The sequence below is a fragment of the Diadema antillarum genome, unplaced genomic scaffold, assembly GCF_040938485.1.
Source record: "Diadema antillarum isolate AM-2024a unplaced genomic scaffold, OU_Dant_1.0 scf00000129, whole genome shotgun sequence".
NCBI classification, from domain to species: domain Eukaryota; kingdom Metazoa; phylum Echinodermata; class Echinoidea; order Diadematoida; family Diadematidae; genus Diadema; species Diadema antillarum.
The window spans coordinates 754611-1311904 of NW_027271018.1; the positions used below are offsets into that span (position 1 = coordinate 754611).

The 557294-nt window shown below is 39.2% G+C and overlaps 10 protein-coding genes across 10 annotated transcripts; 3 read left to right on the top strand and 7 right to left on the bottom strand.

Annotated features, from left to right (window-relative positions):
- Positions 1-643: 643 nt before the first annotated feature.
- On the bottom strand, positions 644-9719 carry LOC139720574 (glutathione S-transferase 3-like). Its single transcript, XM_071631921.1, has 5 exons — positions 9526-9719; positions 5991-6083; positions 3985-4103; positions 2682-2786; positions 644-1697 (listed from the first exon to the last, which is right to left on the bottom strand). Exons 1-5 carry the CDS (start codon positions 9656-9658, stop codon positions 1533-1535), a joined length of 615 nt encoding a protein of 204 aa, XP_071488022.1. The 5' UTR covers positions 9659-9719; the 3' UTR covers positions 644-1532.
- Positions 9720-18230: 8511 nt separating this feature from the next.
- On the bottom strand, positions 18231-25945 carry LOC139720556 (uncharacterized). Its single transcript, XM_071631908.1, has 2 exons — positions 21826-25945; positions 18231-18274 (listed from the first exon to the last, which is right to left on the bottom strand). Exons 1-2 carry the CDS (start codon positions 25943-25945, stop codon positions 18231-18233), a joined length of 4164 nt encoding a protein of 1387 aa, XP_071488009.1.
- A 2130-nt stretch (positions 25946-28075) lies between these two features.
- LOC139720575 (uncharacterized) lies at positions 28076-32565 on the bottom strand. The gene is made up of 4 exons (XM_071631923.1): positions 31862-32565; positions 30918-30965; positions 29275-29385; positions 28076-28333 (listed from the first exon to the last, which is right to left on the bottom strand). The coding sequence occupies exons 1-4, from the start codon at positions 31970-31972 to the stop codon at positions 28220-28222; spliced, it is 384 nt and encodes a 127-aa protein (XP_071488024.1). The 5' UTR covers positions 31973-32565; the 3' UTR covers positions 28076-28219.
- A 2213-nt stretch (positions 32566-34778) lies between these two features.
- Positions 34779-43701, top strand: LOC139720576 (uncharacterized). The gene is made up of 5 exons (XM_071631924.1): positions 34779-34884; positions 37658-37809; positions 38379-38501; positions 40399-40557; positions 43307-43701. The coding sequence occupies exons 2-5, from the start codon at positions 37663-37665 to the stop codon at positions 43502-43504; spliced, it is 627 nt and encodes a 208-aa protein (XP_071488025.1). The 5' UTR covers positions 34779-34884; positions 37658-37662; the 3' UTR covers positions 43505-43701.
- Positions 43702-45806: 2105 nt separating this feature from the next.
- On the bottom strand, positions 45807-144686 carry LOC139720557 (WD repeat and FYVE domain-containing protein 3-like). The gene is made up of 45 exons (XM_071631909.1): positions 144582-144686; positions 112745-112995; positions 106708-106831; positions 100068-100408; positions 99024-99216; positions 97210-97396; positions 87776-87942; positions 86393-86448; positions 83271-83515; positions 82384-82559; positions 81742-81843; positions 80663-80856; positions 78311-78449; positions 77614-77714; positions 76840-76988; positions 75230-75316; positions 74374-74671; positions 73697-73911; positions 72535-72947; positions 71611-71832; positions 69677-69858; positions 68821-69049; positions 68072-68223; positions 67502-67613; positions 66620-66810; positions 66004-66156; positions 65288-65523; positions 64334-64449; positions 63519-63645; positions 62132-62349; positions 61353-61540; positions 59821-59955; positions 58617-58793; positions 57448-57495; positions 56431-56530; positions 55597-55718; positions 53233-53434; positions 52693-52764; positions 52012-52098; positions 51193-51325; positions 50325-50520; positions 49510-49547; positions 48897-48944; positions 48326-48422; positions 45807-45863 (listed from the first exon to the last, which is right to left on the bottom strand). Exons 2-45 carry the CDS (start codon positions 112925-112927, stop codon positions 45807-45809), a joined length of 7008 nt encoding a protein of 2335 aa, XP_071488010.1. The 5' UTR covers positions 112928-112995; positions 144582-144686.
- A 13847-nt stretch (positions 144687-158533) lies between these two features.
- LOC139720558 (protein FAM241B-like) lies at positions 158534-159763 on the top strand. The gene is made up of 2 exons (XM_071631910.1): positions 158534-158800; positions 159365-159763. Exons 1-2 carry the CDS (start codon positions 158696-158698, stop codon positions 159761-159763), a joined length of 504 nt encoding a protein of 167 aa, XP_071488011.1. The 5' UTR covers positions 158534-158695.
- A 14517-nt stretch (positions 159764-174280) lies between these two features.
- LOC139720559 (calcium-activated potassium channel subunit alpha-1-like) lies at positions 174281-409572 on the bottom strand. The gene is made up of 27 exons (XM_071631911.1): positions 409077-409572; positions 389033-389094; positions 337802-337895; positions 333394-333505; positions 324033-324184; positions 318773-318943; positions 316355-316446; positions 260723-260833; positions 244898-245003; positions 243579-243731; positions 241623-241778; positions 221170-221282; positions 218798-218866; positions 217807-217893; positions 217163-217239; positions 212481-212617; positions 205708-205780; positions 204198-204230; positions 199838-199901; positions 197017-197118; positions 186310-186439; positions 185330-185554; positions 182808-183165; positions 178660-178764; positions 177834-177964; positions 176678-176872; positions 174281-175374 (listed from the first exon to the last, which is right to left on the bottom strand). The coding sequence occupies exons 1-27, from the start codon at positions 409410-409412 to the stop codon at positions 174853-174855; spliced, it is 3966 nt and encodes a 1321-aa protein (XP_071488012.1). The 5' UTR covers positions 409413-409572; the 3' UTR covers positions 174281-174852.
- Positions 409573-429048: 19476 nt separating this feature from the next.
- LOC139720560 (sphingomyelin synthase-related protein 1-like) lies at positions 429049-433984 on the top strand. The gene is made up of 5 exons (XM_071631912.1): positions 429049-429075; positions 429589-430221; positions 431290-431407; positions 432094-432244; positions 433608-433984. Exons 2-5 carry the CDS (start codon positions 429617-429619, stop codon positions 433982-433984), a joined length of 1251 nt encoding a protein of 416 aa, XP_071488013.1. The 5' UTR covers positions 429049-429075; positions 429589-429616.
- Positions 433985-464333: 30349 nt separating this feature from the next.
- LOC139720561 (inhibitor of nuclear factor kappa-B kinase subunit alpha-like) lies at positions 464334-508171 on the bottom strand. The gene is made up of 19 exons (XM_071631913.1): positions 508116-508171; positions 498970-499072; positions 494365-494574; positions 491200-491358; positions 489294-489380; positions 485446-485573; positions 485082-485140; positions 484508-484556; positions 482493-482622; positions 480590-480784; positions 477761-477854; positions 476406-476529; positions 475000-475101; positions 473886-473935; positions 471838-471899; positions 469681-469796; positions 467567-467616; positions 465033-465135; positions 464334-464403 (listed from the first exon to the last, which is right to left on the bottom strand). Exons 2-19 carry the CDS (start codon positions 499045-499047, stop codon positions 464334-464336), a joined length of 1866 nt encoding a protein of 621 aa, XP_071488014.1. The 5' UTR covers positions 499048-499072; positions 508116-508171.
- Positions 508172-528569: 20398 nt separating this feature from the next.
- LOC139720562 (carboxypeptidase D-like) lies at positions 528570-550573 on the bottom strand. The gene is made up of 7 exons (XM_071631914.1): positions 550155-550573; positions 540222-540418; positions 538467-538613; positions 536413-536707; positions 531844-531986; positions 530992-531118; positions 528570-528829 (listed from the first exon to the last, which is right to left on the bottom strand). Exons 1-7 carry the CDS (start codon positions 550408-550410, stop codon positions 528570-528572), a joined length of 1425 nt encoding a protein of 474 aa, XP_071488015.1. The 5' UTR covers positions 550411-550573.
- Between the last annotated feature and the right edge of the window lie 6721 nt (positions 550574-557294).

Below are 557294 nucleotides of genomic sequence, written 5' to 3' on the forward strand. Positions count from 1 at the left end.
ACTATCTCGGCTAGAAATTCATGTTTGAGTTAAATTAATGGGTACAATCGGGTGGTGCTCAAATCTCAAAATCAAACATCAATCTAACTTTTCAGTGAATTGAATGCCTATGCCGAGGAACTGATTCTTTGACACGAGGATGAAATAAAAAAACAACATTCAGTTACATTCACTAATCATTATCACTTATTACAATACTGTACATGCAAATACCTCAGTTTCGGTACAGATATGTCAAATTACGAGTCAAGTTTAAACTAGGCATAGCAATAAGCATTATAAGTTACTATCGCTCCCTTCACCATTGATCTCCTTTTTACTGCCGACATAAGTCGATACACACATGTATGTTTTGTTGGAAAATATTGGACGGTTATCTTGAAAATACATGTATCACATATACGGTGTACATGTACTCATCTATTACAGTTCTGTCCTTTGTCAAAAGCGAGCTTTAGATCTGCGACATGAACGCTAAAAAGACGACGCTATTAGGCAAAAAAATGGTGTTCTGTACATGCTTGAGACGGCTGTTCCCATTGTCCGACCTGGGAGGAGGTGTCGTCTTACCGTTCGCGTCGCAAATCTGAAGCTCGCTAGTGTGTTCCAGCAATACACAAAACAGACAACTTCACAGCATAAGTGTAGACTCACAAGTGTTTTTATTGAGCTTCTTTCACAACGGGCTATATACATTGTGGATGTATATGGGCAGTCTGTCAAATGTGAGTGACGGGCTCCGATAAAATAAAGCTGTAAGTCTGTGGGATCTGTTTGTGGTTTGTATACAGTGTCAGATAGATTATTGCTTTGAGATGGAGTGTCAGAACAGTGATGATAGTGACCAGATCCCATACATCGCAATGATTCCTTGCGAATTAAAGAATGATAGATGAGAAGTAAATCACAGTCTAATTAAAGCTTTCACAATCATAATACCCATTTTGGGGCTAACGCTCTGTTATTTCAAATATCACATGCTAAAGACACAATAAAAACGGTCTAAATCAAACTCTCACAATCAAAACAGCCATTTTGCGGTTAATCACTCAGTATTTTAAGACATTACTATGGTAAAAACACAAAAACACAGCCTAAACCAAATTTTCACAACGAAAACAGCCATTTTGCAGCTGACCACTGAAGAGTTATTTGAAATTGCGCATGGTTGGAACATAGTAATACAGTCCGAATCAAACTTTCACGATTATAATAGCCATAGTGTGTAGCTAGTCAAGCACAGTTGCTTTAACAGATAAAATTCTTCACGTAATGCAATCTTTGGCACATAGCCCTCGTATCATCAATTAAACTACCTAAAACTCCATGGATTAAAATAAATCTACGCCCCGATCAGCTTCTCTAAATACCAGAAATACACTTCTGTAGCAAAATAATTATCAACTAAGATCGAACGTGAGGGGACATTGTTCTAAATCAAGTGTGTCAAGGGAAGCAGAAAGGGAAAATGGGAGACACGTGACGGTTTATTTATCCGACGATGGAGGTAGACGGGTTGAGTTTGTGTGATTCTACATCTGTGTCTTTGGTCGAGTGGCGAGGTATTTTGCGATGCGCTCGTTGCCCTCAATTTTGGCCTTGTGCTCGAGCAGCTTGGGGAACGGCTTGAAGAGGTCGGGCATGTGGCCGCCCACGATGTCGACGCCGTTGAAGACTGCGAAGTCGGCGAGAGTTAGCTGCAACGCCCAGTTTGGAATTGGAGAAAGAAAAGACAAGTTCGAAAGGTTATGAGGACAGAGAGACGGACATGGTTATCACTGAAATGTTGTTATTTGTGAAGCATCCGGGTTATATGAAATTATGAGAAGGCGCTATTTGTTACCCTAATAGTTGTATAGTTGTGCTGCACTGGTCTTTGTTGGAGTCACCGAGTGTGAAACTCGTACAGCTTGTTCCGTTTTATATCTTTCTCCCAGGGCCGGTAAATGAAAGGAATGGCACACGGAAAATGGTAATGCTTGGGTACATACAACATGCACGGCTTCTTTCATAAGAAACTAGCTGTCCACATTATTCTGAAACCCTAAAAATTGTTCCAGTTTCGACCAACTTCAGCTTTCACAAAGTGAAATGCGTTGGAATGTCAAATTATAAAGAAATAAAATATTAAAACGTATATAGGTTATCATCTGTAATTACAGCAGGGATCGTGTCTTCATTAAAAACTTCTGCCAGTTCACAATACCTGAATGCTATGGAGGAAAATCAATAATGAAATACGAACTGAATTTCACTGCATATCATGATGAAATCATTTTATTCCGTTAGAGTAGAATTTCATCAGCTTTCACTGACACCGTTTTACATCTCCCTCCCCCCCCCCAAAAAAAAAAAAATGAAAAAGAAAACTTAATGAGACAAAGATTATGGAACTTCCACATGTACGGCTTAAAACGAGGATTTGGCCCTTATGAGGAGAACACAGGAAAGGTTCTTTAATCAAGATTGCTTATGGCAGCAAGCTACGACATGTATCAACTCCAAAGCGGTATACTACGTATTTACTTTATCTCATGGGCATTGTGTTGATACATCATGCAATCATGTACATGCAAAACTGCTGACCGCAAAGGATCATCTCAGTTTTCTCCGCCGGCGAGAGAGTGACGATTATACGGCAACACATACGTCACTTCAAAGGAGGTAATCAGAAAACTTACGCTGTCGCCCACAAAGTACCCTGAGGAGCTCGCTTCCAGCTTCTTCTCCAGAAATCCAAACAACATTGGTCCCTTCACTTCTTCGAACTCCTTCTTGATTTCAGCCTGCGATAGAATAAAAAAAAAAAGACGAAGGTAATGAAAATAGTGAACTTGTATTCGTGAAAATCGACTGAGGCTACAGAAGTTATTGCTCGACAATATCTACATATTCCACTACACTACTGAATAAAATGTACAGGACAAACGGGATGAATATGACTTGTGATGATCACTTGTGAATGTGGCACACCTTCTCAGGGAAACTATACAATGTTTGATCTTTAAAAACAAGAGACCCGCGGGTCTAGCGCTCACCTGAGTATCGCAAGTTCACCTTTCACGCAGTCACTTATCTAAATTATTCACAGCTCTACCAAAATTTGACCAGGCATTCTCAAGTAGAAGATGAAAATGTACAATAAGGGCCCAAATTTTTACAGATTCCTTAATTTGGGGGGATTGGGGGCCCCCTGGGGCCCTCTGGGTGGGGCATGGTGCCCATTTTGATAAATTGACATCCTGACCCCTCAGGGATGCTACCTGCCAAGTTTGGTGAAAATGGGTCATGGGGTTCTAAAGAAGAAGATAAAAATGTACAATTTAGGCCCCATTAGGACCCTCCTCACCCCCCTCCCCTGGGTCCCAAGGGGGGGCACCCCTGATTCTGCCATGAACAAACTTGAAACTACAGTCATCAATGTACTAACTCATAGTATTAACTTAGCTCTATCACTTCTGGTTCTAGAGAAGAAGATTTTTACAGATTCCTTAATTTTGGGGGGTTTGGGCCCCCCTGGGGGCCCCCTGGGTGGGGCATGGTGCCCATTTTAACACATTGAGTCCCTAACCCCCTAGGGATGCTACCTGCCAAGTTTGATGAAAATCGGTCTTGGGGTTTTCAAGAAGATGAAAATGTAAAAAGTTTACGCACGACGCACGACGGACGCCGGACGAAGGGCGATCGCAATAGCTCACTTGAGCCTTTGGCTCAGGCGAGCTAAAAGTGGGAAAAAATCAGATAAAAAAAAAACACACACCATCATTAATATATTATCTTCCTTCAAAAAAAAAGTTAAGCAAAACATATTTAGCATATTTTACATAAAAAACACATATGTAGAATATAATACACACACACATATATATATACACAACGTGTATATATTTATAATGTATATATTTATATATTTATATATATAATTAATACATATGTATACATTAACATTGTATATAAATATGAATACAGATGCATATTATATACCCTCTTCGTCAAGTCCTTCTCTCTGTACAGCCATGGCGCCGAGGAGTCGAGAATGTCGCCAAACGTCTCGGTCACCTGGTCGATCTCCGTCTGCTCATCGTTCGTCGTTCCGTAGAAACCTTGAAGGAGAACATTTTGTAGCGCCAAGAATATGAATAACATCTTACTTTGGGGTCGACTAGAATCTTAATTAGGTGGATCTCCCTTTATAGATATTTTAAGCGTTGTCTCTATTGCTGCTCTTCATTTCCACGCTTCACATAAATACACGTTTGTATTACGTATTAATCTATATAGTATCAGTTGTATGTATGTATAAAAAAGAGGAAATGATTGTTTGTCGTATGTGTAAAAAAGAGGAAATGATTGTTTGTTGTATGTATCACCTCCACAACATTGTAATAATATTTATTTAATAAAAAAAAAATGTACAAATGTAACAAACCACCATGGAAAACAATACCAAATCATTCTCACACACATGCACAAACACGCAATGACTGGACATGCCTAGCAGAAGACACAACTGGAAATGACATTTCAAGTGATCTTTGATCTTGGGGGACAAATAAGCTTATCAAACACTTCGTCTCACACAAACTAAGCCATACCTAGGAAATCGTTAGCGCGTTGTTTCATTCCTTGAATCGTTCTATCGAGATTTTTAGGATGTAGAGATATGCACAGTCTGCCGGACACGGCATGGCCTCCTGTGCCATTCGGAGAGGATACATAAAATTCTATCCATATAAACCTGTAAAACGCTATATCATACCAGCGTGGTTTAAAAAAAATGTGACAAAGTGGAAAAGTTCAATTTTTACGACCAGTCATAAAAAACGGCAGCCGATACTGATCTGATCGTATCAATGAGCAGCACTTTTATGCCGATCATTTTTTACCTTGGTGGCAGCTTCAAAGCCATACATGCTCGTAGAACACAAAAGTTGGGAGCTACAATAAATACAAAAGATTTCCTTTTTTCTCTCTCAAATGCACCTACAGGAATGTTCAGGAATGCTTAAGAACGCTTCTATTCAACCACTGCATAACAATATGCATAAGGATGGGTATATCTGCTTCTCTCTAGGCGTTTTCACATCAGCCCGATGTTTCGAAATAGCGCGCTATTTTCTGACTTGGGAAATTAAAAAATATCCCGAGCTTGGATTTTTATCGGGCTGATGTGAAAACGCCTATTCTTTCTTACACACGAACACAAACATTCTTTTTCTTTCTTTTATCTCATTTTGTGGTTGCTTATGAATCAGAATGAATGGAAATACTTTGGAAAGACGTCAGTGACAAAGGGGAAGAGGAGATGTGTTTGTGACAGTGTGGCGTGTTTGTAGATCCACATTGAACTCCCGGCCGCCGAGCGCAATTCCACAAGATATTTATGTGGACCACTCTTACAGACATAAATCACGAGGGAAAAAAGGACTGCCTCCGGATATTTCAAAGAAATCAAATGATATGCGATTGTGAGCACATTTTAGCATCTACATGAGCGGGACGAAATATGCCGCCATCATACAAAAATCACTGATTGAGAGCGAGGTAATTTCTGTACACTATGCTTGCTCAAACATGCCCTTTGACGCGTTTGTTTGCGCTACCAAATCCGTCATTTAATGATACTAATGGTATCTTTCAACACTTGAGCAACTCTTGAACTCAGCATTTTATATAATTGTAACTGTTTTATGTAACTGTTTTTCTTTTTTTCTTACGTTATTTTAATACCAGAAGTATCAAATAATGTATCGAAAACATACCATGAAAATCAGACAGCAAATGATGTATATCTGATTCGAAAATATTTTCATGACACAAAGAGACGGCACTAAAACGTTTGTCGATGGGGATGGGGAGGGGGACGAATCAGGAAAAAAACAACTTATCAGCAAGCCTTATCAACACGGTAGACCCTGGGCTTTACAACGGCCTATATCAATAAAATAATGATCCAGCATGTTAACACTTAATCCGTTTTGTCAACTTACCCAGTTCTCTGGCAACATATCGCTGGATAGCTCGACTCTGTACGATCAAACGGCCGTCGACTTCAAAGATTGGCACCTGCCCGAGAGGGAGCTCTGGTTCCCGTAAAACAAAACATATTTAGGATCATTGCAAACACGATTTTGTCAATGAAGTATGCCTAATATACGTATACGCAACGTAATAAAGTTTGATGCCGATAATACACTACTACTACTACTACTACTACTACTACTACTACTACTACTATTCTACCAATGATAATAATAATATTATATGATCAAAAACAAAATATGAACAAAATAATAATAACACACAATGAGCAGCGAAACACGAGCCCCCTCCTGTTCCCTGCTCCCATCCCCGTATTTAATGGCAGGGCCTTTTGTCACAGCAGTGACAACACTGAATTAGAGGCTACCCTGGATAAAGAAGAAATTATTTGTAATAATGACAAAAAAAAAAAAAATTGCTGGGAAAATACTCTCGGAAACATTTTGTCATCCAACACTTAATAGAATCCTTAGTAGGATTTTCCATCCTATGTGTGTGTGTGTGTGTGTGTTTTCGTGAACACTGTAGTGGTGCATCTTATAGGATCGAAGTGAGAGTAATTAGAAGAATATAGTAGTGGGTCGTAACAGGTCTCGTAAGTACTACAACTTTATCATCATATCGTTAAAGCACTCTAGTATTCATCCATGCCCGGTAATATAGGTTTTCCCGCCCAATTTCATCAGATTTGCATTCGATTTAACGATGCGGTCATTCAAGTTCGAGTGAATTTGAATGATCACCGAGATCGACATTCAAAAACGTACTTATAGTTCAATTTAATTTCATCAGCATGCGATTTCATGAGTTTCTCACACAAGGGTGTAAAAAGGGCATGCATTCAAATTAAAAATGCAAGTGCAACGCATTCAATTTCGCATTAGCACCGAAGTGGAGAGCGTTAAGGAATTCAAATTCACGATAAGGCAAACAATTACATAACTTAGTGTGGGCAGTCTTTTCTCGTTGTTGCTTTTATTCTTTGTAGTTACTCAGGTGTTTGGATATACAAACTTAATATACCTTGAAATGTGATTTTTTTTATACTCATACTAGCTAATAAGTCGTCATAACCCCACTTTCAGACACATGCATTTACATTTTATTCATACATGATTTTAGCCGCTGCTACATTGCAGAGTATGCGTGAACATCTCGAATAGGGACAGAATTACTAATAGTGGAGGAAGCATGACTTTGACGACCATTTGGTGAAATAGGTATATCTGCAGCTGATCCGATTGCGGCAACTTGTGATATGGACACGAAGAACTAAGAAATGGAATCAGAATGGATCAATATGGATTTGGACGTATAGGACCCTAAGATATTCTGGGATATGGTTATTTCCTAAATGTTACATCCATACTGTTAGGGATGAATTGAAAGTGAAAGAAGGGTCGATAGGAAAGAAATACAAACGATACAATTAAGATGATTAAATGAGACTCTGAAATGAAAATGAAATTGTATCATCCAATATGACAGTGAAAAAAGGCCCGTAGAAGTTGTGTATGTTGATTGAATTCGAACGTTAAAAGTGCGAAGTTGTGTTCCTATATGAAATTGAAACTGGTATTTGGTGCGAATTGAACGTCTATCCAGCTGGCGCGAAAATGAATGCCAACTTTGAGCCGTTAAACTGAATGAATTTCTCTCTAAATTAAATGAAATAAAATCTAAAATGAATGACATGAAATGAAATTGAAGACTCAAAGAATTAAAATGAATCGTGAGAGTAGAGCAGTGACCAAAATCGCTTGAATTTGAACGCCTTGTCATTAATTCGAATGCAAATCTGATGAAATTGGGCGGGAAAACCTATGTAATATCCTACACTGCCTGCGCAGTGCTTTACCACATCACAGGCCTATGTCCCATGCGCCTGCAAACCTAACGTGGAGTTTATAAGTTCATTTGGTCAGATGGATACCTTCGATGCATATGCATGTTTAGTATATGTAAAGAAAGAAAAAGAGGCTATATGACCTCTATATCCGTCCGCAGTGCTAATGGCGAATTTAGTTTCAATATAGGGACGGGAATAAGTCTACCGGTGGTCATTTTCTTTTTGTGCGGCCTAGCATACGTGGGCATACCTAATACGGCATGTACTAAAACAAAAACAAAAAACAACAAACAAAACATACAAAATACCCCAAAACTAATAATAATAATAATAATAATATGATAATAATAATAATAATAATAATAATAATAATAATAATAATAATAATAATAATAAAGATAAATCAAAATTGAACGAGTGTACAGAAGTTCTATAGAGATGACGTCCCCTTGTGAGTATACGCATTTTGCGGGAGGGGGGAGGAGTGCATGCCCGGCCCCCTCATCGGGCTGTGGTGGTGCTGTACCGCATTTTTTTTTCCGGGAAACGGGTATATTTTAGGCGCTCAATTTGAGATGAAAAAATCCCGAAAAATCGTTGAAATATGGGGTTTTACAGGACTTCCCCCGAAATATTTTGAATTCGATGTGGTTTTCAAATCTTTCCCCAACAGCCCTGAAATAGGGTCTTGAACAGGATTTTTTTTTAAAATCCAAAATAGGCCTAGAGGTAGTCCCGATTCTCCCGAATTCATTTCCCATACTGTGGCCATTTTTGCAGCAAAGCACGCCGAGCTGGCCTTCTTTTCCCAGGAAGTCCCTCTTCTCTGGTAGTTATTATTCAGAATGAGAAAGTCTATCTTCCTGTCCATATTACGGGACCGAAACTGTGGACAATCTTCACCTCGGAACTCTTCCTTCATTCCGGGGATAATTTTACTATCTTCCCTTCCAAAAACCTGTGATAGAGGTAACTTTGATGGCTTCCCTCCAAAAGCCCGTGATACGGGGTCACAATATCTTGACCCATTTCCATCGCTATGGGGGTACATAAAGGCCCTATAAAATCTCTAAAAATCTGGAACAAGCGGCATAAGTTTATGTGCGCTACTATGGCTATGGCATCTGACAGGGGGGGGGGGGGAGTACATGGTGGGTCAAGTGAGGTCTTGACAATGCTCCATTCAAACAAGATTTTTGGCCACCAGTCACTCACTTATAGGCAAGTTACATATTCATTTAAGATACACCCATGCACACGTATACATCTCGGACGTGCGTTATTGTTTTAAACTCTCGAAGCGCTTTTTTTTATTAGTATACATTTGCCTGTTCTAAATTTTATTAGATATAAAGTCATAGAAAGTCAACGCCATGAAACACTAACCAAAACATCATGGTCATACCGAGTGCTGCTGAGGTAAATCTATATTTCACCATTCATCCCTTCCTCCGCCCTCCCTTCCCTAACCAGTAACCCGAAGCACTCCTTATAGGCCTACACACAGTTATACTGTGGGAGCCCCTTAATGCCCACACGGCCAAAGTCCCCTCCAACGATGCCGGGCCGGATCCCCAGCTTCCCCTCTCGGATCCGTACCACCTCCCTCGTGCCCGTCATGAAGTAATACTCACTGCCACCGGCTTTCAACTCAGTCAAGTCATTCACACGACAGTCTTCGAAATCCGTCCCTGACGCGACAAGCATCAAACGTGTGATCTCGGGCCGATATTTGACGTTGAAGTAGGTTAACTTATAGTTAGGCATGGTTGTATTTGGAGGGAGTACGCGCTGCTTACTTAGCCTAGAATTACTCGTGGGCACAGTGCACTTCGCCAACACTTACCACACGATCGAGCGCTCGATATTATACAAGTACAACCATGTACTAGAAGTCACCTCATTCCTCAGCTCAGACGCCCCCCCCTCCCCCCCTGGATTTACTACCGCTACAGGATAGACACACGTCATACTACGCACGTTCCACATTAACATTCTATACACACCTGACTCGTGTGTGTCGTCCACATGCACGCAGTACGCATGCAGACAGTGATGATTGCAATCTACACCCATCGAACGTGGAGGCATGCAACCTGCGCTATCCTCGTTTAGGTATCGTTTTTTCCAGTAGGGTTTATAGGGTTGTGATGGGGTTAAGGATTGGTTTGATGTGAGGATTAGGGAAAGGGTTAATGTTAAGTTTGTGGGTATCATTTATGTTCGGCTTGGCGTGCAGATATGACATGGATGGGAGCAATTGTCACAGGAGCAAGTGTCACGGAACCCTTTGTGCAAGATGCACCGTATACGGTAGTACAAATAGTTATAGTGTCGCCGCCCCCTCCCCTTTTCGTAGAAATCACGTGTTTAACTGTGTGAACAGATGAATAAATCTAGCTTTTTGTTTGTTTGTTTGTTTGTTTGTTTGTTTTAATGCTTGGAATTCCACTGGCTTTAATGCTCCATGCTCCAAACCCCTCTGCCTTTGCATGATACAGTGTAGTTGGATAAGGAGGCCAGGAGATCAAGAAGTGGTTCATATTTATAATATGATTTATAATATATATCATATTCATATTTATAAGTCGTGTTTCAGAGGAAATGTTGATATCCTGAATGGAACTTGATGATTAAGATTGTACAAAAAACAAACAAACAAACAAACAAACAAACCAAGTTTTAGTTGTTAATTTTTTTTTAGTTAGTGAACAAGGACTGCATTAATAAAATTATCAGGTTACATGTCGCACCTATCTTATAAAAAGTTAATACATGTATTGATTGTATACAGTGTAATAGGCCTATAACAATTTTGCACACAATTTCGGCATAATTTCGTTCACCGGGTGTACAGCATTCCGAATATCTTGCTCGTGGTGTCACACTGTCCCGAAATTGACGAGATTGCAAAGTGGAATCATTTTTTATTTGTGGAAAGATGGTCCCGAGATTGGAAAAAAGTAACAATCAGCAGCAGAAGCAAGAATATAGGTCCTACGATGCCTGCAGGTCACGCGCACTAGTGGCACACGACCCACACACTCATCAGACACGAATATGAAATTTTCACGATTAAAAGAATTCCACACGCGAAGGACACAAGACGAAAAAAACAATGGCCACACGAAGATATATTTTGCAACCGCTCAATATGCCGCATACATAAAGGGAGGTTCAAGAGATGGAGTTCCAATGCGTGTTTCCAACTGGCTGTATTATTCAAACATATCACTGGCAACTTTCTGTTATCATGACTGCTTGCACTTGTAAAAGAATTCGCAGGTGCATTGTGCCTGTCATGATCGGGGGTCAGTGCCGCCGTCTTCCTGAGCAATCTGCTAGGGATTCATTTTAAGAGCTTATTAATGTCCGGTTTGTTTTTTTTTAACTTGTTTATCTATCAAATGAAATGGAAATCAATGAATGATAACATCGTATGAAACAAACTAGGAGCAAAAGCGCAAATCTGTATTGTGTTGTGAAAATATTAAACTGTATCCTCACTGAATAACCCATTTTATCATATTTTCCGATCACTTCCCTTTAATGACACTAATAAGGTACAACTGTGATAATCCTCAAGTGTAATTTCACTGTAAAGTTTTATGTCAGATTAGTGCAAACTAGTAAAGTCGAGCAAGTCATTTCATCAATCTTTGAACAATTTTTATTCGCACAGCCCGTGTTTCTATAGCAGGATGTGCCAATGATCTTTTGGTTATAAGAAGGGATGGCGAAAAGTATAATTACCATCATAAAGGCATATCTTCCTTTACTGAGTGGATGTTCATTATGCAACGAAGCATGAATTCATAGGCCAGTTTGCAATTAGCTAACGAGCACATGCGTAACTTACCCGACGTATACCGGTAAGAATTTATGGAATTCATATTCAAAAAAAGAATGAACTTGCGTAAACCAGGTGACCAGAATGGTCTATCAACTTGGGGATACATCCATTTCTTAGTTTTGAATTGCATGCTTTAGCAAACTTTCTATGTTAATCTTGCTAAAATACCAGGCATGTTGTCAGGTGCATTCACGTGCTGGCAAGCACCACTGTATCAGGAAAACGAATTTATTGCATCACGGATGCTTATTTCAGTGAATTTAAAGAACATATATGCCTGTTGGCACTACCAAAGAGGTTCAAGAGAATGGAGTCACAACTGTCTTATTTCCGTTGCTATAGATGTTCGATGCCGCCGCTCAAAAATATTTGAAGCATGTGCCAAACAGGATCTGCCACGCAGATATAGGAAGACAATAATTTATGACTCGTGTCTCATTGCATAATCACCAGTCACTTTCTAAAGACCCCGTCACACTACAGCGAATGCCCAACGAATTCGAAAATGTGAAGACAGTTTGCATCCGTTGCTAATACTAGAATATTTCGTAAATTTAATGTTTAACGTTCTTTGTATTCATTAGCTATTCGTATAGGGATTCGCAGAGATACGCTGGAGATTTTGGACATGTTTTATAAAAAAAAAAAAATCGGCTCTTAAGATAGCGTCTCTCTGCGAACCCCACGAATAGCTAATGATTACAAAGAACGTCACGCATGTTACGAACTATTCTAGTATTACCAACGGATGTGAACATATCTTCAAATTTTCAAATTTGTTGGACATTCGTTGGGCATTCGCTGTAGTGTGTTATACAGTGTGATATATAATATCTTTGTGATGGTATACTTTCCGCTATCCCTTCTTATAAAAGGTAAGTGGTACGGACACGAGGACGTGCGAATAGAAATTGCGCAAAAAATGCTGAAATAAAGATGAAAATTACTCGACTGGGCATACCCGGGCACTAATTTGATATATCTATCAATAAAGAATTATATTTCAAGACTATTCCATGTTAGTTTTATTTGTCGGAATTAAGCGGAAAAATGATAAAACCGGCTTTCCAGGATGGTACAGTTTTAAACATTTTCACGTGATACAGCTCTGATTTACACTTTTGCACAAATTTCTGCACAATGTTGACTTTTGTTTTACATGTTTTATCATTTAGTGAAATTTCATTTCATTTCATAAATAAATAAGCAAAATATGGCCAATATTATGTTAACGTTCAAAATGAATCTTCAGATCAGCTCAGCAAGACGGCGGCTTCGAACATCGATCATCAAAGGCACAAATGCACCTGTGAAATTCTTTTGTACATCAATAGAAATCTGACAACTGTTTATGTAATTACAGCCAGTTGGAACTCCCAACTCTTAAACCTCTTTGGTACTATATACTGGCCTTCTCCTGCTCACGCGCAAAGTGGAACCAACCTCCTTGGTGGAACTATACGAACTGGCTTATCGTCTTCGTATCCGTAGGGCAGCTCCAATTGAATTAACCACATACATTGTACTTCAAATATTTTTGAAGGCGGCATCAAGCATGGATTCAAAGGAAACAAGGAAAAGTAGAAATTACGCGGTGCGTAAAATATGTCCCCGCTGGAAGTAGCATTTAGTAGCAAAATGTACAATATCAGTAAAAAATCAAGGTCAAAGGTCAAAGAAGTCAAAGGTCAAAATTCTGTGTAGAAGTTTTGAAGCCCTCACCTAGTGCCATCACAAAAAGCAAACGGAATCGAAATCGGGTTAGAAATGGCAAAGGAGTAGCATTTTGTAGCCAATGTACAATATAGGTCAAAAATCAAGGTCAAAGGTCAAAGAAGTCAAAGGTCAAAATTCTGTGTAGAAGTTCTGAAGCCCTCACCTAGTGCCATCACAAAAAGCAAACGGAATCGAAATCGGGTTAGAAATGGCGAAGGAGTAGCATTTTGTAGCCAATGTACAATATAGGTCAAAAATCAAGGTCAAAGGTCAAAGAAGTCAAAGGTCAAAATTCTGTGTAGAAGTTTTGAAGCCCTCACCTAGTGCCATCACATAAAGAAAACGGAATCGAAATCGGGTTAGAAATGGCAAAGGAGGAGCATTTTGTAGCCAATGTACAATATAGGTCAAAAATCAAGGTCAAAGGTCAAAGAAGTCAAGGGTCAAAATTCTGTGTAGAAGTTTTGAAGCCCTCACCTACAGACTGTAGTGCCATCACATAAAGCAAACGGAAATGAAATTGGGTTAGAAATGGCAAAGGAGTAGCATTTTGTAGCAAAATGTACAATGCAGGTCAAAAATCAAGGTCAAAGGTCAAAGAAGTCAAAGGTCAAAATTCTGTGTAGAAGTTTTGAAGCCCTCACCTAGTGCCATCACATAAAGCAAACGGAATCGAAATCGGGTTAGAAATGGCGAAGGAGTAGCATTTTGTAGCCAATGTACAATATAGGTCAAAAATCAAGGTCAAAGGTCAAAGAAGTCAAAGGTCAAAATTCTGTGTAGAAGTTTTGAAGCCCTCACCTAGTGCCATCACATAAAGCAAACGGAATCGAAATCGGGTTAGAAATGGCGAAGGAGTAGCATTTTGAAGCAAAATGTACAATATAGGTCAAAGGTCAAGGTCAAAGGTCACAACTGAAATTCTGTGTAGAAGTTTCAAAGCTCCCATGTAGCGCTATCATATAAAGCAAACAGAATCAAAATTGGCTCATAAATGACAGAGAAGTAGCAAATTGAACATTTTGATCACACACGGACGCACAGACAGACGGACGGACGGACAGACAGACGGACGGACGGAAACACGGACACACACATGTACGGAGCCCGTTTCATAGTCCCCTGCTCGAACTCGTTCGGCGGGGACAATAATTTGTGACTCCATTCTCTCGAATCTCCTTGCTCATACCAAGGAGGTTCAAGAGATTGCGTTCCAATTTACAGACCGTTTCTGTAATTCATTACAATCTGTTTCTCTTCCTATAGTAACGAGGTACAATCGTATTTCATTCACCTACCCCCTCCCATTATGTTCCATAAGGCGTTTTCACATCAGCCGGATAAATATCCAAGCTCGAGATATTTTTCGCGATCGCAAATTAGCGCGCTATTTCATTTCCTATCGCAATTCACATCAGCCCGAACGTTATCAAATAGCGCGCTAGTTCGCAATAATTATCCTGCTATTTCGGAAATTTCCCCGAGTTGGACTCGAGAAATTAGGCGTTTTCACATCAGCCCAATAAAAATCCAAGCTCGAGATATTTTTCGCAGAAAATAGTCAGCAAAATAGCGCGCTATTTCGAAACATCGGGCTGATGTGAAAACGCCTATGACTATTTTCTGCGAAAAATATCTCGAGCTTAGGATTTTTATCGGGCTGATGTGAAAACGCCTAATGTCTCGATCAATTAGCGCGCTAATTTGTATTCACATTATCAAATAGCGCGGTATTTCGTGATCGGGTTAATTTCCAAGTCAGAAAATAGCGCGCTATTTCGAAACATCGGGCTGATGTGAAAACGCCTGTTGACATAAATTCATCTAGCTGTTGCTAGGTCGGGCAAGCCTCCGGCAAGCTTTGTGGTTGTTAAGGGCAACTTTTGTGAACAAAGCATGCATAAAATCTGAACTCATTACAAACAGATACAAACAGCCGAATGCTCAACAGTGACAGATCCATTTTGCACCTTTATATACATGGAGTTTGATGCCGCCATCTTCCTGAGCAATCAATCTGAAATTCATTTTGAATGCTAACATAATGTTGAGGACATTTTGCTTACGGTTAGTGCTTATGAAGTGAAACTTACCTGATAAAGCATGTAATTATAATATTATTGATACATGTTATATAGCAAAGGTCAATCCCGTTCAGAATATGTGCTCAAGTGCAAATCTGGATGAGGTGTATGTTGTGAAAGTGTTTGAAAATTGTATCCTAGACAGCCGATTATATCACTTTTCCGATTAATGGTGACAAATGAAACTATATAATAATTATGGTATAATCCATAAGTATATAGGTCTAGTCCTTAATTAATTAATCGTTAAAGGACCATTAACAATCGCCCCGTCACTGTACAGGCATGCTAACCTGGAAATATTAAAATGCACATTACTTGAATATAAGACCATTCTGAAGCAAACAATTTTCACACAATAATACATAATTGTAGATACATGATGTATTCTTAAATGAATCCCACAAGGATTGGAACAATCATCCCCAGCATTCCCACTGATTCCCACTGATCAGTTACTAGCCATCCCCTTTAACCCTTGATGTACCAGTGACTCAGTCAAATGGACACAAATTTCACACACTATAACCTATGGACAGGATATAAACGTGGCATTCAAAGAGTTAAACAGTCATCGAACAGGTTAACTTGTTGGTTCTGGGGCTCTTCTGGCGTTGGTACGTATTGCAATCGGTGAACCTTGGTGCGAGTCATGGAGCTTGCAATTGTCGGATCAGATTTCATCGTAACGCCGATTTTTTTTTCTGCATTTAGTGGATCAGATGAGCCACCCCAGGTCAATGGGATGGGTACAGTTTCATTTGAGATGGTGCCTCAGGTTTCCAACGTTTACTGTTGTTGGGTTTTGTTGTTGTTGAGATAATGAGAAATCTTTTATGAAATATGAAAGAGCATATATTTCTAATAGGAATTCAAAGTTTATTTGATGAAAGTTGCTTTGAGATATATGGCTATAAAGATATTCAAAACAAAGCGATGCTAATAAAAGGTAGGACCCACCTTTTATTAGGATCACTTTGTTTTACTTTATTTTTGGATATCTCAGCCATTTCAAAGCCGATTTTCATCAACTAAACTTTGAATTCCTGTTGGAATTGTATGCTCTTTAACATTACATAGAGCGGTTTCTCTGTACAGTGTTTATCTTACAAACAGTTAAAAGCTGAATCCTCGCCTAAACCAACACTATAGTACATGTAGCGTTCAACGCAATCATAATTACAATGTACACGTATACATTGTATTTACAAGGCAACATACAACTTGTAGGCTTACGTTCGCCAAATCAACGTATGTACAACTTGTGTATTCAAAGTGGAGTGAATACAATGTACTTACGACACAGGAAAAAAAAAATGTTGATCTAACTATAATTTTCAAAGTTTCAGTACATTGAATGCACTCCCAAAGATGTCTGCACAATTTTAGTCAGAATACATTGTTACATATTATTGTTCTTATGTATTTTTTTTGTATTGTGGAAACTTTGAATAAACTTGAACTTGAACTTGAACTAAGTATCACTTTGTACTTACAAGAGTACACGTAATGTGCACGTACACCACAAAATCATGTCCTACGTGAATAATGGATTCGTACAAAAATTTATTCATTCTGTATTCGGAATGACGCAAGACGGCTGTATCTCAGAATTGTGAAATTCAGAAATGTAATTAAGCATTTTGTACATGTTCATGTAAAAATAAAAAGATAAAACGGCATTTGTCATATCACGATACAAAGTGTACTTTACTACATTGTAATTTTAGGCTTCATCCTCCATATATTTTTGAAGACTGAGCAACAATACATAGAAACGCATCTTTGCACACCTTCAGGGTGTAATATCATTGAACATAATTATACATATGAGCTTTTAACCCTTTATCTTGTCGCATGTTTTAAATTGCCCTTCAAATTTTGCACTTTAAACATTGCCAAACAGTATGCAATTTGTGTACAGGCGACTCCCGTTATAACGAAGTCCTGATCGGACCGGCAGTTTTCTTTGGTTTGTACACATTCTATACAAATTTCGTTATAGAAATTAAGTATGAAAAGATGAACAGATAATTATTTGGGGACCTGAAAATTGATTTTGTTTTACAAGAGTTTCGTTATAACCGTGTTCATTTTAAAGAGAGTTCATTGTACTGTATTGATTCAGTTATAGTTGTACATTACAATGTTTATAGATGTATACACACATATCATGTATGTAGATGTGTGTGTGTGTGCCTGCATGTTTGTACGCAAGTGTAGTTTAGAGACTGGACTTTTATCAGATACGTGGAATAAAACATCTGTTCACACTAAATAAGATAAAGTGTCACTAACTCATTGCTAAACAATTGAGCACTTTTATGACGCGCAAAACCTTATACTGTATCAACACCATGGCGACATTATTGCCATGATATCTTACTACATAGAGTGTATGTGTAAGTGGATTCACATGTAGTCTCATTTCCTTCACAGGATATACACCGTATCACTGCCACATGTAATCCAGACGTAGGAAATACCAAAGCAAAAACAAGGATTAGCACATGTTAAAAACATTTACTTCTCTTCTTTCAGGTATGGCAAGTGTGATAAAAAAAAACAAACCCCAAAACAAACTTTCAGAATCTGAGTTACATCTTTTGCCAGTACATTGTATCACATGATTCACATCCATGGATTCCATGACGAGAAATGGCGAGAAGAAGGTCTTTGACGCAAGCTATGGCTCCCCTAGGTCAATGACCCAAAAGAGCTGAACGGGTCCTGGGGGAATGGGTGCACACAAAGATGTATCATCATTCACTGAAATTCACTGAATTCACGGAAATCTCCCCTGCTGAGGAACAATCTGTACTGCATACTGTTCTATTCATGGCATTATATATAGCATACATGTATATAATATACTTAATGCCTCTCTTCATTTTCCTGACATTTCCCACCAAAATCATACTTTGAGATCTCTGTTGTTCACTGCTAGAAACTGTTAAAACTTTCTTCACATAAATTCTAACTTTTCCTCAAGGTACTATACTCTAGTTACAAAGAACACTGATATAACAAACTTTCATGTCAATCAAAGCTTTTCCTTTTTTGTTTCATCGTTCAATGTACATTTGCCATTTTATTTTTTTATAAAATCCTGATGCATGTATCAAATAGACTCTAGTTACAAAGAACATCAATACATGTATCACAAACTTTCATGTCAAAGCATTTTTTTTTTCTTGCGTCATAGTTCATAGTACATTTACATTTTATTGTTTATAAAACCCTGATATTGTACAATAGTTTATACTGTAACAGGGTTGCTAGTTAAAGGACAAGTTCACCTTCATGGACATGAGGGTTGAGTGAATGCAGCAATATTAGTAGAACACATCAGTGATAGTTTGAGGAAAATTGGACAATCTGTTCAAAAGTTATGAATTTTTCAAGTTTCTGCTCAGTCAAGACTGGATGAGAAGACTACTATAGCTTGTGATGTCACATGTGTACAACGATATAAAGAAAGAATAAAGAAAATTCAACATATTTTCACTTTTCTCACATAACAAATGAACACTTGACTTCTCTCTTTCAGAAGGCAGGGGGAATGATATTGCCTTAACATATGTCAGTAACAAGTCGAAGAAATGTACACTTTATTCGAAAAGTGAATTTTTGTGAAATTCTCTTTTTATTTTCTTTATATCGTTGTACGCATACGACATCATACAAGGTAGTAGTCTTCTCATCCAGCAGTGACTGACCAGATACTTTAAAAATTCATAACTTTTGAACGGTTTGTCTAATTTTCCTCCAACTGTCACTGCTATGTTCTACTAATATTGCTGCATTCACTCAATCCACATGTATATGAAGGTGGACTTGTCCTTTAAATGGCGTGAACACTCTTCAGTAAGCCATTCCTTGAACACTTCAGTCAGTCATTTGTTGTAATACGTACAATCAACTTTCAATCCTTGTCTTAGATAAAGAGCAGAGATACATATCAGGCATCAGCGATTCTCTACATGTGCTATTTAAGTATACTATGACATAGTTACAAAATATATCTATTTTTTCTGTATTGCAACTGTTCATAAATACATGCATGCTGCTAGGTCTCCCAAGAATGACAAAATGGCAAAATTAGCATTAGCCGAATTGCGTGTTTTAGCAAAACCACAAATGCTTGATTGCATTGAATACAGTGCACTCCCGTTATAACGAAATGCTCGGGACCGGCAGTTTTCTTTCGTTATAACGAAATTTCGTTATAACCTGTAACGAGGTTTTCAACATTCATGGATGTTGGCGTACCTTTCACGCATCATTCACCTGCACACACACACCGGCAGTCGTTGAAAATCAAAGTCCCATTCCACACAAGTCGTATGTGAACCTTGGTGTCCGCTGGACTTTTATTCAGCCGAAAATGATGTGTACAGTTGGAGTGAAATGATTCTTCACTCAATGAGCTACTTGAAGATGTCGAGTTGTAACTAACTATTTTGGGGTCTTGCACCCTGGTTTTGTTCAGGCTCTCAAGCTTCATGCATATGATTATTTTACTGAGTCCGCCCCTCTTGGAAACCAAATTAAGATGTAACATTAAATATGGCACATAGATGTCCCTCCCCTTGCCGACACAATTAACCAATCATATAGATGACCATTGGTCATCTGATGAATAATTATGAAGTGGACACTCCACAAGGCACTGTCAGCAAAATAAGGACTAGTGTCAGCACAATAAAGACTAGTGTCAGCACAATAAAGACTAGTGTCAGCACCTAGGGACTAATGTCAGCACATTACCCCCTTGTCAACTTAAAGCTAGTACTCATGGGGCAGATAAAACTGTCACTCCTCATCTTGTTTTGACCAGTGTCAGACTTCCACCAGTTATACCTTTTTCTTTACAACTGGTATTCCCTTGTCTCGATTCCAGGTGCCTGCAGCTGACCATTAAAACAAGTGTGATCCCTCTCATCGAATTCAGGATACCTTATGTAACGTACAAAGAAGGGTCATATCAGCACTTTGAGACACTTTCTTATTCTGTACATTGTCTACCAGGAACAATTTGTTATTATATACATTGTCTCCCAAAATGAAGCTTCTCAGCAATTTCAGCATTTCTCATTTTCGAGAAAGACACTCATCAGCAGTTTGGCTTCTCTTCTACTTTGGATGGTCTGCCTGGGCCGATCTACAGCTCTATGTCCAAGCACAATAATGTGCAATGAATATGTTATTAGTCATATTCATTATAGACCCTATATTCCTTTAATATGCTTCGTCACAGACATCCCCCTACCCAAGACAATGAAAAGGGGATGGAATGCTGTTGAAAGTTTTCACTTCATTAAGACCCTTTTCATATTCCAATTACAATAGCTGGATGGATACCTGAGAGTCACTGTTCTGTATGAAATGAAACAATCATCATTAAATCATAAATCAAGAAATCACATAAACATTATTACTCATGCATTTGTACATGACACCAGAAGCATAATCGATCATATTTCTTGAGTCAGTGCATATTTAGTCACATTTAATGACGACACACCTCCAGTTTTCAAAGTGTCCATGCTAGTTAATTATGCATGTGTGTTCGGGTTCATCGCTGATTGTTCGAATCTCTTAACTTCTAGTTACTCAGTCTCTTGATGCACGGTTTCCTTTGGATAGCAATGTTCAACATGTCACGTCTAGGGTACAATTGTGAGCTCTCTTTCACTATTGGCAAGGCAGAGTTGACACACATAATTATTTCATTCAAAAGGTAAGTATTGCATGCTTACTGGGCCTAGTCCGGCTTTATAACATGTATAATATTTCCCGTGATTGGTTGCTTTAGGAGTTGAAATTAGCCAGTTACACGGATACTTAACTTGGCCTTTATTTCTTTTTAACTAACATACAATTAGCATATAGACATACTTACAGTTATATCTTAACTGGACATATGACTTACAAGTACTTCCTCATCCATCTTAGTCATATCATGCCATCTCAGATATATTACATTCTAGACAAACCGTCTGCATTCCCATTTTTGCTACCGCTCCTGTGCTCAAGTTTCATTGAGTGTGTCTGTAGTGCCAGACTCCATCTCATCAGTCTTGGGTTTTGATTTTTCATCGTGTGAAGCCATTTCAAAGGATTGTGATCGGTTTGTACGAGGAACTGTCGTCCAAACAAGTATGGCTGGAATTTTTGGATGCTCCACACGATTGCCATACACTCTTTCTCGATAGTGGCATACTTTTGCTCTCTTGGCAGTAACTTTCTGCTTATGTATGCCACTGGGTGATCATCACCTTCATCATCCCTTTGACTCAAAACTGCTCCAATTCCCCTTTCTGAGGCATCTACCTGTACAATGAATTCTTTGGAGAAGTCAGGGTTTTTGAGCACAGGTGAGCAAGCAAGGGACTTCTTCAGGGACTCAAATGCCTGGCCACATTCGTTGTTCCACCTAACTAGTCTCGGTTCATTTTTACGAGTGAGGTCCGAGAGTGGGGCTGCCACTTTGCTATAGTTTGGAATGAACTTCCTGTAATAGCCTGTTAGGCCCAAGAAGGCTCTGACATCCGTCTTTGTTGCAGGCTGCGGGTAATTCATTACTGCCTCCACTTTAGCTGGTTCGGGTTTCACACAACCCCCTCCCAAAACAAACCCCAGATAGAGTACCTCCCTCCTGGCGACTTTACACTTACTGGGTTTTGCTGTTAGGCCTGCTGCTCTCAACCTTTCTAGCACTTCCCGGACATGGACCAGATGCTGCTCCCAAGATTCACTGTAGATGATAATGTCATCTATGTACGCAGTCGCAAACTTGCTTAATCCACGCAGCACCTGATCTACAAGCCGCTGAAAGGTGGCTGGCGCGCCCTGCATCCCAAAAGGCATCACATTGAATTGAAAGAGGCCAAAGGGTGTAATAAAGGCTGACTTTCTCTTTGCATCGTCGGTTAGGGGAACTTGCCAGTACCCTTTTGTCAGGTCGATCGTGGTCATAAATTTGGCCTTTCCTAGCTCATCTATGATGGCTTCAATATTGGGCATTGGGTATGCGTCAAATTCAGTCACTTGGTTAAGTTTGCGATAATCGACGCAAAGTCGAAGGGTGTCATCTTTCTTTCTAACAATCACAAGGGGGCTAGCATATGGGGAATCGGAAGGGGAGATGATTCCCGCATCCAACATCTCATCTAGTTCTTTCTTTACTGTATCTTTTAACGCATGTGGGAGTCGGTATGCCCTCTGTCTGATTGGGCGGTCATTTGTAGTGATTAAGTCATGTCTCACTACATCCGTCCGTCCAGGTTTGTCACTAAGGATGTCGCTATACTCCCCCACTATGTCAGTCACTTGTTTCGTCTGTGCATCTGAGAGGTAGTCTGGTATCTTGATCTCAGATGGGGACACTTCACAGGTCATTGACTCGATGACCTCGTCTAATTCCTCACACTCGGCACTTTCAACGTCTATGTACAATGTACTCTCCCGCTCTCGCCACTCACGCAGCATGTTTGTATGAAACACGCGGTGTTTCTTTCTTTTGTCCCCCATCTCAATCACATAGTTAACGTCACTCAGCTTTTGTACCACTGGATAGGGGCCCTGCCATTTAGCCATTAGCTTATTAGTGCTGCATGGGAGTAGCACCAGCACTTTTTGGCCTACATTCAGGTCTTTTGCTCTGGCTTTCCTATCATACCACACTTGTTGTTTCTTCTGGGCCATGGCTAGGTTTGTCTGGGCTGCTTTCGTGATTGCGGCCAGATTTTCTCTGCTCCTTAGCACATACGTTACTATGCTCTCTTGTGAGGGAATTTCACCTGTCCAGGTCTCCCGAATGATATCTAGGGGTCCCCTTACTCTGTGCCCATACAAAAGTTCAAATGGGGAGAATCCCGTTGATTCTTGGGGAACCTCCCGGTATGCAAACAACACATAGGGGATGAGTTCATCCCAGGTCACATCCCCTTCTGTAGTGTAGGGTTTCAGCATCCCCTTCAAAGTCCCATTAAATCTCTCTACCAGTCCGTTGGCTTGGGGGTGATAAGGGCTGGTCCTTAGCTGCTTGATACCCAGACTACTGCACAGCTGTTTCATTAGGAGGGACATAAAATTTGACCCCTGATCTGTTAAGAGCTCGTCTGGAATCCCTACTCGGCTGAAGATCTTTATCAGTTCGTCTGCCACCTTTTCAGCCTCTACTGAGGGGAGGGGTACTGCCTCGGGATAACGTGTTGCGTAATCACAGAGGACAAGGATGTATTTATTGCCCTTTTTGCTTCTTGGTAAGGGGCCCACAATATCCATAGCAACCTTTCTGAATGGCCTGCCGATCACTGGGACTGATACTAGTTTTGCCTTCCCTCCCCGGTACTGACTTGCACACTTTTGGCATGGACCACATGTTTTGCAAAATTCTGCTACATCCCGGAATATCCCTGGCCAGTAGAAATTTTGCATCAGCCTCTGTTGTGTTTTACCAACACCCAAATGACCTGCCGTCAGATTGTCATGTGCAATATGTAGCAGCTTTCCTCTGTACTGCTTAGGGACCACTATTTGTCTGTATCCCTCCCCTTGGGCTTGATTTGCACCAGACCATTTACGCATGAGCACCCCCTTGTCCACATAAAAGAAGCATTTCCTGTTTCCATCCTCCTCCTCTACTTTCTCCCAAATTGACTTTAGGCCTGTGTCCTCTTGCTGGGCTTGAATTAATTCTGTTACCCCTATGTCTAATTGGCTGTGCCCTCTACTTCTCGAGTCTATGGATTCTTTCTTCCCCATCTGTTCTCCTGCTTTGTGGCTACTTCCTTCCTCCTCGTGAGATTCCCCCTCCATGCGAGCTTTGTCAGCATCAACCACTTCATCATTTCTCTCATTCATGCTGAACAAGTCTCTCACACGAACTTGGGAGTTCTCCCTCTCTGTTCTTTCGTTTTCTCCCTTTTCTTTCTCCACGCGAGCCTGGCTCCGTGTCACTACCAAGCCCTCTTTCTTTCCACTCACTACGGGCATTTTCAACTCAGGGTCTTCTTCATGGACAAGTTCATTGCCCAGTATCATGTCTACTTCAATATCATCGACCACTCCCACACGAATCCACTTCTGAATACCATAGGCATCACTCCTCAGATGCACTCTGGCCACTGGTAGCTCTTTCTTAATGAATAAACCCCTAACATGGATTGTCTCTCCTGGGATAATGAGGTCAGGGTCTACTACGTCTACTCTAGCAAGGGAATGGGTGCAGCCTGAATCACGCAATAGGCTCACCTTTCTTCCTCCTAGCATAGCCTGGCTAGTGTATACCTCTAAGAATTTGTGGGGTCTAGATCTACAGAAGTATGCAGGGTCTTGTTTTGCATCCCTTTCCTCCTTTGGGGTAGATTTTTGAGCGCTCTGACAATTTACTGCTATGTGCCCTAGTTTGCCACACTTATAGCACTGTATCTTCCCCCGACTGCCTTTCTGTTCTTGGTTGTGTACCGGTTTCTGGGGTATGTTTTCCCCTTTCCCGCTCCCAAAACTAGGCTTTCCTCCAGATTTAGGGAATGATCTGAGGTCCTGTCTGCCTCCTGTGTATCCCTGGGGCTTTCCCATTCCTTTTCTACTCTGCACATATTGGTCTGCGAGCCTCGCCATGGCCTGAAGTGTTGGCGGCTCATGATCCCGGAGCCATACTCTTAAGTCATAGGGGACTTGCTTCAACATTTGCTCCATAAGGATTTGCTCCTTCAATTTGTCAACATCTCTGTCTGCTCCCGCCCCCTCTAGCCAACGCCCTAACAGGTCGGAGAGCTTCACAGAGAATTCTGTGTACGTCTCTTCTTTGTCGACTCTTAATTCTCTAAACTTGACCCGGTACGCATCTGGGGTCAGGTCATATCTACGCAGTATGGCTGCTTTCACCGCGTCGTAGTCCCTACTACTCTCTAATGACAGTCTGGCATATGCCTCTCTGGCCTTTCCTGACAACAGTGGGGCCAGTTGTAGTGCCCATACATCCCTAGGCCAGTTATTCAAATGGGCCATTTTTTCAAAAGTACGCAGGAATACATCTACATCCTCCCCTTCTTTGTAAAAGGGAAGTTGCCGCCTAATACCTCCCTCCACTACGCTTGCATTTCCAGGTGCTGCGCCAGGCATGTTTTCACGCTTTTCTTTTTCTAGCTCTGCTAGCCGCACTTGCATTCTCAACTTTTCTAATTCAAAGCGCATGCGCGTTTCTTCTAGAGACTCTTTGCGTGCAGCAGCATTTTGGGCCTCATCCCCATCTGTGCTAACAACAGTCGCCCCTGGCTGAGATGAAACTTGCCCTTTATTTGCCTCTTCTATGCTCTGAACCAACTGGTTCCTATTCAGTCCTTCATGTGGCAGCCCCAACTCTTCACACTTTTGCCTCAACTCTTGCATTCTTAACTGACTTAAGTTGCTTTCCCCCTCCATGCTTAATACAGTCTTAACAACAACCTGTCACAACACTTAGGATATAACAGTGATTATTTGTAGTACTGTTTACCCCCTCTGCCTTGCCGTGAAATTGACCAAGAGAAGCTCACTTACCCCCTACGATAAGACTTTTGCTCTCCCTGTCAATCGTCCCTGGCGATGTGTTGTGGTCACCCTGCTCAGCTGTCTGCTGCTCCGTGTAGTCTCGTCCCTCCTGGGTCCCAGACTCCGTCCTGACGGCACCGTCCACGTCCTCGTCTCAGCCCGTCCCTGGACCGGCGTCTGTCTGCAACCTGGTCAGCCCAATGTCGGAAGCGTTGAAGACATCACAACTGCGTTGCAGACGACTGACTTCATGCAGCTCAGCTTAGCTTTTCAAATTGTTCTCTCAATGTTGGGACTCGCCAAACTTCTGAGTCTCAAGAAACTGTTCTATAAGTAACAGCAACATCACAACCAGCATGGTTGCTACTCGGCTACTCAGGTGATATTTCTGGATCACACAGAAATAGTCACAACTGATGGTTGCTTGCTTGCAATTTCATGGGAGTTCATCCCACCGCTGCCACCAAGTGTAACGAGGTTTTCAACATTCATGGATGTTGGCGTACCTTTCACGCATCATTCACCTGCACACACACACCGGCAGTCGTTGAAAATCAAAGTCCCATTCCACACAAGTCGTATGTGAACCTTGGTGTCCGCTGGACTTTTATTCAGCCGAAAATGATGTGTACAGTTGGAGTGAAATGATTCTTCACTCAATGAGCTACTTGAAGATGTCGAGTTGTAACTAACTATTTTGGGGTCTTGCACCCTGGTTTTGTTCAGGCTCTCAAGCTTCATGCATATGATTATTTTACTGAGTCCGCCCCTCTTGGAAACCAAATTAAGATGTAACATTAAATATGGCACATAGATGTCCCTCCCCTTGCCGACACAATTAACCAATCATATAGATGACCATTGGTCATCTGATGAATAATTATGAAGTGGACACTCCACAAGGCACTGTCAGCAAAATAAGGACTAGTGTCAGCACAATAAAGACTAGTGTCAGCACAATAAAGACTAGTGTCAGCACCTAGGGACTAATGTCAGCACATTACCCCCTTGTCAACTTAAAGCTAGTACTCATGGGGCAGATAAAACTGTCACTCCTCATCTTGTTTTGACCAGTGTCAGACTTCCACCAGTTATACCTTTTTCTTTACAACTGGTATTCCCTTGTCTCGATTCCAGGTGCCTGCAGCTGACCATTAAAACAAGTGTGATCCCTCTCATCGAATTCAGGATACCTTATGTAACGTACAAAGAAGGGTCATATCAGCACTTTGAGACACTTTCTTATTCTGTACATTGTCTACCAGGAACAATTTGTTATTATATACATTGTCTCCCAAAATGAAGCTTCTCAGCAATTTCAGCATTTCTCATTTTCGAGAAAGACACTCATCAGCAGTTTGGCTTCTCTTCTACTTTGGATGGTCTGCCTGGGCCGATCTACAGCTCTATGTCCAAGCACAATAATGTGCAATGAATATGTTATTAGTCATATTCATTATAGACCCTATATTCCTTTAATATGCTTCGTCACATAACCGAACAAATACAATATATAACGAAAACAAGAAAACCACGTATATATATCATATTCTGTTTGCTGAATACTCATCATACACTGGAAAGCTATGTGAAATGTGATGGAATAACTGTATCACAATAATAAACGCAAGTTCCCCTCCAAACTGTGCGTGACACAAAGAGCGAACACACAGTGGTGTGAAGCGTTCACCCATGCAGAGACGCTATAAATGCTTGTTCCGCTACGAAATTTCGAAAGCAATTCGCATTTCGTTATAACGGAGCACATTTCTTTTGTTTTTCTTTGTCTGTGGCGCTCGGAAAAGACTTCGTTATAACGGAAATTTCGCTATAACCGTGTTCGTTATAAGCGAATTTTTTTACCATAGACTTTAATGGTGATAATTTTGGGACCAGAAGATTTACTTCGTTATAACGAAATTTCGTTATAACCGTGTTCGTTATAACGGGAGTGCACTGTATAAACTGTATTCTAATTGCAATGCAAAGATTCAGTGACTTCCTGTCACAGGCAAGCCAGACCACTCAATATGCCTGAAGCCTGAAAAATAGCCGTCAGGTAAAGAGAACATCTTTGTGAACACGCAAGGCTTCGTGTCAGTATTCATATGAGTCCATGGTAGATTTCTTTTACTAATTCATGACTAAAATGTCAGTAAATATTGCCTCCAGCAAGATACAGAAGCCCATGAAGTAAAGGAACCAGTGCTTCTCTTTGGCAAAATCTCCTCTTTTAAACATTGGAATCTGCAGAGGTAGGGAGAAGCACAAAAAATATCACAACAGAGGGATGAGTGATTTCACAACTTACAGGTATTTGAAGTTTACCTAAACTTCCTTTTGAGTACTAATCTTTATATTAATATCTTCATTCAAACTTGGAGGAAGACATTCAGGAATACTTTCTATTTCTTTGAATATAGTTTTGTTCTTGTAGCAGGAAAGTTTGCACTATAAATGATACAAAAATCAAGGTCCCTGCTTTATCACCAAACTATGAATTCAAGGTATTAAAGACTTTGAGTACAAAGTTTAGTGCACCAATGTTGTTCAGCCACTCTCGAGCACAATTTGACGCTTTCTAAAACAGAGTGAAGTTATCTTTTCTTTTCATACCTCAAGTCTCGAAAGATAAAACAAAACAAAAAAGTAACTTAGTACTAAGTATGCATAAAAAAAAGTGTTAGTACAACAATTGGGTGTGTAATGATACTCGACACTAATTTTGGCATGGAAATTACACATTTAAAAGCACATGAGAAACCTCCTTTTATGAGCAATCGAGTCATCTCTTTTGCTATTCACAAACCCTGCCGCCATTGTCAACAATGCAAAATAGCACAGAAATGAATTAGAAACTCTCTTTAAATACACATATACATTGTAGATTCATTTTACAATTGTCTTTTCTTCTGAAAAAAAAAAAAAACCTGCAAAACAAAACAAAACAACTTGCTAATTCCATCTGTCACTATTTCTGGCTCTGTAGATGATCTTCAAAATATGACTGTTCCCTAGATTTTTACTCAAAGATTTTGGACATAGGCAAAAGCTGTAACACAAGACTGAAGGCAGGAAGTTACACAATATTGTAATGTCATGAATAATTCCAGTGCCCAATGTGGCACTAGAGCCATTATTGTATTGGTCATCCCCAGAATTGAGAGATAATGATTATTGTAACATACCATGAGAATTTCTGCTACTACAAGGAGGATGAGGACACAAGCCATGAGGAAGTAGAGGAATCCATCCCGCTTTGTGTTTGCACCCTGGTAGAAGCACAGGATCAGTGCAATCTAGAGGGTAGTGTGGAGAAAAACCAGTGTGAGCAACTCCAAAGCACACGTACAGGCAAACCTCAATGATAGCAAGACTGTCGAGTCGAAAGAATTTTCTCTTTTTAAAACGGACAGAGTAAATGAGGGAAATATAATCACAGATTTATAGGTACTAATAATATCCTCTTGCATTAATAAATTCTTCTTGTATCCGTGTTCGTTCTAGCAGGATTCAGCTGTACTTCAATTACTAGTACACAAGGCTACACCTCTAAAAAATATACAGTGTTATAATGTATAATATGTATGCTTGCATATCCCCACAGAGGGGGTACAGAATAAATCTTGCTCAATGCAGGACGCAACGTTTACATGCTACTGTTGCAAATGTGTTATAGACCAGCATAGTTCTGATATGGGCTTGCGACAGCTGTCAGACATGCTTTTAAAAAAAAAAATACAAACTAAGCACAACCTATTCAATAAAATATTTTCTCATTCATACCTAATATACAGGAAAGGGTACTGTTCTTTTGTCCGATCTTATTTTGGTAACAATAATTTGGATTATGGTAAATACTAAAATCTCATCTTCATCAGTTCTAGCCTAGACAAGGTTTAGGGTTCACTTGATTGTATCAGAGTGCAGTAGAGGCAATGTGATCCTCCCCATTTGCAGGATGTTCATCCTTGTACTTGCAGAAGGTCATATTCTACAAATGTGACTGTTGGCAATAGTAACTGCACATTGCCAGTAGTGTTGTTGGTGTTGTTCTTACTTAAAGGACAAGTCCACCTTCATATACATAAGGATTGAGAGAATGCAGCAATATTAGTAGAATACATCAGTGAAAGATTGAGGAAAATTGGACAATCCGTTCAAAAGTTACGAATATTTCAAGTATCTGCGCAGTCACTGCTGGAAGAGAAGACTACTACAGTGTATGATGTCACATGCGTACAACTATATAATGAAACTAATAAGAGAATTTCACAAAACTTTACTTTTTGAATAAAGTGCACATTTCTTCGACTTGCTACTGACGTATGTTAAGGGTAATATTATTCCCCTTGCCTTCTGAAAGTGAGAAGTCGGGTGTTCTTTTGTTATGTGAGAAAAATGGAAATATGTTGAATTTTCTTTATTCTTTCTTTATATCGTTGTACTCATGTGACATTACAAGCTATAGTAGTCTTTTCATCCAGCCGTGACTGAGTAGAAACTTCAAAAATTCATAACTCCTTAACGGATTGTCCGATTTTGCTCAAACTCTTACTGATGTGTTCTACTAATATTGCTGCATTCACTCAACCCACATGTCTATGAAGGTGAACTTGTCCTTTAATCATCATTAGTCATAGTAGATGAAACACAATCTCCTTTCAAGTAGTACTGTAGACAATTCATTTCGCTGGTATATTTTTACATGTAAGTGCACAGAATAAATTTCAACTCAATTACTGCATACAGCTGACTTAGAAAATGTTGATACACATGTAGGTTACTTGTTCATCCTGGAACATCAACAGTAAAATATAAATATACTCACAAGTACATTGATGACAATAACACCAATGAAGGAATATAACAGGCATCTCTGCAATCAAAAGAAAATAGAAAGATGCACAGAAGAGATTTACAAGTGAAATACATAAATTTCTAATAATAGTATTCACACATTTTTTTGCTTCACACATCAATCTTTCAATTTTCATATACATGTACACTATACTAAAAGAACTCACTACATGTATTACTAAATTGGACTGTAAATTTTGCAACTTGAATCTATTTTGTGACCTGACTATGATCACTAAAAGCACAGACAATGCATTGTTCTTAACCCATTGAGGACAAGCTGATCTTTCTTTAACATGTTTCCTTCAGACACCTTCCTCAGTATACTCATGACAAGTCTTCAATGGGCTAAAGTACAATTACAGCTAAACTTGTAGGCATATTCAGCAGATATAACTTGAATGAAGATGACAAAATTGTTAATCTTGAAAGTTGTACGCCAATGGACATACACTGCAATGTTGTACATATAATTGCAACTAACAGGCATACAATGTATGATTACATGCTGATGCATTCTTTGACAGAACCATCTTCTAACAGTAAGCATTACCCATGATGCTCAACTCACTTTACGACACATGATTACCAAAAAGTGCTGGCTTCAACTGAGTAGCTTCGCAATAAAAAAAGAATGGAAAAAAAACAAGAAACCAGATAGATCTGCATTATACTGTACATAAGCTTCATTACAGTTTGTTCTATCATTAATTATTGTCTTTTTTTTCCCCCTTGTCATTTTTCCCAAGGCTCTTTGAGAGCAATAATATTCTAATATGTACAATTACTATGATCTTTTACTCTGATGTTGATAGATGAACTCAGAATTGGCATGGTGCAATGCGGTGTGCTGTGAACATACAAATGTATGCCTGTATGACATAGGCAATTACAAATGTTCAAAGCTCTCCTTACTGCTCTGGGAGACTGGGTTGAGTCATGGTACATGGGACCTTGTGATGTATCCCCCGCTGCTGAATTACCATCTCCAGGTTTTTCTCCAAATATAGGCTCAGACTCACTCATGATGACCTGTTACTTGTAGTTCTCCAACGTATGAAAGACTTGTTACGCAACAATACCTGTATAAAGCACCTTGATGAAGACACAAATGATAGACCATCCTTTGGAGAAGAACACATGAATAGGGGTAGAATTAGAAAGTGAAGGATACTAGGTTTTAGTAAGCTACATGTAGATCTATGATACACACACATATATCCTTTTTCTTCAATAATAAACATGACAGTAGAAACACTTGATAGATGCCGGAATTAAAAGCTCAAGCAATACAGTCAAAAGCAGTGCAGTTTACAATGTATAAACGTACAGAACTGTACTTTATGTCCAACAAAATTAGAAGAAACATATCATATGTATTGTAATTACAAATTTAACACTTCAGCTTCGTACATTGGTTAGAGGGGTATGTCATTGTGATTCATTTCAGTCTAATCAGACATTCTGTTGGTGTCTCTCCATCCACTAAAGTACACTCAATGAACACAGTTGTAAGAAAATTTGATAACAAATTAAAAGTAAATCCAGGTCCTACAATTATCATCGAGACATCTTTGAAGTATATACGTTTAGTTTAGCATTTATTCATTCAGCTGTTTATAACAAAATTTTGATTTTAAAAAATTGATGATACAACAAAAGAAAACTTCTGGTCGTTGCCTGTACTAGTACATGTAGGTCTAAGGTTTCTTTTCAAATATAATGCATGTATACATACATTAAAGTCTACCTACAGGTACAACTCCAAAGTACAACTACAGAGCAGACTAGCCTCCAGATCCAGAGAGACAATACTGATTACAGTACATTCAGTGAGTACATGTACAAGTACATAAGCTGCACGCACTCAACAAAATGAAATGAACAATTGAAGTATGAAGCGAACAGCTGGTGAATGACATAGGCACAAGGTAAGTGGCAGATGGATTTCAATGCTCAGAAAAGTAATGTCTTGCACATCACACATGCAAAAAACCCTGTCAAATACAAGTATTCACTAAACAACAGCACATTGCCAGAGACAAAGTGTGATAGATACTTGAGGATGGATATATCATCAGATTTGTCTTGAAATGCGCACGTCGACAGAACATGTGCTTAAGCCAACAGAACTATAGGATTAATAAAGGCGAAACCTTCATGATTGCACTACCAACAGAATAAAAAACATGACGTATAAGACCCTTGTAAGACCATTATTAGATTACTGTTCAACAGTCTGGGACCCCCACACTCAGACTTTGATAGACAGGCTTGAAGCTGTGCAGAACAGAGCAGCGCGATTTGTAATAAAGGTGACTACTCTAGGGACAGTAGTGTAACAAATATGAAGCGTGAGTTGGGCTGGGAACTGCTGAAACATTGACGCAGAGTACAGTGTGGGACGCATTACTAGTACCACATTCCATGAAGCACTTGCAGGTCGCCTATCCATCCACCAGTTGAGTTCGAAAAGCCCTGCGTCCAGTCCAAAGGGTTCTCCGGAAATAATCATCTACAAGTTTCATCCCAATCGTCACAAACAAAAACTCCTATATATACTCGTTCATCCCAAGAATGATCACAGACTGGAACAGTCGTACACGCTCCCATCGACAGTCACCGACATCCCAAACAAAGACTCCTTCAAAGCAGCAATCCTTCAGTACATCCAGGAGCAAAGCAACCTTAGATCCCACACTTCTCTCTCCACGCAATAAACACCAGCGGACCCCCTGTGGCCTGTCCGGTTAGCCCCTACTAAGGGGTGTTGGACAGTATCCAAGAAGAAGAAGAATGAAGTGGTATCAAATGAAAATCACAATGAACATGATGAAATGCCAGTTTAACTTTTCAAATAGCTGAGCTTGTGAGCTGACCTTTATTTAAATTAATAAAGAGGGGGCAGGTGGGGGCTCCGCGTACTCCCTCCCTGAACCCCCCCCCCCCCCCCCCCCCCCCCCCCCGGGCCCCCGCCCTAGTTACGGGCCTGCTTTCCTAGTGCTATACAATAAAATTTTGACCCAAGTCCAAACAGGATTTACTATCTTTACTGTCGTACTGATGATACAGGGCCCAGGCAGGCAGGGGTCTCGGCCTAGGGCGGGGGCGATGGCTGTAGCTGTATTTGACCGAAAGATCGGTCTGTTATCTGTCCGTCGGGGAATGTTCCGCGGAGACTGCGTCTGGCTTCACGGATCCCCTCCGTATACACAGCGTTAATGGCAAAATACAATTTAAGAGTCCTCCGGACAGACGGATCTTTCTGTCTATAGCTGTATTACCCTGTAAAGTAGGATTAGGAGTGTAGTGACGTGTAACTCATTAGATTGCATTGATTAATGATAACACTACAGGATTATGAATACGTGGGATTGTTCTCCTTAACTTATCAGTAATGATGGCACGCCAACAAACTTGTATATCCCACCTTCAACAAAAAACAAAACAAAACTTGAGACATCACATATATGAAAGATTATCATCAAAACCTCATACATGACGCGGTAACTCTGGCAGTGCTGGAGAGTAATACACTTACTGTTATTTTCGATGGCCAAATGTCAACACTCACCGCGGTACCGAACGAAGTCACAAGATTAATGAATATTCATGAATACATCGATGGTTTCTCTTTAGAAATCTTGATACATTTTACAAATAGTAGAAGGCTATTACGGTTATAATAATTCTTAAAGTAATTATAAACATGACAATATTAAATTTAATATTGTTTGTGATCAATTTTTTCAATATAAGGGCAGCATAAAATTATTACCCGGGATATGGAATGACATATATATGAACGAGGGTGTTTTGTAAAGTACAATCTCGGAAAATCCACCTTAGCAACCGGAGCAAACGGAGGAAATAAAGCAACTAATTTCTTCTTCTGAACCGATTCCCGTCAGTCAAACTAGTTTGATTTCAGTCCATCGGTAAGTTCTCATACACATATTCATCACTGTGAATAAAGAAAGCACATGCTTTCGTTACATAAACAGTTAAAATCAAACATAAGAACGTATAAAGATGTAGTCTAATTGACAAACTGTCCTCCAATGTCTTTTCAATAAGTCCCATTCCTTCATTCTCGTGTCCTGCATGCTAATCGATACGATACGCTGTTGTGGGCGCATGCATCATCGCGGTCATGTGGAGTTTGGACTGGAGAAGGCTAAGGCGAGGGAGGGTAAATTTAACACTGACACTGAGAGCATCAGTCAGTTGCTGGTAATGTGGAGGGTTGAAGCAAACAGAACTCCCATTTTCTACAAGGTAGAAATAATATGCTCTCTAGAATCTGTTAGAGTAACAACATGTAACTGTAAGTAACAAGTAGAAGTAACCACTGCATGGATACATACGCTATTGCAACGGTTTGAACCGTTCTGGTTCAACGCAACTTCGACCCAGTTCTCCCCGCTTAAAAATGGTTATTATTGTTTTTTCCAGCTTGGTTTTCAAACCAATCTGGAAAAAAAATATATACAGGATTAATCAGTCAACATTTTGACTCACCTCTTCCACTGTTTCCTCCTGTTTTCTGGTTGTTTCCTCCACTTCTTTGCAAGCGCTCTTAATCGCCGCCTTCATTTGAAAAATGACCGCACGAACGTCTATGGCATGCCAAATGCTCCATACAATCACTATATCGGTACACTTACGTTCATTGACTAAAGTACATCCGAGTAACTCAGTTGTTCGAGCGCTAAATTTAACTTCGTAATATCAGTCCGGGAAACCCGCTCATGAGGACCGCTCCCGCGTACGAGGACTGCCCCGCCTCATGAGGACCGCCCCCCCCCCCCCCTCCTCATGAGGACCGCCCCCATGCCTCATGAGGCCCGGGAGGAACGCCTCATGAGGCCCCCCTATTCACTTCTATTCATCTCACATCTGACGTATAAATTGTCGCAACTTTGCACGGTGATTTTTTGTTACACACACATGTCCACTATCCATGATGAAAAGAAGAAAAAATCCTATCTGTTTTTTTTTTCAAAAATCGAGTTTTAATCAACAGATGCAGAGCGCCCATTAAAACACGTGTGTTTTAATGGGCGCTCTGCATCGGTTGATTTAAACTCGATTTTTGAAAAAAAAAACAGATAGGATTTTTTCTTCTTTTCATCATGGATAGTGGACATGTGTGTGTAACAAAAAATCACTGTGCAAAGTTGCGACAATTTATACGTCAGATGTGAGATGAATAGAAGTGAATAGGGGGGCCTCATGAGGCGTTCCCGCAGGCCTCATGAGGCATGGGGGCGGTCCTCATGAGGCGGGGCAGTCCTCGTACGCGGGAGCGGTCCTCATGAGCGAGTTTCCCGGACTGATATTGTGAATGAGCACCCAAAATCCTAAGGCATATTGATACAGTTTTAATAAAGAAACACTTATTGTTTGAAATAGTTCCATAATAATTGGTCAAATGATTGTTTGACCAATGAATAAGCCTACCACTTGTGACGTAGTACCATATTCTGGTATAGTGGTAGGTGACCGAAGTGGTTACTGGTATGATACTTTATATCACTAAATCACAAGCCAGCAAATGCTGTTGTCACAACACACGCAAATATACAGTGTACATCATTTCACATACTGGCACTGTCTTTTACAACAGAGAGTCCCTTGTTCACCTCCAAAAGTCCGTCAATAACCCCAAATTTTGCTGGCAAAAATGCAGAATCAGTGCAGCTTTTCCGAAGCATGCAGGCATTACTGGTAAGTCCAGTTTTAACCCGTTTAGGACAAGTCCCGAGTGTACTCGGGCAAGCGTCTATGGGAAATGTGGGTTAAGAATCATTGTCACTGGAAAAGCGCTAAAAATCAAGAAATACGCTTTTCTCTTGCGAGATTTTTTGCTTATCACAAGATCAGAGTGTGATTGGTACCCACAAAAATGCACAAAAAAAAATGATTTCCATACGTGCTGATGCAGAGACTAAATGTAGGCCTACAGGGTTTGAATGCAAGTGCCGACTTTCAAGAATTCGGTCACCAACGGGTGCTGCAACGTCCCTGCTTCAACCTTGCACCAACAAGGTATGGCACGGCACGTTTTTCAGCAGCCTTGAACGCACATTGACATTGAACGCGCATATCGCCTGACCTAATTCTGATCGCGTTGACCATATTCTGGTTTGTTATCATAGCGATATATTTATGGATTTTTTGAAATTCTATGATGTATAACAAAATCAAAATTGAGGTAAAAGAAGTTTGATATATGTCACATCAACATGCATTGTTGTAGATATGATTTTGTGTACAAGTTTTATTTTAGTTTAAAGAATATTGCAAAAAAAAAAGCTTAAATGACTGTATTCAGGTAGGTTTACCCTATATCCTTCCTTTTAATACTGTATAGTATGAGCTGTTATTATCTTAAGGATTTAATTTTCTTGAATTTCGCGAATCACTGTTAGACTGCAAATTTAACAACATGCGAAAATGTCGACATGCGCTGAAATAATAGTGCACTTGCGATAGAGTTGTGTCAATTTGCAAAAACATGTTGCAAAAATTTTCATAACCTCCTCGTTTGCAAAAATAACAGCTTGTACAGTATAAAGCATTATAATCATTTTATCATGGTGTAGATTCATTTTGTACAAGTTTACTCAGTAACACAAACTAGTTGTCACTTTTTATATACAAGTACATGTACATTGTATATCATTATCATGTTTGTGTTAATTTCAGGCATCATGGACACAGAGTACCTGAGAAAACACCTTGGAGATTGTTTAACAAGAGCTCTGGCTGAAGTGGCAGAAAAGAGACCTTTAGATCCTATCGAATACATGGCACAATGGCTCTACAAATACAAGGAAAATGAACTGTATGCCAAAGAGGTGAGTTTGCCACTGCTATTATACCAGAAGAGTGAGCTGATCTTGATGGAGAAAGGTACTTCTGGTAGCTGAAGCATGGTAGTCAAAGCATTTTTGGGCGGCAAATCTTGCGTAACTCATGAGTCATACAGTATGTCTTCTGTCCACATGGCATTGAAAACTAATAGTTGTTGTTTGTATCTTCTCAAAATCATAATTTATCTTGTCCAAACTCAGTAAAATTGTCATAGAATATATATGAAACTCCTACCCTTGTAGGTCAAATTCTTTATCTATATCTTTTGGCTTTTTGTTGGTGTTGTTGTTGTTGTGTGTGGGTGTATTTAGGAGAGTCATAGTGTGCAGTGATATGTGAAAATTTTCAATATAGTAAAAGAAAAAAATCATGATAGAAAATGAGACCGATGATCTGTCTTTAGGCTATCTAGAAGAAACAGCTGAATATTCATCTACAGTATAAAGTAGCTAGTATGTGTGGATTAGACAGTGCCAGCGATCCCATATAGGCCATGATTTTCCTGTTTTTTAAAATATTTTCTATGTTTTCTTTTATCATCTGTATCCTGCAGCAAGTTGCACTTGGCATCCAACTGGAGGAGGAACGGATTGAGGCAGAGAAGGAGAAGGAACGTCAAGAAAGGATGAGACAAGAGGCAGAGAGACTAGCTGAGGAGGAGAGGTTAGCAAGAGAGGTGAGATCCCGTATCAATTGTCTAATAATCGTATCAGGGCAAATACCAGCCGAGGACAATTAACCCCCTGGCTAAATACTGGTTAGTGATAAGGTTAGAGTAAAGATTGGGGTTAGAGTTACAATGTAGGTTTAGGTGCTGCACACTGACACTGGTCCGATGGTCCCTGACCAGTAAAAATCACTGTCAGACCAGTAACTTTTTGAGGAATGGAACAGTAAAGAATTGTATTAAAATCTGGATACCACTGGTCCCTACAGACAGGACCAGTAGAAAAAACAAAATGACTAATGTGCAGCCCTGGTTTAGGGTTAGAGTCTGGGTTGGGGTTAGGATTAGGGTTAGGGTCTGGGGAAGGGTCTGGGGTAATGTCCAGGGGGTAATTGCCCAAGAACTTCTAATAATAGACAGTATATTTCTGTTATTGGATGGTGTGAAATATTACATACATACACTGTCATGTAATATTGAAGTATCTTTTAGTACACATTAGGGTTGTATATTTTGTTTTTATTCTCCTTGTATGGTCAAAGGTATTTGTTTGGCAGTACCTTTGAAAGAGTGGCATAAATGGGCTTGAAGTGGGGGTAGAAATTGAATTTATGACTAGTTTACCATGGCTTATTGGAGGCCATTTGTCTTAGATGTATGAATATACGGTAGCACACTCACAAACACGTAATATTGCTATAGATTGTATGTGTATTTGCGTGGATGTTTCTACTGTAAATCATTCCTTAAAGGTAATTGTTACACAGGAAGTGAATTAAACATTGGCAATTGGGAAATGCATGTTTCTACTGTAGATAATTCTTTAAGGTAAATGTAACACTACAAGAGATGAATCAAACATTGGCAATAAGGGAATACATGTTCACATGTATCACATGTATTAATAAACTTTGTCGGGGGGGGGGGGATGGGACTAACAGCTTAATCATTCATGCTGAGAAGATTTTCCCTTTGCCATTCTGTGTAAACGAAAGCACTGGCAAGCGTGATAAATCACACTATGAAAATACCAGTTGATAGTGTACCTCCCGCAAATCAAGCAAACAATTAACCAAAGTCCTCTTTTTAGGTACAACGTGCAGTTTACTCATGTGTGTTTTAGCATGTTTGCACATCCGATGGCACTTGTTTGAGTTCGTTTTCACAGTCGGTGCATGCACCAGGGTTCTGAAGACTTTGGATATGATATTTATGAGCTGTCTCACGGCAATGCATTATAATATGACATTGGAGAGATTTTTATACCTGGCAGATATGAATTTGATGTCATAAAATGAAATTTAAAAATCCACACATTTTAGCTTGGACCTGATTATGAGTCTGATTTTTTTTTCAACGTACACATGTAAAGTTGACATTGCCACTTTTGATGGTGGAGCAACTCTGCACCCCGTTAGTTAAAAACCTGCCTGAGCACTTCGCAACCTGCTTAGACTTACATTTGTAGTCTTATGGGGGGGGGGGGGGGGGGGGGGGGGGGGGGCGGAGGGGAGGTAAGTTCATACACATTGTATGCAGTCAGCAGATTCAGCTAATACATGTATGATCTCAGTATATTTTCAATGTAATGACGTTGGTTACATACCCATATTACAGAAGAGTATACATTATTGTATTGTAACTTTAGCAATGTACAAAAGGCAAACCAAAACAGTGGTTTATACATGCACATTATGTAGAAATTGCTGTTGTCATCAATGGTAGAGTTAGTAGTAGTTGTTCTAGTAGACCAGGAATTATTTTGATCATTATCACTTTCATCATTAGTACTATTTATCATGACCATCATGAATGTTGCTGTGACTTACTATCAATTTTCAATGATACTGATATCTTATTCATCAATAATAACATTATCATGACTTGGCTTCATTTGCATGGTAAGGCCGAGGAGAAAGCAAGAGCCGAGGCGGAGGCGGCAGAGAAGGCACAGGCCCCCAAGGATAGGAGCAACCTTCCTGGAGCACCAAACCTGGAGACAGTCATAGAAGGAGAGGAGCAGACTGAGGAGGATTCCAAGGCAGCCAAACAGGAGACACAAGAGGTCCGTTTCACACATGTGCAGACAACTCCCGATATAACGAAGTCCTCGGGACTGGCAGTTTTCTTTTGTTATATCAAAAATTTCATTAAAGCTGAACGGTAAAGTGTGGAAAGAGATATTATCGATGATAATTCTAGGACCTGAATTTCAGAATGTTGGTATGACTGTGTTTTGTTTAACAGGAGTGCACTGTACCGCCAAGGAGGTTCGAGAGATGGAGTTACAACTGACTATAATTATTCAGCTGTCAGTTTTCTATGGATGGATAAAAGAATTCCACAGGTGCATTTGTGCCTTTGATGTTCGATGCTTGAAGCCGCCATCTTTCTGAGCAATCTGAAGATTCTTTTTTAACGCTAATATAATATTGGGTATATGCTGCTCGTTTATATATCAAATGCAATGAAATTTCACCTAATGATAAAGCATATAAAACAAAAGTCAATTCCGTTCAAAAATATGTGCAAAAGTGTAAATCTGAGCTGTATTTTGTGAAAGTGTTTGAAATTTTACCCTCATGGAAAGCCGGTTTTATCACTTTTCTCCTTATTTCCCCCAAATGAAACTAATATGGTATCATCTTCAAGTATAGTTCTTTATAAATTAATATGTCAGATTAGCGTACAGACACGTACAGTCGAGTAATTGTGATATCTATTTCAGCAATATTTGAGCAATTTCTATTCGCGCACCCCCGTGCCTTTACCATTGTCTACCGCCCATAGTTTGTAAATAGGGATAGTGAAAAGTAATTACCATCACAAAGACTTATCTTCCTTGGAAAGTGGCTGGTAATTATGCAATGAGACACGAGTCAATTGTCTTCGCATCTGAGCGGCAGATCCAGTTTGACACATACTTCAAATATTTTTGAGTGGCGGCTTCGAATAAGACTGTTGTGACTCCATTTCTCGAACCTCCTTGGTACCTGCAATCATTTGACTGTGATAGTACCTTTACTTACATCCTGTGTGGTGGAGTGAAAGTGGAGTTTTGGAAAGTCCAAATGCTGTCATATTTCATCTAGAAAAACTATAAAAACCTGAAAGTAAGGTCCACCCAATCCATGAGTAAAGAGTAAGATCGTCACATCGAAGCGAGGTAATTTTTATAGTTAGATTTCACCATGCACAAGGATACACACGGGTACACAAGGATAATGCATCGAAAGATATTCTCCAAGGCAAGGAACAAAATTTGTGTCAAAATGATCACTCCAATAACAAAATGCTATTGTGCAGGTCAGGTTTTATCCTCTTCAGTTCTTCAGTGGCATGGTTAAAGGAGAAGTCCGGACGATTTTGAAAAAAATTAACCAAAATCTACATAAATAAAGGACCATAATGACTAAGTTTCATTGAAAAAGACCCTCCCAACTCGCCACAATCGATTTTTTAGCATCACTAATTTTGAATCGTAACCGTTCGATTTCTGTACGCCGGCGAGAAAGATCACGTGACAGCGTGACGTTTCCTCCTCACATTGCTTTTTGCTTGGAGCGTCAGCTGGCTCGGGGGAGCCCTGCTTGAGCAACGGTGATACGGGCCAAGCAAGCGGTAGTAGCGTACCGCTCAACAGTCTCTGACCACACAGCGGATGCACGCGGCATGATCTATTGCTTCATTAAAAAAATGCCGATGCGTCAAGTGTTAGGGTGTTGTCAATACTTCAACTTTACTAGTAAGTCTTCAAATTGAAGAAATATTTCGATTTTAAATTGATATCTATCTACGATACTACCTTTACATGATCCTGAATGCTACAACACGCAGCCCGATTACGCTGTGTGTATTGGGCTGCTGGTCGTAGTTACCGGCGCGGCGCGGCGGCGGTACCAAGCTGGCGCTGGCGTTTCTTCCTCGGTTCAAGTTACATGTATACTGTCGTATTTTATCACCGTCAGACACACTTTTCAACAGTCTCGGACAACAAAAGAGGCAATAATTCTGACATTGACAGACTGATTTCAGATTGTTCACACTCAGAAGTCGAAAAAACGATCGCGGATTGTGATAGCACTTGGCAGCAGCAGACGTAAATGTATGCCTGCACAGCCCGACAACAGCTAATGCATTGTAAGTGATGGGGTGGACACTAATAAGTACGGCAGTATTATAATACATACATATTTCAATTTAAACGAAAATGTTATAGCATTGCAACTATTTTACATTAATCTTTGAAGATTTTATATAGATATATAACGAAGATTATTTGAATAAAGGAATACAGCGTTTGGCAACAGCACTCCTAAATCGGTGTACGGTCTCCTGCAGTAGCGCCGACAAGGCACACCTATGCAGGCATGCAGATACCGCCCGCAGTCAGCAGTGCAATGGGAGATCGATGCGTAGCTGGGCTTCGCTCGCGGTGCTCTCAGCTGAGGAAACTGCGCCCGATACGTCACGCGCAATGCATCCTGGGACAGATAGTACGAAGGGCAGCTCGCGACGGATTCGAACATGAAGAATTACCTTATTTAAAAAAAAAATCATAGTAAATGTATCTGATGGTCTTTTCTCGTCGGGAAAAGGGTAATAGGCTCATGAAATATTGTTCTTTACACACGAAACGGCTGATAATCGTCCGGACTTCCCCTTTAATGTTTTAGATTAGGGTATAAAACCCACTGTTAAGTTCTCAGTTCTGAGCAGCTTCATATCATCATCTGTGTGAGCAATATTTCCCCCCCCCCCCAAAAAAAAAAAAGATGACTGTGGGATACAATTTTCTTCCCCCTCTCAAACAGGGAGCAGCAGCAGCAGCAGCAGCCGAGCCAACAGAAGGCCAGCAGCCAGCGGAGGGAGAGACCCCAATGGAAGAGGGCACAGCAGCCACAGAGGAGGCAGCTCCAGCCGCTGCCGCCGCCGCACCTGAGGCTCCCCCAGAGGGCGAACCCGCTGAACAACAAGCTGAAGGAGGCGGGGAGGAGCAGATGGCAGAATAGTGGCTGGATTCTCTTGATGGGCCACATTGCATTGATTCTTGGCTACTTGATAGCGTCCCCTGTGTCAGATGCACATCAGAGCAATCATAGACTGTTATATTCATTGTGGACACATCGTCAGAATTTTTTATTGTGAAACTTTGAACCACAAGTAGGCCGTGCTCTTGTTGTGTGTCGGCATCGAAGAGCAGAACTGTGATTAAGCAGTCATGATCATTTTGTATTCCTTTGTCATTCCAAATATTTGTATTCATTGCACTTTTATGGTGTTCTAATGAAATACCAGTACCATGAATTAGTCCTGTTATCAAAGAAATTGTATTGGTTCTATGTTGGATTCAATTCGATATGTAGCTATTATGTATGCAGGAAGTGTGACCAGAGGGGTACAAAAGATGCCTGTTGCTCAGGAGCAGATATCTTGGAACACAAATGATTTTTGAGAAGGAAAGTCAAGTAGTTATGAGCTCAATCTTTGATAAAAATAGGGGACGGAAAGTACCACTCAAAGATTCTCTTACCTAGACCCTCAACATCTGCCTCGCCAGTGAAAATTTTTCATATGAAGCAACAAAAAAAACTCTGCAGGGGATTCATTTTCCTGTGAATTGTGTTTCATTGTTTTTCTGTGTTTTAAATAAAGTATTTCAGAGGCTATCAACAAGAATTTAAATTTTGTTGTGGATCGTGTAAATTTTGTGGGTGTTAAAATTCTGAGCTATACAGAAGTATTATGCTGCACACCAACAAACAAAAAAATAGTGAATAAACATTCAACCGTAGTCACTGTGTTATCGTTTGCAAGTCAGTAGTAACAAATTCTATGCATTATTTGTCCAGTGGTATGAACTTTATGCTTTTGCATTGCTTTTGTGGATTGTTTGAGCTACTTTGAATGTATTTGCACAAGTTTATTTGACAAACATCATCAGGAGGTATATCCACATTGTATGTCTCTATCAATTATGCTTTCATGTGTACAGAGTACATGTTTGTTAAGGGGGGATTCTGGACCAGTTGAAAGTTAGTCTGAATACAAAGAGTAAAATTTTGCAAACATGCCAGTAAAAATTTGATCAAAAGCGAAATAAAGTAAGGAAGTTATACAATCCTCAAAAAGCAGATATGAACATGCAAATGAGTGAGCTGATGACATCATTGCCTGGCAATTTTCCATTTGTGTAAAAAAAGAAGAAGAAGAAAAAAAAAGGAAATTCCCTTGCTATAAAAGTGTAAAACATAATTTTATTCCTACATGAATAAATTTAGAATGATGATAAATCAGATATATTAGGATTTGACACTAGAGCATATTTGCATTTGAAGAAAAAACTTGGAAATTTCAAGATTTATGTACAAAATACCAGTGGTATACGGCAAGTTGTAAGGCAGTGATACAGTATTAACTCACTATTTCGATATTCATGTTGACTGTGCTGGAACTGCTATCATGCAAATTATTGAGTTTCGCAAATGCAAAACTTCCCTAATCTTTATCCAGACTTGATAAAATTTTCCATGTTGGGCTTGTAAAATTTGAGTCTTTCTTTTCGGACAAACTTTAAGCTCATCAGGAATTTCCCTTTAAAATGTGAGAGAAATCAGCTCATGTTCAGCTTCTCTGGTGCTTGGGATAAAATTAATGTTGTTCATTGTGCTGGATGTACAATTAGTGCAAGTCTTGGCATTATCAGAGCTGCACTGTGACCCTACCCTACGTATATTATTAGCTCTCATTTCTCCTTTGAATCAATTTGTGGCTTTCTTCAGGACATTTTATGCAATGCAAAAGTAAGAATAATTTGATGACTGGTCTCATGAAAACTAGCATAAGGACTCCCCAAATTGCAGTTCTCCACAAAGATAAGCTGCAGAGAAGTGCTGCTCTGAACTTTTAAATGCTGGTTCGTGTATTACAGTTCTAAAGATGACAGTTGTTCTTAAAGAGTAAGACTACTTTGTACTTGAGAAAATCAAGAATTGTTAAAAATCTCAGAGAAATGTAAAATTCTGGCATGTCTACATTTGTGTTCCAAGTATTGATACCCTATGTACATTTTCCATTCATGTGACTGTTAGAGATATTGTAAATAAATTTTATTGTCAAGGTGTAAAGTCAAACCGAATTCTCTCTGCTTCGTGGGACATCACTTTTAAAGTCATAAATCTGTATTCACAGCAACTCACACAAAGGCACAGTACTTGTGAAATAATGCGGTTTCTTCACCAGAAACATATCCAAACTATATTTTGGCACTGAAGTGGTCCAAGGCAAATACTTATAACACATTGCTGATATCTGTCATTTCACTTTTCCACTTAGCATTTCCGCTTTGGGAAAGAAATTTGATGACAGGAGCTGCATGAATTAGGGGAAAGAAAATCTAGTCCATGAAACATAACACCCAGAAGGTATGAAACCCGACCACAGCTGTACACAATTGTAATTGCATCCAAGAATACATGTAGGCGAGATGCAAGGTTTCAGCATTCTAATTTGTATTCTGGAAAGGGAAAAGTGTCTTCTGTATGCCTCACCATGCCGGGGCATGATTGGATACGTTTCTAACTACACAGCTACAGGTCTTGAAAGGAACTGCAGAATGGAAATAAATGTGTGTTGAATTGTGTTGATTTGTGATACCCCCCCAACACCACTTAGGAAGCCAAATGAATATCTAAATACATTCCATATAGCATATTGTATTAATTTTACTATTTTTTTTCCTTCAGATTACTTGGATACACTCAACAAAACCTTCCAACCAATATTCTGTCAATGACATCATACCTATATGTTAATCTCTGCTATTAAAAGTACTAGGTTAACATGATTAACAAGACATTAGAATGCACTTTCCCCTAGACTTAGCATAATTTTCATGTCTTGACATTACTAATGATTATCAAAAAAAGATTGTGCAGAATCATGCAAGTTATGCTTGGTCCAGGGGAAGGGGCATTCCAGTGACTTTTGTTTATCATATTAGATTCATACTCTAGCAAAGATAATGTCACTGACAGAATCTTGCTGGGAAGGGTTTTTTTTGTTGGCATATCCATCTAATCATGTCAACATGCATTTGCATTGCTTGGTCCCTTTAAAACGTCTCGCATGTGAAGAATGAAATCTCAGTCACAGCTTATTTTTTTTTAATAATGGAAAAGAACCTTTATTCATTAAAAAAAAAACACACACACATATAACCTTCTTAACAATACAAAGTACAATGTACTTTCCACATACGATGCCTGATCAAATTGATATGGAAGACAAAAATTGACTGAATCTTTTGACTATTGTCTGAGGCACACTTTTTTCCCGCATAGTTCTCTTTTTGACAGATGTGAAATGAATGTTCAAAAATCTCGCTGAATACAAGTGACTATAATGTACTGTGATGCATGCATTGAAAGAAGAAAATGATTGTACAAGCCGAAACAAAAATATCTTGTGTCAGTACAGTTTTCAGCCTACTTAAAATGTCCAACAAAAAACAAACAAAAAGCTCATGCTGTACACATTTTGGAATGGCGAAAGAGATGGATGAATCTATTTGTTACAAAATAACATTAAACCTAAAAGCACATTGCTTCCCCACTAAACAAAAGACAAACAATCTAGGACCCTTCCAAACTGAGTAGTTGTTTGTGTTTTCATACAAATCTGGGTCACTAATACTCATTACCATGATGCAAATAAGTTCTGTGCCACGATTCAAAGAGTGCATTTGAAATGAGAGTATCAAAAAAGACACGAGTTCAAGCTGAATACATCGTACAAGTCAGTGTACTGAAAGAGCTATTAAACACCCACTTGTCCTGTTCAATACCTAAAGCTATTGCATTCTGACTTGGTGTAGGAGATCTTACAAAAAAAAAAAAAAATCTTCATTTCAATTTGCCACAGTACATACCGAAAAGAAACAGATACATATAAGCACAGATAAACAATGTGCACTGTACCATAAAGAAAACATGTACAAATGTGAAACTTAGACCAACATACTTTGTGTAAAAGCCTGACACAATCTGGCAACCAAAGGAGATGGCAAACTATTGCATAATCGAGGTCATAACTGCTCTATGGTGATAGAAATTTTTATACAATTGTACTGGATTTGTTACTTTGGAATGCGGATATACTGTACTTTCTGATGCTGATCAAACATGAACTGTAAAATAAGCACAGGATGGCAGTAAAACTCGTGGACCAAGACACTGCAAAAAGTCCGGTGTTAAATAGCGAACACCGAGCTGGTGTTAAATTTTCGGTGCTCATCTATGGTGTTAAATTAACACCTCCGGGTGTCATTTCCAAATTTTGAACTGTTTTTTGAAGAGTTTCTTAGTAACTGCACTTCTTGTAGATTTTTAATTTAAACAAGACGATCAAGAAGTTTACATTAAAATACTAGATTTTTGAAAAAATGTGAAAATAAATTTACACCAAAGTAACACCAGCTGGTGTGGTCTCTTATTGAAGCTGGACGGGTGTTAAACCATTGATATCAACACCAGCAAATATCAAATCAACACCATGTGGTGTCATTTTTGAATTAACACCAGTACAGTGTCAAAATAACTCCTACAAGATTCGACAAAGGAAACTTTTCAACAAATGAGATGGACATGAACAGTCAAGACTAAGAGGAAATGATCAGTCTTCAACTTTTTTTTTTCTCCAGCTTATAGTCAAATGAAAGCCAAATTTTTCTGAAACACAAAAATCTGCTTTAAAAAACAAATCATTACTCTCTTTTCATAGCACTCTTTCACAAATGCTAAACTGACTTTGACATGAAAGGAATGAAAACTCACAGACTGATTGGTCCGCGCCTGCTCCTTGGATGACAGCCGCTTCTCACCGCTCAGGTAGTTGTTCCACATCTTGCTGGCTGCATCGCCCATTGCCGCCCTGTACACAGAAAATCAGAAGAAAAAAATGTAGTAAACCAATAGGCCTTTCACGCATATTGCAGCAGCACATAAAGCATTGATTACTTCTTGTCAAACAGCAACATATTCTGGTCAAATGCTCCTGATATTATTGTGGTCAAATGTCATTGCGTTTCATTCTCAAAAGCACACAAAAAGCGACATACTTTCAACACATTCTTTCACACACTTTCCACAAATTGCTGTCATAAAAACCACAACAGAGACAGAATTAATACTACATACAGATATCAAGAACTAAACATGAAGTAAACAAAGAGAGATGAGTACATAAGGCATACTTGTATACATTGTACATCAGATTGTTGCAATGTTAACACATTTTTCCATGGGCCTCTCAGCCCAAAGTTTGCATTTCTCAATACTGATTATGTGCAGCCATTTTTGTCAGAGACACAGAAAAAGAGGCTACAGAGGAAGTGGTGTCTGTTACCTGGCAACCTTGAGATCAACTGTGACTGTGTTTCTGGTGCCCGCTGACCTGTAGAGCAAAATATAAACAAAAACAAAAAACATGGTTGAACACCTCTGCTAACACTCCAGTCACTTTATAAGGAAGTCAAATATCAAAACAGCTACTATGATACATGTAAATAATGAGGAAACACTACAGATGTTTAAGCAGACAGACTTAACCATTAACATGAATAAAACTATTTTCATCTTTCCGAAAGGGATATATCCTAAATATTTACATCTAATACAAATGAAAAAATAAGAACTTGAACATCAATTGTTCCAAAACACAACTACACTAGATTATGCTTGTCAATCTTTTTACTAATTCATCTCAAGGGGCAGAGTAACAACAACAAAATTTGCAACAGATTAACAAATTGCCCTTCATTGATGTAAATATTTGTCAATAAGTCGTAATAAAGACAACTTAATGCAAGAATCATTAAGTTGAATAAACAAAAACTTGATTCATGTGATCGTCCCTTGGAGAAGTCACTAAAGAGAGGTGCATTCTAATTTTTAGTGCAATAGTTCTTAATCTTACTCTGGCATATTGCATGTAAGAAATCATATGATAAGCTACTCACGAGTTGGGTAGTGTCACTTTGAAGATCTCCTCAATGAGCTGTGGAGCAAAGCAAAATAAAACATCAAACAGCACTCCTTTTGATAGGAAAGCATTGGTAAAACAACTACACAAGGGTAACAAATAATGTCAGCTTTTATTGAGAGGCAAATGCACCTCAAACTAGATGTGAATGAGTGATGTAAACATGTCTACTACATAGCAAAACAAATGTTCATAGTCCAACGTACACTACCATTACTATCTCATTCAAATGCATTATTCTCCTCTATGCCTCAGTATCAAAAGGCTGACAGGAGCTTGAAAGGCTACTGTATTTACCTCGCTATTGACTCCTGACTGAAACTGTCAGTTTCTGTTTGAGGATGATTAAAAGCAGGGCTTTCGAAACTTTGGTTGACTTCTGTACTGAACGGTGACGTCTGTGCCTGCTCAACTTGTTCTTGATAATGTGTTATAAATGTGATGAAGTAAGGTTTGCCTTCAATGCAGATTTGTCTTCGACAGAAGCTGGGGGGAAAGGAGGGAGGCACGATGGGGTATATTTCGCTTGTAAATACATTCAGTGACAAGTTTCTCTTGTACAGAGGATGGAGATGAGGATGCATGCTGGGCTAGGCTACACTTGATTTGGTGGTGACATCTATGGGATAAATCGGATTTCATCCACAACAGCTGACTTGTCCGAGCATGCTCATCTCACATCTGTAAATGCATCTCTTCCGATGGAGGGATGCGGGAACCAAAGAAGAGAGCAGTGGGGGGGGGGGGGGGGGGGGGGAGTGCGCAGGAGGCGAGTGAGGATGCGGTACTTACCGACTTCTTGAAGGTGATGAGGTCTGCCCACACCCTCCTGGCCGCACTTCTGACCAGCATCTGGCCCTCCTGCACGGAGCTGCCCTGCTCATCACCAGCCGCATGGCTCTGCAGCCCTTCCCCCATGGGGTTCACGTGCCACTTGGTGTTGTGCCGCATTTCCGACAGGTTGCTAGGCAACCCTGACCCGTCACCACTGGGAGGTCACCGCGACAAAGCCAGAAAGAAGAAGATTGATGTAAATGGAGATGATGCCATTTGATGATGGTTTTATAATGATACTCAGGACACTACTGCCATGCTCAAAAACGTGATGCAAACAAGACTACATTAAGTAACATGCACTAATTGACATATATGCAAATGGGTCATATATTAAAGTACTATGAATCTCCATTCAGTTCAATTCAATTCAATTCAATTTAATTCAAGTTCAATGAATATTTGATTGAACCTTCTTCATCTTTCACCATGCAGAGTCTCCATGTCTTTAAATTGAGGCTCATTGAGAAAGCAGTTTCTTCTGCCACATCTCCTATTCAGAATTCTCTCCCTTTCACACTCAAATAATTCAAGTTCACTGATTATTTGAACAAACATACAATTGACTTGACATCTGCAACGTTTCTCTGAATGAAGGACAATACAAACGTGCAGTGTTTTTAATATCCATCCCCCATAATACTTCTGAAATTCCCTTCAGACTTTGAATGTTGGCTATATGAATGAACTGAGAGTTGGCTCTGCACATTTTTTTAAAAAGATGTTTGTCTCATAAACAGCAGCGAGCATTAGAAGAACTACACATCAACACCATAAGTGGTGGTTCCCCCCCCCCAAAAAAAAGAATAAAAATTCAGTCACACACCTGCTGCCACCTGTGAGGAAAAAGAGACAGTGGCACAGACAGCCAAAGAACTCGTGTTCATAGTTCAGGGGCTTGAAGAGAAGCGTCCTGTTCTCTGTGATGTGCCTCAGCGATTTCAGCAGCGACAGGTGATCTGGCGGGAGGGAATGACAGAATTGAAGATCTGTTGATTGCGAATTCCTTCATTCTTCTCAACCTCGCACAGAAGAAAACACAGTGCTCATGCCGGTGAAATACATAAAGCAAAGGCTATATCCTTTCAAGTTGTTCTAAAATCAGAAATCAACTTCTTTTTTCTTTTTCTTTTTAACTCTCCTTAGGATAATTAAAGTTACATGTCAGCACATGAAAGAAATAAATTCTGTGTTTGCCCTAACTTTCCTTCCACTTCATATCTTTCAGAAGTATGCTTAGGACAGATGGAGGGTGAATTCCACACAGACTTTTCCGGCAAGCCACTTTCAACTGATGTGGAGTTTATTATATCCCTAAACACTACGTAAAATACTGTGTTGTTGACGACCTCCTACAGATATCTGAATCAGCATGCAGCGCATACCTCATACAATTGTGTAATTGTTTGAGCGGCATTCTTGTTCTCGTATCTGCTTTCCTCCATCACACATGATCTCACAATTTGTCTTGTCTACGCACTTTTCTTTTTAATGACAGGTACGGAAGTTGAAAAAGGTGAAACAGACATCTATGCATTTAGCAATGATTTTGTTTTACTGCAAAATCGACGATATTCATTCACAAACGCTCTAAGGGACACTTTGTACGAGGAATTCACATCAAGAAACTAGACTCTGTCCTCACCAGGAAGTGCCTCTAGAGGGCGGGAGAGCTGGTAGAGCACAGTCCTGTTCAGGCAATGGTAGATGTTGTCTAATGCAATGCCTTGTGCTAAACACATAGCAGGAAAAGGAAATGACGAGAAATGGGTATCATGAAAATCAATGCCCCTCTCGCAGATGAAAAAGACAACAACATTGAGATAGTCATGATGGTTTAACTATTAAAACAAGAATCATAATCACAAGCAAATACATTGTGCATCAGTAGGACTTCACATCATAGAGAACACAAAAGTCTTTGATGCCTGACTCAGTTCCAAATAATGTCAACTGAGAACACTCTTCCATTAGATTAGCTTGTATATATTGCAGTACTTAATTTGACCAAACACCTCGTTGCTAGAATCTGCCTGGTATGATCATATGGATAGTCTACCAAATTCTGTGAGCATTCAGTAATCAGATGATACACTGTACTTTAATATTTCAAGAGACAATAAACTATTTGACGCACACTGCATAGAGAGGCAGGACCAGTACGAGTTGTTGATTTGTAAATATTGGTTGACTCAAAAAACTTGCAAAAATAAAAACCAAAATACATATCCCATACTACATCACTTCAATCAATCCCTCTTTAAAACAATGTATTCATGTAGATAATGGAAAAGATTTTTCAAAAGACTACGCAGCATCAACTCACCTCTCTTGCTGGCTTGTCCAAGGAGTTGAGCAATGAATTCAAACACCTCCTTGGATTCCCGGTTGAAGACACCTATAGATAAAACAAACGTAACACAAACAATTCTCATCAAGGCACATTTCCTGGAAAGGCTGGCCACACATTGTTGTCTGTATCAACTTCATCTGATAAAAATCACGCCATTTGAGATGAAATGAAAATGATGATTTGACCACAAAATATACAGAGAAGTCAGTGTTTCTTAATCAAGGCAATTGTCTGAAAAGTGGCTGCTTTCTCTGTCTCAGCAGCACATGCTGTAGTGTGATGTTTCCAACTCCATCCGCACAAATATATATATTCTTTTTTATATATATTCTTTTTTTATATATTCTTTTTATATATATTCTTTTTTTTATATATATCTATTTTTTCCCCCCAGTTTTCACTGATCTACTTTTTGATTTATCTGCTATCATACAAAGCAATATAAGATCAGGATGGAATTTTCTTTGAAAAGGAATCTGACATCTTGCGGAGGCATCAGCAGTGAGCACCCACCCAGCCAGAGCTTGTCCACCAGGCGCGAGCAGAAGTAGAAGATGTTGGAGACGAGGTTGTTGTAGCTGCCGCCCGGGGCGATTGGGAGGGCGCTCTCCTTGCCGAGCAGGGCGTCGCCGGCCAGGAGCCGCTCCATCAGGTTGTTGAGGATGGCCGTCTGGAACTCGTTCACCTGACATGGACTGGCTCTCTCTGGGGATGACTGGAAACACAAAACACACACACGCACAAAAAAAAAATAATAAAAATACACTCATTAACTCTTTATGTGCCATGGTGGAAACCCCCTGTGTGCCACATTATTCTGAGACAGGAAGGTAGTCACGCCCTGAGAAAGAATTCTGTTTTTCCAATGTATAACTCCTACAAATTTATGCTAAGACGGGCATACTAGTAGGCAAAGTTAAAGAGGAATGCCAAGCTTTGTTTCAATATAAATTGTATGACGAATCTATTTTCAATTTTTCTTTGGAATGACCAGTTGCTACATTACTGTAAAGACATGACTTTTGCTCGTAAAATCGTGACAAAAACTTAGAATGTACGAGCAAATCTAGTTGGGAACGCCGCTTGATAGTCAATCACCACATAGAATGCAAGCCGTATAGGAGGAACAAAAGCACGAGAGACGCTATCATTGTGCCGCGGGATTAGCGGTGATTAGTGATTTATCGATCGGTTTTGGCGGCTTTGTTTGTTGAGCAGAATATGCGAAGTTGGCACGCCGTCGACTGAGTCGGACGTGCGAACGTGGCACATAAAGAGTTAATACAAGATCAGAATTATCTCCTCACATCTTCTAACACTAGCTAACATACACTTGCTGACTATCAATTAGCTTCAAAATATTAAGCTTGGCATAGAATAATATTTACTTTGGCAGTAGCAAAGAGAGTCTAAGAACAATGTTAACTCTTTATGTGCCACGTTCACATGCCGGACTCCGTCGACAGCGTGCCAAGTTCACATATTCTGCTCAAACGCACAAACCCGCTCAAACTGATCGCTAAATCGGCAAATGTCACAATACAATGAAAGCGTTTCTCGCGATTCCATTCCTGTCACATGTCGCTTGCATTTTATGTAGTGATTGACTATCAAGTGGTGTTCCCTACTACACGTGTAAATTTGCAAGTAAATTTAAGTTTTGTTTACTGTTCTGTGTCATGCCTCTACAATAATGTAGCTACTGGTCATTTGACAGAAAAACAATCATAGATTTGTCATACAATTTACATCAAAGCAAAACTTGACATTTTCTCTGCAATGTTCCTTATTAAAAGTCCAGGGTAAAAAAAAAAAAAAAAAATCTATAAACGTACATTGTAACAGTAGCCGGGTTCACACGTACATCAATTAGCGAGATACAAATCTCGAGATTTGTATCGCGATCGTCATCCCGAGTTTTTTGCACGTGTGGACAGAAAAAAAACAAAAATTAGCGGGATAAGCATCGCGATGCTAATCCCAAGAAATCTTGCGCTGGTTCATCAATTAGCGGGATAATTGGCCCCGCGCTGGTACATGTGAACGGTCGGGATTAGAATCTCGAGTTTTTATATCCCATCATGCAATGCGCACATCACTACAGCGAGGCCTCTGCGAAGAGGTCCTTCACCTCTTTGGAGCACAACAACAACAGCACGCGAACCACACCACTTACGAGTAAAAGACAATGGACAAAGGTAAGTGCGCGCAGGCAGTGATAGAGAAGGGCGCTGCGTGACCCAGTTTGCAGGCTTTGCTGTTATCTCTTTCGGCAATTAGTGGGATAATTCGGTACGTGTGGACGCTCGCCACATTAGCGGGATACTGATCGCGATCGCCATCCCGCTAATTTGGTACGTGTGGACGCTCGCAAAAAGACTCGGGATGTGCATCACGATCGTCATCCCGCTATTTTGTACGTGTGAACCCGGCTATTGATCTGACAAACAGACAAACCTTGCAGTTTCACAACAATGTGGCGCACAAGGGATTTTTACCATGGCAAATAAAGAGTTAAGGATTGTGCATGACTATAAATGATATTGCAACTGATTGACAAATTGCCCTACATCGACATAAATAGGCACTGAATTGATCAATGTTTTAGTGAAACCCTAGCCATTACGAAAGAAATCATGGGCACACATGCTCGAGCAGGATTCGAACCTACAACCTCCTGATCACTGGACAGGCATCTAATCAACTAGACCACTGAGCTTCAACCCGACAGCCAGTGCTGGTTCTAATCCTTATAGCATTGAGTCAGCATCGCAAGTTCTAATCTGTTGGATAGAGAACCTGGAGGAGACAACAGTGACCTCCCCCCCCCCCCCCAAAAAAAAAAAAAAAAAAAAAAGATGGGCTGGTCTCATTTACCTCCAGGATGATGTCCAGGACGGCTGGGCTTCTGTTGGGCATTGGCTGTGACAGGCTGTCCACCACTATCACCCTGATGAAGTCCATCACGTACCGCTTGGCTGGGTGGGTCGTCAGGGTGGCTGATGTGAAGGAAAGGCAAACAGCAATAAAAGTACCACAACAAACATTCTACGCCCCCATTGGGTCTCACAGGACAGAGACCCTATCCCAACCCGATGAAATACCCCCTTTTCACAGCATGACCGCTAGAACTTTGCAAGGTTGCTGCTCTAGGACTCCAGGTTTCTTCCTCCCAGATTGAGGCTTGAAACCATGACCTGCCTGTGTGTCCAGCATCCTCACCACTACAGTAAGTCATCCACTTCCAAAAACATCACAGTGCATACTGTACTATCATGGAGAATGTAAGAGGGGAATTGAACATGCAAATACCATAAAGGGAGAACTTCAGACATTAAATGTGCATTCCTTACTTGTCCAATATCTCAAATAAAATCCAATCCTTGTGATTTAAGAACTGTTATCTTCATTTATGTAATCATCAAATCAGTTCAGCTCACATATATACATGTATCTATCCATCAGTATTATTTTCAGGCATTTGTACATCACAGACATTATTGAAAAGATACACGTTGTACATGGAGCAGAAATCAAATCTTGATTAGTCTCATATCATTTTCATACTTTTGTTTTGTGATACTTGCAACACTTATTATGATCACTTTATTGTGTAAGTCATGACACTGCATCACAAATAGACAGGGACATCAAGAAAAACAAGAAGCAACAAGCGAGGAAAGATCATGAACCGGTCGCATAAGAACTAACCTTGGGATGTTCCATTATCCATTTTCACTCCAAGAACAGAGATGCCTAGGTCTGGCAGGAAGTCATCAAGAGGAGAACTCAGGTCACCTGAATCCTCAATCTAGGATGGGAGGGGGATAAAATTGTGGTGGTTATAAAAATGATGGCTCGAAATGTAATGCAGAATGGTGAACTTCTACTTTCCTGTGATTACAGAAAGCTGGTGACATCTTAAATCTAGTCACACTCTTGTTAGCTGCTCAATCTGTGAATGCACTTTACGCAACATGGATCACAGTCTGGTCCATGACTACTGTAAACGTGGATATTTTTGCGTGAGTAATTTTTCGTGCTCAGCCACGCAAGACGAGATTCATGGGTTTTCAATACTGTGGAATCAAGACAGCAACTATTGAAAAATATGGCATGCAAAAATAATTGCATGTTTTTGTTTTCGTGCCAGCTTCTGGTTGCGCAAAATGCACGAATATTTCAACACCGCAAAAATTTCCACTTTTACAGTATTCACAAGAGAGCACTGACAGGAACTTCTTATGATAAAATCTTTGTAAAATGTAGGAATGCAAAATGTATGTGACAATGTCATGTTGTTTGTTTCCCTTCGCTATGCTCAGCTTTGATTAAGGCCCAAGCCACCATAATCATGACTATCATCATTTATTCATTTATTTATTTATTTTTGGTTGGGGTGGGGTGGGGGAGTAGGGTAACATGACAAAAGTAAGTGACCAGGTTGACCAAGCCTCTTTTAATAGAAGAAAAGCATGCCAGTGACACACTGTTAAGCTTTCACAATATCCTACACCTTGAATTGCACCACTTTGTTTGTTTGGTTTTTCTTTTTCACCATGATGGCACTGCAATGCCACAACTGTACATGCACAAGCCATGACCATTCTTTTGCACTGATGACGGGGTTCTTGTGCGGCACATTTACAACTGACACAAGGGACGTACGATGTGTTCATTGGCATGCAAAGGAAAGAGTCAATGCATCACCGACGCAGCTCCACCTACCAGCACGATGGAATCTTCCTGAATCGTCGACAGCGTCCTGTTCGCCATCTTCGCAAGCGGTTACGGTTATGTGCGCCACAGACGAAACATGTACACGTTACATGGTAGGAGGAGGCCCAGAGCATTTGGAATTTTTACATATACATGCAGAAGGGCGGGAAAAAGAGAGAGAAAGAACTCACACATATGACAGAGGCGATAAAAAGCAGACGGAAAGCACAACATGGAGAACACAACATATAGCTACATGTCAACAAAGAAGCATAAAAAGAAATTGCACGTAAGTAAGCTGGTTTTTGACATAATGAGCAGAATAACATATACAGCAAAAGAGATATTTTGAGACATCTCATAGCTAAGACATGCGCACAACAGCCGAGATTTCAGTCATGCAAGGTACAAAATTTAATCAAAAATACACAAAGTAACATATCGTCGCTGGGGTGACAAGACCTTGTGTCTGAAATTTTGGTGAAAATGACTTTTTTGGATTAATGGTCAAATAATGGGTTAGGTAATGTCCTGGCCAAATCCCACCTGTCTTACTCCAAAAATGAAGCCACCATGACATGTCAAAGGAAAGGCTATCCCATTCACTATAGTGCTTTGGCCGCCATGTTTTTTTTCTTTCCTGAACATTTGACATTTTGTAGATACAAGGTCTTGTCGCCCCAGTGACGATATATATGTAGTTGAAGGGGTTGAAGCAGGTAAAGCATTCATTAGTTTCCATTGGTTTGTTATTTTATCAACACAAGGGTTACACTGTACAGTTTAACCGTCTTATAGTTCAGAGTCCACACGCTAGCTAAACTACACTGCACACAACACAATCTCCAAACTTTAACGCCAAAACAATATTCATTTGCTGTGATAATCAAGATTTAAGGGGGTGGGAGGCATAAAGATGAAGGTAGCATACTCTTCCTTTTTAAACCACACACAAAAAAGCAGTTGTATAACAATGTTATTCCCCAAGTGATTTCTGCAAACTTTGTGTCCGATTGAAACAGCACAAATTAGACTACAGAGTGGGTTACACATGTAGCTCACAGGAACAACACGGCTAAAAAAAAAATAAAAAGAAAGAAAAGAAGGGACCATTAGGCAATCCCATCACAACACACTAGTATGGTGTTATTTGGCAAAACGTAGAAGCCCGGACATACCTGGTCGCTCTGCGACGCGGGGTAAGGGAAAAGCGTCGAGGCCAGCCCGCTGAGGAACGGGGCGCTCATGCAGACCGGCTTGAACTCGGCGACATTGTGGTAGAGGAAGAGCAGGAACTGCACGAGAGTGACGGGGTACTCCTGCAGCCAGCCGCGTTCATCATCATCCAGGATGGGCTGAGGGTATTCCGGTGTGAGGGTAGGCATATGGAAAAGACAGAAAGAAAGACACTAATTCATACAGATTAGCTCAAAACACATCAAGGGAACGAGAGGGATTTCTTGGGAGTGTCACCATGGCCATTGCTGGACTGAGGCACATTGCTGCATCCAAGTGAGCTTGCTAATCTTTAACTATGTCAAGTTACAGTGTAGGATGGATTACTATTAAAGGTGTTGCTTACCATTGAGAGCAGTGATTTAAAAATTGTTCAAGTTATCACATTTGATACATATGTTTACGTCAGTTGTATCACAAAACATCCTACCATATCAAAATTTTGTAATGAAGCCTAAAACATAAGGAGATATCACTACTTTTTTCAATAAACCATACATGTAACTGTAGACATTTTTTTCTAGAAACAATTTTATCATAACTATTGTTCACATTTTGTACATGTATATCTAACAATACCTAACATTGACTATACTGATTAACATTTTTACATTGGTTGTTTCTATCCCTAACTCACATCTTAGAACTATTTTGAAGCACAAAAGCTGGGTTTTTGTTTCTTCTGCAAATGGTAAATAATGCCTGTAAATGCTGATGTGAAAAAGTTGCATGTATGTCAAAGTGCAAAAGCAATTTCCAAATCAAGGATGCTTTTATATCCTCTTGTCCGGATTAAAACGAAAAAATGTGTATCCAAGTTTTTGGGAGTCTTTTGCAGAATCAAGGAAGACTTGGCAGCTCTGTATCCACAGAGTATCATAAGTGTGAAATCACAGCCATCCATCGCCATGGAAACTGGTTCTATACAACCTCGAGTAGCCCAAACACCTGCAAACACAATGGTTGCTGAAAATGTTTGTACCCAGTTTCAACTCACTGCCTGAAGCCTTGTGCAAGGATATCTTCTTTGGAATCACCACTAAGCTATAACATCACTTTGGTACTCTATCAGAGTTTATATCCCCTGCATACATTTGTAACTTAGGGGACAGGTTAAGATTGGGTGGGAGGATCCCCGCTTCTCACCTGGTTGAGCATGACCCTGATCTGGGATAGGAGGATCATGACAGCGTCTGGGCAGACGTTGGTGCTGATGGCCGGACTGGACGAGTGACTGGCCGGCACGCCAAAGATGTACTGCCACATTGAGTTCAGGTCCAGCTGGTGGGGGGAGGGGTGAGGGTGGAGAGAACAAGAAAACAAACAAAACAAAAAAAACATCAGCACAATGAAGACAAAGAAGGACAAAAGTTTGTTGACTTGTGTACTTCATGTGGAAAGTCAATCAACAACTGACAGGAACTTGGTGGGCCATCAGCAGAGTCTGTGAGGATTTCCAAATCTTGTAAGAACAGAATAAAACCTTGATGATGTGTGGGTTTGTGTGTGTGTGTGTGTGTGTGTGTTATAAATACAATTATGATATTACTGCATCAACTGTTCAAACAGAGGTCAACTTTCACTAAGGCGGACAAATGTCTGCATTTACTAAACAAGCAGTAATCTCTCTGGTGTTATAGGTCAAAGTCCATATGTGACCTTGCACCTCAAAACGAACATAAAGTCGCACACACTGATTTTGCGTGAGGACTGAAAATAAGTGAAATGGGTCAACCTAGCCAAACTTGACTTTTTCATATTTTCTGAAAGAGCGGGTCTTCTTTTACATTATGTTAAAATTTGGTATCATAAAATGGGCAGAAAAGTGTGTTTTTTAGCAGTTTGTCTCGAACACTTTTGGTAGAATAGTGTGATTAGGTGTGTCTTTAGAATCCCTTTTTCATTTCGGAAAAACCTTGTCCACACTCTTCACTTTCAACTCTAATAACTTTTGAAAGGATAGTGCTACTGCTTTGAAAGTTGGCATTAATTATGGACAGAATGTGTTTATGAGGCATGCTTAATTTCAGATTAATCTAATAATCCCTTCATTGTTGTTACTCTGGTGGTTTACTTCCTGTTTTTTGTCCCATTCATCGCACAGCCAGCACGGTTTGGTAAAGATTAAGCGCTTGAATAGACACTGTACTTTAGAGCCTCTTTTCTCAGTTCACACATTTCCTGAGTTTGTGCTTTCTTTCCAATATTTAGATAGGTTAGGAGAGTCCATTTGATTTGAGTTATATATCATTTTAAAGCTTAAAGTCTGCTCTTTCAGAATATGGTCTTAACTAAAAATTCATGTCTGGCGACTTTTTGTTTGTTTTGAGGTGCAGGGTCACATATGCCCTTGCTTTGGGGGACTCCTACTGATATTGGTTATGTTTCCAATTTTTCAAAGATTCAAAGGGTTTCTCATGGCTAAACAAATAGCTGTATGAAAAACAAACAATGAAAAGAAACATTATATCTTCTGCCTCAGAAGTCATGTAATGAAATTTCCTGCATTTTCTTTTCCAACCTGAGCTGATCAGCACACCAAGAACAATGTCATCATAATTTGATGCTCTGTGACAAGAGGAATGAAATTGTGGGAAACATTTTCCAGCGAATATTTTACATGAAAAAACAGCGAGAGTGGTCATGTGATTTTGTTGTTGTTGTCAAAGTCCAATCACCTGACAGTTGTCCGGCAGGACCTTGGCGGGATGTCCCAGGGACAAGGTGATGAGGAGGAAGTAGATCTCGGGCACGTTGGCGTGGCGGGGCAGCAGGGCCTGCAGCATGAGGAATCCCGGCTGCATGCACGCCTCCAGGTTGATCTCCCGCGTCTGGGGCTTTCTGCTGCTCTTGCCCACGTTGAAGCCTGGACACAGAGGTGGGAAGGGGGGAGAAACAAGGGAAGATGGATTGTGATTACTCATGAGCAGCATTGGGGCTCGGGATGTGGGCGGGACCAAAATTGTCAGGGGAGGGGGACCAATATTGTGGGTAAAAAAAAAACACATGAGTATGGAGATCACCATGGATGCTGGTGGCATCAATAATGTGGGTAGGACTAAAGGTAAGAGACTGGGCCGGACCCAGAATGTGGGGAGAACAAGGAGTATGGGTGGGGCTCAGAATATATCATGAAGGACATAAGAGTGTTCATAGGACCTATAGAATATATGGAACTCAGAATATGACAGAGGTCCAAAATGTGGGTGTGACCACCAATAAGCGTGTGACCACCAATAATGGAGGGATCCAGAAACTGGCTACAGCTAATCAGGGGCGTAATATAAAATTTTCAATAGAATATCTCAATAATTGCAGTTTTATGCAATGAGGAGCTGAGCAACTTCCAATCAACTTGAAGTCTTACGGTCATTGTGGAAAAAGCAATAATTGTTGCTTGAAATACATGTAACCACAGCGCGAGCTGTTTTAGAAGATGCAAATGTTAGGCACTGACCTAGCACAACTTTCATCCCGTTGTGCAGCACAGGCTCCGTCTGGTCCAGCCAGCTGCCCCCAGACGCCCCCTCGCGGAAGCGGCTGATCGTGGTCTGGTTGTTGAGCATGGCGACCAGGATGCGGAGGGCGGTGATGGCCGTCGTCGGGTGGAGGTGGCCCTGCATGAAGAGCAGGAGCCAGTCGAAGCCCAGCACGCGCTGCACCTCATCACAGGTTCTGTTTGTGCGAGATATCAGAGCAAAGTTTGTGTGTTAGCATACATATGATTTGAAAACCATGTTGTCACTATCACAATGACTCAGTGTCTAGGAACATGTATCAACACGATAGAAAACTCTTTCAACCCGTTGAGGACGGGCTGATTTGGCTACAACACGCATTTCCCATAGACACCTGCCCAAGTATACTCGGGACTCATACTCAACGGGTTGAAGAAATGGTTTTGTTCTATTCAAAACTGTCCATTCACAGAGTTTCACCTTCACAAGGATTTAGCAAATATTTTATAACTGTATTTTCTTTTTCGCAGCTAATCTTTTTTACATAATATTAGTGACAATGTTTGCTGGTTAAAACAGGCAGCTCAGGTTATTTTTTAAACTGAAAACACTCTTGAAAAATGGTTTTAAAATTCAAATTAGAAACACAAAAGAATCAGCTGTCTTGATAAACAAACAAAAACAAAACAAAACATGTTGCTGCAACAGACTTTGCTTCATCTGCTCAAAGCACAACAGCTATGACACTGTTTGTATACAAATGATGCACAGGATAGAGTGCATTAGTGTAGGCGTATAGTGCACTCGAGGGTATTTACAATTGTGAAACATGCACGAGGCGAAGCCGAGTGCATGTTGCACTACATTGTAAATACCCGAGAGTGAGCTACGCCTCCACTAACGCCACGAAATAATCCTGTGCATCATTTGTTTTATAGAATGGGTCGAAAATTCGAAAACTAACAGCATTTGTCAGCGTTTTTCACGTACCTTTGTGGGTCAAGACGTCCGAGGATGTTCGTCCCAAGCATTTACGCACGTCGCACTCGGAAATCCCGCACATGTAAGTACTGTACGTATAAGCGTATACGTACGCCACATGATTGTTGTGCACAAGAAAGGCCGGCTGGCAGCCCGAACGAGAAGTTGTTTACAGGATTGACAGCGCGTATGGTAGCACGCGACGCACTTGTAACAACTGATTAAGTGCGCATTGCTAGTGTAAACATTGTGACGTCAGTGACTTTACGCTTTTTTGCAAGGCCATGCATGATAGTAAAAATTAATGCACGCACACGTGACTCATTTCAGCGCTTCCAATTGGCTACATTCTTGAACCCATTTTATAATACACTACAGTCTCACACCAAACTGGGGACTACTCACGGAGTACTGATGCTGCCAGAGTTGGCGTAGAAGAGAAGCCTGAAGAGCGTCTCCAGCAAGGTGTTTCTCAGACACACGGTGTGCGCCGACACCAGGGAGGTCGTGTCGTCCGACATGCTGTCGGAGTCTGGAGGGAGGGCAGTGGACAGGAGCAGTGATGAATTAAAGAGAAAAAAAAATAGCAGCAAAACTTTAGGCATGAGTTTAAACACCAAGGAGCAAACATAGATACAATTTTTGAGAACACATTTCTGTCTTTCAAGTGTTATCAACAGACTCTTACAATCTTAAAGCAGATTGTTCCAAGAGTAAGATGGTGCTGCTTAAAAGGAGTGGCAACCATAGAAATGAGTCTCCAGCAGCAGAATGGCTGAGTGGGACTTTATTTAAAGTTTGTGAAGAGTTCCTTGCTGCAGTGATGAAGTCTGAATGACTTCTTGAAGATGGGATAGAGCAGTACCTGACTAAAATACTTTTAAAAAAAATCAAGTGTATTTGCTGGAATTCTAATATGTACTCATTTATGACTGATGGTTAATCCCAGAGCAAACATAAGGCAATCTTTAATAAGATTGTCATAACAAAGGTTGAGAACATTAAAGTGCATAGCACCAATAGCATAGAGTATAAGTTCAATCACTAGTCATGTTCCAGTCGAGAATTTATGACAAGTCATGTTCAAGTCAAGAATATAAGCCAAATCATCAAAGACCATAAAGTTTATCATTTTGTTACAAAACATATTCCCAATATCGGTCCAAGATCACTCGGAGGTTGGTCCTGAACACATTTACTGTAGACACAGCTTGCTCTACCTTTCCAGCTCTTAAGAGACGGCTCAGATTCGCAGGTTGACCACTCTTGGAGCTCCACCGGGGTGATGGTCTTCTCATCCACTGTGGGCAAGGTGGAGGCCAGAAACTGGCCAAAGCTGGAGGCAAGATGATGGAAGAAACACACATGAACATACGGTGTACGTCAACACTGACCTCTTTTTAAAACACACTCATCAGCGAATATTAAGCCAGTTCAGAGTTTGCTTTTGTACACATTGGTACAAATGACCCTTTTTTTTTTCAATTACTTCAGTCATTTTTCAAAGCAACACAATGCATAAGCTTGCCTGATGTAACAATTCATGGAACTTATCAATCAGGCTTACACAAAAATTGAACTTTGCGTAAACCAGGTGACCAGAATAGTCTGTCAATTAACAGTTGGGGAAGCATCCATTTCATCATTTTGCATCAAAAGTATTACATATTAATACATACAATTGTATTTCCTTATTAATCTATCTATGTACAGTGTATCTATCTATCTATCTATTTATCAATCGATCAATTTATCTGTCTATTGATCTCCCTATCTATTTATCTATCAATCTATATATCTATCTATCTATCTATCTATCTACCTACCTATCTTCCTATCTATCTATCTATCTATCTCAGGGAGATGGGGTCTTACAGGAGGAGGTCTGTCGGGATGAGCACTACCTGGAGCAGGACGCCCAGACAATCAATCAATCTATGTATCTATGTATCTATCTATCTATCTATCTATCTACTTACGTATATATCAGTCAATCTATCTATCCATCTATCTATTTATCTATCTATCAATCTATCAATCTATCTATCTCCATATCAATCTACATATCCAGCCATCTATCTATCAATCTATCTATCTATCCATCAATCTACATCTATTTATCTATCTATACATCTATATATCTATCTATCTATCTCAGGGAGGCAGGGTCTTACAGGAGGAGGTCCGTCGGGATGGGAACCCCCTGGAGCAGGACGCCCAGCACGTTGGCGATGGCCTTGACGGTGCCGCAGCTCAGGGAGCTGTCCTGGAGCATGAGGAGGAGGCGGGAGACCATCTGCAGCTGGCGCAGGAGCCGCCGGTTCTTCTCTGCCTCGCTGGAGTCCGTCAGCAGCTCCAGGAAGTGCTCGTAGAGGGAGCGCTGGAGCTCACTGGGAGCGTTGTGCCAGATCTGGAGGGGGGAGGGGGACAGCAAAACAGTGTGAGGAAAACAGTGGTGCAGGGTGACTTATGTACAAAATCAGTAGATTTTTGTTTTTTTGTTTTGTTTTGTAATAATACGGAACCATCATCCCACGGAGGACACATATTATGATGCATACAATGTAGTAAAGGGATAGTAATCACTAGCACCTTTTCTAATATAAATTCTCACAATATTTGCTTTCTTCTCATGTACTCTTGTATCAAAACGTTAGTGTACTTCAGCAGGAAGATGCACACAATTCACCAAAAAATGATACTCTCTTTGAGGTGGAAGGATTTTGCAAAACAGTTGAGCAAAGTAGAAAGATTCTTTTTCGCAATGCTCTGACAAAAGAATTTACAAGTACATAAAATTGTTGTGACTAGAACTACTGTCTTAGAAACAAGCGCAAAACTACATCCACTTCCCAGAGGATCGGTTAAAAAAGAAAATGTCATTGGTTACCTCAAGGTCACAGAGGAGGTCTTCAAATGCCGTGTGGTGCGGAATGACGGTTGATTCCCTCCCACTGTCTATCGTCCCGACGAGCGAGAAGGTAAGGTGGAGGATGTGGCTGTTCAGCAGGTGCTTCTTCTTCTTCAGAAGGTAGGCAAGTATCTGCGGAAGTATGAGGGAGGTTGGAACATCCTGAAAAGTTTGATGGGAGTACCTACAGAAACACTAGACTCCCAAACTAATTTTTTGGACACCTCACATATGCGGTTAGCAGTAGCACAACTAATTTGGAAAAGCTGAGACTTGCTTGTGTGTGTTTGTGTGTGTGAGGGGGGGTGCCTCATAAAACTGTTCAGAGCGAAGGCGTAATGCATAATTTTTGCATTCTTTTGATGTGCAGTACATGAGATTTAAGAACATCAAAAAAGTAATGGGTTTAAAGAATAAATGAATATGAATACAAATACCTAGGTTTGCCAGAGGACATCGGTTCATGAAACAATACTTATTCCAGCCTTGGTGAGACAGGTATTCGCCTATTGTGCAGCATATCAACACTATGGGTAATTACAACATATTCTGATACTGGGATTTACGAAGCTGGGCCCTGGGACAACATTCTCACCTGGTATCCCTGGGAGCGCTGCATCTCCTCGATGGCCGGACTGTTGTTCTTGATGACGCACACGAGAGCCTTCACTGCAGCGTACAGACCCTCCACGTCCGTTGCCATGGCAATCAGCCCAAGCAGCGGGGCGGAGCCCCCGATATTGGCAAGAGTTCTGGCGACTGGCTTTGGGCAGAAGGTCCTAACCCCTGCAGAGAGATCAAACATATTGTTTTATTGGAAGTGGCAAGAATTACCTACTTTTAATATCACATACAGATAATCAAAGCTTTGATAATAACATACCTCATAATATCAAACTTGAATATTCCAGTTTTTGCTGAAATTTGGATTTATCTTACAAGACCGCTATCTGGAAAGGAAATTGACTTTAACCTGTTTACGACGAGTCCCAAGTTAAGTCAGGCAGGTGTCTATGGGAAATGCATGTTGTTGCAAAATCAGTACGTCCTCAATGGGTTAAACAGAAATGCGTAAATTCATACATGTATTGCTGTGAATATCAAAAATAAATCAAAACATAAAATCTTCACAACAGTAGCTTTTTGATTCTTGTAAGATATTGAAAAAAAAAGGAGGGTAACTAGCATGCATTATAATCAATCATTTGCTTGACGAGTATGCCTAGTCGGTGTCAATCATCACTTCCCAATTCACTTTTTTCCCCATCAGAGCCGATAATTTCTCCCCAACTCTTTCCCCACCCTACAATTTCAAGCCAGTGCATGCTTTGAGAAACTTTGCATTCTACTGATTGACACAGAGCATGTCTACAACCAATGCCCTTACAAAGCTCCTAACGACTGAAGAAATAAAAAAAATTCTCAGTCTGTTTCCGCCATAAGGGTTTGATACCATACAAGCTACGAGTCGACTTACCAATTTCCCCCATGAGTACTGCTCCGAATGACCGGCCCGGCCCAGTCAAGTGACCCGCTGAGTTGTGTAATATCCTGATGGGTGTGGCATTATCATGTCCAGATAAGCAAAGCTGAGAAAGACAAAGAGTAAAGAAATATTACAAACTGTGCTGAAAAAGAATACATAAATGTCAGTATACCTATACAGACATTTTTGTCTGCTTAGCTGTTACAATCTGTGACAATTCACAAATCCTTTCAAAATTGGTGTTGTATGGTCAAAATCAATATTCTCTATTAAACTACTGAAGAACTGCTCCTTCAAATTGAAATCCTTGGGTTATCAACAAACAGTAAATGACAGCAATGTCAATCCTTGAATTGGCAACACCAAAGACTTCCTTTATCTTCTAGGCATCTTTCGTGTTCATGATCAATGGCAAAGGTCAAAATCAATACTTCACACAAACTCCCTTCCAGTTTCCTAATAGAGACGTCCTCTTCTGCCAACAATAACAACAACAGCAACAAAGCAAGAGTGTATTAGAAGATGGTCCTCAAATTGGCAGGACTGAGAAACTCGACTCACCTGCTTGGCAACGGCCTTGCTGTCCACTTTGTTGAACGCCTTGCGTATCTTGGAGACGGTGAGCACGGAGAGGGCGTGGGCGTGCAGACCAAAGACGATCTTCTCCTCCGGAATGACTATTGCATTGAGGTCCACTTTGGCTTGGCTGAGCTCTGCTTGTCACAAAGGATGAAGAGAATAACAGAAAAACAAAAAGACATGATAGAAGGTGGTATTGAGGCATGCAAGGCAATCTCTCAATCTGGCTGCAAGGAAATTGTTTGAGCTCTTGCCATGTTACCTCAGCAAATCAAAGAGGAGGAAACAACAGTGAGCATCAAAAAGAAAAAAAAATGTGAATGCCAGCAAAAAAAAAAAGATTTCATTAACTGTTGTAAATTCAATTCAGTTTGCTACCTGCCATGTGCTTTGGAAGAATCACTATCAATAAATGCACACACACAAAAGAAAATGGGCATCAATTACATTTGACTCAAGACTCAGATTTCACCCAGGGCCCTTAAAGGTGATGAATATTATACACAAAACAGTGTTACCAGACTTTTATACTACAATGGCAGTTACGTCTCCTGTGAAATCCAGAGAACTTGTTAGTCTTACCCTGTGGCTACACGTGTATATCAATCCATGCAAAGAAGCACATAAAACATCTGCGTATTAAAAAAAAAAAATGCCTTAAAAAATCAAACAAAGCTGACTGATGATGAGCTGTATATTCTGGATGAAGGGCTCCCTCTATGCACACGTACCTTCTTGTCTAGGTGCCTGGAAGCTGCCCACATACGTCGGGCCAAGCTGGAAGAGCGCCATCACTGTGCTCGGCTGCAGGGTCTCCTCAAAGAGGTGGGCGGGGCCCAATCTCCATAGCAACCTGGAGGGGGCCTTGAGGGACGGGGGCGTGCCGATGTAGGCGTATATCGTGGTGAGGCCGGCAGGGTTGGGGGTCGAGCCTCCCGGGTTGGCTTGAATGTACGGCATCTGAATTGGCCAGGGATGCCAAACACAAAATATGAATTAATCTGGACAGACATTAACCATGACATTGTTTTGTGTGTAAATATTTGTCCGTCTATCTCTCAGTGACTTGCCAAACTTTTTGTGCTGCTTTGTTGCTGTTTTCAATCAATTTTAGCATCAATCATCTTATCCAAGAGGGGCCCACACTCTACAAGCATTGTCTTTTCAGTGGGTCCCACCGTTTTTTTCTCACAGTGCATATTGAAAATTATTTCACTTTCGTTACCTCAGCAACCACTGCAATGTATCCCTACTGTAAGTTTTCAGTTATTGTTGTTTTCTCTGTACAAATAAACATGCATTATTTCTGTCACTGAAGAAAGTGAGATTAACATTTACACATTATTTCATTGTGGAAAAACGAAACAAATTTGAACTTGAACTCTGAACTTGAACTTGACAAGATTTGTACGATACATAAATTATTTTTCCAGTTAAGTCAAGGGTCTCTACAATGACATCAAATATCAGCATTCCAACTGTTGAGATATTACCATGATATTCATGCTGTACCCCATCCCATCCTTTACATTGTGTGGAGGGGGAGGGGGGGACAGAACATCATCGAAAGGAACATGTGCACCGTACCTTCCGTGGGGAGAGCTGTACCCCGTCAACGAAGACCGTCGCCGAGCAGTTCCTCATGACGGCCTTGTTGAAGGTGATGGCCAGGTGGTGCCACATGCCCTCCTGGGCCAGCTCAGGAATCCACAGCTTGATGCCCGCCGACGCGTGATTGGTGGTGGGGAGGTCCGAGGCATCCGCCGACCCTGTGAGGCGAAAACGACAGGGCGAGCAAATCTTGGTTGTTGACGATCATTCAGCAAAAAAGGGACATTGCTCAGGAGATAAAGTAAGCTACAGAAAAAGGGTTTGAAAGTAGATTTATCAAAGGAATCGGAACATACTGCTGAATATTGGTTGGAGTTAAACATTTAATATACACTATCTGACTGCTCTGCACTGCCATATTGCACTCCTACATGCATGTGACCTCCCAGCTCAAAACCCACAAAAAGTAGCAATTAGGATTCTCTATAATGGACTAAAATATGTCATTTGGGTTGACTGACTCGAATGTTTAAAGTTTGCCTTACCTGAAAGAGTAATCTTTTCTCTACCACCTTTCAAAATTTGGCGGCTCAAAACAAAACAAAAAATGGAGATATAAGCAGATTTTCTGGATCATATTTTTTCAAACAGGTGCTGCATCCACTGGGAGATAGAACATGTTTTCATTGATGCTTCTGCACAGCACGCCTGAATGACCCTAATCTTTAATTCCTCTTTTCTCCTTTTTCTATGAAACTGTACCCCCGATGCTCTCTTATTTCAATCACTTTTTTAATTAGTTAGGATGGTGCAATCTTAACAAATCACATATCATCTTAACCCTAAAAAGACTGGGGGGGGGGGCCTAAAAGGCCCCCCCCCTCGACATTTTGCGCGATTACTGTAAAACATGAAATATTCGCGGTATGAAATTTTTGCGAATTGGAGCCGACAGCCTTTTTCGTGGCATGAAATTTTCGCGAAGTGCCACTGGCGTTCAATGCATACAATGTAAATATGGACTTTCCCGTGCACTTTAATTTCGCGAATCTTGGCGCTCCCGAAATTCGCGAAATTAAAGTGCACGCGAAAATTCCTTGTTTTACAGTACTATGCAACACGCAATGCTCTCGCCGCGATGCTCTATGACTTTTTTCTTTTGAGTTTCCCGCACATTTTGACACCAAATTTGTGACGCCCGGGGGTACGATTCTGAAGTTACATAACTCTTTGTACATGCACGTGAGGCCGAAAATGGCTCAAAAATGTGATTTTGTGTACAAAGTCAATGCAAATTGAGTTTTTTCACATGGTTCATACAAATATACTTATTTTTACTCTCAATGGCTAAAATTAATTTGTTTTAGGAGTATCATACTTCAAAAAGTGTCTGCCACAAATTTTGTTTACAAAAACAACAAAAACAAAAGGTCAGAAAAACAAAGAAATACAAAGAAATTCATGAAACAATAAAATAAATAAGAAATTAATTTTGATACTGAATTTTTTTCAAGTACATTTGCTAAGAATGCCACAAAGAAAAATTACACCAAAAATGAGCACTTTTGGAGCTTTATTTACTGATTTAGATCAAAGAGTCTGATTTCTCAGATAATTTAGCAGAATTAATCAAAATAAAATAAAAAAAGGCTATTTTGGAAAATTTGAATTTAATGATCTTGTAGATTACATCGCACAATACCATTGTGCAAATTTCTGCGGCAATCGCGCGATCCATGGCCGAGATCTTAAGGGGGTGCCCTTTAGGCCCCCCCCCAGTCTTTCGAGCTACCAAAATAGCCCAGTCTTTTTAGGGTTAAGGCTTACAGCTTCCTCTTTTAAACTATGTAGAAAAGTGGAAATTCATTTTGTTGGTTTTGAGCTGAGTAGTCACATATGGCTCTGAACATTTAATGAGGGGAAGAAGACAGAGGTAAGGGGGTGAGAGCCTGGAGACAGAGGAGTCGAACCTGGCTTTGGGAAGGGATCCTCTGCAGTGCTGATGACGAGGTTTCTGTCGTGGGCCGTGATGCCGATGCTGAAGCAGGCCAGGTGGGCGTCGCTGATCCCCGCGCTCCGCACGATGGTCAGCAGTCGGATGGGGTGCATGTCCGTCTCGGAGGTCCCGTAGCGGTCCACGCAGAACCAGACACAGAACGACAACCCCGACTGCGGCGGGAACAGACGCTCTCCTGCAGAGGGGGTGGTGGATATGAGGGGAAAGATGTACCCAAATCAATTGTGCCCATTATCAAAAATCAAAACATGTATTGCTAAGTATCAATTTGGTGTCATTGTTCCCACAACTATTCACTCTCAGTGTTTTTGGAAGAATTCTAGTCAAGCAAAGAAGTATGTCACTCATTTTAAACATCAGGAAAAAAAACAAACCTTCAATTCAAACTGAATATTGTGAAAACTACCATACATGTATCTCATGAGTACAAATAAGTTTTAATATATCAACTAATTTGTGGAGTAGTATCCTTTGCATGAACATCAACCAAATTTATGCAAACTTTTGCCTGTAAATGGTCCACTCTTGGTCACCAATCAGCTCACACTGCACCCAAGATGCGTCAGGGGTGTGCATAAGTATCTCATCTGCTTTCACTCCACACAAAATCTGCCTCATTACACGCATACAAACAAGTAGTGGCAAAAATCGCATTTGGGGACAATAGTTTGATTGTCAGAGATCATTTTCAGTTACAGTTCTCTTCACAAATGACCTTAATCTCTAGATTCCAAATGAACATGAGCTACTAATACAATACAGTAATCATATCTGCAAATATTGGAGACAACTCAAGATACATTTGGTATAGATACATCTACATGCAGTTTACATCTACTTCTTGAAAAGGTGGCATATAATGAGCCGAAGACCTTACCTGATCCTATTCCGCTTGAAATGGTACCGTCACCCCCACTGGCCATCCCTACCGACACCACGCTCTGGGTGGGGGACACCTGAGGGGCGATGCTGGGCAGATACAGGCAACCGCACCCCTCCCCGCTCATGTCGAACTCAACGAAGGCCGGCGTGAGGGAGCTGGTGGCCAGCCGCACATCTCTCGGGGTCGTCATGGAGACGAGGCACTTCACCCGCGTGAGGGGGACCTCCTGACCCTGTGCCGGAGCTTGCGCGCCGTTGCCCGCAGCCACGTTCGGCGTCTGCGGACTGACCGTGGTGGACATCTGCGACTCCACCGACTTGGTGGGGCTTCCGTCCTCGGATGCGTCTTGGTCCTCGTTCCCCTCTAGAGGGCGGCAATTCAGTGGGGATCCCAGCCGTAGAAAGTCTCTGTTGGGTTATATCAAAAAGGTGCAGTAGGAAAGACAGCATTACACATACTGCCTCAGAAGAATACTTACTGAATGTGATTTGTTTCAGGACTGCATCAAGATACCGTAGAGTATGTTGCCACCACTGAGAAGTCATCAGTTCCAAAGGCAAGACAGCTCAATCCATTCATTGATTCAGAACTTCTCATTTGGCACATCAGAATTTTTACATAAATGTCATTAAATGGTTGTGGCCATAGATATCAATGAGGATTAAATCTCACACTTAAAACACATCTCTAAAAAAAGCCTTCCCAAAACAAAGGATACACAAATGACTAAGAAAAAAAAAAATCATTTTCAAATATGGCACATGTCAATATGCTTTGGATCCCTCTCTGTTTCTCACAGGAAGGCCAGTGAGCATGTATGAAGGGGCATGACAACCACCTGCAAAGATCATATTCTGTACACACATGGGGCAGGAGAATTGACATTGACAGGGGGAGACAAAATTTATGTTGTAACTGGTATCTCCACTTTTTTTTTTTTTGGGGGGGGGGGGGGTTAAGGTGAGGGAAGAGGGGAAGTGAAGGGGGAGTGGCGTGGGAGGTTTTTCTTTTCCTTCTTTTAACTCTAAACATTACAGACAAATTGCTGCTCAATGGAATTTGTGTGTATTATATGGTGCAAAATTGCAAATTTGGCAACCTAAGAGTTAATAGTTAAGGTGACAGAGGAGGGGGATTGGGAGGGAGTCAATCATACCTCAGATCTTTGGGCTCCAGGGCCTGGGAGGCCAGCCGCTCCAGCATGTGCTGCAGCGGCATGTGCAGCGTGTGGTCCTCCTTGGAGAGGGCGGCCGAGCCGATCTGCAGCAGGCGTTGCGGCAGCCCCGCCTCGCACATGATCTGCTGGTTGCGCTCGCTCTTGACCAGGTCCTGGATGACGTCCACCAGGTGTGTCTGGAGGGCCAAGATGACCTGGGCAGTGACCGCAGGGGGCAGTTTGTGAAATGAAGCAGAGAAGTTCTGGTCATATCTGTCATCAATTGCTCCATACATAGCAGACTTACCAAATCCAACTACAAAGGACACTCACGATTACAACCCTCAGTTGCATGGCAAGTTGAGGTAGATCATGAAATGAAGCAAAGAAGTTCAGGTCATGTCCATCATCGTTTGCTTTATACATGATAACAGATTTACCAAATCCAGCTGCACAAGACACTGACAAATATAACCCTTAGTTGTATGCAACAAATCACAGCTATCTTCCTCCTTCCACCATTCAAACAAATCTCATCCATTCACTTTCTCCTCTTCTCCTTGGGTACCGGCATCAACATTGTTTTTAGGCTATCCCTTCCTCTCTAATATCATTCCTACTCATTCTCTTCCACTTCGCTCATCCTTCTGTCACTCTTCCAATCAAACTATCCTCACCTTCTCATTGCAGTCGGGCCTGATGATGGACGGTAGCAGATCCATGAGGGACAGCACGGCGCCAGGATGGACTATCGTCGGGTGGGTGGGCATGGGGGCACCTTGGCCCCACCCCACCCCGGAGAGCCTCCCCACCGAGCCGCGGGGCGACTTGCCCGGCACAGGAGACGCGGAGCAGGGCGTGGTCGGGGCGGAGAGGGGATGCCTGGGGGACGGGGGAGAGGTAGGCAGAGGGGTGATGGCGTCGTGGACGTGTCGACTCATGGCAGGGGAGTTGATGGGCGTCTCGGCAGATTTGCTATTTGGCGAAGTGAGAGAGAAGAGTAGAGACAACTTGTGGGCCAACAATATTAAATAACTTGTGTCAATAACACAGTGTCTCAAATTCAAAATACTGACTTGTACATTGAACATTGTTTTTAAAACCAATCATAGCCTCATAGTGAGTAATGTCCACACCCTACACATGAATACAGTAGTTATGATGACCAAGAAATTTGATTTCAAACAATGATTTTTTTTTAAATGTGGGTGAAAGAATTGTGCTCCTTGGCAATTTGAGAAGTATTCCAATGGACAGATAAGAAAAGTCTACAACAGAGTTCTGAAATCTGACTGACCCTTGGTATCATTCATAGATCAAAATGTGTTTCTGGTGGTACATAATCAGTTACTGATCTTAATTTTTGCAGGATATTTCTCTATATGGACAAATATTAGTCAAATTGACAAAGTATACAAAGAGATTTTGCCCAAGTTTAAACGGACACAAGAATAAATACTGGAGCCAAATTGATGGGCAAACAGCAAAAAGGAATATCTGCTTGGTGTGGGGCTAACATCTACTGATTCTTACCTCCCGTATGCGTCAATGGTTACATCATAGACGCATCTCAGCAGTAAACATGCCGAATGAAGCGACGTGGGTATTGCATCTTTATTTCTGCAGAGAACAAGTGCCAACACAAAACGCATCTTTACATGCACACTCTGCTATACATTAAAGGGATTGTGTAGTGTTGGTTGAGACCTAACTTAAGGTTTCTAACATTTTTTGGCGAGATAATTAGACAGCTCTTATGAAATATGAAAGAACATGTGATTCCAAAAAGAATTCAACATTTATTTGATGAAAATTTTTTTTGAAATGGCTGAGATATCCAAAACAGAGTGATCCCGATAAAAGGTGAGACACATCTTTTATTATGATTGCTTTGTTTTACTTGGTTTTTGGCTGTCTCAGCCATTCCAAAACCGATTTTCATCAAATGAATTTTCAGTTCCTCTTAGGATGGCATGCTCTGTACTATTACATAAGTGGTTGCTTGGTATCTCGCAAAAAGGTAAAAGCCCAATCCACATCTCCACTAATACTATACTATCCCTTTAAAACAATAACATTTCACCACACATCAACAATTTTTGATCCAAAATCACATGAGCTGCTGTCATACCATAACTATAAATTAGTCAATTACAAGTTATCAGCAATTATTCTCTTGACTATAGACAACTGATTTTCACACTCTTTGCACAGGTTTTGCTGCAACCAAGAGAAATCTCGCACATTTACACCACTAGTAGAGATGGAAGCCTAATTTAAAGACTGGATGGCATTGATGCTTTAGAATATTACCAACTGTAATCCTCAACAGGCATACATGTATAAAACAAATAATGCACAGCTCTGAAATTATGTCACAGCAACAACAATATTTACAAACTTGAGATTGTACTTTATAGTTACACAGTCAACAGTCTGCATTTTCCACATGTTATCACACAAAGTAAGGGCACAACTGTATCAACTTCAATGTAGCAATAAGAGGGAAAATCTGCTGTATATATTCCTAAAATGTGGGCACACTTGACAATGTTAGCATAAAGTCACCTTCGATACACATGATATACTCTATTACACATACATGGTAGTAAGATGCATGTACAAGATATTCATACAGCGCTAGGTTTTGAGTTTCTAAACCATTGTTTGAATGCTGGAAGCTTTTGAGTACCAGCGATAGGCAAGTATACAAGTGTATCTATTGAACTTCCCACTTGATAGAGGACACTTATCATCACATTTCAGTTAGCTTCTTTCAAAAGTTTCCATCTAAACTCTCTTCAGATCACGCCATGCATCAAGCGAGGTCACAACTGAACATGTGACAACTCTCTCACATAAACACAAATACACACACACACACACACATACAAAAATGCAAATCTCAACAGCGTCCCAAAGTGTCGAGGCAGGGACGTTCCTGAGGAAGAGGGGATGTATATTCCAGGCACAAACCCTTGTTGCTCATAAAGGAGTCTGCATCAAGACTACTACATGCACCACTGGCAATACAGGGCTTATGGGACAGTGCCAGTGGTGCATGTAGTAGTCTTGGTGCAGACTCCTTTATGACCAACAAGGGTTCATGCCTGCAAACTAGAGGGAATGTCCAAGAGACTCACCCCTTGACATTGAAGAGATCTGAGAACGTGGCATTCGATGACTGCTCCTCTGTGGGGGGTGGTCCAGCGTCCGCGTGGTGAGGTAGCTCACACACCCGGCTGAAGCACCCCAGTGACCTCACAGCGTTGGTCAGCCGCTCGTACTGTATCTATTTAAATCAAGACAGACAGAGATACAGTATGACATGTTTATGTCACTCTAATACATTACTCTCCCAAACAAGATCTTGCAGAGTCATATGTCTGAAATACTTTACACAAGATTTGTTATTGTCACAGGCACTGGTGTATCATCATCATCATCAACAAATCCAAATTGATTGGAAGTTTCAAACAATTTTATGTATAGCACTGAGATTCTTCTCTTTAACAATCTTGTTTACTTTGATTCCTCCACTTTCTAATTCTCACCTTTCATTTATTAATTCATTAATTCATATTAATTCATTCATTATTGCATCCATCCATCCACTCATTCATTCATTCATTCATTCATTCATTCATTCATTCATTCATTTATTCATTCATTCATCCATCCATCCATCCATGGTTTTACATGTATATCCATTCTTTCATTTCTGTCCAATGGAAAGAAAGTTCAGGGTGACTATCACAACTGCATGCTGTCAAATGAACAGGAAGGCAACATCCTCATCAGACAAACCCCCACCAACACCCTTCCAAGATCTCAAAGCCCCCATCCCTGCCCCTCCATTAACACCATCCCCAACACATCTCCCTTCCCCACCCCACCTCCATGATGCCCCTTAATACCTCAGTGGCAAAGAATTTGGCATTGGCTGGTTCCTGTCTCATTGCAGCAGTCAGCGCCTGGAACACCACGTGGATGAGACCAAAGATTTGATCCCTTGGCACTGAATGTGAGACGCACGGGGAGCAAAACAAAAAGACCATACAGTCTAATGACAAAATCAATGTCACCTTAATACAAGAGCATTGATAAAAGTACATTGTACATGACTTTTTACAATGATCGAAGTTAGACTACAAAGTATTGATTCATCTTTAATCACCACATAATCATGGTGGATTATCTTGACATAACTAAACTGTATCAATGGCTGCAGATACTGATGCAAAAAGGAAAGCAGATGTACAGTGTAGACTACATTTCTTTCTTTCATTGAGTACTATCTGGAAGAGCTGTCAAGTAACCATACCAGATGATGAGTGGGCAACCTCCACTAAAAACGTAATTGTTAACATCATTCTTGCTTACCACTTATATCACTACAGTGTATTTTTCAGTGATAAATGACAGACTGATACTCCTAAACCTTTATCAAAATATGACACGAGAGCAATCAAAGATTAAAGACATGATTCATAGTAATTATCAGAAAAAAAAAAAAGCATGACTTATCAGTAAACCTGGATGCACTGGATGCACCCCCAAACAAACTATAAATATCTAATTATTATGGAGCACTACTGGGCCGTCAAACCTCACCTGCATTCCACGGTTCCTTGACGGGGTCTTCCAGGCACTCCTCTACCGACACTAGTACTGAGATGAGGTTCAGGAACCCGCCCACTTTTCTGAACATGGTCCTGGACCGGCTACTCTCCCGCAGAACATAGACCAGGGACTGTGGACACAGGACATTTGCAGCATCACAGTTATCAATGACTCCTCATAATGATGGTACACTATTTTATCACTTTCAACTTAAGATTATTCGAGGTAGTTGGTAAGTGAGATAACTTGTTCAATCAGGTCAACCAGACTGAGTGCAGAAAAGTATGACGAGGACAGTGTCTAAGACTCGTCAAAGTTGCTCCTTCAGCTCTGACTGACAGTATGGCAATCATTTAAAATCTAGGTCAGCAGGCAAAAACTTGCCTGTATTCACACACAGAAACAACACATGACATCACTTGGAGGATGAGGAAGTTGCGATCCTTCATTGGGAACTGAGGTAGTTTGAACAAAGAGTCTGGGTAGCTGTCTTTGTGAACACACACACACACACAAAACAAAAACAAACAAGGAAAAGTAGAAATTACGCGGTGCGTAATATATGTCCCCGCCGGAAGTAGCATTTAGTAGCAAAATGTACAATATAGGTCAAAAATCAAGGTCAAAGGTCAAAGAAGTCAAAGGTCAAAATTCTGTGTAGAAGTTTTGAAGCCCTCACCTAGTGCTATCACATAAAGGAAACAGAATCGAAATCGGGTTAGAAATGGCGAAGGAGTAGCATTTTGTAGCCAATATACAATATAGGTCAAAAATCAAGGTCAGAGGTCAAAGAAGTCAAAGGTCAAAATTCTGTGTAGAAGTTTTGAAGCCCTCACCTAGTGCCATCACATAAAGCAAACAGAAGTGAAATCGGGTTAGAAATGGCGAAGGAGTAGCATTTTGTAGCAAAATGAACAATACAGGTCAAAAATCAAGGTCAAAGGTCAAAGAAGTCAAAGGTCAAAATTCTGTGTAGAAGTTTTGAAGCCCTCACCTAGTGCCATCACAAAGCAAACGGAATCGAAATCGGGTTAGAAATGGCGAAGGAGTAGCATTTTGTAGCAAAATGTACAATATAGGTCAAAAAATCAAGGTCAAAGGTCAAAGAAGTCAAAGGTCAAAATTCTGTGTAGAAGTTTTGAAGCCCTCACCTAGTGCCATCACATAAAGCAAACGGAATCGAAATCGGGTTAGAAATGGCGAAGGAGTAGCATTTTGTAGCAAAATGTACAATACAGGTCAAAAATCAAGGTCAAAGGTCAAAGAAGTCAAAGGTCAAAATTCTGTGTAGAAGTTTTGAAGCCCTCACCTAGTGCCATCACATAAAGCAAACGGAATCGAAATCGGGTTAGAAATGGCGAAGGAGTAGCATTTTGTAGCAAAATGTACAATATAGGTCAAAGGTCAAGGTCAAAGGTCACAACTGAAATTCTGTGTAAAAGTTTAAAAGCTCCCATGTAGTGCTCTCATATAAAGCAAACAGAATCAAAATCGGCTCATAAATGACAGAGAAGTAGCAAATTGAAGATTTTGATCACACACGGACGCACACACGGACGCACACACGGACACACGGACGGACGGACGGACGGACACACGGACACACACACGTACGGAGCCCGTTTCATAGTCCCCTGCTCGAACTCGTTCGGCGGGGACAAAAAATCCTCCTCTGTGCAAAGGATGTGGATTGAAATACAACCTCTCATTAGCTCACAAATTAGTCATCAGAAATTCCCCTGAAATTTTGACAACAGAAACAGCTAACATCGTTTTTTTTTTTTACTTTGTGCTCACGGCTTGGATTAATTGTTCCAATTTGGCCCGCACCATATCAGCCTTTTCTGCATCTGCTATTACTAAGTACTTATAAGTACCATTAACATTTTGTACACTTGGGATTTTGATGTACAATTGTACAACAGAAACATTCTACTGTAAACAATAGCCATTTTTAGATTGCTGTTAGGTAGCAATTTCAACAACAAGTGTACCTATATGTTAATATATGACAGCATGGGTGGCATGTAATGATAAAATCTTTTTACTGTGTTGTTTACTTTTTTGATAGGCTTTGATGTTACATGAAAAATATTATATGTTCTAGGAAAAAGTCCTTAATGCCTGTATCATTTGAAGTTTTTACACATCAAAGAGTTTGGTTCTTACATCTTATGACCACATAATCTATGGTTCCTACCTGCAACATGGAAGAGAGATGGAAAATAATGTTCTGACTTTGAAACTACAACGAAACATCCAGCATCCCGCATGGATGTTTAGCATGAAAGCCTAGCATGGGATCAATATGTCACATGATCAACCACATGACCCCAACTGTACCTGCAGGATGTCGATCTTGAGGGTGATGGCCCGAATGTCCGAGGACTGCATGACCCCGAGCAGGGTGCCCATGTCGTCGTCCCCCTCCTTGGACAGGACGAGCTGCTGGACGATGGCCAGCGCCTGCTGGCGGCACTGGACGTAGGGCACCAGGTTGTGCACGCAGCGCGCCCCGCCACTCTCTCGGAACACGACTGTATGCACACATAAAAATACATGATCCATTAATAACAAAATCATTGCTTCTGCATACAGCATATTACTGTATACGCTGTTATTGTCATGTACAGGTATTTTCGCGAATGAGGAGGTCACGGACATTTTCGCAAGATGTTGTTTCCGCGAACTGACACAAAGGCCTTCATTGGCGCAATTTAACCTTAGCGCATGGTGACATTTTCAAGCCTTGTTAAATTCGTGGTCCAAGTGTGATTCGCGAAATTCATGAAAATTAAACCCTCGTGAAAATAACAGCTAATACAGTATACAGTGGGCCTGGCTGGACACAAATTCACACAAGATATACAGTACAGCTGTATCTCAACTGTTGTATACACTACTTCTGCCATCATGGTAGCAAGGGGTAGTTGATGCAATTTGGGGCAAGTCAATGACTGGTCTGGAAATGCTTCTGCCACAAAACCTTGCAAGGAATCAAAAGATATCCAAAACACCCAACAGCAAAGTACAGTGAAAATTGCACTGAAATTTTTAAAATTCAGTCCATGTGTAACTTTCCTAAAACAAAATTTCTCCCTTTTTTTTCTTACCACCAAATCTTGTCAAAATACACTTCGTGACCTTATTCCTGCATCTTTGCAGAGAGCACACCAGAGTTTAAAACATAGATGTTCAATATCCACTCAAAACTTCAATATCAAAGTGATATTTGTTACACTTTGGCGATGGTTCTACAAACTTGAAGCCTAAAGATTCAGCATGGTACGAGGGACTCAACAGTGAAATCACAGAGACACCATTCACTCAAATTCATGCTCCATTCTCTCTGTATCTTCACCACGAGCGCTGAAATTTCCTGGATTGACAATGTTCACACCGAAGATTGATTTTGCACTTACTCGCATTGGAATTGTTGTCGTGGAGGAGTAGTGTGAACGCCTCCATCACCAGAAAAGCCAGGTTCTGTTGATCATCTGGAATGTGAACCTCTGCCTTTGGGCCTGGGAACGATCAAAATGCAAAGCGTGTTTGTGTTATAGCGCCCTCTGCCTCGTAAGACAGCAGACTGAGAGCGTGTCGACACTATGATCTCATATGTCTAGTGTTCCGCTCTGTTTTCTTGAATTAAACATAATGCAACAGGGTGAGCGGTGGTGTAGTGGTAGAGACTCTTGACACTTTGACATGAGACTCAGGGTTCAAATCCTAGATGAGGGTCTGGACTTTACACAGGAAGGAGATCCTGCACTTGACAGCGCCTACATCCTTGAACAAGACATTCAACCCATTATGCCCCTTCTTGACTCCAGTGTATGAATGCAATCACATATCTGGTAAAGCTGGAGGCACACAATGACACTTTCCCTCTTGGAAAAAAGTGCTTCACTATACAAGCTGCCACAGGTAAAAAAAACACAAAAAACAAAAAACAGACCATATTGTTTTTATTACTTTGATTAAAATGTAATTATGGACCAGTGTGAGAGAGAAATAAACAACAAAGGGGTGGGGGGAAAGAGAGGGAGAGGGACTACACTCACTGTAGGTATATCCCTGGCTCTCTGATTGGTTGTCCTTGAGCAGCGTGGCGTAGCGGTGCAGGCATGTTACCATGACCTCGAGCAGGCCCACCTCCCGAAAGACGTCCTTGTAGATGGCGCTGTGGCGCACCAACCTCAGAAGGCAGTTCACAGACTTGATGCAGCATTCCACCGAGCTGTGGGATCGTGCAACAGTGGAATTATGTCATTAAAACTGTGTGCAGCATACAAATTGCGAGTGTACCTTCCATTTGTCTAAGGCCTATGAGACCTCTATGAGACAATATCGAAAATAATTAAATTTGCAATCGAAAATAATTAAATTTGCAGTCGAAAATGTGACAGTACAAGTTACGAGAAATAAGTATCATCCCTCTTCATGCACCAGAGAATAGTGATTGCCAACTTTGGGGCAATATAAGTACATTTGTGTTATGGGAGGCAATATTTTGGTGTGTTTTTGATCTCATGATCACATCAGCATTCAAAACTAAGCTCGCATCAAAATATATGGCATATACAGTATTCGTTTTCCATCATTAACACCATTTTACGGACAAGGCATAATTTGCATTTCTGATTTGTGTGAAAATATGAATTTTTCTGTTTAAGAAAAAGCATTTCTTTGACAAGACATAAATTGTAGCAGAAAGGAAACATCATGGCATTTGTTTTTGTTACTTAATGAAATATATAATACAGAGCTCACTCAGCAACTTAAAATACTAGTAGTTGTCTACCTGATATGTCTAACAGTCTTATCATCTTCATCTCTCTCTCTCTCTCTCTTTCTCTCTTCTTCTTTCTCCCTTCATCCTTCTCTCCCTCTCTCCCTCTCTTTCTCCTCCTCCTCCTCCTCCTCCTCCGCCTCCTCCTCTTCCTCTGACCTGCCAGCCTTGATGAGCAGGCTGATGCTGATGAGCTCCTTGTAGGGCACAAAGTTGAGGTTGAAGACCACAAACTCCACCAGCTCCAGGGTCTTGGTCTGGATGGTGGGCGTCTTCGTCGTCATCCGGTCGATGAACTGCGACAGCGTGTTCTGCGGCTCCAGGATGAAGTAGTTGGCGATGTCCGAGTTGTAGACCGACGTCAGGACGTCCAGCACGATGCGGCAGAGCTGTTCCGTGTTGGCCTGCTCACAGACAAAACAAGAGCAAAACAGAGATATGAAAAAATGAGCAGACATCCACTATTGCTTTCAAGAGCTTTCTTGGCAGTAATGACCAGGTTTCAGTTCTAATTAGCAGACATATCCTTATGTCAATGGGATTCAAGTGTCCTATATAGACTTAATATCCACTTTAAGCAGCACAAAACCACATCTTATTTCTAATCATCAACTTCCTTAACGACAATATTTAAAGGGACCCTGTGCTGCAATACCTACATGTATTACTAAAACTACAAACACTTGGGTTTCATGTTTTCTGATAAACATATGGGTGCCTCATTTCAGCCAGGATCAGAGCTTTACTGAAGCCAATCACTTGTCACACAAAGATGACAGTTTGTGTAACTTTTTCTTGGCAGTGGTAATATCAAAATACCTATCATAACAGGTACAATACATGGCATCCTTTTCTAAACATATAGGTCACAGCTTACTCCTAGCTATACAAGTACTCTCCTGCTATATAACATCAAATGATCTTGTCAATGTTCTTGTATACTTCAAATATAGATATACTGCATATATTGCACAAGCAGTGATACTAAACTGCCTCTCATAACAGGAATTCAATTCATTTTCTCATCATTAAAGTCATGACAAGTAAGTATAAAAACACAATGTCATACAGAACAATTAGAATGCAAATTAAAATATTGTCAACATGGATATGCATAAAACATTGCTAAGAAAGGGGAAGTAGCCAAAAAGGAATGACAATCATCTCCATTTAACTAGTCCAACCCGTAAAATGTGTGAGAGTGAATATTTCTTAAACATATTAAATTCGTTGCTTTATGCTCTTGGCTTACGTGTACTTGTACTCTTCCTCTTTAATCATACATCAGCCGATCCTGTGAATGTTCTTAAATATATGATATACATGCATTGGCTGCATGAGCGTAGTACTCACAAATTGGGACTTTAAAGGCAATTTTGCCTGCGGTTAAACCTGCTAAAGAGAACCATAGTAATGGCATGAGAGGAAAGTATCATCCCTTTTGAAATGAGGGAGTTGGCAATTCCTGCCCTTGAGACATTCTACATTGCAGTTGTATGGCAGAAGGCAATATTTTTGTACGTTGTTTAATTAGCAAATATCCTGCCCACTTGCAAAATCTGCAAATATAAAACTGTATATATATATATATATATATATATATATATATATATATATATATATATATATATAAAAGCACAAGGAAAACATGCATAAATGCACACTACCACCAAAAGGTACGAGAAAGTGCTGACATTCAGTTCTCTAAGACTGTAATAGGGCCGAAGTCATTTTTATCAAGCCACTTTTCCGCTTGTTACTGTTTTCTGCTTGATATAAACCTAACAACATTATTGACTGAAAAAGAGGATGATTTGGTTCCACAGAAGGAAAGAAAGAGCAGTTCCCATAGGAGTGTGTAGCAAAATTATCAAGAAAATCAGAAAACACCTATTGAAACAAGAGCTGGGAATGGTCAAAATTCAGATTCTTTCCTCCAAATTCAGAAAGGTTGGGAGGTCTGTCGATAGCGCAGGTTAGTCTGATCAGCAGCACAGAGTTAAGATCCCGACTTTATTGATAAAGTGTCTGATGCACTAGACTAGAAACCTGTGATTGTTTCACTGGGATCCTGTTGGCAGAGACAATATCTCTTATGAAATCGACACAGACTCACTTCAAAATAATCGCTTATAGTCTTGACCAACATACCCCTTTCTTTAATCATGTCCTGGGATGGGAGAGGAGTCTCTTTAAATCTTTGTGTGTCATGTTAGCACACCTACTTGCATGGCTCGCGAACTTCGCATATTTTGCTCAGACACACAACCGCTCACAAACTGATCAATAAATTGCAATATGTGACAGTGCATTGAAAGCGACATTGCCACAGCTTTGTCATATAAAATTTCACATCACGGCAAAGCTTGCAAATTTTCGCTTACAACTTTGCTGTACTGCATTTTTAGCATATTATATGCTTCTAGACATAGTTACATAGCTTTAACAGAAAAGTGCTCATGTGCTATAGTCTCAGAATACATGACACATACAGTAAAGAAGTCAATGTTTTTCCTGAATGAAGACTCACAATGAATACCATGTGAATGCAATGTTCTTCCCACAGCTTGCAAAAATTTACAACCTTTCATAAGTCAGAATAACTCTCTCTCTATCTCTCTCTCTCTCTGACAAATCTGGCTGATATAGAAATATGTACTTTCAATTTTGTCGAAACGCCGTTGCAAGTTGGATGTTGTTGAAATTAGAGCACAGCACTCAAGTGTCCAGGTACCGTGCTTATGGGAATTTCACAACAAAACACATTTAGAGATTTATGCTTCGGGCCAGGCCTGCCTATAGTTGTGCTATCAAACATTTCCTAGCAATTTTCTTCCTTTTGTTGTTGTTGTATTTATCAGTAAACAATTGAGACTATTTGCTAGACACACATACAAGAGTAAATCCTTCTAACAGTTTTAATAACAATGCAAAAGGAACATCATATACACTAGGTTAACACAAATCAAAACGCTCCTTTGCACATAACACCATGCACATAGCTCTCTCAGAAGAGTAAAAGACAAAAGAAAAAAATCTAGGTTGATATGATGACATATCCATGCAATCATGAAAATCATCTTACAAACCAAACAATCATCAATACTGAATTGCTGTTTCACACAAAAACAGTGCCTCCAGCACTAAGTGAGAGTGGTCTGCTGTTCTGCCAAAAATCTCGATCAAATAGTGGACTTACACCTAGATCCCACTGGACCACGCCAAGGATCATTAATCTGTGAACTACAAAATAACGGAAAAAAGATCATGCTCCAGCTCACCTTAAGGAAGACAGTCTGCAGAACCTGGAAAGCCTGAAGATTTCGCACGCTATTTCCTGTCAAGGAATATAGAGAAAAACAGAAATGGCTAGTACTCCATTCACGGATTGCATCCACAACATCATATCTCACCTACAAAGAGGACTATTGAGCATCTACGTCCGTCTTTAAGTTCTCCCAGGTACAAAATGGCAAATCTAGGCAATTCGCAAGCTGGCGAGTGAAACTTCAAATATCGCCCACACACTACAATTATGAAGTGCTTAATATGTAAACAGTGCTCAGATTTCGTATCCAAAAATACTCTAAAATCCTTCAACCTGATAGGCTATATTTACCAAACAATGGAGAGAAAGACAGACAGACAGACAGAAAGAGAGACGGCAATACAAAAGGAGCGAGAGTGAAAGTGTAACAGACAAGGACAGGTGGGGGGGGGGGTATCAGGGAAAGGCAGGGAAAGAATGGGGCAAGAAAAAAAAGAAATTAATATATGTATACAACGTAATTATGGATGTGTGCATGTGAGTGTGTATTCTCATAAGACCAATTTCAAGTATATGTATGATATAGAGTCCACAGATAATAGAGTATGAAAAGTGATCAAGTTCAACTCTGTAGAGGCACTGCAGTAAAGTGCATCATCACTGACATATAGCCAGATTTATTTAGCATGGAGATTTTACTTGAGAAACAACAAGGAAAATGTCAAGCAAATGTCAGTTTTGAGGGAGGCTCACTGTTACTGCAGACTTCAATACCTAGATAGAATGATACCACAAATGAATGCATTTCTAATACAACACTTACATTTGAAAACAAAACATTTCCTCACTGAGGTGACTGGGAAAAACAAAGAAGTTATTCATTTACATGTATGCTATTGAAAAGCCCGTAAATATGAATTCAAATTGGTCACATGTTGCAGTTATTACCTCTACCAAAGATATTATGTTTTTACTGGCACTGGTTTGTTTGTTTGTCTGTTTGCAAAATAACTCAAAAAGTTACGAACAAATTTAGATTAATTTCTTTCATCTTTTTTTTTTGAAAATTTGATAAAGACACAAGGAACAGAAGATTAAGCCGATTTCATAAAAGAAATTTTGAATTCTCCTTAGAATTGTGTACTCTTTCATATTTCATAAGTGGTTTCTATTTATCTTGCAAAAAGTTAAAATTTGAATCTCCCATCTCAACCAAAACTATACCATCCCTTCACCTGATTTTGCTGAAAAGAAACCAACACACTATCAAAGAAAATGATAATAATGAAAATCTGTACTTGCATCCATAAAAAAATATTCTTTTGGCCTGTAGAAAAACAACAACACACAAACTACACATTATTACTGAAAAGACAGACAACAATGGGTAGGGTACCTTTCCCTGTCGGCTGTGGGAGTGTGAAGCCAGGCTGCTGGAAAGGCGCCTCGTAGACGATGGAGCTTGGACGCAGCTCCTGGAACCCGCAGGACGTCAACGAGGAGATCAGTAGGACCAGGTTCCTCAGTGAGTGAAGGGACTCTTCTGTGTCCATGGCCTCCAGTCTGGAGTACAGAATGAATTGATATCATGTACAAACATATGGAGAGTGTAAAAGCAAAAACCAATATATCTATCTTTATCACTTTGAGATATTCAAGACTGAAGCTGCTGAAAATCAAGGAAAATATTAGAAACATGTGATGATTTTAAAACTATCTTCAAAAATATGTATTAATTTTTCTCTATTTGATGATGAACTTGCTTAAAAAAAATATGAATATGGTGTTCTTTGTGTTTTTACATTAAAATTCTTCATATTGACCGTACTATACTGTATTTTGTTTTGTCAGTGCCTGAGCCTTCGTTCTTCATCGCTGGAATGCAAATATTCATATCATAGTATTACGTTCAGATCCACAACACCTTCAAGAAGTGCAATATGTTCATTTTTTTGAGGTTTTTTTTTTCCCCCAGATATTCCATGAATGTTCAAACAGACAGAATAACAACTTTCCGTTCATAGTCTGACAGTACATTGTGTATACATTATGCCCATAATGACAAGATAAAGAATCAAACAGATATATGGGATATAACTTTAGAACGACTAAAAAAAAAACCATTTTAATGTGAATCCACAAAAAAATCATGATACTCCTTCTACTGCTGCTACTGCTGGTACTTCTAATAATGCAGATGATTTTGATGAACATGATGATGATGATAATAATAATGAAAATAATACTAATGATTATCACAATCATCATTACTATAATAAAGATAATGTTACTATCATTATTACAATAATGATAATAAAAACTATGTTATTATCAGTATCACTATCACCATTTCTTTTACTTTTTGCTGTTATATCATTCCTGCTACAATTTCACAACATCAATAAAAGGACACTGATAGCAAAATATCCCACAATAATGAAGTACTTTGGTGCAACATTAAGTAATTATCAGCAGGCATCAATCAGCCATTAGCATCATAGATGTAGCCATGATGGCCGCAATCTTTCCCAATCTACAACATCGAAACTGTCTCTATGAGGAAGGGCCAGACATATTTGTGTCTTTGGAAGTTTCTTTGGGGGAAGTCTTCACCAGATGACACGTACAACATTCAGGATAATAATAAAACTCTGAAACAGAACGAACAGTTGCAAGACAACGGTGTCCCGGAATTTGGACAAATCGGGAGAAAATGCCATTTTATCTCTATCAATATCAAGTACTGTCAGCAATATTATGCCCATGCAAGATCAATTTTCAAACATGAGTACAATGAGATGGTATGAGTGAGAACAGAGAGAGCAGACAGGGTAAGGCGGATGAGAGAGATAGAAGAGAGATGGAGAAACGGCAAAAAGACACAAGGATGATTAAGAGGGGAGGAGAAGAGCAGCTTGCTGGAGAGACGAGGAGGGGAGGAAAAACTAAAGAACTGGAGGGAGACAGGAAAGAGAGACAGAAGGAGGGAGAGATAGGTAAAAGAGCAACGGAGGGAGAAAGAAGAGAGAGATGGAAGAAGAGAAATTGGGAGAAAGAGAGAGAGGGGAAGAAGAAAAGGATGATAGAGAAAGAGATAGTTTGAAGATAGAGAGGGATAGATAAAGAGCGAGAGTGAAAAAGAGCGAGAGAAAAAAGATAGAGAAAAAGAAAGACAGGAAAAGACAGAGAGGAGGGGAAGAGAAGGTAGAGATGGAAAAAAAGAAAGCAACAAAAGAGCGAGAGGGAGAGGGAAAGAGAGAGAAGGGGATGGAGGGAGAAAGAGAATTGAGGACAGGAAGTGTCACTACCATTGCCTCCTCTCAAACACTTCCTTCCTTATGGGGACGGGGTGGGGGGGGGGGGGGGGGGGGGACTCTCCCCATTTTGCCAACCCTGACTAGACGATGCAGGTGTCATAGGCATGTATCAGGTGACCTCAGGCAATGAGAGCAGTGTTGGGAGAAAGATCCGGGATGATATATTTAGCAGGCTTCAGAAGGCAGCTCGGCTACGAGCCACATAGAATAGGTGGATCTCTGACAGCCAGAGAGCGCATCGTTATCGTTCTGCAGTTTATAGTTTTGCTGTTGATAGTCTGCCTCATCGCTCTGTCAGAAAGCTATCACAAGTTACCATATTTTCCATTGAATTCAGCAAGCAATTCATCAAAAATTCACACGATCAAATAAGTAGCTCATTAGGGCTGATAAAGAAGTGTGGGACTTTCTGTGGAGGAAGGTTCACCCACATGCATTAAAAAACAAACAAATAAAAAACTAGAAATGTCGCTATGGCGACTGGTATGCCTCCGCCATAATGCCTGATTCTCCTAATGGGTCTATAGTACCAGGTACATGTGGACAATGTGTGATTACATTTTCACAAAATTGGCAAAATATCAAAATGACATGTTTGTCACAAATGTATTGAATATTTACCTTCCTTGACCTACACGTGTATGTTTAATTGGATGAATTGGAGGAGAGCATGTTTTTGGGGATTTAAGAACTTTAACTTGACTTTGACCCTTTCGTAAGTTTATGCACCGAGTAATTTTCAAGGTATGGAGAAAAAGTGCAATTTCTGTATTGAACAGTAAATTGTTATCATTTTCATCTGGCCTTTGATTTATAAGAGAATCACGGTCAGGCAGAACATACATAAATATGTACTAAGTTTCAAGATAACTTGAGCCACTTTCGAGATATGGAGAAAGAAGTTCAGCACTTTCACTTTGACCTTTTGACCTTTGACCTTCTTGGCAAAAAAAAAAAATCCCAGATAATTTCTATTGGGTTATACATGCATACATCAAGTTAAACAAAATAATCCTGCTGGCATTGCATAAATATAAGGAAAATAGTAAAATTTTGAAGTATTGCCTTGACCTTTGACCCCTGACCTTTGACCCAATGAACCCTGAATTCCCTAGATAACCACTGCCAGTCAGTACATGCATATATACTATGTTTCATGAAGATACCTTGAACAATTTCCAAGATACAGAGAAAAAAGTAAAATTTTAACACTTTACTTGACCTTTTGACCTTTGACCTTTTGACCTCATGACCCCAAACTTTCACCAGAGAATCCTAATTGGTTAATACATGTATACACTAAGTTTCAAGAAAATATCTTTAGGCATTGCATAGATATGGGGGAAATAGTGAAATTCTAATCATTTGACCTTGACCTTTTGACCTTTGACCTTGAGCATGTGCACCCAAAAGTTGATAGGCACAACTTCACCCCCTAATACACATACATGCCAAGTTTCATTAGGATACCTCAAAAGGTTTTGGTAGTTACCCTGTCCACAAAATTCATTACGGACGGACGGAAGGACGGACGGACGGAAGGACGGACGGACGGACGGACGGAAGGACGGACGGACGGACGGACGGACGGACGGACGGACGGACAACCCGAAAACATAATGCCTCCGGCACCACTTCGTGGCGGAGGCATAAAAAAGACAAGAATTTCTCAATGCTCATTCCTGAGAGGATATAAAAAAAAAAAAAACCTGGGAACTGTGCTTGTTTGCATAAGAAGAATGTAATGCAATCTTCTTACAGGAGAATGAAATCCAAATGACATGTGGAATGAGTGACTGCAGCAATTATATTAGAACACATAGCACAGTTTGTTGAAAATTAGGCAATCCATTCAAAAGTTATTAATTTTTTCAGTGAAGCCATTGCTGGATGAAATGATTAGAACAGTTTGTGATGTCACCACAGAACAATGATGTAAAGAAAATGTAAAAGAAATTTCAACAAAATGTAATTTTTCATGAAAATACACATTCCCATGTTATAGGGTAATATTATTCCTCCACTTTCTTGAAGAGGTATGAAAGTCAACTTGCTCTTCGATCATGCTAGTAAAACAAAATTTTGCAGAATTCACAAATCGAGCACTTTCACTGGTCAAAGTGATTAAACTGAATTATTCAGTAGGAGAAGTGCGCAGGTTAGGCTTTTTCCTCCAGTCATGAATAATGATGCCATTTACACATCTCAAAAAAAAAACCTTGTGCCAATGCACTATGCTCCAGATCTCTATTCACTCTTTACTCACGACAGCGTGAGAGCCTTTGAAAAAAACGTTAATCTCAACCAAGCTCAGAATCATCTATCTTGAATTTAAGAATTGGATGGCATAAAGAGCACACCATTTAGGATTTTATGCTGAATAAATGCATCTCTTGCTATTACAGCTATATCCAGTAATTCACATGGATTGAAAATGTTACCAGAACGTACAGGGCATAGAGACACTTAAACTTAAAGTACAGAGCATGTGTACAGTAGATCGTATACATGTACCTTTAATTGCTATTAATTTGATGATGTGCTGATCCCAAAGCCACCACTGCTCACTCAACAGCCAATGAACCTATAGAGGGAGCAGCATCTTGCTTCTTGGTGTATTACAATTGTACCTACTTTCAAGATCCTCACACTGTGTGTCAGTCATGTATTCTGAACCCCAATACCTTTTTAAAAAGGTTGTGTGCCGAGTTTTATTGCACCGCAACTTTTATCTTTTTCCTGAGGATGTGAATGAGCTTGTAGACGGGGCCATACACAGAACTCCTATTGTTCCAGGTACTTTGGCTGTACATATCATATGATTGCCATTCACACGGTTAAAGTGTACCAATAACCTGAGTATTATGTTTGCTATATATATCAAACTTTGTAGAACGTACTTGAGACATGCCCTCTGCAAAATTTTAGAACTTTTGGTCACTCCGATTTTTATTCATTGGGGTTTAAATGTAAATTTTAAAGAGTATTCTTAAATGAAATAGACTAGGTGATATCCAACTTTAAGCAAATGGCGACCTAAGTGGTCAATCATTTCAGGATCCAAGATCTTCTTCTTGTCATAATCCAACTTCCCTATGCTACACTCTAATGAAAGATAGGTGAAGAAAGCTGCAGAGGGACAGACACCTTTTAAACTCTGAATCCCACATCCATTATCAACCCATTGAGGATGAGTCCCGAATATACTCAGGCAAGTGTTTATGGGAAATGCGTGTTGTAGCAAAATCAATTAAATGATCAATATTCAATATATATTCAATATTCAATATTCAATAGTTTATTTATTTCCATCATCACAAAGAAAAGAAAAGAAAAAGTTGACATAATCCAAAGTGATACAATTTTTTTCATTTCTCTTACACTCGTCTGATAAAGGATTTTTTCAATACAATATAAAGTATATTATACACAAATGATGTCGTAAAAAGGAAACAATGCACTTTGCCGTGGCAACAAAAATAGTAAATAATCACAATGATGGAAAACAGTGTTCCACTAAAAAAGCCAAGCTTGTAAGACGTGGAACACTGGAACAAAACAACAACGGCACCAATTTGTTATACCAATAAGACATATTCATTTTAAATTCTTCCATATATACTATTGTACATTTTACTCATTGATATATGATGCTGATACTACGAACAATACTTACTAGGATTTTAGAATGCAAACATATAAACTATGTAACATATCACATTTGTGGCACACACACTATGGGGCCAGGTGTGCCAGGAAAATTAAACGGAAAGGAAGATATGCAATCGGCCACAAAAAACATAACGACAACAACAACAACAATAACACAATACACAGAAATAACAGAATTGAGGAAATGCACTCAGACAGATACTGGACAACGAAGAACAAGGAAAGAGAAGCAGGGAAGAATAGAGAAGGAAAAAGAGAGAGAAAAGGAGAGGGATGGAAAAGGTCTGTGGACACACTACAAAATCTCAAGGAAAAGTGAAACATGACAGGTTTTTTCACTGAACAGAATTAACTGGTATATTTAGAAAACAAATATTTTTTGAGTTTATACTTAAAATGTAATTAACTTCACAGATTCTTTTAGATCATTATCTAAGCTATTCCAAAATCTGGGTCCGGTATTATCAAATGATCGGTTAAATATGGGTGATCAAGAGAGAAATTAATTAGAATTCACAGTCGAGACCAGTTTCACTTTGAATCATCATGAGAGTATAACATACATGTATGTATAGGCCTATGTACGCAAAGTTATAAATTGTGAATTAACCCATTGAAGACAGGCTGATTTTGCTATAACACACATTTCCCACAGACACCTGCCCTGGTATACTTGGGTCTAGTCTTCAATGAGTTAAGGACTGTATGTACAATCAATGGTTTGGAGCAAGTGTTCGAAAACTGCTGTAAACCGCATGCCACTGTCCTGGCTGCCTGGAGAAATGACGAAATCTGAAGACTTACGTATAAAGGATTATGGCATCCAAAAAAAAAAAAAAAAATGCAGACACAAACCACGGTGACTCTAGTTTTTCTTTTTCTGTTCTTTTTTGCAAACCGCAGTGCACTTCCTATTGCTCATAATGTTTGGAATCAAATCTTTCAGAAGCAACCACAAGAGTTTCGCCTATAATAGTTACAGGATATTAATAATGTTATCATATAAAGTGGCAGATGAAAAAACAACAACACAAGCTTCCTCTAAATTGCTGAGGGGGGGGGGGATATGTACAATAATCAGATTTTTATTTCTTGACAATTGTACATGAAGTAATTTTAAAGATTACAATGATAGATGTAATGTTTTGATTGCATCATATCATTTTAAATCCTTAGTGAATAGAAACACAATCCATATCTCAGTATAGGTATGTCTTGTATCTTTGCTCTATTGAAAAGACCAAAGACAAATCAAACAGATGAAGAGATTCCTTTTCATCTATGCTGTGTATTGAACTACAAATGAATGGAAGATACATTCACCAAATACGAATGGGTCTCCTAACACCCCAATAACTTACGCGTATCATACAATATAAATCAAGCACATTTAAATTCTAATTAGATATGAAAAGAAGTACTATATGTATCATTTGCATAATCAATGTGTGGAGGAAAAATTTACAGAACTTTCGAAGGCAAGTCTGTGTGATTTACATACCTACACCAGATACACAGACTCCAAATCTTGAGAATTGTAGGAAAAATGGGACTTTTGTTTTTAATATACCTAAGCTATAGGCTTCTCAACCAGTGAGCTGTGGCCCACTGATGGTCCACAAACCTCTTGAAGATGGGCCACAATGTCTTACCAAAATGAAAAGATTCGTATCTGATCTAACTGGGCCTAAAAAACTTAATAAGAGCCAAAGTGGCTAATGGTGAGAAGTGCAGCTATAGAGTATCTATCCGCCAAGTACATAATCTTTGTACTTGCAGCACCTCTTGCAGCTGAACCAAAAGAATGAAATGTTTCCAGAAATTAAGAAACTTTTTGGTCAGTTTCTTACAAATTTTTGCAGATTACATGGATTACTTTTTTTGTCAGTTCCTTAGAAGTCTTTGTAGATTACATGGACAAGGCAAACTGTCACCTTAACTGTGACCAGTAACATAAGTACAAATACAAAACCTTAAATTCCAATCAAATGTCTTCCATGAATCCAGAAAGGAAAAACGTATGTGAAGGAAAAATCTGTAGAACTATGCAATCCAGACATGCACACACCCCTTCAATTTCCCAGAATTTTGGAGATGACACTATAGAGTACATCCGAATAGCAAATTAAACCTTAAACTTTCCCTGTATCTGTACCTGCTTCCTGGTTTGTTGTTCAGTTTACTCAAAACACTTCACTAATCTATTAAATGGGGTCAGGTCGAATACTACAGGGACGCTTTAAAGGGCGGAAAAAAAGAGTCTACAATGAAAACCTGGGAGAGGAAATGTAACCAAGTTTCCAAGACAAAACAAAAATGCAGGTAATTACTTTCACAAATATACTGCAAGTCACATACTTTCACAAGCATAATATCTCCTCTTGTGCATTGTGACTTTTTGATGACAGTTTCCTTAGCGGTTGAATTTGCAATCGAGAACCGCACTGACAGAATGAGATAGAGGTATCATTCTTTTCCGAGAGAAAAATTAGCGATTTCCTACTTGAAAAAATATATGATACATTGTGCTGAGGGAGGCAATATCTTCACAAGTTGATGATACTGCAAACATTAGTTGACTCATGAAACGTGCAAAAATAAAAACACAGCGAAATGTATTGTGTGTATTATACAGTACACAATTGAAAAGTACATTGATGCTATTCCCTCTTATTTATCATTTGACCACAAATAATCACACGCTAATATCTTACTTGATCCATGGATAAATTCTCAGAATAATTCAATCTGGATTTCTGCTAGCCTGTTTAAGTAATTTGTATTTTCTTTTTCACAAGAATCACTGACATTTTGATTGTCACACAGCTTTTGGCACTTCATAAAATCTTTTCAGCAAGTATTCAGAAATGTTCCTTATCAACCATAAATGCTATTTATAGAGTTTATTACATAAATATCGACATCTATTGACGCATTAATTCACCAGTAGGCAGAAATATCTTGAAAATAAGTATCAATGAACAGAAGTGTAATCTTTCATATCCTTACTAAATCACAGTAACCTTCAGTATGACCTTTCACAGTGTCATACTAAACTCAGTGCATTTCTCTTTCTTACATCACAGCATTTTTAAAAAATTTTTTATTGTCTAAATGCTAACACAGCCAACCAATGTTACTTTACATGAGCAGAAGCACATGAAGAGTTTAGGCAGGGCTCGACACTAACAGTGGCCCGGTGGTCCAGGGCCACCAAAAATGCACGTCGGGCCACCAAAATTTCAGAAATGATGCATTTGGGGGCCTGATCGGGCCACCAAAAAAGATCGGATGTTTGCCTTTCGGCCACCAAAAATAAAAGTTAGTGTGGAGCCCTGGTTTAGGTATTGTCATTTGTGCACGAATGAACAAATAAATGATTGAAAAATGAACGAATGAATGAATGAATGAATAGATGGATGGATGGACAGATAAAGTTTACAGGGTGCTCATGGAGCATTTCATAGGTAGTATCATTAGTGAATGAATGAATTTATGATTGCACAAGTGAATTTATGAATGAATAGTTGGACTGAGAGGATAGAAAGATGACTAGATGCATGAATGAATGAAAACTGAACGAATAAAGGTTTATAAATTAAAGAATAAATACTCTAATAAAGAAAGTATGAACAGATGAATGAATAAATAAATGAACGAATGGATGAATGAATGTAAACACAAATGAGTGAACGAACGAATGAATGAATGAATGAATGAAAGTATGAATGAATGAATGAATGAATATATGTATGAACGAACGAATGAATGAATGAATACATAAAAGAATAAATACATGAATACATGAATGCATGGAAAAACAAACGAATGGCCCACTCACCGCAGCACAAAGTCCGTGAGGAACATGTAGCCCTGGCAGGTCCTGAAGTCATCGAGCAGGACGTGGGACTTGTCGCTGGAGTCCTTGAGGAAGCAGAAGACCGTAAAGCACATCTCGACGATCTCCAGTGGGGACAGGTCCTGGTTGCATTGCATGTTGTCCACACATAGTCCCAGACAGTTTTTGTCTATAGCAAGGGAAATGAAGATACCACTGTGTAGTCTAACAATCACTTTTAAAGGGAAATTCCAGAACACTTAAAAGTTAGTATGATAAGAAAGAGTAAAATTTTATGTGAATGGTATGCTTTAGTTCAGTACACTTTGGTTCCCTTTAGAGTGCTCGAACACACCCTAAGTCTAGTAGGTTTGAGATGTATGTCATCATTATTTTCTCAGTAAAAAGACAAATATATATTTCAATGAGTACCCATTTCAACCAGAGTCACACAACATAATTTTTGAGTCAATAGTTGCTTTCATTGTACACATCATTTTCAAGATTGAAGCACTGTGCCCTACCATTCAAGATGAACTATTCAGATATGGATTTACAAATGAAACTTCTGACGATATTGCAATGATTAAAAGCAGAAATCTACTTGGGGTTTGGCTCGAAGAATCAGTGCACATTTCTATTTGATAATGAGCATGTTTTTAGATAAGAAAATGCGTAGCTAATGTGCATATTTCTTTATTGGGTGAGGGGGGGGGGGGGGGAGGGGAGGTTGGATATGTCCATCAGAGGGCTAAACCTGAAACTCATTTGATTTTTTGCAAACAGTCTTGTGAAAAAAGTTTGTGCTTGTGCACAACCATCCATGAACACACAAAAAGGCTGAGGGTTTGTTTGTCTTTATTATCTCAACTGAAACAGGATAATCTTGTGCTTGCTCAGCAAATACAAAAATATCCTGTAGGGCACAATGAAGGGAAGCTAATCTTTTGTACATCACTGTTTTATGGCAACAAAGAGTTGATCCTGCTTCTGAAGCAGCGCCATGATCTGCTATGTTTGGAGACATTCAATATGGTAGACTAGCAAAACAGTTCATTTCAGGTCATGCTAGGCACAAGATGGCATTCAAATGTCAAACTTTCTCCAACTTTCTGAAACAGTACGTGACCTTTTTTTCACCGAAGTTGGACGCCTTTTCGTGGCGACAAGAGCGGGGGATTTTATCTTGATGCCTATAACAACACCTATCACAAATACTTTCCATGTTGCTTCAAACCAGAACTGTAACATCTACTGTATAAGCTGTTATTTTCGCGAATTTCGCAAATGACTGTTGGACCGTGAATTTGACAACACGCAAAAATGTCGCCATGTGCTAGGCTAATAGTGCACTTACAATAGCCTTTGTGTCAATTTGTGAAAACAACATCTCCAGAAAATGTCCGCGACCTGCTCATCCGTGAAAAATATCTGTACGCGAAAATAACAGCTTATACAGTATGTGCAAGTTTGAATGATATTAAGTAACTGCTGCGAGCGTCATGTCATGAATTATGAACTACAGGACACAAGCATAATACCATCTGACATTTTTAAAATTGTGGATTACTTGCTCACATGGTCATCAGTTTGGACAAAGCACCATCAAATATTAAAGAAAGGCCTCATGTTGCCTCAATCTAGTCCAACTAATAACAACCTTAAGATATCAAATGGGAGGAGGGGGGGGGGGGCTTCACAAGTAACCCAAAATATTGATCTAGGGACATGGGAACAGACTGGGCTACATTTTCAGGAGCAAAATGTTTTGCCACTGTATGTAGCACACCAGGCCAATGACTCGCGGTCACACTTACTGTGGATGTATTCGACCACTTCCTGGGTGAGGCCGTGTCGTGAGATGGTGGTGAGCACCTCGGCTGCCCCCTTCCTCCACGGCCCGTTGTGGGGCGGACAGTAGCTGGTGATGGCACTGAACAGCAGGGTCAGGTCATCTTTCTTGGCCAGCTCCTCCGCTGGTTGAGGGTAGTTACATAATCGTGACAGCAGCTGCACAATGATTGAAAGGTTCAAAACAAAACAAAACAAAACAAAACAAAAACATGAACAAGTCTCTGTACATGACAGGGTCACAGTGTGCACAAATACAAAACTAAAAACAAAAAGTTTTGCATCATATCAAATTGTCACAGATTGTAAAACAGATATCTAAGTACCATGATGAGGCTGTGGAATGTAGCTTTCAAGACCATTATCGAACACACACACACACACACACACACACACACACATGTGCAGTTTCACTGAGGCATGATTCACAGAGGAATGATAACCTCTGTCAGGGAGATTGTGTTTTGGCCTACGTACAAAGTACATACAGTCTGCCTTTCATTCTGCTCCCAACATTGCTCAAATATTTGTACAGTCACTGAAGAAATACATTTTTGTAATACACAATCAAGATTCCATTCTTGCAAACCAGCTCAACAAACAATAATGGGACAGATCAATTTCGCTGCTACTAAATATGGCTTACCATCACAATTATGTGATTTGAAAGATTTCCTTATTTAAGGATAGTCTTTACTCTGCATAGATGACACTGTGAACTTCGTGTAAGATTTTCTTGGCCCCAGTCGAATTCTGCATTCTCTGAGCACTAAACACCGATTACATTTGTCCTTATGGTACTAAACAGGAAAACTTAAAACACAGAGGTAAAATGAATGAAGGCAGATTACCATGTGCACAAATAAATTTACACAATAACAAATCAAATGAATTGACAGAAAAATTACTGAACAGGTGAATAGAGCACTAGAAATTGGATGAATGAATAAATGAATGAACAATTCACTAAATAAATTAATAATTTAATGAATAAATTATGAATACTTTACCTGAATGGCAGTTCTGTGGAGCAACTCTCTTCTCCTCACTGGAGTCAAATGGTTGAGATCATCTTTTCCCCCACAGCTGCTTCCTCCTCCTCCTCCTCCCCCACTGTCCCCTCCGACTCCGTCGGCGCCTCCCCCGCTGCCGGCCAGGATCTCGGGCAGGTCGAAGAACAGGTAGAGGCATTTGACCAGGGTGGAGGGCAGCGCCGCCATCGTCATGGTGTTGACGATGCTGGCTCCTCCCGTTGCTAGGAGACTGAGGGTGGTCAGCAGCATCCAGCCGTTGCTGGTCTCCTCCGAGTTCTGCACCTCCAGGTAGCTGGCGATGGCGCAGCTGGCGGCCTCTGGGCAAGGGGCGACAAGGAGGAGGAATCGGTGTTATAATAAATAAACTGCATCCCCTGGGTATCGAGACAAGAACCTCTAAAGCATCTTAGCATGTAAAAGGAAAAGCTACGGGTACGCTTAATTTCACAACGCATATCAGCATTATATTCTGTGGATGACGACGGTGGACCATCATGATAAAATCTTGTGTTTCACAAAATCCAAATTGAGCACACACTTGTATAAATGAGCTGTGACAGTATGTATCACTATACTTCATCTCATTTCATGTCATTCATTGTTTCTGCATGGTACAATTTATCAACAAATCGCATTAGAAAACATATACATTGATTCATCATTTTTTGATCATGGCTAACTTTGCACATGAGAGATAAAGAAAACATTGTGAGATAAAACAGAGGTATAAACGGGGGAATAAAATTAAAGTACCATGTATACAAAATGTAGGAGGATCCCCAGGATAAAAGCTGAGCAGGAGTATATAAAAAAATATATATATAAATGGAATAACTTTTCATTACTTATGTGTACTTGTAAATGGTCACACTAGTACCAGTTGTAATGCAAGATCATCATATCTGAGAACTATTCTATTTGAATGTAATATATCAAACAAAACTGGGAACTAAAAAGGAAAATTAAGTGCCTTCAAAAAATTGTAGCAAACTATTTAAACACCCTTAAATGCTTGTGAACATAAAATCATTAAACTACATTTTCACACATGGACATAAAAAGTGATGCTAAATGCACTGTAAAATTTATTGTGTTTGCTTTCACAGGAACACTCTCAAATCAAACAAATATCATTTTGTTATAAAAGAAAATCATCTCAGCCAAAATATGTTTGCTTATTTAGGCAAGTCATAATTTCAATAGAACACTTATACAATATCTGATCCTAGTAAGTTTACATGTACACCAGTGTACGCAGTTTTGTTCCTCTGAATGCTTGATCCACTGATAGCTACAGTATGTACATTGTGAAACAAATAATATCACATTAAGCATATCACGAAGATAAGACTTGGACACTTTCTCACAAACCACATCATCGCTGTTACCAAAAACACATCAAGGTTCGGCCATTAAGGACAGGAAGGGCATATGTGCGACCTAGGAAGTGGCTTTTTTTAGCCCATTTTCCTACTAAATCCTTTGATTACTTGATGGAGTTATTGGAAAGTTGCAAAGTCAGAACTTGACAATTTGGCTTTCTCGGCATTAAAACCCTTTTCCAACTTCTCACTGATTGACAGCAAATGTGCACAGTTTAGGCGGTGGTTTTCGTGGTTTGACTCACGGCAGCAAACGCACTGCCTGTAGGCGCCACTTGCGCCCGATTCTGACGAATATCTGAGTGAAATGTAGAGCTACTAGTGAAAGCATTGCACGACCATTCACCACAGTTCACCATTCTTGCATAATGTAGGTGAACATAATACCGGAAGCTCCTCCATAATGTGCTCAGATGGCTTTACCTTCAAGTGCCTAACAATGCAGCATATATGGTAGAAAAAAAAACCCAACACAACAACAACAAGGGAACACACACTGGAGGTTCTATTACATAGATGCTACTCTTGTCTGGTCAATGAAGGAGAAAAACGAAAAGGATAGGATTTGTATGTGAAATGTGTTTCTAGAGATGAGCAAGAAAGCCAGAGAAAAGAAAAAAAAAAGTGCCTCTGGCAATGCTATCTACAGATGTACAGTGTATACACTGTATGCTATGCACTGAATACAAAGATAGTGATTCATAGTCATGCAAAGTGTACACCATATCTTGTATACACATGCTTTGTTTCCGTAATTCCCTGATGTACCCCTTTTGTGTTGCATTGAATTGAAACAAAACAAAACAAAACCCCAAGTCTCATAATATATGCACATGCTGATATGGCTTTGTCCAAACGCTGACTTTGCAAATGTCCATCCAACAGTTGGTAATCTGCGACCTCCAGACGTATCTATTATAATATCCGCCCATACAGATGACAACAAGAACATTCTTCACCTATAGATATTGTATGGCCAAGCTTTTATAGACACAGTAGAAAAGCATGGCATTTTGATGCTTGTCACAGTAACTCTTTGATGAAAATCAAAATGATTCTATTCATGCATGAATGACAGTAATCCCTACAAGTGTATCTTGTAGGTTTTAACTATCATGCTGGCTACACCACTCTTATGACATTTGCATTGTCTCGTCATTTGTGATTGATGCAGGTTCAGAAGTGGAGTTTACGAAAGATGCATCTTTGTCTTTTTCCCATGACAGAATATACCTGTCTGCATTATTTTCTATTTTTCACACCGCTGCACCAACAAACATGGTATCAGTACCCAGTATACATACAAACTGCACATCACCATGCATTCGGACCTGCTGTCCAGCGTGTACCACCCATGTACAGCGTATTATGCATTGTGCAGACTGCTGTCAAGTTTCAGTCAGCAAGAGATGTACAAATATGTACACATGTAGACTCTACGGCTAACAATGCACCCATTTGCAGTGAAAATTGCACACCCTGTCTTTTCCATTTTAGGAGAGCCGAGTAGAGCACAACATACAGCATGTTAAACTGAGAGAGGGGGGGGGGGGGGGGGGAGAGAACACTGACTACATCTCTACACGCATCAGCCTACGCACGATGGATGCAGCACTGTCTGCCAGTGAAGCCGGAATGGAGGAAGACTGCACAGTAATTCTATAACCACCGACGGAGGTATTGATCTCCCACGACCCCCGACCTTTTGCGACGCTTTTGGCCGGACCCACGCCACGAGATGCGTGCATTACCGACTACGTCTGACAATGCGCACTACTGTATGCGCAGCAATGAAGTGATAGATTGAGACTTCAGCAGAGACAAGTCACAGTGCTAATTAGACAATGTTGCAAAGTGCACTCGGCCAAAATTGGACCCCTAAATGTGGTTTGGGCCAGGTGATTATCGCCTGCATTAGACGGAGCAGGTGTCGTCAGCCGGCACAAGGTGATAGGAATCAGCGGAGAGGGGGGAGTGATTTCGCCGGGACAGGGAAAATTAATGAAGATGAACATGAGTGAAGTCGTAGGAATGTCTCTCTTGGAAAGCAGAGAGGATGAAGAGAAAGCTTTCGTTATTTGACTCAATGACGAAACTTGGGGGCGCAATCACGCTTTTTCAAACCAGTCTTGCAGGGGATTGGCTTATAAACTTTCAGTGTAACATGTACTGCAGTAGCATGCATACAATTTACTTTTACATAGAGTCCCACAATCTGACGCATTCCTCACATTCTATGGGAGACATGCCCCATTGTAGATGCACAGCATACTTGGCAATGATGACACTGTGTTTGACTCTGACTGACAAGGGAAATGCTATCTAGAAATCTAATATTGAAGCTGATATTTAATGAGCATAATCCCTCTCGAAACAGTCAAGGACTCTGCTATCAAAACAACATCACAGCATACACGTAAAAGGACCTTTGAATTTTTCACATCTATACAACACAGTGATAATGCCACAAAGAAGTCAATACCTAGTAGCATTTGCTATGCAAAGTACAGTGAACACTATACAATGTACTCTATAGCTGTTGCTACTTTGCACTGTGTACCATGATTGCCAACAGAGGGCTTCCAATATGATTAAAGGTAGAATTGGCAATATATTCCCCCCCCCCTCCCCCGAAGATGCCTTGTATAAACAAAGAAACATATCAATCATGATTTTGAGAAACAACTATTTGTTTCCCAAAATTCCCACTGTTTATTGTGAAATGCCAGATTTAGAGATTAGCAAAAGCAAAAGCAAACAAAATAACAACAGCATGCATGTTGTAAGGGACTGTCCCCCCCCCCCTTTTTTTTCACATTATTGCATCACAAGGCGAACAGCCAGGCACAGGCAAAGTACATTGTACAGCAAAATATACCATACTATCAGCCCTTTAAAGTTGATATCCTGCAATGCATTGTGCATGAGGACAGAATTTGCATAAATCCCTCTTAAAACTGTCATAGCAACATGATATCAAAACAACAACAGCATGTGCATGTTGTAAGGGACTATTTTCCTTCTTTTTTCCCCCACACTATTGCATCACAAGGCAACAGCTACATTGTACACTGTAGGCACAGGCAAAAGTACAGTAAATACAACGTACTATCAGCTGTGAGTTGATTTATTGCATTGCATTGTGTATGAGGACAGGATACATTCTGATATGAAAAAAAGAAACTTCATGACTCCCCCCCCCCCCCATGACAGATAAAAGAAAATAGATAAAAGAAAATAGATAAAATACCTCTAACATGATTTCCAAAACATAAATCTATCGCGATACTGAGAAGGACAAATCTCTTAACGACAAACCCAGCAAAACTAATGTCTCGCTCTTTCTTCCTCCCATTTTTTCCTTTCCTTCCCATAAAAACAGTAACGGAGGATTGGCGAGTTTCTCTAGGTTCATGAGACAAGGCTCTCTAGAGGTAGGGCACGCTAATTAATTGGCCTTTATTGCCTCTGATTCTTCTGGGGGACCGTAAATTTGGCAATGTATCATTGAACCCCGCCTGGCGCGTTGCGTCTGATCTATGGATGCAGTGCTCCATACTCCCCATTCCCTCTCCACGCAACATCCGCCCTCAACTCTCATCATCTTTCTGCACATTTTCAACTTCCAAGGAGCATTTTTTTTTAAAGTCCCCTTTCAGGATCCAAGTTTAATACACAACAGCACCACGAATCACTGTTAGTACCATCTTACACCATTTCGAGATTTTCATTGTATGATATACATTTAAATGTGCCACATGAAAGCTCGTCCTTAATCTGTCGACTCTTGGAGACGGAAATATGACAATTAATTATGTGATATGAAAAGAATTATGCAACATATTCTACATCAATCTAAAAGGAATTCTCTATTTCAATGCAATGTTTTCCCAATGGTGGACTGTACTGATACTTAATCATTACGGTACATTTCATACAGATGCAGTATACTACACAACCAATTACACATGCAACGCATGATTTCATTCTTTGGAACATAAATCAAGTCAAAAATTTCACTCAAATATAAAATATAGACTTCAATCAGCATTTCTATCAACATCTACATATCAATAGTAGCAGAAGCACTAGCAGTGGGAAGAGTACTGTAAACACAGAAATTTTCGCGGTACATTAACTTCCGCGTATTTCGTGCTACTTCTGGCTAGCGTGAAATCCCCAACCCACGAAAATATCTTGCCAATTTTCTCTATATATCTTGAATGGGTTGACAACTGCACAACGCGAATTCAAGAACCGGCGAATATGTTTTTGAGCCACTCAGCGCGAAAAATTAATCACACAAAAATATTGACGTTTACAGCATAAAGTAGAGTGACAAATGTTACACTTGTAAAAAATTATCACTGCCATCATCATTATTATGATTCATGCTTTTGATACAGCTGGCAGCAACATCATCACTACAATAAATGACAATAGCAGGGTCATGCATGCGTAGATTATCATAAACATACATTATCAAATACATTTGTAATAGCATCCAGACATAAAAGGCCATCAAATATTAATGTAAGGGGCAAGAGAGCAAATGTAGTGGTCAGGGTCTACAAAAGTCAAATGTTAAAATTGACCATTGCCAGCAGGAATGCAGACTCAGGCATCCCGTCACAAACAAACATAAGAACATTGTATGTTCAACAGGGACAAGAGGAATAGAGGAAAAGGAGTGAGTTGAATTGTTGTTTTTTATTCCATTTGCAATCCATACTATCCTATGCTAAAGTGGTGGCTAATCAATGAAATCTGGATTGATTACAGACTACGACAAGCAGTAAAATGAGCAAAACAAATGTATAAAATATCCTGGCAAGCTCTTCCGTTGCAGGATTTCTCCACAATGGGCCTACATAATTCTTTGATAAAGGTTAAAAGTCAAAGGCATTGCCTCCAAATTAAACATATGAACAAATAAAACAAAACATCACAACCTTGTGTTTAATGTGCCACAATAACAAGTACCTTTGATATGCCATATTATAGCAAGTCTAATTTTTTTTAAAATCAAGACCTCCCAACAATTTAACAAGTGATTAAATTTACGATCGTGGAGTACAATAATGAATGGAGAAATCTACATGTGCTTGTCACTATTTTGTCAGGTTTAGATTCAATATAAATTCGAGTGTTACTAAATTCACAAATACAGACAAGACTCTTGAAATTTGCACAATCAAAAACTCTGCGAATTACGCATATCCATGGCTTATTACCTGTGGATTGGTCAGAGGCACGCCGTCTCACTTCAGTAACGAAGAGCCGGGCGATGTGATTCGAAAATTGCAGCACATCCCCAAATTTGTCCATCATCTCTGTTGCAGGACTATTCTCGAACACCTGAGTAGAAGACGAGATTAACAGAAACCTTTCAGCGTTAAAAAGAGTGCTCCGGAGGAGAGGAGGGACAGAGGAGGCAAAAGCTGGAGGGAAATAAACACTTTGGAGAGAGAATGCAAAATTTCATAAAATTTGAATTTTATTATGTTTTCATCAGTTTTTTTTTTCATTTTTTCATTCACATTTTCATTATCAAAACATAATCACAACCCTTTTATGTACATGTACATGTGATTACAAAAAAAGAGAAAATAATTATGAGTGATTATAGATACAGAGTATGAAGAAAATAATAGTAACGAAAAGGAAAAATGAATAAAGAATAAATACAGTGTAAGCAGCAATTATGCCAAAAGATGATACAACTGGAACACAAAAGCAAACGGCTTGAATAACCATCAAGGGGGGTTCTAAGAAAAGGCCCGATATCCCCCCACAAATTTCAGCGTGAGCAACCCGATCACAAAGAAGAGAATCCCATTCAGCTCATGACCCGTGGAGGGAGGGAGATTCTGTTGCATATTGAGTAGCATACAGTGTGTACAACTAAATGGAGGGCACTATAAAAGTCATCTTAATACATGATTTTATGAGCTGGATATCCTGTCAATTGATGATGAAGTTTTCTAGACAACAACACAATGGTCAGTGTTTCTCTTCTTCCCATCATGGTCGGTCACTCGGCTGTTTCACTTTCTGTTTTTTTACCTCACAGCATTGCATTAGATACCATGGGGAATCCACAGGAAATGAGTCCACTTCAAAACAAGTTTCACATGGCTACAGTTTATCATTAGTTGCGTTTATCATCTTTCCCGTGTTTGAAACATGTTTCGATACCCACTATCAAAATGCGTTTACTATTAAGGCCATTCAGATTGCCTTTCTCGAGTTGTTGCTTTTATCATCTCTGCCGTGAGTCGAGATGAAGGCCTTGTCACTGCGCAGCTTCATTGTGCAGTTTGACCCAAAGGGTGGAGTTGGCAATGGTTGGCATGGGTAGGTCCATGCTATGAATGCGTTTCAAAACGATTTTGTGTTTATCATCTCCACAGAAACGCGTTTCTGGCTCAAACGCATTTGTAATCACACTTTTTCTCAACGTTTCAGAAGCATATATTTCTTACCTCATAATCAAAACAGTCTTGCGTTTTGAATTTATCAACTGCCAAAATCTCCCTGAAACTTGTTTGGAAACCTTAATTCTATGCCAGAAGTGAGCTGATAAATGCACCCATAAATTCCTTCCCTGATATACGTGTAAACACTGTTTACACTGTATATTTCATGCGTATCATGTATCATGAATTGAGACTTGTAATACAATTTCACCTGTGGTTGAATTCATGATCGAAAGCCACATTTGACAAAATGGAAAATAAAACATCACAACATATATCCCCTTTCAAGAGAAATGCTGGTGACTTCCCCCCTTTGAGTCAACATACAGCACATTTATGTTATGGGAAGCAATATTTTTGCAAGTGGTTATTTCAACAGCCATCTCACACAATGTGCAATAAAAAGCACTGCAAAATTAAACCCTGCATATCAAATTAACATAAACTTGGCAAAAGATCTAATTTTAGAGTGACATGTACATGATGTTGGTACAGAGAATTCCACAAAGTACTAGAAGTATTCCAGAGATTAGCTTTTTATAGATCTCAGAGATGAGTTTTTTAGATCTCCCAGCCTCAGAAGTAAATGTCCAGCATACTTTTATCAACAACTCTCAAAAGGTTTGAGAGTACAGTACATGACATCCTTACCAACTTCTCCTTCCTCTTCCCACCCCCCCCCCTTTCATTGATTTTATGGCTGATCAACACAATAATGTTAACTCATTACATGATCAATGACACTGAAAACAACAGCTGACTATTAAATCACTCAAAGTTAATTTGTGTTGCACAAAGGCCAGGGCTACATTGCTGAAACTTTGTTTTGCAGTTTCTTTCTCAGCTGCTACTGTCCCCATATATTAATTTCTTGCTTTCCACAAACACATACACACACACACACACAAATGCATTGACCAACATACAGTCACAACTTTAGTACATATCCTGTATGTCATTAAATGCAAAAGAATGTGAGGGATTCAGAGACACAAAAGGAATATGCTGGCAATGTTCCATGGCCAAAACAACAACAACAAAAACCCTCCTCACAAAGATAACGAAGATACGAGCAAGGCCTTTCCACATTATCTCATTTCCAGACACAGGGGAGGAAGATTCATTCCTTTTTTTTTCAAGTCTTCAACCAAAATGTCATCGCGGTGTATTAAAATGGATATTGTGTGGGTGTGTGGGAGGTGATGCAGCCGTTGACCCATGGAGTCCGGGGGGGGGGGGGGGGGGGGGGGGAATGCTGTAGGAGCATTAATATCATCTTGTCAACGTCATATAAAATCAGCCTCTGTAAATTCTACTGCATCTTTATGTATTGTAAATAGATTTAGATGTCAAAGAACTGGTTAAATTCATCAGTATGTACACATCCCTTAGAAAGACATATTGTAAACATTTGCCAATTTCAGAGTTCTAGAGAAAATGGAACTCTGAACTTCTATGAAAGATATGTGTGGGATTAAGAACCAGATGTGAATTTAGCGACTGAGAGGGTTTTGAAAATTCTGCAAATCAAATAAACAATGTACCCTAATCACTTCTTTTGAAAAATAAAACTAACTATAATAAATAAATAAATAAATGAATAAATAAATAAACACATGAATAAATAAACAAATCAATCAATTAATCAATCAATCAATCAATCAATCAATCAATCAATCTAATGCAATCAACACAGGGCCTCAAATGAAATGAAATGTTTGGGGGGTGGAGATGCTCTGCTGTGCTCTACATGTAGATCCACCCTGTACTGAAAAACCATCATGTGCGTCCCATGAAGGCGCAAATGGTCTTTCCAGGGCACAGCATGACATTTGCAAGGAAATATACCTTCATCAACATGGTTTTATAAAGGCAAGACACCTAATTTGCTAAATGTGACAAACGGAGAAGATGGTTTGTGAACAGAAGTCTAATAAACAAATATAATATAATGCACTGAGAGCTTCTGCAGGTAGTTGAAATTGTGGATTAAACTGCCGAGGTGACTCGTGCAGCACTATTTTCTGTCACTGAAGAATCAACACTTTTACTAGTAGAAGTTCAAAATAGCACACGCTATAATAAGTTTCATATCCTAAAACATATCTTTTACATAAAATTGCTAATATTTTATCATTTACAACAAGGAAAAGTAGAAATTACGCGGTGCGTAATATATGTCCCCGCCGGAAGTAGCATTTAGTAGCAAAATGTACAATATAGGTAAAAAGATCAAGGTCAAAGGTCAAAGAAGTCAAAGGTCAAAATTCTATGTAGAAGTTTTGAAGCCCTCACCTAGTGCCATCACATAAAGCAAACGGAATCGAAATCGGGTTAGAAATAGCGAAGGAGTAGCATTTTGTAGCCAATGTACAATATAGGTAAAAAATCAAGGTCAAAGGTCAAAGAAGTCAAAGGTCAAAATTCTGTGTAGAAGTTTTGAAGCCCTCACCTAGTGCCATCACATAAAGCAAATGGAATTGAAATCGGGTTAGAAATGGCGAAGGAGTAGCATTTGATAGCAAAATGTACAATACAGGTCAAAAATCAAGGTCAGAGGTCAAAGAAGTCAAAGGTCAAAATTCTGTGTAGAAGTTTTGAAGCCCTCACCTAGTGCCATCACTTAAAGCAAACGGAATTGAAATCGGGTTACAAATGGCGAAGGAGTAGCATTTTGTAGCAAAATGTACAATATACATGTAGGTCAAAAATCAAGGTCAAAGGTCAAAGAAGTCAAAGGTCAAAATTCTGTGTAGAAGTTTTGAAGCCCTAACCTAGTGTCATCACATCAAGCAAACGGAATCGAAATTGGGTTAGAAATGGCGAAGGAGTAGCAGTTTGTAGGCAATGTACAATATAGGTCAAAAATCAAGGTCAAAGGTCAAAGAAGTCAAAGGTCAAAATTCTGTGTAAAAGTTTTGAAGCCCTCACCTAGTGCCATCATATAAAGCAAACGGAATCAAAATCGGGTTAGAAATGGCAAAGGAGTAGCATTTTGAAGCAAAATGTACAATATAGGTCAAAGGTCAAGGTCAAAGGTCACAACTGAAATTCTGTGTAAAAGTTTCAAAGCTCCCATGTAGTGCTATCATATAAAGCAAACAGAATCAAAATTGGGTTAGAAATGGCGAAGGAGTAGCATTTTGAACATTTTGATCACACACGGACGCGCAGACGGACGGACGGACGGACGCTACGACGGACAGACGGACGGACACACAGACACACACACGTACGGAGCCCGTTTCATAGTCCCCTGCTCGAACTCGTTCGGCGGGGACAAAAATGTTCCTCTACCTCTATTGTTTGTTTACCTTGCAGCACAGACGATCATACGGTGTACAGTGTGCATGCAGTGGATGAGATCATACACATTGGTCTATGAGGCCGATACTGATAGCACATTTTATTACACATGCTATTGATGACCACACCATGAATATGACACCATAGTTATCTTGTCTTCAACAGAGCAGTATTACGTTTGGTCACATGATGCTATTTAGACCAATCAGCAAACAGGATTTCATTAAGAAGGATTATATTTCATAGCTAACTTTCATTTCTTGCATTTCTTGTCATTACAGTGTACAACACGAGAATCCAAATATTGTGGTAATTATGTACAAACACAAAGTTGGCACGTGATACATGCTCTTTGTCTGAAATCAACCAAAAAAGAATATTTCTGATAAATGAAATCCTTATGATGGGAAATTCATAGAAACTTATTTCTTCCTCTTTCTTTTCTTTTTTTTTTTTTGCTTGTACATTTGTATTACATGTAGCAAAACTTTGATGCAATATTCAATATACAATCTCATCTGTAATCTAAGTAGAAATTTTGAGAGATTCCAACACACAGCCATACAGCCTTTGAAAGCACACATGGCAATAAAAGGAATGACAAGGTTTAGGGTTACAATTCATGATTTATGGTCAGAGACATAATGAATGCTCATAAAAAGTAATAAAATTATATGATTGTGATACAATACAGGTCTCCAACACAGAAAGGATTAAATAACATGAATGGCCCAGTACGAGGGGGTTTTAATGGGTATCATCAAAAGTGAATGGCGGGAAATATATTTGCCTAAAGACGCTGTACAGGTACATTATGCAGGTATACATGTAGTTCTTTGGTTGATCTGGGTTCTTCAGCCTTGCAATGTACTGTATCTTTAGAAATTCATATTCAGGAATGACCTTCAATGCATGGGAGAGATTCACTGATTTCCTTTAAAATTTTTAATCTATTTTTTTTTAAAGATTTTCATCTGCGCAAGTGTTCACATTTTATTGGGAGTGGCTAAAATCATCATCTTCACAAAAGTTCAAATTAATTTCTATTTCTTTTACACGTGGGGTTTTCTATTGTGTGGGATACCTTGGTATCATATGTTTTGTTTGTTTGTTTGTTTTTTTAATACTGCAGGTTTAAATTTCTTTACAAGTTCAACTCATCTTTACTTCCAAATGAAAAGCCTTACCTGATGAAGAATCATATTACTTCAAATTTTTCCTTGGAAGACACTGAAAATCTCCACTTCCAGGCATACAATTGTAACTGCCTCACTGCTGGTTTATGGTCGGTTTTGCAGTTACAGTGTAACCTATTCTACTCAACATGGTTTTAAGTTCCTTCATATCTTCAAACCAATTCAGGGGGAAAAAATATGTCAGACTAGCTACGCAATACAAATATTCTGAAGAAGAATAAAACTTTGCTGGAACAAATTTCTATAACCAGACATTCAGGTGAGGAATGTGTGTTAGGGTTTTATCGTACCTTGCAAAATAGCGGAAGCATCATGTACAACTTGTCCTCCTGCTCTTTCTGCGAGAGGGGCTGGGCGGTGCAGCACAACTCCACGTAGAGTTTGCGGAGGTGCATCAGTCCCAGGGCGCTGTCCTGGGTGTTCGGGGAGGGCGGAGATCGCAGGCTCCGCCCCCCTGTCATAAACCTCCACATGGCGGCTGCGTCGTCGTCGTGCGGTGTGACCTTCCGTTAACGTCCCACGCACCTGCACACTACTCCATCTGAGAGGCATACACAGAGATGTAAAGTGTGAGGAGAGGATAGACTATCAAGTTTACTGTGTTCATGTGCAATCACAGCACAGCTCTCCAATAATATTCTTTCTGCATTATACGTGGATTATATATCAAACTTGAGTTTTGCTGCAATCAGTTGAAAAAGATCTAATACTGTCCTTTCTCCCTGAAAGACACTCTCATCAATAATTTCCTTTAATAGCCCATCTCACTCTCTTCTCTCTAACTTTCTTTCAATCTCTCTTTCTCCGTCCCTTTCACTTATAAAATGCTTTGATTAATAATAAGAGACAGTTCTGGATGTGCATCACTGTATTAAAGCAATCTATGCAGTAATGCAGTCTTTACCATTTGAGAGCATGCAGTAGACTACTAATAGATTAACACCATGGATACCTGTCATTGACAAATGCTCCTCTGGTTTTACAAGCACATAAAATGTACATCACTTCCAGCTTCTATCGGACACACACTTTGATTTAATCATTAGTGACGACACGTCTTTCGCTGATTAATGCATCTGAAGTGCTCATGTCAGAGTTGTGTACTTAACCGTTCAGAGTCTACTGAAAAAAAACACACACACACACACACACACACACACATACACACACACACACAATATTCAGTAAGTACTACCCTCTCAACAGTGTGCATTAAAACAAAACAAAATGTTCCAATGACTATGAAACATTCTACACATCAAAGTACTGGCACATAGTTTTAGAATATCAAACAAGTCCATCAATTGCAAACATTGCATTGATAAATCAAATCCAAATCAAGAACAGTTGTGCAATTTTAATTCACTATTTATCAGATGTTCCATTCCTACAGCAGTGTTTCTTACTTTAAACTGGGTAGTCCCTTCTACTGTTCCTCCATTCAGATGTACACTTTATAACAAATGTCCATTGTCCTTACCCCTTGCCCTACAGGGCTCTCACATCTATACAGCCCTGTTGAAGACTTCCCAATCCCTATAATTACAACACTACGCATGTCCTGCGTCAAACATGCCAGATTCTGAATGCGAGCTCGCCCTCATTCACCGACAATCTAAAACCAGAATCAAAGCGAACATCAGACAGCAACAATAACAACTGACAGCTACAATGTCTGAGAAATCCAAATGTAACAGACAGACAAATATTTTAATCAGATCTATAACAATGGCAAATGTAAAATCTCTTATAGTTTGTACAGTAGGGCATGTAAGATTTTGAGCACATTATCATGAAACAGTACAATGCACAATGTACTCGCCCACAATGCAGGAAGACGAACAGTAATCAAAAGCATGTGATCCCACTGTCTGCACATGAACATGACGATGATGTGACCGTATGCTGCACATTCACGGTGAATGGCAAGACACAGACACACAAAATACACTTGAATGGACTACAGGAGCACCTTCCATTCTCTCCCCCAAGTTTTCATCTCAAAGTACTTCGGACGCCGCATTCACTCATGTACAATTGATATCGCGTGCCAGATACAGTGCCACATTATGTGCGGGTCAGGCATGCCGGATTTCGCTCGGTCTCGACCGTACTGCACAGCCTGCTATCCATCTCAGGCACCGGCCTGGACGGACGCATCAATTGATTGAAAGAATCCAGTTTCACGCCGTCAAGGGCCACCACATGCTATGAGCTCGACTACACATGTGTGGGACTCCAGCTATAGCCCATCCTTGCCAGCAGATGTACCACAAAATACAGAGCTGTATTACTCCATGCTGGGCATGCAACAGCCGGGTCATTGGCACCACGCAACTCACGGCGCGAGGAGAATTTAGGCTGGAATAATGCAATACTGTTGAGTGGCTTCACATGCAAGAGCAGTGTCAACTCATAGCAGCAGGGACTCTCGGCAACGGTCGAAATAATCCTACATTGTACATAAGAGCATTTGAGTGTTCAGATACACAGGGATTATATGATGCAATATTTGGTACCTTGGGGTACCAAATGAAACTTCACCATTTCGTTGATTTTTTTTTTTCAGTGCTGTACCCTGGGTTACCAAAAAATTTTGTAAAAATAATTTTCAGTATTATTATGCATAAAAATGTTTTTTGTTTGTGATTATGCAACAATTAATGCATGCAATTAATAACTTTTTTTTCTCATTTACAACTGTACATGATCAGTTGTAATCTTCACCGTAATATTATTGTTCATGATTGTATAATAAACATACAGCTGTAATGGTAAAAAAATAATAAGAACAATAAATTCTTGAATAGCCACTCAGTGAAGCTAAGTGTTATCACTGTGATTAGATTACACAAGTTGACATGGAAGGAAAATCGGCATTGAAATCACGCGCCGATTTATTCTGGCGCTGATGATGAGAAAAAGTCGCCATGACAACAATAGTCACCAGATGGTGCTACACAATGCCATATCCCCGGGTTACGACGGTACCCCTGGGTACGGCGTGCCGAATCATATCACACGCAACCGAGTTCTTCCCTTTGTTTGATCAATTCTTTCGTCTTGAAATTTCCTAGCAACCAATTACTTTCATCAATCTATGCATCATGAACAATGGAACATTTTTATGTCAGAGGGGGTTTGAAATCCTGTGATGTGTAGCTCAGCACCAAGAGGTTTCAACTTTGGTTACCTGGTAATACACTTCCTCTATCCCATCTTGTACACTACTTCCGTACATCTTGTATGATTGCTAGACATTCATACAAGACATGGACAGCCTTTTTCACAGTATTTCAATCATGAAGATACACAAAACTATGTACAGTTATCGTATAGTAGGCCTATACTGTACTATTCTGTAGGGCATACAATTGTACTGCATGTGTAGCTCATTCAAAATGCAATAACTATAATCTCTTCCTTTAAACTAAAACATTGTAAATGAAACATGTATCATACAGTTCTCTACTGGTGAAAATACTTACAGATCGGACTCACTATACGTACAACATTGTACTTTTTACACAGGAGTGCAAGCCCTAAAGAAATTGTTGCTGTAGTGATTGCAGTGAAGCAATTACAATTGAATAGTCCCTCGCATCAACGAACATTAGCATACAGGTGTGCTTTAATTTGTTAATAATTGGCAAGAAGTTTTGTTGAAATAATTATGATACAAACTGCACTGCTGTATTAAACATGCCTACTGTGCCATATTTCTGTTGTGTGCTGACCATTGATAACCTTTACACAATGGCAGTGTGGGTACTGTTCACCACATTGAGGTTGTATGCATGACTCAAATGAAACTACGGTATCCACAATAATGACCTGAATACAAATGTTACAGTGCATCTGCTATCATGAATAGAAACAGAAACTTGTCTACAAATTGTATCATTTGATTCTTCCCATATAAATTAGCACCATAACAATACCTGAAAAAAAAAAGTTTTGTTCATTATCATAATAAGAATGCACACTTAAGGAGATCTGATATATTTCAGTATTTCTCGTACATATTTTCTGTAATCTTGTGGTTGTTTTCCTTTAAATTATCATTCAGTCCTGAATACACATGTTATTCAACAAATTCATGTTGTAACCTCCTACACTGTTAACAGTCTTCTACTGCAAGTTTTAGTCAATTTTGTTCTGATTATGCATCCAAGTTATTAAAGGGGCATTCCGGACGATTTTCATAATTTCACATCATGAAGTACATAAATCAACAGCTCCATGTATAGATTCGTGGAATTTATTGTGGTCCTTGAGCAGAGAAACCAATAAATTGAAAATCTAAAACAAATTACACTGAACTGTGTTGATGACATCAGAGCTTCATATATTTCATAAATGTAGCAGTGTAATTCCATTACAATACCACTTGCTCAACAAGTTCACCTGTGAAAAATCTATGCATGCCTTCTTCTTTTGTTCTGCTTCCTTGAGCCCCAACTCATGCATTCTTATCATGCTTAGGCCCCCCCCCCCAAAAAAAAAGGTTGTATTGGCTTAACATGAGATTTTCAAATAGGGTCGGTCGGGCGGATTTTTTTTATTTTTTTTATTTTTTGCTACCTGCATTTTACGTGTAAAACTCGTGCTCAGCTCAGTAAACAGTTACAACTGCTGCACCGAATGTGCTGTGTTTATCTATTCTACAAATCATTTATGAGGCCGATATTACTGGAATTATACCCCTTGACAGAATTTAAAGATGTTGAAATCCCTATCTTGAATGTTTTCACTTCATATTTTACTATTTTGACTTAGATAAGATAGATGCAAATTGACCCATATGTACGATCTTTTCATCGCACACGGCGATCTCTATTACAGTCCCACATATACAGATTCGTGTAAGTTTTCCACACAAGAAACCTATGGCAAAACTGTGCACAATACATCGCAGTCTGAATGCTAAGTATACACTGAATAAATCTTGTTAGAGTATGCGTCCGTGTTGGAAACAGATGACGTACTGATCAAGCAAGGCTTATGCAAGGCGCTAGATCTCTCGATCCCTCGTATCCGATATCCCCAGAGCCGTTTCCACTTCCGGGTTTGTGCGATCGCGATCGCAATCAACAAGATATTTGATATCGATAGCAAAAAAAATAATAAAAAAACATGGGGTCGGCGGAATTTTTAGGGTCGGGCGGGTTACGCCAATACAACAATTTTTTTTTTTGGCCTTATGGTGAGGCTGGCATGTCATCATCCTTGTTCATTGCAATTTGTTATAAATTTTGAAAACATTCTCATTCCTTATCCTAATCACTATAAATTCTGAAACTCTGTACTCAGTTTAACTGATTTATAGCTGTTCAAATGTAAAAGTCTAAAAATCATCCGGAAGTCCCCTTTAACCTGCATAACCAAATGAGTATGAATTCATGTAATGAGTATAAAACTGTAAATTCATGTAATCAACTAAGCAAAGTAAAAAAAAAGAAATGCAGGTTGTCTTTGATACTCAAATTCTCGTTCCCATATTAACATAATTTTAGGCCTCTAGTCAATGCAAAGCACTTTATACGTTTCTGTTTTGTCAAATTGAATTTCATCTTTTCCTTTCGTTCATCCAAGACACTGCAATGAAGTACACATTGTTATGATAGCCTCTGATCAGGGAGGTGCTAGAGAAGGAGAGACAACTACTGCTCTCCTTTGAAGTCATGCGCGGCACCGCCGAGAAGTTATGCATTCAACTACAGGTGTTACGCATGTGCTTTGACAAAAGAGAGCATCAATAATCGGGACTAGTGCTCTCACATCTAGAAACACTTGCTCCTACTGCAATTCGCTCTCTCTTTCAATGTGATGACAACAATGAATTTGTGTACCTTGAATTGGAGCAGCGAATCAAAATGTAGTGTAAAACTGACAATTTTATCAGCAAATAGTTTAAAAACACGCTGGAACACGATTTAGCGGAGTACTTCATTTGACAGATCAAAATATCCCAGATTAAAAGATAGAAAACTATTAAACATGCGGAAATGTGCGCATTATAGAAAAATATTAGGTTTTTAAAGAGGGCCTAATTTTCATTTCATTTCGATTTGCGCATTACGAAGAAACTAGAAATACATGTTTATAATATTGAATTCTTTCTTAAACTATTCTAAATCAATTCAAGTATTTCATTTAAAATTTTACGGTGAAATAAAGCTTGTAATTCAACGAAAGGTGAAATGCGTTCTTCGTCTCCGAACTTCGTCTTCAACTAGAGCGGTGCCGAGCATGACTTCAAAGCGTAGTGGAATGCTAGACATCCCATTGTAACGCCTTGAACCTAAACATGTGTTTGCATGAATTACGAAGAGTTGCCACTCCATCTACAATGTATGTAACACCTCCCTGCTCTGATCATAAAAAGGACTTTTAGTTTCTACAAGTTGTAATATCATAGAAACTGCTTGCTAAATTTGGACACCCTTTTGGTACAGGGCTTACAAGTTTGCCATAATGACTGTATGTATCAAACAGCAAACAGTCAGTTAAAGACTGCACACTTGGGGTTACTGCAAGTGTTGCTGACATTCTTCATACTGACACCCTACACAGATTTGTTTCTTTTGTTTTTTGTGATCACATCAAGTCATGTTAAATTTGCGTTTCAGTCAAAGGTGATCTTCATTGCCTTGTCTCATCCATTCTTTGGCAATATTGCTCCATTACAATATTTCAGTCTGTATTTGACTTTTGAAAGACACCATACTTTACGAACGTCAATGCCTAAATGCATTACAGGTCGGAGTTCTCACACTCAGTTCTTTCACGGAGATGCATGCAATGTGGTTCCCAGATCAATTTACAACAAGGGAGCTTTTGTGTGTTGGCCCATTCAGTCGAGCTTGAATGACATACCTGCACACGCTTGCAATATTGCAATGATATACACACAGAATGTCAAATATTCATGGGCTGCCACCACTCCATATCGTAGCACACACTGCGTATGGTGTAGGCCCTACGACTGTATTCCACAGCATCAATACCAGTGCTCACATTAAAGCTCACTCCATTTCTATGGAAGTCAACTACATGCAAGACACATGCATTTCATTGAACAGCAGAGTACATCTGTGACATAAAAGTCTAATGTTTTCATGAAATGGTAATTTCCATCACAATCATCCACGTACCATTCAGATTTCAGTGATAAACAGGGACTATGCAATGCAAAATGCATGTATATACATGATTTATAATACCCTGACCACTGTGGCCAAAAGAATGTACCTAAATATGTATCATATCTTTCATAATTTTTCTACTAATCTTCTTCAGTATGTTTACACTTAGATATGCCCACAAAAAAAAAAAGCTTCCAAACCAAAATTATGTCAATGACATCATCTGTCAATCACTGCTATATTAACAAAGGAATTTGGAATGTACATCAAGCATAACTTGCATGTTTTCCTTCAATGTCTTTTGTTAATCATGGTGTGGAAACATGCAAGTTACATTGTACCTGTACGCTCAATCTACGGGGACGGTGCATTCCAATGTCTTTTGTTCATCATATTAGTACTTTAAAAAGCGATAACTGACAGACAACACCTGTACATGAAAATATTAACACAGTATGCAGCTGCAATACCGAGTTTAAAGCATGTAGGGCCTACATTGTACACTGTACATGTACACCACTATGTACGTCAAACTTGATACCACAAATGTAAATTCAATGTTATTGAAACTTGTACTATTCTCTCCTAGATTACACTTTTACTACTTTTTTATTATACTTACGTTTACAATTGTACTACAGACAACTTGACAGTTTCATCTCAAAACTTTGTAATAAGGGCTCGCTCTGTGCAAGAGTTGCTCTTGACAATAAACTTTAATACAATAATATTTCATACAGTATTATTTTTACGATAATATTCATACAGTTTACCAATGTAAAGAGATATAAAATCAATGTAACATCATCATGTGACTTCTTTTATCAATGCAAAAACTTGAATTTGAGAAGATTACTTTTTTATTTCACTGAAATGAATTTAAGTAACATACTTCAGCACATCTCCATGTCTAGAATTGTTGGAGAGTTTTACGACATGCTTCCTCTTGTATATTTCTCCCACAAGTGAGGCTTTCACTGAATCCCAATGTAACTCAAGTGCCCAATGTTGGGGCATTGACCGCCCTGGCAATGAATACAGCCCGAGGCCTAGTCTCCTTATACAGACCCCTTTGATACTACATTTCAACCACTGCACACCCTATAGGGCCTAGATCGGCTGCATGCTGAAAACTGCAGTTTTACATTTCCGATGCATTTCCTCATTATTCCGCTGCGTGTGCACAATTCGAGAGCGTATGCACCATCACTGTGTAATGGGCTGTCATGGCCGAGTTACATATTTCACAGATTAAAGTAAAATACAAAACTCTCCTTCATAAGCATGAAACCATGGAAACCTGTCAATAAACAGCACAACCTTTAAGAAATGATGGGAAATGTAATATCAATAAAGTCTACAGTATGTAGTCTAGCACAGATCTCGGCATCTGAATACATCTGTATGCATGAATCAGGACACAGGCAAGGTGCGATGCTGAGGAGTGAACCTGAGGGAGCTAGGGCATAACAACCTGGAGAGCTGAGTGGTATTCCTTGGAGAACGCTGGCAGCAGGAAATGGGAGGCTGTTTACATCTCATACAACTGGCAGCGTGATTTAATTGTACCCACTTTCTCCCCCGATATTGACGAGAAAGATGGGAAGGAAGAGAGGGGGTCTACAGGGGAAGGAATGCATGCTGGGCTACGCACCTGGCTTTGAGCATTGGAAAGAGACATTATTAAGAAAAAAACAAGATCATTGCAAATGTATGTGTATGTGTGCGTATGTGTGTGTGTATGTGTGCGTATGTGCGTGTGTGTGTACTATGTATGTGTGTGTGTGTGCTAATTTTGTACTAATCCATATTCTGTTTCCATAATCACATACATTGAACAATGGTGTCTTGTACTTCCATCGGAACAGTCAATACACTATGTAGGTATTTTTCAACCCTATAAATGAGTTTGAATGTTAATAACATATTGGCCTATCAGAATGGAACATAGTTTCAGGTCGAACAAGAGCTATGAATCTTGATACAACAACCGTATAAATGTGCTACTGCACTTCAAACGGCCACGTTGCAATCACTCTCACGTATAAGTGTAGTAAATAAAATATTTCAAAGCTACATGGTAAAAAACAAGCAGTGAGAACTTCATCAGTGTAACATTTCAGCACAGGTCTCTGAGTTTTAGAATATTTGGCTAGGAAAATTTCGCAACATAAAGGCCCTACGTGGTTTTCTCGTCCAATATCCACACATGTGTGAACACTCCTTTATAGAAAACTTCCCCAATCCGCAATGGACTTGTTGAGTAGAGGGACAAACATCAGAAGAAGAGTAACTTTAACACTTACATTCCTTGTTGAGTTGAGAGACAAACACGAGAAGAGAGTAACTTTAACACTTACAAGTAGGCCTACATATCACGCAATCAACATCACACATGCACATGACTGTACACTTGTACGCACACAATACGGAAGGCAATGTTGAACTACTTTCACGGCCTATTTGCTCAAGTGCAGGCTGACAGCCCTACTTTCCAAAATACTAGTAGGCCCTATGCACATGACGACACTTCATCTGTGCAGGAAGCCAAAAAAGTGAAGGTCACTATGCATGTGTAGTAGGTTCTTTAAACTTCTTTGACAAAACATCTTCTCCTTTGCTTTGATGGCAATCTTTATTTACAATCTTGTACTTTGTCAACAAATGCTTAGACGTATCAATATTGAAGACTCTCATATCGAAACATTTTGGTGTTGATTTGATAGACGCACCCATTGGCATAATTTCAAATGTTTCAGTGTCATGTATTTTCTGTAATTAGATCCTGACAAAACACTACAAGTGCTGAAGTAATCTTCCTTGTATGCGCCTCACGTTACTTAGAATAACTCAAAAGAGAAAGTGAGGAACCGAGTCCTGAAAGAATGTAATGCTACTTCAGATAAAATAATGTCATGAATTCAGCCATGTAGCCTTATCAGCATGCATGTAAAACACAAATGTTAAATGAATATTGAAAGCATAAAATGCCACAGATTGCTTGGTACAGTACCATTTCTGTACATCACATGAAGTTTGAGAAATAAAAAAAAAGGACACCATATATGTTTATATTGACTCTGCTCATGACATATCAGGGATACAATATGTGCTCACACATTTCTTGAGGCAAGAGAGTTTATTTGATAACAATTATTTGCATAAAATTTATATAGTGCATAATAATCTAAAATATTTGCTATATATGTACTTTTACATAACTTCCATCTTGATAATAAACATTATAAAAGAGGTACGGTACATAAAGTTTTCCAACAATTTTACAAATTCCTTCATTAGTTTAGTGTCTGTTTGGCAACCTACATGTACTCCACAGAATAGGCTCTGCAATGGCAAATAAACAATCTTCACATGAACAGGTGGATCAAACTGGTATAATAAAGTAAATTATGCTTATATCAGAAGGATGGAGGTTTCTTTGGATGGGTACGTACCTATATGAAGTAATTATAGTAGTCTATAAAATTTAATATCTACATGTATACAACTCCAAGGAAATCATGTTTTGTTATCTTTTTTTTTAATGGACAAAGTGAGTGGGGTGTATGCACTGCACAGGAGATGCCATAGTGATAAGATAAACCAGTTCAGTAACAGCTATTTATAACGCTACCGTAGATGATACATCTGCAACTGTACATGTACCGGTATGCACTCAGTCACTCATTCACTCTCTCACAAATCACCTGCCCCATTATGCCACCATCTTGACTGATCTGCTACTTGGTGTAACACTAAACTGCACTTCATTCAAAACTCTTCACGAGGCAAAGTCTCTAATAAATGATTGTAAACTTTTAAATACAGAACTCGTAAAATCCAATCAAAAGCAAAAGAGGCATATATGGTTGCATGAAACAAATTGAGCACTGGAGACGAGACAGCCTGACACACAGACACACACACACACACACACACTCAACCAATGTCGAGGTACAGACGAGGCAAATGAATCACCAACTGCAATTTTGGCGATGCGCAGTTCTAACCCCAACTAGTTGACTCTGAAAGCAAATAGAGGGTGCTACATACATGCACATGTACGTGGCGGCCGCATGAGACACATGTACAGTAGAAGATGTGCATCTTGGATGGGTGTACAAACGCACAGTGTGGCGTGTGCAGAATGTATTCCATTCTATGTAGCTGGAGTGGCAGACACTCCATAAATGTACGCAAACGGAAGGGGGGGGGGGGGAGGGGGGGAACAGGCAGGACTTTTGGGAGGGGGAAATGCATCCCCATTCATTTCCTTTGTCTGCGATGATTGTTTATAAAATCCTGCGTAATGATCATGCACATCATGCACGGTCTGCCACGTGAACACTTGTTCCATACAAAGAGATGTTGTCTCGCGCATCTCATAATAGAGGACTGAATGCATCGTTCTGCAAATAAAAATTCTGCACATATCACCCGCAAATATACAGTGTACATACAGGTACTCTGGACTATAGTAAGAACGATGACACGACGCCCTCAAGCCCTACATGCTAATACACAATCAATGTTTCAAAATCGACAACCGCAATGATGTCTATTCCCTTTCTGTTACAAAAATCATATAATGTACACAAGAAGGATCTCACATTGAGATAAATATAGAACACTTTGTGACTGTCCACGAAGTGCTCAACACACAGGCACTTTACTTCTTGACATTATGATCAACACGACAGTCCTTACTGCATAGTACACTGTAGTGTCAGCTCAAGGCAAAACAATCATTATTCCCTGCAATAGCTTTACACTGCGCATTTAATACATGCCACCAGCATAGAATTTGTGTAATCCATCAACAAAATGAAGCACTTGCATGTCATAGTCCACAATGTAACAGAAATTTTACATTTATAAGTACAAAGTTGATATACACATACATTGTACTACATAGTGTAGATATCATACTGACAGCTGACAGACATTCTCACGGAATGACTCATACCTTGTCAAAAGTGTGTATGCATCGTGTCCACTCTGCTTGTTAATTAACGATAATATAGTGTACATGTAATACTCAAGCTTAGTCAGTGCTATATATAGTAATGTGTGCACTTGCGCACTCGTATTCCATATCATATCTTCTACTGATGGATTATGCAGATCCAGTCCAAAAATATGATATTGCAAGGAGTAATGAATCGTACATCCAAATAAATTGCAGCAGTTGAATTATGATTTATGTCTTGAGGATTTTCATGCAGCTTATCTAGTACATTATTATTGTACCTCAGCCACACTGGGCTCAGCCTTGCAATGAAGATCAATGCAGGGAATATATTTGGCTGTTAAAGCTCCAACGCAGTGCATTGCAGGTTGTTGATCAAGAGCCATGTAGGCCTACATTCTTATTTAAATATGCAATGGTTGTTTGTGCATGTCTGAGGGGAGATTCCTTGCTGAGAAATGCTGAAATGCAACAAAATCTTGAGACTTTATTCTAACAGATTAAGTGTTAACTGGCTCCTTTTTTGTTGAACACTGTATTCGACAAATAAAGAGGTATGTATTGCTCCAATGAGTATATAAATCATGCAAATGTGTAAAAATAGCAAAAGATAGCCTCCTTAAAAAATACATACTGTCTGTGAAGGAATTATTCACAACCCCCCAATACACATTTGTACACACACAGTAATCTTGCCATATATACCATTGTAGGAATAACTGTATGACAAAGAAAAGGATAAACAGATACATTTCATGCTATCAATTAATAGAACTAGTTAACACTAAAAAGCAGAATTTTAACCTGAGTCTCATTCACCATGAACATAGGATATTTGGCAGATTACCAGCTCCTACATTACATGTAAAAGAAGTTACACGACATTCGTTCCTGCAACACTTGTCTCCATGAAATATCTGCACACTAAAAGCCAAACATAAATTCTACCCACAAACGTAACCCCAACCCTAATCCTAATCCTCACAGCAAACTAAACCTAAAACCCTATCACAAAAACCTAAACCCTAACTCTTCAGTTCTTAGACAAAATAAGACCAGAGCAATTGTCGCAGGAGCAAATGTTGTGTCACCGTAAAGGAAATTCCTACCACATCCACAGTATCATGCTAAAATTCTCAACATTTCGGAATATTAAAAAATCCACAGAATATTCATATCATGCCTGTCGGCCGGTAATATGTCTGTGCATGGGTCAGAGCTAGGGAAGTGCACGTGCACATCTCTGTGCAGTGCCACACATACTAATGTGCTCATTACTTGAACATGAAATCACATCCACTTTGTAGTGGACATGGGACATGCCACTAACAGGAAAAACTGGCTCAAAGTGTCTGTCTGCATTACCAGCTGGACGAGGACATTTTGAGCATGAGCTGAAATACTAGGGATACTGTCAATATCGATAAGTTGCCGTGGAATAGTTGCTGTAATTCGGCTTCGGCACTTTGGATTTCTACAATTTTTTTTCTATTATAAGATGATACGTCAAAGGAAAATTATGTGTGGTGTGGGACATAACTCTACAGAGTAAAATTCGCAAGGAGAGAACAGCTCAAACTTGTTTTCCACTGGAAATTTCCCAGGCAGTTAAAGGACAAGTTCACCTTCATAAACATAAGGATTGAGAGAATGTAGCAATATTAGAAGAACACATCATTGAAATTTTGAGGAAAATCGGACAATCCGTTCAAAAGTTATGAATTTTTGAAGTTTTTGTGCAGTAACCGCTGGATGAGAAGACTACTGCAGTGTATGAATAACTTAAATGTCACATGCGTACAACAATACTGTAAAAGCGGATATTTTCGCGTGACTAATTTTTCGCGCTTGGCCGGGTCGGAAGAGTTTCGTGTGTTTTTAATTCCGCGGAATCAAGACAGCACGCACAGGCACATATGGCAAGCAAAAATATTCGCGTGCTTTTATTTTCACGCTAGTTTCTGGTTGCGCGAAATGCGCGAAAATTTGAACACCGCGAAAATTTCCACTTTTACAGTATAAGGAAAATATAAAGAGAATTTCACAAAATTTCATCTTTTGAAAAAAGTACACATTCCCCTGACTCGTTACCGACATATGTTATGGGTAATATTATTCCCCGTGCCTTTAGAAAGAGGCAAGTCAAGTGCTCTTTTATTATGCGAAAAAAGTGAAAATATGTTGACTTTTCTTTACATTTTCTTTATACTGTTGTACGCATATGACTCGCAAGCTGTAGTAGTCTCCTCATTCCAGCGGTTCCAACACAAAAATTTTAAAAATTCATAACTTTTGCATCGATTGTCCAATTTTCCTCAAACTTTCACTGATGTGTTCTTCTAATATTGTTGCATTCTCTTGATCCTTATGTTTATGAAGGTGAACTTGTCCTTTAATGTACCCTTTAATAGGCATCATACTGTATAAATAGTTATTTTTGCGAGGGTTCAATTTTTGCGAATTTTCGCGAATCACAGTTGGATCGCAAAGTTAACAACACGCAAAAATGTCGCCATACACTAGAGTAACAATGCATGCAATATAGCGTCGGTGTCAATTCGCGAAAACAACATCTCGCATAAATGTCTGTGACCTTCTAATTCGCGAAAATATCTGTACGCGAAAATAACAGCTTAAAATACAGTATTACAGAGGAATTCCAGTCCAGTTATAAGTTAGTCTGATAAGAAGAATAAAACCTTATGAACACAACAGTGAAAATTTGATCAAAATCAGACAGAAATGAGGAGAGCTAGACAAAATCTTTAAAGTTTTGCTCATTTCTGCAGAACAGTTCTCGTACAGTTAATATGAATATACCCGGTATGTACATAAATGAGTGAGCTGATGATGACACCTACAGTACACTATTGTACACTCTCCTCATACAATATGCTGAGACCTACACTTGTACACTACAAAATGTTCTGCTACAATGTAAAATGTCTCTGACCCAAATCCACTCCTCCACCTCACCCCTCCTTTTTACGCCCACAATGGTCATATCAAAACAAATCAAATTATACTACATGTAGTACTTAGCTGAAAAGCCACTAGATTCAATTGGCCCAATAAAATTTGGCTATCATTTCATGGATTTTCTGCTTAATACCATCATAAAACAAATATTTGCACAGACTGCACCATACACCAGCACTGCAGTTCAACGTATATCAGGCAAGGTGCAAATCGAAGTCCTTGTTGTATTCTTATCTTGCTAAATTCTAGCTCCATGTCAAATTCCTGTATTTTCCCATCAGGCTCCTCTTGTCCTCCTCCTCCTCGTCTTTATTTGGCAATAAACAGCCCACTTCGAGGAAAAGTATCGCTGAAAATATCTGACTGCCAAGCAGGCAGTTTCCACTATTGGCTGACGTCGGGCAACATCCAACTGGCCGGACAGCTTTCATTTCATTACAGCACATTTGTACTACCTCCCTTGCCCCCCCCCCCCCTTCTCTTCCTCCTGCAAATCGAACCATCTGATTGCATTTTGATATGCATGCTGAACAGGCATTATTAGGAGAGGCAACACAGACAGACGCCATGTGCGTGTTTGTGTGTGTGCACACGCCTTTGCCCTGTTCTGTCAGACTGCCAATGAACTCGGCCAGCTAGGAAGCGACAGTCAGTTATCAAACAGGAACGAAATGGAAAAAAAAAAAAAAACTCCTACCCATAGGGGCTGTTGACCCCATAACACTGGCAAAAACACACACTGAATAAACTGTTCAATGGGACACTTGCATCTGGTTTACTTACCAACTTTATCTGCAGAAGAAGGCCACTACAATGATACAGCAGCATCAATACTTTTTCTAGAGTCATCATCATCATCATAAAAAATTACAAAATATTAGAAAAAAAACACTGAATATAATACTGGTGCCTTTAAACTGTAGGAATTATCCTGTACATGTAGGCAAATAATGTCATCTTCATATGTATTAGTTCATATCGTCAGCAGCACAAACCATGATAATCAGTACAAAAAAAAAAAAAAAAAAAAAACAGGGATGGGGCAAACCATCACTAGTACAGTAGTACACACTCACTGTTGGGTCCCTGCAGCCTTAGAAAATATGCAGAACTTTCAAAGGAATGAACAACTACACTTGTATGAAAATTAATTGCAACATAAAACAAAATATAGGCAGGGCTGCACACTAAACCATTTTTTCTACTGGCCCGACCTGTCTGTTGGACCAGTACAGCTGTAGGTACCCGGGTTTTTCCACTTTTGATTACTGGTCCGTACCTGAAAAAGTCACTGGTCCGACAGCAATTTTTACTAGTCAGGGACCGTCGGACCAGTGCCAGTGTGCAGTATTGATGTAGGTGCTACACATTCACTGATATTTATTGGTCAACTGAACTAGCAGAGAAACAAAAGCTAGTGAAAATTTAGAGGAGTTATCAAATTTTGTGCGGAACTACTCTCATTGCAAAATTATAAATTTATGGATGAAGTTCACTTAAATCAGCACATCACAATAAATTGATCGAGCAAAAGTTTCTGTGACAGTCATTGAGAGCTGATGGAGGCAATTTTTGACATGGATTTGTCTGTGTTACTCTGGTACTGGATTAGGGAGAAGGCATATTTTATCATAAATAGCTTAGGAGCAATGTTGTCATAGTTATTACAAGGAAAGAAGACAACAATTTTCTAGAATACAATGTATGTGCCAACAGGGTTCGAAATTGGCGATGGTCCGCTGGCCATTGGCCACCCGAAATCACATCGGACTAGCTAAAAATCGAAAAATTCTGAAGTTACTAGTCCGTCTGGCTAGCCAAAATATTGCTTCAGTGTCAAAATTGATTCTAAGTAGTCCGCCTGGCTAGTTTAAAAAAAAGTTAAGTGCGACCCCTGGCCAGTTACTATTGTAATCAAGCCCATTATTTCAACTGATTTTAAAAACTACAAGTATGCTGACCATTCAAACTTACTTCCTCCTTTAATAATGCACCCAGCATTTTCACGGCAAGATTGTAAAACAGACACATACATACACGTACATTACGTATATAGGAAAGATGATATTTTCACACTAAATCCAGATCAATGAATTGCACATTATTTTGTTCAAATTGCAATGTACAGTACCAAATGTCAGCACATTTCTCGTAAAGCACAGTCACATGAACAAAATATATGGCGACCATACTATAGTATTTGAACAAGTTTTATTTTTGCTTGTCTGTTTGTTTATTTTCTGTTTTGCTGGGATCACATTGCCAAAACTGCATTAAAGACAAAAAAATACTCCAATGCAAAACATTTAATACTTACAATTAGTATTACTCGCAATATACCTGATACATGATCTCAGAACACTTACCATATTAGTTATGCCTGTGAAGCTATACACTATGCACCAGCTTCCTCTCAAAGGGCAAGGTGGGTTGTTGTTACCATATCAGAAAAATCCTTCTGCTCAGGCATTTAGTAATCCCTTTAAATGTCAGACTGACAAAGGCAAAAAATTGCACAAATATACATCTACAGGTACAACCAAAAAGAAGTCTACAGTGGCTTTGCGACATCAATACAGCACACACAGTTGAACAGATACAGAAAGACTAGTATTCTCTGTAGCGGTCTCCTCATGTACACATGTACTGTAAACAAAATTTGTAATCACAATGACCTATTCCGATACACACTCATTCCTCCGAAGGAAGGATGAAACATACTATGGGACATCTTCGGCGTCACATTAAACATGACATCGAATGAGTTCACAGATGAGTAAACAAGTTTACACCCAGCAAGAGAGGACATGTTCAGTCAGAAAGCCAAGGTTTGCCCAATACCATCCCAGCTCGAATCCAAACACATCCCTGACAGCAATGTTGACTGTGTGTTCTGTGGTAGGCCTATTTCTGATAATACTAGACCTTCGGTGCAAACTGTAATCAAACTGTTATCCTCTGAAGGTGCTTGAAATCTGGACATGCTAGCTAAAATGTTATTAATACTCTAGCACATGAGCTCTGTTGTCACAAACTGCGCATAGAAATGCTTGATATTGATATAGGTATAAAACCACAAATGTATCAAATGGGACATATACAGTCCAATTTTGACTACGTTTATTTGTACACTTGCCTCAATCTTTATAGGAGACTTTACAGCTGACATTGTACTTTTATGACAGTTGTGATTAGCTTTGCTAGACGAGAACTAGGGAAGTTGTTTTTTAATCCTAACTTGGGAGGGGGGGTCTGGTCATCCAGCATGAGGTCAGCGTACGTTTTTATGGAAACCAGTGGGCGTGCATTTCTCCTCGAGAGAGGTGGGCAGTTTCTCGTGTGCACACATATGCACTCTGCCACGAAAAGCGCAGGTCACCAACAGTGAGTGTCTTGTTTTAAACGCCACGACCATTTAAAGTCCCCTTGTCTGCGGTAAACATGGCACAACCTCTACAGGTTACCTCAGATTCGTGTTTTTACCCTGTCTAGCATGATCTTTACTTCAGACTCATACCAGACTCACTCCAGACTCATGCTTTGTGTTTTGTGCCATGTCTGTTTAGAGTCCCCATCGAGGTTTAGAATTAACACAGCCTCAAAAGGTTGTGCTGTGTTATAGGGGACTCTAGATAGGGTGTAAGATACAATGTAGAGTACAGATATGAAGAAAATATGATTTCATCACCAACACATGTTTGCATTTAAGAAGCCCTATAACAAAAGTCCGTGACTGACAATTATGTAAGTTCTTCAACTTTCCCCATCACATTTACTATGGTAAATCTACTCACACAAACACACACACAAACAAACAAACAAACATTTCTATTCATGAGATGCAGGGTTTTACTGCTCTTGTCCACATGGTTGCAACACATATCCTATATCACGACAATAAATCACAAAATAACTTGGGATTCCAGAATGTTTGTTATCACCACCAACAATTAAAGAGATGTTTGAAATCACAAAATTTGCCTAATCCATTGAAGGTACGTTTCACAGTGTAGTCTTCATGCGATGTTTGATGTTCATATATGACTGCTTTGAATGGATACTTTGGGTTTTTCTGGAATTTTTTCAAATTACATAATAACAAATATTATGCAAGTTTGGGCTATCTGTGTGAGTGGGCACACTACTGTATGGGTTATTCACATATGCATGTTTCACATGCAGTGTAGGAGGAAGAACTGCTTGCTCCTTTAAGCCATGGTTGAGGTTTAGTGGTCTGACTTGTAGAGCCCGCAGGTCGAGAGTTGATTCAACATGACCTCCAAACCTGCCCCTGAAAAGTTGCACACAATTTGAACGTGTCATATCCTTGGACAGGTGATGACTCAATACACTCACCGAGGCTCTGGGGTCACTGGTAAATAGCTGCATCATTTCTCTACACAGTGAGGCCATTTTCATGCCATCCAAAATATTGTCCTACTACAGAGCTTCAATGCCACTGTACTCAAATTCTTGGTACAGATATCTCAGCATCAGAAAAATGCACAACCAACTTCAGGGATGCCAACCTTGTAGGCCTAAATAGCACTGCAGTATTCTGTGGACTGCAGTATTCTGTGGACTGCAAAGGCATATCATTGGAGGGTATTCAGTACTACACTGTATGCTGTACTTTAACCTTTTATGCACTAGAAATCCATAATTGGGGGAAAACAATATTTCCCATGAAACATAAAGTATGGGGGCGAGAAATAGGCCAAAATACTGAAGAGAAAAAAAGTTGTCACTCTGCAAGTTTTGTCCACTGACATTACTTCATTTCAATAATCAACTTTTCTCTTAATTTAGTACAACAGTACAAATGTGTGCACCATCTCCACAGAGGTGACTATATTACAGACTGTGCCCACTGAAAGTGAAGCAGTACTACCGGTAAAAGGGAAATAAGATGTTGTTCCAGTGATTCACAAGTCTGTGAATCATGCTAAATTTTGAATACCACAATGTTGCAAGACTAGAACAAAATGTGGTGTGCACTTAAAGTCACAGAGATCAATGAAAAACAGTATGTACAAAAGTATGAGGATTTTTGTGAAAATCAATTGATACCAACCGAAAGCAGAGTCAGTGCATACCCCCCCCCCCAAAAAAAAAGAGAGAAATATTCCCAAGAGGTCACAGATAAGATTTTGTTTTTGCTGATGCATGACACAATGATGTCTACACGCCTGACATATGTGTACTGTCATCACCATCAAAATCTGACCCTAGCCAGCTGGCATGAGAAAGTGCTCAATGACCACTCACACTGATACTGACCTTTTGGTCAAAGCACCTGTTATTGTAGTCTGACCAAAACAGAGATCAACAGCTGACCATCACCCATCTCCACTACCCTGTAGTACAAATGTACCATCACACAATGGCCCTACTGTAGTTGTCCCCTCCCATCCTTTTTATTTTGTTTCCAGGAGCACTGCAGATACTTACCACTGTGTCAGTGGCTTGCAAGGATCCACGACATTTGTTCCTGCAACAACTGCTCCCATGAAAGATCTGCACACTAAAAAGCCAAACATGAATTCTACCCACAAATCTACTATAACCGTAGCCCTAATCCTAACCCTCACATCAAACTAAACCCAAAACCCTATCACAACCCTAACCCTAACCATAACCCTAAAGGCCGTGTCACACCATTCCGGGCAAGCTACGCGGGCTTGTGGCGAGGAGGTAGTTTCCAGCACGTAGAAGATTTTCAGCGGGCGAACAAGAATGTTTGCAATTTTCATTCATGCCTTGTCATACCGTATGGGGGAACTTCTGCGGCTTGACTTGCGGGGAAACAAATTTACTCCCCGGAGCTCTCCGCAGTTGGTCCGCACCTGACAGTATCTAGCGCGTAGTTGCCCGGAGGTGCTCACGCAAGTCCGATTTAACCGCAGCCAAGTTTTGAGCATGACCAAAACTTTTTCCGGGTGAGTCGCGGGAATGCCCGTAGAGGTCCACGCAGAACGCCAGCAGGAGACCCTTAGCGGCAGTACTTCCCAGGCAATTCCCACGCAGGTACTTCGCAGTCCCGTATGCAGCCAAGATACTGAAATTCTGTGAGATTTCAACCATTCCATTTGAGGAATTCCTTCACTGAGTTGTCAGCCCCCAAGCGACTGGTACAAAGGTCACACAGTATACTCGCAAGTATAACGCGTCCAGCAAGTAAGACACATGCGCTGACTCGCACAAATCCTTTTCCGCCCTCAGGAATGTCCGGTATGCTAGAAAATCCCTACACGTAACAAGCCCGAGTAGCTTGCCCGGAAAGGTGTGACAGGGCCTAAACACGGTTGCGGGTAAAAAAATATGCGTGCGCACCTCCGGGCGACTACTTTTGAGATAGCAGTTGAACCTCTCGTATCCGGACAAGTCGGGACCGGGGCTCATCCGGATAAGGGATTTGGCCGGATAAGGGAGACTCAATGCTTTATACATACATACATACACATGTACTGATGTAGCCCATTGTAGTACCACATGTAGTAATGTGTATACTGCAACCTTTTCATTGTTACATTTGGGGATGTTTCGGGATGTTGAAATGTCTGAAGGTAAGCAATTTGGAAGGAAATTTGATGCAATGTATGTTAATCATATTGGAAGTAATATGTATGCATGTGTGTTTGGGTAGGAGTTCTCAAGGAGTTGGGAATTCCCCTTTCTTCCCGTAATTATTTTTAAAAAATCACGGCGATATTGCGTCCGGATAATAGAGAGATCCGGATAAAGGGAGGCCGGATAATAGAGGTTCAACTGTACATGCTAGGTACTGTCATGTACGGATCATCTACGGGGACCTCTGGGTAGTCAAAATTGTTCTTTGCAAGTCGCACGCAAGTCTGGTGTGACACGGCCTTAAGTCCTTGGAGAAGAGCAAATGTCGGGTCACCCAACAGCACATACTGCATCTTTGTGTAATGATAGCACACTAGGCTAGACAAAATTTTGAAGTTGAAAGATATTGGTAGAGAAATACAGTTCCCAGAGTGTACACGAACATGAACACATGCATACATATACATTGTACATTGTACACATACCCACACACTTGGCTTGCCATAATCATTTGCTGCACTCTTTATGTTGAACTTGAGATCCAATACGCTGTTATATTTACATACCATTTTCGAGAATGAGGAGGTCACGGACATTTTCGCGAGATGTTGTTTTCGCGTATTGACACAGAGGCCTTTATAAGCGCACTATCACCGTGGCACATGGTGACATTTTTGTGTGTTGTTAAATTCGTGGTCCAACTGAGATTCGCATAATTCGCGAAAATTAAACCCTCACAAAAATAACAGCTTCATACAGTCGTCGGTGTTTTCACGAAGTGGCACGACCGGCCAAAATCGAGTAAATTTTCGATTTTAAGATTTTTGCATGTTATGACAGTAAATACCGAGATCTACAACCTGACAAATTTTTGGACCTCAATCTCAAATAATTACGTAATAATAACGACCGTGTCACTTCGTGAAAACTTCGACTGGTCGGTCTACGATTTTCACGAAGTGGCACGATCGCGGGTTGATGGTGCGTATACGCCGGACGTCATCATAAATCATTTATCCGCCAAACGTCCTCGTACGCGCGCGTCTAAAATGGCTGCGCCCAGAGCAACGGAAACTAGACGGATGAAATCGGTAAAGTTACATTTCGCTCTGTATTGACACTTTAATTGTTCGAATTTTTCACATTCTTGAATGTAGATTTATGAATGAGGAATTAGAATATCAAAACAGCGTAAATATGTATTCTTGCAGATCACATTGACTTCGTTTGGCGCTGTCCTAGGTTCGTTATCTACGTGTACAGTCCCACATCTATTATTCGGTGTAAGTGGAGAGTAGGCAGGGAAAGTGATTCGAACTAAAGTCAAATGAACACGTCTCACATTTGCATCGAATCTTAAACGCACTAACTGGTGATATATTGTGAAGTTTTATTGTTTCCTGTATTACGAGCTCAAATATGTAATGCAACGACCTACTTTCCAGGTGGCAGGTAGACTGATTCAACTCTCTTATCTTGCTTATGTCTGAATCTTCCAGGAATTTAGATCCATTTAAGGGAGTCTATATCTAACGGTTAGGCCTACAACTTCAAGATCTAATTAAGATAGTTAACAGTGTTACAGTGTTAATAGTGTTCTTGACCTGTCCAGGTTACCTGTCCAGGTTACTCTAAAAGTGATGTTATTTCACTGACTACCTTTGAATTCTCAATGAAAAAAAAAAATGATTTTAGAGTTACTTCTGCTAAAAGTCTTAACATTAAATCAGGGAGGTCCTCTTCCCACCTCCCTGTCTAAATTCAGGCTTTACCAACAACAATGAAGACTTTGATAATGTTGTCGAGAATACCGTAACAGCAAATTTGATTTGGATAGACAACAAGCAAAATGCAACGTTTTTGCTCAGCACCTGAATTCATAAATTGTTCTATCATGCTATATTATGAGCCTAAAAGCCTCAATGTGGTCGTAATTGGCCTATACGTGGCAAGTACTTTTGCCTTAGTTTGCAATTTTTCGTTTTGTTTGTTTTGATTTTCTACAATCTATGGTTCTTTGAAACACTAGGGTTTTTTTTTCGGGGGGGGGGGGGGAGGGTGGAGGCTGGGGATTGGGAGCTGGGCAAATTGTAAAATTAAACCAAAGAGATGTTCATTGTTCATAAACTTCAGATTCTGGTAAGCCGTAGAATATAGACCTGAAAGGGATTGGGGGGGGGGGGGGGGGGGGGGGGGCAGTGTGATGTTTTGCTAATCTGTGCATCAATTTTATGATCTTACAGAACTGGTAGTGATGGAGTTTCATGTGACTGACATCTTTCATTCATCTTCCATTACAAACAGATATTGAGGCCTTTGTGTGGACAACCCAACAACTTGCAGACTGGAATGAAATGAGTGCTGTCCTTCGATGATGGGCTACTTTACAGTATTGTACTCCATACCGCATTCCTGCAGATTTCTCCTATCATCTCAAGCTTGAACAAGACCCGTAAGTTACATTGCTATCTGTCAAGGATTTAGAGTAAATTAGACAGACCAGTGTGTAATAGACAGTGCAGGCACACTACTAGTAGTAATAATATTACTAATATGATTTGCCACATACTAAAATAATTGTTTTGATTACCTTTGAATTCTCAATGAAAAAAAAAATGATTTTAGAATTACTTCTGCTAAAAGTCTAATGTTAAATCAGGGAGGTCCTCTTCCCACCTCCCTGTCTAAATTGAGGCGTTACCAACAACAATGAAGAGTTTGATAATGTTGTCAAGAATACCGTACCAGCAAATTTGATTTGGAATAATGGATAGACAACAAGCAAAAAAAAAAAAACAAAAAAAAAAAACTCCTGTGCAACGTTTATGCTCAGCACATGAATTCATAAATTGTTCTATCATGCTATATTATGAGCCTAAAAGCCTCAATGTAGACGTAATTGGCCTATATGTGGCAAGTACTTTTGCCTTAGTTTGCGATTTTTCATTTTGTTTGTTTTGATTTTCTACAATCTATGGTTCTTTGAAACACAGAGGGTTTTTTTTTTTTTTTGGGGGGGGGGGATGGAGGCTAGGGATTCGGAGCTGGGCAAATTGTAAAATTAAACCAGAGAGACGTTCATAAACTTCAGATTCTGGTAAGCTGTAGAATATAGACCTGAAAGGAATGGGGGGGGGGGGAGGGGCAGTGTGATATTTTACAAATCTGTGCATCAATTTTATGATCTTACAGAACTGGTAGTGATGGAGTTTCATGTGACTGACATCTTTCATTCATCTTCCATTACAAACAGATATTGAGGCATTTGTGTGGAAAACCCAACAACTTGCAGACTGGAATGAAATGAGTGTTGTCCTTCGATGATGGGCTACTTTACAGTATTGTACTCCATACCACATTCCTGCAGATTTCTCCTATCATCTCAAGCTGGAACAAGAACCGTAAGTTACATTGCTATCTGTCAAGGATTTAGAGTAAATTAGACAGACCAGTGTGTAATAGACAGTGCAGGCACACTACTAGTAATAATAATATTCCTAATATGATTTGCCACATACTGAAATAATTGTTTTGTCTTACTCTTTCTTTAATTACAACTGTATTTGTAGTTTTATGAATGTGAAGCACTGACATAACATGGAATCCAACATTTTGACATCTAATTATCTGTAGTCATGTTGCATTTTGGTATAAAGGCAATGCTGTCCCTCAGTCTCATTTTGATGTGGTAGCAGTATGCATTTCTTCAGTGTCATGTATCTTTCAGGACTGTTGTAACTGTAGTTTTTTATTGTTAGTTTGATTATTGTTGTGTTTTTATTTTTTTATTGGGGGGGGGGGGGCAAGGGAGATGAGGAAGAACAGTTATACACTCTGTACTGATATGAGATACCATCAACTTTGCAAAAGTCAATAGCACATACTGTATGACAAATTCTTGGCAGAGACGATGAAAATGAACTGTCTCAATATACATTTATAGTTTTACTCATGTCAATGTGTTTTTTTCTTTGTTCACTCAGAAGTCAAATGTCTGAGATATTACTTACATGGAATTGACTGTGTCACTGATTTTTACTTGTGATGTCCTGCTTTCTTTATTCTTTACTTTAGTTCTGCTCCTGATTCTAGTCAACAATATGTTCATTCACCATTTCGTCTGGCGTAACATCCTCTTCTTACTGCACTCAAAGGTTACATTGTGCACCAAGCTAAAGGTGAGCAAGATCAATAAACAGCAATCCATGCAACACCTTTTCATGTAGTATTTGGTTTTATTTTGTCATAGACAATTACTAAGAAAATCCAGTGTCAATGGACAATTAGGTGTAATCCTACTACAGTCTTGTTATGCACATTGTTACATTGATTTAAACTTTATGATTAAAAAAAATGCATTATCACTTTTGAGTAAAACATTACCAAAATGTTGATATGAAAGGAACATTATCATATAATTATTTTCTTAGGGAAATCGGTGTAGTTTTAGAAATGTGTAAAATTAATTAAGAAGTATGTTATGACTGTTGTATCAAATGTCATCATTCTCCTCCGCAATGGAGAAGTAACATTGTCTGTGAAAAACAATTGTTCCTCTTTGCATAGGGAGAGAAGCAGATAACAACTGTCTACTGGAGAAAGCCAAGAGAAACCCGAAACAGCTACAAGTGACTAGGGTGGCTGAGCTGAACATCTGCACTAAAATCCAAGCCATGGGATCATTGTGGAAGGAGATCATAGCAATATTTCACCACAATCACAGAGTTGCTCCACACAGCAGCATCAAACTTTTCACAAGAGTGTGTGCTTTATGAACGGACAGGCAGGTTCTAGCAGAACATTATTTCGATGTTCTTTTTGATTTTCTATTTAATGACTTTGGGTTTGTATGTGTGCAGAAATGGGGGGGGGGTAGTGGTGTCATAAAGTAGGACATCATTTTTAATAATGATAATAATAATAATAATAATAATGATAATAATCATCATAATCATAATCATAACAATAAAAATAGTAATAATTATAATAATCAACAGTGCTTATATAGCATATGGAAACATTCTGTATTATGCCTTTTGTGCTCAAGGATAGAAATGATTGAACAAAAACATACAATTGCAATTACAATGATACCTTTTTTCACGTGTAGACTGTAATGGTAGAGACATTACAAGCAAATGTATGCCATTGCTTTTTTATTCAGAATAACAAATAAGTCACTACCTTTTGAACGAAGGTTTCTCTCTGGTGTGTTTCCTATCTAAAGTAGTTCTTTCAAATAGTGTGGATTCAAAAGTTAATATCAACAGTTTGATCTGTATATGAATTTTGACTGGAAGCTAGTGCAAGCTTCTTAGCACTGGTGAAATTTTTGTTCATTTCTTTTTTTTTTAATTTGGACACTACTCTTGCAGCAGAGTTTGGAATAGCTTGTAATCTCTGTATCTGTTTGACTGACAATCCACAAAGTAATTAATGACAAGATCAACATGTCACATTAAGAAACCATGAACTGAATGTACTGCTGTGCGTTTATCAGTAAAGTCTCAAATTTTCAAAATATTGTATGTGAAAGAATCAAGGAGACATTAAGGGACATTAATCCTACATACTGTATCTCTCACTGTCACCTTATTCACTGACATTACTCTTGATAACCATCAATCCACGGGTCTCTCTATACTGCTTTGTCACAATGATGCCATCCTCAATTTCCACTGTATTATGCTTCCCCTCTCTGACTTTAAACAGTGCTTTTCACAACAAAACCATAGCTATGTCAAATACCATATAGATGTCTCTTCTTTTACTTTGTTTATGAACCAGCTCTCCCATCAAACTATTCATTTTGTCTCCCTTAGCCCAGCCACCATTAGGCCAAACCCATAAACAATTTTCAGTATTTTTGAATTATGCCTACCCCAGCACCTGTGACACCCACAGCAGACATAAACTAAAGTCAGGACCAAGTCAAGTCAAGTTGTGCAAGTTAGAAAGGTATTAGTAGACTGCAAGAGGGATATAAACAATTGGATGCTTACATTTCCTCTGCTTGCTCTCTCTCTCTGCAACTAAAAAATTCCTAATAAACTTTGACAGAAAATGTTTTCTTGGATGATAGATGTACTGCAGTACATAGCCATATTATTGCAGTCTGTGTCCACATCAGAAATTATGGCCTAGACATCATTATCTATGTCTTTTTATATTGTATATTTTTGTGGATTTTACTTTTGAAACAATAATGAGTAAATGCAGATCTGATAGCCACTTCTTACTGAGCTTAGATAAGGAACTTTGTATATGGTATCCTCTAGCAGTGAGAGAAAAGAAAGGGAAACATGAGGATTTTTTATCTTGCAAAATAACATGGTATGGTAATGAATAAAATTTCAGGCACATACTGTGCATAATATGAGTGCTTACAAACTTTTACAAAATTAGGGAAGATCAAGACTGCTTGCAGAAGATTTATAATACACTTTGTGAACTGTCACAGCACTTTAAACATCAATTAGTTCAGTCACTGTCTACGACATTGTATTGCCTTTAATATGAAGAAGGTTATCCATACCAAATCAGCTAGTGTCTTTGTAATTATGTACTTGTATTCATATCATCAAATTCTAGATTGATTATAAAGTCAATGTTTGGTAAACAGCATTTGACCAGGTTGAAGTTAGGTGATGGGATATGGAAGGAGGTGGAACAGTTTGGTCATTATTTTGTAAGATTTTGGGGCTTTAAAGGCAAGAGTCAGTCTAGTCTCATACGTCTGAATAACATTTTTGAATCTACAAAAAAAAATGAAATATTGTAGTACCCTGAATGCCATGAAATATAGATATCATCAAGGTGGATGATACATACAGAGCTTGGTATAAATGTTAGAACATAACAGAAACCTTCGTTACATCTGAAAAATAAATGAAAGGTAATGTACTGTACCTTTACTTCATTCAAGTTGGAATCTGCATTATATGAGTAGTATGATCCACGTATAGTTTATTGAAAAGCCATATTTAAAACTCGTGTACACACGTGGTAATAAATCTATGAATGAGAAAAGATACCCAAGTAAAGCTCATTTAGTTTTTATGTAATTTAAAAAGTTTTGTAAGGTGTCACGTGTAGGAAATGAATAGAGAGAGGGATTGTGTGTTTGTTTGTGTGTATGTGTGTGTTTGCGTGTGTGTGAGGGAGAGAGAGAAAGAAAGCGAAAGAAAGGGTGGAAAAGAGAGTGAAAGAGAGTATTACCAGCACAGAATTATTTTCTTTACAAGAATGACACATTCACAAAGCAATAGAGCAAACTGATTACATTTCATATTCGAAAACAACATGCTTCGTGGTTATAGCACGAGATACAGTAGTGCTCCGAGGAAGAGAGTGAATCTTGAAAATTATGATTCGAAATAATGTGCAGAAAGACCGATGCAATGAGCTGAGAGCAATGATCAATGTGTAATATAATGAAGAACAACTCAATAATAATGCCTTTCTGCGAATGGATGAGAGATTTAGAAGGGGGAAAGAAAAAAAAAAGTATCAAACAAAATCTTGATACCCAATTCATATCACTAGTATACAAAGGAGCATCGCTAATGCGCGCGCTCGATTATGTGCGCGCGCGGCTATGAGAAATGATGAAGATAACCTAACGCGCAGCGCGTGCGCGCCGATGGTGTCACTTCGTGAAAAATGAAATCCGCACCATGCGCGAAGAATCGAAGCGGCACGGCCGACGGTGCCGGTTCGTGAAAATATTGGAAGCGTTGTTTACGTGTTTTTGTGTTTTCACGAACCGGCACGACGGACTTTGCCCGATATTTCAACGAAACTTTTGTTTTTCACGATGAACCAAGAACATGAAACACACAAACAACTCCTAATCTGTCGTACAGTGTGATATTTAGGTAACTGGACGTGAAATATAGGCGCAATCATGGATTTTGCAAAGGCAAAAACTTCAAACGCGATTATCTCGAAACTTACTTTCGCGGCTCCGGGGCCGGCTGTGCCGGTTCGTGAAAACACCAGCGCAGTGTACATGGATATTGCAAGTAAACTACATTAGTGCCACTTTTTCAGAAGGCAGTACATGTACAACCACACACGTGTGTCTTTATACCAATAACTCAATAAGTTGTGAACAGATTTTGATGAAACTTACAGACCGAAAAATGATGACACATGAAACAGATTATTGAATTTTGGAAGTGATCCAGGTATTTTCTCTTCTTTTTTTTCACAACAAAAAAATGATGAGGTAAACACAAGGCGTCTTTAATTTATCTTGGAAAATTGGGCGATTTTCAGCATGCAGGTGTCGATGGAAATGAGCTGCTTGGCAGAGGTGTGTACTCTCCAAGTGCTTTTCTAATTTATCAAAACCAGACCTTTAGACAGCTTAATTTTTCCTCTTTATTTTCACTCCATTCTCACTCTTGCAATAGATTGGGGGACTTCTGATCGAACTGAGAATGAATCGCAAAGCTACAACTGAGTCTCAGGACGTTGGGACAGCACGCAAGCCTAGCCAAGCAAGCTGTGAGATTTTCAGAGCCAGCTTGCGCATGTGTGGGAGGAGATGCTTGCAGGAAAGGTGCCGAAAGGCTGGTGGACAGCAGAATTCACGAAGAAAGTGAACTTGTAATACCTACAAAGTGATTAGTTTGCTGACAAATTTGAGTACCAACCTACTCTATCAGTGTGGAATAGTAATTTGGAATATATGCACAAGATCAGGTTAGTTCTCATTTTATTTTTCTCTTTACGAATATTTGTAAAATGACGTCAGACTTCACTCTCATGGGGTTGATTCGTGCGTGAAGAGGCGAGAGCAGCAGAAAAGAGCACCAAAAATTTCACGTCAGATCAGGCCAATAGGTGCGGCAGCCCTGCATGCATTAAGTGAACCAGATGGCACATCTGTGTTTCGGTGGGTCGCTGCACATCGGCTGATTGAAACTCGATTTTTGTCAAAAAGCGCAGACAGAATTTCTTTCTTCTTTTCATCATGGAGAGTGGACATGTGTGTGTATGTAACAGAAAATCACCGTGCGTGCGAACTTGCGATAAATCTATATGTAAGATGTGAGATGAATGATGAGTGAACAGGGCCAGGGGGCCTCTAACTACACGCAGCCGCTGTCGCGAAGCGACAGCGGCTGCACGTCTACTCCTTCGCAGACGTTGTCATTTTTCAGTGGTGGTTGTGCGACTCCTTCATGAATATCTTTTTTAATCGTGGAAAACTAAAATATAAGGAATCCCCGTAATCTATGATAATCATCCAATAATCGGTATGCGTATTTTTTTTTAATTACGTCAAAAACCTACCAAAATCCGTCCTTAAAATCAGGTCTGTGAGCGTCCGTATTGCTTCACTCCTCATCTTCTGCGTGTTATTGAATGGCAATCACTCTCCTATGCTACAACGTAGGTAGTCGGAGGTAGTCGGAGTGACGTCATATCATGAGAGCAGCACGCGCGGAAATACATGCTAGAAGACGACAAGCTTTACGTAACACACAAAACGCACGGGGGTACGTAAAATGCTAACACGGTACCTCGGGTTGAGCGTTCGTGGCTGTTCGTTTATTTTGTGAATCATCGCACAATCTACTCCGAAAAATTTAACAATAAGGTTTGGATACCAACAAAACACCAAATTCAACTCAACCATCAGCAACATACAATATAGGTGGGTGGTATTACTGTTCAAATCAAACAAAATAAAAGATATTTTTGTGGTCTTGCCGTCATAAGCGACAGTCGTTTACGTACGTTTAAACACTAGTACATGTCAGACTGCTGTGCTGTGCACAGCGGTCTGGTCAGGCTAGGGGGCCTCATGAGCATCTCGCTCTGAGGGCCTCGGAGTCGGATGAGCTCTCCGGCCATGCTCAAATTCCCATATGAGGAGGGATCCTTATCACTTTATCAAAAGTTTTAACAAGAGCCGGAGGAGCCCCCCTCATGAGTGGATTTCCCGGACTGTTCTACAACTTACAAGTAAAGGTAGTAGTAGGCCAAGAGAGAGGAGGCCCTTCTTGTTAATACCACCTCTTGCCGTGCACTGCCACTTGACACTCTATTCTCTAACAAAGTTAGCTAGAACTTGTCTAGTGACTCCAGAAATGCACCAGATGATGTGCATTATTGCCATGGCCAATGCACTGCCACTGCGGTGACAGCAGCAGCGCAGTGCAATTGCACAGTGCCAGTGTGGCTTCAGTACATTGCCGTGAGGAAGCCGGCTTTACGGGATGCCGTACCGTGTAGAAATTCTACAGCAGTACACCAGCGTACCGAGAGTATGGCCAAAAAAATAAAAGGAAAAAAAAATGACATCCGCAACAACGTTACTCCCTACATTCACACTCATCTCGCACCCTACGAGGAACGAAAAACTGTCAAATGTTACGACTTAAATACAACTCGTAGGTGAAAATAAGAAGCAGGTTATCACGCATAACTGCATTACTATGCACATACCTTGAAAACACGGGCAAAATCAGCACACAATTGTATTATTCCAAGTTTCCGTACACCGATTCATTCACTGACTGATTCACTGCACAGCAGCCATATTGGCCGAATGTTATTATAAGTGTACGCATGCGTGGAGGATCTAGGAGGCGTGCACGTGTAGCATCATAATAAATGTGAGATGCAGATGTAATAGGGAAGTGACAAGAGGAACTGAGTCTCCTGTGAGTTGGCACTTCCGCAATAAGAGTACTTTATTGCCAATAATATAGTCAGTTCAGAAATACTCCAATAACATTGATATCTCTGTTAGAATCAATCCCAGAACCCACTGTTGTTAGACTTGTCACGTTAAGATGAGGTTAAAAAAAAAAAAAATATCTACCAATCAAAAAAGTAATGCCTAGCTCCCACAGGTGAGCGTATTAAACTGACCTTCTTGGATTAAAAAGAAAAGAAAAGAAAAAGAAATCACAAACAATGAAAGAAAGAAAATTCACAGAAACATGGATGAAGTCTGACTATCATCCAAGCTTGATAAACATACCAATATCTCTTGGAGACACATCAGAGAGGTAAACACAGCAAAAATATAAGTCGGATAGATATAGATAGGTGGATAGATACATTATCTGCTTACATAGGCCTACATGCATAATTTCCAGACACAGACAGACCAACCGAGAAATAGACAATAAAAGATAGCACTTATGAATTTATGCACTGCAATAGTTAAATCAGGATACTGATTATATTAAACTGTAAATACGTCATTATGCTTCCAGTATAATGTCGCTGCGATACTGATAACTTTCGATCCATGAATCGCATGCCGTGGGTTGTTGTTCAATAACAATTCAACCGCAACTAAGATCATGATCACGTCCAGGGAATTTCCGAGAATGATCTTCATGTCACGTTATACAGTCCGCCTAAATGGCGTGAATATTTATAACAGTAGGTAAACAAGCCGCGATATCATTATGGTGTTTGAAATCAATTAAATTATGAGAAGAAAACAAACAAACAAGTAAGCAAGCAAACGACAATTTTTGTTCAGGCACAGTATAGTATGGGCCTATATGCTTCTTGCATGCAGTTAGGCCCTATAGAAGAAAAAAAAACCTGTTTTTATGTCCACATAATCGTATATAGTAGCCCGTAAAACCTAGAAAAGTATCTTATTCTTGTCACAATTCTGACCTGAGTAGAAATGAAGAACCAATGTTCCTTTACGATTATGAGAAGTGAATATATGATTTATTTCGTAAAATTTCTTAGGATTCGTGTAGTCATTAATATGTGTGGTTATCGGTCCATTTTGAAAGATACATTTCGAATGAATTTTCAACTAAGATTGCATAATAATTATAAATACGGTATATGGGGTTGCCAACAATGTCCTATCTTAGGATCATTATGAGATAACACCGCATGACCCACATCCTATAGGCCTGCCTGATATTTCGAGCAGTACCTACATCTCTAGAGGCGACCAAATGATTTATAACTTTATTCACTTATATAGGGAATTTGATAGCATAGAGAGCAAGAGGACATTTTTTCCCACTTTTCTATTGCATTCGTTGTTAAACTGCTTTTAGACGAGTTGGTTTTAACATTGATTTCATCGTTTTTTAGTTGACCACGCTGGTGCCATGGTTTGCGTTAATAATCCCTATGGTTTCAGTGTATATGCTGCAATTCATTTTCATTCTTGAATTCTCAGCCCAGACTATAACCGACGAGAGAAACTTAATTTTCTTGTCATTTAAAGAAACTCAAAGAAAAAAAAAGAGAATCAGCAAACTGTTGACTGAATGTCAATTGGAGGCTTGTGAGACGATGACATCATTAATCTAACTCCATTTTTTTTTTCAATTCTAATGAAACCTTCACAATTTCTCCAATTGGTTTACACGTAGTCATCTTACACTACTTTATGTACATGCCTATACAAATTTTCTTAAGTCAATTTTGACACTCAATAGAAGTTGCATGAACGGTTGTTCACTTTAAAAGATGGATCGTCCATTATATCGAGATGTACCTTTCTTATCGAAACTCCCGTGAGAAAAGCAACAAGAATATCATGATTGCGATAATAGCAATAATATTGCGTGATAAAAACAACAATAGGAACAGGTGAGTCTCAATAAATTCTATCTGATTGTTGTAGACTTAGATATTGGTGCTTGCAAGATGAGTGACAGATAATATCTTTATGTTTGATGAAATGAAATAAAATTAAATTTTTAATGCTGGTCATGTCGGATAACTGTAGTTATCTTTTTAAATTCAGTTCAGGTCATAGGTCAGTTTCGAAAGTTCACTTCACAGCCGAGGCTGAACTATGTGTCATCATTAAATTACCCTGAGCATCAGCATTCGTTTACATGCAATGTATTACATCGAGAATCTTTGATTATGTATTACCATCGTCCTTATCATTTTCACACCCCTTAGCACCCTTCATACGCATTTCACGGTGAATGTAATGTGTACAGATATGAGCGAGAATATTGTATAGTTTGTTTTTGTTTGTTTGTTTGTTTGATGCTGTCTTTCATGAATGTGCCCCATTTGATCACTATCTTGAAATCATGTGAAATTATTTCCTACACTTAAAATGTAGCCATTGTAGGAACTGAAAAATTTTCGAGTGAGGAAACGCTCGGCATTTTCTTTTGTTCTAGAGACTCGTCGTCGTTGCAGTATACTAGGAAGTGATAATATTAAATTTACTCTCAATTATTCTTTAAATAGAAATTACGTGTTTCGTATGACGAATGAACACCAAAATTATGACCAACGCCAAGATGAAAAGCTTATAAGCATTTGTCATGATTTTCTTAGAAAGGGGGTTCACTTAGTAAGTAGGAAGAAAAGAAAATATGAAATATCATAAATCTGAATCTGTCACTGATTCAGAGATTCAAGGATAATTTCAAGTGCTTGTTTCCACACAAGTAGGCCTATACCTCGATAGTGATGTTATAATATGCAGGGTATAGCTAGCTGTGCAATCTTTTGGTTTCATTTATTCGATTTCAGTCATCTATTCTATTCTACTTCTTGAGTCACGCTTGTATGTTTTGTGCTGCTCGTCGTTGTTTAGACAAGGGTTTTATTTTGACCATTTTTTACAATAGCACTTTTCCAAGCGTGTATGAAAAAAAAAAACATGAACACAGAGGGCGCGCGTGCATAAAGACAAACGTCGCAGCAGAGTCTGCACCACTGATCTGTACCGAAGGAGATCAACTTACAGTCTGCACCCTTCTGACTGACGGCATCCCCACCCCTGAAATCCATGAAATTTCGGCCAAATGTTAGACAATTGTAAGCCGTGGTGTCCCTTAAACAAGGTGAGCGAGTCAAACCATACCTCGCATTTCCTGTCCGTCAATTTGTCCACTCCAATCCTCTGTAAGCACGGAATAATTGCCTACACAGCTTTTGTCACTGATCCTCATTCAAGTATAACAATACCTGTCACACCGTTTTACATCCGAAGTGAATCAATTGAAACACTGTACATTATAAAGCAGAGTGATCACTAATGATCCTATATAGGAAAGAATCGAATGCGATTGTCTACTTGAAGTGTGCGGCCGTTGATTAGGTGATCTACCTCCTCCTGATCTTTAGAGACAGGATCATTGTTCTTCCTTGATTGAGTTCTTGATCCTGTTGTTCCCGCCAGTCAGTCAATCTGTGTCGGTCGTCTGCTCGCCAAGCTTTTGTCGCGCTTTCAATAGTCTTAATCACAGCAGTATTGGTGATCTTTTGTCTTCCGACGTTAACGACCCGTGATCCTATTGAAGTGACTCCTCATCCTTGACCTTTCATTATATCATCCTCCTGACGGACGGGATGGACTGCTTAAGGTGAAGTGCGATTCTTTAAAGTGGAAGTCAACTTGTGCACCTAGCAACGATGACACAACCCACCCAGATGTCGATGAATGTTGGAAGGACCGCGCGCATTCTCTCGCTGGCGAGTTGCACAGTTACCTTGAGAGACACGGAGAGAGTGTGCTCAATTTCTTCTCTCTGTGCATTACAATCAGTTAATTTACATATGCAGAATTTTTAGAAGTTCCGGGAATATTTTGTTTTCTGGCTTCGTTGATCTAAAGAACAAAGTTAGAGGAGTTTCCAGTGGACTATCATCAAGGTAAGACGAAGTACTCTGTATAAACTGTTTCACCACTGTTGAAACAAACTGTTTTTTGTTTTTTAAATATAGACTTCTGTCAACTATGCAAATATGCATGATAAAAGACTTTTTGCTCGTTTTTCTTTCAGTTCGCAGTGTCACTTCAGGATGCTAGTATCTATCAAAATATCGAAACTTTCTTACATTCTATGGACGTGACTTTAATGTAAGTCAATCGATTTTACGTTGACTCCTTTGATGACATCATTCTGTCTTCAGGTAAAATATGGTGTATACTACTAATAGTAAATTCATCAACAAAATCAAAGCGTGTATATAGGACCAATGTGACTTGCGAAGGGGGAAACAAATGAAGAGTTTTATCGCAAAACAAACTAAATCCATTCTTGTTAAGTTAAGATATTTGTGATTAAAGCTGCTAAAAAAACAAAGAAAATATAGTCAGAAAATACAGGATATTTTTAATCGTAACTTCTAGAATATTCCTTGTTATGGTACAAGTGAGGTATACTGGAAAGATTTAACTTTGCTCTATCTGACAATGGGCTTACTTTGAAATGTTTCAAATTGGCGCTTAGACCATTTTGCAATAAAACTCTTCAAATAACCAAATTAAAAGAAAAAGAGGAACAAGAAGCAGAAAAGTGAACAATAAAGCTGATAGAATGCCCATAATAATGCTTCAGAGCCAAAGAAAATGGTCATGAGAAATCGGCAGAAATATTTTCTAAATATCAATGACTTGTCTGTATTTCAGTTACTTTCTTGAATTTTGATTTGTGTTTGTCGATCCATATTTTGTGTACATGCATGTAGGCCTACTCTTTATTACTCTTCATACTTCATATTTCCAATTCATGAAATATGTGCAATAGCATCCTTTTTGGTGTGTGTATCCTCTGTATTCATTTCATATATTATAGGTTTCCACACAAATCATACAGTGTTATGCTTACAACATCCATCAATGACAATGTAAAGTGACACAAAAATTATAAGTTATAAGTTCAGTATATACAAAAAGCATTTACATAGCACAAAATCATTTGAAATTATTCTCAAGGGTACATTCATGACGGATGAATAAAATTGTGTGTGGAGGGAACCCACATAATCATTTAATGATTATGGACATAAATTGAATCGAATGAAATTGACATCGATTGCGATCGGTGTATAACAATCCGAAAATTCAAGAAACTTGAAACGAGATCGTAATGTGCCTATACAGCGTCGTGAATGCACTCATTGGTAGTTGGTTACGGAACAGTGCTGAGCTTTGTGGATCTTCCATTCTTATGCCCTGCTTTGTTGTTATTTTTTTCTCTCTCACAAAGTTATAAAAGAAGTGAAATCTTTTCGAAATGTATACATATTTGTGCGTATGTTCTATAGTATGGCAACTATAAATATTGTATTATTATGCATTTCATTGGCTTTGAAGTTCCATGCTCCAAGACGCTCTTTCATAGAGTTTTGATTTCGCGACAAAAGAAGTCGTTCTTAATTTAAAGGGACTGTACAGTACTGGTTGAGCTGGGGATTCATCTTTTGAACATTCCTAAGTGAGATGATGAAAAGCCTCTTATGAAATATGAAAGAGTATGTAATTTTAAGAAGGATTCAACGTTTATTTGATGAAAATTTGTTTTCAAATGGCTGAGATATCCAAAAAAGTGCTAATAATAAAAGGCGACATGCCCCAACTTTATTAGTATCTCTTTGTTTCACCTTGTTTTTGGATATCTCAGCCATTTCAAAACCGATTTTCATCGAATAAACTTTTGATACCCCTTAGAATTGCATGCTCTTTGACATCTCATAGAGTGGTTCCTGAATATCTCGCAAAACTTTAAAAGCTAAATCTTCACCTCGACCAGAACTGTACACACCCTTTAACAGAAGTACTTCAGAGGAAACATAAAGGTCCTTTATGGTGCTTGCTGGTGATATTGTAGGAAGCATTATTTTTAAATGTTCTTGTTATGAATGCCCCATGACTGAAAAAGGGAGAATATAAGTATCTCATAAGAGTTCACATTAACCATCTTTGGCAAATTTGTGATCAGTTTTATCCAACAAGTTCGGTGCTTGAATGTTAAATCTTTTGGATTAAAGTAATTGGCCGGAATGCTTGTGAGCATTTTACTTTTAATGCATTCTTTTTTGTTCTGATTTTCTTCGCGTGTCCTGCTCTTCGCACAGTGAATAATTGCTGCCGAGAGTATTGAAAAGGGCAACGAACTGCTGCTTGCAGTCTGTTGTGATTTAGGAATGATGCATACTTATTTAACAGATCTGAACCATATTTTCAGAGCAATTGATTAACACCTGCAATGGAACACAAAGCTTCGCCGCGGCACAGAGCATGGGTACAAAGGAGAAGTTATGGTTTCTTCTATCATATAACACTTCCCCACTTACTGCCAAGGGTGTAATTCGAACAGCTGATTATGCAGTAAAAAAAATGAAAATAATTATATTCCCCAAACACTGGCACTGGTCCGACGGTCCCTGGCCAGGACATAACAATCACTGTCAGACTAGTAACTTTTTTTTTCCGGGAATTTACTATCCAAAAAAAAAAAAAAAAAAAAATGGCGGGAAAAAACAAACAAACTAGGTACCTTTATTGGACCGACGGACAGGTCAGACCAGTAGAAGAAATGGATTAGTGTGCAGCCTTGCCTAAGATTTGGTAACTCATTCATGTTCAATTATGTTCGTTTTGTGGTGTCCACTTTCCTCCCTATAGATGCCTCTCGCTGCAGAACCGGTTAATTTCAATTGGAACCCGTCAACATCGAGCTGTGGCTGCCTTCGTGACAGGGAAAGTTTCACTGGAGAATTCTTTCAGAAGATTCGGGAGACAAAAACAACTCTCGATCGAATTTACCTCTCCTCGCTGTCGAAACCAGCTCACTTGACCACCGTCCATGACTACGAAGAATGGGCGCGAAAGAGCGGGAGGAAAGACGAGATGAAACATCGCCGATCGCAACTGTCTTCGAAAAAGACCCGACCCTCGAAGTTGTCAAGTAAGTGCCGTCCGCTCGGCATCTCTGATGAGAAAATCAAATCGGCCCTGAATTGCAGCCTGTGGGAAGACAGGAAGGACAAGGTCTGTAAGTTGCCCCATCCGTTGGCCAGGGTGCAGTGTTACGATCTCAGCGATGACTACGTCATCGACAAAGACCGAACTAGGCTCGACTACAGTCGCGACAGCGCCAAGGTATGGCGAGTGATGCGGGAGGAGATTCGGCAGCAAACCAACCAGAGGTTGACGAAGGGCAAGTGCGGAAGCGTTCTAATCAGACGACAGACAAGGCAAAAAGTTCGTTCACTCTCATCGTCGAACGAGGACGAAACGAGCTGCGAGGACAATGCTCACGAAAACGACGTCGAGATAACATTAGAACAAACACGCTCAGAGAGCAACGGAAGAACGGTGACGACCTTCATCGACAAACAGAAAATCGCATTCTCCAAAATAAAGAAATCTGGCGTGGTCAAAAGCAACACTATAGATTACCGCTTGCCGAAGTTGAACGCCGCGCCGATCAAAGACAGGACCAACATTCCCATCGAAAAGACGCCCAAACTTCCACAACTTGGCAACTGCAAGAGATCGCGACAAGAGAAAAAGAAGAGAAAGAAAGGCGGAGAACAGCTTAACCAAACGTCCTTGGACAAAAGAGATTGTGCAGAGAAGTCAAAAGAGGACGGAAAGATTGTGGAAGTTACGTCGAATTCAGAGACAGACAATATCGCGTCGCCGAAACTCGACGAAGTAACAGAGAAATTGTCAGAGATTACCAAGGTCAAAAGTAAGAGAACGCACCGACCAAAGATCACATGCAAAAGGGTTCCAGACGACGCCAACTTCGTTGACTATCCGTTCTTGAAAATGGGTTTAGACACGGATTCTGAATCGGATGAAGAATGTCTGTGCGATTACTGTCTCGGAATGACTTCTGAAGTGCCGAAAACACAGCCGAGGCCTATCAAGTCTATTCTGTCACCACGGCAACGCCCTAGCGGTTCCGCAAGAAGCAACAAGAACGTGAGCTTCCAGCAGGACGGTCTGGAGGATGTGCGACTCATCACGCCTCTAGCTATTCGCAACGAGAACATGAAACGGTACGAGGATGAAGAGCGCCGGGAACGACTGAAACAGCAAGACATGAAAAGGCGGCAGCGGAGAGCTGCTATTCTCGCAAGGAGGAACAAAGCTGCGTACAAAGGCTTAGAGCTGATGGCCGGCGAAACGTCGTCCGCCACTAGGACAGACGGTGAATGCGGCTCCCAAACTGCAACACGTGATGAAGATTGTGTGAAAGAAGGCGATCCATGTACAGAAGAACGCACCGAGTCATCCGACAACAAGCTCAACGCAGAGAGAAAAGAAGCCAGTAGCGATCTTTACAACAGCAGTATCGACAAAACCTCGGAATCCAGCACGCAATATAATGCACCCTCAGACGATTCAAGTGACATTCCGCTTAATTCCAGTCCAGAATTAAAAGAAGTTCCCGCCCTTCTACTCGACCCACAAGAACACGGTCGTCTATATGAAGACATAGTTCTCGAAGAAGGGGATGGACATGTAACGGTTGCCCAACTCGGTCATCGGATCAAAAGCATTTTTGATCGAGAGCCCGTCGTTAGAGATCGTGATAGCAACTCGCCTGCCGAATCCGCTCGAGTTCATGCGAACGATGGCGAAATGGTGTTAAAAGAACGCGAGCACAGTGAATCGAGCGACGACGACATGAAAGGAGGCGCCTTCGTGACCAAGTGCGTGGTTTGGAATGAAACCTCTGATTCAACGAACACATCTCGGTCTGTCACTCCGCTCCCTCAGGTAGAGAGGCAGGATTTGTCCGAGTTTATCCTGTCTATGAAAGACTGCAGATATATTCGGTGGAGCAAAAGTTACATGGACATGTTGGAAAAACTCGGCGAATAGATTATTTCCAAAGTCTTTCACGTGAAGATTCGATTTTACTTCAGTGACATCGATCGTTGACGCAGTGATATGTGATTCACCGTTAACCGCCTTGTGTATAGATTTCATGTGGTGCTTATTTCATCTATGGATATCATTATCATGATTGATCTCTGCAGTCATATCATTATCATTAATCATTCACATTGTCGTTTTATTATTATCATGATCGATATCCAAAGATTTGAAAATTACACTGCCCATATTCAATTGAGATGTAGCACAAAAAAAAAATGACTCTGTATAATTTCGTTGTTGGTGTTTTGTGTCATGTAAAGAACGAGTATGACAGTAAGTATGAAGACCCTATTATAGAGTGTGGGTGTTCTAGCTGTGTTCAATATTCTGTTTTGTTGTTGTTGTTGTTGTTGTTTTTAATGTTTTCTTTTGAGTTTCTCCTGAATTCCGATCAGGACTATACTGAGCCTTCAAAGTAGATCAAGGTGAACGGCCTGAAAAAAAGAGAAAACGGCAAAAACACTAAGCAAGCAAGCAAGCAAACAAACAAACAAACAAAATCGTATCTATTTGTCAGCTATTCTTTTAATAAATAGAAGATGTTTTAAACTGCGATACGTCATGTGGAACTTTTAAATTTTGTGTGTATAATGCATTTAAATTCTCAATCAATTTGCACATTTCAAAGCTTGTTTTCAGCTCTTCAATGATCTGATTGATGGTGATCAGTTTAGATGACTATACTTTGAACGATAAATCAGGCAAAAGGAACAGAAGAAATAATGTTATCACAATGACATTATAGGATGTCACACAACGCTGTGGAATATTTACATGTCTCTTGCGCTTTTACGCAGTTATTATATTATGTCATGTCCACATTAATGTAAATGAGAAAAAGTGATCATGCAATTTCCCTTCAGGTCTCTCATTGATCTGGGTACAGGCTTATTCTAACGCATACAGTTATTGGAGAGTTGTAAACATTAAGCAACTATGATTTTCCTGGGGTTAGAATTAGTTATCGACTAAAATATTACCATTTGATGCAATTTCCGCTTTACATCAGTTTGATAGCAGTGAGGCGATGTCATTATCAATTTGTATGATAATACAAATTTTTGGAATTATTATGCCAGAGGACCAATATGTTTCTTAATCTCTTTCCTGAAAATACACACTATGTTGATGTAACCGATGCATTGGAAGTCGCCTAATTAAAAGGTTCGCTGACATTATTACGAATACATTCGAGTCAATTATTTCTGTTTAAAAAAAAACGTGCGTATGCATGACATTTTGTGTGTGTGTGTGTGTGTGTGTGTGTGTGTGTGTGTGCGTGCGTGTGTGTGTGCATGTGTGTGCGTGTGGGAATATTTTTTGCCCATTGTGACCAAATGATGAAATGTTGTTACTGTGTATAGTAATATCACTTTGAATTTATGTCTTTGGTATTATGAATGGAATTTAATTAATATCGTTTAAAGGGAAAAAGAGTTTGCATGTGTGTGTGTGTGTGTGTTTGAATGTATAAAAAGGATCGAAGCGATGGGATGTAGGATGGGTGTAGAAAAATTCGTATCGTAAGAGACCATTAAAATTTGCTGAGAATATACATTGTGGTCAAGTATACAATGGCACACACACACATACACACCACACACACACACACACTATATATATATATATATATATATATATATATATATATATATATATATACATATATATATATATATATATATATATATATATATACATATATATACATATATATATATATATATATATATATATATATATATATACAGAAGTATTGGAACAATCACGCGGTTGACTGCAGGTTCATTTGTATTTATTGCAACTCTGAGTTTCATGCAACCTCCATGAGGTGCAATCATCTGGCAATTAATGTAACCGCGTGAACTTGTTCCAATACTTCTGTCTAAAGCTCTTCTTTTGAGGATATCGAGCACTCTTCATAGTAGGATAGAATCACCAAGTGTATATATAATATATATATAAACATACATACATATATATATATATATATATATATATATATATATATACATGTATATATATATATATAGTGTAGTAGGATGATGCTGATATATTTGCCGAACGCTTCTGTCATCTTGGGAAGAATGATATAATTAAGACAATGAAGACAGTAGATGTCGCACGATGCTGGCTGGTGATAGAAGCTATCTCTATGCGTGTACACATGGAAACAACATCTCTCAAATATTTCTCTATATACACATATAATTAACAATTATCAAAAAGATGAGTTTTTAACACAGATTTGAATTTATCAAAATCTGTAATGCATCTAATACTGAGAGGGAGATCATTCCATAATGATGGTGCCATTTTCCAAAAGCCCTATCACCAAATGTCTTAGATCTGATACTTATTTCAGAGAGGAGATTTTTTTTCTTTTTTTTGAGCGCATATTACGACTGGAATGATATTGCTCGATGAATTCACTAAGGCATGCAGGTGCATTCCCATGGAAACATTTGAATATAAGGGCCAAAATTTTAAACTTAATACGAGCCCTTGTCGGCAGCCAATGAAGACTACGAAAGATGGGAATTCACACTGATAAATTTCCTTTTGCGTGGTACAAGTCTTGCGGCTGAATTTTGTATCCGTTGGAGTCCTTTCAGCTGGGAGTCTGGAACTCCAATCCCATAAGCAAACCATTATTATTATCCAAATGACTAAAGATAAACGCACAGGAATATCACAAACATTGACGTATTTAAGTTGTTGAAGACTTGTTACGAGATCTTACCTACACAACTTCAGTTTTCTCAAGATTCAATTCTAAACCATTTTGCAGAGACCAATCTTGAATTTTACCTAAGCGTGATTAAACCTAACCAATCGCTGCATCAGAATTGGTACTTTTTGGCAATGAAAGATAAATCTGAGTATCATCAGCATATGTAATCTTACTTATACCACACTTCTCAATTACATCCTCGGCCTCTAACGGAGCTGTGTACATTATGAAACACAGTGGTCCCAAGACAGAACCCTGAGGATCTCCTTGTCTGAAAACATAAGGGGCAGATGCAGTACCATTGATTGACACACTCTGCGTTCGGTTGCTAATCAAAATAATGCAATACCAACAATTCCATAAGTTGACGACAGACGATGGAGCATGATGTTATGGTCAATAGTGATCGAAGATTGGTATAGTGTGATTGTTAGTCGCCACGAATTCACACAAGCAAACTGGTCATGGGATAATCAGTGATTGCAGGCATACTGACAGTATGAAAAAATAGAAACTGAGTTTGTTTTCCACGCAAGTATAAGACTGCATGATCCAAAATAAAAAATAAAGAAAGAAGGAAAGTTTCATATAAACTCCCAGGTCTATTTAGAAAGCAGGAAAGTTTTTTTAAAAAGAGATAGTCACATCATTAATTTGTTCAGAACCTACATGTATGCACACTAAATAAAGCATCCACCAAATAGAACCTTTAATCTGTGCCGATACCAATTATACGCAACACATGTTTGTGCTGTTGGTTCATATTCACAGAGGAGGAGGATGAGGAAGGGAAGAAGAATAGGAAGAAGAAGAAGAAAATGAAGAAGAAGTTAAGAAGAAGGAAGAAGAAGGAGGAGGAGAAGAAGAAGGATGGGAAGGAACATGACTGTAGGCCTACGTGTCAGTATCAAAGCCTGTGGAAGATACAACATAAGAGAAGGAAAGAGACTCTAGAGTAGTTTTACTCAGTAAAAGCTGACCTTCTTTCTGGCACCGAGCGGTTGACCTTCACGGGAGGGGAGGGGGAGCAGTAAAACCTTCAGTCAAACCTGTCTGTAGTATAGTGGCCATCCAAGGGAAACGGAAAAATGGCCGTTATGGACAGGTGGCCGTTATAGACAGGGTCTTTGACGTGGTTTTTCTCTAAGTGGGAATTGCTTTTAGTGGCCGTATGTACGGCAAGTGGCCGCTATAGACAGGTGGCCGCGAATCTTGATCCCCATACATTAGCATCAAGGCGGAGATGCGCAAGGCTATCTTCCTATACTAGTACTTCAAAGTGGTCAGGGGGTTGATACCAGCCCTCCCTGTAAATGATTTCCTCAGACCTACAAGACCAAAAAGACAAATAAAAGCAAAGAAATTTACTGGGTTTGAGGCAGCTAACCCAGTAGAAAGGCAAGTCACAAATCATAGCAAGTGTTTTGTTGTTGAAAGTTCAAATACAGATCAGTATAAGAACTCCTTTTTTTGTTGAAACAACGGTGGACTGGAATCATCTTCCAGGCACCATAGCAACCTCCCAAACAGTAGCAATCTTCAAGGCTGCGGTCGGGGACCAGTTTCTTTAGTACCAGTAATTTTCATCAGCCCTCTCTCTCTCCGGTGCACTATACCACAGCGGTCCTGCACAGTACACATCCAGATCCCGTGCCAGATCCAGATCCAGACAGATTTGACTGTACATAGCTAGCTAGTCCTCAGCATATTAAAAGTATTACCGACCAAAACATATTGCATGCAGGCTGCGAAGGAGACTAGTTTGGTGCTGCAGGTGACCTGTATTGTAATCTATGACGTCCACGTCAGATCAGCTTAGTTGATGCCTGGTTTGACTCTGATTCAGGTAAGCGTTAAATTTTGTGTGACACGACGGGGAAGTGGACCCTTGTTGCATCTTGTCAAGCATACTGTCATAAACAACAAAAGGGATGTGGACGCTATACTAGCACGGATGAAAAACTGCCCTCACCCCAGTCTTCGAAAGTGTAGTCCCAGTAATCGTAATTGATGTAAGCTGAGTTGGCTGAACTTCGTGATCGTGTAAACTTCACTCACGGTCGATCTGAGGTCTAGCTAGTATCACTAGGTACGTTACTGAATCGAGGGCCCGTTACTGAACGTAAAGTGCGCTCCTGAGACACGTAGAAGTGTTTAAAAGGCACAACATATGGAACGATGGTTCGGATCCTAGCCAGTGGAGAAATCGTTGCTGATGATGATCCCCGTGCTCAAGCAGCCCGAAGAAACGAATCGTCCTCTTCATCAAGACGAATGCCAATGGTAGGATCGCTAGTCCATTCTCTTTTGACTCTAGTTTAAGTGGTAACTTAAACAAACACAAACACACACACACAACCAAAAACAAACAAATGGACAGTAGTTGTGGTTTCTCTAATGATGAATCTGTGTGTGTGAAATTTATGTTGACTTGACGGTAAAATTTGACAGTGTTGTTGAGCAGGTGAGAAAAAAACAAACAAACCAAAAAACAAACAACAGATCCAGGATCAAGATGACGTGGATAAAGGATTTATTGCAATTTATATTTACATTATTAGGAGAGCATGACTGCACTACCCTTGCTGTTGCACATGGATTCCTCTAGCTATTTACTTTAGTTTTAGACCAATATACAACTGACTTAATTTAAATATCTTGATGTGTAAAGAAAATTCCATAAAAATAAGAATAATTCAAGACAGTCCTGTGTGAACCTAATTTGAAGAAATGCCATTCAGACAGTATATTCATTTGGCTTTTTACCATGTGGAAAGTACTGTATGCCTTTCCACCCATCCTCATTTGAAGTTGTGGTTTACTCCCTGTTTGTTTCAATTCTCTCAGGGACGTATCCGTCATGATGAAGACCAGGGGCCGGAGGGATATGGTTACCAAGGAGGAGAAGGAGGAGGAGGAGGCGTAGGAGGACAGCAGGTGTCCATCTTCCAGGTTCTAAACCAGAAGCTTCTCGATGCGGGCATTCCTCGATGGAACCTCGGCTCCACCACCATCGAGCCCATCGTTACCGTCGGTTTCGTCCTGGCCGGACTCCTGCTCGGTATGAGAGGATTGCTACTTGGTGCCATACTCCTCGCCGCCGTCAAGTTCAGCGGAGGAGGGGGAAGTGGTTCGGGAGGGGGAGCCGCTGGGAGCGGTGGTGGTAGTGGTGGTGGTGGCAGCAGCGGTGGTCGCACAGTGGGTGGAAGGACTACTGGGGGAAGAACCCTGGGTGGTAGGAGATGAAGTGGCAAATTACTATGGAGCGAGACTGCTGAGTGGATTCCAGTCAAATTGTGATGATCATTAAATCCATTGCCTGTGAGAGCCTGTCGGGTCTTGTGCAAAATCTGCTAGGAATGCAGAATTGTGCAGGGAAGGGGTCAAAGGGAGTTTCCATCCTGATATCATATTACTATGTGTGAAAAAAAAGAAGAAAAATCAGGGAAGGAACTGTTCAAAACTTTAAGAAAAAAAGAATCAGACTCATAAAACAAGATTATGAACTGTTTTAACATTTAGAGAGCAAGACAAATTAGCAACTCTGTATCATGTGGTGTTGAGTAGCTCTGTATCTGGTTTGTACACAATAAGTCACCAATTTTAATTTTTTTTTCTACTGCTATTTTGTTTTTGTTTTGTTTCCAGACATGCTCTGTGGTATATGAAGAGTAATAGGTTTATGCATGTCCTCCTCGGCAAAAAAGTTCTGTCCGTGCCCAAATATTTGACAGAAATGAAAATCAGGGAAATTTACACTAAGTGAAGAACATATATAGTACAAAACATCATAATATCAACAATAAATGTCTCTTTCATTGTGTGTGACCCATCATGTCAGTTGCAGACTCTTGTGCAGAGCAATTTGTAATGTTTAACCCGTTGAGGACGGTTTGATTTTGCTTCAACACACATTTCCCATAGACACCTGCCCGAGTATACTCGGGACTCGTCCTCAACGGGTTAAAAAATTAGACATGTAATGCATGTTAAAGTGGACATTGCAAAGCCCTGCTGTGGATCGAACATCACAAGTCTAACTGAGCTTCATGTGTGTATGTTGGATTTCCGCGCTGCCTTGTAGAGACACCAAGAATGGATGGTTGAAGAAAATGCCTGACGGTCAACAAAATGCAGTAGATTTTAGTTTCCTCTTTGGTAGGATGGCTAATGAAATTGCAGGACAAGTTTTACAAGAATTGTGAAGTACAGGGTGGTGTGTTTGAATGTTACCAGGATGAGTAGTATACTAGTACCAGTACTGTAAAAGCTGTTATTTTTTGCGAATGAGGAGGTCACATACATTTTCGCAAGAGGTTGTTTTCGTGAATTGACACCAAAGCTATTGTAAGTGCACTACTAGCCCAACTCATGGAAATATTTTTGTGTGTTGTTAAATTTGCGGTGCAACAGTGATTCACAAAATTTACAAAAATTAATTCCTCGCGAAAATAACAGCTTATATACAGTGCATACCAACCTTGTCTAGTGGATTTTTTTTTTTTTGTGGATTTAGAATTGTGTTCCTATTTTTGTGAACACCTGCCAGCAGAAATGTGAAGGATGCTGGTGAAATTTCTTCTTGTGGAAATACTTTCTCCCTTTAATTCTGATTTATTGAATTTTAGGGCTGACTGGTATGAAATATGGATATAATACATTGCATGTAATATCTTGTGTACATCAGAATGAGATGTATGGTTTTGCCACATTTCTTTCAACTCTTACTTGTAATATTGCTAACAAGAATAAAGTGCTAGCAATTTTTCATCAGCAGTTTTGTAGTTCTCTGCCTGAATAGTTGCAGCTGAGGTGTTTAAATATAGAATCCCCCAGTGACACTGGTGCAGGCTGGGACTATGATTATGGTACAGTCATGTATCATATAAAGTGGATAAATGCATATGTTTCCTTTCATGTTTGGTATGCTAGTTAAAATATTCTCGTCCTACATTTGGTCAAAAGAAAATATGAGACATTAATCATATTTTATCTTTAAGGTCTTTGCTTGTGATTGGATAGCTGACAAATCACAAATCAACTCCAACTCTGTTTAAGACTGTCTAAAAAACAGAAATGGTGAATACTCAACCTTATTCTGATGAGAAAAATGTGTATTACTTGGCACTTGATGACTTCACTTTCATTGTTTGTGTAAAGCATACAGCAAGAGGCACACTCCACTAGCGGTCTACAGACAATTTATATGTTCACTTGTGAGCAGGCAGCAGGCCACTGTTTGTCGAAAACAGTGTCTTGTCCATCAGGAAGTATGTTTGGTGACAATGTGTCAAATATTTTTGTCATAGGTGATTGCTGTAGAATTGAACTACTACACATGTACTATCTTCTCGAGATCTCAGGTATGTGCAGTATGTGCAGTGTGTTAAACGAATAATGACTGCCACTATCGTTCAAGGTACAATGTAGATTACAAATCATTGTCATATTCATTGTCAGTCTGTGATTCTTGATATAATGTACCTAGGCCATGGCACATGTGCAAGAGTAATCTTTGCAAAAAAAAAAAAAAAAAAAAAAAAAAAAGAAGAAAAGAATCATAAAAAAAGAAATGAAAAGGGAATAAATTGCAGTGTGATCCTCAATGTAATGTATGAATGTGTTCAGTCCTAACTGCAGTGAACCGTGCCAGAATGTTCTGTGCCAAAGCGAACCATTCACGAACCAGAGAGCGATCCAGATGGTACAACTGAGATGGTGGCCTGGCTTGGAATGGTTCATGGAGCGTCAAGTCCCATGCGCCACAAGGGTATCTCTGGGGTGCGCTTACGTACAGTAGCTCATTCAAGTGAAGTTTTGCGCAAGCTTATGGAGCATTCATATGAAAAGATGGAATGTAAGCGCATACTGGGTACTGTACACGACATTTGTTTCGTAAGGTTTTCATTTTCGTGAATTTCATGACTTGCATGCTATTCATGAATTTAAAAAATGTGAAAATATTAACTCTGATCCTGACATGATTTTGAAGCACACACATACATTCTTCATTCAGTACTGCACTCCATGATCGCAAATTAAGCACTCACAAAATTGTCGCGTAATCTTAATTCACGAAATTTTGGACTCGCTAAATAAACTTGGTGTATACAGTATGTGGGCCCCTGTTGTTGGATGGTACTCTAGTGTACCTACTTGTGCAAAAGAATTTGTGTGTGCTCATAGTTTATTGGGTCAAATTCAACACTAGGTGAAAAATTGTATGACTAGTGTAAGAGTGAAATATTTTGATGAATAGTCAGGTAGATATTATTTCATTTCAGACAAGATGAATAAGAGCTGTTAAGGCAGTACCTTTTATGGAAATTTATGCATTTATACTTCAGAACTTTACGCTAAACATTTATCGCTAGGTATTTCAATGTGAATACATACAAAGTCAATATGGCACTGTTCGCACTGGCACAGTTGCAGTCAGTCCCATTTTTTGGCTCAATACGGTTTTCACTCTGGCATGTTCATGGCCACATCATGAGGTAGTCCTGCATTGCACTCTTCTTGGTACCGTTCATTCTGGTAGGTTCGCTCTGGAAGCATGTCAGTCCCAACCAGGGGTACACTCTCGACCGCTTTGAAAATTGGAACTGAATGCATCCTTTTGTGTACATGTACCTTACTGTACTTAGGGCGAATGATGCCGACCCCTCTTGGTTCGCCCCAGGTGATTAGCAGTAGTCAGGAAACAGTTTCAACCAGGCACATTGTGCCATACGTTTGAATAAATGAACTGCACTTGTGAAATGAGTATATTGGATTAAAATAAAGCAGAAACATGAATGTTACATTTTGTAAGTTTGTGAAACCTTTGTGCTACAAATGACCACACATGCAAATTATTGTCCCCGCGGAACGAGTTCGAGCAGGGGACTATGAAACGGGCTCCGTACGTGTGTGTGTCCGTGCGTCCGTGCGTCTGTCTGTCTGTCTGTCTGTCTGTGTGTCCGTGTGTGATCAAAATCTTCCAATTTGCTACTTCTCTGTCATTTATGAGCCAATTTTGATTCTGTTTGCTTTATATGATAGCACTACATGGGAGCTTTGAAACTTCTACACAGAATTTCAGTTGTGACCTTTGACCTTGACCTTTGACCTATATTGTACATTTTGCTACAAAATGCTACTCCTTCGCCATTTCAAACCCGATTTCGATTCCGTTTGCTTTATGTGATGGCACTAGGTGAGGGCTTCAAAACGTATACACAAAATTTTGACCTTTGACTTCTTTGACCTTTGACCTTGATTTTTTACCTATATTGTACATTTTGCTACAAAATGCTACTCCTTCGCCATTTCTAACCCAATTTCGATTCCGTTTGCTTTATGTGATGGCACTAGGTGAGGGCTTCAAAACTTCTACACAGAATTTTGACCTTTGACTTCTTTGACCTTTGACCTTGATTTTTGACCTGTATTGTACATTTTGCTACAAAATGCTACTCCTTCGCCATTTCTAACCCGATTTCGATTCCGTTTGCTTTATGTGATGGCACTAGGTGAGGGCTTCAAAACTTCTACACAGAATTTTGACCTTTGACTTCTTTGACCTTTGACCTTGATTTTTCACCTGTATTGTACATTTTACTACAAAATGCTACTCCTTCGCCATTTCTAACCCGATTTCGATTCCGTTTGCTTTATGTGATGGCACTAGGTGAGGGCTTCAAAACTTCTACACAGAATTTTGACCTTTGACTTCTTTGACCTTTGACCCTGATTTTTGACCTATATTGTACATTGGCTACAAAATGCTACTCCTTCGCCATTTCTAACCCGATTTCAATTCCGTTTGCTTTATGCGATGGCACTAGGTGAGGGCTTCAAAACTTCTACACAGAATTTTGAACTTTGATTTTTTTACCTTTGACCTTGATTTTTGACCTATATTGTACATTTTGCTACAAAATGCTACTTCCGGTGGGGACATATATTACGCACCGCGTAATTTCTACTTTTCCTTGTTTCTTGTGCTTTGCCTTTACAATGTAGTTTGTGCAGCATTGAATTGGGTGCTTGATTTTGTGAGTACAACTGTCTGGGTGTGAATGTGATGTGTGGGTGTTTCGGATGGGGTGGAGGGAGAATTGTTAGGGGGTCTCCCCCATTTTGACAATGTCCCTGTTTATTCAACAGTACACATAAATAGATCTCATTCAGCTGATTGTTACTAGTTGAAGGTGCATGGTCCCGGTGTTTTAGTCGAATGCGTACGTGGGCGCATTGCGCAAGTTTCCTATAGAGACCTATGCTATCGACTACTCTTTAGCGCTTACCCTGTGGCCCACTTCTCTGAGTCCGAAGAAGTCCGATCCACTGTAGTCAGTGGTCCAATCGCAGTTCAGCTCATGATTCAGCTGAGGGGGATGACAGCTTTAGCAAACTTTTGTGATGTCATAATAAGAAGCACATATGCACACACCCTGGCATTACTACAGACTGCGTGATGCGCAGAGAAGACAACAAAGGCAACGTTACTTAGCGACACCTACGCGCTTTACTCTTGATGACAGCTCAACTTCGGCAATCTTCGTATCCATGCTAACGGTGATCGGCAGTATCATCAACAGCGCCCTCTACACTACTGGGACCATGCACCTTATAAGTTTACCTGATGGATCCCATTATACATCAGAATATTGTCGTCAAATTTATCTATCAATCAGAAGCATTTTAGATTGTTTTTTAAAAGCATGTCTTTTTTATCACCATCATCCTCACCATTACAGTAAGTATATTCTCTGGTAATTTTTGGCATGTATATTGGTGTCTTGGTTTTGGATGTTGTGTTCAAGTTTATCAGTCAGAAGAATTAAGATTGATTTCTTCAAAAATGTTTTTGTTATCTCCTCATCATAATCATTAACATCATAACCATCATTGTATCAACGTTATCATCATCATCAGCATCATCACCATCATCCCCATCATTACAATAAGTACAGCTGTATATTCTCTGGTAATTTTTGGCATGTATATTGGTGTCTTGGTTTTGGATGTTGTGTTCAAGTTTATCAGTCTGAAGAATTTTAGATTGATTTCTTTAAAAATGTTTTTGTTATCTCATCATCATCATAATCATTAACATCATTACCATAATCTTATCAACATTATCATCATCATCATCACCATCATCCTCTTCATTACAATAAGCATATTCTCTGGTAATTTTTGGCATGTATATTGGTGTCTTGGTTTTGGATATTGTGCTCAAGTTTATCAGTCAGAAGAATTTTAGATTGATTTCTTCAAAAATGTTTTTGTTATCTCATCATCATAATCATTAACATCATTACCATAATCTTATCAACGCTATCATCATCATCACCATCATCCTCATCATTACAATAAGTATATTCTCTGGTAATTTTTGGCATGTATGTTGGTGTCTTGGTTTTGGATATTGTGTTCAAGTTTATCAGTCAGAAGAATTTTAGATTGATTTCTTCAAAAATGTTTTTGTTATCTCATCATCATAATCATTAACATCATTACCATAATCTTATCAACATTATCATCATCATCATCACCATCATCCTCTTCATTACAATAAGCATATTCTCTGGTAATTTTTGGCATGTATATTGGTGTCTTGGTTTTGGATATTGTGCTCAAGTTTATCCGTCAGAAGAATTTTAGATTGATTTCTTCAAAAATGTTTTTGTTATCTCATCATCATAATCATTAACATCATTACCATAATCTTATCAACATTATCATCATCATCATCACCATCATCCTCTTCATTACAATAAGCATATTCTCTGGTAATTTTTGGCATGTATATTGGTGTCTTGGTTTTGGATGTTGTGTTCAAGTTTTTCAGTCTGAAGAATTTTAGATTGATTTCTTCAAAAATGTTTTTGTTATCTCATCATAATCATAATCATTAACATCATTACCATAATCTTATCAACATTATCATCATCATCATCACCATCATCCTCATCGTTACAATAAGCATATTCTCTGGTAATATTTGGCATGTATATTGGTGTCTTGGTTTTGGATATTGTGTTCAAGTTTATCAGTCAGAAGAATTTTAGATTGATTTCTTCAAAAATGTTTTTGTTATCTCATCATCATAATCATTAACATCATTACCATAATCTTATCAACGTTATCATCGTCATCACCATCATCCTCATCATTACAGTAAGTATATTCTCTGGTAATTTTTGGCATGTATGTTGGTGTCTTGGTTTTGGATATTGTGTTCAAGTTTATCCGTCAGAAGAATTTTAGATTGATTTCTTCAAAAATATTTTTGTTATCTCATCATCACCACCATCACTTCCACATAATCATTATCATAATCATCATCACCATCATCATCACTACCTTCATCACCATCATCATCATTATCACCAACACCCTCATCATTACAATACGTATCATATTACATGTATCTGGTAATTTTAAGCATGCAGTGTTGGTGTCTTGATTTTAGAATGCTTTCTAGAGAGCTTTCTTCCTTCACTGGCACAGATGTCTGGAAATCAATTGTAAATGAATAGAGATTATCTAATCTCCTAATCCCTTTTGTGTCACCATGGCCTTTCTGTTGTGATTGAGGGGCAGTGTAACACCCAAGTGAGCATGTTAAATTTTCAACTAGGTCAAGTTCTTACGCAGTATCGTGATGTTGCATTCAGAAACCCGACTGCAGCCTAAAAAGCCTCCAAAAATCAACCAACAAAACAAACATACAGAGAAGCTTGGATATTTCATTGTCAATATGTGCTTTTATTGCTGAACATATAGCATGTACTAGCAAGAATTGGTATGATTAAAACACTGTAACATATGTACACATCAATACCAGAACCATGTCTGCGTAAAAATCCAGTTTTGGCAAAAAGTATGAGACATCCATGTTAGGATTTCATTTAAATACAAATCAAACTTCTTCCTCACGAGGGTCATGAACTTTCGTCTCTCAACTTTTAACATGACAACTAAAACACGTAGAATATCATTATCATTGTAATTATCATTGGTCTCAATAGTTAACTCTGATATTACTGTCGGTCCCTATGATGCAACTAAAAGAGCCAATTCCTGAAGCCGATCTACCAGATCAAAGCTTCTCCCAACTGCTTGATTTTAACAAACATGATAAGACTGATTAGTGTTAGTACTTCATCAAAACAGAATATTAAAGCAACGTGTCTGCAACTCGGTTGTATAAGTGGGCACGATTTGTCCAACAAATTGTACGGACGATCACAAATGTGTGAGCATCAAAAGTAAGGTGCCCACTTTGAAACAGTTCAGACAGTAGAGGAGGAAAAATAATTAACATGACGAAAGGTGGGTCTCATTAAAATCAAAATTGGTAGCATTCAACATACAATAATCAGTGAGCGATCATTTAAAAAAGAAGAAAGAGAATGAAACAAGATGAATATGTAAGCTACCAAACTGTATAAACATATCGCCCAACACATAAACACAAGATACATGCATCATTATGAGGTACAATACACAGCGTGTATGTCTACGAATTCACCGACAACAGCAAAAATTGCCTGCAAAAACAGATGAAGTTGCTGATAATCCCATGAAAAAAAAAATTCTAAATGTGACATGATTTGGTTGATACTATCCCTGATAGATACCTATCTTGTCAAAGCATTATCACTAACATGTCTTTTTCTCTCTCCTCTTGTCTTAAAAATCTAGTCTGGTGCATGACCAAAATCTTAAAAAAGCACACTCATAAAATTACTGGTTTCTCACTTAAAAACGGGCTTCTCCACATGAGTTTTCCACACAGCTTGCACAACTTCTCTGCAAATTGCATACATATCTTCAAGTAACAGAGAAATATGAGATGGAATTGAGAAGAAAAAAAACAACAACAACACAAACCACAGACACACAGGACAGACAATTCTTGCTTGCAAATGATAGAAGTGGCTAAAACACAAATTCACCTTTAAAAAAAAAGAGAGAGAGAGAAGAAGAAGAGTACACAGCACACAACATGGAAGCAGTCAAAATAAGAATCTAAACACAAAAATATTTCATCATACTTCGTTCTGGCAAATAACTCCATTCATTTCATTTGATCTGTAGAGTTGGGTTCCTCATTAATAGTGCAAAAATTTGAAGCATAAAAATTTACTGAATTGGGCCAAAACAATTGAAATATGATTATCAGACTGGAAATGAATATGTACCGACGCCTTCATTAAAATCCAATACACCTTATCTCTTTTCCCTTAGCTTTAATAGATAGTGGATGCCAACTACTGTCCACTGTGAGATGCAGATCTTTTAAAAAGTATTGTCAAGGTTACCTACAAATTCCCAAGTTGAAATATGTAACACACTTATTGATGGGCCATTCTGCCTGCATATAAACCTTGATAATAGGAGGTCAATGCTAATACGTGTATCGAGACCTAGTGTACTGTATATGTGAATATGCACTTCAGAGAAGCATTAACCATTCATGAAAAAACAGAACCTGTCAATGTAACTGCGCTTAATTTTACACTCGTATAATATATATATGTATGCCTACTATTATAGATTAATCATCTTGTCCGACTGTGCATTGTCGGTTTGGCGTGAATACAGTTCATACCAAATATCACTGCGTGTCCTACGGATACACTATGGCAACGCGTCGGGAGTGGAAATGAACACTACAGCTAAAAGTCCTTGGAGAGGTATATGTACGTCGTAAGTACAGTGGATACGTATCGACTACTGCAAGCTTGCCACACTGGGTGCAAGATAGTTTCCGTGAATGCTGTTCCATCTTCCATGATACTGGATGACGCTACACTCCAAAGAGCAACACATTTCAGAGATTGGATAGCTTGAACCCCGTTGGATTGTGAGCAGTACGACACCATAAAAGTTCACTTCTTAACCATTCGAAGATAAATATAATATGTGGCTACTGCGATAGCATCATTTCATTATCTACAAAACTGTCATTCCTAGGGGATTCCCAAATTACAGAAGTGATGCCATTGGTTGATTATAGATTTGAAATATCGCTGAATATTTATACATAGGATATGTATATATATATACATGTATGTATATATTTATATAGATATATATTTTTCTTGTAGACCAAAATGTAGAGATTACGAAGAAGTCCTAGTGGATATGAATACATTCGGCTCTTGCTTTAAATAGTGATGAACAGCAACATCCTGCGACACTTTGCACCTCTGCTCCTGTTTCCATGTTGATGCAATGCTTGTTTTCTCATTTTTTTTTTTTTTTTTTGGGGGGGGGAGGGAGAGAAAGGACCCTATAAATCTGTGAAAATGTAAAGAATTTTAAAATTTCCACCCAGAGAGGTACTGCTTTCCTATTCTTTAGTACAAACAGAAACTTAGGACAGAAGAGGGGGAAGGAAAATACAACAATGTGTCCACAGGATTAAATTTATTTATTTATTTATTTATCTATCATCATTATTATTATCATTTTTTTTTTTTTTTTGGGGGGGGGGTATGGCTCAATAGGGTTGCCCTTTATTAAACTGGAATGGCAACATACATTAGATGTAGTGAATATGACAACAGGTATGTATCTTGGCTAGCATATACACACTCCCTTTCCTCTCGGAATTCAAAAGGCAATCTAGTGTAAAAGGGAAATTCCCTCAGGTCTATGACTGCACAGATCCTACCAGGCACACCTTTCTTCTTTTTTTTTTCAACATCAATATCTTTTGTTCCACTTTGCAAAGTTTAGAGTGCACAAGCCAAGCCATACAATACACGACCAACAAACATTTTGGTGGTCATTAGTCTAATGGATGTATTTAACTTAGCATCTACTTCTTTTGCAGTGTGTGTGTGTGTGTGGGGGGGGGGGGTGGGTGGAAGTTTTCCTAAAATCTTGGCAGGAAAAAACAACAACAACACATGCTGTCATACATATTTCATAACTTGAACACAGAAAGTGTGGAAATATGACTTTTCTGTATGACAAAACTAGTTTCTAGTTGCCTCTAGTTTCCATGGAGTCATCAGTGTCAGAGAAATAAAAAAAAAGAGGTATAATATCTTCTAAATAATGTGATTACATCTGCTAGCTGCTCAGATATTACTCACCTGAAATGATTAAGTATATTCTCAAATACTGATATTTGTATTTTTTTTTGATAATAGATATACATACATTTTCCCTGTACATATACAATTATATGTGTGTAAATGCAGAATTGCACAAATACCAATGTAAATATGTTATTTTTTTTTTTTGTTACAACCGACAAGCTTTCGTGATAAGTATGAGATTACATACAGACTTGAGTGGACTAGTATTTCAGGGTGATTGTATTTACGACCTAACTATTAATACCATGCAAAATTCAGGGGGATATTATCAAATACATAGTCTTGCTGCATATTTCTGTGATACATATTTGCTTCTCTCAATCATAGCAATCTAGTATTTACATATAGACATTCACATTCTTAGCACTGCAATTCTGCCTCCATTCTCAGTTAGTCATCTTCAAAAACATTATCATAAATCTCCTTGTGCCGTTGGGCATCAACACTGAAAAACTCAAGAAGCAAAGAAAACTGAAAAATAAATCAATATATATCTTTGTTTTTGTTTTCTGTGTTTGTACAAATAATACAACTTATCATACATCCATATCAGAAATAATACCATCTTTAATCACATGCTTTATTACACAAATATGCAAATCAGTTTCATCCTTTGATACACGGCGATGGCGTGAGCCGATCACGCAGCGAAATATATACGGACTTTAGCAATGCTTACGCACCACGTCTGAGAAGTAGAAATAAAGTATAACGTAATGCACACAAGTTCATTCAAAGACTTCAATCAAATTGCAAGGAGAAAAGGGAAAGACCAAAAAGAATATATATATATATATATCTTGCACACATCAGAATTCGATCATGAATTTGCACTTGCTTGCTTTGCTCTCCACGAAATACCTCGCATATGGTCAATGTCCTTCATGGAATACAATGTAGGCATCACAGTGAGTACCCAGCTAAAAGATGCATGTGTGTACATATATATATTTCTTTAATCACACCATAGAAATCAAGGAGTTGTAAACATGCAGAAGTTTTTGTTTGTTTGTTTGTTTGTTTGTTTGTTTGTTTGTTTGTTTGTTTGTTTGTTTGTTTGTTTGCGATAACGCTGTGAGTAATTTTCATCTTCTTACAAAAACAATTGTGTCACTGCAACCAATCTGAGTCGCCTCTCAATTCGGTCTTTGAAGCAGGCTCCACAACAGAAGACAACGAGTTGCTCGTAACAAACGACAAACAGAAAGAATAATTACAAATGATCATGAATGATAGAAAAGTTAAGAGTTCCACGAGGCAATCTGCTTTAGAGAGCATATCAGGGAGAATAAAGAAAAATACATAAATGCACTGAAGAAAAAAATGGATGTCATATGAAGAGAGAGAGAGAAAAAAAAAATGTCTCTGCAAGTATAATGCATCCTAGCAGACTTTCTTTGCCACATACTGTACATGTCTGGCATTCAATATTTGACATCACCTCTGTATGAAGATGTGATGATGACGGAACATCATGCTGACATACATGTACACCTCATATGACTCATGCTCACGCTTCCCTCCACCATTCACTAAATATCGTCACCAAGTCGAACTCTACAACATACTAGTAGCCATTTAAGAATATCATAAATTAATCTTTGGTCTGACTTGAAAGTGGCAGTCACTGTTTGGATAGATACATGACAGCGCAGGTGTCAAATTTGGCTTAGCACTACTCGGGGGACAGGCGGACGCCCGCTACTACGCGCTAACGAGCTCAGAACCGGTCACTTTTCTCGAAACGGCGGAAGAGATGCCACGCCAAAAGACGCGGCCACTCGGCCACATTGCTCCCAGTCTGGTCTGAATCTGTGTCATTGCATTCAATTGTGGGCATCGCAGGGGCTGTTCACATATCAGTTAGTAGTGGGCTCTTGTCCATTACACAGATTGCATCAACATCGTTTTATAAAGCCTGGCAGCTTGAAGAATGCAAAATAGAGGAAAACAAGGTGCTTACGAATAGCAAGTGAAGTATAAGGTTATAATAAAAGGATTTCTTCCACCTCCCCCTACTACTAAGCTCCTCCACTGCCACTGGCCTGTCTGCGAAACTATCGAGTAGTGACACGGTTCGCCAAACACCCATCACCATAGATATTAATATCAGAACGTCTCATTCAAGGTCTATAAATCCATAGCTTTATTGTAATGCCATTGACAGCTGCGGTTAAAACAACGGTAGTCACAATTGAACACCTCGTGACACATTCTACTCGGGATATCTGTATGTGAGCTCTTGTCATCGTTTCCTGGTTCGATCGTTGTATGGTGCCGTTTTCAGGAAAAATAAAAGGTGCTCTGCTTTTGCACATTTTTTGAGAGTTTACAGCCACCGGCTGCGATACTTTGAATTCCCCCCTCCGCTACAGTACAACTCTACTCTACTGGGAGAAACCTCGCGGCCAGATGCGCTACAAAAAGATGCCGAACTGACACTTTCGCTTAATGCTGGCAAGGTGAATTCAAATGCCCCCCAACCCTCGAAAAACAGAATCAGCTTTGAGATCAGGGTACAGATGCGTCCCTCAAACTTACACGAGGCACATTAAAATTGACCGAAATTGGGGCAAACAAACCACGTTTCTCCTCAGGAGCTGTTGGGCGTGGAGAGATGGTGGACAAATGCGTTGCGGGAAGACCTCGACTGGCGATGCCCAAGGCCTGCAATTTATTTTGCTACATCACGCAGATCTAATCTATCCTACGCATTCAACCTGCACTTCAGTCTTTGCAATGATTACCGAATTTGAGCATCGTAACCGGAGAAATACCCAAATACCTCTGTTCAGCGCCCCTTCCTCATTGCCTGTCCTTCACTGTCTTCTTCTGAGGTGCCTTATTTTCTGCTAAAAAGTATACACTGAGTAATGATAATGAGAGTAAGAATCATTTTATAGATCATTTTTATTATTTTCGGTCAAGGAAAAATACCATGTGTCAGCTTATTATGAGAAAAAGACATATTGATATATATATTTTTTTTTGAATAGAAAGTTTTTGTATTTGATTAGAAAAGGATAAATGTGCAAAAACATCTTTCTATATACTTATGTACACAATTATACATGTCTTTTTCACACAATACGACTGTTAGGTCTTCACTTTAGATGTTCTTATACAATACACAATAAGCACGTGATTATAATCTCTCTGGCAATAGCATCCTGAATAATATTCACTCGCGAGCCGAGCCACTCCCGGCAGAATTTTTTTAAACGCTGCTCTCACAAAATGCAAGGTGAACCGACTTGATCTACGCATGAACATTGAAGTTGAATGATTTCAGTGAATTTGTTGGGTATCTTTTATTGAAGTGTTTGGCTCCACTGAGCAGGAAAACGGGTAAAACGGAGCTGAAAGTGATATCATTGAGAAACGTCAGTGGCAACACGAGTACCTCTTCTCGTTCTCGTGAAAGGAAAGTTGTACTATCAAGGCGATTATATATGACAGCAAATGGTGGGTTATATCTTCGATGTCATAACGTATTCTATGTTGCTGACACATTACCCACACGTATATACCATGCTTCCGCAATTGCAACTATAGATACACAAATTTTGATATACTGTTGTTATGTAAGATAAGGGATTGAGAGTGATTAATAGATATATTATCATAATAACTTTGATTGCATTGATATTTCTTTGTTTTTCACTACTTCCATTCCACTAACATTAATCATCTTGCAACAACTGTAGACACTACTATGGTGCAATCATTGCAATGTATTGTGAGTGGCATTACTCTGAATGGATACAAATGATGAATATGCAGATGCTGGAGAAATGGACACTCATTGGAGTACTTATTGCTATGTCAGACAGTGGAAATAGCTAGTTTACAGCTCAAAACTGGCCATCTCTAATGCATCAATCTTGGCAGATTTTCTAAAAAAAAACCAACAAAATGGCTGCCATGAATCTTCAACAAGAGAGATGCGCATACACACGAGTTGGAATAAGTGGTTTAACCTTTTTCTTTAAAATTTGCATGAATGAGAATAATAGTGCAGTTTCTTTAGTCCTACCCATACAGTGACTTGCCATTATTTGTTGATGACAAAAATCGGACGAATGGCCTATGATTACAAAATAAAAAAGAAAAGCATGGAAGTGATAAGAGGACTAGAGTGAGTATGCTCCCTAGAAACCAGTTCTTTGGTCTCACTCTCTATCCTTCCCGCCAGTCTCATGACGGGAAGCTGTGGGGCCGTGGCTAACACGACGAGGTGGTCGATGCGACCACGATGGGCGTGCCGTGCCCGTTGCCGTTGGCCGGGGCGGCGGCCATCTCCGCATCCCGGTTGTCCGCCGGCGGGTATGACCCGTTCTTGGGCTGCTCGTTGCTGGGCGGGAGGATGGTGAATACTGGCGCCGGCACCGGGGTGGGGCTCGGGACGGGGCCGGCTGGCAGCTGGGACATGGCCGCCGTCAGCCGCTCGGGCTTCTCCAATTCGCGCAGCTTCTCCGGCTCCTTCTTCTCCTCCTTGGGCCGCCGCGGCTTCTTCTTCTTGAAGATGTTCTTTGAAGACGGCGGGATGGGGTTGTAGTGGACCAGGCAAAAGATGAGGTCCGTGGACATGAGCGGAAACTCGTAGGGCGGGTTGGTGATGGTGTAGCGCTTGGAGGACGGCGTGCTGGTGGAGGCGGTGCTGTCTCGGAAGCGGTAGATGCCGAAGCACAGGATGCCGTAGTTCTTGATGGCGTCAACAAACAGGTCTCCATACATACCACCAGTCTGTAAAAAAGATGAAAGAAATTTTCCTGAATTTGCAAAGAGCAATGACAATGGAGGACAATGTAATGAATATGTGAAAACTTATCCACTATATTTATCTGTCACTATGTTTATCTGTCAAACAATGAATTAGCAATACTTCAATATTTCTGGTACAAAAGAAAGGCAAATGCAAGGCAAGGGCAAATGCACACAATGTAAAGCTTATTTCAGATTTCCACTGAATGCCACAAAAGATAGCACACTTTTGGGTTGGCCAGATATTCGACAGTTAATCAAGAATAAGACTCACTTCAACAGCAAGCCTTCCTTGAATACAAGTATGTGTATAATTTTGTATAAAAAACTGATTACTACAATTATTGTGTCATTCTCTATTCAATATAGCATTTTCACACAGCAAGCAACCCCTCAGTTGTTTCCTGCCCCAAAACAAAACTAGAAATGTCACTTAGGTGACTGGTATGCCTCTGCCATATTGCATTATTCTCCCAACAGGCCTACAGTACATGTTGCCAATGTAAGACAACAATTTCACACGATTGGCAAATAATCATTATCTGGTAATTCTACATGTACATCTATCTTCTTGACACTTGCAGCCACTAATATGGAAAACAGGTGAAAGTTTTAATAGCATTTTCACTTGACCTTTACACCCAATGGCCCAAATTTTTCCCTACATAATCATTGTGTGGTAATGCATGTACAGTGTATATAAGTACCAAGCTTAATTACACAACATTCAATCAATTCCAGAGTATGTAGAAAATAGTGTAATTTCAGCATGAAATAGTGTATTTTTAGCATTTTAACCTGACCTTTGACCCTTGACTTCATGACCCAAAAATTTCAATGAGAATCAGTGTCAAGCTTTACATGTATGTGTACTACATTTCATGAAGATACAATGAGCCATTTGTGAGATATGGAGGAAAAAAGTGAAATGTTTAAAATAGCATTTTCACTTGAACTTTGACCTTTGACCTTATGACCCAAACCTTTCCCTAGAGAATCCTAATCTGGTAATACACATAAACACTAAGTTTCACAAAAATACATTCACGCATTGCAGAGACAAAAGGAGGAAATAATGAAATTTTAGCATTTGATGTCGCCCTATGACCTTTGACCTTGAGTGTGAGTGCCCAAAAGATGATAGTCTCAGCTTCGTCCACTAATACTTATACAATAAGTTTCACTAGGATATCTCACATGATTGTCAAGTTACGTTATACACAAAATCAATTATGGTCAGACCCTGAAAGCATAATTCCTCTGGCGACACTCTGGGCACACTCACCCCATACTGGGAGAAGGGGCCCTCGAAGAGGGGCAGCTGGGCCGCCTTGCACCTGTCCCTGTTGGCCAGAAGCTCGGGGTTGTTGTGGCCAGGCTTCATGCCCCCGCCCTCTGCCAGAATCTGCTCCAGCTCGGGCGTGGCCCCACCGGTGATCAGGGTGCGGATGAGCGTCAGGGCGTTGTCGTTGAAATACGTCTGTAAGAAAAAGTGGTGGTTGGAAGGAGAAATCTTTTTAACTAATCTGATTTATGGAGACATCCTTAAAGTTTGTGTGTCCCTTTTGAAACTCCAAATATTAGATTCCTTTCATAAAGCTGGTCTATTGTAGACGTACAACCTTGATATTTCATACCTTTACTTAGAATAATAAAACTGGGAACTTCTTTATTGATGGAATGGGAGACAACGCTAGATTTCCAGTGAATTTATTTGGACCCTGACAGAATTCCAATACTCTTGGTACAAAAGGGGAGCTTGTTCTTGAGTGACATGGGGTAAGTTTCTAATTTCTTTTCTTTAAAAAAAAACAAAAAAAACTCTGAGGTGTAATACCATAAGATTTCATATTCGAAGTTGGGAGACACTGCTCTTCAACCATGCAAAATTTCATGACATTTGCAAAAGGGTTTACCTTTAAAGGTAAAAAAAAAGTTCTCAGAAGGGCTCAAAATTCATCTTCCACCATTTGTTATTTGCTTGCAATACAAAAAAAGTTTCTACAAAGAAACAGGATAATGAGTTGTCTGGGAGTATTTTGAGATCAAAAAGAGTAAAATATTTCATATATTTCATACATTTAATATACTGATATTGAAGTGAAACAAGAGTGTTTCTCATCCTGTTTAATCATGGACAGAGTGGGGGGAAGCCTGTTGGCAGGGAAAAACTTTGCTAAGTAAGGTAAAAGCTAAGTAAGTAAAATTCTTTCCTAAGTGCATTCTAGAATACCAACTTCTTCCTAAGTCAGAAATGTGCATATTCCCACCCCCTTCTTAAGTTTCTTCCTAAGTCTACTTAGGAAGAAACTTAGGAAGATTTTCAGAATACCACTTAGGAAAAAATCCTGACTTAGGAAGAAATTTCTTCCTAGGAAGGATTTCAGAATACCACCCGTGATCGCTAAGGAAATGCTGGTGTACATAATGCGATGACTTACAGCGCTCATGAGAGAATCCAGCACACTGACAGCAAACGCCGTGCCACACGCAAATGGCTGCGTCAAGTAGAGCTCTGTGTCGGGGTCATCGTCATCGTCTTGATCAAGGAACTGCACATTGGAGTCATTCACTACACACACACACACAAACAAACAAAAAGTTCAAAAATTATTATGATTTTCATAACAACAAGACGTACATTGTACATCAAAATTGTAATAATGATACTACTGGTAACAGGGCAGAACTGCAGAGCAGCTGGCAGAAACAATTACAGCTAACAATCTGAACTGATCACCATGTGCTGCACACGAAATATACTCATCAAGAAGTCACAATAGAATGCTCATATTCAAACTAACTGCAACAGAAGAATTCAGCCCATGCAACAACGTCATCTTTTTTTTAATCATTTGAACATCCTCAAATGCTCAACTCAAATCAGCACCAAGCTCTGATGGTGTAACTGTATCTACATGTACCTTTCTTCAGTACGTCATTTATACTCCACAGCCTAGTGGTGTTTTAACTTGTGTACACATTTACATCTAAGGTATGAACAATGGTGCATGAATACACACGCAAGACACCACGAGAACCCCCCCCCCCCGATATTATTTGTATCAACTTATTGATGCACATTGAGCACCAATGCTTTCACTCTCAAATTAGGATTTTTCAACTGTCCAAAAATTAAGGACAAAGAGAAAAATGACTTGGGTGTTGAAACCATGGAAGGAAGAGGTCAAAATAAAATGTAGGTGACAGGAGTAGCGGTGGATCTTTAATCTACGTAGGAGATGATAAATATGGCACACGACGTACCTAACTCTGTGATCATTGGCACGTTCGCTCCGACGGCCGACCCGCGTCTCGTCACCTCGTTCGTCTTCGTGGAGTGGAGAGGGGATAGACTCATTGGCATGATGCCTAGTTTGGGAAGCAAACCGAGCCAGAGGACGGTATATGAACACAAAATTGGCAACACAACCTTCATTTGCAACAGATTATTACGAAATCGTGAATCATGTCACACATTCTTGTTCCGTCATTTATGGTGTGTAAATCACAGCTCTTGGCACATTTAGGACTAAATCATGTTTCAGACTAGCCTCAAAACTTCATCACATATTCAACTGGATACAGACATATTTTTGTCAAAAACTGATGAACAGCAGCAAGCTATCCTTTGACAAGAATAATCACCACTATCAAGTATTGCTTTTGATAACTCCCCTCAGAAAGCACTATTTTCACATGATTCATGAATATTTGTAAGCACATTTGACCCTAATATACTACATGTAGTACCTGTGACTAGTCTAGGAGGGGTTGAGTTTCAGCTCAAAATTTGATTTGTCTTTTTTTTTCAGGTTCTCTTTCAGTTTGTTCCATTTTGTTAATTGAATATCAATGAGAAGAAAGACTTAGACTCATTGAATACTTAAAAATAAACAATATATAAGAAATATATTATACTCTGTTGTGCAATATAAATATAAAATAGTGTTCTATACAAACAGACCAAATATAGAAGAAAAAGATATTTAGATGGAAAGACAAACAGATAGATGTTATGAGAGGGAGAAAAATAGATGCAAAGGTAGATACATAAAATAGACAGGAAATGGATCGAGACAGACAGTAGAATCTATCCTATACCCTTTATAGAATTCAAAATTGTATACAATACGCATTATTTAGTAAGTTCGGATTTACTATGAAGACACCTGGTTTGAGAGATATATTTTGGTCATTGTTTTACTTTACATTTTATGCTCATGATGCTACACTTGTTTTGAGCAAGCAATTACAAAAATTGTTTTCAATTTCTGATTCATTACAATACAATTAAATAAAATGAATTGAGGGGAAAATACAATGTAATTGAAGCTGGTAATGCAATGCATGTTGATGTTCCAAGACATAAGTAGGACACAACAGTTTCACCAGTGGACTGAAACTAGACACCTCGATTCTGAGTGGCACTATCTGTCTCTCTGTGACATTTCAATTTTAGAGGAAAACTTCAATTTCACTGCCAACTTGAGACAAAAAGGGAATTTCAAATCAAGTGTATACAGGCGCACAAGGTGAAAATGGAGAATGCTGCAAAATTTTGCTGGAAAATCTGTGAAGCTATAATTGGCATGTACAAATACATGAAACTCACAAGATGGAAGTGAGTGGATTGACCTTTGACACTGCATGTAAATCTTGAACAAGTGTTTTCGCGAATGAAGACACAGCATTTTCTATTTCCTTACTCTTTTTCTTCCAAAGCTTTGCAAAACATTGTCAACAAATGTGCAAAAATAGGAGGATTGCACAGTGAATTCATTAGAGTTAGAATGAAAGTTAGAATGAGAGTGAGACACATGCTACATGCTGCAATGCATAATAATACATCATATCTTCATATCATTAGTTGGTCTTTTTTTCAACATGAAACAAACATAAGCAGAAAAGCAAAGGGTAGTCAGTGAAAACTTACAATGCCGATAATTTTGTAAATTTAAAAAGGGGGGAGAGAGAAAAACACTTACAACATCTTAATGGGAAATCAACCATTTCCTCTTATCTTCCATGTCATCCTAAATAATGATCTATTCTGTATGAAATTGATTATATTTATGGTATTAGAACAGTCTTTGACTACCCCCTGCATGGCTGCGTGTTTGTTTCACGTGACACTCGCACAACGGGCACAAGACAGAGATGAATTGACGGTGAGGTCATGATGATATGGGTGAGGTATCATCTAATGGTGATTCAACAGACTTGTTCCTCTCCAACCCCAATTTACCCAAATCTTCAACTCCCCTCCCACCCCCTTCACCTTCAAAAAGAGGGGAAAAAGCATCCCCCTACAGTTGCATGCTCTTTAAATCCCGTGTACATCCTATATACAACTTACAATGCAAACATAATGTTGAGAGCTGCTACTTTACTAAAACAGAGCTTGTGAAAAATTCAAACCACACCTTAGTGGCTTTTGCTTACATTACCTTAACTATCAATAATTATGATAGTGTCAAATTAAACCTTCAACAAGCCACTGGCAATACAAGTACACTGGAAAACCAGAAATGTTTGCATGCATTTTAATTTCACAAATTTCATGAGAGTCAGGATTTGTGATATTAAAATGCACACAAAAGTTCTTGTCTACACTATATGCATTGAATGCCAGTGGCAATTTGCGAAAATTTCATGCCGCAAAAATATCCTGCTTTATACTAGTAATCTTTCTTGCAAGCAGGACATGTAAAGCGCCCTCGTTGTTCACCAAATTCTTCGTCCTCTCTGATGGTCGACTGAGTTCATGTTGTACACGGACTGTTCGTCCACGGGACTTCTTTACAGATGCATTAATATATTCATGGAACAATTCTCTGACAACCATAGGGCTTGGTCTCAAACATCCCCCTTGGACAACTTTGTAATTGGCCATAGTTTATGAAAAACAAAATGGAGGAGTAATACAAACTATGTGCACCTGGGTATCATCTTTCATGTATAAATACTGTTCTTAGAAGATGTTGTAGCACTTCAGCCACTGCTTGACTTCAGTGACTCTAATAGCAAAGAGTCAAGCTCGGAGGCCTGTCATGATTCAGCTGGAGTCAAAGCCGTGAAACAAGACTTTGTACTTATAGATAAAAAGAAGAAAAACTTACCATTTTGGTGAAAGATTTCAAACAGAACCAGCGCAATGAAGAAGTAGCGACTAATTATGCAGATGGTGCTCTGAGTGTGATAGTAATACTATGCCTGATAGCAAAAGCATGAATGTGTGAAATCTCTGGCTGTACTTTTGGAGAGGCAAAAAAAGAATAAACTGAATATCAAGACCATCTACTCTACTGCTGGCCAGTCAATGGACATTTGAATAAAAATTTAACCAAGATTAGTTAGTAATCAGACTTGGTATGTATGCAGATCAGAACCATTCAAGCTGGGGCGTGCAATTTACTTGCTTGCAAAATCTATGAAAATGAATACTGGTGTCAAATTTGTGTTAAGTGTATGTTGGGCTTTGTAAAAAAAAAAAGAAATCAGCAAGACAACCTGTACACCATGCTATAGTTACATATAAAAGTTAGTGTGCATTCTGGCATACCATTCCAAATTGATTATTTAGTTTGCATAGCATCTTTTTCTACATGGATTCTTGGACGGCTACTTTATCAAGTCACATCATAGTTGTAATATTTTGGAAACATTATTTCATTTCTGTCCAAGTAAAGTTACTTCTGATCTATTGATATCAACCTGTTTTCAGTCTTTTATCGCATTTCCAAACAAGGCTAGTGCTCTTCATGAATTGCCTCTTGCCAATTCAGGCAAGCTGTAAGGTAGTCATGCATAAGATTCAAATATATCTTTCACAATCACTATTGCAAAGCATCATGGGAAATGCTTGATCTCCCTATCAAACTGTCTTAATGTCTGGTTTAGAATTTACAGTTGTAATTACAGGTAAATGCAATCCCTTTTTTTCTTTTTCCGTACAAAGAAAATTTGTACGACAGCATTTTGCATGATTTGATGAGGAGTCTACAGGCAAGGCATTATGGAATTACAAGTGTATATCTGCACAACATAACATTATGACCATGCATCACATTCCCCCCCCCCCCCCCCCCCCATGAAATGATGGTGGAACTGAGACTTGACTTAAACCGAGTAAATGAATTTCTTCTTCATCAAACAACAAATGTTAGATGAATATCTATCGAAAAATTGGAAGTGGGGCAAAATAAACTGACAAAAAAAACAAACTAACATGTGTATTGAAATGACTTGCACTGTGAGGACGATCATTTTGAAGAGGCGTATGGTGGGGTTGCATAAGGGATATGACAAAAAATACAAAATGCATTTCTTTAAAAAAAATCAAATAATGCATAAGAAGTGTGAAGGTTTGAAAAAAAAATGGGGTTGAAGGTCAAATTGTCTCGTGAACACACCCTGGATACCATTTTCACCATCACCCTCCTCCTCCTCCTCATCACTATAATCATCTTCCTCCTCATCATCATCACATTCATCTCCGTCTTTGTCCGCGTGCGAGTCTGGGTCCTCCGGCCGAACCAGGGGCGGGCGGCCGGAGCGGTGGCGGCTGGTGACCAGACCTTGGAAGCCGGACTTGGTGAGGCCCACGGAGTCGTCGAACGTCATGGCCTTGATGTTGAGTGATGCCAGGATGGTCTCCTTGTCCTGCAGTGACTGGTCATCCTGGCTGTTGCGGTTGGACGACAGGATGACGCACATGTCGCACTGGTTCACGTTGACCGCCCGCAGGTCGGCGCGGCTCAGCGGCGAACCCTGGTCAATGCACAGGCACACAGACAAAGAAAAGAAACCAACACATTTCCTGAAACCATGCAACTGAAAGGTCTAATTCATTCACACAAGAGGGTATAGAATATTGGCATAATGCTTGATTGAAAGTCTGAAAACTGCTTAAAACATGCCATTCCAAGAAAAAAAATCAGAAAAAAACTAGAAATGTCGCTAAGGCGACTGGTATGCCTCCGCCATAATGCATGATTCTCCTAATAGGTCTACAGTACATGTAGACAATGTGTGATTACATTTTCACAAAATTGGCAAAATATGAAAATGACAAGTTTGTCACAAATGTGTTGAATGTTCACCTTCCTTGACCTAGGTTTAATTGGATGAATAGGAGACCATGTATTTGGGGATTTAAGGACTTTAATTTGACTTTGACCCATTCATAAGTTAATGCATTGAGTAATTTTCAAGGTATGGAGAAAAAGTGCAATTTCTGTATTGAAAAGTTCATTGTTACCATTTTCATCTGGCCTTTGACCCTAAAATTCATAGGATAATCACTGTCTGGCACAACATGCATAAATAAGTTTCAAGATAACTTGAGCCACTTCTGAGATATGGAGGAAAAGGATAGTTCAGCACTTTCCCTTGATCTTTGACCTTTTGACCTTTGAGGCAAACAAGAAAAAAGAAAGCTTCCAGAGAATCTCTATTAGGTTATACATGCATACACTACGTGTAAAAAATAATAATAATCCTGCTGGCGTTGCATAAATATGAGGGAAATAGTAAAATTTTGAAGTGTTGCCCTTGACCTTTGACCCCTGACCTTTGACCCATGAACCCTGAATTCTCTAGATAATCACTGCCAGTCAGTACATGTATACACTGTATATACTATGTTCCATGAAGATACCTTGAACAATTTCCAAGATATGGAGAAAAAAGTGAAGTTTTAATATTTTTACTTGACCTTTTGACCTTTGACCATTGATCTCATGACCCCAAATTTTCACCAGAGAATCTTAATTGGGTAATACATGTATACACAAAGTTTCAAGAAGATATCTTCAGGCATTGCATAGATATGGTGGAAATAGTGACATTTTACGTATTTGACCTTGACCTTTTGACCTTTGACCTTGAGCATGTGCACCCAAAAGTTGATAGGCACAACTTCACTCCCTAATACACATACATGCCAAGTTTCATTACGATACCTCAAAAGGTTTTTTAGTTACACTGTCCACAAAATTCATTACGGACGGAAGGACGGACGGAAGGACGGACGGACGGACGGACGACCTCACGGTGATATACTTGTGTGTCTACCCCTTTGTTCTCCCTTTTGTTAAAATAGACACACAAGCAAAAATTTTAGCCACACAAGCCTGACGGAATAAAGGCCATCTATTGTGCACTATTGTTCTCCTAGCCACACAAGCATACTCTCGTTAGCACGCTACGAAGGACGGACGGACGGACGGACGGACAACCCGAAAACATAATGCCTCCGGCACCACTTCGTGGCGGAGGCATAAAAAATCAAAGTTCCTACGGGCACAGTATCATGACTGGTGTAAGGCTTCTACTTTCTTTGGACATGTCCAAAAGTGCATGTATCACTTCTACCAATTTTGTCTTAAAAAATCACAAAAACTTACAGTTGTACAACAACTGACTTTTTTTAGCGAAGGAGAATATACTGGAGCATCTCATTTCAATCACTCCCATTTTTATCCTTTCACTTAAGAGGAGGATCTGTGCAGGCATGGTTTCATAAAACAAAATTTCATCTTTTTTTAAATGAAAAGGACACATTCCCTCAACTTGGTCTGATATATATATGTGGAGGGTAATATCATTCTCCTTACTTTCTGAAAGAGGCAAGTCAAGTGCTCTCTCATTATGCTAGAAGAGCTAAATTATGCTGAATTTTCTTTTTATATTTTTATTAAATCCTTCTCCAAGTGTGACGTCACACAGAATGTTGTAGTCTTTTCATCCGGTGATGACGGAAACAAAACATAAAAAAATGTATAACTTTACAACGGACAGCCCAATTTTCCTCAAACTTTGCTGGCGTGTTCTAATATTACTGCATTCCCTCCATCGACATTTATACATTGTATTTGGGTTTCATTCTCCTTCCAAAAGGAGAAGGGCCAAGGATCAGGCCTGCGGGACTCACATTGAGTATGTAGACTTTGGGGAAGTTCTTCAGGGTGTCCCACTCCCGCTTGATGTACTCCTTGCTGCCGAGGAGGACGATCGTCTTCAGCTCCTCGAAGTGGAAGTTGCTCGCCCGCAGCGGCATCACGAAGTTCCGCAGCCCGATGATGGGCGAGTTCTTGTCCCCGAACAGGCAGGCCACCACGTGCGAGGTCAGCGCACTCTTCTGCGCCTGGTTGCGGTCCTGCAGAGCGAGAGAGAGAGAGAGAGAGAGAGTTTTGGCCACGAGACAGAGTGTCCGTTTAACCCATCGAGTCTAGGGAGAATTTTGCAGCAACATGTTATCATCTTTATCATCATTAGATTGAGCCTGGCACTGAACCTGAAACTTGATCCCACTGACTACATGTATGTACTACTCCTACTGTGTATTGCATGATGCAGTGAGATCTACTGAACAAGCCAAACAAGTTTGTGAACAAGGCTTCAAAATCTCTAATGATAATATCAATATACGTTTTGGTAGGTGGGCCCTTAACATCAAGGATCCATTCACTTATTTTTGCCTTCGTTCTCTTGACTTGAAAGAAAAATCATTTATGTGATAACTGATATTTTCGGCTGCAGGAAACATTTGGTGGATAGCAATGTGTTCACATTAACCCAGATACTAAACCTCACGAAACATTTCATACTCGATAATCACAACCATCATGAAAACGATTGTGTGATGCAACACAAGGTTACAATTTTGACTCCTTTCCATTATAAACAAAGAAGTGTTATCACAATCACATGATTGTCAAAATATTTGTTTGTTTTTTTCTAATAGCGATAATCACATAAATCTTACCTTCTTATTTTTTTTTCCTTTCACAAACTATACTTTGACTTTTTGACAAAGTAGGATGGCAAATAAGGGAAATTTGTTTTAAAAAAGCTGGAAATGTTGTAGATGTACTAGAAAGTCAACTGGCGGTCTCCGTATTAAGGACTCACCAGGAGGGCTTCCTCTAAACTCTTCTCTGCACTCCAGTGGAACATGCCGGTGCAGTCAAACTCAATGGCATCTTCGGTTTCAGGAAGAACGTTGGCAGCTGCCTCTCGGCGCCGCTGGTGGGGACCAACCCTATAACAGGTCAGAGGTCAAAGTTCGTATTAAAGCAACGATTGTTCACCACGCTATTTTCAATCTCTAGATCAAAGAGACACTAGACAGATTCGTGTAAACACACGAGTCTCACTACAAGCACGTGAGCCAAACTTGATGTATCATTTCTAATTGATTTGCAAACAAACAATGTCACAAAACACTAATGATTAAAATCAAAGGCTATTCAAATCTCCCCTGCTTTCTAATTTGCAAACTCTACATCTAGACATAATCTATTCAAATCCAATATCTAACTGTAACTACAACTTAAAGTTACACAATCAAAATGATAACAATGAAAGAAAAAAAAAAATCAGATTTTGCTGCGGTTTCAAGTTTACTCCTGTGATGTCCCTGCCCTGGCAAGACATGGTTTCAAGAACTAATATTTGGTTTTGTTTTTTTTCTCATTTCACGAGCTCAGAAATTATAAAGGGAACATTGCGGAATTTGACAGTGACTGAATCTGATCGGAGTAATAATAATAGGCAAACATCACTGTTATTCAATATCCAGGTTCATCATGACACTTGGTCAGGTTTTTAACCTTGAGATCCCATTATCTTTTGGAACTACTCAAATTTCGTTAGATGTCATACATCAGAACTTAACATCAGATTAACTATCAAAGTAGGATTGCACAAACAGAGTGTGCCAAATCTTTCATTGAAAAAGGGGTTGGTTTGTCGAAAATTGTTCATCCAAACAATTCAAATCACATCATACCTACATGTAATCATTGCAATGTCTTTGGAAGTAAATGAATCTGTCATGATTTCAAACGCCTCAGCATTTCAAGGTCAGCTTTGATGAAGATGGAAAAAAAAAACCAACTGCCTATGTCAACGAATCATGCAAACTAACTTGATCAACACAACATGGTGCATGTGAACTTTCAGTTGAATGTTGGAACAATATTGATAAGCTTGACAGGGAAATTGAAGGAAAAAAAAAAGATAAGAAAAGGTCAAACTGAATAACCAAAATTGAGTAATTAAAAAACTAAAAATCAACGAGACCGACTTGTAACCACATTGTCCAACAAAAACTTTTGATCCAAACTGAACAAACCCATGAAACTTTCACAAAAATGACAAGACTAAACAAAAATATACTTGTGATAGCTGATGGAGTTATGGCGCTAACATTAAAAAAGAAAAGAAAAGTGAACTCAATATAAACAAAAGAGAACTGCCCCAAAAAAGACTGTTCTATAGTACATCCCTTTAAATACTATAACTATATTCACTGATGTATCATTTAACTTCCTACAGAATAACGTGAACTTTAGTTCTAAGCACGAACATTAATATGTATTTCATATAACTCTCTTAAGCTCTAGAACATTGGATTGTCAGCAAGAAGTGATACGCTGGTGACGACTGCAAAATCTCATATGGCAGCCATGTTCCAGAATTGACCACTGCATGCCAGCACTGTGATTTGCAAGCGTGTGCTCACTAACAGCCAGGTAACATGAAATGGTTCTTTACCTGCTTTTTTTTTTTGGGGGGGGGGGGGGAGCATCTTTTTTTTTTTCTTGCTTATGATGTTGTGCGCTGTGTAAATTCTGCCAAAAGACATTCAAAAAATATTTCAAAAAGCTCAAAGAGGGCACATATATTTTCGAGCCAATTCAATTAAAATTCGTCCTCCTACCTTTGTTTGTCTAGATTTGCAGGATCACTATGCATTGATATGTCATATTATCACATTACATCATCCACTCGCGCTTCACCTATCGCTTTTGTACGCAAAATTATGATAAATTTCACATCTTTGGTAGATAGTCAAGCAGCTGCACCGCTCTATCGCTTGACAGTTGGCACGGCTGCATCTATAGAAATTCTTGACTCATTTGATGAGAAGGGCATTATCTGTTAGATTTGTACCAATTTCTGGAGTGAGGGGAAATTGAGTTGTAACTTGCACTCAGGCCAACAGGAATCTTGTGAAGTGATTTAATCTCTCCAACTCCTTTGCATATCGTGCAATGATCTGAATATCATTGATATAAGAAAAGTGCAGCATTGAAATTCTCTTTCTTATGCTGTGTACTAGTTGTAATGAAAACATCTTCCATTTCATGTGTGTGTTCACTCTTTCCATGAAGGTTTAAATAGCATCTGCATGTTTTAGTCTAATCCAGCACTTGATAATTTCCTACTATGGCTCACTCCTTTTGAAAGACATGGGAATCTTTCTAAAATAGATAAAAGCAAAGACAACACCCAAAAAAAAGTGAATAAATAAGCTCATAGCTATCAAATAAAGCAGTCAAAGTTATTTTTATGAGAGTACACTGTACATAGCCACAATATCAAATGTGCCGTGAGCAAATTTTATCATTGAATGTCTTTTGGCAGAAAGGGCAGGGGGCGACATTGTGCGGTGATAATAGCTAAATGATACAAAACATTTGGTGCATTTTTCATCAACAGTAATCAGCACTGTGGTGACCACACAATGGAGGGGGGGGGGAAGGTTGGGGTTGGCGTGGTGGCTTGACGTGGATTGAGAAACAATGATGCGTGAGCTCCTGGACAACGTGAGACACCGGATGCACGTACGCACACACATATGTACACTGGGGGTGACTTTGCGGATGACAAGCGCAATCACAAAACTGGTGAACGAGGGGGGTCGGGAGGGAGGGTTGGGTGAGATAGAATCTTAACACTTACCTAGGGGGGTAGCAATCAGGTAATTTAACCAGGTTTGAGGTACAGAGGTAATGGAAATTAGGGAGACATGTAAAATAAACACAAGCTGGTTAATACACGCTGTTGTGCACTCAACTCTACTTAGATATACAATATATATATAAATATAGATATACACACAGATGTATATAGATGATATACCAGTACTCACAGCATTTACATGTTGATATATGATTATATGTATAAATATGGAAATTATGCAGATGGTCCAAACTAAAAAAAAAAAGAAAACTCATGAAGTCCACTACTGTTAATGCAAAGGATGATATTAAAGTAGGCTTTCAAAAACAATGCATGTGGAGGTTAGTAGGAATCATTGATGCGACCAGGAGGGAGTACCACCATCATCACAGGCGGAAGGCAGCGAGCCTGTTGGGGTTAAGAGTAGGCACACCACACAGAAAGCTAGGTACGGGACTGCACACGCTCTCGGCAAAAAGAAGACGAAGAAGAAGAAAAACAGATTCTGCCCCGGCACGTCAACGGATCACTCACTAACTACTGTCGCGAGGTTGTAAAGGGGTGGGGGGGGGGGGGGTGGGTGGAGAAAAGGAGGGTTTAATTGGGGGTGGGTGGGTGGGTGAATGGATGGATGGATGGATGGATGGATGGATGGATGGGAAAGGTAGGATGAAGGGGGAGAGGGAAAGTTCTCTGATAAATTAGAAGGGGCCATGCACTGCTATAATGCACTGAGTAGGTATTCTAAGGACTTGGCACGAAGGCGTAAGTAGTGTCTCTGTTACTCCGATGACGTAAACTCATGGTCGTATTTTCATTTCAGTATTCTTCAAGCATGCACATCCACCGCCTAGTAAGGTGATCGCTCTTTCTTCTTCACCTTCACAGCAAATGAGTTACAAAGGCATATCCACAAAATACATAAAGGCATTGTACATGAAGATGGCACTTTCTTATGAGAAGAATGAATGGGTCTAGCCAGCAAAGCCCCATGCATGTCAATGTGCATGTGCCATCATGAATTCACCTTTGACCTTCACCTTTGACCTTCGCTTCTTGGCAGAGTAAAAAGCTCATTTCTAATACGTTCCTCTTCTACAGTGTACATGTCATTTGTTTACATAGGGAAAGATGTCTGGAAAAAAAATAAGGTCGAAATCTCATGGAGTTACATACAAGAATTTCAGTCTACAGAGGTTGCCGATGGAAAACGACCTTTGACCCGGACACTCAGATTGGGGTGATGGGCGACTTTGCGTTTGTGATCATGGTACGAAGCAAGGCGCAAACAGTTCTCATGCATGCTCATGACAATCGCTGTGAATTCATTGCGGAGTGGCAGTGTGCGCCTCGCATTAACATTCTCCTATTACATGCCCAAGGTATTGCTACAGTGTGACCCCCGGCCCAAGGTACAAGTAAGACACTACCAAAGCTGGAACAACCATTCCAAAGATTTTCTTTCATTTTATCTATTATTCTTATTCTTTTTTTTTGTGGAGGAGGGGAGTGAGGGGTGCAGCAATGATGGGTGAACAAAAAAAATCAAAAACAATGAAAGTGGCAGCAACATGTGGGGGGGGGGGGGTTTGAGAGAAATGAATGGCGTGTGAGCGTTCTGCAACATAAAGGGTGAACTTTAAATCTGGGGTTTCCTTATTTTTCTTCTTCTTTTTTTTTTATTTACTAGCAGCTTATTTGGTATATATCATATCTATAGATAATGGCGATATAAAGGACAAAAGAGGTGGGATTAAAGAAAAAAAAATAAAACGACAAACAGCTACTGATAATGTGGATTCACAACGGAAGCAGGATGAAACTATTTCAACGGCTATTCTAGCACCTGCAACAGAGAGGGTACAGAGTCGGGAGCAAGAGTGGTTAGTTGGAATGACGTTGTCTACTACCAGGTATAGCATCACCCATCCTGCCCAGTGATATGCATTAGAGGAGGTCCATTCCTAAATATTTGCAGAGCGAGCATTTTTTTTTTTTCCACATACTCAACAACATCAATTTGCGAACATTTTGTGTTCGTAGTTGTCACTGTTACCTACTCTGTTGCTTCCTGTCATTCAACACAATGCGTCAACGCCAGATCTGAATGTGCGCATTCACGTACGATAGGCATTGCTCGAGTAGATTATTGAATTGATATTCATTTTGGCATGTTAATTAGTAAAGCAGTTTCTATCCCGTTCGCATAATCTCTTTTTTGAAATGTCTTTTTCCAAAAAAGCCAATCTGCCCCTGCATGCAATATATAGACTGCAGCTCCCATGGTAAATGATGCTTCTTTTTTTTAGATGAAAAATATGAATATAATTTTGAGAGATGCTGAAAATTTGAGTTTATATGCAGAACACCTCACCAGCACACAGCAGTAGCTACACTGTACCATGCACAGTGTTTGAACGAGGATGAAAAGAGTGAGAAAATATCTTGCTTTAAGTAAAACTGGGAATGCGTTTCAAGTATGACCACAGTACCTGGTCTGGCAAACTGATAGGAAACGTCTGCAGTGCACCCAAAGCAGATTATGCAATACCAATAGGCATGATGGGTGATACAGGTAGACAGCCATTTGTCTTGTTGATGTCGTTTTTTTTTTTTTTATTTCAGTGAGATGTAAACAGAATACAGGTCTTGTTGTTACTTTCATGGTTAATCAACTCAAGATGAAACCACAAAGTGCACAACTCCAATAGATGAACAGTTAACACCAAAACAAGGTAAATTAGATGAAATAATAGTAGAAAGAAGAAAATTAAGATAATCCAAACGAGGCAGTTTTGGTAGTATATTTGAAAGTCTCACATTTTAGATTAATTTCACAAGTTAGTTTTCAGTTGTTGGTTCCTGTTTGTTTTGAGGAGTGTTTTACACCATGAGTTGTTAGGCACAACGAGGGGGTCACTGTCTCCCGCATCACTGGCAGATCGTCGAGGTCGAGGCTTGTTATCCCGAGCGACATGGCTGCTTTAAGGCTGGAGCAAAACCCAATTCCTGCATCGCTCCCCACAGTGTGCTGCACTTACCTCCAAACTCCTGGATAGCAAGCCTAGACATCGGCTGATCTGCTCTATTGCGAGGAGTTTTTTCCGGTCGGGGTGACCCAGGAAGTAAAAGGGAGGTTACAACAAGGCCTGCAGACTGCGTCTAGAGGTGGGGGGTTTACCCCCGACAGAGTGTGTCACCTGTCAAATGATTCTCAAACCTGCTGTCGGCAACAGGGGAGGGACGCACTACGCTTTTGATCGCATTTTTCTTTTTCTTCTGTTTTTGAGGGGAACATGCAACTATTGGGAGACTTTGGCTGAGTGTGAGCAAGAAACAAAGAGAAGAAAAGAACGAAAGAGAGATAGAAGGAGGAGAAGAGAGAAAGAAGAAAGCAAGATATCTTATTTATTTTTTATTTATTTTTTATTTTTTATTTTTTTTTTAGGGGGGGCTCCATTGGTCGAGGAAAAGACATATTGTGCCCTTGATAGAGGTGTAGAAGTGCAACAGCATTTCTTCCCTAGCTAACTTCAGGCGATGTGCATTTGACAGTTGACACACACTGTTTGAGGCCTTTTTTTTTTTTTTTTTTTTTTAAACAGAACAAGACACAGAAAGAGACAGACAAACAGAAACACACACTCACACACACACAGACGAGGAAGAGGAGGAGTGACAGGACAGAGACCGACAGATTTCCAGCCACACTATGATATGCACACTTTTTTTTCTATAGGAGGCGACCTTTAACTCCTTGTATGTGTGTGTGAGAGTGAGAGTGTGAGTGTTTATGTGGCAACAAGTACGATGAGAAATGTGTGATGAAATGGGGGGAAAAATATAAATATATAAATATATAAAACATACACCAAACACACATGACAAATTCGTAAGAACAAATCAGGAGAAAAAAAAATGGGAAGAATGCAATATATACAAGTGAAAATGAAGTTGGCTCTCCCGGGACACCAGCCGGCTGTGACTAAATGCAACATTAGACTCCCTCTTTGCAAAATTCTGATGAAGATAACCCCAGGGGTGTCGATTAGGTTTGAGCGACATTTAAAAGTATCTTGCATGGCAGAAATCAACACTTTTGCACATTCTAAAGCCGTGTCTGTATAAGATACAACGGTGAATGAATCGAGGCATATGAAAGTTATTTGTGAATGAGTCAGTATGACACCACAGGTACAATTGTATTCGGCAAACATGACAAATATCTACCGGTGCTTACTTTGGATTTTTTCTTCTTTTTTTTTTATAACAAACAAGAATTCAAGGCACAATAGGACAGCTTCACATTTCCACTTCATAAAAGTGACCATCAATTGGTGGAAAAGACACAGTCAATAGTGTATATAGCACATGATCACTCGGTAACAGTGCAATCACTTACCACAAGTTTGTACCTTTGGAATCAAGGCTTACGCATTAGTTAAAGTGTGCTTCACGGAAGAGCAAGCAAGTTTTGATATACCGTATACGCCAAAAATTTTGCAAGGTTTTTATTTTTGCGAATTTCGCGAGTAAGGTGCTATTCGCGAAATTAAGGACATGCAAAAAATATTGACCCTGATCCCGATGTGAATGTGACGTATGCGTGTACACTTCTCCGTACAGTGTACAGGACTACACGATCGCGAATTTAATCACTCGCGAAATCGTCGGGAAGTCCCGATTCGCGCAAATTTAGACTCGCGAAATATATGGCGTATACAGTACACTAGAAATCCAGCAACCACTCCATACTAACTCTTGTTAAGTCCTTTCGCAATTATACATACTCTCTGTAGCCACAAGGAAACCACCTCTCCACAGACAAAGCAAAGAGTTATGAATGTACATGCCATATCTATCTTTGGAAATGTATTTAATTGTTAAAGCAACATTTGGAATAGTTTCATCAAAGTTGGAACAGAGCTGAATATTCTGCCTGATAAACAGACGTTGCAAAATATTTTGTTGTTGTTGTTGTCTTCATATTTCTAAGAAAAAGAATGTCATGAGTATACAATTTGCCAACAACTTTCCAACACTATATAACAATTTTGCAACAATTAGTATAAAAACATCTTTTGAAAGTTTGTTTCATCCATGCATCTTTTTGTTGTTGTTGTTGTTGTTGTTGTTGACTGGTTTGCATTTGTGATTGATTTTGCCAGCCAGACCCAGGGCGATTGGTGCAGAAGTTTAAGATACCTTTATAATCTGCAAATAGTTTCTTTGAGCACATGCAGAAACAGCATACTTATGAAAATATTAAACCATAAAGGCTTATAATAAGAGAAAGAGAGACAGGGTTCTCCAAAGTTTTGGGGAATCACACTGTCTACATCCCTTTCCAATGCACGTCACTTGCGGATACAGTTTACAAGTACAAGACTATTCCTTATATGAATGTGAGCAAGTGAATAATGTATGACAGATCCATTACAGTATTTTGGATATGTTATATAAATTCAAAAGGCCAACTAATTTTCATATTAAACTACATGTGTCTTACAAAGGTAATGCCCTGCTTACTTTACTTACAACATACAGTATACTTTTTTATACATACAACACCATCGTGCATGCAGTTGTACAATCAACCTTGCCTAAGTCAAATCTATTTGGACTAAAGAAATATCTTCAACTCAGAGAAAGTTGGACTTATGAGGGATTAAAATCAATATAATATAAAGAGAAGAGGTCTTGAAAAGTCCTTTGACTCTAGGCGATTATTTGACTTATGCGAGGTGGACTTTAGCAAGGTTGACTGTTTGTACCCTATGTACATACAGCACATCTACAATAATATTACATAGAGTTTGCAACAACAAAAAAAGAGAAGAGTTATTTCTGGTCAATTATTATCAACTTCTTCATTATTCACTGTGTCTTTCAAGTGCAATCTTTGTGTCTTGGGATACCACCCATCCTAGAGAGGGGCAGACGTGTCTTAAATCACAGCCGTTACTGTACACTTGAATAATCAGTGAAAGAAGAGGGAGATACAATAGCCCTATCAATGTGCAACGCATCTCACAATTGATGCGGTCAACAATCTGCTCGTGGGAATCAAGAATGCCAGCCATGAATTAAACCCATGGGGAAGTGTAATATACCTGGGAAGCGATGGGTTAAAGTGAACAGCATGTGTGTGTGTTTGTGTGTGTGATGTGGCGGAGCGATGAAACTTTGCAAAAAAGCTCACACTTATGGTCAAATAGCCAAAAAACTCACACCTTGTCATATAAAGTGACACAAAACCTAATATTTTATCCCCTCCCCCATGACAAGTATATACAACAATGTAATAATAACATTACCATGGTAACTTATCAGTTATTCTAATGATTCTTGTGACCAGATAAAGAGAGAGCTTGACGTGATCAGGCCATTTCTGGCCGGTTTGCAGGTACGAGGAATACAGAGATCCTCAGCTCAATGTGAGTATAAATCATCTATCAAATATAACATACTTTCAGAAGCAATGCCATCCCATAACGACCAAGACAGTTCTACATTTTCAAAGTTTTCCCTCTTTTTTTTTTCAGTTTCCTTTTCCTTTGTATGAAGCTGAGCGTTTCTAAGGCCTCTGCACTGCATCATAGCACATGGGATGTACCATAGCACAGCAACAACACAAAAATATGATCATGATATATAAAAATGATTTAAAAAGAATGATGACCAATGCCTCAGAAATCACTGCTGTCGCTAATGGATGATATAATATATAATCTCCCTCATGCAGTAATGATATGAGTCATGATATAAGAATCAGAGCAACAGACTGTCTTTTCTTTTTTCTTCGTGTATAAATTATTTCATTTCATGATGCCATTGACCCACAAACCCATCTCATCTCTAGAAAGTTCAACAACAAACTTCTACCATGCCATTAAAGATACTGCACGTCTACATAAGCAGAGAAAACCCCCCGTAACTGTGTGTTTAGTTACACAACAAACTGGGGGGGGGGGGGGAGAGGGATGAGGGGATGACTGATGAAGATGATGCAGAATCCATGCGGTAAGTTCCACATCCAACCCAAACCAAAACAGCAAAGATTTATTTTGCCAACGTCGTATCTAAAAAGTTAAAAGTCTTTTATTTTTCCTGCTCTCATCTCCACACCACATTATGTCATGCATTCATAGAGGCGTTAAAATTTCTCAGCTCAGTATACAAAAAAAAAGCACCCCAAAACAAGGAACACTTCCATGGGAGGAAAGTCTGGGGAAGAGAGAGGAATGGAACAACTAAACAAAAAAACAAACAAAAAACTAGATGACACCACCATGCTGTAAAAGACTGCTGGGGCGCCCTCTCAAGGCCAGAAAGGGAGAAGCAGGGGGATGATTGGAACCCTCCATGCTGCTTCCAGGAGGTTGTGGGAAGGGGGTTAATTTGCCCCCCCCCCCCCCCTTCCTTCCCTTCCTGGTCTTGGCTGGGCCATCTATGGGTCTATCACCTCTGGGTTTGGAATGTGGAAATTCACCCCTCAATCCGGTCATGAGCGATAAGATTCAGGCAAAAGAGATTACACGGATGATCACCGACTGAAAGGCTAGGACAAGCTCATCTGTTGGAGCAGATGCTTTCATTCAAATGTCAAAGGAAAACTAGCATAGCGTAGAAAATAGGCATAAATGTGCAAAATGCCAGGGAGATAATAATAATATCCTTGAATGAAGTATGCACGTATTGTAGTTTTCTCAGTCCATGATCCCGTCATGCAAAATAAAGAAATAATGCATGTATCGAACATTTTATATCTTTTTTGCTTTCTAGCACATTGCAACAGCTCCCAAATGAGTGGCACAAAAAAAGCAGAGGGTAAAGAGTGGAAGTAATAATAGTAGTAGAGCAGAGTACCTTCGTAGCATGGTGGAGTTGCGTCTGTGCCACTGGGTCATATTAAACATTTGGGGACCAGATACAAGGCCACCAACACACAGTCGCATCGGCCTATACTTCCTGTTACATTGGGGGTGGGGCACGTACACACACAAACACACACACACACACACACAAGAGGGAAGGGGGGCAGGGATGGGACAGTGGGAGAAGAGGAAAATAAAGGGGAAGGAAGAAAAGACAGACAGACAAATAGACAGACAGACAGATACACAGACAGACAACAATGACAGAAGATTAAATCCTGTTGAGGGACAAATTGTTACGCACATTTACGGTGGGGAACGGAGTGGTTCTGGAGCTAATACTCATATGGAGACTTAAAATAACAGATAGAACAATTACGACACGCATATCTTCGCCCTCTGACGCACTCACTTCTCGGCTATGTGCGGCAGAGAGAGAGAGCCGACAATATTTTTCGCGGCCAAAATCATACCGGCTGTTCTAGTTGTGACATTGATTGTTCAAAACCACATTTTAAGTTAAAGTATTTGCGAGCTGCAATAAAAGGTAACGATTTCAAGGGCATCGAGAGAGTTAATGAGATGGACAAAAAGTTAACCTCCCTCAACATATTTTGAGGGGAATCCTCGCAACGTCTTGGTGTGTTTGAAAACAGTTATAATGTACAAACAGTCTGTCAGCTGGAAATGGATGTCTGCCCCCAAAGAAGACATGTAGTCTCCTTTCAAAGCAAAGCAATGTGCAAATAACGGGCGATTTTTCTTCTTATAATGAGCCTCTTCTGGATATTTGGTTTCTTTTCTTTGCTTCCAGTTCATGTTTCACGGAAAACATTAGTTGCCTCTAGGATATAAATGTAGCACCAATATATCGTACATGCCGATTTGGCATCCAGAATGTGATCATTTGTCACCTACATGTATACTATCAGAAGAAACATCATCATTATTAAGACTATGCGATTAACTTTTTTAAAATTGTCTCAACCCGATAGACACTTTTCTATCTTTTTTTTTTTTTTAAGGGAAGGGGAATGTAAGAGAAATATTTCACATTTCATTCATATACCAACCTTAGGCCTATACACGGAAGAAAGCAAGTATGAAAACAAAGCATTATGATTGTGTCTGGAGTTGGCATGTACACGAAGCATTGAACAACTGACACTTTCAATTATGTTTTGGATAATGAAAAAAAAAAATACACCAAAACCCAACGTGAACCGCCCACCATACCCATGAATTGGTATACACTGTCTCATAAAAATGACTTGCAATGACAAAATGATATGCAAGTAGCAGACAAATGAGTATTCAAATGATGTATGGTACTTGGGGGGAGGGGGGAAGGACTACTCTATAATACATGTATGTGTAATTTGTACATGTACTTTGGTACCTGATAACACTGATCGTGGATAATGTTGGATACGTATTGAAGTGCTACAAACGTATAACAAATATATCATGAAGCCCCTCACAAAAAGTACAATGTATATGGAGGAATTGGGAGGATATTTGTAATAAAGTGGCATGGTATGAGTTGACGGTCTGCTTTCTGATGGAAACAAGTGTCAGTTGAGTGTTGAAGGTAATAATGACAGCGTGATATTTCTTCTGTTTTGGTTTTGTACCCCATGACATGACAACCGTAATTGTATGGTCACTTTACTCGGTATTACATTTCAAAGTGACTCTAACATGGCAGTGCTGTCCCTGCTCTAACGTTGAAACCTTTGTGGAATACAAACTACGACATAGAATGTCAAATTTTTTCTGAAAGCACTTTTTAAATGACACCATCTGTAGCATCCAGCCCTTGTTCTTAATCCTGCTGATATATCACTTCATCTTGGGAGTCTTCAAAAAATATCATTGTGATGTGTTTCCATTTGACCGAAATACAGTATTAGAAACTGTGTTGATAGCCATTACCATTTTTTTGTCTGTTTTCAGAAGTCTCTAAAACATGCACTGACTGTACAATTTCAAAAATACTGAGGAATCACTGTAACACGGTCCACATCTTTACAACCACTGGCATCTTTCCGCATGAATACTGTACATGTTTGCTGGTACATTGTATTTTTCTTGCTGGATAAGACAGTATTTCCTCAAGATATTTGCCATCTTTAATATATTATTAATGCAACTGAATTCTGTACTTCTTGTGCAAATATCAGTGTATTATCACAGCTTATTCTCCCACTATTATAGCTGCTGCTACTTCTACTTCTACCACTTCTTCTACCTACACTACTATTGATATAATACTACTACTACTTTACTAATCAACTACTACTTCTACTACCAGATACTAGTACTTTTACTACGAACTACTACTACTACTACTACTACTACTACTACTACTACTACTACTACTATTACAAGTAGTGGTAGTAGTAGCAGTAGTAGTCTTATTACAACTATCACTACAACTACTTACGATTACTTCTACAGTGTACTCCTGTTATAACGAACACATTCATAACAAAATTCCTGTTACTATGAGGAAAAATCAAGGTTCAAAAATCATGATTTGTATAATCATCTTCATATATTTTAATACTGTCCAGCTATTATAAAATTTTGATGAACTGTAACAAATGAAAAAAGCTGGTCCCCAGGACTTCGTTATATCGGGAATCCCCTGTACAACTACAACTATTTCTAGTACAACTATTGTACAACTTCTACTGGAACTACCCGTACAAAGATGTACTTCTTCTTGTAGTGATAGTAGTAGAAGTAGCAGCAGCAATAGTAGTAATTACAGTAACATTTTTCCGTTTCTACAAACAGTGAATACGTACCTCTCTTGCAACTGCAACGTGTTTGATTTCGCTCCTGCTCCTGACGATGGAGGGACTGCGAGAGCTGTACGAGAGGAAAGAATAGTGATCGCAAATGAGTAACGCATCAAAGTCAAATATCAATGTAGGAGCATCACCATTCACAGGTTGTAACTCTGGTGTAGATGCTAACTTACACAGGTCTCTACAAAGCAAAATATTTGTAGAACACTCAGTATCTTAGGACCAATACAGAGACAATTAGAATAAAGAACCATGTTTGGATCTATAAAAGCATACATGAATTGTCATAAAAACTTATAAATTCAGAACTTACCCCGGAGGCATATGCAGGCAGGGTTTTGCATACTGCATCTATGGATTTCTGAAAGCCTACTCACTTTAATAGAACTAATCCTTGAATTGGCTTTCTAAACTATAACTGCTAGCATTTGGAAACCCCATACAACTAGCGCATGAAGATACATCTATACACATCTGATTCTATACAATTCTTTCTGCTGCAGACATACAGTGTATGATATCTACTTTGATATACATAAACATATCTACAATTGTATATTCAAGCAAGCTATGACTATTTCTTTCTTTTGTCTTTTATTTCAGTAACTTCAGCATTTCTCTATTCTACAGAGTATATCATTTTTTCTTTCTATACGCCATCTGCTATCACATAATTCAAATTAGAACAACAGCAACAAGACGAACGGTGATGTTTCAGTATCTGGGGGTAGGGATGACAATAAAAAGAACTTCAATTAAAAAAATCATATGACAACTCATGACATCATGTAATTCAAATAAAGGTATGTCCATGTACACGGGAGGGTTGACAAAAGATCATGGTTAGAGTCTTAAACATCATGCATGAAAAGAAGAACAAATCGGATAGCACGTGTAAAAAAAAAAGTGATGTGATGCGATGTCAAAATAAAACGTCTGGATCATGCTTGGGAATAACACAAAGGTAGAAATGAAATGGTACAAAATAAATGTCACATGATCAAAATCATATTGTAGTGATGTTACATTCTTACCGGTGAAAACAAAACATTCACATGCAGTGTCATCTGTCTACATTTCAAAGGCATAACGTACTCAACAAGAACATAACTGTAACATAAGCCGTTATAAAATTACAACTTTTATCAATATCACACTGAATGATTACGTCCATTTGTTTCTACAGATAACATTTACACAGGGTATACCCTATGAAACAGTAATATTATCGGATGACTGTGAAATAAAGACAAATCATAGTTAGTAAAATATTTGTTGACAAAAGATATCACGAAACTGCTTTCAAATAGTGCTACTGTAATATACAATATCACAAGTACCATATCCAGTACACTTTTCAAAGGTTATAATATACACTGTACATCTATATATTGATATACATTAACACGAACACTGGTAATACTCAACTGCTCAGTAAAATTCACCATGGGAACTTTGCCACAGGCTATAAGCTGATTTTTTTTTTTTCATTACAAAGTGGCTGTTATATTCAAAGAGCTGGTGACACTTTAAATCTCCAGCTCAGAAAGGCATTAAAGTAGAAATGGACTGATCTGGTTACAGCAAGAAGGAATTAAAAACCGTCTATAGTCAAGTCAGGAAATGGCAAGTACTGACTGACAATCCAGCGTCCAGAACAGCAGAGTGTGGGCTGCTTTATACTGGCACTTACGTGTCATATTCAATTTACCAGCCAAGCAGTGAAAAAAAAAAAGAGAGAAGTAAAGCATTGGGCATGCACCTTGGTACAATGGGTGCAGCGGAGTATTATGGGATCTTTGATATGTCATATATCATTTCATCTGCAGGACCCCTGGTTCTAGGACAGACGATGGGGAGGCAACGCTTACGCTCAATAAAGGTGAGAGTAAAACTGAAGTCGCATAACAAACCACTGCAATGCAAAATCAACATGCCTACATGTATTTTCGTTTAAATAGCACACAGACATATTTGTCAAGGGTAATCTCATGTGGTAAAATTTGACTTCTTAAGTATAAAGGAACATACCAAAACTAAAGGCTACAGAAGTAATATGGGTACCAGCTTTTCGGAAGTAATATCCTATAACATATTTACACAAAGAACGGTGATTGTCTGCTAAAGGAAGACTGGGGAATTTACATAAAAATAAAATGGATGGGTGTGGAGCTGTTTCTTTACGAACAAAATTATTACATTGCACAATCACTATTCAAACAAGCAGAGAACTGGGTAGAACTGGGTAGAACTGGATAAACTGGTTCAAAAAACAAAACAAACTAAAATGGGAGTAAAAACATTATCAAATACAGAAGGGGGGAGGGGTACAAGAAAACATATCAACATCCTCTGGTGCCAGCTCAACTGTGGATGCAAAACTGCTGTCTACGATGCAATTTGGCTGGTCCTCTTCAACACTGGGTTTTCCCAACATACAGTGAGACCAGAAAAAATGTCTACAGTTGTTACTATCGACAACTGCTATCACAAGATCAGTAACATGGGACTACTCGCAAGACCTTAAAAGATCACAAGCTGGAATTAGAAGGAGATACAATTTTTTTTTCTTTAGCGACTCGTGAAATCACGTGATGTATTTTATGCTGGCATTAAGAACACAAAAACAGAGTTTGTGGCTATGAAAACTCAAATGAGGATTGCAGATTTTTTTTAAATTTTTTTTTAATAAAACATGCGAAGACAAAACTTAGGTCTATGAAGCATAGTCTGCAAATAGATTCCTTTGAAGTAATGATAACTGAGTATACAGCACCATTACAAAGGAAAACACTCTTTCTTATTCTGTCCTTCGTTTGATGTCGAATAATTCGAACCATGATATGGACAGAGACTAGATGGTGAAAAAACTCCTCTGAGATTTCTGGTCAGTTGGGTTTTGTCAAAATGTGACACGGCTTCATGATCGGACACTTTGGACAATTTGAAAAAATATATATATATTGAACAACGCATGCTACTGGGTGAAACAAACGGTACAGGCAGGATTGATCTGACTTCCAGGTTTCAAAGCTATCCCCATCCCCCCCCCCCCCTTTGTACACTTTGTCAGGCTGAAAAAAAAGAAAGAACAGAAATCAAGGCATTCAATGGAAAACCTAGCCAACCATATTTTACAGTCAGCTTTTTACTTTTGACAACTCATTAAGGATGATCTACGTGTGAGATGATGCTGCTGCTATTTCCAAAAACTGGCACTTCAAGTTTAGACTGAGTTTTTTGTGTTGGTGATTTCAAGCTTTGTGAAACCCTTTGGACAACATCATGACTTGATGTGTGTACAGATGAACCATTATTGAAATATTTCTTTAAAATTCAAATTAGTCATCCATCCACACACACAAAAAAACCATCATCCATGGTGGGGGGGGGGGGGGGGAGGTGAGCAGCCTGTGATCTGGAAGCCAGCATAGACTGGGATTACAAAAACTTGCACTTTAACATCTCTGCCAACAATACCTAGCTGACTCATGCTAGTCACGCTTTCATCTTTTAACACAAGTGCAGAAGAGCGCGGTGTTCCGGCAAGCATTCAAAACAACAATAACAACAGGGGAAAAAATATCAACAAATAGATAATACAGAGAAGAATACATTATGGATGAGAGTAACGAGCAAAAAAAAAAAAATGATCAGTTTGTCCTTAACGCTGAACATCTCTGACGCCCTTGATAGAATAATCCATCGGCTTAACTGGTATGACATAACCAACACTCAGTCTAGAAGTTTGAAAAGGAAGTTTTTTTGTTGTTGTTCTGTTTTTCACAAAATAATTTACTCTAAAGGCCTTATAGAAGGAATTCTTGCTCTGCTTGTTCTGATTACAAGGGATTGGCATGTCAGACAGGTTGGACCTCAAAAAAGTTCTCCTTCTTCTCCGTAATTGAATGGATCCGTAAAGTTCTGACAAAATGAATAGCTGTCTTTTTCTGATTGCTGAATGGACAACACAGAAAGTTATTGTCCATTTTTTTATTGACCCCCCACGCAGTCTGACTGGCATTTGACGAATTCAAGGAAGATTTTACACTTCTCATCCTCAATATATTCTAGTGCCCTCACACAGTGCATTTTGACTTTGACATCACGTTTGGTCTACGCCATGCTCTGTGGGATACGAACACAACACAGTTAGTGCTTTTTCATAAATCTTTTGTGGATGGGGGGGGGGGGGGGGGGTAAGGGGAGAGAGGAGGAGGGGTGGGAGATGGGCAAGTGCATTATCATTATTTTTCTCCTTTCACAAAAAAACTTCAAATTGATGCAACTTCAAACCAACTAACGTGCTTTTGTCGAGACATGCCTTCATTCGACGCAAGGCGAGTTCAACCCTTACCTGTGTTCGTCTCGGGCTCGGGAGGTGATTTCTCTGATGTGTTTCAAACCGAGACGACAGAAGAATTAGGGCAAGGTGGGATCTTACAGGGCCTTTAATTTATTTTCCTCATTCATTTTTCATATCTATTCACTATTTTTTAATTTCTACAAAACAACAATGACAACCCCAGGCAATCCTCTCCTTAAATTTAAAGTTTTTATTCTCTTTATGACACTAACTTAAACTTAATCAGAAAATGTTCCCTCACTTTTTGTTGTCCATAGTTTTTCAATCCCTTCACATGTTGAGTGTTATTATCCTGTTTCTCAACTGTTCGTTTAAACAATACAAACAAGGACGTACAAATGTAGACATGATTTGGGTACAGCTAAAGTACCACTAGATAACTTATACAAACAGAAATTCAAACAAAATGATTACTGCTATAAATCATACAATCAGATTTAAACAAAAATTGTGAAAAACTCATATTGTTTCTCATTATCTAAGTGCTGCCTTTCCTTGCATTTGTGTGCTAAAAAAATTTCTGTGTTAATTCCCATTTTCTCTCTTTTTTTTCCTCTTTACCCTTTATTTGCTTCCAGAATCAAAGTTCATGCAACCCACACGAAGAAATTTAAAATTTAGGCAGTTTTCAGTCCATGTTAGATTTGAGTTTTACAATGTTGATTTTTTTTTTTGGAACAATTTCTGAGTGCAATAGTATCATGGTGTCCAGTGTGTGTGTGTTTCAGTACAAGTGAGTTACAACACAATTATGACTTTTTTCCCCTCAAAATGTGTACATATGGGAGTTCGAAAAGACATTAAAATTTCTTGTACATCTGAAAAAAAAACAACAACAGGCAAACAGACTGGAATGTGCAACTAATATCACGTGCTATTTCTTAATATCTCCATATCAAGCAAGATATTTGCAAATACAGCAAAATCTTTTCATAGATGTCTTAAGCACTGTATTACAATCAAATATGTGTGTATCTTGTTCAAATGAGTTTTTGAGGTTTTAAATGGACATGGTTGAATAATTATCAAAATGATGTCTATGAATTTGATGAAAGATTGATGAAAGATTGATGATATACATTGTGAATGGTTTGTAAAGCGGGAAAATAAGTATCAAAGAGTTGAATGAGAGGTCAAAAATGCACTGGGTAAAATACCAGGTACGTAGCTTTAATACGTTGCCATCAACTAGATGAAAGTTACTCCATTCTTTTATCAAAATGCAGAATGTCTCTACTTGCACAACATGGCAAAGTGGGTGAGCCAGAGGATGCCTCCGGATGGGAAGGGCGTTAACCCCATTATAATTATTTATATTGAGGTGTGTAGAGGCATGGAAAAAAAAGACAGAGAGAAAGAGATAACAAAGAGTGTGCCAAAGAAACTGTGACATGGGGGGTAATAGAAACGGAGCTGAGGGGGGCGCGCAATGTGCGAGAGAAGAGACAAGGGGGACGGGAGGCGGACCCCCGCCCCCTCTTCCCTCTAGATGAGATCTTACCATCCAGATTTTGAGACTGTTCTTGCATAGGTATGTTCTCCCCGTTGTTGGCAGACCGGTACAGTAGTAGTGACTACGGTAGATTGAGAGGCAGAATAGGACACGTGGAGAGACGGTGGGGAAGGGGTACCATTAGTAGGGGACACGAATATTCAGATAACAGATAATAGAAAAGGAGCATAGCAACACCACATAAACACACACAGACGCAATGACGGTTTTGAGGGGGAAAGAGGGAAAAAAGTGAATAGAAACCAAAGGAAAAAAACAAGAAGAGAAGGGGGGGCAATGAAAGGGAGAAATTAAAACAGACTTGGCTGGACTTCGCAAACAGCATTTTTTTTTTTTTTGACAAATGTGATGGTTGCATGATTCCTCAAAACAATGGTTTCTTTGCAGAATCATATGTTGTGTGCTTTGTAATGTAAGGTGACGACAAAGCTTGTGGTTTTCCTACATTTTTTTCTCTTTCTCCTTTAGATTGGTGAGGCATGCACAACTGTTTTTTCAAACTCCATGTGACTGACATCACAATAAAAGACAAAAACTCACAAATGAGATTGGTCAATCAATCGGTAATCGATTAACGAGACGGAACCAGGATCAAACCTTACGGCCAACTGGAAAATCCATCTATATATTTCCTCTACTCTTTTTTTTTTCTTTGAAGTCCACTCCCGGTCAAGCTTTGACAATCTGGTCTCTCTGAAAAAAGGTTTGCTGATTCTTTAAATTTAATTACTGGAAGCAATTCGTCATAAATGTATCTACTGCTTCTTTACAATCTCTATATGAAGGAGCGATTCCATTGGATTCATAAAACTATGAATTCTTTAGAAAAAGTTGGACAAATAGCAATTGCATTAACACATATTCAAAACAATATTCTGAATCCATCTACAGGTTATCAGAGGAGGTATAAAAAGTGTTATCAGTCAGCCATAAAGTTTAATCACATGGTACAATCTAAAACACATCATGTTATCCTGACTTGTAACTAATAGTAATTTGGTACACAACATGACTACCAAAATGTAACGAAACATCCCTAAAAAGTCAATCAGATACTGTATGTCGTATACACTGTATGCTTTCAAAACTTTTATGACAAATTATGCAGCAAATGGACTGCCATGAACAAATTTTGGTATCTAAAGACAAAATATTGAAAGAACCAAAGTGTCACTGTTCTAAAATTTGTGCACTGAACAAAATACGAATAAATATTATGTATATACGCATACAAAAAAAGAAGAAGAAGAAAAGACCATTAATGGTATAAATGCAAGAATTGCTGTTGCAAAGCTTGAATGAAATAAAAGTATCTGATAGAGTTTCAACTTATATCTCTTTTGCATTTCTTTGGCATTCTGATATATATGTATATAGATATATGGTAATTGCAGGTTTAGAAAAAAAAAAAAAAAACTTATTGCGCTATGATGATTGATATATATATTTTCACATGGATTGAAACGCACAAGTTCAAGACACAAAACACCAGACTTTGTTTGGACATTGCATTTTACAGCATGCAAAATCAAATGCCAACTATGAACATAAACGTTTGAAAAAGGTCGACATTTTTCTACTGTGGCATGTGCATAATGAGAAATTATGAGAAAGCCTCTCAGCGTATTCCAGACCAAATGAGAAGAAAAAAAAACCCCAATGGAATCAGAATTACATGTTAACTATCTGGTTTTTTTTTCTTCCTAATAAAAAAAAAACAACTTTGAGAGTCCTGACTTGATGACTTGACTGAACTCTACCTTAAAATACAAGTAAAAACTTTAAAACTATTTAAAAACTATTTACTTGTAGTCTGAGGAAGAATTCAATGAAGTCGTCAATATTTTCCAGAACTTTGAATGAAATCAATTTCATTCAATATTCTAAAAACTCATCTTTTGAACAATGCATTCTATGTTTGAATTATGTACATGTATGTTGTGATTATCACTTTGTAATGCACAGTAGAGTATATTATCATAGTAACTGCGCAATATAAATGTCCTTTATTATTATCATTATTATTTTCATTATTATTATTATCATTGTCATTATTATCATTATTATCATTATCATTATCATTATTATTATCATTGTCATTATTATCATTATCATTACCATTATTATCATTATTATCATTATCATTATTATCATTATTATCATTATCATTATTATTATCATTATTATCATTATTATCATTATTATCATTATTATTATTATCATTATCATTATTATTTTCATTATTATTATCATTATTATTATTATCATTATTATTATTATTATTATCATTATTATTATTATTATTATCATCATCATTATTATTATTATTACTATTATTATTTAGAGAAAAAGCTTCCTGTGACTGCGTACTTGTCCTCGATTAAAAAGTGAAGGTGTGTTTGCCTTTACCATCACCTAACCATGTCTTTTACTGTCTAATACGCATTTCGATTCATCTGCTTTGCAAAACTTTTCCATTGACTTCTGTAGATGATGTTGTCGATTCTTTTTTTACATTGCAGTAACTAGCTCGGCCTTAGAAACTGAGAGTATTTAAAACACTATCATAAATGTGTTTGAGAAAATCCATTCCAACAACGAACGAAAAACCGGCCAAACTGATTTCAAATGTGGATTTTATGCAAATCCTTATACATGAATATATACGTATATATATATATATATTTTTTTTTTTTTTTTGGGGGGGGGGGGTTGCAAACATTTGTTGCATGAAATGAATACATATACATGTAAACTTGTAACTTTGTTATAGTTGATACAGCTGCAAATTGTAAAAAAATTCAAACATATTATGTTTGTGCTTCATTTGCCTTTAAACTTGTAATGTAATGATCTACTTACTCTTTAAAAGAATGCATTGCCTTGAGTGCATATGATAGAGCTGATTACGTGTTATGGTAATATTTTTTCATTTAGGACAATGAAAAGAATTGGATATCTTGCTCACAAAGGGAACTTCCATACTACAAAGATTTAATCAATTTGCCTGCACAGTGAATGCACCATGTGACATTTGAATGTGTGAGCGAGAATGATGCCACAATAAAATGGAATTTTTGGACGTTCGGCAAAAGGGGAAGGGAATCGTGTATGACTATACATGTATTTGATGTATGCATTCGTGTGCAATGTTCTGCGAGGAAAGGGGACCAATTCCCATGACAGGATGAAGAAGACTGAATTTTTAGATGTCCTTGTAGCATGGGCTTGTGTGTCCTGTGCAAGGCGAATGAGGGATATGTTACACCATAACGTGACAAATAATGCATACAAATGCTGCCTGCCCGCTGACTGACTGCCTACTATGTCTGCGCAGAGAGAATTAATGGCTTGACTGCGATACTATCGGTCGCAAACTACGTGCTGCAGATTTTTGCATCGGTTAGACAGGTAATCTACAAGTTAAAGCATAAATGCTAACGGTGGACGGCAAGTTTCAGAGAAATTTATCTGCTGTGTCATTGAGTTCATTACCAATATTAATACTGCCCTCTAAGCCATGAAAAGTACATCCACAGTTTAACGACGTTCAATGCATCGTACTCATGGCAGCAGTGATCGGATTGTGCATTTTGCTCCCCCTAATACTTGTATGAGCATTCAGACTGTTTGGTTAACTCTCGGAACACCACTGTCTCAACACAGTCACCGCTACCGCATGTGATACTCTTGCCATTGGCTATGTCTGGGTTAATGCGGCCAGTATACCCAAACTATGCAAGACGCGCATAAGTACTGTCTGCAGTATTGTGATGAGTGAAGAGTGCTAATATATATACTGTATACCATAGTTATGGGTAAACACGGGCCACTTGTAATGCGCACGCTGGGGGTCGAGTTTACCCACTAGGCCGAGTTTACCCATAACTACAGTATAGGCATTGTATATCAACCAGTCCTCCAGCAAGAAGTGCACCTAAGAGAGCTTGAGCAGAGCCCCATCCTGACTTGACCGAAACGGTAACTCATTACTGGGTGCGGTTTATGTCTAAAACGCTACAGTATGAGCATTCTCACGACTGAAAGGGAATAGGTTTTTATAAAAATCTGCAATAATTAAGCTTTTGTCATATACTTACTACTTCAAAAAAATGGATACCAGCTGATAAAATATCTGCTGAACATAGGGGCATTTCGCCTGAGACATACGCCTCTTCATTTCACTTGCATAGTGGAGTGTTTATGTATTTAAATTGCATGCTTTTTAAAATTTGCGCTCAAACTGTTCGACTCACTCACTTTCTTGACACTTTCTTGATGAGATTCCATCAAAATTACATGGGGTTTAAAATGAGGATGGACTGCCCTACAGAACTGCAAGTAAAAATCAGACAAAATTGCAGTGGTTCGAGCAATCTGAGGCTCAAATATTTTAAGGGATCTCCTCCTGTCTTTTAGGCATTTTATACTCGAGGGTACTCCACAGTGTCTGAGAGTCTATACCAGTATATGTTTTAAAGGGACTGTACAGTACTGGTTGAGATGGGGATTCAGGTTTATAACATTCCTAAGTGAGATAATGAGAAACTCCGTATGAAATATGAAAGAGCATGTGATTTTAAGAAGGATTCAACGTTTATTTGATGAAAATTGGTTTTCAAATGGCTGAGATATCAAAAAAAGTGATAACAATATAGGCGACAGGCCACGCCTTTTATTAGGATCTCTTTGTTTCACCTTGTTTTTGGATATCTCAGCCATTTCAAAACCGATTTTAATCAAATAAACTTTTGATACCCCTAGAATTGCATGCTCTTTGACATCTCATAGAGTGGTTTTTGAATATCTCGCAAAACGTTAAAAGCTAAATCCTCACCTAAATCAAACTGTACAGTCCCTTTAATGCTTGCCAGTCTTATGGGGAAGGGGGCCTGTTTTAACTATCTTTAATGACAAGAACCTTGTTATTTCTTGGGAAGCTGTTCAGCTGTGTTTCAATTTGGGAATTAGTTTGAGTACTTGCTCACATATATTTGGGGGCCTACTCAACATCATGGAGTCTTCTCAAGTATTTTGGGAGACAGCTCGAGTAAAACTGGGAGTCTACTCAAATGATTTGGAATGTTCCTTAACCCGATGAGGACAGACTGATTTTGCTACAACACGCATTTCCCATAGACACCTGCCCTAGTAAACTTGGGACAAGTCTTCAATGGGTTAACATGGTTATTTTTGGAGTAGAGGTTCTTACACTTGGGAAGCAGCTCGAGTATATTCAGGAGCTTCCTTTAAAAAGAAAAATCACAATTCGGCTCGATAAACTTGGGATCCTGCTCAAGTTGATGTAGTTTATTTTGGACGCCAGCTCAAGCATCTGGGAGTTCACTCACATATTTATTCAAGATGCCAGCTCGATTACGTACTTTTCATTTGAGAGCTAGTGCGAGCACTTTTGAGAGTGTATTCTAAGATTAGGGAGTCTACCTCAAGTAATTTGGGAGCCATAAAGAGTATTTGGGAACCAACTTGAGTATTTTGGAAATAGAACAGATACAACTGTATGTCATGCTTTGTTGTTTTTGTTTTGTTTTGGTCTTTAAAAGTACTTCAGAGTCTATCCGAGTGTTTTGGAGCCTGTTCAAGGATTTGCGAGACTGCTCAAGTATTCGAGCAAAGCGTTCGAGCATTGCGGACTTAATGAGTTTACTTCTAAGTATATGATGGGTCTGCTCGAGTATTTTAATAGGGCACCTGATTTTGCTGAAGACTGCTTGATGGATCTTTGATGAACAAGGTTTGCCAGCCATTGTGAGACAGAGTACGACATACAAACACGATGCTGAGGCATGCATCATTTTTTCGCAGCCGAAAAAAGTGGACATGCATTGAAAGCAGAGCCCCGAAAAATAAAATAGAAAAGCACAGAGAGAGACCATCGGCAGCAGAAACATATTTCAAAGCTATAAAGAGGCACAGGAAATTGTAAGCTAGCTTTCAGATCAACATCCTGTGGAAGCGCTACAAGATTGTCATGGTTAATACACAGAGGCATGTATGAATCTATAGGAGACTACAAATTTTCATTGGAATGAAATTAGATCTTGAATCATCATGGAGACAGAAAGCAAATGCGGTGTTCATTATCATAGTGAATCAAAACAATTTATTTATGCAGTTTACTATTGAGTTGGATCAGGAATACTGACCAGTTATAGTCATATGTGATGTGCAACTTTACCAGGTGCATTATTTGTGTAAAAGACTATTTTTAGAGCCGGGTGTTTCATTTCATTTCCTTTACTGAATATTGCAGCATGGCATGAAATAAGACGCTCTTCATCGACTAGAATCACGAAGAGTGAGATAGACATTGAGTCTAAAGGCTGCTGCGCTTCACAGAGCCAGCATGGACGATATTACAAAAAACTTAAGAAGATTTACTGGAGCACCACTTAGTATTCAAAACAACAGATTCTTTAGCATTACATGTCCACATTCTGTAGCATACATACTTGTATTGTCTACCTCACACTTTTAGTAGCCTCCAAGAGGTTACAGCGGTGTACTAGTGCGGTCCAATGCAATGCATGTGATAACCCATTGCTATACAATGTAGTATATGATCATGAGAACTGATACAAAGCAAGCAGTAATCCCTGATCGAAGATATATTCTGCAGAGCAGCAAAAGCATAATGATATGACAAAAAAAAAAAATCATATATATATGTGTGAATGACGATGAAAGCGAGGAAGGAAAGATCTTTTTTTCTTTCTAAAAAAATATGAAAATAATAAAACACCTTGAAAACAAGAAGCAACAAGAGAGAAGTGAGAGAAACCTGTTGATGAAGACGTGGGGCGTTTCTTCTTCTTCTTCTGGCCGAATATTCGACCTTTTTTCATCGACGAGACGCGTCGTCTCCCTAGGTAGTCGGCTGTAAGACACGGGAGGAAATAACGGCACAATCGTTTTGTTTCTTTTTCGTTAATCGAAAGAGAGAGAAGACATGTATCATGATGAAGGGTATAGGAAGGAAAGGAAACACACACACACACAAAAAAAAGTTGATAGAAGCACTAGAAACACATTACAGGTAGCAACTATCACAAGACTTGACAGCACGTGTACAGTGAGTGGTGCCTGGGACAGCCATGCATTCTGGTGTCTGGTGATGGTACGGCAAGGTGCGGCCGGGCCGGGCCGGGCGGGGGCTCTGGTAGCATGCAGAAGAGGAGGAGGAGGAGCCCGTCGTCACATGGTGCATCCATGCCGCTAAAACGGGGTTGCGTCCATGCTTGCTAAAAACAAAACGATGCACAACTAATCATTTGTTTCCTCCTTGTTTGGGGTAAAAAAAAAATGCGGGTGCACTTCACAACACATTTCATCTACAACAACAATGCTTAATAATTGGTACAATAAAGTACCTAGATGACTTGAGAAGGGTGCCTCATTCAAGGCAACAAGCTGCTTTAATAGCAGAAAGGCACAACTCCACAAAGACTGCTTAGTCTAATCACTCTACTCATTCTCACCTCACTGTATACATGCACAATGAAACAAAATACTAGCCTCTAGCTCATCATCTATACACACTCTGCATTAAAGAGGGGGGGGGGTGGTCAGCAAAACATGAACTCATGTAATTAATTACATTGAAAAACTATTCAACACAATGGTGGATTTCTGAGAGCTTCAAAAAACTTGCGGTTCACTGTCACTCTCGTCTACACCAAGACTAAGCATGCACTTCCTACTACTTCTTGCGATTTTCACAAATACTCTTATGTGTGCTTCCTTTTAATCAAGCTGACCCTACATCAAGGATGACTGTATTATGCACATTAATTGAACAATGATAAAATGCTGCCTCCATGACATTCAATTTCAGGCTTTAACATTTTATATCTAAATGAGTCCATTAAGGAGTACATCGGTATTCGATTTTAAAATGAAAGTCTCCTTCTCCCTTTTAATGTGCAATGTTAAGAGCTGCAGTTGCCAAAAGAGATTGAATGGGCAGTGTATTTCTGCATTTCCATTTTCATTAAAATTTCACCTCGAAAGGTTTCAGACCTTTACAATGACATATGTCTTCTACAGAGAGAACAAGAAAAAGTGATATTACAGTTTGCATGCTGATATGATCTTTACTCAAATCCGATTAGCACATTGGCATCTTCACATTGTCCAAGGCATGTAATAATCTTTAAGACATGAAGTTTTAAGGTTGGGTTGTTCTGTTTTGTTTTGTTTTTTTGTTCATTTCTGGTGAACTTTTGGGATAAGTAAAGGTCTCTGAGCTATATTAACTCATCACTGTCACACGATTCTCACATTCCAAACTTTCACAGAGACAAAACATCACTATGTACCCTTATAAAAGGCAGCTAAGATGTCTACACATCAAGCTTTTATAACCGGGTCTTGTGAAAACCTCTGTGGGAGCTCCGATAAAGATTAATGTCCTGCTTTGGAACACTTACTGGTACTAAGGATCAGCCATTACTTTTTATTCACGCTATGTAATGGGAATAAAACAACTAGGTTACATTGATTATATACACCTGGTCAGGTCCATTTAAAGCCTTTGCCTGCTGAGCTGTACTGTACATGTATCAATAGCATAAATCTTTAATACCCAACATTTTATCCACCTTAACTTCTCAGATATAACTTCGATTTGCTTTATAAAGCCTAAAATCTTTGAATATTCATCTATAAATACCTTTAAAAAAAGGGAGGAGTGTTTTTCTTCTGTGGTCAAATTTGAATTAGATTACACAGCCCAACCATACCATCTCACTTGTAACTGATTTATGCCATGTACAGTGCACATCTCACTTGGATTATATCTACCAGTTTAATCCCTTAACCTTTCAAAACCACTATAAACTTAAAAAGAGAGTATTGAAATCATGTACAAACATGTGGCCAAGTGGAACTTGATAGAGCTCAAGATAATACCTGGCATGACTGAACAGAAATTCATCTCCTGCATGATAGGGGCGTGTGGGGAGCATTAATTACGCCAGCATAAAAATATCTGATGGCATGAGACATAAAGAATTATGTTATGGAGTGGGCTTCACATTTGGAAAGTTTCCATGTGGCACACCCACAAATTACGGTGCATGCACACCTGTACATAGTGGTATCAGTTTCAAGGATGATGTTTATTTCCAGTCCATTTAACACGATCGGCATTCTAAAATGATAACAACAAGAGCAAATGTCTGGTTTTCAAGGTTGGCAGCAATAGTGCAGGGTCTCAGGCACTAAATTAAGGACATCATTTCAACATAAGGCATCTTATGTTACAATGTGCAGTCTCTTCAATAGCCAGCTGGAAATCATAATAACAACTACAACAACGATGCCAAAATAAAAAGGTATGATAAATACATGCAGCTAGCTACAAGTGGTGCACTTAAGGCCTATTCTAGTGTGAACCTGGCATAGTAATCAAAAAAAAAATACATGAAACTAGCAAAAGAGAACAAGAAGAAAAGGGGGCTGAGGGAGAAAAGGTATCATACCAACTCTAAGCTTCACAATATTGAACCAAATCGTTAAACCTCAGAGCAAGAAATCTTCACAAGTTAATACAGTGTCATGTGTGACATTAATCCTTTTATGGCCTGGTCTACGATACACAATTGGTCACCATGAAAACCTGAATATGGTCATTAATAAAAGATTTTCAGAGTCTGATATCTCATCATTCTCAAGACACTTGGTTATTCAAACTCCAAGAAGCTTTCTCTCTTCCTTGGTAAAAACTGGCTACAGCAATGCCAAAAAAATGTAAGCCCATTTTTTTTTTATCCTACTTTTTTTTCTTCATAATTTTGCAATTTGGACAGGAAGAAGGCAAAAAAAAAACCTTTGATCTTTGAATTGTTTTTTCACTTTCTTTGCGATGATCATCATATATCAATCTTTACTTAAATGGGATGGCTAGTAACTGATCAGAGGGAATCAGTGGGAATTCTGGAGGATGATTGTTCCAATCCTTGTGGGATTCATTTAGGAGTACATTATATATATATTGTTGTGTGAAAATTATTTGCTTCAGAATGGTCTCATATTCAAGTAATGTGCAGTTTAATGTTTCCAGGTTAGCGTGCCTGGTCAGTGACGGGGCATTAATCTGCACATTGCTTGAATATGAGACCGTTCTGAAGCAAATAATTTTCACACAACAGTAGATATATTATGTACTCTTAAATGAATCCCACAAGGATTGGAACAATCATCCCTCAGCATTCCCACTGATTCCCACTGATCAGTTACTAGCCATCCCCTTTAAAGTGAGTCTTATTTGGGTGACATAATGACACAGATTTGCTTACTCTTCCTAATGAGCAGAAGAAATGACAACAATTCAGTGTATCATTGCTCTCCACGAAGTGGAAGACAGAGAACGGCACTTTATGAATTGGGATGCAAACATTCTTTATCTTTAACTCAAACAGTGATTGTTGCTATTGATGAATTTCATGTGGAAAAAGACTCAACTTAATTGTCTCACGTGAGATATGTCATAATGACAATCATAGAGTAACAGACGTTCACAAACTTAACATCAGAAGCCCTACACAAATTTTGGAGTGATTCATCGAAAGTTTATTGTAGCAAAAGATGAGCATACCGTATTGAAACTTATATCAGTAGCACAAGGTATATAATTTAAGGTCACAAGGTCTGTGTGAAATGTCCTTCAATGTTCAATACATCTATCACATCAAAAGACACTAAATGTATGTCTAGTTCATGGGGGGAGGGGGAGGAAAGGCACATGCATAGTAACATCATCGATTCTCTTTGGTCTTTGAGGAAATAATGCTTAACAAAGATTCTCTCATTATTATTCGGACAACATAATGACATACAATTCTAATCTCACAGACACTTCGATCTCTTGCATTCGAGAGCTCCTGTCATTAATATTGACTAGCGTCGATGCTCCTTTTTTTCCACTCTCTCTCTGTTTTAAAGTCGTCTTCTGCTCTGCATTGTCTCAAACATCACATTTGAGATGAATTCTTGAATCCAATCTTAAAAGAAGAATTCATTTAACATTGGATGTCAGTCAAAATCATCAACACAGTCAAACCACGACCACCACCACCAATTTAAACAATGACAAACATTGTGACAAACCAAACCATAATCATCATCAGCAATAACAGCATTGATATTGACCAGTCTGGCCAATAAAAAGTTTAAAAGAGCTTGTTACTGCTGTGAGATGTGTGTCACAGGTTATCATGGAAAGGAACCTGCACTATATGCAATGAATCAAAGGGAGGACAGTTGATCGGCACGTCACCTGTTAAGAACTCCCTCGCCCGTTACAGGCCGACAAAGTCATGGTCAACTTAAAATGCATGCAGTCTAGGGACCCTGGATGAAGAACTGGAGGAATTTAATTTGTGGGGGAAGAGATGGGGTTGGATGATACAGTGTTACGTACCATTGTCACAGGTGCACTGCTTTATCTTGTCTACATCGACGACGTCCTCGTGGCAGGATTTACAGTAGAAGTATGCCCTGGTAAGAAAGTAAAACCATGTCAAACTGACTGAGGTGCCCATGAATTAATTCCTTGTTCAAGGGAAATGAAACCTAAATATTGAATATGTTGAGTGAGTGACTGGAGCAATATTAGTAGAACACATCAGCGCAGCTTGGGGAATATTGGACGATCCGTTGAAAAAGGCGCGTTGTAGGAATCTGAAGACATGTTTATAACATGAAATTTGTGTGGTTCTGTGAAATACTGTTTTATACCAAACAATCTTTAAACGTCTGCCCCATAGTACTTAACTCCATCTTTCCTTGCGATGATTAAAATAAATGATAAAATTTGCTTCACAACTTTAAATCTCCAGGTCTTTTTAGCTCACTAAAAAATGCTCTTTCAGTGTCGTCTCCACCATGTTCAAAATAGTTACAAACGTCACATCAGGTACACTGGAATCAAACAAAACTTTAAAACTTTTTGAAAGGGCTGTATGAAATGATCATTTAAGATTGTCTAGAGAACCCAGAGACTTCAAGGCAGTGAGCGTGTGAGAAGAAAGACGAGAAGAAAAAGAGATGTAATATTCCACTGACCTCTTGACCTCTTGGGCTGAAGGGGCAACGAAGAACCCCAAAGTTCCTTCTTGGATCCGGACGTGGGGACCTGGGTTGATGGCAATCCTGGAAAAAACACACAAACCCCCATAAACAAAGTGGAGTGAACCTTCAATCAAGATCAAAGTATAGTACTGTAATTCTATGAAAAATAATGAGAGCATCTAATTTTCAGGAGTGATACTAAACTCATGGACAATTACTGTATCATCTCTGACCACTGTGTCACAAAGTGGCTTGGCGTGATGATACAACAGCAGTATTGAAATAGTAATGACTACAAGTATCATCATTACTCACATGAAATACTATCATTATGGATGACATGTTTCTCTGAAAGACACACATGCCATTGCACCTCTACAACAATTATAACAAGCAGCAACAATGTGCCTGTGAACTACAGTCAAGATTCTGAAAACTCAAAAGACTGTGTATGGGAAAAAGGACACACAGGGAAATTTGTAAGAAAAGCAGGGGTTTATTAAAGGCATAATTTACAATTCGCAGATGAAATAAAAAACCCAGCATTAGTGCTTTAGAATAGTTCTAAAATGTGAGTTAGGGATAGAAACAACCACTGTAAAAATTTGAATAGGTAAAATCGATGTTAAGTATTGCTAAATATACAAAATGTGAATAGTTTTAATAAAGATGTTTCCAGACTAAACCGTTTACACTTATGGTTTATTGAGAAAAATGCAGATATCTCCTTATATTTTAGGCTTAATCGCAAAAAAATTTAATGATAGGATGTTTGGTGGTACAACAGACCTACACATACAATGTATGCATTAAATGTCATATCTTGACAATTTTTTAAATCACTGTTCCTAAAGGTAAACAGGACCTTTAAAGTTGCTGATTACATTCAGCCACGTTGGCATGCATAGAATAAACTCTGCAAGATTGATCAAACTGAAAGATACTATCACATCAAACTAAAGAAGTGGTCAGTTAATATACTTACACACTCTCCACTGTATCTATGTTTGCTTCCACCGCAATGATCAGCAGCTTCAGCTTCTGGAAACAGATCCTGTGAGAATCGGAACAGAAAGATGTCGACTGTAGAAATCACTGCTGAAGTATCAACATCAGGAAAAAGGATAGGGGTAACCTATTCTTTTTTGGGAAGATAGGGGAGGGAAACAGGGGGTTGGGGGAAAGGGAAGGTATTGGAAGATACAAGTGGTTGTTATTCCCCTCCTTGCAAATGATCTTTGGGGTGAACTCGTGAAAGAAAAGGCTAAAACCTGTAATGAAGCGAGATGCATGGACAAAACTTGTGCACAAGTTTGCAATAACATCATCAGTAATCACAGTATTCAAGGCAGAGCACTTGTGTTGGTGGTAGTGGCGGGGGGGGGGGGGGGGGGGGAGGGAGTGGTGTTGGTGGGAAGGAATGTCTCTAGAGGATAAAGAGGCTTTTCCAGCTTGACTGCTTGTGAGGTCAAATTCTTACATTAAACTCCAAATGAATGTGTGTAGCCTATCAATTTTCAAACATTTCCACAACTTTCACCCATACTTAAAAAAAAAAGGGGGGGGGGGGGTCTGAGGAAAGACAAAAATAACACTTAAATCATGGCTATCTGGTGTACTTGCAATTAACAAGACTGAAAAAAGAAGTAATTGTCTGTCTTATTCTTTCAAACTTGACCAATTCTTGGTCTTTTTCTTTAGTCTTCTTTATCCAGGGTAGCCTCTCCAGTGTTAACACTGTTCTGCCAGAGGGCCCTGCCATTATTACCCTAGCGTTTCCAGGTACCCATTTACACATCTGGGTTGAGAGGGACATCGTGGGTAAAAACATCTTGTCCAAGGACTTAAGCACTGAACTGAATTTGAACTCGGGTCATCCAACTAAAAGTCAGGAGTCTTAACATCCACTATGCCACAGCAATCCCCCCCCCCCACTCCCCGCCATACAAGGACAGACCTCCCAACATTTCTGACCAAACATTAAAGAAGAAATCCACAACCTATACAAAGATTATTCATAATATAGTTAAGAAATCCAGGATTCTGATGAGCTTAATGACATACCTCACTTCATAACCGTTGCAGCAAACGAGATTTTTACATTTGGGAATATTTTCAGCCAAACAGTTCAAATTGCTGTACGGAATCGAAATCAATCACATGACCCGATGACGTTTCACCTTCACATTGCTCGAGCGAAGTTTATTTGCGGAGGAGCGCAGGAGGAGCTCAATACACGTACAGTACCTTGCGCAACTGCGTTGTATACACTGAGCTGCATGCATGATATGCATGCTGTTCGACATCGTGCGTGCATCATAACATTGAGCAAAGATGCCGATGTGTCAGGCATACGGGCGTACGAATAAGCCTGGGAAAGGCAAGAAAAAAAGCTTCTTTCAGATACCCAACCCAGAAATAGAAAGGGAACGGTGTGCAAAATGGCTCAACAACATTGGAACGGATAAATTTGATGTGAAGACATACAAATTTAATCCAAATCGAGTCGTATGCGAAGACCATTTTGAGTCGCACTGGTTCCAGGATGACATTCGTGCGCGCGTGATGGGATATGTGCATCAGCACTGCCAGCAGCAGCAGCCCTCTCGGTCAGTTCTTCTTGATTCCACTCTGGTTGGAAAGCATATCCAGGTGGACCCGACATGACACTTGCAGTAAAACCACATAGAATGAACGTACGGCAATTAACGGAGATTAACAAAATGGGCGCTAATTAGAGCGGAGAGAAAAGTATAAATGAAAGAACAAGCGATGTATGAACTGTATGCTGTACGTATGTATATGGTTCACTGTGTAGTGGGATGCGACGCGACGCACGCTGTGAGCTGAACGCTGAACGCTGCGACAACACACGTACATACACACACACTCACACATAGTACTTTATACAAGTGGCACACACACACAATTTCTGTGGCAAGGGCAGGCAGCGATCGTAGAAAACGGAAGTGCGGGTCGTACGTCATCGGGAATTGCATTGTGGTAGAGAACAGTCTCGCTCACTTTTAATGCGTCTCGCAAAATGAAAATATCAAACAAAATGATTAAAAATATTTTCCGTCACATATTTGTGAAATTAAGAGCATAGCTGAGCATTTCATATTTTTGTCTTTCATTTGAGCATGACTTTATGTAGTCCCGGATTTCTTCTTTAAGGATGATTTGGCCCAAAAGTAGGGGAGAAAGAGCAGTTCCCATTGGAGTGTTTAGTAAAATTATCAAGAAAAATAGGAAACTCCTATTGGAGCAAGGGCTGGGAATGGTCAAAATTCAGATTCTCTCCTCCAAATTCAAAATGCTCTGGAGGTCTGCAAAGGACATCACTGGGGTACTCACTGCGCCACTTCTGGAAAACCAAGTCCGGAAAAGGACTTGGACAGGTACTCCGTGTACATCTCGTTGCCACATCCCTCCAGATAGTTGCTCTGCCACGAGCCCCTCTGCACCTGCTGGGTAGGCATACCACGAGATGAGGCCGTGTTAGTCGAAAATCTGCGTGCTGGGGTGGCCGTCCGGAACAGCGCGTGCTCATTATCAACATTCACATGCAGCACCGGTTTCATACACTGACCATGCGCTTTGTGCATGTGCAATGCCAAATCTACTATTCGTCATTCATTAGTATTTGGGTGGCGTTTCAGTTAGTTAGAACCCTGGCTAATATCTGAAGATGTCAACATAATCTGATAATGTTCTGCATATACAATCAAATGATGATACTGTATGTGATAGTAAAAGTAACATGAAAAATCATCGTTCTTGTGATAATGATCATCAGGAAAAATTAACTTTAAGAGTCCTTTGTTTATAATCATTATGATTCTTCTCATTCATCTTTTTTTACCTTTATCACTATTACCAATATTGTTTACATTATCATAATTACCATCCTTTTTATCAAAGTAATTCTCATGATAATAAGAATAATCTTTTCTCTTCATACAATCATGACTATTTCCCCTTGCCAAGAATAACAATGTACTGGTTCTCAAGACGAACAAAATGCAGGCTGTTTCTGGGTTTATCAACAAATGATAAATCTGGCATAATTCAATCTTGAACAATACAAAATATTTGTGGAACACACGCATCACTAACAATGACACTGGGCCCTTTTCCATACTTTAGATTAAACACAAGTCGTGATAACTGTTCTCTTAAACTTGATCTTCATTCTATGTCTTCTTGTTCTTTCTTCTTCAAGTCCTAACATGTCACTCAACATCCCTAATAAAGCGTGCTCATCACACCATGTTTCTCCATTACCACAGGGGTTCTAAATTAATACGCAATATCAAAAGACTTTTGTGATTTAACCTAATGCTGTAAATCCATTTAACTTTCTTGATTGTCCCTATATATATAACCAAATTAAAAAAATGGCTGGGAAAATAGAACACAACAAGAACTGATTGTTATCACTTCATCACTGTCAAAAAAACAAAACACAACAACTAAAACGCATTCACAAACTGTTACATCAAACATCCAATCCGGACTTGAGTGAACATAACAGCAGTCATATTGACAAAATTCAAAGAAAATTCTGTATGAAGCAATGACATTAAAAAAAAAAGAAGAAGATGATCAACATACGTCAAGTGTCAAATGAATGGTGTCAAATACTGGTAAAATACAAAAGACATAAACATACGTAGCAATGCAGTGTAGTGATGCCCTATTATTCAAGAGGCGGTAATATGCTCTCATTTCATAGATGTCTCTCTCCCAAGTATCAAGAATTGTTAGTATTTGGTGTAGTATGCAAGCCCTAATGGGATGTGGTAAAATAGTTAGCAACTACACATGAACTTGTGGCACTACACATTACAAGCCTTGAGCAGGAGGTGGTCGAGAACGACATTGCAGCCACATGTGGCAGGTGTGAGCAGAAGCCATCTAGTGGTACCCTTCTGTGGCAGCCACGTTGTGTGTGTTGCTGCATTGCAGTCTGGATCAGCCGCCAGGCAGCCCTGATGTTGACATGCTGCAGCTTACGTGGCAGCAAAGTTCGGGTACAAATTAACATCACTGGTGCGGTGTTACAATGACTGTAGATGGTAGATGAGGTTTAATATATCCCGGCAACCAAAAATACGTAATCATATATAAGTTGCGATTAAAATCCGACACCAGTGGCTGCCACAGAAGGTATCTGGTAGCGGTTGCCCGACAGCAGTGTTCCTTCAAGGCGGTCCCTTTGGGAATCCAGAAGCACATGTAGCCAGCAGGGCTGGGGTGGTAAGCCCCCGAGTGGTAGCCACTCTTAGTAGCCGCAAAATGATTGAGACTCAAGCTATGAGGGGTGGTGGCAAATTTGCGCCCAGCAATCACAAATTGCTTGTAACACTGTGCTAAACTTGTAAACGGGATGCGTGGGGCAGGGGGTCATGGAAGCCGACGGTTGTGTGGTGAGAAAAATAATGAAAACAATGGCATGGCTTTTCACGTGGACAAACATTTGAACTTGTGGGTAACATTTGAACTTCAGGCAACACTTTGATACAACTTGAGGCAACACAGACAACGCGGGAACGATACTGGTTTGCTCAGGCACTCACTCGACAAGCACAAATCGGTGGTATTTTTAGCATCTACAATAGAACACTACGGGTGTCTACCAAACAGCTGAGCGTGGCAGGTACTAAGTGTGGGCTAGTGATCCTTGCTATAGAGGTGGTATATGAAAGCCCTTTGATATAGTCTTTTATTATTTGCGATGGAGGGTGGTGGGGTGGGGGAGATGGGCATCGGAGGTACAACAGGAAACCAAGGCTAATATGTTGCATGATGAGTTTTGCGTATGGAATGAAACTTGGGGTGTCTTAAACTTGAGACACACAAGGAGGACACACAGACACCATACAATTAATGTTGGGGATTGAGTAAGAGATGACCATTCTGCATCCTATATACAAGTATTTATATTTATACATTGTATATTCTCTCAGTTATGGAATGGAATAAATGAATTGAATTTAATATACACCTGTATAAGTGTGACCCAACACCAAGTACCTTCAGTATTAAAGTTACAAAAAATCAAAGCCATCAAAGCTGAATAGAATTAAAGGTAGTGTGGTTTAGAAATGTGAAATTCGATGTTTGTCAGAGTCGATAGTTTGACATCTTGACTAACTCCTGTCTGAGAACTTTCAAGACTACAAGCGCTTTGGACTATGAAGCTACTAGTGAAGAATGTCTTTTGTGGGCTTTTCAATTGGCTTTGTGTTTTCTATTATATAACTAATCAGCATTGCTAACATTGAAGCTGATTTTGCCCAAAACTGTGTTTTGTCTGCAAATTGGCTATCTTTTCCCCCTTCTGAACTAGATTTATGAAAATTACAATGTACGTGAGATGACTGATGCATCGTTTCAAAGTTTTACAGTCTACAGAATGTCGCTACCAATCCAAAAATCATGGTACCGTTTGGGAGCTTTATGAGGAATTTGGTGATGTTGGGTCACAAACAGAAATCCTTTCATACATTCCGTAGTGATACAGGTCCCTTTTTTCTCACCAGCCTTCCAGAATTTACAACTATTATGCCTTTTCAAGCTTTAAAATGCTTTCAGTACTCTGCGACTATCATGACAAATGATTATATCTTTTTTTCTGAAACTATCATCCTTATAGAGCTTGAACATCACTGCCAAAGATATATTTTTCATTGAAATATTACAAACAGGAAACCATCATCTTTGAAATCACAGAAATGCCCGGCATATTCTCTATGAGCCATTTTGCCACCCAGAACTGTCGATACGATGATTTCATTCTGACTATCCATTCTCAGCACATACGGCTTTTATAGACAGCAAAATAACTATCTTTATACTACATGATGGACATACAAAATGTTGGCCAAATGACCATGGTGTCTGTTGGGATATTCCATTCTCGCTAGAGGGGGTGGCCATGGAGTGCAATGACCTAGTGATGATTTATCATCGTCTATCAATGTCTACTGAATAACGGTCCAAACAACAAAAACCACAAAATGGCTGAGTGCATTATGGGGAGATTATAGCATTTTTGTCTAATTGATACTTAAGACGGACTAATTTGAAAACTGCTAAATTTTTCTCGGTCGCTTGTCACTTCTAAACAACACTAAAAGCATCTGGCGCGATTGGTGCTGTACAGGTCTTTGTTCAGGCTAACACAATAATAAATGTTGAAACATGTGTTTGTAAGCAAAGTAATGTATAGGTATCTTTACAAAATCTTTAAGGTAAATTCTACATTGTAGAACTACTCAGTAGAATATAACAAGGTGATTAGCAATTTTGGACCACAAATTTTGTGAAATGCTGCAATTCAAAACAGGTTTAGTTCAGCTAGAGAACTCTTGTGAGCTTTTTAAGTTCAAGGTTTCATTGTACTACTGGATAAACGTTCTATTGTCAAAATTAAGAAATCCCCGATCAGGTTTGCACGTGTAACTTTTGAGACATCATTGGTGACATGAAACACAACTGAATGGATACTGAAATGTGCTCTTACGTAATTTAGCAACATTCTTATGGACCAATGAAAAATTCAAACACTGCAAAAGTATGAGAGAAAATGGTGCAGGGTTTTGTAAAACACACAAAGACAGCAAAAAAATCACTCTTTTTTTTCGGAAACTGTGTTATAAAGATACCGCTTTAAATCAAAATGAAGAGCTCACATGTGCAGACTCTTGTTTCACGAAAACACACAAAAATATGCGGTCAAATTTCAGAAATTTTGTATCTTACTCAAAAATTAGCTGCTGTAAAACATCGTACAAGATGAAACCAGAACAGAAATTGCAAATACAATGTAGGGGCTCCTGAATAAAAGGAGAATCGGAGAAGCTCTACACCACAAATGCAAATGAGCTTGGATATATACTTGTATAATATTCATCTGTATTACAGCTTTGTTATCGGTATGACTGAATTAAGTCAGGTTCATCATGAGTTTGTTTGTTTGTTTGTTTTTTGGTAGGAGGAGAACACAAGGGGCTTAGCAGTGTAATGTTCATGGGATGTGTCGACTGGGACGCCTCATGCCAAATTGTGCTCAACACACATTCCAATAAAAAACAAACACTTGTACCGGCGGGCCACGCAAACACAGCATGCTGGGTCCGACCTGTAACACCATGCTCACTGTACCGACACTCAACGGGTACTCGTCCACATGACCACGACCGACAACGAGTAAAACATGTGACTGACGGACAGACAATGTTCGGTGGCTGACTGGCGGGTGAATTTGGCATACGGTGCGGTGTCATAACAGGGAGAACTGACATTAACAGAGTTTGATACTTTCATCAATTTTGTCTTTTTTTTTTGGGGGGGGGGAGGTAGTGATGTCCAACCTCCACTTCCAATGATGGTAACCACATTGATTGATAATGAATGAAGGCATCAGAAACATACAATTTGCTTGCTGCCAGTGTAACGTTTTGCTCTCTGAAATTCACTGGGCAGTCATGTTCATTGGTTACTTGCGCTGAGTGCATACCACTTTAAGAACGATGCTGCATAGACCAAAAAAAAAAAAAAAAATGTGCTGATGGGAAAGAATGAAAAACATGGAACCACTCTGAGCAAAAAAAAAAAAAAAAAAGAAGAGAAGAATGAAAGAAGAAGTATAAAAAAAAAAAAAGGACCAGAACCAAGACAAGTGCCAAACCATCAAGGAATGATATTTACCAGGCTCGGTTTGGATTGTGATTGAAGAAATGGAGTGGCGTAGACCTGAATAAACCTCTTCCTCTTTGTGAGGTGACCAAACAATGATAAAAAGTGATGTCAGAATGAGATGACTTGCATTGCGATGTTGGGATGGACATTAACTGCTGCTTATCAATTTGTGATTTCTGTCGTCTTATCCTATGTCCACCTTCAAAACACACACACACACACACAACCTGTCGTACGACAATCTTCTTTTTTTTTTCCTTTTTTTTTTGGAGGGATCTGCAACACACAACGGTTGGCACAGAGTACGCTGCCTTTGGAGACGAAAGATGTTAAAAAAAAATAGGGGGCGGGTCGTAAGGGCTGAGCCGAGTTTTAAGGGTGGTGAGGATGGATGAACATGTTACCAAGAGCAGATCAACATCCAGAGAAAACACGCTCCTGCATGTTCTCCCTTTTTTTTTAAAATGTGTGAGGAATTACGGAGAATCAGAATGAAGAAACTCTATAACAATTCATGTGGACCACGGTACCGAGCAATCCCCCGAGTAACACATGAATATCGCCGGGTTATTGTTAAAGGCAGTGTTAGCTCTTTGCAATCCTGGAATGACAACTCACATGCCTAACACACCATATATTCAAATACAGCAACATCAAATCCATGCTCACATAGCAGCATCCAACTACTGTGGCAGCATGGTTAAACTTGATGTGACTAGCAAACGGCTTGGGCATTAAATGATCAAAAGATCGTCATACTTCTAGTAACTACTGAATCTGCAGGTGGGTCAACGTTTAAAGATTTGACACGCTCTAAACCAACTTCTTCATACATTGTAATTCTATGAGGCAGAATTTGAGAGCTTTGAACGAGAGGGCTTCTAAACTGCACTCCCCTTATATACCTTAGAGAAAAGTAGTGCATTCCCACTGGAAAACTAAAGCAAACTTTCAGGAGTCTAATAGGCATTTGATATCAAGATGCTACCCTCCTGCCATGCTACGTACGTCTTTCTTGCTTTCTAATGCATGGTTCTTCGAAAGAGCAGCTTCAATAAATCTACTCATCCTCTAGATTATTATCATCTATTGTTATTTCTAACGGCTCTATTCAGTTTAAGTTGACCTAATTTTGAAATGAGCCTGTTGTCTGATTGAGAAAGGGGAAAAAAGAGCACATTTTCAAATGGATGTTGCTTTGCTTAGGGGGGAAAAAAAAGCGTATCGGATTGTATCTGTAGCAGCAGTACCTAGAAAACAAATGGATCTGAATAGGTTAGTAGCTACATGTTCACTTGCAAAGATGAGAATTGGTGTTTCAGCTATGGACTCTACACATTCACAAATAAATTACTCTACATAAAGAAGAACACACGAGAACGAGACGTATAATTTGCATGACTACAGATTTCTCTATACCAGGTAAGACATTGAGAACAATTTTTTTTTTCAAATAAAAAAAAACAACAAAAACAACTGAATAATTCAAACAAGAACTGAGAACATACAAATACTGGAGAAAAAAAAACAACAAAAAAAGAAATGCAAATGAAATGCCTAAGAAGAAAGCGGGGTGAGTTGAAGGTACAGTACAAGGTGGGGCAAGGTGAGGTGTGGGTGAGAGAAATTATGAAACAACGTGAGAAGTGCGGATTCACCAATCCTGCATTTTGATTGGTCCAATACAGCAGTGATGACTCGATCTACACTACAAGGTGGTGAATACTTTTTTACTTGTTGTTTCTAATTTTTCCCCAATAATACACTGAGACTTTCAGCGACAGATTAATATTCATTATTTTCAGCAAATCTTGCTTTGGAGGTCTACGGCCTATGTTTTGGTGATGCGTCCAACTCTTTAAACTTTTACCAAAAGCAAAATCACAGTTGCCATGTGTATACACTACTTTTTTTTAAATATCAGCTATGACTAACTATGGCATTGCATTCTGGTTTTAAACAACTTCCTCTGAAATTATGATTATACAAAATAGCATTTTTCCTTGTCTTTGACTACTCACATTTAAGGAGCTTTGTGAGTTGTAAGACTGAAGATACACTATAACAGTATGAATTATTCATTCCTAAGTCAATGTAATTTAAAAAAAAAAAGGCCTACCAAGGTGATCTCTTGATCTTTTTTCTCAATATATAGTATTACATATTTTTTAAATTCTTGAAGTACTAAAATGTATAGATATGTATATGACGTATTTCCAAAGTGCCAAAATTTGTACTCTCCATTATAATACATTTTAGCTGCTTGCATATGATATGGTATACTTTAAGGGATTGTTTGGAAAGAAAATCATCTTCATCATTCTATAAAGGCTATCAAATGTCTTTGAGACATGCCAGTTAGTTTCGTTGGGATGTTTGACAAATCAGGAATGCAACTTCTCGTGATATGAGTTTAATAGACGCGACTGAAGTTTGAGCAATGCAAAGGAGACATAGGAAGGACAGCAGGCCAGAGGGAGGATGACCGGGTGGGAATTTTCTCTTCTTTTCGTCCATTTTTCAGGTGATGGTTTCAGCTACTATACTCAAGTTTTCTGACAGGAGGGGAAAGGAATTTGAGCTTTACCGTCAGCAGCAGCTTTGTCACACATTTCTTGTGAGGGGGGATGGATTAATAAATGAAATAAAACTCATGCTTTTACAAAAAAAAAAAAAAAAATCAAGAAGTATAACAACACAAGACTTTTCTTTTCTTCAAATTAGTATTTGAATACGAAAAAAGAAAGAGGAATTGTTTGCAACTGCACATAATGGGGAATTTTCGGTATGCAAACGCGTTTTTGAATACGGGTATCGTTCGAAAAATAAAAGCTGGGCAGAGCTGAACTGAAATGAATATGCAGATGCTGTTGTTCCTTTTGGTTTAGTTACAGATTTAGTTCCACCGACAGCTGATACACACATAATGGATAGATATGAATGCGTTGAGCATGGTTCAATTAGGGGGGTGTATATTTGGTTATGGTTCAAACCAGCAGCAAAATTTGAAATGGAAATCACGGAATGGGAGGACTATATGATATACAAATGGCATATATCTTTATTTTTTTTTCCATATATATATGCGGCATAAATACTGAATGAACTCAATGGTTTGGATGCAACGTTAGTGGCGAGGTCTGTCAAAGAATGATCCCAAATAGTGCGTGTTAACTCTGCTTTGAATACTTGTAAGCACGGCTGCTCTGACACTTATTGGTTAAAACTTTGTGTGAACAAAATCTAAAAAAAAAAAAGAACACTATTGATATCAACTTGTTTGAAATGCATGCAATGGGAGCTAAACTGTGGTAGAAGAAGAAGAAGAAGGAAAAAAAAAAAAAAGCTCGAACAAATCTTGGGAGTGGTATGAAACACCCACATGTCAACAAACTGTCCCGATCTCACCCGATTTGAGAGTGGACTAAACCACACACCTGTGATTCATCAGCAGGTACACCCAATAGGCTGGAGTCATCTTCAGTCTGATAGAGGAGTGGACAGGTCAACGGGGTGGGAGGGACAGTGAGAAGTCAAATTACCATGGGGCAGGAAGGGAAGGGAGAGGGTAGAGGAGGTACGGATCAAGAACAGAAAGAAAGTTTAAAGGAAAGAATGACAGATTAAAGAGAAATAGAGGTGGGTGGGGGGGGGAAGAGGGTGACAGTCCAGAATGTTGACCAAAAATAAGCAAAAACAGCAAAAATTAAAAAAATAAAGGGAAAAGAAAATGGAAAGAAATTCAGAAATATAGATAAATTACAAATGATAGTAATTGAAAGGAACATACATTCAACATATTTTAAAGAGAGAAGAAAAAAGAAAAACCAAGGAGGTCACAATTATACAGAGTAAGAAATGATCAGTATCTTTTATACAACATTGCATGATGATAAAATCCAAACTTTAAGTACAAGATTGTACAGTGTATTCCATATGATACAACAAATCTTTCTATTCAAACATCTGACAGATGGCGCCAACTGTTTTAACATCTGCAATTAAAGAAGTATGCACAAGTTTTTCATCTAACTTCTCACATACAGAACCCTACTTATTGTCTACAGCCACTGTAAGTTTATTCCACAACGCATGAACCATACCTTGTGTAGGTTACACAAGAAATCAAGCTTTGATGCACCTACCACATTCAAAGTCTATGGTGCTGTGTTGTTTGCAAGACGACTTGAACATACAAAGCATTCACTTCACAATTTTAACAACTTTCATTTACAGTCCTCCATTTACTGTTACAGTACCTGCTTTAGACAAGGCAGTAGACAATTCCACACAAAGGAAATGGTTTATTCAGACTTGTCAGATCCACCCTTTAACCCGATATTTCTCTCTGGAATATTTCACAACGCACATCAATAATTTACCTCAAGGGACCCAAAGCATCAAAGATCATTTTAAAATAAACATATTACTTATTCAACACCTCTTTACATGTATAAAATGTGCTTTTACTCTTTATGAGAAGATGATCTCTTCCGCAGAATGTACAGCATGTATGTGACATGTCATCATTACAATCATGATCAGATGGTAGATCTGCTATACATATGAACTGTTGATCGACACAAAGATCAGGAATCGTGTACTACATATGTGTGTGTGTGTGAAGCGTTTGATAAGTGTTGTCTCTTTCCATTGGTACATGAAGACTTTCTGACGATGTGTGAAAAACCAAGCCTATGCGAGTGCTGGCATATATTGTGAAGATTTATACCATTCAAGAGTGTCAAAAATAAAACTCCTAGGTACAGCTGGCCTTAAGAAAGACTTTAAAATGGAGGGTGGGCATGTTTGGCTCACTTTTGGCTAAGCAATCAAGATTGTCTATGATGAACGGAAAATTACCCATGCTGAATATGCAGTTCATCATCTTGTTGGAAATTCCTGAATATGGCTTGAAATCTTAACCACAGTAATAACTCACAAAATTATATTGCTTGGAATTGTCATGCAAAACTGCACGCCTGGCTTTCAGTGAATGATTGAATTAGATCACCTATACGCAAGAGGAGTTTTGGGAATAAAACATTTTCTACGATCTGAGGTTCGAAATATGGTTCTAATGTAGAACTGTTTCCACAAATCTAATAAAGGCCACTGTGTTTTCCAAGATTCTCATGTACATTTGTGTGAGCCCTGTGGGCAAACATCAAACCTGCAATTTCTACATCAACCCTTCAATGTAATTTCGGCGGCTTAGACATTTTGGTACAAAACACTGCTGAGTCACACGCAAAATGCATAAATATTCACAGTATTCCAGCAGTTCCACATTTAGCTTGTCTCACATGATCTTATACATGAAAAACAATAAAAAATGCATGTTTTTTTTTTACGACTACACTGTATACGTAGACATGAAGGCGACACACAAAAACAACAAAAAGAACAAATTTGAGATTCTGGTTGTGGTCGCCATGGCTACCACTGGGATGATGTGACTGCGAGATAAAATGTGGGGGAGCAAAAAGTGAATCGGAGCTTGTTAGATCATGACCCAGTGCAAATTTACGGATGATGACGATGCTGTGGGTGAGATAAAAAAAAAAGAATGGGAGTTATTACATTACACTGGTACAGCAAGCTACGCACATTATGCGTGAAAGAGTCAAATAGTCAGGCACAGGTCGACCGCCTGTAGTCCCTGCTGTCAATGCAGGTCATAATTGGATGTGTTTTTTTCTTCTTCTTCTTCTTCTTTTTTTATGGTTGCTATGGTTACAGATGCAGTTAATACCACAACCATCTAGGAGGTTGTATATTTGATACTGTGCAATGTAAAGTGAAGAGACTCAGCAGCTGTAATTTATTTTTTGATTTTAAAAAAAAAATTATATGACAAATTATGTGAAAATTGTGATGTAGCAAAAGAAAGGCTGCTGAAAACTGCTTATCCAATAGTGTCGAGCCAACGGTGTGAAATGGAGTGAAAAGGGGCCTGAGCTCAGGTCACTTTTGACTCCAAAATTATGATGGAAAAACAACTCTTAATGGTCTGGATTCACGAGGCATGTGTGATATGTCTTGAATAGTGCTTGTGGGACTGTGAGAGCAGCCAACAGATCAACACTGTGGCTACAAAGGTGAAAAGTGATGATGGCGACAGCAGTCACGCCGTTCATTTTGTTGCTTTTTTTTTTTTTCCACCAATGATGGTCACGGTGTAATTCAGATTTCTCAATACAATCTGGTGAAAATGGTTGAGAGCTGCAACCGGTGTGAAAGAATTTGCACAGAGGTGTTACACTCAAATTTGTACTCGGATGTGACACAAATTAATGCCTGTAAGTAGCATGAAAAAGATGGAAAATCGTGAAATGCGTCTCTTGTTTGTGTTAGACAAAAAAAAAAGCAACTAAAAGGAAAGTGTATTAAGGTGATAAGCATATATCACTTATTTGAACTTATTGCCTTATTTCCTTACAAACTCATTCTTTTAATGCTGTATGTCCTACACAATAGAAAAGGTAAATATTTGTCTATTTCACATCAATTCGCAGAGTAAGAAATTACATCTAACTTGAGCAATGGTGGAGAAACACATGCTTGCACATAGTATCATGCTTGTCAGTCAAAAACTAAATACTCATAAAATCATGCAGTTTGGTTTGAAGCCCAATTAGCATCTCATCTGAGGATGCATTCCACATTAAAATTCCATGTCAGATTTGAAACAAAATCACCCGGAAAAACCTTTCTCCTTTTGCCATGTTTACGTTTTCTACGAAATTATTGCACTTGCATGCTTCTTTTCGGTCTAGGAAGTAGACATTGCATTCCTGTATTTGCATTTAAGGTGAGCATTTTGTATGATTATGAGCATGATATTCCACTTGAAATTATTTTTTTTTCTTTTGAGGGGATTGAAGTTTTAGTTACTTTACAGCTGCAACACACCAAATACTTCAAAGAATTATCAAATTTACCTCAAAAACATTGGACAAATTCATGTCACACAGGACAAATTTTGAAAAAAATTAAGTTTCCATAATACTTGCTTGAGCATGTATTTGTTCAAGACGTGCATTTGGACTGATCAAAGTTAGTAAAAAATAATATAACAAAACAATGCAAGGGCTGACATGAGCTTTTGTTGTAATAACAAATAATTATTTTTGGTGCTGTTTGTGGATGGATTATTATCAAACTGGGCCTTCTTTCATGAGGGAACATGCAATGTAGCTTTAATGCAATCAACACAGTCAGAGCTGTAATGCAATCAACCAGTCTTTTGAGTTTAAGCGCAATCATTTTTGTAGCCTTAAAGCAATCAAACCATTCGTCAGAGAGTTAATGACATGATGTATTGTAGTTATTGGTGCAATCAATAAAATCATCATTTTGAAGCAGTCAATGTTACTTGCTGTGTAGGATGCAATCACAGCTTTTAATGCAACCAGTGCAGTTTTATTTCATGGATTTTGGTGCAATTGGTAGCAATCATTCGATGAATACAATCACTGTAGTTTGAAGCTGCAGTGCACTGTTTAAAGCTGTCAAGACACCAAATTTGAAATCATGCTCAGAGGTGATCCCAATCATTTTTAAGATACATGTGTTGGCATTATTTCTGTAACATGTGAATTAAACTAAAATCAAAAGCGACAGATTGATGTAAAATCGAATCATTGCTGAATGAATAAAATGAAAGTAAAAACCATCTGAGGGTTGAGTCCTCTTGCACGGCATTGTGTAGTCACCTGAAAAAAATTGTTTTTGTGCTCACATGAATGAGAGATCACATGCACGACAATTGCCATTTGCTTTGTGCGTGATGTGCCACTAAATATTAAAGCTTTACATTACCAAGATACACTTTCATTTATTTAGATTGGGATCAAAATGTGTCAAAACTATTCTCTCTTTAACCCTCCACAACGGTACAGAAGTTGATTTCTTCAGATGAAAGTGAGGAGAAGTCATGCTTTTGTATTCTTGTGTACCAGCCAAATGATTTCGGTGAAAGTGATATCAAACTCGTGTAGCTGCAGCAGGTATTGAAAAGTTCATATTTTGTTAGTTAACTGAAACTGAAACTTATTTCTTGCTTCTAGTCAAAATTCACTCACAAGTTTCCCTGCTGCGTTGCTCTGATTCTAAAGAGTGCTTTCAAGGCAGACATTATTCTTGGCATGAATTCTCTTCTGGATAAAAGGTAAAAAAAAAAGATCGAATGCAGTGCAATCAACTCTTCATTCATCTGAGCACTCGATTGATTGTGAGAAGATGAAGTACCAATTCCATGATTGCAAACACTGACATGATTTTTTTTCTTCTGTGGATAATATTGACTGTTCAATATCACATACAAATATTGTATATGGTTATCAGATGGACACATTGAATGTCAATACCTGTACATGATGGATGAAGTATCGTAAATGAATAAAAAAAAAAAAATCTTCATGATGACTGAGATTAGATTCTGAGGGTGAATCATTTGGACAAGAGTGAATTTGTCGTGTTTCTTCCGTGTGACTTGATATGATTTGATTTGATTTGATTTGACTTGATCTGAGGAGATTGGCATGCCATGCTTTTCATGCACAGAGTGCGAATATAGCGCCTTCTGGTGCTGAGTGTGCAATTGTGACGAAAAATATGATATTGTTATAAAAAAAGGCATGTTAAAAAAGGCATGGGAAATAATGACATTTGAACAATGGGATAGTAACTCTGCACACTTTCAAGTATGCTATAAAGAAATGATATTTGAACAATTGGATAGTAACTCTGTGCACTTTCAGGTATATTGTAAAGAAATGATATTTGAACAATGGGATAGTAACTCTGTGCACTTTTAGGTATATTGTAAAAGAAATGTTAACAAAATTACAACAGTTGCTGATTGAATTGAATAACAGAATTCCTGCTACTCCACCATTTTCCTCTCATCTATCAAATTCTTTCTTTTCTGTTCTTTTCTTTTCTTTTCTTGCTAGAAATGTAACCCTGTCATCATGCTCTGTCCATAAAGGCATGGGAGCGTTATATATGGACTGTGTATTAATATGGATATGCTTTATAAACAGATGAAACATATGAATGAAAATTTTCTGCTTACTTGAAATACGTAGCAGGTAAATATTGCTTGCCGCACTGATGGTGGAAGAAAATGGGGCACATGTGGACTGTCCAAAATTGAAAATCGATGACAATATGAGCATGGTACAATAGCAGCATACGAACATAATGTAATGTTTACTTGTGTGTATACTAGTGTATATATAAATTTGACATGTTGTGGTGTTGAAATGAACAATATGAAAACATTGTAGAGACTGAAAAACTCAATTTGTCGTGGTATGTTGTGACAGAGATTCAATACTCTGCATGGCCACAATGTGGCACGCACATGCATTTCGTTAGCGGCTGATGAATTAGTGTCTGCGTTCTGTACTGTAGGTGGACTAAAATGCGGTGGCATGTACAGTACGACGGTGATCTTGAGCGTGGCACATTTTTTGAGGCCCGGCGGCCTCGCGTCATGACTCGAGCTAACGAAAGGATGCCAAAAGAAAAAAAAAATATATGGTAAGAGCAAGAAGACGACTATCATGCTACATACATTGACCACTTTGTATTTCAAAGTAGGGGGAGCAGGTGGTGGAGTTGGTGAGATAGACTTAGCGGCAGACTCGATCTGTGAAGAACACATCAGAGGAGGAGGAGTAGAAATAGGAAGAAGGCAGAAGAAAAAAAAAGTGGAAGAATCATAGAATCATGCATAGAAATCGTGGAGTCTCAGATATAAGAGGCCATACTGAACATCTTCATGCTGGACACGTTTACATTGGTGCATCTGCCAAACAATGAAAGTTGGATTTTGGCACGTTCTTTTAATTCATGACTGGATTCCGCCACCATGATATCCACAGCCTTCAGTTACATTTGTCATTGACGAAGCTATCAATCTCCCTCTTTTTTTCTTCCATTTTCTGGCTAAAGTCCATTCTCATAGGAATTCTTTCAAACTCGTGGTTTGATATGCCATTTGCTTGATGAAGTACATAATCCTGTGCCAAACGCACGCATGCTTCCCAAATTACATTGTACCTCAGCAGTTTTAAGAATGCATAGGAAGTCTTTTTTTGTGTCTTTCACACAGAATGAAAAACCCACCTCCTCTGAATACATCCTTAATTCCCCTGTGATACAATTTTCTAAAATGGGGCATATACATCTTTGGATTTCTTTTCTTTTTTTTTACATATATCATGAGTACATCTAAATCCCTCGGTTTGCACAGAAACCTCTTCAATAGAAAGGAAAAGGATAAAATCATATTTCCCTTGTCCCATTATTCTTACAGTTGAAATTATTTATCAAAATTAATTTTTTGAAAGACAGAGGTCAAGCTGCTAATGGTACAATTACCAATGGAAAATTTTTTTTTTCACATGTTCAAACTATTTGGAAAGTTGTCAGGTTTTAATATTATCACCTCATCTGAACTGATTGTGGCTCATATCACAGACTGCTGAAAATATCTTCAAACTTTCAGATTCTAACACTTTTTTCCCCACCAATTTTGATCAAGAATTTATTTGTTTCATTTGTTCGAGTTTACCTTATATATTCATGTCCAACTTGAGCGTGAGAGAGTGGTTCCTCCTTTAATTTGCCCCCTCGTGCATTGCATGTTAATCCCTTTCCACCAGCCTTGGCGATACATATCTATTATACCACGAGTTTCACTTATTGTGCCCTGTCATTAATTTGATAGCCTCGGGTGAACTTCAGAGTGATGCTCAATTTGTTGTAAAAAAAAAATAACACTGACCTTTCCTGAACTATCCCTGATGGCTAAGGACAAGGATAAACAAGGGTACAATTCTTGGAAAAGGAAATCCTTCTTGTTTTTGCAGTTAATTTTGAGTGGGTTTCATGGTGGCAGACAATGTAATTTACATGGCACAGAGAGTGCACAGGCCTGACATAGTTATCATTTCGTCATCGGTGATGAGGCATTTTTTTTTTTTTCACTTGTCACTGACTACAATTCATGCTCGTTCCTGGACATCCAATGATCTTTGCAAGGGAATATATATATATATATATATATATATATATATATATATATATATATATATATATATATATATATCTCTTTTTTAAAATTTTTTTTTGGGGGGGAGGGTGACAAAAAAGGCATGCCTGGTCTCGTAATAGAATGGTGTTCAGTTTCAAAACTTGTACATTACTAGCTTCTTGGCTTGGACATGAGTGGTGTGCACAGCTGAACAGCCTATTCCAACTTCCATTTACAGTTGCCTGGAACAAGTCATGCAAATGCAAGAGAGAATCTACACATTGATGCTTGACAATAATTACCATGTCTTACTTACGCTCGTTGGAAATTGCTAGTATCTAGTCACAGAAACAAGAGAAAGCTACAATGAAAAATACAAGCTTTGGAAAAAACAATCCTGCAAAAAGAATAGACTTGCACTATTTCAAACTGTTGATGAATGAGGGGGGGGGGTGTGATTCAAAGACATGCATTCATTTCACAATCTGCCATGTATTCACATCAAAGCAAGACCAATACAGAAATAAAAAAGAGATACATGTATTGTACACATAATCTTGACAGAGCTGTTTCAAAGATTACAAATCATTGAATGTTCTGTCAGTTTCATCCAAAACAGAAGTGCTTTGCAATGTACATGTACACCTTAAAGCCATTGCCATGCACTTAAAAATTTGATAACATTTTTTGTACAGTTCTTTCTCAACTAACAGGATAACAGACATTTCTCTGCAGCGGATATGAATGAGTTTAGGACTTGATGAAATGAGAATCATACATATCACACAGGCGATGGCCTTGTTTCACCAAGATTTCATAGGGGGCAGTGATCTGTTTGGGTAGGGAGCGGTTCAACAGGGTCAGTGAGGGTTTTGGGTGAAGTGTGCACTGAACCCTTTTCGTGCCAGGAACTTTGAACAGTGTGCACATTGCTAGGAGGTTTCCTCTACACACAGCAGACAAAGGGTTAAGCATGATACACAAAGCTTGAAATATACTGTACATGCAGTATCTGGCAAGACCGCTTCTGAAAGAATGTTTGTGTTTCTACGTAACTTGACACAAAAGCGTATGATTTTGTTTTGATTTTACAATATCTACATGTGCTTTTGTTGTAGTATTTCTTTTTTTTTACTTATTTCTTTTTTTAACTTTTATACTATCATCGTTATTGATTTCTCCCTTATTCAATTAATTGATAAATTTATGTACTCTCTAATTCAAATTATCATTATCTACATGTTAATGTAGTGAATCTTTCATTCACTCACTGATAATCAATAAACCTGAATGTAACACTGCACTCTTGGCAAGAAGATATATGAATCTTGTCATTGAGTAGATGAATGATGTCTGATGTGCTAGTATTTGTGGGCAAAATCCATTCCCCCAAAAGGTACAGAATTTCATTAGCACTATGCGAGTGATTGTAACTGACTGTGTGATGTCTTCATTTACGGGTGAGGTTGGGTAGGAATGATATATCTCTTATAACCTTGTCAGACAGCACTACATTAACTAATTCAATATAAAATCTATGTGTCAGGGAGGGGAATAGAAAGAGATAGTGGGGGGGGGGAAACGAAAATTGATAGATCAAAAGATAGCATGATGGATACAGGAAGAGAATGACAGAGAGAGGAGATTGATAGACAGATAGTCAGATTAATATATACATAAACACATAGATAGGCAGACAAGCAGAATGACGAGGAGAGAGTGAGAGAGAGAGATATAGAGAGAAAACTTATGGGCGGATATCTTTTGCTCGCAGTATCATGTGTGCTTCGGTCCGTGGCTACATCCGTCCGATAACAGTTTTTATGGCTCGCATCGCTGATGACATTTTAAGTACACATACAGTGCCACAGAATCAATTAATTAGATTCAGGAGACTAACGCAGTGACCTTGACGGGGGAAGATGGCAAGAGGCTCGGTGTGCAGCTAAAGATGTTTGAAAAAAAATTCCTATATCATTTTGAAAAACCTTATAGACGAATGTTTTAATACATGACTAAAAAACCTGGAAATCGTGCGCTCACAGTCTCAAGCAATTCTAGACTGTGAGCACAAGAGTGAGAATAATTTGATTCGGGTTTGCTATATTTCACAAATTTTGAAAAATTAAGATATGAAGCATAATACAGAGTGTGGTATATATTCCTAGCTCCACATTCTCTACTGAGGAAAAAATCCTGTGAACATTAATTGGTTTATAATTATACCATCTGATGCTATGTATTTTGATATCATATGATATATTGCATAGCGCTGATGTGACTAGTGATGTGTCATATGTTGTGTTTCCACTATACACTGTGCTGTTTGTGTAACATGCCTTTGCACACCTTCTACTAAAGACATGATGGCAGACAATCATATTTCACAATGTTGATTGAGATTTTTTTTTTTTTGTTTCCCTATAAAAGCATTTGGTTTCCTTTTAATGGAGGGGTATATAATACGTGCATGTGTATTGAGTATGTGCGTGTATCAAAAGTCACATTTGTGCATGTCCGCTTATCTCTTTAGGTGTATTTGTCTGCTTGCCACATTCTCTCTTTTAAAATTCGACAAAACACAGGTTTTTAGCACACGGGAGAAGCAATGGTCGTCTCCACACATCGCAGCAAAAAGCCGCTCTCGGACAATTCTTCCCCAGTCGACAGGTTGATTTCGTCGTCACGGTAGCAGTGCATTGAGTGGCATCCTCGCCATACATATTAACTAGGCACAGATTCACTATAGAAGGGCACATGGTAATAACACTTGCATTAGACATTCTGCAAATACTTCTTGTGATTGCATTGCTTGCAAATCTCCTCTTCTCCTTATTTTTAAAGTCTTTTCACACTTGAAAGAATAAAGAAAAGAAGAGAGAAACTCCAACTTCCACGACTGCTGGACTTCTGGCTGCTGGAAAGAAAAAAGGTTTGGTGTTAGATCTAATATTCTTCAAAGCTGAAAAGGAAGACAAGGATACTTAAATAAACATAGAGAAAGTATGGACAGATTGTGGGAGACCATCGACACAGTTTTATCTCTCGATTTGAATCGTGCATATACATTGTACATGAATTGATGGCATTCGCTCTATTCTTAACAAACAGGCCTATCAGACTAAGAAATATGAAGTGCATGCTTAAATAAGGTTTATATATTAAACATGTACATATATATACATATATTACATATATATTCATATATGAAATAATTCATTACACGTCATTGACATACATGGACACGATATATAACACTATCTCATAGAATTTACATACTAGGGGATTTACAGAATGGGAGGAAATTCAAGGTGCAAATTGTGGTCATTAATCTTATCAAAAAAAAGAAGAAGATGCTTAACAGGTTAGGTGCAACAATAATAACTATAACCTCCCAAGAGGACACTTATGGAGGTGGCAACTGCTACTGCTCTCTAAGCGAGTCCCTGGTCCCACAGACGCAAAATCTAGAAACACTTTGGTCCAAATCACCAGCCTCATCATGTATAGGATTATAGTTAGAATTCTGCTAAATGTGAGCGACGAAAGTCTGTAGTACAAAAATGGTATCTTGATTTTCTGGATTGAAACCATGCTCAAATGCCCTAACTCACTTCACAAGGCATGTTCCCAAGATCTGGGAGCAATGCCCTAGCCTGTAGTAGAAGACGTACGCATCAGACCTGCCTATCAAAGAAAACCCAGGCATCTATTAAAGTAACTACGATATTCAAACAGGGCTTGCAAAAAAAAAATCATGATATCATTGCAGATGAATGCAATAAAACTGAACGAGGTATGCTAACTGCTTTTGTCCCTGAATATGGGGATATCCATATGTGTTTTGCTCTGATATAAAAAGAGAGAGAGAGAGAGAGAGTAAAGTAGAATGTACTAACAAACCTATAGGACAGGCAACAAAGATGTATTTTTTCTTTTGTTAACACAATATTCTTCAAACCAAATCAAATCAATCGAAAGATTTTTTATGTTACGTGGAGTCGTTTCTACGAAAATGCAAGTGGACGGACATCAAGCGGTGTATATTTACCTCACTGTTGGAGCGCATGGCGAAGAGGTTTGCCATGATGGAAGAGAAGCCGGGAGCAAGGCAGCTCTGGGCGATGAAACCCAACTTGAGCTCGGCGATGCAGATGACATCATCACCCTCTCGCCAGTTCCAGCTGGGAATGTTCAACAGGTGAGCCTGATGGCAATCGACAAAAAGACAGTCAAAAAGAAAGAAAGAAACAAACAAACAAGCAAAAGATAAAAATCAAACCTACGGTCACATAAAATAATTTCAAAAAGAAATTCTATCCTGACGTTATGTTTCTTTAACAATGATAACACAAAAATCAGAGAAGTAAATCTGTGAAATTTTTTTGGGAAAAAAATTGGACACTAAAAAAAAAAGTTTTGAACTCATAGGCCCGAATTCACGAAGGTGGTACAAACAAAACCATGGTTTAAACCATGGACAAAAACCATGGAGCGCCAAGTGTCGGATGGAATATTTTGTTATGAAATCAGTCATTTCGTTGGTGAAATGATCATTTTGGAATGAAATGACAACATTTTGTAACTAAATGGACATTTCTTCCACGAAATGATAATTTCGTTAACGAAACAGTCATTTTGTCGACGAAATGACCAATTTCGTAACGAAATATTCTGTGAGACACTTGGCGCTCCATGGTTTTTGTCCATGGTTTAAACCATGGTTTCATTTGTACTACCTTCGTGAATTCAGGCCTTAAAGTTTAGAGGGTATGAAAAGACAAATTGGCAACTCTGTGTGTTCTTGGTGTTGAGCGGGCTCTCCATTCAGTTTGTACACAAGCAGGGTAAGGGAAGAAATGCAGTAATAGTATTCAATAGTGAGAGTAAAACAAATGCTATAAGAAGCATTACAGCGTGTTCCTGCTATAACAAGCATGGTTATAACAAAATTCCCCCGAAATTATTATTGACATTATCTTTATATAATAACAAAATAATAAAATAAAATCCCAGTTTCACTCCCCTGATCTCATTTCAGAACACCAGCTTTACGGCAAGCCTTCAAAGGCAGTCACGTGGACAATCAAACGGGTCATCAAACCCAAATTTCCTCCAACCTTGCACAGCTTGTCTTGATAGTGATTAATGAAACACGCACACAAAAAAAAACAACCTCTCTGGACAATGGCCGAATCTGATGAACACCAAGGGGATGTCGACGCTTTGAATTACCCGTCGGTCATCTGAGAGGCACAATGATAATGCCTCGCTCGGCAAAGGGAACGTAACACTGATTGATTCTCTGGGAATGCGTCCGCTAGTCCGAGGGTCAGTCGGGACCGGAAAAGTCATCAAGGCGGGTGGCGTTATGAATGCACTCAAAATTGCAAACGACAAGCCAGGGCCACCAGGAAACAACAACAAAAACAAAAGAAGCCTCATCTCGTGTCAAAGAAGAACAATGAACTCCCGTCAACCCCACCATTAAGTAATGGTCAGCGTGTGCAAAAAACTGTGATATGGAAAGTCTTGCCAAGATACAATAACACACAGGTTATTTCAAATGGTCAACTCTCAAAGGAAATATCCAATGACACTGACCATCTGTAATGCATTCATGGCAAAATTGAATATTTTTCCTTCCTCTCTATATTTTGCGGGTATGGCTTCAGCGTTACCTGCAGCAGAACATTGCATTCTTTAAAAGATATTTCTGATTAAACAGACATTACTTTTTAATGAGGAATATCAATTTGCACTACGCAAAGTAGTCTAGAAATCCAGTCAAATTCAAGATAATTTCTAGAATTGTATGCTGACAGTCTCCGATTCTAATGTTCATGTTGTTTTTTTTATATTTGTTTTGAAATGCATATTTTACATGCCACTAAATTTTCGCCGCATGCACTGAATTGGGACAACCATCTACACAATTTCCCCTCCCATTCCTATAATGCTCTTCCTTCCGCCTCCCCTCCAAAGGTAATGGAATCCCCCAGCTCACCTTGTTGTGGTATTGCATGAGCTGTACGATGACCCTGATGTGGGGGTGGTAGTTCTTGACGGAGATGACCCTCATGATGTTGGCAGCGTCCTCAGCGTCTGGATCGGGGCAGTACTTGTCACATAGAACCAGACATCCATCAGCATCTTTCATCTGGGGAATGGAGAATGAAAAATATCTCTCAAAAACATCCTTTCTACCAAGAATTCCAAGTCTCAATGAAGTCTCACTGAATAGGTTTGCACTCGAGAACCTCTGTCTGAAATCATCATTTAACATATTCTTTACGATAAGTGTGGATAAGACAAATACAGTCAAACCTGCCTTAGCGGTCACCTCTCTATAGCGGCCACCTGTCTATAGCGGCCACTGAAAATTCCCCCCGAGAGAAAAGCAATGTTAAAGACCCTGTGTATAGCGGCCACCTGTCTAACGCGGCCAGCGGCCACAAATTTTGTTTCCCGCGGTAGATTTTAACCTGTCTATAGCGGCCAAAAACCCGACAGAGCCGTAGCCGAGCCGATAATTCAGCGTGTTTTTCTGCTTGTTAGCCGTGCCAGCATTCCTGGGCAACGTTCAGTGATCTCAACCGTTGCATTCATCACTTATTCAGTCACAATAATGCACTAGTGTTAAGCTTTCTTCATGACTGTATGTACACATACTACATGTACTGTGCAAAAATTTCATGAACACCAGCATTGTTCTATGCATGATACACACATGTGTATACGTACACACATACATGTACATGTACATGTACATGTAAGTATATATAGATGTATACAACGATGATACATGTTACCTGTCTATAGCGGCCACCTGTCTATAACGGCCACTTTTCCCGTATCCCTTGGGTGGCCGCTATAGACAGGTTTGACTGTACATATATACACAACATTTGAAGTGGAAAAGTAAGAAAAATGCAGGTTTTTTTCCCGGCCTTCTGAAATTTGGACTGTCTAAACATTTTTGGTATGCATACTGCATAAAATGGATTAGGGTTCTTACCGAGCAAGATAGTAAAACCACAGACTTCCAAATGGGCATTCCTGAACCTCTCTCTCCAAATTGATCTAAAGTTAGAGTGCAGTAGGTTTAACTCTCATTCCCTACAGTAACAGTCTGGCACCTGGCCGTGTGAACACAGCAGGTACAGGCTGTAGCATGCCACTGTACTGTACATTTGGGGACATAATACAACAATAACAATGACCCTGTTCAGTAATGAAAATTAAGCCTGCTACTATGGGTGTGTGTGTGTGGGGGGGGGGGATGAACTTGAAAAATGTCCATCTCATCTGCACACGTCACTGTACCTTGACCCTCTCTAAGTCGACAGAGTTAAGAACAGATCCCTGAAAGTATTGGAGCTGGGTGAAATGCCGCTTGAAGAGAGCCTGCAGCTCGAGGTCTGGAACAGCTCTGTAGGCGGGTGGGAAGAGGAGAGAAATAGATGCACAAAGAATGATGATTAAAACTGGGAATTCATCTCTGAATTTAACACTTGTGGACAATGGGACACTTTGGTGAATCTGAATGAATGAGAAATCCCTGTTGCAGAGATGCAGCAATAAGCATGATTCACATCTCTTGCTCAACACTGAGATAAAAGATATGCTGATATGCTTCATGCAGAAAAAAAAAAGAAAAAAGAAAAACTTCTCAAACGTATCCTATACCATCCATTCAACTGTCAGGGATAGTGAAAATATGTGAGGAAAAAACAAAACAAAACAAGAACACTTGGAACAGCGTTAACGATATAACAACATTATTTGCATGGCTGAATATTGCATGGATAGACCTGTGCATCAATGCACTCATATGTTGATTTTTTTTTTCCCTGTACTGATGTTTTCAGTGTAAACAAAAAAATGGAGGAAGAAATCATGGGACACACAGATTGAAGTGAAAACACCCCTGCAAGCCATATACTCCACAAAAAAAAAGAGAGATAACAATAATGATAATCAAATACATGTATGTACAGTGTATGTATGCATTTACAACAAATTTGTTCTCAACATATGAAGAGTGGGATAATTGCAACAGCAAGATGGACTGTGAATTTGCGATACTGTATGTCCTGGTTTAGCTACAATGTCATTCTTGGAGTAACTTTTCATCAGTTTCCAGATATATGCATACGGCGCATAGCAGATGTGCAGCTATTTATATCATATGCATTTCAGTGCATGAATGTATAATCATGACTTTGTATGGGAGCAACGCCGACCAAACGGGGCTGACGCATCTCAACAGCAGCTCCAAGTCATGGACCGGCACTGGATGCCTCTACGAGCCGATGGTACGGTTGCTAGGAAGTACAGTCTCTCTCTAAACAAAGGGCTGACATTTCGAACACATCGCCGCGTTTCAATTCGGGCAAGAAAACATGCACCACACCCAAATTGTTATTCAGTGAACGCACTCAGTTTAAAGCATGGCGTGGACTCAAAAATTATCTGTGAATGCACAAGTAGAATGTAACTGTTGTTTCTCCCTTCCTTCCATCCATCCTCCGGTTACTTTTCCACCTCTTTTCTCCTCTTCTTCTTTAATACCTTCCTTCTCTTCTCCTTCATCTCTATCACCTTTGCCAATCCTATCTGTTTATTCTGTTTCATCACCAGATTGTAGCACACTTTGTTAAGGGTGCAAATGTTACAACGTTTTACATGATTGTGCAATGCATGGGTGCAGTTTGAGTGGGTAAAGGACAACCCCACAAAAAAAAGGAACAACATGCAACCCAAACAAACATCCAAAGTGGAGCAAAATTACAGTATGAATCAAGCTCTTCTAGCCGCCACGCATGTTTGTATTCAGCGGATCTGCGCAAATATTCCCTCAGTCAATCAACAGGAGCCAATCAGCATTGAGCCTCTCACTGGCAGCCAATCAGTGTAAGCCAATCAGTGTAAGACAATCAGTGTAAGACAATCGGTTCAGTGCCAATCCGGCGGGTAAAAGAGGGTGCCACATTACTTTCTCTTCCACTGAAGGCGATGTCTTGTGGAACCTTCCGGAAAAGTCAGAAACAGTACTGGTGATCTTTGTCCTTTGTTTTCATTATTATTATTTTAATTCTTATTCTTATTCTTATTCTTCTTATTATTATTATGATTATCATCATTATTATTATTAATACTATTATTATTGTTTTTGTTATAATTATTATCATTACTACTACTACTATTACCACTATTATCAGCACCATCATCCTTGTAATTATTATCATTGTTATCATTATCACCATAATCATTAACACTATTGTCTTCATCATAATCATTGTCAATACTTTTACAGCAATATGAAGGGCTAAACCACAAGACTGTAAGGTTACTCCCCAGCACAGCTTGTTTACTAAAAAGTCAGCAACAAAGAGCAAAGCCCCAGCAGATTTTGAGTCGCCCCAAACCAACCGTTCCTCAACCAGCTGCTGGTGGCACGCGGCACGAGAGCACCGTTTTTTTCCTCGTCCGCGCCAGGAATTGGGTTAGGGAGTGAATCGAAGTGTGACCGCTCATGCCACAGTTGGATCCCATCCGATGCCAGTCAGCCAGTCAGCTAGTCAGCCAGATTCTGTACCACTCTTCTCCCTCACCCTACCCTCCTACACACCCCCTCCTCCCCTCCTTTCTCCTCATGTTCACTAATCTCTTCCCTTCCCAGCACTGTCTCCCATCTCTCCATCCCCCCCCTTCCCCTTCCCTCCTGGAATCCCCTGGCCCCTTCCTCCGATAACCCTAATCTCGGCACTCCTGTAATCCTCGCTACCCAGATATATGAAAGTGCCGGCGCTAGAATTTGCCGCGTGATGCCCACATTAGATTTGCAGTCATGCACACATGCTAGATTGGGTGCATCCCACCGCCATAAAAAGACCCACACTCACAAACCTACATGTACATGGGAGTGCAGATGCGACAATTTGAAATCTTCATCGAATTCGGAAATGTCTTGCAGGCTCTTACTTTTCTCAAGGTAAATGACCCGTCCCACGTTTTTTGTACTTTTGTCAGACCCTGGGTGCCAGTGCAAGAATGTACTACAAAGCCAAGAGGATCAACATCCAAAACAACAAAAAAACATAGTGCATATTGCCATAAATGAATAAAGCTGATAAAACAAGTGTTTTCTGAGGCATTTTCACTCTTGCACATCTAGCAGTAGAAGGATTATAGGTTGTTTTTTTTTTAACTAATCAACACGAGATATATTCTGTCATAAACATACCAAACTTTTACAGTTGTCCCTTTTCAATGAAACTTACATCCCTATTCTGTTCATTTTATTTCCTTTTTTTTCCATCAATCAAAGTCAACACATACACATTATATTAAATGGATTTTTGCTTTAAACTTGTGCGAGTGGATCTGGCACAAAACATAAGCCTGTAAAAAGACAGCCATACTGTGTGGGAAGAGGTATCATACAACGAAACAAGAACAAAGATCTTTACTGCAAGATGCGATGCAGCCAGCCGTACCTCCTCCTTGCTGATCAAAGATACCCTGGATACGGGATGCTGCTCACACTCGTATATCTTTTTTTCTCTCTGTTTTTTCACCGACACAGACACACATACATACACAGTGGGGAAAAAAAAAAAGATTGATATCTTGGCAAACCCACTTTTGGTGAGGCATTTCTATGAATGCTTGCACACATACATTGATGTATACATATGATTATGTATCACGGATCCACGGACGTGGCTGTGAAAACAGCGCTGGAAACCAAAGGTCGGTGTGCCATATCATGACGCACATAATGCGACAAGCAGCCAGGTCTCCTCTTACTCTTCCTCCGCACATCTCAGACAGAGCGTTCACACCAGCCCTCTCCAAACACATGGAAAGCGTGGTGAAAACAAGCAGACTGCAAACTGGAGTACATCTGCAAGGAGAGTGGATTGCATTATCTATAGCCTTTCAAAGCCTCTTCCAAGCTTTTCCACTGACATCAAACTTCACCAGGGCTTTTGAAATGTACAATATCAGACCACATACTGTATACGCTATATATTTCGCGGGGGTTTCATTTTCGCGAATTTCGCGAGTCGGGAGCTATTCGCGAAATTAACAACACGCGAAAATATTACCTTCCAAAATGAATCCCTTGCCTTGATGATACGAACATTTCAGTACTAGAATACCATGTCACGGCTTACCGAACAGACCATACTGGCTGAGCTTGTTTACGCACGTCCACGTCTACTTACGAATACTGTAGAGAGCCAATCCATTATCGCAAGGGGACCACTCGTCAGAAATCTAGCGCAATAGACTTTCCACTTCAAAAATGTTGAATTCTAACTTACTAGTTCGCAGAGTTTGGCAAGTCTTTTTCATGCAGTGTATAACTAGTATCATTCTTATATGCTAGTAAGTTGAAAATTCACACTTTCTTTGCCACTTCATATTTTCTCTGGTCCCTCAATCGCGAATTTAACCACTTGCGAAAATGTGTGACATCGGCAATTCGCGAAAATTTATGTACGCGAAAATTATAGCGTATACAGTAGTGAAGACATAGCGACCAGCCTCTAATCCAAATGAAGTCACTGCAGTAATCAAACTTTCAAATGTCATCCTTTCCCCCAGTCAGAACACCTCCCGTTTGTTCATGATAAGAAAGACGCGGATAGAAGAATCTCAACATTTCATGCTATAGGGACTCAATAAATCCTATCATCCAGTGAGACTATAAAAGTTCATCTGGACTAATGACATCACCTTCAAATGTGTGATATCACTGACAGTACAATGCAGCATTTTATTCATTTCATGCTCTACTCTCTTGTAACTTATTGCATCTCACGACCACATGCAGACGTGTGGATGGTAGTTGTGTGAGTGTAAACACGCTCTGGGCACGTGAGAGCATTATCCTTCACAACACACCAAGAGACTTTGAGATATTGCATTTTTATACACATATATAATACTGAATCCATGCAGATGGCTTATTTTAGCAGTGGGTCTGAGAGACAAGGGTAATGCGAGCTGCAACGAGGCTATGCAGTTGACAACTAGTACAAATGTGAACAAGCTTGCAAGTGTGAAAACGCCTCTCCTTCTCTCTCTGCGATTTATCTGGGATGCACGGAGACGAGGAGTTGATGTCCAAGTCCCCATAGATAGCAATGGGGCCGTGTCAACTGCTGCAGCGAAGCTACAACATGTACTAGTGGTAAGGAATATTGAAGATCTAGTGACGCACTCCACACCCACGGGTGCTTGTAACGTTAGGGAGGGGGTGAAAGGGGGAAGACAGAATCGTTTCCCCCCTCTCCTCATTCTATTTCCGTCTCGCTCTCTATATATCCCTCAATTATCTTTCATTACAAGATTGTACTCGAATCATAAATGTTCCCACGCAACACCTAAATACACACACACACACACACACACACACATATACACACTCTGGAGGCCTGAGATAATAGTTCATTGTGTTTATGCCGTGTATGACATCGTAAACAAACATGAGTGATAAGATCTTCTGTGCAAGGACCAACCGTCTGAGGCCATGATGCAGCATGGGCTCTTCATCAAATGTAAATGACCAAAATCACTTTGGGGGGGGGGCAGTGGGGGGAGAGAAAGAGAAAGAGAAAAAGAGAGAGTGAGAGAGAGAGTGAGAGAGAGAGGATGAAGAAGACCCAGAAATGTTGCCCAGGATCCCTTCTCTGGGCTTGCCGTGAGCGACGCAATGCATAACTTGTCCACATGCCCGACGAGCTTCTCTCAAAGACCGATGGGCGAATAGCAATGCAACTGCGTTTTTTACAGCAGCATCACCACCAATTGGTACGGGGGCGACATCTTGAATGACGGATGAGCACTCGGGGACTTTGGCGAAGAGGAGGGACAAAAAAGCCGAGGGAATTTTTTTTTTTTTTGGGAGGGTTTCCGAAACGAGCAGCTGCCCGGGCACTTTCCTCCCTTTCTACTTCTCCTCCACTCTCCATTTATCTCATTTGCTATTTTCACGCGACACCCACCATAGCTCCGAGTCATTGACACAAGTGGCAAATGTTAACAGACGCAACAAATTGCTCGCAACTCGAACGCTCGGGTCTTCATCTCTCTCTCTCTCTCTTTCACAGTCACACCCTAGGGAGGGCCTCATGACTGCTTTGGGGGTTGATGAGTGATGAGAAAACGCAATCACACACACATACATATACTGCCCATGCTCTTGGGCAGTCGGGGGGGGGGGGGGGGGGGGCTGGAGACTACAGGGTCCAAAAACTGTCTTGTTTCCACTTGGCTTCTTCATTGCATGGCTATCAGAGCAAAACAATGTACAAAGGAAGACAGAACACATTAAGCCGGGGGGGGGGGGGGGGGGGGGGGAGGGTGGAGTATTATAAGCACCTCAACGTCAATGCATACCGACACAGCCTCGCTCTTACACTCAAGACACTTTTCAGACACAACGTTTTATAGTCACATTCAACGATCGTGGCAGTATTTATTCAAGGGCATGCATCTATCCCTGCCTCCTACTCATTACAATTCATGTTCCCTCCTTTGGACCTAAGATTTGTAAAGAATATTCATTTTATGTTAAAGAGTACGCTTCAAAAGATAAAAGAGCAAAATTATCTAGATTCATTAATATTCCTGGCAGTATAGCACAAACTCAGGTAAATGTTCAAGTGTCCATGTTGTGCATGTACAACTTCAGACTAGACCTAAACTGTGAAAAAAAAAAGACCACAGAACAGGTTTTCTGAGTTTTTCCGCACATACTGGTAATACAGAAACCGAGATAACTATATTCACTACCATCCCCCCCCCCCACACACACACATTCATGTTTATACACTGTATGTGCATAATATATACTGTATATTGGTTTCATTGCCCCATCAGACAACTACCGGTACAACACTTTCCATAGCAGATCATTTCAGCAAAAATGCCTAGCAGCATAAATCGATGTACAATGCACACAGGTTATGCCCAAACACAGCTATTTAACTGGATACCATGACGACTATCCAAACAAACCTTGTCCGTACATTCACACATGTTTACTTCTTCTTCATTTTTTTGCCATTTACTGACATGCCATGGATAGTGTATATGCTGTTTGCATAGCTACAAAGAGAAGGCCATCAATACATTTTACCATTCCTTTAGATCAATTTCCTGTTACCTTGCAAAGGCAGGATTACTTTTTTATTTCCCTAAACTTTGGCTAATGACAGTATAATGTTATGACCTGTGCATCCATGCAACTCTTGATGGCTGAAATGGGGCGGGCAACCTAGTTTACCACTGCTTGGGAATCAATGCTTAATATTTTCCGTGTTTGTCATGAATGCATTTCAGATAACTGAAGTGGTGCAAAAAAAAAAGTGAAATGGATGGGAGTGAAATTAACACAGACAGGTATCTGCAGAGATAGTTTGCAGCTTGACTATTTAACTCATTTAGGATGGACTGATTTTGCTATAACATGCATCTCCCATAGACACTTGCCCGAGTATACTCTGGACTCATCCTCAATGGGTCAATAATCCCCTCTCTCTGTCTTTAGAATGAGACTAAAATATACAGACAAAACCTTCATAACTGCCAACAAACTCAGAAATGAATCATATGCTCCGGTGGGGACTTTAAATGAAATATCTCAGATTTTCATTTCAAAATTTGCGAGTTGCAATTATACCGATGATACAGTGTACCATTCCAATGCATGAGAGATACTACATGTATGTTTTTGACTTTACAAATTGTGATATGAACAAACTCAACTGCCTTAACCCATTGAAGACCACGAGTAGTCCCGAGTTTACTCGGGCAGTTGTCTATAGAAAATGTGTGTTAATAGCAATATCAGCTTGTCCTCAACGGGTTAATGCCAGAGATAATTTGGGAAACTGTAGCTTGGTCAACAGAAAGTGAGATTGAGAAAGAAAAGAAAAATAGAAAGACAGACAGACAGACAAACAGACAGACAGACAAACAGACAAACAGACAGACTAACAGACAAACAGACAGACAGACAAACAGACAGACAGACAAACAGATAGACAGACAAATAGACTAACAGACAGACAGACAGATAGACAGACAAACAGACAGACTAACAGACAGACAGAAAGAGAGACAAACACATACTGACAGACAAACAAACAGACAGACAAATAGACATACTGACAGACAAACAGACAGACAGACAAACAAACAGACAGACAGACAGATTGCTATACACTACTCTATATTCACATCTGCTGAAGACAGCACATAGATTCAATCACAATAAGAGTAAGCACAAATGTGTGTGAGGCCAGAAAACTGCCCACCCCTCCCCACCTCCCTCAAAAAAATAGAAGTAACTTGCGAAGGTCTCCGACAAATTGACTTTTGAAGAAAAAAACATGGAATTTTCATCGTTTCCATAGTGAGGACTCTTGCGTGTTGCATCTAAATGTCTCACTTGAATTCCATCTTTATGAGTGAGTGATTTGCAAACTGTGAAATTTAGGTCATCTGTCAATCAAGAAAATAAGTACACTGAGGTTTTGCAGGAATGAAACATACTCAGACAATAAGCCCACTGCCCCCCCCCCCCCCCCACTTCAAATCTTTGGCTGTGAATTTCTGCTATTTGATAACTGTCATTCATTATGTCACTCAGAGAGCACTCACGCAGAGAGACATTCAAATGGCACGGGGGCTGCCGAGATACGAAGAAAGGCCTGAGCCCTTTCGTGCAACTCAATTATTTTCGACAAGTCAGAATGGTTCCGTGTGGCGTGACGCGTGTTTGTTTGTTTGTTTGTTTGGGGTTTGTGCTCTGTCACCCCTTCGAGCGGACAAAATCTCATTTCCAGACAAATTATGTTTTGTCATTTTCCACAAATTAGTGCAGATTGCCATTGAAGAACTGTAGCGAGAGACCGGGTGAAAATCTGAGCCAAGGTCATACATTTGATTAGTTGTTGATTGTGTTCACATCAGTGACAATAAAATAGAAGGGCTGGCAACCACTGCAGACAAAAAAAGAAAAAAGAAAAAAAAAGGACATTACAAAACAAAGCAAAAACAAAAAATACTGATGTAAACTCAAAAACAACAAAACAAAAACATATTCTAAAGGCAATAGAACAATACCTAAAACGTATCATGGTTCATATTGGGGAAAATGATACATAAAATGCATAATATATATAGAATTCTAGAAAATTCATATTTTGATTCAAATACACAATAGCATTCTTAAAGCACATTAAATGTGTTAAGATATGGTGTCTGTCTGACAGGAATCTTAATTTTGCCATCTGCATCATATGACTGTGATTTCCCAGCAAAATATTCTTTAAAATTTTTGTCCGTCTAATATTTACAGTATCTATGGTAAATACATTATATAATCATGTGTATTTTTTTCTGTCGGAAGATACTTAAAAAAAAAAAGGTCTTGAAGACTATGACAACATAATGTGTTGTGAGCAGAGACATTGACATAGAGATAGATTGTCATAAAATGTTAAGTACACAGATCAGATTGAAACAAAGTTGGACCAACCCAACGTCCCCCGGTATCCCATAGACCAACATAGCTGTGCACCCATGCAGGCTCAGTCGGCACTGTAGATACAACACAAATACACACAGATGATAACTGTACACCTCCACCTATCTCAAAGGCACGTCACGGTGTTTATGAAATCAGATAGGTCAGCCCTTCATTGATGTCCTAATGGCAGGCATCAGGCAAAACAAAGAGAGAATATAACATCAAACATGGATGACCAAATATCTGCCCTCCGGCATGGTGTCACCACTGAACAGGAGACAGAGTCATTCTCGACTAACCCGCGAAGAATGACTATGGATGATTTATCTCCCTTAGAGGGGAATTTTGGTCCAGTCAAAAGTTAGTCCCAAAAGGAAGAGAAAAATTTTATGAGTGCAATGGTAAAAATTTGATCAAAATTGGATTAAAAGTAAGGTAGTTATAACATTTCAAAGCTTTGATCATTTTTGCCAAACAGTTCTCAAACAGTTGATACGATTTTGCAAATGAGTGCACTGAAGATATCATCATCTCACAATTTTCCATTCATCATGTACCCCCCCCCCCCAGAAAATGATGGATATTAAATTATTGTGCTATAAAAGTATAAAATGATGTTATTCAAAGCTGAATAGCTTCAAATATTGATCAGCCAGATATATCAGGATTTGAAACTAGGACATAATTGCATTCGAACAATGGAAACTTCAACATTTTATTTACAAATGTGAGGTGATAACATCATAACCTCTTATTTTATAAATTCATCTTGACTTTTCAAGAACTGTTTCGTGAAAATTAGCAAAACTAAGTGACTTCATAACTATGTTAATTTTTATCCAATTTTAATAAGTTTTTGTTTTGTTTTGTGTTTTTAGTTTTAGTTCGTAAAGTTTTACTCTTTGTTTTGAGATGCACTTTTAACTGGTCTGGAATTTCCCCTAAATATGTGTAAGGCATTTACACCCTTAATTCCTGTCACATGACATGAATTAGTGTTAAAGGCGAGCAGTGAGTTTATATACACACCTGTGTGTGTATAATGAGATAGATAGGATTAGATAAATATAGATACACGTGTATCTGCGCATTCTTCGATAAGTGCTCATTTAACAAATCTAGTTCACGGCTCACCCCTTCCTCTGTGAGTCCCTCCCGTCCAAGCAATATGCTGTAACAGTTATCCATCGCTTCAATCTGTAAGTGCTTTAGTGCTCGGGGGTAAATTTCCCTCGTCATTAGGACAACATCTCGAGACGAAGAGAGGAACCCCAAGCATCCACACACACAAATACCCACACACACCCACAAACACACACAGACACCCACACACGGACGTACATGCACACATACACACACACACATACACACACACAGATGCACACACAGACATACACGTGCGCTGAAGTTGCCAGCCAAATTCACCCGATCTGGACTGACTGATCGTCACTTGCTTCAATCTTCTTCTTTTTCTACTTCTTCTTCTATCCCCTCCACCACCTCCCTTACCCTACCTCACCCCATTCTCCCCCCCCCTTCCTCCAAACCACTTCTCATCCAAGCATTCCATTATACAAACACTGCATTGACGACAGCCAGGAATTCAACAGGCCACAGGCAAAAACGATGGTGAGCGGGAGAGAGAGAGGGAGACACACACACAGACAGACAGGCAGACAGACAGACAGAGATAGACAGACGTAGAGATGTAAAGAGAGCCCGCATCATCTCATGTGCCACTTTAGGGACTACATTTTCACCTCGAGTGTCATCCTCGTGGTCTGAAAAGAACATCTCAGGAGTGTCCCCCATGACAGGAAATACCGCTCTTCTTAAATTACGCTGGATGCTAATGGAAGAAGGGACACATACACATTTGACTACTGCATTTTAGCTGATATTTTCGCGAGGGTTTAATTTTTGCGAATTGTTGGACTGCGAATTTAACAACATGTGAAAATGTTGACATGCGCTAGGGTAATGATATGTCTCGGTGTCAGTTCACGAAAACAACATCTCACAAAAATGTTGGTGACCTCCTCACTTGCAAAAATATCTGTATGCGAAAATAACAGCTTATGCTGTACCTTATCAACAATTTAGCCAATGACACATAAAATCCCCCCCCCCCACTTTGAATTCAAGTTCCACGATGAAGATAGCATATTGTTGACTTTTAATACCTGACGCAAATGTGATGATTTCAAATGCCAATGTCATCTGAATTAGATTAAAATAATGAGAGGGAGTACCTTTTGACACTAATAATAGAGTTATTCTTCTGGGAAACGAATGCACGTGCACACACACACGCATGCATGCACACACAATTCCCATAATTTGCTCGCACGAGTTTTATATCAAAACACACATACAACAATCTCTCTCTTGTGGTGCATAACAAGCCTATATGGAGAAAAAAAAACCACTTTAGTAAAGCATCTGCAATGTTGAGGAAGAACATTGCAACTGGGATCATACAAGTACGTTTCTTTGGCTTCTACTCGGTTAACTTTCGGTATACAGAGAGCTTGTTTTATAGGCAGAAATGATGTTTAAGGTGCCTCACAAAACTCTCAATCTTGATGGTGTGCATTTGGAATCACACTATGATGAACTTCATAAACACCCCCCCCCCCCCCCCCCCCACTGAAAAATGTTCCGCGGCCTCTGGTATGGGTCAGTCCAGTCCCACCTCCCTGGTCAGTCAAATGGTGACACTTTGATGTGTACAGAGGGTGGTTCGAGAATCAAGGCCTTTTAAGTAGATAACCACTGATGAAATTGAAAAGGGCAAACCCTCTGAACCTCTCATCTCAAACGAATACAGCCAGGTCAGTTCTATACTCCCCTTGGGGATCTTAATGGCCTGGCGGGGTTTGACTCTGTCCATTTGAACTTCTCTATCCATTCGAACCGCATTCCGGACAAGGTTTGACCGAGGTCAACCTGACAGGCTCTGCAAAGTCTTGATGAGACAAGGCAGTCTCTTCATTAATCTTTTACTTAAATGCTTCTCCTACGTCAAGGGAAGGTGGCTCTAACTTTGTCAACTCGTTTGCAGAGATCAAGCTATTAGTCTCTTCTATTTCTTACAAATTATGTCATGTTTGAAATTAAAAAGTGATTGAACTTTGTATTTACAAGCAAAAATAGCTTGGAAAAGTCAGTAAATCATGTCAACTTAGTCATCATTAAAGAAATATTACATACATTGGTTTCTATCAAATCAAAATTTATGGCAGTGCTGAAGGAATTGAATGAACCACACTAGCTATGTGACAGATATCAAGTTTGTCACTTGGAAGCATAACCAACAAATGTCATTTTACACTCGGCTTGCTCGATAACTTAAACATCTGAAACAGAGGAGAAGGCACTTTCCTCCACTAAGTAATGACAGATTGTAATCCTTTTAGTAAGCTGCAGAATAAGGACGTCAAGCAAGGCTATCAAAAGATATTGGTCCATACTGATCAATATTGGTCAAGCTTGTCAAGTGACACAAAGACAATTTTTTTACTACATTTCCTTGAATGGCATCCATTTCTTGACTCTTTATTTTTACTAAAATATCAAAATCCCCATCATTTTATTTGTGTCCTCCTTTACTTCAAAGATTTACAGATTCAAAGATCTTCAAGATTGCACTATGGAATGAAGTTAGTCATTTGATACAAGGAAACTACATGTACCTTTTCATTGGTGAAACTGGAAAAAAAAGAAGTTGTAACGACTGAAAAGCAGAGGAATTAACTTCCCACAAGAAACTATCAAAGAATAATCATATGACCAGGATACGTTGGAGAGTAAAAAGCTCGAGTTGAAATGTTTAAAACAGCAACACAAAGACATAAAGCAAACTGCCCTAACAAAAAGATTTCCAGGGAAATGACTTTCAAACAGAAAATGCCATCACTCTGCAACCAGGCACACGCCACAATCAAGCCTCCCTTTATGACGACCGTGACTGACCCCTTTAACTCCCACACCACGCCCAGCTTTGGTTGACCTTGAAGAGAGGCAAAAACCCCAGCAAAGTGCGACCCTACTCCTGTAATGTTACCGACGTCAATGCGCTAAAAAAGAAAAAAGAAAAAGAAAAAAAGATAAGGGGAAAGAGCTTTCCATTGCTCATGGTGTAGTAACATTTATGGTTGAGTGATGCAAGTGATGTTCACTATGGCTTCCCCCGTCTGAAGAGTACTCTCGCTCAAGGATAACGACTACATCCCGTCATTGTGAAGCGATGTTTAATCACATTTCCAGCATCAATATTCAATCATCAATATCTAAATTACGCAAAGTGGGGCTTCAAAAATGGATGGGGTGGGGGGGGGGGGGGAGGAGGAAGAGATGGGAGAGGAAAACATCACACCAAAAACATGATCACGTGATCAATACTTGATTTGGGGGGAGGGGGGGGAAGGTTCAGAAATGAAACTCTCATGTTCGCTCATATGTCTGGTCTGAACCTTGGCTGAAATATCTCAATTGAGCATTGATTTAATGTCATTTTTCAAACTTGGTGTATGTAAAGGCAACGCGAAAAGGGTAACAAAATCATAAAAGCTTATAACAGTTTTGATTTTTTTTTTTGGAGCATATTTGTTGCAGCATCTCCTTGACATGCTAAGTAGCTGGAGAAAAACACTAGCCAGAAGAAGGCAATTCTAATTTGTCCCTCAGCCACCTGAAATAATGTACCCCGCGAGGTTTCTCTAAATTTGTGGAAACACACGAGATTCCATATTTTCCATATTTCATGACTTGGGGGAGGGGTACAAATTAAAGGTAAAGCATAATACCAAAATCACCCGATAGAGAGATGAAAATCCATAGTTTGAAAGATTTGGTGATTATGGCTTCAGCTCAAAGACTGCATTTCTTAATAGTGGCAGTGCAGCTAATGTTCTCTGAAACATCCAACTTTTGTTACACTTGCAGGACAAGCTTATGATTCCTGGGATATGAATTGCAACATTAATCATCATAACATCATGCACCTCACACCTATGGTATTTCGGTCTGTTTCACCTTAAATGCGCAACATATTAATTCCCCCATCTAGAAATTGTACCCATCTCCTACATTTTTCATGACACCTCTGGGTTTCTGCCGAGTATTTGAAAAGTGAATCTAGATTCCCTCGAGATTATATACCCTGTATTTTTTCTTTTCCTCAAATTACTGTGCAAGGCCCCGTCTGCAGGTAAGTTATACTGCCGAGAGGGCCACACCGTCTCGTCAAAATGGCAATGCATGAATACATACATGAACACATAGTTATGTGGAATGCTCTTTGGAAAGGTCATGGTTGTAATATCATTCTTGGGGGGTAACGTTGTTACGCGGTACGGCAGTTGGCCCGCGTACGTTCAATACCTATTTGCTCTTCAATATCACTTTCCGTTCCTATCCTATCTTTTCCAATCTGCATCACAGCGGACTGATTTATTACGTTTGCATGCACACGCATGTGTATTTTCTTGTTCGGTACCGGATGCCTCGGGCTATTCCTATATCATACATGGAAGTTTATTTTTCTATTTCTTTACGACTATGTGGCTGGGTTACATCAAAACACTTCTAAAAATTATAATAGAAATCAAAGCGTGTTGGAATAAAGTAAGATTAACAAAAGAAAAAAAAAAGCAAGCACAGACGGAAGAATTTATTTTTAATCATTTTGTGGCAGGTGACGTCCGTCTCTACCACGGAGTTAATATCTCTGCCTTATTGGTCGGGCAAATATTGCAAAGTCTGATCGCAGGCAGTACCAGGTAACCCTTACATTTTCCAAACTGTCATTGGATTTTAAACTTGTGAACAGAAGGCAAGCAGCAACATTAAACCAATTCATTCATAGCATCACAATACTGCACAGGGGAAAATCAAAAATGCTCTTGTTTTCAAACTCCTTATAATGAAACCCAAACTAATTCAAAACAGAGAGAGGAGTTCAGAGAAAATTTTGCAGAAACCAATTTGTGTGAGTTGGTGATCGTGCTGAATTTAATCATAACTACATCAGATCACATACATGCCTTCTGCCATCTTTGGAATTGCAATGATCATGTGTCAAAATGTGCACCAAAAATGTGTGAAATTTGCCAAAAGATTTGGAGCTGACCATGCAAGAAAACAATGACAACAAAAGTCAACAAGAGCATATCTCTTCTGACCACGCTGCATAAGTGTTTCCATGGTAACAGGCTACATATCATCCGTCAGCTTTTGGGAATGCGATACAAAGCATCGACAGGAACAAAGAGATCCATATTTTTGCATTAATTTGCATGCGTGATAACTGCTTCTGTCTCGGGCAGATCCATGATCGTGTCCGTACACTTGTCGAACAATGACCTTGCTACGGTGGATGCATTCACGGGCCAGAGGATCGTTCACATATTGAAAACAACACCAACAAAACAATCACAAAGAAAAAAAGCCCAGCAGGTGGGGAAAAAATAAAAAAACAAACTAATGCTGCCACTGTTTATCTTGACTTCCATGGTAACAGATCCAAAGCGTGAAGCGGACTGACGGTGGTTCTGGGGAAGAAGCGTAAAACATACAAAACATGTCAAACTCACGTGTCCAGGATGACGATCTCTACATTCACATCGTCCCGGTCCTTGTGGAGGAAGTCCTTGAGGAAGTTTGAGACGCTGTCCAGCGTGATGTGACCGCAGACCACGATGTGCCTGTCATAAGCAAAAGAAACAACAAAACAGATATGATAATAAAAGACGTTAAACAAAGGACGGACAATGATAAAGGGATCAACCTTGCTACGACTTTTGGGGGGCATTTCAAGGAAGCGTTTTGTCCGACAAACATGTCAGACAAATTTGCTCTCAGCCAGTCAGATGCAAGGATTTCAGTAGCTTATAGCAGTTTGTCAGAAAAAAAAAAATCTGACAAAATGCTCAATGAAATGCCCCCCTGGTGACCACATGGCATGCAATGCCAAAGGTGTTTCTTTTAAACTCTTTGTGTGTTTTCAATGCTGATTGGCACAGAAAACTCCATAGCATTAATATACATGTATACTGTCAATAGTCCCTGACAGAAAAAGGGTTAGGGAGTAGTGAACACAATGGGGCAACTACAATGTAAATGTAGCAGTTCATGTTGTACAATGTAGGCCTGTAGAATGTTCAGCGATAATCTTTCGTGATACAACTAGATTGACGTACGCGAGAATAAATCACTATTCGGATGGTATAAAGAAACAACGATGAGTATTCAGTGCTCATATATTTATACCATATGTGTGACTGTGTGTGTTTTCAAGGTGAGTGTGTGCAAGTGTGTGGATGTGTGTTAACACGCAAAAATACTGTGTACAATTTCCACTGTATGATTATACGAGAATGAAACTTCAGAAGGATCAGAGTATGTGAATAATGGATCCACCTTGAAAAGAAGAGATATAAAAATTTGAAATATGCATATCATATGGGACAACAGCAAAATTCAGTGATGGTACGAAGATTATATTGGAACATTGACTGGAAAAGCAGAAAAAAAACAAGCATCTTTTTGATCTTGCTGATTTTATCGACTCATTTCATCTTGAATTTAACTAGACTCTTCTACTTTTCAAATCAAAGCATTATACAAAAGTAAGGAAATTGAAGAAACATTCCCATGTCTATTATACTCCAAAATGCGTAGTGTTTGATGAAATGATTTTGTTCTTCGACACACTGTTCATGTACAAAGGACAGAGTTGGGGGTGCATTCCTACTAAATGTATAACGATGGCAGCTGATATTTCCACATACTTGCAACCAACTCGTTATGACTGGTCCAGAGGCAATGATGAAATGTGTTCAGGTCATTACGTCTGTTGCTAGGATATCACTAACTAAAATCAATTTACGTGACTGTTACCCTTTGTGTGTACGAATGTGTGTGTGTGTGTGTGTGTGTGTGTGTGTGTGTGTGTGTTTTCTCCATCATTCTTCCCTGTATCTATCACATCTCCTCCAAAGATGAGTGAAGTGTGAGTAATGGTAGCTTCATAGCAGACACACACTCACCCACACACACACACGCACACGCAGAACGAGCAAATTACAAAATTGAGGATCGTCTATCTACAACTGGAAGATGACAGCCCATTGCCATGGCAACTGATGGGCTCACCATAGCTGGGGCCGAGTGGTGGTTTTCTTGTCGGGAGGAGAATTATTGATTTATGACAGTTCTTTGTAATCACTCTGACAGAGGACGCTGCTGGTCTATCTTATCCTATCATCTACTTCTGCGTGTGTGTGTGTGTGTGTATGTGTGCGTGTGTGTGTATGTGCTTCTGTCCATTGTATCAGTCGGTGGCATTCTCCATCTGCTTTGGCGGCATCACATTCATTGCTGCGGCGCTGCAGCCAGCTGGTTTCTAAATTCACTCCTTGTTGCCGAACAATGGGGAACATGAAGAGCAACATCCATTAAAAACAGGGGCGGATCCAGGAACTTCGTAAGGTGGGGGCGCTTCTACAAAATTAAAGGGGGGTGCACATCCCCCCCCATTTTTTTTCTTTTGTTTGAACTAAAAATAAAGGGGGGATGTGCACTGGTGTGCTCCCCCATGGATCCACCACTCATTAAAAGACAATGTTCAAGGAGACAGCGTAGAAGAGGAACGCACTGTGAAGTGGGGCAAAAGAAAAGAGATACATCATAAACCTCCCCATCCCCATCCCCCCGGCCTCTCTTCCCCTCTGACTGTTCATGTTTTTGGTCTTGCTTTGACGATGAAACTCCCTGACATTAATTACATATGAGTGAATGCAATGCCGCAAACCCATTGCAGGCTTGCCTTAAATGATTAACCATCTTGTATCGATAAATCAGGAACAAACTCGAGCAAACGTGGGCTTATCAAGACGTCACTTCTTCTTTTCTCTCTTTCTTCTCAAAGGAAGGCTTGAGTGACGGGATGTGAAAAACAGCATTTTTTCTTTCTTTCCCTCAAGTGGATAATTTATCCCACTTTAAATCATCTTCCTGCAGAATTTATCATTTTTACAGTCTAGACAACCATCTATTTCTGAAATCAGTTCTGTCTTCTTTTTGATTTTTGTTTTCAAGCTCTTGCCTCCTTGGAAATACATGGCTAACTTATTCAAATTTCTACCAAAAAGGGAAAAAAAGAAGATATTTAATGATTAACATGGCTGGTTGGCATAAAGGTGAGTTTGCGCAGCAAATAATGTATCTAAAAAACATATTAATATTTCAATGCTAGAAGAAGATTTAGAAAACATCAGCGTGGTTTTGAACAAGCACTTCTGGCAATTAGTGAATTTAAGATACCGCACTACTGACAAATATATATATATATATGACATCATTGAATACATTTTAGTGTGTGTGTGTGTGCGTGTGTGTGTGTGTGTGTGTGTGTGTGTGTTGATATGCATGAATGTGTGTGTTTGAATGTATGTCTGTGTGTATTTGTATGTCTGTGTGTGTGCATGCATGTATGTGTATGTATAACTATGTATGTGTAAACATTTCTGCTACTTCATGACGAACACTTTTGGTCTCATAGCAATTTCTGTGGTGCAGGCAGCGTCACGTTTGTGTTTCAAGATGTCTCTGTTAGAAAACCATTGTAGAGAGCTACATTTCATATTTTCTCAGTTCAATTACACCTTCAGCAAACACTGCTGCTCAAGCAACCACCAAATTTTGCCCCCATTTGATTTGTAGTCAGGTTATACCCATTGCTACTGATATGCACACATTTGGTGCTCCGATGGAAACGATAGATAATACACGAGTATCCTGGTAACCACGGTTTTTTTTTCCTCTTTATTAGTCCTTACAATGATACCTTTGATTTTTTTTTTCCCTGTCCTGTTCAAAGGTTCATTTTGCGTTCCCTTGATTCTGAATTACCTCTTGCGCTCTGACAAGTTCGTTGTCCAGCGTGCCATCTGGCCAGCACTTTTATCCGCTGTGAATCACCCATTACTTCAAAACTTGATGACACTAATACCGCCCTCAAATTGAAAACCCATCAGATATTTTGGTTACTTAGGACGCCCATCTCATTTCCCTCGAAATTGTGTTTGCCGAGGCACCACGATTCCACTCCAGGAAGAGATTTACAATCCAAGGAGCGTCTTGCGTTAAATGCAGATAGGCTATGCCACAAACTTGCTTCAACCCCCCCCCCCCCCCCCCCCCGACTGAAATTTCCCCCATAATTTCTTTAACATCATCTCATTCTTCATCTGATACATTTTAGCTTTGTCAATCTGCCTGGATACTTGCTGTTTCATTTTGTTCTTTTTGAGTTGATGAATGCCATTGCAACATTCTTCATTCTGTGGCTTGCCTGCCTGAACATTACGGTTTAAAAGCTTCATTAAGATACAGTATGTAGCTACATAGAAATTCTTACTGCAATCAGTCATTCACGATTGGTCTCATTGATGAATATCAATGCAATTTCTCTATTGCTTTTTATATGGCAAATGCTCACACACATCATACATCATATTCCATACATGAAAAATCACTCCCTAATCTCACCAATATGGTGATTTGTTTCCCATGCAGGAAAAAAAAGAGAATTTTTTAAAATCAACTCATCAATTCCCAGAACCACATTTCTGTAGGTTGGTGCATCTTATTACAATGTACCTCTGCCAAGGGAGGAGGTTATGTTTACATCAGCATTTGTTTGTTTGTTTGTCCATGTGCAAAATAACTCAAAAAGTTGTGAACGGATTTGGATGAAACTTACGGGTAAGGTTGAGGATGACACAAGTAAGAAAATTTTGGTAGTGATCCGGGAATTTCTATGGATTTTATGAAGAATTTTCGATATTTTGGCAGGTAGGGTCAATGAACTTGGCAGTTCAAGCTGCGATTATTTGAGGTTTGCATGCGCACACAAAAGTGTGTCCTTTAGTTTCTGCTAGGGCGAGGCGCGCCCGCTGCTGAAAGTTGATGACATAACAAAAAGCTTCTATATTGGGAAGTCAGGTGATTTTCAACATATTTGTGCCTACATATGTATGGATGGAAATCATTGATCTCTATGGAAGAACATGATCAGTGGTGGAAATAAGCTGCTTGGCGGAGGTCTGCGCTCTCAGAGTGCTTCTCCAGTTATTTCAATTTCATCATTCACTATTAGCATTAATAAAAGAGAGTAGAGTACAAATTGTCTTTTATTTGATCCCTTTGCTATTCTTAATTTATTCAATTTTTTGTCTTCAATTGCAGATCTTTAAAAATACAACTCTTAATCACTGATTTCATAACTGAATTTCAAATTGGCAACACAGTATACATGTAGAAAACTCATGTTCCTGTTCCTCATTCAAATTTGATTCTTGTCGTTTTTGTGTCGCTCTCTGTCTTTGTGTGGATGTAATGAATTCAACCAGTTCCACCTAATCTCTCTTTCCAACAGAGGATATGCAGTAAAATTCGGCTTTGCCAATTTGATGAAGAACAAGATGAAAATTTCCGCAGCTAAATTTCCCCAGGACCTGATTGGCTCAGGTCGACTCCTGACAATAACCTGTCAGCTACTGTTGTAGACAGAAGCAAAATCTCATTAGGTTTCTCTTTTCCTCTGTCACAGCTTATTAATCAATCACAAACATATTTCCTCTTACACTGTCTTAGATAGGAGCTGAGAGGCTTGTAAGAACATTAAAAAAATAATAACAAGAAGAGATGTCTCATTCAATAAGAGAGGAGCTATTCACTGCATTGGTCTTACTTTAGATTGATGAAAGGTTGTACCGTTGATGGCACCTACACGTAGAGTCTGAAGAAGAGACTAAATACCTGCAAGTCTTGTCTGCATGTATTATGATGGAATCATCATTATGGATACACAATAAAGAGCAGTCGCAGCAATGACTTTCACAGGCATCGCAAGTTTTCCGCTCCCCCGAATCCCGGGGTACCCTCCTCTCGAGAGTTTAGTGGGTAATTAATCCCCAATCAATGGCCCGCAATTAATGCGCCCGGCCCCAAAATGTCAGGTATGCATACATTTGAGGAAGAGAAGGAAGAGATGAATTTCCCATGAAAACACGTTTATCTGCTTTTGAAGAAAGGCTTTGGAATGCCTGTGCTCAAACACACACACACACACACACACACACACACATACAGACACACATACAAATGCATATTCATACATACATACATATATATATACAGATAGATATATACATGCACATACCCTAACATTATACATATATATGCAGAAAATACACCATCTGACACATGGGCTCCACTGACCTATGCTCTTTTCTTCTTTAGATCTGAACACACCTGACTCAAACGTAAGAGCTCAGTCTATGAGACGACTCTGCAAATACTGCATCAAATGTGGTGAGGATCTGATCTGCATTGTTCACATTCGTGTTCTCCCAATACTTCATAGGAACCCGAAGAACACAGAACAAAACACTAAAAATTGTTTTGTCTGTTTGTTTTGGGTTCGATTGCTTGTTTGTCTTACACAGAGACTAATTCTAAAATCATCCATGAGTTGATATCTGGAAGCGCTCTCACACATGAATGTCATACTGCGTGTGCCATCTGTGGCATAGAGAGAGAGAGAGAACCATTTACCACAAAATCAAATGTGACGTTTCCTCGCCAATGCGAGCCCATTTCCTTCACGCGTCACATTCTCTTATACATAGTCAAGGATTGGGTCTGCGATAATAATGCCTCCTCTGCCTTTCCCTTCAAAATAGAATGGGAAAGATGTTCCTCTGCCACCTGGTGAAAAGCACGCTACTGAGAGAGAATCACACAGCTCTTCATACATCACAGTGTCTGATGAATTAACCTGTTGTCTTTGAAATGTCATCATTTCCTGTATACTGTTAAAATGGGAATTTTCTCACAAACATTCTTTCATGCTCGGCCGGGTATGATGAATGTTGCAAGTTTTTGATTCCGCGAAATCAAAACCATAAAATGATGGTACATAGTTCGGGGAAAAAAAATTGTGTGCTGTTATTTTAATCCACATGTCTGGTCGCATGAATTGTGTGAAAATTTGGACTTTGATAGAAATTTATACTTGTTCATTGTGCAGCCAGTTTCAGTAGAAATCCACTTTTTAGGTGCTTCCTAGAAACATGACGAATGAATAACATCATGTCACGAACTTGCAAAGCTCCTTTAACTACATCGCGTTCATCTCGACCGAAGCGTTCATGCTCTTACCCTTCTCCTCTCACTTGGTGTACATTGTACACCATCTCAGGATCACCAGTGCTGGGGTAAAGTATATTCTTCATCTCTGTATTGACGACACGATAACATTTCAATAATTTTCATGCTCACGTATGCGGCAAAATTGCCTTTTGAGGCAAGAGGAAGTAGTGAACATGCTGGTGTCCAACTGAAGTATCTAACAAATTGCGGGTAGGCCACGACAAAGTCTGCGACTGATGCCAAGTCGGGCGTAATGGCTACAAATTCGAATTCATCCGAGTCGAGACGAGCCTTCATTTGATTGATCAAGACGTGAGGCAGCCCCCTTTTGCGGCACGAAAGGCTCATAAAGACATGTGGCAGTGGAATAACTTGCCCGTGAAAAACCTGCTAGGGTAATCAAATAAAGATCAATATGAACCCCAAAGGTGGAGATATCTACTCAAAATACATATCTGTGAGTTGATTTCATCTCATGCAAAGAAGTTCTCTTTTTTTTTGGGGGGGGGGCTGCATGTTTATTCTTAATGTCTACTGTGGAGGTACAAATTGCTATTACAACCATACTGTGAGTTTGAGAAGAGAGAGTTGTTTATTTTTTTCTTGAAAGGTTCTACATGGTTTATGTGATGCTCTTCGGATTCACAACTGACATTATGTTTGTGTAGGCCAACTGAACTAAAAGGAGGCTATTACGGTAATACCATACTCACAAATTAAGAGGATTGTTTCTTCTTTTTTTCCTTTCTTTCTTTTTTATGCAAGAGTGCAGATGTTCTTTGCTACTGTTCTCTCTCCAAGCAGACATACAGAAATCCTCTGTCATTTCAAAACATGCTTTCTGCGAGACAAAGGGATTATTGGTTGTATTATAAAGTCCCAGGATGGTTCCTTCTTTATCAGTCGGTCTATAATCGCAGAGATAAAACACATAATCTTATACCACTGAGCAGCAGCAAAACAGCATCTATTCATAAATAATACCTCGGCCTCTGTAAACTGTCTTACAACATTTTGACCTGAATTCATGGGTGCACACATGAGCATCAGAAGAGTGATATGCAGTCTGGTTGTCTTTCCTGTTGTTTCAGAGGTAAGCACCACACTGTGTGTTTTTAAACATCCCTGCACATTGATGAAAACAGCATGCATTGCGACTCGTGTCATTCCATATTTTGAATGATGAAAATTGCTGTCATCTCTTTGTCTTGTAATTACAATCCTCAATAGAAAACAGCAAATGTGACAGCATATCAACTTTCAAATGCAGTAGGGAGCAAGAGTGTCTCCAGTGATAAAGAATAGCACCTTCAAGCGAAATAAAGGTTCTGTTTCTACGATTGAACATACAGAGCAGAGACTTGTTTATGGGAGAAGGCGTGTATTCTCTGGAAACACGTAAAGGAGAAAAGCAGACGAGGCATCCTCCGATTCTTGGAACTTTCACTTGACACTGCAGTCACAGTTCAGTTCACAATCGCAACTACTCAGGAACTGCAGACAGATGGAAGACAAATAGGCCTTCTGCAGGAGGTTTTCGTCATTAAGGATGACAGAGCAGACAATCCTGGTGACATCGTTAAAGTCATTAGAGGGGGCTTTAAAGGAGGTGTAAATGTTCTTCTTATGATTCAATATATGCACAATCAACCCTTCTCCTCAGAGTAGTTGCGATAGGGATGGAAACTGCTACCACCAGAGCACGATCGCTAGAGAGATTTATAACGTCTGCTCAACCGCATAATGGGGCTCGACACGAAAGAGAAACTATCAGTCTTTACCGAGTCATTTATTCTACCATGTCATTGGATTATCCTGCCACTGTGTAACAAGGCACCTGTAGTGCTTAAAGGAGAATGAAACTCAAATATATACATGAAGATTGAGTGAATGCAGAAATATTAGTAGAGCACAAGAGTGAAGTTTGAGCAAAATCTACAATCCTTTCAAAAGTTACAAATTCTTTTAGTTTTGGTGCCGTCGTCACTGGACAATACAACAATTTGTAATGCCACAGTTGGATGACTATATAAAGAAAGTATACAGAGAACCCCACATTTCTTTTATATTGAAAAGTATGCACACCAAATATACATATCAACATAAAAGTACAAAAAGAAATATGTTGAATTTTCTTTATATTTTCTTTAGTAGTTGTCCAACTTTGACATCAGAAATTGTTGTAGTCTTCCAGCAATATGACCACCAAAACTTTGCAAGTAAAAAATTCATATTAAACTTTGAATCAATTGTCCAATTTTCCTAAAATTTCTATGATGTATTCTGATATTTCTGCATTCACTTAATCCACATATATATTTGGAATTCTTTGTCCTTTAAAACAATACATTCTACGATTATGAATTCATGTGACATTTTCTTTGAGCATCGCCTCACGGAAAGCCAAACCATGACATGAATAGCGAGCGAATGCAGAATTATGCTTCATGATGATAAGGGCCATTTCTCTGCCGCATCATCAAACAAATGACATAGGGATATGGTTGAATTTTGATGACAATTTCTACACTCAAATATATTCACAACCACATGTGCACATAATACACATACACTCAAAGACAGAGTCATATACAAACCTAGACATATGCAGACAGACAGACTGAAAGACAGACAAAGAGACAGATAGACACACAGACACAGTTTGGCCACAGATGAAGAGAAAATGATTATATCACTCATATGTGTACATATATATATACATATATATATATATATATATATATATGTATATATATATATATATATGTATATATATATATATATATATATATATGTATATATATATATATATATATATATATATATATATATATATATATATATGTATATATATATATATATATATAATTTTGTTATTTTTTTTAAAATCTATAGATACAAAACTTGTATCTGATCTTTCTCTTCCTTTTTTTATTTGACTGCACACTGCCAGGTCATATAAGTGACTCTATTTGCTCAGAGGAGTAAAAGATAGGATATTTATCTGATTGACTACTCCACTGCTCAGTTTCCTTTTCCAGCACGCTTCCCTCAAACTATAGCAAATATGATTGGCTTTGGTGGTGGTTCAAAACAGGCGGAAGTGCCTACAAGGACATGAAAATCAATCAATCAGTTTAGACAACAGGGTTTATTGTGTTGGTATACAAAGAGCATATTTTGTAAGTAGCCTTCATTTGTGTCAGACTGTGTATCGCCAATATTCAAGAGAATCACAAGCAATCAGCTGTTTTTAACAATTTCAGAGTTCTGCTTGATTTTCTTTTTTTTTTCATGAGCATCAATATACATGTACCAGGGCTCTGAACAAACATTTCATTCAATTATATCTGTTTCACAACACTGGAAATCTTGCCATAGACAATGCAATGAAGGTTGTAAATGTAACTGAACATACACACACACACACACACACACACACACACACACACACACACACACACACATTGTATAGATCTCTCTCTGCATATGTATATACTTTGCTGTGCCTCCCTTTGTATTTACTTTTTCTGTTTACCTATTCATTTATCTACATATAAATTGTATGTATGCTTTAGTATCATATTGTACAAATGTACAAATTGTATATGAATCTGTTCTACCCACAAAGTATCCATTTTTCCTGTTAGTGATATGCCTACATTTCCTTCTCCTATCTTCGAAGCACAGTGATACCTACACAGAGCAAATCAACAAGAAAGGAGGTGAAATACATTTCTGCAGATTTGGTATTGATTGGCCGTGCTTGTTTGGTGGCCTTGGTTGAGTGGTTTTCCTCTAATTGAATTTACTGGTGGGCACATCTCTCGCCAGACGAATCAAAATGGGCGTTCAATTTGCCGGCTCTGCGGAGGCCCCCCCCCCCCCCCGCTAACTCGTCCCCGAGACCCCACAGACCAAAAACACAGTAGCTACGCTATATGCTATGTTCGTCGTGCTACGATATTTTGTTTCTTCTCCCCTCGACTACGAGGGGTGAAGCAACCGACGCTTTGGAATGTCGTCCCGTCTTCCTTCCCATCATTCCACCGTGATGAAACATTAATGTAATTCTCGGCCAATAACCACCTAACGGGAATCCCTAATTACCACGTACGTTGCTGTAGATGGTACGCTGGCTGGATGTGGTTTTCTGGTCCCAACTTGATCATCCTCATAATTATATCACATTGAGTCTCATCGTATCGAACATGTAAGTACTGCATTGTGGGTAAAATCAATTTGACTGGGAGTTAAGTAGCACAGGTATCCATCAAAAAACTTGATGCATAACTGGAGGACTGCTGATCTATAAAGTCTCATGTCAAATAAAAACAAAATTCACATAATGGAAATTTCAAAATCTGTCTATAACCTAGCAAAATTTGTCTGATTCAGGAGCCTGTATCAGATATCTACAAATTGTATATAAGCATCAGCCACGACAGCATAAAGTCTTGGTATATTTATAATAACAACCACAGCCATCATTTGATATCTTTATTAAGTCAACTATTGTCATTTATATGTAGAACCAACTTTTTTTAATGTCCTGTTACATGGAAGCACAATGCTCCACCTAATGGATAGAGTTAGTTACCTATGGTTGTGATGCAGTATAACAGGAGTGGAATATACAATGAAACTCTAAAAATGGAAATTGACAAATGTTCATGTGTGTGCATTTGTACATCTGTCATATCTGTAATTCTCCCTAGTGTGATCTATCTGGCTTTTTATCTATCTATCTATCTATCTATCTATCTATCTATCTATCTATCTATCTATCTATCTATCTATCTATCTATCTAGATCTACCTAACGAATATACTCATCTTTCTTGTCTAGCTGTAGAGAAAAGTAAACCATGCCTCAAACTCATATTACTCATTTGCTATGAATATGAGCATAATATGAGCATAACCTTGAATACAGTACCTACAGGTAATATGACTGTTGAATGGCATTCCCCTCCCCCCTCCCCAACTTGCTGACCCTAACGCATCACCTCCAATTAGCAGATGAAATCCTCTTCTCATTCCATCACCTCTAAAAAAGAAAGGCCCATCTTATTGCTGTTTATATATCAGTGACAGGGTTTGTCGGTGTGCAGTGGGGAGGTGGAGGAGAAAAACAAGCCCCCCAGCTCTGTGTTATCGTGCCCTTTAACACCCTTTAAGCCGGGACAGGGGTATCCACTGTTCCTCCAGGGCTGCAATAATGCACGCTGACCCGTTTGCTCGCGACAGGGCCTCACAGGGGAGGGTGGATGGACAACGTTGCTGTGCTGTTGCTGTGCTGAGCGGCCCGCCGCAACTGCAACATGATGGCTTTACCGTATGCGAGGCGCGACGCCTGCATTGTTTGACCTCGTCAATCCACGACCCCCCGTCCTTCTTTTTCATCATCATCATGAAGCTTTCTTTCCCTTGCACTCATGATGGGAGGTAGTCTACTTGAACAGGGGGATGGGTTGAGGGTAGTGGAAGGACAGGGGTGGGGGTGTGAGGATGGGGATAGGGGAAGAGGGGGAGAGTTCTGCAGAAATGGTAGCTGAACACTTCCTACAACCCCCCCCCCCCCATTCTTCTTTTTCATCATTGCAGGAGTTACACTGTCACCAACCACATGAAGCTTTCTCACTTGCATTCGTGACATTAGGTAGTCAACTTGAACAAGGGGATGGGTTGAGGGTGGTGGAGGGACGGGGGTGGGGGTGAGGATGGGGATAGGGGAAGAGGGGGAGAGTTATGCAGAAATGGTGGCTGAACACTTCCTACTATCCCCCCCTCCCCCCCCCCCCCCCCCCCCGTCCTTCTTTTTCATCATCACAGGAGTTACACTGTCACCACATGAAGCTTTCTCACTTGCATTCACGACAGTAGGTAGTCAACTTGAACAAAGGGATGGGTTGAGGGTGGTCGAGGGACGGGGGATGGGGGTGGGGTGTGAGGATGGGGATAGGGGAAGAGGGGGACAGTTCTGCAGAAATGGTGGTTGAACACTTCCTATTTTTATCAACTCTTAAAAACACTGTAAACTGTATAAACAGCTGTGCAATGTTAAGTCTGCCAGCGCTCTACTACACACAAATCTCAAACCACACTTTATTCTCACCCAGAATCCTCAACACGCTGGCATGCCTCCCACTGGCTCCCACCATTACACAAATAGAGTTTACTGTCATCTAAGAATGGAACTGTTTTTTAATGCTCTCCATTTTGCTGCTCTAAACAGGTGCAGATGAGGATATCCCCCAACACGGGCAACATTGCCCAATTACAGAGCTTCTAGGAAACTCCACTTCAGGTAAGAGGAAGACAAAACACAGATGGTATAGTATCACTCTGTGGCTGTATATTTCTCTTTCTTCTCTTTTCCATGGATTGAATGAAAGCACACAGATAAGCCACAGAAGCCACTGTATTTTACGTCAGACGTAATCCAAAGAATATGTTATACCTCAAAGAAAAAGGTTAACTCCTGACAAAACTTCAACTAATAGCACTCTGTACATACAGTCGATCTTGATCAAGCAAACCTCCACAAGTCAAAAAACTGGCCAGATCAAAGAAAATTTTTCATCTCATTTGTTCATTCTATCGTGAATGCTGAAATTCACACTAGGTCAAACAATTCTCACCAGTCCCTGTGGATTCAACTTACAATGTAATCCAGGTTCATTGCTTTAGAGCAAGATAAACAAATATATGCCACCTCTCTGTGTAAATCATTTATGTTGTTGCTTTTATTTGGACAAGAGGTAAAATACAGTAACATGCTACAATATATGAATATATATATGTCTATGGCATTTTTGTGCAGATATACACAATATATACATAAACACACACACACACATATACACATATCTATATCTATATCAATATCTATAACATACATTTAGATAAGATATATATGTATATATTCCTTTTTCAGTCATTTACTTATTCATTCATACTACACAATATACATTTTTCAGTGTGTTTGTACACATATGTGTATGTGTATATTAAATGGAATAAAAAATTACATTAGTTGGAGAATAGCCACAAGGAAAAGAGGGGCGATACATTGGCTTGCTGCTGCTTAATCGTTGTGGGAAGGATCCAACCAGAAACTTGAGAGACAAACCTCAACATTCATGGCTTGAGATATTCAAGAGATACATACAGAGATGCAGCTGTAGAGAGTGTTATCTCCAGCGGATGTGAAAACACCCATCTGCGCTGCAAGCACTGCGATGGATGCGGGAGGACTCATGACGGTCAACACACTTTTTAAGAATCAAACGCTACACTTTATTGGCATCTTCCTTCAATTACCGTTACTACTACTACTACTTTACTGTTATTACTACTACTCCAAATATTATCATCATATTCATCATCACAGTTAATGTTAGTAGTAGTAGTAGTAGTAGTAGCAGCAGCAGTAGTAGTAGTAGTAGTAGAGTAGTAGTAGAAGTAGTAGTAGTAGTAGTAGTAGCAGCAGCAGAAGTAGTAGTAGTTGCAGTAGTAGTAGTAGCAGCAGTAGTAATAGCAGCAGTAGCAGTAGCAGCAGTAGTAGTAGTAGCAGTAGTAGTAGTAGTAGCAGTAGTAGTAGTAGTAGTAGCAGTAGTAGTAGCAGCAGTAGTGGTAGTAGTTGTAGTAGTAATAGTAGTAGTAGTAGTAGTAGTAGTAGTAGTAGTTGTTGTTGTTGTTGTAGTTGTAGTAGTAGTAGTAGTAGTAGTAGTAGTAGTAGTTGTTGTTGTAGTTGTAGTAGTAGTAGTAGTAGTAGTAGCAGTAGTAGTAGCAGTAGTAGCAGTAGTAGTAGAAGTAGCAGCATTGCATCAACTATTATGTTCATGTCACTGCTACTAAATTCACTGCTATAACAATTTTCACTGTTATCCTCATCGCAATCATCTAGACCAATATCATCCAGAGAGCATATTAAGATAGCATTCAAAAAGCAAAAATGTTTGCAAAAAGGACGCATAATGAATAGAAATTTTTCCAATCATGGTCCCTTGGAATGCCTGGAAAGAACCAAAAAAAATAAAAAATGAAATAAGAGTAGAAAGCCATTTCAAGATCACTGCGATCAGCAGGTGTACCCTCCTTGTCTCCCTCCTACTCTATCGTAGAGTCTCCTTGTGTTTGTCACGTTTCTGTCGTTTAGTCTGCTCATGTTTTTTTCATGGCCGCCCCTTGTAAAGACTTTAAAAATAGCGAATGTAGTATGCATCCACCACCATCTTCCTAGCTCCTATTATCTTCGGTTTCCTTCTTTCTTATTCCTCTTTTCCCCGTTTTCTTCTTTTTATTGGTCAAATACAACATATATTTCCATTTGCTCCGTGGTAATATAACTCTTACTGACATTGGACAGGTAATATAATAAGTCTTTCTCTCTCCCAACCATTAATGGTTGACTTGCCTTTTTTCTTTCTTTCATCTGTCCACAAATCTCATCCTTAATAATCGGCACTTATGTTTTATTCAGAGGGCATCTTCTGAAATATGAACAGTGCTGCTATTGTTGGTGAGGATACAGCCAAGGCAGTCTGTTGAATGGGGAGAGAGTGTGTGTATATGTCTTGATAAGAGGCTCCCGTCTTTGCAGGCACCCAACTGCACCTGCTGAATTTGTCCTCGTATGCAATTTACATGACATTACAGCCCCAGAGCATTGGCTTTCCCCTACCCTACCCCTTCCCCTCCCCTTTTCTTCTACCCTCCACTCAAAACACATCGAACACAACGGGGAGGAGGTTCGTCTCCTAAAATCTTGCCCCACAACGTCATGTACAGTACGCCTGTGCCAAGTCAACCATACGTATTTAAGGAAACTTAACTTTTTTACCATTTTCAGGATGGGGATGGGTGGGGGAGGGATAATTGAGTGGGCTACTTTATGATCAAATGTCTTATTGCAGTGAGTTTTACTCAATAGTACAACATCAACATTCAAGAGTAAACATTTGCTTTCTACAAAATCACTGACATGAGCGGTACATGCAGCTCTTGCACAAGCCCACAAAAGGCAACGACATCTTCACATGTTTCATTGGTATGAATTGTGGTGACATTACAGGTGCTACCTATGGTCACTTTAAGGCCCTCTGGCAGGTGTTTATAAGAGCAGACTTTGACATTCTAGGCAAGTTGATAGCCCGCCTAGGTGGTTGAAATTATGCTACAAGTATCACTTTGGAATATGCTTTAGGTCCAAACCTCTGACATCATTGGAATGATAATGATATAAATCGTCAGAACGAATTAAACACAGAGAGCCCTGTGATAGATATTATTTTGCAAATTCACTTTCCTAATTTGTGCTGACATACAAAATTGACGGTCTTGCTGTTTGGCAACTGTTAAGGAACTTAAAATAATGCACGTCAGATGCAACATGATACGCTTTCAGCTAAAGCGCCAACTATTCTTCAAGCCGATAAATGTGAGGATTGGGGAGAGAGAGAGAATCTGTCAGACGTCATAACTCAGTCGAAGCTAACTTGGAAAGCTCTTGTCAAAAATGCTTATGCCTGAAAGAGGAAGGGTCATGGGCGATCACTGCCTTCAGAGCTCCCATTTGGGGGCTTCCCCTCACCCCCCCCCCCCCATCACCTGAGAGCAATGACCACAAAAGTGAGAGAGGATGTTATTCGTCTCTCTGTTGATGCGACAGCAACTTGACAGCAAAAATTTTGCGCGACAGCAACTCGACAGCAAAAATTCTGCGGAAACAAAATGTCGTTCCCAGCGATACCAGAGAAGAGGCAAGAATTCCCCCCATTGAGGATGTCATCAGTGTGTATTAGACCATTCCCCTAAAATGGGTTCCACTTCATGCTTCCTGTTCTACTGATTTTAACATCGTGTGGCAAAAATAAAAAAGCATAAAAAAAAAAAAGAAGGAAGAAAAAGAAAATGCTGTGGCCAGTCAGCCACTCGCCATTCTGCTCGAGTGACGCCGAGCAGCTGGTTTCTGTTTCGGGAGCGGACGGTGACGACGACCTCAGCCCGACGCGCCAGATAGATGACCCATTCGACAGAGACGACTTTTAACTCTTGACAAATGGCCCATCATCAAATTTTGTTGTGCATGTCTCGTGCCCCCAAGAGTCCGCGTATGATTTAATGCTGCAACGATTTCTGTCGTACACTGACAATCTTTTTATTGATGACGCGACGCAGTGTCAAAGTCCTGAGAACTTGATTGCCTTTGCAGAGGATATATGCCACTACTGTGCCTAAACTTGATGTGATATCCTTTTTTTTTTTAACTTGAATGCATTTCTAAATTTACGACTTTTAAAACCCACCGATAAGTATACATTTCTTAAAATTGACAGAAACTTGCTTGAATTCCGTAATTTGTCAAATGAGAAAAAACACATACGCACGAACTAAATAAGGAATATAGCACAAAGGCCTTCATCCCTCCCCAATGCTTTTTATGAAGAAGACCCATCTCCTCAAAGCCAGCTGATGGCCATTCTTGAATAAGGAAATGCAAGTGCATTCTCTGTGGTAGAATACAGTAAGTGATATGATTATGACATGGAGAAAAAGGCATTTGGTATAATTGTCAAACTTAATGTAAAAATATAATGATCCATCATATTGATTTATCTACAGACTATTCATTGTGCATTGTAGTGTTACAATAACTAATAAAGAGTAATATGAGATGATACACAGAATGTACAAAATAAAGTATCACTGATAATAAATCTATCAATTTATCCCGTTTGGATGACGAGGTGAGTCCATGCTTCATATTTCATACTGATACTCTCTCTGTATCTCTCTCCTCACACACACACACAAACACACACATGCTTGCACACAATTACATACATGTAAGTACAAAGACTGAACACATAACACTGACACATTCACACATACACACACACACACACACTTCTCACACACAACACACATGCATGCACGCAATCACTTGTACATTTGGGAAGTACAAAGACTGTACACAAAAGATACACAAACACGCACACCACACACACACACACAAACACACACATGCTTGCACACAATTACATACATGTATTACAGTACAAAGACTGAACACATAACACTGACACATTCACACATACACACACACTCTCACACACAACACACATGCATGCACGCAATTACTTGTACATTTGGGAAGTACAAAGACTGTACACAAAAGATACACAAACACGCACACCACACACACACACACACAAACACACACATGCTTGCACACAATTACATACATGTATTACAGTACAAAGACTGAACACATAACACTGACACATTCACACACACACACACACACACTCTCACACACAACACACATGCATGCACGCAATTACTTCTACATTTGGGAAGTACAAAGACTGTACGCAAAACATACACAAACACGCACACCACACACACACACACACACACGCACACATACACACACACATACCTGTAAACACTTACAGCTTGTCACCTCTCACAATTGGAAGGCATTTGTAATTTGATGCACCACTTTAATCCAATCTAACACGCCGGATAGATGGAACGCCAAACGCTAATGAAGGTAGACATTCCCAAACTCTTAATTACGGGCGCGCAAGAGGCGGGGAGAAGGGGGGGTTTGCCAACTCGCTCCATCCCCATCAATTTGGCGCTGGGAGAAATCCTCCAGACACGTCCTCCTCGGCACACAGTCCAATCTATTCCAGCCAAGACACTTTATGCACAACTTTCTACTTTCCCACTCTTCACACAGGTACAGGCCTGAAATGTTCCTTCAATACATTCATTGCAGTCACTGCTACACCTACAGACATTTTCTTTATTATTATTTTAAAATATGTAAATTACACATAAATTCAAAAAGTAAGAGTACAAGAGAGACAACAGAGAGAGGGGAAGAAGGAGAAAAAAGACATTTTACTGTAATTGAATCGTTATCACAAATGCTTTGCCGTTTGTGCACTCATGCCAAATATCCAAGCAAACACAGGTAGCAAACAAGCACTTGTATTGACCACTTCATCCATACCACATGAACATTTTCCCCTTTGCCCTTGCCCCCCCCCCCCCCACACACACACACAAAACAAAACAAAAAACCAACCCTGTGTGCAAGTGCTTCAAATGAAGTAATTATGGCATACCTCTATGTCATTGTACTAACCATTATCACCAAGGATACCCTAATTGAATTCCTATCACAATGAGTTTCCACATGAAAGATATGTGAGCGGGAGAGACGTCCATTCATCAACTGATCAAACACGTAACCCCAAAAAGGCGTCCGCGCCGGGGCGTCAGAAAAATTTCAACCATCCAGCCTGTCACATTTGCACATAAATTGCGCTTGACTTGAGCATAAAAAAAAACAACAGAAAGAGAGATATAAAGATTTCAGTTCATACTGGACTGCCCTTCGGTAACAAGGAGGGGGAAAAAATGTACATATGTTAAAACCTGTTTTGAGCTGTCTTCTGTCAATTTATAACCAGTGCAAAGTGCACGACAGCGGCAGGTTTTGTGTTCTTGTTGTCATGGAGTGGAAAAAATATGATGTCATAAGCCCTAAAATACAACAACAACAACTCTTCTACTGCAAACGAATATCTCAGCATTGGGAGATACATTCTAAGCATGCAATGAGTACTACCAACATGTTAGAGGAAAGAGTGAAAGGGATACGTGTATTTATATCCCATAACAATATCAACCATCATACTCCCTGGAAGACTATGTAATAAAGTCTAACCTCTCATCATCATCATCATCACCTTCATCGTCATCACCATCATCACGATCATCATCATCATCATCATCATCACCATCATCACCATCACCATCATCACCATCATCACCATCATCACCATCATCACCATCATCACCATCATCACCATCATCACCATCATCACCATCATCACCATCATCACCATCATCATCATCATCATCATATTCAGCACTGTTATCATCACCATCAGAGCAACTGAATATGACATTGGCAGTTCAAATTAGAGAACAAAAGTCATCTTACATTACAATGCCTCCCCCCCCCCCCAAAAAAAAAATGAAATGAAAGCACACAACAACTCTATGTTTCGAACCCTGTGGTATAAACTGAAAAGGCCCCAAACTCTCTGGGCTACAGATTCTAAGGTTTGAATCTTACCCTCTGCACACATCCCCCCTTGACAATATGTTTATACCCACTTTGTCAATTTTGGCCATGGTGTACAGTACATCAATGGATTCCTGGCAGTACTGCAATCATTAACCATTTCTGTGCCAGGGACTTTGGACAGTGTGTACAATGCTATGGGTTTTCTGTGCCAATAAGCACTCCAAGCAGGCAAAGGGTTAACTGGAAACATACCTTCAGATGACTATGTTATCTCACTCATGCTGGGGCTTCCTTCTTTCACACTCTCTCTTTCTAAAAAAAAAAAGTAATAATAGTTATACTGATGTTTCATATAGAAAGTCTGTGCCTGTAAAGCTTGTTATCGTCTGTATTTGTCTGTTACTTTCTATGTAAGCTAGATGCCGATTGGTTAGGGGATAAAAAGGAGAAAAGATTTGTGGCTACAGCAATAGTCTCTGACAGCTACACAGCCACTGCATTCGGTTGTTTATAAATGCGCGAGCGTCACAGCGCAAGATTTTATGCTGCGTCTGGCAAACATCACAAACAGGTCTTCGCCATCTTTTCGGGGTATGTTTAGCTGTCTTCCTATTCATATTCCATTTTTTTTTATCTTCTTTTTTTTCCGGAATACTGCAAGAATGCTACCATGGAAAAACAAAATTTCTGCTTGTTCTGAATCGTCCACTAGGAGCCAGAAAAACCTGGCGTATCAATGTGCCTAGACGGAGACAGATACGAGGGAAGAGGCAACCAACCGGAAGCCCCGACAATCACTGTTTTTGTGTCGGCAAAGGGAGAGAAGATATATGCCACCCAGCACAGCAGGCCAGTATATTGACAGAGGTCGTGGTGTTTACATATCTACGTCAAATTTGCATCATATGCTTGTCAATGCTGGGAATCCACCGTGGAATACTGCTTCATATATTTATGCCATGAAATGAAATAAAAAGGCATAAAGAGTCATTTATGGAAAATACTTTGTTGGGAAACACACAACACCCCAAACATTTAGACTTTTTTGTTCTCTTGACATCATTTAGATATCATGTTATCATCAAAATTAGATAAGCACAGTAATATGATGCTTGTTATTGTTGCAAAAAGTAAAATTGTTAAGTATTTATGACCAAAAAAAAGAACATAACATGCCATTCCCTGGAATAATTTACAAAAAAAAAAAATACTTCTACTGAGCTAAAAAAAAATCTACCAAGATTCAAACCTCTTCATTCTTTTTCAAAATCATTAGAATTTCATTTGATTATCAACATGAAATTATCACTGTAATCTTACATGGTAAAGGTGTGTAATATGATATTTCAATGACCTTTTAGTGCTCAACATCAGCAAAGTTCATTCCACACACTTTAATCTGTTTAAAGATCTTCATTGTGTTATTCCCATGCTTTCTTTAACATTGTATACGCTACATATTTTGGCCAGTCCTTATTGTTGCAAATTTTGCGAGTCCCGCACTATTTGTGAAGTTGACAACACACAAAAATATTAACTCTGATCGGGCATAAATATGGCATGCCTGCATGCATGTCTCAGTTCATTATTCTACCCCCATGATCACGAATTTAACCACCATGAAATTGTCGGGAAGTCCTAATTTGTGAAAAATAAGACTTGCTAAATACATGGAGTAAACTGTACACAGTACAGGAATATCATCTTTCTTCCTATAACACATGTCCATCTACATTGTTTGATGTCAAAATCAAATCTACCAGATCGACAAAGGGTCTTTTTCCTTTACAAGTTGCAAACAAGGAAGATGGCATTTTGTTACATTCTTTCCTACATCACAGCCGGACGATAACGTTCCTCCCATCTGTAAAACACAAGGTGATTGTATTTCATCACTTGAGTCTCGTAAAATGTCAAAACGGGAGCTGCGCAAACAGCGTACATGAAAACGCAAACAATGCGCATGTCGCTGGTATTTGTATATTGTAGGGGATAAATAGATGCACGGGATTAACTCCAATTGAGTAGGGAGAGATGTTGCAGACCAGATGTTGGACTTTTCTAACCACAGATAAATTTAAGGAGGGGGGGGGGGGATGGGGGATGGGGGTGGGTGAAGCAAGAACGAGTACAGTCCATGAGAGGGAATTACAATCGTTTACCATCCCCCCTTACAAGCTTCCAGGCGGTCAGAGAAACGGAACCCTATTTGTATCGAGCGGGAACCGAGATGGATGAAAATTGCAGCTTCTAAAAAGGAGTGGATGTAATACTTGATACTCTTCCTTCTGCAAACAGCCTCCCCATCTCTCCCCACCCCCCCCCCCCCTCGAACCATGCCGCGAGTCCTCTGCTAACAACGCAAGCCGTGGAGTGATGGCTTGATCACAAATTTCAGTCATTCCCCTCGGGAGAGTACCGTACGTCGTCCTTGATTTTACAATCTTTGTCCCCCCCCCCCCACCATCTCCTCCTTCTTCTGCTACTTCTTTACAACATAGGTGCTCTCCACTACTATAGGGTTACAAGTGGAGATGTATAGTATAGCTTCTGCTATCGTCAACGTTACGGTCCAAGAATAGAACAGCAATATGCGCTTGGATGTTGACCAACTGCATAATGACATGAGTCTGCCAGTGCTGAGCAGCAAAGAAAACAGAGGAGAAAGAGAGAAAAGAAATAGAGAGATATAGAGAGTGGGGGGGGGGGGGGAATAATATATGCACACTAACCTATGCTGTCCTAACTATTGATCTACGGAAGAAATGAGGTATATTCTCCAAATGCAACATACATATATATATATATATATATATATATATATATATATATATATATATATATATATACATATATATATATATATATGCATCCTTCTGTCTGTGAGAGAAGAACTTAGGTCTTTGGTATATAGTGCCCCAGAATGTATGCGAACTGCTTAAGAAAAAGAGGTTTAACTCACGAGGAATAAGCTGGCGTTGTTTTACAGACTGTAAGTGTTGGTTTGCGGAGCATTTCTTTTGGTGCTGATCTCTTGCATTAAAGGCACTTGCACAAGATTTGCAACAAAATCCAGACCAAACAAGTTTTATCTCTTGTATGATACCAATAAATAGTTTAAAGTATGTGCACATACATGCACACATACATACATTGTACATCATATCCGCACAATGTATATGCCAGACAAACAAACTTGCGCAAATTGCACCATCTAATTTCGATGGTAATGCTACGACTTGATAATTCTACAGCACTGTCACAATGCAGTGATTCAGAGACATCTTCGCACAATTAGCAACGCACACAACCACATGGTCACAGTTTGACATTACCAGAATTAATTGCTAGACTGCATGAACATGCAGTGAAGCTAAACATCTCCTTTGCATTATCTGTGTGGCATGACATCTTTATCACAAGTACAGGCATCTGAAATGATGAAACTTAAGTCTCACACATACCAGGCAAAGTTTCCAATAACATTGAAACGTGAGTCACACGATCACATTTCATGAGGAGGAAGTGTAGGATCTTTATTTACGAGCCCAGCACTGTTTTGCTCCTCTTCACTAAAAAGAAGAAGAAAAACATATGTATTTTTTTTTCAATCAATCATAGTTTATTTCCAATCAACGAAAATCAAAAACATAGTACAATGTATACATGTCATTAAATGATATTGTTCAAATGCTTGCAAAAGATTCATGTAATATACGAGACAATGTATGTAAACATAACCACAATATATCATTGCCAACAATATCAGCAGATTATGTGTCTGCTGACTTTGATAAGAGAGAAAAAACTGCATCTGTATTAGCCAAGGTGAGCATATGTGACCTACATAGGGATCCTACAGTCACTGACAGCTGAGCCAAGATAATCGAGTTTGAAGTCAGATCATCAAAATCGGTCAAAACCATCAGATTTTCGTTTTTGGCATAATTTTGCACTCCGATGTATCGTCTATCATCTGCCCAAATTTCGAAGCTAAATGATCAAAGAAAAGGCAAGAAATTAGCATTTTTCTGGGCCATGATTTTTCCGACTTTCAACGGAACAGAAACGTGTACGAAGATTTGGATTTAGCGCCGCAGCTATAGACTCCGTCCCTAGCAACGAGGGAGTGATCTTATTGGTCAGTGCGTGGCATCCTGGTTACTGATTGGTCGTGCGTAGACCGCTGGCGCCAAGCTTGAATGAACATTGCAGAGGTTACTAGGAGCATACCTTCTATTGTCAAGAGGTGGAAACTGTCTTGCCTCCTCTTGATCATGATAGCGATGGAAGGAAAACTTTGAAGGCGGTTTTCTCGAATCACTGATTTGCTAAACCACTCGACATGCGCTAAGACAATCATCAATATCTCCGCAACCACGTACTTCTATGAGTCGTGTTATATATGAAATTAAAGTGGAAGAGTAAGGGAATAATGGCATGTCATTTTCAGAAAATCGTCCTCCCCCAACTTTCGGATCCTTTTTTTGTAGCGGGTCACATGTTTCTTCATCTCTGCAGGACTTCAGCAATTACAAGTGTAAATTCCTTCTTGATGGAGCATTCTAACAATTTAAGATGTCTATCTATATGTTTCAGCAAGCAAATGTAGACTTCTGGACACTCTTGCATTAAGAAAACAAACACATACACACAAACACACAGAAAAAACAAATTGTGATAGTGTGTCAAAATAGCAAAGACTCAACCGCAATATACCACCCAATCTGAATCTTGCATTATGAGGCTCATCTTTTCTTTCTCCTCACTGTTGTTGTCATTTAATTAAGTTCCCTAGTTGCAGGGCAACACAACTCTTTTAAAGCAACAGGGTGAACACAGTCACTGGCTTAACCCGTCTAAGCTGATTTTTCATGATAGCACTGCACGCAGATGCATGCAGGAAGATATGGAGGGTGAATTCAATTCAGTAAAGGTTTTACATATATCTTTGTTGTTGTTGTTTTTGTAAGAGCTTGTGCAGCCAAGTAGTGTAATATTACAAGGGTTTAATTATTGGGAACCTCATCACATAAAGCTCTGTTCATCCTTCCCTCAAAGCAATCGGCAAATGGTTCACCTTTGCACTATACGCCGCAGCGGCCGGGGGTATACTGTCAGAATACACTTATCATTCACGTTGCTTCGGAGGATTAGATTCCCTGTACGGTGTCTGCGTCATAGCCTGCGATCCCCTAAGCCCCCCCCCCATAACCCCCACCCCCCCCCCCTCTCCATACACTGGTCCTTCACTCCCCAATCAACCACAGGATCGCCTCACAGAAATTGAGGGAATCGTCGCCACCATCTTGAACCGGTGAAATCAAATACAGACTGCATTTAATCACAGGTGGTAGACACACAATCCTTACCACGTGCAGAGCCAAACCCAATACAGAATAATTGCCCCATGCAACAAACGAGAAAAAAAAAAATGCTTAAAATAGAAAAATAAAATGGTGGGGGGGGGGAGGAGGAAGCTACCAATGTAGCGTGACTCGTCATTGTACACTCCTCCTGTATGTCAAATCCCCTTCAAATTAAGCATACTGCTACTCCTACAGATGTGGGGAATATATCCATGTGTGGCATCCGTGTCTTTCGCGTCCTATCATACCTGCTAAGAGCAGATGGACCCTAGAAAATGTCAAAATATGTGGGTGCTATCTATCCACTTGCTCTGAGCGGGGGCAGCCGGACGCCCGTGTTTGCTAGCTGGCACCATCTTCCGTGCCTACCCCTGCTCCCCTCGGACCCGTGCATGCAGCGCGGTGTTTCTGGCCTGTCATTTATAATAACACAGCAAAGCAATCTTAAATCAATATATCTGCTCCAAATATTCCGCCGTCGTTTACTCCGGATGCACACGTAGGTATCTTGGTGGTTTTGGTGGTGGTAAGGTGGTACTGGTAGGGGGGGGGGAGGGTGGTTGTGTGGTGGACTACTTCAAAACAAAAACAAAAAACACCTGAAGTATTAGACGGATATCTGAAAACACTATTGAGGAGAGACTTAGTAGACATTTTAAAACAAAATGAGTTCATATCAAGGTATATTTGCATAGCAATTTCAAATGGCCCATATACTATCATATTTGGCACAAATGGAAAATGGAAAAGAACTTAACGTGACAAAAGTGAACACCAAATTAGTCAACAAGAACTTGAGTCAACATTGTATGGTATACAATATTGTATCGTCAACAAGTTTGACAAACTTTAAAAAAAAAAAAAAAGTGGTCTTGTGTGATCAAATCTTTCATGCTTATGAATACGTTCCCTTCACAGGATGTAGTAAGTATTATTTATTTTGGGAAAGAAAAGAAGAAGAAAAAGAAGAATGCACTCCCCTATAGAGACTGTTGTGCAGAACAGTGTTTGACTGTTATGTGATGTGAGTGTTCAAAATGTAGTCCCATTTGTGCACATTCGTGTAACCTGTTGCTTTTATGTAAGAGAAAGGGGGAGGGGGAGTCTTTGATAACTATCAGCATATGGCGTCAAGGAAATTAACCAACTGAGGACAAGCTGATTTTGTTTGAACACATTTCCCAAAGACACCTACCCAAGTATACTCAGGACCAGTTTCCACCAGGCAAACTATATCCTTCAACTATTTCAAGGCTTCTAATGTGCTGTAATCTATTCTTGATAGTAGGAACATTGTGTGAGATGCATCAGTGAGCATGATATGAATCCAAAAAGTCACACAAAGTTAAGAGTTAAATACACACTGACAGTAATTACTTCTTTTTTTTTCAGGGGTGTGGTAGTGACATCATGCAGCATTTTATGGATTAAAAAAACAACAAAAACTAACAAACAGCAAAACTCTAGCGCGAGTACGCCTAAATCTCTTGCCCCTTCCTTCATAAGTTGACAGCGACAATCTCCCCAGTGAACCATGGACTGACTGCCCCTATTCAGTTTGATAAGCAAAGGAAACACCGACCCCAGACGATGAGCGTTCGTGTCAGTAGATATCACATCAAAGTAATCATCGCTGTCAATAGATTGCTTGGTTGCCCAAGAGTACAAGTTTCGGGTGCATCAAAAAGCCAGACAGGCATGGCACTGGATGTGGGCAATTAAACTTTTCGCAAACGCAACACGCGAACAGATTTGCCATCCTTACACCTCGGGATAAATCTCATCGTAAGATAATCCATCTACTTCTGCAAACGGGGAGCTGCAACCAGATACAAACGGGTGAGGGCCCGGGCAGATGAGCAGCCACCGTGACCTTTGACCTCACATCTATCTCCTACAGACACATCAACAAGATCCTATCGCATCCTGCACGTATCGAGTGTCGCCGTTCCAAGAGAGCGAGTAACCTTGTAAGAATGTCCCCGAATTCCATGCAGCGAAAGTGTTGCATCTCCAGTAAGAATACAGGGACAAATATTTACACATCTTTTCTTCTTCATCAATAGTATAATCATGTGCTATGGTAATGAGAACAAAATGCTTCAAAACAGGTGTAGAGAATCTAAAAAAAAAAAAGCATCACCCATTTGCTAGTACTTTTTCTTTTGGTTACCATGTAGGTCACTTCGAATAAAAAGATCATCAAACACATCGTTAACCCATTGAGGACGAGTCCCAAGAATACCCGGGCAAGTGTCTATGGGAAATGCATGTTGTAGCAAAGTTAGCCCATCTTCAATGGGTTAAAAACTGTTTTTTTGTGGCCTGTCTCTTTTGTTTTGAACTCAACATTTTTAATTCTGATCCTCTCTCCCTATTCCTGCATGTCTGTGCACCTGTGTATAAAATTCTGATGGAATAATACACAACTTCTTTTTTTTTTTTCAGTAGCCTCTCGTTTTGCCTCTCATCTCAGGCTAGCTAGAATCACCAATAGCAGACATATCAAAACTTTGTTCAATTATTGATCAGCCACTGCTGCTAGTGGTCATAAAATGAGCACTGGAAAAAAAAATATAAATGAAAAATGATAATAAACTTAACCACTGGCAGGTAATATCTGTCTTCTATTGATTAGCCTCCATTGCCCGTTGCCTTGGCAACTCCAACAATGCCCGCATTAAAGACAAAAACCAGCCAAATGAATCACGAATCCAGCAAAAAGTCTCTGGATGCAGAGAAAGAGGAAGAGACAGAGGGGAAAAAAAAGACACCTAAATCGTTTCATTTCTTCTTTAAAGGCGTGGTTGTCCAGTTCACAAATTGAACGGCAAACATCGCCTGCCTTTTGAATGGTTTATTGCTTCTCTTCTTCTCCCCGGGGGAAAAAAAAAAAGGAGAAGAAGAAGAAGAAGGAAACAAAGAAATGAAAGACACAAAAATACTTAAGCTTTGATGATGGCATCACGATCAATACTTGGTCTATTACGTCGGTGACTTTCACTGTCATTGCTGGCTCCATACTCTGTTTTTGTGGACTTAAGAAGCTTGTCCAAGTGAGTATTACGAGATGACAAAAAAAGATAACGTCAGAGAAGAATATCACGTGCGTTGTACAGTGGTCACTGTTGGCAGCTATCACTTTTCTGTTTTTGTTTTTCCCTCCTTGAGATGAAATAAGATGCAACTAGCGTCGTAGGTTTGAGGTGATTTGATACGTGAACTATGATCAATTGCTGTTGTGTTTGCCACACATTGAAATGACTATCTAAAACAGAATCTCTTTTTTGTGGTGTGCCCCATCAAGCAACACATGCGTCACCATGATATCGACACAAATTGTCATAAACACACACACACACACACACACATACACACACACGGCAAGTCAATAAAGTGAGTCCAATTGTAAGTTTGATGTTGCGTGGTGACAGCGTTGCATGGTTTTCAAAGTCACTGATCACCTTTTTCAGCGAGATATTTCAGCGATCTGTGCTGAGCTACGCCATCTATGGGTTATGATACAACCGGAAACCTACTGAAATTGCGATCTCCACGTATCACAATGAAACACTAACAATGAGACAAAGCAACTATTCTGAATATGAATGCTCGATTTGTCACGAGCCATAATGAAAATTATGCTGACTGCAAAATATATTTGAATATTTATAAAACCTCTAATTGTTTGTGCGTCATATATTTCAATGAACTTGATAAGTCACATTCACAGATGCAATCCACCATGTACTGTACACGCGAGGTCATCAGTCACTCTTTTTTTTTCCCACGGGAAGGGGGGGGGGGGGTCGTGTTTTCAAACATGATGTTAAATTCTTTCCGGTGAGTCTACAGTAAATCAGGATAGTTCATAAATCCTGGTAATGATACCCTTCTACTCTAAAGGGAACTAAAAAAAAATACTTGGTGATTGTTCAATCACCAATCCCCTATCACCAAAGTTAATATCACTGTGGGATGGGCATCAAACAGCAGGCATTTCGTTCAGGTAGAGGTAGGATGGGGGGGGGGGGGGAATGGAATGATTTTCCTCTCCTTCAACAATAACAACAAAAAACATGCCACGCACCACCGCCTTCCTATCCTCATAACTCAGTGGAACCTTGGCCATGATTGCCAGCAAGCTCAATACCTTTTTCTTCTTCTTCTTCTTCTTTTTTTTTCTTTTCACCTTGGACGTTATGCCAAATTACTAAGCTGATGGAGGGTATGAAAAGATACTCCTATGGTGGCCTGTGTTCCCGGGATATGAGCAGTTTTCTTCCAATTATGGAGGAACTTAAAGGGCAATGAACCTAGGTCTCGTGCCTGGTACTACCCTAGGCAGCTTGAGGGACTGTGCAATGGTGATCACGATATATATCAAACCTTAAACAGAACCTTCAGGATTATCAAAACAGGGTTACACATAGGTTTTGCTTACTAAGACTAATCTAGTATTCGGTACTTCTTATCAGTCTCCTATAATGATATGCTAGCATTCATGTCTTGTATGTTAACTGGGTTTACCATTAGAAGTTCTTCTGTAATAAATCTGCTCTTCCTTCAGATTTAAACTATGTTTGGAGATAGCACGCAAACATAGAAAAAAACACACATGACCCCGACTATCTGGAAAGACAAGTAGGAAACTTTCCCAGATTGTAAATGAGCAAACCTATTCACTCATCATCTGTGATATATCACAAACAACCAGAATCTTTTACCACACCCCATCTCCATCTCCTTCCCTGCCCACTTTCGGCCCTGTCAGTCGTCGGATATTTGTCAGTCGTCGGATATTTGTCAGTTTGGCGAAAAACAAACTTCCTTCAGCTTGCGGTATTCCCACAGCTCAATCAATCGCCCGTCCCCCCGCCGGTCCAATGATGGGCATGCGAAGTCACCATCTGGACCTTAAAAGTGTTGGCCTTTCCTGTGATTCTCTGCTCTACAGGAAAGAAATGCTAACACAGTATTTTAATGCGTGGTAAATATGGTGGTCTGCGGTGGCCACCTCACTGCAGCCCTAAAAATGTCATTGAGGTACAATATGATATACTTTTAGCACATTTTTTGTTACGCATAGGTGAGTAACATTATAGTGTGAATAAACACACACACACACATACATGTGTACACACACACACACACACACACACACACACACACACTGACACAGGCACAAATTGTGCCAAGTACTAGACAAGCTGATAAGTCAGAAGGCAAAATAGGAAATACAATATTTCGAGAGTCTGATATTAGAGAAAAGATAGAGAGAGAGCAACCATGGAAGAGACAATAGTAAGAGTATAAAAAATGGAACATGGTAATAAAAAAAACAAAAACTAGCAGAGAAAGACTTTAGTAACATGACCATTAATGTGAAGTATGAATAAAACTAAATGAAGACTGTTTTCTTCATAATGCTGCTCAAGCAGAAGAAATGGTGATTTAAAGACAGGCACAAATTTGAATAATGTGCAAGAACCCGTTTTAGCTGTAGATTGCCATGTATATGTACATGTATCTGTAGGCAACTCGTCCCTCCATAAACTCTACCATGGCAGAGCCGCAGTCTTACATTAGAAAACACACACACACACACACACACACACACACACATACATGTACACAGACCTTTATGTAAACTGTACATAGAAATTTTGCTGACCTCTTCCCTTTTTTCTTTTCACTGTAATGGCAACCATTTATTGGTTTTGTTTCTCTGACTGTGTGTTGGTCATTTTCTATGAGAAGAAATGAACATGGTCTTTTGCAAACACAGCAAACTCACTTTCAATGTATAAGATATTAACTAAACAAGCTCCATTTGATGCCCCTGTATTTTTTTTCCCAACTAATTCTTCCTCTGTGATAGGAGTAAAATGGTGAGCTGTCTCAGGTTCTTTTCTATCTGAAAAAAAAAAAAATATGGCTGAAAATATAATCGTTGGGTCAAGGTCGGGCACTGCTTGAAAATACCTCCAGAGCGTTGAGTGGTTGCTATAGACAGTCTCTCAAGAAGAAAGCATAAAAACATAGATAAATTGGCGAGCCAGACCCATTTCTTTCTGTGGAAATATATCACTGGTGGGTAAAAACTAATGAATTCTGATGTCTCTATTTGGCGAGAGCTCCCTGGAGCTTTTTTTTTTTTTTTTAAACCTAGGTAAGTGTTGGCGTAATATTGCCAGTCCTGTGTTTTTTCATTACGCGAAGCCACAGTACTAGTGGGCGAGTGACTCATAAGTTATTTGGGGGAAGCTTTATGTCCCATTCACAATCCATTTGACATAATGATTTTATGGGCACTTTACCCAATATATATACAGCTCCTCAATGGCGGACAGAGACAATGAGGTCGGCAATTCGGCCCATTACGTTCGATTGATGGTGGTATTTTCTCCGGCGATTTGGCTAATACAATTTTAAATGAACTTGGTAATGATCGGATTAAAATTCTTCCGTAACTGTCCCATGCGCAACAGATGAAAGCTCTTATGCCTGTAATGACCGAGCGGATAATAGCAAGATTTGGCACAGTGATCGTAAATTACTTTACAAAATGACCAATTTAAGTCAAATTAAAGGGAATTACCTAATTTTGCATTTGGGTTCACCAAAATGGTAAACAGGTACACAAAATTGCAAGATTAATCACTGAAATAGTAGTTATATAGGTCATGCACTATTACTAAAGTATATGCCATAAAATTCTAGAGAAAAATTATGTTTAAACTAAAATACTGAAATATCAGCATAAATACAATGTACACAAAAAAGAGAATTTGAAGAAATTTGAGTTTTGTGGAAGGAAGAATTTTGAAGTCTGAATGCATCATAAAACAAAAACACAATTGCATATGACAAGGGCAAAGAAAATTCCATAGAAGGAGTGGAACTGTTCATTCTAAATCATTCTAATTCATTTCAGGAGCATTGAAAACAGCAAAACAAATAAGTGAATAAAGAAGCCCTTTGAAGCGGACAGCCAGCCTTTGATCGTACCATATTCCCTCCGCTATCCTGCTGGTCTCTTCTTTCCCTCTCTACCATCCTAAATCTCCCCCCCCCCCAACACCACCCACCCACCCCTGGGAAGAATTTAATCAAGACGTGAATGAAAGTGTGACCACAACGCCACTCGGCGGTGGGCAACCTTGAAATGCGTCCACAGAGCAAGACATGCTGACGATACACGCAGGTGTTCAGTGTGACGTATCTTCCTCTAGCAAAAATTTATTCTGAAATATGATAAGAATCTCATACCATATAATTTTGCCTAATCCTCAAAAGTACATATTTATCTTAACATTTCACAACTTCTTAACTCTCCTTTTTTTCTTATTAAATCCCTGAAATATCAAAAACATGGGTTGAGTTGATTTTTTTTTCTTAACTCTTACTCTCCTCCAAACTTCTTCCTATTTTTTTTTGTGTGATTAACTTACAAATTGACTCCTGTAGATTGATATGCAAAAACTCCATCTTTTAATTGTCACTTCGAACATTACAAACGTAATAAGTGTGCTCATCTTTATACCAATTTGAGTGACTCTGTGTAACACAGTGTAGGCCCCTACATGTACGTTATATTTCTCATCAAACTACATTGAAGTTAGTTAAGATAAGTCCTGAGACAGCACTTTTATAGGTGTCAAAATATCCAACCACTTTTTTACTTAACCACTTAACTTTGTTTGTGGGTGTTTTTATTTGATGAATGAAAGAAGAAAACAAAAACATTTCTAATGCTAGCCCTGACTAACCTTGTCCAGTTTAGGATAAGAATGTTTCTTTACTTTTCTTCCCGTACAAAAGAGGTAAGGGTGGAACTATAGACATGCATGCAGCCAATGAAGGACTGGGTAGACAAATACCATCCAGTTTATAGTGGACCATCCATGCAACAAAGAGTCCAGTTGTTTCAACACGTATATTGCACATATACATGAGTTACCCTTTTACGCCATCAGACAATTACTGCCACTGACGAGATTATTAAAGATAAAGTGTATACATACTGCCACTGACGAGATTATTAAAGATAAAGTGTATACATACTGCCACTGACGAGATTATTAAAGATAAAGTGTATACATACAACATATTATCTTCATTATTCCACTAATCAATAAAGGAGAATAAAAGCTAAAAAATACCATGTTGATTGAGTGACTGCAGCAATATCAGTAGAACACATCAGTGAAAGTTTGAGGAAAATCGGACAAGCTGTTAAAAAAAAATGAGTTTTTGAAGTTTTGGTGACAGACCGCTGAATCAGAAGACTACTACATATCATGATGTCACTGTGCATTACGATATAAGGAAAATATAAAGTGAATTCAACATATTTTCACTTTTGTAGCATAATGAAAGAGCACTAGACTTACCTCTTTCAGAAAGCAGGGGGAATATTATTACCCTTGACATATGTCAGTAACAACTCCAGGGAATGTCTACTTTTCATATGAAATGATATTTTGTGGAATTTTCTTTATATTTTCTTTAAATCGTAGTGTACATTAATGTCATGATCTGTAGTAGTCTTCCAATCTAGTGGTCTCATTGTCAAAATTTCAAAAATTCCCCAATTTGGAACGGATTGTCCGATTTTCCTCAAATTTTCACTGAGGTGTTCTAGTAGTATTGTTGCATTCACTCAATTCACAAGTATGTTTAGGTTTCATTCCCCTTTAATGACGCCACATTTAAATGAATAGAAAGGGTGAGGGAAATGATTGATGATTCAGAAGTATCATCAATAATGGCATGTCAGATATGTGGCATGACAGTTTGTACGTAATTAAGAAGTAAACGCCCAGTCATCGCTTCTGGTTTCACACACTGAATGCTTTAAACTTGACAGGAATGATAATTTATGTAACATATTAATAAAGACGTTTGACGTCACTTTCTGTTCTTCAGACAATGATGAATGCCATAGAAGATAACACATGTTTGTATTCTCTTTTTAATAAAGTGATTTATTTCTGTGGTCTGTTTTAATGGGTCATAAATTATTCCTACTGAGAAAAATCACAGCCACAACTTGATACAATGATGAATGCAAAAAATGATAGTAAAAATGACTTGTACCACCTTGTACAAGGGCGGTACAAGTTGCATGGGTTTGCGCAATTATTCTAAAAGGTCTGTACCGTGGAGTCTAACAGGATGTGCTTTACCGCAAAGGGGGCTAATACTCGGGTCTGCTAAAAAGGCTGTGTGCCAGGCTGCGCTGGCAACGGCATCCTGCAAAATGCAATATCAACTGCCATATTCCATTAAGTTTTGACATGTGCACACCCCATGGGAATGGTCGCAGAACGGTAAAAGTGAGGGAGAGAAAAAAAAATCCAATAAATTCAGAAAGAGTCCCTAAAGTTCCCAAGCCTTTCCTTCTTTACATATTTATCTGCTGGTCAGTCCCACCTGGGCTTTCTACTCATAAATAGGCCGGCTTTTCCCCCTCTCAATCATGTACACATCCCCTTAAGCCCCTCCATGGGAGAAATGGACAAACAACATGCACATGACCCTCAAACACACACTACACACACATATACACACATACACACAAACACACAAACACACACACACACACACTTACATACATATATATACACACACACACGCATACACAAATACAGCATACACAAAAGAAGAGACACAAACACTTGCTGATATTCTGATGCTCCACCATGTAACTTATACAGATCTTCATCTGCATATCTTTATATCCTTCTCTCTCTCTTTTCTCTCTGTTTTCATCTACTTCATTCTTTCTTCATCCAGATTTTTTTCTTTTCCTGTGATATCCTAACATTTTTTTCACTCTCTCCTTTCTTACTCTTTATCTTATTTTTCATATATCTATCTATTGCCTTTTCGCGAATACATGTGCACCTACAGTGTATACATTCATATCTAGATACAATACTATGCTATACAAATATCTTAACTGCAAAAAATGTTTTTCCACATGAAGGAAAACTTAGAACTGTTCTGATAGAACAAATGTCATCTCATCTCATTTTTCAGCAATATTACCATTCCCTGCTTGTGTAGTTACACTACATGTATGTGTCTGTGTATGTGTATATTTATATATACACTGCAGTATAAAGATACACAGAAAGGAAAATCACCCGAAATAATAATAATGAACACACACACACACACACATACAAACACACACATACACACACAGACACATACATTCACACATTAATGCCCGCATGCTTCTTTGTATCAACACACAACTCTTTCACAAGCATTCATCTTCTACAATATATCTCTCATAATGCTGCAAGGGCAAATATGAAGACTCGTTCAAAATTGCCGTGCATAATATACCCCTGGAATTTAGATTGTGACTACAGCAAATTTGCACTCGGGGAAGGCTGGGCTGCATGCACATCGCAATGTTGAGAGCCATGTGACAGGGAGGACGGCCGACCGTTTTAGGAGATCACAACAAATATTTACCGCTGGCTGTATCAGAAATGTTACCCCTCAATCCCTCCACCCCGCCCCACCCCATCCAACCCCCTCACCCACCCATCCACTCGTCTTTCCTCTGTTCAGCTATATTTGCACTGCTGTGATGGATCAGTCAGGTTTGTTAATATTACCTGGGAACATACCTCTCTTCCTCTAACGGGCACCATCTCAGCAAAAATGTCGTCATGATGTCACAATGAACATCTAACATTTCAGCACAGAGCTTTCCTTGTAACTACACACGTTTAAAAAGCAAATGAGAAGTTTCCCCGTAGATCATAAAAAGGTCTGAAACATGGGTAGCCAGATAACTCCAGAAATTTTATTACATAATCCTGTCAAACTTACAGATATAAATCAAAGCGCTTCGATGGAAGCCAGAAATTAACGTCATCCATTTTCCTTTGAGCAAAATCCTCTCAAAGCTGAAACCACATGCATCCACAGACAGAAGTGAAAAATACCTCTTGAACAATCGATTGTATTCTTTCACGGCTAAGAGTGTTTTTCGAGAAGTCCTATACCACTGAAAGGCTATTTCTATGGGGTTACTTTTACAAAACCACCTACGCATATTTGCCACCTCACTTGCCTTTTAAAGCTGCACCAAGACATCTCGAATATGATGGCTTGCATAGAGTTTCTGTCATTCTATAGACGAAAATGGAAATCCGTAAGTGAATGGGAAAGAATTTCATATTTACGCCAGAGATATTGAAACATTGAATTCTTACAAAATCTTTGCAGTAATCACCACTGTAGATGCTGTTCAAAGATGTATTGAAAATGTAAGAAAAAGGCAAAACTGCTACACTGCCCATATGGACACAAACACACCTACACACAAACACATACACACACACACACACATACATACATACACACACATATAAATGAATATATCACACACAACTGGTTTTAGCTATCTCAAAATATCAATAAAAATCTAAAGAATCTGGTGGATTAGTTGGATATTATGAACGAGAGAGAAAAAGAACAGGGAGAAATATATCAATGGGATATAATATGTACATATCTTCTGAAGATGACTCAATAGACACTTGTTCAAGCCATTGAGACATACAGACAGACAGACAGACACACAGACACACACACACACACACACACACACACACACTCACACAAAAGACAGCTCTGAATGGATACTAGCTTGTCAATACTATTGCATAGGTCTTCTCACAGTTGTCATGAATACATACGAGTATGTCAGTCCTTCTGTCTACATACATGTATCTGAGTGTATCTACTTGTAGATACCTTAATATATATGATCACATATGACAAGTTCGGTTCCACGACCTTTGCTCCTGCAAAATTCGCTCTCATGAAATATCTGCACACTATGCCAGACATGAATTCTACCCACAAACATAAATTCTACCCACAAACATAACCCTAATCCTAATCCTAATCCTCACATCAAACTAAACGTAAAACCCTGTCACAACCCTAGTAATTGTTGCATAAGCAAATGTGTTACCGAAAAGTTCACAATGATATGAACAGGGTAGCACACGATTCCAAATAAATTTTTGCGACAGTCAAACTTATATCTTCATCTAAAGAAACTGCTTACCACAAAAGAAAGATGCATATCAATTCATATGAGTCTACATTAACAAATCTCATACAGATGTATCTCAATCGAGGGAACAAACCCTCAATATGCTAATTAATGTGTTCTGTACATACAGAGTATGTCAAAACGATACAGGCAACATCTTACCCTACAGATGTGTGTTGCAATTTGGTGGCAAACCTGGTGACAGGCTCCCTATTCAACAATTTTGCTCCAAATGCTCAAAAACAGATCACATTTGTCTCCTGAAAACCAGTTAGACATCATATTTGTATGAATCAATTCAATGGTGCATTGAATACTAATTTTTTCCTCGATAAAGCACAGAATATGCAAGATATTTATGATTTAGATGTGCTAGTAGTTTGTTGTTCATAGTTTATTTACAGCCATTGTGGGCATAGCGTTACAATAATCCTGAGATGTATCATGTTCAATTGTCAAATTTCAGGGGGGAAAAAAGAGTCAGCATAAGGTTGTTGTTTCATTCCTTTCTCCTCCTTTGTTCACACCTACAGTGTTCACACTAGGACTTGCACTGTGAGGAAAGTCTCGTGCTGCAGGACTTTCCCCTCCAATACCATAGTGTGGACGCTCAGTGGAACTTCTTCTGATGTCCTGGCGAAGCTTGTCTGGTCTGGGACAAACCTTGGAGTGGAGAGCGACCTTGAGATCGTAATTGATGGCGTCCAGCTGTATTCATCAAATGATGTGCATTATATATGTGCAGTGTGAAGTGTCAGGGCTGACACCAAACCCTAACCGCCCTGCAGCTCGAGGACAGTTGAGATGTTAGAGTAGATGGTTAGTCATGTAAGAAATAAGATCTCACGTGACTATTCCCACAAAGTGTGACCCAGAGTGAATGCAGGATTGCAGGATCACCTCTGTAGACATCTGACTTTATGCTATGGCAGTAATTATCGTAAACACAGGTGACTGCGACCCCTTTCAAACACCCCTCCCCACCCCCGAAAAAAAAAAAAGGAATCAGCAGTGTAATCCATCCACATAATCAGGGAGAGATTAATTTGTTAAGTAACATGCATTACCTCAAGGACAGAACACTCCATCTCATGTTACCAGAGACGGGGAAGAAAAGTACTCTCCAATGAAAATGGGAAGTATCCATTGGTTGAATGACTTGTGTAACAGGTTAAAGGGGATGGCTAGTAACCGATCAGTGGGAATCAGTGGGACTGCTGAGGGATGATTGTTCCAATCCTTGTGGGATTCATTTAAGAGTACATTATATATCTACTGTTGTGTGAAAATTATTTGCTTCAGAACGGTCTCATTTTCAAGTAATGTGCAGATTAATGCCCCGTCACTGACCAGGCACGCTAACCTGGAAACATTAAACTGCACATTACTTGAATATGAGACCATTCTGAAGCGAATAATTTTCACACAACAATAGATATATAATGTACTCTTAAATGAATCCCACAAGGATAGGAACAATCATCCTCCAGCATTCCCACTGATTCCCACTGATCAGTTACTAGCCATCCCCTTTAAGTATCTTGTAGGGAAATGTCATGCCACATATTACATGTATGTAGTATTTCTCAAACTACTTCAATAATGCTGTCTATCGTGACAATTCCTCCTTTGAATTTTTTCCCCCTCTCCTTTATACCCTCTCCTCCTATCCTGTCCCTATCTTCCTACTCAGAAAATCTCACGAATTTTGATAGATCTTTGATTTTAAGATGAAGGAGAAAGAGAATATGAACGAATGATGAAAGCTAAACAAAAAGAGTATCTACTGGTTTCTTCTTGTGCATAGTGATAGCATTTTCATTACACCCACATAACAGCTCCAGTCCTCAAAAGAGTTGAGTCACTTTTGTGTGTGTGTGTTATGAAATAGTGATGTAATCACTGACGGTGGGGGGGGGGGGGGGGGAGGAGGGGGAGCAGAAACTGGCATCAATACATATACTTGATGGAGAGATATTTGTTGCACACAGCTTTTGAATCAGCAAAGATAGTATAAACAAAGAAAAGAGCATGCTTTCACAGGTATGCCCTGTAGCAAGATGGGAGCAGGTGTGTAGGTAACAAATGTTACGTATGATAACACAGCATATTTTTCCAACCCTGGGTTTGAAATAAAAGTAATTGGTAAAGGATCTGACCCTCTTGGTAACCTCTGCTAACATCCAAATTGTAATTTTTTGATGGCTTGTCTATTAAAGGAAAAATACTGCATGGTTGTCAAAGTGTACACCATGTCTCCCTACATAGACATGTAACACAAATATCAAAATACCAGGTTCCCTTTTCCCCTTAATAAACACATATACGTTGTATGTCCAAGAAAATATATCATTATTACCAAATGTGCCATTTTCAATTGGTGAGAGTACTGCTAAGTTACCTTACAACTAACACAAGGTAGACATAATTCTTTGGGAACCCCAATCTATGCTTTGAAGATGGAACTGTTGTAAGTACATTTTAAAGTGCAAAAAGCAGTACAACCCCCTCCCCCTTTAAAAAAAAAGGACAAATAACAAAAACAGAGGGAGATAATCTTAGGCAAATGCAAACTATGCTTGAAAATAAAACTAGACACCTATATTAGGCTAGAATGGAACTAATTTTGTGTATGGGCTTGTGCAGAGCTCAAGCTTTATACCTCCATTGCAGTACTATACAATCAATTTCCATGGCATCAGTTTATATGATTGAAAATATTCTGGGCTCTCATGAAAAACAGAGCTTGCATTGAGTCGAGTCTTGTGCCTCACCAGAACCATTACCATTTGAGGGGGTTATCATCTACTCCAAGAGGACAGGAGTAGTAGGGGTGGGGGTGGGGGGGGGGAGGTGAGGGGAGGAATTGAGGGAGGTAAGAGCTACTACTAGTATTTGTTCAAGAGTGGGGGCCCTGGCCAGGCAGCTGAGATTCACCCCAGCACCACAAAGTCCACATCTCCCTCCACTCATCGGGAGGTTAATATCAATTAGACTGCCTCCCGTGTCTGTCGCTACGGCGATATGGCTGTGAATAATTTAAGACTTTGATGGGCGAAGGACGCGTTTAAAGTCGTAAGCAGTGATTTGGGAAAGCCACAAGAAATGTGTGTCAAACCTGTTTGTATCCCATGATTATACGACAATAACATCATGCACTATGTGCAAATACGGTTTTCAGAAGACCAAAAAGAAAATAGAATTGCTTCAAAAGCTTTTTTCCTTCTTTCGAAGTGTCCTTCAATCAGAGTGATCATCATTGCAAACTTTGTAGGTCTCTCTAGGGTACGTAAATGCCAGCAAGCTATGGTATTCAAAGTGGGTTTTAATTCTGCTTATCTTTATACCTGAATACCGAAAAGGGTGTGATGAACTGTTTTAAGTAAAATTACATCTGTTTCTCTTGAAGAATGTGTTCACTGAAAAAAAACAAACAAGCAGTACAATTACATAGAGCTTTAATCTGGCAGCAACCCCCTTATGGCAAAGCCTTATGGAACATATCATGATACATCTTAATTTGGACTTTTATCTGCTTTAATCCTTGATATCTCCATTTATGGTCGATATCAATGAGATTTGGGAGAAACTGCTTGTTTCAAAAATAACTTAATGATGCCATGAAACTGGAGGAGGGGAAAAAAAAAGAGCCACAGAGTTAGAATGATGTTACTCTCCCAGAGCTAAATAATAGGTCAGAGTAATCTTTACACACAACATGCTCTTATGCCTAAATCAATCCTACCATGAAGAATGAGAGATACATGTAGGAGGGTTAACAAAACTCACTCTACTGCTTTGGAACATGGCAACGCCACCGTACAAAGCGCCATGATGATGCAATGAACAGTTTAAACAGAGAGAGAGAGAGCCAGCGCTGCTTTAAACAACTGCTGCAGCGATACATGGCTCATGTTGTATCACATGCTTGATTTGATCGATGATCATAGCACCTTAGCAACATCTTTGTGTCGCAGTTACCAAGGATAACTATGCCCCAAGCACTTATGCCCAGCAAAAGAGATGTTCACACAACACTTTTTTTTTTCTTCATTCTGTGTGCGAAAGCTGAAGGCAGAATCGGCTGGCTAAGGACATGATCCCCATCCCTAAGCTAATGCTAAACACATCATACACTTTTAAATTTGAAATTGTCGACAAGAAAAATGCTCTCAACAACATAATGTCCCACTACAGAGCTATCCATTTCTTTTCTTCAAAATCTGTATAAAACGCCTGTAAAATCTCACTACCTAGACGGTTCTCTCACAGCACTTCATAAAGCCGATTGATGCCACACTTTTTATCTAGCGCAATCAATTTCCCCCCCCCCCCCCCCCCGAGGTATATAGTATTACAGATATAATGGGGAAATGATTGAACACAGAAGGAATAGTATCAAATCTTCCCCCTTCTTAAGGTAACTGCATATATTAATGTGGTGATTCGCAAGACATGGCATCTTCCCAGGGCCCTCTCAGTGAAGGGGGAAAGGATGATATCAACTATTTGACTGCTGCATCACAGACAGTAACTATTTTCTCTGGAAGCACTTGATTTATCAACATGTGAACAGTTGCTACATAAAAAAAAAGACACACAATTGATGATAAAATTATACAGGTACAAGCTCGCAGTGTCACTGACTGAAGGAGCACATGAAATATTCAAAGATTTTCATCATAGAGATAAAACTGGAGATTTCTATCAGCGACAACCTGGCCATAAATTCTAAAAATAGATTCTAGGTAAAATTTCCAATACCACAGCTAACAGAAATATGTTGCAATCAGGTATTGCACACACTTTGCACACTTGCACATGCACAAACATGCACATATACATTCTGTACTGTATGTGTCGTATATTTAGAAGGTCTACTTTTTCAGGAATTAGCACTTCCCAACAATTTCTTCAGTGATTAAATTTGTGATCATGGAGTACAGTCTATGAATAAAGAAATGTTTCAGCGCATAACGCATTTATGTCGGATAAGAGCTAATACATTCCCGTGTTGATAAATTTGCAAATGGCACCAGACTCATGAAATCTGCAAAAATAAGAACCCCACAAAATAAATGGCATATACAGCGTACAGACAAAGACATACACATACACACACACACACACACACACACACACACACACACACATACACACACACACACACATACACACACACACGCACACACACAAAATCAACAGGTTGTAGATATTCACACTTTGGGATCCTGAAAATTATACCTCACGTCACTACTACCATTCTGACAAGATTTCTGGAAAGTATTTATTTCTGGCATCATGTTTTTGTTCATCTATCTTTCCTTTGCTATCTGTTATACGCACACAAAAAAAACGAATGCCACATACACTGGCAGTTTTGTATCACAGAAAAGTGACTACATAAGAGAAGAATACATAATCACTCAAATATTCTTGCCTTTTTCACACTTTGAATTTTATATTCTAGCACTGACACTGAAGTAAACATGATAAAAATTAAACAAAAAATGGAAGATGTACTCATTAGCAGTTTTCTATGACAGAAGAGTGACTACAAAAACAAAGAATACATATTTACTATAAAAATTGTCTTTTCTTTTTTTTTCCCACATTTCATTTCATGTTCTGACAGTGACACTGAAGTAAATATGTGACCCGCTACAACAAAATGATCCTAAAGTCGGGTGAGGTCGATTATTTGAAAATTGCATGACAAAATTCCCTAATCTTTCTGCTTTAAATTGATATATAACACATCTTATGAAAATAATCGGCTGCGGAGATATCGATGTTTAAAAGAGAGCATGTCGAGACGTATGGGAAATCACTGTTTCGAGAAAAGCGCCCTAAAAGTTTTCCTTTCCACGCAATCGCGATCAAGTGTCACGCTAGTCAATTTTCACCTCCGGACAATAGAAGGTAAACCCTAGCAACCCCTGAAATGCTCATTCAAGCACAGCATCGGCGGTCTCCTCACCGACCAATCAGTGACCAGGATGCCAGGAGAAGCGGCTGGGCATAGCGCACTCCGCCCGCATGCACCAGTCGACTTGGCAGTGTGCGAGCTTCACGATTCGGTTGCAGCAAGCAGCAAACTGACCAATGAGATCACTCCGGTCGTTGTTAGGGGCGGAGCCTATCTGTGGCGCTCAATCCAAATTTTCGAACCGGTTTCTGCTTGGTTGAAACGCCAAAAACATGGCCCAGAAAAACGCTATTTTTTGGTCTTTCCTTTCATCATTTTGCTTCAAAATTTCGACAGATGATAGAAGACATGTCAGACTCCAATAATATGTCAAAATCAGAAAATCGTAAGTTTTGACCAATTATGATACTCTGACTTCAAACTTGATTTTCACGGCTTCGACCGTGCGCGACTTTAGGACCTTTTTGTTGTAGCGGGTCACATATGATGCAAGCTCTCTATTTTGAGGCACTAAATTCATCGATGTCACTGTTTAAATGCACTGCTGGAAAATAACGGTTCATAAATGCCCTGATCGACTTGCGCAGAGGGGCTGGCAATAAATATGGCACAGTTCTCTAATGACACTTTAATCAAGGAAAACAAGCATGAATGACCCAATAAAAATTACAGCAATCAAAAAAAAGTTGGACCTTTCCCTATTCATTTCTCATTTCTTTCTCTTTTCCCTCTCCCTTCCTCCCCACCCCCTCTCTCTGTCTTATTGTCTATCTGTCTGTCTGCCTGTCTGTCCGTCTGTCTGTCTGTCTCTTGTATTTTCTCAGTTGCCTAGTGGTTATTAATCCCCCCCTCTCTCTGCAGTCTCTTAACTGTCTTAGTTGTCAAAATGTTTAATCTTTCCCGTGTATATGTTCCTTGTTTTGTAATCATCCCTCATTCATCCATCTTTCTCTAATCCCACCCCACTCTCTTAATTGGTCCAGTTGTCAAGAGTTTAATCTTGCCCATTCATTACTCGTTATCTCATATTTCATATCTTCCCTGTACCCCACCTCTTCCTCATTCTTCATCATCCTCATGAAATATTAGCCGCAATTATTCACATCCCACATTCATATTTTTCCCATATCAAGTGCATCTTTCTATCCCTCCTTCCTTTTATTTTTATATACACACACACACACACAAACACACAAACATACACACAAACACACACAAACCTAAGTTCATCTACTTAGCTTTGCTATTATGTATATCTACAGCTATTTATCCATACAAATAGAAGGTAACAATCACACATCACACATGTATAAACAGACAAACCTACATACAAATATGCATCTGTTTAATTATTATAACACAATATATAAATATATTTATTATATATAAATACATACATATAAAGACACACACACAAATACACATACATACACTCACTCTCAGATATGAACATGCATATCATACAATGGCAACAATCTTGGTAAGACGAGGAGGAGGGATGACATTTGAGCAGATAAAAGAAGGCGTGGATGAGAAGGCTGGCCTGCTTCCTTATTCATGGGACTGTTTGCACGTCGGGTGTGGAATGCCGTCTGGGGCGCGAGACGGGGGTCTGGTCAACACAAGACACTGAGGAGAGAGGAGAGGTTCTGGAGAACGGCTCAGTCTTACACCATCGTGGCCAGAGTGATTGCAGCCAGCGCAGGGACATTGAAGTGAGAATCCACGCCAACTTAACCCATTGAGGACGGGCTGATTTTGCTACAACACGCATTTCCCATAGACAATTGCCGGAGTATACTCGGGACTCGCCCTCGACGGGTTAAGGTTGACTTTGGTAAATGAGTATGGTGGAACATTCAAAAGAGCAAATTTTTTATTCAAATTGGTCCAGAAATAGACAGAGATTATCAAACTTCAAAGCTTTCAAACTTTCACATGCTCTCATTATAAACCCATATTGTTCACATTCGCATATCTAAATCAGATAGGATGATGATGTTATTGCCTTTCAACATTCCATAAGAATGTGCATGAAAATACCGTTTTTCAGGGGAAAATTTGTGTGTGTGTGTCAATAATCTTGCACCTATGACTCCTCGTAAAAAAAAAAAAAAAAAAAAATCACCATTGCTATCACCTTTCAGTACTCCTAAATAATGATTTAATGAATGCATAAAATATACTTTCTCTGTTTCAAGCTCTTTTACAAAGGAAATCTAATTGATGACTTGTGGGCGATGCATGAAATTGTGATCATAGCATGGCATCATTACCTTTTTAATTCTTAAATGTATATATGACATCAAACATCACTGTTTCTGGAAATGTGTGAAACAGTTTCATCTAACTTCTTCCGGATTTGAAGAAACTTTCACTTGTACTTTCAAGTTGACTGTCACTATTCTTCTTGAGTCAACTCAAACTTGAAATGACCTATTTGTTTCTTTTTTTTCCACGGGATTCCCAAATTCCGTCAGACAGAACGCACCAGGATCCTGTAAGCAATAGGAGTGAGGCGCCACATTATGAGGGCACTTTACTTTCTCCCTATACTGACTGGTCATATCAGTTATTGTATGTTAAACTGTGTCAATGTCCTACTGCGGTCTCTAGCATACTGCATACACTGAATACATCGCGAGGTTCTTATTTTCGCAAATTTTGCGGGTCTGGTGCTATTCGCTGATTTAAGAACACATAAAAATGATAACTCTGATCTCGACATAAATGTGACATGCACACATACATTTATCGGTTCATTGCTGTACTCCACAATCGCGAATTTAACCACTCGCGAAATTGACGGGAAGTCATGATTCACGAAAAATTAGACTCGCTAAACATATGGCGTATACAGTAATTAACTCCCCCCCCCCCCCCCCCCCCCCCCCCCCCCCCCCCCCCCGTTTCCATGCACTAGGGTAATAGTGCATTTTTGTCAGCCTTGGCATCAATTCCCGGAAACGACATCTCGCGAAAATGTCCATGACCTCCTCGTTCGCGAAAATAACAGCATGTACAGTATTTGCATGCTCGAAGGCTTATTTCGCTCATAATAGCTGATCAGTTGTTTTGACATTTTTTCCCTTTTCTTCTTCTGTCAGTGTGTTGTCCTCGATGTATGTATAGCCATTTCTAGGAAAATAACACTCACAGCACTAGTGTGACATATTCATGCTAGAGAGAGGGGGGGGGGGGGGGGGAATACGGAGAAAACGAGAGAATGGAAGAAAGGGTGGAGGGAAATTGGGACATCTAGCAAAGAGATTACGCCAGTTCTGAAAACCTCACACTCGTATAATGCCCTGGCTGGTATCTTCAGCAACATGATGTGTGTACAAAATTATGCAACGATCCCTACAGGGCTGCCAACCTACAAGTTTGCATGCTGAAAAAGAACCACAACAACAACATACTACTAGCAAAATCACACTTCTGTTTGAAAATGGGAAAACTTGCATACAATAAGCATGTAACAAAGCAAATATCAGAATCCACATGATCCCTGTATGTTCATCATTTCAAAATCGTAAGTTCCATTTTGGAAAGAAGGTGAAAAAACACACAAAAATATGCTATGAAAAGGCTATCGTACTCAGCAGCTCTGATAGAATACACGACTTGGGGCCAGCCCATCTATACGTTGACATTAAAAAAAAGTATTTCCCCATGGTGAATATTGCAAGTGTTCTGCAGATAACAGGACAACATTGACAGAAATGTGTGAACAGAAATGATACCCGGATGTGCCTATGATTTGTGAACAGGGGAAATTTGAATTATTTTAGCAACATCCTGATCTGCATACAGAGGGTTTCATGAGTGCAATACCAGAAAGAGTGTGATAAGTCTAAAGAGTATTTTGCCTTCCGGGGAAAAAAAAACTCTCGCAATCCAAAATATTGACATGTGGTCGTAAGGATCCCCGAGGAAATATCAAACTCCAGCGCTATTTCCTGAGGAAGTTGTTCATTGGTTTCCTCCCATTCCATGTACACATTTCTTTCGAAATTCGTTTCTAAACATTCTAAGTAATGCGGTGATTATCCGTCTGGCTACATGAGTACTTTTGGAAATGCACATGCACTTCCTCGTTCATGCCATCCAAAAGAGATAAAGTTCCACGATTCTTCTCACATTTCGACCTGGTAAGCTTCTCTGTCCCAGAATTCAAGAGTGCAGATGAAATGCCGACCCACTTAACCCCCATATTCATGCAGCAACTGTGACTTGTTTGACTGCAGCTGATCTTGATACTATCACAGCTATTTTTTTGTGAATATTTTTTCTTGTGCCCAAAAACAGCGAGGTAAATTCAAGTATACCAATACCCTGGAAATCAAATTTGTATGCAGCTAGAATACACAAAAAACAGCCATAATTAACCTGTGATAGCCCCTGAAAGTATACATATTTCGATAAATCAGATCATATCTCTATAGCAACTAGAATTATCACTGAAGGTGATTAATACCCCCGCCCCTAGTGTCGCTTTATAGTATGTGATGTCATGAGGGCTATAATGTTAATACCAAGTTTGTGCACTTGTCGAAATGGAAACAGAATAATTCTAGTTTACTCATTGTACTGATGTGTGCCCATTCTAGCTATATACATACGTTTTTACAAATGATATCAATATTCCATGCCAATCAGTTACCAAGCTATCGATTGAAGTTCATGCATACACATTGCATATTACTATTGTTCACAATGATTTGGAAAAAAATATCAATAGTGCAATTGTTTGATTGAAAGAATTGGGTGATCAACTAGTCTATTCCAAGTCATTTTTTTGTTTTTGTATACTCTTTAAAATTGATATTTTAACCCCAATAAATAAGAATTGGAGTGACAAAAAATTCTAATATTCTACAGAAGGCATACCTCATGTATATTCTACAAATATAGCAAAGCATTATACTCAGGGTATTGGTACACTGTAATTCCTGAAGCAAAAAACCTAAATATCATGATGACCTTGGGTCAAGCTGTCTAATAAAGTCTATGTAAGTCTGCTCATCATTTCCCATTTTGCTTTATCTCTCCATCTCCTTTCCCATCCCCAATCCACCAAAACAGGGGGAAAAGTGAATTAAAAAAAAACTGTGCCTGGTGAAAGGTCTAATTCTTGTTGGCTATGTTTACATAGATATCCTTAACTGATTGCATATTTGAGCGACAAATAGTTTAGCAACAAAAGAAATATACGCAAAGAAAAATGAATTAATAAAAAAAAACAGGAGATGATACAGAGCACACACACACACACACATACACACACACACACACACACATGCACACACACAAAAAGAGACAATACCAAACAAAAAAGATGTGTCGGGGAAACGCTGGAGTTGAGAAACCCATTCCCCCCCTCTGGGCAATCAAGGCCCTGATGTGACAATTGCTGATTCGAGTGGAAGTACACAATAGGATTAATCCACTTAAAATTTGTCAGCGTTATTCTCATTACGCGGCGTTAAGTGGCCCCGCTGCTTTGAGCCTGAATGGGCATGAAGGCGCGCGATGGTGGCGGCTACAGTACAACTTTGACAGCCTTGGCATTCAATTACTGCCGTGTTAACACCAGCAGTCTACACACGCACCCTGATTTTTAAGGGGATCTTTTTTTTTTCCCAGGATGAGAACGTTGGGTACCTGCAATTATTTTCTCGAACTTGAATGACAGTGACTAGGAAACAAGGAACCTTAATGTGAAACAAAGGCTGACCAAAAAATAAAACAAAATCATAACAACGATAGAGATAATGCGAGGGTTCATCCTCCTTTCATAAGGGTACGAGACGTCATTGTATTTCCAGCTCGAATTTCAATCAAAGAGCTGGCTGGCGGATGAGGCATGTTTCGTTTGAAACAACTATCACTGCCCATGCATTTAAGAATGAAAATAAAATATAACAAAAAAAATCTGCATCCTCTATCGAGTTTCCGCAGGAATGCATTTGTATCCATGTGTATGAGTATGTTCACCTTCCTTGCTCTCTGTTATCAGTCTGTCTCTCTGCATGTTTTTTTGTAGTTTTCTCTTTTTTGTCTTTTTCTTTTCTCTTCCTTCATATATTCCCTCTTTCTGCCACAAGTCTATCCTGGGGTGTCTCTGTCATTCATAGAGCGTACATGGCACATAGATATGAGGCTCCTTCAAATCACACACCTTCGGCTGGCTAAGCACGGGAGAGAGAATGCTTGGTTGGTCGCGGGCAGCGAGAACCGCTAAAAGCGCAAGCGTAAACACATCCCCGGGAAGAATTACGGGGCGGGCGTTTGGTCTCAAATTTCTCCCGTGAGAATACTGGAAAATAATCCACACGAATCACACACCTCACCAATCAACTGGATGGGACAGTAGGGACATGCTGGGTCATTTCTTCATTGTTGACACTGGACAACTGACCATGAGAAAATGTATACACACACACACACACACATATGCTACGCTGGTAATTTCGTTAACAACTGGAATGAAAGGGAAGAACAGATTTCGTGTGTGAACAAAGCAAATCTTCTTCAATGTCAATAATCTGGGCGGAATGTTGGTCAAGACTTGACATGGAGGCTTGAAAATGTCCGACAACATAATATGACTGGGGGAAAATTGCCCTAAAGTTGAAAAAAAAAATGCCATAGATGGGCCAAGCAATTCACTGCCATATATTGTGTCCAAGTGTGAACGCATCCGCCACTGGTACACCACCAGTGGAGAGTTTCATGTGGCAGCGATAATGAAATGTTCATTTTCGTAATACCTTGCAGGCCCCCCCCCCCCCCCCCCTTCTCTCTCATTGTGTATACTGTTATGTATATGTGCATGTAAGTATGTTTGTGTGTATGAATGTGGGCACCTAATGAGATATGTATAAATAGGTATAAGATAAATGTCTATGTAATATATATCATATATAATATAAATAGACCTATATATAGATAAGAAAGAGAGAGGGAGGAGGCAAGAGAGCCATACAAGAAAGAGACATGCACGATGAAATCAATAGGAAGAAAACAGAATAAACAGGCAGGCAAGACACAGTGACAGCAGTGCTGCTACAGCCTTGATAAATCCCATCAGAGGAGCTGGAGTGAGGGAGATGAGCCAAGTGAGAAGAGAGAGAGACGCAGAGTGAAAAGCCTATTAAAAATGTAATTGTCCAGCTTGAGCTGCCGCGTATATCTCTGTGTCAAATGACCATGAGCTCTGCGCCGCCTGCCTGCTCGCGGGCCGCTCTCGAGAGAATAGCCGTAGCTTTTACGCACTCCAGTGGCGGCAAAACGCTGTTTGCTCATCGCCAGATGCTCTGGCCCATCTCCTCATCTATGCAAATTTGACCGACGCACGCATCCAGGCACCCTTCGCTCCATTGCAGCACATGCATGATCCCATGCCAGTAATTGTTCATTGTTACACCTCGTTTGAGTTGATTGGTGTAAAATTATCATCCTATTGTTTTGAAAATGAGAAATCAATTGGGACACTTGTGCATATCATTGCAGGTCTTTGTTTATATCACTCATTTTTTTTCCCCACCTCATTGGGTTATGACCACAATGAGTACAATAGACCAGAAAATAAACTTCTTTTTTTTTGGGGGGGGGGGGGGGTGAGAGGGAACAAAGAAAACAAACAGAATATTTGTACCTAGCAGTTATGCTTTAGTAGCAAAAGAACTCAACGTACAATTTCTAGCATTTTGCTCATTTCTGAAACAAGGCTTGCTTCGAGACAGCAATTCATTGCTCCTTTGCAGCGAATGAAAATGCTGAAATAAAATGCATCCGAAAGTCTCTCGATTATCGTGCCGCACAACCAATATCCACTCATTTGGGGTGATTTGCTGTGGAGTGCTCTTAACTCCCTGCATACCCCCCCCCCCCCTCAAAAAAAAAAAGGCAAGCAAATAATACCCAAAGGAATCAGAAAGAAACTTAAAGGCAACCACTAGGACGGGGGAAACATTATCCATTCTGGGAGGGGAACAGATGTTGGTAGACGAACCCATTTCTGGAACATAGCATACGAGATGGTCACGGTTGGAGAGGAGCTGATGATGCTTGATCGCTGTTGCATCGCATAATTGATGGGTAAACTGATACATCCTAAACAGGCCCAGATGGCATCATTTGCCTCTCATCATCATGCAGTTTGGAGCATTAAAAAAAAAGGGCAAGGGATTTATAAACCACGAAAGCCTTAACGACTGAATAAAAATCTGAAACTACACACCCAAAAAGTGCACGGCCACTTAAAAGAGGTCAATGGTACTAACAGGTGTGCTTTGCGCTGATTTCTTTCTTCTTTCTTTCTTTCTTTTTTTTTGGTCCCAAGGCTTGCCTGACCTAGAAACATCTCCTTTCCAAACCCAAATCATGTATGCAGAATCAAGAGAAGAAGGAAAAAAAAAAGAAGCCTTTCCCTATGAATTCAAGCCAAAAGCCATATTATGCGATATGATGTCAGTGTGCAGGAGAAAGAGACAAAATCATTAAGATCATGATATGAGGAGGTTGTTGATTAAAAAAAAAATGCAACTAAAATTAAGATAATAATGGATAAATATGATTCACTCCCTATTTTGCATCTACTGACTTTCATAAACTTCCTGACAAACTGCCTGCCAAGCACTGCAGAATTCTGCAGAATGTACAATGTATATCAACATGCAGCATCATCTACATGCTGTTGGCCTATCGATGTTCACAGAACCCCCCCCCCCCCCCACACAAAAAAAAAAACCAAAACAAAACAAAACAAAACAAAACAAAACAAAATGTATGTTACTTTGTCTCCCTCCAAAGCGCATAGAGACCTTGCCAAAGGTATTATGCGCTATATAAGAACGGTGATAATAATAATAATAATGATAATAATAAAACAAAAAAACAAAGCAACCCAACAACAACAATTGCAATAATATTTTAGTTAAAAGTGAAAGTAATCATGACCCCTTGTAAAACACTCTTGTGTTTGAAAGTCACTCTGGCTCAATGCGTAAGTGAAACTAGACTCCAAACTGGCATTTTGACATACAAAAGTACTAAGCGCTGCCTATGGTGATGGCAATGGTTCAATAGCTCAAGAAGTTGACTTCATACCCTTTTGGCTCCCTTGGTGTACAGACTTGAAACTGGGTGACTTTAATATAACAGAGCCCTTTTCTTTCACAGGGTATTCTCAATGTGCCATTGACCAATATGTCATTACGATATCATTATGACGTCCTGAGCAATATATGCATATAAAATGCAACACATACACACACACACACACACACACACTCTCTCTCTCTCTCTCTCACACACAAACACAGACACACACATATACGCATACACACAAAGCAATGACAAGGAAATTAAAATTTTGCTGCCTGCCAGCAACTGCATATGACGTACATGTAGGCTGATCTCTCGCACATGGTCATTTGATTGCACACTAAATCCGTCTTAAAAATTCTCGGAACCTTCCATTTCATTAACGGATTACGGATTCTTGCCTCTTCCGCCAGCACTTCAAAAGCAAGTATGAAACTTAAACTTATAATCAAATGCCCTTTTCTGACTGACTTAACACCTTTATTCTGCTTCTATTTACATAATTAATCCTTAGCATTTGGGAGCTGGATGTGATATAAATCTACTGAGTCTTTCAGAAATTACCATTTCTTTAAATATAATCTAGTAGTCACCTGGTTAAATGATTGCAAATGTAGACACACATGCATACACACATATACATAGCTGCAAAGGCCTTCAAATACAGACCTGTCCATTGGTTTAATAGCTTTTTATCATCCAAGTTTAATCTGCGGAAGCAAGAGGTCAGACATTTAAAACAAGACCGTGGGCCTAATCCCCTTGTAATGAAATTAAATCGTATTCACACCTTGATCTCCACTCAATTCCCCAGCAATGTGAGGCCCGGGCAAAATGCAATTCTGAAACGACCCACAGCCCACTGCACCTACACATACACAAAGACACTCACTAAGTGATGGCTAAGGTGTTCGCAGTATCACCTCTCATGACTATGGTATAAAAATGACATTGCTAGTGTACACGAATTATGAGTGTCATCCAGTTATAATAGGGGTATTTATGGTGGGTGTGTGTGTGTGTGTGTGTATGTGTCTGTGGACAGCAAGTATTTTCAGTTCTGTACCAGTGCGCTTAGAGATGCCTGCATTAAGCCTTATATAATGGCTATTTATTATTATCATTACTGTCATCGTTATTATTTCCTAGCATTGCCTGCATTGAAAACACTTACACGTGCACACAAATTTACCTGGTATGTATTTGTGACATGCCCAGGGCATATAAGAGCACATTCTTCCCAGAGAATAAATGATCATTTACAATTTAAGGCCGCAAGTGATCTCTACAGCTACTTTCAAAGAATACCTTCTATGTCGTGCTTTTAGTTACATTAGCAGAGATGACACATGTGTCCGCCTTCAGAATGAAACGTGTTCAAAGCATCAAGGTCACACAGGTCACACACTACATGTTTGTTTGTTTTTTTTAAACCGATACTTCCCCTTAAAAAAAAAGTACGAACAAGTGCACGATTACAAAATGCAAACAGCCCCTCGCTACGTAACATACAGAGCAGGATGATTCCTACGTCTTGTCTTCTCCTCCGCACAACTCCCCCCCCCCCCCCCCCCCCCCCCCAACCAATCTAACAGTACTCTGGTTCCTTTGTGTACAGCAGGAACAACAAGCTCTTGACAGTTCAGAAACTCAATTTGTATGTTTGCCAAACATTTTTGCTCCGCCGCACAATTTAGCTCTTGCTGCTGATGTCAGCATTTCTGTTCTCTTCACTTTTTACCCCGTCTTTCCCGTAATTTGCTTTCACCACAAGGGTGGGGGGGGGGGGGGAGGAAGGGGTAGAGATGTAGTATAGAATGGACATATTATGTTTTAGGGGTGTATGTACTTTCTGATGCAATTGCGAGGACATGCGTTAAGCTTGGATGGACGAGATTAAAACATGCTAAGCATAGGTGGCTCCATCAAGGACGTTTGAATTCAAAGAGGGGAAAAAAAAAACAACTGACAAAAGATTCATTTGCCTCCTGAAATATTTGTGGAAAGGCTGGAAAAAGGAGTATGTCTCAAATCTGTCTTCTCCAGAGTAGCATGATGACATTTAAAATGTTCTAGCCACACACTGCTTATCTCTGGCAGCAAGATAATTTTTGTTTTGTATCAAAATATATACCTTCTCCCACTTTTACTGCATGGTTGACAATAAGAGCTTCCAGAAAGTTTGTGTTGAAATCTGTATTTTTATTTTTCTGCCTAAGATCTTAAACACTCCTGAAATCTGGAGACAGCTCTTTGTGGCTCATTTGTGCAGGACATCACGCACATGATCCCATACTTTGGAAATTTCAGGTATGCAATAAACAGGCAAACAACCTTACCAGAAATCACTGAAATATCTTATTCTGCAGCCATTTCAGAGTGATTATTGTTGGTGTCATTTAAATGCATGCAGTCAATTCTACTTAGAGTCAAATTTCTGTCTGTAACTCAAAGAGACTTCCTTTTCTAATTGAAATTTGAAGAGCATCTGCTAGTTACGTCACGCCAGCGGAAAACGTTGAACTTGAAGCTTCTCTTTCCGTGCCAATGGATTCAACTCACGCACAGCTGACTGTTATTATTTACAGAATGTTATGACAAAAAAAAATCGTGTGCTGGCTTGCTCTTGAGTTGTATAATGTTTGCAGAAAATTAATGACTGTTGGCGTAAGGTATTTTTCCTGGCTCGCGAGAAAGCTTGTCACAAACAAACAACAAAGAGATAGGCGAGTTTCCTCTTGGCAGATGACTCCACATGAGGAAACAATTTTTTGCTGCACCATTGATATTTGATTAAGAAAATTAAAATGAAGGCATGTTTTCTGGTGATGGCCAGTAGATATGTAGATATTTGCTCTCCACACCAGACAGTACAGGACAAGTTGAGAAGCAGTGTCAAAAATGTAGTGTAATTGTTTGACTGTCTTGCTTCTGTTTCACTTTTGTCTCTGCCATTTACACACACACACACACACACACACACACACACACACACACACACACACATATATGATATATGAACATGAATAAACTCTCTCTCTCTCACGCCCCCTCGCTCAATCTCTCTCTCTCTCCCTATCTATCTATCTATCTATCTATCTATCTATCTATCTATCTATCTATCAATCTATCTATACAGATTGACAAGTGAGAGATACTGCTCTGAATTAAATAGAAATGCAGAAAATTGCTTCCTGCCATACATACACATACACATACACTCATACACATTCAAATGCATTGTTTGCCCTGATCGATGGGGTAAACATGATAGAAATCATATTTCGAGAGAGGGGTGGGGGATACATATATTTTGGTCCCCAAACTGACAAGTGAGGTGGTGGGTAGGGAAAAAGGATTGCATAACAATTTTTGTAAGTACACTTACTTTTTGCCCTTCTCTGACTGCAGGGAGCCACCGTACTTGGACCTCTGTCCAAAGATTTCAAAGATCTCAGGAACCACTGTGGCAAACAAGGCCTAGACGATGAAAAGAGATGGAGAGAACACACACAAAATATGATAACATGGATTTAGTGTACTCAGTATCTTTATGGTATGGCATTCTACAACATAGGCGAGGCTTGACATTAGCAGTGGCCCGGGGCTGCCAGGAATAGATGTTAGGCTACTACTTTTTAACAAATGATATGTTTTAGTGGCGTAATCACTCCACCAAAAATTGTGGGAGTGTACATTGCTTTTCTGTTTGTTTGTTTTTTCATCTAGAATAGGGGAGAATAACTAATGGCTCAGTGCTAGACAACTGCACGCATTTCAGCCAGCTGCTGAAACAAGGGTTGTCAGAACACCACTAGTCTTCATAGCAAAAAATAGACTAACTTTGGCCATACTAATTTTTCCCTGGGCCAAATTTCATGGTCATTTTTTTTTTTCTATCCAATAGTGGAATTAGGTACATCCCTAGTGAAATATCATAGACACTTCATGAACATGTGTATTCTGAAAAAAAAAATGTTAACATCTCAATTCAATATTAAATATGCTGATGTGAACTAAGTCACAGCACGTGGTAATTTGAAGGCCTTTCCCCATATCTAATTTTCACATTTACGACTATAATGGTTTACAAATAATTTCATGTCTTATAGACATTCCCTCATTTTCTGATGTTTTTCTTTCTTACTTTAAAGTCACGGTAAGAAGTATTCGTAGCATTTTACCATACCTGCTAATTTCCACATGATTACTACTGTTCATTTTATTATCTTAATGTCTTTAGATGATTTTATGTTGTAATGATTTTCTTTACTTCTCATGCTGTCAAGTATCATTGTTGGGTCATACAAAAAAGAGAGAAATTTGATAATTTTAGTGGCACATAAGGACCACCTAAAATAAATGTTAGGGTCGAGCCTTGATAGGTATTCCCTACATTCATTCCTGTACATAGGCTTTATTGGCCATGGTCATAGACTCATCTATCTGTAAGACTGCATCCACAGATAAAAAATAAACTACAAATAGAATCACACATAAATCTGTATCATCAATGATATCATCACAAACACACTACGTCTACAAGCTTAAAGTGTGCAGGGTCGATATAATTTTTGTTCTGTCGGTACAAGTCAACGAATCTGCCTAAAGAAGTGTGAGGTTTCAAGGTGTGATGCAAATACCTGGCAGAGCCAAAATAAAAAATAAGGAAGGCAAATCTATTCCAATTACAATATCTGCAACAGATAATAGAACTAACCTTTCAATGTAGCAGTGTTTGTCTCTCCTAAACTAATTGTCACATACCAATTCCACCATACCTATTCCACCTCCATGTAAAGGAAGATAGATATTATGATCTTTGTAATGATCTATTTTGTTTTTTTAGAATCTATTCTTTTAGCTTCATGTTTAAAACTTCTCACTTGTGGCATGCTGGTTGGTTAAATGTTTAGAGGACAAAACTGCCGTAAAATGAAAATGGTAGGATAGTATAATCTCGCACTCCACCCGTTGCTTAATCCCACTCTCATAGTTCTTTAGATTTAACAACACTAGTCTGATTCAACTGGGATATTACTTTCTTTATATTTTACCAAACCCTTTTATCACTGGGCATTCCTATCTGAAGTTTTTCCTTAAAAAAGAGATTGAAATTGTAAATCAATAGTCTACCACCCTTGAACTTTTATCTCGAGAAATTTGGCTTCTAAATCTCATGAGTCACCACTGGGCCCAGTAAAGTTGATATCTACAGAAGATCACGTAAGGTCAACCTGTAAACACACTGCCTCTGGCATACTTTCGAGCTCTAAGATGATGTTTCTGACTTTGGGCCTATCTTTGACTAATAATCTGTAGGTTTAGTTTCACTGCCTTCTCTCCAATCAGATGTCTACTTCGAGCAAATTCACCCTTCATAAAATGCTCCCCCAGGAGCGCTCCTGAGCCTAGACGAGCCTAGCCTCAAGAGGGGCATAACTTTAGAGCACTCCAGGGCCTGATTGTCTATTCATACAGAATTCAGAGGGATTCAGGAGTGCTCCTGCGGCACTCTAAATGCCCTGTTTACTGTATATGCCATACATTTAGCAAGTCCAATTTTTCATGAAAATTGGGACTTCCCGACAATTTTGCGAGTGATTAAATTCGCAATTGTGGAATAAAGTGTTGAATGGAGAAATGTATGTGTGCATGTCGTATTCATATTGGAATCAGAGTTAATATTTTTGCTTGTTTTTAAATTTGTGAATTGCACCTGAATCACAAAGTTTGCGAAAATAAAAACCCCGCGAAATATTTGGCGTGTAAAGTAAATGGGGAATGAGAGAGATTGTCCTCTCACCAAGCCGCCAAAGATGAAGAACGTGGTGAAGATGCGGCCCAGCACGGTCTTTGCGGCGACATCACCATAGCCGACGGTCGACATGGTTACCACCAGGAGGTAGATGCAGGTCCAGTAGGAGAGCGGCTGCGGGTTGCTGAACTCGTCCCAGGGGTCCCCGGAATTCTCCACCTGGAATAATCATTATCATAATCACAATAATTTTAATCATCATCATCATAATCATATTAATACTAACAATGAGAAAAGCACCCAGAGAGCACAAACCTCTGCCACGCAGCCATACATGCAGAGAATCGCCATCATTTCCTGGAGAAAGAGACACTTTTCAGTCTTGTCTCAAAATCTCGCCTCTCAGAATTTCATCAGCATCTTTCTGCATAATGCGCCTCGAATGCGTGCTCATTGCGCATATGCACACCTCAAATATGCGCAGTTTGAATTTCCTTGTTTGTCGGCCTTATTACCCAATAAAAATCCTACAAAAAAAATCAACAAATAAATCAACACTAATAAAAAGTTAACTTCCTTGGTATGGGTAATAATAACAGCAACTCTCTGTAGTAGTAGTAGTAGTAGTAGTAGTAGTAGTAGTAGTAGTAGTAGTAGTAGTAGTAGTAGTAGTAGTAGTAGTAGTAGTAGTAGTAGAAGTAGTAGTAGTAGTAGTAGTAGTAGTAGTAGTAGTAGTAGTAGTAGTAGTAATAATAATAACAACAATAATAATAATAACAACATCAACAACAATATGGGCTTCTTTGTCCATGGTAGCCTCTTACAGTATTGTCATTGTTTCATCCGAGGGCACTGCCATTATAATTACTCCAGCGTTGCCGGGGGAACGGGATGACAGGATTGCATCACTTTTACAGTTAGTTTCACCTTGGAGATGGTCTCTGCCAACCAAACAGAATATTCTGCAGTGCCATGAGACCATCAAGGGCTTTCCCACCATTAAGACTGACAAGTGATTGCAACATCGCTGTCACTTTAATTTGACAGCATACACCGAGATTTGCGGGCAAAGACATAAAATGTATGGCGCAATCTTCATCTCACGGGGCTGACATCACAAACTTGTATATAGATTGATGGGAGAGGGAACGCTTAACTTATATAATTGTAAATGCCCATGTGCATTAGTGCCCCAAGACATTGATTCCGTCTCATGACAAATATGAAGTGGAAATCCAATGCGAGAATCTCATCATGAATTTTTATGACTCCTATAAATGCACTTTAGTCTGTGGTTGCCAAAAAGGTGTATATAATACATGTATATACCGGTAGTTGAAATTCTTATAAGCACTGGATTCTGATTGGTGTAGACCAATCAAATGAGTATAAATTTACAATTAAAATGAAATACAAAAGACTAAAACAACAAAAACAAAACAAAACAAAAATATACAATCAAGTACACAGAAACTATAAATAGCATCTGCAACAGCATCTGAAATAACACACAGAAATACACTGCAACCACGCTTATGGTGTACATACATGTAAGTTCATCGTGTATTATAATGTATTTCACAGATACATGTACTTCAAAATTTAAACTTATCACCAGTTATCGGTACTTGTATTTTGCAGCCAATATGAATGCGAAACTTGACCATGTATAACTCCTCACTGAAATTATGTTTTGATACTATTTTTTGCGGTGTTCTGTTCTCTTTTATTCTCTCAAATTTCTGACTCATTTCTTTTGTCCAACTCATCTTTTGTTATTCATCTATTCATCAATCCCTTCATTAAATCATTTGTTTGTTTGGATTTTTTATTTCTTTAAATAAAAACATGCTTTTGCATTGGTTGGTGCAAATCTTAACATGTGCCTTAAGCAGTCATCTTTACCCTGCTACTGCATTGCAAGCCAATTCTACTTCAACCCAGCCCAAGGGTCCTGTTTACCTTTGGGAACAGTGATTTAAAAATTGTTCGAGATATCACATTTGATGCATATGTGTAGGTCAGATGTATCACAAAACATTCTACCATGATAAACTTTTGGAATAAAGCCTAAAATATGAGGAGATATCACTATTTTTCTCAATAAACCATAACTGTAAACGGTTTATTCTAGAAACATTTTCGTTATGACTATTATTCACATTTTCTATATCTAACAATACTTAATATTAATCATACTGATTCAATTTTTTACATTGATTGTTTCTGTCCCTAACTCACATCTTAGAACTATTTTGAAGCACTAAAGCTGGGTTTTTGTTTCATCTGCAAATGGTAAATTATGCCTTTAAGATCAGCCCTGACTGGTCCAATCTGGTAGCCTTTGTGTGATGCTCAGTAAATTGCACTGACTGACAATTGTCATCATCTTCAGGTTGCCCCAAGGACAGAAGGCTAACATTCGTCTGCAATCAGATACAGACGGAAGATAAGTTGCACAGTGCCAAGCAGTAACCAGGGAGGGGTATGTGAGGCAAATGGGAAGAAGGGGGGGTATGGAAAAGTGAGGGGAGATGGAAGGGGGGAAGAGGAGGATGAGGAGGAGGGGGGAAGGAAGAGAGAAGAGGGGAAGGGGAAGATGAGAAAGGGGGAGGGGGTGGGTGGACAGGGGAGGGGGAAAAGAATAGGAATAGGAGGAGGAATGGGAAGGAAGGGGGATCCTTGCAATGCCAGAAGCTGAGCAGTGAGGTTGTAACTCACTGTTAACCCGTTGAGGATGGGCTGATATTGCTACAACACGCATTTCCCATAGACACCTGCCCAAGTATACTCGGGACTCGTCTTCAACAGGTTAAAGGCACATAGACCCAGTGGTTTAGTCGAATGTGTATGTGGGCGCATGGCGCAAGTTTCCTATGGAGACCTATGCTATCGACTCCTCATTAACACTTACGCTTTGACCCATTTCCACGAGTCCAAAGAAGTCCGATCCACTGTAGTCAGTGGTCCGATCACAGGTCGGCTCATGATTCGATGATGACAGCTTTAGCAAACTTCTTCTGTGACATCATATTAAGAAGCATGCACCCTGGCATCACTACAGACTGCGTGACGCGCAGAAGACAACGAAGGCAACGTTGCCTAGCAGCACCTACACGCTTTACTCTTGATGACAGCTCAACTTCGGCAATCTTCATCTCAATGCTAACGGTGATATACAAATGATGCACAGGATAGAGTGTGTTAGTGAAGGTGCGGCGCGCTCGAGAGCATTGACAATGGTGCGACATGCATGAGGCGCAGCCGAGTGCATGTTTGCAACCGTTGTCAATACTCGAGAGTGAGCCGCACCTTCACTAACGCCACGAAATAATCCTGTGCATCATTTGTTTTATAAAATGGGTCGAAAACTAACAGCATTATTCACGTACCTTTGTGGGTCAATACCAGTCAGCTACATGTAGCACTCGCTCAAAAGTCAAGATGTCCAAAGATGTTCGTCCCAAACATTTACGCACGTTGCACTCGGAAATCCCGCACATAAGTACTGTACGTACGTACAAGAGTATACGTACACCACGTGTTATGCACAAGAAAGGCCGCCGGCTGTTGTGGCAGCCCGAACTAGAAGCTGTTTACAGGATTGACAGCGCGTATAGTAGCACGTGACGCACTTGTAACAACTGATTGAGTGCGCACTGCTAGTGTAAACATTGTGACGTACGTCAGGCCCCGGCCGTGCATTTACTAAGAAATTAATGCACGCACACGTGACTCATTTCAGCACTTCCAATTGGCTACATTCTTGAACCCATTTTATAATCGGCACTATCATCCAACAGCGCCCCTGCAACTACTGGGTCTACGCACCTTTAACTATAAGAGTAATATAATCTTTACCCAGTCAGGGATATATTACTCATACTGAATAGGATCTGCAACATAAAGTAATATTGACCTGATGTCACACAAGCACTGGAGGTGTCTATCCAGAATGGAGAACTTATTCATCCCTTGTGTTTGATATTATCAATAATGAACAATGTACCACTATATTGTGATGTATATTGTCTATTAAAGAAACAGAAATAATACAAGTTCCATCTGGACTTTACTCACATGTACCATTCCGGTTCTTTTTGGTGTCAGGTATGTACCCTCCTAATACATTAACTTATGAGTTCTGAGAATTGACAAAAAATAATATCATGTGACTTGAGTGATGGACAGAGTACTGGAAGAGGCGACTCATTTGTTCAAGATGGGAAAGGATTTGCGAGTCTCATCAGTTTTATAGCAGAATTATAAATATGCAGTATTACTCTCTATGTGCATAATCTACTAAGTATATCTGCGTGTGTGTGTGTGTGTGTGCATACTTTGAATAAAACTTGCCTTCTGAGAAATTCAGCATACCATGTATACACAGTGTATGTGTGTTCTTTCATGAGCACCATTATTTCAACTGCTTGCAATGTATAGCCTACAAGCTAAAACCATACAGAATTTTTAATTTACAATTTTCACTATCACAGGAAATGCAAGTTAAACAAAAATGTACAGGAGAAGAATATGTAAAAAGAAAAGAAAAGAAAAGAGAGTAATACTCACAATGAGAGAATATGGACAAATGTTATATAATGCCTTTAAGATGATATAATATATGGCTGCAGTGCCCTTGGAACTATCCCTCCCCCCCCCCCCCCCCCCCCCCCCGAAAGATGCAGTAATGCCATTCTTATCCGCCATCCGTCCAATAATCTTGCGATCAGACAACGCTTCGCCCCAGTTTAAATGAGCGGCCTGCGGGACAGGGCACATGCTCAGCAAATCAATACGATTGCCCGCCAATGGATCAATGCGCAAAATGGTTCCGTTAAGACCTGCACAAACATAAGTGTATGTGTGTGTGTGCACTGGTGTGCGAGTGTATGTATACATGTACATCTCGAGAGAACAGTAGGGAACGACTGAATGGCTTAGAAATAATGTATGAATGTAGCATTTGATGTACTATGAGTGTGGAGATACGTCTACTCTGAATTAGCATAAAGAAATTACACTACCATTTTCATCTTCACAGATTACAAAATAATGAAAATATGACTTGCCTGAAGACTAGTATGTGGCAGCATTTTCATCCAGTAATGTTTTCTATTGGAAATTCATTTCATTAACAAACAAAAAAAGTATAATTCAAGAAATTTACTTACAAAAAGCCATGGGTAAACCTTCTCATTTGGTCAAGTCTACTGTCAACTACGAACTATTTGCTAACATTCTGAATTTCTGTCAGGTCCACTATATACAACACCAGGAAACTCAAGGGGTAGATAGTCTTGCTCACCAGGTGTATGATGCCTGCAAATCCCAGCCACAATGTGAAGAGCAGTGTGAGCAGGTTGAGGAGCTTGATGGAGTTGCTGGTCCTGAGAATACTCAGGAACTGCAGGATCTCCGAGAGCTGCATAAGACGTAGGGCTCGGAGAAATCTCAAACCTGGGCAATAAAATAGAGAAATATATTGTATGAATTATTAAAATACAGTCGACTGTACACTGAAAAAAATACTAAACAGCAGCATCAAAGTATGAAAGAACGACCCTATACTAATAGCATCCTGTTTGCACAAAAGTAGGAAAAAGACCTCATGTATAACTATACAGTATTGGCGGAAACATTCAACAAGTCACAGTTGCCAATAAAGAGTATCACAAAAAGATAGTATATAGATAGTGAGTACTCCAAGCACTACAAAATAGAGATGTCAAACAACATAGTTACACACCACAAAATATCTGTGCACTTGTACCATCATACACAAGCACATACACATAAACACACACACACATACAAGTACGGTAAATATTCACCATATTGCCCTTCAATGTGTCACTTTGTTAATATTTCTTTGTGCTCTGACATGCTGCTTTTATGTAGTTCCATTTCCTCAGCTTTTCTCTGCTCATTATCAAAGCTTTTAGAACAATTTTTGACATTCTGTAAGTTCTTGTGACAAATGTCTGTGGTTCACATAGCATATCAAATGATGTCAAACATATCAAGAAGGATAAGACAGAATTCATATTCATTTCTATGCACTGCAGATGAAGATATCAGGTATACCTGGCTCTATACTTCTACTCCAACATTTAGGTGATTATAACTGTCTTGAAACTGTAAATTCTACAAATATAACTAATTCTATAAATGTAAGTGGGCCCCGTTTTATCAAAATATATAATCAATTATAAATTTCCTTACCACACAGGCTGCCATAGACTTACAGTTGAAATCAACTATATAATCAATTTCAACTCTTCATAAAACAGGGCCCAGATTATATGAATGTTACTATAAATTCTAATCAATTGCATAAAACTGCCAAAGGATAACAAACCTACAATTAGAGTAATCAGGTGTTTGTCAAGAATTTATCACCCAGCAGAAGACATTTGACACTGTGCACTTTTTTTATGAAAATGCACTCCACGATCTAATAAGAATTTCTGATACCTTCCATTTTTTTTTTATTTATTTATTTATTTTTTTTGGGGGGGGGATAAATTCACCATTTTGCTGTTCTTTCTGTCATCTCAGTTTATTGTAAACCGCATTCACTCTGCACTGTGAATGAATGAGATTTTTATTCCGTTTCAGGGCTGGAACATGGAACAAATTCTCACAGGCAGCCTAATGACTCCTGGGCTGTCTGGCCAACTACAGTCTGGTAGATAATCGTATGCACCGAAAGTTTGTCTGGTCGGACCTTTTTTTTTTTTTTTCTTCCCTTATTTATCACTGGGATACGGAGGTCGTGACAAAAGTGTGGCAGGCAGTAATTAGCAGGCGCGTCTTTACCGGAGGAAGAGTGAGTGAGTGAGTGAGTGTGTTGTCAATTTGGCGCGTATTCTCCAATTTTCGTGACCTAATGAGAAAGACGCATGACGACATGGAGGCGTAGGTTGGGTAGAGGAAGGGGGGGGGGGTCATGCATTGTAAACGAGATGCAGCTCTATCTGAGTACACAGAAGTCAGTGCAGTCTCATCACATGTGAGGGGGGAGGGAAGGGGGTTGCAAAAGTCCAATGAATTTCTCCATTTGTTGAGAGCTAGTTGAATCTAATAAGTCGAATTGGAGTAAATCAAATTATTCTGTAATTGATGTTGCTGCTAATTAGGCAATGAATGCTTATAAGTAAGCAGCCGTGAGACTGGCAGCTTTGGGTCCCCTTGGAAGGATCGACTGGCAAGGGCAATACGGTGCCTTGCATACGGGCACACAGCTACTGCAAGGGGATTTGAACCCGGGACCTTATGATTTATAGTCTGTAGTTTTATCTATGGGCTACAACAGCTCCTCTGTGGGCAGCTCTCACAGTGAGTCAGTGCCCCTTCATGACAATAGATCACAATTTATGTTTGTAATCAACACACATCATTTTACACAGGTCATTTTACATATTTCATGAGCTGAAGGTAGCCAACCACATGTGAACATTGTAGTTATTTTCAGTACATGTATTTGTCAGCAAAATCAAATAATCACAGTAGTTTTGGCTGGATTATTAAAGCTACAGTTGTAAATTGACTGAAAATCAAGTCATAGCATTTTTAATCCCATGATTTGATTTTGAATGTAGTGCTCAAGAAGTGCAGTACAGCTCTAACAAGAAAACAGGTATTACAATGATAAGCCATTGTGTCTTGGACTACAGAAATATTCTCAAAATTCATCATAAATGAAATAATCTCTGCATTTTGGTATTCAAAACACAAGCAAAAAATTCTAGGAAATTGTTTACTGCCCATCAATGAATGAATTCATATCACACACATGATTTCTTCACAAAGGTTTAAAGGGGAAGGCTAGTAACTGATCAGTGGGAATCAGTGGAAATGCTGGGAGATGATTGTTCCAATCCTTATGGGATTCATTCTAGAGTTCATTGTATATCTATTGTTGTGTGAAAATGATTTGCTTCAGAATGGTCTCATATTCAAGTAATGTGCAATTTAATGCTTCCAGGTTAGCGTCCCTGGTCAGTGACGGAGCATTAATCTGCACATTACTTGAATATGAGACCGTTCTGAAGCAAATCATTTTCACACAACAATAGATATACAATGAACTCTAGAATGAATCCCATAAGGATCGGAACAATCATCTCCCAGCATTTCCACTGATTCCACTGATCAGTTACTAGCCTTCCCCTTTAACCACAGCACCCAGGTTTGCTTGGCCCAGTGTCCTGATTAATGGGCCTGACTCAAAGGTCTATCTGGTCCAAGGCCTATCCCACATAAAGTCTGTCTGGCTGATGGTCTATTTGACACATTATAAAAGTCTGTCTGGCCTGAGATCTGTCTGGTCCAAGGTCTATTCAACACAAAGTCTGCCTGGCTGAAGGTCTATCTGACACAGTATAAAGGTCTATCTGGTCCAAGGCCTATCCCACATAAAGTCTGTCTGGCTGAAGGTCTATCTGGCACAGAGTAAAGGTCTGTCTGGCCTAAGATCTGTCTGGTTCAGGGCCTATCCCACACAAAGTCTGTCTGGCTGAAGGTCTATCTGACACAGTATATAGGTCTGTCTGGTCTAAGGCCTATCCCACACAAAGTCTGTCTGGCTGAAGGTCTATCTGACACAGTATAAAGGTCTGTCTGACCTAATGTCTGTCTGGCCGAATATCTGTCTGACCCAAGATTTGTTGTGCCTGTTGGCCTGTCTAGTCCAAAGGTCTGCCTGGCCCAAGGCCTGTCTAGTCCAAAGGTCTGCCTGGCCCAAGGCCTGTCTAGCCCCAAGGTCTGCCTGGTCAAATGTCTGTCTGACCCAAAGTTTGTCTGGTCCAAAGTTTGTCTGGCCTTAAGGTCTATCTGGCCCTGTAGGTCCATTTGGTCCAAAAGTCTGTCTTGTCCCAAGGTTTTTTTGGCCAAAGGTCTGCCTGGCCCTATGAGCTATATTGCTCAAGACCTGCCTGGCCTAAAGGTCTAGCTGATCCAGGTCCATGGTCTGTCTGACCTATGGTCTATGTGGCCCAAGTTCTGTCTAGCCTAACTACACGTACTTACAAGGGTGGCATACAGGATGTTTAACAAGAGCAAAACTAGGAGAACTGATGCAATAAATGTTTCTTGGTTGTTGCAGGGTTGTTGTCATTTTGCTGGTGTTGTTATTGTTGTTGGGGTTTTGTTTTTTTTGACACCAGACAAAATTGGTACAGAAGAATTCCATGAGTGGGAACACATTTTCGGTTGCCCCTGAGCCTCATTCACATGTGGCAATGTCATCCTCTGTCTTTTGTCACTATCCATGAAACTCACTGGACCATGGGCCTGAAAGCTAATATATCATTCGCTCATTGCCTGTGAAAGACAAAAACACTCTGGACTTGCCATCTATGACATATTTGAGGAGGGGGTGGGGTGGCAGGGGGCACAACTGAGCTGTGGTGTCCACTAGGTAGTTTTGAGAACTCACTCTTGAGATGCAGACTTTGCATTTTCAAAAGGTGCTTACTGGGCTCTTTGACTACTAAAGAAATATGTATCCATACAAACTTTCCCCTGAGAACCCAGTTACAAGCTATCTAATTGAGATATCATATGGAAGAATACTTTTCTGGTGATCAGGAATAATCTTTCTTACCAAGGAATACATAAAACTATATCATTACCTGAGAACCAGAAGGCAGTACCCAGTATTGTTGTTGTTGTTGTTGTTGTTTTGTTTTTGTGGTTTGTTTGTTGTTATTGTTGTTGTTGTTTTTTGGTTTGGTTGTTGTTGTTGTTGGGGTAGTTGGGTAGTTTTTTTTTAGGGGGAGGGTATTTAATTACTGGTATCACATTGTAGAGTTTGATCTCCTCTACATTATGGGGTCAATTTTAAGAGTATTTTCATTTTCACTTAAAGGTATAAAATCAAAACCACAAGGGTGCCTTTTTACCCAATATTTGGATCAATGCTTACATATCTACCATTATTTATCAAATAAATAAATAACTCCTTCATGAAAATGGATAATTTCATTTCTATTTGCTCTCAAATCCTAGAATGCAATAGCGCCCTTCTGGTTCTCAGCTGACGATATGAATAATGCCAACAAAATGGTCTGCCACAAGTCTGTTCGGGTGCAGTTCGTTATTCCAAAGGTCCGCTATTTCGAAGGTTCGTTATTCCGAAGGTCCGTTAATCCGAAACACACAAATCCCCTATACCTAGAGGTTAATTAATCCGAAAATGAAAAAGGGTTCGTTAATCCAAACATTTGTGGCGTTATTCCAAAGGTTCGTTATTCCGAAGATTTGTTAATCCGAAAATGATATTCGGAATAACGAACCTTCGGAATAACAAATCTTCGGACTGAAGAGCCTTCAGAATAACGAACCTTCAGAATAACGAGCTGTAACCGTCTGTTCACATCTATTATTTGGAAACCCTGGGTATACAAGTTTACCATGCTTGCACAAGGAAGCCATGTGATGATACCCTGTAGTTACCTTTGCCACGGGAGGAGGTTATGTTTTCGTTACCGTTGGTTTGTTCGTTAGTTAGTTAGTTAGTTTGTCCGTGTGCAAAATAACTCAAAAAGTAGTCAACGGATTTGGATGAAACTTGCAGGAAAGCTTTAAAATGATACAAGTAACCGATGATTAAATTTTGGTAGTGATCCAAGAATTTTTGGGGAATTTATGTAGGATTTTTTATATTATGGCAGGTGTGGTCAACGAACTTGGGAGTTCAGGCTGCACGTATTTGAGGTTTGCATGCGCGCACTAAAGTGTACGCTCCACTTTCTGCTAGAGCGAGGCACACTGTGCAGCTGAGGGTTTATGACGTAACAAAGGCTTCTATATTGGGAAATCGGGCAATTTTTCAGCATGTATACCTATGGGTGGAAATCACTGATCTCTATGGAAGAGCCCAAAGAATGTTTCCCCAGTGTTGGAGAGGAGAAAAATCTCTTTGGGAAGAGCGAGATCATCGGTGGAAAGTAGCTGCTTGGCGGAGGCCTTGCGCTCTCAGAGTGCTTTTCTAGTTTCATAATGTATTGTAAATACCATGAAGGTTGTCTTTAATAATCATCCTTGGTGAATGAAAAGCTTGCTAGAAGTCCCTCCGATGTTTACCTACTACTCTACACTGAAAAAAGTAAAAGGCGGAAGATAAAATGCATGCAGAAAATTCCTCAACAGTCATGAAGTTACAAGGAACTAAGTGTGTTTACAAATCTTATATAGATTCTACGGTAAACACATTCTCCCCTTTTTTTCTGTAAAAATGCAATGAACTACATACATTTTGAAACTAACTCACTCTTAATGAATTAAAACTGTCTAGGACAGTTCCTGGCAGTATTTCCTTATTCCCTGTTGTTCAGTAGCACAGAAAACCAAAACAACTACAATTGCTTCCTATTTGATATAGAATACTTCCTCTTTACAGTGGAATTTCCTCTTTGCTGCTATGCAAACATTGCATCTGTTTACTCTAAGTCAAAATGCCCTGTATTGCTTGTATGTTAAACTTTCATTCCATGGATGGCAAAAAAAAAAAAAAAAAAATAGCATCTGAAATGACATGTTGGACAACTACACCACTCTCACTGATGGCAATTTGGAATGACTATCTATATTTACTCGCAGCAACGCTGCTAACAGGAACCTGGTAAACCAGGTTTCCATGGTGTCAACTGAGTATAGGAACCTGGTATACGGCATATACCAGGTTTCCAAAATGTGGACAAGACCGTCTGTATTCATAGCCTACATTCACAAAAATTTGTGTTATGCTGCCCAGAAAAATGGCTTTGATGGAAAGATTAGAGTTTCTTCTGTCAATAACTGCCCTCTTTCTGTATGAAAACTGTGTGTATCATTGCCCAATTTATCCTTTTTTTCAATGAAGTGTTTGCTTGTTTTGCCATAAAACTCATCTGAAGATGTACATAGCGATCAAGGATAAGCTCAGAAGATTTTGACTTTTGTTGACCCCATTTAGGAGCCTCTTTTGTGTATAACAAAAGAGTTTGTAAGCCTATCAGCACATGCTCTATTCATACATGTACCTTGCGCCCGATCGATATTTTACATTGTTCAATGGCACATGCAGTTGACCGTGGAAAGGCGCTACATGTACCGCTTGACTGCTTTTGCACAGGTGGATTACCAACCTGTCCATTCTCTGTCGACCTGCATAAAACAATCTCATTTAATAGAGGGCACTGAAGGCTCTCAGAAAATTGTGGAAGGAACAGGTTAAGCACAGCCATTTTGCTGCTTTCCGCTGATCATCAAGCCAAACATGAGATAACATCAAGCAGTCAGCAGACAGCAGACAGCAGTTACAAGTGGGATAATACAGCAATTCATGTGTTACAGCTCCCAAACTGGTCGATAAATAGCACTTCGGGCCTCTTTCAAACGGTTTTAAAAAGTACTATACACATCTACAGGACTTTATTATTGGGTCTAATAAAGTCTTTAACCCACCCCTCCCTTTTTCCTCAATCATATCTCTTTGATTAGCCTCCATCATTCTTCCTTACACTTGCCGATTCTGAAATGAGAGCAGTCTCGAATCCATATTTTTTATTATCAAGTACCATGCAGAGATATGGCGATTAAAAGAGTTCATTCCCCGGGACATGCTCGCCATTACACTGCAATTCAAGTACCCTTGCTGAGCAGATGAATCTATATAAACCAGCCATGTCCTCCGTAACCATGCCAACAGAGCAAAACTGCTCTTGACCCAGTAATGCGAACTACCTCCAGCAGGGATGCATGGGGGGGGGGGGGGGGGGGGGGGAGGACAGCATTCCAGCAAAATGGTTTAGTGGGTCCAGCGTGCCAAAAGAATGGCCTGACTGTTGTCTAGATCTAACTGCAAGTACCCTCAGTGTAGTATTTAATTGTGTTTGAGGCAGGGCAAACAGAAGAGCATGATAGATGAATATGTTCTTTGCACAAATGACAATTTAGAATCTTTCATGAAATCAAGAGAATAATAATGCAGGGGGGCGAAGCTATGCTATGACAGATCTTTATCACTTATCGCCCTCTGTGTAGATATATTTGTTAGATCGCAGCTGCTGTTGAAAATTCAGAATTTAGCTTCCCAAATCTCTTCTGTTCAATAGTTTCCAACAAACATGTAGCACCATTTGTTTTCTTTGGGCTTCTTTTCCTTTTTTAAGAAAACTTTTAAAGGGATGGTACAGTATTGGTGGAGATGAGAATTGGGCTTTTAACTTTTTGCGAGATACCATGAAAACACTTATGATATAGTACAGAGCATACCATTTTAAGAGGAATTCAAAGTTTATTTGATGAAAATCGGGTTTGGAATGACTGAAACATCCAAAAACAAAGTAAAACAAAGCGATCATAACAAAGTGTGAGTCCAACACTTTATTAGAATTGCCCCTTTTTGGATATCTCAACCATTTCAAAACCAATTTTCATCAAATAAACGTTGAATTCCTCATAGAATTACATGCTCTTTCATATTTCATAAGAGGTTTCTCATTATCTCACCAAAAAATGTTAGAAACCTGAAATTAGGTCTCAACCAAAACTATACGATCCCTTGAATGTGTGAAAATTTTTTGCTATATAAACAATTAATCTCTCTCATCACTCTGCATATCTGTGCCAATGAATGTCGGCCAGAAACGTGCGCTTGCCATCGACTGCTTCAGACGAGGGCATGATGCCGGAACGCGACCCCGACCTGCATTTAATACACCACAAATGCCGCATGACACCGATGCCCAGATGAGCACACACTAATGCACCCTCCTTCCCCCCTCTCACTGCCCCATACCACAGCCATCAACCCACTTCTACTTAGAAATTCATTTCACATCAGACACTAAGGCAGTTGATGATATTCTTTTTTTTTTCCTGTTCACCAAATACTGCCAACCTGTGCATGTGTGCAATATACACAACCGCAACGACATCTTGCAGTGGTCGTGTAAACACATTAACACAATTTCCACCCACTGGTTGCTTAAAATGGCAACTTGTATGGCAGACATTATTCAACTTATGATCACATGAAGACATGTACACAGAATTTAGGTATCCATTATAGAAAGGTAAACAAAATGGGGTGGGGGGGGGGGGGGGGGACTGAACAATGTACCCGATATATCCAAGGACACAAAACTGCATTTTGCTGGTCACTAAACTGTGTGTAAAATACTATTCCACTTCAACCTTTCATAGTTATGGTTATCACCGGCACTATACACATTTTGTGTGTGTATTTGTGTATGTGTGTATGTGTGTGTGAATATGTGTGTTTACATAAAATATTGTTACTTATCTATAAGAAAATCTTTACCCATCTCTATGAATGTACACACATATACACACAGACAGGCTCATATATAAACATTAAACACAAACAGTTCAAAAAACAAGGCACATTCATGCATTCATAAACTCACACACACAGCTCCATAGTACAGATATACACATTCATACATGCATGCATACACACATACATGTACATACATACATACATACATAAACAAGTACAGACATGAATACACAAAGATACATACAAATGCATTCATTAATGCAGGTTACCAAGAGATCTTGGAACACAAATAGAGACAGACAGACAGACATACAGAAATACTGACACTCAGATGTACAGAGGCTGATATACAGACAGACAGACAGACCGCACTTACCTAGCCATGTTCTTGACATGTAGATGGAGACAAAGATTGGAGGAATGGTGAAGAAGTCGACGACGGAGTTTAGTGAAAGCCAGAACCAGAATTTGTCCTGAGATGCTGTGAACTGTAATCACGAAAAAAAGAAAATGATTTTCTTTTTATAATAACAAAATCAGAAAGGGATTTTTTTTTTCATAATGATAAAATCAGAGAAATTACAGTAGATTAATAAAGGCCCCATATCAAATCCAGGCATACATATTGTTTTATAAGTGGTGACATAATGAATGTGCGTCCAAAGGTGCCATGTTTACTTTGCCACCTCAAAAACTACTGTAAAAGTGGATATTTTTGCGCGACTAATTTTTCGCGCTTGGCCGGGCAAGAAGAGTTTCGCGCATTTATAATTCCGTGGAATCAAGACATCAACTACATGTACTGGAACATATGGCACACAAAAATATTTGCGTGCTTCTATTTTCGCACTAGCTTCTGGCTGTGCGAAATACGCAAAAATTTCAACACTGCGAAAATTTCCACTTTTACAGTATTTTGTGCAGTTATTGCCCAGTCTGGTAAGGCACTTGCTCTCAATCTTCATTTACTGACTCTTTCTACAACTTTTTTATGAACAAAATTTTACAAAGAGTGCACATACAAAATATGATGACATTAAGGGTACGTTTTGGATTTGTGATACAAATGAGTATAATATGATATAGGCTTATCATAATGAATGAACTTATAAATTGTATTTTCTTTGCAATGGTTCATATATTCGACAACTGGATTTTATCTGCCTTTTTTAACCCTTTCAGTTAATAACAAGTAGGCACCTCCTTCTCTGTAAGTCCTCTTTTCCTTTTATGCTGGTTTTAATACATTTCAAATGTCTGCTTGTAATGTCTTTTTTAAAAGGCCACTACCCTCACTTTCTTCATGGATGTACAATCAATATTTGATATTGATATCCCAGTGGTCCATTAAATTATTAGCATTGTCCAGGGAGAAGAAAAATATTCATAAATCTTGATGGCTGGTAATCTGCTGTCTTCGGCGTCATCACTGTTAGCACAATCCCATCCATGGCTCATGAACCGACGAGATGGAGCGAATCAAGAGTCACGTCTGCTGCATGCTCTGATCTTACGAAGCACTTTCTAGTAATATTCTACGCTTCTATGGTTGTAGCAATTCTGCCTGTGTGTTTGATTCTCTATATCCACAGGTCTCTGTGCACCCTGTATTCGAGAATGTGTTAGAGTGTTAATTGGCTCCCTGTTGAGTTATCACTGCAATTGATGCAACATATTCAATCCTGGGGGGCATTTCATGAAGCAGTTTGGTCGGATATTTTTTGGACAAACTGTTACAAGCTACTGAAATCCTTGCATCTGATTGGCTGAGAGCAAATTTGTCCGACAACTTTGTCGGACGAAATGCTTCATGAAATGCCCCCCTGGCCTTTATACACTGTTCAAAATCATGCCCTTAAGGGTCGTATATCCCCTCTGCAAATGTCAGAAAATTTCAAACAGTTGAAGAATAATGTCTCCCAACATAGTGTGTATAAAATTTCATGGTAAAACACTTTAGAGTTTTAAAAATAGAAAAGAAATGAAAAGCTAGCCCTATCTGTTACTCAAGAACAAGTTCTAATTTTGTACCATGAATGACACTTGGAACTTTTTTTGGTCAAATAAATTCACTGGAAATCTATAGTATTGTTTTCCCCTCTAACACAGAGAAGTTTCCAGTTTTTTTATTACTAAGGAGGGATCTGAGTTATCTACTTCTACAATATATCAAGGTTGCAAAAGGGACACACAAACTTAAAATAAGAAAACTGGCATCTGATTTTTCACACTGTGACCAACACCCAACTTTCACATATCATGGCTAGTTTATATCAAAAGATATACAGTTCAATTCAATCAAATTCAATTCAGTTTACCTGATAGACAAAAACATTTTGCCAGGCAGTGATCACATGCAAGATAGGCCATTATTGATAAAAATGATCAAAATGTTCTTTTTCTGTAAACCATACAAAAAACAAAATATGGGCACGTTCACAGAATGTCTTTTCACGAGACACAGACTTGTGAACTGACAATACGGTAAAATAACATATCTGCAAGTGAGACTATTAAATCAAAATATCACATCTTCTCTTCCAGCTTTATGTTTGTTTGTTTTTTTCAATATTTGTTACATCTGAGGTACAAAGCATACTTGTGCAACAATCAAGATAAGAACATTTAACATATCAGCATATCCCGCATCTTGTTTTCATATTCTTCTCCTCAGAATGGTGGTGGATTTTTTTTTTTTTTTGAGCATGCAGCTGCTCGTCGTAGCTCACTCCGCAACACAAAAGTGCGAGTCCGCCGTGCGGGCAGACAAGCCGCCTGGGTAAACAGAAGGACTCCCTCGTGTGGGGGAGCCTGGTAAAGTGCTAAATGAGATTACATGAAATGTTATCTGCATGATCCATTCCGAGTCAATACGACGAGAAATTCTCACTCGGGGACCCCGCTCAGCGCACAAAGCTCATGAAGTGGAGTGGCTCGGGCTCTTTGCCCCACCGTTTCCTAATTGAACTTTCTGCCGGCGCGCATTCCGCCATGGCTCCTGTTTGCAAGGGCCGTGAAATGAACAAGGGTAGGGCATACAGGGAGGAGAAAAGTTCTTTGAATGCGCTGTCAATGCAGTTGCCCTCAAAATGTCCATGAAGGAATTAATTCAAAAATTTGTAGATACTATGCAACTTGGTGGAGTTACGGGGCTTTCTTTACTCACCTTGAATTTGTACCGCATGGGTTAATTTGGGTATGAGTCACAATAAAATATGTTTCAGATATGACTTTCCTACACAGCTGAGAAAGACATAGCAGTTCATCGAAGATTCCGGCTTTCTTTTCAATTTTCAGTTGTCCACACGTGCAGTTTCTTATTTTCATTGCCAGAATACAAAGATTTAACATGAAACACATGATTTTCATCATACCTTATGTATGCTGCCTGTTTTTTTTTTTTTCTGGGGAGGGGGGTTATTCTTTTATCTATTAAAGTTTAATCATCTCGGTGATTAAACTTACAACTCTGCAGAATGTGTTGTATCATACTGTTCTAGAACAATCATTGTGTGTAGGCTACTTTGCACTGGTGTATATCCTGACAATGTATGACCGTCAAATTGGATCACATTATTTCTCTGCACAAAATGATATTACTGTGGACTTGCTGAAGCTGATTATGATTTCCAAATATCTTGGTATCAATTTTTCTTTCAAGGAACATAAATATCTTTTTAAAAAAGTAATTTTTCAGGTCCCTTTTTTTCTTACCCTGATATAACAAGAAATGTGATGTAGCATGGCTAGCCTTCTTGGCCTCAAGATGGTTCTCACGACGAGGTTCTACCATTTTATTACTACGCATTTGGCTCTGGGCAACAACGACAACTTGCAAAGTGATGAGTCCAGTCCACTGACTAAGCATCCAAAGGTGGAAACAACTCTTCTGCATTACAATGGTAGGATCGTTGCAGTATAGACCAATTCGGTTTGCGTGATGTTTATTAAGGCAATTTTGAATGGGGGTAGGGGGGAGGGGGTTCAAGTATGTTCAACAAAAGACAATTAATGCACTGATACAGCAATGCACCTGGTTTATTGCATAATCCATTGCAAGTGCTTTTGTTCTTTGGAAGCCCCCCAGTTACGGCCGCCATTGAGTTACAGCGCTCTGAAGTCGGATTCATCTACAGTGAGTAAATGCCGTGGAGTGCTAACCCTTTCAGTGCCAGGTACTTTCGACAGTGCGTAAAACGGTTTTCTTTACGAATCAGCACTCAGAGCACACACAGGGTTAAACAGGAGATCCGAGGTTCAAATCCAGCATGGTGCTTACATCCTCACAAGAGCTGTTTCTCTTATTACTCTGTTGCCATCTCGACCCAAGTGAATAAACAAATACCTGGCGATGCTGGAATAGTGTAAACTATACGTGGCATGAAACTTACGTTAACCCATTGAGGACGGTATGATTTTGCTACAACACGCATTTCCTATAGACACCTGCCTGAGTATACTTGGGACTCATCCTCAACAGGTTAATGGAAGCCGACAACCTTTCTTCCAACATGAAACCTTTGCGAGTCGCCACTGGCATGCAATGCACTGTGCAGGCATACATTTTCGCATGCATTTTTTACTCGGGGAAAATTTGCAAATCTTGGCTCCTCGCGAACTTCCCTGAAGTTTCATGCACACAAATACTTGTGGTTTTACAGTAATGATGATAATAATGTCAGGGTTTCAGAGAGAACAAAGCTTGCATTAATCTGACTCTGCGTGAGTGGATAAAACTTTATAACCAAAAACATAAGATACATATGTATTTATACACAACTTACCCTCAGAATAAAGTAGAGCAGAAAGAATAGGTTGAAGGCAAGATCCACCTGAAAGATGATGTCCGTTGATATACTGAAACATCTCTCTATTGGTCTACACATAGAGAAGAAACAAACAAAACAAATGTGTGTTAAAACATGGCTCCAAAAACACAAGAGTTGAAGTAAATATCCTGCAAAACTTCCAATGCATTCCTTCTTCCCCCCCAAACCAATCACTAACTTTAACGCATCGAAGCACTGTTTCAGGAGTGACATAGGGCGTATATAGATTTTTCAAGATATGGTACAAGTTTCTTACAGTCTACGGACTGAGAAACATCCAGATTTCCAAAAGGTGAATGCCTCCTGTGACCATTGCAAACAGGGGCAGATCAGGTCAGACATCAGATATATTTCACAGCAGATTGAAAAAAAAAAAAAATCAAAACACCCTATAGCTTTACCCTAAACAATACTGATAGCTTTTATCATCAGAGAGAGTGGACAGCCCGCTGCCATCATTACGGATTATCATGGTTGTCTCTCTCGCTCTATTTTCTTTTCTTTTCTTTTTACCATCTGCCTATCATCAAGATGACCTTGCAAGTTATATTCAAAATAATGAACATACTATACATATATGCATATATATATATATATATATATATATGTATATATATATATATATATATATATATATATATGTATATATATATATATATATATATATATATATATATATATATATATATATCCCTAGTTGGCACCTTGGGGAGACATATTGGGGGGAAGTGTCTTCATTAGGGAGACTACTGGTCATTAAGGAGACAATTTTCGTGTCTCCATTGCGTAAATTGCCATTGAACATGTATTTTAAAATTTGCATATAAAACAAATGGAAATGTCTTCCAAATGACCCATCTAGGAGTATATATATATATATATATATATATATATATATATATATATATATGTATATATACCGGTATATATATTTAGCTACATTATCCTGGTGATGAAAATGCTACTGGAGATGTGACAGACTTATAATGGAAAATAACACATGTCACATACTGGAGCAAACAAAGAGGGTCACTGTTGCTATTAATGCTAAAAATTTCCTAGAACTTCATTTGAAAGCTTCAATAATGTGAACCATAATTGACGAGCAGTCCAATTCAGCCCCTAACAATGCTAGCTACTGCGAGGCTACCGCACACGGCCACTGAAACTCATTCCTGTGCACTGGCTACTAACACAAACAGCAAGAAAGAGAAAAAGAGAGAGAGAGAGATAGAACGAGAGAATAAAGAAAGCTCAAAGGGAAGAGAACAGCCATACATCCCAGACGAGGCCTCATACATAATCCCCTTTGCTGAATAACAAATTGACTAGACCGGCGGTAAATGCCCCGTGAATAACTGATATCCAACATGATTGCATGTGCACGAAAGTAACAGCCTTAAGATATATTTCCCTTTCTAAACACTTCTACATGGGGGGGGGGGGGGGGGGGAAGATGTTGCCAAGGATGGTCACATTGTATTCTATGCTATAGAATGAAAAAAGAAGATATGAACATTATCAATCACACAGGTGACAAAGAACGACACTGCTAATAAATTGAGAAACTCTCTGCATAATGCAGCTGTGTGCAAGGCATGCAGCATAAATCAAGCAAAACCAAAATGATGATCACTCGAGCATAAACCACAACAAACCACAATAGAACAAATAAAAACTGACAACAAATGAGTGCTAAGCAGCCCCAGGATACCAACTATCAATGACTAAATGACAAGTCATAAAAATAGATCTAAAATTGATGATTAGAAAGAAAATGAGTATGATGAAGACAGTCATGAATTCAAATAGTACTGTAATGTCATGCACTTATATATGAGATGAATATATCTACATTGTATACATGTACATCTATATAATAGAAAAGAAAGCAAAACTATGCCATGTAAGTGATCGGCATTGCTTATCACTGTTAGAGTGCTATTGTATATACTACTTATAACAAATGTATAACAAATAGTTAGTGAATTTAGTAAAATCAGACAACATTCAAAAGTGGAAATAAGCAGTACGTGACCCTAATGGGTGAACAGTATACAGTATAAGCATAGCAGCATACAAAGCGCAACTGAAAAAAAAATATTACAAATAAAGTTTTCAGGACCTGGCCTTGTGGTCATAATTTTACTTCACTTACTTTCCAGCCAGCTCAGGCTGATCAAATTTGCACGCTTAAAAATTTCAAATAATCATCAGGTATGAAGGTGGCTGGCATTGCATTGACATGACAAACTTTGCACAGAAAAAAAAACAACAACAAAATTACAAAAAACCAGCATCACTTGACACCATTTAACATCAAATTATAACATACCATAATTTTCTACACATGTACATTGGTTCACACACACACACACACACACACACACACACACTAGCCACACTGCATTTTGGTGAGCATGCATTGCCATGTTAATACTACTACAGACGGTGGCTAGACCTCTGCGAACACACGTGTTGGGATTGGATATATCATTCATTTAACGGCAGATGGAACTGAGCTCTCCCCTTCCCAAGATGCAACAGAGGATTCTTCTTCCTTTTTTTTTTCATCCTTTCTTCTTTTATTCTTTCAGAAATCTTGGCATCGTACAAAATGGACTCGGTAAAGGTATAACGATATCACGTGCCTGCAAGCTCCGTGGCACGCACTGGAGTCGTCTCCCTCTACACCTGCATAGACGGAGAATGCAATATCGCTGATTTGCAGCATCCCTCATCTAGGGCCACAGACTGGGGGGGGGGGGAAGGGACACGGGAGAGGACGACGCAAGAGCTTACAGCGTGATGTCATAACACCTTCGTCCACAGACACTTGCGGTGATGAGCAGAGCTCCCTAGTCTGTCTGTGTGCATACACTAGCCATCAGAGAATGCACCGTGACCACAGAAATAGCACGGCTGAAGTGAGCAATTTGACGGTTTGAGAGCCAGAAGGGCATTTGAACATGTGCACCTTTATGGGATTTAACACCCTTCTTCTGCCTCTGAGCTGATGAACTATATTTTAGACTTTAAAAAAAGATACAGAACTTTCTCTTTCATATTCACAAACTGTAAACGTACAAATTTTCGCGGTACATCAATTTTTGTGCATTTTGCGCTACTTTGGGCTACCACGAATTCTAAAACCTGTGAAAGTATCTTCACAATTTTTTTCTGGACATTTTGAATGGGTTGAATTCAAGAACATGCAAATATGCTTTTTAGCCCCTCAGCGCAAAAAAATTAATCGCATAAAAATATGGACATTTACAGTAGTACATACCTGCATTATGTGTAGCCTACTCTGTAATAGTTTTATAACAAGTATTCATAACAAATTCATAACAAACTCATCAATGTCAAACAAGTGTGCGAGTTTTGATCAACTGGTTCTACGAAAAAGCGGTTCCACACAAAATGCAATTGTGATCCGGACATAGCATAACACACTACTTTAGAATGAACATTGCTTGCATCTTCTGCACAGTCTTGGCCGATGGAAAAGTCGGCACTCCCTTCTCGTTTCCATCAACCGCTGTTCAAAGGCACTCCCAAGCATCCCAACTTTGCCGGGCTAAGCAGAAATGAATTATGACAGTGGAGAGCAACTGCATAAAAAGCATTCTGACATTTGCATGTTACACTGTACATACATCTCCCTACGTGATCCCAATGGATCCCTCGTCAATTAAAGCTGCATTATGGATTATCAGAGATTACCCCATTTAACCATCATGGGTGTGCCTGTCCATGGTTGTTATGGTAACAGCTTTCCATGTTTCTTTCAATTTTTGCAACTGTCTAATTTTTTTTTTTCTTCCTACGCTGTCTACAGATTTCACCACATCAGGTCACAAATAGTTTGTGATTTGACTTCTAAATGTCATATGACATTAATGAAAGTCGCTTTGCTTTGACAACTTAACCAACACAAGCATAAACACACACACACACACACACATTAAATGCACAACGCACATTTTACTGGGATGATGGGACATCTCAGATAGAGAGATAAATATACACTATCATTAACACACACAAAAATAGACAAGTTTTAAAGAGTTAACTTGTATACATCAACAATATGCATACAAAACAAACAAACAAAAAAACTGTAGGGAGGTTGATAACTATATCACGCTCTGACAGTCAATGCCTCGGGATCATTAGCAAAAAATAGCAAAAAAAAATTATTAATGTTTTGCTCTCTGAAGTTGAAATCTATTAGAGAATCTAACAGAGAGAAAAGAAAAAAAAATGAGGGCTTTTAAGACTTGAAAGGAAAGGTACAGAATTTTACCACCATTTGTTTTGTTCACAGCTAACAACATTAATGAATATTGTTCTGATATTTCATAATCATGTTGTCAGAACTAAATTTTGGCACACCCTACTCTGATGACTAAGCACTAGGTGATAAGATGTGCTATGTAGACCTTGCATTAATAGAGTATCGAAGTATGACGTCACAGCCATTCATCCCCATGGCAACTGGTTCCAAACAACATCGTGCAGCACAAATATCTGTGAACACAACGGTTGCTGGCAATGCTCACGCTCAGTTCTAACCCGCTGCCCAACCGAAGCACAACGACATCTTGTTTGGAATCAGCAAAGGAAAGAATGTGACATTATCACTCAGGTACTCCTAAGAGTTACCACATTAAAATATGCAAAATGCATGCAAATGGTAACTGGTGTGATGGCAAAACAGTCGTGTCCCGCTCCATTACATGCCAGTAATTTCTACCCAACCCCCTCCCCCTTCCCCCTTTTTTTATATCTCCTCCAGTCTCCACCAAATAATCCATACAGGACAGGAAGGGTGGGGTACGGGCAGGCAGGGTTAAAACCACAGGGATCGGAGGACTAAATGGGTAACCATGGCGACCTGCATCCATCTTAATGGCTGCGTCATTGGGAGGTAGTGTCTTGATGATTGGTACGGGAGGAATGTCGTCACAGAAATCCAAACCTGGGGGTATTCGCCGCGCCAGGGCTAGTCTGCACAATGGAAACCCTGTTCTTTCTCAGGCGACCTCAGCCGGCCTTGTCATGTGATCTGAAGCACATCGTATCTTGAGCACAGGATACTGTGTAAACATGAACGGTTAACTGCTCAAAACTGCGATACGCTGCCACAAAATCCCCTAGAGGGTCACAGTTTCAAGCACATTTTCTGGCAGAATCTGGCCTTAAAAATGAGGGAGGTCTGGAAAATCTCAGCCCAGCTCGTCGCTGGCTTCCGGGCAAACCTGGAAATTGAGCGGTAAATAATACATTGATCAGGACAGACCAAACACAGTGGCAGCACCTTCATTTGGCATGGCCACAGCATTACAAGAAATCAAAATAGCAAACAGGGGTGTCTCTTTTTGGGGGAGGGGGGAAAGAGGGGGATGCAGCATGAGGGAAGAGAAAATGTTACAAAAACTTACTGTTTAGTTTGTGATATTACTACCCGGTGAGAGCAACCCTTTGTGAAATTTTTCCACTCGACAACAATGTGACTGCTTTTTGTGAGGTCTTACATTTCCAGTGCACTGACATAGAACAGACAACTTTACTGTGTTTCCTGGTTTGCTGGGGTTGTTTTCTCCTTAGTTTAGGGTGCTTAGCCAAGCATTACAGTCTTTCAGTGAATAATACTACCCTGCCAAGATTCTGCAGCACAGCATAAGTTGACACTAACTTGTCACATACCTATGTGGTTAAGATCAGGCACGATCTAAATCTGATGTGAACTTGTTCTCGTAGCATGTCTGTGTCTGCTTGATGCATTGTTGAACTAACTTACTAAATTTTCATCATTTGATTCTACCTTCAAATATGAAACATGTCTATTTTTTACTCTTTTTTTCAGCAATCTCAATGATGGGGGGGGGGGAATGAAATGAAATTTTCCTTCAGCTTTAAGCCTGTCCACACTGTGGATGATCTTTATTGATTCTGACACTGTTTTACTCATCACGTCCGACTTTGTCAGGAAAATGCATCAAAAGACGAACTTTGATATTAAATTTTCACCTCGCATTTTTGATGCCCTTCTCTCTGCTGCACTGGCAAGCAGACTGCCAAGAATGTGTGGACCCATGCCTAGTCCCTGTACTAACAGATTCCCCCCCACGCAGTCGTTTCGCACTGCCCGATCGATGACTGTGTGCCGGTCTTTCGAGAAAAGAGGCAATAACCAAATCAAAACAAATAGCAGATGAGCTCAGCTTGTTTTCCCAGCTAAGATTTCATCTGCTGCGACAAGCGAGCGGCTTTTATTTTATTAGGGTCTTGGTCCCCGCGCTCACGTCATACATGTAAAGCAATATTTTCTCCCCTAAATCTTGCCCCATTAAAGCCGCTGAGCTGACAGTTTCACTTTGCCTCCTTTTGAACTGAATTTTGTCCCTTCCACCTCTCTTCCTACTCGTCGTTTTGTTTGTGTACATATGCTCGAGGACGACTGATAATTTTTTGCGCATGGGGGCATACGGTCGTAAATTCCGCGCAGGCAAGCTACTTTGTAAAATATGGCAATGTCCCCGCATATGGGTGATTGGATATCGCTCCCCTGCCCGCCTGGCAGGGAGAATCCACTCACGGTTGATATGAACCCCCACAAAAAGCTAGCATGACAATCTCCCCCATGCACACGGACAATGACTGGGGATCACTAGGGCAAATGATGCAAACACGTATGCACACAAATAGATTCTTCATTTTATGACGAGCTCTTATGGGTACCAACATCGTGAAATATGAACAAATGGAATCATTCTATGCTTGTTTATACTTATCTCAAAAACATGCCAATATCTCACCTAAGCATAAAACATACATGAGGTCCTATCAATAACCAAGGGTAAATGTCACATGATTGGTAAATACCAGAGTGGGTTCAATTAGCTGAATACTTTTATATCACCATGGTAACTGTGTAGAAGTCAGTGCTGAATATCGTGCTCGTGCTTGTTTATAGTATGGGCAAAAATTGTCCAAAATCCATCATTGTGGCAAAAAAAAAAAAAATAAGCCATATAATCACACATGAGGAAAACTTCTCAAACATGCACACAAACAACTGTACATGTACTGTAAACAATACGCACTCAAACTTAATACATCGCATAAATAATCAGTTATAAATCGTTTCCATACAAATTCCTGTACAAACAACAACACATATACATGTATACACTTTAAAATGCACAGATGAGCTTTACAGCGTAACAGCACACACAAAAAAACATCCCTCCGTAAAGCTATCAAAGCGCAATAGAAATGAAACACAAAGTTGACCACTGCATCCTTTAATCCACAATATATTCTTATCTCTCTTTCTCTATAGAATCTGTTGTTTTCTCTGCATTCCCCCAGCCGCTATGACTCTTACCCCTGAGCGACCATTCTCCTGTCTGTCCTTTATACTGACTCCACCATGACTAGCAGGTGGATTTGCGGCTATGACAATATGCTTGCGTTGCGGGCTGACAATACGCATTACCCTCCCGACATATGAGGGGATAACGACAAATTATACCCCACAGCAGTGAGATGTATGCTAAGTTCAAGAGATGACCAAAGAAAAAAAGAAATAAATTCATTGTATTCTAAGGAGCAGACATCTCCATAATAAATGCACTAGAACAGGGTTATATATTATGGCAGCTTTGGTAAAAATGTTCATATCATAAGCATGCAACAGTATAATTCTATTTCACCCATACCTTAGGAAATCTACCTGTGATGCCCACCCCCCCCCAAAAAAAAAAGCAAGAATCTAAAAATATTCAATGATAAAAGGTCAAAGCAACATGGTATTGGCACTAACAAGCATTAGAGGAGCTCCAACTTAAAAAAGAATACCAACTGTATAGTCTAAATATAAATATGAGTATGAATGATATATACCACTATTCATATTCAAATTATAAAGTTGTCAATTAAAGAATCAAAGATATAACATTGAGAATCAATCTGCAGGTCAGAGCTTTACATTTAGCAGGGTAGAAAATATCTCATAGAGACTGTAGTAACAAATCTCCCATATTGGACAAACAATTTACGCATTCTTCTAAAGTTGTCAGTGGCATACCAACTGAGTGGCAAATAGGAAGCCTTACTGACAACACAGGTGCCTTGGTCTTTTAGTGCAGTATTTGCTTCATATTTACTTTCAGCAAAAACAAGTGGAAGACTGTGAATGTTTGGTGGCAACTGAGCATAATTATGTGCTGTTTCAATCCCCAGTCTATTCTTTCTCTTTGCAAAACCAACATCAGCAGATGCGCATCTGCAGTTTCGCTTTTCCTGTTTTCTTCTATTCTCATGATTGTAAGATCAACATTATACGGTGCGAGTTGACGCCAAGTCAAACATGCATTTTTCTAAACAAAGTGGCCTCATTAGAATCTAGAAAAAAAGAAGAAGAAGAAGCTAACCTGAAAATCTTGCTTCACATGACCAAAATAAACCGCCATTCCGCACAATGGACCAATCGCTCGACCAAGAATTGTCCCCCTTCCCCTCCCCCTTCAAGTGCGAACTGACAATTCTGAAGATGTTCATCACCTTTTTCTTTCCCTTCCATCTTTCATTTTCTTGTCTCTCTCTCTTCAATTTTTTATCATTTTTTTTGTTTCTCCCTTCTTATCACAGCGACCATTCATTCAATTTAATCCTGGCCTGCGCGGAGCAGAATCAATACTCTCATTTTTCTGCTGACCTTGCCACGCCTGAGTTTATCAAACAGGTCAAGCTGAAAGGAATTGATCTCATTCCTCTTCCTTAAAGTGTGTGAAGATGGAAACAAACAAAAAACCACAACCAAATACATACATACATACATACATACATACATACTGTATACATAAAGTAATATGTGCACAAAAGCTCTGTTTTCTCATTGAGTGTTCCAAATACTTGCTAAAGGAAGTTAAAGAAAAAGGTCTGATTTGTGTTTTATACAAGGGACTAAAGATTACTTTCTTACTGAGTGTGGAAAATAGTTGTATTGCCAAATGAGGTTAAAGAAAAATGTTTGTTTTTTTTTTGTTTTTTTTAAAACAAGGGACAAAAGATTACACATCTTCATACACTGTGCGCACACATATCATCTAGCAATCCAAGTTAGGTTGTTACACACACGTGAAAAAAGTAAATTATGTGACTTTTTTGTTTAAAAAAAAAAAAAACTGGTAGCGATGTTTCAGTTTTTTTAAGGTTTTCTATTTGGCTCATTTTCAAATTTGGTTAATGCTTTTTAAAGTCGCCAAAAAGGAACAGGCTTGGTTAAGAATCCCATGTCCAAGATGTTAATGTAATTGTTTTCCCCATACTGTCCCCTGTTGATCGTTCCTCAGAGTGAAAAAAAAAACAGCAGACAAAACAGAATGACCAATTTATCAAATGTAGGCCATTTATCTTGATCCTCTTTGCTGTCTGCATTGTTCAAAGGTCAAGTGTCAGGTTAGTTAGCGAGGCACTTACCAACGAATCAAAGTTCTACAGGATAAATTACAATCATTACCACTTACTTCCTTTCATGCTGGGCGCATCAAAAAAAGAAAAAGAAAAATCAAAGTACCAAGGAATACTGCCGCTTCTGAGGGTTATCAAAATATGCACCCAGTCAACAATAGTATCGTTGCTAAGCTGGGTTATTTTCCGCAAGTTTTTTTGGTCACTCTTGAAGTATAACAGAAATGTACTCTGATTTGAAACATCCTTGTTCTTCTTGTGCTTACTAATTATCACAAAAGGACAACAAAAAAAAAACATGCACAAGGTGAACTCACACTATCTTGTTACTGTCAAACATTTGCAACAAACACGAAAGAAGATTGTATAGTGTAACACAATATCAGTGACACAGCACCTTCGTTAAAAGCACACAGCCAAAAACCTATACACACTCACTTTAACACAAAATTATCATCCCAAAATCTGCCACATTTCTCTTAGAAATACATGTGTGGTGAAATTGTGTAAATATAAGAAATGGTGCAGTAATTTAAATCTATATGATGGGGCCCCATCCAAGTCAAGTTCTGCGACTGATGAAGGTCTCCTATATTTTTCCCCCTCATTTACACACCATTATAACATTCAATGCAATATTGCCATATTTCCTGTTATCAGGGACAATGCTGTTACGAAATGGAATATTCGTAGTATATTGATATGTACTTTAATAGTGTCTATTCTTTTTGCATACTTTGAAGAAAATTCTTATTGTTCTTGGAGGGGAAAAAAAAAGATCCAGAAAAAAATAAAACACCTTTAAAACCAAATCACAACTGAAAGCTAAAATTGCACATGCACAAAAATACGGGATGATTATTTCCTCAAGATCTTAAGAAACTCCTCCAGTCAAAAACTTACCTTTGTGTACATAATGGTACAAGTAATAATGACAACTACTTTAACCTTCTTCCACTGTCTACGTTTTGACGATAATCATACCATGTCCTTAACATGCAGCAAACATACAAAACTTTTAAAACTCCATGAATGAGCTTCTAAAACTCAAATACACAAATTTCCAGTACAAACATGTGTGGGGATGAAAACTCGTTGTGACAATATGATCAACTAAAGTGGTAGGGCTGTAACATGCTGATTATGTAACAGGCACATTTAATTAGCTGTCCAGCAAGAGATTTCTTAATTTGGGCAGACATTGGGCTGAAGGACTTAATAAGATACCACTCACTCTAAGTCATTAAGACCGCCGAAACAATCGCGCCTGATAACATGTGCAAACATCTAATGTCGAATTTGATGTCCTTGCAAGATACGAGGCGACAGGCAGCCCAAGTTACCGGCTTCAATTTTGCGGAGGGAACCACTTCTTCCGTAGAGCACGTAAAACAAGGAGTTACTCATTAACGACGTGTGCAATTTGTTATTAGCAGTATCATATACACCAAAAGAGAAGAGGGGCTGGCATTATTAATATCTTTAATTGGCGGGGTTTCACGTAAACACCAGTCAATGATTGAATAGAGCTATCGGTTCCTTGATTATCATCCAGCGATCATTGCCCTTCCTCGTTTTCTCAAGAAGACTCCAGTGTTCCCAGCTTAGCGGGATGATGGTGATATTAGGGCAGCATATGGTTCAATTTTGAACCACTACACAAGAAGCTTTGGCCGTGTCCATATTCATGTTGAAGAGATCCCATGCCAAAGATAACAATCGTTGACCACTTCAGCAACAATAGATTTGAAAAAAAAAAGGGCGGGGGGCTCTTAGTGTCATTTACGATAGAGAGAATTCTTCCAGAATACCAATGGCTCCTTTCACTGTGTTCTTTATGTTTTCATAGCTCTGCCTGATGTACAGAAAAATCAGGCTCATTTTCACCTTCTACCAGATTACTCCCAGTTGAATCAAATCTTTCTGATTCAGAATAGTAAATCTGACTTGTACAAGACCTCCATAACAGAGCAGTGATATTGATATCATGTGAGCCCAATCAAGACAACAATGATGTACAGAAAATGTGCCTCATTGTCACTTTCTGCCAGAGTACTACCAGTTGAATCAAATCTTTCTCATTCAGAATCATTAAATCTGGCTTTAAGACCTCCCTAGCAGAGCAGAAATACTGGTATCTTTTAGGCCGAATCAAGACAACAATTCAGAAGTTCTGAATTGCTTTTGATTTCTTGTTCTTCTCCCCTTGATACCCTTTACCATTCTTGGCTCTGGTTCCAAATGTCATCAAAATCCATGTATGAGAAAAAATTCATATGCATGTATAAACTTTTGTCATCGATAAGAGTGCTGAATGTAGTTTGGACTTGGATTTGGTTTTGATCTGGTATGATGTTCAACACGCAATTCTTCTTTTTGCTTTGTACCTTGCAGCCATTTTTATTTATTTTATTAGTTATAGTTCCAGCTCTACATATCCCACACTATGTCAGACTATATTGTGAGACTTTTTCTACTGTAAAAAAAAAATGCATGAACCCCATATCTGCGTAAGCTGTGGCTGCACAAGAAGTTCAACAAAATGAAACTAAAACCACTGCTTTGTCTAAATAAGTGAACAAATAAAGAAATCAAAACTTTAAAAAAACTAACAATATTCCTCCTGTCCCATACTAGGTATAATTAAACATTCTTGAAAATATAATACTCCACTCCCCATTTAAACAAAAGTGATAAAGTGAAAGAAGGAAACACCGATTCATCCTTCAGCTAGTTTTAAGTAGGTCACATGCCAATCAAAAGCATTTGAAGAGAAAAATGCAAGGAGAATATATTTTCAGAAAGGAGAAATGTCTTCAAGGGACTGATTAGCATTTAGGAAATTGCAACTCAACCAGCAGAACACTACGAACATTCGAAGCTGTGGCAGCCAAGGAGTGCTACCTGAACCCCTCCCCTCTCCATCTGCCCCCCTCCCCAGGTTCATTCTAGCCCCCCTTCCCCAGCCCCCATCAATGGCCCCCTCCTCCTAACCTATACTCCCTACTCTATCACCTTCTGATGACGGCATTGATATATTGATCGACCATGGAACTCCCTTCCAACCTCTGCCCGTTTTCCCCCCTCTTGCTTTGTCTCCAGTGATGGCCTTCGATCAATCCACTGCTCTCGGCAAATTCTAGGCTCTACGACGAAAAAAAAGAAGAAAAAAAACAAAAAAACAAAACACAGGAACAAAAACCTAATCATCATGCCCTGCCATCAATTTTGCCAAACACAAAATTGGAGTGCTTCCAGAAAAAAAAGAAAAAAAAAGTTTGATACCAGGACACGATTCATGTGAAGCAACTGCCACCTAACTGAGTGTTCCTGTGTGAGAGAAGCCTCTAAAAACATGTCATGGAGAAACACTTTCCCTAGGAACACTGTGAAGATCCGTTCCATCTTTGTGGTTCATCAAAGTTAGATCAGTTCTTCTTGATGACTTGTATCCCATTAAAATCAGTTTTGTCATTAAAACGACATCCCGCATTTATTGGGTTCTAATGTATGCCAAATTTCATTTACACTCTTTGGGGAGACTGTGTTGATTGGTAGGCTATCACATATAATCCTGTCAAATCTTTGGTGGTTTTTTTTTCACAAAGGTTAAACTTTCATCATTCTCTTGGATTCTTATCACTGCCAGAATCCTCAATCAAAAAAAAAAAAATTCTTTCCCCACAATTCCCGGTCATGTCTATACACCCAAGTTCAAGATTGGGAAAGATTACACAAATTGTGTAAATGGAAAAGAAATCTGACCTCATCAAACTCAATATCTTGTGTTCTATTCCCTGCCAAAAGCAAAACATCTGGAAAAGTTCTCCTTTCGGGAGGTGACGCGCCACACGTCATTTAAGTCTCCGGAGCTACATTACTCTGGGAATCGCGCAATTCAGAGCAAACCGCAGGATCCTAAAATACAGCTGAAACCCAAACCGAACGTACAAGAAAAGAAGGGCAACACCAGAATGGTATCCGTCCCTCACTGGCAATGGTACATATATTGCCCCTTGCTTGGTATGGAACAGGTTGTCTTGTTTTTGCTATTCATGAAGATGCTTTGCATTATTCAAGTGCAATTCCACATCATATTGAAATTGGATTTACCAAGCTGAGTTAGAATAAAAGCAAAAAGAATGGCCATGAATCTGTCAAAAAGTGCACCTAAAAGTAGTATACAAAAGATGCTGCACCTTGAAGGTTCACATGTTTTGAATGTAACAATGACATTAGTGAGACTAACACATGCAGAGTGCTGGAGACACTAATGTCATGACTGTACAAATATCTCATTAAAAAAAAAACTAACATAAGATTCAAGCTTAAAAAAAAACACATAAATTCAAAAAGAGTAAGGTGCATCCTTCACATTCGGTTACTTTATTCTTGCACTGATGACTTTCATAGGAGAGGGATTATAGTTGCTAAATTGACCACCTGCCCCACCCCCCCAAAAAGAATTATATATATATACATATATACATATATTATATATAATTTTACAATATTTTCGAATACAAACAGGTACAACATAAGAGTTGAGAGGTGATTACATCAATACATCTTCCAATTTGTTTTTGTGGTTGTGCGACAAATGTCACTATTTGGCGAAAACATGTCGCACGTTTTGATTCTATCCCATTCATTCATGGATGCCAACTCGAGCACGATGTTGGAAGTGAACTGTAAAGTCCTTTATTGCAGAGCAGAGTTGCTCTTAATTCTGGCTGACTTCCACGAGAGGTGTTGACGCCGCCGTCACTCCCATTTCTACCGATGCGAGAAAATGACTTGCATCACACGCCTTACATCTCTGTCGTGCCACCCCCCCCCCCCCCCCCACTAAATGAAGCAAGTGGAATGTTTCATTTTGCTTTGCTTTATGTTTGCAGTTCTGCTCTTGCACTTGCGTGTATGTGTGAATGCAATAATTGACAGTGACAACCATAGACAGTGAATAAAAATTGATGGCCAGGAAGGATCATAGTATTCTCCTACTTCATGTGATGCAAGGCTTTCACAAATTTTGACTTTGAGCACTCTTGGGCGCTTGCCCGGATTTGTTGTCGTTTTGGAGTCGGAGGCCGTGAAAGTGTGCCAAATACAGCCCCAGAGAGGGTCTTACATAATGCTGCACTAGCAAGCATGAAATGTACCTGTAAGATCTTTGCAGTGCAAGTGCCTGCCAGCATTGGGTTTTTCTAAGGGGGTGGGGACAGATTCCATATAATTTTTTCACTGGCATCTTTGGAAGAGATTAGATAGAATGCAGTTTACGACATACGGGTGCCCTGTACAAGTACTAGCATGTCCACCTCTGAGAGATTTTGATCTCTACGTGCAAGTGTGCCTGGCAGGTGTACGCCCCTGGAACGCACACACCTGGGGGCATTTCATGAAGCGTTTTGTCCAACGAATTTGTCGGACATTTGAATTTGCTGTCAGCCAATCAGACGCACGGATTTCAGTAGCTTATAACAATGTTGTCAGATTAAAAAAAATATCTGACAAAACGCTTCATGGAAAGCCCCCGTGGATGAGCTCCAACTCTGAACATGACCAGGAATAAGTTGCAGAAACGTGACTGCAAACAAGATAATTTTTGCAAGTCTGAGAGCTGATCGACATTTCGCTTGCCACTCTGGGTGCACACATAAACACATACATGATTACACACATTCATACTGGTACCCTGTTCTTTTCATACAAGAAGTTATATCATAATTTTCAGGAGGGAAGATTTCTTGACTAAAAGGAAAAATTGATGAGAAAAATGCACACATTTGCTCACCAAATAGAATTTTCGTCGCAACTACTCGTATAACTATGCCTAGAGCTCTTTCAAGACATATTGTATATTACCATGTGCTACATACCATACACTCTATGGCTGCTATGCATACACAAATAATTCATACTAACAACTAACACACACACATCTACTCAGGTTACTGAATATGTCACTTTTCTTTTTTCCAGAGGACTTTAACAGAGATAAACATCAGGACATGTGTGTCAGTTTATAATCTTGGGGCTGGAAGTAAGTAAAGGTAGGACCAGTTAATCCTTTCCTTTCACACTGCATTAGGACGCATCAACTCTAACTGGGAAAAAAAAGGATTAATTACATGGTATCGCATTACGCAAACTGCTAATACCCCGAAGCATTCATTGTAATTAAGCAGGGTATTACCAGCATGATTTCTGAATCGAAGCACTCAACCATACTTTCACCCTGACTATCTTTCTCACTCTTTCATCTATAGATTGTATCACATGGCAAGACTTCCAACAACTTTTGTTTTTGTGTTTATTATCTGACCAGCACCATTTCATCAGTTCCTTGATATCTGCACTGGCAAAGGTCTTTTAGAACAAGGTCGTAGGTGGTACAATGCCAGTTTGCAACACTATCAAAAGCAATCATTTCTCCACAAGCTACTTCCTACAACTTTATGCATTTTTTATGTCAACCAGCATCCTATATCTTTATCTACATCTATATCTATATCTAGGTATATCTATATCTATAAAGTATATCTCTTTATCTATATCTAAATCTATATCTACATCTACATCTGTATCTATATCTAGGTATATCTATATCGATAAAGTATATCTCTCTATCTATATCTATATCTACATCTACATCTATAACTATATCTAGGTATATCTATATCTATAAAGTATATCTCTTTATCTATATCTACATCTACATCTACATCTACATCTACATCTACATCTATATCTACATCTATATCTACATCTACATCTACATCTACATCTACATCTACATCTACATCTACATCTACATCTACATCTACATCTATCTATATCTATATCTACATCTATATCTACATCTACATCTACATCTATATTTACATCTACATCTATCTATATCTATATCTATATATGTATTTATCTATCTATATATTTCTCTCAAATCTACATTATATTTGCAAATGTGTTTGAAAACAAGGTGAGAGTTGGTACAGTACCCATCTGCAGCATATGTGCAATATCAAAATGCCATTACAATGTATTTCTCCACCAAACTCGCACTCGAGGGCACATTACAAACCTGACAAGCATTCAGTGACTTTGGAATGAGAGGAAGGGGGGTGGGGTGATTTTGGTGTTTTTGCTGCTATTGTTTTGTTTTGCTCCGTTTTTCTTGGAAAGTCCTGCGAGAAAAATCGTATTTAAACCAGAGAGCAGCGGAAAACCATTGTGTGTATGTGTGCATACATGTATGTGTGTGTGTGTGTGTGTGTGTGCCTGTCTGTCTGTTCTCACTCAGAATTGAATCACGGGAATATAATCAATAAAATCTGTTGCCATTTTTTTATAGCTGTTCATGCATCAAAATCCCTTTCCAGGCTTTTTGAACCATGTTGGCAGTTGATACAAACCTGCACTGGATGCGCCATATATTTAGCGAGTCTAATTTTTCGCAAAATCGGGGCTTCCCCGATAATTTTGCAAGTGTTTGAATTAGTGATTGCGGAGAAGAGTTTCAATGAAGAAATGTATGCATACATGCCACATTCATGTCCTGATCAGAGTTAATATTCTTTTGTGTTTTTAATTCGAGAACAGCACTCGGACTCGCAAAATTGGTGAAAATAAGACCCTCGCAAAATATTTGGCGGATACAGTGTATCGCATTTGATGCAAAATGATACTGGTGAACTACAAGCTTTTAGATTATGCTTGAAGAAGAAGAAGAAAAAGAATACTCATAAAAGGCAGATGTGCACAACTAGTGTAATATGATGAGAGTGTCTGTAATCTTGACTTTCTATATCAAAAAGGCTTAACTATATCTATGAATTACACTGTAAAGCACATCACAAAGCACATGATTAATAACCTATGATTAGTAGCGTATGACTCATTAACCTTTCACTGTGCTAGTTATAAAGACATTCTCCTGTCATGACATGTGTCAACTGGCATACTATTGACTATTGATGAGTGGCTCCAACACACAAATTGGTTACCAGTACTTCTGACATGATTGAGCAATGTATACAGTACAGTAATGGCCATTATTCTTTATGATTAATGACCCAATTGGTAATTCGAGGCAGAAGATTCTCCGATGTATCAAAAGTGAGAGGAATTTGTCAGACCAAAGAGGTAATTGGTCGACAACATAAGCTGTCCATGGTTATTGGTGTTCATTGGTTTAGTACCTGACAAACATCCTTCAAAGGGCTCCTTAACCCATTGAGCATACTCTGGCAGGTGTCTATGGGAAACGTGTGTTATAGCAAAATCAGCTCGTCCTCAACGGGTTAAAGGGACTGTACAGTACTGGTTGAGGTGGGGATTCATGTTTTGAACATTCCTGAGTGAGATAGGGAGAAACCTCTTATGAAATATGAAAGAGCATGTGATTTTAAGAAGGATTCAACGTTTATTTGATGAAAATTGGTTTTCAAATGGCTGAGATATCCAAAAAAATAAAAATAATAAAAGGCGACAGGCCACGCCTTTTATTAGGATCTCTTTGTTTCATGTTGTTTTTGGATATCTCAGCCATTTCAAAACCGATTTTCATCAAATAAACTTTTGACACCCCTTAGAATTACATGCTCTTTGACATCTCAAAGAGTGGTTTCTGAATATCTCGCAAAACGTTAAAGGGGGGAGTGGGTACCGGAAGATTATGTAGAGATGAGCCTTTCCTAGTAAGACTAACCAAGTCTTCTTCTGTCCAGCTGCGCATGATCATAATTCAAGCCCAAGATTAGCCTTTTATGAAGGCCGTCTCATGGTAACAGGCGCTCGGCTGGGCTCTCTTCATCATACGGCAAGAGGGCCTTGACAAAAGGCTAGCCCAAGATAAGCTCCAAACTATAGCACTTGATCACTAGTTCTAAAATGATGTTTACTCAACCAGTCTATACAAGTATGTCTAAAAATGGAGGTACTTCTCCTTTCTTCTTTTTTTTTATAAACTTCCTCCTACCTTTCTTATAGTATTTACAGACTTACATTGTAATTGAACAAGGTATGCATGGTAAGTGCATCATATATGCTTTGTTGGTTCCTTTCTTTAATAATTATCTACTGTTAGTTTCCTTTTGTTTTTTTGCACACTACTAATCAAGCAAACTTTGACCCAATACCAGACCCCCCCCCTCCTCCCATGTTGCACACAAATCGTAACAGCAGGCATGGCTCAGCATTGAGAAAACTGTCAGTTTCCTATGCGAGCTCATCTAAAAGTGGACTGACCGCCCTTCTTGTCAAGAGTGCCAGAAAAAGCAACAGCCCACGTCCCCATCAATAATTGCCAGGGCAGGTCAATCATTAATCGCAGCACGATGGATAAGATCACTCGCGGAGAGCCCAAGAAAGCCTGGGTGTAGTATAGTATTTCCTACAACAAGTCTGCTTTAATATCAAACAACAATGCCACTTGCTCCTCATGGGTGGACAGGGACATAAACATACCATTAGAGGCCAAGTATATAACAGGGGTAATAAAAATCAAATGGAAGCCAAGAGTCTTTCGACGGAAATGCGTCATCTTATTGTAGTGGTGGTTGGAGGTTAACAGCTGAGAATTTTCTCTCACCTACAACATGAAACCTAGATGCATACACAGCTTTTTAATTCAAACATTTCACCAAGAACTAGAGAGGGGCCGTCAAAGGCGGCAGACCCACGCCTAAGTACAAAGTCGGGGTAAACATAATGTGCATTCGGTCATCTACCAGAATTCGGCCACTTAATTGCCAGTGTGCTTTATCACCAGCCAGTGAGTTCTACCAAAGATCGTACACTGAAGTGTACGATCTTTGGTTCTACAGTCACATCACACGCAAATCACATCATTACACATACGGTATTAACACTCATTCACGTACAGGAAAGTCCTCAAGTCTCCTCCAAAAATCCATCGAAAATCCCAAATTCCACAGTCAAAAGTGCAGAATCGGAACTTTCCCAAGCGCGCGCGAATTAAGTCCAGTTTTAAGAGTATTGTCTACGCGACGGGTCGCGGAAAAGCGCTAAAAATCGAGAAATACGCCGTTTTCTTGCGGGATATTTTGATTATAGCAAGCCGAGAGTGTGATGATATCAAAGGTCGTATGAGTATACGATCTTTGATGGTACGATTGTATCCACAAAAGCGCAAAAGAAAAACAAAATTTACGTACCCCCTAGGCAATTACCCCTATGATTAGTGTCTACGGGAATTATTCAATGCAAGGGTTGAATGCAAATGTCTACTGCACCAGTATTCGGCCACCAACGAGCGCCGCAACGTCCCCGATGCAATTTTGCACCAACAGTGTAGAGCGCGATGCATTTTCAGCGGCCTTGCACACGCATTGACATTGAGCACGCATATCGTGCAGTGTGACTGCGACCGAGCAAATGCTCCTCCAACGAAAAAAACAATCAATGTTAATTTGAAAAATCATCAAAATACGGGCCAGTTTGTGATGACGGAGAACGAACTTTCATAAATCTAGAAGGACATAGTCCCTCAAATAGGCCTAAACGTAAATTTCGGAATTCTTACGAACATTTGAGCAGCGAAGTCGGATCGTTTGGGAGTTTATGTTTTCGTATGGTAGCGGAAAATCGCAAAGTGAGAAACGGGAAATTTTCGGAGTGGTCACTATACCATGGGGTCAAAACTTCAAGGTCACACAGAATTTGCAAGGGTCAACCGATTATCACCAAAATCTAATCGATTCTTTCCTGCCATTATCCAAACATCCCCATAACATTTCGTGCAAATCCGTTTACCCGTTCTCTTGTTATCTTGTACACAAACAAACAAACAAACCAACAAAAAAACAAAAAAAACAAACAAAAAAAAAACAAACAAACAAACAAACATACGGAACCCTTTACATAACCCCCTGCCGATTTTCATCGGCGTGGGTAAAAAGAAAAACAAAATTTACGTACCCCCTGGGCAATTACCCCCCTACGGCAATTATTCAATGCAAGGGTTGAATGCAAATATCTACTGCACCAGTATTCGGTCACCAACGAGCGCCGCAACGTCGGCGATGCAATTTTGCGCCAACAGGGTAGAGCGCGATGCATTTTCACCGGCCTTGAACACGCATTGACAATGAGTGCGCATATCGTGCAGTGTGACTGGGACCGAGCAAAATTATTTCATGATTGAGGAATGCTCCTCCAACAAACAAACAAAAAAAGAATCAATGTTAATTTGAAAAATCACCAAATACGGGACAGTTTGTGACGACGGAGAGCGAACCCCGAACTTTCATAAATCAAGAAGGACATAGTTCCTCAAATAAACGTAAATTTCGAAATTCTTACGAATGGTGTTGAGCAGCGAAGTTGGATCGTCTTACGAACAGAGTTGCATGCAGCGAAGTCGGATCGTTTGGGAGATACGCTTTTGTATATGGCGCGCCGATCGACCAACAACACTGTTTATCGGCGATAAACACTTTATCGAGCGATAAACTCTGTTTATCAAGATGAAGCTCTGTTTATCACACCTTTATCAACTGATAAACTGAATTTTTCTCGATAAACACCGTTTATCGGCGGTCGATAAACAGTGTTTATCACAAAAAACTCTGTTTATCGGTCGATCGATAAACATAGTTTTTCCTCGATAAACACTGTTTATCACTTGGTCGATAAACATAGTTTTTCTCGATAAACACTGTTTATCACTTGATAAACAGTGTTTTTCGTTCGATAAACACTGTTTATCGCCGATAAACAGTGTTTTTTCAGTGTTTATCGCCGATAAACAGTGTTTTTCGGCGATGAACAGTTAATCGGCATTATTGATCAAATGGCGCGCCATATTTGTATGGTAGCGGAAAATCGCTAAGAAACGGAAAATGTTCGGAGTGGTCACTATACCATGGGGTCAAAACTTCAAGGTCACACAGAATTTGCAAGGGTCAACCGATTATCACCAAAATCTAATCGATTCTTTCCTGTCATTATCCAAACATTCCCTGAACATTTCGTGCAAATCCGTTTACCCGTTCTCTTGTTATCTTGTACACAAACAAACAAACAAACAAACAAACAAAAAAACAAAAAAACAAACAAACAAACAAACAAACAAACAAACATACGGAACCCTTTACATAACCCCCTGCCGATTACATCGGCGTGGGTAATAATTGATTCTGTAAAGGCAGTACATACTGTATCATACTCCACTGACTAGAATTTGAAAATGAAAGATATAGGGTGAAGCAGTCTGGGCCGATTACTGACGCCCAAACAAAACACAACCACTGATTTCAATTGATCTTGTGGAGGAGAGCTTTGTTTGACTTGAATCAAAGCACTTACAAGTATAAGTGGCTAGTTTTCAATTGTCAATCACATCTGTTAGCAGTGATCATTGAATGACATCTTGAAGAACAGTTTTTCCTGCCTCATGCCAATTCAAATTTGTGGCTGGTTTTGGATGAGAATTATGACTAGCCCTGCCCTATCCCACTCCATTGGCATTTCAATATGTTATGATTTGTACTGACTTTGACAGTTTCATGAGAACTACTGTTGTGAAAAGCTGAAGAAATGAGAAGAAAAAAAAACCCAGAAATACTATTACTGCATGCTAGTGTACATTACCTCTCCTCTTCTTCCTAAGTTCTAGATGCTTTTATTTACTAGATTTTTTTTTTCTTTTTATAGAAGCCATTTCTGCTATATCATACACTAGTTCATAGAGTATGATAATGTGTGTCTACCTATACAAGTTTATCATGCACAAAATTATAAAGCAATCAGCAGTCAATACAGCTGCATCAAGGCTGCAAAAAGAAAGAAAGAAAGAAAAAAAAAGAACACAGCACATCCAACAAGTATTGATCCAGATGAAAAGGTTATCCATCCAATTCTGCATAAATTTCTCATTGTCCCGGTATTGATTTTGCGCTCAAAAAGCAGGTTGTGCGGGCAATATCCCGCTCAGCCTGTATCAACTTGCGACTGGCACGAAAAGCCCCCGATTCCACGCATGTTCACAAAAGAGACCCATCTAGTACGGTCCATGCACAGTGGTGTGCTGTATTAAACCAAGGAGGTACCTCCTTGATCATGCGTACAATGCTATAGCAAAGTGAAGATATGAGCTTAAAGGGATGGTACAGTATTGGTGGAGGTGAGAATTGGGCTTTTAACTTTTTGCGAGATACCAAGAAAACACTTATGAAATAGTACAGAGCATACCATTTTAAGAGGAATTCAAAGTTTATTTGACGACAATTGGATTTGGAATGACAGAAACATCCAAAACAAAGTAAAACAAAGCGATTGTAATAAAAAGTGGGTCCCACACTTTATAAGCATCGCTCTGTTTTGGATATCTCAGCCATTTCAAAACCAATTTTCATCAAATAAACGTTGAATTCATCATGGAATTACATGGTCTTTCATATTTCATAAGAGGTTTCTTATTATCTCACCAAAAAATATTAGAAACTTGAAATTAGGTCTCAACCAAAACTATACGACCCCTTTAACCCTTTGTCTGTTATGTGTGCTGACTGGCAGAGAAAACCCATAGCATTGTACACACTGTCTGATGTCCCTGGCATAGAAAGGGATAAGTTCTCTATCTTATCTAAGCATTGCAACAAAGGGTACACAATGGTTCCAAGGACAGTTTCCATTATCGTTGTTGTGTTTGTTTTTTCTTGTAGCCAGCCAGGTTTGCACAACACACCACGGCATATCAAATCACTACAACCGACTCACACATATCAAAATAAAACATAAAACATGAATCTTGTCATCTTAATATCCAATATAAAGTTTGATCCTTCTGCAGGGCAGATAAAACACACTGTGATTCCCTATCACATTACAGAGATCTGAAGGTGATTCGCACTATACGACATGTAAACCAAGCTACTCTATTTATATCAAATCTTTTTACGATCCTCAATTCAACTTTCTAGAATTTACAAACAGCAACACATCACTGTGACCATACCATAAAAAGTAATATTTTCCAAAGCAAATGACTCCAGTTTTAGTCAAGCACAATCACTGTTCCACACCTTGACAACTTCATTCATAATTAAATTCAAGAACAGGTATTCTCGGGAGCAGCACAATTTTTCCTCCGAAAACAGATGCAGATTTCCATGTAAAAACCTTTCTTTCATGGAAATCAAGATGACCTAGTAAAAAAAAAACAAAAAAAAAACAAAACAGGAATAGGGCTTTCATAGGATGTTAGCTTTTCAACAACAACAAAAAAAGAATATGAGTGACTTATTATATATACCTCTCAAGTTCTTGAGAAGTTTATGGCTACCATCAAGTAATCACAGAATACCTGTACATTCTATCTACCCTCTGTCTAACAAGAACGTGATGTTTTGACAAGGCGCAAATATCACAGATATCTTAGCAAAGTAATTATCATTCCAGTTATTTCAGCGTAATGTCGTATAAAAATCCACAAACATGATATGCACGGATTGATTTATGTCCCTGATGCAGGTTAATGAACAGCCATACAATAAATAATGTCGCTCTCGGTTCGTCACTAACCTGCCAATAATTCCGCTGCATCTATATTTGCCTGCTTTGCCTGCTTATCAAAATATATGACCCCCTGTATTGACACATCAAATATGCCAAACACTCATGACTGTGTAGATAGTGGGGCTTAGTTTAACAGCAAGAAGGCCCTATATAATACGTCGAAACTACCAGTCCCGCAACTCTTTATATGTGGCTACAGGACACAGAGAGAGAGAGAGCAGGGAAGGGATGGGGTAATAGGAACTCGCTACACCTCCGGTTGCAAGGAAGATCTTCCACCCACAGTACTCTGGTGTACCGTTCAAAAAAAAATGTAGCCAACATTACTCTTTGTAAGTCATTACCAACCCCTCAAAAACTGGGGGAAAAAAAGTGAGGTTATTTCCAGCCCATGTCATTTATAGCACCATTTTCCTATTTCTAATTTCTTTATAATATAGGCTTTCATTATTACTACATTTTTCTTAGAAGATAATGAATAACGATGAGTATACCACCAATTCCCAGGAAGCACTCCCATGAATGTTCTTGGGAATGCCTGATATGTATACAACTAAACGAAAGGTCACAGGCAGCCGATATCATGTGACTAGACATAATTCACTGACCTACATGTACATGAGAGAATGTCTCGGCTGTAATGTTATCGTCTTCTTGTCACGTTCTACCAAAGTAATCATTTTGCCTAATTGATTATCCCCTCGTCTCACTCTCTCCCATTTCCCCTTCAAATGATTTGTGTCTCTTGCGTTAGGGCTTTAGACTTGCCCATCAGCTAGAAATAAGAATGTGATCCTTGACGATAATGGACACATATACCTGTCTATACAGTTGAAGATGTATTTCCATGCTGTTATCGCAGTGTACACTGCAAGACTACCTAGGCTGCAGAAGGATTGACTGACAACATATAATACTATCAATCAACTGTTGTTGCAATCTTTTTCATTTCTAAACCAACTAGACAAGGCATATGATTGACATTCCTTCTGGACCTTATTTGTATCTAAAAGAAAGCCACCCAAATCTCATGCAGTTCACATGAACTCACATAAGTACATATGTACTACTCATCTGTATTTAAAAGTCATAAGTTTGCATTTTGCACTTAAATCACACAATTTGTCGGATTTTTTTTCTTCGGATGAATAATATTAACGTATGATATCATCATCTTCATGCAGAACTTTACTGAGTTCATTTCTCTATTCATTGACAATCAAATTCAAGATATCAGCCAATCAATGAAGAAAGTACCCTGACATGCATGCCGATCGGCGCCGAAATGTAGCAAGGGGCAATTTCAACTCTTTCCATGTCAGACAAATTGTTGCTCAATGGGATATGTGTGTATCATGCAACACTACAAAAATTGTGACTTCAGCAAGCCAAGAGACGAGATGTCTTTGACATCCTATTCGCAGGAGGCATCAGTCTCTAGAAGCACACGAAGGAGGAACTCTCCACATCAGCCCTTGCTGAAAAACCGCTTATGCTATCACAGCGCCATCTTTTCATACACATTCATTAGAATTCAATCTTTGTGTGAGTAACATAAATTTCCCCCCCCCCCCGATATTGGAAGACAACATTCCTAATGGAAGGATATGGTATCAATTATTAACTTCACAGACATGATGACCTCACTCGAGGACTAAAAGATCCCATTAGGAGTTACCAAAAGCGAATGCACGTCAGCTAGTCTTCTGATGCAATCCCACTCCCATTCTCTCTGCCAGCGACTCACTGCTTCACCAGTTGGTTGGCAAAAAAATGAAAGATACTAGTAGGGCCCTATAGAACCGAATACTGTAAACGCAGAAATTTTCGCGGTACATTAGTTTTCGCAAGCTACTTTTGGCTAGTGCGAATTCTAAAACCCGCAAAAATATTTAAACAATTTAATCTGCACATTCTGAATGGGTTGACAATTGCACAGGGCGATTTCAAGAACCCGGGAGTATGTTTTTAAGCCGCCCAGAGCGAAAAATTAATAGTGCTAAAATATCGACGTTCACAGTATAAGTATTGACAATTTGCTCTCTAATGTGTCGAGCCTTTTCTATGGCCTTGTTCGGCAAAAATGTCGCTTCAAAACCTTTGGCACCTGAATCTATCCCCACACACTTACTTTCCCTGTAATCAAAGAACCACCTGCGACCTTGGGTCACCCTTTAAAATACTTACGTGTATGTCTTGAGATAATTGCCACATGCAATCAAATTGTCTCCACCCATGCGATTCAGTGTGAAATTTACTGTTTCTTTCAAAAGTGGAAAAATGAACAAACTACAGGATGCCAAAGGGTAAAGGTTTGTTTCGTGACAAATAGTGGGTGACAAATAGTGGGTAACTCATTACCGCATACATCGTAGGACAGCTATGTCAACAAAGTATTAGAGTACATGGAAAGATTGAATCATGTAACTTAAAAGCATGACACGTACTGGCATTTTGATTGAATATTTTTTTGCCTGTCACGTAATCATTCATATTTACAGTCAGTGCAAATGTGTACCGCGTAGTTTGCTAGCTAGCTTGATGCACATCTGATGCTAACATTGCACTGTCTATTGCCTGCATGATCTGAATTGAGTCTCAGTGTGCATCAACTCTCATAAATCAACTCATCATAGGACTGGTCGTTATATATTTCTCCTTTAGAGCAAATTACTACCCCATGAGTAAGCTAAATAAATATTCAGCAAACTTGGTTAGAATGGGACCATAAAAATTCACTGAAATCAGTCAAAAAAGGAGGGAATCAAGAAATCTGCCTACAATGTACGTCCCTAGAGGACTGATAGGCATTATAAGTAAAGTAGGTATGAAGTTTCAGAGTTCAACGGTTTTTACCAAAAAGTGATTACAGCACCAATCATGATGCAAATTAGATTGTGTGATGACATACTTGCCCCAAAATCCCCCATTTCTTTGAAAGTATGATTTTTGGGGGGGTTTTGGTTTTGCGGGGGGGGGGGGGGGGGGGAGAATAATAAATCAACAACTTCAACTTCCCCTATACCCATGGAATTAAAAAAAAAATCACTCTTACTTTATCATAATTAAAGATAAGTCTATTGTATAGCATAATATAGTTCATCTTTATGCATAAGTCCAATGATCAAAGGTAGTATCAGACTTGTGTACTGGCCACAGTGGGTCTTATGAGGGGATTGACCTTTACTTTATTGATTGAAATTTATTACAAGAGCATGGATGGAGGAGCATTTCAGTTTAACCCAGTCACTACCACTGGCAATCATGCATATACATGGTCACTAGCATTTTGACATGGATGGTCTGTAAGTGGGTTTGGGTTAATCAAACTGAGCATCATAGGAGTCTCCAAAGTGTTTCGGACACAAGGAGTCCCTTTGAAAAAACAATGAGGAGAGTCAAAACACATGAGCACACCGACAGTAGGCCATCAACTAGGAAAGTCCTCCAGAACCTCCAAAACACAACAACTCCTCCCCCCCCCCTCCACAAAAAAAAACCCAAATAAGGTTATGGGTCATAGCCATTAATGTAGTCTACCCCAGCTAATGATTTAAAGATCTACTCTGCGCTCTGAGCACCCCCCCCCCCACTCCACCCCTCTCTCTCAAAATACCTGTGTGCATATTTATGTTTGTATACATCAAGTACTCTCTGCCATTATTTATTTATCTACATGTCACCATGTATCTACCTAGATGTGCATCTATCTGTATATCTCTACCTACAGTTGTATCTATTTTAACTTACTACCTGTCTATCATTTTAATTGTCTCTCTCGCTTTCTCGATTCTCCACTCTTAATTTGTTTTTTTCTGATCTATCTCGATGGCGTTCGTCTCAGTTTAATGACCGCCCGGTGCTACCTTATACCCAGTCAGATGCCACTGCATGGCAAGGATATCCTCGCACACTCCAGGAGCACTTGAGTCTAGGAAAGCACTTTCTTCATAACAGGGTTAAGGCCACAGGAATGAACGAAGAAAAAAAAAATCATATCCCAGACAAAACATGTAACGGTGAGAAGCAGGAAGTTATTCATGTGTGTACACCGATGCACAATATCCACACCATGATACAGTTATACAATCATCCATGTCCGGATTGGTTCCGAGGGGCATCTTCCCCCGATCACTCCCCCCCCCCCCCCCCCCCCCCAACTGATATTCCCACAAGGGACATACTGTAAAAACCACGAATTTTCCTGTGCATGAAACTTTGGGGAATTTCACGAGGAGCCCAGATTCGCAAGAGCAAAATACACAAAAAAATTTTCTATACACCACGCATTGAACGCCAGTTTTCCCATTCACGAAAGTTTCAACCTACAAAAAAGGCTGTCGGGTCCAATTTACGAAAGTTTCATGGCACAAATGTTTTTAGTTCTACGGTTATATCTCGGAGGGTCTATAGTTAATCTTTGGGTCTTTCACTTGCGCATAATTCCCACCAGGATAGATGGCTGTATAGGGAAATAGTAGCAATCCAAAAAGCTGGTCAGATAATTCTGTAGAATATTGAACCAGGTCATTGTTTGGGTTTCTGAGTAGAAGGTTTTTGTTTCACTTTAGCACATATTTTTGTGCTGCTCAAACTCCTTACAAAAAGGGTCCAAAGGCTGAATAAAACAGTTTCATCCCACAACCGAAATTGTGTGTGTGTATTTCGTCCCACTTTTCACGAAGTAACGGAAAGCCGCAAGGAAACCGTGCGGCTTCTGTCACTTCGTGAAAAGTGGGACGATTTGGGCTAAAACATAAGAACTACTTGTACCTTGATACCATGAGGAAAGTTTTTTTTAAAGCCATGAGTTGAGGGTTTAATTAAATCCATCATCAAAAGGAGCTAATTTTTCATCAAAATGGACATCATGTTTTATTCCATCCCTCCTCCCCCCCCCCCCCCTTTCTCTCCTCTACTTTTTCTCCATATCAAGTTTGTTAGATTATCTGACAAAATTTGTGGCAAGGTCTGGAAATGTCTACTTTTACAGACAGGTGCATGAGTCTAGGAATAGAGCCTGTTTGTTTTGTTGGAGATGCTAACTAGGACAGGGCCATACAAGTATTGATTTTCCGAATATACCCCCCAAATATATATGATAATGATAATAGTACCGAAGGGCGAGTGACTTCAATTACGATGCTACCGTTATATGCGAACTGCTTTATACCAACACTGCAGAGAATTTCTTGGGGCAAAGCAAACTCGTTCTCCGCCCAAGAATTGGGTCATTTTTGCGGATCCTCTTCCTCGTCCAATGATTGAAATGGTATGACATGTCACATCACTGCTCTCCCTTCTCCTCCTCCTCCTCCTCCTCCTCCTCTTCCTCCTCCTCCTCCTCTCCACCCCCACTTTCTTTTCAAACTGACACACTCACAAAATGGAAATTTTTCAGATGAAGAAAGCATCCATTTTTCATACTGCCCCACTCCCCATACGCCACTGACCTAGAAAAATGTATTCCAACTCAGAATTAATGACTGCTAGAGACACGCTTCCTCGCAGGCAGATGTGCGTCCCCAAAGGGTTGGCACTCTCTGTGATTTATACCTCCCTGTCTGATGCTCACATTGACTGTGGTAGCATGATACTCTCTAACTGCACATGAACTTTAGCCGCATTCACACACAGGAAGAAGAAACATTTTTTCCTTTAAACTGGAGTTATGCAACAAGATGTGAAAAATGTTAATTTGTGTGTGTTTCACAAGCCACTTTAAAATTGTATATCGCAACATTGTGAATATACTAAGCAGGTATGTGGTCCTATACTGCACTTAACCCGTTGAGGACAAGTCCCGAGTATATGCAGGCAAGTGTCTATGGGAAATGCACATTGTAGCAAATTCAGTCCGTCCTCAACGGGTTAAAAGCAATGCTCCATCTCTAAGCTTCAAGGTGTAGGCCTATTACTTGTAAAATATGTGATCGTACGCAGGAGATAGCGCAATTGTTGTTGTTGTCATTCCCGACGATGTTTAGCATCGTTCGTGATGAAAGGCATCACTATAGAGTGTTATGCAAAACTCTGACTTGTCCCAACAAGAGGACACAAGCTTCTTCTGATACTACAGGGACTCCATCTCGTACTAGAAACTCACGACTACACTCCTCCAGCCCGGAGGTGATGAAGGAGAGATCTGTTTTGTCGGCGAGGTTAACTACTCCCGATCAAAATACAGCTACTGCATGGATTTAGGTTTTCATGCTGGCGGGGAGGAGGGAGGGGAGGGGAGGGGCAGTGTCGCCCTTGCGAAGAAATCGAAGAGATCTGAGAAACTGCATCTTCTCGAGTCTCCTCCTTACCTTATCATATCCGGAGGGGAGGAATAAAGAAAAGTGTGGTTGACTGGTAGTATGGGATGAACCCGAACTGAGATAACAGGCTATGAATATAGACCTGGCAGTCCAGGGCTCCACAAAATGGAAGATGATTTACACACACGCACACGCATAAACACGATTAATACCCACATAATTATCCTCTACAGCATCAATCGACACCACTCGTCCTGTTTAACCTGGAAACAAACTCCCCCTGAACTAACAACAATTAATGCACATCGAGGAATCTAAACAGGTGAGTTATATACACCATCTAGAGCAAAGAGTTGTATCAACAGGTAGTTGTTCATATTGCATGATTTTCACAAATGTGTGCGCAACCTCACCAACTGACACTGAGCTTAAAGGACAAGTTCACCTTCATAAACATAACGATTGAGAGAATGCAACAATATTAGTAGAACACATCAGTGAAAGTTTGAGGAAAATTGGACAATCGATGCAAAAGTTATGAATTTTTGAAATTTTTGTTTTGGAACCGCTGGATGAGGAGACTACTACAGCTTGTGAGTCATATGCGTACAACAGTATAAAGAAAATATAAAGAAAATTCAACATATTTTCATTTTTTTCGCATAATAAAAGAGCACTTGACTTGCCTCTTTCTAAATGCAGGGGGAATAATATTACCCATAACATTTGTCGGTAACGAGTCGGGGGAATGTGTACTTTTTTCATAAGATGAAATTTTGTGAAATTCTCTTTATATTTTCCTTATATTGTTGTACGCATGTGACATCTAAGTTTTTCACACACTGCAGTAGTCTTTTCATCCAGCGGTTACTGCACAAAAACTTCAAAAATTCATAACTTTTGAACGGATTGTCCGATTTTCCTCAAACTTTCAATGATGTGTTCTACTAATATTGCTACATTCTCTCAATCCTTATGTTTATGAAGGTGGACTTGTCCTTTAAGATCTTTCATTGTGTAATGTTCTCACTCTTTAACCAGTCCTCATGTCGACTGGAACACAGTACAGGGGAAACTCTTTCAAACGAGGACCTACAAACCAGGACAATTACCTTGATATATCAGGTTTCTCACTCTCTACACAAAAATACCACATATACAGAGTTGGGACCTGCAAAATCCCCTCGTTGTAACAGGGTTTTGTCACATCTGACCTCTTTCTAACAAGGTTCCACTGCATAATGTGACATGTATTCCACTTGGTGTATGTGTGTGTATCAACTTGGGCACCCTTTTCCATTAAACTTCGAGACTTGCACCGGAGTCTGACACTCAAACTACACAAGAATGGCACTGAGCACTCAATTTCTCGACTCTTGGAGCACTTTTGGCTATACAGTACACTGTGTAACCAAACACGCCACATTTGCCAGTCAATCCCCTGTGTTGACTTGTCATTCGTATTCACATTAGCAAAGGGCAGAGACTTTGTTAGTTCTATGCAAATTGTTGCCATTCTTCTATGTTGACATCACTTCATACTATCCAGTGCAAGCAGGACTACGGTATTTGCCGTAATCAGCTGTCTAATGGTGTGGTAGACATACAAAACTCCCAAAAGAACTAGTCAGCAAGCCTGTGCTTCTTTGCTATGTTCGCTCTCGCAATTGATACCATCTTCCTTTCCTTTCTGAGGTCGTTGTCATTAGTTAGGTTCACTTGAAGTTTCCAATCTTTATAAAGATTTATACCTGAAGTTTTAAACTTTGATGATCAGCTTGTAGTTTAGCACAGTGCGGACATACTCACAGGTCGATGACTAGAATAAAAAAAGACATATTTGGGTTTATGCTCCATCCAAACACTGGGAGGGGGTTCCCCCATGTTTGGATGGAGCATCACACACTCGGAAGTTAGCATGACCTCACCATCCCCCCTCAGCCTGGGTTCTGCCCTGTGGATCTATTGTCCTTCCAGTTTCAGAACTTACTGGAGAATTCATCAAATTAACAACCTTCTCTCTGCTTTCTGGCAAAGTCCGTCCCTGCACTATCTGTGATAGTACATCACCGTCTCAACTACTCTTCCACTTTATTTGATAATGTTCCCAGCCAAATGCCTGACATACACTTGCTATTAATCTTCTTTCCTTTTTAAGGCGCATCTTTTTCTCTCCTACTTCCTCTCCCCACCCTTTCAACCCCCTTCAATCTGTATCTATCTCACTCCATCTCTCCACCCTTCTTTTCATCCTTTTTTCTACCTTTCACTTTCTACATTTTCCTCTCTCTCTCTCCCCTTCACCCCTCCTCCCATTCTTTCTTACTCTCTGGAGATATCTGCTAAAAAGCACTATTTTGCCTAGCTACTAATATTGATAGGATAAACAGCAAACATCCATCAAAGTAGTCACGGCAACAGAATGATAGCCCAACTCTCGTGGTCCTGGTATTCCCTAGCTGTTGATTCTGTTAAATCATTTCTGCTGCTTCTTCCCACTTAGTACATTGCTATACAGTCCTTATATTTCTTTTCTTCTTTTTTTTTTTGGGGGGGGGATCCTTCTCATAAAATATTTAAAGAAAAACTTGGCATTAACCTCATGAGAATATCAGTAATATCATTGAAAATCAGCAGTGCATGTACATATGTACGGGAGTTAAAGAAACACTCACTGACGAAAGACAGCAATTCATCATTGAGAGTTTCTGATACCTTGTCCCACAGCTCTTTATTCATATGTCTGCAGTCTATAAAGCCTAAATATTCCTTTGCCATATGATATAGTATTTCCTGGGAATAGGCACTCCACGGTGATCAAGTGTCAAGAAACTTTCTTTAATTGTTATTTCCTCAAAGTTGTTGCTGTTGTTGTTATTTTTCAGTATCACGACAATCCAGGGGCGTTCACATTCAAGACAGGGGACAAAAGAAGGAATGGACAAGGGGGATATCTTATGTTCCAGGCATCATTGATATACTAGGATGAGGTCACTCCTCAGGAAATTCCAAACCCAAGTTAATGTGTAACACATTCTTACTCCACGTCCACGCTCTTTCGGATGTACCAAGTACGTGAGCTCTTTTCATATTTGAAGGAGGCTGGCAAAGCAAACATGTTAGCAGGATATCGATACCGATGTGTGCCGATGAGTCAGCCCCCATTTGCATCTCGGCGAGGAACGATTATTAGCCACAATCATCAAATGTATAACTGGTTCTAGGGTCATTCCACGCTGCCATAAAACCCCCCGGCAAAATACCCCGTCTGAATGAAGATGACATTATTTTAGAGCGGCAGTACCAAGGAGATTTTAATCATGGGTTCTTACCTGTAGCTCTTCTCTTTTGCTGAAGTATTTCATTTCATCTTCTATATTCCATCTGGGCTGTCTTCTTCCTTTGCAAAACCCTTCATGTGCCCAGACAATTTTATAGGTACCTTAACTTGCCAAACTTTTCACCAGCCTTCAGAAATCCCTCCAAACTTACACTAGTGGTATGGTTCCTAACTAGCTGAATGGCCACATTTCAGAAGTCAAGAGAGTAATTTTTGAAGGTCCATGAAACATTCAGTTTCTGGTGCATATTTAGGTGCTGCTGCCGTTTTATCATCCATCCTTTGACCCCCCCCCCCCCTCACACCTATCCTGACACTTGTCCTTTTTTTGTTAAGTTAGCAAACACGATTTTTTTTTTTTTTTTTTTTGTGGGGGGGGGGGGGGGGAGATGGCTATGTTCAATTGACTGGCAAGGCCTCTTGCACCTTGTCCAACTCACATTCAATACAATGAAAACCCTACAAAACATAAGGAAAGATGAAAGTGGAAGTGAAAGCAAAAGAAGTAGTAGAAGAAGAAATAGTAGCAGCAAGAAAAGTAGTAAAAAATAGTAATAGCAGAAGTAGAAGTGGTGGTGATGGTAGTAGTGGTAGTGCTGGTGTTGGTGGTAGTAGTAGTAGTAGTAGTAGTAGTAGTAGTAGTAGTGGTGGTGGTGGTGGTGGTGGTGGTGGTAGTAGTAGTAGTAGTAGTAGTAGTGGTGGTAGCAGTAGTAGTAGAAGTGGTGGTGCTGGTGGTGATGGTAGTAGTAGCAGTAGTTGTTGTAGTAGTAGTGGTAGTAATAGTAGTAGTTGTTGTAGTAGTAGTGGTGGTGGTGGTGGTGGTAGTAGTGGTAGTAGTAGTAGTAGTAGTGGTGGTGGTAGTAGTAGTAGTAGTGGCGGTGGTGGTGGTGGTGGTAGTAGTAGTAGTGGTGGTGGTAGTAGTAGTAGTAGTAGTAGTAGTGGTGGTGGTAGTAGTAGTAGTAGTAGTTGTGGTGGTAGTGGTAGTAATAGTAGTAGTTGTTGTAGTAGTAGTGGTGGTGGTGGTAGTAGGGGTAGTAGTGATAGTAGTAGTAGTAGTAGTGGTGGTGGTGGTAGTGGTAAGAGTGGTAGTGGTGGTAGTAGTAGTAGTACTAGTGGTGGCAGTGACAGTAATAGAAGTAGTAGTAGTAGTAGTAGCAGCAGCAGCAGCAGCAGTAGTAGTAGAGGAAAAAAGTGCATGGTAACAATGCAAGCCTTTAGTCCCAATACTTTTTGTGTTGCTTTCAGAGGCATAGCGTACCTTTCTCCCTCTCCCAATTATGTAATACAATACAGGGATGAGATAGTGACCATGTTTGCTCAGTGTAAACAGCTACTGTCCTTTCTTCCCCCCCCCCCCCCCCATCATCCCAACCCCTCCTATTCCCATTCACTCGCCCTCTTATACTCGATCTCCCACCAGTCACAATCATCACTAGGTTACAGCAACTGGTGTGTCTATACATATGCTAAAATGATCCCTACAGTTTGTTCACTTTGTGCCTTCTTGTGTAGCTAACCTCTTCAAAGCACAGCATGATCATTAGTGGGGAAATAATGGCACTTAACTTTTCCTGTAGCGGCACTTATTTCCTATGACTTTACACACTGCATTCAGAAAGAACACACATACATACCCACACACACACACGAAACCAATGAAACCCTGTCATAACCCTCAAAAGAAGTGAAACTACACAAACAACATATAGATACTAATCTAGTAAAATAACTGACATATTCCTTCTGTCACAAGGACAATGGTCACATCCGAGAGCACGCACTCCGTAATCTTGGCGACAATTCCAAATCAAAACTGATTCCAAATCAGTATGGTTTCAGAAACGGGCACTCCACTTGTTCCGCAGTATTAGAATTTATGCAAAATATCATCCAAGGGATTGAAAACAAAGAATTTACTTTATCTGTCTTCATTGACCTGTCAAAAGCCTTTGACTCTATTGATCATGATATTTTATTGCATAAGCTTAGTCATTATGGTATACGGGGTGTGGCTTTTAAGTGGTTCGAAAGTTATTTATATAATTGACAGCAATATACTGTAATAGAAGGTTTCAAATCGGATTATAAGGTTGTAAAATGTGGAGTCCCTCAAGGTTCCATTCTTGGCCCTCTTCTCTTTTTGATTTACATAAATGATTTACCAAACTGTTCTCAATTGTTAAATTATATATTGTTTGCTGACGATACAAATATTTTTATGCGTAACAATGATCTGTCATTATTATTTGACAATATGAATACAGAATTGAAGAAATTAGATACATGGATGCAGGCAAATAAGTTAATTTTGAATGCAGGAAAAACTAATTTTATGATATTTGGGACTCGTGAGTGTACTGATAATTTTGTTTTATATTATAATAGTGATATGATTGAACGTGTAACAAATATAAAGTTTCTGGGTGTTATGCTGGATGATAAACTGTCTTGGAATAGTCATGTCAATATGCTCTGCAACACACTGTCGAGAAATATTGGTATATTGCGAAAACTGAAATTTTTACCTAAGCATGTGTTGAAATTGTTATATCATTCTTTCATTTCATCTCACTTGAGTTATTGTACTCTCATCTGGGGCCATTCAACTAAAAAGAATGTGAAACGTATTCATTTGTGGCAAAAGAAAGCTATTCGCATCATAACTCATTCACATTATTTGTCACAAACTTCTGCATTATTCAAAAAAATGAATATATTACCAATTCAAGATATAATCTCCTTCCAAACAGGAATTTTTATGCGACAGTATTTATTTGGTGCATTACCAGCCCCCTTACAACCATGTTTTCATCTCAACAGCAGTATCCACTCTTATAATACAAGAAACCAACAAAATTTTCATCCTCCCCTTTATCGAACCGAATTAGCCAAGTCAACAATTTTTTATCAAGGTCCCATTTTGTGGAATACTTTACCAAAAGAACTGAAAACCTACAAATCATTACAGCAGTTCAGAAACAATTTTAGACGCACTTTCCGTATGTAATAGCAACATGGTTTTGTATATTCTGCCAGTATTTTACTCTCTTCTTTTTCCTTCTTCATCCTGCTTTGATTGTGCACCATTTGTGTTCTATATATTTTGTATCTATATATTGTAAGTTGAGAAAGTCTTGTATTTACTTTGGGGCCTATTCCCAACAAGCCTGAAAGGCTTTAATTGGTCCCCCACAATGAATATGTTTATACTATGACTTGAAATGTAATGATTGTTGTTTTTAATGTGGAAATAAATGAAATGAAATGAAATGAAATGTGAAGAAACTAATACATTACGTACCTCGACAACAAACTAGCTGGTTCTAAATGGAAAAAGCAGCCGGCACTTTCCACAGGGAGAGGTTTCCGCTGCATGCGTGCAGAGCTCGCAAATGTGGAAAGACCGGCAAAATACGATGGGAAAGTTTGGGGAAAAGCGGGCAATTGAAGTCCATGCAAAGTTATAAATCTTTTTAAAAGTTTTGGTTATAAGTTTCATGAGCTACCCACTCCAGATGATTATGCTGTAAGAATTCCTGATACTACAATAGTAGACTAATATGAATAAAGAAAGTATTGATGGAAATTCACACATCTTCATGTCTCTTTTTGCACATTATGCCCATTATTCTGCAAACAAAGACTGAGAATATTGTTGCATAGCAGCAAAATGTCTCATCCAGTAGCTTCCCATTCACTGTAAAAGTTGGACTTTAGCTTCTTGCGGTCAGCAGCTGGAAGTGTGGCGAAAGGATGCGTGATTGTAACTATTTATTCATGAGGGAGACACGCCAGTTGTAACAGCATGATGTGTTGGCAATCCTCAGCCCAAGGAGGTGTAACCTTCTAGCTCAATCCAGAGCCCTCAATAATGATATGTGAACATAAGGCGCATGAGTATGTGATGCTCTAAGTGCTATTGTGCGTGTGTGTGCGCGTGTGCTTGTGCGCGTCTGTGAGTGTGTGAATATCTTTAAGCCTAATCAGTGTTTCTGGGTGATTAGCTATCTATTAAACATGCATTATTGATACCTTCAATCACAACTTGATGCTTTTGAGATCGACCAGCCATGTCAAACCATCGAAGTGTAACTCCCCAGCCGGTGCACCACCCCACAACCTACAAGATTTGGTGGTACGGAGGAATGAAATGGCTTTGGAGGCTCCAAAGAAGGATCCCCCCGAGTTCAAATCCAGCATGGTGACTCATCCTGGGACACGAATGCAATAGCGACAATGTCTTCAACCGAGGCATAGGTACATACATTGTACTACAGTGGATGCCTGCCACAGCTGGAGGACTTGTAGTTACAACGTCCTGTGGCAGAATAGTACTAGGTAACCCTGAACGAGATTACACAGAATAAATATCACTATTTTGTATCATTACTATTATCACTGTTACCATTGCCCTTTATATCATTCTAAGTATTACTACTGCACGCACCATCATCATAATAATAATAATCATAATCATCATTATCTTGAGATATGAAACATTTCTCTCAGAAATTATCAATATTTGAACCAAAAGATAATTGGCCTCTGATATTCAACCTCTATGTCAGAACCAACCAAAGAGAGTCAATGTCATTTTAATTCAAATTTAGCTCTACACGGCCAACGGAGTTGTCTGTAACTGTGGCGAGGGGAAGCAGACAACATTGCTGCGATGAACGGCCCCGTTCACATGTACAGTTTAGCACTCTTGTTTAGATGAAGAGGGCAGAAGACTTTTACACGACAAAAAGATGGGAATCAATCAGAAAGGACAACCGGAGAAGAGATAACACAAAAAAATCATTGCAACAGAGAGCAAGAAAAGAGAGAGGTAGAGAAAAGGAAGCAAGATGCTGAAGGGTAACAAATACGTACTTGAAAAATATAGCCACCAGATTTGGGGGGGGGGGGGGACTGAACGACAACTCCAATTTGCTGCAGCAGAGAAAGAGGTCGGGGAAAAAGCCCACCAAGACGCCACTGCAGAAATGCACTCGTCACAGAGAGAGTGCGGCAGCGCATATCAAATGGCCCCCCTGCATAATGCGATGGGCAGTATGAAATATACATCTGCATGAAATATACATGGAGTGGGCAATGAAAAATGTACACTGCCGCATGCAGGCAGTGCGGCCCCGCAGACCGCGTTCCCGAACTGGGATATTGTTTGCCTGCTGACGTAGCCATGCATCGCCAATGAAAGTGGCATTTGGGCAAAATGGCATAGCTTTTCAATTTAACATGACATCAAAATGACCACTCATGGGGTAGGGGAGATTTCCATGTATTTTTCATTTTCAATATCGACTTTGTCTGACCTAGAATTACTCAAATAAATTACTGAATATCAAAGTATTTATCAAGTTATGCAATGCTTGTGATGACATAACATTGAAAAAAAAATAGAAGAATTTTCATATGTACTGTGCCAGCAATTTGAAGGTTGATTCTGGACAACCCTCAGATAATCGCCCAGCTGAATTGTTCACTCTACAACGATATATATAAAAAAAAAAATGGTATCAACGTACATCTAAAGAAGAAATCACCCTAAATAATCATAATAAACACACACAAACACACACACACACGTATAATAATCAAGAGGTGCCTACAAGATTGTTGAAACCACAGATAAGTCACACTCCTCACAGCATGCTCATTTATAATACACGTCTGAAGAAAGCTCTGCCCATTCCTCAAGAATCACATTTCTGAAAGCAAAGCTATACTCGAGCTTTGAAGATCCACATGGTCTTAGAGAAGCCGAGTGAGACTTCTCAAAATTACACGATTAAAGATGTCAGAATCATGACTGAAAGTCAAACCCAGACAAGAAAGCTTCATTATTATTTCACGGGAGGAACAAGGGGGGTGAAATGACCTAATATTCATCAAAATGTTGAGCACTAACATCCTAGAAACCACACTTCTGTGCCTTGGTGCCATGTCCTTTTATCATAACATTTACCCCTCAAATGTTGTTAGTATTTCATAAGATAGAGTTTTTAAAGAATTATTCCATTTAGCCCCCTTTGTTGTTCATGACTGTTTGTTTTGGCTGCAGAGCTTTCAAAAGCCCCTTCATTGCTAAAGTTATTCATGACTCTTTAATATCCTGGCAACGTATATTCAGAAGATTAAGAGCCACTGATTCTTTGTCCAACTGGCAACTTTTCTTAGTTTGTGCAGGTCTAACAAATTCAAACAGTTCCACATAATCTTTCCCCAAAATATGCCGTAAATGCAGAGGTGCCAATTCTACGACAAGATGATACTCTTGCAGACAACACGGTCTCACAGCAGATATCACAATTACCTCTTTATTAAAAGGAACGTTAACCTTAACATGCCACACCAGCATTGTGGACAAACATGTTGCTGTTGATAACCACAAGCTAGTTTACATGGGTGCCCTGACCCACTACACACGTATTATCCTTGGATCTTGAAACAACTTCTCTGCAAATTTGGAAAAAATAAGAATTACATACTCTGAAGCACTAACCCAAGTAAATCATAGCAGCCTATGATGAGGCTGCTCTGAAAAGGAATTACTAGTATCACTGTACCGTAGGTCCCAAAAAAAATTACAACGGGACCCTCCGCAATGATATCTTTAAAAATACTGAATCAATCGAAATAAAAATTCAGGGTATGAAACTATTACTCATTGCCCACATCTTACAGAAAACCCCATTCGATTTGCTTCAGTGGTCAAAGAGAAATGAGGAATTTTGTAGAGGATGTCAAGAATCTCTTCCTTCCAAGTTCTGTCTTTTGTATTCACACACAAAAGCATCAATGTGCTAAACTTGAAAGAATCAGACTCATGACATGCTTTACAACTTTTCACATTTCTCTGGGACTGCTTAACCAAATTGAATGGGGTTTTCTGCAAAATGGAGCTAAGATGTTATGTTTTAAGACCCTGAAGTAGCATTTAGACTGTTTAATCATATTGGATGTTATCAATGCGAAAATTTGATTCTAATTTTTTTTGGGACATACTGTTCACGGTAGGTGTAGGAAGGTCGCCACCTGTTGTGCCCCCACCCACCCACCAATCTTGCAAACTTGTTTCGCCACTTATGGCAATCGATCAAAATGGCCGACAAGGTGGTTGCACAACAATGCTATTGATGATTCCTACAGTAGCTCTCACTGGCCTAATTGCTGCAACTTGGTGTTGCAAAGTTTGTTGCAGCCTTTGTTGCAGCCAGGTTTATTCAATTTTACTGACATATTATATTTTGTGTACAATTTCAATATATATATATATATGACCTTGGCTATTCCTGGCAACTGGAGGGCTTGCCCTGAGTTATACTTATAACACTCCAGTGCAGCTACTAGGATAGGAACTAAAATCTAAGTTCAGACAGACTCTACATTCAAACAGGAACAAGCAAATTCAATGATTCATGACTAGATCTCGGAGGAAAATACAGTCACACATCATAAGAATGAACATCTAGTTGGCCTACCTACAGTGTATCATGGAACAGCACCAATCATTTAGCCCCCTGCTTCAACTGGGATCAGAGGAATTCCATGGAACCAATATCACAATGGTCAAGGTTTAACACAAATATTTTTTTAAATGAGAGAGCGTCAATGCTATGCACAAACATGAATACATTCTTGTATGTACAGCTCACTATGCATGGATTCAGGCTAGTTCATAAGTTTGGATGACATTTGTCCGTGTGATCATAAATATATGGGAATCTGAGTGATTAATAAATCATTTCAAATAAAAGCTCTTTTATACAATATTGGTACACTTGATAAAATTATTCTTTGAACTGCCATTTATAAAAAAAATAGACAAATTAATACTTACATAAGATTTTAACCTTTGAACTAGCTAGATAAATTAATACATTAATTTGTGAATATATGAAAGCTAATCACAGAATGTAACACAAAATCACTTTATATGTATAAACTAATTGTCACCTGTTGTAAGTAATAATGTCTTTGAGATAAATCTAGTGCATGAGCTGCTATTCACTTGCTGTCAGCTCAGACATGGAGACAAATGGTTTAAACACCACTTGGTACGAAACAAAATAATCAGCAATACAAGCAGTACAAAAAAAACACCAGACAGAATGAGCAGAGAAAAAAAAAAGAAGCAAATTCGACACGCACGCAGTATATAAACAGCACGACAGGCACTAGAGAACACAACACATACATATATCAATTTGGAAATGAACAAAGGAATGAGTAATGCACTGGTGATAGGCACGGCGAGTAAAAGTGGCGGTAACAATGATGAATCTGGGCGATTACTCGCGCTTTTGTCGAGAACCGTGGCAGGTGTTCGCGTTTTCGCAACGATTCATGTCAGCGACAATGAAAAGCTTGTCTCTTGACTGTTGCCTGTGTGAGAGGTAATGCAAAGCCGGCCTCCTTTTTTTTTTGTTTTTCCCTCTTTTTCTAAAAGGAAATAGAATGTTCAAATAAACATCTGCGATTAATGACGACATGTGCAACCCGAGCGGATAATCAATCATAAATATCAGTATTTACACTATGCCAAGAGGACTGATGTGCTGTCAGGGGTATATATATTCTGTTTGTGACCACATACACTGTGTACAATCAGTACTATGTCAGACAGAATAGATCTAAGAACACACAAATCTGTTGGAAACAGACAGAATGGTTGCACTAAGCCAATGGTAAACACTTAGGCCCGAATTCACAAAGATGGTACAAATGAAACCATGGTTTAAACCATGGACAAAAACCATGGAACGCCAAGTGTCGCACGGAATATTTCGTTACGAAAATGGTCATTTCGTCGACAAAATGACCGTTTCGTTAATGAAATTATCACTTTGTGGACGAAATGTTTATTTAGTTACAAAATGTTGTCATTTCGTTACAAAATAATCATTTCATTGACGAAATGACTGATTTCGTAATGAAATATTCCATGCGACACTTGGCGTTCCATGGTTTTTGTCCATGGTTTAAACCATGGTTTCATTTGTACCACCTTCGTGAATTCCGGCCATTATGTTTATCTTTCTCTCTTTCTCACATTAGTTGAATAATTGGTTGGCTAATGAACATCTGGGCTGCAGCAGGAATCCTGACATGTATGCCTAGAGATTTTGGGCAACATCCTATGTTATCTTTTATTTTCTGCTTGTTATTTTCTTTTTTCATGAGCTACACAGGGCACACAAATTGTATGACAGTAAACTAACTGTTGCCATATCCGTGTTAATCTTCAACATTATAGTTTGAGATATCAAAGGTTTAATGTTTGATAATTTATAATTTCAATCATGCACAACCCCAAAAGAAAGAGACCTTGCTTTTTACCAACACAAATGGCTTGAAGACAGAAAATTGCCTGACATTCATTATTTGCCCCTGAGGTACCACAACAGTTGAACAGGTCTTGCCTTATCTTCAGTAGATGTGTATACATGCTGTTATGAGAATTGGTAAATAGATGTTTAAAAAGGATAATTATTTTGTTATGCAAATTGAGTAAAATTTGACCACTGAAAATTCAAGATTCTATGCTGTCTACTAGTTCTGCCAGTCTCCGAATTGAGAGGTAAGTAGCATGTAGTGGCAATACAGGAAAAAAAGCATTCATGAGTATGATGCCTCGTAACAGCTGGCCACACATCACACTTACATACTTGTGTTAATCTTGGTTTTTTTCATGTAACACTCAACAGGAGGCATGAATTTCACAGGCACTTTCATATTCCTCTAAAGGCAACCATCTACTCACATTAGACATTGGTTTGGTATGTTTCATGCACTTATTTCAACTTATAGGAGAAACATTTTCTGCACTTTTTATTTTTTTCTGAAAGTCGCTTCCAATCAGTTGATCAGAGAAGAAGAAAAGAGATTAATCAAACATCAAGATAAGGCAGGTCTTAAGTTTTGAATGCATTACAGCAAAGCAGACATGATTATCATAATTTCAACTAAGCAAAGATTTTGAAAAGTTTCCAAGTATTTGCCTAAATGATATACAATGCACCCACCCCCCCCCCCCAAAAAAAAAGGGGGGTGGGGAGAGAACACAGAAAAAACACAAGTCTCAACAAACAAGCCTAAGGAAATTGATAACTTCTGAGAAAAAAAAATCAACAGCAACACACTGATGTGATGCTTTGCAAATTGAACACTTGTAGGCATGTCATCTCATAGTTGACATGCCGTCGATCACAAGGAAATTCCACACACTTCCGCCAACTACAAACGCAAGAATGCATAATGAGCCCCAAAAATGTGTTCCGAACCAGCGTAAATCAATCAGCACCTCGAAGCAATAACAGACCTCCGGTTGTTCACTAATTTCTCTACAGCTCTTTTGAAGTAGATGAATTAAAGATAGAGTGAAGTGCTGATAAAATCCCTCCAAGACAAACAAAGAGAAAAAAAAAACAATTATTTGAAGTCATATAAAGTATGTGGTTGATATAGATCTCCATGTATCGTCATAATTGGAGAGCAGGGAACAAAGATGAACTAAAAAGAAAGAAAAAAAAAACCACCCAAGACTTGTAGAGGACATGTAAACTAATTGCTATTTTATAATCATACAAAGAAATAGATCTGTGTGCTCATCCCTCTGTGTGTCTCTGAACAGACAGTATTGTACAGTTTGTATGTGTGTGTGTGTGTGTACATGTATGTGTGTAGACACAATTTAGTACAATTCGGCAATGGCTTCAGACTGGGTTGCAGTTTTCACATGGAGGAAAATAATCAGAATGTTTCAAATCACTTTATCATACATAAAACAGGAGAGCAGTTACTTGATTTTGGTATTTTTGAAGATACTTCTTGGGGGTATGGCCTATAGGTCTTGATTTTCTTTTCCCTACACAGGTTAGAAGTCGGCAAAAACATCATCTAGGGTCTTCTCCAAGAAAAAAAAAAAGCTCTTTGCAGCTTAGAACATCTATAATATAAAATATTACCAATGGGAACCTTGCTAGTCCTGAACTACACTCAAAGGGCATTCTAGAATTTCAATGAGAACAGGTTTAACATCTGAATAAAAGGATTCTAACAACATTGTTTTTGAGAATATCTGGCAACAATATCTTTGTGAAATAAAATTTCATTGTGTGTCTTTATATTGCGGGCCATGGAACATGCTTAACAATCTGACACTTTTAAGAAATACTTCATTACACTTTCATTTCACTTCATTCCTTCACTACGAGGAGACAGCACATAGCGGAGAGCTTACAAGACCAGTAACAATATCCATTTCACGGAGAATACACGTGCCACATTAATCTCTTTCTTTTCTTTCAACCCCCCCCCCCCCTTCCCCCCACCCTCAATCAGCCCTCATTAATCATTCCACATTCCCGGAAGGAAGTGGCGAACACGCCACCACAAGACACATGCCGTACTCTTGCCAAACTGCTTCTAAAAACATCCTTGTTTTTACACTCCGTCCAGCCTATGGACGCGCGAGCCCCAGCATGTACCATTATTCCGTCAGGCCTCGTCCATTCTGAAATCATTCGTTTTGCACTCCCCTTCCGCATCACCTACGGAGTGCCTTTCAATGTGTAAAGTGCATGTATGTAATTTGACAAGGGGGAGGGAGGTTGATGAATATTATTTTTGTGGGCAATTAAGCATTCATTACATCACAGTGCAGACACCCCGGCAAGGTCGTTGCTCTCGCGTGCCTAGGTATACCCTCCACCATACTTTCTGCAATTATTTTACCCTTTATGAGCCGTAATTAGATATTGTAGGCTTGACATACTTCAATAGTACCTGCAACATGACCTCAAGTCGTAATCTAAGCAGCTCTACATTCTTGTCACAAAGTATCACATGTAGCAGCGTCAAGACTAAGAATTCTGTAATTTTCTCTGCCAGTGACACTGATGACCCGACAGCTCTCAAAGAAAACAACATATTTTTTCAAGGAGAAATCATCATTTCTCATTATGCTTCACTCTTTTAGAGCTTGAGCTGCAGACTTCAAAACATATATTTTCAAATACCAAATACCATCTTCGGATAACATATTAAAGAAATCAGGTCAGCATACACATTTTTGGCTAGATCCACATAGAAGGATATTTTCAAAGGTAGCTCGTGGCACATTTTCTTTTCTCATGTAGCAAAATTTCAGGAAACTGTAAGGATCCTTTGGAGCACAACTAATTCTGATGCACCTTGGCAGTTTTGAAAACTATCCATATTCATTTTTCAAACCTTGATCTGCCTCAGAGCAATTCATATATCTATTGCCAATCTACACAATGAAAGCACAAATTATGAAGTTCTGTATTATACATGAGATCTCAATAGTTTGTTTTGATTGTATTTCTTTTTTTTTTCTTTCTTTCTTTGTCTTTTTTTTCCAGCTTCAGCAAGTTACAATGCAGGTATAATTTCTATCCACTGAGTGACAAAATTCAATCATTCTTCAATTCATGAAAGAATCAATTTGTTCTCGGCGAACCTGAACCACCTGCATCTTTGTATACTGAATGAGGCATGAGAATTGAGAACAGAATTCCAGAGCTACACAAGATGGCATATCCTCAATGGTATCAAAAGAAAAACCAGATAGAATGTAGCATAAATAACCATACAAAGTTTGATGACCTCCAGTTGGAGTATACTTCCTTTCCATCGGCTTGAGTACACATTACATGGTTCTTAGAGACAGGGATTCATCTTTACTCTCTTTGTAAATTTTACTTGATATAAAAACAGTAGGACACATCATGCAGTTGTTGGAGTATCACACATATTAGGTAGGGGAATTATTCACAAATATATCTTACACACAAATCACTTTAATACAAACTCCACACTTGCTGCTACTAAATTCAAGATATCAAGTTTTAACAGGTTTTACACAGCGGCATGACGGCAGGCAAGTTGTTTCGACCAAAGACTGCCACAGTACAGTTTCGGTAATTGCTACACTCTACTTATGGCATTTATCACACAAGTTGGATAAACCACACAGATGTTAGTACATGTACTTGAATAAGAAATTAGAAAAAAAAAAAACACGGCACAACAGGCAATGGACACACACTCAAAGAAAAATCAACAAAACTAGTCTATGAGGGTGAATGTGGAGTTAACAGGGTTTGAAATGTGGTACACCTATATCAATTTCATCCACTGAACATCTTCTATATAATCTTCCAGATATGGGAAAAACTGGGTGATATTTTTCGTGTAAAGAAATTCTTTATGAGAGACTAAACAAGGGTTTTTACAATATTCTGTATGGATTTGATTTTACACATTGTACTGTACATGAACAAAGTCCCCTCCCCCACCCTTTCAGGGCTTTTTCTTTTCTCTTTTTTATTTTAATAGCCCTCCCACCCCACCCCCAACAGACCAACATACGGTATGATATAGAATATTCAAGCTATATCCAGTCAACAAACTATTCCACATTTTCCTATCTTGTTCTTTACTGGCATATTATTTGTTCTTCTTCCATTATAAAAGAAAGAGTAGTCTAATCTATTCAGTGACTGTTACATAGAGATCAAGCACTGACTTATTTGTATTTACTCCAAAGTAAGGGAAGTTTCGGCTCTGAAGGATACATTCATTGACCATTCTTCCAACAAGGGCTACTACATACAACTCTGTACCCTGTTCACACTGGCTGTCCAAGATGCTATTGAAACAATAGCGAGAACACCCCATGCAGAGTAAGAACACAGCATGTGTCATTGGGAATTAAAAAAAAAAATCATACTAAATCAAACTCTTCATTCTTTGCCACTGACTCTTCTAACCATGTGCAGGCATCTATGCCTTTTTCTGATAGTTTCATCTATAAATTCTAACAATTTTTATGCCATCTCTATTTTTTTTACTTTGTCCAGAGTACAATGTACTTCAAAACACTTTACACGACATTATTCTATTTCTATTATTCTATTTTTCCTCAAATATATTAAAACCAACAGATATCATTCTGAATAAAAAAACAAACAAAACAAAATTACCACTCTGAGCAATTCAGCAGTAGCTTTATCACATCATGTTCCTTATTGATCTCCTCATAAATATCAAATATGATTTTGATCAGGATCAATTTTGGTAGTACCTAATTGCTCTCTTACTTCTAATCTTAATGATGAAAAAATATTAAGTCGCATGTTCTCTATCCAACAGAGTTTCTGCATTGGTAGCTCAAGACACAAAATTGCGTAATATTCAATTGTCTAGCAGTAATCCTGTATGGAGATGTTCTGGAAGATGCCTGATTCAATATATCTCTGTGCTTTTCAACTTTTGATATACAGTATAGTTTGTATAGATACTTGTAACCTATCAGACAAATTGAACACCTGACTGAGGCATGATGATTTGTACTTTCCTGCTACCTTTGCCACATTTCAAATTCCTTCTGATTACTTTTGGCAATTCTTGACGTGAGCAGACTGCTCCCCCATTCTATGGGATACAACAATATACAAGTATGGTACATTACATTTTGTATGTTACATTGTAGGGGATACAATATGAGGCAATCATTAAAAGAATTACACAATGACACTATTCTCGCTCTATAAACATAATAAAAGAAATCAAAACTTGTCTTCTATCTATAAATACTGGGATTTGAGAGGCCACCAGACGAAAACGGGGCATTGCCTATGGATTTTCTACGGGAATGAAGCTCGGAATACTGGCAGATACATGTATGACCATAAGTAATGGATGAATGGACAAATTAATGACGGAGAAATGCATGAACGGATGAATGGATGGATGGATGGACAGATAGATGAATGGATGAAAGGGCGGATGGACTGGTTAATAGTGAACCATTGAAGGGGGTGTAGGGATCGGGGATTCACACAGGAGAGAAACGCGGGGTTAATTACACTTCACTCGATGATCTTTTTTTTTAAAGTTGTTAATTTCTTTTTCTTTTTTTGCTGTTGGCGATTCAGTCAAATTAATCACTTACTCATTTAGTTGCAGAATGTAAATGACGAATGATCCCAAGCTTACTATGAACACCACGATCACCTAGGGGGTTGAGGCAGGAGGTGAGTGGGGAAATGAGTGAAAAGAGGGTCAGTAGTAAGCATACAGTTCTCTCTGCATCATGGGCACGCTTTGCTTTTTTTTTTTCTTTGCTTTTTTTTTGGGGGGGGGGAGGAGGATTCCCCCCCCCATATTTATAATGTACCTCGCAAGTATCATGGGACAAGTAAATAAAAAGATAGCGACTGTTTTTTTTTTGGGGGGGAGGAGGATTCCCCCCCCCCCCCATATTTATAATGTACCTCGCAAGTATATGTATCATGGGACAAGTAAATAAAAAGATAGCGACTGTTTTTATTTGAAAAGGAGTGATGCAAATCCTACAGTTTCAACAAAATTGATTGGCTGTCGTTATCATATTGATATCATACATCACTGTTTAAGTTTTTAAATAACATCAATGAATAATGTTTCATAATACAGAGAGTGATGTATCAATTTACAGTTTTTCAGTAGGACAGACATCATAAGGTTTATAATTTATATTCTCTTTTACGGTCCAGGGAATCTACGTTTGATATGCTTTGCTATTTCAGCTCAGAAAAATTGTTTCATTGAAGAATATTTCAATAGTATAATTTGTGGACATTCATATGAATGAGATGTACCCTCTATCAGGCCCTTGCATACCTTTGAATGGATAAAATGCAATGAACACGTTCATGTACATGATGAATCAATCAATAATGACAGATTGATACTTTCTTTCTCTCAATTTCTCTCTCTCCCTCTCCAGACATTTCAAAAATGGAAAGCTACAAGCTGCTCAAAAGTCCATGAAATGGATCAAACAATGTAAAACATACAGTGCTCTGCTTCCTGTGAAATGAATCATGAAAAATATTTCAAACATTTGACTGATATGATGACATAAATAGCATGAGCTTTTTGACAGAGGGAAAAAAAATTACAGTATGGTTATTGAACAAAATATTTAAACACAGAGAGAATGACACAGCATTTAAGACTGATATTCTCATGTACTCGTCTCATACCAATTATACAATTGTACATGAATAACTATATAAGTCAAAGCTGGTACACTCTTATATCTTTACATTGATGAATGCAAAAAAAAAAAAAAGAGTCAACTATCCCCCCCCCCCCCCCCCCCCCGCACACGCACACACACACACAGACATTCAAAAATAACAAAACAGAAAGTTTGAGGTATCTATCATTTACTGAAACCATTCTGGGAATAGCCAGATGTGACCTTACAGTACATTTTTCGGCTCAGTAAACTGGAACTGACCCTACAGGTGTTGTCCACACTAGCAACCTCATACAGCGAGTGCAGACCATTTGTAAATTACACAATCGGTGGCAACGTGTTCCACGCTGAATATGAGTAGCGAGGTATCACCTAAATATTCACAACTGCGGTAAAGAAATATTCTGGTTCAATGACTTTTCCCTGAAAACATAAAAGCAGGGTGAAAATGCAGTCAAAGAGTTTTGTCTTGCTCACACACTGGAAATATATCTATAATCTCGGTAATCACAGTTTACAGGAGACAATTGTCAAAAGTCTCCCAACATTAGGCACAGCGCGCAAAAAAAGGATGAAATATATAACAGCTGATTATCTACGTGCAGTCCTGAATACATGGTAGCAACCAAACAAGCATTGTTTACCGTAAATATTCATACACTTGTAACATTTCTAATGGAATAACATAAGACGCCATAATGTACAAGTATCAACATTAAGTAGTGAACATAAAAGAAAATGAGAAGATTAGTTGACTCGTAAATTTCAATTCAACACCATGCAAGTGCAAGTCCTCAGTAAATACAACGTAACAGGGCGCTACTGTTATACAACATCTGTAGAATGAATGCCCACTGTTTCATAATTCTTCAAGTGCATACTTTCAGTGTCCTCCACCAATACTACTCTAGATATAGATTTCATAATACTGCCACCTTTTGATAACAAATGAATAATATATATTTTTTTGATGTGATTACAGCTTGATAATATGTCAGTGTATGTATACACAAATATGAATATGACTGATAAGCTACATATTTGAACAAAAAGAAAATGCTTGGCAGAGCATTGATGACCCACAAATGAACATGTGAATTCATAACAAAAGCAAGGTGAGTACCGTCATGGTTAAATGTGGCCAAAGCAAGCAGGCCTAAATGCAACTATTTTAAACATCATGCATCGCACAACTACAGGCCGGGCAGTGGCAAGTGAAGGCGTTTGGTGTCCAATGCAGGGGTATATTGATTATAATAAAAGAAACCATGGTTTCTAGACAGCAGAGCAAACTCATTTGCTATGATGTTAAATTGTCATACTTTAGAAACAAATGTCTACATAGAGGAAGACCCCTTTAGAAGAAGACAAGTGTAAAGTTTCTGCAGGTACAAACTCTGCTATCTGGGCAGAAACCATAGTCTCTTTGTGCAAAAGCGAAATGATTATGATCAATGCATGAAAATGCTGAACAAGGATTGTCGGGTAATACTTACTTGGAAGTGTCTATAATATAGCAGATTAGGGAACCCATACTAAGCACAAAATGAATCACAACCTAGATTTGGCAGGAAGGAATGGGATAAAAAGAAAGCGGGGTGGTAAATCACAACATATAAACCATCTATTCACATCGTGCATCAATTACAAAATACATAAATGTATCTTTATGTCACAGTCAATTCTGATTTTCGTTTGTGAGTACATGCACAGATTATAATTGTTATGAAATTACTTTACTGACGCTTAGTAGAAAAAAATAAGGCGCAATGATCTGCTTTATAGCTGCTTTCAGTCTTGCAGAACACAATATCAGCAGACTTTGTTACAGCACACTGCAATATGGCAATTGTTATTAAAATGCATTTATCAGGTGTCAATAATACTGCAGCCTATAAACTCAGCGTGACATGGGTAGAAGTCAACATTACAGGCTTCAATTCAAACTTCAGGTTTCTGCAATATAGCAAATTCTACATGCTTTGCTACATATTGGCATCCCTTCATTTATACTTTCATTTGACATGTTACAAATAATGCATACATCTTTGATAATGAATTTAGGATCAGTAATTCCATTATATTGCTCTAACAGATTACTGATCTTTATTCTTATTTGTTAGAGGGCATTCTTACCAAATGATTAGTAGAATCTTTAAATACAGCACTGTATGCAAAACACATTCAATGGGGTAACATCACCGAAAAAAAAAGAAAGAAAAAAAAAAGATTAGCGGTACACAATATTAGTGGGTGGTATGAATTATCTTCACTGACATTTAAGCTTTAAACTTCCTCACTTCACGCACCTTCATTTCCAAAGTTCGTTATTAAAGACAAAATTGAATTGTACAGGATTGATTCTCGTTTGTCTAGTAGGCTACGTCTCATTCAGACAGTGTATAACCTTCAGATACTCTACAATTTTCAAAGCAGACCTCACGGCATTACAGAAAATATTTTCCCCATTTCCCCAGACAGGCGGGGGGGGGGGGGGGGGGGGGAGGGGGGGGGAGCAGTTAGACAATATTGTTCATTTTGCTTGTAAAACAGTGAGTTTCAGTTGCCCCAAGTACACAGGTAAAGTGAGTTTGTAGTGCCTTGGTTCTCTTGTCCGTTACAATCAAATATGAACTTTGGTTTAAAAAGTTGGTTGGGATGAAAACCACATAAATTTGTACAGTAAGGTACATAAATGCCATATAAAATTTGTTTTGTAAAATCTGTTTCTATATTTGCTCTCCAAAATATCTCATGTGTATATCAGCCCTGCAATAACAAATGCACAATATTTATACATAAGGATAAAGTGACACAGAAGTACAGTATGCATTGTTTATGATCTGATTATAGGAAACAGAAAACAAAACAAAGTGCAAAAGAAATCAAAACAAACAAAATGTGTAACACAGGATACAGACCAATAGTCATCAAATTGTGTTGTCATCAACAGGCTTCAGACTTTTTACTTATTGTTTGTGTTTAAACAGTGGGGATTAGGCCTATACGTAGTTCTGCCTACACATTATAATTTCCACTAACATCACAAAATACATTGTACATATATTTATGTATACTTGTATTATACATATTGTATGTGTAGCAATAAATAAGACTGTGGCACTATTATTAAAATACATGTATTTAACTTAAAACATGCTTTACAGAATACAAGTTACACCTTGTGCCAAGACAAAAATAAACAGCAGGGAGGGTTTTGGGGTCAAACATACAGATATTACACAAATGTGGTTTACTTCATAACCATATTGGGAGGGATAGAAAAAAAACACCAGCTGATTACTTGCTTGATAAATGACGTACAAACTGTAGCTCAAGGACGAACACTGGCCTATTTAGCTGATGAAATGATTCTATGGGAAAGGCAGGATAGGGTCTTCACATGAGGAAGTATCTTTAAAGGACAAGTTCACCTTCATATACATGTGGATTGAGTGAATGCAGCAGCATCAGTAGAACACATTTTGAGGAAAATCAGACAATCTGTTCAAAAGTTAAGATTTTTTAAAAGTTTCTGTGCAGTCACTGCTGGATGAGAAGACTAAGTTACTGCAGTTTACAATATCACATGTGTACAATCATATAAGAAAATATAAAGAGCATTCCACAAAATTTCATTTTCCTCGACTTGTTACTGATGTACAACAAATTGGTAATAACTAATATTATTCCCCCTGCCTTCTGAAAGATGCAGTTCAAGTACTCTTTTATCATGTGAGAAACGTGAAAATACACTGTATGTTGAATCATCTTCATATTTTCTTTACTGTATAGGCCATATATTTCGCAAGTCTAAATTTTCGCGAATCGGGAATTCCCGAAGATATCGCAAATCAGGAATTTCCGAAGATTTCGCGAGTGGTTAAATTCGCGATCGTGGAGTCCTGGACGGATCGGAGAAGTGTACGTACGCGTATGTCACATTCACATCGGGATCAAAGTCAATATTTTTGCGTGTCTTTAATTTCACGAATAGCAACTGACTCGCGAAATTTGCGAAAATAAAAACCTCGCGAAATATTCGACGTATACAGTATATCATTGAACGCATGTGACATCACAAACTTCTCGTCCAGCAGTGGTGGTATAATGAAACTTCAAAAATTCATATCAAGAAATGTTTTGTCCGATTTTCCTCACACTCTCAGTATGTTCTACTAATATCGCTGCATTCTCTCAAACTTTATGCACAATAAACTTGTCCTTTAACATGACTGCATGTGGGCAACATGAAAGCTAACAATAACAATACCCAAAATATACATGTTAAAGATGCCTGAATATCAGAAAATACTCATCCCTAAAACAGATATCCCAGTAAATTGTTCATTATCACACCCATATTACAAATGATCTAGGTGAGAATACTAGTATACAACCTACTATGAGGTAAACATGTTCAAAATATTGGCATATCAGTATACTGTACTTTGTAACATTTTAACAATTCTATTACTATCATTAAAACATGTCAAACTGATCACTTCATAAACTTGCTCTTCATCTTTCCTACACTGTACATGCATCCATTTACTTCTTTTTCACTCATATATCATCAAATCCAATGAATATCATACAAAAAGCAATGGATATTTTATATGCAAAATGCTGCAATAATCAGCATTGTATATAACCTCATATTACAAGAAACTACAACACATGACAGTCAATAATGTTCTCAATTATAAAAAATGCACAACATTGTCGTTCAAGTAGTAACATGTCACAATGTTCTATTTCACTCTGTACTACAAAATATGATGACATGTTTTCCAATTATAAGAAATAAACATATATTTTCATGGTACATGCTAAACTCAGAATTTGCAAAAATTTTAAATAATGAATGTACTTGTAAGCAACCATTTCATCTGATTGTCTCTACCTTATAAACATGAGCTAACAGTTGCACTCAGAGTTTGTTACTTCTGTGCTCCAAACAAAATTATTTCTCCATAAGTCATTTCAATACAATCTGCACTAAAAGTGTTCATACAAAATACTTACAAAGTAATACAAGGTAAGCCTGTGTGGCACTTGCACGCATAAAAACCTACACATTTCTCGTACTTTACGCAAAAGGGCAATTGCTCCACCATGCTTCTCATGTACAATACATACATATACTCAGTAGTACTGGTACTTAGACTGTACAAAGATGAGCAAACTTACACATTGTACTGTAGATGAGTTTTAAAACTGATTAAATCGTAATTACCCAGTCTCCTTTGTGTGATACATGCTATGCAGAAGCAATATGAGATACAGTACACTACACGGAGCTACTGTCATTGAGCAATGCATTACAGACTCTACATTCCATACTGGCCAAATACAGGCTATTGTCACCTGTCCATTGATTTCAGTCCTACAAGTAAGTACGATGTACAAAAGATGTTCTGGCCTTAACCCTTCCCCTCTGAGATTCAGAAATATCCATAGGGCCAAATTCATGAAGGTGGTACAATTGAAACCATGGTTTAAACCATGGACAAAGACCATAGTTTTTTATGGGGCGCTAAGTGTCGCATGGCCTATCTTGTTACAAAATCAGTCATTTCGTCGACAAAATGATCATTTCGTTGTCGTAATGTTAAAGGGATCGTACAGTTTTGGTTGAGACCTAATTTGAGATTTCTAACATTTTTTGGAGATATAATGAGAAACCTCTTGTGAAATATAAAAGAGCATGTAATTTTATGAGGAATTCAACGTTTATTTGATGAAAATTGGTTTTGAAATGGCTGAGATATCCAAAAAAGAGCGATTCTAATAAAGTGTGGGACCCACACTTTATTACGATCGCTTTGTTTTACTTTGTTTTTGGATGTTTCAGTCATTCCAAACCCGATTTTTATCAAATAAACTTCGAATTCCTCTTGAAACGGTATGCTCTGTCATATATCATAAGTGTTTTCTTGGTATCTCACAAAAAGTTGAAAGCCCAATTCTCATCTCCACCAATACTGTACTATCCCTTTAACATTTCGTAACGAAATGAACATTTTGTCAACGAAATGACTGATTTTATAACGAAATAGGCCGTGCGACACTTGGCCCCTATAAAAAAACTATGGTCTTTGTCCATGGTTTAAACCATGGTTTCAATTGTACCACCTTCGTGAATTTGGGCAATAGAGTTTACATTCAATTTATCCATCAGGTCCCCACAAGCCATAGCATGAATGCCAACAAGTGCAGTTGTGTAGATTACACACTGCTGATAGAAATGATCATCAATTATTATGGTAAATTTCAATCTCATTTTACACAACACAAACACACATACACACATGCATATAATATAAATTACAAGCATGAAAATATAGAGATCAGTTTAATAGTCGCATCTTCTGTGGCAATGGACACTACAGCTTTGCAGAGAGTGGGGAGTCAGGGTCAGATGTAATGTATACCCCAAGCCTAAGACCAGCTCAAATGGACCAACGGCTAATTTACTGTGTTTTTTTTTTCTGCTGGGTAGGATGCCATTTCAACATCCCTTTTCTATCTCAACTGCCCCTACATGTAGGTCATATCAATTTCAGCACTGAAATTCATATTACAATGCATTTGTCGTATGATGCATATTTCATTTGCAGCACAGGCTACCTGCTAAAAAACCCAGAAGCAGCTAGAATACCAACAACTTCACACCAGCTTAACAGCACAATGTGGGCCTGAATTGCAACTGTGTATAAATTTCGGGTAAGCATACATCATACACACATTGGTACACAAACAAACAAACACACTGACACACACATACATACATACATACACAGAGTTTACACACACAAAACAAAACGAGTATTGCATAACAGTTTTACAAGGTGCTGGTCAGGGCTGCCAACATTTCCTAATCGAAATCAGGGCGGTTCCATAGAGCAGTCAAGAAGATATTTGTGTATTACAGTGTACATATAGGCAACTCAATAGGCCGAAATTATAACCGAAGTTAAAAACGAGATAAGAGATATTTCGGTTTTCTGGGAACCTCCTGCAGAATCAGGCAGACTTGGCAGCTATTGCATGAGGTTGTTAAGAATCATATTTCGTTGTCGAAATCTGAATGCATAATAGCTCTCTATATAATGCAGTATCAAATCATACAACTTCTGAGCATACTGAACAGCACTTTGTTAAAGAGGCAAAACTTGAAAGGGTCAACACCAAACACACACACACACACACACACACACACACACACACACACACACACACACACACACACACACACACACACACACACACACACACACACACACACACACACACACACACACACACCACACAAAACCCTAGTGTCCCGTCTTATCTAGCTCAAGATCTTAAATAGTTTTATAGTCAGCAGTTCGAACAATTTATTCAACATCAGAAGCTTCATCACTGTATGTCCATGTGAAGCCATTTTCAGACAGTAAGCATTTATGATTTTTATAGAAGGAAAGAATTCTCTCAAACCGAAAAAAAAAAATAGCAATTTACAGACATCTTCAGGGAATCAAAATAAAAAGGAACTTATTGTACAATGTAATACTGAAAATATGCTGTAATGTGGTCTGAGATACACCCGGCATGGCTGCTTTGATGCATGTATATGTCCATTCTCCATGTTAGATTACAAAGGAAAATGGATAAAAAGTCAGCAAAGGTGACTCCCATCCCCCCCCCCCCCAAAAAAAAAAAATCCCTTCTTAAGAAAATATCACAACTACTCCAGTAACCTGTTGCCTGAAAGCACTTTCACTGCGGGCATGCAATGGAATAAATCTTGTAGTCATTTTGGGATTTTCTTCTGTCACTTCCTCAACTGGTTATCTACCATCTAACACAAGAGGATGAGAAATGAAGAGAGAAAGAATCAGTTTTAACTGGTAATGTCATTATTCTGAAAATGCTTCACCGACCATTCTGAACTGGATTTTTTTTTCATATCATGACCGTCTCTCCTTTTGCCGTGCACACTCACAACACCTCTCCCAACTTACCCTGACTTGGGTGGTACTGTACAGAGGGCATTCATTTTTTTTTTTAAGCAAATGGGAGATAGAAGATGCCAAGGGGTCTAATCACCGCAGCCAAATCGCAAAGAGGATTTCATCGTTGTATTCCTCAATTCCGCTCAAGGATTCATGGATTTATCCCTCCAAAGTCGCGGCATCCAAAGGACAATGGTCAGAGCTGCAAGGCTCTAAGTTGGTAGAGCCACATCACAAACACATTTGAGGCAAATGTCCTCCAAGTCCTAGACGCCTTTTCTTATTCTGACAAACATAACAAATCTTCCCACCAATTCATGATAACTTGTCCCACATATACCAGTGTACAGCGAGTGCCATCAGTGACTGTGTCACCCTGTCTACTTCAGCTCTACAAGTACAGAGAATCTTTAGCTGTAGCTACCTAAACATGACCAACAGGGAGACTGTTCAAATGTATAAATTTGTCAGCCCTTATTTGATCCAGCAGTACTGGGAATTTATATTGTAAAGCAGAATCAAACACCAGAATTCACTATAGTATAGACTACATTGATGTATATTCCATGTATATCAATTATCTAGATAAAGCACTATTGAGGGCTCTTGTAAAATCAACCGAATGTGGCTTGAATTAATGATTCATGAAATTATTATGTCAAAACAATCCATTCAAGGTCTTTCAATACAAGTTACTTTTTTTCGTCAAAGCACAAACAAAAGATATTTCAAGCATTGAATAGAACGAGGAAATTAAAGGAACCTTTCTACTTCTTGCATGAAATTGCAAAACACAGGTTTTACTATCAACAGAGAGGGCATAATACAGTGGGCCTAAAGGACCTATGCAATACAAAATAATGCATGTTCACTTGAACTGATTTATGATACCCCAAACATCATTTATTAGTATGTGGCCAAAAGCATTTCTAAATACCTGTTGCATATTCAATAATGATTTATTTCATTTTCTGCAGATTATCTGGATAGGCACACAAAAGACGTTCCAAACCAATATTCTGTCAAAGGCATCACCTATCAATCACTGGTGAAGTAAATACAACTGCATATAGCATTAATAAAAAGACATTGTAATGCACCTTCCCCTAGACTGAGCATAACTTACAAGTTTCCATGTTTGACTATTGATGATTAACAAAAGATACTGCCAGGAAACCTGCATGTTATGCTCCCTCTGGGGGAGGTACATTCCAATGTCTTTTAGTACTGTAAAAGTGGTTTCTTTCGCGTACAGAAACTTTCGCGGTTTCCATTGGTGCCGACTTTTTCGCGTGTGTTTAACTTCGCGGTTGGCAAAATCTGTGAATTCACAGTTGGCAAAAACTGTTTTATTTTGCACATGAAACCCCAAAATATTATTCAATTATTCTTTTATTTATTAAACAGAAATTAAAATCAAATGCAGGCTTACCTGAAATCCCGTTTCTCGAGTACTTTATAATATGCTTGTACCTACTGCGCGGTATCGCTGTGTGTGTGTTGGCCATCAATACACTCAATGCGCGGAATATTCGTGTGTGCATGTGCGCAATAGCGTTGTAACAAGCGGCGAGTTCAAAACATTTTCGCGTGATGTTAAATTCGCGGTTCAACCTCAAAGCGCGAAACGCGCGAAAGAAACCACTTTCACAGTAGTCACATTTACAAGTACCTTTCCAGTGATTGACTGATGATGTCATTGACATCCTGATTTGGAAGGGTTTTTTTTGTGGGTATATCCAGGTAATCCAAAGAAAAATAGTAAAGCAATTATCATAAAATATATGGCACATATTTAGATATTATTTTGGCCACATGAGTGATGATCGGTGTATTTGCATTGCATAGTTCCTTTAATCTTCTTCTTAGGAAACTGTTCAAGTCAAACAATTAGCATTTTACACTCACAGCTAAAGTGATTCCCCCCCCCCCCACACTTTTCCATGTATAGAATAATATCTGGGTGTCTTCTTCTACAGAGGTCTTTGTCGGTATGTGTATAACTGATGATCAAGGTATATGCACTGCGTAGTTCCTTCAATCTTCTCAAGATACTGTTTAAGTCAAACAACTAGCATTTTATACTAACAGCTATTTAAAAGTGAATTTCAACCAAAAAAAAAATGAAGAAAGATATTACACACTTGTCCATGTAGAATAATGTCTGAGTGTCTTCTTCTACAGAGGTCTTTGTTGGTATATATACATGTATGTGTACAAGTGTGTTGTTGTTGTTTTTTCTTTTCTTTGAGGATTTTTGTTGGGCTGATGCAACTTGTTTCATGATTTTCATGGTCACATAAATTATATAGATGAATAAAACAGCATTTGCATTTGAAACATCCAGTGTGTGTGTGTGTGTGTGTGTGTGTGTGTGTGTGCGTGTGTGTTTGTGTATGTGCATAAAATGTTTTTGATACCAAGTTTATTCTGAGAAATGATGAAATTTTAAGGGGCAAAAGAAAAAAGAAAAAAAAAAAGCCTGCTGTTGCTGGAGCTGCTTTTATTCCTATCAAGGATGGTTTCACCATATCGGGAAGATAATGAGAACGGATATTTTCAAATATAGAGAAAAGGTTACGTGATTATAGAAGCACTGGAATAGCAATCTTCTCTACTGCATCATAGCCACAGACCGGCATCATATCAGATGATGACGACGAGGTCTCCACTTTTCCTCTTCTTTTTTTTTTCTCTCTCCTTGTCTGGTTTCTGTGCAGGGGAATCCTCTGGTTTTTGATGTTGTTTTTAGTACATTTGTTGTTGTTGCTGTTGTTGTTGTTGTTGCTGCTGCACGCAATAACTTTAACAAATTGGGGACGAGCTGATTTTGCTATAATACACATTTCCTATAGATACCTGCCTGAGTCTACTCGGGGCCGGTCTTCAACAGGTTAAAACATTTGTGTTTTATATCGTGTAAATAATCGAGCATCCCCATGACTACAGCCATTAAATACTGGCAAAAGAAATATATTAAGTGGGGTCATTTTATATATTATTGCTATAATGGGAGAAATGTTATCAGGAGAGTACTCTGGCAAGATCCACATAAAAACACATACAGTATGCTTTATTAATTGGGGAATATTGCTGTTTTAGTTTTCAGTACACTTACTGTATTTCAAACAACACTCTCCTCTAATGACACAAATTTCCTGAATTGGGTTTCACTTTAGCTTGATTGGCAACAGATGAGCCTTAATAAGCGTGTGTGCATGGTATGATATTTGAGGGGGGGGGGGGGTATACATAGTGTGTACATGGTGGGATTCAATTAGCTAACTACCCGTATGATAATTTATAGGGAACACGCATCTTGACCCAGTGCTCGCTGAAGGTCTACTGGTCTCCCTGTGGGGTGAATTCTGGTGTGACCATGGCTTTGGTGGACTCAGTGATGTTTGGTTGGCCACTATTGCTATCATTCTTACACCATCACTTTAAAGGGTGTGTACAGTTCTGGTCGAGGTGAGGATTTAGCTTTTAACATTTTGCGAGATATTCAGAAACCATTCTATGAGATCTATGTCAAAGAGCATGCAATTCTAAGGGGTATCAAAAGTTTATTTGATGAAAATCAGTTTTGAAATGGCTGAGATATCCAAAAACAAGGTGAAACAAAGAGATCCTAATAAAGTTGTGGCCTGTCGCCTTTTATTATTATCACTTTTTTGGATATCTCAGCCATTTGAAAACCAATTTTCATCAAATAAACGTTGAATCCTTTTTAAAATTACATGCTCTTTCATATTTCATAAGAGGTTTCTCATTATCTCGCTTAAGAATGTTCAAAACATGAATCCCCACCTCAACCAGTACTGTACAGTCCCTTTAATACTGTATACACTGAATATTTCACAAGATATTTTCTACAGCACTTCGACTGCGTTACCGCAAAACTGCACCATCACAAAAGAACTCAATCACGTTAATGTGTAGAATGTGTGGACTCGCTACATGACTTAATGCCATTATTTACATTTGCAGATTTAAAAAAAAAACCAACCAACAAAACAGCTTTAGTGCTTCAAATTAGTTCTAAAATGTGATGTTAGGAAAGAAATCACCAATGAAAATGTTAATCAGTATAATCAATGTTAAGTATTGTTTATACAAAATATGAACAATAGGTTTATTAAAATCGTTTCTAGAATAAACCATCCACAGTTATGGTTTATGAAGAAAACTAGTGATATCTCATTACATTTGTGGCTTTACTGTGAATTTTTTATGTGGTATGATGTTTTGTAATACAACTGAACTATACATGTGCATCAAATGTGATAACTCAAGGATTTTTTTTTAATCACTGCCTCCAATGGTAAACAGTGGCTAACACCATATGCATTCAGTACCATGCATATTTATGCTAATGAACTGCCAGTGTAAACACCATCAACTCACAGTTCCGAATGCTATCTGTTATACTTGTACACATTGGATGAATTTCTGAGGAATTAATCATCTTATACAATATATCTTAATATGGACTAGCCATTTTCCTTCTTGTTTGTTTGTTTGTTTGTTTGTTTGGTTTTTTTTTTTTTTTTTTTGGGGGGGGGGAGGGAGCCAATTACATTAATTTCAAATACATCGAACCAAAGATATCATACCTAATCTTGATTTAAAGGGAAGAGATCTCTAGTGTCGAAGGAAATTACAGAAAATGCAAGGAATTAGTACCTCATCTTTGGTGTATGGAGATATTGATGAGCGTTCTTCGCTCTTGTGATATATCTGAGGTGTTCAAACAAAGTGTGGTGGGTGGGTGGCCAGTTATAAAAGAGCCAGCACTACTTTTTATGAAAGTACTTTGTATTTCCATTTGGTCGCATGACGGCAGTTGTTCCACTGAATGGCTGTATTTTGTCATGACAAAACAACAGGCTTTGACATTATGCAGCAGCAAAGGTATATGTATCTATGAAGATGGAGAATTTGGGCAGCACAAACTGTCAGAGGTAAAAAAAAAAAATAAAGAAATTCAAAGACTGACTGCCCATGTCTTAACATGATATGCAAAGAAACAATGAAAGGCTTAGAGCATGGAGGCGTAGGAGGATTCAGCCAGGTTGACAAATTTGCCTCTTCCAAAGGGGCCCAACCTTGCTTCTATCAGTTCCTTTCTCTCACATTACACTGGGCCTGGAATTAGCTGGCTTGCTGCGGGCGCAGGCCGCGTGCCATCTACCTACATTAGGAATCAGTTGGAACTCCACGCGGCTCCAATTGATCTCTCGCCTGGGTGCAGTATTACGCTGTGTTCCAGCGTGCTACGTGAGCTGCATTCAATAAGGTCAGAAGCGACATGTCCGCTAAATTGCACTTTCTGTTCCATCCTCTTTCCCCTCTCCATCTTGTTTGGAATGCCCCATGCATCTACTGCATCTTATTATCTTTGAATCACCTTTTGCACAGCGAAACTCTTGTTTATGTACCTGGTACGTATATTATCAACAAACATTAACATTCACCAATCTTACAGGGCGGGGCGGCGGGGGAGGGGGCTGCATATGTGTGACTGCTTCATTGACAAATCTGATCTCATGATAAGTTTCCTCTGTCCAACCAACTTTCAAAGCATGCTTTCAGATACTCTGCATCTCCTTTCATGTGCAATGAAAGGACACTGAATTTGGCGTGGCAAGTTGTTCTGTCATCCCCCCCCCCCCCAACTTTTTTCTGTGCTTGCTCGAAGCTGTGCTGGGCCTTTAAAGGGACTGTACAGTATTGGTTGAGGTGAGGATTCAGGCTTATAACATTTTTTTGGTGAGATAATGACAAACCTCTTATGAAATATGAAAGAGCATGTTATTTCAAGAAGGGTTCAACATTTTATAATATTAGATGAAAATTGGTCTTGAAATGGCTGAGATACAAGTGTATATCCAAAAAAGCAATCCTAATAAAATTGACAGGCAACGACTTTTATTAGGATCTCTTTGTTTTACCTTGTTTTTAGATATCTCAGTCATTTCAAAACCGATTTTCATCAAATAAACCTTTGATTCTCCTTAGAATTGTATGCTCTTAAACATTTCATACAGTGGTTTCTAATATCTCTCAAAACAAGCTGAATCCTCACCTCAACCAGTACCGTACACTCCCTTTAAGGGTGCCACAGACACTTGAGTGAGGCAAGGCTAGCCTGCGGGTGCTCCACGTTCAGTCATGTGAACTGTATGCATCAACTTGCCACAATGTTTGTTCTGATGATCTATTGCATGTTTGCCATCCTCATCTGGCCATAAACTTGAATACCGTTTCTGTCTGTGCAAACAATTAATAGGCCCCTGTGCTCAACGCTCACTGCGTTCCTTTCTCAGCTCAGGTTATTAACCTTCAACGGACCACCACTTCAAACTGCTATATGATAGTGTACAAGTATACTGCTGATGGCACTGGCAGAGTTAAGTGTTGCCTCGCCCTCCTTTGCCTAAATCAGTCATGCACACACACACACACACACAAAAATGTTTCAAGTTTGAGCTTGCATTCATGTTTTAAATACAGTAGGACAGCGTGAATTTGGGAGCACAATATTTATACTTGAAGTAGTGTACCATACAGGGTAGTACGACTGTATGTACCGGTAAACAGCACTACAGCAGTGTATTATCACGCTGCAATGATACCAAAGCACGATCAATTTAAATGATTAGAACATTATCAGAATTATCTGCAATAGCTGTATAATCTCAATAATTTCTGACTGTCGACAAAGACCAGGCAATGAAATAAAAATCAAACAATTAAAATGACATGAAATTGCAATACAGTTGGTTGTGTATAGCTTTCTGGGCAAACCATGCTTGGCCTTTCATTCATTCTGACATACAATGTACATCCCCCCCTCCCCCCCCCCCCAAAAAAAAAAAAACAAACAAACAAACAAACAACAACAACAACAACAACAATGCTTTAAAATAGAAGGGGTGGGGAAAGAGATAATGCGCCCAACTACTATCATATTGGCAGTCATGCATCCCATCTCCCATACCAAAATCAAACATTTTTCTCTACAGAGGAACAAACCACTTAATACTGCACACTGCACTATTGTTCAAAGCATGTAACAAGGCTGGTCTCTCTGTCGGCCCATATTTTGAGAGGTCCAATTTGCTCTACAGTATGCATGAACTGTGTACATAGTCTTGATACACAGTGTCTTGCAAAGTGAACAGTTTTTCATAATGTCTAAGTTGTAATGGTACATTAGTACCCCCCAAAAAAAGGGAAAAATAATAAGAATAAGTATTTAAGTATGCCCTGTTTGCATAAAGTATTTAAGTACACCCACATGTGTGTTTGTTTGGATTTGATTAATTTTATTCTTCTCTATGTCAGCATAAATCCCACCGGCATGAAAGACATAATTCTAGCACACATTTCTTGGCAGTCTTCACACAGTGTACACCCACCTGATCACTAAATCTGACGTTGATCTTGTTTTGAATCTATGCCAGGGAAATATTGCTGACCTTTTTGCGACTTCAATTCTAATCTAAAATTCTGATTACTCAGGGTGTCAGCAACATGTGAAGACTGTTTCAATGTCAGGGCAATACACAGCACGCTGACAAATTATGCAGGTACAGTGGCATTTATATTCCTATGCATACATGTATGTGTACAGTGTATGTACTCCTGTTATCATTATCAATAATGATAATCAACCCCACCATTTCTTTTGTGCTAATCTGTGTTTCATCACTACGTTCATTTCAATTTTAATGTACAATGCATGCAGGGATTGCATTCCTTTCCACAATGGCTAGAAGAATTCCAGCAACATTAAGAGCCTATTAAATATACATGTACCATTGAATGACAAGTCATTTCCTTACAAAAACAAAAGCAAAAACAAAAATTATATAAAACAAAATATATCACAGTACTTACTTACAATATAAAGAAAATTCCTTCGTATTATATTCCTAATTATTGTACCAATGAAACAAATTTATTCCACAAATCTAGGTAGAGTCTCTTTGAAGATGACTGATTAGGACTCAAATGAGTTAGAGTAATTGAATAGGCTGGCTTGTGATACGACTGTACAATGTTTCACATTTATAATCGTGAGGGGGAGAAAAAAAAAAACAATCACCTAACTCCAAACTCATCTCCACTCCACTCAGACGGAAATCAACAGCATGATAAAAATGGCACTGTGGGGTAATCACTCACTAAGTCTACAAGTTGAGATATCACACGACACAGATTGTAACAAAATCAATCTATCAATCTCCTATTCCCGTACAAATACACTGAACTTTCCAGAAGGGCCGAGGAACCCTTGTACGTCATCTGCTGTCAATGGCAACGAGAACCACGCACATCTACACGTACATGTAGCTTTGATAACATTTTACAGATCACTCACATTTCTATATCACCTCTTTCTCTACCATCCATCAATTTCAAAAATATTTTACACCACTACAGCGCACTGTGGTTACTTTTAGAACAAAATGTGTACACAGTTTTCAAAAGATCAGGTGCATCTTTGTGGTCACCAGAAACAGCAAAAGAATAAAATAGCATATTTTTAATTACTCCTCATCTAAAAAAAAAAAAGTTGATAGGACTCTCTAAATAAGTAAATTTCATTCACAGAATTGAATATTCAAAATGTATTTCTATTTCAGAAGAAAAAGCTACACAGCATATGTACTCAAAGCATTTTGGTTTTCTTTTTCATTGATTTGTAGACTCATGTGGCAAAAAAACCCAAAAAAACATATTGGATAATATAGTGTATATTGAATAATACAGGGAAAAAATGTGAGGGAGTGCATGTTATGTTGTATAGTATGCATTTGAAAAATAGTGTAAAAACATTCCTATTTTTTATTGCATTGTACAAAAAGAATCAAGATATCACTACAAATTTGTCTGTGGCACGCAATATCTCCTTCACTTCCTTACTTGCACTCGTAGCAAAGCTCTGATCTATAGCAAAACAGTGTTTCAGCCAGTAGGCTGGTACTGGTAGGAGTTCAGCTTGTTTAGGAACAGTAGATGTAAACTCGAATATCATGTTGCAAGAAAGCATATTGGGCAATAAAGAACAAAAAATTAGGGAAGTGTATGTTACATTGCTACTTTCCATAAATAGTGTGAAAGCATTCTTGCGCTGAACAAAAACAAGCAGGATATCACTACAAATTTGTCTGTGGCATGCAATACTCCTTCTTCATTTCCTTTCTTGCACTGATAAGAAGCAAAGCTCTGACTTAAAGCAAAACAATTTTTCAGCCAGTAGGCTGGTTTGAAGAGTTCAACTTGTTTTGGAACAGTAGTTGGCATGAATTTATGTACAAAGGCATTTCTGTGCAGTTTGTATTCTGGTGTTCACATAGCAAGAAAATCATTATCGCAAGACGGTCATCCATTCACAGTATTTCATTCTCCAGTATGTGATGATTTATTACAAAGGGCACAGTCATCTATATCTACAGCAGAAGGAGCATATCCACCAATGGGAATGCAAGCTACTGTACATAACAGTTTAACCTCCCCACTTCAAAATTATTAACTAGAGTATGATACTATTGTGAAGCACTTCTTAGATCAGCAGTAGTTACATAGGATGATAAAATATGTGATTAGTGTACCACCCAGCCATGATAGAAGTACATATTGTACCATTCCATTCCATCCTTAAGGTGACTCTTGTGAATAAAAGAAAAGAAAAGTAGGCAAAATAAAAGATTTGAGATTATCAACAAAACCAAGATTTTATGACATTTCTGCATTTTTTATAAGTGTAAAGGAGAAATGTGAAGCAGTGATATCACTCGCCCATTTCACCACAAATACCAAGGGTATAGTATCTGATCGCTGTGTGAAAACAAGTGAAACTTTTACAATTCTGTAAATTTATTTTACGTCCACTTTTGAAGAAACTTCCACGAATTAACATGTTCTGTTAACATGTACTTTACAGATACACTGTAAGTTGCACATGATCATTGTTATCAAAGTCAACTCTAACATGGGGTAAAATTGCACAAGTTTTTAGCATGACATAAAGTTGCAGTTGAAGCACGCTTTGTCAAAATGCTAAGAAATATTTAGCTCAAGTCAGCCTCTTTCCATGACTGAACAGTGTCTGGCACTACATTGTATTTGAGATAGACTATAATGTGTTAAAATGACGGGTCTTTCCCACACCACAGAAACGTCCACTCTCAAATCTGCAACATGGCGCATGTTTTGACTGGGGCTCCCACCATCTTCACAGCTGATCATTAACAATGTATGTACCCTTTGCGGCTCCGGAGCGAGAGACACACACGCACACACACACTGATTGTGAGCGACACGGACACGCTGCACACTTGTGCACTTGTGGTTGCACGCCAGGGGAACAAACAATTGACATTCACCGTACAATATTTGTTTAACCACATTGACCTTGAATCATCACCACATATTTGTATGCAACAATCTAGTAATCAAACACACCAGACTCATTCGGCAGATGACGGGCATGCCATACTAGCAAAGGATAATTGAATTCAAGCAATAATTCATGCATACTTTGACTGCCCATCCTTGATCATGGACAAACAGCACTCAATATTAAATATAATCTACATCTTTTGTGTGGTCATGATAGTAATATTCTGATGGCCTTGCTGTACTATTCATAAAGTTGTACATCTTATTTTGTACTTCTAGTGTCTGGTTTGATATGGAGTTCACAATCACAATAAACATGATTGCCTATTACACCCTTTTATTTTGTTCTACAGTTTACTTACACACAAACCTTTATGATGGTCCTTCAGTATACACAAAAATCTTCTTAGTTCTATTCCATTTTTTGTGTGTGTTTTTTATTAAGAACCCTGTTTTTATTTTTCTTAATTGTTCTTCCTAATGAATCTGTTTACTACAGATCATATAGTGATAGAGTTTACAGACTTACATTACATACATTTACAGACATCCATTTAAGAGCCCCCAAAGGGATCATAATTATAAAAGGCTTCATGCACACACACAAGACAGCAAAGCAACACTGTTCTTTCATATTTTTTCATAACTGCACATGAATTCTGCCAGACAGGACCTTGCCATACCATGAATTTGTTTAGATGTCATGCAACATACTGAACACCCCTTGAGATGAACCCTTCTGTTTGTAGGCCAAAATGACTATTGTACCTACTGTGCAGCATTTACAAGTACTGTACATATTAAAACTGCTGTATCAACAGCAGAGATTATAGCAATTTGGCATTTTAAATGCTCACAAATACAGTGGTACTCAACATTTAGCAAATCCCATTTGGCCTTGAATAGTGTCTGAATGCATTGCTCCGTATCCTTCGACTGTGTAAACAATCAATGACAGAAAACCAGAGTTCTAATGTGAACTGTGTCTATTGAACTGCATACTACATGTATGTATGCTAACCTGCATTTTTCTTCTCATCAACAAATTATTGTTAAAAACTCACAAGTTGACTACATAAAAATCAATTCTGATGTGTGAAATAATTCATTTTACAACATGTATTTATAGACTTTGAGACCTGCAAACTACAGGGTCTATGTACTACTTACATATTTACTATGTGACTGGCATAATCACAATTATCAGAATTAAAATATACAAGATACAATGAAAGACAAAGTTCAATATGAATCCAACTTACTTCAAGTGTAGACATTATCAAAGCAATATGTACACATTTGTATCTCACTGCCTTTCACTGTACCAATGTGAAGCAGAATTACTGGTAAGTACAGTACATGTACATTCATAAACATAACATTTCAGAGGGTTACTTTAATACAGTGTGCATTTGAGCAAAAACAACAATGGAACACCAGATGCTCCATTTGCTATTTTCATCAGAGAAAAAATATAAGTGTTTAATACCTCACTTTGCTCCTTGTGTCAACATCAAAACAATACATTCCACCACATAAGGTGCTATTAGACTGTCAAAAGTGCATGCGTGTTTGATTATGATGATCCTTAGTGCACAGTAGAGGTCATGCACAGAATTTCCAATAGGTCTGAAAAGGCAAAGGTTATTCTATAAATCATAATGTTTGTTTCCATAACAACCTCTAGATCACCACAGCAACTTCATATCAAGCGAGGAATACAATCACTTTTTCCTTAATCCTGAGTAGATGCACTTTTCACTGCCATGGAGTGACATCCAGTTCCATGCTGATGTAGATTCCATTTGTGAACAGAGTGAAACAGCAGTCTTGGTATGATCTGATATGCCATTTTGTGGAACTTGTCCCTCTTCAGTATGTTATGATATCCTCTGCTTGCAGTGATTAAAAAACAAAAATAGCAAACTTGTGTACCTGTGCAAACCATCAATTGTGGCACAACATCATCGTCTGATGCATTGCTGAGCAGCTCGATGCTTGTATTACATTTATGCTCCTTGCAGGAACACAAAGAAGTTGATTTCCTTTCTCTCTCTGTTTTTTCATGACAGTGTTAATACACTATAATATGAAGCTCTTGGCTGTGTTTCTGGAACCACTCAGAAGGATACAGAAAGCTTCCAAAAACTTTGTTCACACGTACAGCGTGTGTTGTCCTCAGGTGTTCTTGGCTCTGCGCAATTTTCGGACTGGTAAATTTGACGAGCCTCTTTCTCCATTTGTGGCAAATGGTGCTGCATCCCATGATTTGCACTCTATATGTTGCTAGGAGAACATTTGATAGTTAGTAGCGACAATGTGTCAAGTTGTCTTCATCCCGACCATTCCAAGACCATAATTTGACAGGAATGTTTCTACAATGTAATTCACCGTCTCAAAATCAGAACTGTCACTGTGTGTCAGTACCTCAACCAATCTAACAAAAAGTGAATAATGTCTCCAAATTCCACTCTAAATTTGAAATTAAGATATGAAGTGACTCTGTAATCCCTGTCAGACAATACTTGCCCCAAATTAAATGTTAATTAACTGCTAAACAGTGCAATTTCAAGACTATAAAAACAGCTGATCCCATTGTATGCACAAAAAGTCCTTGGAATTCACAAATTCTTTCTTTTTTCTTTGAACACAGAGTAAGCATAAATGGTGTCAGAAAACAAACATCAATCAGCAAACAATCAATGGATTTAACTTTGCTTTTCACAGAGGCTGGACTTTGGTACATTATGTGGTAAACTGTAGGTTATGCCCTCAAATTGATCAAGGAGAGTCTGCCTGAAAATTCTTGATTTTTTAGCAAACATACTACACATGTACGTGTACACAAGTTTTTCTCCATGATACCAATTCATTACAACGTGTAGCAAGAGATTGACCTCTGTTAATTGCAGGCAAAGTCTATGACAATGTAATGTATATTAAGACCAGTGTCAACCCAGTCCCGGACATTATCTCTGTGTTGCATGGTCGTTGTTTCCTCTGTCTGACCTTGTGGATTGAAACACAAAAACAAATCAACATTTGGCAGACATGAAATAGTACTGGCTACTAGACTGGTATCCTCATAATCAGATAACTGAAAGGATGAAATTAATCATCTTACCAGGAACTTTCCAATTTTTGTCTGGGCCGATATCAAGCTTGCCGAGTATTCACGACTAGCCGTCATCCATGGTACATCCTCGTCGCTTTTCACCATGCCCGTACGCTCGACATGGGTGCTGCTCGAGGAGCTTGCCCGCTGGCTGTCCTGCACTCGCCGCCTGCATCCCAGTAGCACCACCAGTCGGACGATCAGAATCGTGAAAAGTCCGCCGAAAAAGGTTATCAAACTTGAACTCAGGAAAACATACCAATACCGCTTCCTGCACTCGTCCTCCCCTCTGTCTTCGCACAGTGTTGCTGCACACTGTTCGGCAGTCAAGTTCGCAAACGACATCTTGACCACAAATGTTGCTCTCAAGTTTCGGTGGTCACTTCAATGACTTCATCTTTCGCCCTTCGCGTTCGGTTTCCAAGAGGAGCGAAACACTTTCATGTGTTACTCCTTTTCCCTGGTTTTCTACGGGTAACGTCTATGATGGTGACAGATAACAAACTGTGTACGTCGTGTAGGTACGAGGTAATGCAGAAGAGGTTGATATCCGAATGTTATCTCTGCCAGAGGTCCTGTATAGTGTAAAGGGACTAATTACCTCTGCCAAAATGAGTACCAAGTTTGGGCCCTTCCCGTTACCTATGCTCGCTACCCAATATTCTATGCTTACTATATGAAACACGGCGTACGGTACGGGCCGGCCGGGTGCAGTGGTGGTGGTACCATACAACACTCTTGCAGTCACACCGCGACTGTATACCGTCGCTGCAAGTCGGCAGTCCGCATACAACGCGCAGCAGAGTCTCCAAAGTACGTTGCAGCACTCCTCGCCCGTCCTTCCCCTCGGTTACATTCGTTCTAAAACGCTGCGCTCTGCCACTACCACACAGTACAGTCCGGATGCTGTACAGTGAGTGAGTACAATGGAGTATGCGTCGGACGAGCAGTATCAATCTGAGCGTAGAGGACACACGGAGGATGTACTTGGAGGAACCGTTCTGTCAGCTGGACGTACGACGGTGACGGTCTCTAGGATGGGATCGTTTACATAACGGTCGCTCGTTGCTATACAGTGTAGCTCACGCAGGCTTCAACAGCATTCGTCGGCCGAGCGCACATTCATTTTCGTTTACAAGCATGGGGAGGAGGGGGACCAGTGTGATACAATGCAGTCCACAAGTCATAGGATTCATTGTATTCGAAAATAAAGGTTCACAGGTAAACCTTTTTCAAAAAGGGTAGTAGAAGGGGTACAGGGAGATGTTCAATCTCAACTCCCTGGTAGGAGTGAGGCGGAACGGGGAATGAAAGGTAAAGGGGGCGGTTGGGGGGGGGGGTGGATCCAGTCCGAATATAAGTTAGTCTGATTTAAAAAAAATAGTAAAATCTAATGACTTCACAGACCAACATTACTGAAATCGGGTGAAATATAAGGAAGTTATGACATTTTAAAGTATTGCTAATTTCTGCAAAAACAGTTCTTGCACAGTGTTCTTATGAGACTAATTTATATTTATACTGGAACATCGGAAGGCAACGACGATAAGGATGGAAAGAGATTACTTTTTTACTGTTAAAACGGAGTGGGTCGGGTTTACAACAGCGATAATTCTGTACAGTAAAATGAGAGTAGGTGTGTGTGTGTGTGTGTGTGGGGGGGGGTATTTACCATCCGTTGCACTGGGATTTGGTATTGACCGAAGCGTTGAAAGAACAAGATGAAGAAGAAGAAGAGGAGGAGGAAGAAGAGGGGGATGGGGGGAGGGGGAAGAATGAAAACAATCAAAGCAAAAAAAAAAAAGGTATTGAGTTGTCTACACCACAACATTGCATGTCTACACACTACCATAATTATGTGTGATTTATGATAAACGTATAAAAAGCACAAGTTAACGCCATTCCCTATCTTTGTTTAATTCTTGATAAGTGATGTTGACCTATCCATCTATGTATCGATAGGGATAAGATAATCTAAATTCATAACTTGCTATCATTTCCTCAAATTAAAGTATATGATTCATTATTCATATATTTCACGACAGTTGACAGTTGACACTATCAGTCGTGGCTATGGTAATATCCTTTCTTTTAAACAGTTTCCAATTAAAAAAAATGCAAGACGATTAGGAACCATTTATATAAACTATTAAAACGCATACAATTCTAAGATGAATTAAAAGTCTACTTGATGAAAATCGGTTTTGAAATAGCTGAGATGTTCAAAAGCAGCGTAAAACAAAGTGGTCCTGATAGAAGGTGTGACTTAGATGTTCTTAGGACCACATTCTTTTTGGATATTTCAATCATTTCAAAACCGATTTTTCATCAAATACAATTTTTATTCCTCTTAGAATTGTAGGTGGTTTTTTTTTTCAGATTTCACAAAAAGTGATTTCTAATAATCTAGTGAAATGTTAAAACCTGAATCCCACCTCAATGAGAACTACACCACCCCTTCAAGTCATAAGACAGTGTCTGTACACTGCAAATAGTCCGGTGTTAAATAGTGAACACCGAGTTGGTGTTAAATTTTCGGTGCTCATTTATGGTGTTAAATTAACACCTCCGGGTGTCATTTCCAAATATAAAACTGTTTTTTGAAGAGTTTCTTAGTAACTGCACTTCTTGTTGATTTTTAATTTAAACAAGACGATCAAGAATTTTACATTAAAGTACTAGATTTTTGAAAAAATGTGAAAATAGATTTACACCACAGTAACACCAGCTGGTGTGGTCTCTTATTGAAGCTGGACGGGTGTTAAACCATTGATATTAACACCAACAAGTATCAAATCAACACCATGTGGTGTCATTTTTGAATTAACACCAGTACAGTGTCAAAATAACACCAGGTACAGTGTCAAATTAACACCACGAAGTGTCAGGTGAACACTTTTCAACACCATCACAGTGCATTTTCTACACCTGTGGGTGTGGTCCTCTATTGAAGTTTGATCGGTGTTAGATTTAACACCCATGGTGTTAAATCTAACACCGATGTTTTTACAGTGTATGGATATGAGTGCTTTACTGATATTTTTCATTTGTCTCTTTCTTGCTATACCCGAAAAGCAGAGAGCCAGATTTCATTTTTAAAATGGTCACATTCAGCCCACATAGAATAAGACGTGCTTTACAAACGATCGCATATCAATATTATCTTGCCGTGATTAATGATATACATCATTTTATGAACGTAAATTACGATTGATAGATTTTTTTTACACAAAAAACTAACCTTTTTATAAATCACCGCAGATTATATCGCCTGCATTCTGTATTCCGAATGTTGCCTCGTGATAGACTACTCATTTCACTTGTGTTCACTTTTGTTTTCTTCTATGTAACTTCAATTCAAATTCAAATGATTTTATTTCCACATAAAGTCATACAAAGTAACATACATAACGCTTACATAAGTACATAATATTTGAAGGAACTTTGAATCACGTACGTTTCAACAAAACATGAATACAATTTTTACAATGGTATCAACTCTGGTTTAAGCAAGCTAGTAAGAAATACAATCTTAATTTATAACTCTGCATGGAAAAGAAGAATTCACAAGAAAAGCATAGCTTGTAAAATGTGTGAATTACTGTAATCTCTTGCGGAAAGTTGCCAATAATTAATAAAGAAGGTTGGCATGACGACAAAGACAATAACTCACTTATTAATATCTTTAGATAAAGAATGATTAAATAACGCATCTTGCAACCGTCTTGTATTATATGCATGCAGATTGAAAGTGAAAGGCATGTCGAAGCAACATAACGTTACTTTTGGACATGATCCTGTGGCAGTTCGAAATCAAAATGATGATTCAGTTATTCTCTGATAGACAAAACATGTGATAGGCCATAGTTTAGAATGTGATATTTCATGATTGTTTTCGTTTATCTGTGCAAAATTGAAAACTAGTATTAAAAAAATCAACCAATTAACAAATTATCAAACAAATATATCATATAATGTATAAATGCAGAGAAAGCGAAGAGGAGAATGAGTGTAATGTAACTTATTAAAAAAAGAATAGCACTATGAAATCTTAATCGTGCATGGTTGATGCTATATAGGATTAACATTAATAACATAATCTACATGGGTCTGAGCATTATCATGAAGGTTGAAGAAGAAAAAAAGGAAATGTGCAATGTTCATCACAGTAATCTGAACCCACAACAGATAGTCTGCGTATTATTTATCTATTTTTGTTTGTTTGTTTGTTTGTTTATTTATTGTTGTTCTCATGGGACTTTTTTTCGAGACTCTTTTGAAACTTTTAAGCACGGCGAACAATTTTGTATTTGTCTAGTCGATACTTACGCGCCAATCTATTTTGTCATGATAATTACTTCATTTGTATAATACAAATATAGAAATAAAACAAACTGAAACTGAAACAGAATCTATCTTATCCATGGCATTGCATCCATCGACCTGTCCATCAGTCTATCAATCAACATTAAATACCCATCTACCCATCAATCTATTTGTCATTAGGTGAACCGTAACATCATGAATCACCTTCTTTAGTTTATATTTCTTTCTGTGTATTTTATCTGTCTCTCTCTGTATCCATGTGTATAAATGTGTTTGTCTGATGTTCTGTTTGTGTGTAATGTGCACTAGTCTGTGCGTCTTCGCTCGAGTAGTTGAATCGGCCGCACTGCAGCTCGGTGGACTGTAGCTGGCGCCCTTCGTTCTTCACACTATCGGCATGAAGGCTGGATTTTGACTGTGTTCCGTCTTACCATTGTACACTGTCATTATACTGTAGAGTTCATTCAATCATTTTCATGATAAAACAGTTAGAAACAACTATTACAGATATATCAAAGCCAATATGCATTATTTCTGAACCCCCTCATATAATTACGTAAATAAATCGCAATGTCAGGATTCAAGATATCAACTATACATGTTGTTTTTGTTGCAAGGACTGTAAATCAATCAAATCTGTTCTATGATACTTAAGTAATACCTATGACACTTCCCCTTTCAGCGTTGAACAGGGTTCAAATGGTCCGCTTAGGTAATGGAGTAATTCAATCTATATGTTACCAACTTTCTTCTGCTATTATTATTGTTATCATTATCATTATTATTATCATCATTATCATTATATTAATTACTTTTTTTTTCATTAGGTTGTGAGAGACTTGTGAGGTGGTGACGAAAGAAAATCCTTTAATCCATTTGCATAAGTGAATGCTCCTATACTGTTTGTTTTTAGTGTTTAAAAGAAAAGTAAGTCAAAGTTTAGAATGCCGTATCCAATATCTGTCTTTTTTTTTCTGGATGTTCGATCTTAGTGTAGCAAAAAAAAAAAAAAAAAAAAAAAAAACTGCTGAAACTGCTTATCCAATGAAGGCTGGCCAATGGAGTAAAATGGAGTCAAAGGGGGCCTGAGCTTTCGATTCTGTTGTTGTTGTTTTATAGAAAGAAAGAAGAGAGAAAAAAATGGGGCCCTATACAAATAATTTGCCCCAGACAGCACTTAACATAAAACAAACATTACAAATCTTAGAAAAATATAAACAAAATTATCAAATATATAATGTACCAAGTCTCCACAAGGGAGCTCATAATATCGTCTCCACGAGGGAGCTCATAATTGTCTCCACAAAGGAGTTCATTTCGATTCTAGCAGAATCTTCGTCAGAGGCAAAATGACAAACAAGCAGGGAAAGCAATCACATAATAAGGACTTCACACAACAAGAACCGTCAGGGACAGGCTGGGTACACAGAACAAAGAAAACAAAGGAGAGGGTGGGAGGTCACGGGCAAGGAGCCCATCAGGTAAAAGGGAGGGGGATTAGAGCAGGAGGGTGGACAGACAAAAGGCAGAGGAGGGTCAGTAATGATCATGAGGATCATGGGAGCAGCCATTGAAGAAAAAGGATGAATAGGGAAGCAACATCAAAGAAGATAAGGAACACCAGAGGGATAGAAAAAGGGAAAGAGTGAAAAAGCAACAGCAAGGGGATTGGGGGGGGGGGGGGCTCTGAGCAAACAGTGAGCCCTGAACAGATCTTGTTCGATCTTGATTTAAAAAAAAAAAAAAAAAAAAAAAAAAAAAACCTATATAAAAAAATCATGTTATTCGGAACGATTTGATTGTATTGTTATATCAAAACAAAAGGAGCTAAATTTTGAAGCCCGTTGTGGAATGAAAGCAACTGTCACTGGTGCAAACGGCAAATTTGTCGAGTTTATCGAAGTTACAATAAAGTGAATTTAAAGCTGGTGTATTCTACGAATCAAAGTGAGCACATTCGTGGGACGGTTCCATGACATACAATCGCTCCTGCGACTTGCTCCAATGAAATATCTGCGCGCTAAATCAAACAAATTCTACTCAAAAACATAACTTTAACTCTAATCATAATCCTCACATCAAACTAAACTTAAAACTCTATCACAACCCTAACCCTAAATAACCCTAACCCTGTATAAGCCTAATCCTAAGCCTTGAAGAAAATAAGACCGGAGCAATTGTCAAAAGAGCAAATGTCGTGTCACCCCATATATAGGACACATACCATCTTATAATGATAATAATAATAATAATAATAATAATAATAATAATAATAATAATAATAATAATAATAACAATAATAATAATAATAATAATAATAATAATAATAATAATAATAATAATAATAATAATAAGGTTTTATTTATCCAGGGTAGCCTCTTCAGTGTTGCCACTGCTCTACCAGAGGGCCCTGCCATTATTATTACCCCAGCGTTGCCAGGTACTTATTTATACACCTGGGTCAAGAGGGACATAGTGGGTAAAAACATCTTGTCCAAAGACGTAAGCACTGGGCGGGAATCGAACTCGGGTCCTCCGATTAGGAGTCGGGAGTCTTATCCATACACTATGCCACAGCGCCCCCACTTTACATTGACCATGTAATTATTCGCCCGACTTTATGTGACGCTAATGTTCGGAGAGAGACTTTTAGGAGTCGATATGACAGATTGGGTGATGGGAAAAGACTGCTTCCTATATAGCTTCCTCATAGCTAGGTAAGAAAAAAGTTATCCTGCTATATTATATGATAGGACGGTGATATGGCTCTGTCGGCAGTGCTCAAATTTGCATCAGCACCGCCGTTGAGGGCGTTAAGGGATTCAAATTCACGATATGGCAAACATTTATTACAAAGTATTATATGGGCAGTCTTTTTCGTTGTTGCTTTTATTCTTTGTAGTTACTCAGCTGTTTGAATATGCAAATTCAATATACCTTGAAATGTGGTGATTTTTACTCTAACTATAAATAACTCGTATAACCCCACTTTTGAAACACAATACATCATGTTATACATTTATACACTTTATTCATTCACGATTTTAGCCGCTGCAACATTATAGAGTATGCGTGAACATCTCGAATACGGACAAAATAGTGGATGATTCATGACCTTGAAAATCAGCAAAACTGGCGATGTAACCCTTTGGTAAAATAGGTCTATACAGCTGATCCGATTGAGGCAACTTATGGAATGGAATGAAAATCATATTCTCCACACCAATTGAGCTAACAAATATTTATAGTATAGATTGTCATCTTATTGTCAATCCCTATTTTCTTCCTTCAACTGCATCTTGCACTCTCACCTGCAACTGCACTGCACTCACCTGATCCCCTTCCTCCAAGAGAGTTATGTCGATAGTCATTTTATGAGGCCTCCATCCATCTCAAGCTTAATCGCTTCTGATGGTGGTCTCCTGCATTCAATGATCTCTGTTGTTTACTGAAAAATACTGTACAGTATGTCCAAAAAAAATTACAACGGGACCCCCCCCCCCCGCAATGATATCTTTAAAAATAGTGAATCAATCTAAATACAAATTCAGGGTATGAAACTATAACTCAATGCCCACATCTTACAAAAAACCCCATTCGATTTGCTTCAGTGGTCAAAGAGAAATGAGGAATTTTGTAGAGGATGTCGGGAATCTCTTTTGTCCAAGTTCTGTCTATTATTCACGCACTAGAGCATTGAATTGCTAAAATTTGAAAAATTAGACTCATGACATGCTTTACAAGAATCTACATTTCTCTGTGACCGCTTAACCTAATTGAATGAGATTTTCTGCAAAATAGAGCTAAGATGTTATATTTTAAGGCCCCGAAGTAGCACTTAGACAGGTCGATCATTTTGGATGTTATCAACTCGAAAATTTGATTGTAATTTTTGAGGGACATACTGCAGTATGTCCCACAAATATTACAATCAGATTTTCGCATTGATAACAACCAATATATGATTTTTTTCAACGCTACTTCAGGGTCTTAAAATATAACATCTTAGCTCTATTTTGCAGAAATCCCCACTCGATTTGGTTAAGCGGTCACAGAGAAATGGGGATTGTAGTAAAGCATGTCATGAGTCTGATTCTTCCAAGTTTAGCGCTTCGATGATTTTGTGTGTGAACAATAGACAGAACTTGGACAAAAGAGATTCCCGACATCCTCTACAAAATTCGTCATTTCTCTTTGACCACAGAAGCAAATCGAATGGGGTTTTCTGTAAGATGTGGGCAATGAGTTATAGTTTCATACCCTGAATTTGTATTTAGATTGATGCAACATTTTTAAAGATATCATTGCGTAGGGCCCCGTTGTAATTTTTTTGGGGACATACGGTATATCTTATTTTATGTTTCTGTGTATCTACATTGCTCAATGCAATCACCTATGTGTATCTATTTATGTACTGTTATCGATTTATTTAACTGCACTTGTTATTCTTTGTCTTTGTACTTTTTGAAGTTTGCATTCAAATTGCATCTGATTGGATGCAGAAATAAAAGCAAGCAAACAAACAAACAAAATGGATAAATATGGATTTGGACGGATAGGACCCCTAGGATATAAAATTCTGAGATATGGCTATTTCCTAAATATTACATCCATACTATTAGCTGGTTAGGGATGAATTGAAAGTGACAGAAAGGCTGACAGGAAAGAAATACATCCAATACAAATAAGGTAATTAAATGAGACTCTGAAATGAAAATTAAATTGTATCATCCAATCGTATGACAATGGAAAAAAAAAAGGCCCATAGAAGTTGTGTATAATGTTGATTGAATTCGAACGTTCAAAGTGCAAAGTTGTGTTGCTATAAATGAAATTAAAACTGGTATTTGGCACGAATTTGAACGTCTCAGGGCCGGCGCAGTGTTTTCAAAAGTGGGTAATTGAATGTGTGTGCGAACGTGCTGTCCTTGTCATATTTTCCCGGTACACGTGGTTCAGTGAACAATGTCCGGACACTAGCATTGGTATTCTATTTTTTTTTCCCAACCGGTGTATCTCAAAATAATTACATGTATATTGTTAAAGAATAGTATATTATTTGCTCATTATTTATCTAGCGATCCACGTCCGACAAGCTCTGCTTTTTAGTGGATCACTATTTTCCGTAATCGAATTTATTTTCCGCTCGCCCACGCAGTATTCATACAGTGTTTTTCCTAATTATTGTACATATATTATGTTGTTCTATAATTTGTCTCGTATATGTATTACATGAATCTTTTGCAAACGTTTGAACAATATTATTTCATCGCATTTATACTTTGTACTATGTTTTTTATTTTCGATGATTGGAAATAAACTATGATTGAATTGAATTGAATTGAAATTGAAAATTCAAAAGTGTGGTGGCCCACTTCCGGGTTTCATGAGCTAACAAGCAAAAAAAAAAAAAAAAAAAATAGGTCCTCAGCTCATCTCTCCCCGTCCACTTCCGGGTTTCTTCAGCTGACAAGCAAAAAAAAAAAAAAAAAAAAAAGGTCCTCAGCTCATTCTCTCCCCTCCCATTTCCGGGTGTTATACTTCAAGATCTCTATCTATTTCTATTTTAGTGCCGTACTTCCGGGTTGAAAAAAGTGTGGGGGCCCAAAGTGATGACACCTTATGTATTCCTTTGTATTGTGCACAAAAAGGGGGGGGGGGGGGGGGCGAGCCCCCACGGCCCCCACGGCTGCGCCGGCCCTGTGTCTATCCAGCCTGCGCGAAATCGAATGCCAACTTTGAGTAGTTAAATTGAATGAATTTCTCTCTAAATTGAATGAAATAAAATCTAAAAGGAATGACATGAAATGAAATTGACTACTCAAAGAATTAAAATGAACCGTGAGTGGAGAGCAGTGACCAAATCGTTTGAATTTGAGCGCCTTTTGATTAATTAGAATGTAGATCTGATGAAATTGGGCGGGAAAACCTATACTGTTATAGTAATAATTGTGCTCTCTATAAATTTCAAATTTGGTCACTGACACTTATGAAAAGAAAACTATGGGAAACCATTTATCGACATTGAAACAAAAAATATTGGTCGTTTATATAAGATGTAAATCAGAATCTTCTGACTAATTCCTTACGTGACGTCACATAATATAGATAGATCTATTTCCATATGGAATACACATTATGAATATCCCTTACTTGAGGCAGAATGCGTGAAGACTTCGGGATTTGTAGTAAGTCGTCGGTAGAGGGCGTGACAAGCATACACACTCTTAATATACGGCACTGACACACTCCAGAGCCTTCTTCCAGAGCCCTCGGGCTCTGTCATGCACATGTGCATGGATGGAAGAATGAATGAATGAATGAATGAACGAACGAATGGATTGATGAATGAATGAACGAATGCGTGTATAATTCATCTTTCTAGTTCTAAAATACAAATATAAAATACAAATCACTTGATTTATAGAAACGTGCAACAATTAGTAAATGGGAATAACTAACAATAGCATAATTTATGCTTACCAACGTCAGTACCATTGATGGCTATTTTTCCATAAATAGATCAGAAGCTGATTTAATTACCTGTCAACATTTTATACCACAAACAAAGTAGAATTAAATGTTCAGCATTATCAAACTATAATAGCTAGCTCAGGAAATACATCTCGAAATGAGGTCTCTTATACTTCACTTGGCAAATTCCAAATTATCGGATCTGTGCAACTATGATAGTGTATGACAGTACTGTTGCCATATTATTTGATTAGCTTTTGACAAAGTTTTTTTTTTTTTTTAGTTTCCCCCCTCCCCCTTCTCTGATAACTATTCTGTAGATCAACCGAAACCACCGGAAAGTTATGGTTTCCCAGTGGATATAGGATAGAAAAAGAAACTAATAATTTTCTTGAGAAGCATAGTCATGTGTTCCGTGGCCCATGTATATTGCATTTATTTCTGGAGTAGTTTGGTAAGTAATAGGAAATAGGAAACCTTTGTAACTTTCCTTTTTGCGATGAATAAGATCTTACTCGATGTTGTTGCTGTTCAGAATGGTGCTGTCATTCAATTTAATTCTTTAACCCCAAGACTTGTTTTTGTTTGCTCGTTTGTTTGTTTGTTTGTTTGTTTGTTTGTTTGTTTTGTGTGTGTTTGTTCGTTGTTTTTAATCGGGAAGGGGGTAGGCCTATTTCAGAGAGTTTATGGCGTTTTCATTCGTGTCGTGTTCCAAGATGAAATCTTATGTTATTTTTATTGTTGTTTTGGGTTTTGTATGTATAAAGGCGTTTATCATTCCGAGAAAGAATACTGTATTAATTTACGCCACGTCTTAAATGTCTTTTTCTCAAAAATTGGGTGTTTTAACTTTGATTCCTAAAGAAGATAAAGATAAGTATTATTTGAAAAATTGGCGACCAATTTCTTTGTTGAATGTAGTTTATAAATTAGCATCGGGATGTATTGCGAATCGAATTAAGAAGGTTTTGTCTTTTGTGATAAGTGAAAATCAGAAAGGGTTTTTATCAGGTAGATTTATTGGAGAGAATATTCGCCGTTTATATGATTTGATTTTATATACAGATGTCAAAGATATTCCAGCATCATTATTATTGATTGATTTTGAAAAAGCTTCCGATTCAATCTCTCATGAGTTTATAACAAAAGTGATGTCATTTTTCAATTTCGGTCCCTAATAATTTCTTGGATAAATACTTTATATGCTGATGCTTTTTCGTCTGCTCAGATTAATGGTTTTTTTTTTTTACTGAGAGATTTAAGATAGAAAGAGGTTGCGGGCAAGGCGACCCTCTTTCTCCATATATATTTTTGTTGTGCTGTGAAATATTAAATTTGATGATTTCTGGACCTAATTCATTTGAAGGGATAAAAATAGATGATATGTTTCATAGAATAGTTCAATATGCGGATGATACACTGTTGACATTAAATGGTACAGAGAAGGATTTATTTATAGCAATGAATATTGTAGATAGATTTGCAAATATATCTGGTTTAAAAATCAATGAAAATAAAACAAAAGTAATATGGATAGGGAAATGTAAGAATAAAGAAGATAGAATGTTGCCTGAAAGGAATTTTCATTGGGTGTATGAAGGAGGTTTTAAGTATCTGGGTATACATTTTTTTTGTTGATTTAGAGAGAACTGTTCAGTATAATTATTATGAAAAAATGGAAGTGATTAGGAAACAAATGAACTCTTGGCGTAAGAGAATTGTAGTTATTAAGTCACTGTTGTTATCAAAATTGAATTATTTGTTTTTGTCTTTGCCAAGTCCTAAAGGTAATTTTTTGAATGAGATAAATGATATGTTTTATAGTTTTATATGGGAAAGAAAGCCGGATAAAATAAACAGAATTCAAATGTGTCAGACATATGCACAAGGTGGAGTGAAAATGATAAATATTTACACACAGGTTACAGCACTGAAAATATCATGGATTAGGCGATTGTTATTTACAACGGATAAATGGTCAGAAAAATTATTGAGTATATTTTTACCCCGGACCCATCAATCAGATATGAGTCTCGGAAATGATTTTTTTCTTTGAACAAGCCTCACATACGTGTAATCCCTTTTGGAAAGAAGTATTCACAGCTTACGGCGAATTACTTTCGGTTTATTGTAATAATTTTCAGTGTCAACCTTTGTGGAAAAATAATAAGATTACTATAGGAAATGCGTCGGTTTTTAAACGAAAGTGGTATCAAAAAGGAATTCGTTTTGTTAATGATTTGTTAGATGAAGAAGGAAATGTATTATCATTTACTGCCTTTAAGAGGAAATATGATGTTGACGTTAATTTTTTAGATTATTTTGGAATATGTCATGCGGTTAAAAAAGCAGGTTGTGATAGAAATATGAATAACATGGAAAAGTTTTGTCAACCAATCATACCTGATATTTTACAATTGGTTATAAAACATTCTAAAGGATGTTCACATATTTATGCTGTTTTGTTAAAGAATAGAAATAATATATATCAATGTAAAGGATTTTTAAAATGGCGACAACTGATACAACTTGAAGAAAAGAAATGGCAATCTTTTTCGTTGGCCCCGTTTAAGAGCACGGAAGATGTTAATTTACGATGGTTTCAGTTTAAAATAGTTAATAGAATTTTATATACAAATAAGATGTTGAATAGAATTGGATTGGTTGAAAGAAGTGAATGTTCATTCTGTAATGTGTATGTTGAGACTTTAATACATTTTTTAGTGAGTGTCAATATGTTGATAGATTGTGGGTTGAAGTAAGAGAATGGATTAATATTAACACGGGGTTAGAAATAACATTTACGACGGAAAATAAATTATTTGGTTTTGGGGGTATTAACAATTCGGCATTGAATTGTATTACCATGATTGTGAGATATGAAATTTATGTTTGTAAAATAAGAAACATAATACCTCGTTTTGATTTATGTAAATATAGTATGTAAGGGAATATTATGTACTTGATATTTGTATGTCCTTTATCTCCTTCACTTTCTCTTCCTTCCGCGCCTAGAGCACTCTGCAGAGTGGTTTTGGCGCTATATAAATCATATCAATTATTATTATTATTATTATTATTATTATTATCATTATTATATTATGATAAAGAGAAATTTATCGCAAGAAATAATCATAAGTTGCAAGTGTTTCAGAAAAAATGGTGTCTTTTTAGACACCTTTTTTCTTGATGTATATTGTATTGAATTCGAAAAAAAAGTATGATGTTATTTGAAATATGTTGTAATATGTGTATAGATGAAAGAGAATAATAAATATCCCAGTGAGGGGGGGGGGGGGGGGGGGGGAATTTACGCCACGTCTTGAAATCTGTCCTTTGATCAAGGCGGCACTATATTATGCTAAGATCTTCGGCTTCGCAACGCTCAACAACGAGGAGAAAGAGACTGGTTTATGACTGTTCTTCTTTTCTCTCTCTCTCTCTCTATTTCTTTCTCCCATTTAGAATTTGTTGTTTCTATTGTTATTACTGTTGTGGAGTGCCCACTGATGATCTCTATACATGGGCGTCACCAGGGGGGGGGGGGTGCGTTGGGTGCGAACGCACCCCCCTTCAGATCCTTAAAAAAAAAAAAAAAATCAGTCTGCGAGCGACCTCAACGCCGAACGCTAAATAATTATTCTTTTCTTTTTTTTTTCATATTTTGGCCCAGAGACAAAAAAAAAAAAAAAAAAAAAAAAAAAAATCGTCGGCAAAAACAATTCGCACCCCTGGTTCTGGCAGCACTGATTTTATACATATACTAGTATTCTACAGTGTTTGCTATTTATCGACCGTACTGTACATCCGTACGATACGGAGCACTTATACACGTTTGCATGTACGTGTGCTACTTACAAGTATGTAGGGTCTATGTACGTTACTTCTGACCAATCCATATTGCCAGCCCAAGAGCGAGCCTTAGCCTCATAAAAAAAAAAAAAAAAAAAATGGAAAAAAAAATGGAGGGGCAAGCATATCATTTTGCCCCCCCCCCCCCCTTTCCATAAATCCAGAGACGGGAAGATTTTCTTATCTTTTTTTTTTTTTTTTTTTGGACAGAAAAACAAAAAGTTACCACCATAAAAATATTGGAGGGGCAAGCATATTTTAATTCCCCCCGCCCATAATTGATTATTCCCGAAATGAGAAGATTTTCTTGCTTTTGAAAGAAAACAATAATGTTGCCCCCATAGAAATATTGGAAGGCAAGCGCACCATTTGCCCCACCCCACATAATCATAATTCCCGCGATGAAAAGATTTTCTTGCTTTTTTGTTAGAATTCAAGAAATCTGTCCAATTATTTCACCCAAAAGCAGTGGCGTAACTACGGAGGGGGGGGGGGGGTGCGCCCCCTCCCAATCCGCTGCTAAAAAAAAAGACTTACCGAAATAGTAATTCAAGTGTTAGTAAACTGCTTTTGAATGAAAGGGTGATCAAGAAATAAGATATTTTTTCTATGATTTCTTTTAACCATAATTAAATAGGTATATAGTGTGAAACATTCTTCAAAATTAAAGCCCGGACTCGACAGAAGATTGTGATTCAGCGTGATTCCTGGTTGGCATTCTGCATATAAGCAGGATGTGCGCAGTATACTCAGTACATCCGAACGAAGAGTCGCTACAATGTTGCGCAATGTGATGTAGAATGTACACCTTTGTACCTTACGCTTCGTTATATCAAAGCTAGATCATTGATTTTGCAGTGTTGCTTTACATATCTAGTCTATATAAAAATGTCTTGCATTGCCAATAAAAAGACTTGACCTGGGCTAATTCCTAACTTTTCCATGTATATAATACACACACACAAACAAACACGCACAATTAGTTTAGGGGATGCTCTAAAGTGCAGATTTTGGACATCCTTCCCCCGCTTGGTCACTTCGACGCCCCCTCGCTGGTCATACCTCCCCCAGTCATGAACATAAACCCACATCCTTGACTACCAGTGGCGGATCCAGGGGGAGGGGCGCACTGGGCGCCCCCCCCCCCCTTTTAATTTCCAAAGCGAAAAAAAAAAAAATAATACAGCTTCAAACGGCAGTTTTTGGACAGTATAAATGTCAAAATTTTCAAGCTCGCTCACTCCGCTCGCTCGCATTTAGTCGTAATGCCATTTTCCTGAAGTTGCTGCCAGTAATTGCCGGCAGTTGCATCTGGTGCGCCCCCCTAATTTCCAAAGCGAAAAAATATAGCTACAATCGGCAGTTTGGGGACTGTGAGAATGCCAAAATTTTCAAGCTCGCTCGCTCCGCTCGTTCGCATTTAAATTCTCTTGATATTGCTGCCAGTAATTGCCAGCAGTTGCGCCAGGTAGGCCTACGCCCCCTTAATTTCGAAAGCAAAAAAAAAGCTATAGCTTCAAATGGCAGTTTTTGGACTGTAAAATGTCAAAATTTTCAAGCTCGCTCGCATTTAATCTTTATGCCATTCTTCTGATGTTACTACATGTACCATAGTCAGCAGTTGCGCCCGGTGCGCCCCCCCCTTAATTTCCAAAGCGAAAAAAATATAGCTACAAACGGCAGTTTTTCTTACTGTAAAAAATGTCAAAATTTCAAGCTCGCTCTCTTCGCACGCATTTAATCATTAGGCAATTCACCTGATGTTGCTGCCAGTAATCGCCTGCAGTTGCGCCCGGTGCGCCCCCCCCCCCCTTAATTTCCAAAGAAAAAAAATATGGCTACAAACGGCAGTTTTTGGACTGTAAAAATCGAATGTCAAAATTTTCAAACTCGCTCGCTCCTGATGTTGCTGCCAGTAATTACCGGCAGTTGCGCCCGTTGCTCCCCCACCCCTCCTTTATTTCCAAAGCGAAAAAATATGGCACCAAATGGCAGTTTTGGGACTGTAAAATGTCAAAATTTCAAAGCTCGCTCTCTTCGCTTGCTCGCATTTAATTATTATGCCAATCACCTCATGTTGCTGCCAGTAATTGTGAGCAGTTGCGCCCGGTGCGCCCCCCCCCCCTTCATTTACAAAGCAAACAAATATGGCTATACAAACGGCAGTTTTTGGACTGTAAAATGTCAAAATTTTCAAGCTCGCTCGCTCCGCTCGCTCGCATGTAGTCGTTATGCCATTCTCCTGATATCGCCAGTAATTTGTTGTATCACACCGTCATTCCATAATCTATTTATAGGGGGTACAACCCCCTCCGGCACTTCCACACCCTCCCCCCACCCTTGCTCGCTCCCTCGCATACTAACACCCCCCCCCCCTTCCCCAAGATGAAATCCTAGCTATACGCCGGTGCCCTTTCCCCGCTTGGTTTCCCTCAAAAAACAGTAAAAGTCTAGGGATTGAGAGCTTCCTATATTCCAAATGTCTGTCCAAAAAATCTCGTAAACATTTAGTGTCAAAACGCACCCCCCTTGAAAAAAAGCTGGTGACGCCCCTGCTATACCCGAGAGGCACAATATCATAGAGTGTAGGATCTTCGTTTTCAGTAGAGGCGATGAGACTGAGCGCCTTGCTTTAAGGCTACATAAGTCAGCTGATTGGTGTCGCCCGACACATACGCTGTGTAGGTAGGGAAGCACTTTGTCATTAAATTTACATTTTAAAGAATTATGTCACGTAACAATCGTTTGTTGATGACTTTATTTTTGTTATTGATCATATGTGTAGAGAGATAAATGGTTTGATGTGGCGTTCTGGTGATACCGCGTCGCTCGCTACTCGAGTGATGATGGTAGTGTTAATTTTGTTTTTGTTGCCTAATAGCCCCACTCATACAAAAATGTGCAAGTGTATACACAGACCCGGCTGTCGTACGTAGGGCATAGGGTGGTACATCCAATTACCGGACGCTTTTTTTCGTGGCTTTGAATTCCGTACTCAGAGGATGAAATTTCGGCTAAAAATAACATCACTTATTCACAGACTCCTGGAAATTACGAATTCAGCCAACTAATGTCAATTGTTCACTCCAGTTTTTAGAAAATATGCTTCAAACATAACCCTCTCAAAAAGTTGTCTTTTTGCGCGGTGCAAAATCGCATTCACGATTTACCGGACACGATTTTCGCAATGAAATAATCGACATCTTTCGCACCTAATCCTTGCGCCAGAATCACAATTTATCCCACAAATCACCGTACACATTCTCACCGAGCGGATGACAAAGAAAACATCGGCAAATGAGGCTCAAATTTCGTATTTTACGGTAAAATGTCTGTCTTGAACATTTCGAACAGTTCACGCAATAAAACCTTGTGAGAAAATCGACAACTGGTTAGACTCTACTTCTAGTTTACGTGCTTTGTCTATGGGAGCTGCACGCGCGGGTGATGAGTTGCGGGCCCCTTAGCGCACAACTATTCCGCATCGTTCGCGTTTGAGGACGATAGCTACAAATTTCCGGTATCGATCAGTGAACTTTTGGTTCTATTGGAATCTTCAGCATTTTTCCTGTATGTGAGTGGGATTTCATAGAATTTCAGTCGTGAAATGAGGTTCAAACATGCATAAATATTAACTATGACGAGGTGCAGGTCATTCAACTATAAATTTGAGGTAAAATGTGAATTTTTTTCGTGTTTTTACATTTTTATGTGGCGTTTTTTTGCGATTTCGGTCCACACAAAGTTCTGTGAGGTTAATCTACGAAGTCTCGCGCGTACAGAATGTCATTAGTACCAAGTATACAAAAATGTGCGTGTCCGGTAATACCATGGTGTCCTGTGACACCATGCTTGCCCCTACGTACCAAACCTGGCCGGGCGCGCGCTTGACCGAAAGATCGGTCTGTATCTGTCCGTCGGGGAATGTTCCGCGGAGACTGCGTCTGGCTTCACGGTTCCCCTCCGGTTCCCCTCTACGGTAGACAGCGTTAATGGCAAAATATAAATGAGTCCTCCTGGACAGACGGATCTTTCTGTCTAGGCGCGCGTGTGCTGTGCTTGACGTCCGACACTGCACTGGTAGGGCTATTTTTAGAAGCTAACGTATAATTTCGTGTAAATTAATAGTAAAATTATACTAGAGGATCTATGCACATGTTCCATTATAATCATAAATTGGCTAGTCTACAGACGTACAGTATTCGTGCAGATCTTAGGCATGTTAGGCAGGTCTTGGATTGGTACATCCCGATGGGTTGTTTAATGTTGGAACGGCATTGACTTCTTCTACTTTGCTTGAATTCCTCCAGTCAGGAGAACTGCTAAAGTTGCTGAGTTCTCTAAAATGTGAGGTCATGAATGAATAGTCACAAGGTCACAGGATAACAACAGGATAACAATAATGGTACTACACGGCTGTACGTTTGGTGTGTATGTCGAAACGTAGAAGGTTTTGGGGTGTAGCCAGGGCAGAGACAGAGTGTCTGCTAATAAGTATCTATCCCTGCGTTCACATTGGTACCCGCGATGTGGGGACAGCCACACGAGATCTTATCTTTTTTACGACTGACCGTTCACATTGGTATCTCATCTGTCCCCGAGCTGTGGGGGCATTTTGGGGCTTGGAGTGAGCTCTGCCACTTGAATCCAGGCATTGCGCTTGTGCACATTTGATGACCACAGCTGGATGCTATCAATTGCGCCCCAAGGTCACTCTCCCCTCCAAATCTTGTCCCCGTACCCGACTTGCTTCGCGGGCACGAGGGGACAAGTCCCAGTGAGCGTTCACATTATGGTTTTGGAGGAGAAAGTCCCGTGGCATGGGACTTTCCCCGCGTCGCGGGGAACAATGTGAACACGGAGTATAAGATAGAATCCTGTGTACTCTGTTTACCAAGCCAAGCTGACCAGAAAACGGAGCTAGCCATGCCGATGTGGATATCTCAGATTCAACTGAACTAATAATCGCACCAAAATCACAGAATGTGCTACTACTAACTTAATAGCTTATTTCCAATCACTCACTTAGATTTGAATCAAATCAGTCACTGGGAAGCATCAATATCGCCGTCGACTTTCATGTCATCACTCAGAACAACTTGCTCTTCGCAAGTGATGGCCAATGCTGACCGGCTCAATCTGAAACTTAAGTTAATAGCTGTCTAAAATTATGCGACAACTCTTTCAGGTAAACATCAATGCACGATATGATTTACATAGGTCTGGGCTGTGGCAAGTTGAATTAAGTCAGATGACAAATGCAGTTCCTGGATCTAACAAGACTACACTCCTACAGACTGATAGACAGACAGACAGACAGACAGAGAGACAGAGACAGACAGATAGACGGAGAAGAGTGAGTTGTTTTGAGGAATGACATGAAACTGAAAGTTGACGTCAGTATTGATGCAGATGACAAAATAGTCCTTGGGTATAAACAAATTCTCATTGTGACCTCTGTGTTGATATCATATTTATATATTGTAGTATGGAATAAGGCAATGTAGATCTGGCATCCCAACAGGGTTGTATTTTTAAACAGCTTCATGCAATCTGTCATAATCAGCATATTAATTTTGGGCATCTGCAGAAGGACAACGGCAATTATTTCAATAACTAAACCTTGGGCTTATGGCAAGAAAAGGATATTCACTTCAATGTGTTTTTACAATGTTGAGAGGCATCATAATTGCAATTTACTGAGTGTTGGAAGACAAGCTATAAATATCTAGATATTAAGTTGTACTGCAATAAGAAAAGTGTTACACATTTGTGTCCACTGCAAACTGATCTTCATGGCTGTTGGAAACTCTTAATTTCCCATTTTGTGTTTTTTTTCATTGTTTTTCATTGCTGCGTGACATGGCAGAGGTGTCAAACACTGAGGGTTTGCCAACATGGACGTGGAAACCTGGTCATGTCAGGACGTTGCCAAGTGGCTGGCCAAAAACGGCATGGGTCACTACAGCAAGGAGCTTTGCAGCAGGCACAAGGTCGACGGCCAGGTTCTACTCTCGCTCACTGAGGCAGACTTACGCAACCCTCCCCTTTCCATGGCAGTCCTGGGTGACCTAAAGCGGCTTGCAGCGCTCATCAACAAGCTGAGAGAGCAGAGCGGTTCTGACGGCCATGGTCACGATCACGCCCTGTCCAATGGCTATGTGCACATGACATCCACCACCGCGGGAGACGGCCGCAAACAGTCAGACTATGCACTAGAAGGCTGGATGGATTCCCCAAGAAATCATCTAGCCCCAAAGCTGGAACCGGAGTATGTGAAGACATTCCTCAGCTTCGTCTACGTGTTTGCCGTCTTCCTGTTCACAGCATTCGTGATGACGATAGTCCACGATCGGGTGCCTGACATGGAGCGCTATCCTCCGCTCCCCGACATTGTCTTGGACAGCATACCATACATACCGTGGGCATTTAAAGCATGTGAGCTATGTGGTGTCATTCTTGGAATTTTTCTATCTCTGATTCTCATTCTTCATAAACATAGGTGAGTCTAATTAAACATTTTCAGTTTTTTTTTATCCTCTACCTACTCTCTCCTTCTCAAAGCCCTTCAGATCCGTCCATCCATCACTTTTCTTTTTATTTGATTGTTATGTATGTCATGAAATGTTATCATATTATTGAGTTATAATGATTATTATGACAGCTTTGATGGTTGCTTTATTGAAGGTGAAGTGGGAATTTCAAGTACAAACATGGAAGTGTAAATGAACTGTCATCTTCTAATGACCTTGTACATATGAAAGCATGTCTTAAACACTTTGAAGGTGACATAAACAAAAGTTTAAGCTGTTTGCAAACTTGAAAGCAACCTTAGGTTGTGATTGCTCCCCCCCCCCACACACACACACACAAAGGAAAAGAAAGGGAAAAGAGGAAAACATATACTGTAAACGTCAATATTTTCGCGCGATTAATTTTTCGCGCTGAGCGGCTCGAAAACGTATTCGCGGGTTCTTAAATTCGCGCTCCGCAGCAGGTTACTTTACTGTAGTACACATTCACTGCTTTCATCCAAAGCCTCTGCTACATAGCTTGCTATGCCAGCGTACGACAAGCGACGTAGCGAGCGGCTCGACTGCGAGTACAAGCACTCAAATACGTAGTACAGCTGTGACTCTAGTACCGTAGTCACGGGGGACTGTAGCATCGATGCGTGGGGTGCACACATGCATGCTACAGTACACAGCAATCTAGGGTATCGTCTCTTCGCACAGTACTAGTAGCGTAAACATGCCTGTACATTGTACTACGTAGCAGTATCATCGATGAAGCGCACACAATTCATCCCGTTCAAAATGTGCGTAGAAAATTGTGAAGATATATTCGCGCGTTTTTGAATTCGCGCTAGCCGAGCGTAGCGCGAAATCCGCGAAAATTAATGTACCGCGAAAATTTCCACGTTTACAGTATATGGATGCACTAGAGCAGATATGTATACTTCCTCTAATATGAAATGAGGGTACATTTTTGTCAAGGTCTGATGATACCAATACACTGATATAATGCTATATTTTCACAAATTTGTACGTATGTTCGATCTCTTTGATAGGAGCATTATATCCAGGCGTATCTTTGCCATAACTGGGACAGTCTTTCTCCTACGCTGTGTGACAATGTTTGTTACATCGCTCTCCGTGCCTGGAACTCACCTGCAGTGTGCTGGAAAGGTGAGAAGACTTCCTTTCTTTGGTCCAGTTTCTCATTGGTGGTCCTCATTAAATCATGTACACCTGTGGGACAGACTGCTGTGATGCAGTTTTTCTACTAATTATTTGTGATAATTGTTATATTCTTTTTTTTCACTCCTGTTCACAAGTCATGGATTTTACTCTTTTGCAGCTGTTCAATTGCAACTGTAATGACAACATTTTGCTACATCGAAGTATGCCCTTTGATACAAGGTTTCTTCTCTGTTGAATTATAATCACAATGAGGACTTAATATGTTGCATACTAATTGAAGTTAACCTTTTATATAGTTTTTAGAAGTAATGTTCATCAATAAAACATTGTTTGAAATTAAAATCTTTAGGTTTATGCTCTTAAGTGTTTCTACCACCAAGCATCTCATTTCTAAGTTTGAGTGCACTTTTCCATTTCTCTTATACCAAAATTTGAAATTCTGTAGGTGCACTTGATTTAGGTGTTTGATATAACTAAATCGACGTAGAAGTCATATAAAGTTACAAATGCATGAGCACTTTATAAACATCATTCCAGGAGACTACTCTCATCAAGTCTTTCACCTGTAAAATGACACATATTTAATTTGTATTTTGTATTATCATCTGTTTTCTACAGTACCAAGTTGCCATTTGATATTATACCTTTCTTTTACCTGTTCTGTCCCTAAGGTGTATGGCAGTACATGGGACAAGCTGTTGAGAGCAATAGAAATCTGGTCTGGTCTGGGGATGAGTCTAACTGGCGTACACACGTGTGGCGATTACATGTTCAGCGGTCACACCAGTTGCATCACGCTGGCCAACTTTTTCATTACGGAATGTAAGGAATGTTTGACAAAGTCCCAAAGTTCAATTGCATTTAGTCATATTCTGTAAGTTTGATTGTGGTGTTTGCTTGGATAAGTTTGCATGTGGAGTCATGTTATTATTATTATTTTTTTTTTTTTGGAGGGGGGGGGGGGGGTAATAATCTCAAATCCTTAACCTCTTAAGAAAAAGCAATATCATAGCTTTATAGCAATGATATCCTAGTCTGCATGGCCATAGTTTTTGGAGCCAGATACAGGGAAAGCCCATTAAAATGAAATTAATGGGATTTCATCTCATTATAATTCGTACCTTTTTAAAAAAATACTAAAAAGGAGACCAGCAAAATACAGTAACTAGAAAATCGGGACTGCTGAATCTACCTTGTTAGAAACGGTGCCGCGTTGTAAGTGAGGTCTTTATAACAGGGTTTCCTCAAGAGTTAGCCACCGGTGGCCTGCCAGTACAATTGTATATATCTCTGTGTGCTCAGTAGAGTAGAGGTATAATATGTGCAGTGTGCATATTGAATGCTGAGTTGTTTCTTGCACTAGCGTGTTAAAGATCTATGAAGTCGAGAGGTCTCAATGAGAGACAATGTGCTAAAAGAGTGATGGGATCAGAGGTGATGGAGACTTTTTTTTTGTAAGTTAGAAGAGTATAGGAGAAGAAAGACAGACAAAGATGCATTTGATGGAAGCATGTCAGTAAAATAATGAATATCTGGTATCATTCTAAAATTTCTTTTGCTCATTTCCTTAGGACTTTGGAAGCTGGAATCACTAATCCATCATTCTTCAATCCCAGTTTGTAGATTAACTTGTTGAAGAGAAGGCTTCCTGGTTTAAGTTACCTCTCCCCCCCCCACCCCCGAAAAAGTTAAATGATTAACAGCAAAACATTTCAAGAATAATCTAATGATCAGACATTATTTGGACGCCCCCCCCCCCCCCCCCCCCCAATGACTGACTCTTATATATACGCCATATGTTTAGCGAGTCTATATTTTGCAACTCGGGACTTCCCGACAATTTCGTGAGTGGTTAAATTTGTGATTGTGGAGTACTGTACTGAACAGAGAAATGTATACATGTGTGTCACATTCATATCGGGATCAGAGTCGTTATTTTCATGTGTCTTTAATTTCGTGGATAGCGCCTGACTCGCGAGATTGAAGAAGATAAAAACGTTGTGAAATATTTGGCGTATACAATAAATGACATGCTTGAAGGGGGAGAGCACAGTGTGGATTCAAGTAATGTAATTAAGTAGTATAAAGAAATCAATTAAGAATATAGGAAATCGGTGAGATCTGAATTAGACAAAGTTTGTCTCATGTAATCATCTTCAACTACCCCATCCCTCCCTGTCTCCAGACTCTCCCAGGCGATACTACATCTTGCACACGGCTTCCTGGGTCCTCAACCTCTTTGGCATCTTCTTCATCCTGGCCGCCCACGAGCACTACTCCATCGACGTGTTTGTGGCCTTCTACATCACCTCGCGTCTCTTCCTCTACTACCACTCCCTGGCCAACAACCGCGCCCTGCAGCAGGAGGACCGGCGGGTGCGGGTGTGGTTCCCCATGTTCTCCTTCTTCGAGGAGAACGTTCACGGCATCGTGCCCAACGAGTATGAGTGGCCCGCCCCGCTGGTCTGGCTGGCCCGTGGGGGCAGGTGGGACTACCAGTATGCAAGCAGGGGTCCTCATCAGCAGGGGAGCAGGAGGAGGGCTCGAAAGGCCAAACTATAATGGCCCGAATCATCCACAGAGAGAGAGAGAGAGAGAATGGTGATGTGATGAGTGTGGCAGTGATCAGCTAATGATTGGATTATTTTGTAATTGTCACCTGAGATTTGTATGCTTGAAAATGTGCAGAATATGAATTAGATATACATGTAGGTGAAGTTTCGCTCTGCCGTCGTGCAATTTATATATAAGAGGGAAGGGCTGTGCCTTTTCAGTTTAAGTATCATTGTTTTATTTTTTCTTTTTGAATGAGTAAAGATGATGTTGGAGTTTTATTGGCTATGCACTCTGAAGAAATAATAAATATTCTTTTATCATAGACTTTAAAAATCTATATAGACTAATCAATAGATCTTTTAAAAGTACTTGTGGCTGTAGTATGATGCGTCACATTTTTGTATTTTTTTTTTTTTTAGAATGAGAATTTTAACCTTTCAAGTGATATTTTTAACTTGAATTTTTATTATGATTAATGTGCACCATATGCAGAGATATTGTTTTATAAAAAAAAAACAGAATTTACCTGCCTGACTGTGTGACTGTGGAATAGGCAAAAACATGATTGTACCTGCCTCTCATAGCCTAATAACCGTTATTGAATAATGCCAAAACTTGCTGTGTGCAAGAAACGTGTGTGTTTGCATGTATTTATATGTCTCTGTTATCGATCACGTTTTTCCTGGGAATTATGTGAATTACATTCCTGCGATTTAAGCATTGTTTGATTCAGCACAGTGATAAATGAGCTGTGGATAATAAGGTGTGGGGAACCATGCAAGTGTTAGGGAGGTGTGTCTTTAAGATCAATCACCAGACCCGGGGTCAAGCCCAACCTGGTGCCGTGTGCAGCAAGTGACATGGCTGTATATAATTAGTCTCATTCGTAAGGTCCCTTGTTTTCAAACCCATGGGCAAAACACTTGTGCCCTCATACGCTTTCCCACTTCAGACCTCCCAACCATTCTGAATTTGGAGGAAAGAATATGAATTTTGACCATTCCCTGATCTCTTTCAATATCAATTTCCTATTTTTCTTGAGAAGTTTACTCCATACTTTTATGGGAACTGCTCTTTCTTTCCTACTTTTGAGCCAAATTATCCCCATTTTTCAGTCAGAAAGGTTGGGAGATCTGCCTCTTCACATAGTCCTTTGAAGGGGACTTCAAGCTGCCAGTCATGAGGCAAGCTGTGCTTGCGGCAAGGTATATAATTGCCTCTTCTTTGGTCACCTGAAATGAATCCCAGCTCAAACTCGCATTCAATCTCAAACATTTTGTGGGCTGCTGAAGAATGAGTCAACTTTAGCTTCTTGTACTAACGAGGAACGGGTAAACATTCGTACTAGTGTGCTTCGGCCAAATCAGATTTTGATAATAAAATCGACTGAAAGTACTGTGTTGATATTTGAGCCAATTTCACACAGCGTCGCTTTACATTGGTTGACAAATTTTCAAAAATCATCGTGTTGTTTTATGCTGCACTTGGTAAACACTACTGTATGCACAGTATATTTTGTGGTGTCTTTTTTTATTTTCTCAAACTTGCAAGTCATCTGATAATCGCAAAATGAACAACTCACAAAAATATTGCCTCCTGTAACATATATTTGAAAAGGGAAAGTATTTCTTTTCCATTTTGTCAATGTGGTTCCGTATTGCAAATTCAGCCACTCACAAAATTATCCCAAATCACAAAATTTCACTGGTGCAAAGTAGGTGGCATATGCATTAATTGCTACATTTAATATGTTTATGGCATTGTTTAGTATACATAATACACTGATTGTCATGAAGCTTGGTCATAATTAGGTTTGATGTAGGCGAGTAGAGATTGCAAGGAAATACACGGATTTGAATTGAGTTGCATGTAGAAGCAGGTAATCATCATTCTCATTGGCAGTATTAACTTTTGTGCTTGCAGTATATGAACTATTTTATCAAAGTGTGAATATTCTTCCATTTTTGAAGTGAGATATTCAGCCAGCTGCAGAAAATTCATCTCTTATTTATATTTTTTCCAGAAATGTTATATGTTTGCATTATTGTCACGTGAAATGAATAATTATATCAATGGGAAATGAGAGTCATATATGTATATATTTATGTTATGAAATGTTTATATCATTATATTATTATTACTCACAATATTAAAGAGAAGATTATGGGTAATTAATTTGAAATATAGATTTACCAGTAAGAGATTAGATGACCAAAAAAAAAGAAAAAGAAAGGAAAGTATAGTGATATGTAGAAACAAAGTCAAATGTCCAGCTCATGAGGCAATGGAACAGAAAAATAAAGGAATATAATGGGATATATGAAAACAGATTAAGTTAAATGAAGCATCATTATCAACGAATATGAAGGTGAATTAGAATATCATTGTACAACATCTCATGGTTGTGTGTCTTGGTGCAGAATGAATAGTTTTGATTTGTTTTTTTTTGTTTTTTATATTGGACAATCTTGCATTTATATCAAGACACTTACTTGTTCACTTATTTAAATCTGCCTCAAGAACCAGGTATGATAAATGATTACGTAGTGTTATTTTGTGTTTTGATACTCAACTCACTTTGTTTTCTACTTTTTACAAGTGAAAGTAAAGCTACAGCTGTAGCTGAGATGCAGAAATGTCTCTGTAGGCATTTTAATACACCAATGGCACAATATCACCGCTCCATGGCATGGCTCATGGCAAGACTGCATTTTTCTGCTAGTACCACAGAGAAACGGACTAAAGTCCAACTGAAATTTCATTTCTTGTTTCAACCGTCGGAAGATGATGCATTTTATGGCTTGAAAGCTTCACTACGACCCTTTCTGCATTTTTTTGTCAAGGTGGTGACTGGTGATTGTACAATCCCATCTGAAGAAATTGTGGTACTTGCCATTATTTGCGGTTGTATTTGAGTGACACATCAACGCAATGCTGCGTTTTGACACTCACCAAGATGAACTCTGCTCGACTGATCTTGTGAAAAATTTGCATGGGAGTGGTTACTGTCAATGTCATGATGTGTTTAGCTTTTTGCAAAGGTGTCCTTTCACTGCACTGCATAGAATTGGATTTATGTTACAGCTTTTGAACATATCATCATGTGCAATATAATACTTCCATGGCTGACCAGTTTGGTCACATTTTTAAATGAATTCTGTACATGGCATGCAGCAATGCTCAGAAATTATCATGTGTTTGACTATGCCACTGCCACACCCAAGTTTAGTGGCAATATACAAATGATGCATAGATCCGAGTGTGTCAGTGGGAATTGTGTGCATTAGATAATTATGGAATGTTTAACCCACAAGGTGAAGCCAAGTGCGAATAGACTAAATTCCATACCTTGTAGTTACCACTTTCACACTTGTCCTACTGATGCATGAAAGACATGTGCATCATCTGTTTTATAGAATGAAGACAAATGATGCGTGTTCAGCTAGCCAATGGGCATCTCTTACTAAAAGCGCAAATGCTTGCTTTGTAATAGTGAGAGAACTCTTCCTCCATGTGCGCGATGACATGTTTACAGTGACTTTTAATTAGTAAGGCATCATGCGACCAGTAAAAATAACAACACACAGCTCTCACCCGATGTGATCGCAAAATGTTCTCAATCCGTTCTATGAGAGCTACTGTATGTTTAGCTCCATGAATCATGAATTTCTTAATGATGGGCCTGGATGTGAGACTTTGAGTACTTGTAGCAACATCTGAATATAGTTATACAATGTATATATTTGGTCTTTGACCCTATCATTACCAAAGATAGCTTGCCTGAATGTTGATGCCATTTCCAGAAGCTGGTCTTGGGGGAGCTGATGAAATTTTGTAATTATGATGCTTGTTTGTGACAGTTATTGTATCTTGTATTTATTGTGGAGATGTTTCAAAAATTTTAGCAATCTCTCTGAATTATGTGCACATGGACATCATTTTCAAAATAACTAAAGTCAAATGTTTATGACTTTTACAAGCTCCAGAGATGAAGTACTAAAGTCAAGTACAAGACAAGTATGTGAAGATTTTCAATATTGAGTATTTTTTTTTACATGAGATTAACAAAATTGTTGTTGTAATTTGCTGTACTCTAAAATCTTGTACTTAATTGGAATATCAGGAGTTCTTTTTGCTATTTTTGAATTACAGACTGTGACAAGTTTGATGTGCATTTCATTTTTCATGTTCATTTTTTTTGCTTCCCTTTGCCACTGTATGTGAGCCATTGTTAATACATATGCTTCTTTATGCAAGTGAATTGTGATGGGGGGGGGGGGGGGTGTTGAATAATGTATGAGTTTGACATTACCTGCAACATTCACAGCTATATTACTCATGAAATATTTTTGATGAAGCAGGGACAGGACAGGGTATAAACATGGCATTCATTTGTATTTGGAAAAATGAAAGATGCTTGCCACGTAGATATCACAGATATGTTCAGTTTTGTGTTTGATTGAAGGTGTTTGTTGAGCGTCTGCAAAGTTTTTAGTGGTCCCAAGTATGTTTATTTTCAGTTTTAACGTAATACACATTTACATCCTCTATATTTGAAATACATGTAGTGATGAAAGTAAGCTTAAATGGACCAGTAATTTATAGCCAACATCTTTTGTGTACATTTCTTTTGTCATACAGGTTGTGCTGAAAAAAAAAAGAGCAACCACTGCTCAAAGAAGAATACATGTAGGAATAGGAGATCAGTACATCACACTGAGTAGCTTAGAAATCAGTACTGGTAGCTCCACATACTGTAAAACACGATATGTGACCGTGCATCACAAAACGAACAAAAAGTCGCACACCTTATTTTGCATGAGGACTGACAATAAGTGAAATGGGTCAACCTAGCCAATCTCGACTTTTTCATATTTTCTGAATGAGCAAATCTTCTTTTACGTTATGCTAAAATTTGGGATCATAAAACGGGCGGGAAGGTGTGTTTTTTAGCAGTTTGTCTCGAACATTTTTGGTAGAATAGTGTGGTTAGGTGTGTCTTTAGAGTCCCTTTTTCATTTCTGAAAAAATCTTGTACACACTCTTCACTTTCAACTCTAATAACTTTTGAAAGGATAATGCTACTACTTTGACAGTTGGCATTAACTATGAACAGAATAGGTTAATGAGGCATGCTTAATTTCAGTGTAATCTGATAATCCCTTCATTGTTGTTGCTTTGGTGATTTACATCCTGTTTTTGTCCCATTCATCGCATAGCCAGCACGGTTTGGTAAAGATTAAGCGCTTGAATGGACACTGTACTTCAGAGCCTCTTTTCTCAGTTCACACTTTTCCTGAGTTTGTGCTTCTTTCCAATATTTAGATAGGTTAGGAGCGTCCATTTGATTGGAGTTATACATCATTTTAAAGCTTAAAGTCTGCTCTTTCAGAATATGGTCTTTACTAAAAATTCATGTCTGGCAACTTTTTGTTTGTTTTGTGGTGCAGGGTCACATTTATTCACGGCATGAAAATTTCGCGAATTGGAGCCAACTGCCTTTCTTGCAGCATATAATTTTAGCAACTTGCCACTGGTATCCAATGCATACCGTGTAGGCAAAAACTTTTGCGTGCATTTTAATTTCGCAAATGTTGCCGCTCACGAAATTCGCAAAATTAAAATTCACAGTATCGTGCATTGTCAAAGAGTTTAACGATGTGTGCTCAAGGCTTACAGTAACAACCTGTATACTAAAAATATATCAGTTGGCATAATCATGTAGCACTTTTTGTTAAGGGTTGCTGCTTGTAGAGCATGGGAAATTGATCTTGCTTCAGCATCTAAGTTTCCCGATAGAGCTCCGTGGACATAAATGTGCCTTAAGAGGGTAGCGTTTGTCAGTCGACATTTGAAAACTTGCTATATTAATTTGTTGTTGATGTCGTTTAATGTCCCAGAAGTTTACTGTATGCTGAACACTTGCCAACACAGATCATTTCATACACTGAAAAAGGGTTTGGTGTACATGTGAATTTGGACAATGCAGCGATATTTTAGAACACATCATGTAGAACAATATAAAGAAAGTATAAAGAAAATTCAACATAATTTCACTTTTCTTGCCCAATAAAAGAGCACTTGACTTGCCTCTTTCAGAAGGCAGAGAGGATAGTATTACCCATAAAATATGTCAGTGACAAGTCGAGGGAATGTGTTCTTTTTTTCCAAAAATGAAATCTTGCAAAATTCTATTTTATATTTCCCTTATATAGTTCTATGCATGTGACATCATAAGTTGTAGTAGTCTTCTCATGCAGCAGTGACTGTGCAGAAACTTCAGAAATTCATAACTTTCAAACAAATTGTCCAATTTTCCATAAACTTTCACTGATGCGGTCTAATAGTATTACTGCATTCACTCAATCTGCATTTATAAGTGAAGGTTAACTTGTCCTTTAAAAATGTAAAGAGTAAGGAATGGTCTGTGGTGATGTGTTGGCTTGCCAGTGACTTCTGGCTGTCAGGGTAATTGCTACTTTTGTGCACAAGACATACTTGAGAAACCACTGTCAAATTGAAAAGGCATTTCCCCTTTGAAGTCATATTACATGTATGTAGCAACATTGTGGTATAGCTTTTGTTATGCTAGCATCGAGCCAAAGTATTTCATTGTTGTTGTTGATGACTCGGGGCTATTATTTGTTACCAAAACATTTGAACTTGAACTACAAGGATTAGAATTGTAGTCTTGTAATTATACTACACAATTCCTGACAGCCCTTTGAATACTGCATAGTTCCCAATGTTTCAGTACTAAGTAATCAATAAACTGTAGGGCCTATTATAGAAGTTTGGGCTAGAACTTTTGTGTGGTTCTTAGTAACAAATCAAATCTGCAGCATCTGCAGTACTGTGCTTTTTGTTAGTTAAAAAAAGACCACACAAAACGAAAGATCAAGATGATGTTAAAAGACTAGATTTTTGGGGTGATTTTGTTACAAATCTCTGCAGAGTGTTCTTTGCTAAATGTAACCTAATGCAACACAGGCTTTTTACGGTCATATTGACAATGTATGTCTTTTAATATACCTAGTTCCCTTTATATTTGCAATAATCATGTCCTGAATCATGTGTATGGGATGACATTGTATGATATAAGATTGATACGTAAATAATTTCGTTTCTTAACAGGGTATAGATGCACAGGGGTATTTATTTCACTGTTTGCCAAAATATTTTTAAGATGTATCAGGAATTACCTCATAACTGGCGAAGGCATTGTGTAGAAACACTAAAAGAAAAAAAAAAAGTGTGTGGCTTGCTGCATATGTCCTTCTAAATTGAGTACTGGTAAAATATGTGTTTCAAGTGGGATTGTATCCATGTAACTGGAGAAAGCCGCTAATACAATTTGCAGGAAATTGTGCTTTGGCACTCACAAGAGATTTTCTGAGAATTTGAAATAAAAATGGAAAATATATATACATATATATATATATATATATATATATATATGTATATTACATTACTATCATATCTGAAGTTTTCTTTCGTCTTCGATTATTTCCCACGGTGCTTGTCACAGGAAGTCTTCCAGAAGACCATGTGAGCCTAGCTCAAGCTGGGCTGCTCCTTGTAGAATGGTGAGATGTAGGTGTGATTTTTGACTGGTATATGTACTGTACAGGGAAAGCCCATTTTGATGAGGTTGCCGTGACTGCAGATTCTACAATGTTATAACTGGTACAAAGTGCCTCATAAATACCGTGAAAAGAGACCACCTAAATACAAGTTATGTTCACATGCTGTTCCTAAACTTTAAGTTTAGGTCGGAAACTTAGCTCTCGATGATTAGCTTGTAATTAGAACCACAAGACATGTCAGGGTTTATGCTCTATCCACAAGCGGGGGGGGGGGGGGGGGGGGGACGACCTCGCTTTTTGTTCACTTTGGGTCAACCTCCAGCAGCGCTATTTTGTATGGGCATAAGGTCAAAGCGAAGACTCTACACTTCCAGTGTAATCATCGAGCGGGATTCGCTCGTAAGTTGTGTGAACCCATTTTATGAATTCATGTGTGGAGCTAATCATTGACAGTTTTCGACCTAAACTTCAAGTTTGGCAACTGTGTGTGAACGTAACTATAGTAGGACCTAATGGAAAATCAGTACCACTGAATTCACCTCAATAAAAGTGGTACGTACGTGTAGTTGTAAAGCGAGCTTGTTATAATAAAGTTTTCCTGTACATGTATAATGATAGAATTATCTCGACATGCCTCGAGCATTTCAGAATGACGCTATACGCAAAGACACATTTCTCTATTTTTTTCTTTCCCTTTTTCCAAGCCATTCATGAATTACAGGCGAGAAAGATTTGTACGTTGCAAACTTAGGCAGTAATATCAAGTTTCTAAAGTTGTGCAGGTTGTAATTTCAATTCCTACTCAATTAACAAACATCATTTTATGGCACAGTGGGATTTTCCATTTCACAACTTCTTACTATTTAAAGTGGCCTTATGCTTGCAAAAGGCAAGATAGGTACTTGTACGTACCATCATATACCATGCGAAGAGAAGACGGCTGGTGGCTACTGAACACACCAAAAATGACCAGCAGATCTACATTCATATGCACACACACACACACACACACACATATATATCTAAATTGATCTGCATATTGGCAGTAACAGTAGTAAAAGGAATGACACGATAGAAAAGTACAGTAATTGCTAATTGGCTATTAATGTATTAAAATTCCAAATTTTTTGGGGCCTCCCCCTTCGTCAGAGATGAAAATGCTATTTAAGATTAACGCATTTCTCTATTGTGTAATTCCTTCTATCTATCTATCTATCTATCTATGCGCCATGACACAAGAAAAGGGCCCTTAGAGCCGCTGCTCGCAAACGCCACAAAACGGCACAGAAGTTTGACAAAGCAATATGCGCAAAAGAGATCAACTAGCTAACTGTGCGCACATGCATAGATACATCAAAAAGTGACAGGATATGGACAAAACATGTTTTTTTTTTAATGTCGTAATTGGGGCATTTAGGAGTAGAATTTTAGAAAAAGGCCTGCATATCTAAATACGTCAGAGTTCCTTCTACAATGTGGAGGTGAAAAATCATTTTCAGTATTTAATGCCCCAAGGACCCTTTTCTCACATCACGGCCCATATATATATATATATATATATACAAGTATATATATATATATATATATATATATATATACACACATATATATATATATATGTGTGTGTGTGTGTGTGTGTGTGTGTGTGTTATTTCTAGATCTGGGACGGAGGGAGAAATACCTACTTTTGAGGAAATTTATAAGAGAATAATAAGATATCGGGATGAAGAAAAAGAAATTGCTGTAAAAGAAATAAGTTGGGATTATACATTTGCTGAAATGGGAAAATGTTTCTGAAACAAAGGCCTGAGCATTTTTTTATTCTGTAGTAGTTATCATCTGTGAAGGCTATATTATGTGTTATTGGCTGCAAGCGGGGAGGGGCAAGCTGTTGCTGGCATAAACGTTATATTGATTTTATCAATAGCTTTGAGTTTGATGAGTTAGTTTCAAGGATTTGTATTTGAATTTGGTGCTTGCGTGCGGGCAGATGCTGCTTTTATGCATACTGTCCATTATGTTTTACGTATCTAACATTGGGAAGCCGTTTCATCAGGAAGGAAGGTGGTATCGGTTCAGGTGTGTGTATGTGTGTTTGTGTGTGTGGGTGGGTTAGTGAATATAAGTGTGGGGTGGTTTAGGTTTTGGTTAATCGGGGGTTGGTGGGGATGGGGATTGATTTGAAGAAGAATAGTTATAAATGGTATGATAGATATTGATATATAGGATCTAATATTTAGGATATACATGCGTTGTATGTAGATCTGTTTTCGGTTGCGAGGGGAAGGGTAGGTCATTTGTTTTTCTTCTTAGCAATGATTTCATTCTAGATCTGTATAATATATTTGTTTCTTATGTATATGCCCTTGTAAGTGAGAAGGAGTTACATGTACCAGCAGTACATGATTCAATATATTCAAGGGATATACAATCAAAACTTTCTCGTGAAGGTATTGTTAGTAGGGTTGATTTATAATTATTTATGTTGAAGAGAGATTATTTGCAGTATAAACTGAGAAATGGATTTGTTTGTGTTTTGAATTGCATTTGTACTGATTTTTGTTCATGTTACACCCAGAATGGGTTGATTTATGAATGATTTGAATGAAATCAATAAATATCAAGGAAAAACACAAAAAAGTGTGTGTGTGTGTGTGTGTGTGTGTGAGTGTGTATAAGATGGGTTATGCAAACAGTATGATGCATGTGCAGTACGATTGCGCATACAATTCTACACGAGTATTGTGCGATTGTACATGAACTTGCACAGGCGGGCAGACAGACAAATATACACACACAATGTTGATAGTGAAATCAAAACGATTGAGAAGTCAAGAGTGTCATTACACATTTAATTCATCACTGCTGAAATTCATATGCCAAAGTGATTTCAGTAATAGCAAATGTACACGTGGAAAAATACCTCTGCCATCACTTTAGCACTCTGTAATTCATTACAGAGACTGAAATGTGTAATCAAATATATACAGAAACTGTGCCACTCCATCAAATTGCCAGCCTCCATTTCTTCTCAATTTGAAGGTCTCTCTAGACCAACTCGTTGTCGAGAAGTTGGCTGAACAGTTGGCATGGTTACATGGATATGGATGGATGGATACAGGGATGCGGATGGCGACTCTGCCGCCAAAGTGCCCTCACAGGGCAGAATGCATACTTGTATACATTCAAGTGATTTGCAATGGAATTTCAATGGCTGAACGGTTCGGTTCGGTTCGGTTTGGTTCGGTTCGTTCACGGCGTACAAGGGGAAAATGTCGCTCATGACAAACGCCACAAAATCTAAACGAGTACGGTAGCGCACGAGCATCGACGCAAGTTTAGATCATAAATCAAAGTCAACATACGACTACACCCACCTTCAGCACAGCTCTGAGGGTAGCTGGTATTCTCGAAATGAGAATCAAATTGGAACATGGTTGTACTGTATATGGTGGTCTCACAACACAGTACCAGATACTTCAATATTGCCTTCCTTCAATAGATACATACAAGCAAGGACAACAACATTTCTCGTAATATTCCTCATGAAGTGGGCACCCGTCACAGAGCAAAGGGGTTTAAACCCTGGTCCCTTACAAGGAGCAATCCTTTTCAGGCTGGCAAGTACTCTCCTGTTTTACTTTGTTTTTACTTGTTTGTTTTGTGTGACTGCCTACACACCAGTCAATCACAGAGCTGGCAACCTTAGCAGACCAACTAACACATATGCAAAGTAAAAGAAAAAATTAAAAGAATTCGTTAGGGGGAGGGGTTGAGGTTAAAAAATGGAAATTGCATATGCTAGGTAAGCTTTACAAATAAAAAGAATAAAAAGGAAACAAAATTCTTTGTCACCTTTACCATTTCCTGAGAATACAGACATCTATGCATGTCATATAAAGCAATACAGATATCTGTGTACTGGCATGTCATGTAAAGCCATACAGACATTTGAGTATGTTGTATGAAGCCATATAGACATCTATGCATCATGTCAAGTAACACTACACCTGTAAACACATATGTATGATGTCATATTTAGCCACATACAGCTGTAAGTCTTTTGCAAGCTCACTGTGGAAAGTGACTGTATTTTCAAGCTGACTGCAGCAAAGAAAAACAGAGCATAGGTGAACATTATAGATTTCATAATTAAACTTGGGCATACAATATAAAAGAAAGTTCAAGAATCAGCAACTTCATTGTGTTATCATGAAATGGTAATATCAGTTAAAACTGCATATGTGCAAATTCCATGATGCCTCTACCAAATCTGCCAAGGATTGTAGATAAAAATGTACCTATTACACTTTAAGCATGATTTAGAACTACAACCCCTTCAATCAGGGTCATTAATGATAATTGATTGCAACTGTACAACAATTTGGACGTCAAATTACTTTTTACTTCAAATTACACATACCAAAAATAAAAAAATGGGTGAAGATTTGTGCGTATGGCAATGGCCCTGTTCTAATGAAACTCCAACCATTCCGTAAGCTTTACTTTGTCTGTTGCCATCAACTATATTTGTGATTGTGCATCACAAAACCAACAAAAAGTTGAATGATCCGATGTTCCTGAGGACTAAAAATAGGTATCAAAATGGGTCAACCCGGTCAATTTTATGCCTTTGATATTTTTCTGACAGAGCATTTCTTCTATGTAAGTTTGAGATTCTGTGCAAGTTTAATGAATTCCAAGGGCTATATCTAATATTTACCTCTGCCAAGGAGGTTATGGTTTTGCTAGCATTGGCTTATTTGTTAAGGGGTGACTGTCTGTTCGTTTGCAAAATGACTACAAATGTGTGAACAGATTTGGATTTACCTTACAGGTAAAGTTGAAAATGACACAAGGAACATGATGAACAATTGGTGGTGAATTGGATAACCGTTTGGATCCAGGATACTGTTTTAGATTTTTTTTTTTTTCAAGGATTATCATTGGCAAAATAGGGCCAAAAAACAAGAAAATTCAAGCTCCAAATGTACTTGTATTTGAGGTGTACACACACCCATTGATGAGTGAGCTCTAGGTGCAGTGTCAAGTAAACTGCTGATGCTGTAGATTCTGCAATCTGGACAAGAGAAAGGCTTCTTTTTCATTGCCAAATAAGGGCGATTTTCAGCATGCGTGTACGAGTGAAAATGAGCAGCCTGGGATAGGGTCTGCGCTCTCCGACTGCTTTTATAGTTCTTGAATGTGTGATATGCAGCAAAATTTTGAGGTGCCAGATTAATGATGACAAGGCAAAACAGAGTGGGGTAGGGTTTTAATAATAAGTCCTCACAATTCACTCTGCAGGAAACGCACTCAGGATCTACTGACTTTGCTGGTTGCGCAAGTCCAATCTTTCAAACAAGAATTACAACACTACCTATCAATCAATGCTTTAAGGGTGTGACAACATTCACTTTATCGATGGAAGCTTACGCATGCAGTACAGTTGGAGCTCATCTTTTGGAAAGCTTTCAAGAATATCTCTCAATGCAAAATAAGGGACTTCCACCTTTCTCTCAGGCAAGCATCACATCAATAAAAAGTTGGTATAATGAGAATTAAAAAAAAAAGTTGTCTGGTACTAAAGGGGACTTCACTTGGTCGAGATACTCATGCCACTAAATGTGTCAGACGAGAAATATACAGAGAGGTTGGGTGGTCTCTGGAATGTGCATCGGGCATCGCACGATTGCAACCTCCCTGATTTGTCTTGCTGCCAGCAATGGCTTTTGTTTGGAGACAATTTGACAACAAAAATGTTCCGAGTGTTAATGTGCGTACCAACGTGTATGCTCTTCCTACCTCTGGAAATGAGGAGGGGGAGGTATAAATACATTCTTCCTTATCTAACGTTTCTAGTGTCTGTGTCACTCTGGTCTTCCGTCCATATTTCTTCTCTACCACTGCGAGGCAAACAAAGCTTTGAAGCATTCCACAGACATTGGCACTGTCACAGGCACTCTTCCATGTCTTGGCTGTCCGTGGTAGCCATCTTGAAGATGGGACAGGGGTACGGTGTGGTTTCATTGGTATTGGGTGATGATCACCACCCACTTGAGGCAATTCCTTAGTGTTGCTACGGGCAACGGCCGTCATCTTTTGACGGGATCTCTCGTCTCGGTCTTTAGTCGTCGAGCGAGAAGAGTGAAAACCACGGTGGGCTGTGAGGCGGAATTCCCCGCGACTATCAATGCGTCTTTCTACGCTAAGCAAGTTCACGCGAGGTCCATCTTTGATGCAAGGTGATGCACATGTCCTTGAGGGCGCACCTGGGGGCGGGACTTGAGGGAACGACTAGGATACGTACAAAGAGCTGAGAAATTTTCATTTGAACTTCTGTGCAGCTCATTGTGTGCTCGTGTACTTTTTGAACATCATCTCGCTTCGCATAAGGAAGCGAATTGCAGCTGCTGCAGGTCAGCTCACAAAATGCCTTAATTTGCCAACGGTCTATTCGGCTGCCGTTTGGCGTCAGGCTGTGGGTAGGGCGAGTTGTTGCCGTGGGAAGGGACTGACATCCAGAGAGGCCCTGGGGTTCATCACCTGCTCTCAGTGACGTACGTCAGTCGATTGAAAAACAGGGGAAACTCCCTGCGAGACAAGGGTCCAGCCTCTGTAGCTGGGGTAGGAGTCGCACGCTCGCTGGACGGGTACAGCGAATTTGGGCTTTGTGCGGCACTGGTAGGCGACTCCATGGCGGTAGGATTGGAGAAATGTCACGGTTCGGGATGAAGTGGAGATGGGGTGGAGGATTGAGGTGGATGAGGGGTGAACTTCCAATGGGGGAGGGGGGAGGTAGAAGCTATCACGAGTCAAGATCTTGTTCAAGGTGACTTAGGTCCAACTCTTCCAATAATCTTATACTCTCCATTTGATCTTCTCGCAGGGTGTTGAAAGATAAGTCAAAGCTGTTAAGATGAAAAAAAAGGGCAAAACACAAAAACAAGTGTTACCTTTAAATGCAACACACAGGACCTTTGGGATATTTCATATCAGATATCACAACCTTTATTTTTGGATATGCATCTTTTTCTTCTTTTTTTAATAAACACTAGTATTTCTCACTGGATTTCGTTTTGTTAGTCAGTTTTTTTTTATATTGATATTGTTGTATAACTAAAAAGTAAAGCATGTAAAGAGATATCGATGATAATTTTGAGACTTCTATTTCTATTTGTTGTAACAAGAATTTTGTTACAACCGCGTTTGTTACAATGGGAGTGTACTATACATGAAATTACCTGACGATTCATTCAGCTTTTTCTTCATATTTGCAATAAAAAGAAAGAAGAAGAAACACATCATAAGAAAGAAGAACCCAAAGTATATAGTCAAGATGCTACATTGTGATAAGCAAATGCATTAAATCAATAAAATTCTGTTGCTTATTGTGTGCTGGGGCATAAAGAAATAAGTCACTTTCCAGTCAGGCTCCCTGCAGAATCTCAGACACTTGGCAAGCCTGAGTTTTACTTTGCAAAATTCGATAACTGTCACATAAATGGCTGCAAGCATGAGAAAGTCTCAACATATTTGCGCATTAATTTATTTTCATTTTCATCTACTAATTTATTTTCACTTAATGCTATTAAAGAGGATTTTTCTTCCCTGGCATTTTTGATGTTGCAAATATAGAATGGAGCCTGGTCTTGGAACTCGTAACCCCCCCCCCCCCCCCCCACATATTGTATTTTATCTGGGTGTGCAAGAATTTGGGGGGGGGGGGGAGGAGGAGGAGGAGGAGGAGGAGGAGGAGGAGGAGGAAGAGGAGGAGGCTAACTTACTGTGACTGCATCTGTATGCTTTCTTCTGCGAGCTGGTTCTTCTGCCCGTCATCGGAGGTCTGGGGACTGTACTGGGCGGCCTGCCCACCATTGTCCAGAGGACCCTCCAGACTCCGTGGTCTGGACAGTGTCCTCTTCAGCTGCCTGTCTGATTCAACCTTCTGAAAGACCACCCCCCCCCCCCAAGAAAAAAAGAAAAGAAAGGAAAACTGTCAATGGAAATCCACTGCTTTCCCTACAAATGTATACACCCATGACTACATGTCCACTCATTTGTGCAATACTTTTTTTTCCTCAATTATATGACAACAACGATGATATAAGCCAAGGTACTATCATTGTTATCCTCCTCATCACTGTCATTATCAGTATCATCATTATCATTATCATTATCAGTATCATAATCATTATGATTATCATTATCATGATACTGTTAATGCAGAAATTTTCACGGTACATTAATTCTAGCATATTTCGCGCTACTTCTGGCTAGCGCGAATTCTAAAACTCGTGAAAATATCATCACAATTTTACCTGCACGTTTTGAATGAGTTGACAATTGCACAGAGCGAATTCAAGAACCTGCAAATATGTTTTTTAACCACCCAGCGCGAAAAATTAACCGTGTGAAAATATCAACGTCTACAGTATCCTCCTCATCATTATTGTTATCATTATTATCATCATCATCATTGCCAGCACCACCACTATTATCATCATCATCATCACCATCATCACCATCATCACCATCATCACCATCATCACCATCATCATCATCATCATCATCATCATCATCATCATCATCATCATCATCATCATCATCATCAGGAGGAGGATGAAAAAAGTTAGTAACTGATAAATGGTAAGTCATAAAACTTACCGCCAGCACTGCAGCACTCAAGAGCTGCCACACGTTGTTCTGCCGTTCCTTCCGTCGCTGGGAGATCTTCTCCTCCACGTCTCTTGCTGTCTCTTGCCACTCTCTCATCTTCCCCATCAGCTCTTCCATGGTCTCCGACGACTTCTGGACCTCTCTGGCGGCACAAGGCGAAGAAGAAGAAGAGGAAAAAGTCATGTGGAGGGATCTGGGGAGCTACTGTAAAAGTGGGAGTAATTGTTTGTGCTCAGCTGGACAAGATGAATTTCACACAATTTTTGAGAGAGTAGTTCAAACAGTTCACTGCTGCTGACCACTGCCGTTACAGGCTTTGACAGGACATACTATGGTATTAAAGGTGCAATTGGTCCATATTACAACAGCAAATTCACTCATGCTACAGAACCAATGAACATGAAGAAAACTAAAGATAGCATAACAGTAATACCCCTACAATATACGTACCTTGAAATCAAAGATATCATATCATATCATATAACAAGTAGAAACTAGAAATGTCACTATGGCGACTGGTATGCCTCCGCCATAATGCATGGTTCTCCTAACAGGTCTATAGTACAATGTCTTGACAATGTGTGATGACAGTTTCACATAATTTACAAAGTATTAAAATGACAGGTTTGTCACAAATGTGTTGCATATTCACTTTCCTTGAACTACATTGTAGGTTGAATCGGATAAATGGCTATATTGTTTAAGAGTGCAGGTATTTGGGGATTTGAGGATTTTTACTTGACTTTTGACCCTTTTATAAATTTAAGGAAGAAGTGAAATTCACCCCTTTCACTTGATCTTTGACCTTTAACCTTTTGGCAAAAAACTTCAAAGAGAATCCCTATTGGGTAATACATGCATACACTAAGTTTCAAGAAAAATCCTGCAGGCATTGCATAGGTACAATGTAAGAGAGAAATAATGAAATTTTGAGGAGTTGACCCTGACCTTTGACCCCCTGACCTTTGACCCAAGACCCCTAAATTCCCTAGATAATCACTGCTGTACGTACATACATATGCACTAAGTTCCATGAAGATACCTAGAACCATTTGTGAGATATGGAGAAAAAAGTAAAATTTCAATATTTTCATTGACCTTTGACCTCACGACCCAAAACTGTCTCTGGAGAATCTTTATTTGGTAGTTCATGTATACACTAAGTTTCAAGAAAAATACCTTCATGCATTGCATAGATATGGGAGAAATAGTGAAAGCTTGAGCATTTGACCTTGACCTTTTGACCTTTGACCTTGAGCATGTGTGCCCAATAGTTGATAGGCACAACTTCAACTTCACTCACTCATACATATACATGCCAAGTTTCATTAGGATACCTATATCAGTTTTTTAGTTACGCTGTCCACAAAATTGATTACGGACGGAAGAATGGACGGAAGAACAGACAACCCGAAAACATAATGCCTCCGGCGACACTTCGTGGCGGAGGCATAAAAATGTGCACAATTTTGACTTTTGTGCTAGTTTCATGTTGCACAACATTCTTGGAAATTTACGCTTTTACAGTAACACACAAAACAAAAATCACGAAACAAAACAACAAGAGCATGTTGTTCTTTTCACAAATGTGTGTCACATACATTATGTGTGCATAAGGGTGGGATTTCACGGAGCACGCGAACGATTTGCGAAGGACGCGAATGGCAAAATCCAGCATTCGCATTTTGGTCTGCAAAAGATCGCCAAACGAACGTGAGGGTTCGGAAGCGTCGTCAATTGTTCGCGAATGTCGTTTTTACTTCGGCGAGAATTTCAAAAAAGTTTGAAATTTTCTGCGAACCTTTTCCGCACACTTGGTCGTGATTTGCTCGTGAATTGTTCTCGAAAGTGTCTTTAAAGCCTCGTCATATGCGCAAGACCTTCGCAAGACACGCGCAATGTTCGCAAAATGTTCGTGAAACCCCAAACAGACTCCGAAACTTTGGAGAATGTCTCGCGTATGTTATGCGAAATCTGCGAAGTTTTTCCGATCATTTTACGACGTAATCGCAAACTGTTCGCGTACCTTTTGAGACATTCTCGCGAACGTTTAGCGCACGTTTGGGGGATGTATGACCTATACGTTTTCTACAAATAAAAATCGTAGCATACACCTAAACATCAAACAATTATCAACAACTATAGTAACAAAAGAAATTAAAGACTAGCAAAGAGAAAGAAACGTGTTTGATATACAAAAAAAAAATCGCAGAATACAGTTAAAATTAATCCAAAGTATGTACCATTTTATTTGAAGTGTAGAGATTATGAGTTGGAGGAACTGCAAAAAAAAAAAAAAAAGATCATATGCTTTACGAGGGAGATACGTCCTAGGAAAAAAATGTAGGCAAGCACACAATAGAAAAATGAGAGAAAAAGAAAGGAGAAATAGAGGAAAGAAAAAAATTCAACTCAAGACAGCTTCCACCTCTCCTTGGGTACATTTTCTCCCATGATTATTGAAAATTTTTCGTTGTTCGCATTTCCGTCGCGTGTTCTTCGTGTACGTAACATGCTGTACTTTAGCAATGATACACACGACATTCGCACATACGTCGTGGAAACTTCGCACAAATTGCGCAAGAATAGTTTTCGGATTCATTGTCGGAAAACATTCGGAGAAAAACTTTTCCGAATATTGGATTTTGTCATTCGCGTCCTTCGCAAATCGTTCGCATGCTCCGTGAAATCCCACCCTAAGGAGGCCTCTAAAACACATCTGCAAAGATTCCGAAGGTAACAGTTGAATTATCGATGGTAAGGGATGACAGTTAATGCAAAGGCAACCAAGAACAAATGGGTTTCAGGGAATCATTTGAATCTTGCTCACCAATACAATTAGTCCATATCATGCATTTACAGTTAGCATTACTTCTTTCTGTTTGTTTTTTGTTTTTTGTTTTGTTTTTAAGTGAAATTCTAGTACCCACACTCAACTGGTACTTTAATATCGTAACACAGTCTCCTGATACAGATATTTCATTACCTCAACAGCAGTTTCAGAGTTATAAATAGTCCCAGCCAACGAAAGACCTTCAACAAATAAATTCTCGGGAATACTAGAGTTACCGTACTTTCAAAGGGCTCTCGACAATAATTGCCGAAAGTATCAGATCCCTTTTAACTTTGCCTATAGTCCTGCCTATCCATAGACAGACAGCCAATCACAAGAGTTAAATATTTTTGCACACGCCACCACAGTTTTAACGAGGAAATCGAGGCGAGGCATGTAATACATTCATGGTTTCTTGCTTCTTTGCTTCAGTGATTGACACAGATGAACGTCCGTGTGTAAATCACAAAACCCCCCTTGCTCTTTTAGAACACATTTAGTGAGTTTCAATCGAGCTGCATGGACACAACCAAAACGAGGGGAGGAAAAGACAGTGGAAACTATAAAGGTACAGATGTATACTGCATCAGACGGCTGAGCAGAGGGTAGCTTTTGAAAGTAAGCGGCAACATTTCCTAGAGTGCTGGTGGCTACATCTCTCGTTAACATGGTCCACTTTTCCTTTTCTTGGATGGCTTTAGTACTGCCTTCGACATTTCTCCTGGTGATGGCACGTCAGGCGCTGGCAACATCACAGGAACTCATGGGTGAGTATCCTTGAAATACAACCCTCCCCTGACCCTCTCTCTCTCTCGGCCCACATTATACCCATTCTGACTCCGCCCAGTATGCCCTGTGTTGCTCACACCATTGACCAAGGAGGTTCTAGAGCTGGAGTTCCAATTGGCTGTAATTATTCAAACAGCTGTCAGTTTTCTATTAATCAACAAAAGAATTCCCAAGGTGCATTGGTGCCTTTGATGATGAGGTTCATTGCTGCCGTCTTTCTGAGCAATCTCAAGATTTATTTTCAGCTCAAACATAATGTCAGCTATATTTCGCTTGTTAATTTATCAAATGAAATTAAATTTCACTATATGATAAAGAATATGAAACAAAAATCAATTTTGTCCAAAAGTATGTGCAGAAGTTTAAATCTGAGCTGAATGTTGTGAAAGTGTTTGAACTTTTACCCACTTGAAATGCTGGTTTTATCACTTTTTGATTACTTCTGTCAAATGAAACCTAAATAGTATTATTTCCAAATTAAATTGAATTGTCAGATTAGTGTACAGATGAGTACAACTGAGTAATTTTGATTTTGATTTTTCCATCATTTTTTTTTTTGCGCAATATTTATTATTCACATCCTTGTGACTGTACCTGTAAGTACTACTAATGTTTTATAAGGGCCAGCGAAAAGTTATTACCATCATAAGGGCTTAACTTCCTTGAGAGAGTGACTAGTCATGATGCAATAATGCCTCATGAATCAATTGTCTTCCTATAAGTGAAGCAGCTCCAGTTTAGCACATACTTTAAATATTTCTGAATGGCAGCATTAAACATGGGATCAAAGGGAATAAGACTGTGTGTTATTAAACTCCATCTCTTAAACCTCCTTGCATACACTTTGAACACTCTATCGAAGTCAGATGTTTCCCTGTTAAAAGCGTGGCTTTGACATTTGATCCCTCACCTCTGAGGCCTGCTAGTCTGAATTAATCAGAAGGGAAAAAAACAAGAGACCCGGAGGTCTCGCGCTCACCTGAGTATCGCAAGTTCACCTTCCATGCATTCTTGCAGACTCTTACCTGAGAACATTGGAAACTTGTGGTGGGGGTAGCTTTGACAGCTGGCATGCTACCTGTCAAGTTTGGTGAATATTCATCAAGGGGTTTTCAATCATTATGAACATGCACAATTTACATCACCATTTGGACCCATCCCACTCCACTCCATTGGGTCCCAAGTGGGGAGGGGGGCACCCCTGATTCTGCCATGAACAAGTTTAAACAACAGTCATCAATATACTGACTCATCGTATTAACTTAAGTCAATTACTTCTGGTTCTAGAGAAAATGTTTAAAGATTCCTTACGAGGGGGGGGGGGACCCCTGGGCCCCCCAGGTGGGGCATGGTGCCCATTTGATGGGGATGAGATTTTTTCCCCCTAGGAATGCTACCTGCCAAGTATGGTGAAAATTCATCATGGCATTTTCAAGAAAACGATGAAAATGTACAATTTGAGCCCCATTAGGACCCCTCCCCACCCTCCTCCCCTGGGTCCACAGGGGGGCACCCCTGATTCCGCCATGAACAAACTTGAAACTACAGTCATCAATGTACTAACTCATAGTATTAACTTAGCTCTATCACTTCTGGTTCTAGAGAAGAAGATTTTTTTAAGATTCCTTAACTTTGGAGAGTTTGGGTCCCTCTGGGGCCCCCCAGGTGGGGTATGGTGCCCACTTGAACAAATTGAGATCCTATCCCCCTAGGGATGCTACCTGCCAAGTTTGGTGAAAATCGGTCAAGGGATTCTCAAGAAGAAGATGAAAATGTAAAAAGTTTACGCACGACGCACGATGCATGACGGACGCCGGACGAAGAGCGATCGCAATAGCTCACTTGAGCCTCCGGCTCAGGTGAGCTAAAAACCAATTTCTAGCCTTCGAGGATGGACTGTACTTTTAAGACATGAACCTTTTCCTACATGTACAACTTCAGACATGTTCCAACTTTTGCTCTTTGCAGACTGCTGACCTCACTCCTACCAATATCGGGCATCAAGAAATCATTTTGCCAGTATTTTCATTTTTTCAGATCACGTTGTCCTGAGCGATGATGAATCTTTCACCATCTCTACTGAGGAAATTGAGAAAGCAGTGGAAATTCACTACCGACACCCAACGTGGACTTTTTATGCGCCAGGAGAACAGCAGCGAATCGCCTTTGCGTTCCAACTACTGAACTTCGCGGTAGGAATGGAGCTGTTGGAAATCGGTGACGGACGCATCGCAGGACAACTATCACAACTTGTGACATTTAGTGGACGCACACTGCCAAGTGATGTGGTGTCTGTCGGGAATTCGGCATGGATGCGACTACGGCTGCGCACAAGCTACCATGGACATGCCATGCCACGGTTGAATGTGACAGTCTCTGTGAGCAACCATTTTGGTATGTGCGCAAATTTTGAAATATAGCAGGGCCCATCATCATCATCTATGGAAAAAACTTTTTACTAATGCACACTCCACCATCCATAAAAAAAAATTTGTAACAACGAAAGATGTGTTCACACACATACATGTGTTGCAAATAATCTGTGCATATCAAATTGTAATACTAGTTTTAGAGATGTGCGATTCTGTTAACCATAGGGGACCCTAAATAGCCCAGTGTCAGTGTGTTTCACGTAGTCTGCATGAGGTTGCTTGTGCCATTACATGTACGTCAGCACAGAATACAAAGCTTCTACATTCTCCTTGAAATATGCAAAACACCTCGTAGAATACCATTATTCAACCACATATGCACACAGACAGACATGCACCCACCCACTGAGAATCCTGGAAGTATGACCAAAAAGTTAGCGATATGGTGAAGTCAAGATTCTTGTTTACATTTCATTCATCAAGTAATGGAGGAACTGTGTTCCACATATCATCAGCTTGTCCTTCTTTTGGAAACTACATAGCCTTTGTTGAGAAGGCCCCAGTGCAAATCATTCAATCTATGCTAAATGGATTTAAAAAAAAAGCCAGTGACATGAACTTCAATCTTACTCTAGAGTGCGATGCCACTTTACAGATCTGGGTCCCATTTCATAAAAATTGTTATCAGTAACAACTGCAACATTTCTATGACAAATTTGCTCTCAGCCAATCAGATGCCAGGATTTCAGTAGCGTACAACAACTATCGTAACTTGTCAATGCTAACAAATTTTATAAAATGGGGCCCTGAGTATGAAAGTATTACTTTATAGGTTTTTGAAAGTTTCTCAACTGAAACAAGCAATGTCAAATGAATAACACAGGGTTCTAGTTAAAGAGAATTTTTATATTATACACATGGTATGATATACCAGCCATGAATACCAAAAGTCTTTCCTAACAGATTGAGCAGCAAACAACATAATTTTTTCCTGGGAATTGATGAGTTCAACCAATCTTCAATTCATCAGATTCCATTGCTCCGGAAGGTGGATGGGAGGATGGGAGCATGGTCACGTTGGAATCACCAAACCATCCGGACAACTATCCCAACAACTACTACCGCATCTGGGACGTCGTGCTACCGTACGGCTTTCTTGCTGAGGTCTCTTTCTTGCATCTCAACACTGAAGATGGTGAAGATTTCCTGTGGGTGGGGGATGGGGTCCGTGCCTTTGATTCGAATGACCCAGCGTGGCTGAATTGGATGGGTGAACGCACCGGTGCAGTCCTGCGCATGCAGGCTTTCAACTCCACCAGTAATACCCTGACTGTGGTCTTTGCCAGTGACCAGACCATCAGTAAACCTGGATTCCAGATGACCATTCGGGCAATCAGGGTATTGTCCACGCCTCTGCAAGAAGGTAGCTACTGCCTTCTCTCAGTCGAGGGAATATTTAAAACACAGATATAATGGTCATGTTCAAACAGATAAAATACAGGCAGAAAAAACTTTGCCTTTGTTAACATTGTATTTTTGATAACAAACACTCTATAAAATCCTGTGCAAGATACTGGGATTTATATTTCAAGGAAATCTAATTGAAAGAAAAAAAAAAAAGATTCCCTTGCCAAGTCACATAACTTTACATGACATTTATGTATGCATGTACATAAACATATTGTGTGTGAATGTATGCTGATGTACAGTTGTGAATTGTACAAATAAAAACCTATGAAATATATGACATATACAGTTATTTACTTACACTAAGGATAAACACATGACACATAAAAAAAAATGACAAAGACTCCTTTATCATATGTGTAGCTTCTTGACATCCGCATAGTCACAGCAGAATAACGCTTTATAGTGGTCAGCTCTCAGTGTACTGCTTTCTCTCCCAAACCTTTCAGAGCATGGCTACCAAGCCACTCCCCTTGGGTTTGATTCAGGTCCGGCTACTGCAGAACACACTCCAAAACAGACGGAACCCGCCACATCAGTACCAACCTCATCCCCCAACGCCACGCACGAACCAACAGCTCGCACCGTGGCCCAATCTGATTCGGCGGATGGAAGCAAAGTGTTGGATATCAATGGTAACAGTTTGAACTAAATGGGAGCATTCACATTCACAACGTAAACATTAACACACACACACACAAACAAACATACAGCAGCACATACATGAGGTTATTTCAGTAGTGGTAAGGTTGGGATTCTGTAAATACTGTAAAACGCGATATTTTCGCGGCATGAAATTTTCGAGTGTTGCCTTTAGCATTCAATACGTAAAGTGTAGACAAAAACATTTACATGCATTTTGATTTCGCCAATCTTGGCTCTCGCAAAATTTGCGAACTTAAAATGCATGCGAACATTCCTCATTTTACAGTATGCATTTTAAATATTGGTACAATTTTGTTCATCTCCTAAACCTGTTATCCCCAACAGGCATGATCACCATCGAGGTCAAAACACTGGCCCTAATAGTGGTGTCGTCGGTGCTGGGTCTGGTACTTCTCGTCGCAATCCTACCTTGCCTGAGCAGACATTGTCGCTGTCGGGATCCCAGCAAAGATAAGGTAAGCGTTGCTAAGGTAATACCAAGACTTATTACTCTTTGGAAAGTTTCTCCCCTCCCCCTCTCTATCTATCTATTTCCTATCTATACATACCTATCTCTCTATCTATCTATTCATCTATATCTATGTATATCTATCTATATGTTGTACCTACCTATCTCTCTCTCTCTATCTATCCATTTATCTATACCTATCCATCTATTTATCTATTTATATTTTCCGTTAATATCTCTCTTCCCAGCTTTTCTATCAGTGAGTTAACACAAAGGGGTATAGAGTTATGAGACCCCCACATGTTGAAAACAAAGGCTGTAATTATTCAGTATGGTTGAAGTCACAAATCATAATCTAGACTGAGTAACAAGTCCAGCGACCTAAGCCAAAGTCAAAACAGTTCTCTTCCACGAATACACTAAAGCCTACCACTGGAGCAGGGTGGCATGATCACAGTCTGTGTTATTTGATTACAAAAGAGTAGACTGAAATGTATGGGATGATATCAACCCAGAAGTAATAACTGAGACATGACATCATGATAGAGTACTGTTCACAGTCACGTATCCACAGAGGTCTTAATGAGACGTAATGCATGACATGTACAGTATATAATACCAAGGAGGTATGATATCTCCTTCATAATACCCATCATATATTCCACTAAACAGCGCCACCGCACCACATCAAGGGCCCTACCTCCGCCCCCAAGGCAGCTGTCGTATCAGGTCAGCAAGGATGCTTTCGCAGGCAAACTGGGCAAGCTGGACCCTTGCGTCGGCTTGGAATGGGGAGCCCCGCGGGAGGAGGGCAGCTACGCATCCATGACCAGCATCCTCGAGAAACTTTCTCAACGCGGGTCGCGGGAGGTCACCTTCCATCCCGGCGACAAATCTGACCGAGCCTCGACTGGAGGATTGGCAGCGGAAGCCAAAACCAAGAAGGGTCAAGCGGTGGATGTCAATGACCATGGCTACATGGCTATGTGTCCTGGTATTGGCGGAATCCAACCGTCAAAGCCCACTCTCCCAGATGGAAAGGCAACAGCCCTCACAGAGTCCAACAAATCCCAGCTGACAGCATCGACATCGATTCCGCATCTCCCCGGCAACGAAGAGGCAGCCTCTGACGGGCACAATTACTCCAATATCCCAGCTGTCAAAAGCGTGCACGGTGAGAGCACGGATGTGGGTGTTGCCCCGTCTTTAACCGAACACAAAATGCCTCCTTTCGACAGGACAGCGAATACTGCCGATGGCAGCTCTATCACAGAGGTCCAGCATACCTACTGTGCCCACATCATTCCGGACTATTAGAAGCAAGGCAGGCAGTGACAGGAAATCTTGACCACACAGACTCTGTGCATGATAAATGGCTAACCTCATTCACACCAACACGATGCTGTAGTTATCATGCTCGATGGCTAGCACAGACTCTTATTTCAGTGTTTAGTAAAACTGACATTAAAAAATGCCAACAGTTTCCTCTGGATGTTCAGCAATGCAGTAGTAAATGTAAATATCAATTATATGCACACACACTCAGATAAAAAAATGTATCTTTTATGACTGAAGCTATGGGGAAATCAGTTAGATATCTTTTTTTTCTAAGCTGTACACAGGCTTTAAAATCACTTCAGTATCAGGTTTCGTACATGGGCATATCATACACCATAAAAATTATGCTAGCTGTCAGACTGTAAACAATGGTGGCCAGTGATTTAGGGGCAATAAAGTGATTCATATGTTTGTATGTGTCTGTGTGGTACGGGCAGGCATTGATGTGTACATATTATGTATGCGTGGATACATCTGTATGTAGTTGACGAGGGGGGGGGGTGGTCCTCATGGTTTGAAAGGCTCTGGTACACTTTGTAAAAAAGCATATTTTGTAGCATAATCTGTACAAACTAGACAAAAAAATATCAAAGCAACTTCTGCATGTCACACTGTGGATCTTAACTGTGTTCTATTGTCCATAGTGCACCATTGCAAACTTTTGGTAGAAGAAGTTGCTGTATTACCTTTAAAATGACCACGGAAAATTGAATTCTGAAGGAAAAATAAGCCCTCCAAAATGTTTCGATTTAATGGTATGAAAAATAATAATAACAAACTCAAGACAAAATCAGGAAGTAAAGAAACTAATTGTTGATTCTGGATAAGAACACATGGTGACCCAAAGGTCCACTTTACGTCTGTCTGATGACAACTGCTATACTACATGTATGATCAATACCGTCATTTAATAACTACCTTCTCACTTCAAAACAGACACACTTCTTTGAATCTCTGTAAGTATATCTTTGAGTTGTAAGATACATGATTTGTTTATCATATGCAATCTATTTCACTAGTTTTTCATTGATATGCTTAATTGCATTAGTTCCAAATAAATATGCTTCAACCGTTTGAATGAAAAGGTTTTGAATTTTCTTCTAGGATCAAGAAGTCTTTAATTCCTTGGTGGATAACTTGGAACCTACGACCACCCTCAACTGAGCAAGCTGATAATTGTTGAGTCAATCTAACATATCACTGACTTAGTGCAGGGGATACAATTATAGATTTGTGTCCTTCATATAAAAAACAAGGGGGAAATTTGCGATACATGCAGATTTATGTATACTGTAAAAGTGGATATTTTCGCGCGATCAATTTTTCGCGCTCGGCCCGGCAAGAAGAGTTTCGCGTGTTTTTAATTTCGCGGAATCAAGACATTACGTACGGGAACATATGGCAAGCAAAAATATTCGCGTGCTTTTATTTTCGCGCTAGTTTCTCGTTGCGCAGAATGCGCTAAAATTTGAACACCGCGAAAATTTCCACTTTTACAGTAAATCAATGAGAAACTTGCAAAGAGATTGCACTATCACCTCAGGAATCATTGTATGCCACCAGTATAGTTAATGTTCTGTTAAAAAAAAAGTGAAACATAAAAGTACGTGAAACTTCGACCATTCTATCCTATTTCACTCTGTTCAATGCAGTCCAATTGAAATGTTAATGAGGCACAGTTCTTTACACGTGCTCGGTGTGCTGTTTTTGCTTTAGTATGTAACATCTTTCTGAAGTATACATCCTCGATGCTTTCTTTCCTCCTTAAAAGTACTTAAACACTTCGAGCACTTTTCATCAACAGTTTCCTTTTGGTCATGCTTTTTTTTTTTTTTTTTTGGTTCTCTTCTGTATGCTGGCAAACATTACGCTACTATAAAAATGGGATACTCTCCACCGTTCTCAGGAATCACTGTTTTATTTTTGTCACCTCACAGCTCTTCACACACACTTCAGTACCAACAATGTGACATAAACGGGATGCCATTAAGCTATGATGGATGGGTTTCCTCACAAAAAAAAAAAGAAAAGGAAAACCATATCTGAATAGATTTTCCTCCAGAATATTGTAAGTTTCGGTTTCCTGTTGAACAGTGGGAAGCGAAACTGGACTGGAAGGTAATGCAGCCAACACAGTGGTCTGAGAGGGTTTTAGCACTTCACAGACAATCATGTCCAACATAAAGGTGAGATGTTCCTTGAAGGGAGGCAACTGTTGTTTGCAGGATGGAGCGAATGTGAAGGTGTAGGGTTTGGTTAAATATGAGTGTACACCTGAGAAGGTATGTTTGAGTAGAGAAAGAGGCATAAGAAGGTTGAAAAGGTACAGACACAGAACAGAAGCCCCTCCCCCCCCCCCCCCCAGCGACAACAAAACAACAGTAAATCACACTAGCTGCTGCCCACCACAAAGCCAAAACCAATCCACTCCAAGTGACAATATAACAGCACCCACCCCTCACACAGAGGAACACTGACACTGCCCCACTGCGCACGATCACGAACAAAGCATCGACAACAGCATCACACACAACAATACCAAGACGAGAACAAACGCCACCCCGGACTCTGTCACTACCAATGCACCCTCAGCATCGAAGCCCAGCAGCCAAGAGCCCCCTTCTGGGTCAGCATTAATCCTCCTTTAACCGCCCACAAACTCCCCTCCACCTTGTTCCGGATGATGGAGAGTCAACCTGTCCAAAATGTTGAGACCTCTCCCTCTAGCCTCTTTCTCTTCCACCACAGTCCTTCCTAGAACTCCTCAGGAAACAATAGGGAGCTTTAGATTTTGACGCGCGGACGTTTGAGACAACGAGTGCACTGGACGTTCTCCTCTCCCCTGCATTGCGTTGAAAAGTAGCTTTAGATTACGCTGGGACGCAACGTATAAAAAATAAAATCGCGCCCCCATATGATCGGTGCATGAAGTAGCTCTCTATGTTGCAAACTGTGCGGACGTAAAAATAGCCAGTACGCGTAGTGAAAAACTCAGGCAATGCAAGCTAAAAATAGATCGACTTGACGCGCGCTTCTGCGCACGCTCAGAACATGTTTTTTCCCTCTGAACGTCTGCGCGTCTAAAATCTAAAGCTCCCTATTAACCCCTTGGTTTGTCCACAGAACAGTATTCATAGGATTCCATTTTTGGCACATGGTGATACTTATTTATTTTCAAGGCTATGCAGAACTGATGACTCGATAGCTGGCTGTAAATACGTGTACTTCTGATATTTGTGCTAGGCCTGTTATACATATTTCTTTTTCCTCTGTACACCATGCATGTTTTTGTCATATGCATGGCATTACAACATCAACTAGGCTATACAGTGTAAAATGTGCACAACATCAGACTTAAAAACACACACAGTAATCATAGCCGCTGGTATGCTGGCCTTCTAGCCTACACTAGGTCTCAATATATCTAGGCTTAAAAAACATTGCAAAATACGAACAGTAGTTAACGGGAGACATACGCTGTAACAATCAACTTCTAATTTCTGATGATGGGACAAATGTGACATGCTATACAACAAAAGGATCTGAAAGTCGAGGGAGGTCGATTTTCTTTAAATTAAATGACATTATTCCCTTGCTCTTCTGCTTTTATTTCACTTTCATTTCCTACAGAACACCACTCATAAAAGTATGCGGTTGTGAAGATATTGATGATTTTATGAGACCATGTTGAGTGGTCTAGGAAATCAGTGTTTCGAGAAAACTGACTTCAAAGTTTTCTTTCAGACGCAATCGTGATCCATGGGAGGTAAGACAGTTTTCACCTCTTGACAATAGAAGGTCTGCTCATAGCAACCTCTGCGATGTTCATTCAAGTTAAGTGCTAGCAGTCTACGCACAACAAATCAGTAACCAGGATGCCATGCACTGACCAATAAGATTACTCCCTCGTTGCTAGGGGCAGAGTCAATCTGCGGCACTAAATCCAAATCTTCGGACACATTTCTGTTCCGTTGAAAGTCAGAAAAACGCTGATCTCTTGCCTTTTCTTTGATCACTTAGCCTAGAAATTTTGGCAGATGATAGATGAAACATTAGACTACAACATTATGCCAACAACAGAAATTTGACAGTTTTGACTGATTTTGATGATAAGACTTCAAACTCGATTTTCTCGGCTCAGCCGTCAGCGACTTTAGGATTCTTTTGTTGTGGCGGGTCACAAATTGTCAATCTTTTGGAGACCTTTGGAGATGCGGAACTGGATGTATGCTGTCTTCATTACTGCGCTGGCACCACCGAAGACAACTACATCCAGAGCATTTCCAAGTATGTTAGTTTGTCCCATGATTCTCATTGACACTGATTATTAGTTTAAAGACCTCAAATGCGGAATTCATGACATCGTATTCATCTCATTTTTTTTTTTTTTTGTAGAGGTCACACACTAAGCCTTCGTCCGTTGTGCACAGGGGGCATGAGTCAAATTCACGCAGGCTTCTGGCTTGAACCAGATAATTAATAGCTCAAAGTAGTAAAGTGTCCACTTACGATCTGATCTGCAGACTCCATACAAAACATTTAAAATGGATTCAAATTAATATACGTTTGCACCTAATTTTGATTAAATATTTGTTGATTTGTCTATAAAGATATTTCTATCTCTCTCATCTCTTCTTCAATATAATATGTACAACAGTATGTCATTCACTCATGTCCCTCTGTACCTCAGAGTACGTCACAAGATCGATGGCACATTACAAATGCTGTATTTATCATTATCATTATTATCTTATCGGCAAACAGCAGCCCCAAAGTCCTATTGACTCCATGTATGTATGCCGACATTCCGTGGTCCAAATATACCATACACCAAGCATCGAACTGCACAACACATGGGATGTTTTGACACACTCACCTGAGTTTGGCGAAGATGTTCCCGATGAGTTCAACGTACTGCGCCTCCGCTCGCTGCACTTGCTCCTGGATTGGTTGGCAGTCGATGTGCTCCCTGCGCTTCACTGTGAAAGGAAAGGTGGGGAAAATGGGGAGACTGCCATTTAGTCAAGTCTATCCTTATCAGCACATCAGCAAAAGCCAGAAAATCCAGGTGATAACACTCAAAAAGTTACAAGAAAAGTCAGACAATCCAGTCAAAGGTTATGGGGGCGCTGTGGCATAGTGGATAAGACTCCTGACTCCCGATCGGAGGACCCGAGTTCGAATCACGTCCAGTGCTTACGTCCTTGGACAAGATGTTTTTGCCCACTGTATCTCTCTCGACCCAGGTGTATAAATGGGTACCTGGCAATGCTAGGGTAATAATAACAGCAGGGCCCCCTGATAGAGCAGTAGCAATATTGAAGAGGCTACCCTGGGTAAATAAGACCTATTATTATTATTATTATTATTATTATTATTATTATTATTATTATCATTATTATTACTATTATTATTATTATTACCATTATTATTATTATTATTATTATTATTATAATTAGCAAAGTTTTGGTGACTTCCATGTAACATCCCCCCTTTTGGGTGGGACCAATTTGTAATGTCACAGCAGTAGAATGATATAGAGAAAATATACAGGGAATATCAGAAACTTTCTTATTTTATTTATCTATCCATTTATTTTTGTCCAGAACATCAAATGAGCTCTTCCCTTGCTCCTCCAAAGCGATGGAAAACAACATTTGCCATACAACATCTCGGTAACCAATCAGGGGAACACATACTTTTCTTTGAACACGAAGATTTGTAATATTTCCTGTACAATTTGCTATGAAACTGAATAGATTGTCTGATTTTAATCAAACTTTCACAAAGTGTTTCACAGATTTTTCTGCATTCCCTGGAGTGACCTCTTAAACATTGCTTGCTATTATACTGAATAAGTCATGTATTTCATGGGGTTGTTATATTCACAATTTCACAAGTCCAGTACAACTAACTCTGATACCAACATAAATGCGAAGTGCATGCGTACCTGGTACATTCCTCTGTTCATTATCATACTCTACGAACACAATTTTAACCACTTGCGGAATTGTCATGAAGTCCTGTTTTGGGAAAAATTAAATATTACTTGCTGTGTATATGGCATATAAAGTGGTAACAAGGAAAACAAATGATCTGATTATATGATTCCCCACACTGATCCTCATCAGAATATCAAGTTGGTAAGAAGTACACTGTACGGTCATATTATTACCAAGGTACTTCTGAAAATCAACGTCATAACGTCAGCTCAGGACAAGTTGAGACAAATCATGACTTACAGTACGTTTATCTATGTTGACCAGCACATTTGTAAATTGGCAGCTCACTGTTTTTTTGGGACAGAGTAAGCTTGGAAAGTGGAAAAAATTACATCTCACATGTGCATGGCCACAACAGAGACAAAGCTAACCACACAAATACATGAGGAAACTGCTGAAAACAAGGAAGTAATTCTCTTTCAATGTTCCATAAATCTTTTAGCAAGCCTCTCCAACTCACAACCCACTCCAAAGACACCTTTGCTTGTCAAAAGCAACAATGGTGATTGAGATAAACCTGGAAAGAATGGGTTTCTACTTTGATATACAATGCAAACAAAAAAGTCTGAACAGATAGGCTGTCTCTTTGATCTCGTTATCACTCACATCATAGAAACATGAGTGGAAATAATAGTCACGTGTTAAAAGACCCTAGTATTGAATAGTCGATCACCGAAACTCTTATCTGCTCTTCAGCATTTTACTTTCATCTCGCAATTCAAGCAACCGCATGTGCGAACACGTGCGGGGGGGGGGGGGGGGGGGGGGGGGAGTGATATACTTGAGATGATGGATGAAGACAAAGACGATGGTAGTGTAAGTTCAACAGTTCAAAAGATGTAGGATGGATATGAGCACGACCGAAAGAGAGAAGAAAAAAAGACAGTCGTGTTTAACACATTAACATCTGAGACTCCTGCAGCTGCCTTTTGGTGTGCATGTGTGTACATGTATGTATGTGTGTGTGTGTGTGTGTGTACACTGTATGTATGTACAATGTATGTATGCATAATTACGCATATGCATGGGTGTATTTATATATGTATGTGTGTATGTACATACATATGTAGGGCCTATGTACCATATGTATGTTTGTATGTATATGAAGGTACATATTTGAATGTGCATACAGTCAACCTTGCCTATTAAAGTTGACCATGCACAAGTTGTGCAATCCTTCCCCAGATGGATACAAACATGTGTTAATTCTACTGTGTAGTAGTAAGTCAAATTTCACATACTTCCAAGGTACACATACTTACACATACTTTCACATACTTACAAGGATTTCCTCTGTTCTCTTTGGATTCGACTCGGGCGAGGTGGACTGAATACATACATACATACAAACATAGACGAATAGGAAGAGAGAGAGAGAGAGAGAGAGAGAGAGAGAGAAGAGACATACCTGTATTTTCCTCCTTGAACCTTTTGAAAACTTCGTTGCTACTTGATATCCTGACAGAATCATGAGAAGTAAAGAAAAAAACAAAAGCACACTTCAACTATGGTATACTGTATATCACTGAATGCAATCACTACCCTTATATAACACTGAGGAAGTTACACGCTTTAGCTCAGTCCAGAATATTACCTCTGGTAAGGAAGGAGGTTATGTTTTCATAGGCGTTGGCTTCTTTGTCGGTGTGCAAAATAACTCTAAAAGTTGAGGACGGATTTGGCTGAAACTTGCAGGAAAAGTTGATGATGAAACAGATGATTAAATTTTGGTATTGATCCAGGAATTTTTATAGATTTTTCAAGGATTTTTAAATCTTTTTGCAGACGGGGTCAGTGAACTTGGAAATTCACGCTGCACATATTTGAAGTTGTATACGCGTTCTAAAGCACATACTACAACAATATGTTTTTCATGATTTGCTACATATCAAAATTCTTAGTCTCTCGTCTGTGGACACTTTGGAGCTTATGGCATAAAGTGGAAAGTTTTGATTTAGTTGACAGTGTTACAGATGGTCCCAGGTCATTTGCTCCTGCGACAATTCCTCCCACTAAATATCTGCATGCTAAGCCAAACATACAACCTACCCACAAACATTACCTTAAAACCTAACCCTAATCCTAATCCTCACATCAAATTAAACCTAAAACTCTATCACAACCTTTACCCTAACCCTTAAGTCCTTGGAGAAAATAAGACCAGGGCAACTGTCCCATGAGCAAATGTCATGTCACTGTTACTGATATGTTATGGCAGTAATGCATAAGCTGAAGAGGTGAGTTAATCTCAACAAGTGAGAATCAAAGGTTTATGAAGCGATATAGTAGTGGCAGCAGCTAGAACACTTGGTCTTGACATTCAAGGCTGAAGATGTTTCACATGTACACATACTCCAACTTTCAGCAGAATGAGCGATATTTACAAATTCTCAATCTCTCCCTTGCTTTAATTCTTTTTTTTTTCTCTAGAGTCACGGATCATCCATATTCATATTCATTCATATCTTTATTGGTCTATGTCAGACATAGAGATTTGGCTTCCATTGGCATTACATTGCAAAAAATGATCATGACAATACAAACACATTTTACATCACAAGCTGTACATAATTACGTCTATGATAACTAAGCACAATGAATGATCTGTTCACTTTGATGAGCCCACTCAGTCAATCACACAAACTTCCAATGTAGCACTGTCTTTAAATACTGGACAGGCTTGCATTCCTTTTGATTACGCCAATAAGAGAAAGAAAGTTTTGTGACCTATAACCGAGGTTCTGCAGTGTTTTTGTTTTTGTTTTTTTTAAACACACTGCTCTGAAACCTGTCACTGATTGGTCGACAGAGGGCAGCATAAACGTTCAGTATATCAAAGTGATTCTAATTTGGAAGAATCAACTGACTGCTGATAATAAAGCATGGTGAGTTACATGGGTGAGTATCATGGCACATGAGGGGTTGAGGAATACATTCCATTCTCAATGCAGGACTTTGGGGCAATTAGAAGCTAATATCCAACAGCAAATGCCCTTGATGAATTCTATTCTATTCTCTCTTATGGGACAATATGCCTGATAAAACCCTTTGCTGAGTATTGCTAGTCACCTAGGGCAACCCACAAATTAAGGGGTTGGCATCATTCGTCCGTTTTCTTCTGTGGGAGTTTTGTTTTCAAGCCAACACAAAAATGGACTTTCACATCTCATACGCAACCCCCCCCCCCTACAAACAAACAACAACAACCAACCAACGAACCAACCAACCAACAAACTAGCAAGCAAGACGATGTTGTGTATCATATCAGGTTGCACTACGATATCTAGCGCAATTTTGGCATTTCTTTGAATTTTGCTTGAAACCTGGCAATAACAGAGAAAGTTTTGCATGACAGTGCATTGCAAGTTGATACTCTTCTTAAAATATTGTATAAATTTTTACATGCTAGCCTTGTTTGCAGAATTAAGTCGCAAAATGCCAAACAGGCCACAACGAATCAACAATGAGGGTTTATGCTGAATAGCGACGGACACGATTCTCAAATTTTGTATTACTACTTACGTCTGGTTGAGGCTGTCATAGTTCTTCAGCTTGTTACAGCTCTTGTGAAGTTCAAACACTTTGGTACCAATATTCGTCATGTCCGTCTCGAATTCGGTGCACTTTGTGACACAAATCTGTTGCAAACGGCAAGAGAAACATCATGAAAGTTGGAAAAAAGGATTGCCATCCAATCTAAATACTGAAAATGTGGAATATTTTGTGGTGTGAAAATTTGCACCACACTGAGCTAGCACAAAAAAATGAGAACACACAAATATTTTTGGAAGATCCTGAAATGTTGACAAAAATACTCTTAACACGTGGAATCAACAAGAAGCACAGTTCACTGCAAATTGGCCCAGTGCAAGAAAGCAAAAACGCAAAAACTTTTCCTGTGGTTGCTGTGGTTAGCAATTACATTCTCTACATTCCAGCAAACAAATGTAATGTCACAGCTTTGTCTGCGACAATCCCGGCAGAACTTCGGGGAATCCCCTATTGTGTTGTGAAGTCAGCTAGAACGCCTTGTCCTCTCATTTGTGCATGATATATCACCAGGATGATAGCCTTTTACTCACACAAAAGTGCAGTACATTGCTCTTGAACGCGATGCTTGAGATTTGTTATCTCTGTCTTTGTTTATATAAATACTCACTTTCAATCTTTCAGTGAGAAACGTTGTCATCACTCCATGACAGTAATCATTTCACTACAAGAATTATCCATACATTTGTATCATTCCCATAAAAATCTTATCAATATACAAGCAATTTTAATCAAACTAAAATGATCTTTCATCTTGACCTTTGATACATCACAAATTCCAAGGTTTGTGCAATAAAAAAAACAAACTAGAAATCAATTTGCCTCCGCTATAATGCATGATTCTCCCAATAGGTGCATAGTACAATGTCTTCACAATGTGTGATGACAGTTTCACATAAATGGCAAAATATTGAAATGACAGGTTTGTCAGAAATATCTTGAATGTTCACTTTCCTTGAACTTGGTTTGCTATAATTGTCTAAGAGTGCAGGTACAAGTATTTGGGGAATTGAGGATTTTTACTTGACTCCTGACCGACCCTTGAGTAATTTTCAAGGTATGAAGAAAGAGTGTAATTACAGTATAAAATAGATTTTTTTTTTTTGCATTTAAATCTGGCCTTTGACCCTTAACATATGACCTTTGACCTTCTGACTAAAAATTTCAAAGAGAATCTCCATTAGGTAATACATGTATATATTAAGTTTTAAAAATAATAATGCAAGCATTGCATATATACATTGTACTAGTATATGATGGAAAAAGTAAAATTTTGAGGAGCTGACCTTGACCTTTGACCCCTGACTATTGACCCATGACCCCTAAATTTGCTAGATAATCCCTGCCAGTCAGTAAATGCGTATGTACCAAGTTCCATGAAGATACATTGAACCATTTGCGAGAAAAGTGAAATTGTAACATTTTCACCTGACCTTTGACCTTTTGACCTTTGATCTTATGACATGGAACTCTCTCTGGAGAATCTCTAGGTGGTAGTACATGTCTACTCTAAGTTTCAAGAAAATACCTTCTGGCATTGCATGAATATTGGGGAAGTAGCAACATTTTTAGCATTTGACCTTGACCTTTTGACCTTTGACCTCTTGCCAACGTCACTAAAATCTACTCAACTAATTGCCCCATCATACATCATCCTTGGACCAATTATGGGGAAAGCTGCTTCATCCAGTTTTGAGTTATCACGTAAACAGATAAATTTTAGGATTTTACCTAGACCTTTGACCTTTGACCCCTGTTCGATTTCACTAAAAAATTCGTCAAGTAATTGTACCATTATACATCATTCTCGGACAAAGTTTGGTGAAATTTGATTGATCCAGTCTTGAGTTATCGCGTAAACGGATACCATTTCATGATTTGACCTTGACCTATGACCTTTGGCCGATTTCATCCAAAATCTAATCAATTAATTGCCCCATCATACTTCATACTTACACCAAGTTTGGTAAAATTCCAATCAATATTACTCAAGTTATCGCGTAAACGAATGCGGACGGACGTACGGACGGACGGACAACCCGAAAACATAATGCCTCCGGCAACACTTCGTGGCAGAGGCAAAAAAATTAGATTATTTCTTTTCATGCGAGTCACACTGAAGATACAAACCTCTGAGATGTTCTTCACTTCTTCTTGACTTTTGGTCCAGCCGGCAAACATTTCTTGTGAATCTGCATATGAACAAGGAAAAGTAGAAATTACGCGGTGCGTAATATATGTCTCCGCCGAAAGTAGCATTTTGTAGCAAAATGTACAATATAGGTCAAAAATCAAGGTCAAAGGTCAAAGAAGTCAAAGGTCAAAATTCTGTGAAGAAGTTTTGAAGCCCTCACCTAGTGCCATCACATAAAGCAAACGGAATCGAAATCGGGTTAGAAATGGCGAAGGAGTAGCATTTTGTAGCAAAATGTACAACAAAATGTTGGTCAAAAATTCAGGTCAAAGGTCAAAGAAGTCAAAGGTCAAAATTCTGTGTAGAAGTTTTGAAGCCCTCACCTAGTGCCATCACATAAAGCAAACAGAATCGAAATCGGGGAAGAAATGGCGAAGGAGTAGCATTTTGTAGCCAATGTACAATATGGGTCAAAAATCAAGGTCAAAGGTCAAATAAGTCAAAGGTCAAAATTCTGTGTAGAAGTTTTGAAGCCCTCACCTAGTGTCATCACATAAAGCAAACAGAATCGAAATCGGGGAAGAAATGGCGAAGGAGTAGCATTTTGTAGCCAATGTACAATATGGGTCAAAAATCAAGGTCAAAGGTCAAAGAAGTCAAAGGTCAAAATTCTGTGTAGAAGTTTTGAAGCCCTCACCTAGTGCCCTCACATAAAGCAAACGGAATCGAAATCGGGTAAGAAATGGCGAAGGAGTAGCATTTTGTAGCAAAATGTACAATATGGGTCAAAAATCAAGGTCAAAGGTCAAAGAAGTCAAAGGTCAAAATTCTGTGTAGAAGTTTTGAAGCCCTCACCTAGTGCCATCACATAAAGCAAACGGAATCGAAATTGGGTTAGAAATGGCGAAGGAGTAGCATTTTGTAGCAAAATGTACAATATAGGTCAAAGGTCACGACTGCAATTCTGTGTAGAGTTTCAAAGCTCCCATGTAGTGCTATCATATAAAGCAAACAGAATCAAAATTGGCTCAAAAATGACAGAGAAGTAGCAAATTGAACATTTTGATCACACACGGACGCACACACGGACGGACACACGGAGGGACGGACACACGGACACACACACGTACGGAGCCCGTTTCATAGTCCCCTGCTCGAACTCGTTCGGCGGGGACAAAAAGAGACAAGGCATTCTTTGCTAGAGTGTTCCCCTCCCATATCTTCTGATAAAATAATTTATCTGCATTCCAGTCAACTATTTAGCACACATCCGTAAACATATCCCAAAATATTGACTTATTAAACCTTATGAAACATCGTGTAGAGAGGACTTGGAAGTGTGAGAATAGGATGAAAATTCACACAGTATCACAAGAATGTTACTGCTGCTGCGTTCTAATCGTTGAGTTGCCAGGGTAGTGTCATGGCAATTTAACCGTAGCTAGTTAGGATAGAATTTGGCAAAAGTTACCACAGCAAAGTCCAAGCAACAATTTGTGGGAACCGTTTTAACAGGCAGGGTGAAAAAATATTACCCTGATGTTACCCTGATGTTGATGCAGTTTGAAAGGCTCTGTGAAAATAGGGCTGAAGTTGCAAAGAAAACCTCACATTCCCCCCCCCCCCTCCCCCCCCCCCCAAAAAAAAAAAAATGAGTGCCATAAAATATAACTTCTATCATTTTTGTGAACTGGCCAATCAGAGAGCCGTGATGTGACATCATCACTTTCTCTCGTTTGTGCATGTGGGAGGTCGCAATATCATCATCGCATCGAAAACATGTGAAATTTCATAATTCCATAATTTTCTCATTTTAATCCGTTGAGGACGGGATGATTTTTTTTACAACCTGCATTTCCCATAGACACTTGCGCAAGTATACTCAGGACTTGTCCTCAACGGGTTAAGTTCAATTCATATGAATCTTCTACCATCCTATTCATCTCATTCTCCTCCATATTCTACTTCTAACTTGCACACAGCCTAGAATTGTGCTTTGGGCATAACAGCTTTAAAATATATGCATTAACTAGTGAATACTCACGTATACCGGTGGCTGCCTGCATGGCGTAGCACTTTCGGTCTGTGGCCAAACTGTAATGAGAACAACATTTGATTTTCGTCTTTATCACATATGCAGCCAACAGATCAATATACATCACATACGTACATGTAAGTTGATGCAAATCTCAACAATTCTTTCCCTCTTGCTTTGAAATTGATGTATCTCACTGCCTCTTTTCTGAAAAATTTGGCTTGACATTCAGAACGACCTAACAAATTTTCGTTTTGTGTTTGTTTGCAAAATATAGCGGACAAGATCATGCATGTCAATCCAAATTCAGGTAAAAATTAGGGAAAGGTATAGTTTGTTTCAACCTCATTTTCAGTCAAACAAAGTATTCTAAGTTAGTTCTACTGATCATTTAATGCTTTATTTTTTCCTCATTACACCTTATAAAAACACCCAAACACATAAACAGCCTCAGAGTTGGGAGTTGGATAGATAAGAGAAATGTAGCTGATGATAATTTCAGTCCTCATTTATGTGGCCAAAGTCATGTAAGGTACACGTAAACTCACTGTATGTTACTCAATATCTGCAATGCACACAAACGTGTTAAGTCATAGTTTTGTAAGGCTACAGAAAACCACACTTTGGCAATCTTTCTGCAAGGTACTGATCGTAGCTTCAAGAAAAACAAAAAGTAAACCTCAACTGTACCAGAAGGATGTGCATGATGACACAATCTTACACATCATTTCCACAGGGCCTTGATTGACTTTAAAAAAAAAAAAAAAAAAAAAAAAAAAAAAACTCAACACAAACAATGCAAACTTTTCTCCTATCTGTGCACAAGTTTTATACTGACGTATTAGCAAAATGTTCACATAGGAAAGCATTTGTTTTCTTCTCCTATTCCATTTTATACAACAAGTGGAAATTTTTGCGTTGTTTAATTTTTTGGCATTTCGCACAGCCAGAATCTAGCGTGAAAACAAATTATTTTTGCTTGCCGTATGTTCCAGTACTTGATGTTCTTGATTCAGCAGAATTAACAAAATGGGAAACTTTTCTTGCCTGGCTGAGCGCAAAAAGATTAGTCTCGCAAAAATATCCACTTTTACAGTAGTCTTTCATCGCTTTTGGTACTAACCTCTCATTGAAGGCCTCCACCTTCCCTTTGAGTTTCTGCCCGTGGGCCTTGACGTCCTCCACGCATCTCTTCAGTGACGTCTTCAGCAGAAGGTTGTAGTTGCTGTTTGTTTTTTGGGTGTTTTTTTTATTTTTCATGCGTGGCACACAGAAAAAAAGATGTAAAACCATCAATTATCACACAACAAAAACATAGGAACAGAATAAAAAGGCTTGATGAGCACTTGATAACTGTTCTACAGTTCTGTGGCCTTCAGGTATGTTTTGTCTCTGAAGGAAAGAGGGAACCACTCTTTTCTTTCTTTTTGAAGATCAGATTTGGAGCCTAGTAGTATGTATCACTTTAACAGATGACAAATTACACTGAACACATGATCAGCAAGATTTTCTTTGATCAAAAATCATTGGAGGTGGATATTGGGACAACAAAACTGTAAATTTAGAAACTGTCCAGGAGATTTTTTTTTTCTGCAAATGTTATGGTGTCTCAGTCAGGTGTAATGTCATAATTGTCTACACATTGACAAGACTGCCGACAATGTGAATATCATCTTGCTGGGTTGTTGTTTAAGTACCACGGGTATGTATTTCTTTTTGAAAAAGATGCCCTGCAAGATACCAGTATGCGAGAAAATGAAGATGGAGAAGAGGAAGAGACAAGGAGGAGGAGGAGGGAGAGGAAGACGAGATGGAGATGAAGGAGGGGAAGGAGGGAAAGTGGGGGGGGGGGGACAGAGAAAGAAAATGGACAAAAGAGAGAAGGAGGAGGACAAAGAGAGAGAAGAGGGGAAGAAGGAGAGGAAGCAAAAAAGAAGAGGGGAAGAAAACAAAGAGGAAAAGAGAAAAGATGAGGGAAGGAAAGATAGAAGATAGAGGAGGTGGTCAGAGAAGATGGGGAGAAGAAAGAAGATGAGAGGTAACAAGGAGGAAGAGAAGGGGAGGAGGCAGTGATGATGGAGGAGGAGGAGGACAAGAAAGAAGAGGATGGAGAGAAGAAAATGAGAAAGAGGCGGGAGGAAGAGGAAGACGGGAAGGAGACAGGGAAAGGAGAGGAAGAGATGGGAGAAGAGGAGAAGAGAAAGGGATAAAAGGAGGAGGGGGAGAAGAAGGAGGAAAAGGAGGAAGAAAAGGAAATGGAGGTGAAAGGAGATGCGTAGGAAGACGACAATGAGGGGGAGGAAGAGAAAGATGAAGAAGAAGGGAAGAGGAATAAGCGAAGGATGAAAAGGAAATGGAGGTGGAGGGAGATGCGTAGGAAGACAAGGCTGAGAAAGAGGAGGAGGGGAATGACACAGAAAAGAATGAATAAGAAAAGGAGGAGGAAGAAGATGAAAAGGAGATGGAGGGAGATGCGAAGGAAGAGGAGGCAGAGGAGTAGGAAGACCGGTAAGTCAAGTTCCGACTCACAGAAAGGAAATGAAGCCATCCAATCTGGTCTTGCCGTCATTCATGAGAGAGTGGCAGTAGTGCAGGCCATGCTTCCACATGAGCTTGAAGCCATTCTCCGAGACTTTGCTATGGATATCTTGCACTAGAGCACAGAGAAGGGACACATATCCCAGAGGTATTTTAAAACAACAAAAATACAAAGTAAAATGAAACAGTCTACAATGTAGGTCCTTAAGAACTATTTTGCATACACACATTCAAAATTCATTATCAATTGCCATTTGTTCACAATAGTTTAGGGGGAAGTATACTGCAAAAGTCCAATCTGCACAACTATCCACAACGTCTTATCACAATCACGACAAATGAAACAGTACAGAATGATTCCTTTTTCACATATATCCCAGATTCTAAAGACACAGCATTTCACCTCAAACTGAAGAAATTGATGGTCTATGAAAATAGGATTTAAGCAATAAGCAACACTGAGGCACACAAGTCATATACAAATTTTGCATCCTAATGCAGTGAAAATAATGCCATAAGCAATAATCATGTCTGCAGCATTTTTATCTTTTATTATTTTTTTTGTGCAATACAGAGTTCTACTAGAAAGTTACGCCGAAGTTAATGTCAAGCAAGTACTGTTACGTACCATAAAGGCAAATGGAAGCTTTAAGTGGTTATTTCCAAGCCTGCTCGAGACCAGCGGTGACACATTTACTCCTGCGACAATCGCTCTGGTCTTATTTTCTCCAAGGACTTAGGGTAAGGGTTGTGATAAAAGTTTTAGGTTTAGTTTGGAATGAGGATTAGGATTAAGGTTAGGGTTATGTTTGTGGGTAGAATCTATGATTGGCTTAGCGTGCAGAAATTTCATGGGAGCAACTGTCGCAGGCGCAAATGCCATGGGACTGCGACCAGTAGCTCAGAAGGCTTACCATATCCATGATGGAGAAAAACTCCAACAAACTATAACATTCATACGTGTAGGTCAGCATTCACAATTCCCATTTCGTGCTAGGTAGGGCAGTGGGATTGGCGTATGCAAAGTGTTACAGTATGTGAGCCTCTCATGCTACGACAGGGATGTCAACCTTGTAAACAACATTGCTAAATCCCGAGGGCTAAAAGAGTGTATTTTTGGTGAAAAAACCCCCAGTATTTTAACCTCTCCTGTATCTGACAAGGGTAGTCCATGAAACCTGCAGTACTTTTGGCAAGACACAGTATAGAATACGGTACTGAAAAAAATAAATAAAAGTTGGCATTTCTGTTACGGGGACCACAGTTTAAGCCAGTAGAACAGCATTAAGATTTGAGCCCTGTGTCACCACTTCGTGGATAGACTCAGAAGGGTGCGGTCAACTTACACAGAGCCGTGAGGAGGTCAGACTTTTGCTTGATTGTCAAGGCAGGCTCTACGCCGGGTAGGTGAAGTTGGTACATGTACACTATTCCATTACCCTGTTGTCAAGATTGGTGGTAGCAATGAAAAAAAAAAAGGAAGAAAAGAAAGGAGACACCAAAACAGGCAAACGAGTAATGCAAAGACAGGGATTACATTCATGTTTATAATCTGGGACATGGTAACAAACTTGAGATCCATTCATCGCCTTTACAGTACAGACACAGTATTTGGATATGATTATTTCAAATAATAGCATAAATGGATATGTGCCATCACTACCAACAGCAAGAGGAATCAGTTCAAAGGTGAATATTCGCAGCACTGCCCATGTGTGCTTTTGACTTTTCTCTCACCACGTGTTCAAGTCATACTTTTGGCCCCATAATGAAGTCAGTATCCATTGCACAAAGTGCCCAAAATAATGACAGAAATTGCCCTTGAAGCATCAGAAAACACTTCAAATGATTGTAAAAGCAAATCTGTTGAACAAATTGATATGCACAAAATAAAAAAGATTTAATTTTCTTGACACAGTGATTTAATGAAAAACTAGAAATGTCGCTATGGCGACTGATGCCTTCGCCATAATGCATGATTCTCCCAATAGGTGTATAGCACAATGTCTTCACAATGTGTAATGACAGTAAGCAAATAATCAACGTTGGTGAAGGTGATGGGACAAACTATCACTTCCGAGGCGATCTGGATGTATCTATCTTTCCGAAGCGCAGCTGAGGAAAGATAGCGTACACATTCAGATCGCCGAGGAAGTGATAGTTTGTCTCGTTGCCTGAAACTAAAAGTTGATTATTTGCTTTATATTCCACATCTAGGGTCCTAGAAATTCCCATTTTATTCCACATCTGAAACCGTTTTAGCTGTCTTTAGGTATTCTTAGGGCTTAGGCTACGTGTGCGCGTGGATGACAAACAATGAATTTGCTGCGCGCACCGCGCGGCACCGAAGTGAAAGTGCGTTGCACTGTGTACTATCAAGTGACCTAGGTCACATGATAGTCCACAGTGCAACGCACTTTTATTTCGCGCGTACTCATCTTGCGTTAGGACTGTGTGGACTGTGTGGAGATCAGTGAAACAAAAGGGACTATCAACATAGAGTGTAACGAACTTTTCTTCTCAGGTGATGTGATGGGCAAAACTACGCTTCATCACGTGATCAGCTCTGGACCAATCCTATTGCAACATTCTTAGTATGTGGAATATAATTTCACATAACTGGCAAAATATTGAAATGACAGGTTTGTCATAAATATCTTGAATGTTCACTTTCCTTGAACTGGGTTTGCTATAATTTTCTAAGAGTGCAGGTACACATACAATGTATTTGGGGAATTGAGAATTTTTACTTGACTTCTGATTGACCCTTTTATAAGTCTATGCATTTAGTAATTTCAAAGATATGAAGAAAGAGTGTAATTACAGTACAAAATAGATTTTGGGGGGCATTGAAACCTGGCCTTTGACCCTTAACATTTGACCTTCTGGCTAGCAATTTCCCAGAGAATCTCCATTAGGTAATGCATGTATATATTAAGTTTTAAAACTAATAATGAAAGCATTGCATATACTAGTATATGAGGGAAATAGTCAAATTTTGAAGAGTTAACGTTAACCTTTGACCCCTGACTATTGACCCATGACCCCTAAATTCCCTAGATAATCCCTGCCAGTCAGTACATGTGTATGTACCAAGTTCCATGAAGATACATTGAACCATTTGCGAGAAAAGTGATATTGCAACATTTTCACCTAACCTTTGACCTTTTGACCTTGACCTTATGGCATGAAACTCTCTCTGGAGAATCTTTATGCAGTAGTACATGTCTACACTAAGTTTCAAGAAAATACCTTCTGGCATTGCATAGATATGGGGGAAATAGCAACATTTTTAGCATTTGACCTTGACTTTTTGACCTTTGACCTCTTGCCAATGTCACCAAGATCAACTCAACTAATAGCCCCATCATACTTCATCCTTGGACCAAGTTTGGTGAAAGCTGCTTCATCCAGTTTTAAGTTATCACGTAAACAGATAAATTATAGGATTTGACCTTGATCTTTGACCTTTGTCCGATTTCACTAAAAAACTAATCAAGTAATTGTCCCATCATACATCATCCTTCCACAAAGTTCGGTGAAATTTGCTCTATCCAGTCTTGAGTTATCACGTAAACGGATACAATTTCATGATTTGACCTTGACCTTTGACCTTTGGCCTTTGGCCGATTTTACCCAAAATCTAATGAAATAATTGCCCCATCATACTTTATACTTGGACCCAGTTTGGTAAAATTCCAGTCAATATTACTCAAGTTATCGCGTAAACGAAAGTGGACGAACGTACGTACGGACATACGTACGTACGTACGGACGGACGGACGGACAACCCGAAAACATAATGCCTCCGGCACCACTTTGTGGCGGAGGCATAAAAAAGCATACCTAATTGTCACATTTTGCATTAATGGCATTTCTTTTAACTCTGACACAGAGTCAGCCTTACATGATTCAAGTCAAGAGAGCAAATATCACTGTGCACAAATTATTATGAAATATGCTCCTCTGTCAGGACTTCTATAATAAATTTATCACTATAATTTTTAGTTTTTCTCCAATTAAGTTTGATGTCTGGAAGTGGTCTGATAGTGATGCACTACATTAGCAATGGGGAGCAGAACATTGGGTCGAATCTGCTACTACATGTACCCTAAAATTACAGCACTGAATTTAAAACATTTTCTGCAAAAACAGTCATGTGTGAGCTTTCTAACCTCTTCCTTGAAGTAGCTGTGTAGAATGACCGACCAATCGGTGAGGCGCGTGCCATTCGGCAGCATCAGACAGAGCTGGTCAGACGGGATGGCGACGTCGCGACTGAGCGCCTTGTACAGGTGGAAGACCGTGTCGTTGGGCTTGGTGGGATACGACAACACGCGCGTGTCCATCATTGACCACACGTTTATCACCTGCGCCAGAGACAAGAACCAACATGGACAATCAAGTGTGTGAGCAGTTTGGTCAAAGCTGGTCAGCACAAACCACAGGAGGGGAACTTGTAACAATGGCCTTGGCAGAAAAAAAGGCCTTCCTGTACAGTCATGGCAGCCACGTTGAATGTGGTATTCCCATTCACAACAATCCTAATGTGATGCCCAGGCTACAACCAACATGTCACTTGGACATTTGTGTATGCATGTTGTGTTGACACAAAACATGATGAACACATCTATAGCCTTTCTGTAGCAGCAAATTTGTATGTCCAATTATTCACAAAATAAACTGTTGCAGATTGCTGTTAACTATTTTGTGTCCAAGTGTAACTGTGCAAAGTCATATATTGCATCATTACTCTACGTAGTCAATTGCAATGACATGCTTCATGGATTTACTTAACATAGTGAGATAACATCATATGTGACCCGCTACAACAAAATGATCCTAAAGTCGGGCGAGGTCAATTATTTGAAAATTGCATGGCATAATTTCCTAATCTTTCTGCTTTAAATTGATATATAACACATCTTATAAAAATAATCGGCTGCGGAGATATCGATGTTTAAAAGAGAGCATGTCGAGACGTCTGGGAAATCTCTGTTTTGAGAAAAGCACCCCTAAAGTTTTCCTTGCGACGCAATCGCGATCAAGGGACACGCAAGTCAGTTTTCACCTCCGGACAATAGAAGGCAAGCCCTAGCAACTCCCGAAATGCTCATTCCAGCACAGCGTCGGCGGTCTCCTCACCGACCAATCAGTGACCAGGATGCCAGGAGAAGCGGCTGGGCATAGCGCACCCCGCCTGCATGCACCAGTCGACTGGGCAGTGTGTGAGCTTCACGCTTCGGTTAGCGGCAAGCAGCAAACTGACCAATGAGATCACTCTGGTCGTTGTTAGGGGCGGAGCCTATCTGTGGCGCTCAATCCAAATTTTGGAACCAGTTTCTGCTTCGTTGAAACGCCAAAAAACATGGCCCAGAAAAACGCTATTTTTTGGTCTTTCCTTCCACCATTTTGCTTCAAAATTTCGACAGATGATAGAAGATATGTCAGACTACAATAATATGTCAAAATCGGAAAATCATAAGTTTTGACCAATTTTGATGCTCTGACTTCAAATCGATTTTCACGGCTTCGACCGTGCGCGACTTTAGGACCCTTTTGTTGTAGCGGGTCACATATCATTCTTAGAGGTTCCTGCCAAACTTGTACAAATTCAGAATTCCTCTGCTATCTCTGGTCACCTGACATCAGCAAGATTTCACCGTCAACCCAATCTGAGACTTTGTTTTGACTACATGCACACACCAAAATCCGCTCAAAATACCTCCAATTTTGGCTTGCTGTTATTTCTCTTTCTACAATACTTAACATAAAGACTGAGAAAGCATCATCACTCATACTATTCTGCAAAAATTTTTGCACTGACAGTATAATTTTGCAAAAATTTTCGTATTGACAGTTTAATTTTGCAATAATTTTTGTATTGACAGTTCAATTTTGCAATGATTTTTGTATTGACAGTTCAATTTTGCAATGATTTTTGTATTGACAGTGTAATTCCGAAATTTGATCAGGGTCACTAACCCCCGATCATCTTTATCATCTTGACTTTATATAGTCCATTCTAAATTCAATGGTTTGATTAATCATCAAGCTTTTCCAGCAGATACAATGTACCTTGCAGTTGAGGATGTCATCCAGCCACATGAAGCAGAGGTGTCGTCCTTGTTTCACAATGCCCCCTCTGCTCCTCGGGTCTGTCCGCAGCATCAGGCCCAGCCAGTGCTCGAAGCCCTCTCTCCTCACACTGGGCATCAAGGAAGGAAGAAAAGGAGAAGGCCAAAATACAAACCATTGTCACAAATGGGTCAAGTACTGTATACGCTGTTATCTTCGCAAGGGTTTTATTTTCGCAAATTTCGCGAATGACATTTGGATCGAGAATCTAACAACACGCGAAATGTCACCATGTGTTAAAGTAGAAATTTATAGGGGAAAATAACCCTTAAAATGATATTATTCTCTCATTTGATATTTCAAGCCTTTTGAACTTGAAAAAATGTAATTAAAAAGTGTCTGCTTCGAACTTATGAGTATTAAATTTTACCATATTTTGGTACCGAAACTGCCAACTCGAAAGTGCATTTTAGTGTGATGTCACGGGTTGGAAATCGATGGCTCACACGCGGGTACCAAGTTTATGTACCGTACCCGTAAGATGAGTGGTGCTACAGTGCATAACCATACACCGTCTGCCACGGCTATTTCCATTACTTTTTCCCACTTCTGTCTTTCCATCAGCTAGCCTCGAAGGCCCTCCATCATGTCCATCTTCATCCATGATTCTCCTCCGATTTTACCGGGAGAGACAGCAAACAACAGCAAAAACAACTGTGACTAATCTCGTCATAGTCGAGTCGCGTCCCGATGGCTAATAATGTGCGCAATAAATGTAATTCCTCAGCAAACATTATTTTACATAAATGTATTATCGGGGTAATGATCCGCAATGATGGGTAATTCGGTCGTCACTAACCGCGGATGGATCACAATGATAACGTTGCATTGATCCCATGCCCAGCTAGGCCCATACATGCCGGCACGCCCGACCCCAGCCGGCCGGCCCTGTCCGAGTGAAAGTAAGGTCACACTACAGTAGTACAGCTGTACAAATAACATCTATTCAGGAAACTCTTCTGATATTGTGAAAACCGGGTAAAAAGGCACTCTATATGTAAGTGATCTCTTCAATGTTGACATTCATGTTCAAAATTAATTCTACTTGTTTGTTTTAGAGTAGACAGACAATTTCGTTAGCTTTGCCCTTTCACACCTAATTTTCATTCCCCAACCTCGTTCTTCCATTTGGTATCCACTTCTGTTATAACCCCGGCAGAATCCTCCTTTCTTTTTTCTTTTTTACTTCAAAAATTCTTCTTCTTTCTTAATCACAATATAACTTCAAAAGCTAAACTGAAAACAAGCTTAATTATTTTGACGTGTTATTGTGCTTATGTGGGGTCAGAATATGATTGTTCTGTTTGTTGACCGTGAATGGGAATGTCGTTTTACATGTTTATATACTGCATACACGCATGCATGGCCGGCAGTGCTCGAGACGGAAGAGCTGGTCATATCCAACCCGAGACGTCACACGAAAGGGCAGTTTTTGTAGCGATCGTGTGAGTCAGGGCCTGTGAATTAGATGACTTTTCATCTTCAGTATTTATTCTAAATTAGTAGGACATCATTTGAAATACATCCTATCTTTGTATATAGCCTCTAAGCTCTCCATAGATATAAATAAAGCCGTATTTTCGGCCTCTCACTAAATTTCTGCTTTAAGGTCATCCTGCTGGTCATCAATTTTGGGAGTCAGCAGAGGGCATTGACAGCTCTGCTTGTGATGATCATACAAGTAGATACCAGAGACCCAAGGAAAATTTGAATAAACTAGGTGAATGCCAATATTTCCTCATTTTTAAAATAATTTCCTTTCATTTTCAGCTTGCATATGGTTAATTTTCTATATTTTTAAGAGTGGAAAATGAAAACTTGGCGTGTACCATTACATAACGCTCTGCGGTACTTTTTGTGAGTGCTGACCCTTTATCTGCTCTGTACTATACAATGCCACATTACAGTTTATGGAAACTTGCGCAATACTTTACTACTCTGTTCACAGAACTCACCGGCACAGCTGGTTTGGAATGGGTAGCTGCTGAAAGTATGCCTTGGCCCCTGAAAAACATGAAACATAGCAGACAAAGTCAAGAATGCAGTGTGAACTTTGACAATGTACCTTGAAAAACACTTTAAAAATCATTACCACTAAAACATTTGAGTTGACTATATGTTTTATTGATACTGTAAAACCAAAGATTTTCATGTGAATGAATTTCTCAAAAATTTCGTAAGGAGCAAAGATTTGCAAAAGTAAAATGCACGCACATTTTTTTCTACATAATGCATTGAATGCCAGTTGCCAATACACAAAAGTTTTATGCTGCAATTTTTCTGGTTTTACATTATTCCTGCATTTAAAACATACTGGAAAGTACATCATTAACAAAAACAATATTCCTTACTTTACAATACAATAAATATTACAATGACTTTCCTTTCAATTATATCTATACTTGTAGTTTTGAACACTGTTGCAACACAGCACTGATACACAGCTCATATTGCTGTGTGGTTGAATTGCTCTGTTCATCCACTCAAGAAGTCAAGTGCTATTTCATAAGGGCAAATAATTCAAACCACCTTTAGGATCTTCATAGTAGCCGATGTCCTTCGCCTGCTTCTTTCCTATGATGGAGTGCCTTGAAACATAGACAGGAAACAAAAGAACAAAAAGAAATCAGGAAAGATTTGTTTTCACACAACACTGATTCATGGCACGGCATAGACATAATCCCTAGATTTAGATACAGAATAAAATAAAGGTGTACAATGGCGATTAAAAAATCAGAGGTGATGATAGAGAAACAAAAATATGTTCATAACCTCCTCATGTGTGAAAATATCTGTACACAAAAATAACAGCATCTACAATATGTGGTCTGGTGTCGCATAATTTGAGATGACATTATTGATCATGGGGCCATAAGAGTCGGCAGTCACTCACCATTGTACGAGGGGTGTGTCCGACAGCACAAATGGACGGCTACCTGTGATGACCTCTGAAATGACCGTGCCAAAGCTCCAGAAGTCCACCGTCTTTGTGTACTCGGACTGGGAATATAACTCCGGCGCCTGAAGGACCGACAAGTACAAGCGATATCAGGAATAACCAAGGAATAACCAAGGTGCATTGACCCCTTTTGCTTTTTCCTTCTATGTCCTCACGAACTGTTTCTCCTTCACCAGAGTGAACAAATCCACTCAATCTTAAAGACTAAATCTTGAAATGCATATAACCATTGATTATGAACTACAAAGTTCAGACAAGTCCACTCAATCCTAAAGACTAAATCTTCATAGGCATATAACCATTGATTATGAACTACAATATTTGAAAATGAAATTGTTAACGAGGAAGGTACTAACTGATGGCGATACACTGCAGGTTGATTTTACTTTCTTGGTTAGACTCCACTTGAGTGTTTACCTAACCTATTCAAACCTGACCTGAACTTAAGAAAAAAAATACACACACAAACTAGAAATGTCGCTATGGCGACTGGTATGCCTCCGCCTTAATGCATGGTTCTCCTAATAGGTCTATAGTATAATGTCTTGACAATGTGTGATGAGTTTCACATAATTGGCAAAATATCAAAATGACAGGTTTGTCACAAATGTGTTGAATGTTCACTTTCCTTGAACTAGGTTTAATTGGATGGATGGCTATACTGCCTGAGAGCGCAAGTATTTGGGGATTTGAGGATTTTTACTTCACCTTTGACCCTTTTTTTACAAGTCTATGCAATGATTAAACTTTCAAAGTATGGAGAAAAAGTATAATTTCAATATCGAATAGAACTAGAAATGTCACTATGGCGACTGATGCCTCCCCCATAATGCATGATTCTCCAAATAGGTGTATAGTACAATGTCTTCACAATGTGTGATGACAGTTTCACATAACTGGCAAAATATTGAAATGACAGGTTTGTCAGAAATATCTTCAATGTTCACTTTCCTTGAACTGGGTTTGCTACACGTATAATTGTCTTAGAGTGCAGATACACATATTAGGGGAATTGAGGATTTTTACTTGACTTCTGCCCGACCCTTTCATAAGTTTATGCATTGAGTAATTCTCAAGGTATGAAGAAAGAGTGTAATTACAGTACAAAATAGATTTTTGTGTGTGTGTGCATTTAAACCTGGCCTTTGACCCTTAACCTTTGACCTTTTGGCTGGAAATTTCCCAGAGAATCTCCATTAGATAGTACATGTATAGTTTTAAAACTAATAATGCAAGCATTACATATACTAGCATATGAGGGAAATAGTACAATTTTGAGTTGACCCTGACCTTTGACCCCCTGACTATTGACCCATGGCCCCTAAGTTCCCTAGATAATCCCTGCCAGTCAGTACATGCTTATGTACCAAGTTCCATGAAAATACATTGAATCATTTGTGAGAAAAGTGAAATTGTAACATTTTCACTTAACCTTTGTCCTTTTGACCTTTGACCTTATGACATGAAACTCTATCTGGAGAATCTTTATGCAGTAGTTCATGTCTACACTAAGTTTCAAGAAAATACCTTCTGGCATTGCATAGATATGGGGGAAATAGCAACATTTTTAGCATTTGACCTTTTTCCTCTTGCCAATGTCACTAAAATCTACTCAACTAATTGCCCCATCATACATCATCCTTGGACCAAGTTTGGTGAAAGCTGCTTCATCCAGTTTTGAGTTATCACGTAAACAGATGAATTTTAGGATTTGACCTTGATCTTTGACCTTTGACCTCTGTCCGATTTCACTAAAAAACTAATCAAGTACCGGTAATTGTCTTATCATACATCATCCTCGGACAAAGTTTGGTGAAATTTGCTCTATCCAGTCTTGAGTTATCGCGTAAACAAATACAATTTCATGATTTGACCTTGACCTTTGACCTTTGGCCGATTTCACCCAAAATCTAATCAAGTAATTGCCCCATCTTACTTTATACTTGGACCAAGTTTGGTAAAATTCCAGTCAATATTACTCAAGTTATTGCGTAAACGAATGCGGACGGATGTACGTGGTACGTACGGACGTACGTACGGACGGACGGACAACCCCAAAACATAATGCCTCCGGCACCACTTCGTGGCGGAGGCATAAAAATTGTTGAATTTCAACTTGGCCTTTGACCCTGGAACTTTGACCCAATGACCCTAAAATTTCCAAGAGAATCACTGTCAGGTAAAACATGCATAGATCGTACTCAATTTCATGATGATACCTTGAGTCACTTTCGAGATTTTTATGGACCAAGAAATGAAATTTAGCACTTTCACTTGACCTTTGACCTTTGGGCAAGAAACTTCCAAGAGAATCTCTATTGGGTTATACACGTATATATTAAGTTTCAAGAAAAATCCGGCAAGTATTGCATTTAAATCTGAGGGGAAAAGTGAAATTATGAGTTGACCTTGACCTTGACCGTTGACCATGACCTTTGACCCATGACCCCACATTCCCTATATAATCACTGCTAGTCAGTACATGCATATGTACAGTTGAACCTCTCTTTAATACCCGGCATCCCTTTATCCGGATCTCTCTATTATATGGACGCAATCTCGCCGTGATTTTTTTTAATAATTACGGGAGGAGAGGGGGATTCCCAACTCCTTGAGAACTCCTACACAAACACACATGAATTACATATTACTTCCAACATGATTAACATACATTACATCAAATTTCCTTCCAAATTGCTTACCTTCAGACATTTTAACATCCCCAAACATCCCCAAATCATCGCAAGAGCATGGACAGAGTCCTCTCATATCGCATTGCCACATATAGGTCCATACACAGCCGTCGATATGACTAGATAGACATGCATTGTTTCGAGTCATTGGCTGAGCAACGAATGATATTGAACACTCAAAAAATTGTTCACACACAGTACACACACAAAGAGAGAGAGGGAGACCATCTAACAATGGCGACCTACAGTCGACTTTGCAGAGCCGTGATGATCGAATTTTGAAGGGTAGTTTCGTCGACATGTACTGTTTATTTTCAAGATCTACTTGATACATTTCTTAATGATTATTTAGGTAAATCATCCCAAGAATTTATAAAAGAAAATAATTTCATTCTTGCAAACACGAACCTCTATAGGGTCTGTTACTGAGTGTAACAATAAAAAGGTTGCAGTATACACATTACTACAATGTGGTACTACAATGGGCTACATCTGTACATGTGTATGTACATGTATAAAGCATTGAGTCTCCCATATCCGGCCAAATCCCTTATCCGGATGAGCCCCGGTCCCGACTTGTCCGGATACGAGAGGTTCAGCTGTACTAAGTTCCATGAAGATAGCTCGAACCATTTCCAAGATATGGAGAAAAAAGTGAAATTTTAACATTTTCACTTGACCTTTGACCTAATGACTTAAAACTCTCTCTGCAGAATCTTTATTTGGTATTACATGTATACACCAAGTTTCCAGAAAAAACCTCCAGGCATTGCATAGATATGGGGGGAAAAGTGAAATTTTGAGCATTTGACCTTGACCTTTGACCTAGAGCATGTGCCCCCAAAGTTGATAGGCACAACTTTGTCCACTAATGCATATACATACCAAGTCTCATTAGGATACCTTAAACGATTTTTTAGTTACGCTGTCCATAAAATTCATTACGGATGGACAGATGGACGGAAGGACGGACGGAAAGACAGACAACCTGAAAACATAATGCCTCTGGCGACACTTCGTGGTGGAGGTATAAAAAAAAATTATCCAGTCTCTTTCCACTGCCTTTCATCACTCAGTGCTCATGCCTACCATGTACTCCTTTGTTCCCACAAATGATGTAGCTGCCTGGATCTTGTTGTCCTTGGCAAAGCCGAGATCTGTCAACTTGTAGGTATTCTGAAATGAACGAAACAAATATAAGAACACTGACAGATGTCACTGATGCTGTACACTAAACTTCATTCTGATTTCTTTCATCCTCACAACTAAATGCATTACATCTCATGGTAAGTACCATGGCTTATGCAATAACTAGCAAGAATTTTCATACACATACTTTGGAGGGTTGTTTGTTTTTTCTTTATCTATTTCTACTGCTAGAAACAACAGTGTACTTTTAAAAGTGAGGGCATCCACACATTGATTAAACTAGAGAAGCACTCTGAGAGCACAGACCTCCGCTAAGCATGCAGCCCATTTCCACCCGCACTGATCTTGTTCTTCCACCCATACATGTACTGCATTGTGTGCTGAAAGCCGCACGATTTCTTGATACTGTATAGACGCCTTTGTTACATCATAAACCCTCAGCTGCACCACGCGCCTCGCCCTAGCAGAAATTAGAGCACGCACTTTAGTGCGCGCATGCAAACCTCAAATATGTGCAGCCTTAACTCCTAAGTTCATTGACCCTACCTGCCAACATATCAAAAACCCTTCATAAATTCCCCCAAAATTCTCGGATCACTACCAAAAGTTAATCGTTTGTCACTTGTGTCATTCTAAACCTTTCCTGCAAGTTTCATCTTAATCCGTTCACTACTTTTTGAGTTATTTTGCACACGGACAAATGAACAAATGAACGAACGAACGAACTAACTGACAAACAAACCAACGGTAACGTAAACATAACCTCCCCCCTTGGCGGAGGTACAATTTGTAACAAGCAATGAAGACTTGCACACTGGTGGAACAATTTCTTGGTACCGAGGGTAATGCTGCCCTGACACTTGTACAAATTTGGCTTCACTGCCCCCACATTGTGTCATGTCAGTGCGTGCTATTTAGTCGCACATTGTTCATTTTGATTGTGTCGAATTTACAAGTAGTTTACAAATTGTGCATCATGTTTACACTGCTGTTGCTCTAAACTGCATTGAAGTGGTAGATGCACTAATTGACAAGATCAGCTCTTATCAAATTTCTAAGAGAACATCATGGTGTATTGCAGCCCACTCATAGTAACATTCCCCCTGGCCACAATGTTTTTTGTTTTGTTTTGTTTTGTTCTTTTACTTTAACCCGTTGAAGACTAGTCCCGAGAATAATCGGGCACAAGTCTGTTGGAAATAAGCGTTCTAGCAAAATTAGTCTGTCCTCACCAGGTTAAAAGAGTATTACAGAATGGGAAAAGGAATTCTTGCAATCTGTGTCGTCACTTGCCCAGTAATAATTCCTCCCCGATGGCATGTGCATTTTCCTTTTCAGTCTCGCAAATTTCCGTAACCACGATTCCAGTAATTACCATATGCAAGATTTTTTTCCAATGCATCCCGTAAACTACAATCAGCACAGTTTAGCCATATTTCTAGAAATTTTTGACCCATTCTATAAAACAGATGACTCACATTTTTTTTTTTTTTTTGTGGGTCAGCAGGAATTGTGTACAGGCAGTATCTCTGAATGGTAGTCTGTGTATACAGCTCCTACACCCCCACTTTTTAAAGTCTTTTGTATACTATCTACATTCAAAAATGCAGCCAACAACACCGAAACACCTGTTGCACCCTACATAAAAAATGTTAATCCATTGAAGACTAGTCCTAAGCATACTTGGGCAGGTGTCTATGTGAAACACATGTTCCAGCAAAATCAGCGGGTCCTTAATGGGTTACAAAAAAAGGTGGTGAGGAGGAGTTCCTCCTTCCATACCGATGAGGACATGAGAAGGCCTGCTGTTGGCATGACAACAAACAAAGCGAACTGCCAAACTCACCTTCCCGTTTGTGTCCTGGATCATGATGTTCTCCGGCTTGATGTCCCGATGAATGATGCTCTTGTCGTGGAGGTACTCTATTGCCGATGATATGTGTCGGGCCAAGAGGATGATCTCTGGTTCTGGAAGACCACAGACGTGGGATAACTCCGCAAGTTTCTAGGGTGCGACAAGTGTGACATGCAGGCAATATGAAAGAAACCTCTTCTCGAATATAACTTTGAGTGCTAGTTTATTCTCCACTTCTAGTTTAGATACAAATATAGAGGCAAATGAAAGTGTTGCTTTTCATAGGCAAAACAAAAGTGTTGCAAATAGAATAAAAGATAAATATTGAGAATGCAATCATAGGTGGAAGACTGAAAAAGTAATGTGGGTCACCTTTCCAGAATGAGGATCCATGAATAATCAAATGTAGATATCAGTTTACAGTGGGATGCTCTGGAACAAACACAAGCTAATAAATTAAATTTACACAGGAATGCCTAGAAACAAACACAAACTAACAAATGACAATGAAGTCTCCAACCTGCCTGATTATCGACAAAATTTTCTTGGCAAAGAAAGCTCAAAGGTCCAGAAAAGAATAACTTCTTTGAAAGAACTGTGACACTTTGTTGTATAAAGATGTGTGCGGGACCACACCCATGCTAGGCAGACATCTACATGTAACATTTGTGACCCGGCACCACAGAATTAACAAATAGTTGCCTGGTGCAATTTTCGAGTAGCGGTCAAATTCTACGCGAGGAGATTCTCAACTTTAAACTAGAGCACTCGCACTCGAGCACATGTAACCCCTGAACCCGTCCTCATAAAAAATTCAGACAAAATCGCAGACAAGCAGACCCTGTTAAATTTACCTTTTCTTGTATAAAGACGAAACAAGCAAGGGCGCCACCACCAAAAACAATATAGACATCTTCATTTCACTATAATGCACCTTTTTGCCAAAATTTATTTGAAGAAAATCTGATAAGAAATGTGGCTGATAGAGCACACACAAGAAATGTGCATTGGCATCCAAGTCGGAACACTGAGGGCGCCGTCACCACAAACTGTTGTAACCTTCATTTAGAATGACCACCCATACACCTCCTTAGCAAGTCTGAATAAAATCCCTGGAGTAACAATCAAGTTATTGCATAAATAAGCACTTTTGCAAATTTTGACATGATCAGGGTGACCTTTGACCCTGTAAAAGGTGGAACAGTGAGGGCAGCATTATCAATAGGTATAGGTGTATACATTTGTAGATTTGACTATGATACATCTACATACCAAATTTGAAAACTAGAAATGTCGCTATGGCAACTGATGCCTCCGCCATAATGCATGATTCTCCCAATAGGTGTATAGTACAATGTCTTCACAATGTGTGATGACAGTTTCACATACTGGCAAAATACTGAAATGACAGGTTTGTCAGAAATGCTTTGAATGTTCACTTTCCTCAAACTGGGTTTGCTATAATTGTCTAAGAGTGCAGGTACATATATTTGACGAATTGAGGATTTTTACTTGACTTCTGACCGACCCTGTTATAAGTTTATGCATTGAGTAATTTTCAAGGTATGAAGAAAGAGTGTAATTACAGTACTGAAAATAGATTTTTTTTTTTCATTTAAACCTGACCTTTGATCCGTAACCTTTGACCTTTGACCTTCTGGCTGGAAATTTCCCAGAGAATCTCCACTAGGTGATACATGTATATATTAAGTTTTAAAACTAATAATGCAAGCATTGCATATACTAGTATATGAGGGAAACAGTAAAATTTTGAGGAGTTGACCTTGACCTTTGACCCCTGACTATTGGCCCATGACCCCTAAATTCCCTAGATAATCCCTGCCAGTCAGTACATGCATATGTACCAAGTTCCATGAAGATATATATTGAACCATTTGCGAGAAAAGTGAAATTGCATCATTTTCACCTAACCTTTGACCTTCTGACATAAAACACTCTCTGGAGAATCTTTACACAGTAATACATGTCTACACTAAGTTTCAATAAAATACCTTCGGGCATTGCATAGATATGGGGGAAATAGCAACATTGTTAGCATTTGACCTTGACCTTTTGACCTTTGACCTCTTGCCAATGTCACTAAAATCTCAACTAATTGCCCCATCATACATCATCCTTGGACCAAGTTTGGTGAAAGCTGCTTCATCCAGTTTTGAGTTATCACGTAAACAGATAAATTTTAGGATTTGACCTTGATCTTTGATCTTTGTCCGATTTAACTAAAAGAATAATCATGTAATTGTCCCATCATACATCATCTTCGGACAAAGTTTGGTGAAATTTGCTCAAACCAGTTTTGAGTTATCGCGTAAACGGATACAGTTTCATGATTTGACCTTGACCTTTGACCTTTGGTCGATTTCACCCAAAATCTAATCAAGTAATTGCCCCATCATACTTTATGCTTGGACCAAGTTTGGTAAAATTCCAGTCAATATTTCTCAAGTTATCGCGTAAACGAATGCGGACGTACGTACGGACGGACGGACAACCCGAAAACATAATGCCTCCGGCACCACTTCGTGGTGGAGGCATAAAAATCGGTCAAGAAACACGGCCAGCATCGCACACACAAGCAGACCCTGTTGAATTTACCTTTTCGTGTATAAAGACGGAACAAGCGAGGGTGCCATCACCAAAAACAATAGGCATTTTTGTTTTACCATAATACACCTTCATGCCAAATTTGAAGATGATCGAAGAAGAACTGCAGCCAGCAGAGCGCTCACAAGAAAATCTCTGCGGCGTACGCGAACGCGGCGCAACGAGGCCAAATCCTCCAAATTCTCCGAACTCTGTTCGGGGGATACAATAAAATGATATGCCACAAAACAAAGTTAGATGGCCCTTAGCAATGAAGAAAAGTTACAGAAAATCAACATGCAAAATCGCTACTTTGGGGAGAGAGGAGATTAACCAATTGAGGACGAGTCCCAAATACACTTTGGCAGGTGTCTATGGGAAACGTGTGTTTTAGTAAAATCAGATTGTCCTCAATGGGTTAAGGGTACTGAGTCAACCTGTCAAAGTGCGTAGATTTAAAAGAAAACAAAAAGTGTATGACTGTGACTTTCTGTGTATGTGTAATTGGGTTTTGTGTATAGAGGGGGGGGGGGGCACATTTATCCTACTCACCCTGCGGAGGTCCCCCTTGGAGCAGAACTCCATCCCAAGGCAGGGCAGCCGAGAGGACTGGGACTCCAGCTCTGCGGGGACCTGCACTCCCTGCACAATGTTGGTGTGGCGGAGGTTCTGCATGAAGTCCACCTCGTCCCTCCATCTCTGCTCCATGCGCGAGTCCAGCTCCACCTTGCACTTCTTGATGGCGATGCACTGCTTGCTTGTCTGGAAGCAGAGACACCAACAACAACAACGACAACAAAATTAATACAGACAGAGCTGGCCATTTGTTACCGCCCAGCTCAAAACCCACAGAAAGGTCGCAGATTAGGATTCTCTCTGTGATGGAGCAAAATGCGTCATTTGCACAGACCGACTCAAATTTTCAAAGTTTGTCTGTAATACCTGAGAGCGTAATCTTTTCTCTTTCTACTGTTTAAAATTTGGTGTCTTAAAATAAAATTAAAATCAAGATACATATTTTTTTTTTTCACATGGACCATATATCTTTTTTTTTCATTGATACTAATGCACAGAATGCCTGAGTGACCATAACCTTTAAATCCTTTTCTATGAAACAGCACCTCCTAATCCTCTCTTTATTTCAATTGCTTTTTGAATGGGCTAGGACAGTCCAATTTCAACAAGTCATACCATTATAAAGCATTGGGCTTACTTTTTTTGTACAACAAAATGTATAACGTAGAAAAGAGGAAATTAATTTTGGCCTACTTTTCATAGGTTTTGAGCTGGGCAGTCACATTATACCATTAGAGTACATACCACATTTCACTTTTCACATTTAAAGGACAAGTCCACCTTCATATACATGAGGACTTTAAAGGACAAGTTCACCTTCATAAACATAAGGATTGAGAGAATGTAGCAATATTAGTAGAACACATCATTGAATGTTTGAGGAAAATCAGACAATCCGTTCAAAAGTTATGAATTTTTGAAGTTTTTGTGCAGTACCCGCTGGATGAGAAGACTACTGCAGTGTATGAATAACTTAGATGTCACATGCGTACAACAATATAAGGAAAATATAAAGAGAATTTCACAAAATTCCATCTTTTGAAAAAAGTACACATTCCCCTGACTCGTTACCGACAAATGTTATGGGTAATGTTATTCCCCCTGCCTTTAGAAAGAGGCAAGTCAAGTGCTCTTTTATTATGCGAAAAAAGTGAAAATATGTTGCATTTTCTTTTACATTTTCTTTATACTGTTGTACGCATATGACTCACAAGCTGTAGTAGTCTCCTCATCCAGCGGTTCCAACACAAAAATTTAAAAAATTCATAACTTTTGCATCGATTGTCCAATTTTCATCAAACTTTCACTGATGTGTTCCACTAATATTGTTGTATTTTCTCAATCCTTATGTTTATGAAGGTGAACTTGTCCTTTAACTTCACATCAAGGACATGAATGTCAACATGCACATTAATTTCTCCCCAGCCCGACTTTCCTCCTTAGAAACAGCAAAGAAAAACTACTCACAATTCAACCGCCATATAGTGAACTGAGATGACTAAACCCTTCTCACACAATTTCCCATAAAGTGCTTAAAAATGGCCTTTTATTTTAGAGTATACATATATGAAGTTCACTGATCTGGATCAAAGGACGTTTGCGGGCAGACCTTTATTCAACTCCCCTTTGTTCGAAGGACACAGTTCTCCATAAACTTCCATTCCTACCCGATACCACATATATGTACCACTCCCTTGGCACTTTCCCAGCTGAAACTATGGATGAAAAATGACATTAGGCCTGTCTGCATCAGACTGAATTTTCAAAATAGCATGCAAGTTTTTGGTTAGGAAATTAGCCCAATGTCAATCTAACCCGCTATTTGGGCACAGAAGACACAAATAGTGCGTTATTTGATCGGGAAAGTCCCCGCCCCCCCCCCCCCCCCCCACATCTTGGTCTACAACTTGTAGTTTTGAAAAGGGCTAATTTATGAATTAGGTTGCATCCTCATCAGCCTAATTTTTCTTGATCCCATCATTTGAACCACGCGCTGAGCCCACAGAACTCTACGGAGAGTTATATTGCTGTGCCAGCCAAGTAATGATGCAAAGTACTCAATGCGTTAATTTCGCGCTAATTTCCCAAGCAGGCTGTTTTCGAGTTGATGAAGATGCACATTCATAATATTGGGCTACTTTCCTAAACTGTAAAAATAGCCTGCTAGTTTAATTTCAGTGTGATAATGACACACCTATATAAGCCAGAGTTCAGCGATCTCACACCTTATTCTTCACACTGTAAGTCATATCTGTTTAATCTATAAAATTATTGTTCAATTACTTCTATTCCACCTCATACAATTGTAGTACAAACTGTATCTGCACTGGATATTCCTCACTGAAGTTATGGTTGAATAATGAGGTGGGTACCCTTCCCCCTCCCCCCCCCCCAAAAAAAAAAAGAGAAAGAGAGACAGAGAAAAAAAACCCCAATCAATCAAACACATATAAAGCTATTGTATGTTGTACTGAGATTTGGGGCATACAGACTGACTGATGAATGAATGGACCACTAATTGGGTCGTCAACCCAAAACAAAATGTTCCCAATATTCACAGGGAGAAGAGAAAAAAAAAAACACCTTCTATTGGCTTGCTTGGCTTATTGCATATAATGCAACCTTAGAACTCACCACAACTATTTCCTTCAGATTTGGCAGCCCTTCAAAAGGGGACAGCACACAACACAACATATCAAGGTATGGTAAAACAGGAAGTTTGATTTTTGATGTGAATTCTGATATCAAACTATTGGTTCCTGTTGATTTTGATACTTTTTTCTACTCCCTGTTAAAGCCGGGAAAATTACTTGTGTGACACCTGACTAAGGAAATACAAAAATACACACTAATACTTGTGACAGTGCTACCTGGCAAACAATGTCTTTGACGTGTCTTGTAAAAAACAAATCTTGTAAAAATGTTTATTTGTGTTACAGCATGCTCCCATGCATTAACCTGACCAACTGGACTGTAGTGCACAATAGACTGGTAATCAATCCTCTCTTTTCTCATGCAATCACTACCTACATATCTGCCGAAAGGATATGGCTTGTAATTCACACTCTGATGGAGTTCACTGATTTTGACCACCGATTGATGACTGACCTTTACTCCTCCCCGCAAAAAAAAAAAACCAAAAACATTTAAGCTTCCTAAACTTACTTTTATCCAAAACATCAATTAGGCCTTACACTGAAACTGCGCTTTTTCCACATGGAATTTATGACAAGACATGGTAATTTGAACTTGACTTTATAATAACCTTAATCTGTGGAGTGGCCAATCATGCAAATAATGGTCTAATAATTTACTACGCTGTCAACCACCAGAAATTAATTCAAAAGGGCATTCTTATCTGAATTACTGTTATGGTTGGGGAATTATCATTATCTAAATCTATTCTTCTTTTTTTTTTTGGGGGGGGGGGCAGAGGGGTGCAAAAGTACAGTGACCCTTGACCTTGTATCACTTTTTCATGTATACTTGCTCATTTGTTTATTTCTACCCTCCCAAAAAAGGCACATTACCAAAGGGCAATCCTCTGAAGTAGATGAAGTTGCAGTGCTCAACAATGTGTCAATTTTACCGAAAGTTCAGTGACTTTTGACTTGGCTAATTTTCTCAACATTACTTTGTTACGATAAACTCTGTTGAACATCAACAATACATATTGTACATGTACTTGTCCTCTCCATGTACAATATTTGTATTGTTGCAATGCAAATAATGTCGAAAGGAATATGATCATGTAGTAATGAATACCTTGCGAATGTTCTGTATTATGCCATTCATATGAAATATTCGACATATATAGTATTTAAGCGCCTCGAGCACCTTTTGGTGCAGTGAGAAGTTTACATTCACTAGTAACACGAAACAGAGCACATTTGGGACAATTTCCCTTCATGAGGAATTTCACTGCAACCAAACTGCCATGCAATATCACTGTTTATCATCTATATAGGACGTTTTAGCGGCGCATTAAAAACGCGTATTGTAGTGCGCTCATTTTTTACCGTTCAATATCAGAGCATATTGAACGAAATGCATAGACCAACATATTAATTCCCCATAGGCTACTGTGGCTACTTGCCGTTCAAGATCACACCATATTCAATTCTGTCTCGTCTGTTGCACGAGCGCTTGCTGAATGCGCAAACACTTGCTACTAGTGCGCATCATTTTGTTACAATTCACAAGCGCACAAACATCTTGCTAGTTGCTTGTTTCATACACAGTTTTAGGGGCTTCCCCTTTTCAGCGCTGGGACGTGACTGCCACGAGTCAACTTCAAAGATGAGAAGAAGCCCGGTAATTTTGACCAGTTTATGCTTGCTCTACTTGATAGTATAGATGATAATAATTATATTGGATGGCTTTGATTCATGGGATACCAGGGGATATTGCACTCGTTAGGGTCAATATTGCACTCATCTTCGATTCGTGCAATATTGGCCCTAACTTGTGCAATATTCCCTGGTATCCCATTCATAGCCATCCAATATAATATAAATACCAGTGCGGTAGTACATTGCTGCATTTGTACTGAAGCACACATTTGCAACAGACAACACTCACCTTATGTTCGTATAGCATGACCTCCCCGAATGACCCCGAGCCGAGGGTCTTCCGGGGCACCCATTCCGTGGGCATCATGACTCAGCGTTTCTCCCCCGCAGATCTGCACGTGAAAACAAAACAAAAACAAATCAAAACAAACAAAACACTTCATAGGAAGGGCGACAAAATATACGTGGTTAATGTTTTACTGACCGGCTTGGATTTCATGTGTGTGGTTTCATACTTTCAGTATTAACAATGCTATCTTCATTCGAGTGGGCAATATTTCCACTATACAATGTATTTCCAGGAAGAGGCTACGACACAGACTAAGGACACGTGTATTGGATGAAAGAATACTGCACATTGGCATGATATTGAAAGTCATATGAAAGCGCAACTACAATCTTTAAATCAAAATGAAGTTAAAGTAAGTCCAGTCAAAATAGGGTTTCACCCACCACTAACTGCAACAGTAGGAATTCCACTGCAGTGCAACTTGTTATGGGCTCCTAAACACCATACTAAAAGTCCCAAGAAATCCAGTGGGGCAAACTGGCTAAATCTGCATAACATGCAAATTAGCTCCCATAATGATAAAAATACAGTGTTTCCATGAAAACTAGGCTTCTAGGTTTCAGATTGGAACACCGAAAGTGTTGAAACCTATGTTTACAATGTCAGTTAGTGCGATGCAGACATTTCCATGTACATAATCTGGGCCTCATTTGCACAATGTGCAAATTAGCTCCCATAATGATAAAAATTCAGTGTTTCCAGGAAAACTATGCTTCCAGGTTTCAGATTGGAACACCAAAAGTGTTGAAACCTATGTTTACAATGTCAGTTAGTGCGATGCAAACATTTCCATGTACACAATCTGGGCCTCATTTGCATAGTATGCAAATTAGCTCCCATAATGATAAAGATAGTGTTTCCATGAAAACTTGGCTTCTAGGTTACAGATTGGAACACCGAAAGTGTTGAAACCTATGTTTACAATGTCAGTTAGTGCGATGCAAACATTTCATTGTACATAATCTGGGCCTCATTTTCATAGTATGCAAATTAGCTCCCATAATGATAAAGATAGTGTTTCCATGAAAACTTGGCTTCTAGGTTACAGATTGGAACACCGAAAGTGTTGAAACCTATGTTTACAATGTCAGTTAGTGCGATGCAAACATTTCATTGTACATAATCTGGGCCTCATTTGCATAGTATGCAAATTAGCTCCCATAATGATAAAGATAGTGTTTCCATGAAAACTATGCTTCTAGGTTTCAGATTGGAACACCGAAAGTGTTGAAAGCTATGTTTACAATGTCAGTTAGTAATTAAACACACATGAATACAGCTGTTTGAAGCGGAAAAACCTCTCTAACGTCTTTTTCGTTTTCTTTCCATTAAAATTCAATGGAAGTTAAAGAAGAATTATTGTTCTACAATATCTATAAGGTGAAAATGGTTCACATACGAAGGCAACCACGTGGAGGGTGCCCAAAATTACCCCACCCAAAGGCAGTCTAAGAAATGCAATAATCATGTACCAATGCAAATACATAATAATGTTCTATGGGTACATGCCTTTAAAGATAACAAAAAGTTTTGGTACCTCAAAAGCTTCCCTGAATTTCCTTGTCTTGGTTTGTGTTTCAGGTTAAAGTACGTTGTCTGTGAGAATTACTCGCCCCAAAGTGCTCTCATGTCTTTGTAATCATGCAATAATGGTTTTGTACCAGAGCCAACGCTGTACAGCGTCGATAAATATTGTACGAAACCACTGACTGCGACCAGCAGCGTGCAGCCCATTGTACGCATAGCTAACTGCGACCAGCAGCCCCATACGCATAGCGTAATGGGGCTTCGCATTGTAGCATTCAGGATCATGACAGAATTAGTATCGCGGGTAAATGTCAACTTAAAATCCAAAAATTTCTTCGATTTGAAGACTTACCAATTAAGTTGAAGTATTGAAAACAGGCTTCGAACAACGTTTGGTTCTGCCAATAGTCCCTTTCTGTTCGAATTGATGACTGAATGTGACTCGGTCGAGAGGACCTTGGGAGAGCTACATTGTACAAACACTGGATACCATGGCCAGCGCATGCGCACACAAACATCTTATCCGTTCATGGATTTGAAATTTGTGTGCATGTGATGTGTTCGCATGCACTGGCTGTAGTATTCAGCGTACTGTATGTAGCTCTCCTAAGGTCCTGTCGACCGAGTCACATTCAGTCATCAATTCGAACAGAAAGGGACTATAGGCAGAACCAAACGTTGCCCGAAGCCTGTTTTCAATACTTCAACTTAATTGGTAAGTCTTCAAATTGAAGAATTTATGGGATTTTAAGTTGACATTTACCCTGCGATACTAAATCTGTCATGATCCTGAATGCTACAATGCGAAGCCCGATTACGCTACCAGTATGGGACTGCTGGTCGCTATGCGTATACATGGGGCTGCTGGTCGCAGTTAATTGCATGATTACTAAGACATAAGAGCACTTTGGGGCGAGTAAGTCTCACAGTGTTAGTTATATGAAAGGTACTTTAACCTGAAACACAAACTAAGACAAGGAAATTCAAGGACACTTTTGAGGTACCAAAACTTTTTATTAGTTATGTTCAGACGGCAGGCCCTAACCTCGAGGTTAGGAAACCTCGAGGTTTAGCTCTTGCCCCCTAACTACGACGTGTGTCCACACGACGAATCTTAACCTAGAGGTTACGAAACCTCGAGGTTAAGCTTCTGCCCCCCCGTAACTACGAGTGGGTCCCACTCGATGTTAAAACCACAAAAGCGGAAGTTTCAGCCCACACTGCTAACAAGGCGTCTATTTATTCTATAGTCCAACCCTGTCGGACTCACTTACACTGCAGAGATAGCACTGCACTGATGACTTTATGCCTTTATGAAGATATTCGTCGAAAACATTTTTTTAGCGTCGGAGAAGAATATAAATACAGTAGCGAGTTTGACGTGTTCAGTTTCAGAGATCAAGCGCATGGGAAGAAAAGATGATGTTGTTGTGTCGTGCGTCATAGGTTTTTCACGTGTAGTGTATTTGTGGTGTACGTTTGGGAGGTTGACCCGGAAGCAGAGGGAAATTGTGGGGGCTGGAGTTTACGGCGAGGTCACTCTTAACTTCGAGTTCGTTGTTTTTTGTGTCCACACGGTGCTTAACTACGAGTGGGGACCCCCCGCGGCTCGTGGTTAGAGCGCTAACCATAAGATTTCTCGTGGCTCGAAACATCGAGCAAACCTCGAGGTTTGCTAACTACGAGTGCGTCTTCACGGTCCCTAACTACAAGCTCTAACCTCGAAGTTTCCTAACTTCGAGGTTAAGGGCTCCCGTCTGAACGTAACTATTATCTTTAAACAGTCCTTCTGGTCCTCTAGCAAAGAAACTTTTATTTAATGAAATTAAGTCAATGGGGTTAGCAGAAGATTATATTGCTCTGCAATTTTGACTTACACTGACATAGTTAAAGTGGTGATCATTCGAAGGGAGCCTACTATATGGGAAGTGCCCACATTAATTGCCTCCATACAAACCATGACCCTTAAAACGCAAATAACAACGCAATTACAGGCGTTCCAAAAGTGCATGTCTCAAAAAAGGTCGTTCCTTGAGTTTAAAGACTATCACTTTAGCTTTATGACTATGTATTATTAATGTAAGGTGCTACAATCATTGTACATTCTTTTCATCCTCATAGTTTTACTCACCTAGCTCATTTTCTGTTACAAAAAAAAAAAGTGATGTCTATATGCTCTTGTCGAAAATGAAATAAAAATTGAATTGAATTGTATTGAATTGAATTCCTGTCATATCAAGATACTTTTATTTCTATAAAAATTGCCGGGGTAATGATGAAATAACAAAATTGATCTACAATATCTATACAGTCCAAAGGGTTCACTTGCAGAGACCACTTTGTGGGAGGTGCTCAAAGTAACCCCATGCATCCTAAAGGCAATGAAAAACATGCAGTGTATACAACCGCGAAAAATGTTCCATGGGTACATGCCTCTGAATAGTTCTTCCGCCTGTCTAGCACATACGCTTTTATTTTCGTAAAATGCAATCAAGGTAATATAGGAGACATTGCTTTACAATATTTATTTTGTCAAAAAAGGCAAGCCCTTGGGAAGTGCCCAGATCACCCCTACCGTGACCGGTAAACATGCATTATACAGTATGCCAGGGCAAACTCAGTTGTACATGCATGTAGAAAGTCGTTTTGCCGGGTGGTAAATAAAGACACTTTACTTTTCATGATTTGTAAATGGTAGAGACACTGCTTTACAATAATCATATAGTCAAAGGAATGCACATTCAAAGGCAACCAAGTGGGATGTGTTCAAAATCATCCAACCCCTAGGGCAATATAGGAAACATGCACTAACATATAGCACGAATAATTATGTTCCTATTTTCCGTGCCTTCACATAGTCGTTACGGTTGTACAGCAATTGCCCTTTTGTTTTCAAGAAATGGAATATAATTACAAGAAGAAAAATTGCTCTACATTAATCACCGACGTTCTTTCGTGCATGGTTTTAGAAGTAGTTCCAGCAATACAGCTACACACTTTTATATCAATGAATGTCGTGGAAATGATAGAAGAAGCATTGCTTCACAATATCTATTCAGTGAGAGGATGTACATTAAATGCCAATCCTGTGGGATGTGCTCCAAAGTACACCACCCTCATGGCAATATAGAAAACATTGAATATCATTAACGCGAATATACTATATGTTCCAAACGTACATGTTTTCCAACTTCGATCGTGCCGTACATCAAGGGCAGTTTTGTTTTCAAAAATACATTGTAGTTAATAGAGGAGACATCGGTCTACAATATCTATATTGTCAAAAGGGTGAACATTAAAAGACAATCCCTGGGGAATGGTCCAAACTTACACCTATGCTCACGCCACCTTCAGACAAAACACAGATATTAGCAACGTAAACACCGTTGTTCTAGCGTGGATGGTTTTAAAAGTAGTCCTGGCAATACAGCAAATACACTTTTTATCAATGAAAAGTCATGGAAATGATAGAAGTGACGTAACTTTACAAGATCTACACAGTGAAGAGGATGCACATTAAATGGCAACCCTGTGGGATGTGCCAAAAGATATTCCACCCTCACGGCAATATAGAAAACATATAATATCATATAACGCAAATATATATATGTTCCAAACGTACATGTTTTTAAAATTCCATCATGCCGTATAGCGAAGGCACTTTTGTTTCCAAAAAATACAACTAATTAATAGAGGAGACATTGCTCTACAATAACTATATTGTCAAGAGGGTGAACATTCAAAATCAATCCCTTGGAAAGTGTCCAAATTCACACCTACGCTCACGTCCCCTTATTGCAAAACACAGATATTAGCAATGGAAATACCGTTGTTCTAGCGTGAATGGTTGTAAAAGTAGTCCCGGCAACACTAACAATTTTCATCGATGACAAGCAATGGAAATGATAGAAGAGACTTAACTCTTGTAATACAAGATCTATACAGTGAAGAGGGTGCGCAGTAAACGTCAACCCTGTGGGATGTGCCAATAAAATATTCCACCCTCACGGCAATATAGAAAACATATAATATCATATAACGCGAATACTTATGTTCCAAACGTACAACTTTTCGAAATTCCATCATGCCGAATAGCAAAGGCACTTTTGTTTCCAAAAAATGCAACTAATTAATAGAGGAAACATTGCTCTACAATAACTGCATTGTCAAAAAGTGAACATTCAAAGGTAATCTCTGGGGAGGTGTCTAAATTTACACCTACGCTCACGCCCTTTATTACAAAATATGGATATTAGCAACGCAAATACAGTTGTTCTAGCGAGAATGGTTTTAAAAGTAAGTCCGGCAATACAGCAAATACGTTCTTATTTTTAAATGAAAAGTCATGAAAATGATAGAAGAAGATTTGCTTTACAAGATCTACACAATAAAGAGGGTGCTTATTGAAGGGCGATCCTGTGGCGTGTGCCCCTAAAATGCCCTTTATCCTCTTGGCAATATAGAAAACATAATCATATAACGTGAATATATATTTTACAAAGGTACATGCTGTCAAAATTCAATTGTGCCTTATAGCAAGGGTACTTTTGTTTCCAAGAAATGCAATGTAATCAATACAGGAGACATTGCTTTACCCCCACAATACTTATATAGTAAAAAGAGGTGCAAATTTAAAGCGGCCACTTGAGAGGCGCCCAGTTACCCCCTCAACCCCGCGTTCCCATATGAAAAACGTGCATTATGCCAACGTGAGTATATACTGCTGTTATGAATGCACTCTTACAGTTACCGCTAATTTGCATTTTATGTAAATTATTTTCGTATGACCAATTCGAAAAGGCATCCATGGTGTTCATTGACCTACAAAATATAAGTTTATACATTTAAATCTTTTAAACTGGATAATGGGAAGCTGAGATCTGTCAATTTTCTCTCATTACAGGTGCTAATTTGCATATTATGCAAATTTTACTATTTTGCCCCACTGGATTTTTGGGGACTTTTAGTATGGTGTTCAGGAGGCCTCAACGACTTGCATTGCAGTGAAATTCCTACTGTTGCAATTAGTGGTGGGTTACCCCCTAAAAAGCGCTAGATTGACTGGACTATAATGGTGGTACAAGTATGTGTAGTAAAAGACATGTAATTTGAGGTAGTAGCGTACAAGTTTGTGTAGTAAAATACATGTAATTTGAGGTAGTAGCAGTAACTTTAGTAGTAGTAGAACGTAGTAGCACATGGTAGTAGCAGCATTAGTATTAGTAGTAGTAGTAGTAGTAGTAGAAGTAGTAGCAGTAGTAGTAGTAGTAGTAGTAATAGTAGTATTAGTATTAGTAGTAGTAGTAGTAGTAGTAGTAGTAGTAATAGTAGTATTAGTATTAGTAGTAGTAGTAGTAGTAGTAGCAGCAGTAGTATAGTGGCAGTAGTAGTGGAAGTGGTGGTGGTAGGGTGGGGTTAGGAGGAGGAGGAAGAAGAAGAGGAGGAAGAGGATTTTAAAGACTGATAAACAGTTGTGGCTGCAGTAGTAATCATATACAGAAGATATGGTAAATACACGATGGTAATACTAGCAGTACTGTACTAAAACTTGTTGTACACATACGGCGGAAATAACTTGGACCTGGCAGGGTGGTCCACAAGGGGTTTCAGCATGTTGCTGCAAAATGCTCAAATTTCAAGTGCAACATCCTAAAAAGCCAGCAATATATGCTCTGCAACATCCTAAAGAATTTGCAACAAGCTCAAAATAAAATGTATGCAAACATGTGAAAAACATGTGCAAAACGTAAGACACATCAAACTACATGTGTACCTAGTACTTACGATATTTGTTTGCAAAACATGAGAGAGAACACTGAATGTAAGCAGCACAAGGAGAGATAAGCTGTGAAATATTGCGTACTGTACTGCAGTTGTACACTGGAAGTGCTTGTGATGTGCGCTCTGCACACATACAATTTCTGCAATATTCTCAGATTCAGAGCTTGCAACATGCTCAAATTTCAAGTTGTGGACCACCCCTGACCTGGTACAAGGAATGCAGACAGAGCCAGCTGAAAATACACAATACCATAATCAGTGTGATTATCACCAATAATGTAAAAAGCTATCTCAACTTACAGGATGTGAGCACTACTTGAAAATGCAGAAAGCCAAACAATGCAGACAATTGAGATACACAGTTGTACATCGTAGATGCCCCATACAAAATTTACAATGGGATAGGGTAGCATAGATTCTACCTTTACTCTCTACATTTTACTGATGGCTGGGGGAACTCCCCATTAAAGCAGCATCTAATGTTCCATTTACAGAGTGTTTGGGGATTCACAAGGTTTACAGTGTACATCTAGCGTGAAAAACCATGGCAAAGGAAAAGACTGAAACACAGTGAGAGACAGAAAGAGAGAGAGATGAGAGAGGGAGAAAGGGAGGCAGAGCTATCATAGTGATCAATGTGATATTGCATGTACAATTAGGACACAGATACACAACACATGCTATGATATTGGGACACACAGGACCAGAGAACATCAATAGACGTCATAGCAGGTGTGCATTGAATGAGTCTCAAAGTATTGGTACTGTATAAAGCCCTTTTTACACTTGTGTTTCTGAACCCCGTGCTTTCTCTGATCCAGGACTATCGTTAGTTCCGTACCAATTTTTTCAGCCTTTTACACTCGCCAATAAGTCCCGTACTAAGCTCTTGTCCGGGGCTAAGGAGAAAATTGACCTTTTTACACTCGTATTTCTTAGTCCCCTGCTTTCCAAACCACATGAATATTCATGATTACGCTGTGCACTGTACACGTACACGCACGCACCTGGCAGCACTTAATTACCTCGTTTCTGATTGATCAGTGGGGGGACGGACTTCGTCTCTGTCTCTTAGTCCAGGATTTTTTTTTCGTTCTGTTTACATTCGCTTGCTTGGCTAACCCTGCTATTTTGCAGGGCCAGATAGTACGGGACTATCAGTGGGGCTAACCCACTTTGGCAAAAACAAGTGTAAACAGAAAGTGGGCTAAGGAAAGTCCGGTACCAACGGTGGGGCTAAGGCCCCCCCTTAGCCCCACCGTTGGTACGGGACTAAGCAAAAATTTGCAAGTGTAAAAAGCCCTTAAGACCAGTAATATTTGTGGCATGGAATTTTTGTTAATTGGAGTCGACAGCCTTTTTCACAATGTCATTTTTGCGAGCTGCCACTGGCATTCAATGCATACAGTGTAGACAAGATCTTTCACACACATTTTGATTTGGCTAATCTTGGCTCCTTGCAAAACGTGCAAATATTAGAAATTTTCTGGATTTCTAGATTTATTGCAAAAGCACAGGGGTTAGATATTACAACTGAGCTGACAGAGCACAGGAAAAATTAAAGGGGCATTCCAGACGATTTTCAAAATTTCACATCATGTAGTACATAAATCGACAGCCCTATGTTAGATTTGTGGAATTTATTGTGGCCCTTGAGCAAAGAAACCAATTATCTGAAAAATCTTGAACAAGGAATGCAGACAGAGTCAGCTGAAAATACACAATACCATATTTTAGTGTGATTATCACCAATAATGTAAAAAGCTGTCTCAACTTACAGGATGTGTGAGCACTACTTGAAAATGCTGATGGCCAAACAATGCAGACAACCGAGATGCACATTTGCACAATGTAGATGATGCCCCATATTAAATGTACAGTGTACAATGCAGTGTAGTACAGATTCTACAACTACTCTCTACATTTTACTGATGGCTGGGGGAACTCCCCATTAAGCAGCATCTACAAATGTAATGTTCTATTTATAGAGCTATGTTTGGGGGTTCACAAGGTTTACATCTAGATGCATTTTAGGTATGTGAGAAACCTTGGCAAAGGAAAAGACTGAAACACAGCGAGAGACAGAAAGAGAGAGAGAGGCGGAGAGGGAGAAAGGGAGGCAGAGCTATCATAGTGATGTGATACAGTATTGCATATAATTAGGACACAGATACACAACACATGCTATGATATTGGGACACACAGTCCAGAGAACATCTATAGACGCAGAGACTCCAACCCTAAGCACCTTCTGATCGGGAGACTCTCCCGCCTGAAACCCCTAGCAAACGGGAGACTCCAATTTGATATGTGCGAAGTTCCTTGCTCTAGGGTTCTAGATGCTCTCTTGTGCTATCTAAGGCTAATTTTTTCAACATACAATGATATTAAGTAAGAAATCATTTCAAGCGGGAGACACAGAGCCAGGGCGGGAAAAATTAAATCTCAAGCGGGAGAACGGGAGATTTTGCAAAAATGGGATTTCGGCGGGAGATCTCCCGTCGAAAACGGGAGAGTTGGAGTCTCTGTAGACGTCATAGCAGGTGTGCATTGAATGAGTCTCAAAGTACTGTGAGACCATTGAGTAATATTTGTGGCATGCAATTTTTGTTAATTGGAGTCGACAGCCTTTTTCACAATGTCATTTTATAGCGAGCTGCCACTGGCATTCAATGCATTATAGTGTAGACAAGATCTTTCACACGCATTTTGATTTGGCTATAATCTTGGCTCCTTGCAAAATGTGCAAATACAACAAATCTTCTGGTTTTACAGTACTGTAATAAATTTATTGCAATGCACAGGGGTGGGAAATTATAGCTGAGCTGACAGAGCACAGGAAAAATCAAACTTGCATGAATGAGACATTTTTTTTATTTTATAACATCTACCCCTTGACATGACTGACGATCAAGAAGAATATGACAGTCTGTTACACACGTTTGTGTAACTTGCCAAAGACAAAACCATGAAACCATGAAGTCTAGCTGCCACCAAGGTACATCTTGTAGGTAGTAATAGTGGAGTTTAATTTGGTCATATTCACCGTCAGTAAAACTGAATACGCCAGAGCTGCACTGCAACATATTAGATGGTGAAGAGCACTCTTAGGCATTGACACTTGAAGCATGTTCAACATACTGAATGGCAAACTGATTTATTACTGCCAGTATTCTCTACTGCTCCTGTCCATAAATGGCACCGATTTGTCATCTACTCTATTTGAAAAATGTATATCACCAGAGACTCCAACCCCAAGCACCTTCTGATCTGGAGATTCTCCTGCCTGAAACCCCTTGCAAACGGGAGAATCCAAATTTATGTGTGCAAAGCGCACATCACGAGTGCGAAGTCCCTTGCGGCCTGGGTCCAGGGCCCTAAACCCATTGAGGACGAGTCCCGAGTATACACGGGCAAGCGTCAATGGGAAATGCGTGTTGTAGCAAAATCAAAATGTCCTCACCGGGTTAAGCGGGCCCTGGAAGCTTTAGGGTTTCAGATGCTCTCTCGCGCCATCTCATGCTGATTTTTTGACATACGATGATACTAAGTAAGATATCATTCAAGCGGGAGACACAGAGCCAGGGCGGGAGAAATTGCATCTCAAGCGGGAGAACGGGAGATTTTGCAAAAATGGGCTTTTGGCGGGAGAGTTGGAGTCTCTGTATCACATCATACTCTGCTCTAGGTTGCACATACATGTACTGTACATGTAGATCTACATTGTAGGTATATGCATGGGGTAGTAATAGTCTGTAAAGCGCATGTGTGAAATGTGCTACATAAAAACTAGCTATTATTTTTGTGAATGGAGATGAGTAGGAAGTACTCTAGATGTAATTTGTTTTTTCTTTCAATGCTCAGTAAGTACGCATCTGTTTGCCTCGTGAAAACAAACGGTTAAATTTAATATCTGGTGCATGTTTCGTGGTTAACATGACCTCGATGTAGTCTCGGAATATGAATGGCTATTGAGAGCAAATCAAAGCAATGCTTAAAGTAACAAAAAGAGCATGCAGTATGTCACATGAACCTCTGTCAAAATAATCCACACTGTAGGATAGCCAGCACTACAGGAGTAAGTACAAATTGTACAGTCACAACAGACCCACTTTGCTATTCATGATGTCATGGAGACAGTAAACTGAATACATGACCCTGACAAATGTTTTTATAATCTATATTTACGATAGTATTTATCAATGATCTAATGGTACATCCAACCTAACACTACAACAGCATTTATAAGACCCATGTGCCTAGCCAGCAGCTTAGCACTCATCCAAGCAGCACATTTTACCTTTTATATGGTATTCAACCTGAGGAATACTAATTTCAAAATCCTGAGATTCAGGGATTGCTGCAGAACCCTGGGACAACATCTCCCTACTTGAACATTAGATATGAAAATGTCAATAATTACGAAATTTAGCTCATTATTTTGGGATATTTGGATCCCATCCTATGGGCCCCAATATATGGGCCCCCTCTGGGGCACCACCACCATTTGTATGAGCTATAATCCCCTCCCCTCCATTGATTATTCCTGCCAAATTTGGTTAAAACCTATCCCCAGTTCTGTAAAAGAAGATAAAAGTGTCAAAAATCATGAAAGTTTGCTATACAATGTCGCTTGTGCATTTCGGCCTACCCTAAGGGACCCCCCCCCCCCCCCCCCCCCCCGCCCTTGTGCACCATTATGATCCCCTTCCCCCATTGATGATTCCTGATCACAGTACAACTGTACAATGTACTGTGTTTGGGCAAAATCCAGCCACCAATTTTCAAGAAGGCCATGAAAATGTGAAAACTTATTCATTGTTAATGGATGCTGGACAGTGAGCAATTGCAATGTTGAGCTCACTTGAGCCATAAGCTAAAAAAAGAAACACTTACACTATACTAATTAGTCATTATACATGATATACTCAATAATTGCACTATAGTCATGCAAGTGGAAAGTACTTGACATGGCTGGACCTACATGTACTTAGACAATAATGTCCCTTGTGCACTACAAGGTGTATGTTGAAGTTTACGTGCTACGTGTGAATTCTCCTGTACGCATGCTTTTGTGCGTGTGTGTGTGTGTGTGTGTGTGTGTGACTGTCATGACAGTCATAATCTCTGTATGAGTATGTTCCTGTTCTGTAGGCCCTACTCAAAATGATATGACTATCTCTACACATTCCCACAATATTTCCTCTGTTTTTATTCCCATAGAGAATATTATAAACAACAAATCACATTTTCATACTGTAAAACAGGATATGTTATTTCGTGGCATGAAATCTTTGAGAATTGGAGCCAAATTAAAATGCACGCGAACATTCTTTGTTTTACAGTAAACTATTGCCCCTACCTTGATTGATACAGTTACATTGTACATCTGATGAAATATTCATACAGTTAAAAATGTACATCAAATGAAACTCAAAACTCATAATGCACATTCAGAATAAGCTCTAAACAGAAACACCTATTTCCACTTGGTGTGCTTTTAATGGCATCAAGACGAGCAGGAGGTCACAACAAGAGACGCGGAGGTCTTGCGCTCACCTGAGTATTGCATGTTCACCTTCCACGCATTCTTGCAGACTCTTACCACAGAACATTGTAAACTTGGGGGCGGGGCAGCTTTGAGAGCTGACGGCATGGTGTCCATGTGCATATTCCATCCTACCAAGTACACTGTACTCAGAAAGTTTGACTACGCAATCTAAAAAAAGAAAAGACTTAAAGCTCTATCACTTCTGATTTTAGAGAAGAATATTTTGAATGTTCCTTAATATGGGAGATTAGTGTCCCAAGGGGAGCATGGTGCCAATTTAAGCAAATTGAGATCCTGTCCCCCTGGGAATGCCACCTGCCAAGTGTAGTGAAAATCCATCATGTTGTTTTCATTAATTTCAAGAAGAATGAAACTGTACATTGTAGGCATGCATTTGGACCCCTCCTCCCAACCCCCCCCCCCCCCCCCCCCCCCCAGCTCCAAAGGGGGCGGGGCACCCCTGGATCTGTAATGAACAAACTTGAAAGTATACAGTCATCAATGTACTAACTCATAGTATTGACTTCACATTATCACTTCTGGTTATAGAGAAGATGTGTAATTTCCTTTACTTGGGGGGGGGGGGGGGGGGGGCAAGGGGGTTGGGGTCCCTGGGGGCTCCCAAGGGGAGCATGGGTGCTCAGTTGTATAAATCGAGATCCTAACCCCCTAAGCATGTGCACCTGTCAAGTTTGGTAAAAATTAATGAAGTGGTTTTGTTTTTTTTTAAATTTAAGGAAGATAAGCATGCACAACGTAAGTCCCCATTTAAACCCCTCCCCCCCCCCCCCCCCCCCCCCGATCCACCATGAACAAACTTAAGACAACAGTCATTAACAGGGGCGGATCCAGGAGTTCCTTAAGGGGAAGGCGCCTAGATACAAAATTAAAGGGGAGGCGCACGCAACCCCCCATTTTTTCTTTTTATATCTAAAATAAAAAGTGCACGGTGCGCCCCCCTCTGGATCTACCACTGATTAATGTACATGTACTAACTCATCACTTATTAACTTACATTGTAGTCCTATCACTTCTGGTTCTACAACAGATTTTTAAAGATTCCTTCATTTAGGGGGAGGAGTGGGCCCCCATGGGGCCCCTACCTACTAGGTGAGGCAATGGTGCTTATTTGAATAAACTGAGATCCTACAGTATCTCCCTAACCCCTAGGGATGCTACCTGCCAAGTTTGGTGAAAATTCATCACTGGGTTTTCAGGAAAAAGATGAAAATGTAAAATTTAGGCCCCCATTTGGACCCCTCCCCTGGGTTCCAAGGGGGCACACTTGATTCCGCCATGAACAAACTCGAAATGACAACAGTCATTAATGTACTAACTCATCACTCATCAACTTAAGTAGTCCTATCACTTTTGGTTCTACAGAATATTTTTCAAGATTCCATAATTTATTTTTTTTTTTGGGGGGGGGGGAGGGGTGCCCCCCCCCCCCTCATGGGGGCCCCCACCTAGGTGGGGCATGGTACCCATTTGAATGAATTCAGATCCTATCTCCCTAGCCCCTAGGGATGCTACTTGCCAAGTTTGGTGACAATTTATCATTGGGTTTTCAAGAAGATGAAAATGTAAAATTTAGGCCCCCATTTGGACCCCTCCCCTGGGTTCCAAGGGGGGCACCCTTATTTCCGCCATGAACAAACTTGAAACTACAGTCATTGATTAACTCACAGTACTGACTTAGCTAGAGCTATCACTTCTGGTTCTAGAGAAGAAGATTTTAAAGATTCCTTACATGTTTTTTGGGGTGTTTGGGCCCCCTCTGGGGCCCCCAGGTGGGGCATGGTGCTCATTTGAACAAATTGAGATCCGATCCCCCGAGGCATGCTACCTGCTGAGTTTGTAGAAAATTGGTTATGGGGTTTTCAAGAAGATAAAAATGTAAAATGTAAAATGAGAAAGATAAAAAGATAAAAATGCAAAATGTAAAATGCACGACGCATGCCTGACACTAGATGAAGAGTGATCACGATAGCACACTTGAGTCTTTGGCTCAGGTGACCTAAAAACAGTACTTTTCCAGGAATTCTGCAGTATTTCTGGCATAAAAACAGTAAAAAATACTGAAAACAAGTAATAGTTGACATATCTTTCCGCTTAGTACCTAGAGTGATGTGGCAGCTCGTGTGCGATATGACTCCCAATATAGCAAGAGTTCAAGATGTGCATGAAGACTGAACTACATATGTCCCTGTATGGTACCGTAGGATACATGATTTGCAAGAATTGGATTTGTGTCTTCAAAGTACAGTAGATCAAACTTTATAGCCAAAACATAGTTCTGGTACGCCTGCAAAAGTTGTCAAAGTTCGCTCCCGAATGTGCACGTATGCCTAAGAAATGTGTGGAATAATGCTGTAATAACAAGATATTTGATGGGTTACGACGAAAATGCGAAATATTAACCGAAAAGATTCGCCGGAGTCGCAGTCTCAGAACTTACCCGATCGGGGTCAGGCTAAACTCGGACTCAGGGACAACTCGGCCTCGCTTTGATGGCGGGGCTGAGTTGTCCTTCTGGATTGTACGGTATTGTACTATGGGAGCAGCCTGTAGCGCTTCGTGTTCTGGCTAGTCGCAGTTATGGTCCGAGTTGATACAACGCGCACATCAAAGAACCTCTTTGGCGTACATGCAAAATTACTGTGCGCCAGCAAGCACCTATGTATAGAATATGGCGATCACGAACTGCGTGTAAATTGTCTGAAATAGGGCCGAGTTTTCCCTGAGACCGAGTTAGTCTGGATCCTTTACAGGAATAAAAGTCGGTATACCGACTCTTATTTTGGATCTCGAAATACTCCAAAACAACTCATCATCCCGGCAAATCGCGTCAGCCAGGTAAGTTTCTTGGTAGACTCTTTTGATATACTGCAAGCAAATATGAAATGGTGCCACACGGGTTCTCAAACCCTTACCAAAACTATGTTTTCACTTTAAGGCACTTATACACACTATGGAATGACTCGATCACTTGAATTATGTGACGAATATTTAAAGTATCCTGGACAGCTGGACAAAATATCAAAGTACATGATTTATGGCAAGTGGAATTAAATCAGATGAGAAATGCAGTTCCTAGATCGCGCAAGACCACAGACAAACACACACACAAACACGCACACAGTCAGACACACACACACATGCATGCATTTCTCAATCACTGACTTCTTTCAACTTGCCACAATCATTGTAGGCCTACATTGATTTTTAGCTCCTGTGTTGAGTGAGCCTGCATGATATTTGAACGCCAACTTCAGTTCTAGATCATGCAGGCAGTGTACGACGCGATCTCTCGCAAAGATTGAGTTTGTTTTAGAGCAATTACTCGACATCAATACTGACACTTTTTGACAACCGATTTGGTTCAAATTCACACAAGTAATTGGAAATAAGTTATATCATATTACAGTCTAAGAGCCTAAGTATGTCTTGTGATTTTGGTGCACTTTGGATCAGTGACAGTGGAATGTGAGATATCCGAAATGGGGAACCATCATATCAGAAATATCTACAGGGATACAGCTTGACAAACATTGAAACAGTGACGAGGGGCACATAAGCAGATATATCTGCTTTACGTCTCTACACCTAAGTACACCACATAGGCCTAAGTAAGTAAGATTCAAAAGTGCATTCGTGCCAAATCTATAAGTAGAGGTCTAGGTGGGGATGATCATGTTGGTCGGGTTGTTCTCCCGGCCCACAATGCCTTTCGAAAATGACATCATGGCTTTCTTCCACTCATCCATACGCTTAAAATACGTTGTCGTTGATACCAAGTAAATTTAGAATCTTTCTACTCCTGTGTGGCTTTTTGGAAAACGATGTAAATTTTCCTAGTAATTTTGCCCTTTCTTATGGAATTTTCAGGCAATTTGTGTCAGGAATATGTCATCTACAAGCTTGTAAGGTGCATTTTCGAAGGTGACAAAACAGAACAAGAGGAAAAGTGAACTTTTCTGGAGCAGTGGTGATGGGGCCACTCAGCGACAACTGAACTGGATATCATTAACTCAACTGAATTGAATTTATCAAAATTTAATGTCAGACCGCAAGGCAGTGCTGAAAAGAAAATCAAAAATTAACTAATGGAAATTAATACAACTACAAGAACTACAACTAGTACTATTCCCAATAGTCAATTCTGATGTGTGATGAGCAGTAATTACTGACAGTCTGTCTGCCTTGAATTGTCTTCTTTTGAACTGACGATACAGTGCAGATGAGGATAGACCTGGAAGCTCGACTGCTGCTACACAGCAATCTTCGAGTATCTTCGGTAAAGGTAAAGGTAAAGGTAAAGAATAGATACAGTAATTACAACTTGTGAAGGTCTTGGCTTGGGAGAAAACAAAAGGAAATAAGTTTAGTCAAGACAACAAGATTAATTTTCACAAGGACATGTGAAACAAATAAATAGTGCATGAAACCGTATTCTACCTAGCCCGACCAGACGCTGACATTATATACGCTGTGATATACGTTGTGCGCTACCTACAGCGACTGGGCTGTGTATAGTAAGCAAATAATCAACGTTGGTGAAGGTGATGGGACAAACTATCACTTCTGCTTCCGAGGCGATCTGGATGTAGCTATCTTTCCGAAGCACAGCTGAGGAAAGATAGCGTACACATTCAGATCGCCGAGGAAGTGATAGTTTGTCTCATTGCCTGAAACTAAAAGTTGATTATTTGCTTTATATTCCACATCTAGGGTCCTAGAAATTCCCATTTTATTCCCATTTTATTCCACATCTGAAACCGTTTTAGCTGTCTTTAGGTATCCCGAGGGCTTAGGCTACGTGTGCACGTAGATGACAAAACAATGAATTTGCTGCGCCCACCGCGCGGCACTGAAATGAAAGTGCGTTGCACTGTGTACTATCAAGTGACCTAGTTAAACGATAGTCCACAGTGCAACGCACTTTTGTTCCCCGCCTACTCATCTCGCGTTAGGACTGTATGGACGGCCAGAGATCAGTAAAACAAACAGCCGTCTTTATAGATGACAAAACAATGAATTTGCTGCGCGCACTGCGCGACACTGAAGGGAAAGTGCGTTGCATCGTGCGATCGTGTAACATGCTACTATTAAGTGACCTAGACTAGACGTTCTTCTCAGGTGATGTGATGGGCAAAACTACTCTTTATCACGTGATCAGCTCTTGACCAAACCTATAGCAAGATTCTTAGAACAAAGTGTTTGATGTGTCCGCTCCGCAGAAGCGCAGTGAGAGAGGCGGGCTTTTAGTTTTAGTGACCTCATCACTTGTCAAACGGCATTTGATACAACAGCAAGAAAAGCTCGTCAGCTGCTCAGTCGACAGTCCGTGGTAGTATCCAGGATATCACCCCGGCGAATAAGGTACCAATAATATAGGGCCGTATTAAAAGTGCACAACTGCCATTAATTCTACCAGATTTCTATCTAACGTTAAGGTTAACGCTAATGTTTATAGGCACTAGATCTAGATCTAGATTGAAGACTCTAAATTTACACTAAATTTTACTGACCAAAACTAAGGTGAGACCACACGCTAACCCCTAATGAAAGGTCTTGAATTACTATTAAATACTATTCGTCTATGAATTACTCTTAGTCTTACCACTAAATTTAATTGCCTTTATTTCTAACAGTTAGCTTAACTAAAGACTAGTTGAGAAGATAGCTAAGTAATTTTAGTAGTAAACTTAGGTCCTAAGCTAAGTCTTATCTGCATGTTTAAACAGTTAAACAGTGTGAATTAGTGTTATTTTACAAACTTCCAGCCTCCACATGAACATCACAATAACTATCACATTACCTTATTCAAGAGTCCACAGGCACACAGCCTACTGGTACAGTTATATTCACTAAGGGCGCTTATTTTGGTCTAGATTTTCTACTCCAACATCCAATGTCATTGGTGGTACCCATCCACATCAATCCACGGGTGTCGGGCGATGGCTCTACACAGCAGCTCTATGGCTAAAATAGAAAGCCTACTCTGCTGCATGTGCGCGATGTATGCCGTCTGTACGTGCGCGACGAGACGAGAGGGAGATGGGAGTTCATAGACATTTGGGTTCGTACCATCGGTCCATTCACATTGTACACAATACTCAGTATCCAGCGCGCAAGAAACAGTGTTCGGACCCGGAAGTGAAACCCCTCGATCGTAGGTTTACCACAGATATAAATAGGTTTACCCACACGGAGATAAGTGAGGTTTACCAGAGGCATAGCAGGGAGCGAAACTCGGAGGAGGGTAATCCCCTTATCGGGAAAAAAAAAGGGGGGGGGGGGGGGGGCTGATCACGTGGTGTCTATTTGTGTTTTGTCGGTACAATTGTACTTTTTTTCCTCATCCGTTTCTTAGCTACTACATAAGTTGTTTTTTTTTTTTTTTTTCCAACAGGCTGTGCCTACTTTACAAGTAATCTGTAACTTGTTTGTGATCATGGTGATCTTTCTCACTCTCCCCTCTCCATTCCTCCCCCTTTCACTTTCTTTATAATCCCTTCACTCTTTGTTCACTTATCAGTTATCACATGTAGGCCTATATATTTCTGTACATCTTTGTATTTTTCACTTTCCTTTTTTCTTTTCTTTTTTCTCAATGATGTCACTCATACTTCTTTTACTATTGTTAATTTGTATAGTACCTTGTCATCAGTTTTGTGCGTCCTTCTCATTCTTCCATCTTCCCTTCCATCCCCCCCCCCCCCCTCATCTTCTTCTTCTTTTTCTGGGAAAGTCTGTCTCCTTCAATTAGATGAAGATTCTTGCATATTCTCGTCATATTTTCCTTGGGTTTTTTTTTTCTTCACTATATCGTGTATATATCATTTATTTCTTAACATTTTCTTTTTGTTTCATGTCATATATTGTATTTCACTCTTGTTTACTTTATTGTTGTATATCCTTAAAGTAATTTGAAACCCTGGTTTTATCACTGAATTAATAATGTGAATTTTTTTTTTCCATTGGACTCAGATACTCAGAACATGGGTTCAACTTTCAACTCTCCATTTTCAATCAAAGCCCAGTACCAATTTTTGTCAAGTCTTTGTTAGAAGTTGTTAGAAGCTACTAAATACTACAGTGAGCAGACGTCAGTGAATATAGGCTGGGCACAGGATGCAAGAATTGTCTGAACTAGCAACCCACCACAGCTGAGTGGAAACTGTTCCATTTAATTCAGTTCATTTCAATGTATTTGAACCAATCAGTGGCTGAATAATACAAGTAATGATTTTGAACAGTTTTAATTGACAATGTGGTGTGATAATTAAATTACAACGCATGTCTACACAAATATAAGTGAATGATGGATGGACCCTAACCCTAGAACCACAGCTCATGTAATAATTGCGGCCATTAACATGATAATATACAAATTGTAATGCATCTTTTACTTACACACAGCTAAAAAAATTAATAACAAATCACAAATACTGTTGACACAATGTAAACACTAGCTCTTTTCTATGGGTAATTAAAGAAATCCTTAATTGCTAATTTGAAGGGATTCCCTTCTTCTTCTTCTTCTTCACTGTCAAATCCTGACAGGGGTGCGCTGATTTTCATGGTGCAGAAAGAGAGAGAGAAGTTATAGAGGATTATTTGTCAATTTCAATTGCATGTTTTCTTTGCACTTATGCTGTGGTGAACTGTTGTTTTGAAAGTATCTTTGTTGTTTCTGTTTATGACTACCGACGGCAATGCTTTCCACTCTGTGATGGTCCTTGGTATGAATGTTTGCACTTGTAACGGTTTTTGATTTGCAGCTATAAGAAGAGAAAGACGAAGAAAAAGGATTGAAAAAGACGATTTCCATAGAACCCTTCGGACCTGAGACAAAGCTTTTTCGTACATGGAATGGATAAAAGCGACCCTTAAGCGCCTTGTGCGGAATGATGAGATGTCATCCAAAGAGATTCCAGCAAGTTTAAAGCAAACTACTATTATATAGTCCCCTTTTGTAAGATATATATATCTTTTCATTTTATATGATCCACTGGACTTTGCTTGTATATCACTGCTACAACTGTGAGTTAGCAATTCCTACACTCCACAATGAGTGAAATGGGCATCTCGCAGTACGCATCGAGCGCATATTAATTTGTCCATTGTATATTCATATTAAGAATGAATACTAGTAACGCAATTTCCGGTACTTGAAAACATTAAGAATAGATGGAAGGCTGCCGGTATGGAGATTGTAAATAAATCTACTGATCAAATCCTGGGTTGGAAGAATCTTTCTCTTCACAAGTAAAGGACTATATTGGCCAGTTATAATTAGAAGGTGCTATGAAATGCCCCTTTTGCAACAATCTTATTGTATCATAAGTGGCCTTAATATAGCTTTCCCCTTGCTAAATTGCAATAAGACGATGTAGGAGTACCAATGAATTATAAAATATTACATGTATTAATGTATTATCAAGAACAATGTTACATTTTGAAAGTACCCAAACACTTCTAGATATATTTTCAGCGACACGTCTGGATGTACTTTCCAGTTTGAGATTTTCATCAATATAAAACCAAGAAATGATAATGACTGAACATGTTGGAGGACTGAGTTATTCATAAGTACAGACTGCAGAGTCAAGATTTTGAGGACTGCTGATATTTGTTGAGTGAAAAAGAATTGTACTTTGTTTTGATTTACTACTCTGAATCCAAACAGTTATTTCACATAATTCTGAATTACCTATTAAAGGATAACATTTTGTGCATTTTTATGAGACAAAACTACTGCAGTATCATCAGCAAATAAAGATAAACTGAGAATAATAGAACCATTTAGATTTAAAAACAAAAACAACTAGAAACGTCGCTATGGCGACTGGTATGCCTCTGCTATAATGCATGATTCTCCTAATAGGTCTATAGTACATGTGTTCAATGTGTGATTACATTTTCACAAAATTGGCAAAATATTAAAATGACATGTTTGCCACAAATGTATTGAATTTTCACATTCCTTGATCTATGTTTAATTGGATGAATAGGAGAGCATGTATTTGGGGATTTAAGAACTTTAACTTGACTTTGGCCCTTTCATAAGTTTATGCACTGAGTAATTTTCAAGGTATGGAGAAAAAGTGCAATTTCTGTATTGAACAGTAAATTGTTATAATTTTCATCTGGCCTTTGATTTATAAGACAATCACTGCCAGGCAGAACATACATAAATATGTACTAAGTTTCAAGATAACTTGAGCCACTTCCGAGATATGGAGAAAGAAGTAAGTTCAGCATTTTCACTTGATCTTTGACCTTTGACCTTCTTGGCAAAAAAAAAAAAATCCCAGAGAATCTCTATTGGGTTATAACATGCATACATCAAGTAAAAAAAAAATAATCCTGCTGGCATTGCATAAATATAAGGAAAATAGTAAAATTTTGAAGTATTGCCCTTGACCTTTGACCCTTGACCTTTGACCCATGAACCCCAAATTCCCTAGATAACCACTGCCAGTCAGTACATGCATATATACTATGTTCCATGAAGATACCTTGAACAATTTCCAAGATACAGAGAAAAAAAGTGAAATGTTAACATTTTACTTGACCTTTTGACAATTGACTTTTTGACCTCATGACCCCAAACTTTAATCAGAGAATCTTAATTGGGTAATACATGTATACACTAAGTTTCAAGAAAATATCTTCAGGCATTGCATAGATATGGGGGAAATAGTAAAATTTTAGGCATTTGACCTTGACCTTTTGACCTTTGACCTCGAGCATGTGCACCCAAACGTTTATAGGCACAACTTCACCCCCTAATACACATACATGCCAAGTTTCATTAGGATACCTCAAAAGGTTTTTTAGTTACGCTGTCCACAAAATTCATTACAGACGGACGGACGGACAACCCGAAAACATAATGCCTCCGGCACCACTTCGTGGTGGAGGCATAACAACAGAGGTCCTAATACAGAACCCTCTGGTTCATCATGCAGAGTCTCACGCATTCTGCGTGAGACCCAAGCATTTAGGGGCCGTCTCACGATCTCACGCATGGCACCCATTTTTCTCACGCATCGGGCCAAGTCTGCAACTTTGGCCTATAATAATGAGCATAGCTCAAAAGATTAAAGTGATAGTTGCAATTGAAGGTACATTTCCCTTTTGTCTTTCAAAATAAGTAAAAATTGGTCTGCACCTGATCGCACCATTAAGAGTTAAAAATTGAAACAGTTCCCTACCGTGGGTGGCTACATGGGGGAAAAACCCCTCCCACACCCTCGCTCGCTGGCACATTCGCGCGCCGAGATGCCGAGCGATGCCGAGTCATGAAAATCTCACTCATAAAAAATTTTTGAACTTGGCATCCCTGCATCATGCCAACTCTCGAAATTTTGATTGATGCCATCAACCACCACATATTGCTTCCTACCCATCAAATAAGCTTTATATCTAAGGCTACACCTCTATGTCTGATACCATAAGAAGATAATTTATCTAAAAGAATGCGGTGGTCGATGGCGCCAATTTCCTTAGAAAGATCCACGAGGATCACCAGACAAATACAGTATTACCAATGTAAGGGCGATTTCAAAATGCCTGAAAGTAAAACACCACGATGGGAATGTTGTCTTGAAAACTGTCCTTTTAAAGCCATGAAATCTGTCTATCTAAATACCAATTAATGTTGACCACTGCAATTTTAGTATAGTATCATACTTTCTGTGATATTGATATACATGTACAAGTGTACACACTTCTAAGATTAAGTAACTCGACACTGAATTGTTACTGATTATAACATGTGGCAATGTTGACATTATCATGGGAAAATGTCCAAAAAGACACAAAGTCACACATATAAACACACACAAAATTGTTCCTCTCCACCCCCCACACACACACACACACACAAAAGAAACAAAAAAAGACAGCAGTGTTTGTCAACACATCTACTTTATTCATCAGGACCATTCTTTTTACATGAGATGACAAGTTCACAACTGAAGAGGCAGTTTTAAAAGCTTCTAGTACACACAAGATAAATATTCTTAATAATGAATTCCACCTTAACATTAATTAGCCATTGTTTCACTGACATAAAATATCCAGCTTTGCTAAAAAAAAAGACCAAAAAAATAGGAAACAAATAAACAAGTGCATGATCTTTGGTGCGCAAAACTGCATGAAATTTAAACTACACATGTAACCATATGTTTACAACAATGGACAATGCTGTAAGTCATTGAGTATTGATACACATATCTATCTGCCAACATTGTGCATTTATGGTAGATACCTAGCACACACATAAATATACACAGAATGTGTGTTTGCTGATGAATGCCAGACTTTGGTATGTACTCAGGTAGCTAAAAAGCATGATGAAAGAGATGAGATGAAAGAGTAAAACAGAAAGCAAACATATTGCACCATATTGAGCAAAATAAGTTAACAGCTATGAAACACACAGCAAGCTTTTCATCAACCAATGACATTTCTCATTCTACAGAGATGGATGGCTTACATGAAATAATTTTGTACGATAGTTTTGAAAGTTTTACAGGTGAAAAGTGATACAGTAGTGCATGCACATTAGTGTATATCCCTATACTGGCAGGAAAGAAAATCCTGGCATGTCTAGCCATAATATGAGCTGCCATGGTGAAATACCAAATCACTATTTGAAACATTCTTACAGGTTCTTCTACACAACCCAGCAGCAAACACATCTAAAACAAAAATTTTGATACATGATGTAACAGTATATCTGCATTTGCCATGACATTATTAGTTAACAAAATTTTGCAATGGAGTATAATTCATGAATTTGCAATTCAACCCAGCAAGCAGCACTTTGCCACTGATATTCAAGGTACTCATTCCTTACTGACAAAGACTGTTTTATTTGTAAGTACATTGCCACATGCATTTTGATTGAAAGCAATAGGGGGAAAAAGTCATGGATAAATATGAGGTCATGTTTGTCAATGCCTTGGTAACACATTATCTAAGTGAACCACATCTTTCTGATGGCATAATCAGGTTTGGCTATCACAATAAAAGAATAACCAGCAAGTTACAGGTGTGGCTTTATCACATGGCGATAAAGAACATTGAAGCACAGTGAATTTCTCTTTCATAATTTATATCCTCCCACAAATGATACATCATTTACAGAAAACTGAATCATACAGAGAAGATGTTTTTCTTTTCTTTTCTTTTCTTTCCTTTTTTTTTCTCGAATACAAGGAATCATAAGTTGCAGCAGTTCAGCTGAAAACCGAGTGAGATTGGATACGTGATGAGAAACTTCACACCCTCCCTTCAATATTGACACATGATTGAATGAGGCAGCCCCTTGTCTGTTTAATTCAGCTGTCTTTGTCACATGGGTATGATATCTCTTGCAAATGGTACGCCTCATTGGTTTGTGAGCTACACATATAGCATCACTATTTTCACTCACTAATACAAAATTCTCATTTGGTTAGCTTTCTTTCTGAGAAAACAAACAAACAAACAAACACATACACAAACTCCAAACAAACATCAGTTTGATGATTTTCTAAAGGATAGCTTGATAAAAATCAGTTCTGTTGAATTCATGGGAATGATTTGCAACTCTTGATGCTACTACCTGAGATTCAAATGAATTCAGAAATGGAGGAATGGCTGCTTTAACAGAAAATGACTTTCCATGTAAGGGGGACGCACCCTCTTCAAGGTTTTCTTCAAGGAATGTGGTAGTTCTCTGAGAGTATAACGAGACATGCAAACTGAAATAAACAAAAGCCAGAAGTGAATCAGTTGTTTCCTATCAGGAGCATGATCTCTCGTGATCTCTACGAGATGTTAGGAACGATACATCACAGCGAAAAATTAACTTAGATATCACACTTAAACATGAAACATATTTGATGGGGGACAAAAAATGTAGTACTATGAGTAAAGCAGTGAAACACAAAACATTACTGTAAAAGTGGAAATTTTCGCGGTATTGAAATTTTCGCGCATTTCGCGCAACCAGAAACTAGAGCGAAAATAAAAGCCCGCGAATATTTTTGCTTGCCATATGTTCCTGTGCGTGACGTCTAGATTCCGCGGAATTAAAAACACGCGAAACTCTTGTGACCCGGCCAAGCGCGAAAAATTAGTCGCACGAAAATATCCACTTTTACAGTACACTAATTATGCAAGGATGAACCACACCTATTACAAATCAGGAGAATTGTTACATTCATGTTACCTTTGAAATGGCTAATTAATGTAAACTAGTACTGAGACAAATAAAGCTACTGTAACGATCACAGCATAAATTGTACTAATGCCAATATGCCCTCCACACAGCTACACACAAAGCCCTGCCCACCGTTAGCATTAGAGATCTCACCAAGAAGTTCCCAAGGGGAAAAATGTACTGGCAGCCAAGTATATGGTTACATGAAAGTGCACATAGAATATTCATATGAGGATTGATATTTCAGTATTTGGAAAATCAATCCCTTTACTGGGCATAACTATGTCTTTTCAAATTGGCAAATGCATAATTTATCTCTTTGTTTTGCTTTTTTTTTTTCATTTAAAATGAAAGAACTTTTAATTATGTTTGACAGCTCAGCCAGCAGAGTGAATAAATGTCAATTTGGCATGAAACTCTGACACGTTACAACTTTCAGCACTGCTCGGAATATACATCTCTAAACACACAAGCTAATTTCCATGTTGCATATTCAAATATCAATATATATAGTATCTCTATACACTCCTATCATACAAAACCTATACACACATCCCACTCATTCCTTCAACAACAACAACAAAAAAGAATAGAAACCCACGCTTACATATGTTACACTTTACAACATGGCAACAACTCAATGAAGTAGTCTGTATTAAAGTTGTGTGAATAGGGTTGACTTCAGCACTGTGAGTTTGAGCACCCATAAGATGGCCTATTTGAATAAGCATTTGATTGCCTTCACATTTTCAATGTAACTGTCACACAAAGCCAGCAACTCTGTGAAAGGAACCATTTACGAACTTGTAACCACCGTTTTGTCAAGGTAACTTTTTTGATACTAGAGCTTTTTTAAACAACATATACTTGTACCATTGGCAACATCTCAAGCACACTTGCTGCAAGTGGTTAACAAATCATTTAGTTTGTCAGGGGGCAAGGACTGAAGATACCCCACTCTCGTGTACAAGATACCCATTTTTCGTTACACTTCAGACTGGATGCACCTCCGGTGCCCATGTGCAAGTTCAGGCAGAATCATCGGGTGCATTGTAATATTACGGGATGCGGGTCTAGACAAGAGTGGGGTTAGACTGGGCATAACTCAGATGTAGGGGTAGAACAGTACATCAAAGCATCAAAACTTCGATCAGTTTCTCATTCTGTGCATGCATTTGTATTAAGATGTATAGAAGTATGTTGTGGTAGTGGGGTGGGGGTGTGGGGGGGGGGGGGAAGGATTGAAGGGTTGGTGAAAAGGCCCCAAATATTATCCTGACATGCCACCACCGGTGTTCTATGCCATGCCCGTGGCACTCTTTAAACTAGTGAACATCAAAGGGGTACAGTGTATAATTAAGCATACAACACAGTTACAACAGAGCTGCTGGAAAACTAAATGCATACACACAAAAACAACAGCATGAAACAAAATATTAAACAATTTGGAAACATCAAGGCTTTTCTCCTATTCAGCACAAATGCAAACACAGGTAAACATTGAAAAGAAGAAGAATAAAACATTTGAATAGTCTTCTTCCTTCCCACAAAAAAGCAACATATAAGCAGTGACATTTTGGAGCACGATAATGTAAATGCCAAGAAAATCTTTAAAAGGTTTGATTTTGTGATTGACTGCAAGCAGAAGTACTTGTGTGTTATAAAATGCTGCCTGGGAACTACTTCATTCTCTTGGTATTTGAAGAAACACTGACAAATGTTCCTTTAACCTTCGAGTCTGTACGAAAACATATATGAACTCTTCTGCAGTCTCTTTTCCTCATTTTTTGAAATGTGTAAATTGGTGGAGTTAGATTATGTCACATGGATTATGTTCGAATGAGACGTAACATGGTGATTGCAATGGTATTCTGTCATACAGTCTGGCTTTCAAATTTCAAAGTACTGAAGTGATCGCAATGTACTGACACAATTGAATTGCTTTTCTGAGAATACTTGATCAGACAGGAGGGGGATGGGTGAAGTTTCTATTCACATGAGTCTCTGGAGAGCTTTTGCTATCAAAAGCAAGGTTATCCCAAAATATGTGAGTCAAAGATGCGAGGCCAACATGTCACTTTATTGGAGTCCTGATAATATTTGAACATTTAAAAGAGCACATGTGGGTGTGAATCAGAGAAGAAAGAAGTTTTAGTGGGTGTGAATTAGAGAAGAAAGAAGTTTTAGTTTGTTAGTACCACTCCAATCTAAAGCCATTAGATGAACTTTCTCCTCGTCTGACAACCCCTTGTGAAATTTCAGAAATATACTAATGATTATTTTCATCCCTGAAATGTTGAAAGTACTGTTAATACTGTCACATCAAAGAGGTTGAGACTTGAGTTAATCTTAGTTCATATCAAAGAGAATGAGATTTGAGTTAATCTTAGTTCATATCAAAGAGAATGAGATTTGAGTTAATCTTAATGTACAGTGATCATATGTGGAAAATTGATAAGAAGACCTCCACAGTACATCCACCACACCAGCACAGCTGCACAAATAACAATGTAAGCCGTTCAATGTGTAATATTGTGTTCAAGGGTTTGCCAACACACATGTTTGAGTTGCTTTTGACACAATTTAACCTCTTTTTTTTTCTTCAGAACTACACATACATCAGCTAAGCACAACTGCCAGCTATTTTGGGCTTATTGCTACCACAATAATCTCATAATTTAGCTGTTTTTGGTCTATATCGTGCATGTGTGAGTGTAAATGACAGTTTGTCATCTCCGATAAGAGGAGATACAAGGGGGATGGGAATTATAGCAACATCTTTTTTGTGTCTGGTGTTTATTCAATACACAAATATTGGTGAATCTCTTTACAATGTGTAGGTCCCATTATAGTAGGCCATGGCTTTTGTTTTTTAATGCGAGAGCATAACTACCATGAAATTGGAATGTTCCAGTGAATGCATTTTTTTTTAAACGCTTGTACATAATGGTCAAATGATACGATATCACATGTATCAGAACATGTACTGAAGATGAAGAAAACAGATCTTGGGGATTGCAATAACCTGCGAGTTGTCACTGAGATGTTGGTTTATAATGAGAGATGCATGAGCTCTAAATGCCATCTGGCTCATATGTACTGTTTATCCCTTAACTAACCTGCTTGCCGGTCGAGAATAGCTTTTCAAATCTTGCATAACAGTATTCAGAACCTGGTTTCTATTATTTCATTTTGCATCAATATTATACAAAAAAAGCTAGCACCACGTTGCGTGGTCCCTGAATGAGTAGTCTGGATTCAGACCGGTCAGCAGGATGGACAAGAATTCATGTCTTTTTTGTTTCTGTTTTTGATGTGTCCCTGGTTGCTTAATCCTAAACAAAGGTTGGTAATTTGTGTGAGTCTCATATTAAGGGACAGGGACAGCGATAAGCCTCCAAACTTGGTAGGCTCGGTAGAACAGTTTACAGACGGATGGTGTGCAGAAATCTCCAGTTAGTAGACGGGGTTGGCCATGTTGCTCTGCAGTGCCTTGAACAGCGCTTCCAACTCGTCCAACTTGCCTTTAGTTGGCTCACAGCCGAGGACGAACTGGCTGTTATCTTCTTCGAGCTGAAAGCTGCAGTCGCTGGCCGCCTCCTGGGGCTGAACGGGGACAACAACGCATTCCTTGGACTTGGTGCGGAAGTAGCAGGCGGAAGCCTCCACGCGGTACGTGCCAGGTGTGAGGAGGCGCCAGTAGTCGCCGTCAAGAGCTGGAATCAGACAGGACAGACAAGTGTTTTATATTTCATATATACATTGCAGAATGCGATGGATTCATGACTCATCACATACTTGAGGCAAGCACGAGCAAGTCAAACATTACTGAATGTTGAAAATCCACCACAATGTTCCACTCTCATAACGAGAAAAAACACAATGTTCTTTCACCCGTTGAGGACAGTTTGATTTTGCTTCAACACGCATATTCCACAGACGCTTGCCCGAGTATACTCGGGACTCATCCTCAACGGGTTAAAATGTGGTTACCATGGCAACACCTGGTATGGCACTGACAAATATCATGTCTCACACATCTACATCTTGAAACCAACACATGTGACAAATACTGTTTTAAGTCACTTCGCAAGGAATACAGACTGACCAACTTACTGACTGACTGGAACCAAAGTGATTCCTGTATAAGCTCCTTTAAATCTTTGTTTGGCAGGGGGTGTAATACCCAAAGTCACCTGAGATAAATCACCTGCACAAACCTACATTGATCATATTGCATGTAGATTTGAAACAAATAAGAGATATAGGAATGTGTGGCACTGCATTTGGAATCATTGACAGGATGACATATCTTAAACATGATTGTGTACAGCCCTTTACAACAAGTAAATGACAAATATCTACTTGGCAACACTGCATCTGCTAGAATGAAACTTCAAAACTTGGCCTTAAAATAGACACCAACATAAAAAGCAATCTACTTTTGTGCTATTATGCAACCCAAACAACCACATTTTTTCCCCCTTTGCATTTAATATGACAAGCCCCTGAATCAATGGCCTGAGAATTCCAAATTTGATGTCATCTGCATTTTATAGATCAATGTCAAGTACGACTTTTTGTCACATGCAATCAGAACAGTAGTCACTGCAAATAGCAAAGGGCACACTCCAGTCTGGTAAAGGCATAAGTGCTAAATCAGTCTACACATGGGATGAAATCCAAAGTGAAACGAGCACTGTATCCATTCATTTGATGCTATCAAAACATGCTGTGCACAAAATTGTTTACGGGCATCTCACTAGCTGTGGCTCTCTACAGTCTGTTAGCAATTACAGTGAAAAGAAATTAAAGTGTACCAATACCCCGAGTATTATGTTTGCTTTATTTGTAGAAAATACTTTCATGCCCTCTGCAAAATATTGGAATTTTTCGTCACTCCAATCTCTATATTGAGGTTTAACTGTAAATTTTAAAGAGTATACAAAAACAAACGTGACTTCAAATAGACCAGTTGATCACCCAATGCTTTCAATTGAATGATCCCGCTATCTATATTTTTTATAGGCCCTCCCCCATCCCCAAGTCTGGCACCTTGCCATCGTGGGATTTTTGTTCTTTTTTTTCTTTTCTCTTTTGTAAAGATGGTGTTCACACGCAGTCACTACTTTCTCCTGAATGTGCATTTTGTTTTGTTTTGTTTTTGTTTTGCATTTTTTTCTGAATTCTCACAGTGCGCTACATGCTCTACTGGAGCATACACCAGTCACCTGTAGGCAGGCACCTTACCGCGAGCAGTAAACGGCAGGCAGTTTCTTCTACCACCACTACTTTTACTGTCAAAAAATACTTGGCTTTGTCACAATTGAACCCAAAAAACAATTTGATAAAGAGATGAGTACCTTGAAGTGACACATAAACAATATACAACCGACATATGAGTTTGATGTTTTTACAAGTTTTACACATGTTTTTCACATATTTGATAACATATTTGAGCATGTTGCCAATTCCAAGGATGTCGCACAAGAATTTGAGCATGTTGCAGCAACATCCTCAAACCTCTTGTGGTCCACTCTGCTTGAACGATAGTGATATGCAATGCAATGCATGTGCATGATCAGCTAACCGACCAACATGGGATCTCAATATCATTTGCAAAAAATTGTATGTGTATAGCTAGAATGTGCACACTTGAGTACTGGAGCTTACGGAGCAGAACTTAAACGTGTGGAGCACAAGTGCCAAATTGTTATAGAGATAGGATCTGATTTATCAAAATATGCATACATTCATGGGCTATCACAGGTGAATTATGGCTGTTTTTCTGTGTAATTCTAGCTGTACACAAATTTGATTTCCAAGGTACATTGGTACATTTTTAACTCCAGTCTAGTATCTGTGGACAGGTACCAACCTGAGGTGATGTCATGGTCGATGTAGTCATTCTGCAACTTGGAGGTAATATTGTAGACCCTGATCCTGGCGTTGGGAATCCCAACATTGTTCTCGTCAAGCACAACTCCCTTGATGCCAGCATGTACCTTGTCATCACAAATGAATTAATATGCTTTCCATTATTTCAAACACAAACATTGACAAAAATTATCTACATTTAGCACGTGACTTGCACAAGTCAAACTTTTTAACTGTGGACAATCATACATAATCATCAAATGGATATGTATGTTTCAACATAGAGCAGAGCTGAACAGCAAATTTTTATGACGTCGGAGAATGGAATATTCTCGCTTCCATTAAAGTTTTTAAAAAAAGAAGAAGAAGAAGAAAAAAAAGTTTCCATACCCATGACCCGGGTAGAAACAGTCAATTTTTGCTCTAATACTGGATATATATTCAAGTGATCCACAACATGAAATTTCACCATGTTACAAGTTCTGAAGGCGAGAATATTGCGGAAACTGTACTTGCCCAGAGCGCACATCACGAGTGTGTAGTGCGCAATATTTTGCTACTTATTTCCTGTTGAGCTGCTTACGTTTGATGTTACATGTTGATTACGAATGAATATATGAATGAATGAATGAATACATAAACACATGAATGAATGAATGAATGAATGAATGAATGAATGAATGAATAGATGGATGGATGGATGAATGAATGGAAAGGATGGATGAATTAATGAATGAATTAATCAATCAATCAAAGAAAAATCAAGCAATCAAAGAAAAATCAAGCAAACAAATGAAAGAATGAATGAATAAAACAAGGGACCACAAATATTATCCATAGAGAGTGTAATTACCTGCTGCATGTAATCTAAGAGAGACTGTTTGTTATCCTGCCAGTAGTCTTCAAACAATTCAGGATGGCTGGGGAACTTGATGCATCCCAACTCCAGGGTGATCTCAAAGCAGTTGGTGTGGAGGTAGTTGTAGTCTTGCATACCTGGTGGTGGAATGGAAAAGAAATGAGAAATGGCACACAGGGAAATTTGGTCTACAGAGCATTACTACTCTAACAGTATCTTTACATAAAGTTTGTGACAGTCTCAATTCTCACTTATTTCCAATCATTCATAATATAGCCTAAAATTTGGCTCACTCGCATCTGTGTGTATTGCACATTGGCATGTGCTTGAGTTTCACACTGAAAAATCCCAATGCAACTAAATACCAATACAAGCCACATGCCATGTGTAAAGTTCTGTGTGTGCATGTGCGCATAATATGTAGAAGGTGCTGTTGAATGAGGACTTTGGTAGGAACATGCACTGGCTACTGACAATAAGAAGGAGCCTTCTACAAACTGTAGCTTTAACAGATAATAAAGGTCAGACAGGAACAGTGCATAAACACAATTTTGTATTATTATTTTTTTTTTTAAAGGACATGGGTGACAGCGGCATTGTGAATTATTACTATTATTTTTTCAAAGACAAATAGTGACCTTAATGTCAGGATTTAGCCTAGGTAACCTACAGGTTTTTGCTCATGGGACTACACACAGTCATAACATTCTGCTGATCAAACACATATTGTAACATAAGATTGGCTCTTTTGAAGTCCAATAAAATGTGAGTGAGCCTCATTAATTTCCTAGAGTGGTGCATGATAAGATTCAGCCCATTGCGGTCCGCTGTTGGTACGAACACTGACTCACAAAACCATTAAAGGTTCAACTTCCTTCCTATTGTCTGTGCTGGAAGCAGCAGAAATTCTGCTTACGTGTGACAAAGCTTGTGATAGATACCTTGGGCAAGAATAATTGTTTTAGAGGCTGTTTCCATTCACTTGGTTACAGCTATGAGAATTGCTGAAATAAAACATTTTTCACGCCTCTATTTTTTCTCCCATCATCAGCACATAACTTAGATTTGTTTAGTTTACATGATGATTTTAACGCAATTTTACACATTTGCATTTTCCCGATTTAGATGTTAAAGGGAATAGTTAGTAACTGATCAGTGGGAATCAGTTGGAATGCTGGGGGATGATTGTTCCAATCCTTGTGGGATTCATTTAAGAGTACATTATATATCTATTGTTGTCTGAAAATTATTTGCTTCAGAATGGTCTCATATTCAAGTAATGTGCAGTTTAATGTCTCCAGGTTAGCATGCCTGTACAGTGACGGGCGATCGTTCACTATTAACTGCTCATTACTTTAATATGAGACCATTCTGAAGCAAATAGTTTTCATACAACAATAGATGTATAATGTACTCTTCAATGAATCCCACAAGGATTGGAACAATCATCCCCCGGCATTCCCACTGATTAGTTACTAGCCATCCCCTTTAAGTTTTGAAAAAGATTTGACCAACATGTTGCCTTGATTTAATTCTTTTAAGTTACTCCTCAAATATCAGCAGATAGCCCTTTCAGTTTGCACTAAAAAAGATGGACTGACTTATTCAATACTATATTTGACTGACAGTGCATTTCATCAGACAATAGGATATGAAAAACTAGATATATCGCTACGGCGACTGATATGCCTCCGCCATAATGCATGGTTCTCCTAATAGGTCTATAGTACAATGTCTTGACAATGTGTGATGACAGTTTCACACAATTGGCAAAATATTAAAATGACAGGTTTGACACAAATGTGCTGAATGTTCACTTTTTCTAGAACTAGGTTCAATTGGATGAATGATTAAAATGTCAGAGTGCAGGTATTTGGGGAACTGATGATTTTTACTTGACTTTTGACCCTTTTATAAGTCTATGCATTGAGTAATTTTCAAGGTATTGAGAAAAAGCACAATTTCAGTATCAAATGGGAAAATAGCATTATCTAAACCTGGCCTTTGACCTTTGACCTCACAGTTCCAAAGAGAATCACTGTTAGGTTGAACATGCATAAATATGTAAGTTTCATGACGATACCTTGAGTTACTTTCGAGATATGGAGGAAAAAGTGCAATTTAGCACTTTCACTTGACCTTTTACCTTTTGACCTTTGACCTTTTGGCAAGAAACTTCCCCAAAAATATATATTGGGTAATACATGCCATACATCAAGTTTGAAAAAAAAAAACCTTCAGGCATATTGCATTTTAAGGAAAGTAGTGATATTTTGAGGAGTTGACCTTGACCTTTGACCCCCTGACCTTTGACCCATGACCCCAACTTCCCTAGATAATCACTGCCCATCGGTACAAGCATATATACTAAGTTCCATGAAGATACCTTGAACCATTTGCGAGATATGGAGAAAAACATGAAATTTCAATTTTTTTTCACAAAATAACCAGTGACCTTTGACCTTTGACCCTGTGACCTTAAAATCCACACAAAGTATCATCCCCCAAGGATATACCCTCATACCAAGTTTGATGTAAAACCACCACACGGTTCTTGAGATATCGACAAAAACAAAACGGGACGGACGGACGTACGGACGTACGGACGTACGGACGTACGGACAGACGGACGGACGGACGGACGACCCGAAAACATAATGCCTCTGGCCACTTCGTTGCGGAGGCATAAAAAAATAGCAGACTCTACACACAGCTTTCCCTAAAAAGAACATGCAGATTTCCTCTTTACAGTGCAAACTTTGATTGTATTTCCTCTTACAATCCTTTTGAGCTCTGATCATGACTACACAGCCCAAAGTGTAATCAAATTCATCCATGCAAACTTTGATTGGATTTATCCTACACTCCTTAATTCTTGGCAGGCAAACAGAATGTGGGCTTGGGAGCTCTGCAAAAAACAACCCAAAGAGCGACATGTTCATCCAAATATATCGATGTCTCCATCAGTAAAACATCTCAAACAATTCCTACACTCGCACGAGAAAGAAATAATTATAGGCTGGGGCTTGGGCAGATGACAAATAAACATCTTGTCTCTGGTAGCTGAGGCAAACAGTTGATACATTCTGGCATTCCTGCTTGTAAGAACGCATCTAGCAGTCTTAAAGGACAAGTTCACCTTCATAGACATGTGGGTTGAGTGAATGCAGAAATATTAGCAGAGCACATCATTGAGAGTTTGAGGAAAATCGGACAATCCGTTCAAAAGTTATGAATTTTTGAAGTTTCTGCTCACTCAAGGCTGGATGAGAAGACTACTATAGCTTGTGATGTCACATGAGTACAACGATATAAAGAAAGAATAAAGAAAATTCAACATATTTTCACTTTTCTCGCATAACAAAAGACCACTTGACTTCTCTCTTTCAGAAGGCAGGGGGAATAGTATCACGCTTAACATATGTCAGTAACCAGTCGAAGAAATGTGCACTTTGTTCAAAAAATAAAGTTTTGTGAAATTCTCTTTTTATTTTCTTTATATGGTTGTACGCATATGACATCATACACTGTAGTAGTCTTCTCATCCAGCAGTGACTACGCAGATACTTTAAAAATGGGTAATTCCATGAAGTTGGGGCACAAAGTGTTACATTTTAGCATAACTCAATACTAATTATGCTATACATATATTCTTTATAGGCTTTACATTTGTATTGAGACCATACATTTTCCTGGAAATTTTGTGCCATTCAGACTCAATTTTGATGAAGTTATTTTTAAAAAATGTAACGGTGTCCTGTAGCATCGTGACGTGTCCATGTAGCATCATGATAGTTAAAATCTGGTCCTAAAAGACAAATTAATGCAATTAGCTTGACCAAAATTTGATATAATATGCATAATTACTAGATTAGTCAGATAGCTAAATATCTTAACTCTATTTTTCACAGTTTACTTTTACAAGAAAATTACACACTATGCTACACGGTGTCCACCAAATGTAACAAAAAAGGACACCTTGTAGCATCGTGATACATTTTGTAATTTTCTTTTAAAATTAAAACTGTGTACAGGAAATTTGAGATATTTAGCTATCTGACTAATCTAGTAAATATGCATATTGCATCAAATTTTGGTCAAGCTAATTGCCATAATTTGTCTCTTAGGACCAAACGTTAAAATTTCACGATGCTACATGGACACGTCACGATGCTACAGGACACCGTTACATATTGTTTAATAACTTCATCAAAATTGAGTCTGAATGGCACAAAATTTCCAGGAAAATGTGTGGCCTCAATGCAAATGTAAAGCCTACAAACAATAAATGTATAGCATAATTAATATTGAGTTATGCTGAAATGTATTTTTCAAATATCACGATGCTACATGGACACTGCCCCAACTTCATGGAATTACCCAAATGTATAACTTTTGAATGAATTGTCCGATTTCCCCCAAACTTTCACTGATATGTTCTACTAATATTGCTGTATTCACTCAATCCACATGTATATGAAGGTGGACTTGTCCTTTAAGATTCAAGGCAGGGAACACTACGATATTCTTGAGTTCTGAAAGTCAATAAGAACTGTCGCTGACCTCCTTTCAGTGGGTACCAGTCAGCTCCATTGGTGATGCCGTCAGTAAAGATATCGTTGCCACCCTTGTCGCAGGACTTGCGGTCCGGGTCAGACATGATCGGGTGCACCATGGAGTAGGCCTTGGCCAGCTGCCGGAAAGTGGCGTCGTCGGCGCAAGCTTGGTAGTGGGCCCTGTCGTCCACGCTGGAATCCAAGGGATAGTTGGCCACGAAGTCACCCCCGTGGAGGTTGGCCGAGAGGCAGAAGGGGAAGCTGTCGAGCCACTCCATGATTACTTGTGTCTCTGGCTCCAACTTGTATTCGTTGTAAATAGAGAATAGAATCAAATAGAAAGCAAATAAACTAAGGGCATGACAAGGGTGAATAAAGGACGAAATCCAAATACGTGTACGCTATGAGAATTGAGGGATTCCAGCAATATCAATACAATAGAAAACATCAGCAAAGTTCGAGGAAAATTAGATAATCTGTTTAAAACTTATGAATTGTTCCAGTTTTGGTGGAGCAATGGCTGGAAGAACAGGCTACAACACTTTGTGACATCATGTTTGGCCAACAATACAAAGACAATAAAGATATTGTTTTCCATACATGGCATCACAAAATGATGTAGTTTGCTCATCCAGTGATGGCTGCACCATAACTTTAAAAATTCATAACTTTCCAACGGATTGTCCAGTTTTCCTCAAACTTTCACTGATGTGTTCTTCTATAGTATGGCTGCATTCACTCAATCTATGTGTACACACTAAGTGCATTTGGATTTCATTCCCCTTTAAAATGAAACTCAAGTCGCCTGTCCTATAATTTACTTTTATATCACAAAGAGCTCAGTTGAACACAAAGATCAGTGAGAGTTTGACTGACATTGAACAAAGAATAAGTGAGCTATAGAATGGAGATGATTCACAAAGAATAAGTGAGTTACGAACTGGAGAAGATTCACATGTTTTCCTTATCCATTGATTCTGGTCAAAACTGCAAATGAATATCGGATAAGGTGATGATGTTGTAGCTTCACAACTTCCATTACATAATTGAAATGTCATAAAATCCCTCCTGGGGCAATGAAGCAACAAGAAATATAGCTCTGCCCCTAAAATATCATCACTTACATTTAAAATCTTCAACAGCTCTAGAATAATTTGATGTAAAGGATATTTTTTATTACCCCCCCCCCCATTTTGCTGTTGCTTTTTTACTCTTTTTCCCTTTCTTTATCCCTCTGTTGTTCCTCATCTTGTTTGATGTTGCCTCCCTAGTCATCCTTATCCTACAATGGTTGCCTCTCCCCCCCCCCCCCACCTCATGGTCATCCAGATCATCACTGACCCTCCTCTGTCTTTTGTCTGTCCACCCTCCTTTAATCCCCCTCCCTTTACCTGTTGGGCTCCTTGCCCATGATCTCCATCCCCCCTTTTGTTTTCCTTGTTCTGTGTCCCTAGCCCTCCCCTGACTGTTCTTGTTGTGTGTAGTCCTTATTATGTGTTTGCTGTCCCTGCCTGTTTGACATTTTGCCCCTGACCAAGATTCTGCTAGGATCAAAAGCTCAGGCCCCCTTTGAGTCCATTTTGTTATCTTTGATAGATTTCATGCAAGCTAATACAAGCCTTGTGAGGTGGTTAGGGAATTGTAACCAAAAAAAAACAAACAAACAAACAAACAAAAAATCAAATGAACAAAACTACATACTTGACTAAGCAAAAAGCTTACAGAAAAATTACTATATGCATTGAATGCCAGAGGCACTTCACGAAAATTTCATGATGTGAAAATATCATGTCTTAAAGTGTTCACCGAGATGATTTTACCACACTGATTTTGTGATTCAACATGGTGAAAACAAACATATTGACTAAGCAGCTCTATGTAGTAGCATGGCTCACTGACTGATTTTTTTTCCCTTCAAATTCTGCAAGCAAGAGTGGGATGTACAATACATCCTCAGAAACACATTCATTATGTATCTTGATCATCACACCTGAAAATACTGACTCCAATTATCTAGAAATCAAACCCTACATGTCAGACAGTAGGTAAATAATGACATACCCTTCCACGGATACTGGAAGTGATGTGGTTGTTTTGCACTGTGTGCTCAAAAAGTATCCTGTCCAGGTCAGGGAAATTGCGATTCAGGTCCACTCCATTAGCATTGGCACGCCCAATGGTCCAGGAATTTTCACCAGCCCTTATCATCTGGATTGACATCAGCATAAACAATGAAGTGAAATTAGCATTGAATGTTGACCATTTTATTGATCGATAGCTTGAAATGGTTCACTGATAATAACGTCCTTGCAGCCAAATGCCAAATTGTGACAGTTTGACATCAAATGAATACAAACAAAATGCACCCACAAAGTACACATAAATGTTCACTGCAACTGATTGACAAATTGCCCTAACTGTTATCTGGATGTAATAAGCACCAAAATTAATCAATGTTTGGTAGTGGCCATGATAAAAAATCATGGGCATACATATTGGGGCAGGATTTGAATACATGTACAGCTTCTTGATCTTGAGTATGTGTGTCTATAATTTTTGTTAAAATCAGTAATTGATTACTGATTAATTCAGTGCTTATTACGTTGATGCAGGACAATTTGTCAATCAGTTGCAATAAAAACAACTTGATGCAAGAATTTTTTTAATTCGAATTTAAAGTTCAAACTGAAATATATATGAATTGCTCCATAAAATAACAAATACATTGTATATCATACTGGGGGGGAGGGGGGGGGGGGGGTGTCCCTAGAGGGTATCACAGTTCTCAACTGCCAGCTCAATAGATGGCTAGAATTGTTCATCGCCATGCATTGCAAATATATTGCCCTGAACAACAATAACTTTCAAGTGTTTAAAACTTCATTTGAGACATGGAACATCTGGGGCTGTATTATTCTGCTGGGGTCACACGTCAGAATGCTAGAACTCTATACTATCATCAAAAACAAAATATTCACTTAGATTTTCCCTCCTATGACCAAATTTGAAAGAAATCCACAAGGAAATAAGGTCATCACGAAGTACAAATACGCAATGTGATGCCACAGCGGCAGCGTAGTGTCCTCTGCATCCACAGTACTGTTAAAGTGGATAATTTTTGCATGGGCAATTTTTTGCGCTGGGCCACAGAGCGTGTTTTTCATTCCGCACAATCAGGAACACTATGGCATGCAAAAATAATCACGGGCTTTTTTTTTAATGCTAGCTTATGGTTGCCCGAAATGCATGAAATTTCCACACCACGAAAAAGTTCCACTTTACAATATCCTGCTAAAACTTTGTCTAGGGGGATTGAAGAATTTCTTCTTTTTTTTAAAGAGAGACTCACAGAGCTCCACACTGGCATTTTTCTCTGGTGGCTCGTTTGAGATATTAAAATCTTTGAATCTGAAATTTTGGTAGCCTGGGAAAGAAATGTAGTGGCCCGAAATAAAAGGAACATATGATTTTTCATTTCAATTTTTAGCTGCCCGATTTGGCCCCAAAAAGGAAACCTTTTTCAGAAATTTGGTGGCCCGATATCAATTTTTAATGGTCCCGGGCAAATGAGCCACTGCTAATGTACACAACTGCCCTGGACTCATCTTGCAATTATGCCGATCATTTTTATTCAGGTTTTTGTTTTTGTTCATTCCATCCAGGATGAGTGCAAGGAAATGACAACTAGCAAACTATTAACCCGCTGAGGACGAGTTCCGTGTATACTCAGGCAGGTGTAGATATATGGGAAATGTGTGTTGTAGCAAAATCAGTCCGTCCTTGGGTTAATAGCAAACGTGGCTGGGTTGAGCTCACCTCTTGCAGGGCAGCCTCGTAGCCATCTGGGTTCATTGAGGGCATGATGTGGATGCGAGTGTTGTCCACCAGCCATTTGATGTCGGGGTTCCCTGCGTTGTACTCCTGGCAGAGGTACCGGACGAGGCGCAGCAGCATCTCGCGGCCAACGACCTCATTGCCGTGCATGTTGCCGACATACTTGAACTCTGGCTCCCCTGCACACAAACCAGAATGAGACAGCATGTTAGACACATTCACAGTCACAGACATACATTGTACATTTGTACATTGTTAATGGGCTCTCTCAAATAAGAACGATGAGTTAACATCATAGTTAAAGCTTCATCCAACAAATATTTTTTATAATCCACCTCTGCAGGTTTTCTTTTTTCAACATCATTAACATCTTCTACAATTTATCATCCTTTGAACTGAACTGATTCATGTGGTACTGGTAAGAACTGGGCAATGAGGACTAAACAATTTTATATGATCCTGCATCACAAAATCAACAAAAAGTTCAAGGGCAGATACTTATAAAAACAAGGCAAGTGCCAATATGTGTCTCCCCTATTCACACAGAAGAAATCAAATTTGTTTTTGTAACTCCCGGAAGTTCATTGACCCGCCTACAACCTTTGACCTTGTGGTGACCTTCAACTCCCAAAGGGACATTTACCAGCCAAGTTTGGTCACAAACAGACATAGGGATCAAAAGTTATGAGCCATAATCGAAATGCGCCCGCAAAAACTTAACATCGGGCCCTAAAAGTTATTGACCCCTGTCTGTGACCTTTGACCTTGTGGTGACCTTCAACTCCCCAACGAACATCTACCATCCAAGTTTAGTCACAAACAGACATTATGGATCAAAAGTTCTGAGCCATAATCAAACGCGCTGTACAAACTTTAACATCGGGCCCTAAAAGTTTGTTGACCCCTTTCTGTGACCTTTGACCTTGTGGTGACCTTCAAATCCCCAATGGACATCTACCATCCAAGTTTGGTCACAAAGGGACATATACATCAAAAGTTATGAGCCATAATCGAAACGTGCCGTAAAAACTTAACATTGGGCCCTAAAGTTCATTGACTCCTGCCTGTGACCTTTGACCTTCAGGTGATCTTCATGTTTGCAAAAACGCGTAATATTGTATACCGGTAATCACTCTCCCCTCCCAGTTTGATTGAGAATGAAGTCCTCAGAAGAGAGTTATTCAAGTTTTTGTGGCGTTAAGGATGGATGACGGACGGACAGATGCCGCAGGCGATCCCTTAGTCTCCCCGCACCTCTGTTGGGCTCAACAAAAAGCAGACTTCAAGCTTTAAAATGATGTACATTATGAGTTTTAACTCAATTCAGATGGAATCTCCTAACCTATCTAAACATTTGGGAGAAAGCATACACTCTGGAAAAAATGTGAACTGAGAAAAGAGGCTATAAAGTGAAGGGTCTATTCAAGTGCTTAATATTTACCAAGCCATGCTGGCCGTGTAATGAGTAGGACATAAAACAGGATGTAAACTTCCATAGCAACAACAATGAAGAGATTATCGGACTATGCTGAAATTGAGCACGCTCTGTCCATGATTAATACATGTATCAACTATGAAAGCAGCAGCATCATCCGTTCAAAAGTTATTGAACTGTTGAGGACGGGCTAATTTTGCTACAACACGCATTTCAATAGACCCCATGTACCCGAGACTCGTCTTCAAAGGGTTAAGACTTGAGAGTAAAGAGTGTGTAAAGGGTTTTTATGAAATGAAAAGGGGCCTGTAAGACATACCTAATCACATCATTCTACTACACTGTACATAAGCAGTGTTATAGAAAAACTGCTAAAAATGCACTTTCCCATTTGTTTATGATCCTACACTTGAAATAATGTGGAAGATCAGTTCTTTCAAAATACATGAAAAACTTAAGATTGACTGGGTTGACCCATTTAATTTTTTTTTAGTCCATATGTATTCAAATCAAGTGGTGCGACTTTTTGTTGGTTTGTGATGCACAGTCATATCAAATATACTATGTTGTGTCTTGCCTGAGAGCACAATCCCTGCCGCTAGGAGACTTGAACTACGTACAAGATGTAGGGGCCTAAAGCTTAATTAGTAAATTATTATAAACGTACATGTTTATCTAGTTGTCAATCACAGCTGATTGCAAAGGAATGTTTAAAATCTGGTCAGCATTTTTCTCACGGCTGTGAACAATAAAAACTGCAGGCTCCAGCTTTTCTAAAAGCATCTAAAGTTGCACTCACACATGTACACGATTTCAGTAACAGTAGTACAAAACGACACCACAAAATCGCGAGTTTTATATCGTGTTTCACAAACAAAGCACTCTTGTGTGTTTTGTGTCATGTTTCACAGGGTAGTATGGGGATGAGAATCACAAGAAAACTGTAAACATGATACTGTAATATCGGTATGCCATTTAGCAAGGCATCCTATACTATAATACTCGAAGTTGTTGTTGTTGTCGCGGCCTTATGTATTTCCTGTTTTATTTCGGCGTTGCTGGTTTCTCTATCTCCTCCCGAGCCGTCGGCTCCGGGCAGTTGCGACCGGTGCCGTCGGCCGCAGGAGAGTATCCTACATCGAATGGCGCGGGTTTCGTCCCCTCTCCGCCTCCGTGTCGACGTCGAGGACGAAAAAGAAAAATTAATTAGCTACATGCATAATGCATTTTTGTGCGTGACGAAAGAGCCGAGCGTTTCAATATTCACGGAACCTGCGCTGGCCTCCTGCTTTCTCGATCTTCCATCTTTTAGCTTGCAGAGACACTGGGGGATACTAAAGATGATGGTGCAGCGAAATCTCTGACATCTTCCGGCGGACGCGCACGCACACACACAATGTACCTCGCAGAACTCTATACACACTCTACACTGTGTGTATAGTTCTGTGATGTACCTTTGCCTCCGCCTGTTACGTGTACTGAATGTATTGACGATGGTTACACGAATCTGTGTGTGCGTGATATGGACTACAAGGGCATTTACGTACAGTTCGCCATTATTGGCGTCCCCAAATGAAAACAACGAACGTTGGTTATGTAATTGTATTTTGCACAACTGCAGAATACTGTTATGCAGCTCAGGTACGTCATTTAGTTTGCTCGCCGTTTGCTCTCAAGTCCGGTGTCATTGTACGCAGACTGTTTAGGACGCGGCTAAATACATTTGCCGACGTACCCTTACATATCAGATTACACGCGCAGCTGTGTCCATTCGTTTACTGCAGAGCTGCTGTAGTCATACATATTCATAAGATGAGCGGACGTAGAGGAAAACCTCGCTTTGCCGACCGCCTATTTTTAAAATTGCAAGTGGAAATAGAATGTGTGGTTCTATGGTCTATCAAACCAAGTTTTGGTGACAAAAAAAAAGAGGGAGCAAATGAGGACGAATGCAGTGATGTATCATATTCTTCTTTCTTCCATAACATGGGAAAAACATTAAAGAAAAAAAATACGAGGTCGTGAGAACCTACTCCCACGGGTGCCTATTAAACCTGATGACTATGATCTCCCCCTCCCCAAATAATAACAATGATGATGATAATAATAATAATAATAATAATAATAATGATAATGATGATAAGGATAATGATAATAATGATATAATAATAACAATAATAGGAGCAATAATTGTAGGCCTAATATTAATTATGATAATGTACAATCTGAAGCAGATGTAGTTCTATATTAATATGATATATCAAGCCAAGTTTTGGTGATTAAAAACAAAAAGGAGGGAGCAAAATTATGAAGACGAAAATATCTTATTTTTCTCTCATAACGTGGGGAAAAGAAACATAAAAAAACACAAAACAAAACAAAACAAACTTGAGACCAGCCGTGGATTCCCGCGGGTGCCCGCGTGGATGCAAGAGCAGGGGGTAATCAAAGTCATAGTGTTAATATCTTCCCGTTTCGACGGGAACAACCTGTGGGCAGAACTTTCGGGGAATCTCATTTGCGTTTTTGGTAATTTTTCCCTGAATGTTTTTGTTTTTTGCCCTGCGGAGGTGGAAGTGTGCGTGTGCGTGAGGGTGGGGGGAGGGGTGAGGGGCAACAAGACAACTGTTGGACTTCAACGGGTGCAAATAACCCCTCGAAACTCAAGTTCTATAATAAAAGCAAGTAGTGGCGGGAATGATCCCTACCAATGGACCGGATCGCCTGGCATATACTACAAAAATGTATTATAAAATTTCTGGGAAGGGTGGTCATTTAGAAGACAGCACAATTAACGAAAGAATGAGAAGACTTTTCTTTTTATTTCTTCAATAAAAATGTGCAAAATCGTATTATGAGAAAAAAAATAAAACCCCTCAGACCCGTGGATTTCCACGGGTGCTGCTAGTACATTATATTTCATGAATCAGGACTTCCCAACAATTTCGTGACTGAGTGGTTACATTTTGAAAAAAAAAAAAAAATTCTATTAACGGCCCAACCCACTATCTTGGTGCAATGCTGAAAACTTGATGTTGATGTCTGCTCTGCCTACATTTCTACATGGATACACAGTACATTACACAATACTCTATATACACATATATGTACTTACAGTTGTATGTCATATTGTACACAGTTGTATGGTAAATAATCAAAATATGGGTTACTGAATGTACTAAACATTATACTATATCAATACAGCTGTGCAAGCATGGAGTGGGTGAAACTGAGCTCATTTCAAAATTAATTCTATCAGCAAAACCATCTGCCACAAGGTCATACAGTCTCCAGTGTACTGAAAAAGAGAAAATTTTCGCACATTTTGCGCAAAAGAAAGTACAGTGTAGGCCAACAAGGGACCCACGGGTCTTGCGCTCACCTGAGTATTACAAGTTCACCTTTCATACATTCTTGCAGACTCTTTAATACCCGAGAACTTTGGAAACTCAGGGCGGGGGCAGCTTTGAGAGCTGGGGGCATGGTGTCCATATGCATAAATACCATCACACTCGTAAAAATACTTGCCAAGTACACAGTATTTAAAAAGTTGGACTGTGCAGTTTTGAAAAAACAAAAACAAAAACAAAAACTTTAAAAGCTCTATCACTTCTGATTCTACAGTATTATGGAATATAATTCTTTAATTTTGTGGTTTGGGCCCCTGGGGCCCCAAGAGGAGTATGGTGCCCATTCAAACACACTGAAATCCTATCCCACAAGGAATGACACTTGCCAAGTTTGGTGAAAATCCATTTTAGTGTTTTCAAGAAAAAGATAAAAATGTACAAGTTAAGCCCACATTTGGATCCCTACCCCCTGAATCTGCAGTGAACAAACTTGAAAATACTGTCATCAATGTACTAATTCGATATTAACTTGGCTTTATCACTTCTGGTTCTTGAGAAGAAGATTTGTAAATATTCCTCTCTTTTTTTCTTTTTTTTTTTTGGGGGGGGGGGGTGGTGTTGGGCTCCCTAGGGACCCCAACGTGAGCATGGTGCCCAGTTGAACAATTTGAGGTCCTAACCCTCTAGGAATGCTACCTACCAAGTTTGGTGAAAATTCACCAGGGGGTTTTCAAAAAGAACATGTACAATCTACATGTACAATTGTACATGTTCTCAAATGTTCTCAATTGGACCAATCCAATCCCTCCCCCTAACCTGTGTCCCAAGGGGGGGGGGGGGAGCACCCCTGATTCTGGCATGTACCAACTTGCAACAACAGTCATCAATAGTATGTATTTCATCAGAGTATTGTACCTTAGCTCTATCACTTCTAGTAGTTCTAGACAAGAAGATTGATTTTTTTTCTCTTTTAAAGATTCCTTAATTTGTGGGGTTTGGGCCCTCTCGGGCTCCCAGGTGGGGCACGGTGTCCATTTTTTGAAGGAATTGAGATTCTATCCTCCTAGGGATGACACCTGCCAAGTTTGGTGAAAATTTTTGCTTGCTACATGTACACATACAATGTATTGTATGTTTAAACACATATTTATCATGATTCAGTGGAATCAAAACATCAACTTCATCTTACCAGGATGGGCGTAAAAAAAAAAAAAATACTGGTGTGAAAATTTGCAACATTTGTATTAATTTTGACTAGGACATTACAAATGCACTACAACTGTATGTACAATTGTACAACACTTTTCTGTTTCCTAAGTGAAAGCCATATCAGAAGATGCTACAGCCATTTACATTTGTACTTTTACATAACTGAAAAGCTAAATCCACACTGTTGTAGCCAGTTTTGAACAATTTCAAACACAGCATTACTATTCAGTTTTGTTTTTGTTGTTGTTTATTAAAGTTCATGGTGCTTTTTCCTCAGCAAGAGAGAGAGAAAAAAAAATTATCAAAAATCTTTACACAAAGGCATTTGGAGTCATGTTGCAGTTGTGATACCGGTATATTACTTACATTGCAGTACTATTGCATTTGGGATCAAAGGTTGAATTCATAACCTGTCAAAGCACATCGTATTATTTATAATTAACACATAATTTTGTACTTACAATATTGCATGTATACTGTACACATGTACACTGTGTACTTACATGTACTTGATATCCTTGACAATTCTCATAAGATATTGATCGATGTGTACTGTACAATTGTACCTGCTACTGTACTTGAACACATACAATATATAGTACATTATACATATCGTATAAATGTATTGTTTGTATTTCACGGCTATTACACTGTGGGTGTTGACCTCAATTGTTCCTGCTTACTGTGAAATACCATGAGAGCTTCACAAGCTCAGATTTCAGACAGAAAACAATGAACATACAGGCCTAGGTAACAAAGGCCCTTGACTTGCATTATCACCAAGTCCCTGTGAGTGTGTGCTTTTAAAAAAGCGACTGAATGTTGGCATGTTCTGTTTGCTAACACTGTAAGTACTGTAGTTCACACAGAACACACAGAAAATTCATACAGCTACATGTGGAATACACCGATGGACAGCTATATATGTATGGATTGAATTTGCTTGACCTCAGTTTAATTAGCTGAACAATTAAATGCAACTGACAATGGCTAATATATGAAAAGTTTGACCGCAAAACAAGTTAATTCCACTCTCATGTAATTGGAAAAAAAACACACACAAAGAAACAAACATTGGAAACAAAAAAGATCAGAAGAAATTGTGGGATATTTTCAATAACTGTAATTTCAAAATTATTTCTTGTGATGAACAAGAAAACATGGGATATTTTCAATCATACATTGTAACTTCAAGAATAATTCTTGTAATGTTAACAAGACAGATACATTGTATCATGTGAAAGGCTTTATTTTGCTCTATCTGATGATGAACTCATCATTGAAATGTTCGAAAATGGCATTTTACTTTTACCCTGTTTGCCATCTCACTCTTCATATGAAGCCTGTTGCTATAGATTGTTACTAATCCTTCATCATGACAATCAAGTGTCATACTGGGCACATTACTGGTCGCTACTGGTGTTATTGCATTGGTCATATCAAGAATACTCTACAAAGTTTTTGTAGGTACAGTAGGTTCCATGTCATTTGCCCCTGCGACAAATTTGCTCCCATGAAGTATCTGCATGCTAAGCCAAACATAAACCCTACCCTGAAACATAACCCTAATCCTTATCCTCACATCGAATTAAAATGATTATATTTACAAATCTTAAATCTTAACAGATCACACCCTAATGTAACCCTAACCCTCTACTTTGTAAGTCCTTGGAGAAAATGAGACTGAACCAATTGTCTCAGGAGCAAATGTTCAGTCATCTTGTAGTTGTACACTGTAGTGTGTGTGGGTGTGATTTTTGAGACAGTAATAATACATGTAATTTAAACAATCTTATGGACTTTACAGTATCAAGTTGTGGTGGAATAATATTGTATGAACAATAACATTGTACATTGTCACTGATCACTATCATTATAAATATTTTCATCATTACTATACATTTTTGTACATGTCATTGTTATTGTTATAGTGAGGACAATGAGATCATCATCAGCAGCCCTACTACTGAGTAAGATCGTTGCCATTATTATTTCTGACATCATCATTCATATTATTACATGTAGTACCGCAGCACTTGTCTGGCACCTGGGATTCACTAATCACAGTAAAACATACAAACTGTACACATGCTGCTAGCAATTAAAGGCACATAGTCCCGGTAGTGTAGAGGGCGCTGTTGATGTTACTGCCGATCATCGTTAGCATTGATACAAAGATTGCCAAAGTTGAGCTGTCATCAAGAGTATCTAAAGCGCATAGGTGTTGCTATTAGTAGCGTTGCCTTCGTTGTCTTCTATGCGCATCACGCAGTCCGTAGTAATGCCAGGATGTATACATAATTTATGTGCTTCTTATCATAACATCACAAAAGAAGATGGCTTAAGCTGTCATCCCCCTCAGCCGAATCATGAGCCGAACTGTGATCAGACCACTGACTACAGTGGATCGGACTTCTTCGGACTCGGGGAAATGGGCCAAAGCGTAGGTCTCTATAGGAAACTTGCGCCATGCGCCCGTGTACGTATTTGACTAAACCAACGGGACCATCTGCTTGCCTTTAACAGACTGTTTGATCTTCAGCCTTAATATATCAGAAAAAAAGATAGGACACACATCACATCATGCAAATTTGGGCAATGAGTTGGTCATCCCTTATTTTTTAAAGAGTCAACACAACTTAACTTATTGGATCAACTAAATAATATTTTCTTGAGTTGATATCAGTCCTCTGGCTTCCATGAGGTATTGTACCTATTAAATGTGCATGCATTCAATTAATGTACTGCACCATTACTTGCCCTACTGGTAGAAATCTGTACATATGTGTAGGTCTGTAAACACCTAACAAGTAATTTTTATAATGTTCTATCCAATTTAACACAGATGCATAAAACTTCTTTTCTAACATTTTTAGGCTAGATAATGCAAAACTTCTTATGAAATATGAAAGAGCATGTAATTCAAAGAGGAATTCAAGGTTTATTTGATGAAAATTGGATTTGAAATGGCCGGGACGAGATCTCCAAAACACAGTGATTATTTAAAAGGTGGGACACACCCTAATTACGATGACTCTGTTTCACTTTGTCTAGAATGTCACAGCCATTCCAATACCGATTTTCATCAAATTCCCCCTATATTGTTGTCTATGCTCTGCCTCTGTACTATTTCATAAGCGGTTTCTTGGTATCTCACAAAAAGTTAAAAGCCCAATAAGCAATTCCCTTTTTTAGGTAGGATAGGATCTAGCCCCGGAGACCGCGCCGCCAGGCGCGGTCCTGGCGGCTTCCCCGCAGTTTCGCTTATGTTATAGTTCAAGTATTCTGTGCGCTTGTGCAAGTGATTGTGAATTCTGTGAACATCGGTGAGCTGCTTATAAGACATCATTTTGTGCATCACAAGCAATGAAATGCATCAAACAGTCGCCGATGATAGTCATTTAGGTTTCATCGACCCATGTAAGTATTCCTAGTAGTTTCTGTTGAAAAATTAAGGAAATATAGCGCCGCAAAGGCACCCGTTTGTTCAACATGAAGATCTTTTATGGGAGCACGGCGCAGCAGCCACACTGCGTGTGGCGGCTGTCGCAGTTAGATAGGATCCAGCTACAACTTTTTATTACCAGATTCAGTCCATCGTGGCATCACGCTAAAGAAGATGATGGCGTAACAAACAGCTAATCACAAGTTTGATACGATTTAAGGAAGTTGGAGACATGTGCTCAATTACTGCTCATACAGCACAAACATGTATGAGGCGAATACAGAACTTTGAGTTGTATTAATACGTGATGGAAATGATTTTACATGAGTGTGTATACCAATTACTATTAAGTATTATAGATCTAGTCCATATCCATCCACGATCACGACGGGCCATCATCATGATCACTGTGGATGGCGCTACCTCAACACAAAAATAACATAATTCTACTTCAGATTCCAATACGAGTATCTTACCGACTTCATGGACGCCAGGATTGTCTGAAATAATGATAACCATAAGTTTTCTGCCATCTCTGCTGGTTCCATTTGAATATAAAGTGGTAATAGACGGGCACTCTGCGCGGGTATCTGACAAAACATCTTCCAAATATTGTTGACCGTAGGGCTCCCACTCTTTTCGTCGACTGGCTACATCTTCCATCGACGAAGCTGTTACAAGGAGGAAAGAGAGCGCCGATAGCGCCACTAGAACAGAAAACATTGATGTCATGTTCTAACAGATCTACTTCAGACGCCTTGAAAGAATTATTGGTGAAGAAAATTGGTCCTGACAAATAATTGTAAAGGTTGACCCGGCGTAACAGCTGGCGGTACAATTATGGGTCGCGTCCTCTTGTTCTAGATCTGTCTCCAAACACACACGATGCAGCGCAAAACGCGGGTGGGTACAGGTACAGGTACGGGTAAAGTGGTGATCGCATCGCTCGTATTTTGTGTGCACGGAGAATCGGGAACGGAAAGTCAACGCAGTGCACCAGCAGATGCGTCGGGTTGCATGCACTCACAGGATAGGAGCAAGACTGGTACCGTTGGGGGTGGGGTAGGGTGATGATTATGCTGACGTACAGATTTACGTCAGTGACGGCGACGACGAAATTAGAAATACATCGCAGATGGTTTCTCTACGATCTATTACTGTCGTTTCAGCAGCGTTACTCGTCGATCTTGAAGTTATTCATTCTATATAATTATTACTATCATTGTGCCTCTCTATACGCCCAAACCCACAAATTATAAAGCCATTAACTTGTATGAGTGAGTATCAGTTTATCGACCATGTTTTTCGTGTATCATCATCAGATGGAGAATTACCATGGTATCCATGACAGGTAGAAGGGGTGTTTTGTGTACAGGCCTATACTCATAGCATTAAAATGTCAATATTTATGCATTATATAATATCATATAAATGACACAATAGAAAGGTGGAGAAAAAAAACAACAACAACAGTTCTGGTGCCACTTCCGGGTTTAATTATAGCTGACAAGGAAAAGAAAAAGGGGAAAAAAAAGCTCTCTTGCATTTTTTTTTTAAATATTTTGTTTCTCGTGCCACTTCAGCGTTTCATCGGCTAATGACAAGGGGGGGGGGGGCTTCAGCGCAATTTTCAGATTAAAAAATTCAAAAACTACCCCGGTGGCGCCCCCCCCCCCCCCCCCCATCGGCCACTGAAAGAGATGCATAAAATTATTGCCAATTGGTATTTATCAAAAATTTCAAATACCTAGACGAAGGGGGAGGTCCCCGAGTTTGCAATTTTAATAAATACCAATTGCCAATTGATGCATTGCTCTATCGTGTCATTCCTTTGTGGATCTATATACAATAGGTCTATACCATACAGTATGTCCCCCCCCCCCCCCAAAAAAAAAAAAAAAATTACAACCAGATTTTCTCATTGACATCACCCAATATATGATTAAATTGTCTAAATGCAACTTCAGGGTCTTAAAATATAATATCTTAGCTCTATTTTGCAGAAAACCCCATTCAATTTGGTTAAGCGGTCATAGAGATATGTGGACTGTTGTAAAGCATGTCATGAGTCTGATTGCTCTTGTGTGTGAACACAATAGACAGAACTTGGAAGGAAGAGATTCCTGACATCCTCTACAAAATTGCTCATTTCTCTTTAACCACTGAAGCAAATCGAATGGGATTTTGTCTGTAGAATGTGGGCAGTGAGTTATATAGTTTCGTACCCTAAAATTGTATTTGGATTGATTCACAATTTTTAAAGTTATCATTGCGGAGGGTACCGTTGTATTTTATTTTATTTTATTTTTTTTTTTTGGGGGGGGGGGACATACAGGGATGCCAAGTTCAAGGATTTTCATGACTCGGCATCGCTCGGCATCTCGGCGCGCGAATGTGCGCGCAAGCGAGGGTGTAGGAGGGTTTTTTCCCCCTGTGGCCTCCCACCGTATGTTGTAGGGAGCTTTTTCAATTTTTAGCTCTTAATGGTGCGATCAGGTACATAAGTGACCATTTCTTACTTATTTTGAAAGACATATTAGGGAAATATACCTTCAATTGCAACTATCACTTTAATCTTTTGAGCTATGCTCCTTATAGTCTGGTAGGAATGGGGGGTCCCCATGCACCCCCCCGAACACATTTTTTTAACTTACTTTTTTGTAACCCTTAGGGTGTCTAGTTAATGATTTTTCTTGTTCCCAAGAAAAAATCGTGTCCCATGGGGGTCATTGGCGGCCATCTTGGCAGCCATCTTGGATTTTCAGGGAAAATCATTATCTTCCATAACTTTTGAACTACACAGCATAAAATTATAAATAAAGCATTTCTTCAGGGTAAACGTGACACGAGGAATCGATCGCAATGGTTATTTACGTGATTAAAGCAAGTCTGAAACAAGAAAATCCTAAAAATATGCAAATTTCGGTGTCATTTTCACCGAAAAATACCTAAATAGTTTATCTTTTGAATTACACAACCTACAGGGACAAATAAAACAGTAATTCAGAGTTAATATGGCATGAAGAATCGTTTGAGAGAGTTATTTACATGATTAAAGCAAGTTACATACAAGAAAAGTCCAAACATGTGAAGAAAACCAGTGTCGTTTACCCCGCTAGAAATATTCCCAAGTGAATACAATCTCATATCTCCTAAGAGTGAACTAACCTCTTTTTCTTAACAGTCTGGTAGGAATGGGGGGTGGGGGTCCCATGCACCCTCCTTTTTGTATCCCATAGGGTGTCTATTTGATTCTTTTTGTCTCCAAGTGAAAATCGTGTCACATGGGGGGTCATTGGCAGCCATCTTGGATTTGCGAGGAAAATCATTAATTTCTATAACTTTCTATAAGTTTCCAACATACAAGGACAAATAAATAATTTCTCCAGGGTAAATTTGGCATGAGGAATCGATTGACATTGTTATTTACATAATTAAAACAATTATGATACATGAAAAATCCAAACATGCGAATAAAAAAACAGTGTTGTTTGCTCTGCCCAAATAGTCCATATACATACATGACAATTATATACCTCATATGATTGACTAACCACTAAAGTCTAGGAATGGGGGATCCTCATGCACCCTAAATTTTTGTATCCCTTCAAGGTGTCTATTAGATGATGATTTTTTTTTTTGTTTCCAAGTAATAATCGTGTCGGGGGGGGGGGGGAGTCATTGGCGGCCATTTTTGATTTGAGAGGAAAATCAGTAAATTCTGTAACTTCAGGGTAACTGTGTCATGAGGAATCGATTGAGATGGTTATTTTTTATGATTAAAGCAAGTTTGATACAAAAAGTCCAAAATACGAAAAATTTGGTGTCATTTACACCGTAGAGTACCCAAAATCCGTATACATACATGACAAACTACTTCACAAAAGTGACTTGGCACTTTGTCTTTAGATCATAGCTCAAATATGGTGTTTTATTATAAAAAAATATGCAACATGCAACTCCAAGCATTTTGACGCCTCACTTGTTGAAATCAAATGAAAAATGTAAGCACGATGGCAATTGATATGCAGATACCCCTAAAAAAGCAGATCGAAAGAGGTCAACATACAAATTTTGGCCACATGTGAAAGTGACTAATCGACAAAATTCAAACCTAAAATGTAATTGAACACTTTTTAGTGCATCTTCTATTTCATATAATTTTGTATTTGAAGAGTTTGAGTAAGTGTATTTTCATAAAGGAAATCACTGTACCAAAATGCTCTGTCGGTTTCACTAATTTAGGTGTCATATTGTTATCATTAAACTTATTTAAGATTAAGTTAAAAATGGTTCATTCAAACGTATTTGTTTAAAGCCTTCCTGTCTGAAAATGAACATATGAAAATCACTTGACAGTCAGAAATCCACACTCTCTATCCATGACTTTAATTTGTCTAACATAATTAATTCTCATCCTATGCAATTATACAAACCACAGATTCGGTAAGCGATAATATGTTAGCTTTGGGTTTTACACTTCTGGTAATACAGTCATCATCAAAACGATCATTGTAATCAATGTCTGGCTCCTCCTCTTCATCCTCCTCCGTCTACGGAGTAACTTTCTGAAGCAAGTCAATGAGGGAAGTGGGAAGGATAGGGCCACTTGACCACACCGGATCCATGATACCGAAGGCTGTCTTATGCCACCTTTGTCCAGGATTAAAGCGGTAGCGCACCAGAAGATTGGCTAGTCAGATCGCTTGAAGATGGCAAGGTGGTACCCATGGTTCACACATTGAAAGTGTGAAATAAGGTTGCCTCTGCCAGGTGGGAGCAAGGAGAAATCCACCTTGGATTTGGTCATCAGTTGCTCGCCCTCTCCCACCATCTGTTTCAGCATGATGCTGCGAACGCCATTATGATAGACTTCTCCCGGACCTCGCTATACATTTTAGGCATGTGAATGCTTCAATGTTATCTGTCGACTTGGCATATTGTAAAGTCATATTCTAATATTTTAGTAGTGTTTATTATGATATAATACTGAGCAACTTATTAGATTTCAGTAAAATACTTCTGAAATCACGAAATCAAACAACTCTCACCTGAATGCTATGTGGTATATGGGGTGGCTTTTGTTGATTCTTTAGGGGTCCAACTTTTCCCAACCCATTAAGGCACTTTAATTGTTACAATCTTCCCCGGTAGTCCAGGTATTTTGGTATACAGTATATGAGCTCCCGTTGATTCTATATAAATGCAAGTTAATTGACATTGACAACCTGGAAATATACGTGACAGTCCGTTTATTAAGAAAGATACTACATTGTAGAATGGATTAAGCAAGGACCAAGGGGATCAAGGAAATGTGTGTCTGGATCCCTCACCAAAGCTACCTTGTACCTAAGTTTAGCAGCGCACTTGAGGTAGAGCACGACCCTGGTGTCCGTCTTCTTATACTGGTTAGACAGTCACTCATGGATATCGCGCCATTGTCTCTTGGAACATATCATTGTGTAAACAAAAGGAATGTAACGGAAATCACATTCTCTGAAGCTTAAGTGATTCCTGTTACATTCTTTTTGTTCACCTAATTATTCATCCCAGGAGACAATAAGCTCTATCCATGAGCTGCCGTCTAACCAGGAGAAGGACACCAGGGTAGCGCTCTACCTCGAGTATTCCACTATTAAGCTTGGGTACAAAGCAGCTGTGGTAAGGACACCAGACACAGACATTTTCTGGATCTTCTTGCACCATGCTCACTCCGTCACCCTCACTATCCTCCTTGATAAATGGACTGTCGAGCATTGCCAGATTGTGAATGTCGTTGAACTGGCATACTGAATCAAAGGGAGCGGGCTACTGTACCACAATACTTGGACGACATGTGTTTACAGGGGAAGATGTAACAAGTGCCTTCAAGAGTAGGGGCGAAGTCGGACCCCTAAAGAATCTACAAAGCCACCCCATGTACCATACAGCATTCAGGAGAGAGTAGTATGACATTATAATCTCCGCAATATTTTACTGAAATGTGGTAAATTGTTCAATATTACATTATAATGAACACTGCAGAAATCTTACAACATGACTTTGAAATGTGCCACTGTTTTTTGTCCCCCACTTAAACCTTGGAGATGGGTTGTCTGTAGAGCCAATAAGAGGTGACAGAAGACATTGGAGCATTCACATGCCTAATGTATGACCACAAGAGGTGGAGAAGTCTATTTACAGCAGCATCATCCAAAGCAGATGATGGGAGAGGGCGAACAAATGACTACAAACTCCAATGTGGATTTCTTCATGCTCATATACACCTTGCAGTGACAACCTTATCCCACACATTAAATGTGTGACCCATCGCCTTGCCATCTTAAAGAGAGCTGACCAACCAATCTTCTGGTGCTCTGTATATGACTCCTTTGATTCTGGACAAGGATGGCAGAAGGTAGCCTTTGTTATGATGGAGCCACTGTGGTCAAGTGGCCCTATCTTTCCGACTTCCCTCATTTACTTGCTTCAGAAAATTACTGAGGAAATGAAGGAGGATGAAGAAGAGGACCCAGACATTGATTACAATGATCGTTTTGATGATGACTACCGGTATAGAAATTAAAGAAGTGTGAAATGAAAACCTGATATATTGCATAACCGCTTCTGTGGTTTGTACAGTTACACAGGGTGAGCATTCAGAATACTTTTTAAGAAAAGTGAAGTCATATTGTGTTACTTTATATTTTTTCAATTATACGTTAATTCCATACTTCATGAAAAGCATATACACATGTCACAAACGTTGAAATATATACTAGTAGATGATGACTGGCGGCGGAGGGAACATACCCAATGTTCCACCCGAAGGGTTTGAAATGCTATTGAGGGAGATTATAAGTGCGCTGCGGTCCTAGGCCTTAATTCTGTCATTTGTCACGTGGAAATGTTTTCCCATGGAAAACATTACAAGAATGTTCGCCCATGGGCTAACATAACGAATGTACTTCCATCACGTGACTGTGTTCAGCCAATCACTAATCGGTATGTGACTAACCCTTTCAAAATATCATTATGTCTTTTGATAATAGCTTGAATATTGCGTCTTATATCAGACAACTTTTAACAGAATTCGAAAGGAAACTTAATTCCAATCAATGTGAACTTGAATTGAATGCATACAGGATGTAAGCACAAAAGCGATTCACATGCAAATATTTCTAAATTAAAGTAGCAGCAATCCACATTGATATACAGTCCCTATTCACAGGCTAGATTTCCGGCTGTCAAATGAAATGTTTCTCTTTTTGTTTTCGGACAATAAACTTTAAACAAATACATTTGAATGAACTGCTTTTTTAACTTGAGAATAAATGAAACCATTTTGGCATCTAAATTTTTTTAATCGGCTCGACATTTTGACACAGTGATTGTTTCCTTGAATATATCCCAACTCAAACTCGTTTTAAATATAAAATGAAACGAAATTGAACGTGCACAAAGAGTGATAAATTTCAGTTCAAGTTTTATCTTTGTCAATTAGTCACTTTTAAGTGTTGTGATCAACATTATTCTCGTGTCACCTCTTTTTAAGGGTATTTGCATATGAATTACCACAGTGCTTACATTCTTATTCTATTTCACCAAGTGAGGGGTGACAATGCTTGAAATTGATT

What these genes read in the sequence shown, in the direction of transcription:
- LOC139720574 (XM_071631921.1), bottom strand. Translation starts at nt 9,658, where the DNA reads ATGCCTAACTATAAGTTAACCTACTTCAACGTCAAATATCGGCCCGAG. An exon ending in TGAGTTGAAAGCCGGTGGCA is followed by an intron (nt 6,084 to 9,525) that starts GTGAGTATTACT and finishes TACGGGAACCAG; the next exon opens with AGCTCCCTCTCGGGCAGGTG. An exon ending in AGAAGGACTTGACGAAGAGG is followed by an intron (nt 2,787 to 3,984) that starts GTATATAATATG and finishes ATTCTATCGCAG; the next exon opens with GCTGAAATCAAGAAGGAGTT.
- LOC139720558 (XM_071631910.1), top strand. Translation starts at nt 158,696, where the DNA reads ATGGTTCGGATCCTAGCCAGTGGAGAAATCGTTGCTGATGATGATCCC. An exon ending in CATCAAGACGAATGCCAATG is followed by an intron (nt 158,801 to 159,364) that starts GTAGGATCGCTA and finishes CAATTCTCTCAG; the next exon opens with GGACGTATCCGTCATGATGA.
- LOC139720562 (XM_071631914.1), bottom strand. Translation starts at nt 550,410, where the DNA reads ATGACATCAATGTTTTCTGTTCTAGTGGCGCTATCGGCGCTCTCTTTC. An exon ending in ACGAGGCTGCCCTGCAAGAG is followed by an intron (nt 538,614 to 540,221) that starts GTGAGCTCAACC and finishes ATGTCAATCCAG; the next exon opens with ATGATAAGGGCTGGTGAAAA. An exon ending in TCTTAGATTACATGCAGCAG is followed by an intron (nt 531,119 to 531,843) that starts GTAATTACACTC and finishes TGTGATGACAAG; the next exon opens with GTACATGCTGGCATCAAGGG.
- LOC139720560 (XM_071631912.1), top strand. Translation starts at nt 429,617, where the DNA reads ATGGACGTGGAAACCTGGTCATGTCAGGACGTTGCCAAGTGGCTGGCC. An exon ending in ACCTGCAGTGTGCTGGAAAG is followed by an intron (nt 431,408 to 432,093) that starts GTGAGAAGACTT and finishes TCTGTCCCTAAG; the next exon opens with GTGTATGGCAGTACATGGGA. An exon ending in CAACTTTTTCATTACGGAAT is followed by an intron (nt 432,245 to 433,607) that starts GTAAGGAATGTT and finishes CCCTGTCTCCAG; the next exon opens with ACTCTCCCAGGCGATACTAC.
- LOC139720575 (XM_071631923.1), bottom strand. Translation starts at nt 31,972, where the DNA reads ATGAGTGAGTCTGAGCCTATATTTGGAGAAAAACCTGGAGATGGTAAT. An exon ending in TTATTGTCATCAATGTACTT is followed by an intron (nt 29,386 to 30,917) that starts GTGAGTATATTT and finishes ACTACCCTCTAG; the next exon opens with ATTGCACTGATCCTGTGCTT. An exon ending in TAGTAGCAGAAATTCTCATG is followed by an intron (nt 28,334 to 29,274) that starts GTATGTTACAAT and finishes CTACCTCTGCAG; the next exon opens with ATTCCAATGTTTAAAAGAGG.
- LOC139720556 (XM_071631908.1), bottom strand. Translation starts at nt 25,945, where the DNA reads ATGCAAGAGTTGAGGCAAAAGTGTGAAGAGTTGGGGCTGCCACATGAA. An exon ending in GAGTCAAAGGGATGATGAAG is followed by an intron (nt 18,275 to 21,825) that starts GTGATGATCACC and finishes CCATTCCCCCAG; the next exon opens with GACCCGTTCAGCTCTTTTGG.
- LOC139720561 (XM_071631913.1), bottom strand. Translation starts at nt 499,047, where the DNA reads ATGATGCCCACGGAATGGGTGCCCCGGAAGACCCTCGGCTCGGGGTCA. An exon ending in TCCAGGACACAAACGGGAAG is followed by an intron (nt 489,381 to 491,199) that starts GTGAGTTTGGCA and finishes CGTTCATTTCAG; the next exon opens with AATACCTACAAGTTGACAGA. An exon ending in TATGACAGCCTCAACCAGAC is followed by an intron (nt 467,617 to 469,680) that starts GTAAGTAGTAAT and finishes TGATTCTGTCAG; the next exon opens with GATATCAAGTAGCAACGAAG.
- LOC139720557 (XM_071631909.1), bottom strand. Translation starts at nt 112,927, where the DNA reads ATGTGGAGGTTTATGACAGGGGGGCGGAGCCTGCGATCTCCGCCCTCC. An exon ending in TCCACAGAACTGCCATTCAG is followed by an intron (nt 99,217 to 100,067) that starts GTAAAGTATTCA and finishes ATCATTGTGCAG; the next exon opens with CTGCTGTCACGATTATGTAA. An exon ending in TCAGGGTCATGCTCAACCAG is followed by an intron (nt 58,794 to 59,820) that starts GTGAGAAGCGGG and finishes GAATACCCTCAG; the next exon opens with CCCATCCTGGATGATGATGA.
- LOC139720559 (XM_071631911.1), bottom strand. Translation starts at nt 409,412, where the DNA reads ATGTCGTTTGCGAACTTGACTGCCGAACAGTGTGCAGCAACACTGTGC. An exon ending in TGCTCTACTTTATTCTGAGG is followed by an intron (nt 333,506 to 337,801) that starts GTAAGTTGTGTA and finishes TCGTGATTACAG; the next exon opens with TTCACAGCATCTCAGGACAA. An exon ending in GCCCCTTCTCCCAGTATGGG is followed by an intron (nt 175,375 to 176,677) that starts GTGAGTGTGCCC and finishes TCTTTTTTACAG; the next exon opens with ACTGGTGGTATGTATGGAGA.
- LOC139720576 (XM_071631924.1), top strand. Translation starts at nt 37,663, where the DNA reads ATGGACACAGAGTACCTGAGAAAACACCTTGGAGATTGTTTAACAAGA. An exon ending in AGGAGAGGTTAGCAAGAGAG is followed by an intron (nt 38,502 to 40,398) that starts GTGAGATCCCGT and finishes TTGCATGGTAAG; the next exon opens with GCCGAGGAGAAAGCAAGAGC. An exon ending in CCAAACAGGAGACACAAGAG is followed by an intron (nt 40,558 to 43,306) that starts GTCCGTTTCACA and finishes CCTCTCAAACAG; the next exon opens with GGAGCAGCAGCAGCAGCAGC.